The sequence below is a fragment of the Marmota flaviventris genome, chromosome 2, assembly GCF_047511675.1.
Source record: "Marmota flaviventris isolate mMarFla1 chromosome 2, mMarFla1.hap1, whole genome shotgun sequence".
Classification (NCBI taxonomy): domain Eukaryota; kingdom Metazoa; phylum Chordata; class Mammalia; order Rodentia; family Sciuridae; genus Marmota; species Marmota flaviventris.
Genome location: NC_092499.1, coordinates 111,832,456 through 112,342,458, shown reverse-complemented (window position 1 = coordinate 112,342,458; position 510,003 = coordinate 111,832,456). Strand labels below are relative to the sequence as shown.

The following is a 510,003-nucleotide window of genomic DNA, read 5'->3' as shown; positions in this document are numbered from 1 at the left end:
CAACCTAGTGAGACCCTGTCTTAAAATAAAATATAAAAAAAAGGCTGGGGATATGGTTCAGTGGTTAAGTGGCCCTGAGTTCAATCCCTGGTACCAAAAAAAAAAAAAAATAGAAGCAGTCTTGATCAAGTACCATGTAACTCTCTCCCCATGAAAACTACAGGAGTAATTTTATTGTTGAAATTGGATAAAGGGCCTACAGGCCTACGTTGAATGTTTTAGAACAGTAATAAGATGTGAGATTGAGCAACTCAGAGGCCCATATAATCATGAAAACCCATCTCACTGTGAACTTACAGGAATCTTGGGAAGGTGCTGGGTATAAGACTTAGAGGTAGAGCAGTTGCCTAGCATGTATGAGGACATGGGTTTAATCCCCAGGATCACAAAAAGTAAGAGAGAAAGAAGGGAAGGAGGTGGGGGGACGAATAAATAAATAAATTTTGGGAGAGACACAGGCAGTGAAAGTGAAAATGATCAGTGTTAAATCAACTGTATTTGAACTATGAAGAATAGAGAGACTGTAGCTGAAATCCTGGGCATTTGCATGATTCTAAAACAGTACAGTCTCCAGTATCAAAATTTAAACCTTTAGGCTGCAGTTGTGGCTCAGTGGTAGAGCACTCACCTCGCACGTGTGAGGCCCTGGCTTCCATCCTCAGCACCACATAAAAGTAAATAAAAAATAAAGATATTGTGTCCATCTACAACTAAAAAAAAAAATTTAAACACTCTACCCTTTTTGTTTGTTTGTTTGTTTGTTTTAAGAGATGGGGTCTCATTATGTTGCATAGCTTGATTCAAATTTCTGTGCTCTAATTGTCCTTCCACCTCAGCCTCCCAAGGAGCTGGGATTGCAGGTGTGAGCCACCAAGACAGTCTACAATCTGCAATTGTATTTTTTTTTTTTTTTTGGCTTACTTGCTCGAGTGCTTGCCTAGAATCAAACCTCAAGCACCATCCAGAGCTCAAATTCAGTTAAGTTTCCACCTTAACCCTGTCTCCTTCCGTAGTCATTTCTCCATTCAGCTCAGATCCAGTTCAGTGGTTAAGTTGCTTTCTGCAAAAACTTCAAGTCCATGTCTCTTTTATTTTTCATTGTGCTTTCTTGAGAAAACCTCAACTCTGGAGTGACCTGGTTTTATCTTCTTTGACTCTTCCTATCACAAAACTATCACACCTGCATCTAAACTTATTGTCCTTCATATTAAGAGACAAGTAGGGGCTGTGGTTGTGGCTCAGCGGTAAACGCTTGGCTAGCCTATGTGAGACACTGGGTTTGATTTCAGCACAAAATACATAAAAATAAACAAATAAATAAAAGTATTAAAAAATTTTAAAAAAGAGTGAAGTAATTCACCCTCCAATCAAAGGCTATCCCTTCTGCTTGTGACTTAAATCATTCTCTCCTATTTTCTCAAGTTTTTGCTCCTTTAATTAACATATGTTACATGTATAAGAATGTGTGTGCGTCTATACACACACAAACACACATCAGGCATGGTGGCACACATTGTCCCACCCATCTTGGGAAGCTGATGTAGGAGGATGGCAAGTTCCAGGCCAACCTGGAAAACTTTGTGATATCCTGTTCCAAAATAAAATTTTATGGAGGGCTGGGGATTTAGCTCAGTGGTAGAGAGCAGCTAGTTTCAATCCCCAGTACCAAGGGAAAAAAAGAATGCTCAAAAGTAACACTGTTCATGGTTGCAAAACAACTGGAAACATTCCAAATGTTCTTCAATGAGAGAATGCTTAAATAAACTGTAGTGATTCAAAAATAGAATAGTATACAGCAGTGAAAATTTTCTGAACTACAGTTATCTGAAACAATGTGAAAGAATCACAGAACAAAATATAGAGTAAGACAAGCAAGCCCAACAGACTGCATATAGTTTTAATTTTTATAAAGCCCCCAAACCGTATTAAAATTGTTTATATTTTGGGCCCATATGTATATGCTAAAACTATTTTTTCGGGTAGTGGGGATACCAGGGATTAAACTCAGGGGCACTCAACTATTAAGCTACAGCCCCAGCCCTATTTTGCATTTTATTTAGAGACAGGGTCTCACAGAGTTGCTTAGTGCCTTGCCATTGCTGAGGCTGGCTTTGAAGTCACAATCCTCCTGTCTTAGCTTCCCAAGATGCTGGGATTACAGGTGTTCACCACCGTGCCCAGCTCTAAAACTATTTTTAAAAAGAATGGTAAATATAAAATTCAAGATAGGAGTGATCTCAGTAAGCTGGAGGATTCAGGAGAATGGGAAATAAACTCATATATGGAACATATAGACCAATTCTTAGAATGGATATTAGATTCACAGTTTTTATTATGACATGTGAAAACATGTTTTATATGTATCCAATATTATATTAAAATAATATTTAATATGAGGATGTATTAAAAAAAGAATACATGATGTGATCTCTCTGTTTAAAATAGTTGTCCCTGGGTTGGGCTGTAGCTCCATGGCAGAATGCTTGCCTAGCATGTGTGAGGGACTGGGTTCAATCCTTAGCACTACATAAAAATAAATAAAATAATAAAATAATTATTTTTTAAAAAATAGCTATCCTGTATGGGCACAGTGGTACACACCTATAATCCCAGCAACTCAAGAGGCTGAGGCAGGAGGGTTGCAAGTTCTAAGCCAGCTTTAGCAACTTAGACTCTTAAGCAATTTAGCAAGACCCTGTTTCAAAACAAAAACAATAACCACCAAAAAGGGCTAGGGATGTAGATCAATGGTAAAGTGCTTCTGGGTACCCACCAAAAACATAGCTATCCCAATTTTATTTTTCTCAGTACCAGTTAATTATGTCATATCCCAATTTTATTTTCCATTTTTCCCAACACAAGTTATTTCAATCCCCTCCCCTCCTCCCTCTCTCCCTCTCCTCCCTCCCCCCACCCCCCAGGGTCTCACTAAATTGCTTAGGGCCTCACTAAGTTGCTGATACTGACTTTGAACTTACAACCCTCCTGTCTCAGCCTCCCAAGTCACTGGGATTACAGGTGTGCACCACCATGTCCAATCCCTTTTTTTTATTTTTTGAGACAGGATCTTGATAAATTGTCCAGGTTGGCCTGGGACTTGGAATCCTCCTGCCTCAGCCTCCAGAGTTGCTGGGATTACAGATATGCACCACCACACCCACAAAAGTTAATTATTTCTTTATACTTCTGTTATCTTAAAACAACTGTCTATCCATCTATTTAAATCCTACTTAATTCCAAGATACAGCTCAAGTTCCAGATCTTTCCAAAAGTCTTCCCTGATAACTCTTGTTCATTTTTCTTTCTTCAGAACATCCATAGCACTTATTTATTTATTTATTTGGTACTGGGGATTGAACTCACAGTGCTCAACCACTGAGCCGCATCTCCAGCTCTTTTTTTGTGTTTTATTTTGAAACAGGGTCTCATTGAACCCTGAGCAGGGTTCACTGCTTAGGGCCTCGCTAAATTACTGAGCCTGGCTTCGAACTCATGATCCTGCTGCCTCAGCTTCCTAAGGCACTAAGATATAGGTGTGCACCACTGTGCCTGGGTTGTAGCACTTATCAATCTATTATTTCCAAATTAATCAACATTTAATTATATGTTGTCTTAATTATAATCAGTCAGTGTGTTTTAGTTAGGATCCACAGTTGCAAATAACAGAATCTAGTCTCATTTCTAGTTTAAACAGAAAATATATTTATTAAAGGATCCAGATGTCTCCTAGAATCTATGAGTGTGCAGAAAAAAAGGCTCAGTAGCTATATAGGACTAATACCAAAATTATATTGTTCTGCTATTCTAATGTTGATCTTGTTGATGCCACCATGGGGTGCAAGTAGATCTCCCACTCTCGCTGCTGACACTAGACACTGAACATGACCTCTAACACCTCTTGCCCTACTATTTTTGGATGCTGGTTATTGTATCACAATGAAATTCCAAGTAGTGCCTCCATCTTCACTCCATCTCTCTTCTGACTTGAAATCTCATGCAGTTGAGAGACCAGAGTATACAGTATACATCTGACACATGGAGCCCTGGGAAGGTGAGTTTTTCTCTTTTGTCTCGGGAATGAACTCATAAAATAATGGGCATCCCTATACATTTTCCATGTGTTCAAAGGTTATCTTACTTTACCAATTTAACTGTAAGCTTATTAACAGAAAAGACACTGTTTTATTACAAAAATAGAATGCTCAGTCAATACCTGTTGATTTTTACTTTAGGCTTTAGTATTCTTCATTAAAATAATACCTTTGGGGTCATTTAATCTATACCTTGTGTATTACAAAAGACCAGACTCAAAACAATAAAGTGAATTGATCAGGCTTTTAGTTATTAGTAGAGCCAATATTGTGGTTTGAAGATAAGTTCTTAGGTTCCCAAAGGTATAAATCGGTTTACAGTGACAAAATAAGTCTTATGCTGAGAATTACTTGTGTACATTCTTATTAAAATACTAAGTATCATATGCTTCATATTTTTGCAAATGGTAAATTTGCAAAATTAATGTATTAATTTTTTTCGATCTTGTTATTTATGGTCATTTGCTAGTTGTGCCTGACATCTTTTCACCCCTCTTCCACAGTTGTAGAAATCCTGTGTTCCTACTGGGCATGTGGCCAACAAGAATAAAGACTACATTCCTATCATCCCTTACACCTAGGTGTGACCATGTGATTGATTACATTCTGGATAATAGGAGTAACCAGAATTGTATGCAGCTTCTGGGAAATGTTCTGAAAATGTGGGGCCATCTCAATCTTTTTTCCTCTTTCCTATTGACCAGAATATAGTTGGAACTTGGCAAGTGAGAGCTCTTGGACAGAGCTTGAGAGACAAACTTGAGAGAGGAATGATTGCATGGTAAGGAGATAGGGGACTGGATTCTAAAAACATGGAGCCCAATGCTGACTGTGGATTTACTACCTTAAGACTTCTTATATGGGAAAGACAAAATTCGATCTTGTTTATTAGAATTTTAGTTTATTTAGCTTATTTTCTTTTTCTTTCCCTTTTGCTTCCTGTAATTTGCAGTTGAGTTGATCCTAATTTGTAAACCCTGCCTTGTCACCTTGGTTGCTAATGCCACTGCAGACCTGCCTAGGTGATATCATCACAATTTTGATTTGTCACACACAGGTCAGGGGGGCAAGGGTAGCCATGTTTTTGAGACAGAGTCCTCAAGTACACAGCAGACCATTATCTCCAGCCAGCTCAGTGTTTACCTAAGTGAGGAGTCCAGATAAAACCAGCCAATCAAGTGATCTTCCTTAAATACAAACAAATCTATCAAATATGTTATGCTGATTATCTTTGTAACAAAGTTATAAACTGGTAAAAATCTCAAGCATTAAAGAAGCTATGTAAACAATTTTAAAATCACTTTATTTTAATAAAACTGAAAATTGCCACTTTAGTTTCATTGATTCTAATGAAAATCAAAGTTATACCATATGTGGACAATGATGATTTATATTTGTAACTGAAATATTTCTGTCTCTGTTTATACTAAAACAACCCCCCACCCAAAAAAAAAAAAAAAAAAAAAAACCCAAAACAGCAATCAACAAGACCTGAAGATTTTGCTTTTTTTTCCTTCAAGGTACTGTTTCGGGAAACAGACTGATCTGGAAGCAGCAAGCAGCACTCAGAGAGGAGAATCTAAATGTTTTATCATGCCAGCAGGCCCAGAGGAAAACGAAACTCCAAATTCTGAGCCCTGATTCACAGTGTCTACATTTATAGGTTGTTTGGCATCATTTTAGACCCATCCTATCATTGGAGCTTTTTCCTCTTAAAAAAAAGAAAAAGAAAAAAAGCCCTAATTTATGCAACTGGCAGCCTGGTGCAGGGTCTCTAACATACAGCTTGCTTACAGAAACAGGTAAGAAGAAAGGGCTCTTTTCACAGGCTTCTTTTACATTTCAAGAGTGCAGTCCGGCTCCTAAGGCAGTTATTTATAACCCAAAAGGTAGGGACTCATGGTTAATTATGCTTCCCAGAGAAAGGCTAGGGGGTAGGGAGGACAAAACTGACCCTTTCCCCAGGCATTGGTTTATGACCATAACTTTTTTTTTTTTTTTTTAACAAGGGATTTAATCTAGTGGCGCTTAACCTCTAAGCCACATCCAAGCCCTTTTTATATATTTTATTAGAGCCAGGGCCTTGATAAGATGCTGAGGCTGGGTTTGAAATCATGATCCTCCTGCCTCAGCCTCTGGAGTCACTGGGATAACAGGTGTGTGCCACTGGACCTAACTCATTTTTTAAAAATATATTTTTAGTTGTAGACGGACACAGTACCTTTATTTTATTTATTTATTTATTTATCTTTATGTGGTGTTGAGGATTGAACCCAGTGCTTCACACGTTAGGCAAGAGCTCCACCACGGAGCTACAGCCCCAGCCCACCATCACAACCAGGTCTGGTTTTGCCATCACAGTGTAACAAAAAACTCGGTCCCTGTCCCTAATGCAATCAACGCCAATTTAATAATGAGGACACCGTTTTGAGCAAAAAAGGAAAAAAGTTTATTGCTTTGTTAGCAAAGGAGAACACAGAGGACTCCAGTTCCAAAGGTTGTGACTCTTGATCAGGAAGTACTGGAAGGTTTTAAAGGAACCTTTCAAGGATTACCTTCCAGGTGTGCTATGGTAGGGAATCCTAAGGGGGGGTCCCAGGGTACCCTAAAGGCGTGTTAGGATTCACTTGTTAATTTGGGAGATATTCACTTCCCAGATCCTCTGTAGGCATCTCCTTCTTGTAGTGGGTGTGTACAAGGGCAATTAACTTGGGGAAGAAAAGATAACACTTCTCCCTAATCTTGTTAGGGATGGGGGAAGAGCAGAGAGGAGAGGAAAAAAAAAAAAAAAAAACTTTAAAAAAAAACTTGGGTCAGGTTGTGGCTCAGTGGTAGAGCGCTTGCCTAGCTTGCATGAGGCACTGAATTCGATCCGCGGCACCACATTAAAAAACAAAACAAAACAAAACAAATGAAGGCATTGTGTCCATCTACAACTAAAAAAAATATTAAAAATAAATAAGCCTTAGAGCAATAAGGGGTACATTCAGAAGGTGAGAGGGAGCTTTTAGAGCCAGGGCCTTGATAAGTTGCTGAGGCTGGGTTTGTTACAATATTACTAGGGATTGAACCCAGGATTTGTGGGCTAACCAAATGCTCTACCACTGAGCTATATCCCCAGTCTGAGACTTTCCCCCACTAGTGATTGAACCCAGGGGCATTTTTTAAAAAAACATTTTTTTAGATGTTGATGGACCTTTATTTTATTCATTTATTTATATGTAGTGCTGATAATCAAAGCCTCACACATGCTAGACAAGTGCTCGACCAGCAGCTTGTGGCTACAACTCCAACCCAAGGGGGGCACTTTTACTACTGAGCTGCATCCCCAGTTATCTAAATTTTCTTTTTTAATATTTATTTTTATTTTTCAGTTTTCGGCGGACACAACATCTTTGTTTGTATGTGGTGCTGAGGATCGAACCCAGGCCGCACGCATGCCAGGCAAGCGCGCTACCGCTTGAGCCACATCCCCAGCCCAGTTATCTAAATTTTATTTTGAAACATCATCTTGCTAAATTGCCTAAGCTGTCCTCAAACTTGTGATCTTCCTGCCTCAGCTTCCCAAATAGCTGAGATTACAGGTGTGTGCCACTGTGCTTAGCAAGAATTTTTTTTTTTTTTAATGTGGGATGTAATTCATGGTCTTTTGGTTTTAAAAGATTTACCTCACTTCTTTTCTTCCAAACCACATCTTGAAAGCCTATCTAGATCTGTGGTAGACTTGGTTCCCTGTTTGCCAGAAAAACTTGCACATTCAGTACTCAATGTTTGATCCTTTGATAGTTTTCATTTTTCTTTTTTAACCCTATTCAGTTTTGTTTGTTTTTGATCCCAGGGATTGAAACCAGGGGTGCTTAACCACTGAGCAACAGCCCCAACTCTTTTTATCTAAAAAAAAATATATTAATTTTTATTTTTTTATTTTTTACTAGGGATTTAATCCAGGGTATATAACACTGAGTCTCATCTCCAGTTCTTTTTATTTTGAGACAGGGTTTCAATAAGTTGTTTAGGGCTTCACTAAATTGCTGAGTCTGGCCTTGAACTTGCCATCCTCCTGCTCAACCTCCCCAGTTGCTGGGATTATAGGTGTGCACCACTGTACTAGGCCCCTATTTACTTTTTAAACCTTAAATTGTTTTAAAAGACTTTTTATTTTTATTTATTTTTTTGGTTATAGTTGGACACAATACCTTTATTTTTATTTATTTATTTATATGTGGTGCTAAGGATCGAACCCAGGGCCTCACATATGCTGGGCAAGTGCTCTACCACTAAGCCACAACTCCAGCCCCTTAAAAGATTTTTAATGACTTGTACTTTAGGAATATTTTTGGTGAAACTGATAAAGAAAAGATAGTTCTGTTTTTTTGTTGTTTGCAGTGCTGGGGTTTGAACCCAGGGTCTCAAATGGGCCTGGGTCAGCACCCTACTACAAAGCTACATCCCCAGCCCCTAGTCTTCATATAAGGAAAAAAAGACAATCTGGATTTGGCAATACCAATTATTTACAGGTGTGATCATTTATTCACATGGGTCTACAATTACTTAACAAAATCTTGACATTTCCTAAGAGTAAAGCATTCTAAAAATGGTGTGGCTATGGGCTGGGGATGTGGCTCAAGCGGTAGCACGCTCGCCTGGCATGCGTGCGGCCCGGGTTCGGTCCTCACCACCACATACAAACAAAGATGTTGTGTCTGCTGAAAATAAATATTTAAAAAAAAAAATTCTCCTTTCTCTCTCTCAAAAAAAAAAAAAAAAAAAAACCAACAAAAAATTTGTGGCTAATGATAGATGCTGTTAATGCCTCACAACTGGAAGTAGGTACTATTTATTAATACTGTAATGAGGAAACTGAAGCACAAAGGTCACCAACCAGAAAATGAGGGGCCTGAGTTCATACTCTGAGTATACTTTCAGTTCTTGTTTTGTTTTGGGGGGAGTGTATAACTTTTTAACTTCTCATAGTGCTTTCACATTTATTTGATTAAACAAAAAGTGTATAATACAGATATATCTGGATAATAAAGAGTGTATTTCTTGCCAGGCATGGTGGCACACGCCTGTAATCTCAGGGGCTAGGAGAGGCTAAGTCAGGATTAGGAGGATTAGGATTTCAAAGCCAGCCTCAGCAATGGGCAAGGTGCTTAGCAACTGAGTGAGACCCTGTCTCAATAAAATACAAAATAGGGCTGGGAATGTGGCTCAGTGATTGTGTGCCTGAGTTCAATTCCTGGTACAAAAAAAAAAAAAAAAACAGGTGCTAAGCAACTCAGTGAGACCCTGACTCCAAATAAAATACAAAATAGGAGCTGGTGATATAGCTCACTTGGTAGAGTGCTTACCTGGCATGCACAAGGCCCTGGGTTCAATCTCCAGCACCACAAAAATGAATAAAATACAAAATTGGGCTGGAAATGGGGCTCAGTGGTCAAATACCCTTGAGTTCAATCCCTGGTAACCCCCACCTCCAAAATGAGAAAGTTTTGGGCTGGGGATATAGCTCAGTTGGTAGAGTGCTTGCCTTGCACGCACAAGGCCGTGGCTTCAATCCCCCAGCCCCCCACCACACACACAAAATACAAAATAGGGTTGGGGACCCAGCTCAGTGGTCCCCAGCATCAACAGCAAAGAAAATTGCTGCCTCAGCCATTTGTACTGAAGTTGAGACATTTGTTTCAAACTGATGCTAATTTTGTTAATTTGAATTAATTTGCATATATTTTTATGGAAAAATAAAGCAAAAATGTGCATACACATTTTCATACACAATTTCAGGCACATAGAACTGGCAATTTTGTCATATTCTCTTCACATATTTGATCCATTCTTTAAATTTTTAATTTCAACATACAGAAAAGTAGAGATGGTTGAAAGTGTAGCTCAAAAAACGGAGGCATGCCAGTACCAAAAAAAAAAAAAAAAAAGTACCTAGGATATTCTTGCTAACACTTTATCTTTTGGGTTTGCCAAATCGGGATGGTTAGATAATTTGCTGCAGATATCATTTTTGTTTTTCTTTTCTTTCTTCTTTTTTTGGGAGAAATAACCTGAGGCGCTTTACGCTATACCCCCCAGCCCATTTTTAAGACAGGGTTTCGCTAAATTACTGAGGTGATGGAGATCCTCCTGCGACAGCGTGGCGAGTCGCTGGCATTATAGGCGTGTCCCGACGCGCCTGGCTAGTTTAAAAAAAAAAAAAAAGTTAACTTACGTTAACAAAGTGCATCTACAAAGTGCGACTCGTGACAATGACAAGTTCCATGCCAGCCTGGGAAACTTAGGCCACTTCAGAGTAAAGAAATAAAAAGGGCTGGGGAAGTAGCCCAGTGGAGGCCCCTGGGCTCAATCCCCAGCCGGCACCCAGGAAAAGACGCACTCACGCTCCAGGCATTCCGCCATCAACTCTGAAAAAACGGCAGTTTTGCAACCAATACTGCTTCCCTCTACCCTTTTTTAACTTCCTCCACAACTCAGTTTTCAACACTTCCAAAGTATAAAGTGTCCAGGAAGTAACAACTATGAACTTTAAGTAAAGGAGGAGAAAGAACCCCTCGGAAGAAGCACGGCCGAAGCACGGAAAACTCAAGATTCGGACAGGTGGACAACGGCATGGCCGCGTGGAGGGGCCCCGCCCAGGCCCTGCGTGTATTTGGCGCCAAACTCCGAGAGCTCTTACACTGCGGGTGTGTCGGCGTCTCGCGAGAAGTTCGGTTCACTCGCTGCGTCCAGCGGGGCGCCCACCGCGCAGAGGCTGCAGGCGGCGTGAGCTGAAAGCCGGTTCCGCGCGAGTGAAGTTCTTGGTGAGGAGGCTTCTTTCGGAGCTTGACAGGAGCTGGGGAGTCTCAGGGAGCTGGTGAGGAGCTGGAGAACAGGATTTCGGCGGAGCGCGCCTGGAGCGGGGGGCGGCCGGGCCGGCCTGGACCGGTGGGGGCGGGCACGTTTACCTGAGTTGCCGTTCAGGGATGCCTGCCGCTAAGCCGAGCCTTCTGGCGGGAGCGAGCGCGCTTCCGGGTCCCTCCGCTTCTGTAGATGGCCTTATAAACACAGAGGGCGCCTTGTGGATGTGCAGTGAATGAACCCGGTTGAACCGGGGGAGAGTTGGAGAGGAGGCTGGGAGGGGTGATGTTTTCAGCGGTGGGACCCAGGGGAATTAAAGTCAGACAGAGGGCTTCTGTTCCGACGACTTGGGAACATGGGAAAGTTGGACATGGGAAACGGAAGGGTCTGGGAACGAATTGTGGTTTGGATATTACGTGTGTTAATCTTCAATCCTCTGAAAGTTTGGGGATCAGAGGAGGAAGTTAAGAGTTTGATCAGTGTCTTAAAAAGAGGCAGTTATGCCACCATTGTCAAGGCGTGAAAGAAGTGAAGGAAATGTGATCTGCAGCTAAGGAGCATCAGTTTACTGACACTCCTCGCCCTATGCCCCATGCCCGAACACTTCCTTGATGAACTTAATATAGTTTGTGCCTTGTCACCAAACTCAGAGCTCCCTGTCAACCTCGAATTTCTGAACCCCACTTCTTTCCAAAGGACTTAATTGAAACAGAGGTAAATATACTTGTTTTATTTATTTTTAAAGACTGAGTCTGTGTGTTCCCCAGGGTGACCTGGAATGCTTGGGCTCAGGGATCTTCCTGTCTTAGCATGCTGGGACTATAGGTGCATGGCACTTTGCCTGGTTTGTAATTCTTTTCTCTACTTCCTTCACTAACAAATATATATTGAGCACCTGTTGTGTACCAGCAGTAGGGATGCAGTGGAGGAACACAAAGAGCCCTACCTGGTCTAGTATGGTAAACAAACATTAAATAGGCACACAAAACCTAAGGTTGAAATGATAATTACTGTGAGACTTGGTATTATCAGTGCTTATTAAAAGAGGATTTAAATTGAGGAAATTGGGATAGATTTTCTGAGGAGGTGGTAATGGAAATCTGAAAGGGATTAGGAGTCAGGGAAGAGCATTTAAGATAGGAAATAGCAATTGCAAAGATCCAAGGCCATGAGGGATATGGCTCTTTCAAGGAACTGAAAGAAGGGGCAAAGAGAGTTATGTAAAGTGGGGCCAAAGAGGTATAAAGAGGCCAGTTTACTCATGACTTTGGGGTTTTTATTCTTAAAACAGAAGCCATTGAAAAGAAGTCTCAGGTGCTTATTAACTCATCAAGTACAAGTCTCAGGTACTTATTAACTCATCAAGTAGTTGATGTGAAATGATTTTGTTCAAAATCATATTCAGTGGTAGAGTCTATATTAGAACTCAGTGCCAGTTTCTAGCCTAGTCTTTTTCCTCATTGTTTTCTTCTCTCTTTTTTTTTTTTTTAATGATGTGTGAGTCTAAAATGTGGCTTACCCATGAACTTGCTTCATCTGGAACTTAACTGTATAATAGGAATATTATTTTGGATAAATAAGAATAATTTTACTTTTTTTTTCCCCTAGAGAAAAAAATGTTAGAACCGCAAGAGAATGGCTTAGTTGACCTGCCAGATTATGAACATGTAGAAGATGAAACTTTTCCTCCTTTCCCACCTCCAGCATCTCCGCAGAGAGATGGTGAAGGAGCTGAACCTGATGAAGGTCTGTATAGAGTTTCACAAAAGTGTCCATGTTCACTTATCCATCCATCAGCTTATAAATAATAAATTTGTAAGTAAGGCTTAAATTATTTAATGCTGCTTCTTGATATATTTCATCAGGGTCAGGGACCAGAGCACCTGTTCCTGTACCTGTAAAGAGAACAGTTAAAAGGAATATTCCCAAGTTGGATGCTCAGAGGTACGTGTTTTCCATACACATTTATACTTTATAGGTATTGTTTTTTTCCTAATGTTATAAGCTTTGGGTTGGGATGAATTGAAAATCAGATTGTTCTATAAACACTTGTTTCCATTTAGGAGAAAATATTTTTTTTTCTATGGTCTTGGTTTGGACTTTACTCTAGGAAACTTGAAATTCAAAATGTTTTTCTATTTACAGATTAATTTCAGAGAGAGGACTTCCTGCCTTAAGGCATGTGTTTGATAAGACAAAATTCAAAGGGAAAGGTCATGAGGTAAGAAAGGTCTTATTTTCCTTTTTGTCTTTTTTTTTTTTAATATCTTTTATAGTTGTAGAGGGACAGAACGCCTTTATTTTATTTGTTTATTTTTATGTGGTGCTGAGGATCGAACCCAGTGCCCCACGCATGCCAAGCAAGCACTCTGCCACTGAGCTACAGCCCCAGCCCTAGTCTTGTTTTTTAAAATAGCAGTAAACTGTGGGCTCATTATGGTCTTGAGAATCTTTAAATATTTCCATTAATCATAATATCACCTGAAAAGTAGTTGTGATGTAGTGGAAAAGGTACTATTTAAAGAATTAGAAAATATGTCTGTGTAGTCTCATTTTTTGTCACATCATATGTAGATATACATACATATTATGTAAAGTCATAGCTTTAGGTAAAATCATTTCTGAGTCTCTAAGCCTGAGTTTAAAGTTATAAATTTAGAGGAAGCTAGGTGTGGTGGTGCACACCTGTAATCCAATGACTTGAGAGGTGAAAGCAAGAGGATCACAGGTGTGAGGCCAGCTTGGGCAACTTCGTGAGACCTGTCTCAAATTTAAAAAAAAAAAAAAAGATGAGGTATAGCTTAATGGTAAAGTATCTCTGGGTTCAATACCCATTAGCAAACACAAATACACACACACAGATAGGAGGGAATAGAATTTACTTTGTTCTTCAAAGAATGATTTTAAACTTCATGAGGGCAAAGACTCTGCCTGTATTGATCACTTATATGTCCCCAAGATATGAGACAGTGTCTGGTTAATAGATATCAGTAAAGTTTATGAAAACATTTAATAACAGATGTACACTGTATAAATGTATGTTTTAAAATTCTCTTATCTTTGAATAATAAAGCTAGGTAGGTTTTTGGTAGATAATCTTTTTATAGGGCTTTGCAGTTTAAAGTATTTCAGATATGTTCTCTGTTAATTTTCGTGAGTGATGGTCCCATTATCTAGTCACAGACTTAGGGTTTTGAGTGAGTGACCAATGGCCAATAATTAAAACTGAGCCTAGTCTTCATGTTTAATTGCCCAACTAAAATAATATTGACAGTAACATTTAGGTGTGTGGTATGCAGGATAATTTGTAAGGAGAAAGAAACTGGAGGTCGTCAACAACTCAGGCTGTTGTACTACCTGAGGGATAAGGTAGTAATAGTAGTAGTAGTACTAGTACTAGACGAGATAGGATAGTGGTAGATGAAATTTTCAGGTATTAGTGGTGAATTGGTACTTTGAATGTATGAAGTCTTGATCATGTTTATAATAAACCTTTATTAAAATAAGTAAGTTTGTATGAAGAATAGGCATTTTGTGTTTTCTCATTGGGCCAGAATGTGCTTTGAGTTTACTTTATTCTGCATTTTGCCCTTAGAAATTTTTACTATTTTCTCACAATTTTGAACACTCACTACTTTTTCTTCTTATATTAACTTGGGACTTAACTGTATTTAGTTGTTTTTTTTTTTTTTTTTTTAACTATCATGTTTTTGCAATGTTGGGGATTGAACCCAGGACTTTGAGAGCACTAAGCAAATGCTCTACCACTGAGCTATGCCCCCAGCACAGTTTTTTCTTTTCTTGGTTCCTTTGTGTCTAATGTGACATTGTGAGGTGGTTAATCAGCTACTTCCAACTGGAAAATGATTTTAGGTAATTGAATCTTTAAAATAATTTATACCTTTATTATCAGAAGGGGAGAATGAAGAGAGATTGTGTTCTTAGTATTACATATTTAGTCAGTGATAGAGTTGGTAGTTTTGACATTTGCTTCTAGTCATGGTCAAATAAAAATAGCAACATTTCAGAATTTACATAGTGTCAGGTGCACTGTTTGCTTGTTTGATACCTGAGATTGAACCCCAGTGTGCTTAACCACTGAGCCATATCAGGGTTTTTATTTTATTTCTTTATTTTTTAATTTTTGGTACTAGGGATTGAACCCAAGGGTGCTTGACCACTGAGCCACATACCTAGCCCTTTTATATTTTATTTTGAGACGGGGTCTCGCTAAGTTGCTAAGGCTTCGCTAAGTTGCTAAGACTGGCTTTGAATTTGTGATCCTCGTGCCTCAGCCTCCTGAACCTCTGGGATTACAGGTATGCTCCACCATGCCTGTGGCACATTGTTTTTATTAATCCTTACAATAACCCTGTGAGGTATGTATATTAGTCTCACACATGAGGAAATAGGTACAGAGATGTAAATGGCTTTTAAGTGATGGAATTGGAATTTGACTTTATGTAGTCTGATGTAGAGCCTGTGCTTTAATCATTCTCCTATTTTAAAATACTGTAAAGTGAAGAATGAATATTTTATAGCAAAACCAGGAATTTATAACTTTACTTTTCATGAGTCAAGTTTATTAAAATTTATTTTTAATTTACATTTTTTAAAAAAATCTTAATTGGAATTTCAAATATGGAGAGGTATTAATGGTTTGAGAATGTTTAAACTGTTCTTTCTAGTCTCTGCCCTTGGGGTTTTTAAATATATTCCTTACAGTTCTGAATTCTCAGTGATTTTTTCTAAGTATATGATTTTGGGGTCTGTCAGTGTTTAGTTATTCCTGAAAGTTTTTTTTTTATTATTATTATTGTTCTTTTTAGATACACTTGATAGTAGAGTGTATTTTAACCTTTTATACATATATGGACTATAACTTATTCCAGTTAGGATTCCTGAGAGATATTTTGACATATTAAAGCTCATTTTGGGGTTTTACTTTACAATTCTGAAAAGACACATATTATTATCTTGGAAATTTTCTTACTGGTATTTTTTCATCTGTTTTTTAATTTTGTTTATTTATGTTTTGTGGGGCTAGGAATTGAGACCAGAGGTGTTCTACCACAGAACTACACCTTCTGCCCTTTTTATTTTTTGAGATAGGATCTCGCTAAGTTTCTGAGGTTGGCCCTGAAATTGTGATCCTCCTGTGTCAGCCTTGGAAGTATCTAGGATTGCAAACATGCACCATCATGCCCAACTTCAGCTCCTCTGATTTTTAAAAATATGTATCCAGTGCTCTTTTAGAACTGTAATCCTCCAAGCCCTTAGTAAATATTTTTCTTTGTAAATTTCCTTCTAAAAGTTTCCTAACCTTATAAATATGACACCAATGACTTTGGCATTTCTTTTCAGTTCTGAAATCTGCTGACAAGGCCAATGTGAGAATGAGTCTTCTATTTAGCATTTTTATTTTTATGTGCCAGGCTGAAGACTTGAAGACACTAATCAGAAACATGGAGCACTGGGCACATAGGCTATTCCCCAAACTGCAGTTTGAGGATTTTATTGACAGAGTTGAATACCTGGGAAATAAAAAGGAAGTGCAGGTAAGTATTGTGATTATTATGAAAGTTGTTCATAGTGCTAAACAGAACAAAGGTAAATGTAGCTGAGGTTAGATTGCTATTTTGGGGTTTTCATTTTGAAATTTGTTGTGGTAGAGAGGGAAAATTAATAGTGTTTATTTGAAGGACAATTCTTTAGAAACTAAGAATTGAATAAATGATCATTTCTCTTCCTAACATTCAGATGAAAATGTAAAAATATCTTCTTTATTGTCAGACCTGTTTAAAACGAATTCGACTTGATCTCCCTATTTTACATGAAGATTTTGTTAGCAATGATGGTAAGTATATAGGTTTATTTGCTTTATAACAATTTTGCTTTTAGAAATGGATCCAGTTGGGGTAGGTAACAGAGGACTGTGTTCTCAATCTGTATTGTGTATATAATCAGTACAGTTGATAGGAACAAGTTAAAATGCATTAGGAAATCTAGAATGTATATGAAATTTGTTTTTTTTTTTTCTTTTTTAGGGGAGTGGTACTGGGGATTGAACTCAGGGCCACTCAACTACTAAGCCATATCCCCAGCCCTATTGTATTTTATTTAGAGACAGGTCTGAGTTGCTTAGCACATGCCATTGCTAAGGCTGGCTTTAAACTCATGATCCTCCTGCCTCAGCCTCCCAAGCCACTGGGATTCCAGGCATGTGCCACCACGCCTGGCTGAAATTTGTTTTTTTTTTTTTAATATTTTTTAGTTGCTGACAGATCTTTATTTTTTTTCATACGTGGTGCTGAGAATCAAACCCAGTGCCTCACACATACCAGGCACGTGCGCTACCACTCAGCCCCAGCCCCAGCCCTGCTTCTTAAAGATATAGTTGCAGGGCTGCGATTGTGGCTCAGTGGCAGAGTGCTTGCTTAGCATGTGTGAGGCACTGTTTCAGCACCACGTATAAATAAATTAAACAAAAAAAAGTGAACTTGTGAGAATTTGTCTGACAATTAATCCTTTATAGTGTTTGTTAATAAAAATGTATCAAGATAGAGTGGTCGGGCATGGTGACACATGCCTGTAATACCAGCAGCTCAGGAGGCTGAGGCAGGAGGATCGCAAGTTTAAAACCAGGCTCAGCAACTTAGTGAGGCCCTAAGCAACTTAGTGAGGCCCTGTCTCAAAATTTAAAAAAATTAAAAAGGACTGGGGATGTGGCTCAGTAATTAAGTGCCCCTGGATTAGGCAGAATACAGTGATGATGAAAGTTTGCATTTCACTTATAGTGCACATTCTGAATGTAGGATTTTAGTAAGACTCATGTGACTGTTCCTGATGTTGATTGCATTTGTTAGTTGTACAGTGCAACCATAGACAGTCACACACATTAACACAGATGGTTCCTGCCGACAGGATCTGTACAGTTATCAGATTTTCTGTGCGATGGCTCCATACATGTTTTGTAACTTTTAATAGATGTGGGAAATACAGGTTCCATATTGAATCCCCCAAAGTTAATTATAAGTTGCTTTTAAAAGTGAGATGGAGGGGCTGAGGATATAGCTCAGTTGGTATAGTGCTTGCCTCACATGCACAAGGCCATGGGTTCCATCCCCAGCATCACAAAAAAAAAAAAAAGTGAGAAGGAGTTTGGTGTGATGGTGTACACCTGTAATCCCAGTGACTTGGAAACCTGAGCAGGAGGATTGCAAGTTCAAGGCTAGCCTGGTAAGCTTAGTGAGTCCCTAAGCAATTTAAACTCTGCCTTAAAAAAAAAAAAAAAAAAGGTAGAGGGGAAGGCTGGGAATGTAACTTAGTGGTAAAGTATCCCTGGGTTCAATTCCCAGTACCCACCACCCTGTTAAAAAAAAGTGAAGGAATGTGATTTAAGTTATCTGGGGTTTTAATTTGGGGGGAGGGCAGGTAGTGGGGATTGAACTCAGGGGCACTCAACTTCTGAGCCACATCCCCAGCCCTATTTTATATTTTATATAGACAGGGTCTCACTGAGTTGCTCAGTGCCTTGCTTTTGCTGAGGCTGGCTTTGAACTCACGATCTTCCTGTCTCAGCCTCCTGAGCTGCTGGGATTACAGGCCTGCTAATTGTTTTTTTTTTTTTTTTTGGTTTTGTTTTTATCCCCTTTATATCCTAGTTAAAGCAATACACTGCCTCATCAGTGGTTACATTCATATCTTTTCCCCCATACAACATTGTTTATATTAAAGAGATCATTTACTACTAAAGTAGTTTTTCTTTTGTGGCTCATGAAAAATACTTGTTTGGGTATTTCATTATTATTGATGTAGAATCTTCTAAGCTCTGTAAGATAAAGCATATTAAAAACGTCACTGGTGGGGGCTAGGGTTGTGGCTCAGCAGTAGAGTGCTCACCTAGCACGTGTGAGGCCCTGGGTTCCATCCTCAGCACCACATAAAAATATATAAACAAAAATAAAGGAATTGTGTCCAACTACAACTAAAACTAAATATTAAAAGAAAAAGAATACCTCACTCATAATTGGTTCTAATGCCTGTTTCTTCTCCAGCAGTATTAGTATTCTATTAGTATTTTTTGACAAAGGAATGCATTTTAGTTTCTTGACACATAAATATTTTACCATTCCAGGAAGGAAAAGTGGCTTTTTAACTACAAAGGAAGGAGTTTCCAAAGAGGGTTTTGTGTAAAGGGCTGGATTAAGTATATATCACTAAGTAATTGTAGAGGTTTATTTTCATATTTTGGGATATTTTCTACTATTTTACCTAATATCATAAGTCATAATATATATTATAGGTCAGGGATGAGATATAAATTCATATTTCAAGTGGGGATATAGTGATTTAAAATTTTCAAGTGGCTTTGTCAGATCTGTTGGAGTTATCACATCTTTTTAAAATATTTTATTATTTGTAGTTGGACACAATAACTTTATTTATTTATATGTGGTGCTGAGGATCTAACCCAGGGCCTTGCATGTGTGAGGCGGATGCTCTACCGCTGAGCCATAATCCCAGTCCCTGGGGTTATCGTTTTTTAATCCCATAATGTAGATGACGCAGAGAGAAAGTGAAGTCTCATCTCTGCCATTTTGTTATTTTTTGCTTGTGTTTCTATTCTACCTGAAGGCATTTTGTTCTTTTTCAGATCTTTTTAAACTACCACTTGTGCATTTTGCTGGTGTTTGGTAAAAACACAATGTCAGTTTACTTGCCTAGGCAATCAGAAGCATCTCCATGTCATATTATGCTGAATTTTGAAAATGAACGAGGGCCTGTTTCTTGCATTTTTCAGTTCAGTTCATAGAACAGACTAATTCTGTGATATGGACAATTGATAGTTTAGCACTTAAAGTCCTTTCATTTTTGGCTTTTGATGCTGGGGATTGAACCCAGGTCCTTGTGGATGCTGGACAAGCACCCTACTCACTGAGCCACATCCTCAGCCTTGGCCCTCATTTTATTTTCAGTTTTTGAGATGGGGTCTCATTATGTTGCCCAGGTTGGCCTCAAACTTGCAATCCTCTTGCCTCAGTCTTCTGAATAACTGGGATTAGAGGTGTAAGCCACTGTGTCCAGCTTCCCAGTCCTCATTTTAAATATGTTAATAAAATTTAATTTTTTTTGTTGGGGGCAGATACTAGGAATTGAACTTAGGGGTATTTAACCCCTGAGGCCACATCCCAGCCCTATTTTGTATTTTATTTAGAGATAGGGTCTCACTAAGTTGCTTAGTGCTGTGCTTTTGCTGAGTGTGGCTTTGAACTCATGATCCTCCTGCCTCAGCTTCCTGAGCCACTGGGATTACAGGCATGTGCCACTGTGCCTGACTTAATTTTTCTTAATTATTATTTGCAGTGTTGGGGATTTAACTCAAGACCTTGCGTATGCTAGGCAAGTACTCTGCCACTTAATAATATTTTCATTTGACTAAACATGCACCTTTAAGGTGTTTTATAAAAATTTCTTGGTCAGGTGTGGTGGCACATATCTATAATTTAAGCAGTTTGGGAGGCTGAGGCAGGAGGTCACAAATTCAAAGTCAACTTCATCAATTTAGTGAGGCCCTAAGCAATTTTACAAGATCCTATCTCAAAATAAAAAGAGCTGGGGATGTTTCTCAGTGGCTAAGTGCCCCTGGGTTCAATTCCTAGTATTCCCCAATAAAAATTTTTTTTTTCTTTTACTTGTTTGAATCAAGCATGTATTTGCAATATTCTCATACCTCATGAATTGTTTCTTCAGATGCAGCCACTTGCCACCATTTTATTATGTTTTGTTTTCTTTTGTTCATACTGGGGTTGAACCCAGGGGCTACGTCCCTACCCAGCCCTTTTTTATCTTTTATTTTAGCATAGGGTCCAAACTGACCTCAAACTTGGGATCCTTTTGTCTCAGCCTCCTGAGTTACTGGGATCACAGGCATGTATCACTGTGCCATGACCTATTGCCTCTTCAAGCCACTTTTCAGTTAAAATCTGCATAATCTCTTTTTTTCTAAGGCTTCAGTTGTACTAATTTTTTCTTTTCTACTGCAGATGAAGTGGGGGAAAGCAAAGGCCTTGATGTAACTGCTGCCGAATTAGATCCCTTTTTGACAGACTCATCTGAAAGTGAGAAGTTTGCTTCTGAGTTAAGTAGAAACCTAACAGAAGAGCAACAACAAAGAATTGAGAGAAATAAACAACTGGCCTTGGAAAGAAGGCAGGCAAAGCTACTGAGTAATAGTCAGTCCCTAGGAAATGGTAAATTTTATGCTTGGTTTTATGAGTTGCCATTAATATATCATACGCATGTTGAAAATTTTAACTTCTCTACTATCTACCTAAATAAACTACCTCCTGGAATGGAAAAGTGTGATATTAAGTTTGTGTGTGTGTGTGTGTGAGAGAGAGAGAGAGAGGGAGGGAGGGAGGGAGGGGAAGAGAGCTATTTGGAAATATTGAAAGAATGAGTTTAAGATGGTTTTCTGGATAGCTCAATATCTCCTAGGATTCTGAATTGTTCAAAAATATATTCTTCCCTGACTTTAAATCATAGACCAATTGAGAATTTTAGAGCCATTTGTTGTGACACAAATAGGTACTAAAATTTTTTTTTTTTTAATATTTATTTTTTAGACACAATACCTTTATTTATTTATTTTTATGTGGTGCTGAGAATCGAACCCAGGGCCTCGCACATGCTAGGCGGGCGCTCTACCGCTGAGCCACAACCCCAGCCCCACTAAAATTCTTTTTATTGTATTGTGTTCTGTTATGAGGTGCACTTTTGGTGGCTGTTCATTTGCTTATCCCTTCCCACTTTACAAACTGCCTTAAGATTTGCTCTTTATTTATTTGGAGCCAGGGATTGAACCCACAGCTTTGTGTATGATAATGTACCTGCTCTACAGTTGAGTTATATATCCTCAGCTTTAAATTTGCTGTTTTTAAAAATGATTATGGGGTTAATGCTATATAAATAAGCATTAAAACTATATTTAAAAAGAATCACAAGTTTTCTCAATTTCTAGATTTTTCCTTCAAAGTGGGAAAAATAATTATATGGTAAGTAAAGACCATATTGTAAAACAAGTTTCACTTAATATTACAACATTCTTAAATATTGTGACTACCAGTCATGATATTTTTTCAGCTAAAATGAACTTAGTTTTTATCTTTACCAATGTTTTATTAGTACCATGTGAAAAATTACATGAATATTGGGCTGGGACTATAGCTCAGTGGCAGAGCACTTACCTAGCATGTGTGAGGCACTTGGTCCGATACTTAGCAATACAACAAAGGTATTCTGTTCATCTACAACTACAAAAATAAATTACATGAAGATAAAATTAACAGTAGTGGCTTTCTTGCCATCTCAATATATACCTGGTAATAGGTATTTAAGTCTAACCTCTTTATAAGATATAACTTAAAATTTGCCCAAATAAAAGTAATTTTCCTAAATTTTCTTTACTTTAGATCACTTTGACATAAAATTATTATGCATTTGATTTTTTGAACCTCTTTCAAGTAGTTCTGATTTTGAATGAGAAGTTACACTTGGTTGTGAGTCAGCAGTTTGAATTTAAGCCAGGTGCAGTGGTGCATCCCTATAATCCCAGCAGCTTGGGAGACTGAAGCAGGAAGATCACAAGTTCAAGGGCAGCCTCTGCTATTTAGTGAGGCCCTAAACAACTTAGCAAGACTCTGTCTCAAACTAAAAAAAAGAAAGGGCTGAAGCTATAGCCCAGTGGTAAAGTATCCTAATACCAAAAATTTTTTTAAAAGTTGGAGTTTAGTATCATTCAAGACCCCTTGCACCAGGTGTGGTGGCCCATGCCATAATCCCAGCTACTTGAGAAACTGAGGCAGGAGGATCACAGGCTTGAGGCCAGTCCCAGCAATTTAGCAGGACTCTTTTAAAACAATATCTTTATTTTTATGTGGTGCTGAGGATCGAACCCAGGGCCTTCCACATGCTAAGCGATTGCTTTACCACCAAGCCATAACCCCAGCTCAAGACTCTTTATCAAATAAAATGGGCTTGGGATGTAGTTCATTGTAAAGCATCCTAGGTTTGATCCCTAGTATAGAGCAGGGGTTTGCTAAGTGCACACATAGTACCACTGAGCTATTCACCTAGCCCCAAGACCCTTTGCATTTTAAGTGGACTTTATACAAGTGTAAAAATCTCATAGGATTAGGTGTAATCAAGCTGGGTATAGTGGCTCCTGTAATCCCAGTAGCTCAGGAGGCTAAGGCAATAGGATGGCAAGTTCAAAGCCAGCTTCAGCAACTCAGTGAGGCCCTAAGCAACCCAGTGATAAATAAAATATAAAAAAGGGCTGGGGATGTGGCTCAGTGGTTGAGTCCCCCTAGGTTCAATCCGTGGTAACAACAAAAAAAGTAATCATAATTAAATGATCATAGGTTTTATTTCTACTAACCCAAGCTTTTGAAGATATTTATACCTTGGATATAAGATTGAATCTGGTCCTTATGAATAATAATAATATAATTTTTCCTTTAGACATGTTAATGAATACACCCAAGGCACAGACAGTTGAAGAGATTTGTATTGATGAAGACCAAAATGAGGAGTCAAATGGATTAAACAAAGACATTTTAGTCAGTTCACATAATGATGCTTCTGTATATGAAGAGGAGCAATTAAAATTAGAGGAAACACAACTGGACCAATCCTTTTAAAATGTGCAAAGGTAATTTTATGCTTCATCCAGAAGTGTTATCAAAGTTAGATACTCCTCCCCTAGAAAAAGTATCTATTAACTCTTCTGCAAGTTTGGGATTATTGTGTATTTTGTCTGCTTTGTAAGAAAACCCTTTTGTAGTAAAAGTGTTTGGATTCTTGTTTAAACTCTGATATTTATTTATAATTGTCACTAATATTAGTAAAGTCTTTTTTTTATATATAGATATGACTTCATAAAGTGATTATTAGTTAAGCAGCTTCTAATACTAGTGTGTATTAAATGCCTTATTTCCACTAAATTGCATGTTTTAAGATGTAAATATGTATTTAAATTTTTTTGGGGGGTGCTACTGGGAATTAAACCTAGGAGTGCTATACCATTGAGCCCTTTTTAAGACAGGTCTTGCTAAATTGCTGAGGTTGTCCTTGAACTTGTGATCCACCTACCTTTTCCCCAGATCACTGGGATTGCAATTATGTGTCACCAAGCCTGACTTGACTTCACTTTTAAAATTTTGTTTAGAGACAGGATCTTGCTAAGTTGCTTAGAGCTTCACTGAGCTGCTGAGGCTAGCTTTGAATTCACAATCCTCCTGCCTCAGCCTCCTGAGCCGCTGGGATTACAGGTGTGTGCCACTGTGCCAGGCTTAATGTCACTTTTTTTCTTTTGGTAATGGGGATTGAACTCGGGGGCACTCGATCACTGAGACACATCCCCAGCCCTGTTTTGTATTTTATTTAGAGACAGGGTCTCACTGTGTTGCTTAGTGCTTCACTTTTGATGAGGCTGGCTTTGAACTTGAAATTCTCCTGCTTCAGCCTCCCAAGCCACTGAGATTATAGGCATGCACCACTGTGCCCAGCCTTGGTGTCACTTTTTAATTAATTTTTTTCATGGCACTGGGTATTGACCCCAGGGCCTTGCACATCCTAGGCAAGCATTCTCTGCCACTGAGTTACACCTTCAGCCCCCCTAATGTCTGTTTTTTTTTTTTTTTTAATATTGTGTTTTAGTTGGACACTATACCTTTATTTTATTTGTATGTGGTGCTGAGGATCAAACCCAGAGCCCCACATGTGCTAGGGGAGCACTTTACTGCTAAGCCACAACCCTAGTCCCCTAATGTCTGTTTTTAAAAAGAAATAAAAATGTCTTCAGAAACTTTGTGAAAGTTTTTGATCACTGTTCTGAAATTATATTTTTGATAAAATGTTCACAGTGTTGCCTGTAGTTTGAGGAGTCACTTTAATAATTAAAAGGGCAAATGAAAGGCCAACGTATTATCTAACCATCATAGATTCTGGGGAAGTTCAAAGAATGCTCCTTGCTACCTTTTTGAATAGTTGGGAGGAAATTTGCCCAATATTATGAGTAACACAGACTGAGGGATGATTCATAAGTGAATTCAACAGATTGACCTTTCAGTTGGGTCCAAGTATTGGGAAGAACATTGTACAATGACACAGAGATAAAGATTTAGGAAATAAGGAAGATTTGGGACTGATGACTATGAAGCTATAAGTGTTGGGACCAGATGGAGAAAGGACCTGATTAGAGTTCTCCTTGCCTGCTTTATCAGGTTGATAGAGAGGTTAATTAGAGATGGGAAAGGATCATGTTGACAACAAGTTTAAAGAAGATCTGGTTCTTGGTAGGAGATTCCTATGGAGAGGAGGGAAAGAACTAAGCCAGTTTTTAGGAAGTTTTTTCCCCCCTTATGAGAAAGATTATAAATATTTATAAAAACATAAATGTTATAAGTATTTATAAAGAAATGCTCTTACCTCTTAGGGAAAGAGTGGAGTGATGGTGCTACATTTGCTTCCATCCATAAAGCCAGGATAGATGGACATCTTCACAGAGCTTTTCAGGCTTTCTGACTTCAGATAGAGAGAGGAAGTGACAAAGATGGTTTGATTGAAAATCCAGGAAGTTAAGCACAAGAACAACGTATGGGTTGTGTGCTTGATACAAATTGCCATTAGTGATGGGCCAGGAGGCATGTGTATCAAGAGGATCATGGTTTATTGTTGCCAATAAGCAGTCAGCTAGATGATGGAGTTGCCATTGATGCCTAGAGAAACTGCTTCCCAGGAGTCCCTGTTCAAGCCTCTGTCCATAATCATGATCTAGATGAGGAGGGGATTGGGAGAGGGGGGGTTGTTTTTCCGATGATGGATTTACTGGCATTAACAAGTTTCCAACAAGTGGAATCCAACATACCTCATTATCAGAGGAATACACAACAAAATGGGGGGTGGTGTGGGAAAGGAGATTTGCGATAATAGTTTGCTATGTATCCCACTGCCCTCTCTATGCCCTATCCCCATCTGGTGCTGGGACAACTGGGAAAGTTTGAAGTAGAGGAGTTTTAAAGTGGATAGGTGGACAGGACTGGGTCTTCCCTGAAAGTGATTGAAAAGTTATTTGATAGATGTTAGAAGGGACTATGTCACTGGCACTTTTGTCCCAATGAGGCAATTATTTTTTTCAATAAGACCTTTTTTTTTTTTTTTTTGGTAAGAATTGATTTGAGACAAGATAACTAAAAATTAAGTCTAAGTTTATGAAAATTAGGCTAGCAACCTGCTTTGCACCGCCATCCTAGCTGAAAAATCAGTTTACTTAGTAATCTAGTTTTACTTTTTAACAACTTCAGTGAATTATGAAAGAATATTTTATACATATATGAAATACCTCTCCAATCTTGAGCAACTGTATTCCTGAGTAACACCAAATTAGAAGTTTGAAAGAATGTTAAAACACATAAGATAAAGTTCAAAGAATATTTTATGTCCTGTAATTGCTTGAAACATCTAGGAGAGCTAGGTCCCTTATCTCCTCTAGAAGTGTGTATAGACTTTGCCCCTTTGTTTGGCAGTATTCTTGATATTCTTCCTGAATGATGTTTACTTTGACTTCTTGGGCAAGCTGAGCTTCTTCCATAGATCTGGTCACTTCTTTCACTAATTCACTCTTCAGCAAGAGAGAACTCTGATGAAAAAGTTCTGTGTTTGGTATCATGTATGGTTTGTTGCTTATTATTTCAAGCCTGATTGTATCAGAATGGCAACGCAAGGCTTGTACAGATATTCTTACCTATCATGGAGGAAAAAAATACATATTACTAAATCAAATTCTTTGTTATTTACAATGAAAATAATACTTAATGTAAATATAGACTTACTGTCACATGGTCAAACAAATGGAATGTAACAGATTGCCCTGCTGTTGTGGTAGAGATTATTTTGTTTTGAAATCGTTGAAGAGATCCTGGTTTCCATTCGGAACGACTATCTGGACCACATGAGATCACTAAACCATCTTTATTTTTTAGATAAGCAGCACCTTTAATCCCAAACCTGAATCAGGGCCAGAATAAAAATTCAGAGATAATGTACTTAGTATATAGATATTGTATGTTTATCTAGGATGCTAGTTTTTCTTCTTGATTAAAAATACCACTTTTCCCATGGTTTATTTATTTTTATATAGCAAATGAGAACACAAAATATTTAGCTACGTAAGATCCTAAAATAGATATAGATGGACATACATATGTACTCGGGAGTATCCTAGGGACCAACCTCTCAGGAAAGGGTCTCACGGGTGAGAGGATGCCCCAAAGAGGTAGGTGGATGCTGGCCCGGCCCAAGCCCTTCTGTCCCAGGAAGGGGGCCCAGGGTCCCAGGTGACACTAAAATGGCCAGTTGCCCCCGTTTTGTATCTATAGTAACTTTATAAATAGTTGCTTAATATTTTTATTTTTTGCAGTCTGTGGGGTCAAACCTAGGGCATTGTGCATGCTACGTAAGCACTCTACCACTGAGCTATGTCCCTAGCCCTAAATAAATATTTTAGTAAATTATATCTAATGTACTGTTTTGGTTCTACATTTTTAGTTTAATTCTGATTTCTTATTACCTATTGCATTGGATGTGACATACCTCGGTATAAATACAAGCACACCATTTGTTCTAATTGAGTAAATAACTCCATCAGATATGCATCGCTCCTCAGTTTCAGGGTCCTTGTCTTTAAAGTACATGCACTGGAAGAGCTCAGTAGACTGCTTCTGAGAATGCTGTGCTGCCTGGAAGAAGCACAACCTCGAGCATTATAACAGACCTTCCTGAGAGTCCCAGAAGAAACCTAAAATTCACATTTCTTTCTTTTTTTTTTTTAAAGTATTTTCCAGTTTTTTTTTTTTTAAAGAGAGAATTTTTAATATTTAGTTTTTAGTTATCTGCAGACAGAACATCTTTGTATGTGGTGCTGAGGATTGAACCCGGGCCGCACGCATGCCAGGCGAGCGTGCTATCGCTAGAGCCACATCCCCAGCCCTGAAATTCACATTTCTACAGAAAATATGTCTTTAAAAAGGTTAGAAGATGTCTAACTATTATTAATATAAAAACTGTTTTCTATTATGAATCAAATCAATTTTTTGAGAACTTAGTATATCCAGTATTATCCCATCAAAAAAGTCATAGAAAATAGATTATTTTATAAAAATAAAACTTGTTTTTAGTTCATTGAAGTAGAGGCTGGCAAATTTGGGATATGTCCTTAGAGCACAGAAAAAGTATTATATATATATGTCCTGTCTTTTTAAAGGCTGGGCTGCCAGTGTCTCTTTGGTGGAAATGTAAATTAGCCCTACTATTACTGAGCAATTTAGTAATATGCATCAACATTTTATTTCTGTATACCTTTTGACTCAGTAATTCCCTTTCTAGGATTTACCCAGGCAATAATCTGAAAAATCCATAACAATGTATGCACTAGGATGGTTATAAACAAAACTTTCTGTAATGATGGAAATGTTCTGTATCTGTTACTAATAGGTGGCTGCTAACCACAAGTGAACTGAATTTTTAATTCGAAATAATTTAAATAATCACTGTGGCCAATGGCTACAGTATTGTACAATAGAGAACACAAACATTGGATACAGAATATTATCTTAAACATTTAGTTACTTTGTAATATTCTGCATCACCCAATGGTTTAGTTCTATACTTTACAATCTTATAACTACTAGTAATAATATGAAATAGAATAACAAGTAGCTTCGAAAATAATTATAATAGTTATAGCAACATGATATGCTATCAATTATAGGTTATATAAATGAAAAAATTTAAAACAGCACATTGTATATTTTATAAATGAAAATGTTAGCGCTGTCTAGAGTTGAGTGGCAAGGGGTTAGGTGAATTTTTTGTCTTCCTATCTTTATGTGTTGTTTGAACCTTTATATTCCTGCCTTTTGGGAAGAACATCTAAACTATCATCAAATTTGGAAATTCAAGACAACCATGCTGATGTGTTCCTATAGTCCCAGCTTCTAGGAAGGCTGAGGCCAGAGGATCATTTGAGACAAAGTTTGAGACTAACTTGGGCAACATAGTGAGACTTTGTCATTTAAAAAAAAAAAAAAAAAACTCCCAAATCCACATGTTATCTAAGAATACTTGCAAATATATTAAGAGTATTGTTAGAATAATTCTAGAATTTGTTAATGTGTATGGTATTCCATTCTATAATAAAGCTCAGTAGTAGCGCGCTTGCCTAGAATGCATGAGGCACTGGGTTTGATCCCCGGTACCACATACAAATAAATTTAAAAAAACAAAAAAATAAAGAGATGATGGTAAAAGAATTGTAAAATGTCTTCTTACTCGGTTTCTGTTGTTGATATGTCTGCACAATTCCTCAAGATCCTTGTTGCTGAGTAGGTTTTCTTTCATTTCCATTTTCTTATCTTTTGAAATGGCTGCCATCAACAGTCTGTGTACTATAATATCTGAATATCTTCTTATTGGAGAAGTAAAATGAGTATATTTATCTAACGCGAGACCTTCAGAAAGAAACCAAAACATCAGAATTAAAAAATGTCTGTGCTTTTTAAACAAATTGCTGAAGGTTACAGTCACACAGAAGAAAATTTTATCATTCACCATAATGATGGAACTCTTCCTCCGCACATGATCCAGTAGAGAAATACAGTGCATTAGACATAGCCTGCGTAGCCATAGAGCGTAGCAGTCTGTTTACAATAGGATCATTGGGGTCATTAGCATTATCCAGAGAATCAGCCAGTGTTTTATTGGACCTAATAAAGAACAGAAAAACCTTTATGTAGTCCCAAAGTTAAGTTAGAAGTAAGGGTTTATGGGGAACCGTTTGCTTTTTGGTCTGATTACCTTTATCTGCCAGCAGTTAAATTTTTTTTGGACACATTTCAGAAGCAACTCTTTTTAATTACAGAAATCTAGTTTGCTTTTAGGATTTAAACAAAAGAAGAATGTCACAGATTAAATAAATTTCTTTAGTAAAGCATTGTCCTGAATAATACTAGGTTGAGTTAATTCTTGTAAATAGCAGGTGGTTAAATTCTTACCAAGTTGAATTCTTTATTTTTTTTAATGTTGTTTTTAAGTTGTAGATGGACCTTTATTTTATTTATTTTTATGGGGTGCTGAGGATCGAACCCAGTGCCTCACACATGCTGGGCAAATGCTTACCACTAAGCTACAGCCCCAGACCCCCAAGTTGAATTCTTTTTTTGTGGGGGGGTACAGGAATTGAACTCGAGGGCACTTGACCACTGAGCCACATTCCCCAGCCCTATTTTGTATTTTATTTAGAGACAAGGTCTCACTGAGTTGCTAGTGCCTCACTTTTGCTGAGGCCGGGCTTTGAACTCGTGATCCTCCTGCCTTTGCCTCACTAGGATTACAGGCATGTGCTACTGCATCTGGCCAAAGTTGAATTCTTTTTTAATATTTTTATTTTTTAGTTGTAGTTGGACACAATACCTTTATTTTATTTATTTTTATGTGGTGCTAAGGATCAAACGCAGGGCCTCACATGTGCTAGGCGAGTGCTGTACCACACTGAGCCCCAGTCCCAGCCCCCCAAGTTAAATTCTTAAAATACTTAATTTAAAAAATCCAATACAGATCAATTTTTTTTTTTTTTGTGGGTACTGGAGATTGAGCCCAGAAGCAATGTACCATTGAGATAACATTTCCAGCCCTTTTTTCATTTTTTTATTTTGAGACAGGATCTTGCTGAGTCTAGCCCCAAACTTGAAGTCCCCCTGGCTTAACCTCCTGAGTTGCCTATGCCTGGCAGCCTTTCTTTTTAAATATGCTCTCAACTACTGAGCTACATCTCTACCCCTTTTAATTTTAATTAGAGACAGGGTCTTACAGAGTTGCTTAGGGCCTCGCTAAGTTGTTTTGGTGGCTTTGAACTCACAATCCTCCTGACTTAGACTCCCAAGCCACTGGGATTACACACATGTACCACCACGCCTGGCTCAAAATAATTTTTTAAAACCCAACAAGTAGGGCTGGGTTGTAACTCAGTGGTAGAGCACTTGCCTAGCATGTGTGAGGCCTGGGTTTGATCCCCAGCACCACATAAAACTAAATAAACAAACCAGGAAATACAGATGTATATAAATAGTTAAACTAGCCAGGGACTGTGGTGTCTTCCTGCAATCCCAGCTGTCTGAGTGGCTGAGGAAGGAGGATTCCAAGTTTGAAAGCCAGCCCTGGCAACTTAGTGAACATTATTTGAAAAAATAAAATAAAAAGGGCTGGGGACATAGCTTGATAGAGTGCTTGCCTAGATGTGGAGGACTCTGGGTCTGATCCCCAACATGGCAAAAATAAAGATCTGCCAATGTACAGTACTTCCTGCCATTCATCTGCCTGCCTCAAAGGAGGAATACCGTGTATCAATGAAGAAGCCTTTTGCTTTAGCACATTCCCGGAGCTCAGAAAAAAACTCCTGGTGTGGAGAAGGATGTTGGCGCAACAAGGCTTGATGAGGGAAGTTCTCCCAGATCTTCTTGGCTACCCAGTGGTTAGCCAGGATCATGCATTCAGCCACTGTCTCATGGACCTCCAGGGGTTGCTTGGGGATGAGGTCATGAATATTCTTTTTTTCATCGAGTTGCACTCGAACCTCTACCCCTTCCAGTTCCAGGGCACCACAACAGTCTCGTTTAGCTCGGATATGGCGAGCTATATCAGTCAACTTTCCAATTGCCCACACTAATTCCTCCAGTTTGGCTTGTCTGCTCTTCTCATCCAAGTCTTTAAGTTCTGGAATATCATCAACAATGCTGAAGTTTCCATCCAGTAGTTCCTGGGCTGCTTCATAGAAGAGTTTATAAGCTGATCGAATAATGGTCCTGCCATACCACACTTTCTTAATTTCATAAGAGGTTTCATCCAATTCCCACATGACACTTACAGCATACCTACAAAACCAGTAACATTGACAACATCACTATTCAGCTCTTATTTTTGAAGCAAACAGAACTTGACCCTAAAAGTAACTTGAAAGAAATTATATCACTACAGGTTTTTGGTCCAATTATTCAATCCAACCACACTAATAATAAATCAAAATGTATTTTAACTTTAATCAATGATGCTAGATAGGTTCTAAGTTCTGAAAAAAATCTGAAATGAGTTTATATGTAACAATACATAATCTACTTTACAGGTCTCCATTTTGACTAGAATATAATGGCACTGATAGAAGAGTCTATTTAGCTTCCCGGGATAATACAGCAAAGCCTTTTAGATTCTACAGGATGACAGTAAGCTAAGATACCAGTCTTGATGACAGCTTAATTTAGCAAATGTTCATTCAGCAAAGAACCATTTTGCCATCAAAACACGTTGTTTCCTGGGTGTGGTGGTGCACGCCTATAATTCCAGTGACCAGGAAGGCTGAGGCAGGAGGATCACAATTCAGACCAGCCTCAGCAGCTTAGTAAGACTTTGTCTCAAAAAATAAAAAGGTTTATGGTTGTGGCTCAGTGGTTAAACACCCCTAGATTCAATCCCTGGTACCAAAACACTTCATTTAAAAACTAGTTGGTGTGGTAGCCCATACCTATAATCCCAGTATCTGGGGTGGCAGAGGCAGGAGGATCACAAATTTAAGGCCAGCTTGGGCAACTTAGCAAGATCTGTCTCAAAATTTTAAAAGGACTAGGGATGTAGCTCAATGCTAGAACTCTTGCCTAGCATACAGTGAGGCCCTGGGTTTGATCCCCAGTACTGCTAAAATGTGTTTATGTATGTATATACAATTTGTATTTGGAAAAAAAAAAGACTAATTTACCCATATCTAAAGAGTTCTCAAGTCAGTAATGGATCACACAACCAAACTGAAAATGGGAAAGGAATAAGAATCCCACAGAAAAGGATACACAAATGATTGTGAAACATAAGAATGTTTAACTTTCCTCATAGTAGGAAAAATACAAATTAAAACTACTGTGGGCTGGGGATGTGGCTCAAGTGGTAGCGTGCTTGCCTGCCATGCGTGCGGCCAGGGTTCGATCCTCAGCACCACATACAAACAAAGATGTTGTGTCCGCCGAAAAAACTAAAAAATAAATAAATATTTAAAATTCTCTCAAAAAAAAAATTTAAAAAATTAAAAAAAAAAATAAAACTACTGTAAGATACCATTCTTCAGGCTGGGACTATAGCTCAGTGGCAGAACACTTGCCAGGTATTCATGAGACACTGGGTTCGATCCTTAGCACCACATAAAAATAAAACAAAGGCATTTCTATCCCTCTACAACTACAAAAAATTTCTTAAGACGGACACAGTAGCACACACCTGTAATCCCAGCGGCCAAGGAGGCTGAGACAGGAGAATAGTAAGTTCAAAGCCAGCTTTGGCAACTGCAAGGTGCTGAACAATTTGGTGAGACTCTGTCTCTAAATGAAATTCAAAATCGGGTTGGGGGATGTGGCTCAATGGTTGAGTATGTCTGAGTTCAATTCCTGGTACAAAAAAAAAAAAAAATTGTTTTCAAATATCAAATTACCTAAAAGAAAAATACAATGCACTGTGTTGGCAGGGCTGTGGGGAAATAAACACTTGCATACCTTAGTGGTAGGAATATATTGGTGCAAATTCTTGAGGTCAATTTATTGATCCAAACACAAATGATGTACCCTTGATACATTCCATTTCTAAGAATTTAAGATACACTATTTTTTTAATATTTATTTTTTAGTTGGACAAAATATATTTATTTATTTTTATGTGGTGCTGCAGATCGAACCCAGGGCCTCGCACATGCTAGGTGAGCGCTCTACCGCTGATCCACAACCGCAGCCCTAAGATACACTATTTTTTAAAACACAAAGTGACTTGTGTTCAAAGTAGTTTGATAATTTTTTTTTTTTGGTACCAGGGATTGAACTCGGGCACTCGACCACCGAGCCACATCCCCAGCCCCATTTTGTATTTATTATTAGAGACAGGGTCTCACTGAATTGCTTAGCACCTCACTAAATTGCTAAGGCTGGCTTTTTTTGTGTTAAAAAAATCATATTTGTGTACATATTAAATCTAGGAAAAATCTGGTTATCACCAGGTATGGTGGCGCACGACTGTAATCCCAACAGCTCGGGAGGCTGAGGCAGGAAAATCATAAGTTCAAAGACAGCCTCAGCAAAATTGAGGCACTCAGCAACTCAGTGAGACCCTGTCTCTAAATAAAATACAAAATAGGGCTGGGGATTTGGCTCAGCGGTTGAGTGCCCCTGAATTCAGTCCCCATTTACTGAGAAAAAGCAATAGGAAAGAACATTTCATTAAATATTTTTTGGAATCTGTGAATTTGGATTATATGATTTTATTACCTATTCAGAGATAAACAAACTTTAACTATAATAAATGAACAACTACCTAAATTCATTATTCTGATGTAGAACAGCTTCAACCAGGGAATGCATGTGTACAAAGCTATTTGTTCCCAGACTAGCTGAATTTAAAAGCTAACAGGGAAAAGAACAGAAAGAGGGGAAGGGAAGGCTGGAGAAATAAAGCTGCCTAAAAATAAGTGTACAGCAGAGTTTAGAGGAGACAGGGAAAGCAGGCCACAGGGGAGAGGGTGGTAAGAGATATTTGGAAGAGGAAAGAGGCCTGAGCAGAGAGCATCAGGTACCTCAAAGGGCCAAGACAAACTTTTAAGATAAAAATAATAAACTCACCTATCAACACCTCCCAGCAGGGAACACAAATCAGCACTGAGGATAGAGGGCAGCATGTCATAGCGACGATCTGCTAAATAATAAGTGGTGGCCCTGTGAATGACACATATGCAGTGACTGACCTTCAGCTGGGAGAAACAGAACTGCTGACAGCATAGGCTGCAGAGAGGTAAATGGCTGAGACCTCAGTACAGATTCCCCAAGGCTGCTGCTCTTCATAAAGTGCAGCAGACTGCATAATAAAATGATTCCCATGTTCCTACTTTTCTAAATGATTCTCCTTTGGGCTGAATATTCTTCCACTGATGTAAGAAAGAAAGAGCAACACAAATCTTGGTCATATAAGAAAAACTGGAGTGTAATGATCCAATGTTTATATAAAAGTGGTATATTACTACATGAAAATTTAACCCATTTCAATTTAGTAGGAATCATGGTGTAAAAAGGTTAAAAAAGGAAAGGTAAATTGACCAAGCTACTATTTAAAGGGGGAACGACCACAACTTTTTTTGGAAGGGATTTTTCAGAATTGTACAAACATTAAATCTTTGCACATCTGAAATTAGCACAGATAAAAAAAATAATAGTCACATACACACACCATGGTGCTGATCTTACCTTGTTCTAGCTTCCACATCAATGTAAGAATTGGGAGCCACAAAGTGTGTTACATCTGCAATGTGGACTCCAAGTTCCAGGTTGCCATTATTTAAGGTTCTGACTGAGAGTGTATCATCCACATCTTCACAACCTTTCGGGTCAATGCTGAACACAAGATGGGTTTTCCTCAAGTCTTTACGTTCTTGTTCCTCTTCGGGACTCACCTTCCAAGGATTTTCTGGTGTGTTTACTGGCATCTCACACATCTACATGAGAGGCCAAATATTCAGCAATTTATATACCACAAGTTTCTATTAAAAAGCTCTCTTACGTTCTCAATGTAACCATGTAGAAATTTATTAATTTCCAATTACCTTCTGCATCAACCTATTTTGCTTCTTTTGATCAATCATTATTTAATGGATGCCCCAGATGTGTCAGGCCCTGGGCGAGGGTGTGGAAAGTAGGAGTCAACAGAAAGAAAGACCCCCTTGAGGACCTTTGCAATCTGACAGGAAATGTCCCACAATTTCCACCAGCCTCATCAGTTATGCGGGCTAGCACAAAATGAATTAGCAGCTTATGAGTACAAATAATGTAATCCATTTCCAAATGATTCATCTATTTAAATGAAGATTAAGCCTTTTTTTTTTTTTTCTTTTCAGTACTAGGGATTGAACCCAGTACTGAAACTTATTGAAATACATCCCCAGCCCTTTTTATTTTATATTTTGAGACAAGGTCTCCCTAAGTTGTGGAGGCTGTCCTTGAACTTGGGATCCTCCTGCTTCAGCCTCCTGTGTTGCCAGGATTACAGATATGCACCAAAATGCCTGGCTGTCCTTGAGCTTTTCAAGTCAAGCCTGGAAAAAAATCAACATGTCCCAAATAATACAAAGCTTATTCCTTAAAGATTATTTAAACAGGACAAATCTAGGACATTTTCTCTCCTTTATTACCTGTTTAAACCATCAATTTGCAGTTAAGTAGGCTGAAAGGGGAGAGAACTCTAGTCTTGTGAAGTCTAATTCACACTTTAAATTTTATTCTAACATTTTCTCTGCTGCCAAACAAGTCAACAAATAATTTCCAGAAATTAATGTTAAACATAAAAATTTAATAATGTAAAATATTCTAAAATATTTTCTTATTATAGCTCCTGTCCTGTCAAGTACTCTAATGAAAATAAGAATATCCATACACTCTTGATGGTAATGCAAACTGGTCTAATTTTTTCTGAAAAACAATCTGCCAATACATAATGAAAGCTATTTGAATTTTTTATGCCCTTTGACTTGGTAATCTCACTTTAAAGATTACATTCCAAGGGAATGATCAAAAGGGAAAAAAAAGGCAATGTTGATAAAAATGTTTGAAGTAGGATTTTTTATATTACTGAAAAATTAAACAGCCCAAATGCCCAACAATTGAAGAATGTTTAAGCAAACTAGGGTACATCAATATGCAGTAATTTGTCATAACTACTAAAAATAAGTAGGCTATATCAATACATAGACATAATTTTAAGTGAAAGAAGCAGAACAGAAATAAGTGCACTCAATGAATATGGCTATGCAAAAATAATAAACAAGATTTATGGGGATTTTAAAAGACCATAAAGTGATGGAAATGGCTGATGTTTTATGTTCATTGGATTTTTTTTTTTCTGTAAAGGTTACAAAAACTTTTTCAAAATGAGCATGATTTTTTTGACCCATGGGCTGGAGATGTATGGATCAGAGGAGTCTGTTCCCCATAGTTTTATGAAGCCTCTGGTTGAACAACTCTGAAGGGGAGTAGAGTCCAATGGGTCTATAACCAAGTACATTTACAGTTGTTGAGGATGGATGTATACTGACTGCAGGACATTGACATGTCATTTTTAAGCACAGTTGGAAAATGTAAAAATTTTAGAACTATGAGGCTCTAGGAAACAAATTTTACACTTGAAGCAGACTTCAGTCTGGTTCAAATATGAAATAAAGTGGAGTGAGATTTTTTTCATTACTCTGTGGCTTTAGACAGTGGGTTGTTACATAGCATAAAGATTTTTCTTTCTTAATGATGAAACAACAACAAAAGCAAAAGGAAAATGTGTGCTACTAGATCAAAGGCCTCTGGGAAATCTGACCTGAGCTTCTGAGAAAGGGACAACTGAAATACTGTTTTCCACCAGGATGGTTGCAATCTCCCCTTCCAGATCACCGATTCTTCCTAAAACACGCACAAAATGCCCATTTGGATACACAGATGTTGACTCCCAGGAATCGATGCGCACAACCACCCTGAAGTCCTGCACAAAGGAAAAAATAAAACATGAGTCAAGCACTAGGAGTTAAGTGGTTCAATTAGAAACATCAAGCAAACAAGAGATAAACAGCACTCAGTTCCAAAGAAAGGGGCAAATTTGCAATACTGGTGTGTGGTGGTTTATTTTATTTATTTTTATTCTTCCTGTTTTATTGAATTGCCAGATGGCATTGCAAATGCTTGGCTCATTGCTTTGAAGGGAGGCATTACCTCTCTACATCAAATAAGTGGGCTGGAAATTTTAGTTTGTTAAAGAAAAGCAGTTGTAATACATTTTAGTTAATACTTGCAACACAGGGATAAACCCAATTATGCATGGTCTAAATTAAGTTTTAAAATGGCAGTCTCAATTTTAAGTGTTTGGGAATTACTTTCTAATTTCTTTTTCTTTTCTTTCTTTCTTTCTTTTTTTTTTTTTTTTTTTTTTTGTAGCAGGAATTGAATGCAGGGGCGCTTAACCACTAAGCCCCATCCCCAGCCCTTTTTTATATTTTATTTTAGACAAGGTCTCACTGAATTGCTTAGGGCCTCACTAAATTGTTAAGGCTGGCTTTGCACTCGCAACCCTCCTGTCTCAGCCTCCTGAACTTCTGGGATTACAGGCATGTGCCACTGCATCTGGCTTCTAATTTCTTTGAAGTCTTAAGATGATCTTGGGTAGGAAAGAAGATATCAGTGTAAATTGGAACGTCACTACCCAACAAGTCCAGGAAATTATGGAAATGGAATGTGTGTAGTTGCAACTGACCTCTGAGAGTCTGCAAAAAGCTGTCAGATGTAAAGATACAATGTCCAGGTTACAGACTGGGGACATTCTGCCTTAGTGTCTCATAAACTGCAAAACATCAGGTGAATTAAATTGGGCAATGCCCACACTCTTTGCCACAAGAAAAGTTTAATTTCTAACTTTCTTGTTTATGTCTTCTCTCCAGTGCTATTTTCCTTTATGGATAATCGATTCTGTGAAGTACCACTACATCATCCCTACAGGGCAGAGTGATCGTATTTCTATATCTCTTGCTGGAAGAAAGCTTGTTAGTGTTGGCAAAGTGTATCTATTGAAAGTTTCTGGGTTGGACAGCTGAATAATGTATGTTGGTTCAGGTTGTCCTACACAGCTCTTTCTAGGACGATTTCTCTCTGGCCTTCATTTATTAACCACGGACTACTTAATAGATGGTTCTTATATATTTAGAACTTTTAAAAAACAGTATCTTAGAGTGCCAGAATCCATCAATAATTTATTTTCTCTTATGCAAAGGAATTAATAACGCTTCCTGGTACTGCTCAGAAGCTGGTAAAGACAGAAGGAGAACAGTAGAGGTACAGTGTTGGCTACCTGGAGGGCTTCTGCCTGCTGGGTACTAATTCGAATTTTGGGGATTCTGTAATCCCAAGGTGTAACTAGGATTTTCTGAGCATTTTTGCCCTGAGATTGGACCTCTTCTTTGGATGGAAATGTCACCACATAATCCCGCCAGTTCTTCTGAAGAATGCCCACCACTCGACCTTGGGAGGACAAAACAGAACAAAGCAATGAATTAGTAAGATGTCTTTTACCTGGACTGTGAGCAGCTCAGCAGTAAAGAAGCAAACAAGAATGCAAAGTCCCATTTTTTATAAGCACATCCACACAAGAGGTGTTTAAAGATTTGCCTTCTGAGCATTTTAAAGATATTTTTTAAGATAAATAATTTTTTATATTTGATCATCATGCCCCTTTTTTCTTTCGGACCTGATGTGACATTTAGAATCCATTGGTGCCATTTTCTCTTTTGCTAGGTCTTTATCAATCTTAGGTTCTGGAATACTGAACCTAATAAGAGTCAAATGATTTTCACTCTTTTTTTTAAAAAAAAAAAAAAGGCTAAGGATGAGATATAGGAGATTGGGACTGGGACAGAGACTGCTAGTTACCACTCACTCCTTTTTTTTTTTTTTTAAATATTTATTTTTTAGTTTTCGGCGGACACAACATCTTTGTTTGTATGTGGTGCTGAGGATCGAACCCGGGCCGCACGCATGCCAGGCGAGCGCGCTACCGCTTGAGCCACATCCCCAGCCCTCAAATGATTTTCATTCTTAAACCATGCCCTCTTCTTTGGGTTTTCACTGTCATCTTTCATTCTTTCACCAGTGAGGCTTGCTTGGCCCATTATTCACAAAAAAATATACAAATCATAAGTCTGATACATAGCACTTTTAATCAGCACTTATTGAAGCCAAGAAAAAGACAGATGTAATTGTTAAAAGTGCTTTTCTTTCATAAATATTATTGAGCCCCTTCCTAATATGAGGGCCTGTTGTAAATACAGAAAATACAGCAAAATCAAAACAAAGTCCCTGAATTCATGGAGTTTATATGTAATCAGTTTGAGTGGGAAACAGACAAAAATAAAATATGTCAGTCTGGCACGGTGGTACACACTTGTAATCCTGGCAATGCAGGAGGCTGAAGGAGGAGGATTGCAATTTTGAGGCCAGCCTCAGCAACTTAAGACCCTGTCTCAAAATATACAGTAAAAAAGGTTGGAGGTGGGCTGGGGATGTGGCTCAAGTGGTAGTGCGCTCGCCTGGCATGCGTGCGGCCTGGGTTCGATCCTCAGCACCACATACAAACAAAGATGTTTTGTCCGCCGAAAACTAAATAATAAATATTAAAAATTCTCTCTCTCTCTTTAAAAAAAAAAAAAAAACAGGGTTGGAGGTGTAGTTTGGTGGTAGAGTGCTCCTGGGTTCAAGGTTCAATCCCCAGTACCACAAAAATAGAAATAAAGAAATACATATGAGGTAGTGATAATTACTAAGAAAGACACTAAATGGGGTAAGATGATCAATAAAGACAAAGGGTCAGAATTGGCAGCTATTTTGAATAAAGGGACATTTGAGCAGAGATTTGAAAGAAAGTGAGGAAAACAGATATGAAATCATTTGGGGAAAGCTTGTCCAAGTCAAGGAAGATCAAGTCATGTCAATGTGGCTGGAGAAGAAAAGAATAATAGAGCAGCCCAAGCTGGGGGGACTATATAGGCCATGATAAGGACTTTGAATTTTACTCTTAAAGAAATAGGAGTTATTGGGCTGGGGATGTGGCGCAAGCGGTAACACACTCGCCTGGCATGCGTACGGTTTTGAGTTTGATCCTCAGCACCACATAAAAATAAAGATGTTGTGTCCACCGAAAACTGAAAAATAAATATTAAAAAAGTTCTCTCTCTCTCTCTCTAAAAAAAAAAAAAAAAAAAGAAAGAAAGAAAAGAAATAGGCGGTAGCCCTTGGAACATTTTGAGTAAAGACATGGCAGGACCCAACTCATTTTTTAAAGTCTCACTGAGAGTAAGAGTAGGGGCAGGGAGGCCAGTGAGGAGTCTGATGCGATAATTGTGTGAAAGGTTCCTGTGGACCATGCACAGAGAGGTGTGATAAGAAGTGTGGGAAATGGCTGGATTCAGGTCAGATGTTAAAGTTGACCAGATATGCTGACATATGAAGAAAATTTAAGGAAAATCCCAAGGTGTTTGGGTTGACCAACTCTTAATAGTCAATTTGCCTTTTACTGAGATGGGGAGCATTTGGGGAAGAGCAGGCCTCAGGGTAGAGGTCAGACATCTGTTATTGGGTGTGTTAAGTCTTCAAGGGATGATGCCGAAGAGATGACTGATTAAATGAAGCTGGAGGGTGAGGAAGGGTCTGGACTGCAGATAGAAAGTCAAACACTGAATGAAGTCTCTGTGGAAGAGTGCAGAGAATAACAGGTCCAGAGCAGAGCAGCTGTATGCCCAAGAGGATGACACCATGGAAAACCAGCAAAAGACAGAAGGACCACCATGGGCTGTCTCCTAACCAGAGCTGAGCGAGCCTGGGCTCCCAGACTCCAAAGGGAGAAGCAATGACCCATCAGTCAAATACCACTGACAGGCTGAGGAATGGGAACTGACCAGTGTTTAGCAACTCAAGATCACTGGTGATCTGGACAAGACCAGTTTTAGAGGAGGGGAGTTTTTTTATTTTTGAGTTTTTATTGAGTTTCATCATAAACTGATGCAGAAAAGGGGGCGACAGATGGAAGGGATGTGGGACCCAGAGAGGGTTTTTTTTTTTTTTTTTTTAGAGAGAGAGAGAGAGAATTTTTATTTTTTTAATATTTATATTTTAGTTCTCGGTGGACACAACATCTTTGATCTTTGTTTGTATGTGGTGCTGAGGATCGAACCCGGGCCGCACGCATGCCAGGCGAGCGTGCTACCACTTGAGCCACATCCCCAGCCCCGGGTTTTTGTTTAAAATGAGTGACATAGCATATTTGGCTACAGATAAGATTAAAATTCATGAGGGGATGCAGGTTCAGCTCAGTGGTAGACCATGCACTTAGCATGCTCAAGGCCCTGGGTTCATTCCCTAGCACCAAACCAAGGGGTACTTTATTACCATGCTTCCCCAAATTTTGAGACAGAGACTAAGTTCTTGAGGGTCTCACTAAGATAATTAGACTGGCCTCCAACTTGTGATTTTCATGCCTTAACCTTGCAAGTCACTGGGATTTCTGGCATATGCCAATATGTGCAGCAAAGAGACTGTCTCATATTCCAAGTGTTATTGTACAACATGCTGACTGTGGTTAACAATGTACTATAATCTTGAAAATCACTAGATTTTAAGGCTCCTCACTATAAAAACAATTGTAAGTATGTGAAATAATTCATGTTAACTAGCTCAATGTAGCCCTTCCATAATGCATACATGTATAAAAAGAGGATGTTACACATGATGACTATGTATAGTTTTTATTTGTTAATATTTTTTTTTTAGAGAGAGGTGAGAGAGAGAGAGATACACATACAGAGAGAATTTTTAATATTTATTTTTTAGTTTTCGGCAGACACAGCATCTTTGTTTGGTGCTGAGGATCGAACCCGGGCCACACGCATGCAAGGTGAGCGTGCTACCACTTAAGCCACATCCCCAGCCCTGTTAATATATATAAATAGAGAGCAAACAGTATTTCTGGAATGCTAGGCAAAAGAAAATAATAATTCCACAAGAAAAATGGATGTTGGAGTGACTTTCCAAGCAGGCTTACCTGTAGGCATGGGCTCACTTGGGGACTCGCCCAAGGCCTTGTCGTCGCTGTCATTCTCACACAGGGCAGCAATTCTTCCTTTCCATTCATTTTTAGGGAGCAGTTCCACAACCACCACATCTCCATGAATGGAGCGGTTCCGAGCCTTCATGCCATGGATTAGGATGTCACTGATTAAACCTAGGTAGCACACACAAACACCAGAAATCATTTCAATACATTTGAAGTCTAATCAGCATTCCTGAAAATAAAAACTTCCTTTCTAAGGTGAAGTTAAACTTCTTTTTGGAGGTTAGGAGTGAAGAAATGCTGCCACCAAGTCATACTGTACAGTGTGCTTTCATACAGACTACTTGATCACCTTTTAAAAAATTCTTCTTATTACCTTTCAAGGTAGGTATTAGTTCCTTGCATGTGGGCCTACACTGGAATTATGTGTGATACCTTCAGAATCTGCACAACCAAGGGGGCCATGGTCAGCGGGTTGGTGAACTACATATAATTGCAGAACTGCCACTCTGACAAAGAGAAGCCCCCAGAAAGCCATTGCTTCTCAGTCTGCTTCCACCCAGCCCCACTCCTTGGAAGCTCAGGGTTTGGTTTTGTTTTTCCACTCTGGGATCACAAAATTAACCATATGGTACAATTTATTTTCACACTTTTTCATTTTGATTACTTTTTAGAAATGATTCAATGAGACAATATAGTACATTGAGGCAGTACAAAGGAATGTCTGAGTCACAAACTGCCTTCATTCTAAGTTAAGCTCTACCAATGACCAGGTGTGTAGCTCTGAGCAAGTTACTTTGCTTCTCTGTTTTAGTTTATTACAATAAAACCAGAAATAAGGGGTACAAAGATAGGAGGAATAACTTCTAATGTTCTGTAGTGCGATAGGGTAATTATGGTTAATAACCATAAATTCTATGTTTTAAAACAGCTGGCAGAATTTTGAATGTTCCAAATACAAGAAATTGTAAATGTTTGAAGTGATGGATATAACAATTACCCTTATTTGATTGTTACACATTGTATACAATGTATTGAAATATCACACTGAAAAAAAAAAAAAGAAATATCACACTGAACTCTGTAAATACATGCAATTACTAAGTGTTAATTGAAAATATTTTAATCTTTAAAAAGCAAGATAAGATGAAATAAAACCAACAATAATAGACAAAAAGCTAGGGAGAAGAAAGCCCAAATTCCAGAAACCCAGTGTACATGGGGATGTATGATATGACAATGAAATTTCAACTTTGCTTTCTTCATTGTGTAATATCAGAATAAAAAAGTAGTATGGAAATTTATATAAGATTTATACTAAACCTGAATCTTTACTGCTGGCTCCTTGAAGTCGAACAAAAGCTTCTATTTGTGCTCTGTGTTTATTGACATTCAGAATCCCCTAAAATCATAATAAAAAAATCAGTGTGAAAATTTTTCTTTTCTCCCAGGTTTATCTCCCAAAAGGTCCAGGGTTTTTTTTTTTGTTTGTTTTTTGTTTTTGTTGTTGTTGTTTGTATTTTGTAACAATATTTGTATTGGTTCTTTTTAGTTATGACATAATTATAAAAGCATGGAATATGATTTGTTGTACTTCAATCCCCAGTATTTACCCTCCCCTTCTTTTCCTCCATCCCCTGTTCCCTTACCTCTACTTTTCTCTTCCAAAAGGTCCAGGTTTAAAAAAATTACAAAAGATATCCTCATTATATTCCTATAGGTTTATGATTCTTTTCTTTAGGAATTATATTAAGGTTTCTTTTCTTGATAGCAAATACAATCATTTTGAAATACTGACTATACCAAGTGCTAGACACACTCATATTCATATTGTCAGCAGGAACTTTAGTGTGGCATTCCCAAACTTTGCCAGCATAAAAATCTTCTGAGGCTGAATGTTTTCCTTGATTAGTGGATGCTGATCTATGATGGAGAGGGGGCATGGGAAGAATGGAGGAACTTTGGATTGAGCAAAGTGGAGGGTGGGGAGAGGTTATGAGGGTAGAAAGATGGTGGAACAAGATGGACATCATTACCTTAGGTACACGTAGGATTGCACGAATGGTGCATCTCTACACCATGTACAATCAGAGAATTGAAATGTTGCACTCCCTTTGTGTACAATGAATTGAAATGCATTCTGCTGTCATGTACGACTAAGTAGAACAAATAAAAAATTGAAAAATCTTCTGAGTTGCTTGTTAGAAATGTAAAATCTTTTATAGAACAGTTCTGTGACTTGATTGTGGTGGTGGATGCACACAGATCTATGCATGTGATAAGACTGCACAGGGGGGCTGGGGGTGTGGCTTAAGCGGTAGCGCATTTGCTTGGCATGCGTTCGGCTGGGGTTCGGTCCTCAGCACCACATACAAACAAAGATGTTGTGTCTGCCGAAAATTAAAAAAATAAATATTAAAATTCTCTCCCTCTCTCTCTCTCTCTCTCTCTCTCTTAAAAAAAAAAAAAAAAAAAAAAAGACTGCACAGGGGCTGGGGTTGTAGCTCAGTGGTAGAGCGCTTGCCTAGCACGTGCAAGACGCTGGGTTCAATCCTCAGCACCACACAAAAATAAATTAATAAAATGAAAGGTATTGTGTCCATACAACTAAAAAAAATGAATAAAAAGTTAAAAAAAAAAAAAAGACTGCACACAGCTATATAAGTATATAGTTGTTGAAACCTTAATAATTTGTCTGATTCCTTCCCAAGACCCTCTCAGCACCTGGGTTCTAGGTCCAGGGGGATCACAAAGAGGTCCTTAAAAGGAATGGGAAAATGTACAGGAGCGAAGAAGCTAAATTTCAAAGATTTTATAATGTTGTTAAACTTCCACACCTTGATTCAAAAATATTTCTTCCCTAGTAACAGGAGGTATTTACAAGTCTACTCCCACACTCCATTTGTATGATGCTCTACATGCAGCACAACTAACAACATCATAATAAAGCAGCTTCAAATTGGATAGCCTAGGGCTGTAGGCAGAATGTCCCCCCAGTCACCTTAAATTTCAACAGCCCAGGCTTATTCTGTGTATAGCCTTGCAACTTAGAGGCTTGTGACAGGAGACGAAGAAAAAAAATGATGGATCCTGACATTCATTCTTTATTTTTGCAATACTAGGGACTGAACCCAAGGCCTACCACATGTTAAAAAACAATCCTCCTGCCTCAGCCTCCAGAGGACCTGGGATTACAGCTGTGTGCCACCATGCCCTACTCTGACAGTGATTCTTTTTACCATCCTCACCTGGATATAGCGTCCAGATTTGATCCCAGCTTCCAACACTTCCAAGGGAAGATGTTCTGGGTACTCTTTGCCATGGCTCTCCTGACTCTCATTCTCTCTCTCCTGTCGAGACTGAAGGATAGAATCATAAAGCTCATGGGCGGCTTTTAAGTCTGGCCAAAAGTTGTCCAGGTAATTCTGCATTTAATAAAGGGACAGAGAAACATGGTCAGAAGATAACATTTTTAAATTATAGTACTACTGAAAAATCTTGCCTAGGGAATGCTATTCCTGAGCCTCAAGTTACTGGCTTATTTTCTTCTATTTCCTGAAGCCTTGCCAAGAATCCCACCACGGTGCATTTCTACGCCTTACTTAGGTTTTCTGTATTTTTAAACTTCTCTGTCCAATGCCCCAGCCACCCACCCACCTAAAACACACACACACACACATACACACACACGTAGCCTGACTTTCCATATATTGCACTGCTACAGACAGTAGTCTGTATGGACAGGAAAGTCTCCTATGTGGGTATTCTTACCTTTTTATTTGTGATTTTAACTCAATTTTAATTCTAAGGTAGAGTCTAGCATATTCTCTTTTCTCAAATTGAAAAAAAAAAAAATCCTGATTGTCAACTCTATCATTTTGCTCATTAACTTCAGGGTCCTAGTCAAACAAACTGTGCTAATGCTAATATTAGTATCCTAATTCCATAGTCACTTATCACTAACACCACCAAACTTTTGTCATTGTGAACCACCTCTTCAAGTGGTATTTATCATATTGGCTCTTTTCCATCTAACTTCAAGTCCCCAAAGAAAATTCTGGACTTCCCTCTTATCTGAACTTCACAATCTCTCTCTTTTTCTACCATCATTCACCTCTATGAGGCCCTTGGTCACACAGCATACTTGAGAAATGCTATACAAAATAAAACTGTCCTATCCTACTGAACTACAAAGAAAAGTAATTTTCACAAAAAATAGAAAAATGTAATTTTAGTCAACTGTCCTCTGCAGGAACAAGATATGATATATTACAACAGAAGAAACAAGTGACACTGCCATTAATATCTAGTGCCCCTAGAACTCTCTGGCATGCCAAAACACTTTTTTATAGCAGGGCTAAAAAAATTCTATTGGCAAATCTTTAGCAATACATGCACATGGGAATCCTTATAGAATCTACAATTCAAAATCCAACTAGTCTTTCTGTAAACCGACAGGGGTAATGGAGAGCCTCATTCTAGTTTCTAAATCATAAAATGAAATCAACCAGTAGAAGTTGATTGACCAACTTGGCCGAGAGGGGAGACCAGTCATCTATTGAGAGATTAACAGTCCTCTTGTTTTCTCAAAAGGTGCTTAAGAGATAGGAAGAACTGTATTGTCATGACAGCCTGAAGAAACTGGCACTGATAATGCCACTCCTGTTATGATCTCCACCACGCTGATCTGACAGCCTTCACATAAATTATATCCTATCTCAGCCCCCTTCACTTGTCCATACGAACTCCCAGGAACACTCCTAAGTGGGAAGAGTGAGGAATAGCTGGAAAATAAAACTGCCTTAAAATATTTTGTGTTTTGTGTGTGTATTCAGGAAAATAATCTGGGAGTCGGGTCTGAATGGTGGTTAGGAGCTCTGGAGTCAGACTTCCTGAACACCTTCTGGCTCTACTATTCTCTATCTTGTGACCCTGGCAAGTCACTTACCCTTTTTGTGCTTCAGTTTCTTTACCAATAAGATGGGATAATAACACCTACTGCAGAAGATTTGGGCAAGAATTAAATGAACTAATACACATTGGTGTGTATCATTCCATTTAAATAACACACTTAGGCTTGGCATAGATGCATGTTGAGTATTAGGAGGGACTATAAAACTGCCAGTTTGTTGGTCAAAAATAAGAGAATTGTGGTAATCTTATTCAACCTATTGTCATAATCACTATTATTGTATAAACATTAGAGACTGGGGCATAGCTCAGTGGTACAGTGTGTGCTTGCCATGCACGAGGCCCTGGGTTCAATCCCCAGCACTAAACACCCTCCTCCCACAAAACAAAACAAAACAAAATTAGTCTACTATCAGTAAGAGCTTATTAGGCTGGTCTTGGATCTGTGTGCCTTATAGTCACAGTAGTTTGTCCACATTTGCTAAAGTCAAGGTTAACTAGTTGGAGAATAATAAAGATATGGACTTTTTTTTTTTGTATAGGGACTGAATCCAGGGGCACTCTACCACTAAGCTTGCTCGTTCTATCCATCTCTCTCTCTATTGACAGGGTCTCACTAAATTGCCCAAGTTGGCCTCAAACTTTCGATCCTCCTACCCCAGCCTCCCAAACTGCTGGGATTACAGGCCTGCACTATCATGCCTGGCTGTGCTGCCAAAGGGATCTAGAGCCATATGAGGGTATAACTTAGGATGCACACACACACACAACCACAAATACCTTGAAAGAAATCACGAATACTCCTTCTGTTTCACTTCCATACTGCTGAATCGCCTCTTCATCTTCGGTAACCATAACAATAGGCATCCTATCCTGGCAGTGATGATAGTACCAAACAGCCGCATTGTATATGCTCCTGGAAAAGCAAAGAACACGTGAACTCTCCCAAGGCTGACAGACACAAGCTGTTGTTCAGAGTTTCACATTTGGCTCTTAATCTGCCATCCTTTTGTGCATATAGATATCCATTAATTCATTCATCCCCTTATCAAATTCTTCCTGAGAATCCATTATAAATAAGCCTTGGAGTTGGTGCTCTGGGGGACACAGAGATGAATGAAAAAGCATCTAACATCTTTTCTCCCTGAAGACATCCAACAATCATAGCAAACACTTTTATTTCTTGATTATGGCTTAGAAACCATCAGGCTCTGTCATCTTTTAATAGCCCTTAGTTGAAAGAGTATGTTTCCAAGGAAGTGTACAAACCTGTATGGTCTCTTTTTGTGGGCATTTATTTCCCTTTTGAAAATGAAGGTGCTCTGTAAGGTCCATTTTTTTTTTTTTGGTGTGTGTGTGTGTGTGTGTTTAATTTAGCCAACATTTATTGTATACCTACTATGTGCAAGGCTGTGTACTTAGCAAATGTTATCATTTTGAGTGCTTCTATGTGACTCAATCTGAAGAAAGATTTGCTTTTTTCTTATATTGAACCCAGTGGGAACTTGGAGACTATAAGTAAAAATTCTAAGCCAGGCGCAGTGGTGCACACCGGTAATCTCAGCTGCTCAGGAGGCTGAGGCAGGAGGATCTCGAGTTCAAAGCCAGCCTCAGCAAAAGCTAGGGACTAAGTAATTCAGTGAGACCCTGTCTCTAAATAAAATATAAAATAGGGCTGGGGATGTGGCTTAGTGGTCGAGTGCCCTGAGTTCAATTCCCAGTACCCCTCCCCCTGCCCCCAAATTATATGTATCGTTGATTATTTTGCTTTGGAGAATTGAAATATTTAATGGCTCTATCAGATAAATAATCACAAGGAAAAAGATAACTTACATGTTTTCTATAGGTAAGACATTTTAAAGCTTACAGTCCCTTTGTCCTATACAAAGAAGTGTCACAGGGGCTATTGGTGCCTACCACCTGTACCCTGGACCCAATCTCTGATTTGGATGCAGCTCTGGGAAGCAGTTCTGTCCCTCCTCATGGAGTCATTGAATGGAGTTTACAGCCCTGGGGAAAATCTCTCAATTAAAGGAGGGGGTACTAACTAAATCCTAGCCCTACCCTTTGGGGTGCCTTCAAAGGTACATTCTATAGGGCTTCTCAGAGGTTCCCCAACAAGACTGACCGAGCCTTCATTTCCCACAACAGTGTCACATCCTTTATTCTTTCCCTTCATCCCTCTTTTTTTGTTGTTGTGGTGCTGGGGATTGAACCCAGGGCCTTGGCATGTGAGGCACGCACTCTACCAACTGAGCTATAGCCCCAACCCAACCCTTCATCCCTCTTTCTGCCCCCACTTCCTCACTCCTGTTTTGGGAATCGCCCCCATAAACGCCCCACACCCAACTGCTTACCTCAGGCTGTTTTCAGGTAGATCTTAACTAAGACACTGTATTTCCTAAAACAGCTTCTGTCTAACAAGACTGGTCAAGGATATTAAATTGAGCATTTGACCTCATTAGCTTAAAAGCAATACTCCTTCCCCCCACACAGACACACAGGCAGTGAAGTTACAACTTCTAGATCACTGGAAGGATCCTGCTAGCTCTTAGGGTCAGAGGCAAACTTACCCTGGGGACCTACGTCTCCTTTTTTTTTTTTTTTTGTGGTGCTGGGGATTGAACCCAGGGCCTTGTGAATGCAAGGCAAGCACTCTACCAACTGAGCTATATCCCCAGTCCACCTACATTCTCCTTAATTACAATTTTTTTTTTTTTCAAGGTCCTGGGGATCAAATCCAGGATCTTGCAAACCGTAGGCAAGTGCTTTGACACTGAACTACACCCCCAGCTGTAGTCATTTCTTTCTTTCTTTCTTTCTTTTTTTTTTTTTTTCTTATTTGGAGACAGGGTCTCTCTAAATTGCTCAGGCTGGCCTGAATATCTTGTGACCTGCCTCAGCCAGCAAAGTCACTAGGATCACAGGTGCACACCACCACACTGGCTCCCCTAATAATAATTTAAAAATTTTAACAATTACATATTCAAATGACTTATCTGTTATACTGGTGCATTAATCATTTGAGTATTAATCATGGCTGCTGGATAATTGTTGGTTTATTCTGGCATACTATTTAGATCAACTTGCAAATAGTCAATGATGAGGAAATGAAAGATGACTTGCTGCCACACCTGGTCTGCCATTTTTCCATGGATTCTCCTCTTTCCCGGGGGAGATAGCAATGCTGCTGGAATTCATTAGCAAAGAGAATGCAATCATGACGCGCATCCTTCAGGAGGTTTCGCAGTTTGTTATATTGTCTGTAACACAGAGGAGAAAAATGAATCTAACACAGCAGGTACTCATCTCCTGCAATCTCCTGCTAAGGATCCAGTAAGTAAGTGAGTAAATAAATAAATAATAGGGAAAGAAAGAAATAAAGGAAGAAAGAAAGAAAGAAATTTTAGAGCAAAAGATTGATTATTTAAAACCCGAGAAGCACTTATTGGCCTTAGTGTTATTGGGCTGCTATTTTCTCCATTTTGCCTGCTAGAATGTACTTCAGCAGGGCCTAGTTAATTAGTTTGCAAATTAATTAAACTCTTTTTCTTTGCTTTCCCCTCTGTGACTTCTGATCTTTTTACTATGTAATTGTATTGCCCTGTCCCTCTTCAAAGCTTGAGTACACAGAGGCTAGCAAAATCTGACACTTTATTTTTGTCCCTCACTTTGTTCTGTAAATGGCATTAAGGACTAACACATTGTACTTTTTGCTGGCAGTCCCAGGAAAGGACATACAAGGTAAATAAGTTTAGGGACTTATTTGTGAATTTTATTTAGCAGTCACTCTGATTTACATGAAGGAGAGCTAGCCTCACCTGTCAGACACCTAATAGAAAGTTGTAAATCTTTCCCCATCAAGACACCTTTCTAACAACACCAGCCACAGTCATAATTCAAAAATTAAGTCTAGGGGCTGGGGAAATAGTTCAGTTGGTAGAGAACCTGCCTCGCATGCACAAGGCCCTGGGTTCAATCCCCAGCACCAAAAAATAAAAATAAAAAATAAATCAAGTAGACTATGGGTCAATTTCTAAGAAGGTGCTTTTGAAAAGTCTAAGTAGTATGAAATTACAAAGACCATTCAATTATTTTAAAGGGAGTTAACTGAGGTTTTGTTTCATTGTGCTAGGATCTCACACATCTGCACACATCTACCTCTAAGGTACACTTCCAGCCACCAAACTAATGTTTATAGTTCTTATAGTAATAGTAATGATGATGATTATAGTTTGACTAAGACTGGAAATAATCTCTTGTTTTTTACTTACAAAACATCAATTTACGTGGTTCCACCTAATAATGATCACCAACATGTATTTATGCCAAATATGAGTGTATTATTTGAGTGTTTATTGTCTATTTAAAAATTGATTCAGTGGGGCGTAGTGATGTACATCTGTAATTCTAGCAACTTGGGGGGCTGGGGCTCTATAGCTCAGTGGTAGATTGCTTGACTAGAATGCACAAAGTCTTGGGTTCAATCCCCAGTACCACCAAAAAAAAAAAAAAAAAAAAATTGCAAGTAGTTCTAGCAACTTGGGATGCTAAGGCAGAAGATCACAATCAAGGCCAGCCTTGGAAACTTAGTGAGACCATATCTAAAAAAAAAAAAAAAAAAGGGTGTTTGGGGGTGCTGACGATGCAGCTCAGTGGTGGAGGTCCCTCAGTTCTCTACAAACCCCAGTACTCCAACCCCCCAAATTTAAACCAGATGTTAACATGTTATCCAAAGTATCATTTAACATGTGAGGTTTTTTTTTTTTTTTTTTGGTGGTGGTGGCACTGGGGATTGAACCCAAGGATGCTCTATCACTAAGCAACATCCTCAGCTCTTTTGAAATTTTATTTTGGGAAAGGGTCTCACTATTTGCCCAGATGGGTCTTGAACTTGCAATCCCCCTGCCTCAATCTCCCAAGTAGCTAAAATTATAGATGTGGACCACTATACCCAGCTAACATGTTTAATAAAATTCGTTCTTTTCCACTCCCACTTCCAGCCTGCCACCATGGATTTAAAAAAAGAATAAATGAGGGCTGGGGCTGTGGCTTAGCAGTAGCTCACTTGCCTGGCATGTGTGAGGCACTGGGTTTGATTCTCAGCACCATGTATAGATAAACAAAATAAAGGTTTATCAACAATTTAAAAAAAAAAAAGAATAAATGAATCTTTTGGGCCAGGTGTGGTGGCATATATTTATAATCCCAGTGGTTTAGGAGGCTGAGGCAGAAGAATCGAAAATTTGAGGCCAGCCCCAGTAACTAAGTGAGGCCCAAAGCAACTTAGTGAGACCCTCTCTGAAAATAAAAAGGGGCTAGGGATGTGGCTCAGAGGTAAAGCATCCCTGGATTCAATCCCCAATATAAAAAAAAAAAAGATTTTGGGGGCTGGGAGTATAGCTCAGTGGTAGAGCATGTGCCTAGAATGCTTGAGGCCCTGGGTTTGCCATCCTTCCCTGCAGCCTTTTCATTAAGGCAAAGACAGAACTCCCCAATTTACCCTACTAAAGCCACGGCAACTACTGATATCTGTGTAATCTTATAATTCACATGAAAACAAGAGACACTGACATTATTTGGAATCCCCTTAAAACAATCAGGCTTGGGGGGAAATCTCAATGGTAGAACATGTACTTGGTAATGTGTGAGGCCCTGGGTTATATCCCCAGCATGGCCAGAAAAAAAAGAAACAAACAAAAATTATCAATAGTAACTTATAAAATGTCACAATGAACAAAGGGACTCAGTTCCCTTTCTACCAATGCACTGTATTTTTCTTAACATAATTCCATTTGTACAAAAGCCACTCCCCTCCCACAAGATTGGTAGAACATGTGAAGTTGGTAATTTCTCATCTTCACAAATACTTTTTTAAAACTTCTACATTGAGCCAGGTGTGATGGTGCACGCCTGTAATCCCAGCAGCTCAAGAGGCTGAGGCAGGAGGATTCAAGGTGCAAAATCAGTCTCAGCAAGTCAGTGAGGCCCTGAGAAGCTCAGTGAGAGCCTGTCTCAGAAGAAAAAATAAAAAGGGCTGGGGATGTGGTTTGGTGGTTAAGTGCCCCTGGGTTCAATCCCTGGGACCAAAAGACAAACAAACAAACAAAAAACAATCATTTCTACATTGCACTGTTAACAGGGGTCAGCTTTGCAGGAGGATATATTAGATTTTCATTTTCTGCTTTACACCTTTCTTTAACATGTGAACTTTTAAAAATGAACACTTATTTGTTAAGCAATAGATTTCGAAAGTGATTTTATAAACAACTGTAATTTATTATTTCAGAGAAAACAGAAAAAATATTGCCTATTTTTGGTCTTATCTCATGCTATGGTTTGAACATGGCCCCCAAAGTTCCCATGATGCACACTGAACTCCCAGTGCAGGGTTGTGGAGGAGTCGCTTTAAGAGGCAACTAGCCGGCCATTCAGGAGGCTGAGGCAGGAGGATCGCCAAGTTTGAGGTCAGTCTCCACAACTTGGCAAGACCCTGTCTCGAAAAGAAAAGGAGGGGATGGGCGCAAGGTGGCACACACCTGTAATCCCAGAGGCTCTGGAGGCTGAGGCAGGAATATCATGAATTCTGCAATTTATCGAGGCCCTTGGTGGTGAAGGCTGCATAACAATGTCAAAGTACTTGATGCACTTGAACGGTACACTTACAAATGGTTAAAATGGTTACTAGTGGTTAAAATGTTAAATTTTATGTATATTTTACCACAAAAACATGATTTAAAAAATAGAAATCCTACTTGGCAAAATCAAAACAGAACCACTCGTTTCAGTGAAATAAAGTGCACTGAAAGGAGATGAGGGAGGTTTCCTAGAATAGGTGACCCTTGAGGCCTGAAAGATGAATGGGAGCTGGCTGGAGGAAGGGCCGAGGGGGGAAGGCGGCAGACAGTACACGCCACTCCAGCATCTTTGGCTCACAGCCGAGGCTTAATCAGTATCTTCCAAATGCTGTGTGTGTGTGTGTGTGTCTCCCCCCCGCCCCCCGCCCCCATCCAAGTCCAGGGTAATAATGTTTCTGAATAAACTCTGATATTTTCAGAACCCAGTTACCCTCCTACTAGGGTTCATATACATCCCCTTCACTCTAGGACCAGGATTCCTTGCCAAATAATGACATGCCACAAGCCAGACCCAGTATAACCACCAGACCAGAATAATGCCTATATATATATGAATATATATAAATTATTTGGCATTTAACCACTGACCACATCCCTAGCTATTTTTTATATTTTATTTAGAGACAAGGTCTTACTGAGTTGCTTAGGGCCTCACTAAGTTGCTAAGGCTGGCTTTGAACTTGCGATCCTCCTGCCTCAGCCCTCTGAGCTGCTGGGATTACAGGCATACACCACTGCACCCGGCCCTTCCAAATATTTAGAAAAGTATCTAACCTAACAAGACTTTTCCAAAACTTAGTTTGCACTCCCATATATTTTTCTTAGACTTTTATTACATGCTTCCGTTTGTCAGCTACCTATCAGCCAGATAAAACAAATGAACAAATAGCCCAGGAATACTAATGGGAAAAGCAGGAAACAAATTACAGATTACTCTGAGCATGACAATCAGCTTCCTTGTAGATGTGTCAGCTTATAGTTATAATTTAATAGTGCATACATGCAATATAGTCATATTTTCTGCTAGTCAGAGTTTGTAGTGCTTATGATAGAATTAGATAGATGAGTGTCCTGTGTGGAGTCAGCACAGAGCATCATGGGACCTTGAACAAGTTTGACCAGAATGACAGGAGAGCAGTGGTTTTGAGTCAAGTGCCATAAAAATATCTTAAGTTTTAAAAACTTCACAGTCTTGCAGAAAAACCCTACCTCCCTTGGACTGGCTTGGACTTTTTTCTAGATCTCTATCACCTAAATATTTCAAAAATTTCTTGGGGCCAGCTAAACTTCCTTCTGTAGGTTGATCCCCCCACCCCCTCCCAGATGGAGTCTTGCTGTATTGCTCAGACTGATGTCAAACTCCTAGACTCAAGTTATCCTTCTGCCTCAGCCTCCTGAGTGCTGGAACTGTGACAGTCAAGCCAAAGTGACTCCATTTTGTTTAGTAACTCCATTTTGTAAAACAACCATGCCAAGTAGAAGGGTCATGACCAGGGCAAGATGTTTTTTTGCTTTTGCTATAGAAACCTTTAAGAACACAGAACTACCTAATGGGGCATTGTTTTTATAACTAGGGTAACGGGGCTCTGTTTCTGTAACTGGGGTGACTGGGCTCACTGTGATTAGCTAGGCGTCCCTCCGCCTGACTGCACTCTCCTGCTTCTGGCTTGCTTGCATTGGCTAACCACCCCCCCCACCCCGCCCAACATCCCTTTTGTGGTTTTCAGGCTTATAAGGAGTGCCTTTGCAATTGTTTGGGGCTGATCAGGGGAACTGCTTTATGTTCTGGTCAGTTGGCACTAGTGTGCTTCAATAAAGGCTTGATTCAATTATATGTGAGTGGTCTGGAAGTCAGTTTATGAAACCCAGGGACAAAGCTTTAACTATAACAGAACTACAGGCACACACCACTGAAACCAGGTTAAACTGTTTTTTTACTGTTTTTATTTGATGGCGACCTTACCTACAGATGCAACAACAATCCCCACATGACCGCACTCTCGAAGGGTTAGAAGTGGGCATCCCACAATCAGAGGGAAGGCTTACAAGAGGTAAAATCTGTACTAAATATGTTTGCCAGCTAGGTTACAATAGGCTGGCCCTTCTAGACTCACTTTCAAAATCCTTGGGTTTTCTACAAGAGAAGTTTGTTATTTATATGTAGCCAATACGCTCAGTGCATTTTTGAGGACTGCATATTGGGCCATCTGAGTGACTACAGTTATAGTCTGGCTCTTGTATGTCCCCAAAGGCCCTTGTGTTAAAGACCTGGTTCCCAGGGTGCTGCTATTTAGAGATGGTGAAAGCTCTAAGAGGCGGGGCCTAGCGGGAGGTCTTCAGGTCTTTGGGAGAGGGTCTTTGAAGGGGACAGTGGGACCCCTGCCCCTTCCTCTTCCTTTTTTTTGCTTCCTACCTACAAAGTGAGTGGCTTTGCTCTGTCACTTGCTCCTGACATATCTGATATGCTGCCTTGCCACGGGACCAAAAGCAATGATCATGTGTCAAACGCCTATCCATCATGGACTAGAATCTCCACAATGTCAGCCAAAGTCCACCTTGTCTCTTTATGAGTTAATCATCTCAGACAGCTGACAACACTTTCCAACTTGCACTGCCATCAGGGCCCTGCCTCTCAGAAGCTAGACACTTGGTCTTCCTCTAGTGTTCTCTCTCTGTCCAGTTACATAAGCCAGAAACCTCAATATTATCTTTGACACCACCTTCTCACCATCTTACATATCTAAAACTATCACTAAGTTCTATAGGTCAAAAAATTTGCTATTTTGAGATATAATTCATTTATATTTGTAAAATGTACAATACAATAATTTTCATAGAGTCACAGAGTTATGCAACTATTACTGTTATCTAATTCCAGACCAGTTTCATTATCCTAAGAGAAACCTGCATCCAGCCAGGTAGAGGGGTCCACACCTATAATCCTAGTGACATGGGAGGCTGAGGCAGGAGGATCACAAGTTTAAGGCCAGCCTGGGCAACTTAGACCTTGTCTCAGAATAAAAAGGGCTGGAGAATATAGCTTAGTGGCAGAGCACTTGCCTAGCATGTGTGAAGCTCTGGGTTGGGTCCCCAGTACCACAGAAAAAAAAGAAAAGAAACCTGCCATTCTTCCTTTCCCTTAGCCCATCCTTTGGCAACACTAATCTGCCTTCTGTCTCTATTGATCTGCCTCTACATGACATTTAAATAATGAAATTATACAATAGATGGTGTCTTTGTGTGGTTGGTGTATTTTACTTGGCATGATGTTTTCAAGTTTCATCTATGTTGTAAACATGCTCAGCTTTTTATGGCTGAATAATATTCCACTGTATGAATGCACCACATTTTGCTTGAACATCAGTTAATGGACACTTGGTTTATTTCTACCTTTTTGCTTATAGATGAAGCTTCTGTGAATATTCCATCTTTTTCTGTTTCAATGTGGATACTTTTCAGTTTCCTTGGTTATATATTTAGATAGTTTTATAGATTTTTACCTACTAAGTAGCTCTTGGAACTATCCACTTATCTCCGTGTCTAAGCTCCCAGCATCTCTGCTATGATTGGAGCAGGTTTTGAGTGTGTCCCCTAAGGGTTCATGAGTTGAACGTTTATTTTTTTTGTTTGTGGGTATGTAGTCCTAGGGAATCATTTGTTGAGATTTAATCCCTATTGTGAGATATTAAGGGCGGGTGGCAACTTATCCCACTGTTGTATTTAGAAGTGGGGCCTTTGGGAGGTGGTTAGGGTTAGATGTCATAAAGGTGGAACCCTCATGACAGAATTACTGGTAATTTTTTAAGAGGAAGACAGACCATCAGAAGATACACACATACATACATGTGTTCCCTGCCTCTTGCCATGTGGAGACCTGCACTACCTTGGGACTCCATTAGTAACAAGTCCATATCACCAGGTGGAGCCCATCACATTGGGCCTCTAGAAACATGAGCTAAACAAACCTTTTTTCTTTATAAAGTAGCCTGTCTTGAGTATTCCATTATAGTAAAACAAAATAGACCAATATATTCTCTCATCTGGACTACAACAGTAGCCTCTTCCCTTTTTTTCTTCAGGACTCTTTTCTACTTGGCCCTGCAATTTTTTTAGAAATATTTTTAGTTGTGGATGGACACAATACTTTTATATTATTTATTCATTTTTTATATGGTGCTAAGGATCAAATCCAATGCCTCACATGTGCTAGGCAAGTACTCTGCCACTGATCCACAGCCCCAGCCCAGGGACCTGCAAATAGTTTAAAGACAGGAATCTTATTGTGTTATCCCACTTTACTTAAAACCCTTCCCTGACATCCCGGAGGTCCATGGGACTTCCCAACTGATCCAGCTGTGCTTTCTCAGTTCCTTGAGAGTGCCACACCCCCATCACAGGCCCTGCACAAGCACCTCCCCTTGCCTGATAAACTTTTCTCCTTTCTCTGCGTGGTCTACTCCTACTTATCCCTTGGAGCTCAGCAGAGGCATCTGCCCAAGGAATGCCCTTCCTTGCTTCCTGGCTGCTAGGAGCTCTGTTGCTACCACCTCCCTGTATTTCCCTGCACACGTCACGATCACAGTCCTACCTCTGTGTGAGACTACCCGATTCCTGCTTGTCGCCCCTTCAGGTGAGTCTGCTTTCATTTACCACTATACCCTCAGTGCTAGCAGTTTCTGGAGACTATGTTCCCTCAATACGTATTTGTTACCATCTGAATACATGAATGTAGCAGACAGGGCAGCCTTATTATAGATTTACCAATTAACACTTGATTAAATAATTTAAGGATTTAGATGACAGGCATGTGATTATCTTAAACAACCAAAGACTTGACATTATTCACTCTTTTGTACAATACACTTATGAGAACAGGCATTCTCTGCATTGAAATTAAAATCAAAATGTAAATTCACATTACATATAGAATCAGATAGGAGATTATCTTTTTACGGTTAAACCCAACTCTGGTGATTTCATTTCAGTAACACAGTGTCATCTGCCACATTAAATTATAGTTGGCCCTCTGCATCCTCGTGTTTCACACCTGAGGGAACCTCATCTATAGAGGGAAATAATCAGATAAAAAGAATTTCAACTGTACTGAAAATGTGGAGTTTTTCTTAAACTTATTTCCTAAATAACATAACTGTATACATAGTATTTATATTGTATTAGGTTCCTCCTCCTCCTTCTCCTCCTGATTGAACCCAAGTTCTTGAGACAGGGTCTCGCTAAGTTGCTGAGACTGTCTTTGAACTCACCTTCCTCCTGTCTCAGCTTCCCAAATTCTTGGAATTATAGGAATGCACTAATATGGTAATCTAGAGAAAATTTCAAACATGAAGGAGGATGTGCATAGGTAATATGCAAACACTATGCCATTTCACATAAGGGACCTGAGCATCCTCAGCATTTGTTTCCCTCAGGTGTCCTAGAACCAATTTCCCCTGAATACTAAAGAACAACTATCTATAATGTTTGTTTGTAGTTTTCTAATTTTTAAACTATGTTTATTTACTTTAAAGGTCTGATTTGGTTTTATGGTTGTATTAAGTATTTAAATATGAGAACTTATACCTAGACTTTTGTTTAAATACCAGTACAGTAAAATACATATAAAATATATTAACATGGGATATCCAGGAGCATTTTTGTCTTTTAGAAACAGGGTTAATACATTATTCATGTTGAAAAACCCTGATGTATTGGAGAAGAAGTTGAAACCTATGTGACCTCATAGAGCCCCCCCCCCCAAGTATAATATGATTCCAATCTTATACTGTACACCACCAAAAAACAGAGGCACAGAATACTGATACTCTCTGAAGCTCTATGGAAGGAATTCAGGAGGGAGTCAAAAGGAGAAGGCAAGGCATCCTCACAGTGGACACCAGATCACACCAGGCATCATTAACCAACAAAGCTTTCCCAAGCAATCAGATTCCTAGAAGCATATTGTATAGAAGGAATTATATACTGACATCTCAAAAATATCCAAGGAAGAACTGAAAAACAAAACATTGCCCGACAGTAAATGAAACAAAACACCAGAGAGCCTCTTACTAGGCCAAGTTTGTTTAAATGTAGAAAGCTGATTTTCACCACACACACACACACACACACAAAAAAAAAAAGATAAGGAAATGGACATATTAATCAGCTTGATTTAGCCTTCTAAACATATTTCAAAACATGTTAAACATCATGTTTACATCATTTATTGGTGAACTTAAAAAAAATCAAATGATTTGCACTTACATAGTATTTATATTGCACTTAACATTAATGAAGGCCAAATTAATAAAGAGATTCTCTTAGATCTTATATATTCAATGGCAGTACTGAAGGTTGAACCCAGTGTTTCCCCCATGCTAGCCAAGCATTCTAACACTAAGCTAAACCCCATGGCTGGCCTCAACTTTGTAGTCTTGCCTCAGCCTCCTTCTGAGTCGCTGGGATTACAAGTGTGCACCATTGCACTCAGCTTATAATAAACTTTTTTTTTTTGGTACAGGGGTTGAACCCAGGAGTGATTAACCACTGAGCCACACCTCTAGCCCTTTAAAAAAAAAAAAAAAAAAAATATATATATATATATATATATAAATATATATATTTACTTATTTTTTAATTGTAGTTGGACACAATATCTTTATTTTATTCATTTATTTTTATGTGGTGCTGAGGATTGAAACCAGGGCCTCACACATGCTAGGCAAGCACTCTACCACTGAGCCACAACCCCAGCACCCCCAGCCCTTTTTTAATATTTTATTGAAAGACTGGGTCTCGAAATATGATTTGTCAAGAACTATGTAATGTTTTGAACAACCAACAATAAAAATAAAAAAAAGAAAAAAAAAAAAAAGAAAGACTGGGTCTCACTGAGTTGCTTAGGGCCTCTCTAAGTTGCTAAGGCTGGCTTTGAACTTGTGATCTTCTTGCCTCAACCTCCAAAGGTGCTGGGATTACAGGCATGGGCCACTGCACCCAGCTCATAATATATTTTTTAAAAATATTTTTTAGTTGTAGATGGACATAATACCTTTATTTAATTTATTTTATTTTTTTATGTGGTGCTGAGGATCAAACCCAGTGACTCATGCATACTAGGCGAGTGCTCTACTCCTGAGCCACAACCCCAACCCTCATAATAGATTTTTTAAGACCAGTTTCAAACCTATTTCGCTTTTTGACCTAACCTCACACCCACTTATACGTTTGTACTTTGTTTTTTTTTTTTTAATATTTATTTTTTTTTTAGTTTTTGGCGGACACAACATCTTCGTTTGTATGTGGTGCTGAGGATCGAACCCAGGCCGCACGCATGCCAGGCGAGCACGCTACCGCTTGAGCCACATCCCCAGCCCACGTTTGTACTTTGGATAGTTCACATTAACTATCCTTCTGTGGCTATGATCCTTCATAATTACTTTCTTGTTCCTTGCAGTTGACCCCAGTGAAACAACAGGTTTATTATGAGAGGAATTAAGACTTCTTTTTGTATTCCTCAAGGCCTAGAACTAGGAACTCAAAAAGTATTTATTAAGGTGGGGGGGTGGGGCATGGCTGGTGGAACATGCCTATAATCCCAGCCACTCAGAAGACTGAGGCAGGAGGATCTAAAATTCCAGGCCTCCAGGCCAGCCTGAGAAATTTAGCAAGACTTTGTCTCAAAAAAAAAAAAAAAAAAAAAGTATGGGGGAGTAGCTCAGCAGTACAGTGCCCCTGGGTTTGATCCCCAGTACTGGAAAAAAGAAAAGGGCTTATCCAATGAAAAAAAGCAGAATGTTATCATAAAAACCTATTTCATAAAACCTTATCTTTTGTTTTTGCATTTAGTATATTGAGAGACACGGTAAAGTACTGGAAAACCAATAGTTTTTCATCAAGTTAACTACTTTTGAAATGTTCAGGAGAAAAGACATTTAAATTCTGACTCTTTGCTTTTGAATGTCTCAGGAATTGGTTTTTAAAACAATCCTTAATGTTAAAAATATATCAGAAAACAGAATTTGAAAAGGCTTGCAGTGTGTTAGCAATTTGAACGATAATAACACATTGATTTTAGTAGTAGAAATTGAAATACGACACCTGAAGCAGCACTGAAACCTGGATGTGTGTAAACATCTACATCTTTGTGTCTGAATAAAATCAACTTCAAGTCATTTTAAAATATTCTATCTGAAAAAAGCCTGTACACAGTCTAGTTAATGTATGTTTTTAACTGAGCGTATCATAAGGACAATTTATCATTTTCATATACAAATAAAAACAACTTCATCTTTTAGTATCAAGTTCTGAAGAAACTACAACATTGAAAAAAAAAAGAATAAACACGTAGTTTCTGCTTATTAAATAGCTTGGGATGTTAAGCTTTTGGATATATAATTCTAATATGCTATTTCCATACAGTCTGAAGTTCAAATCATAAAATCTTTCTCAGTATCCAATGAAGCAAAACCATTTTTAGGGCACTTCTTTAAAAGGTGGACAATTATTCTTCATTTAAGTACAAGGCAAGTATTTTAGACTAGTTCAATTAGAAATTTTTGATCAGCAAATACAATTACTGTGGCTAATATTTACACTAGTAATCTAAAAATAAAACAAGTTATTTATGGTTTTATTGGATAAATCATTATAAGTACAATTTGCAATTCACAATAAAGGTGAGCGCTCTATCACTGAACCACAACCCCAGCACTACCCAGTCCTTTTTAAAATATTTTATATAGAGGCTTTATTTTAAAAGTAGTCCTTTTCTAAAGAAAACAATGTAGGTTACTGAAACAATGTATCTATAAAAAAAGAAGCTTAAATAATATACATTAACAGAAAAAAAAATGCACTAACACTGCTACCATAAAAATGCAATCCAAAAGTCAGTTCATACTAGAATCTTAAATACCTATATACTGGGGATACTGCAGTTTATTGATCTACAGTCAGTTTTGGGCCAGGTGTTGAAGCAGAAATTTAAAATAATGTTACTGCATTCTTCACTAGCAAAGAGAATACCAAATTAGTTTCAAAAGTCCTTTCTGACAAAATAATGAATTCTTCCCCTCCCCCTCCAACAAGAGACCTTTTCTAAAGGGAGAGAAAAAATCCGCACTATAAATAAATAAATAATGCAAAACAGATACCTCCGGCCTCTTTGATGCTGCACAGCTTGACAAGCCGTTTGCATGCAAATAATTCCCTTCAACTCTGGAAATTCAAGGATCTCAAGGTAATCTTGAACAACTTTCCAGTCTGGGATCACATAATGAGTCACATCACTAGACAAGAGCTTCCCCTCTGAAACATAATTCAAAATGTAAGATATTAGATAACATTTTCAAACCTGTTTTATTACTATCTCAATGTCATGGTGCCCCAGTATGCAAAATAACTTCCCATCTTAATTCCAACATAAAGTTCTTTAAAAGACAAGACAAATCTACTTTGGTAGAAGCCCAAAGTTCTGGGAAACGCTTCGCCTTCTTTTTTTGTTTTTGAAGCTGTGATAAATTCATGCTCAAAGTGGTTTATGGTGTTGCTAGTGGTGCAGGAGAGGACAACTGATATTTTAAAAGCAATCAAGTACATTTCAGCACAAGCTGGATATTTCTGTTACCTCCTCATTGACATGCTATCACATTCAAATGAAGCACTGTATGTATATGTTAACCACTTGTATGTACCCAGCAATTTCTAGTAGGTCATGTTTCAAGCTTCTAAACATGCTCAGAAGTCTTAAGTCCCAGAAAGATGGAATTGACTAGAAAAGATGCTTACTGCAAGCAACCGGAAGTGGTAGGCTTTCCACCCAGCTGAGAGCTGTTTAACCAAGCTGTAACTGAAACTGTAACCAAGCTGAACCCCAACCATAAACAGAATTCCAAGCATTCCCTGAAAAGGACCACCGTGCTCATCTCCCACGAGGGGGAAGGAACAGTAACCCTCATTGTTAAACGGGCCACTCCTGCAACTTGGAAACCAAGCGGGCAAGTCTGGTCCGCAGCAGTCTCCAATCCAGCTTTCACACCACCTTCCCCCACGACGAAGGCCTAGCTAATTCACAAGTCCTGCTCTCCACTGTATAAACCTTCAAGGCGTCCGGGTTGGCAGGCCTGAAAATCTGCAGGAGCGGAGGAGGCCATGTCAAGTGGGCGGCAGCGGCGCGCGGCAGCCTCTCACCGCAGAGCCCGAGCGGTCAGGAGCCGTCCCCCAGGCTGCGAGGTGCCTGCGCCCTCAGGGCCGCTCTGAAAACCCGAACCACCGGCCTCTGGGCTGGGAGGCGCCAGTCTCTGGGGCTCTTCCATTTGATCAGGAGAAGCCGCCGGAGCGTCCCGCAGCGAGCGTCGCTGCAGCCGCGGACCCGGGCCGCCCTCTCCCAGCCCCAGTCAGGCTGCAGGTGATCCTGAGGCGGGCGGAGGCCGCGGGCCTTGGACTCCGCGCCCTCGCCGCCTCGCGCTGCGCCCCCCGACGCTCTGCCCCGGCAGTCCTCGCTCGCGCCCGGCCGCCCCGGTTCCCGCCAGGCCCCGGCTCCGCAGGCTTCCCCAGGCCCCGGCGCCGGCCCTCACCGTTGCGGCAGGCGGCGGGCTGCGGGCAGAGCGGGCTGTTGCACGGCACGCAGGGCCGCAGGTAGTGCTCACGCACGATCCGCAGCGTCCGGCCCTGGAAGGTCCTCAGGAGCAGGACCTTCTCCCGCTTCTGCAGCATGGTGGCGGCGCTCGGCCCGGCGGAGCTCTGGGCCCCGGGAGGCCGCCCAGAGCTGCCGGGAAGCGCCGGAGGCGAGGCCGCGGCTTGGGGCCCGCCCTTCGGTCCCCGGCCGGCCCGGCCCACCCGGCTGGGGTATGAGCGCTCCCGGCATCGAACCGCCCTAACGGACGGACGGCCGTGCCGAGGGCTTGAGGCCCAAGGCCCGCGGGGCGGATTCTCCAGTCCCGGTCCAGGCCTCTACCCTCCCTCCTGCACCTAAATTTCTTTCTAATCCGCAATTGCCTGGGCGTGGTAATAAAATATAAGGAATATATATGGGAGAGAGGTGATTAAAATGCACCCCAAATACCTAGGGGTGACTAGGACACTATATGCAAGAAAGTTTTTGTTTTGTTTTGTTGTTTTGGTACGGGTGATTGAACTCAGGGACTATTAACCACTGAACCATATCCCCAGGCCTTTTTGAATTTTGTTTAGAGACAGGATCCCACTGAGTTGCTTAAAACGGGATTTGATCCTCCTGCCTCAGCCTCCCAAGCCTCTGGGATTACAGGCGTGTGCCACTGGAAGCTAATTTAAAAGTACTCTGAAAAAAGGTTTGGTTGAACTATAAACGATTACTAATACTTTGTTTCTATCTATATCCATATGGGAATCCGGCTGCCATATAAATACTGGGCAATTACTAGAGTTTTCAGTTATTTATCTGTCCTCGCTAAAAAAAAAAAAAAATCAGAAACTAAACAGCCCTGCTAGCCTAGCCTTTATTCCTTTCTGGGGCTGTGGCTCAGCAGTAAGGCTCTCGCCTAGCACGTTTGAGGGCCTGGGTTCAATCCTCAGCACCACATGAAAATAAATAAAAGGTATTGCGTCCGACGGCAACTAAAAAATAAATATTTTAAAAAGTGTACTTATTTTGAATTTTAATACATGTAAACATTCTCAGATAAAATGAAAACCAGTCCCATCCCTTGGGGTAAACACTGTTCAACTTTATAGCAGTGGCATTCTCTGGCAAAGGAATTCTTAAAACTGCCATTGACAATCACAATGGTACTGCAATGTAGCTTCTGACGAAAAGGTTCACTGTGTCTTCTGAGATCACATACCTTTGACTGGCTAGAACTCCTTTTTATTGTTGTTTGTTTTATACTGGGGACTGAACTCAGGGGCGCTCACCCACTGAGCTACATCCCAGCCCATTTTCCGTGTGCGTGTATTTTTTTAATATATATTTTTTAGTTGTAGTTGGGCACAATTTTTACGTGGTGCTGAGGATCGCACCCAGCCCCTGGAATGTGTGAGGCGAGTGCTCTGCCGCTGATCTACCAACCCCAGCCCTTTCCTTATATTTTATTATGAGACAAGGTCTCACTGAGTTGCTTAGGGCCTCACTAAGTTCTGAGGCTGGTATGGAACTCGCGATCCTCCTGCCTCAGCCTCCCAAACCACTGGGATTACAGGCATGCGCCATTGCGCCCCATAGAACTTTCTTGACAGACTTGAGCGGAGCGGGTGCTGTATGTAAGGGTCCGGCGAAGTGTCGGAGAAAGAGACCACCAAGTGACCACTCATGCAATTGGCAGAAGGGGATTTATTGATCTAGCATGCTAGGGCTCCGTGCCCACTCAAGAAGGGAGAACAGCCCAGAGCCGGAGCAGGGGCTGAGCACTGCTTAAGTACACTTTTTTTGGGAGGGCGGGGATTTTACATACATCACAGTCTCCTTTAACAAATCATCATACACCGCGGGAAAATCAAACAACAATTCTGAGACATGATTAGTTCATACATTGGCAGGAACAGGTGTGTGGGGGGGTGATAGGTCAGTTCTAAACGGGGTACACATTCAAACTGATTGGTCCAGGCCCTGCAATGCCTACGTGCAAGATCGTACAGAGCCCTGAGTTATTAGACAACCAAGCGGTCAGGGGGAATATTTACTGGGCGGTTCCAAGCATTGTCTTAACAGCTACAGGAATTTCAGGTTTTGCATGTAGCATAGGAACTTAACAATACCTAATCCTTTACATTTTAACTCAGGCCTTGCAGCTTAGAAACTTTACAATGCCCCGTCTTTTACCCTTTAACTTTTACACTTTAACTTCAATTTCTTTTACCCTTACACTGTACATTACCAGTTTAACTTCCACAAATCAAAGCAGTGGGCATTCACATCCACATTTTATAACCGAGGCAGGCTCAGTTATTAAGTGGTAGAATCCGCATTCAAGCCAGAATCTAATGAGTCCAAAGCAGATTCTTAACCTACTATTCAGAGATGAATAAAGTACAGTTCCTGCATCTAAGGAATTTATAGTGTATATATTTAGCAAGCTCTAGCTAAGACAGCTCAACCTTCTGGCTGGAAACATCACAGCCTCCTATTCTGCTTAAGTAAGCAGAATTGAGGGTGCCCTATTGGATCTCTCCCTTTATTCTAAGGGAACACATAAAAATAACCATGGCGACAGTGAGTTACCCTATATATAATCCCAGTTAGTAGGGAGGCTGAGGCAGAAGGATCACAAGTTCAAGGCCAGCCTCTGCAACTCAGACATTGTCTTAAAATTAAAAAAAAAAAAAAATTTTTTAAAGCAGGGGAAGTGCCATCCAGCACATGCCTGTAATCCCAGAGGCTCAGGAGGCTGAGGCAGAGGGATTGCTAGTTCAAATCCAGCCTCAGCAATGGCAAGGCGCTAAGCAACTCAGTGAGACCTTGTCTCCAAATAAAACACAAAATAGGGCTGGGGATATGGCTCTGTGGTTGAGTGCCCCTGAGTTCAATCCCCAATACTCCCCTGCCCCAGGTTAAAAAAAAAAAAAGGAGGGGAAGTAGCTCAGTGGTGTAACACTTGTCTAGCAAGCACAAGGCCCTGGAGCAATCTCCAGTACTTCAAAAATAAATATTAAAAATGAAGCCATGGCCCTTCAGCGTACCTCTGTCAAAATACACAGCGGTGTGAGATCTGAGATGAAATTGCACAAATCAGAATCTAACAGAGTGCTTAGTCCACAGGCCAGAGTGCAAGGATCGAACCCAGATGCATGGTGCAGGAGGCCCCAATTCAAGAGGCCAATTCTAAAGTGCTCAGAGCATAGCAAGTAGCCAAATTTGTCCCCTACACAAAAATGCTTCAGACAGCTGTTCACAATTCTCTCTAAAATGCTTGTGCGTGCGTCCTTTCTCTCTATTTTTTCTTCCTATTCTGGGGACAACTCAGGGATATTCTACTACCAACATCCTCAGCCCTTTATATATTTTTATTTTGAGACAGGATTTCCTAATTTGCCCAGCTGACCAAGAACTTGCCATCCTCCTGACTCAGCCTCCCACAAAGCTGGTACAGGTGTGCATCACTGCACCTGGCTAAAGGTCTCCCATTTTCATCTTTTTTTAAACACTTGATTATATGGGGATGAGGATAACTTTGATTAGATTCTAATGTGCAGATTGGGACAAATGATCTTTCTATTTAATATTTTTTTAAGTTGTAGTTGGACACAATACCTTTATTTATTTATTTACTTACTTACTTATACATGGTGCTGAGGATGGAACCCAGTGCCTCACACATGCTAGGCTAGCACTCTACTACTGAGCCACAACCCTGGTCCTGACAAATGATCTTTTCAGAAATAGAATATGTCTGGGATTCTACTGAGAGTTGGTTTCATCAATATTTTAAGTAACCTAAGGCCCATGAAGAATTCCTTTTGCTTGAATTGTGACAATAATGTACAAACTGTTCTCTTTTGTTTTGTTGTACTGGGAATTGAACCTAGGGGCACTTTACCACTGAACTACATCCCAACCCTTTTTAAATTTTATTTTATTTTATTTTGAGATAGCGTCTTGTTAAATTGCTTTGGGCCTCACTAAATTGCTAAGGTTAGCTTCTAACTTGTGATCCTCCTGCCTCAGCCTCCAGAATCAGCCTCCAGAGTCACTGGGATTACCGGCATGGGTCACCATGCCTGGTTACAAAGTGTTATTAAAAACATGGTCCCTCAGTTCTTAGAACTGATCATGTAAAATGGATGAGTGCCTTTCTGGTTGGTTGGTTGGTTGGTTTGCCTCACAGGCCGTGTGATGCCTTTTGACTGAAGAAAGGTGTCTGTATCAGAATAAACCAGCTGATGCTGTAGTAACATACAACTTCAAAAATCTCAATGTCTCAAGACAACTAGAGGTTGCCTGGGTGCCAAGAGCACTGCTGTCTTTGCCCAGGACTCAGGCTGATGAAGTAACCCTTTCTGGAACACTGCTGGTTATTGGCAAAGGGGAGAGAGAGCTTCACACCCATAATCAGAAGAGTGGTCCGGAGTGGAAATAATGCAAGTCATTTCCTCCTGTGGTCAGAATTAGTCACATGACCAGCAATGGGGACAGGTGGGGCAGGAGGTGCATTCCTAGGTCTGAAGGCAGGTGGTGAAACCCTTTGAACAGCACTAGTGACTACTTGAGTGCCTCTACCCAAATCCTTTACCCCTAAATGAGACAATTTGTTCTGCAATCTCCTTATTCCTTGTTCTGTGGGATACCCCAGCTCAGCCCACTACCTGGTCTCTGCTTGAACATTCTGTTACTTTTTACATTGGACTCTCTCCACATGAGCCAGTACACCAACCACTCATCACCACATCATCTCTTTATCCTTATCATAGTAGTTCAGTATGTAATTTTTTAAAATTTTAGTTGTAGTTAGACACAATACCTTTATTTTATTCTTACGTGGTGCTGAGGATCAAAGCCAGGTCCTCCACAGATGCTAGATGAGCGCTCTATCACTGAGCCACAACTCCAGCCCCAGTATGTGATTTTTTTAAAAAATATTTTTTTAGTTGTCAATGAACTTTATTTTATTTATTTATATGCAGTGCTGAGAATTGAACCCAGTAACTCACACATGCTAGGCAAGCACTCTACTGCTGAGCCACAACCCCAGTCCCTCAGTATTTTTTTTTTTGTGAGAGAGACTTGCTCCTCACCAAATCCATGTTCTCTTCTTCTCTGGACACAGAGATGACCCATATTTCCTAGTTTCTCTTGCAGGTAGAGAGGTATGACTGGGTTCTAGCTGGCAGAATGTAATGGCACCAGTTCCAGGCCTGGCCTATAAAACCCCCATGTATGCTCTTCTTTCATGTTCCACTGGCTGAATTCCAATGCACAGGGGATCTTGGAAGCTGGTGTTAAAGATGGCAGAAACTTTTCTCTCCAGGACATCTTTGGTTCTTAAACTGTACAGAGGAGAGCTCTGCTTCCCCGGACTCAGGGGCATCCACAGTGAACTCTTATAAGGGAGAAATAACCTTTTGTTATAGCAGCTACTATTATCCTATTACACTCCCACTTTACAAAGGAAGCTAAGGAACTTGTCCAAGAGTTGCAGGGCTGTTTGTTCAGAAAACTCCTCACTAGATACTAAGTGTCTTTATGAAGCTGCTCAAGGATTTCTACAGCACTTCTAATGGTACAGTCTTCTAGCAGGTGGGAGAACATCAGTGATCTGCTGTGTTCTGCTTATGTCTGGGCCGTAATGCTACACTGGGCAAGGATGCCTGGCAGCTTGCTTCTCTCTTTAGTTTCTCCTTTCCTTGTCAATCCAAGTGCAGATGGGCAGCCAATTGCCCAGATACCAGAGTGCTGCGACAGCTTTCAGCACTCTGTTGCTGATGGAAATCTCTGACGGTGGCTTGGTTTCCCTGGTGCATGACTTCAATCTGCAGGCTGAGCACCCGGGTGCTTACACGGCAGAGTTTGTAGCACTGACATGCCTTCTTGCAGATGCACTCTGGGAGTGCAGACATCAACATCTATCTACTGGATCATAATCAAAAGGTCTCATCAAAAGGTTAACCTAGGCAGAGTGGGGCATCTTTCCAAAGGGCTAAGAGGACAGGGAGGTTAAAGGTATAAAAGAAATTCCAGAAGATGAGCTCGAAGCATTTGAGGGGTTATGGAAGCTAGCATTGAAACAATCTGTATTTATTGATTGATTTAAAATTACAATAATTAAAATTAAAATTACATTTGATTTAAAATTACATGCTTACTGCAACACAAACAATTCTGAAGAACGAGAAGTAAAAACATTAAAGTTCTGTTTCCATCTGAAACCTACTTCTCTGTAATTACTGTTGTTTGATAGCTTTGCATCCTAAGAGTCATTAAAAAGAAACCAAAGTTTTCAACCTATGCTGAACCAGCTAATTACAGCTAATGCTTTTCAGGCTTTTACCAGGGGCCAGGTACTGCTGTACACACTTACTGCATTTTCACATTTAATCCTCAAAACAATGCCTTGAATGAGCTACCATTAGCAAGTACACCTTCCAAGCAAGGAAACTGACCTAGAAAAGGACTGAAGTGATTCCCAGACCACTTACTCCATGGATGGCAAAGCCAGACTTTGAACCCAAGCAGTTTGGCTGTGCTGTTTATGTAATGAGTCAGCTGAGCCACCCTTTAATTAGTAAATGACAACCGTCTAGGATAGGGTACATTCTATGTGGTGGACTGGGGATGAACCCGATTACAGGGATAAAGAATTGGAAATGGTAGCATTTAAGTATCGACTCTCCTAACTTCCCTGAGTCTTAGTGATTTCATTTGTAAAATACAGCCAATAGGGCAGATGTTACTAGGTATCGATATTAATAAATCGATGATTCTAAAGGGTCATGTAAATACCTAAAATTACTCCATTTATCTAAAGAATCAGCTTGCTTTCATTTGTGCTTTGTGTCAGTGGAGAACAAATGGCTGCTGAAATTACTTTTCTACTTGTATTAGGGATAATTTAATTTCCTATATGTTAAAGGCTGTTAATCCTTAGTTTTCATTTTTCCCGGCAGATATGATGGCTCTATTTTGGCATTCGAAACACTCTGTGATTCCTCATAATCCACTTTGCAATGATTACTCTAACACGTTCTGCTTAATTCTTTTTTTAAGAGAAAATTATTTTTGCACTTACTATTGTAAATCTCAGCAGATTTTGTCTGTACTGTTAACCTGCTGATAATTTTGTTGTTCTACCACTAAAGGGCGCTGTTTCATTGATTTTTTTTTTTTTTTTTAAGTGGTTCCTCTAAAGTCTCCTCTGTGTTGATATCTGAGTAATGCAAATCTGGCCTTTCACAGACCATGTTAAAATGCATTCAATTATTTGAGACCAAAAACAAGCAAACAAAAAACCTTGGTATTTTAACAATACCTTTATTCAAGGAGCCCAAAGGTCCAGATACTCCAAAATTAATTAAAAAGTAAGCTTCATTGATTAAGACAGGAAAGAAAAAGAAAATCCTTTAAGTCTTAAAGCCGACTAGAAAAAAATTCAGTTATGTGGATTGCCATTTGTAATTGAAAAATAGAAACATCACTATTGTGGTTTAATTTTTTGAGTTGGTGTTATTTGATAAAATTAAATTATCATCCATTTTGTGGGATTGTTACCAGTCATAATAAACGGTTTTTGTATTGGATGAGTATATTATATGAAATTTTTCCTGTTTATTTTGCTATTTAGTTACTGAATCTATTTGCATTTGGGAGAGCACCTCCCATTGTCTGTATCTGATAGACTATGAATTTTTTTTTTTTTTTGGTACCAGACATTGAACCCAGGGGTCTTTAACCACTGGAGCCACATTCCCAGCACTTTTTATTTTTTATTCGAAGACAGGGTCTTGCTAAGTTTCTTAGGACCTTGTTAAGTCGCTGAGTCTGCCCTCAAACTTGCAATCCTCTTGCCTCAGCCTCCTGAGTTACTGGTATCACAGGTGTGCGCCACTGTGTCTGGCTAGACTGTGAATTCTAAAAGCATATAATTTATAATAGAAAGGTTATGAAGAAATGAAAAATAGAATGAAGAGTACTAAGCTTCCAGGTTTAGGATAAATATAAACAAAGTATTAGGATTTTCAATTTAACTTTTATTATTTCATAAAATGAAAGTCACATTAAGCTATGCTTTTGTGTCTGGCTCTAAAGGAAGAATATGGACCAAAGTTTAGAATGGCACATATAATTAACTTTCTTTATATTTTAGGTCAGGGCAAATACACTATTTCTGCTTGCCTTCAATTCCTGTATAAAACAAAGTACCACCAACAGTAGTTTAAAGCTGTTCATTTATTATCCAGTGTCTGTAGGTCAGAAGTCTGGGCACAGCTAGGTTAGATATTCTGCTCAGGGTCTCACAAGGCTAAAATCAAGGTGTCTGTTGAACTGTGTTCTTTTCTGGAGCTTGGTATTTCCCTTCAAGTTGGCAGGTTGGGACTAAGGCCCCTGATCCCCTAATCTCTTGCTGGCTATTAGCCAGGGGTGCTCTAAGTGCTTAGAGGCCACCTGTAGTGCCCTGTCATGCAGCCCATTCCATGTACTTTGTACCCTTCTTGTCTCTGTCATCAGAAACCAGTCCCTTTAAGACTTCACCTGATCAGATCAGCCCACCAAGGCTAATCTACTATCTTAAAGTCAGCTGATTTGGGACCTTAAATGCATCTGCAAAATCCCTTCACAGCAGCACCTAGATTCTCATTTGGTCGAATAACCCGGAGAAGGTGTGTGTATACCAGGGTGCCAGAATCTTGAGTGCGTCTCAGAATTCTGTCTACCATAATGATTCAGAAAAAAAATGTCTGAGTTCCATAAATCATGTTTAAAACAATGGTATTTGAAAGAAACAGAAATAATGTTCTTAGAAAAGAATGGGATGATCCTAGCTATTTGGGAGGCTGAGGCAGGAGGATTGCAATTTTGAGGCCAGCCTGGATGACTTAGAGAGACCCTATCTCAAAATAAAAATAAAAAGGGATGGGGATGTAGCTCAGAGGCAGAAAGTGTCCCTGGGTTCAATCCCCAGCACCCAAAATAAGTAAGTAAGTAAGCAAGTAAAGGAATGGAAGATGCAGGCCTATATCCAGAGGGAGACAAAAATAATGGCCGATGGGCAGCACTGGCTGGGCTGGTTCAGGCTGAGGGGGAACCACCAAAGCACCTGACCCTGCATGCTGTTGGGTTGAGGAGCCTCGGTTCACACTGGACGGGGAATTCACTCAGGAATCCTGCGCAGAGCCCAGCCCTTTGGCTAACAGGGGCCCAGCGTGTGGAGGGGCCTGGGTGCTTTGGTCAGGGCACTCCTAATTGGCGGACCCCTCAGCTCTTCCCAAAGAAGATTAGGATCCTCCAGATTAGGATTCTCTCTTAAAGATCCACTGTGACAGGTGACAGGAGGCCTAGCAGTTTTTGAAGATTTGAATTTTAAATTTGAGATGTCATCCTTCTCAGAGGCCTCCTTCTCCGTGTGGCTGGCTGCAGAGCCTTCTGAGAAAGGTGATGGAGTCAGAGCCCAGACTGAGGAAACTCCTCTGATTGCAGTATTTGGGTGGGGAGGGGGGAAGCAGAGGGCTTCCTCTTTTTTTTTTTTTTCTATTAAATTTGACATTTTAAGAGACATCATTAAAAAATATTCTTCTGCCCTGGAGAGAAAAGGCTTGGATCTGAGCTCACTTTCCCTGAAACCATAAGGCTCTTGTCATGTTTACCATTTTAGCCTTCAAGGCCGTATTTTTTTCTGACTTGGAGAACTGAAGGCATTTTGATCCCCTTCCAGTTCTACAAACAATGTTCTTTAATTAGCTTGAGGCATCACTGTGGATCAGAGAAAGGCACTTCCTCTCCCTGCCCGAAGCTCCCAGCACCTGCTAATCCCCCAACCAGAAGCAAGAGAGGAGGGGGTGTTCTCTGAGCCCTCAGAGCACTGCTTCCTCAAATGTATACAAAACTATAGAAAATAACCGGAAACCCATTGCTTCATTAGTAAATGCAGAGCGTGGTGTTTTTACTAGACCCAAGAGCAACGCTGTGGACCCATGTGTCCGCCAAACCCACTTATTGACTTAGGGCTAGTGTGATATTCATGCTATGGGACACATGATGTATCCTTTCCAGTGGCACTAAGTTCATCATATTAGAGAAAATGTAAAAAGGAAGAATGACTAGGTAGAAAATAAGAGTATACTGCTGATAATATTGTTGATTAATACTGAGTGGGCCCTACTAAACCACACCTTTCTCTTCCAAGGTACTTGTCTTAAGCTTTCCCCAGTTTTTTCTTTCTTTTTTCAATATTTTATTTTTTAGTTATAGTTGGACACAATACCTTTATTTTATTTATTTATTTTTATGTGGTGCTGAGGATCAAACCCAGGGCCTGGCACATGCTAGGCGAGTGCTCTACCGCTGAGCCACAACCCCAGCCCACATTTTCCCCAGTTTTATTTATTTATTTAATTTGTTAACAGCTTTATTGATATAATTCGTACACAATATAGTCCACCATGGAGAGTGTACAGGTCAGGCCTGGGGGTGTTGTTCAGTAGGAGAGGGGTTGCTTGGCTTGCCCCATGGCCCTGGCTTCAATTCCCAGCATCAAAAAAGGTAATAAATAGGTGGGGCTAGGGCTCACCAGTGGAGCGCTTGCCTCGCATGTATGAGGCTCTGGATTCAATCCTCAGCACCACATAAAAATAAATGAACAAAATAAAGGTATAGTGTTCATCTACAACTAAAAATATAAAAATAAAAAAGTAATAAATAAAAAATTAAAATGCACAATTCATAGATTGTTTATCTTTTGATTTTTGAGACGGGGATCTTGCTGGCCTTGAACTCCCAACTCTCCCGCTGGTATTTTAAACATGCACCCTATGCTTGGTAATTCATGGGGTTTTAGTGTATATACAGATCTATTCAATCATTCACAAATATATTTAAATATAGTCAATTTTAGCACATTTGATCATCTCAAAAAGAAATCCCATCCTTTTTAGCAGTTACCTCTCATTATCCTATTCACTTTAGACCTAAGCAATCACAGTACTTTGGGTCTTTGTTTATTTATATGGTGGTACCAGGAACTGAACCCAGGGGTGCTTTACCACTGGGCTACATCCCCAGGCCTTTGTTATTTTTATTTTGAGTCTGGGTCTTGCTAAATTGCCAAGTTGTCCTTGAATTTACAATCCTTCTGCTTCTCCCTAGGATTATAGGCATGCAGCATGGTGCCTGGTCTACTTTGGATCTTGGTAATTGGCATTTTCTGGACATTAAATGGAATTATATAATATGTGGTTTTTATGTGACTGGCAGTTTTTTCACTTAGCATAGCATTTTCTTTGTTTCTTTTCTTTCTTCTTCTTCTTTTCCTTTTATTATTTTGGTAGTGTTGGGGATCAACCTGGGGCTTCATGCATGGCAGCCAGCCACATCTTCACTATCTCACTAAATGTTTTAAAGTTGTATCCATTCATGCTGCAGTCTGGCTGGACACAAAATAACCGAGCCACGAGGCACTTGTAGGTTCAAACAGGAACTCCTTTATTGCCCGAACTCCACCAGCACTCCACGCTCTCTCCCCGGGAACTCTCTCACCCTCCACCGGGCTCCGCAGGAACTCAATGGGAACCCCAGGAGAACTCAACAGGAACTCCAAAGTAGTGGTGCCCAAGGCAGCAGGAGCCACCCTATTCCCAGAGCCGCCCTATTGCTGGAGCCTCCCGACAGCAGGGTCCAATACACAGCCTGTTTCAGTCCAGCATCATCCAGTCACAGCAATTATAACTTAATTATCATCACCTTAATGGCTCACTGGCATCACCTCTTAACCACTCCTTCTGGCAAAATGCCATGCGCCATCCCGACTCGGCTGTGGCCCTCGACACATTCAGACTTCATTTTTTGTCAATACTGCATTTTTTGTGTCTAAATACGGTTCATTTTATTATTAAACCAACATTTTGTTATCTATTCATCAGTTGATGGGCATTTGGATTTTTTCCCCATATCTTGGTTACTATGAATAATACTATTATATACATTTTTGTATGTTTTGTGTGAACATATTATCCTTTCTATTTCTAGAAGTGAAATTGCTGTGGTAAATGGTAATTCAGTTTTAGAAGGTAAATGGTAATTCAATTCAACATCCACCAGGATAATCTCAACATCCTTAACTTATATATTAACTAATATGTATATAGAATATGTAGATATTTCACATACATATATACATTATATATTGTAGTCTATTATGATTGACTAGGATATTGCAGTAACAAAAACTCCTTGAGGGCTGGGATTATGGATCAATGGTGGAGCACTTACTTAGCACATGTGAGGCACTAGGTTCGATCCTCAACACCACATAAAAAAATGAATAAAGATATTTAAAACAAAACAAAACACAAAATCCTCGAATTGGGGCTGGGGTTGTGTTTCGATGGTAGAGTGCTTGCCTAGCATGTATGATGCACTGGGTTTGATCCTCAGCACCACATAAAAATAAAATAAAGGTATTGGGTCCACCTAAAACTAAAAAATATATAATATATATTACATATAATATACATGCTAATATATATATATATATATATATATATATATATATATATTAAAGATAAACAAATGAACTCCTTGAATGTTAGTGGATTAAAACAATAAGGATTATTCCCCATTCGACTCTATGTCACTCTCCTCCGTCATGCACACCAAAGGACTGAGGCTGATGGCGTTCCCTTTCTGTGTTTCTGCAGTTGGGTGGCAGGGGAAAAGAATGAGACAAATTGTATACTCGATCCTAAAGCTTCTAGTTGGAAAAGGCATACGTGACTTCTGGTCACAAACCACCATTAAAGCAAGTCACTGGGTCACACAGGATTCCAAGGACAGGAAGAGGAAAGCCAGAATATTTGGTGAGAGAAATAAGGATACCCTCATCCATATGTATATAGGAGGGTGTACTTTGAAAAGAGGAAAAAGTTTTAATTGTAGCTAAGAGAGTCAATTCTGATTTATCATTGTAATATTGTTACAATGATAAGTTGTGAGTAGATAAAAACAATGACATAAACTGTTAATAGAATATACTGCAGTCCCTGAAAAGGACAAGGCAGAGCTTTATGTTCACACATGCAAATATCCCCAAGAGATACCAAACTTAAAATAGAGCAAGTAGCAGATTTATTTAAAAACATACAAAAATACATAAAAATATTCATGTGCACAGGTTTGTGTGTGTGTTTTAAGTGCAGAGGAAAAGGCCTCAAGGGGTTATTACCAAGCAGTTACTGTTCACAGGGAATAGAGTTGGATTGGTGTAGCATGTTAACCTTTTTACTTTATGTCATCCTGCATTGTTTGAATTAATTACATTGAACATTTATTTAAGTATAGCTTGTGGGATTAGTTTCCTTAGTGCTCTGTAATGAATGACTACAAACTTGGTAAAACAGAAATTTATTCTTTCTGGGGTCTGGTGGTGCAGGCCTATAATCCTAGCAACTCAGAAGGAAGGCTGACGTATGAGGATTGCAAGTTCAAGACCAGCCTCAGCAACTTAGTAAGACCCTGTCTCAAAATAAAAAATAAAAAGGGCTGAGGATGTAGCTCAGGGGTGAAGCACCCTGGGTTTAATCTGTAGTATCAACGAACAAACAAACAACAAAGTTATTCTTTCATGGTTCTGGAGGACAGAAGTCCTCCAGATTCTCTCTCCAAAGGCTCTAGGGGACAATCACTCCTTGCCTCTCCCGGCTCTAGGTCCTGTGAGCATTCCTTGACTCATGACCATGTCAATCTCCATGGCCACATTGCTTCTCTCTCTTGAGTACATCTGTGTGTCTCTCTTACAAAGACACTCTCATTGGATTTTGGACCCACCAGGGTAATCTCAACATCCTTAACTTATATATTAACTTATTATATCTGCAAAGATCTTTCTCCAGAGAAGGGTACATTCATAGATTCTAGAGATTAGGATGTAGAGACATATATCTTGGGGAGGGGGGTCATTCCACTCTCTACACTAGTATAATGTAAAAATATTTAAAAAGGAAAAAAAATGTAAATCATTATTAATGATTACTTTCAGGAGAGAAACATTTCCAAATTTGTTTTACTGAACTAATGTAACATTTGTAATCAGAAAAAAAAAAAAAAAACCAGACGAAAATAGTAGAGCAATAGTAATAACCACCATAACCAAAGCAAAACAGAGATGGGTCCTAAGTTAAATATACCATATGAACAAATGGCCCTGACACATCAGAAAGAGTAAAGGGGCCACATCCTCAAATAGTGATGGAGAAGGTAGGGGAACAGATTTCAAGCGAAGGGGTTTCTATCAGCCTTGACTTTTCAGATAGACCTACAGAAACATCAGCGTTCTATATGCAAAGCAGGGTCCTACCCTTTGATGAGTGCCTAGGAGGAGCCCCATATTTCACGGGGAAAATACTTCCTCACTGTCAACCCATAGAAATTAAAATGCTGAATGTCATGTTGGCCCATGACTGTAATTCCAGCAACTGGGGAGGCTGAGGCAGGAGGATCACAAGTTTGAGGCCAGCTTGGGCAACTTAGAGAGATCCTGTCTCAAAATAAAAAGGACTGGGAATGCAGCTCAATGGTAAAGCAACTCTGGGTTCAATCCACAGTACCAAAAACCAAAACAAACTAAAGACCCCAAAACAAAACACAAGAACAACAACAACAAAAAACAAACAAACAAACAAAAGTAATTAAAATGCTTTTTTCCCCCCTACCAAAGAAGCAACATTACTGAGTATAGGTTGCAAGCTTGGGCCAATTTCAGCCCCCTGATGTATACAGTTTCATCTTCACTGTGCTGAAAAAATTTTCAATTAGTTGCCAACAATTTTCACATAAAAATTTGGGTTTTGGCTCCTCCTGATCTGCCGCATAGGGCCTGCATTCTCCCGTGGCAGCAGTTAGCTGGAGCTGGAGAGCGGCTCTCTCTTTCAGAAGGGTGATGCCTGGCATTGTCTGTTATTCCCTGTCTGACCCTTCTCATTTACACTGTCCCCCTGGCCTCACAGCCACTGCAGTTTCCAACTCCCCAGTGAACAGAATAAAAATCGCTTTGCTTCTTTCTAGTGCGGTACATTATGGGTTAAGTGCCCTTGTGCTGGTTGGCTGGGAAACCTAAACACTTGCTTCCAGGGAAAAATACATTCTAAGTTCCAAATAGCCAACAAATGAACTTGAAGCCTGCAACCTCTTCATATATTGGTGACTCCTCTACAGTCATGTTTTATAGTCTGCCTAAACAAGTAATGGGAAATGCATATCCATGTGTGCACTCAGAGATCAGAAATTCAATTCCATGGGCTACTGGGGAAGGAAGTTTCAAAATTCTGCTCATCATGCTGTTGGAGCCTGTGCACGCGCACCAGGGGTGTGTGTGAACCTCTGGGGCCATGGAGGCCTTTACTCCACTAGGGCCACTGCCTGTCCTCCTTAGTTGTGGGGCCTCTTAAGTCTAGGGCCTAACCTATTGGGTTAGAAGCAGGCACCTTGACAGATTTCCTTGTGGAGAGCTGTGCTTTCCAGTGAAGCTCTTGAATTTTTAATTTGACCAGAGGAGGTGGCGTGCTTGCTTTGGGTGGCAGGGAATGTTGCTGCCACTGGGGCTGGATCCTTCTTGGAAGTCAGTGAAGAATGTCCTTAAAACTCTGATAAATCACTATTTAGTGAGCACCTACTCTGTTCAGGGCACCAGGCGAGGACACATGCACACATTAAGACATGCACAGGGCCTGCACATCAAGGAGCTTTCAACCTGATTGAGTCAAAGAGACAAAACATTGAGTAGTAGCAGAGCGTTGTGTGAAGCAGATGGGATATCACAGGTGGTGAGCATGTCATAAGTGGATGGCGGAGACTCTAGGTGCTTGTCTGTACCATTGGGGCTGAGGAGTAGCAGTGTGGGCGTGGGGGTGGCTATGAACTAAGTCTAAGCAGAGCAGATGAAGCACCAGCAGGCAGGGAGCAAAGGGAAATGAGAAGGTGGCTTTGGCTGTGATAGAGGATAGGTCAGAAAGTTTAAGGCAGGCTTGTAGAGGGTCCTGAATGTCAGGATACCTAATTCTGGGGTTTGTCCCACAGGCAGTGGAGGACACTGGGAAGTTTTTGAGCAAAGCCATGGTGTGATCCAAGTAGCAAGTTAGTGGATCAGTCTGGTGATGACCTCGGGAGGATTTGGGGGGATGAGGAAGCAGACGGGAGGGGAAGCACAGGCAGGTCACTGGGGCTTAAAAGGAAAGGGCAGGTGGGGAGAAGTCAAGGGCTTGGTGGGACACGTATGGCCATGAGTGGGCAAGGAGGAGCAGCTGCAGTGTGATGGAGGGACAGCTCCAGGTTTGAAGCCAGAAACCAGATAAGGGTGGTGCCCTGGGGCCAAAAGAGCCAAGTGCAAAGGAAGACAACAAGAACAGACTGATCTGAGTCCTGCCTTGATGCGCGCCCTGAGGGTAATGATCCAGCCCTGGCTGCACATTCTCATCTGCTGCCTGGTGGCATGTGGTTTTGTCCGCCCCCCACCCCTGGGTACCAGGGATTGAACCCAAGGGTGCTTAACCACTGAGCCACATCCCCAGCCCTTTTTTATATTTTATTTAGAGACAGGGTCTCACTGAGTTGCTTAGGACCTGGCTAAATTGCTGAGGCTGGCTTTGGACCTGCGATCCTCCTGCTGAAGCTTCCCAAACTGCTGGGATCACAGGCGTCGGCCACCGCGCCCCACTGGTGGCTTGTGTTCACTCACACCCTAAGATCTCAACACCAACCCCTGATGGGAACCGTTGAGAATACTGGTGGGTCTCCAGGCCCCTGTGCCTCCTCCAGCTGGTAGTCACTAGTCTCAGGTCCAGCAGCCCACCCACCACATCCTACCAGGTCGAGCAAGTGTTTTGCACTCGGATGATTCAAAAGGCGTGCAGGGGTTATTCTGGCCCACAGCAGACCCAGACCTCAGTTCAACGGGCTCTCCAGGCTTTGCTTCCTTCCTCCACACTCCCCACTGACCAAACGTCCTTCTCATGCTTTAGGTGGCTCCCACAGACCTTGACCTGCACAGTGCAGTTCCTGTGTGCTGCCCTTCTTCGTCTGAGCTGACTTAAAGCGTAGGAGCCCACATGGATATGGAGCGATCACCTCTTTTAAAGGAAGCACCGCTCTGGCATTATTATGCTTCTGCAGAATACTCATTAATGACTGCCATGCCTTCACCAGAACGAAGGGAAGGAAAGGAACTGGCGACCTGAGGGGCTGGGATTGTTGTTAGCGCAAAGACAAAAACCACCACTGAAGTTTGTGCTGAGGTGCGGTGGAGGAGGTACGGTCTAATGTGGCTCAGGGGGAACCCATCCTTACTCCTTTTATTCTTTTGATTCCTTTGTCCTCTTCAATTTACCCCTGTCCAGCATCGAGTCGCTTTTCTCTGCCCTTTGTTCGCCCTCTGCTTCCATCCACCTCTCCCCACAACCAGTCTGCCTTGATAATTCATTCCAAAAGAATCAGCCAGTCCATTCTGTGGTAGCCAGCCGAGACTGGTGACCGGTGCCACTGTTGGAATATATAAACATGACTCTTTTTCAGGTAGCATCTAGGATGCCAGTCTTAGCAGCCTCATTTAAAAAACTATTTATATTCACAAAAGTCTATAATAGCATTTTTATTGTGTATGCCTGTGATTTGGGTGCATTTTCCCCCCATGCCCGTTTCTTATGATTGTTCAACACTGACTACAGCCTTAAATGATAATGAGAGCAGAAGCGGTCTCTTTAGAAAAACGATGACTGCGTTTCGTGTCCTTCACTATATGTGCTCCCCTGCCTGAAGGGGGTGGGTGGGGGTTTGAACGGCTGCTCTTGACTGGCTCCGAACCCAAGTTCATATCCTTGCAGCATTGATTCAGTCTCTTATTCTTCTGCAAAGAATAAATTGAATACCAGGCTCTTTAGTGTGTGGGTGTCTTTCAGACGAGACCTTAAAACCCAAGGGTTTTCTGTGGCCAATGGGGATATTGGAGTTCTTGTCTTGCTCTCTTTGCCCTGGGTTCCAGAGCCTGGCCTGGCCCCAGATGTCACACATTCGATTTTGAAGAGAGATGTTTATTGGAGCCTTTCTTCCCTCAGCTCCTGCTGTTTCTTTGCTTCCGTGATGTGACCTGCTGCTTTCACCCCTCAGTTTTCCAATGCATTAAAAAATCAACCAACAAAAACAGTTTGTCTCAAAGCGCTGCAAATCCAAGCTTGTTATCTGTATTCCATTATTATGAATAACTCACCACCTCTCGAGGCTTGCGTATGATTGACTTGCAATTAGGGGCTGTGTTTTACAGCAGCTCTGAGTGGTATTCCCCCCTGGCTATTCCTTAAGGCAAGCCCGGAACCCCTGGGTCACATGAGAAAGGGTGAATTCTTATGGACTCCACCCTATTGTTGGTTACCTCCACCCCTCTGCAAGCCTGGATATTGGATCTGTAATTACTGATGCAATAATAATACCTTCCATTGCCATTTTATGCCTTTTCAAAAATGTTTTCCATCTTGTGATTGATTTTCACAAAAAATGCCCTTGACATAGGCAGTACAGCTTTTATGGCCTGCCTAATTATACCAATAAGGAAACAGATTTGTGAGGTTAAATGACTTGCCCAAGTGCTTTCAACTAGTCTAAGAGGGGCCTGGGGTTGGAACCAGATTTCATGGTTGCAGGGTGGGTGGTTGTCCCTCGGCCACAGCATGGATAACAAACTTCAGACAATGGTATTTATACACAAGATTTCATTTGCTCCTGGGATGATCTTACAAGGTTGGATGAGCAGATATAGTCCTCATCTTCCAGGTTGGAAGTAGAATCCCAGAGAAGCGATGTGGGACAAACAACGGAGGATTGATTTGATACCATGTCTCCAAGTCTGTTTTTATTTTATTTATTTATTTATTTTTTGTAAGGGGGATTGATCTCAGGGGCTCTTAACCACTGAGCCACATCTCCAGCCCTTTTTATTTTGAGACACAGTCTCATTAAGTTGCTTAGGGCCTCATTAAGTTACTGAGGTGGCTTTGAACTTGTGGTCCACCTGCCTTAGCCTCCAGAGCTACTGGGTAATTACAGGTGTGTACCACCACCACTGGCTGCTTTTTTTTTTTTTTTTTTTGGTACTCAGGATTGCACCTGGGGACTTGCACATGATAAATACTCCTGAGCCACATCCCCAGCCCTTATTAAATTTATTATTATTATTATTACTTTTTTTGTGTGTGTGTGGTGCTGGGGATTGGGCCTGGGGCCTCACGCATGCTAGGCAGACGCTCTACCACTAAGCCATACCTCCAGCTCTTAAATTTTATTTTGAGACAAGGTCTGCTAAATTGCTGAAGCTGACCTTGAATTTGGGATTCTCCTGCCTCCGCCTCCCAGGTTGCTGAGATTACAGTCGTACTGTACCATTCCTGGCAAGTTTGCTGTTCTTGCTGACACTTTGTTGCCTGATTAATGATACCACCACTCATTCAGTGGCCTTGCCCCCAAACGTAGACTCATCCTTTACTGTTCTTTCCCTTTTTATTCCATATTTGAGTCATCAGCAAATCTTACTGATCCTGCTTTCAAAATATATCCCAAGTTGATCATTTTTTTTTACCATCTAAACTGCTATTGTGGTCTGAGCCTTCATTGTTTCTCATCCAGATCTCAGCAGTGGTCTCCTGCATGGCTAGTCTCCAAAGAAGGTCCCCTGTGAGCCAGTCCTCCCTGGAGTCACGCCTTTGTGTATTTTTACATCAAATCTCAGCTGACCTGTGACTCTTACTTTAGCCATGGAATGTGGAGGAAGCGAAGCTGACCCATGTATCAAGAAAGCTTTTGTACCTCTGGGAGCCCTGAGCTGCTCTGCTGCAGAAGCCAAGTGAAGCGGGAGAGGCCAGGAGACTGCATATCAGTGTTCCAACTGAGCGTCCCACACAGGTGCCAGACATGTGCCTAAGCATCATGTACAAGTTGTACCCTCCTGTAGCCTAAGCTGGCGTCCCATGGAGCAGAAGAACCTTCAGGCTGAGCCCAGTCAACCCACAGACTCATGAGGGACAATAAAATGACGGTTGTTTTAAGCCACAGTTTTGGGTTGGTTTCATATGTAGCAATATATAACTAAAACATCTAAGGGGTCTCTCTGCTTCCATTCTTACTTGTTGTCAGTCTAGTTTGCAGACACAGAAGGGTTTTTTTTTGTACCAGGGACTGAACTCAGAGGCACTAGACCACTGAGCCACATCCCCAGCCCAATATTGTATTTTATTTAGAGACAGGGTCTCACTGAGTTGCTTAGCACCTCCATTTTGCTGAGGCTGGCTTTGAACTCATGATCCTCCTGCCTCGGCCTCCAGAGTCCCTGGGATTACAGGTATGTGCCACAGTACAGTGCCTGGCAGTTTTTTTTGTTTGTTTGTTTTTGTTTTTGTATGGTGGATTGAACTCAGGGTTCTTTATCACTGAACCACATCCATGGTCCTTTTTATATTTTATTTTGAGACAGGGCCTCATTAAGTTGCCAAGGCTGGCCTTGAACTTGTGATCCTCCTGCCTCAGCCTCCAAAGCCACTGGGATTACAGGTATGCATCATCATGCCCCTGACTATAGATGATGTTTTTAAAAATTATAGTAAGATATGCATAAAATCTATCATCCTTATGATTTTTAAGTGATATTTTAATAGCATTAACAGTATTCACCTTGGGGCTGGGGTTATAGCTCAGCGGTAGAGCAATTGCCTCACATTTTCATTCCTTAGCACCACATAAAAATATATATATAAGTAAAATAAATAAAGATATTGTGTCCATCTTTAAAAAAATCTTTATTAAAAAAAAAAAAAAGAAGAGTATTCACCTTGTTGTGAGACAGATCTCCAGGACTCTTTTATCTTGCAATTCTGGAACTCTGTACCCAGTAAGCCACAGCTCCCCAGCCCTCTCTCTCCTGTTTCTGGCAATCACCATTCTATTTTCTGTTTCTATGGATTTGACTCTCCTAGATATCTCCTATAAGTGAAATCATCCATATTTGTCCTTTTATGACTGCTTTATTTATTTAGCTTAATGTCCTCAAAGTCCATCCATGTTGTGGGGGTGTCAGAATGTCCTCCTTTCTTTGTGTGTGTGTGTGTGTGTGTGTGTGTTGAGCACTATGGATGTCATTTTTTAAAAAAAATTCTAGTTAGTTATACATGACAGTAGAATGCACTTTGACACATCTCCATAAATAGAGTCTAACTTCTCATTCTTCTGATTGTGCACGATGTGGAATCACATGTCGGATAGTCATATCTGCACATGGGGTCATAATGTCCAAGTCATTCTACTGCCCTTCCTACCTCTGTACCCGCTCGCTCCCCTCCCTTCACTCTCTTCTGCCTAATCCCTAATTTTTCCCAGCTCCTCCCCTCATGTGAATTAGCATCCTCCTATCAGAGAAGACATTCGGCTTTTGGTTGTTTGGGAACTAATTTATTTCACTTAGCATGATATGCTCCAGCTCTATCCATTTCCCGGCAAATGCCATCATTTCCAGAGTGTCTTCCTAAGGCTGAGTGATGTTTCCTTGTGTGGACATTGCACTGTGTTTAACCATTCATCTGTCGATGACAATTGGTTTGTTCCCCCCACCTTCTGACTGTTATGTGATGGGGGTGTGAACATGGGGGTGTCCAGCTATCTCTTCAAACTGAGCTTTTGATTATTTGTGGTATATATCACTGGATTAAATGGTAGTTCTGTTTTCAATTTTTTGAGGAACTGCTATACAAAGAAGATATTAAAACATAAATTTTGTTACTCCCTTGTTTAAACCTCTTCATTAACTTCTTGTTGTTCTTAGAATAATATCTAAGATCCCTATGTGGCCTGCAAGACAGCCAGGCCCATGGGCACTTCCTTAGTTTCCTCTCTTTAGCTAGTTTTAGTATCTTGCTCTTCCCTGTTACCCCAAGCTTGATCCTGTCTCAGAGATTTTTCATTTGCCATTCACTCTGACAAGAATGTTCTTCCTTGTTTTTGTGTTTTTTCCGATTCTGGGAATCAAACCCAAGGCCTCCTACGTGCTAGGCCAGCACTCCACCACTGAGCTGCACCCCAGCCATCTTCCTTGGTTATTGTCATGACTCATGTCTCTGCTCAAACACCCCCTCCTTCAGACAGACCTTCCCTGATCACCCCATCTAACAGTACCTCCTATCGTCTGTATGCCTTTATTTTTGATTCATTGTTGTATCTCTGCCTTATCAGTGAGGAGTTCATATTACTAGCACACAGCCATATGGGACTAACTATGGTAGAACTGGCGCTGCTCTAAGCCCTTTACATATGTTAACCTGATCTTTTTTTTTTTTTTCTGTAGTTGTAATTGGACATCATACCTTTATTTTATTTGTTTATTTTTATGTAATGCTAAGGATCAAACCCGGTGCCTCACACACGCTAGGCAAGCCCTCTGCCACTGAGCTACAGCCCCCGTCCCAACCTGAGTAATCCTAACAGCAATTCTGTGGATTAGGTATTACTAGTACTATCCCCATTTTACAGATGAGAAAATTGAGACATCAAATGTTAAATAACTTCCCTATGGTTCTATACCTAGCAATTAACAAAGATAGTACTTAAACCAAGGCAGTTAGAGTCCAGTATCCACTACACTGTACTCTTCTCATTATAAATGTCTATCCTGTGTGTTGGTTGGTTGTCTTCCCCATGGGGTGTATGATCCATTAAAGCAGGGACTTTGAGTTGTTCTCTGCTCCCCAGGGCTTACAGCAGTGTCTGGCATATATTAGGTTTTCAATAAAACCATGTTGGATGAATGAGTAGATTCTTTGTACATTGAAAAAAAAAAAAAAAAGAAAGAAAAGATTCAAGTTTTCTTTCTTACTCTTGCTCCCCCTACCTCCCATGAACTTGATTGCATCTGGAAAAAACAGCTAGTCAAGTAGAGTAGTTACATCTAGTAGATACTCAATAATTATTTATTCCGTAAATCATTTGGGAGTTCCTTGAGGATAGAGACCTGTGTCTGTTTTCCTCACCCTTGCCCCTCCCTGTGCCCATTGATGACTCTCAAACTTCTGTCATTACTGTGGAAGAGAAGGAAGAATGTATTTATCCTGCAAAATTTTGCCTACTGTATTGTGGCAGCAAATAGATGAACTTGTTTGTGTGGAAGTAGCTATGAGAAAACTAAGCCGGCAAATTTCAGGCCAAGGATCATGTCGAAGAGAGAAGCCATTTTCAGAATTTTTCATGTCTTTTTCAATCCTGGGCATCAACAGATTTTATATAGGACTCGGGGTCAATTTTGCACATGTTCTAGAACATACCCATCATTTCCCTTGCCATTCTTTTCCTCATACAGAGATTCTCTAATGCAAAACACATCCCCCTCTCAGCTTTTGAAAGAACCAGGGGCTTCCGAGGTCCCTTGGTGCCCTGCATGGAGAAATCGCTCCGGAAACAAAGGCTGAATGACTTATTTATTTAATTAATAGATCTCTTTAGAAGTAGCCCTGAGGAACTTAGTTCCGTGATTGGTTAGCTGTCTACTCAGGATCCAGCTGTGGTTCAACATATTCTTTTTTTCTCTCTAGTTTCAAATGTACTTTGGAGAGTCCTTCCAGATACTTTTCCCATCAAATTGTCATCAAAATGCAGGTCAGATGTAAAGAAGACCAGTGTCTATTGAAGACTGGCATCAATGCATTAAAAGGTACCCTGGTGGCCTTAAAGACTTAATGCTGCTTTTTAAAATGGCTAATTTATACACTGGGCTGGTCCAGCTCATCACCCTGGCACCCCAGATCACATTATACAGAGAAGTAGATGGAACACACATATAATAGGCGACGGCTGGCTTCGTTATGACCTTATTTTCACTGATAAAGACAAATCTCATAATTCACTGGTAGCAATGTCAGTCTTTTATCTTCCCCGGGACTCATGAGGACACAAGTCACATCCGCTGAGCCTGCTCCATGCATGACAAGGAAACTCAGGCAGCCAATCACCACAAAGGTGATTCATTCATTTGCATCCAGAAATTCTGTTGGTTAAAAAGCAATAAAACTGTTTGGCTTTTTTTTTTTTTCACTCTATAAAAAGTGGCTTACTTTGGTGAGATATACGCCTTCACTCATCTCACAGAGCTGCTGTAAAAAATAACATTTGGCAGTGGGAAGTGGGACTTTTGCTAGAGGAACTGATGTGTACATATAATATTTATACATTTCTTAGATGGCCATGGACACGTGTCAATGTTTCATGTTCCAAAGTCGTGTATGGATAGAATTTACTATGGCATGGATCTGGGTTTTTCAAATGTATGAGTCAGGTGTGGTGGCACAAGCCTGTAATCCTCGGTACCTGGGAGGCTGAGGCAGGAGGATCCCAAGTTTGAGGCAAGACTTGGCAACTTAGAGAGACTCTGTCTCAAGATAAATAAAATAAAATAAAAAGACCTGAGGATGTAGCTCAGTGGTAGAGCACTTGCCTAGCATGTGTGAGATCCTGGATTTGTTCCCTACTACTGCAAAAAATAAAAACATAAATTAATAAAAATAAAATATACCAGAGGATTTACAAAGTGTGAGATTCCAGAATGAAATGATAAGACACATCCAGGGCCTGGAGTGGTAGAGGGGCGACATTAGGTATTTTAACTTGACTCCCACCAGTCACAGAAAACCATCCCCATGCCCCCTTCCTGCTCTAGTGCCATCTCAGGGTCCTGGTTGCCCTTGTCTGTTTCTGTCCTTTGCCTGTTCTTTGAGCCCTGACGTTGGCCACAGAGGCCAGTTGAGGGCCAAACAACCCAGGAGAACCTTGTAACACAGAGCAGATTCCAGAAGATCTGAAGTTGCATGAGAAAAATGAGAGACTGCAGGGGCTGTGGGGGCAGGGGGGCAGGGTGGCCTGGGCTGCTAAAGGCTGGCGCCACCTGCTGAGCGGTAAATCAGGTCCCTAGATATTTATTTTCAAAGCAGGAGCTGGATCATCCTTTATGCCAGTGCTGTGCTAAGTACGGTGTTGGGGCCGGATAATGTTAATGACAGCAGCAGCTTCACCACAATGATGCTGATCATGTGGTAGCCCTGCCTCTTCTACGCCAAGGGAGTCTAAGGGATTTAACCCTTTCTTTCGATTGACGTTAATGTGCCCAGGGGGTGGGTTCCTTGTCGGGCAGACTGACCTTTGGCATTTTTCCTGTTCTCCCATCTGATGGAAAGGCTGTGGGGGGATAGGTCCCAGAGAACAGGGCTTCCTGTATCTTCATTTTCAGAACAGTCACTCTGAGGATGACAAATGTTTCCCGGGTGTCTTGGCTGCCAATCAGGCCCCTCTGTCCATGAGACCTTTTGAAGAAGCAATAACAATACACCCATTTTAATTATTTATCCCTTGCCCCCTCGGATTGTGCCTTTTAAATAAACTATCTTAAAGTTTCTTTTTTCTAATCTTTATCATAATTAAGGGCAACAGGGGGAAAGGGCTATCTTTTGTTATACACACACACACACAGTCACTCACACACACACACACACACACATATATATATTTATTTTGTACTGAGGGGATTGAGGGGCACTTAACCACTGAGCCACATCTCCAGCCTTATTTGTATTTAATTTGAGACAGGGTCTTGCCGGTTTGCTTAGGGCCTCCCTAAGTTGCTGAGGCTGGCTTTGAACTCTTGATCCTCCTGCCTCAGCCTACTGAGCTGCTGGGATTATAGGAGTGTGCCACCATAACCAGCCTGTTATAATTTTAATTACACCAATTTTGGCTTAAAATGGAACCATTTACATACCGAGGAGATATTATTTTGGGGCCAGTGAGAGTTTTTCTCCCTCACATACCTCAGAAAATGACTTAGCTGTGAGGGGGTCCAGCTAGGCACCAAACCTAAGCTTGTCTTACTCTGGACAAAGGATATAGAGCCCCAGTGGAGACTAGCTGCTAGATCCTCAAGGACTGGTGTTTTGCCACAGGGAGCAGTCATCATGGTGGGAAATCAGGTTGGGCTGTCAGTCCTGAGAATTGTCCCAGGAGACCACAGTGGTGACTGTCTCTAAAAGTGAAGATCTAGTTGCACTCCCTGCCCACCCTGGCACCAGGCCCGTGTCCACTTAGAAGCACGGCCACCCTGCCATTTTCCCTTCTCTTCTTCTATATTCTGGCCTGACATTGCCTTCTTGGGGTATTACCCCTTTCTGCTTCCTGGAGTCCATGTGATCCAGAGTAAAAGAATGTGAGCCTTGGAGGTCAAGAGAGAGATTGAATTTCAGTTGGCCAATAACTGGGGATACAGTCTTGAGCAATGATTTACCTTTGAGCTCTGGGGTCCTTTCCATGAAGGAGGATCATGAGGTCTTCTTGGCAGAGCGGCTTGGGAAGATGCATATGGTAAATATGCCTTCTGCACACAGTGGGTGCTTTATTAGTGTTTGTTGCCCCCTTTCCTGTGTAGGATAGCTATGGGTGAGTACCTCGCAGGGAGGGCAGATATTTGAAGGGCTGGATAATAAAGACAGTAATTCCTGACAACACTCTACCACACAATGACTGCCTGCTCTTGCTGCCTGTCCCCACCCATCCTTTTCTCATGATGCTTTTCCATTGCCTCTTACTTTATAAGGTTTATCCCTGATTATTCCCAGCCTGCAACGAGGCTTCCCAACCCTCTTATGCTTATTGCCTCCACCACTCAACATTTCACCATGAACCATCGGGTTTATAGATTACAATCTTCTCTCTTGAATAAAATACACTCCTTGGAAAAGGACTAAGTATGATTCTTTGCATCATTTGGCATGGTGCCAGGCATGCAGTAATGCTCAATAATTGATTCTGAAGAACAGTGCCATTGCTAGTCCTACCTGAGGGCAGAGGTATTTTATATGTTTTTGTGTCTCCACAGCAGTTCACCCAGTGCTGAGTATCCAGGCACTCATAGATACTCAAACATTTCCCCCTATTAAAATTCTGGGGGAGGCACTTGAGGGGGTGATTAGCCATTGATATGAAAAGTATAGCAAGAATTCTGAGGAGTAAAGCTGAGTCTACAGAAGGTTCTAGAATGTCTGGGGTTTGAGGAGGGCATATCTACTTTATGAGGGCTTGTAAATCATGCCCTGGGATTGCAGGAAAATTTTGGAGAGTTGGTGACTGGTATGGACTGGGACACCTAATCTGACATTGCCCTGTAGACTAGGTCTGGAGCCAGGTGACCCTCCGGCTTTTGGTGGAAGAAAATAATAAAAATAGTTCCCTCTTGACTCAGGAGCCCTTTGGAAATTTGTCACCTGTTATTGATCTATTGACAACGCCTGGTTTCTTCTGATAGGTCTGATCTTGGCCCATAATCCTTAAATAGACAAAACTTCCAAGGAAGCTGATTTTCATTGGACTGAAAGTCAATCAGGCTGCTGCAAGAATATGAAATTAGGTTTTAGGGGAAGGGGTGGTGGTTAATTTCCAATTATCTGCAGGAAGAGGGCAGCAAGGACTGTGCACCCTGCAGTCGCCCTGAGAAGGCAGTCCTCTGCATCCCCTGAGCATGATCAGGAAATTCAGCTGGGTCCCCTCACAGGGCTGCTTTTTGTCCACTTCCCTGTCCTGCCATGAGGCCCTTTATTTTTCTGCATGTGCTCACAGCTCTGGCTCATCCCTTTCTGGGCCCCTGGCTGAGGGAACCCCCACAACTGGTGGTCAACTTGTTCCCTGACCTAACAGAGGTCATTTCTAAGTTTTATGTCGGTTTTATGCCATGGATACTACAGTAACTATGAGATGTAGCCTTGTAGACTGGGTTAAACAAACAAAAAAGGGTGGGGGCTATAGCTCAGTGGCAGAGCACTTGCCTAGCATGTGTGAGGCCCTGGGTTTGATCCTCAGCACCACATAAAAATAAGCAAATAAAATAAAGGCATGCTGTCCATTTACAACTAAAAAAAAAAAAAAAAAAGAAAGAAAAGAAAAAGAAATTCAAAAACCAATAAAATTAGCCAAGGCATGGTTCCAAATTCTGACCCTGAGCTAGCTTTATGCTGTTCTAGTAGCAACATGCACGGGAGGCCTTAAACACACAGAACTGGGAGTCAGGTAAATCCTGCTTTGCTGTTGTTCCTCACAGCCTTGTTTCTCTTCCACACAGTCTGATTTCTTTCAGCCTTCCCCAAATGAAGGACAGGACTCCTTCCCCGCCGAGCTTGGTGAGGCTTCCATGGCAGCGAGGCAGCTGTCCTGGAGGGGACTCTCTGAGTGTACAGCCTGCAAGCTTTCATTAATTCCCGAAGTACTTTACGAGGGAGCCAGACAAGCAGCATTATTATTATCATCAATCACTCGACACTGAAGAAACTGAGGCAGCTGAGGGGAGGAGTCTGCGGAGCTGGCCCAGCCAATGGGAGAAGGAGGGGGAGGAGGAGGAAGCAAAGATCCAGGCAACTGGGCGTGACTCCCTCTGCCAGGGGCTGGAGGTGAAGAGGTAGAGCCGGTGACAATGTGGCCAAGCTGCGGCTGCTGCATTTCAAACCAGACACCTCACCCCACCACAGTCCTCTTTCTCTTTGGGTCCCTCAATTGAATACATTCTGATTCAATTTGAATGTTCTGGATTAGTGGAAGGGAACGAGGTTTAAAAGAGGTCAGCTCCATTACTCAGCGTTATTAATGATGTTGTCGGCCGTTAAAATCTCAAAAAACTAGGAAACTAATAAATTTTACATATTGAAAAATCACAGATGGATCAGGCAAATGGATAAATTCTTAAAGGTATTTAATATCTGTTAAGAGGACAGAATGATAAATTCAATATTGAAAACCAATATCAGATTCACAATTACAGGCCATTTATCATAACCAACTGCATGGACAGCGTCTTATTGCGGGGAGCCCAGTATGATTCATAAGCAGAGACCCGGAACAAGTCCATATGAAACGAGAAATAAATCTGCTTTACATATTGGAAACTTATTTCCACTTCCTATCTTTATTGCCAACAATAATGTTAGCTTTCAAGAACAAATTGTTACACATTAAACCCATGCATAATGAGCCCAATTGAGTAAAAAAACTTCCCTAAAAAGAGCTTTAGATTATTCCAAATTGGGTTATTAGCTTTAACTCTAATTCCTCTGAGAGGACCCAGCAATTGTATAGTAAGTTTCTGCACTTAACCAGCCAGTAGCTTTCCTGGGTTGGACCCCAAAGTTCCAGATCTGTTCTCTCTTCTCCTTCTTTCCCACTTCCCTGAAGAATTACTAGTGTCAGGCTAAAAAACAAACTTGACAATATTTAACAAATGTGTTAATTTAATGAATTGCAATAACATAAAATTTTTTAATTTTAGGATGAATTATGCTGCCTTCTTTGAATATTTAAGTGACTATGGGTAAATGGAATGATTTGAATTTGGACTCTTGATGTCATGGCGAGGGCACCAGCTCAGTCAATGTGTTGATCTCCAGACATCTGAGGGTCAAGTGCAGTAGCTGATTTGGCCAACACGGGTGTCACTCATCCCTCTGGCTGCCCAGGATGGAGTTGCTTTTTTTTTAATTCTATTTTTTTTTCCAGATGTTAAAACCGAGGTGCTCAAATGTAGAAAATTTGGGACGTGTAGGGGAAAATAAAATCACTTCTAGCCCCCTTTTCAGACAGGCTACTCTATGATATTTCTTTTCTTTTTTTTGTTGCACATTTTTAAATTTATGCAGTTACCATTATATATACATAATTTTTTATCCTATGCAAATATAATTTTAATGATTATATAATAAGCCATCATTTTATAAGAAAAACTTTCCTAATATTGGGCATTTTGTTTGTGCTATAAATAACATTGCAATAACCATCTTTGTGCATATAACTTTGGGTGCATTTCTGATTACTTCTTTAAGATTTATTTCCAGAAATCTCATTTTGGGTTAAAGAGTGTGAACCATTTAAAGTTTTAATATATATACTAAGTCTTAAAAAAGTTTCTATAAACTCCTAATTCATGAATTTGCTTAGAGTTTGTACAAGTTTCAGCCGTAGCCCAGAGGTTGAGGTCACAGGCCTTGAAGTCAGACCCACCAACTTAAACTTGCATTTAAGTTCCAAGTCTGCTACAGACTGGCTGAGGGACTTAATCAGAGCCTCCATGGTCTCATCTGTAAAATGGGCATCATGATAGCTTCATCCTAGGGTTGTCACGAAGATAAAATGCAAGTTGCCTAGCAGATGCCTAATCTGGCACCTGCCTAATAGAGTAAACACTTCACAAAAGGCAGGTAATATTGGCCCTTCTCTGTTTTTTTGTTACAGAGTATCATGATGTATGTCCTTAGGTATATATAAAGGCATCATAAATTTTAAACGTTTAAACTTTAATGACATTCTCCCTTGTCCCTGGAATGAAAACTTACCTTGTTATCAGTCAATATCCTTCACCACCTGCATGCCCTATACCTCGGTCACTGTGTTCATGACACGTCCTTCTCCCCAGCTGGTCTCTTCCCTTATTTCCACTCTTTGCCAAACTCTGCTCATCTATTTAATCTCCACCCAGGTATTGCCACTGGTCAAGCCTCTCTGCTACCTCCAGGGGCAAAATGAACGTGTTGGTCCACCTGCTCCTCTAGCACCATGCGAACCTACCCGGGCCGCAGCGTTTCTCAGTCTCACGTGTTCGAGTGAGACGGTGCTGCAGTCTCCCCCACTAAACTGGGGACTCTTTAAACATCAGGATCAAGTCCTATTGATCTTTGTTTTTTTTTTTTTTTTAATGCTATTACAGAACATGGCAGAATAGGAGGGCTCCATATGAGTTTGTTCAATGTAACGTGGGTAGTCAGTGTGATCAAAGAAGTCCATAAATGGCATTTCAATTCAATTCAATTGAATTTCATCTGGATTGAAAGCTGATTGGGCTTCAATTTTTTATTTATCATGGGATCTGAAATACAAATGCATTTTGTGCACTTGTGAAGTGCTTTCTAAGCCTTGAAATACTTAATGCTATTTGCAGAACATTTCTAGGCAAATTATTGAGATTTTAGAATGTAAAAGGAATTTCAGAGGACCCTGAATAAACATATACTAAAATATCTCATGGGAGACTACTGTATGTATCCATTAAGGAGGTGGACAAGGAAAGAGAGACCATTGAGGCTGCACACCGTGGTGCACACCTGAGAGATCACTGTGTCATTAGGACCCTGAATTTCCTGCTGAATCTTAATGTTAGGGTTAAAGCTGAAGTTCAAGCACTTTATTACCCTGATAAAATATCTGGGTTGTGTCTAATTGATAAGCACCCTCTTTATCATCATTTTTGTCTGTTTGGCTCAGTGCTGTGTCTCCCCCACCCAAAACAGTGCTTGGCACATCACAAGCACTCAATCAATGTTTGCCAAATGACCAAATGAATCAGCAATCACATTTGGTATGACCCAATCTGCATCTACTTGGGGCTGTTTAGTTCAAGTTGACAAATCTTTATGGAGTGCTTTCTATGTTCCAGACACCTTGCCAAGGAGCTGAGGGTATGAAGATGAATAGCCTCTGGTCCCTGTCTACAAGATGCTCTGAGTCCAGTGCAGGGAGCAGACACACACCAGAAAAATGCGGTATCCTGTGGCTAGTGAGAAGAGAGGCCTCTCTACAGGATTCCAGAAACTCAGAGGAAGGCTGTTTGGTGTGAGATAGGGGCTTTAAGAAAGGCTCAGGGGGCTGGGGATGTGGCTCAAGTGGTAGCGCGCTCGCCTGGCATGCGGGCGGCCCGGGTTCGATCCTCAGCACCACATACAAACAAAGATGTTGTGTCCGCCGAAAACTAAAAAATAAATATTAAAAAAAATTAAAAAAAAAGAAAAAAGAAAAAGAAAGGCTCAGGTTGGAGAGCCAGGCATCGTGATGCATACCTGTAATCCCAGTGGCAGTGGCTCGGGAGGCTGAGGCAGGAGGATCATGAATTCCAAAGCCAACCTCAGTAACTTAGTGAGGCCCTAAGCAACTCAGCGAGACCCTGTCTCTAAATAAAATAAACAAAGGGGCTGGGGATGTGGCTCAGTGGTTCAGCACCGCTGGGTTCAATCCCCAGTATCAGAAGAAAAAAAAAAAGAGGCTAAATAAAAATGGAAGATGGAAGGGCGTTCTGAGCACAGGGACATTGCCGGCAAATTATGGTACTACAATTATCATCTATAACATGACGTATGAAGGTAGCAATGGCAGCAACACTACAACATAGCATTTATTACATCATCACAAACATTTCCCAATGGCCTATTAGGTTCCAGGAATGTGGAGGTGCTGGAGATATAATGACAGGCAAGCAAGGTTCCTGTCCTCATGGAGCTTGTATCCAGGGCACACAGGGACCCCTGGCTTTCAGCATTGCTGGAACCAAAGGGTAGAGCAGGGAGTGGTGCCCGAGGAAGCTGAGGAGGGGAAGAGAGTTCGCTTTACACTAACAGGAGTTGAGCTGGAACCCACCCACTTTCTGAAGCCCCACCACCCCTTTTTAGATATTTTTTTAGTTGTCAGTGGACCTTTATTTTATTTATTTATTTATATGCGGTGCTGAGGATCAAACCCAGGGCCTCACACATGCCAGGCAAATACTCTACCACTGAGCCACAATCCAGCCCACCTCACCGAAGCCCTTTTAAAAAGCTCAGGATTTGCCAAATCAAGCTACCTCTGGGCAGGAGTCCCGATTTGAGATCCTGATTTCTGCTTTCCCCAGGGTCTCTTGGTGGTTGTAGGGAAATTGCTCACCAATTAGAGAGGAGGCCACTCCTAGAAGTCCTCCAGCACTGATTCAGGTTGTGATTCAGACACTGAATAGAGAGCCTGGCGCACAGTGAGCCCGTAAGTGTTTGTTGAATGAAAACATGTTCTTGGGTAACCACGGGGTGATGGCTTTATCTGTAAAACAAAGGAGTGGCTAATCTCTTTGAGACTGAGAATGATGGCATCATGAACTTCTTGGCAAATTAGATGGCCCCTGCTCCAACACCCTGCTTGAGGCCAAGGATAAGGAGCCACAGGTAAAGCCTATGTGCCTTTATGTCCAAGTCTGTCCATCTATGGATCCATCAATCCATCCACTATTAGACCTTGGCACTGTGCAAGACACTTGTTGAAATGACTTTATGGAATTCACCATTCAGTGAGGGTAGGTAGGCCTATAATTACATAATCAAAGTACAGTGAGAACATCTAACAAGGTAAGTAACCAGGTAAGATGAAGGGGCAAAAGAAGGCTGACTGATGATCAGAGATTAAAGGAGGACTGGACTTTACCAAGCTTGACAGAGGATGGGAAAGGTGTTGTGCTGATTTGGGTGTGAGGTGTCCCCAAAAGCTCATGTGTGAGACAAGGCAAGAAAATTCAGAGGAGAAATAATCGGGTTATGAGAGCCTTAATCCAATCAGTGGATTAATCACCTGATGGGATTAACTGAGTGGTAACTGAAGGCAGGTGGGGTGTGGCTGGAGGAGGTGGGGGCATTGGGGCTGTGGCTTTGGGACATATATTTGTATCTGGCAAGTAGGGATCTCTGTTTCTGATCATCATGGGAGCTGCTTCCCTCTGCCACACACTTCTGCCATGATGTTCTGTCTCTGCTCTGAGGAATAGAGCCTGCTGTCTATGGACTGAGACCTCTGAAACCCTGAGCCATTAAGTAAACCATTTCTCTTCTACAGTTGTTCTGGTTGGGTCCTTTTGTCACAGCAGCAAAAAAAGCTGACTCAAAGAGGTATTAAAGGATCTGAGACCTGCAGAGGTAAAATCAGGGGTCCCAGAACACTATGGGTAACTCAAAATGAGCAGGTTAACTATGATGTGGCTGTCAGGCAGGATTGAATGGTTGGCAGGTTATTGAAGATGAGGAGAATGTGTTGAACTCCAGATATCCTAGGTTTTGAGATCCTAGAGGGGAAAGGGTTAGGAGGTATAGTTTTTCCAATTCTTTGTTTTAAAGAAAATGAAGACAGTATCTAAAAGTATGACTGCCCAGACTTTAGTGAGAAGTCTGCTTCACACCTAATGGTTTTATTGTCATTGCTATTCTTTTGACAGCATTCATTTACATTTGCTCTGGACCTCAAATCAAAGCAAATCAAAATATGACGAAGGTGTCAGTGAGAAGAGTTATTTGATGGGAAGCATTTGCTCTCTTTTGTGAGTAAGCAGTTTATCTCCCGCTGTGTTGCAGCCTGCTGTGGCAGAAGGACTATTTCCAATGATTTAACTTTGCCTCTAACAAACCACATTTTATAATTACTTATTAGCCAAAGAGCATCATTAATAGATAATTGTAAATTTTCTAAAAGCTACATAGATGGGTATGTTAAATTCATTCATTGATTTCCCAGTATCCAGCCCTCCAAGGGCTTTCACAAATCCCTGGGAAGCCTCTGAAAGCTGCATTTTGCATTCGATTCTTATGTCTGCAAAGAAGATTCCAAAATTCATGTTTGCCTCCAGTTTGAAAAGCAGAGTTCCTGATCTTGGACAAATTAGCCTTGGACAAATTATATCACACTGATAGCTCCCAGGTCATCTGGTGCCTGTGGGAAGAATGAGGGCTTAAGACAGAGCGAATCTCACAGTGTTGTATTTGGCCCCTTTTTCAGGTAACATGGAGGAAGGAGATCAGAGACTCAATCCAAGGTTGCCTGGATGCAAAGAAAGTCAGTTTCTAGATTCATATTTTTCTGGGACTGCATAATAATCTGTCTTAATTGTGGAGCATCATAATAAATAATATGTAATAATGTCATGATGATAACCTATAATTTAAATCAACTCAGGAAAATGGAATGGAGAGATCTCCAACACTACTTTCTGAGACTGAGTCACAAACTCAATTTTCAATTCCAAGCAATTGGCACTTCTGACGTTTATACACAAATAATCTCAACCCATCTCATTAAATATTCAATCTATATTCAAAGTTATTAAATATTGAACACGATTTAATAAATACAACCAAGTTAATCATGACTTCGATTGGTGGTTGTGGGTTCATAAAAAGCTTGTGAAAAGAGTCAGTCATTCCACTTGGGGCTTCATTCTGGTCTTCCATCTCCCTGGCCCTGTTTTTAAATGAGTGTAGAAACTGGATAATGTGTGTGTGCAGATGTGTTGGGTTGTAGCTCTCAGTAGTCTGTGCACCAGGTAGGATGGGTCTGTCTGGGGTGTGTATATGTCAATGTGTGTTTCGTGAGCAGTTATGATGCTGGTGAGCTACCTTAGATCCTGGTTGTCAAATGGTTTCTTCTATGCATCTCATCAATGGCTAGGACCATAGGACTCCACAGTCTCCTATAACTGAGCGTGGATTCCAAAGGTTACTTTCTCCTAGGGCTGTGCACGTGTAGTCAGCTCCTGAGAACAGTGTCTCCTTAGGTTGCCCTTTGATTGCCTCTGCCTAGTCCTACCCCTGCAGTGCAAGAAACCGCAGTATTGAGGAAGGTACTTTGAACAACCTTGAGTTCAAATTTAGGTTCTGTCATTTACCAGTTATGTGGCTTTGGGTTTTGGGTAAGTTAACCTTTTGGACCTTCAGCTTCCCCTCTCCAAAAAGGAGACAAAAATGCCTGCTATATAGGATTGTTGTAAGATTTAAATAATATTGTAGGTGTATGTTGTTAATAAAATGTAGATAGCTTACCATTTTATTTATTTATTTATTTATTTATTTATGGTACCAGGGATTGAATCCAGTGGTGCTTAATCACCAAGTCATATCCCCAGCCCTTTTAATATTTTTATTTTGAGACAGGGCCTAGCTAATCTGCTGAGGCTGGCTTTGAACTATCAGTCCTCCGGCCTCAGCCTCCTGAGACTCAGGGATAACAGTAGGCGGATGCCACCATGCCCAGTTTACTTTTTCTTTAAACAAGGCAAGATCCTATACTAAGCTTTGTAATAGGTCTAAAGGTAAAGAAGACATGGCATTGGCTCCAAATATCTTAGAATCTGGTGGGAGATAGACATTTCCACTTAAGCATGCTAGAGTGTCACCTTCTGCCTGAAGAGTTTAAAAGACCCTACAAGTGGCCTGGGGTTGTGGCTCAGTGATAGAGTGCTTGCCTGGCATGTGTGAGACACTGGGTTCAAACTTCAGCACCACATATAAATTAATAAGTAAAATAAAGTTTCATTGACAATGTCTATACACACACATACACACACACACACACCCTACAAGTTCCAAAATTTTTTCTTCACAGCAAATCACAGTCATTATTGGGAATCTCTGTGCCTATCCCTCCCTGGGGCTTAAAGCAGGGCTCTGCAAGAAAGAGAGGAAACATTCAGCTGCCAGCAGACCAAGGTGGAAGAGGGAAGGAAAACACCTGAGCCAGGGAAAGGGCTGTGGCTGGAGGCTCTGCTGGGGCTCTAGCCTTCTGATAATTTACTCCTGAAACAGAGGCCATCCTCCCAGTGTGGTCACCAGGGTTTTGGCCTCCGCATCCCCTACCCCTGACCTGGCTAAAGCAGGCAGGAGGTGGAAATGGATTTGCTAGTGTTCACATAACCAGTGAGTGATGGAGCCAAGGGTTTGAAGTTGGGCATCTGCCTCCAGGCCTCTGCCTGTCACCTCTCTGTATTCTTCTTTTTACTGTCTTCCTGTCCCAGTTAGAGGGCAAGCTTTTTATATATATGGAGAAGGGGAGGGTGAGGGTTTATTTAGCTCACATTTGTATGTTCAAAGTCCAACACCAGACAATCCCATTTGTTTGGCATCTGGGAAGAGCACATCATGGCAGGAGAAAGAGTAGGAATCACATCTCAAAGAGGAGCAGAGAGAAAAGAGAGGTGCCTGGCCAGTCATGCTCTTTTTCGGGGGGCGGGGGTACCGGGAATTGAACTCAGGGGCACTCAACCATTGAGCCACATCCCCAGCCCTATTTTGTATTTTATTTAGAGACAGGGTCTCACTGAGTTGCTTAGCACCTCACTTCTGCTGAAGCTGCCTTTGAACTCATGATCCTCCTGCCTCAGCCTCCTGAGCCACTGGGATCATAGGTTTGTGCCACCACTCCCACTGTCTTGCTCCTTTTATAACAATCCTCTTGCAAGAAATCAAGAGATGGCATGATAACTAACTCTTGTCCCCAGTGACCTTAAGACCTCCTTCCAGGCCCCATCTTCCAAAGTTTCCATCACAATCGAACTTTTTTTTTTTTTTTTTGTACCAGGGATTAAATTCAGAGGTGCTTAACCACTAAGCCACATCCCCATCTTTTTTTTTTCTGTATTTTATTTAGAGACAAGTTCTCGCTGAGTTGCTCAGGGCCTTGCTGAGTTGCTCAGGGCCTTGCTGAGTTGCTGAGGCTTTGAATTTGCAATCCTCCTGCCTCAGCCTCCTGAGCTGCTGGGATTACAAAGAGCAATCTTTTGGATAGCAGGCTTAATGGCTGAGATAGGGGGACTTTTTTCTTAGGTTATGTCCTTAGGTGAACAGCGTGGTTATAGGTGTCATAACTTCCAAGATAAGCTTGTTGCAGCCAGGTTAGAGATGGCTCCAGCAGTGGGATGTGCCTCCTTAGAGGACGCTCTCAGGGACTGGCAAATGAATGATGGATTGTGGGCGCCAACATGACCCCGGGCTCACTCTCAGAGATGTTTGCTAAAAGTGTTTCTGGCTCTGTTGGGACATGTGTCCTTGGAGACCTGCCATCTGGGTGGTGAAGGTACAGCTTTATAGATCCATGTAGCTTTTTAGAGTATGGCAGAAAACCAGGCAATCCCCAGCAATCCTCAGGCACACACTGGCTGCTTGACGGTGGTGTGTGAGTATGTGAGACAGAGAAGGGGGAGGAGTGGCTCCCTCTGCATTGCTCTAAAGATGGGATGGAATGGTTATCTAGGAAGACCTGTCACCTCCCCAAGCCTGTCAGAAGGGAAGTTTGAGAATTCCAAGTACATGGTTTCCACAGAGTGAGAGTAAAAGAATTGGTGGGAACAGAAGCTCATAACCCAAAAGGAAATGTGAGGATGAAGAAGACATGCAAAACCTGCTGTGCATAATCTTTTTAAAAATTTTTAGTTATAGATGGATACAATGTCTTTGTTTATTTATTTTTATGTGGTGCTGAGAATCGAACCCAGTGCCTCACATGTGCAAGGCAAGCACTCTACCATGAGCTATAACCCCAGCCTAGCTGTGCAAAATCTTAATTGCTAACAGTTCTAGTTCCTGGAGCTGGGCTTTGGTGCATTATTTCATTTAATCTTCACAGGATTCACAGTACTGTTATCATTCTCATTTTACAGACAGGAAAACTGAGACCAGAGAGGTTAACTGATTGCACAATGTCACAGTGAGTGAGTGGTGGCACAGGCCTATCATCTCAGCATCTATGGTACCCACCAACTAGCACCCAGAGCCAGAGACACCTTTAGGGAAATCGAATTCAGCCTTTTCATAATAGGATAGGAAATCAAATGCCAGAAAGCAGCTGAATGTCAAGGCCAGACAACTGGTCAACCTAAGGTTTGCCTGCAAAACCAGGACTAGGGTGAGGTATGGAGGCTCCTTAGGGTATAGAATTTAAGTGGCATTCACTCTCGGGTGCTCATGATGCAATTGCACAACCCTGAGAGCAAAGGCCTCCTTCCATGTTGGGCATCTGGTTTTGTGGTATGAACAGAGGCGGCATGGCTTTATCTATTTGATTTGATACCCCAACTTGAGGAACTGATGGGACTATCTGTATGGAACTGTTTAGAGCCAATACTCCAAAGCCGATTTTAACCACAGGCCTTGATGGATGGTTAATTTCTGGTTGGGACCACAGGAGGGGAACAAACTGGCCCTAGCAGATAGGGTTGACACTTAGAGAACCCTGATCCTGCCATTATAAATCAGCTGGCAGAGTGAAGTCCAGGGTGAAGGAGACACTACATCTCTCTGAACCCCACTGGACTGAAATGAGGAAGTCACAGGAGAAGCTCCTAGGGGAGGGGCTTGCCCCATCACAGCCTTAATGATGGTTGGTCAGGAGCGGGTGAGGAGGAGGCTAAGTGCTGGGAAACCTGTCTGGAGACCTTTTCCCACAGCCTCAGACAATACGCCTGTTTTATTTGCAAAATTCCTCCTGGTTTGGGGCGGGAGTGGTGTACAGTCACCAGTCTTAAGCCTGTGCATTCCCGTTTTAATTCAAGAAGGAAAGAAGACAAACTCCACTAGCAAAGACCCTGCCTACGCGCCATTGCCCCTGTAAGCAGGAGTCCCGAATTTCTTGGAGAAGGGCAGAGGGTGGAAGAGAAGGGGTTTCCTGCACCACTCACAATTGCCAGCTTTCCCCCATTGCCTGGCCTTGTTAGGAGTGCTGCAGGGATCCGGGAGGCTTAAGGTGCTGTCGCAGGAAGAGAGGTCTTCTTCCTTTGGCTCTGGGCGCAGGGGCATGCGAAGAGCCTAAAAGCGGGAGGCTGGCCTCAGGCGCCCTAGCATTTCTCAGGTCAGCGGAGCCCAGTCTCATGCTGCGGATAGGCAGAGGTGGTCTAGACCTCGCCGCTGGAGTAGCCCTCAGCAAGGCACATTCCTTGCTGAGAGAGCCCCAGTTTCCTCATCTCACCAGGAGCTGCTCAGCCCTACTTGGGTTTTGACATTCTGAGTTCTTTTGCTTTCTTGCCTTTTGCCAGCCCAGACGTTTCTCAAGTCCCTGCCTTGAGTACCAATCTCCAGAACTGATCCATCTGTGTCCCTGCTGTTGAAAGTATGACCTGGGGGGAGGGTGCCAAGGACCCCCTTCAACCCCTGTTGAGTCCCCCTCCGCCCCCTTCCTGAGCTTCAGGAGTAGGCGCACAGGCCACTCTGATTCACCAGGAGGTAAAGGGGGACTTGGGAAGAGAAAAGGGAGTCGAGATGCGAGAAGGTTAAAAAGAGGAAATGGAAAAGAGAAAAGAGGGAGCAGAAAGGGACAGCGAAAGAACGCAAGGGGTGTGGGGACAGAGAGATGCTGGAAAGAAGAGAACCAGAGAAAAAGGAGAGAGAGAGAGAGAGAGAGAGAGAGAGAGAGAATGATCAGGGTCTGAAAGGACCAAAGAGGGAGAAAGGGGTGAAAAAAGAAGAAGAAGAAGGGGGTGGGAGAGCGAGCGAGAGAGCTGCGAGCAGGGAGGAGGGAAGCTGGAAGGGAGGGAGAGAGAGGAGGGAGAGAGAGGAGGGAGGGACCGAGGGACGGAGGGGGTGGGGGCTGGCTCGGCAGCAGAATCCGCCGCGGCTCCAGCTTGCTCGCTCACTCGCTCGCGGTGCCCGCCGCCCGTCGCCCGACTCTGGACAGCTCTCAGCTCCCGCACTTGGCCCAGCTATCTGGAGCATCTCGGGCTCCGGAGGACTGGACCGCGCAACTGGCTGGCTGAGCCCTGGGCGGGCCGCGGAAGAAGGTAGGTGGCTGGGTGGAGTCCGCGAGGATGCGGAGCCTCAGAGCGCCAGGGGTTCAAGGGGACAGGAATGTGTTCCAATCCTGGGGAGGGGGCTTTGCAGCCTCGCGACTAACTTTCCATCTGCTCCGTGGATCCCCGCTACCTGGTCCGGGCCCAGGTCCGGGCTTCGGAAGCCGAGTTTGGCGCGGGTAGGAGGTGAATGCTGGGACGTGTGGAAGCGCCAGGGGGTCCGGGCAGGATGTGTGGCGCCCTGGCGTGGGCAGGCGCGCGCCCTCCGGCCGCAGTCAGGACGCAGCGTCCGTCGCGCCTCCACGTGCGGGGGAAGACCTGAGAGCAGCAGGGTGGCGCGGGTGTCCCGGGGAGGGCGCCCGTCAGCGCCCGAGAATCTGGGGACTCCCGCCCCGGAGCCGCCGGGGGTGCACCGGCTGTAAGCACTGCACCCACGCCCTTCCCGCCCGGGTCCGGACGCAGAGCCGGCGGGCACGCGGGCAGATTCCCAGCAGTAGCCAGTGGTGCGCCTCGCCGCTGCCAAAGCCCAGTCAGTGCCACGCGCTCTTTGGCTTTTGGGAGGCGCGGAAGCGGAACGTATGCCCGCATCATTTCCTTCGTATCCAGTCTCCTCGACTCACTTCAGGGAATCTGGAACGCCCAACTGCCCTGTGGGTTGGTTATCAGACATCCCTCTTGTCCTTGCCGGCGACCCTAGATCCCAAAGTTAAAAGAAACCAATCCCTCCTAGCGCGCTCCTGGATCGCGGTTCCGAAGTTCCCAACTTCTCTCCCAGCCGTGGGCGGTAGTGTTGGAGGTGGGGATAAGGATGGTCGTCGTGGTCCCTTCAAGCTGCCCAGTGCAGCAGCCTTCCTTCTTGGCTTGGGTTTATTTTCCTACTTTGTTAGAAGGAAAAATGACTTAAAAATAGGCAAAAATTGTTCCTTGCGGGCGTCAGGGACCGCGAGTGGGAAAGAGCCATCAACCTTCGCGAGCTGGGAGCGCGGAGCCTCGTTATGGTGGTATCTATCCCGCGCCTTCCAGCCCCTGCTCTTTTCTCCCGGACTTGGACCCCCGGCTGCACTCTGCAGCCCTGTCTCCGGATGCGTTCCCACTAGACCGCGCCAGGCGAGGCTAGTTTGAGTCCCTCCCGGTGGCCACGTTCTCAGGAAAGATCTGTCAAAGTGGATCCGCTTTAGGTTCTTCCACTCTCTGTCCCTGAGGAGCAGATCGAGTAGGGCCTCCGGCGGGTTGGGATCCGGGCCATCTCGGCTTGCTCTGCCAAGGGTACTCATGCCCCTTCCTGCACCCTGCCGGGGAAACATGGGTTAATGTACCGGCCAGGTGGCGGCGCGCGGCAGCCGGCTGGGGCTCTCGGATCCTGCGGGAGGCGCGGTTCCTCTTGCTCTCCTCTGGGATTTGCCGATCCGTGCGGTTTCCTGGAGAGAGCGGGGTCTCCGCCTTGCAGCCCTCTTTGTTGATGTACGTCCGAGAGATTCTCGTGAGAGGTTTAGCGAGGCTAAAAGCTGGGGTTGTTGCTGACAGGGTTACCCCCGGCCCTTGCTCCTTGCAGGTTGGGGAGGGTGCCCCAGGGCGCTGGACCTACCACGCAGCGCTCCATCCCCCGCTCCTTTGGCGGGTTTCCCCCGCGCTCACTACGCACCAGCTCTCTGTAGCTCGAATACCGTTTTAAGCCTCTAGAAATTTGAAGTCTACAATGTCAGTCTTCACCTCTTCCTCCCATTCCATAAATCGGCAGACTGAGACCCAGAGAAGTAAAAGGACGCCCTGAGAGCTGGTTAAGGATGGAAGGGAAGCAACCAGCTCTCCTGACTCCCAGTTCAGGGCCTTTTCTAACATGCCACACGGACTTTACCGTGGGGCAGGTGTTTCCAGCAGGCCGCTGCATACCTTGACAGGTTGGAGGGCTAGGAATGAGAGATTAGAAGCCCAGGACTGTTCTCTGGATTCTCTTAATTAGGTGCCCTGCTGTGAACAACTCCCAGGAGGAATCTTTTTTTTTTTTTAACATATCTTGGTTGGTGCATTATAATTATACGTAATTGTAGGACTTATGTACATATATGTACACGCACACAATGTAACAGCATGATTTGGTCAATATCATTCCCCAGTACCTCCCCCTTTCCCTTCCCTCTTTCCTCCCCCTGCTTTCCTCTAATTCAACTGGTCTCCTTTCTATTTTCACAACACCCACTCCTCACCTTTTTCCTCCCTCTTTTCTCTCTAGTTTCTACATGTAAGAAAATATGGGCTGGGCTTGTGGCTCAGTGGTAGAGCGCTTGCTTAGCACTTGTGAGGCACTGCGTTCTAGCCTCAGCACCACATAAAATCAAAATAAAGGTATTGTGTCCACTTACAACTAAAAAAATATATTAAAAACACAAAGCCTGTGACCCTGATTTTCTTCTGAGTTTGGCTTATTTTGCTTATCAATACTCTTCAGTTTCATCTAGGATGAATGATTTATGTGGCTGTTTGTTGCATACCTAGAGTACACCTGCTCTGGAGTCTGGGGGTAAAAGGAGCTCACAGGCCTGGCTCCCCTGTAGTGTGTAAGCCACAGGGAAGGAGTAGCCATTGTTTTGTAGCTGAAGAGTGCATAGAGACCTCGGTGAGATCACTTCTGGAGGGCAAAATTAGGAATAGTCCCTGGAGAAGGTAGAATGTGAAACTGAGCTTCAGGTAGATTTGCACCTGGGGAGGAGGACTGTGGGGCCCAGAGCTCCAGTACTAAAAGGGAAGCAGGCAAGCTCCAGTAAGAGTTGTTCAGCTGTTGGTCAAGGACATCAGAGTCAAGGTCAATGAGAACTCAAGCTCAGAAACTGGCCTCAGAGGTCTTTTAGTTTGAGGTGAAGGAGGATGAGGACTTGGCTGAGAAGTCAGCATCCTGTCAACCAGGGGTTGTGGCACCTTTTCTTTTTCTGTTTCCCATTGTTCCCCCCACCCCGTCATTTCTTTGCCCCTTTCCAGCTATAACTTTTAGAATCAAGATATTTGAATGTTCTGGGCTTCCTATGGCCAGGGCATTTGCTGTAGTAGGAACATTTAGTCAATAAGTAGCTCTGGAGTGCCTACTTCGTGCTTGGTGTCTGTAAGGACCCAGATGTTACAACCATGAATCACACAGGGGGCGTCCCATACCTCTGATATCTCACCTCTGCCCGTCGCAGTCTCAGGGTCTTGCTGCAGTGTGGAGGCAAATATGCAAGGGATATGGGAAGCAGTGCTGAAGTGGATGATATAACAAAAAACATACCCAGCTTCCCTCTGGTGGCTCAAAGCTCTGAGGTGGAAAGGTAGGAAGCTATTGGCAATGAGATTTGGAGATTCTCTCCAAATTCTCTCCATGCCCCCAGCTTCTAGTTGCCAGGGTGACCCAAGGCAATTGTATTGATGTGGCATTGGAGAACTGCTCTGCAGAGCTTTTATCAGACGAAGAATGATATGTGTGTGTGTGGTGGGGGGAGCTGGGTGAGTGCTGGTAACTGTGATCTTGCTAGGTATCCATAGAGACTGGTGCCAGGTAACCATGTGCCCATTAAATCCCAGCTTTGGCAGCTGCTTGGTGAAGTGTGCAACCCCATTTTGCAGATGGGTAAATGGAGCCCTCAATCTGTAGATTGGGACAGCTATGCAGTGAGAGAAGGTAGACCCTTATAGAATTAGGTGTCTTTGATGTCTGATTCAAGTTAAAATGATGGTCTTCCTATTTTGTAGAATAGTGGTTCTCAGACTTTGGCATGGAGGGATGGTGCAAACACGGATTATTGGCCCCCACCCTCAAAGTTTATGATTTGGTGGGTCTGGAGTGGGCCCTGGAGTTGTTTGCATTTCTAAACAGTTTCCAGGTGATGCTGATGAGCGCAGTCCTGAGACCACACTTTGAGAACCCATGTGGCAGAATGGGAAGATGAGTGATTTCCTTAAGACTATGCTAGGGGGAAGGGGAGAGCCTGGAACAAAGGCTATGATTTAGCTCCAAGAACTCTAGGACTTGCCTATGCACACTCCCCTCCCCCTCACCCCCCAGGTGGCCATGGAATTAAAGGAATATTTTATCTTCATCAGCACACATACAGAGAGTGAATATATTGCAATGTAATTAGGAAATAAATAGGTGTTGTGTGTTGGATGTAGATTCTGTGCCCTGTGGCTCTGTGGGGGTTTATTATAGCAGTGTTATAATTGAAAAGGTGTCATCCACTCCGAGAACCCCTCATGAAACTTTCATGGCCTGGGTGGTCATTGTCCAAAAAGACATGGCTTCTTCATTTAAAAGAAAGAAGTCAGAGAGATCGCTTCTTCTGCTAATGGGACTAGCTGTGTTTCTTTTTTGACAGTAACTATGCATTGTGTTCGTAGGGGAGAGGGAAAAAAATGAACAGCTGATGCAGAGACTACAGGAAGTCCACATCACATGTATACAGATCTCTTGGTTGAGCATTTCAAAATGTGTTGCAACTGTCTGTCTGTCTGCTTGTCTGGATTTCTGATGTGAAGCTGTGCCTCAGGAAGAGGAGAGTTTGTGCTTCAACTTTGCTGATGGGGTAAATCTAATAGCACACTTTATCCCCAACATGTTAATTAGACCCAAAAGAAAAGAATCATAAAAGAGTTGTTCTCCTAAATGCTGGCATTTTTCATCTGGATTCTATTTATTGATTATTTTACAGTCGAGAAGGAGCAAAAATCCATGTTTTTATAGCAAATAAAGCTGGCTGCAGTAATTATGCAGGCTCAACATGTCTGTTCTGGAGCAGGAAGTTGGAATTCAGCCTGACTTTCAAACATTTGGGTGAGATCTAATTGAGAAAGACATTTCAAAGAACAAATATTTAGGAATGTGGAGTTTCACTGATGGTCTGTTTGGATCAAGTGCAAGTGCCTGGCTTTTAGCTTGATCCTAGGTAGTGGGGAGACAGTGGAGAAGGACCGATCAGTGATGTTAAGACTGCAGCCAAAACGTGGGGCTGAAACGTTGAGATAATCAGTGAAGCTTAGAAAAGGGAAGAATGGTAGCTTCAGGGCACAGATCCCATGTAATTGGCGAGAAAGGGGAGAATCAATTAATTAAATATAGATTCAACATGTATTGAATGCCTAACCTTGGGATAGGCACAATGAGAGCAGGAAATGGAACTTTTCCTTGCTATATATCTTTCATAATGGCTAGCTCAGGTATCTATAGTGACAAGAGTCCTTGACTGGAGTGGGTATCAGGACAGCAAGCAAGAAAAAACCTGAACTCCACAGGCTGCAACAATAAGGAACTTAGTATCACCCATAACAAGAGGTCTGGGCTATTTCTGCTCCAAGGTTGTTTCCCTCAGTAGTTCAACAGATCATCAAGGATCCAGATGCTTTTCATTGTTCCTAGTTCTCAAGGTCACAAGATGGCTGCAATAGTTCCAGGTGTTTCACCCTTAAAATCTTGTGCAGAGACAGAGAAGCCAGGAGAGCCTTTTCCAGAAATCCCTGACCAGACTTTCCCTTGTCTTCTTGCTGATATTGTGAATCACATGTCTTGCCTAAGCTAACTACATACAGGGCAAGGAGATTATAATAATTGGCCTATTTCTATAGGTGCCACCTATAGAATTCAAGACCTGGGTTTGAATTCTCTCCCCACTCCTTTTAAGCCCTATGACCCTGGGCGAAATAGTTCACCTTTTGTGCCTCAGTTTACTCATATGCACAATGGGATTTGTTGGGAAGATAAATCTGAATTAGCTCAATACTTGATTAGTACAAAAGAGGTAGAAGATAATTTGAAGATCTGACCTTGGAAATTATAATCCCGTGTGGGAGACATCGAGGAGTAGGCCATCTAGACCTCAGATGGTCAGAGAGCAGAATCAGAGAGTAAATAATTATGACTTGCAGATCAGCCATGGTAGGAGGAGCATGATGTCCTGGAGTCACAGTAGTTAGGGGAGGTTTCCTGGAAGAGTTGGCTCAGGGCGTACCAGAACTGCAGGATTAAAGAATGGCTGGGTTATAAGCTCCTTCCGCCTACTTTTACTTCCTTTGGCTTTTTTATTTTTCTCAGTGGTAAAATGGAACCATTAGGGCAAAATAAGATCTCGTCTCTTCAATCACAGTGGCCTTGATGGTCAGTTTGAACGCGGTGTATACTGGCCAGCATGGTTGGGAAGGCATTTTACAGTAGCTCCTTCAGTCGCGAACTCCTGGTTTCCAGTCCTTGAGGACCCACCAGCCCTGTACTCCTCAGACCATGTTTCTGCTGCTGGTTGGATCTTAATAACAGTAGCAGTAGTCGTACTTGGGCGCCCAGCTCAGGAAACCTCCCAGCTGCCCTCATGAAACCTCTCTGCCTACAATGAGATCTAACGTCTTCCTATCGCTCAACCATCTTCCCTTCTCAATTCTTCATTTTTGTTGTTGGCGGAGGCATCTTCCCAGTGCTTGGGTCCAGAGCTTAGGCACACCTTTCGATGTCCCCACTCCCCCATGTACCCTGCTTCCAATATTAAATGTGCCGAGTTTCCTTTTGTATTTACGTTTCTTAGATTCGTCCTCTTTCTAGCAGGAGAAATGTCCTTTGTTCATTATTTACCTCATCCTGGGTGTGGCACTAGCCTCCTACTCTGCCATCTTCAGGGCACAGTGTATGGCTGTATATGGGGACATGTGTCTCCAGAGCAGCTACAGGGCTCTGTAAATGGGATGGTCTTTGTAAGTTCTAGTGCAGAGGTGGTAATGAACCTGGATTCCATGGCTGCAAAAGCCATTATGTTGCTTTGGGTGCCACTGTCTAGAAGCCAGGGCATCTCCTCATTTATTTTCCCTCCAAGTCATCCCCAAACATGTTTTTTATCATCTAATTACCTCACACCTCCCTCCCGCATAGTCCCCACCAGATAAAGCCCAAGCCCTCACGTGTACAATCCCTGTGTCCGCAATCTGCCCGCGCCTGTCTCCTCATCTTTGTCTTCCTTATCTGGTGGACTTACCACTGTGGCCCACTCTGCTTTAGGCCCCGACCTTCTCTGCATTTAACCCAAACCATGTTTTGCTTCAAGACCAGCGTTAGAGCTGAGCGTCCTCATTAGACCTTCCCTGGCCACTAGTGTGCACAGTGATCTCGCAGCATTGATCTGTTTTCCGCTGCACTTCTGTAGCAATTATTGCCTACATCACAAATTCCATGCTTACTATGCCGTTGATGTCGTTGTTCAGCATTTGGTTGAAATGTTCGTCTTTCCTAATTGGACATAAGACCATTGAGATCCAAGGTGGGGTGGGAGTGGGTCCTTCTTTGTATCCAATGTTGTGGTCATCTTCAATGCTTCCAGTGGTACCCCCTTTTTTTAATTGCAGGGGATCTAACCCAGGGCCTAGTGCATGCTGGACAATTCAATGGATATTTACTGAATTAATAAATCACAGGAATAGATTATTTACCTGAAAAATCACCCTTCGTTTCTTAACCTCAGTCAGGGTTTAATGAATGCCTTCTAAATTTCAGGAACACTTTCTCTTTTTTTTTTTTTTAATATTTATTTTTTCAGTTCTCGGCAAACACAACATCTTTGTTTGTATGTGGTGCTGTGGATCGAACCTGGGCCGCACGCATGCCAGGCGAGCGCGCTACCGCTTGAGCCACATCCCCAGCCCCCAGGAACACTTTCTTTATCTTGGGCAATAGTTTGGTTTTTTGGGGATTGACTTAACTCACCTGTAGCAGGCCTGTGAAGCCGGTATTCTATTTTACAGATGATCAAACAAAGGCTGGGAGAGGATAGGCATCTGTCAAGTTCATTTGGCCAGCAGTTGTGACCGGCGGGGCCTGTTCTTTGCTCTGTGTTCTCTTGTCTTGTTGAGGTTCCTCCCACCTGTGGTGTCCTGTACCTCTAGTCTCTTTTTCCCTGTGTCCTACTGCGTTGCACTGCCACTCTGTGTCCCAGGACTTTGGAATAATTCAGAACCTCCACATTCTTACAGTGGACTCTGAACTTTCTGGTGGAGAAGTTAAGTCCTGTTATTTGGTGCAGAAAAGAGGTGAGGCCAGTAAAGGGCAGGAGGGGACTGAGGAGTGCCCTCAGATCCTCAGAAGGCTTTAGACAGTGGCTGGGCTAGGCCTTCCCAGAGGGCATCTGGAGGAGTGGGTGATGATAGCGTCAGGAGAGAAGAGATGAAATTCAGTAACAGTGGCCCTTGTTAGGGCTTCACAGTTTAGGAAGCACTTTTGGAATGAATGTATTTTTTAGTTTGTGTTTTGCAACAACTTTGTAAAGTAGGTTATTGTTCTCAGAAACTGGATTTTAAGGAGTTCAAGTGACTTGCTGAATTCACATCCTAAACCTGATGCCTGGCTCCTATAGTATTGTTCCAGAGGCTTCCTGAAAGAGGGGCTTCTGTCCTGGAATTGCTTCTGTGGATCCTGGTAGAGATGATGTTCCCCTGTGGGTCTAGAATCTACCCTTCCTCAGACCCAAACTCATTTTAAACCCTTTCCTGCCCTCAGAACCTGCCCTTCCCCTCTGGCTTCATCATCCAAGCTTAAAATAAATACAATAAATAAAAACACCCCAAAACTTCTTTTCCTGCAGAGGATGAGCAATAATCTACATATGCAAATAAATGGCATGCCAGTGTCCATGAATATTAATTTGGAAAGGGAGTCTGAGGCCCTAAAATACACTCAGAACCCATGATTTGGCATTTTACAACTCCTCCAGCTCACTCTGCTAATCTTGTCCTTATTTTAAGGTGGCCCCTGCTCCCAGGTGGCCTCCCCATTAACCCTCTTGAAGTTACCAGGTGAATGGAGAAGGGCCAAGTTGCAGGGTAGATCCTTACCCTGGGGCTGGGGCTGACATGGTCCTACTTTCCTGGGGCCCGGGGCCTTATCTCCTCTTGGATCCCAATGTAACAGTGAGCCCCAGGACCAGGGGACAATTGTGGGGAACACCTTGGTGCCCCTGCCAGCCTGAGGCTCTTTGCTGTCAAGGAGAATGCAAGATGGGAGAGGGAAGCAGCATGGGGGACTCCATGTCCTGCCTCTCCCAGGCAACTGGGGAAACAGACAGGAGAGGGTGGGTGACTTTCCCAAAGTGACACCATGAGTTAGTGGCAGGAAGTGAGAAAGCTTATTCATTCTTTGCTCTGAAAAGCACATTTCTTTGTGTGTGTGCGTGTGTGTGTGTAGGAGCTGGTGGGCAGGGTGACATTTAAAGTTTGTATACTTTTGGGGAGTGATTCCTCTGTTACGAACATTCACCCAGAGACGGGTGGCAATTGAAAATCCAGTCTCATGTTCCATTTGGGTAGAAATGAATGATTTCCTCCCTCCCTGTTCCAGATTTCCAAATTAGATGATCCATAGCCTAGGGTTAATGGTTTGCGTCACAGCCCACCTCCAGCTCAAGTGGCGACAGGGTAGGATAAAAAAGGACCCAGTGACTGTGAGGAAGCCAGACGGGGTTACAAACTGTCTGAGTGGAACCCTAGGGGGGAAAATCAGGATTTGATAGTAATTTCTGTGTCCCAATGTGTATGGAGAGGGCTCCACTAGCACGAGGGGGGCAGAGAGAAATATCACAGCAATGTGGTACCATCAGAAATGGGGCTCTCTTGCTCTTTGCTGCTGTTCATTGGGTAAGTTTGGACCATTAGTTCGCCTTTGGGCCTCCTTTTCCTTGTCAGTAAATATTGAATAATCAGCCAGGTGCAGTGGCGCACACCTGTAATCCCAGCGACTCAGGAGGCTGAGGCAGAAGGATCACAAGTTCAAAGCCAGCCCCAACAACTTAGCAAGGCCCTTAGCAACTCAGTGAGACCCTTTCTCAATAAATACAAAAGGGCTGGGGCTGGGGCTGTGGCTCAGCAGTAGCGCGCTTGCCTGGCATGTGTGAGGCACTGCATTTGATTCTCAGTACCACGTATAAATAAGTAAAAAAAAATAAAGGTCTATCAACAACTAAAAAATATTAAACAAACAAACAAACAAAAGGGGCTGGGGATATGACTCAATGGTTGAGTGTCCCTGGGTTGAATCCCTGGGACCAAAAAAAAAACAAACCCCAAAACACCCCAAAATAAACCATCAGTTCCACTTCTTAATGTTTCTTTGTGAAGATTTTTAAATGAGGATTGAAAGTTTCTGCATCATGGGGGCACCATATAAGTGTTCTGCACACCTGGATTTCTTTTTTTGCAGACAGATCTATTCGACTGGTTGCACTGGGTCAATGTGGATATGCAGGTGACTGTGTTTGAGTCTCTGCTTGTGTCGGTGTTGGTGTGTTTCTGTGTGTGTTTGTATACATTTCTGAGTGTGGTGCTGTAGATAGGGATGTGAGTCTGTGTTCTTGTATTTGTGTCTTTGTGTATTGGGATGGGTATTGTGCTTCTGTCTGTGAGTGGCTGTGTGTGTGTTACCACTAACAACCATTAACACAGTCATGGTTTCATGACTGCTCTGTGTGTGTGTGTGTGTGTGTGCGCGCACACGCGTGCACGCATGTTGCAGGGTCAGAATGACCAGATCTCAGCAGGGTTGGGAAGCTTCACAGTGCAGAGAGCTGTGGACCTGAGTCCCCTCTAAGGTCTCTCAGGTTTCCACCTCTACCCCTGGCAGTCCTGTAGCCCTTCCTAATTGCCCTCTGTCCCTTTCCTCTGCCTCCCTCTAGAGGCACACTGGGCACGGGGAAGCTTTGGCATTGGCAGGCCCTCCTGGTTCATTTACATTTGTGTTTGCATATCATTTGCATTGTCTATACAGACTCTGCTTTCAGTTCTGCAGTTTTCAAGGTAAAATGTGGTTGCTTTTCTTGAAGGTCATTGTATTAAGGATTTTCTTCGCCATTTTTTATATTCTTTCTGGTTCAAACTCCTTCCCAGAATTGGGAGGCTGGAAAGGATAAGAAGCCCCAGAATCCTTAGCCTCTCCTCCCAGTCTGCTTCCCCTGCCTGGGCCATCAGCCTAGTCAGCAGGGCAGAAAGCCTGGCTCAGCAGGTGGAGACCCCCACCCTGGGAGGAGTGGGGAGCCAAGAAAAGATTTCCTTAGTCACTGGTGGTTGGTTCTGTCCAGAATCCAAGGACAGGTCCCACAGGGACAAGCACAGTCCAACCTAGGACTGTGACCTGCTTCTCCATCCCCACTGATCTACCTCTGAGGAGGGAAGAGGAACCTAGAGTGTTTCAGGCCCTCCACCTGTCCCTGCCCGGGGAGGGATCATGGCCTGGGCTGGCCTTGTGGGAACCAAAGGGGATGAAGGCTATCGTTTCCTTCCAAACTCTTAATATCAGAATTAATGGTTTTCTGAGGCCACAGAAGACCCCAGGAAGCTCTCCCAGGAGGGCTGTACTCAAACCATATCTTCCTCATGGGCCACAATGGGTTCAGTGTTCCCTCTTCAGATCTGAATTTGAGGTGGGGCTGAGCAGATCTGGGTAGGCACGGAAATCGAGGGTCTGATTCGGCCCCCCATGAATCAACACATCCACTGTTGGGTCCAGGTGCTGGAGTCTGCTTCACCCTGCCGACAGGGGGAGCCATCAGCAGTTCTTGAGCAGGTAAGACACTGCTCTGTGCTCAGCAATGATGGGAGATATTTGGAGAGGTCTCTCTCAGGTCTGCATGTCTTTGCCTGCAGAGTCAGGTGGGAGCTGTTCCCAGAAGTCCTGACATTCCTGAGTCAGTTAGGAAATACACAAACTCAAGCTCACGGTTGCCTGTGGAATCTCATTGAACAGAAGGGAGGCTGAGTTGCCCCTGACACCACTGGTGTCATGCCTTTATCAGAGAGGAGAAGTCCTACCATGGTGAGGTGTGTTGTTCAGAATACCAAGTCAGAGACCCAGCTGCTTGGGTTTGAACCCAGCTCTGCCATTTAAAAGCTGGGTGACCTTGGGCAAGTGGCTCAATGTTACCTCATTCAACAAATGTTTATTGAGCACCTGCTAGGCACTGGTTCTAGCTGTTGGGATATGGCAGTGAACAATACGAAACAGATGAGACCCCTTCCTTTGTGCAGCTCACATTCTCATGGGAGTTGCCAGACTTCAAACCAAATAAGTTCATAGATGATAGAGTACATTTGAAGGTGACAGATGAAGTGGCAAAAGGCAGGAAAGGCAAAGAGGGAGTGATGGGCAGGGTCGGGGGTTGCAGTTTTAAGTGGAACAGTTAGGGAAGGGCCTAAAAAACAGGTGACCTCCGAGTGCTAGGCCAAGGGCATGAGGGCATGAGCCATGCTGGTATCTAGGAACCCTTGCTTCTTGCCTCAGTTTGCTCATTTGTACAGGGAAGGGGTAATGATAGTGTTTTCCACACAGGGTTTTTGTGTGGGTTAAGTGAGTTAGTGTATGCAGTGTGTGGAGACCTGGCCTGGCACATAGTCAACACTGTTATTATTGTCACCACGGCTCAGGTAGGAGCCCATCCCTGCTGCCTCCAGGCGCCACCTGGGCTCTAGACTGCAGGGCTTTCGGTGGCCTTCATCTCTCTAGGAGTGGGAGCCGTTTTCTTCCAGTGCTCCCTAGCTCCTCATTAAAAGGGGACACACAACCTGCAGTTTGAGAAGCAATACTTGCGTTCTCCTTTTACTCAGGCATCTGATTCCCAGAGGGAATTGTAGAAAAGCCTTTAGTAAAAATCCAGGCTTGGGAAGTAGCTTCCGGCCTTTCTCTGGAGCCCCTGCAGACTGCACTGGGCAGGGGTTTCTGGCCCCACCAAGGGCTGGGCTGGGAAGAGGGTCGTCTACCCCGAAAACCAGGGTACCAGCATTGGAGGATTTGGACCCTGCACTGCTTCTCCTTCTAGGCCTGGTGACCATGGGGTTCTTGTCACTAGGCTCCAAGAGTCCCTTCAGCAATTTGGACGCTGTTATTTACTATCACAGAGATTTTTGTGGCTGTAATTTACTGCCACTGCAAAGCCTAGGGATCTGCGTCCCAGTAGCCCTCAGTATAGATATTGTATCTAATCAATCCTTTATTACTATGCAAATACATCCTATGGGCTACTGATGTCTTTTTCTTTCAAACACTTAATACATAATTAATGATTCTCCTAATGCCAAAGAAGACACCAACCCAAAAAGCTTCCTGCTATAATTTATACCCACCCAGATAGGTTTATTGGTCCCTTATCATTCAGGAGAGGGCCTCTCCCCACTCTAACAGCAGGGGTCACAGAGGCAGGCAGCCTGCCTTCCAGACAGCAAGGAGCTGAGCAGGACCGTGGTTCTGCACACAGGTGCCGGGTGCCAGCTTCCTCTCAGCTACTCATCCAGGTCTCTCCAGCCACCTGGAGGGAGGTCCTCTTAGCATCCTCCCCTGAAGAAGAACAGACAGAGGTCAGAGAGGAGACCCACCTCACCCAAGGTTGCGCTTAGGCCTCTCTGCAGGCTGGTGGACCTTGAGGGAGGGCTTAGCCTGTGAAATGGCAGACACAGTGGCTGCTCTGCGGGATCATAGGAGAATTCGAGATCATGGCCATGTTAGGCCCTGGAAACATGCTTGCCGGTATTTTTGTTGGAGGTGAAATGGTGAGACTATTTGGGGGGACTGTTCTGGCAGCTCAGTGGTCTTTTTTGGGGGGCAGTGATTTGGAAGGAGACAAGGTGTCACATCCACTGTCATCAGGGAGCACACCTTCTCTTAGAAGGAACCAACCCTCATGGGGTCCGGCCTGGGGATTTCTTCATCTGGGCCTTGCCGAGCCCCTCGGTGAATCCTGAGTAGTGCTCATCTTAGGAACGAAGAGAACTCGGTCCTGTCTGGAGATGCTGTGTTGTGTGGGAGGGAACAGTCACGCAGCCAGTGCGGGGAGACAGAGGGGAGGTCAGTGCTGAGCGCAGGATGGTGTTGCCCAGGGACAAGAGAAGGAGGTGGGTACAGCTGGGCACATGAGCACCTGAGAATGGGGCTTGAGGTGAACACCGTATGGGGTGGGGCTCTGCCTCATTCCTCCTGGCCTGTTGGGTGGGCTGCCTTCTTGGCTCGGCCCCTTTGCTCCTCCGTTCTCAGGTGGAGAAGTGGACCTGCAGAGCCTTCTTCCCAACCCAGGGCAGGAAGTGGAGCTGAAGCTGGCAGACACAGGAGGGACCCGGGGTGCTTGGGGGTGCTGGGGAAGCCACCTGCAAGCAGTCACTGCTCCAGGTGGGCACAGGCTCCTGGGGACCCCCCTGGGCCTGACCCCTAGGGGCTGCTTTTCTTCTTCCGCTTGTCCTGGGCTGTCTCCTGCCTCTCTCTTGTCCCCTCCAAACCTGACCCATGACCTCGAACGGAACTAAGGGCAGCCCAGCTGTGTCCCTGGACTGAAGAGGCGCTCCTTGCTCTGGGAGCCTGCTGCCTTTGTCCCCCCTTCACCTGACACACCTCCCTCCTCCCTCCTCCCTTCCCCTTCACTAGTCCACACTCTCCATGGCAGGCAGAAGGATCTTTCTAAAAAGCAAACTGGACCACGTCCCTGCCCTGTTGGAAACCCTTTAATGGTTCCCCGTTGCCCTCCAGATAAAGTCAAAACTCATTAGCACAGCGGTCAAGGCCCCGCCATCTCTCCTCCTAATCCACCTCCCTCTGGATGCTTTGGTGACGCCAAGCTGCTCGCTCCCCTCCCCACCTGACAGGCCGGCCTCTGCCACCTTCCAGGCTTCGGCTCTTGCTGTTTTCCCACTGCAAGGCCCTTCCTACCTTCCTTGGTCTGGTGTCCCTTCTCCATCCTCTACCCTCAGCCCTGACACTACCTCCTCCAGGAAGCCTTCTTGAACTCCCTCGTTGGCTTGCCCTGTTCCCGTGACTTGCAGTCTTATAATTTCAAAACCTCAGGGAGCCCCTCAGATATAGGGCCCTAGTTAGGAAGGGACCCACTATCCAGTGCTGCCCCTGGCAGGTAGTTGGGCTAAAGATACACTGTGCGACTGACCTGGGATAGTCCTCGCCCTTGACATGGAGCCCTGATGCTTGCCTGAGGGCCTTGCTGACCTGCGGGGAAGAGGGGGGACCTGGCAGTCAGCTATAGGGTGGGAGCTCTGCAGCTCAAAGACCCCTCTGGGATCTTGTTAGGAGAACTCAGGGTTGCTGGGCTTTTGAGAACACCAGCTGGAGTAGTTGGAGGGTTTTGGGGGTGTCAGGGTGAAGTGTTGCCCAGAGGCTTGAGAGACGGCGATGGTCCTGGGCAACTGAGATGCCTTGGTGGACAAAGTCATTTTCTTTTAAAAATTTTTTTTAGCTGTAGATGGACACAATACCTTTATCTTATTTATCTATTCTTATGTGGTGCTGAGAATCAAACCAGGGCCTCACACTTGCTGGGCGAGTGCTCTACCACTGAGCCCCAGCCCACAAAGTCATTTTGAAGTCTAGTTTCCGTTTTCCCTCCAGGTTGTGACTCTGGGTTTAGTGCATATTGTGACATTTGAATTGCTTTAATCTGTGCCCTTATTTTTGTTCCCAACTTGATTTTTTCCCCTCCCCTGTATTGTAAAAGGGTTTTAGGAAGAGGAATATCTTCAAAATGAAGGTTTTGAGGGGCCCCATTTGCGTGGTGCCTCCCGTCCTGCCTTGTGTGGAGCAGAGGCTGAGAGGTGTGTTGGGGTAGGAAAGAGCCCCTTGCTTCTTGGTCGTGGGGCCAGGACAATGAGATGACATCACCGGATCCTGAGTTCTGAAGGTGGGAAGGGCAGAGAGGACCTGGTTCGGGGCCAGGAATTGCTCTGGGGCTCCCCAGTGGAGACGAGGTGTCCTTCTGGGTAATTTCCATCTTTAATTTCTCAGCGTTTTATGAACAGGGAGTAAATCAGGATTCCGCACCGACTGTTTCATGTAAAGGATTAATAAACTGGAGATTTATGGGGCAGTAGCAGAGGAAGGAGGTAGAAATGGAGAATGGAAAGAGACTTGGTTCCCAAGGGGCAGAGGCTGGCTCCTGGATCTCCCCTCCACGTGGGGCATCTCCTGAGGGATTATCCTGGGAGTCTTGTCCTTTAGGGGTTGGAGTCAGGAATGGGTGGCTGGGCTTGGCCCTGGGGACTGATCTGTGTTTTTTACCTTAGAGCAAACCCAGGGCCATCCCAAGGTCAAGGGGCCAGACTCACCCTGGGTCTCTTTAGGTTGACAGCCTGACACCCAGTCTTTAGCGTATAGAGGCAAACTCTGGTCATGGACTCAAACAAACTGGTTTTGAGTTTAGAGCCAGAGAGGCAAAAGTTTACATTCTTTTTGGCTGTATACGTTAGGCTGCAAGTAATGGAAAAGCATGACATAAGAGGCTTAGGTAAGAACCTGGGTCCTTTCTACTGCTCTGGCTGTTTTCAGCATGTGGCACATCCTTGTGACAGCCCTTCATGGTGGTGGTGTGGCTGCTGTAGTTCCAGTCATCACATTCAGAAATGGCTGTGTCCAGAGGAAGAAAGAGGTGCTTATCTCTCTCTCTCTTTTTTTCTTTTTGGCACCAGGGATTGAACCCAGGGATGCCACTTCCCCAGCCCTTTTTTAAATTTTATTTTTGTTTTGAGACAGGGTCTGTTTAAGTTGCTTGGGGCCTCACCAAGTTGCTGAGGCTGGCCTTGAACTTGCGTTCCTCCTGTCTTGACCTCCCAAGTTGCTGGGTGCACCGCCGTGCCCAGCAGGAGATGTCTATTTCTTAATGGGCTTCTCTTTAAGAGCAAGGAAGCTTTCCCCAGAAGCTCTTTGGCAGGTTTTCTTCTGCCTTATTGACCAGACCTAGGTCCCATGCTCCTTCCTAAACCAATCACTGGCCTGATGAAAGGGATGACCATGTTTGGCTCAGGGTAATGAAGACTCACTGAGTCATGCCTCCAGAGTCATGCGGGAGAGGAGCGGGCACTGGACAAAAGTGAGATAGATGCTCTGGGAGTGAGGAAGGGGGCGTGGCTCCTGAGCAGGTGCTACAGGGAACTGGAGTAATTCCTTTGAGCTCACTAACCGTGGTTTCCCCATCTGTAAGGTGGGAATACTAGTAAGAGCACTTTTTGTACGGTTGTGAGAATGAAATGTGACAGTGACATAAAGTGCTGACTGAGCAGGGTGCCTGGCACGTAGTACGTGCAGTTAGGTGCTAGTGTTGTTAACTACTCAGTGGTTTGAGCAGATGGTTTGATCTCCTCCAGGGTCACACCTCCCTTTGCTGACACGAGGAAAGCAAGGTGTATTGTTATTGTCGTAATCCTGCGGCATCCTCATGGATAGCATGGACATTCAGGTCAGGCTGGGGTCCTCCACTCAGCTGTAATGTGACTTCTGTGAAATCAGTTAACCTTTTTGAGCCTCAGTTTCCTCACCTGCAAAATGGGGACAATATTACTCACCTCATCAGGTTGTTAGTTGGGCTAAGGAAATATGGCAGGAAAGTACAGCACCTGGCTGCCGTGGGCCTGGTGCAGGGCAGGCCTTCAGGAAACCCCAGCCTTTCCTTTCTCCTCCTGGGTGATCATTTTATTTGGCACATGGCCCTAACTAGAGACAGCTGGTGGAAGGAACAGGGACCATTGCCCCAGACGTGGTAAATGAAGCAGGCACACAAAGTCATGGTTCACCTCCCTAAGGATAATCAGGAAGCAAGGTGGAGGCCCAGTTCTTAGAGGAACCAAGGGGCCAGGGGCTGGGGGAAGGCCAGAGCTCAGATGGCATGAGGTTGCCCTGAGTTCCTTGGGGACTTTGGATGCTGCCTTTCTGACAGAACAGAGAAGTCTAGATCCTGCTCTCTACCCTGACTAGGGCTGGTCCAGCAGCAAGGAAAGTTTCCCCAAGGTTTAGTGTCCAGCCCTGTGCTGGGAGGTATGGACAAAGCAAATAGATATGCCACTGGGTCTGGGAAATTGCTGGGGTTGCCAGAGACTGTCTCTATAGTCTGCAGGTCTTGGTGCATCCAGGCTGGCTGCCCCGGGCCATCTTTGACCTTTGACACCTGTCACTGCAAAAAGTTCATCTCTGAAGTCTCCTGAACCTGGGCTTTCTCCTGGGGACAGTGTGGTGGGGGTGGTTCTGAGCTTCTAGGTTTCTAGACTAGAAACCTAGACTAGCCTCCCCCTGCCTGGTCAAAGCTCAGCTCTACTGTTGTAGGGACAGACGAGGCAAGGCACCAAAGATAGCAGGAAACAGTTTTATTTGGCTGCAGCCAGGTTCAGAGGGCACAGCTTTTGCTGTAATCAATCCTCTGAACCCCGAGTTCAGGTTGTTTCAAAGTTTTATACCCAGCATGTAAGGGGAGGGGCTCAGAAGTTCACGTCTGCAGAAGTTCATAGAAAAGCAGCTTTTTCTCTCACTGTTCTGGGCAAGTTAACCCTTCAAGGACAACAGCTGAGAGGGGAGAGCTTCTTCTCCCCTTTCTTTCCTCCCCCTGCCAGCTGTTACCATGGAGCCCAATTGGTAACTTATCTTAAAAATGTAGACATCTCTGTGAAGCCCAGCTCAAGGCCAGAGGCCTTGTTTGCACAGTTCTACAAACTACTAAACTGGATAAATGTTTGTGAAAAACTAGTAAGGGGGTGTCCAGCACCTGGAGTGCGGAAGAATCCCGGCTAGTAGCCAAGTGAAAGAGGGCAACACGAAATAGGAAGTTTATCCACATTGAACTCTTTTGTAGAGAATCTTTTGCTTATAGTCTTAAGATCAATGATGGTGAAGATTTCTGGAGAAGCTTAGTTAAGACTTTTTGTGGGGGAGGGGGTGCCACTACACTACCACTCCTCACTTGGGTGACTTGGAGCAAAACCCTTAGCTTCAGCTTGCCTGCGTGTGCCCATCTCTAAATGGTCCAAGGAACAACCTACCTGAGAGCATGGTGGCTGGGACTGTGAGTGGGTGACCCCCAGCATGGGGTGGCCCAGTCAGTGCTCATGAGACGTAGTTGTTATTCGAGGACAATAAACCTGAGTATTCCCAGCATTCACAGAACAAATCATATTTGCTCTTCCTTGTTCTTCTGAGACCCCAGACCTCACCATGGCGGGGATAAGGCTTGAGAGGAAGATAAAAACTGGTACTTCCTTAGTGATTAAGCGTCAATCTAGCTGCCGAAGGGCCCGTGAAACTGCCAAGAAGCTGCTGTGAGCACAGAAGGGTCCGGGTGAGGATGAGCTGGAAGGAGGGCGGGGGTCTGAGTCAGCAGCTTGGTTCATGGCTCAGGAGAGGGTTGGAGCATCTGTCCTGTGGAGGCTGCTTGCTCAGAAGCAGCCTGGGTGGGAGAGATACCCACCTGCTTCCCTAAAAGGAACTTCAGGGGGCTGACGTCATGTGGGGCCTGGAGGGCCAAGCCGGGAGGGCCTCAGGTGCCCTCTTGGCATTGAGGACCGGGCCAGTTCTTACCTGGCTGTTGTCTAGAGGCCCATCACAGCCCAGAATCGTCCCCAGTTTCAGGGAAGATGAGGCTTGTCCAACCTCTGTCACCCCCCTGGCAGGCACATCTTCAGTCATCCCTTCACCTGGGCTTTGCTAGACCAGGGTTCTGATTTCTGGAAAGGCCTCTGGGTGCTGGTGAGGTCGGCTTGCATAACAATGTTCCTCCATCTCTGAGGGTGTAATGTGACTCTGCATTTCCCAGCCCATGTTCTGGGGAACACCAGTGCTGCAGAAGGTTCTAGAAAGGTCCGAGAAGTCCTGTAGGCATGGGACCTGGTTGCTTTGTTATAGCCGGTGTCTCCTGAACTTATTTTACCATGGGATCTTCTTCTCTGCAGAACCCTTTTAATGTCCTAAGGAAATGGTATTGGGGGGACCCATTTTGGGCAACACTGATGTAGGAAAGCAGGCATCTGGCCAGGAGGGGAATGCTACTTCTCTGGCTGGTTCTGCAGGTCCCTGCCAGATGAGTGACTCAAGCCAAACCCCTTCTCTGGACTTCAGTTCTTTCATCATTTTAAAAAATATTGGTGATGATGTAACGGGTGCAGTGGTGCATGCCTGTAATGCCAGCATTTTAGGAGGCTGAGGCACGAGGATGGCAAATTCGAGGCCAGCCTCAGCAGCTTAGGCCCTGTCTGAAAATCAAACTAAAATAAAAAGGACTGGGGATGTAGTTGAGTGGTAAAGCACTTCTTGGATTCAATCCACAATACCACCAAAAAAGTGATGATAATGCCCTTCCTTCACTTACATACATGAGTGTTTAAAAAAAAAAACTCTTTAGAATGGCAGATTTCAAACAGACTCCAAATAGAGAGCAGTATGTTTACCTCCATGTCTGTATCACCCCTTTCAGCAATTATTCATATTTTGCCTATTTTGTTTTATCCACCCCCAATTTTTTATAAGAATGATTTTGAAGATGATACAAAATTAAGCCTGTGAAAGCACCTTGCAAACTTCAAAGTGCCATATAAATGCAAGTCATCTGCCATTACTATTACTAATCTATTATTCCTGAAGTTTAAAATGCTGCACAGATGTGAGTTATCTGTCATTATTTTGCATATAGTTTCCTATTAACGTCTCTAGTCCCACCACCAAAAATGCCCAATAATGTGGATACTAATGTGCCTCCAGTTGTAAGGAGCTGGGCTGAGCTGTGTGGGGGTATAACGTTTATGACCCAGGGCAGCTGCCCTGGGGTCTTACAATCTAGTAGTGATATGAGACAGAAGGTACTAAACCAGCCTCACAATTCCCTGGGCACTGCCAGGCCAGGGACTAGACTGCCTGGAGCAATATAGGGAGAGCCACAGGCAGGTAGTATCTAACTGGAGGCCTCCTTCCCTGTGAGGTTGCCCTCCCCTGGCTACTGTGGGAGGCTGCGTGAGCCTGAAGGCAGCTGGAGCGATGAAATGTCCTTTCTAGGACTCAGCCATCTCAGCACCACTTGAGGTCCTGAGGGGACCTTGGGGAATGACACTAATTTTCCTCTTTCAGAGGAGTTGAAGACGCCTCCTCCCATGCCCTCCAGGACAGGAAGTACACACCACTGTGACTTCCAGATAGAAGTCTGGTCCCAAGCAAACCCACCACTTTCTGAGGCCAGCTCATGGCCTAGTGAGTTTCATAGTCTTAATCTCCTCAATTCTAGCTTCTGGTTTGGGTCAGCTCTGGTCCCTGGCCTGGGGCCCTTAACCTGGCTGCCGACTGCCCCTCATCTCTCCCTGTTGATTGGGCTTTGCCCAGGGCCTTTCTTCTGTGGAGGATCCTTGCTATCCCTCTTCCTTCCCTGGGGCAGAGACTCAGTGGTTTGGAGTGAGTGGCCTTGGAAGGGCCACCAAAACTGTTGTGTATCTGAATCGTCTCTGCACAAGATGGAATTTCAGTACCAGATTGTCACTTGAGGTGGAACAGACAGCGCTCTGTTGGCTGCAAAACCGTTTGGCTTGTGTTTTCTTTTAAAACACGTGAGCCAAGATTTCTCATAGAAATACGTGTTTCTGATTTGCTTTCAGTGATGAGAAGGTCTGAACCCCAGGCCTTCTTTTCTGCTTGGTAGTAGTCGAGGGAGCTGAGTGGTGGCCTCCTTAAACAGGTAGGGTGTGGCTCAACCAGGTCACCACGGCCCCCTTGGGTGTCTTGGGCACATCAACAGTGTTGATAAGCCACAAGACCAAGTCAATTCTGAGTGACTTTATTTCTGGTCACGAGGCCTTTGTTGTCATTATTGGACCAGGGACGTTTTTCCTGAGTGACATGTTGGCATCCTGGCAGGAGACAAGTGGCACACTCAAGCTGGCTGATTTGGTGAGAGCTTAATGAAGGTACTGTGCATACAGGCCACCAACCACAGGGAGCAGTGGCACCCCTGAGAGCATGCTGCTGTGCAGAGAGGCCTGCCCGACAGGAGTGTGACCTTCCCTATGGGAGACAGACAGTCGTGGTGGCCCAACTCGTGCTCCTTTTGCTCTGCACTATCTCGGCAAGTGCCCCATTGGACATACCCACCTGGAAGCCGGAGATCAGGGGAGGCTCTCACGCCATTCCTGCTTGCCCCCTCCTGGGCCCCCAGCAGAAGGAGAAGTGTGGGAGAAGCTCTGGGGAACCAGTGGCAGACATCCAGTGCAGGCAGGCCTGTGAGAGGCCCACAGACCCTGACTCCTCTGCTGGCTTGTGGTAGGAGAAGCTGCCCTGATCGTGGGGAGCAGGCCCCTCTTTGAGGCAAGGGCCGAGGAGCTGCTGCTCTGCAGCCTGGCTGGCCTGACATTCCAGGTTGGGCCTCTGGCTCCTCACCAAGGTGGGTGTGGGTATGTGTGCAGGTGGGTGCTGCTCTTCTCTGTGACACCATAGACGTCGTCTTCTTCTTCTTCTTCTTTTTTTTAATTTAGTTTTTAAATTTTTAGCTTACTTTTTTTTTCTTTAAAATTTCCTTTTTTAGTTGTAGATGGACATGGTACCTTTATTTATTTATTTATCTTTATGTGGTTCTGAGGATGGAACCCAGTGCCTCACACATGCAAGGTAAGTGCTCTGTCACTGAGCCCCAGCCCCAGCTCCCCTAACCCCCCATAGGCTTCTATTAGCAGCTTGGCAAGGGAGCCTTGCAGGGCCAGGGGGCCGGTCTGGCTGTCCCTGGAGGACTCATGCTGCCTTCCCGTGAGCCCTTGGGCAGGGCCCGCATCGCTTTCTGACTCTCTCAGCTGATTGCCCTCCCTGTGAGCTGCATCTTCCAAAGAACGTCCTGCTGGGATTTGATTTAAGAAGCTCCCTCACCCCAAATTATCTTCCCCATAGTCTGCCTTGGACTGTGAGAGTCTTGGCAGCTTCCCGGACCCAGAGAAGGTCAGAGCTTGAAGGACCTTCTGACCCACCATTTGGAAGAGAGCAAACTGAGGCCCAGAGACAGGAAGTGACTGGCCTCAGGTCACATGGTGACTTAGGGCTGGAGCAGGAACAGGAACCTGGACTACTCCTGGGCTTGGGGCTTGCAGTCTGCCCAGCCCAGCTGCCCTGGCAGGTGTCCTGGGTAGGGAGGTGGAGCTTGGCGGGCCCAGAGGCTGGGTGGCTGGGCCCCGTGGTCTTAGGAGAGGAAACTGAAGCAAGAAGGGATCTTCTGTTTTAAGTGAGCCAGGGTTGTCCCTTCCTGAGGTCCTCAGACAGGAAGGGGATGAAGAAAGAGATGATAGCAGCCATTTCTGTGTACGTCCCGAACAGCTGAACCCTGACCAGGTTGCTCTGGGGAGGAAGATGCTGTTTGCTCCTCCCTCCTTCCCTCCCTCCCTCCTCTCTCTCCTGCCTGCTCTGCAGCACACGCTGAGAAGCTCAAAATATGGGACCAGGACAGGGGAGAAGTGGGGATGTGAGTGGGTGACACAGAAGTGGAAGGAATTCCTAGACTTGGAAGGCTGCTTCTGCCACTTGGCCAGGTTACCATGGGCACAAGTCATCTAAAGTGCTGGCCTTTCGTTTTCATTTGGTGAAATCAGGGAAACAATACCTACCTGACTGGGGTGCTGCAGGATTTATTATTATTAATCCCCAATATCAGTAACAATACTGAGGATAACGCTGTTATTAATTTATTCATTTTTAATTTGTTCCTTTGGGTTATACATGACAGTAGAGTGTATTTGACACATCATGCACACATGGTGTATAACTCCCCATTTTTGAGGTTGTATGTGATGTGGAGTTCCACTGGTCATGTATTCATATAGGAGCACAGGAAAGTTATGTTATTAATGCTGTCATTTATTGAGGCTCGCTGTGCCTGGGCACCAGGCCCAGCAACTTCCATGTATTGTTCCACTAATGCTCACCGAAACTGTGAGGAAACTGAGGCTCAACGGGGTCATGTGGGAAGATGTTTGTCACGAATCACAAAACCCCAGCAATTTTCTATTGAACTAATAAAAGATCCCCACGGCGACGGACATCACTCCTCTTGTCTTCTCTGCGGGTGAGGCTGCCCTCAGAGACTTCTCTCACAGGGGAGCATTTTCAGAATTCTCCATGGACCTGTGTGCTTTCCATTCCTCTCACACCTCTCTGGGAATCAGGCCCAGGTGAGGCCTCTCTGAAGAAGGGACAGGCTGGCAGCTGGGAACACCATCCAGGTGTCCTCTGGCTTCACGGCTGGCCCCTGCATCCCAGGCTCTCAGCAGAGCCTAGGGCCCTGGAGTGCTGAGGGCTGCCTCTGGGAGTGTGTACATGTGCGAACATGTAGACGTGAGTGTGTGAACATAGATGTGATTGTGGGGCTATGTACAGGTGTGAATGTGTGCATCCATGTGTGATGATGAGTGTGGATATGATGGTCTGTGAATGTGCGTGTGAGCACATTTGCTTGTGCATAATTCCATGTAGGGTTGTGTGTGCATGCATATGCAAGCTGTTCATGTGCCTGTGTGCACACCTCAACACGTGTGACCATGTGCAGGTGTGTGTACATGTAGCCTGCATGTGAATATGTGTGTGTTCCTGTATATGTGATCGTGTATTTGTGAATGTGTGTATTTGTGAGTGTGTGGGGTGTGCATGTGCCTGTAAAATTGTATGTAAGCTGTTTATGTGTATGTGTTCAAGTGTGTGTGACCACGTGTGAATGTGTGCTTGTGAACTCTGCCTGTGCATGAGTGTGTATCTAACACAGATGTGATCAGGTGGGGCAAGGCCGCTGGGTCCTTGCCTCCTGTGTTACAAGGAAGCATTTAGATGATCAGACCTAGCCGAGGAGCCTGGTGGGGTGCAGGGTGGCATCACCCACTGATCACGGGTCTCCTGCCTCCTCGCTGGGTCTCACAGCTGCCATACTACCTACTGAACACCTTCTGCAGCCATCACCTTCCTGGGGAGAGAGTTGGTTTTTATTGATTTTAATGAAAATGGAGTGTGGATAGGGGTGGGGACGAGTGTGCTGAGGGGGCCTGTCTTTGGGGCAGGGCCGCTTGCCTCTCTCCCATGATGGGAAATGGCTCCTGCAGTTTGGCTTGGCGCAGCTCCCTAGTGGGCATTTGGTGGAGGTGCTGGGCTGTGACCACGTGCAAATCCGTGCCAGGCCACTCACCGTGGCTGGGAGAGCAGATGGTGGGGCTGGGCCCTTCCAGCCGACTGCTCTACCTGGTCGAGGCCTCTCCCTACTGCTCACCGCCTCCTGGTCCCAGGGTCACAAGGATTCCTGTGCCACGTTACCAAGTGAGCAAACACCCTTTCCCCTGGGCCCAGGGCAGCAAGGGATGGGGAAGAAATGTGCGAGTCAAGGAGGGATAATGCTGGGGTGTTGCTTGAGAGGAATGTGAATTCTGTAAGATTGGCCCATCACTGAATCAATCAATGAGGTTCACTCTCCCATCTTGGGAAATATTACAGCTTATCCTTGGTTGGCACTTACATGGGGACAAATATGTCATACGTATTGGTTCCTTTTATCCATGCAGTAGCCTGTAAATATTGACATTTTATAACTACCCATTTTACAAATGGGAAAGCCGAGGCTCAGGGAGGTGAAGTAACTTCTCTCATGTCTTGAGGTCATCGTCCTCTTGTTGATTTTCTCCCATCATGACTGATTTAAAGAAAGAGGTCAGTCACACGAGCTGTCCTTCCTGCGCCAGCAGGAGGCTTGCTTGCTTCTTGAGGGAGGATGGGGCAGTGAAGAAGGATCTAACTCTAAAGCGCCCTAAGTAAAGGGGTGTCTGGTAGCGCAGGCCACTGGGGCTCAGTCCTTGTGCCCATACCCCCCATACACACACCTGGTGAGTGCCCAACAAGTGATTTTAAAAAAATATTTTTAAGATTGTCAATGGACATTTATTTATTTAGTTATTTATATGTGGTGCTGAGGATCGAACCCAGTGCCTCACACACGCCAGGCAAGCACTCCACCACTGAGCCACAACCCCAGCCCCCAAGAAGTGATTTTTAAAATAAAAATTTTGCAACAGTTTTGTTGACATATAAATTATGCACTATGAAATTCACCATTTTATTTTATTTTAGTGCTGGGGATTGAACCCAGGTATGCTTTACTGCTGAATCCCATCCCCATTTCTTTTTATTTTTTTATTTTGAGACAGGGTCCAGCTAAGTTGCTGAGGTTCTCAGCTAATAAGTTGCCCAGTCTGGATTACAGGTGTGTGCCACCACACACAGTATAATTCACATTTTAAAGTGTCCAATTGAATGGTTTTTGTGTATCCACAGAGCTGTGTAGCCATCACCACAATTTGGGATGTGATGACCACAGTCACCCCCAAAGAAACTTAATCCATCAGCAGTCACTGTCCACTCCTCCCTCAATCTTACATGTGCTAATATATCTTTTGTCTTTATGAGTTCGTGTGTTCTGGATATTTTATATAGATAGAATCATAATACATAGTCTTTTAAGTTAGCTTAATTGTTTTCAAGTTTCATCCACCCATAGCTTGTATCAGCAATTCATTCATTTTTATTGCCAAATAATATTCCATTATATGAATATACCTTATTTATTTACTCACTCATCAGTTGATGGATATTTGGGTTGTTTTTACTTCCTGGCTGTTATGAATAATGCCACTATGAAATCCATGTAAAGTTTTTGCATGCATGTGTATTCTTCTGTATGTTGGTATGTATATAAGAGTGGAGTTGCTAGGTCTATGTCTATGTCTAACATTTGAAGAGCTGCCAGACTGTCTTACAAAGTGGCTGCACCCCGTTACAATCCCAGGAGCGGTGTGTGAGAGTTCCAGTTTCTCCACATGCCCACTGACATTTATTATCTGATTTTCTTTTCTTTTGGGGGTGGTTACTGGTAACTGAACTTTTATGCACTCTACCACTGAGCCACATCCCTACCCTTTTTTTTTCTTTTAATATTTATTTTTTAGTTGTAATTGGATACAATACCTTTATTTCACTTATTTATTTTTATGTGGTGCCGAGAATTGAACCTAGGGTCTCGCATGTGCAAGGCAAGCACTCTACTGCTGAGCCACAACCCTAGCCCCCCTACTCTTCTTATTTTTTATTTTGAGACAGGGTCTTGCTAAGTTGCTGAGGGCTTCGCTAAGTTGCCCAGGCTGGCTTCTAACTTGTGATTCTCCTGTCTCAGCCTCTGGAGTCTCTGGGATTACAGGGCTGCAAAACTGTGCCCAGCTTATTATCTGACTCTTTGGTTGTAGCCATCCTGGTGGGTTTGAAGTAGAATCTCAAAGTGCTTTTGATTTGCCTTTGGTTGATGATCAATGATGTCGAGCATCTTTCATGTGCTCATTGGTTATTTGTGTATCTTCTTTGGAGATGTGTCTATTCAGATTCATTGGCCATTTTTAAAGTTAGGTTCCAACACATTTGTTGAAGGGGTGCGTGAGTGAGCCAGCCTGCCACGCGGCAGGCCCTGGGGCTGCCAGGCTGAGTGAGGCGCAGTCCTTGCCCTCAGTGCGCTCACAGCCCAGTGCAGGAGTCGATGCAGCAGCTGAATCTGACAGCTGCGAAGGAGATTGAACAGCAGTAGGTAGGGGAGGCTGTGGTTGCAGGGGCAGGGGGTGGTGGAGGAGTGGTGTGGCTGCATCTGACCAGGATTCAAGGAAGGCGGGCTTCCTAGAGGAGGCGGCACTGGAGCTGGGTCTTCAGGGGAGACGGGGAGAGCCGGGGTGCAAAGCAGAAGTTGCTCTGGGTGGAGAGGGCACAAGATCTGGCTGGGGAGCAGCTGGAACTAAGTGGGAGGAGGGGGTGAGGGGCGGTGGGCAGGCATCTAGAGGCTGCCACTGGTCCCAGGAGAAAACCAAGAGAGACGCCCGCCCACCTGGCTGGGAGGGGAGGAGGGAGCTCATCCGGGGTTTAAATTTACCATCAAAACCCGGCTGTCCTCAAGGCCTCCTAACAGAGTTGCTGAAGCTGCTCTGTGGTACCAGGCGGGTCCTTTTATGTTTTAGTAATTATCCTGTCACCCACCAAAAATGATTTCATCTTGGGAAGCAGGAAGGTTTGGTGGTGTTGGAAACTGCTGCCACCTAAGTGCAAGCGGCCTAATTGGGATTCATAAATCCACTTTTTAACAAGCACAATTAGGAATACTTATTGCAGGCCAGCTTGAGGAAATCGGGGAAGTGCTGTTAGCGGGACGGCTTTTATGTGGCTTTATTTAATGGTATTGAAGAGTTGGTTTGATCGTAGCATCTCCATTAGTCACAAAGGGAGCGAGGCTCAACTTAAAAGTGAAATTTTACCCCAAAGTTTAATTCTGAGGAGGTCGTTGGGCTAATATTATAATGTGAAGGGGGGGGGGTCTTGCTAGGTTGTTCTTTGGGGGAAATGGCAAATCCTACCAGGTTGGGAAAAGATAAAAGAGGTCCCCTCAGGTCAGACTTAGACTGTGGACAGGCTGCGGGAAGGCATATGCTCAGATAAGGAGGTGCTATGCCCCCCTTTTCTCCACCTGCAGGGCACTTAGCTGTTCCAGGGCTGTCCCAGGCTGGTGTGGCTCCTGGTCGTGGAACCCTGTGAGCTCTGCTGGAATCGAGGGTGGAGCAGCTGTCCGTGGAGGGGTACCTCCTGGGCTCCAATCATCTGGGCAGCTTTCAGGGGAGAAGAAGTTCTGAGTGGGAGCCTGGAAGGTGGGCAGAAGGGAGAAGGGAGTCCCCAGGCTGCTTCATGCCCCTGACCCTGCAGCCCTCTCCCAAAGATGTTTCCAGGAGGAAGGAGGCAGCTCCAGGCAGCCTGGGTGCTGCCCTGCTGGAGCTTGTGCAAGACGGGTGGGTGCCCACCAGGCCTGGGGCTGGCCCTGGCTCTGCGACTATGGCTCAGCGGGACTTAAGGCCAGTGCCTCCCCCCGGGGATCTCAGTGTCTTCTGGGATGTTCTCTGTGGATCCCTCCAGCCTTGGCATTGTGGGAGATGGACAAGAAGCTGGCCACAGAGGGTGGGGGAACTGAGGGGAGGGGCCAGAGAGGCTGAGGACTTACTGCTTCAGGTGGGCAAAGAATGCTTCAGGGCTTTGCAAGGGAAAGATGTGACAAGCTGTGAGAAGTTGGGGCCTTTAGGGATGGAGAGTGAGGAGGAGTATCTGCAGTGCACCTGTGGGCTCCACCCACTCAGGAAGACTCCACAGAGAAGAAAGGACTTCCCATGGCTTCCTGATGAGAATGAGTGAAGGAGTGAATGCATGTCAGCACGCTGAGCCTTGTGCCTGGTTAAAGGGAGGAGCCCTTAGTGTCAGACAGGCCTGGGTTTCATCCCGGTGCTGTGCTCATTAGCTGTGTGTCCTCGGATGGGTTATTTAACCTTTCTGAACTAAGGTCTTTCACCTGCTAAATGGAAATTTAGTATTCATGTTAATCCTGTAAAAATCAAATAAATCAATGAAAGAAAATAAGGTACTTGGCACATAGTCGGTGGCTAATCCATGTGGATTCTTTTGTTTTTGTCATATCCTCATCTGCTGCCCCAACATGTGCCTCATTCCATTGGGAAACTGGGATTCTTACACCTGCCTTGCTTCTAACTAGGGTCTTGTTGGGGCTCCAGGAGACATAATGCCATGTGGAGGTACTTTGGAAGTCGAACTACAGGAATAACATTGTGTGCAGGGCCCTTTGGAAGGGCAATGCTGGAGTGGGGGCGGGAGGGAGGGAACGGATGGCAAAGGGGGAGGAGTTAGGAGCTGCTCTGGGTTAACTGGCCGACTCAGGGCTGAAGGCCAGGGGAAGCTGGGGAAGCTCACAGGGCCTAGTGAGGGCTCCTGAGAGGGTCCTCATGGAGCTCTGATGAGGGCACTGAGGAACCTGGGTTCCCAGGAGAACCCTGTTTGATATTGAAGGTGGAATCAAGCCCAGCAACAGGCCTGCGCCTGCGCAGTAACCACACAGGAGGAGCTGCGCTGGAGGGTGGGGCCGGGTCTAGGATGGGCCTGTCATGCAGGGTCTGGTCACTGCTTCAGGTGCTTCGTGTATTGTATCTCCTGTGTCATGTGCACTGTGTGTCGTTATTCCCATGTGAGAGTTAATGTGGAGGGGCCTGAGACTCAGGGACTGAGAGGACTAATTTGCCCCAAGCTACAGCCTGGTAGTGGTGAAGCCAGGATGCTAAGCTGGCTCTCCCTGGCTCCAGAGCTTGCCGGGAGCCAACTCGGATAGCAACAGTTTTCCTTTCTATTTGTAAAACATTACGTCCTCCTAACACTCTCTAGGTAAACTTTTTATTTTTATTGTTTATTTACTAATTTACGTATTTTCCGGTACTAGGATGGAACCCAGGGCCACTCTACCTTTGAACTACACTCTCAGCCCTTTTTATTTTTATTTTATTTTATTTTTTAATTTTATGATTGCACAGCTAATTATTTTCTTTTTTTTCCATTTTATTTTATTAATTTATTTTTTATTGGTTGTTCAAAACATTATAAAGCTCTTGACATATCATATTTCATACATTAGATTCAAGTTGGTTATGAACTCCCAATTTTACCCCAAATACAGATTGCAGAATCACATCAGTTACACATCCACATTTATACATAATGCCCTATTAGTAACTGTTGTATTCTGCTACCTTTCCTATCCTCTACTATCCCCCCTCCCTCCCCTCCCATCTTCTCTCTCTACCCCATCCACTGTAATTCATTTCTCTCCTTGTTTATTTTCCCATTCCCCTCACAACCTCTTATATGTAATTTTGTATAACAATGAGGGTCTCCCTCCATTACCATGCAATTTCCCTTTTCTCTCCCTTTCCATCCCACCTCATGTATCTGTTTAATGTTAATCTTTTCTTCCTGCTCTTCCTCCCTGCTCTGTTCTTAGTTGCTCTCATTATATCAAAGAAGACATTTGGAATTTGTTTTTTAGGGATTGGCTAGCTTCACTAAGCATAATCTGCTCTAGTGCCATCCATTTCCCTGCAAATTCCATGATTTTGTCATTTTTTAGTGCTGCGTAATACTCCATGGTGTATAAATGCCACATTTTTTTAATCCATTCATCTATTGAAGGGCATCTGGGTTGATTCCACAGTCTAGCAATTGTGAATTGTGCTGCTATGAACATCGATGTAGCATTATCCCTGTAGTACGCTCTTTTAAGGTCTTCAGGGAATAGTCCAAGAAGGGCAATAGCTGGGTCAAATGGTGGTTCCATTCCCAGCTTTCCCAGGAATCTCCATACTGCTTTCCAGATTGGCCGCACCAGTTTGCAGTCCCACCAGCAATGTACAAGAGTACCCTTTTCCCCACATCCTCTCCAGCACTTGTTGTTGTTTGACTTCATAATGGCTGCCAATCTTACTGGAGTGAGATGGTATCTTAGGGTGGTTTTGATTTGCATTTCTCTGACTGCTAGAGATGGTGAGCAGTTTTTCATGTACTTGTTGATTGATTGTATGTCCTCCTCTGAGAAGTGTCTGTTCAGGTCTTTGGCCCATTTGTTGATTGGGTTATTTGTTATCTTATTGTTTAATTTTTTGAGTTCTTTGTATACTCTGGATATTAGGGCTCTATCTGAAGTGTGAGGAGTAAAAATTTGTTCCCATGATGTAGGCTCCCTATTTACCTCTTTTATTGTTTCTCTTGCTAAGAGAAAACTTTTCAGTTTAAGTAAGTCCCATTTGTTGATTCTTGTTATCAACTTTTGTGCTATGGGTGTCCTATTAAGGAATTTGGAGCCCGACCCTACAATATGTAGATCGGAGCCAACTTTTTCTTCTATCAGACGCAGAGTCTCTGATTTGATATCTAGCTCCTTGATCCACTTTGAGTTAACTTTTGTGCATGGCGAGAGGAGGGGATTCAGTTTCATTTTGTTGCATATGGATTTCCAGTTTTCCCAGTACCATTTGTTGAAGATGCTATCCTCCCTCCATTGCATGCTTTTAGCTCCTTTATCAAATATAAGATAGTTGTAGTTTTGTGGATTAGTCTCTGTGTCCTCTATTCTGTACCATTGGTCCACCCTCCTGTTTTGGTACCAGTACCATGCTGTTTTTGTTACTATTGCTCTGTAATATAGTTTTAAGTCTGGTATCGCTATACCGCCTGATTCGCACTTCCTGCTTAGAATTGCTTTTGCTATTCTGGGTCTTTTATTTTTCCATATGAATTTCATGATTGCTTTATCCATTTCTACAAGAAATGCCGTTGGGATTTTGATTGGCATTGCATTAAACCTATAGAGAACTTTTGGTAATATCGCCATTTTGATGATGTTAGTTCTGCCTATCCATGAACAGGGTATATTTTTCCATCTTCTAAGATCTTCTTCTACTTCTCTTTTTAGGGTTTTGTAGTTTTCGTTGTATAAATCTTTCACCTCTTCTGTTAGGTTGATTCCCAAGTATTTTATTTTTTTTGAGGATATTGTGAATGGAGTGTTTTTCCTCATTTCTGTTTCAGAAGTTTTGTCGCTGATATACAGAAATGCCTTTGATTTATGCGTGTTGATTTTATATCCTGCCACTTTGCTGAATTCATTTATTAGTTCTAGTAGTTTTTTTGTAGACCCTTTTGGGTCTTCTAGGTATAGAATCATGTCATCTGCAAATAGTGATAATTTAAGTTCTTCCTTTCCTATTTTTATGCCTTTAATTTCTTTCGTCTGTCTAATTGCTCTGGCCAGTGTTTCGAGAACTATATTGAATAGAAGTGGTGATAGAGGGCATCCCTGTCTTGTTCCAGATTTTAGGGGGAATGCCTTCAATTTTTCTCCATTGAGAATGATGCTAGCCTGAGGCTTAGCATAGATAGCTTTTACAATGTCGAGGTATGTTCCTGTTATCCCTAGTTTTTCTAATGTTTTGAACATAAAGGGATGCTGTACTTTGTTGAATGCTTTTTCTGTGTCTATTGAGATGATCATATGGTTCTTATTTTTAAGTCTATTGATGTGGTGAATAACATTTATTGATTTCCGTATATTGAACCATCCTTGCATCCCAGGGATGAATCCTACTTGATCATGGTGCACAATTTTTTTGATGTGCCTTTGTATCCGATTCGCCAGAATTTTATTGAAGATTTTTGCATGTAGGTTCATCAGCGATATTGGTCTGTAGTTTTCTTTCTTTGAGGTGTCTTTGTCTGGTTTCGGAATCAGGGTGATGTTGGCCTCATAGAATGAATTTGGCAGAGCTCCTTCTTTTTCTATTTCCTGAAATAACTTGAAAAGTATTGGTATTAATTCTTCCTTAAAGGTTTTGTAAAACTCCGCTGTATACCCATACGATCCTGGGCTTTTCTTGGTTGGAAGTCTTTTGATTGCTTCTTCTATTTCATCTATTGTTATTGGTGTGTTTAAGTTGTGAGTATCCTCCTGACTCAGTCTGGGCAAATCATATGACTTAAGGAATTTATCGATGTCTTCACTATCTTCTATTTTATTGGAATATAGGTTTTCAAAATAATTTCTAATTGTTTTCTGTATTTCTGTAGCGTCTGTTGTGATATTGCCTTTTTCATCCCGTATGTTAGTAATTTGAGTTCTCTCTCTTCTTCTCTTCATTAGCATGGCTAAGGGTCTGTCGATCTTATTTATTTTTTCAAAGAACCAACTTTTAGTTTTGTTAATTTTTTCAATAGTTTCTTTTGTTTCAATTTCGTTGATTTCCGCTCTGATTTAAATTATTTCTTGCCTTCTGCTACATTTGCTGTTGTTTTGCTCTTCCTTTTCTAGGGCTTTGAGATGAAGTGTGAGCTCATTTATTTGTTGGTTTTTCCTTTTTTTGAGGAATGACCTCCAAGCGATGAATTTCCCTCTTAAAACTGCTTTCATTGTGTCCCATAGATTCCGATATGTTGTGTCTGTATTTTCATTTATCTCTAAGAATTTTTTGATTTCCTCCTTTATGTCTTCTGTAACCCATTGATCATTCAGTAACATATTGTTCATTTTCCATGTGATGTAGGATTTTTCCTTCCTTCTTTTATCATTGATTTCCAGTTTCATTCCATTATGATCAGATAAAATGCATGGTATTATCTCCACCCCTCTATATTTACTGAGGGTTGCCCTATGGCATAATATATGGTCTATTTTTGAGAAGGATCCATGTGCTGCTGAGAAAAAAGTATATCCACTTGATGATGGTTGATATATTCTATATATGTCAGTTAAGTCTAGGTTGTTGATTGTGATATTGAGTTCTATAGTTTCTTTATTCAGCTTTTGTTTGGAGGATCTGTCCAATGGTGAGAGAGGTGTGTTGAAGTCACCCATAATTATTGTGTTGTGGTCTATTTGATTCTTGAACTTGAGGAGAATTTGTTTTATGAACGTCGCAGCACCATTATTTGGTGCATAAATATTGATAATTGTTATGTCTTGTTGGTGAATGGTTCCTTTTAACAGTATATAATGTCCTTCCTTATCCCTTTTGATTAATTTAGTCTTGAAGTCAATTTTATTCGATATGAGGATGGCCACCCCTGCTTGCTTACGAGGACCGTGTGCGTGGTATATTTTTTCCCAACCTTTCACCTTCAGCCTGTGTATGTCTTTTCCAATCAGATGTGTCTCCTGGAGGCAGCATATTGTTGGATTTGTTTTTTTAATCCATGTTACCAGCCTATGTCGCTTTATTGGAGAGTTTAAGCCATTAACGTTTAGAGTTACTATTGATATATGGTTTGTACTTCCAGCCATGTTTGATTATTTATCTTCTTTTTTTTTTTTTTAATTTAGTTTGTTTCTCCATGGTTAGCTTTCCCCCCGCCCTCTGTCTTTATAGAGGCACTTCCCACTGATGGTTTTGGTTATTGTTTTTCATTTCTTCCTTGTGTAGTGTTTTGCTCAAGATGCTTTGCAATGCTGGTTTTCTGGCTGCAAATTCTTTTAGCTTTTGTTTATCATGAAAGATTTTTATTTCGTTGTCGTACCTGAAGCTTAATTTTGCTGGATACAGAATTCTTGGTTGGCATCCATTGTCTTTCAGTGTTTGAAATACGTTGTTCCAGGATCTTTTTGCTTTCAGCGTCTGTGATGAAAAATCCGTTGTTAACCTTATTGGTTTACCCCTGAATGTAATCTGCCTCCTTTCTCTTGTAGCTTTTAATATTTTCTCTTTGTTCTGTATATTGGATATCTTCATAACAATGTGTCTTGGCGTTGGTCTACTGTGATTTTGTGTGCTCGGTGTCCTGTATGCATCTACAATTTGTATATCTGTTTCCTTTTTTATTTCTGAAAAGTTTTCTGTAATTATTTCATTCAGCAGGTTACTCATTCCCTTGGTTTGAATCTCTGTACCTTCTTCTATCCCGATGACTCGTAGGTTTGGTTTTTTTATGTTATCCCATATCTCTTGGATGTTTTTCTCGTGGTTTTTAACCAGCCTTTTCTCAGCCCTTTTTATTTTGAGACCGGGTCTTGCTAAATTGCCCAGGCAACTTGGAATCCTCCCGAGTCACTGGGATTACTGGTGCGCACCATGACGCCTGGATGGAAGCTTTTTATTTTGAAATACAGTTGGGCCTTCATACCTGTGGATTCTGCATCCATGATTCAACCAACTCTGGATTGAAAGTATTGGGGAAGCTGGGCATGGTTGTGCACCCTTGTAATCCCAGAAGCTCCAGAGGCTGAGGCAGGAGGATCCAGAGTTCAAAGTCAGCCTCAGCAATTTAGTGAGGTCTTAAGCAACTCAGCAAGACCCTGTCTCTAAATAAAATATAAAAAAGGGGCGGGGATGTGATGCTCAGTGGCTAAGTGCCCATGAGTTTAATTCCTAGTGCCAATAGAAAAAAAAAATTGAAGGAAAATCTGTGTCTGCACCTGAACATGCATAGAATTTTAAAATGTTATTTCCTAAATAATCCAGTGCAACTATTTACAAAGCTTTTCCATCTTATGATAATTAGGTATGATAAATAATCTTGAGATGATTTAGGTATTCAGGAAAATGTGTATAGATTATAATATGCCACTTTATATAAGGCACTTGAGCACCTACAGATTTTGTTATTTCTAGGGGGTCCTGAAACCACTTCCCTGTAAACACTGAGGGACAGCTGTAATCATAGACTCAAATAGAGGACAAAAATAACGGAGAGTTCTCAGGTGCTGTTCCACCAGTGTTCCAGTTTTAGCCATTTTGCATGACTGAGGTATAGTGATTGAAGCCAGGATTTTGGCTATTAACTGCATTGCAGATCTTATTTGAGTTTCACCAATTTTTACATGCACTTTTTTTGGGGGGGTGGGTAGGGTGTCTAGCTCCGATTTTATCCTATATATAGATTCATATAACCACTTCCATGTTCAGACTTTTCCCTCAAACTTTCTTTATGGTCATACCCTCCTTTTCTCCTCCCCTGGCAACTGCTGATCTGTTGTTCTCCTTGATCTTAATTTTGTTATTTTGATAATGTCACACAAGTGGGATCAGATAGATGTACCTTTTGAGACTGGCTTTTCTCACTCAGTACAGTTTTCTAGAACTTCATCCAAGTTGTTTTGTGCATCACTTTGCTGTTTTTTATGGCTGAGTAGTTTTCCATGGCATATTCGTTTCCTAGGGCTGCCATACAAAATACCATAAATGGGGTGGCTTAAAACAACACACATTTGTTTTCTCACAGTTCTGGAGGCCAGAAGTTGGAAATCAAGGTGTAAGAAACTTCCCTGCCTCTCCCAGCTTCTTCCTGCAGGCAGCCCTCAGCATTTGTTGGCTTATAGGAAAATCTCTGCCTCCCTTGTCATAGGGTCTCACATGGCTTTTCATAAGTCATTGGATTTAGGGCCCATGCCGACCCAGTTTGACCTTAACTTTACTAGAAAACAAGTAAACTTAACTTTACTAGCCCCTGTATGCAAATAAGGTCACATCCTGAGGTTCCAGGTGAACAAGAGTTTGGGAGGAACACAATCAGCCTAGTGCCTGTGGTCCAGATGTGTGAGAGTGCGCTCAGCTGTCCACCCATTGAAGGATGCTGGGGTTGTTCCCAGGCTTTTTGCAAATAAAGCTCCTGTAAACATTCTTGTATGAGTTTCTATGTGAATATGATTTTATCTTTGGAATAAATACCCAAGAATGCCATTGCTGGGTCATAGAAGATGCATGGTTAGTTTTTCAAGAATCTGCCAAACTCGTTTTCTCGAGCAGCTGTACTATTTTAAATTTCGGTCAGCAATGTGATCCGGTTTCCCCACATCCTTGCTCGCATTTGGTGTTGTCACTTTTTATTTTAGCATTTCTGATAGAAAAATTCTGAATGATATCTCACTCAGGGTTTAATTTCCATTTTCCTAGTGGCTAATGATGGTGAACATTTTTTCAGGGACCTCTTTTCCGTCTGTGTATTTCCTTCGGTGAAGTGTCATTTCAAGTATTTTAACCCATTTTTAAGTCAAACTGTTGATTTCTTCCTGTGGAGTTTAGGAGCTCTTTATATGGTGTGAATACAAGCCCTTTGTTGGATCTGTGATTGCAAATATTTCCTCCCATGCCAATGCATGTCTTTTCATTCTCGTAACAATGTATTTTGCAGAGCACTTAATTTTCATGAGGTCTAATTTATTGATCTTTCTTTTATGGCTTGTGCTTTGGTGTCGTGTCTAAGAACTCTGTCCTAGGAGATTTTCTCCTGTTTTCTTCTGAAAGGTTTTACATTTACATTTAAGGCTTTCCATTTTGAATTTCAAATTTATTTGGCAGATCACTATGTATCTTTACATCTCTCTCTATGCAGTCCGTCTCCATCTCTGTCTCTGTGTGTAGATAAGGTGTAGGTCAAGCTTCACCTTTTTGCCTGTGGACATGCAGTTGTTCTGATTTTTTCTCTCCCTTTCCTTTTTTAAAAAACTTCCTAGTGGAGGGCAGACAGCACATTGGACTGATGTTGCTTCTGAAGAAGCTGAAACCCAGGGAAAGTGAGGGATAAACGTGAAGTTAACTTTGCAAGTTCAAGGGGGTGGGGCAGGGTGGTTAACATCCGGGTTCCCAAGGTCTACGAACATCCCTATTTTAAAGATGAGAAAACTGAGGCTAGTTAGTGGTCAAACAAGTCCTGGCTTCCCACCAGAGGCTACCTTCTCTAAAGCAAGCAGGCAGGCAAACAAAATCAAAATGAAAAGTTCTGCAAGTTGGCAGTAGAAACCGGAGTCCCTACCCCCTGCTCGGCCTCCTCCTCTGGGCAGGGGGGTGGGGAGGGGCTGTCCTAGGTGGGGAAAGCAGGTCCAGGTGCAGGTCCCAGGGTCCCCTCTTCCTTGGCTTCAGAGCATACTGACTTGCCGGGGAGCCTGGGGAAGGCGGCCTTGGCATGCTGGTGAGCTGTGCTGGCGATGCCGGTGACCATCCCTGTGGTCCTAAAAGCAGCAGGCTTTTAGCTTAATTGAACTGAGTGTCTCAAAATGGCAACTCATCTGTCAGCTTTCATTTTGTTCCTTTCTTTTAATATATTTTCCTCTAGGGATTTACCAAATCATCGTAAAGGCTGGGTGACCCCCCCAATTTTATATTTTGGGGACGCATCATTGGGTGATTGTCAACTGTAACTACCCAGCTGAGAACCATGAAGGTATCTCTTTCCTTTATTGGAAAAGGCTCCCAATAAATGTTGTGAAATGTCAGCACTTACGCCTCATTCTGAGCAGGAGGCGGTAGATGCGCCAAGAGATGCTGAGAGATCACCTGGGGTGTTTTTGGCATAAGGGCGCAGGATTTCCCACAAAATAACCGTGAGAGCCGAGCTGAGCAGGGACCAGGATCTGACCTTTTTCCATGACTAATCTGGGGCCTGAGCCTCCGTCGGATGTTTCTGAAAGGTTCCTGGGGTGAGTGAGCATGGAGTCAGGAGGCTTAGGACCTTGGGGTAGCTGTGCCAGGGACAGGCTGTGTGGCAGAGGCCTGCCACTTCCCCTCTCTGGGTCTGAAATGAGGGACTAAACTAGACAAGAGATCCTGTGTCACCTCAAATTTTGTGGCACCTGCCATAGCCAGGCTTGTCTCTTTCCTGGCCAGGAAACCTCCCTTTTTTCTGCATCAGAAACCTCTGCCGGGGAGAGGGGAGCTGCCAACAGGAAGTCACATCTGTAGGCTGCCTTCCTCCCTGGAAAGCTCTGAGTTTCAGGGAGGGGCTGGGGAAGCAGATGGGCTTTTATTTACCTGAGATCAGTTCCCTACCTGTGAGGAGTGGGGAACAACACTCAGTCACAGGCCTCTGGGTGGCTGTCCTTTGTGATGCAGACAAATGTGATTAAGTCTCTGCTCTTCCTCCTGCTCAGCCTGGTCCCTGTGAGAAGGAGCTGGGGGTCATCTGTGCCTCAGTGCCAGCCGGGCCCTCTTCCTAAGCCAGGTGACTTCCCCTCTCTGGGCCTCAGGCTTCTGGTCTGTGAAATGAGAGAGCAGGGACAGCTGATCCGATGCACCTTCCATTGGCCCCAGACTCAGGTCAGGTTCCCTGAGAAGTAGACTGGGGGCTGGAGATGACCTTCAGGGAGACCTTCGGGGCCTGCTCTGCCCTTCACCTCTGTAGGGAGAGAGGGCAGCAAAACAGCAGAGGGAGAAGCTGGGCTGAGAGGCAGTCCCAGCAAAGTCCTCAGCCCATCGAGCACTAGGGTGCTTACATCCCAGAGGTCCTCCCTTGAGGCAGGAGGCCCAGGCCTTGTAAGCAGCCTCCCCTTGACCAACTAATCAGGCACTGGATATGGCTGCCCTAAGGTTTGGGGCATGACCTTGAGCCAAGTGCTGTCTCTGGCTGAGGGCACTTCTGGAGAGTGACTTGGGAATGAGTGCCTCAGTCCTGAAGGGGATCTGAGTAGCCCACCTTGGCCTTCAACACAGCCTTGCCTCTCTCCCCAGGTGTCCTGGCCTGGGATACATCAGGTTCCAGGTTGGAAAACCTAGTCTAGATTTCTGGACTTCTGACTGTCAGGTGCTTCTGGGTTGGCCAGGGTCTGAGCAGAACTAGGACTGGCCTGTCCACTGCCTCTTTTCTTTCGATTGTCTGCAACCTGTGCTGTGTCAGAAAAAGTCAAGGTTGGGCTGCATTGCTGAGCAGGGTCCTGAGAAGGCAGGCAGCATCTTGTCTTGTCTTCCACAGTCATGACCGTGGACCAATTCTGGGCCAGGCACTGGGCACGGTGCTGCCATGTAGGTGCAGGGCCCAGGAAGGGAAGACTTGGTGGGTGCAGGGTGCCTGCATGCAACCTGATTCTTCTGCAGCTCTGTGCCTCCCTGTCTCTTTCTTGGGGCAATAGGTGTCCTTTAGAACCAAAGCTATTCCCCTGGGATGTGGATCCCCCAATGCTGGGTGTGCCAGTGATAGCCACGGTCCCTCCACCAGCTCGGATAATGCGTCATTCTAAAGGGGCTCTGCGGTCTTCCCCCTCCAGGCCAGGACCTGCTATTTAGCTTCCCCCTTTGCCTTAGCATCAATGGGATTTCCAATTTACAGACCATGGCTTTGGAGAGACTTTGTGACAGAGGCCATCAATCTCTGCATTTCAAATTTATTTTTTTTTTTTGTTTTTGCAGCTTGAGTGCCTGTTCTGCTGTGAACTCCTCTGTCTAATCAGCTTGCAGGCAGTTGAAGGAAAGTGGGTGTCCTCTTGATCTGTGGGGTTTATGTGCATAATTCCCTTTAATTCATCTCCGACAGGGGTTGGAGAGCCCGGGTTGAGAGTGATTTTCAAAGTCTCTCTCTGGAGTTCAAAGATGCATCTCTCCGGCAGGACCAGTAAATTACAAGAGCAATTTGCCGGGAGTTTCCACTGTGGGGACTTTGCCAGGTCCTTTTAGGGCGGCAGGCTGCTCTCCCCTGTGCCCTTCTACTGGTAGAGGCGTGGGCGTGGGCTGACTTCTGGAGAGCAGCTTCTTCCACAGGGCTGGACCTTGCCCACCCCAAGCTGTGGCCTCTGCTGGCCCCTGATTCAGTCTCATCTTGAACCTGGGCTGAGGCCTCATTTCTGGGGGACTCCGGTCAACTGTGCACTCGGATGCCGATAAAGCCTTGATCCCGAGCGTGTGTCTTCACACTTGATTTGCCTGTATGATAAATGCAATTTCCACATCAAGACTATCAGTCATTTTCTGATGTGATCTATGCAGCTCTGCCTGAATTGAATCGGCTCCTGTATTATTGTGACAGTTTATTTGGCAAGAAAATGAAATAAGATGTGTAAATTAAAGTGGAGGTGTGCTCAGTGCAGTGTGGAGGTTCTGGGGCTCAGGGGCCTCCTCTGGGGCAATTCCATTCTTGCTCTTTCCCCTCCCTGCACCCCTGCTCCCTGCCTGGGGCTCCCTCTAAGCTCAGGGGAAGAGACCTATGCAAGGACACAAAGTGATGGTCAGGGAGAGGAAGGATGCTGAGATACTGTCATGAGTCAAAATGCACCAAGATTAGAACTCAGGTGAAGTTTTTATTAGTATTTGTATTAGTCTTAATACAAGGGGCTGTAGTGCGGGTGCGTGAGGGTGCGTGGGAAGCACTGGCACGCTAAACTGGAAGTTAATGGTGAAGAGGACATGGGGCTGCCTCCCTGAAGTTTCCATGTGCCTTCCCCCTTGATCCTCAGCCCTTGATTTGCAGGGCCATTGCTGACCACGGTAGCAATCCTTTCCTTTTTCCTCTCCACCCTCCCCATCTTTCTTCCATTCATTTTTGCACCAGCTCTGAGTTGGGACTTGGGCATGTTTTTATTGCAGGAGGAGGGAACCTCTGTGTGTGCTCTTGTTGGCAAGGATGCCCATAGTATCCCAAGCTCCTTTCCATAGTATCCCGAGCTCCTTTGAGGAGATGCCAGTCTTGGGGTGAGATGTCAACTAAACGCATGCAACGTGAGGCTGTGAGGAGGGCAGTGGGCGGGCTCCCAGCGTGGGCATTCTCGGTAGCTGTGGCTTCACCTGGCTGCTTTACCTGTAAGCAGTCTGGGTTCACTGAGCCCCCTCCCCCTCCTGAGCCTGGCCCCTTTCTTTCAGCCGTGTCACTTCCAGCTGCTGTGGAACAGGCCTTGGTCACCCTAGGAAAGCAAGTGCTTGCCTCTGCCCAAGACCTCCCAGAACACACCCTACACATGCTGGACCTGAAGCCTGAGGACCAGAGCTGGGAGGGGTCAGGGTGGGTGGAGAATGTCCCAAAGCAAGGACAGAGACACAGCTTTGCCCTTGAAGCAGCAGCTCATTCTGTCTCCTCTGCTGCTTGGGCATATCCAACTGCTTCTGAGGCTTCAGGATGTGGGGACATTTTCTCCATCTTAGATAATGGGAGGAGTGGGCTCCCCTGGTTGGGAAACCGTCCTGAAAGCCCCATGGGGGCAGTGCTATCGTGCTGTCATTTGGATGAGTGTCCCCCAGGGTCCATGTGTTATAGTCTTGGTCCCCAGGGTCGTGTTTTTGGGAGGTGGTGGAACCTTTGGGTGGGGCCTTGTGAGATGTCCTGAGGTCATTTGACATGTTTCCTCAAAGGGGACTCTGGGACCCCCACTTATCTTTTCTCTCTGTATAACTAAAATTTCTGCTTCAAGAATATCAGTCATTTCCTGATGTGGGGTCTGCAGCTCTGTTTGAATTGAACCAGTTTTTGTGTTACTGTGATAGTTTATTTGGTAAGAAAACTGGTCACAAAGTGAATGGTTTGCTCTGGCACATGCTCCCACTTTGATGTGCCACTCTCACTGGAGGCTCCCAAAGCCATGGGGCTGTTTGATGTTGAATGGGAACTTCCAGAACCAAGAACTAGCAAACTTTTTCTCTTTATAAATTAATAGCCACAGGTATTTTGTTGTAGTACCGGGACTGCTGACTAATACAGCAGTCGTTGGCAGTGTTTCCTGGATGGAGGAGAGGTCTGCTTGGCTACTGGCAGAGCGAAGACAGAGCTTACTGAACAGAATTCTCTAAAATGGCATTGTCCAATATTGTGGCGACTAGCCACATGTGGTTATATAAATTGAAATTAATTAAAAAGAAAGAAAATGGAAAATTTTAGTTCCTGGATTGAAAAGACTGTATTATGCAAACGATCAGTGAAAGCAGGAGTGGATATATTACTATCAGATAAAAGTGGGCTTCAGAGCAAAGAAAATTGCCAAGGACAAAGAAGGACATTTTATAACGATAAAAGGGACAGCTCAGGAAGAAGGTATAGCAGTCCGAAGTATCTATGCACCACACTCCAAAGCTGCAAAATAGTTGAAGCAAGAATTTGGTCATTTCATTACATGAGACATATTTCAACTGCTCAAAAATCACATGTGGGTAGTGGCTACTGTACTGGCCGGCAACAACTAGAACATTCCCATCATTGCGCAAAGTGCTGTGGGCAGCATTGCTCTAGAATATCACTGCTTTATCCTCACCATCTAGAAGAGTCCCCAGCACCTAGTAGGTGCTCAATATTTGCAGACTTAAGGAGCTATAATCCCAATGTGGCCCCTTTCTTCCTGTGTGACCTTGGACCTGTTGCTCTCCTTCTCTGGACATTCATCAAGAGGCATTCATCAAAGGGCTGGCCTCATCTCTGAGATCCCTTTCAGCTTTAATGGGCTATGATCTTCAGTATCTAGTTGGATGATTTCTCTTATTTTATTCACAAGGAGGGGTCAGAAGGAGCAGGGTAGGCGAGGTGGCAAGTTTGTTTTTTAATTTTGGGTTCAGTTAGTGTGGCTCCCCAGCACTCTCCCATGCAGGAATGAGCTTTGCCTGCCCTGCCCTTTCCTGTCTGCCCTTCCTTGGTAACGTTTCCCAGTATCACTGGGCCTCCCTGTGGACTGGGAAGCTGCACGGGGCATAGGGGGCTCAGCCCATTCACAGAGCTTGGCCCTCTGTCCTCCAGCTCTCTGGAGCCTGGAGCATTTCTTCCCTCTGGTCCCCTCTGTGTTTCGTGGTTTGAGGCAAACTGCCAGAGCCCTGGACCTGAGTCCCCTGCCGATGCCCCTGTGTGGGCGAGTCCCTGGCAGTGGGACTCTGTGCTGGCTGCTGCCTCAGCACATGTGCCAGCAAGCCTCTGGGGACAGGCCCTGCGGTTGGGACGCCGAGTTAGCAGGTGAAGGCCAGCTCTGGAGCTGGCAGTGGGGGAGAAGGCAGCATATCCCTGTGTTGTCCGGGGCTCTGTGCCAAGAGGAAGAAGAGAAATGGAATCGCCTTCTGTCCTGGGCTCCTGGCGGAGGGAAGGGCTTCTCCGCCAGGCCCCAGGGCCCTGTGGGCGGAGGGTTTGGGAAGCCAGGAGGAGACATCTTCCTCTTCTCTCTTCCCTGGAGGCCTAGGGTAGGGCCAGCCCAAGGAGGCCATGCCCGCAGGACACACCAGGCCTGTGCTGACAGGGGTGGAAAGATGCAGAGGACAGCTGTGGACTGGTAGGTGGGCACCCTAGTCCTGTGTTTGTGTGCTGGGCCTGTGGTTTGGGCCTAGGTGAGGCCCTGGGGTGTGGATGGGTGTCTTTGGTCCCCTTGGGACTCTGCACTCTGCCCCTCCCTGCCCTGGAGGAGTTGGCTGCTGCGTGGGCTTCCTTCTTCCCTGCTCGGCTTGGGCTGCCCAGTGGGAGGCACCTGGGGAGACTGGAGGGCGGCAGCATTGGGCTGCGGTGTTGGCCTCTGCTTGGGTTTTGGTTCTCTCCAGCTTAGCCTCAGATCTTGCTGGTTCTGTGACTCTTCTCTTTGTCCTTTCAAGACTCAGGGTGGTCCTATCTTCCCACTAGGTCCCCTTCCCTCTGGCCATGTGTCTGTAAAGAATCTCCCACAGTGAACTCTGCTCCTTTCAATACTCCTGGGTGGAGTTCTGATGGACTCTTGCAGTCTTGGGATGTCTGATTTCTTTCCCTTACGTTGTGTGGTGGGTCTGCGTTAGTGATTTTGGTCCTAAGGTACCGAATTGGTGTGTCTTCCTCCGACCTTCCTCGCAGCGCCGTCACGTAGAGAAGGGAGCATGACGCAGACCTCATTTCAGCTATCCTGGGAGGAGGGTGGAAGCTGTTTGCTCATGTGCCGTGTGGAGCATGAGGGTATCTTACCCAGAGTCATTGTCAAAGTCTTCGACAGCTGGTACATCATAGCACTGGTTATGGAGAACGAGGCACTCACTGAGCAGAACAGACTCTGGCCTTGGCACACCTGGTGAAGTGGGACGGTCCTGCTGCACGTCCTGTAAATGGGGCCAAGTCACACATGGGGTAACAGGCTGCTTGTACTCGCCCAGCTGTGAGGGTCACAAGAAGAGCCTGTCCAGGGAAATATGTAGGATGAGACATGGCACTGAAGTTAGCCCATCGTCCCCACAGCCATCCTGGGATCTAGAGTCCCAGGATTGGGCTGTGCAGGAAGAAAGCCAAGATTTTTCAGGCCTCAGGGGCCAACAGCCAGAGTGACCTTTCTTCTCTGTTCAGCCAACATTCCCCTGGAGAGGCCTTCTAGCCCTGGGTCTCTAGCAAACAGGACCTGGCAACAGTCTCTTGTTAGAACGTGGTGGAGGAGTGCAGCGCAGTCTTGGGAAGGAGGAGTGAGGGGGAATGGAGTGGCCCAGGCCTGGAAGGACAGCGAGAGCTGGCCGAGGGGTGCCGAGCTGGCCCTGCTGGTGGACAGCTCCAGGGTGAGCTCCGTCTTGCCAGACCGTCTTCAGAAGGGCCACAAGAGCTCCCGTATCTGGGAAGGAGATCTACCCACGAGCTCCTGTCTCTGCTGGGGTACTGACTTCCGAGGCTCCTGGGTTGCCGTGTGTGTGGGTACCTAGTGGTTCCTGAGTTACCCCACACTTCAGGGCAAGAGGTCAGGAGGCCAGAGGCCCAGGGTCTGTGTGAGGCCAGGGGCTGGAGGTTCTGCCTCTGTGAGTCAGTTGCTGTGGCAGAGGCTGAGCAGGGCCACCCAGCACTGGCAGTGGCCAGGTGGAATGTGGAAGTACCTGAGGAGGTGGTTAGAGGTGTCAGACACCAAATAGGTCTGGTGGGGCTGGTTCCCACCGTTCCCCTCTGTGAGCTGCTCCCAGGGAGAGGACACTGCCCCCAGAGGCCCTTGACCTCCCTGAGTGCAGCTCACATCAGCTGATTTCCTTTCCTGTATCCCTGGCAGAGGCTTGTTTTAGGGGGGAAAATCTGAAGAGAAGAACTTAAGGTGTGGTAGTACCTCCACGGGAACAGACGGTGGCAGTGGGAGAAGTGCCCTGGAGTTTGTGGTGAGATGTGAGGTGCCTGGGGTGTGGCCTTCGGGAAGGCCAAGGCCCACTGTCCTCCTCCCCCTCAAGCACACCAGGCAAGTGCTGTGTCACTGTGCCACACGCCCAGGCCCCCCCGCCTTCTTACTCCTGGAATGTAGGTAACTTTCCACACAGGAAGGCAGCTGGGTCCAGATCATGCTGGGAGTTGGAATGGCAGTGGCAGAGCCCACATGGCACTGCAGAGTCACCCCTGGCTGCTGGTTCTTTCTTGCCACCTATGATTTATACCCTCCCCTGTCCTGGGGTTCAGATCCAGTTCTTCCTGGAACCTGTGGCCTTGGAGATGTCGTTGCTGGGAACCTCCTGTTTGCCTTTCATCCTAAAGTGCTCAAGAGGAGCCCGTGGCCTTCTGGCGAGAATCCAGGCAGGAGGAGACTGTGGGGCCTTGGGAGAGGAACTTCTCTTCCTGGGCTTCAATTTCTCCACGCAGAAAATCGGATGCTCTTAACAGTCTCTTCCCTTTTAAAATGGTGAGTCTGTGGGATGCAGGTGGTTCCTCTACGGGCTGCAGTTGGAAGGCTATGGGTCATCCCGCCCATCTTCCTTACCCAGCATCCTAAATCAGCTAAGGCTGTGCACTGTAAGGTATGTGGACAGGGTGGATGGGAGGCAGGTGGTGGTGGGACCTTGTGAGGCTTCCTGGCCATGGTAGGGATCAGACTTGGTCTTTTCATTTCTGCATTCTGATAAGTGGGCCTGAGATCATGTCTCCAGGCAGGGTTGGGACTAGACCAAGGCAAGCCAAGCCCCTGGGGCCAACTTAAGGAAGAGCTCAGGCTCAGGTGCCGGCCTTGCCCTTGCCCAACCCGGACAGTGAGTGCCTTCCTAAACTGCTTTGAATTAAATTGCTATTTAGATATTTGTAGGTTCACACACGGTTGTAAGAAATAATATCTGTTACTCAGTTTCTTCCAATGATAACATCTTGGAGAACGATATAGTAGAGCATCACAACCAGGATGTGGACTGATCAGTCAAGACACGGGGCATTTCCATCCTTGCAGGGCCCTTCCTGTCCCTCTTTTGCAGCCATTCCCACTCCTTCCTGCTCTCCACCCCAGACTGTCACTAATCTGTTCTCTATTTCTATAATGTTATCATTTCAAGAAAGTTATTTTCTGTAAGTGAAATCCTGCTCTAACCTTTGCTATTGATCAGAGAATAATTCTCCATAGATTCATCCAGGCCATTGTATTTATCCATTAATTTGTTCCTTTTTATATAAAGGTACAAACTAATGTCACGGCTCTAGGTAGTAGTCTATGACATGGATGTACCACAGTTTTTAAACTATTCACCCATTGAAAGGCATCTGGTTTGTTTATAGTTTTTGACTATTACAAATAAAGGTGCTATCAATACTCTTTTATAAATTTTGTGTGAACCTAAGTCTTTATTTCTCTTGGATAAATGGTCAGATGTGAAATTTCTGGGCCATATGGTGCTTGTATATTGAGCTACATCCCCAGTTCTTTTTATATTTTATTATTATTTTTTTAATATTTATTTTTTAGTTTTAGGTGGGCACAATCTTTATTTAGTTTTTATGTGGTGCTGAAGATCGAACCCAGTGCCTCATGCATTCTTGGCAAGCACTCTACCACTGAGCCACAACCCCAGTCCTATATTTTATTTTATTTTTTAAAGAGAAAGAGAGAGAGGGGTGGGGGGAGAGAGAGAGAGAATTTTTAAAAAATATTTATTTTTCAGTTTTCGGTGGACACAACATCCTTTATTTTATTTTTATGTGGTGCTGAGGATCGAACCCAGTGTCCTGTGCATGACAGGCGAGTGCGTTACCACTTGAGCCACATCCCCAGCCCCCTATATTTTAGTTTGGGATGACAGGGTCTCGCTAGATTGTTTAGGCCCTCAGTTAAGTTGCTGAGGCTGGCTTTGAACTTGTGATTCTCTTATCTTAGCTTCCCAAGCCACTAAGATTAAGGCATGTATCACTGTGCCCAGCTGTATGCTTAGTTTTGTAAGAAATTGCCACACTAATTTCCAGAGTAGCTATAGTCTTTTATATTCCTGTCAACACTGTATGAGTGATACAGTTCTTCCCACATCCTTAACCACATGTGGTATTTTCACTGGTTTTTATTCTTTTACCTAGCTTCTTAAGTTGGGGCATATTTTGAAGTCACTTTGCCAATCTTAATATCTCTCTCTGTCTCTCATTTTCTTTAATCTTTTAATTGGTATATTTAGACCATTTACATTTAATAAAATTATTGTTCTATTAGGTCTTAAGCTTGACATTTTATTTTTGTTTTCTGTTTTGTTCTTTTCTCTGTTTTCTTTTTGCATTTTTAGGATTATTTAAATATTTCTGAATTCCATTTTGATTTATGTATAGTATATTTGAGTATAACTTTGTATAATAATTTTAGAGGTTACTCTAGGTATTTTGTTTTATATATATATATATATATATATATATATATATATATATATTATCACAGTTTTCTGGTGTGGTCGTTTTTTTTTAATATTTATTTTTTTGGTGTAGATGGACACAACACAATGCCTTTATTTTTATATAGTGCTGAGGATCGAACCTAGGTCCCGCTCGTGCTAGGCAAGCATTCTACCGCTGAGCCACAATCCCAGCTCCGTGGTTTTGCCATTTTATCAGATTGAAAGAAGTATAGAAACTTTACTTCTCTTTATAGCCATTTAACTTTTCCTATTTTTAGTATAGTTATCTTAAATATTTCCCATACATAAATTTGATACAACTTAATTTCAACAGTATATAGAACTTTGCTTCTAAAGATCATTTGATAGACAGCTATATAAGCAAATACAGGAAGCAAAAGATTATTTCAATAAGAAGATAGAGGTTCTGAAAAAACAAACAGAAGTCCTTGAAATGAAAAAAACAAAAAAATAAATTAAAAACACAATAGAAAGCACCACCAACAGATTAGATCACTTGGAAGACAGAACCTCAGACAATGAAGACAAAATATATAATCTTGAAAAGAATATTGACCACACAGTGCAAATGGTAAGAAGCCATGAGCAGAACATTCAAGAATTATGGGATAGGGCTGGGGTTGTGGCTCAGTGGTAGAGCACTTGCCTTGAATGTGTGAGGCACTGGGTTTGATTCTCAGCATCATATATAAATAAAAAATAAAGGTCCATCAACAACTAAAATGAATAAATAAATTAAAAAAAGAATTATGGGATAACATAAAAAGACCAAATTTAAGAATTATTGGGATAGAGGAAGGCATAGAGTTACAAACCAAAGGAATGAACAATCTATTCAATGAAATAATATCAGAAAAAATTCCAAACATGAAGAATGAATTGGAAAATCAAATACAAGAGGCTTACAGGGCACCAAATGTACAAAAATCAAAACGGATCCACACCAAGGCACATTATAATGATGAAAATGCCTAGCATACAGAATAAGGAGAGAATTTTAAAAGCCACAAGAGAAAGGAATCAGATTACATATGGGGGAAACCAATTAGGATATCTGAATTGAGTTATCTTTGGGTTTACTGATTCTTTTCCTGACTATTCAAAGTGGCTATGAAGCCCCTTTAGTGAATTTTTTCATTCAACTTATTGTACTTTTGGGGGATTGTGGGGCTTCTGGGGATTGATTCATGCCTGTTCAACCTGTACTCTATTGCTGAGATGTACACCCAACCCCATAATTATTGTCTTTTCTAACTTCAGGATTTATTTTTAGTTCCTTTTTGTTTTCAAAGAAATAATAACTGGCAGCTTTCAAGATTTCTTGTTTGTGTTTAGTTTTCAAAAGTTTAATTATTATATGACTTAGAATGGATTTCTTTGGGTTTATCTTGTTTAGAGTTTGCTCTTAAATCTGTAGAAATAGGGGCTGGGGTTGTGGCTCAGTGGTAGAGCACTTGCCTAACATGTGTAAGGCCCTGGATTCAATCCTCAGCACCACATAAAAATAAATAAACAAAATAAAAGTATTGTGTCCAACAACAACTAAAAAATAAATGTTTAAAAAAATCTGTAGAAATATGTCTCTCACCAAATTTGTAGTTTTCATATGTTATTTAAGTACTTTTTCAGTTTTGCTTTCTTTTTCTTCTTTTCTCTTCCTGCTTCTTCCTTCTATTACAATCCCACATGCCCCTGAAGCTCTGTTTGTTGAATCTATTTCCTCTCTATTGATCATATTGGATAATTTCTATTGTTCTATCTTCCATATCACTGTTTTTCCTCTGTTTTCTCTATTCTGCTCTTCAGTCTATTCAATGAGCCCTTTATTTTAGTTATAAAGTATTTATATTTAAATTATAAATTTTTCCTTTCATTCTCTAAATCTTCTATTTTCTTTTTTGGCTGAGACCTATTTTTTTTAATTTTGTTTCAAACATGTTCATAATTGTTTACAGAAACATTTTATAATATTGCTTTGACATCTTTGGCAGGTAATTATAAACATCTCTGTTGTTTTGGAGTTGGCTTCCATTGATTGTCCTTTTTTATTCGGTTTGAGGTCTTCTGGGCTCTTGGCGTGGTGAGTGATTTTTGATTGAAACCGGGACATTTTCATGTTGTGTTATGAGACTCTGGTTCTTAATTAAACATCTTTGTAGTAGGCTTCTCCTGACCACTTGCTGGCAAGGAGTGGGAAGAGCTGCTTGTTACCGTGAGGAAGAGGTAGGAATCTAGATTCCCCTCATCCTTGACCCCCAGGAGGGAGAGTGTCCACTTGTTCCTGCTCAGCAGGGGAGGGAGGCCTGCTCACCACATGGGGTGCACTGCAGGGGCGGGGTGTTCCCAGCTGGAGGGAGTAAAAGGCCAGGCTCCCTTCTTGGCCTTCTCTGATGTGACCCCAGGGGAGGCCTTGCCCAGCTATGTGATGACACAAGTGTCCGCTGCCCAGTTGGCCTCTGCTGGTGGCAGTTGGTGTCTTTGTAACTTTTTTCCCCCTTTTACAGATGTTTGTTTTGTTTAACATTTTATTATAAAATAGAAAAGTAGAGAGAATAGTACAATAAGATTCCACACACCCGCCACCTACGCTCTTCAGCAATACTAATGTTGTCTGAGTTGGCTTCATCTATTATCTTATTTGAGGAACCATTTTAAAGTAAATTGTCACATCACGGTATTCACTCCCCTGTCAGCATGTATCTCCAAAAAATAAACATGTTTTTCTACATAATCATAAGAATGTTATCACAACTAACAAAGTTAATGATTTCTTAATATCTCCTAATGCCTAGTCTATATTAAAAAGTTTTCTCTATTGTCCTCAAATGTCTCTTTAGCTGCTTTTTTTTTTTCCCCTAAATTAAGCTCCGGTTAAGTCCCATGCATTTGTCACTTGGTCCTTTGGTCTCTGTACTATTTAATTTAGGAGGATCGGTTCTGACCTTTGTACTGTTGTGGGGTGGGAAGGAGGGAGCCGAGGTGCTTGGGGTCGGAGCTGGGATGGTGACTCAGTTTCCCCCTGAGGTTCTCAGGGTGGAGTTCTCTTTAGGGTTATATCCTTCTTATAAGAAGAAAAGTGGTGGCACGAGAGGGGGCTAAGAGGTCACCCCTGTGGACCCACGGTTTACAGTCAGGACAACCTAAGGACTGTTTCTCCCAGAGGAATGACAGTACCTTTCCTGGGCAGTTACTTTCCCTAGGAATTCAGGGGTCTTACCCTTATCACCAGTTATCCTCACCCACATGTAACTCCAGGACCCCCTGAACAAGGGACAAGCCTGGGCTAGCCAGCAAAAGGGCTAGGACAAGGCAGCCAACCCCTAGATACCATCTTCATTGCTATCCAGATACAAAAAAGGAGTACAACTTCAACAGGAAGGAATAGAGTTAGACATGGGCAGAACTCTCCTTTTGACATGGCAGGTAAACCACAAAGTGGGGATATTCCCAACCCCAAGGGGTTCAATAGTGGGTAGGAAAGAACAGGCCCACTTGGAGGCAGGGAGGGGCTTGCCTCTAAAGGTTCCTTGCAGCCTAAAACCCCAGTCAGGGTGAGGTCAGGTTGTCCTGGGAACAATGGCCAGAGAGCCAGAGCATCCCCAGCCCTCTCCACAGCCAATCAGGAGAGCGCTAGACACCAGCCTGAGGCCGGCTGCCTGGGCTCCCCTGTAGGAACTCCTCAGGACCAAATGGCCTCTGCGTGGCTCAGGGTCAGAAGGGAAGAGTCTCTGAAGTAACAGTCCCCAGTGCATAGTAATCAGCATCCATAATCCCATGGCACCCATGAGGTCCCTTCTCAACAACCTAGCTCTAGTTTACAGTTCCCATCCTGGGACCCCAGAATCTGATGGCCACATCCCAGTCACAGTTCCAAATGAAAACAACAGAAGTGGACTCCTGCTGCTTTTTGAGAGACCAGACATTGTGGTGGGCACAGTTCACAGTGACTGTTCCCTTCTACCATGGAGGGTTTTTTCTACTCCACGAATATTGTGCAGTGGACTGCGTGGGAGGAGGCCCTCAGAGTCAGCAGATGACAGGCTCTGATCTCCATGAAGGTCTAGGCCCCTGACCACTCAGAGGTGGCCAGGTGGGCATGCTCAGGCAGGTGGGATTGCAGAACATGCTTAGGGGTTGCTGGGGTGAGCTGAGAGGCAGAAACTAAGGTGTGTGGGAACAGCAGCCGCCTCACGTGGTCAGATGCCTCTGATCAGTTCCTCTGGGCCCTTGAGGGTGGAAGGAACATGTCAGCCTGACTGATATGGTGTCTTTTTCTGTCACTCTTCACAGTGCTCTTGATATATCTGCCTTGGTGTCATTGGGTCAGGCCATCTCCCTCTCACAGGGCACTCACCTGCCCTTGGGGCCAGAGCTCAGGGAGAGGAGAGCAGTCCTGCCTGGCGGTCCTAAAGGAGGCCCATCCATAGGCATGAAAGAAACTTCCAGAAAGGGAAGGACTTCTTCAAAATTCTATACTGGGCGGGTGGCTGGGGACGAGGGGTATTGCTGCTCAGAAGGACTGAGGGAAGAGAGAGGATAGGGTCAGCAGGATGTGGGGGAGGCCCGTGGCAGGTGCACGGGGGTAGGCGGGGCCGGGCTGCCATTGAGGGTGGCAGGAGGTTGAGGAGCAGCTGCCAGGCCAGCTGCAGCCGTGCTCCTTCCCTCTGCAGGGGCAGGAGTGCTTCCTGCCTTCTCATTCTGCCTGAGTGGCTGTCACTGAAGAGAATGGCACTTGACCTCAGCCTAGAGGGCCACAGACCCACCCACTGTGGGCGTGATCGCTCTCCCACCATTAAATATTTCATTGTAAAAATGCAGGGGTCTAATTGGGCTGCCAAACAGGCACTGGGCGTCGATTACTCTAATGGTCAGTGTCTGGTTTAGGTGTGTGTGTGCGTGTGTGCGCGCATGTGTGGTGCATGTGCTGGGCAAGGACATGGTGGTATTTGTGCATGCTTGTGTGGTGCGTCTGGTGTGTGTGCATGTGAATACATGCGTGTACATTAACGTCTCAGTGCTTACTGCAGCCCCCATCTGCCAATCCCCTGAGATTAGTAGTAAGGTCTGGATACAGGTTTTCAATTTTTTGGGGGGGTACCGGGGATTAAACTCAGGGTCACTCAACTGCTGAGCCACATCCTAGCTCTTTTTATATTTTATTATAAAATAATAAGTTCCTGAAGCTGGCTTTAAACTCACGATTCCCCTGCCTCAGCCTCCCGAGCTTCTGGGGTTACAGGCGTGCACCACCGCGCCTGGCTAGGATGTCATTTGGAAGGATGGCAGAGGGGCAGGGAGAGATGGCACTATTGTACGGTGACAGTGGTTCTTCTGCAAGACCTTCCCTGCCTGTTTTTTCCAGCTCCATCTCACCCTCTCATCTGCAGCCCTGCCCCATGCACTCAGCCCCACGCCTCCCCTTCCCTTCTGCCCTTTTCTTTCCAAAGTCTCCCGCCCTCTCCCTCCTGAGAGCAGCCATGGTGTGCTTCCCCGCAGCTTTAGCACATTCAGCCAGGAGGAGGGGCACAGGGAGAGGTGGAGTGGAGGAAGGAGGGCTGAGTCCTTGAGGTAAGGCCTGGAAGAAGTGGCAGGAGCCATGGGAGAGTTGGGGATGGGAGTGAGAAGGGACCTCATGGGTGCCGTGGGATTATGGTGCTGATTACTGTGCACTGGGGGCTGCTACTTCAGAGACCCTTCCCTTCTGACCCTGAGTCACATGGAGGCCATTTGGTCCTGAGGAGTTCTGCAGGGAAGCCCAGGCAGCCGGCCTCAGGCTGGAGGCTAGCGCTCTCCTGATTGGCTGTGGAGAGGGCTGGGGATGCTCTGGCTCTCTGGCCATTGTTCCCAGGACAACCTGACCTCACCCTGACTGGGGTTTTAGGCTGCAAGGAACCTTTAGAGGCAACCCCCTCCCTGCCTCCAAGTGGGCCTGTTCTTTCCTACCCACTATTGAACCCCTTGGGGTTGGAAATGTCCCCACTTTGTGGTTTACCTGCCATGTCAAAAGGAGAGTTCTGCCCATGTCTAACTCTATTCCTTCCTGTTGAAGTTGTACTCCTTTTTTGTATCTGGATAGCAATGAAGATGGTATCTAGGGGTTGGCTGCCCTGTCCCAGCCCCTTTAATGGCTACGTAGCCCAGGCTTGTCCCTTGTTCAGGGGGTCCTGGAGTTACATGTGGGTGAGGGTAACTGATGATAAGGGTAAGACCCCTGAATTCCTAGGGAAAGTAACTGCCCAGGAAAGGTACCGTCGTTCCTCTGGGAGAAACAATCCCTGATTATCCCATAGAGACTATTGCAAGGGGTAAAACAGTGTCATAAGCAAGCAGGAATCAGTACATGCAGCTTGGATTTCAGAGTAGTCTTTGGTTTCACAGACTAAGCTTTACGAGAAAAACATTGTTTCTTCTCTTTTATTTTTATGTAAAAGTAAAACTAGAAATGTAGCATGTCGAAAACCAAGACCTTAGGTGATTCCTTAGGTCAGGGTTTAACTCAGTGCCAGGCCCACACGGGCCACTGGGGAACCCTTGCGGGAGCCCGGCTTAGCAAACAGAGGCACATGAGCACCTGTAGGTACGTTTCCTTCCAGGATTTTTTCTGTGTATATTTACATATTCATAGTTGATATAATATTGTATATAGATTTTGAAGCCTGTGTCTGCATTTGATCTCATAGCTTGGGAAGGTACCCGTATTCTTGGAATTTTCTGGAAAACATAATCTTTAATGGCTACGTAACAGACCGTCTTGTAGAATCACTGTAATTTTTTCAACTCCCACTGGTAGATATTGAGATTGTTTCTAGTTTGGACTACATTATATAACATTTCAGGGGGCTTTTTAAATAGTGTTTGTGTGTCTCAGGCACATGATTACCCAGATAAATAGGGGCCTGGGGCTTCGGGTTGAGCTGTGGCTCAGGAACTGGGTCTGAGCGTGTGAGACCCTGCAGCAGGGACCAGGCCTGGCCAGTGGCTAGTCAGCATACAAGGATCCTAGAAGCCCTAGTGGAGAGCGAGCCCACAAACACTGGAGTGGAGACTGGAGAGAGATGGAGATGAGGGCCATAGGAGTGGGGGTGGGAGGAGCGGAGCCAGGGCATAGGGGGTGGGGGAGTATCTGCAGAGGCATCTCTATTTTATTTGCATTCTTCACTATTGTTCATGAGAAAAGCTTCGAGTTCCACTCCACTGTGTATAAATTTATTAATAAACTACATACATATACTACTTATCAATGCATACTAAATATTTAATAAAATGATTTTCTCCTTTTAGATAAAATCATATACCCAGGAGATTACATTTTTCCATTGACAAGCCACAGACACCACTGCTCACACCCCTCTGGAAAACCTTCTATAGAGAGTGGGAAGCTGAGCCCAGGCCCTGCAGAGAGTTCTTGGGGCCAGAGTTATTAGGGGGACATCCAGGTGGAGAGAGAAGGGCCCCTGGATGGATCAGAGTCACACTCAGTGGGTTGATCTGCAGATGATTGTTTAACATCGTTCTGCATGATTTGAAAGTCCATATTCAGTGTGTTCAATGAAGGAAGCTTTGGGTGGCTGAAGATCACATGGGTGGGGAAAGATGGAAGTGGGAGCAAATAAACTATGAGGGAAATTAAAGCGTTGTGAACAGTCAGAGAAATGGCAGATGAGGAACAAAGCCGGTGAGTTTAAAGGACTCTGTAACAGTGGTTTCTAGCCTGGGGTCCCTTTAAGAATTATATACAAAATTTCAAAAAGAATCCTGCACCCCTACTATTGAACATTTATCTATATTAAGAGACCATTTTTCTCTGCTTTTATCCAAAACGCTGTCAAGTTCAAATGGTAGGTAGTTTTCACGCTCGTCAGAAGCTCTTGACTGGTTTTGATTAATTCGAAGTTGGAAAAAGTGTTTTCATTATTTCTTGACAAATGTAACTTGTTCTGCGGGCAGGATTTCTTGAAAGCTGGAGCCTTGTTGAGGTGGGGGCTCGGGAAGAATTAATTAAAAGGGTCCTTATTAGAGGAGATGTTGAACTCCTGCTAGGATGTGAGACTCTGAGCGACCCATTAGGCGACCGTCAAGGACAAAGGAATTTTGGAGACTTTATAGATGTAGTTCAAACCTTAAAAATGTCATTTCTGTGAGAGGCAGTGGCCCAAAAGGTAGACCAAATTTGCATTTAATGAAGCTGGGATGAGTCTGAATATGTCGTGCCACTGAGATGTCACAAAGCATTGGATAGTCCCATCAGACTCATGAATCAGTGATCTTACCCAGTATTGAGGTTTACTAATAATTTCAAGAATACAAGGAATCGGGGAGCGCAGATGAATCAGGCAGCAGTCTGGGACTCTAAGCAGCTCCATGAGGCCTTTTTCACGACATCTGGATTTCCTCTGCCCAGATTGACAAATGAGGTCTCTGAGAACTCTACGTGATCCATCACTTACACACAGGGAGCTCTTCTGGGTTTGAATCATCTTCAATTTGTATTCAGGTAGTTATTTAGCTTATGTGACCAAAGGGGTCCGTCCATGCCCCATAAACTCATAGCTTTCCATGTTTATCCACTGTAGGCAATCCTGCACACCCATGCAAACCAGGTACCTCTGCTAAAAGCACTCCACAGGTAAGGAGTGGCAGTCACCGGCCACAGGGTTACTTCCTGAGCTCTGTCTCGAGCATGTTTGCTGGGAGGTTTGACCAATTGTCTTCTTTCTTTCCAAGGACCCCTCCTCCCTACCCCTGAGAAAGCATCTCCTTGCTATAGAGCCTCTCCAGACCAAGATGCCTCTGCAGTGCCACGGGCAGTGGTTCTTGTCTGAGTCACCTTCCTTCTTGGTTGGAAGTAAATGGGTCGATGCTGCACCCCTGAAAAGTCACCAAAAAGCCATTCTTCCCACTCCTGTCTGTATCCAAGTGGGCAGGGAAATTGTTAAACACACCTCTGTTATAGTTCTCTCCTTGCCCTTTCTTAAACCCTTCAATAGCTTCCATCACTTTTAGGATAATGTTCCAATCCCTTAATATGGGCCTGAATGATCTGGCATCTTCCCTCCTTCCAAGCCTCATCTGCCAGCACTGGTTCTCCCCCTGAGCTCAGCTATATTGGCTTTTAGTGTTCTGAGTGATGTGTATTCCCCTCCTGCCTCAGGGACTTTGCACTTACCGCTTCCTCAGCTTGGAGAACTCTTCCTGCCATTTAGCCTTCTCTGTCTAGCTCCTACTCATCCTGCAGGTCATAGTTTGGAATGACATCTCTTGTACCTCACTTTGGTCCTCTCCCCCCATGTCTTACTCTAGCCCCTGTGGTGGTGGCCAGTTCCATATAGGCTTTGACCCACTTTTTACCTATGTACCCTGGCAGGGCCTCATGGTGGCCTGTTCCACATACCTCTGGCTTCTGCTCCCAGGGCTTTTCTGACTCTGAGGGAACATATGTGACAACATAGAAGAGTCAGGGGTATATCCATCCCTAGCCAGTGGGGACAACACTGATGGGTAAATACTCCTTTGTTTTATTTCCTTCGTGGAGACTGAGATCCTCTTAGGAGTCCCAACTAACTTGAGCTCAGTTTCCTGAGGCCCACTCAACAAGCTGTCCTTGTACTGGTCCCCTCTGTCAATTCCTCTCTGTGCTCTGGGAGCACCTCCCAGATAAACTACCCACATGCATACCTCTGTCTCAGGCCATTTGTGGGAGAACCCAGGCTAAGACACACTCCAATGTCACTTCAACATGCCCAGAGAAGTCAGGTTCTTCTGGACTCGGATGTCTTGGAGTATTGCTGTGGGCTGATTTTGCTCCTCTAAAAATCATCTTTTGAGAGCTGGACACAGTGGCACACTCCTGCAATCCCAGTGAGTTGGTGAGGCTGAGGCAGAAGGATTACAAGTTTGAGGCCAGCCTCAGCAACTTAGTGAGACCTTGTCTCAAAATAAAAAAAATATAAAGGGCTGGGGATGTGGCACATTGGTAAAGCACCCCTGGGTTCAATCCTTGGTACAAAAAAAAAAAAAAAAAAAAGAAAAAAATGAAAACAACAAAAAAGTTATTTTGAAGTCTCAACTCCTAGTACCTCAGAATGTGACTATAACTGGAGGCAGGGCTTTAAAGAGGTGAAGTAGAGCCAGTTCTTCTCCAGTGTGACCGTGTCTTCATAAGAAGAGCTCAGGACACAGACACAGAGTAGGAGCATCATCTACAAGCTAGAGAGGGGCCTTAGGAAACCAGGCCTTCCAACACCTAGAACTTGGGCCTTTTGCCATCACGGAAAGCACGCGAGCGTGTTCATGAACTGTCGAGGCAGCATGGTTGCCTGGGTCCTGGCTTTGTCTCCTGAGAGTTTGTTAACACATGATACTAATCTAAAATAGAAACACATTTAAAGACTCACATTGATGCAGGGACTGTTTGGCTTATTCCAATGCTATTTCCTGGGGAGAACGGGATGTTTGGGAATGCCCTTGACCTTGTCTTGATTGCTGACCCAGCTCCAGTGGCTGAGGGCAACTAAGGGCCTTTGAGGATTTGGATGGATTTTTTTTTTTTTTTCAAAGAGAGAGAATGAATCTCTCAATAACCATTCTTTAGTTTTTGGTGGACACAACATCCTTTATTTTTATGTGGTGCTGAGGATTGAACCCAGCACCCCGCGCATGCCAGGTGAGCGCACCACCGCCTGAGCCACATCCCCAGCCCTTGGATGGATTTTTACCCCATCTTTCCCCAAGATCAGCACTGCTCCTGATACTCCCCTGGGAATCACATCACAGCTTTGCCTATAAAGCTTTTAGAAGGCAAAAGATACTTCCATTGATGCTATTTTATTTGACTTTCTCATGCCTCATTATTATTATCACTTTCATTTTAAAAGACAGGGAAACTGAGGCTTGGAGAGGTTAAGTACCCGTGTGTGAGGTGGCCGTGTCTGTTCAGCACAGGGGCAGTTTCATTTTTCAAATTTACGTTGACACTTGTCCACTCAAGTGAATGTGTGTTTTGTTGGGACCTAAGTCAGTTAGTGGGACAACAGGTTCATGAGCCAGTTTGAAGAACAGGACAGGAACAAACAAGAAAGATGTTAGGGGCCATGTGTCCCTCTGGGATCCACCAGTTATGATTCAGTGAGGAGTTCTCTCAAGGCCCTGCCTGTTTCCTTCATTCTCTGTCTACGTAGGAGATGACTCTCCTCTGATTTGGCTAATGTATTGCAGAGGTCTCTGGATGGTACCGTCTGCAGGAATAGGCATCTCCTTCAGATTGGGGACCCCTGCAGAGGGGTGGGAACTGAGGCTCCCCTATCAGGCTGGAAGATCTTTCAGGGAAAAAACTGGTCCTCCTGTCTGGTGGGGAGCTCCCCAGGGCAGGAGATGTGTCTCGCATCAGACGGGGACTTCCTATGCTCTGGCTCTTTCCCATCTGGCCAGTGTCTCTGGCAGGGAGAGTCCGAGTCCCCCATCAGATAGGGAGCCCCCTGAAGGCAGGGCCTTCTCCCTTGCAGATTGTGAGGTCCCCCCGGCTAGGCTGGAGTCTCGGCATCGCAGGTCAACACTGCCTGCTCTGAAACGGGGTCCAGTGTTGTGGGTGACTGGTTTGCCACTGTCCTTTCATTGGGATCTGGAAAGCAGGGGTGGTCGTTTCCAAAGCCATCTCGTTTCCAGGTGAGGGAAGCTGTGAGTCATTTAATTGTTTCCAGAAGCAGCAGGTCTTAGCCTTGGGCCTTTCTTTGGATCTGGAACCTGAAATTCATGGTGTCCTTTGATGGCTGGGGGCTGTGCACGGTGGCCGCTATCAGGGCACAGAGTGAGGCTGGGTTCTGCCCTCACTGAAGTCACAAGGATGCCATTTGGCACCTTCCTCCTTGCAGGGAAGAGAGATTGGGGTTGTGGTTCTTCTGAGGGAGTCTCTGTGGGGTGGAGGGGGCTAGGGTTGACCACTGGGGAAGCCAGGAATGTTCTCATGAGCCTGGCAGGTGAGGACTCGCACTGTGGTCTCTTTCTCCTTGGCTGAAATCACCTGTGTGGCTCCTGTGGTCGTAGGCTCCATTTTGGACTTCTTTAGGGCCTTGCATACTTGCTGTCCTTGGAGGGCAGGGGGTAGGAAGTGTCCTCCCATTTTGCACATGAGGAGGTGACAGCTGACATCAGAACACAGGTCTTCCTGATCCGAAGCCCACATCTGTTCCTCCCCATCACACCACCTCCAAGTACCACTCTGCCAGGTAACAAGCTAGTGCCGAATCATGGAACCATTTGACATTTCTGATGTGCAAAAAGGCGGATTGGGGGAGCAAAAAGGGCCCCACCCAGGGTCAGGAGGTTTTAGGTGGGTCTCTTCAGGTTATAGAAACTGGCTCTTTGTGTCTAGTAGGGCTGCTCTTCCTGGCTTTAGAGGACAGCTGAGAGGCTCACCTGGTAAGGGGTACGTATGGCAGGGATTAAGAGCCTCATAGGTTGGAGGGCAAATCCCAGCTCTATTTCCTCCTGCCCTGTGACCCTGGGCAAATTTATAACCTTTCTGAGCCTCAGTTGCTGTCATCTGTAAATTGAGGTAATTATAAAACTTGTATCCTGGGTTCATTAGGAAGATTTTACTATCAAGCCTTGTCAAGCAGAAGCCCCAACCTTTGCTGAGCTACCATTCAGTACGTCTTTCTGTTGAGATTGGAACTCAGGCCAGGTAGGGTGGCACAGGCCTCTAATCCCATTGGCTCAGGAGGTGGAGGCAGGAGGATCACCTGTGAGGCCAGCCTGGGCAATTTAGCAAGACCTTGTCTCAAAATACAAAAATAAAAATGGCTGGGGAATGTGGCTCCGTGGTAGCGTGCTCCTGGGTTCAATCCCCAGTACCACAAAAAACAAACCAAACTCAACTTCACTTAAACAGATGAATCATTTGAAAATGGAGTGTCTTCTTTGTACTCAGAAGCCACCCATTCCTTCTTACTCCAGTCCCCATAACTGATGAGGCTGAACTCAGTTGAGGCCACCTTGAAAAGAGGACCCTCCCTGTTCACCTCACCTCCTCATTCCTAGGTCTCATCTAGATGATTGCTCTCTGTGGCACCGTCTCCGTAGTGCCCCTGGTTGCAGGGTCTCAGCACCCCCAGGCCCTCTGGGTCCAGGTTCCCCAAGCACTACATCAAAGACTTTTATTCCCCCACAATCATTTCTCTCTCTGGAGCCAGCTGTTAAGATAATGGATTTTCCCACTCAACTTCGTGATGCAAAGCCTCCATGGAGACCCCTGCGTGAGAGCTGGGAGTTAGGAGGGGCCTTCGGAGCCAGCTGGAGCCTTTGTGCTTTGGTCTTGAGAGCGTATCTATAATCAATTAAGAGACCATTCTGGCGAGCGGGCCTGACTCCAGCCTGGGTTGACATGGCTGGTCCCCAGGCAGGATGGGACGACAAAGTAAGGCTGTCATTGTCCATTTTTGGGGCACAGTTGAAACAGTGAGGCTGCCCTGGTCCTCTGCAGAGGACGTCCTCCATCTTACCCCTGGCCTGGTTTTGGAGGAGGAAGCAGCTCTTTCTGACTCTGGCAGTCCAGCCAGGCCGAGTCTTGTCCCTAGCAGGTCCTCTCTGTGAGTGGGTTAAAACCTCTCTGTGAGTGCGCAGCAACCCGATGCTAAGTGGGAACACAATTGCAGCAGGAGGCTCAATAAATAAGCCAATTTATTTTATCTCACCTGCTTGGAGTTGGGGTCTTTTTTGAATTGACAAGGCAAATTTATGCAAATGGTATGCAAATCAGACCCTTCTTGGATTAATAGGAAGGAAATTGAAGCTCTGGGTAATGCCCAGGGTCTGGTCTTGTATCAGGTGCATGTGTGTTACGAATCTTGGTGCCCTGTGAGTTGGCTGAATGGAGTCACCAGGATGGTGTGTGGGTCCTGAGATCCACAGTGGGTGGGGCTGCCAGAATATCTGGAATGTCCTTCTGTAGGTCTCAAGTGGGCAAGGATTTCTGACAGGACTGGCATTTTGAGGGTGCTATCCCAGGGTTACCCGCCACCACACTTTCTCCATTCCTTGCCCTTCTAGGGACCTCATTTGCAAGAAGGACCTCTGAAGGTCCCCTGACCCTCCTCCTTCTTCCTCACCCACAAAAGACTCAGTTCTGCTCTTGTCAACCCTCATAGACCTTCCATCTTTCCATGGACCTGAATTCTAGAGCCCTTTAGAAAAGCTGTAATTAGTGTCCACCCTAAATCCTTTCAGCTGCAGAATAATCTACAGCATTGTGTTCCATCCTAAATGGAGGCAGATGAGCACAGAGCCTCTTGACCACGCCTGCAGCACGTCAGAGTCACCCAGGGAGCCTTGAACATAGTGAGATCCATATTCGATTGTTCTGGGGTTCCACAAGGGCTCAAGAATGCAGCCTGGTGGAGAACTACTGACCCAACAGGTCACTGGGCTTTATAAGATGACTTTAGACTGGGGATTCACTGCTCCTCTCCTTCCCCAGTTGCTCCTTGGAGCCAGAAGAACCCATTCCTTAAGCATCTACTAAGTGCCAGTGCCTTAGACCCGCAGCTCCTGCAACCCTGTCAACAGCCTTGCAGGAAGAACCGACTCTTCCACAAGTAATCAGGCTCAGAGGCAAGGATTCCGCAGGAAAGCAGCAGGCACAGGGTTAGAACCTGGGTCTGCCTGACCTCAGAGGGCCCTGTTCCTGCTATCCCCTATGGTGTCCTTCCTGGCAGTTGGTCCAGCAGAGCTGGGAGGGGCCGTCAGTGTTGGGACCTATCTCACCCTCCCTGAGCCCCAGCTTCCACATGTGTCCTATGACAGCTGCAGCCTGGTGCCCATCTTGGTCATGGTTGCTGTCCTTCCCCTGCCTGCTGTCCTTTGTGCCACCAGCCACTTCCCCTAGCCCCCCAGCCCAGCACACATGGGGTTTTGAAACTTGGATCCTCTTGGCCTCCACAGAGGATTCCACTTAATCTTCCGCCCTCCACGGAACACAGAGACTGTTGCCCTGGGAGAACAGGGCAGTAATTAGGGTAAATAATTTAAGGTAACTTTTAATTTTTAAATAATTCCAATTTGCATCTGTGCAAATTACCTCGTCCCCCTCCTCCGTCTCCCACTATCCCTGCTTGTTTGTGTATCCATTTAGAAGTCACAGTTTCTCTTCCCTGGATGACCCGCTGGCTCTGGGTAGCCCTGGCCAGCCCCCTCAGAACGCTCACAGACTATGAGGCAAGGCTGAGGGCGGAATCTGCTGACTTGGAAACATCTGAACAGCAACTTGATGGAGCCCTGCAACCCCCTTTGGGAAGGCGAAGGAGGAAAAAAACCTGCTCAGTTTGGTGCTGCAAGGGTGTGGGTAGGGTGCTGTCTGGTGGCTGGGAACCCCGATGGAGGATGGCCTGCACTCTGGGCAGACTGCAGGCTCCTGGGGGAGAGAAGGGCCTGCCTGCAGTCAGCACTGGGCTGGGTCCTGGCGCCTGCTTGGGGCTGCAGGGCCTCAGGCAGGTAGCACCCTCCCTCTGAGCCTTGGGGCGCCTCATCTGCCAAGGGGATCCCAGCAGCCACCTGTGGGAGTGATGCTGAGTGAGCGCCTGTGCAGAGGGGCCATGAGATCCCAGCGCTCAGTGCTCAGCAGGGGCCAGAACTGTGGGTACAGGGCCCACGACAGAAAGGCTGGCGGCCTGGCAAGGTCTTATTTTTGGTCTTCTTTTTTAAAGATATTTTTTGGTTGCATACGGACACGATACCTTTATTTATTTGTTTATATGAAATGCTGAGGATCGAACCCAGGGCCTCTTGCGTGCCAGGCGAGCATGTACCGCTGAGCCCCAGCCCCTTCTTTTTGTTACTTAAAAATCATGTGTTCAAAGGATTTTATTAATTTTTTTAAAATTTAGAAATCATTTCAGACTTAGGAAAGTTACAAAGTGGTACCAAGAATTCCTTTATATTTTTCTCTCTTTCTCTGTATGTGCAACACACACACACACACACATGCACACACATGTACATATGCACACACGCGCACACACACACCCCTTCATCCAGCGATTTCCAACAAGACGCAGTCCTGCCTCCAGGGAATGTCTGGCAGTCCCTGGAACAATTTTGTTGCATAACTACCTGGAGGTAGGGGCGTGGTTGGGGACCAGGTGCTACTGGCATCTAGTGATGGAGGCCAGGGTGCTGCTGCTCATCCCGCAGCCCCCCGCCCCCAACGTGGAATTATCCAGGATGTCAGTAGTGCCGATGCTGAGTGTGTGCGTGTGTGTACATGTACACATCTAAACTGTTTGATAGTTACTGACCTGACATCCCCTTACCTCCAAATGTTTCGCTGTGTACTTCCTAAAATCAAGGGGATTCTCTTGCATAATCACAGCTCAGTTATCAAAATGATGAAATTGCATCCCTACGAGAAACTGGGGTTTGACCTTGATGTTGGTGGGGGTGAGGGTGCCGGGGAGCTGTGGTCAGGCCCCAGCAAAGGGACATAGAGGTGGTTGGAAACTTGGGCCTGGTCCGTGGGGGTGGAGCCTCACGGCACTGGGCCATCTTTTGCCATTGTTCTTCCTGTAAAATGGGGCTGACAGCTCTCACTCCCCCAGCCCCTTCCAGGCTGTGGCTGAGGGGAAATGCGTGGGACTGGGGTGGGCAGAATGTCAGCAGCTGCCATGGGCTGGCTGTGCTGGTCCCTGGTTGTGGAACTGCAGCTCTGGCCAGGCCTGGGGGTGTGGATGGCCTTGTACCTTCAGTTCAGGGACAGGCCCGGCCCAACTCCTGAACCTTGGAGAGCTGGGGGTGTGGCCAGGGACAGCAAGCCGGGAGTGTGTGTGTGTGTGTGTGTGTGAGAGAGAGAGAGAGACAGACAGACAGACAGACAGACATGACCTGGAACTGGGAGGTCTTTCTACCCTGTCATAGGGAGGGAGGGAAGAGAAAGAAGGAGCCAGGTCTACTGGAGACAGAGAAATGCACGGCCCGCCATGTTCCTAGAGTCCAATTTCTCTCAAGAAACACTTCCTTTTCTACTGAAGAGTCCTTTGTAACCTCCTTGTTGGAATGATCCCAAGATAATTTGTTTTAGGACTTGGAATTGGAAAGAAAAAAACAAACATTTATTAACTGCTTTCTATGTACCATCACTCTCATATATTTCTCTTATTTCTTCCTTGAACCTTGTGAGAGAGATAGAAATTAATACATTTGTTACAAGAGAAAAACAGGCTCAGAGAGGTTAAGTAACTCACCTCAGGTCACACAGTTGGTAGGTGGCAGATCTGTGATTAAAATATAAATGGGATTTACTTCAAAGCAGGTGCTGCCTATGGCTTAAGCCCTAGCTCAGCTATAACTAGTTCTGTGACCCTGGGCAAATTCCTTAACCTCTCTGTGTCCCGGGTTCCTCTCTCATAAAAGCATGCCAATCATGTCCATCCTCCCTGCCAAACAGAACACAGAGAAAGCGTGTTTTCACCGCCGATCAGCATTGTGCTTAGCGCGAGGGGATTCTCCTTTGGGTTTGATTTCTCATCTGTGGTGAGTGGGTGCAGGCTCAGCAGGAGCAGCTGGCCTGGCCGGGTGGGGACCGCAGTGACAGACACAGCAAGGTGCTCCAGTGAGGAGACAGGAGGACTTCGAGGACTAGCTGTGGTCTGGGGTCAGTGCCATTTCTTGAGGACGATGTCTCAGTGTGTGTAGCAGACTTGCCCCCTATCCCTAGTCCCCTTTCTGGATGCTGCCTTTGAGAGAGGTCACCAGCTCACTCAGCTTGAAGCCATGCTAAGCAGAGGAGGGTTTCCTGCAGCGTCACCACCCCCTGGGCTTCAGCTCCCAGCTCAGAGAGGGAGGTTGCCCACAGTCCAGGACAGAGGGACAGAAGCCACCGAGGACTGCTCTGAAATGGGCCCGAGAGCACACCCGGCCCTAGGGCAGCTCTCTCGCCTCCAGGGGGCTCCTGCTGATAACTTCCACCCCGTCCCCTGGTCCCCTGGGGCATCCTAGTCCCCTGGGGCATCCTAAGCTTGGCGAAGCCTGAGAATCCTGGGGATGTGTTGGGGCGCCTCTCGGCCTGGGTCTGGCCAGGTCCTCCCTTCATTTCCACACGCCCCTCTGACTAGGCCAAGCTGAGCCTTGTGAAGAAGGGTCCAGCCCCCGCCCCCAATCTCCCCTGGTAGCTGCTGAGTGGCTCTGAGGCCTGGGTAAGCTTCAGGCAGAGAAGTGACTAGGAATACTAATGGGGGGTGGTGACATGGAGGTGGCACACCTGGGGGCTGCTCGTGGCTCTCTGCAGACCCTCTGAGTCCTCCGTGCCTGGCTGTGTGCCTGACCCAGGGGCCTGGGCAGCCTTGTCTTTTTAACTCCTAGGACACTCAGGGGCACGGAACATCCGACAAGGGCCTGACCCTGTGTCCTGCTGCCCAGTGCTTCTTCAATGACCTGGGCTCCAGGGGTGCTGTGACCTGGCATCGACCCTCTGCCCCCAGCCTTAGCTGTGCTATTTCTGCCACCCCTTTCTGGGGTGACTTCCTCCTGTCTCCCAGGTCCTTGACAGGGCTGGGGAGCAGGTACCAACCTGGCTCTCTCAGGCCTGAGTGTGACTCCATGAGGGGTTTTTGTTTAGATCCAGATCGTCCTCTGACACTCGTCTTCCTACTCTCATGGCACTGCCAGAGCTTGGGATCCAAGCCCAGAAAGGAAATGAACATGTCCAAACACAGCAGTGTTGACCTTGTGGGGAGAACCCCCACCAAAGCACAGAGCTGCTGACTTTATGCAAAGTGTGCATGAAAGGAAGGTTAAGGATCAGGTTAGACACGAGGGGGGACTTTCAGATGAGCTCCTGTTCAGGGCTGGGGGTGGTGTGGGATAGGAGTGGGCTTTGGAAATGAGCCACTGCTATCTCCAAATCCTAGAAATCTCTGTCCCTGGGAATGACCAAAGGCCCTTTTTTGGGGTTTACTAAACATTCTGACAATAGATGAGTATTTATGGAGCACCTCCTGTGTGCCAGGGTGCCCCATGGAGGTACACAGAACACCTTGCTGGTGAGCGCATGGTGCCCATGGGTGCTGGCTCTGGGGAAGGGAAGGGAATTTGGGTGTAGGAGGGTGAGGAGCACCGGCTCTGACTCAGTGTGGGGAGTGGGGGCCGTGAGGGGACCAACAGGAAGGGACACTTGAGCTGGGGCTGGAGGATGTGCAGGAGTTTCCGAGTCACATCCTGAGGGGGAGGCACCTGATGTTTTGGAAGAACTATTAGACATCAGCGAAGCTGGGTGGAGAGTGACAGGGGCTCAGGCTGAGGTGGGGGCTGCGAGCCTTTTGGCCTTGACACCCTCCCCTCTTAAAGGACTTAAAGGGAGGTGGGAGAGACAGGGTCAGATCTGAAATGAAAAGAGACCACCAGCCGCTTTGTGGAGAAGGGATGGAGAGAGGTGGGGAAGGTGGGACCCACCTGGGGCCTGGGTGAGAGGGTGGCTGCTGGCCTGAGGGGGGCGCTGTGGAGGAGCCACAGACTGCAGAGAGGAGGCTGCGCTCAGCTTGGAATGCAAACAGGGAGGTCCTCATCCCTATGTGACCCTGGGGAGAAGGGCCACAGCCATTCTTTTATGTTGAGGTGTCTAAGATGCACAGCAAACTGTACATATTTGAAGTGTCTATTTTGATGAGGTTTGAAGTATGCACATCAGGAAAACCATCACCATAATCAAGAAAATGAAGGTATCCATTACCCCTAAAAGTTTCCTTTGTTAATCCTCCTGCCCTCCCAGCCCCCTGTCCAGGCAACCATTGTTCTGCCTTTTGTCACTACAGACCAGCCTGCCATTTTCACAAGTTTTTATAAATGGAAACATATATTATGAGTCTCTCTCTCCGCTTGCCTTCTTTCATGCAGCATAATTATTTGGCGATTCATTCATATTGCACATGTAAGCTCTTATTTGGGCTTCGCTGCTCAATTTCTATCTTGGTGAAGTCTTTTAAGCCCATGCAGGTTGAAGTGAGGTCCGCGAACAGCAGCATCTATGTTGCTGGGAGCTTGTTAGAAATGCAGAACCTCAGTCTCCTCCCCTGACCTCCGACTCCATCTGCATTTCATCAAGACCCCCAGGTGGCCGGTGGGCACTGGGAAGTTAGGAAGCCCTGTCTGCAGCTGACGGGATCTCATCGCGTGCCTTTTCGTTCCTGGTGGGTGGACTTCAGGTGTGGGGAGTTGAGTTAATCACTCTGGACAGCTCATTGATCTGTCCTGGGCCTTTCTTTCATTTGGGGGCTTCTGAGTGTATTTCTTCCTTCCTCCACCCTTGCTCCCTTAGGCGCCCACTCTAATGTGTTTAGAATATGTACTAAAAGATGCATGCCTCATTGTAGAAGATGTAGTGTCATTCCATGAGTGTGCGTTTTAAATTTACATACATTTTATTATGCTACAAATCTCCTTCCATTCCCAACTTTTCCCACTCAGCATTGTCTTGTGCTCCGACATATCGCTCTGTGCATGTCCAGAAGATGGCTTCTACAGGCTGGGTCCTCCACGATGCTCCCACCACCTGTTACTCCTCTGCTCCTGATGGCTCAGGGATGCCCAAGCTTGACTCCAGCGCCCCTTGACCACAGCTTCCTCCCTGGAGGCCAAACCCGAGTCGCCATCCTTGTAAAAGACATGTCGGAGGCTAAATGACCCACGTCGCCTGCAGCTCTCTCTTGCTGTCACTTCTGTTCTAAGCGAAGATGGTGGCGAGTTGCAGGCCTCCAAACTGTCAGGCAGGAGATCTGAATAGTCGTGTTTTTCTTTGAGTTAAGTTTGCAGCTGACACGGAGGATGGTCTGAAATCCTTTGATAGTCAGAGTCCCTGAGCCCGTCTCTTTCCCCCTGAGCTCATGAAATGCCTTAACTTCTGAAAAATTTTTCCTTGTGAATAATATACCAGCTGCTCTGGGGAGCCGAGGGTTGCGGCAGTTTGCAGGTCTGTTTAAAATCCCGATTCTGCAAACTCCTCAGAAGGGAGTGACAGTTCCTACGCCTGTGTAATCATTTATAGATCAGGTAATGATTTCCCTCTTGGCCCAATGACAGTTCTATTCTCCGGAGAGCTGGTCAGCTTGTCAAATAGTGCTGATGTTCCCGCTGGTGTGGGCTTGGGGGATCAAATGCTGTGGCTCTGTCTGCTCACTCCTGTACCCACAACTGGCTAAAAAGTCACTTGCTTCAGAGGAACCTCAGGACTTGTGACAGGAGCTGGGGAACTGGCAGATTCTATTTGCCGTGGTTCTGAGGTCTTGGAGAAGCCCCCCTGCCGCCCTTCCCATTCCATTTGCTGATTGTCTTTAGAAGGGGCTGCCTTTCGGTGGAGGAGGCTGGGGAACATCAGGGGGTCCTCTTTGGGTCAGGGGCCACCCAGAGACTTTCCAGTGGAACTCAGCCACTGTTTAGGAGGTCACCCTGAACCAGGCTGTACTGGATGGGTGGGGCTTAGGGTACCCGTCTGACTGGTTGACTGACGACCTTCCTCTGGGAGAACTTCCCTCTATGGAATTGTTCATCACTGGGGGAAGCGGATCACTATGGGTGGATCCCAAAGGATGGGAGGTGGGATTCCCCAGACTGATGTGAATTGAGTTCTGCTCTCCGTTACCATGATGAGTGACAAGCAGGGACAGCACCCCTCCCCTAGCACTGGCCCTAAATAAAAGTCTCATTAAGAAAAATGGGTCTATGTCCATGGTTCCCAAGGGTGGTGCATAGGCCTCTGCTAGATGGTAGCCATGTTTTCACAGATGAGATTAGGAAAATGAGAACGATATGGTCGATTTCTCATGAAGTTAAACACATTCACTGTTAAGGATTGTTCTTTATTCTAAGATGTCATCCTGTATCCTTAGTGTTCATGAAATTGGGATGATCATAGACATTACAGCCAGAAATAATGGAAGATGGCTTCAGAGGCTTTGTGTGGCTAAATAGAAAGTTGGCAAATTTCTTCTAGGTCTGCTCTATGTGTGTTTCTGTTGTGTGTGAAAGTGTGCATATATATATATATTTTTTTGTCTGCAAACCTCTAAAGTCTGGACTTAGACTTTGATTCTTAGCTTCTCTCCAAAATGAATATATAGTGCATTGTATCCAATTTGTAATGTTTCTTTGTTTCTAATAATAATGATTTTTGTTAAGATAAAAATCTTTCCTTTCACAATATCAGCAAACTCCACAAATTAGGTTAATTTAGCAAACATTTACATCGTAATGAATAGATTCATTGGAAATTGCATAAGTTAACATGTAAATGAGCAGCAGGCAAGAGGAATGCTGGAGTGGTCAGCTGAGGGTCATTGAGATGCAAGGGGCTCTTCTCCTGTGGCTGTGGGGGTCACAGCCAGGGCCACCGAGGAGGGGGCTAGGACCAGGCGGGTTCCCTGGCTTCCAGGGCACCCACCTGGTTCCTCTGCTCTATTTAAATGGAGAGTCAGAGTGAGAACGTAATTAAATTGTGGCTGTAGAGCTCGACAACTTAACTAGAGCCCCCTCATGCTACACGCTCCAGAATTTAATTTTCCAAATAAACTCAGTGTGGCTTTGATGCCCAGGGAGGATCAATAGAATGGAAATTGCTAGCAGTTTCCCCTTAAGTGTTACAATGGACCACCGCTCTCCCAGTTCCCCCCACGCTCCTTTTTTTTTTTTTCTGCCAGAGAGCGCCTGGTATTCATTCCAGGCACATACTGTTTGAGGAAACAGAAAAAAATAAATGAATAAAAAAGGAAGCCATAGCCCTGTCCTCCTGCAGTGAGATGGGGGCTCCAGGGTCACTGTGAAGAAGGAAAGCACCCATCCCACTCTGTGGGGCTTGGGGAGGGGGCTGTGTGTGGGGTTGAGGTGTCCTGAGAAGGGACGTGGAGGGTCTTCACTTCACTAGGTCCCCAAGGAGGCCACTCAAGAAGGTGAACCAGACATCAGGTCCTAAGGTTGCTACTGCCTGAATGTCACTGTTTGCTGATCTGCTCTTGAATTTGGGAAATGTTCTAGTTCTTTCACATTCTCTCAGAACTGTGGGGCCAGAGAAGGTCCCTGCTAGCCCCGGCTGGCTTGTTCCTTTGGGGCTGCAATCGTAGAAGATGACTAACCCACGGACTATCGGGAGGGTTTTTTTTTTTTTTTTTTTTTTTGGTACTGGGGATTCAACTCAGGGCACTCAACCACTGAGCCACATCCCCAGCCCTATTTTGTATTTTATTTAGAGACAGGTTCCCACCGAGTTGCTTATGGCCTCACTAAATTGCTGAGGCTGACTTTGAACTTGCGATCCTCCTGCCTCAGCCTCCTGAGCTGCTGGGATTACAGTCCCGTGCCACTGCACCTGGCTCTATAGGGAGTTTTAATGTGGATTTTTCCACTGTGGAGCTAAAGGGTCAAATGTCATGTTCTTTTATTTTTGATCTTTTAAGGGAGATACCATGGAGCTTGTACAGATGGCAGGAAGAAAGGACTCTGGGGAGTGAGTCTCTTGGATCATACCCCCTTGTCTCCCGTGAGAGCTTTGGGACCCCTTGCCTGCTCCATGGATGTATATGGGCTGGGGCAGACTGTTACTGGGCATGGCTGTGTGTGAGATGTTCCTGCATATGTTGGAGGGATGGGGATGGGACAGAGAAGAATGACGCTCGGTTCATATCCTCAAGGAATTTACAGATTGGACAAGTAGCCACAGGCTTTCATGCTCAACAGGAACCTGGAACTGGATTGAGTACAGTCTCCTTATCCTGCTAGGGGGAAACTGAGGCAGGGAGGTGGTTTTCTGCTGTCTCTCACACTGCTCTGCATTCCAACCTGCTGTTCCCCTTGGCTAGAGCTGGCTCAGGGACATGGTGGTGGTGCAGGGTGAGTGGAGATTCAGAATGGGGTGCTGCTGCTGGGGCTCCCGGAGCTTGCTCTGGGCTCTTCTGCTCCCTCCTCTCCTTGTGGAAGAGGTTCCAGCCACCAGCCCCCTATAGCAGGGGCTGTGATGCTTCCTGGGGCTGACAGATTGACCCTGTTTGGAGATATCTGGAGAGTGAAAGTTCTGGAAAATTAATTAGTGGCAGTAGACATTGGCTACCCAGAGGCTGTGGGAATTTATGGGGTTTTTGTTTCCTTTTTGTCATGGAATAAGTTATCAGCATGTGTGTTGATTGATTTCCTGCTAAATTCCTCTCTATCTTAAAAAAAAAAAAAGAAAACATTCTCAGAGTTTGAAGTCCCTTGAAGCATTTTAATGAACTTCCTTCCTGAGTCACTTGTTCTCTTGGTGTCCTGTCCCCACTCAACCATTCTCCCTTACTTCTGACTTCCAGCCCGGTGAAGTGGTTCTGAAGGGCCAGGACCCGGGAGGTGGGGCTGAAGCCAGGCCTCCTTAAGTTCTAATGCCCAGGGCACCTGCTTGCCTCCTGGATCCTGAGCTTGCTCTTCTGACCACAGCGTCATTCACAGTCTGGGGGAGATCCAGAGGCAACATCCCGGAGATTCAGATGCAGAGGCCTCATGGATAGAACGAAGTGAGCCTGCAGAGTCCTCCGCAGTCCAGGGTGGATGGACCCACAAGGTGTTAACAGAAGAGCATGTTTGCACTGGAGGCCTCCTGCCCAGTGTTGACTGGGATGGCAGTGGGCAGGTGCTCAGTACCCTCTTCTCTGGCCTGTTTAGTCACAAAGGCAGGTCCTGTCCCCAGAGAAAAGCCCTCAGAAAGGTAGCTGAGTTGGGGACTAGGGCAGATATGGTGCCCTGTGCAGCTTTTGGAGGTGATGGTAGCTGCAGGGCCTCAGTGGAGGTGAAATTAAAAAAAAAAAAAAAAAAACAAAAAAAAACCAAAGCTGTTACTAATTTAAAATGTGACATTCCTCTCGTCCCACCCCCTGGAAACAGAGGAGAGGAATTATTGAATTTGTGACATAGGTGGAGAAAGATCACTGTGCATATTAAGCAAGGAGAAGAGTGATTGCTGAATACATGATGTAAGAGGAGATAGTCACCACAAAATTAAATACAAAAAAATTCAGCAGAAAATAATTATTGTCTATCCATTATGGGCTTGACATATGGTAAGTTCTTTACTTTTAAAAGCCTCCTGTAATTTCTAGATGACCCATTTAGCTGTCTGGCCCCCTCCCCCCATGCTCCTAAGCCATCAGAGAAGTTGTTTCTTTGGCTTTTAACTCCTTGGGGGAATGTTCCCAGTCATAGATAGGAATGATCTCGGGGAAATGAGAACCTCAAAATGATCTCTGGGGTTTTCTGAGTTTCCATTGGTCATGTCAGCAGAAGTCTCCCCAATCCTGGAGCGCTTAAATGTTCTCTGTCTCTTTCTCCTCTCTCCCGCCCAAGCTGTAGCATCCTTAGAGGGAGAGAACAATCAGGGGACAGATCAAATGGGAAGGGGGGCAGCTGGCCCAGGGATGGCCAGTGAACATTCTCACTGCTGGAAGATAATATCTGTGAGGACCTTCACCAGGTACCAGATGACTGTTAGCTGGACTCCATCCTTCTCAAGTTCTGGGGGTGACTGAAGTGTCCAGGGCCATCTCTCAGGCAGACAGGAATTCCTACCCCATGGTCACTTGTGGCCAACCTCCATTCTAAAACCACCCAGGGTCCTCCCTAGAGCAGAACACTGGAGAAAGTAGCCAACGGGAAGTACAACAGAAGGGAATTAGGGAAGCTACAAGAAGCACCTTCCAAAAACAAAGCTTGGCTTCTAGACCAGCGCTGTCCAGAGGGAAGTCCCGCCATGATGGAAACATTCTATGTCTGCACCATCCAGTACAGCAGCTGCCAGCCACAAGCAGCCACTGAGCACCTGAAGTGTGGCTGGTGTGACGGAGGAGCTGAGATTTGAGCTTTATTTATTTTGACCAATTTAGGCTTAAATAGTTATGGTTTAAAAGAGGGTGGCTTGGAGAGGGGCAGGGAGGTCGGGAGAGAGGAGGTGTCTGCCAGGGCTTGGGGGTTTGCCTCCCTTGGGGGAGCTGTGCCAGCCCCTCAGAGCAGCTCCTGCTAGGGCCCAGGACTGGGGCTGGGCTGCGTTTCCTACTGTAACACCTGCCATCTGGGATGTGTATTACTCTGTCGTGGTCTTCTAGAGTACAGTACCAGGGTTTGAGGCCCCTGCTCTCCTTCTCCCTGGGAAAAAGCCAGAGTCACATTACACTGAGTGTCATCGTCACCTGACGCAGCCTTTCATTTTACAGAAAGACTCAGCGGCAGGTTTCCCGATCTTCCCTCCAGCGGTTTCCCGCACACCAGGCCCCGGTTCTCCAGGGTAGGCTTTCTCATGAGGAAGCTCTGGGAAGACGCCACATTCCTCTCTTGGAAGGGCTGGGCATGGGGCTGTTCCCAGAGGTCTAGAATGGAGCAGCTGCGTCCCTCCCTCCCTGAAACCTCTTCCTTGCTGGTCTCATCCTTCCCTTTGGGGAGTTGTTCTGGGTGACGGTTCCATCTCCAAGTGGCCATGGAGAAAGGATTGCTGATGACTTTTGGGTTTGGGCCAAGTATCCATGGACTTGGCAGTTTCCTGGGGTCCCCAAATCCTATGGAGTCATTGAGCCTCAGCCAGAGCAAGGTGCCAAGAATAGACCACAAAGCCCTGAGCAAATGATCCATCCCCGGGTGCCCTGGAGCCCGGGGAGAGGGTCCTGCCTCGGGGAGAGAGGGTGCATGGGAGCAGGTGTCTCAGGCCATAGCAGAGGGCCTGGTCAGCTTCTCGGAGGACTGTTCTAGAACAGAGGCCCCTGGCCTTCAAGGGATGTTGCCTTGAGCAGCTGTGAAGGGCTGTTGACTTGTGGGAAATTGTCCCAAGGAGGTCTCTGCAGGAACTAGGGTGGGGGCTCCCCCAGGTCTGGTGGGAAGACCTTTGGGAACAGCTCTCAGGTTGTGAGTTGTCCCTGTGGGCCTCACTGGTCTCACAGATGCAGGAGAAGCCTGAGTAGAAGTTCACTGACTAAATAATCAGCTTGTCATGAAGGTCTGTCCTAGACAGGGGTGACTTTGGTAGAAATTAGGGCCCCGAATCTATTGTGGCCTAGGGCTTGGCATGTTCAAAAGGAGGTGTGCTGTTGCCTGAAGGGACAAATATAAAGTCTTGGAAAAAGTGTCTCCAGGGGCTGGGGCTGTAGCTCAGTGGTAGAGTGCCTGCCTCACATGTGTGAGGCACTGAGTTCGATCCTGAGCACCACATAAAAATAAATAAATAAATAAATAAAGGCATTTTGTCCATCCACAACTTAAAAAAAATACTAAAAAAAAAAAAAAAAAAGTGTCCCAGGCCACAGAGCAAATCTTGGGCAGATGGTCCAATAGCTGGAAGGTGCCACACAGGGAGTATCTGAGGTGCCTTGCTGTTGCTGTCTCATGGTACCTTGCACGTGCTCCTCCCAGGGTGGCCCATATAAAAAGGGATGTTTCTGTGGTTAGGCAGAGATGGAAAAATGATCCAGAAAAAACAGGCTGATGAAATCTTGCCCCCCACCTCCCGCCTTTTTTTTTTTTTTTTTTGCTACCAGGGATTGAACCCAGGAGCAATTAACCATGAGCCACATCCTTAGCCTTTTTTTTTTTTAATTAAAAAATTTTATTTTGAGATAGGATCTCATTAAGTTGCTTAGGGCCTTGCTTAGTTGCTGAAGCTGGCCTTGAACTTGCAATCCTCCTGCCTCAGCTTCCTGAGTCACTGGAATTATAGACGTGCATCATCGTGCCCAGCTTGGTGAAGGCTTATTAGACAGAGAATAAAAGACCTGAGTTCTGGTGGCAGCCCTGCCATAAAGTGATTATGTGTCCTGGGGCAAGCCCTGGTCCTCTTTGAGCCTCAGTTTCCTTATCAGTCAAATAAGATGTGTGGTCTGGTGGGTTCCTGTAGGAAACCCATAGCTGGGTAATTTGAGGGGGGGGGTTGAATACAGAGACTGTTTCCAAAGATTGGCAGAGTATGGGCAAAGCACCTGGGGTGGGTGATGTCGGGGCTGTTTCTAGTCCTAGACTGAAGGGATGGGGGAAGGGAGCATTAGGAGAAAGGGAGCACAGAGCGGACCGTGCAACGACACCCCGACCTGTGACTATCTGCTGCTGGGGCTCCCTGGTGGCTGAACACAGCCAGGAGCAGGGGACAGGTTGCTTATCAATTTTGTCCATCCAAGCCTGCCTCCCAGGTCCCAGAGCAGGCTGCACAGGGAGGGAGGAAAGGGCAGTGTCCAGCCCTCAAGGCTGTGGGCCTGGTGGTCTTCGGGCTCTGGGACAGACTGTGAGAGACAGGCAGGGGCAGGCGCGGGCGTTTGTTGACTCTGCTGGTGTCTTGGGCGTGGGCTCTGCCACCCGAGCCCCCATGCCTGCCTAGTCTGAGGTGGCAGTCACTGCGGAGCCAACTCCTGACTCCAGCCCAGCCCTGGAGGAGGCGGAGGGCCATCTCCCTTGCCGCGCCATCCGCTGCCACCATCCGTCACTCTGCCAGCCGCGTGAAGTAATGATAGATTAGTGCACATTAGGCCTCCGTCCTGCAGGTCTGGAAGCCGGGGCTTTACCAATCAGTGTGGGGCGCAGCAGCGCGAGGGGAGCCGGCTCTGCGCAGGGAGCTGGAGGCTCCGGGAATTAATAAGCACTCGGAGACGGCGGGGATATTGAACTCATTCCTTAAATCAATCCTTAACCAAGAAGGATGAGGGAATGAAATTTTGGACAATTAGTGGGTAATGACGACCTTGTGAGGAGAGGTATTGATGAAGGGTGCAGGGAGGGGCGCGCAGCTGGCGGGGAGATTGGGAGGGAGCTCCCAAGGCGGGTCCCTGGGTTGGACAGGTGGACTCTCCCCAGATGACGGTGGGCTGGGCTGGGGTCTCTCACACTGGGCTTGGGGGCAGTGGCGGCAGGGCGGTCTCCATATGGTCTTCCTACTGGGTTAGGAAGAGATGGGGTAGAGAGAGCTGGAGACTCAGGCGGGGTGACCCAGAACCCAGTGCTGTCCCCCCCACTCCCTGTCATCTTCTCCGGGGCCCCCCATGCTGGAGAAGCACTTGGCACAGCACTTGGTGGTGGGGTGTTAGGGACTCTGCTTCCCAGATGAGCCCCAGCCCCATTTCAGGGAAGGGGCCTGCAGTCCTTTCGACTGGGCGTCCCAGGATGCGCATGGCCAGGGGCTCCTTATCCCATCTCAGTTCGGGCAGGGCCTCCCCACACCCGCCTCAGGGCCTCCCTGGCCGGGCCTCTGCCCTGACTGTGCTGTGGTCACTGTGGCTCCACAGCAGAAGCAAGGCCTGTGCTCTGGAGGGACATTCTTTAGTGACTTCCTCAAACAGAGCCTGAAACAAAGATTCAGGACCCGGGACTTACTCTTGGGGTGTTTGTCAAGAAGAAAGTCTGAAAGGGAGGGAGGGAAGCAGACAGGGAAGGAGGGAGGGAAGAGCAAGGGTGTGGCCTCACCTCACGTCCAGCCTTGGCCTGTCCCACAGGCAGAGGGCCCTGCAGTCAGACCGACCTCAGAGTGGCCCTCTGGGTGAGCCAGCCTCGTGTGCTAGTCAGTCCTTGCCCAAGAGCTGTCAGGAGGGGATCTTATGGCCCCTGGACAGAGGTCTGTCCTCAGTGGTGGGCAGTGCTTGGGAGGGGGGACCATGAGGGTGGGGATGGCAGCCTACCTCACAGCAAGTGGGGAAGTGGCACCATGGTGTCTGTCCACCACCATTTCAGACCCCTGTGGCCACACCCCTCACCCTATAAGGGAGGACAATGATAAGAACTCCCTGCATCAGACACATGTCACAAGCTCTCCAACAGTTGTCTCAACTCCCTTAACAGGAAAGCTTTGATCTCCATCTTCCAGGCAGGAAGCTGAAGCTCAGAGAGGCCCAACGGTGCGCCCAGAGACCACACAGCAGTCAGCGCAGCACTGGGACGGTGACCTCACAGCCACTGAGCTTACACGGCCACCCAGTGGGCTTTCCCCAGGTGCTCTCTTCACCAAGGAAGAAGTGGTCCTAAGTGGAGCTCATTACTAGTGTCTTGCACACACTTCTCCCGGCTTAGGCCATCTCCTCTGCAAAATGCAAAGTGCCCAGATGGGCTCTCCTCACAGGCAGGCCGAGGGGGTCCAGGGGAAGACTCCGGCTCCGCACCCTTCCTCTCCACCTGCCCCATCCCTGTGGTCACCCTTCCCAGTTCTTGACCCGGACTCATCCTGGCTGTTGTTACCCTCGTGACTCTAGGGAAGAAGCCACCCTGTCTTTAATGCATCCTTTTAGGTAGAAGATGAACGAAAGGAGCCACATTTAATTTAAAATGACGAGTTCAGTTTCTTTCTGGATTTTTTTTTTTTTGGCAGACAATCCCTTAGTAAATTACATCTGACAACACAAAATAAATCGTGCCCATGATTTATGCTTTCTCTGGACTTGTGGAGCCCAGCTCCGGGGGTGGTAGGATGAGGGAGCTTTGGGGGGGACTGGCTCATTGCAAACGCTGTCTGTGTGTGGCTTCCTCGTGTGCTGCAGGAAGCCACCTGTCCTGTTCCTGCCCGTCCTGCTCCTGCTCTGCGTGAGGTGGGAAGGTCCAGGGAACCAGGCAGCCTCCCCCCAACGACGCAGGGTCAGGATGGAGCTATTCTGGTCTTGGAGGTCCTCGTCTCAAGGGTTAACCATGAAAAGTCCAATTGAAAACCAAACAGGCCAGGGAAGCTTCAGATAAGGAACCACGGATGTGGCTTCTTTGAACGTTTTCCCAAAGGAGATGTCAGTGTTCGCTGAGACGGCCAGAATTTACTTTAGCTATTACTATGGATGAATAATTATGGGCAAGCCAGGGAGAACCGTGGGTTCACAGCAGGTTAATTGGGAATAATGGGTTTCATTCCAAACCATGAGAAATGATATTTCAAAGAGAGAGAGAGAGGCTCTGCTCTCTCGTCTGGGTGCCAGAGCGTCCTTTCCCCGCACGCTTGGCTCTGCTGGTCCTGATCAAGCTCTGGAGCCCAGACATCTGGGCCTGAGTCTTTGTTAGGCAGAAGGTGGGGGATCGGGGATGGAAGCCAGGGGGATCAGGTGGCTCCTTTGATGGCTTCCTCTTCCTGAAGTCAGGATGGGCAGCCTAGCGGATGTTCATCGAGTGCCTGAGATGGGCATAGACCTCACACGGGACAGGGCACTAGGGCCTGGGCACCTCCTTGAGACCAGTGAACAGAAGAGGAGACAGGTGGTGGGGACAGGCACTGACAGATCGGTGCAGTGCCACAGAAAAACAATGCCAGCCACAAATGTGAGTCACATAGGCAATTTGAAATTTTCTAGTAGGGACATTAAAAAGGGAGATAGAAACAGGTGACATTAATTTGCAGATGTCTTATTTAGGCACTGTATCCAAAATATTCTATTATCATTTTGACACGTAATCAATACAAAAAATCATGAAGGAGATGTGGTTTCCTATAGCCCATCTCGGTTTGGACGAGCTGCATTTCGAGTGCTCCTAAACACGTGTGGCCAGTGACTCCCGGAGCGAACGGGGCAGGAGCAGATTGTTTCTGATCTTACACCCACACACGGCCGTGAGCAGCAGGCAGGCCTGGCAGCCGGCCTGGGCCTGGAGAGGGTCAGAGCAACGTGAGCTGCAGCCTGCGGGCGAGGCAGCCGATGCCCAGGCAGGCAAGCAGCTTAAGGGAAAAGCATTCTCGGCAGAGGGAATGGCCTGTGCAAACCTGCGTGGGGGCTCGCGGACAGAGGAGCCGCAGGGCTGGGCTGCTGTGAGCAGGAGGGGAGGCTGCTCACGGGGCCTGGGAGGCAACCTGAGGGTTTTGTTCTCAAAGGAGGAGCTGGAAGCAGGGATGATGGGATCAGGTGTGGGGTGTCTGGAGCTCGCTGTGGCTGCAGGGAGGAGCCTGGCTTGGAGGGAGGCAGGAGCCCCAATTGCTTGCCTGGTAGCTTGCTGCCTGTCCAGGGGGCTGCAGAGGGCAAAGCTGCCTCCCCAAAGGCTGCTGCACCCTTCACCCCCCTCACACAAACAGGCAAGAGTCGCCAGCCTGTTTGTGGGGTGGGGTGTTTTCAGCAGACCAGCGCAGTTGGCCCTGCCTTGAAGTTAGGGCCCTAGACAGGCAGTGCGGCTTTTGTCTGTCCAGCCTTGTGACCTGTCAGCGCTCTTGTTCCGTGGACCTTTTTAACTGTAAAAATGAAATGGGGGGAAGGTGAGTAGACTGAGAGTCTCTGGAACAATCGGCGAGGATCCCCTGGGGTTGTTTTGGGGCACAACTCCTGGCTGGTGCTGGGATGGACGGTTCCATGCCCCGGCTTCCCTGCAGCTCGGGGAAGTTTCTAGTCTGCTCAGGATCACGGGGACTTGGGGTGGTGGAAGTTGGATTCAAACCCACATCTGCCAGATGCCCAGGCCAGCCCCTGTGCCGCTCCACCCTTTTGGTTTGTTTCTCTCATTAACTAAGACCCCAGTTCTTGAAAAATGACGACTCTTGAAAATATCACTTCTAAGGGGAAGGGAAGGCACTATGGTGGCTGCAGTTTGAGAAGACGAGCCTGCCGTGCTCTCCAGGAGGCCCCCAGCGGGTCGGAGGCTTCCTGCAGCCAGAGCTTGCTGTGGCCTCTTGGCCTTCCTGTCCCCTAGACCCCTCTCCGATGGGCACAGCTGTGGGCGACTGCAGTCACCTGCCTGGAGCTGGCAAACAGATGGCCGTGGGTTCCTGGGCCAGTTCCAGTTTCAAACGTTCTCGCTGGTTGTCAGACAAATGTACTGCTTTTTAGCTCAGGAATTATGGAGCACCTTATGTATGGCTATAAATCCTGTCAGCTCCCGAGGGTTCTGTCCTAGGAAGGGGTGGTCCCTAGAGAGGCAGGGCTTTTAAAGACGGCAAAGAACTAGGGTTGGGGTCTGAGTGGACCCTGGAGGGGTCATCTATTGAAGAAGGTGTCCTCTGGCCCAAACTCCACAAGGCCCATAGGACATGTACCCGACTGGTTTGTCCTCATCTTACAGGACAGAAAAATAAGGCCCAGAGAGTCATGAGCTTGCTCATGGAAAGTCAGAGATGGAGCTAGAACTTGAGCCTGGGTCACCTAACTCTGGCTTTAATGTTGTCCCCACCACCTTGTCCTCAGGAAGAAGGACTTCTGATGGGATCCAGCAGAGCCGCCATGTCCAGCCGTCCAGCCTGTGCACTGCACACACACCTGTCAGTGTGTCCCCAGAGTGCTCATCCAGAGCAGTCTGGCCTCTCCGTCATCTTTTACAAGCCCACCCTCAGTGCCTCCCGGCAAAACGATGGAAGATGTAGGAAGTGGGTCCATACCCAGCCTCCAGATTGGGGTTTTTAGCTTTGTGTGGGTCACCCTGGGCGCCCACCCCGTCCACCAGCCCACTCCAGGTGGACCAGCCTCCTCTTGTGTTCACTCGGCACCATTTGCTTAGGATGGGGCTGGAGGGAGGTGGGCTCGGGGCTTGGGTCCGAACTGAGTCCAGCTGAAGGCCACATTTAGGGCTGGCTCCTCCTCTCTCTCCCTCGTCCCCCACTGACATCCTGGAATTAAAACTATGGCACAAACTCTTCTGGAGTATGACACAGCTGCTCCCCCGGCGCAGGCAGGAGGATTTATAGGTGAGGAGCAGCAGACGGATCTTCACTCTGCTCCAGTGGTCAGGCCGCCTCTGATTGATGCCCCGCGCAGCGCGTGGCCGGTCGGCTCCTTTTTATAGGCTCCGCCCGCCTTCCCATAACTCAGGAGGAAGGCTGTAAATCCTCCGGGTGGCGGAGCCATCTTCCATTAGGACGGCCACCTGGCCTCCTGGCAGTCCCTCTGGCCAGCTCCAAGAGCGAACGTCCAGGCAGCTGTGAGCTGAGGGGCCGAGCCCAGGACAGGGAGCCAGGGGATGCGGTCACCAGAAGCTCCAGCCGGGAAAGGGGCGGTGCGGTCCCCTGGGCCTGTGCATTCCCTTTACTGACAGGGAGCTCCTGCCGGCCGCCAGGCCCTCTTTGGGAGCTTCTTCTGTCCATCAAGCTGGAATCCATCTTCCCATAGTTTCCACTGTATTTCTTCTCCTTGGGGTCAAATAGAAGGATCCCAAAGGTAGACTAATGGATTTGTTTAACTTCTCCGCTCGCCTCGCATGGCAGCTCCTTGGATCCCCGCCCCAGCAGACAAATCCCCTGTACCTGGAGAGACTCCTTAAAGAGGCTCCCTGGAAGGCAGCCTGGGTGGGAGGCAGAGGCTCGGGCTCTCGCTCCATCCCCCTCCCCCTGGGCCCTTCCCGGAGGAGCTGAGACCTGAGACTGTGTAACCGGTTATGGGGTTGGGTGACTTCAGAGGTTTGCAGGGGTCCCTTTGACTATACACAGTGTTTCCCTTGTGTGACTTTTGGATTTAACCTGAGAAGTCATTCAATGACATTTCTTTTTTCCCCATTTCTTTCCTTTTTTGAAAAAAAAATATTGCCTTTGCTCTTGAGGTATAACTCATAAGTAGCAAAGTGTACAATTCTTAAATATACAGCTCCATGAATTTTTACAAATGGGTTCAACGTAGGACCCACACTCAGATCAAGATATATTTTTATTACCCTAGAAGGTCGCTCATGCCCTTTGCTGGTCAGTGCCTACTGCACTCCCAGAGAACCCTCAGTTTTTGCATCTATCATTGTATATTAGTTTCACCTGTTTCTTTTTCTTTTCCAAACTGGGGATTGAAACCAGGGCCCTACATGTGCTAGGGCAAGTGTTCCATCACTGAGCTACATTCTAGGCCTAATTCAACCTGCTCTTGAGCCGCATATAAATGGAGTCACACAGCAAACAGTCTTCTGGGTCTGGCTTCTTGCACTCAGCATCCTTTTACCATGCTGTGTAGTATTTCTAAGCAATGCTGCACTATTTTGGAACCATTTCTAGGCATGCAGCTGAGTGGCAGCAAGCACCTCCCCACCATCCGGTTGTTCTCTTTTAAAGTGTTGTCCGGTTGTCCCAGCCCCTCTTTGGTCTCAGCTGGAGCCTTGCTTCTCAGGGTGGCTGTCCTGACCCCCATCTTGGCTTCCTCCCACATGTGGACTTGTCACAGTGTTTCTATCTTTTCCATGTGGCAGTGGCCAGTCATGAGTGGGTCACAGGATCCGCTAAGTGGGTTTCAACTCACTTTAGACTGAAAAATAGAAAGCTTTAGTTGCCTCCTACCTAGTAAAGGTCAGTCGCCACAGAGGTTGGGAAGGAGGCTTTGTACAGCTTTGTGTCCTGTAAAATGTATGTATTTGTCCCCAGTGGGTCATGTGCAGCGACTTCTCACCGCGGTACTTGGCACAAGGTTGCAGGTGGCCGCAGTGTGTGATTTCGGGCAATGGGTGCTGTGTTCCCACAGCAGCTGTGACTGGCACAGGAGTGGCCTTAAGACAATGAATGTGTCCCTGGAGGACCGGCTCCAGCCCCATCCCAGGGCTCCTCGCCTGGCCTTGCTCCCCAGGTGGACTCTGGCCTGCCCTGTCCCTCTGACTAAGCTGTGGCCTGCAGCCGCGGCCCTGGGCCCTGCACCCTCCTGTCTTCAAGCCCACGCACTGGGCCCCGGGCGGAGGCCGCGGCTGGCTTTGCCCCGAGCGCTTGCTGGCCGGGCTCCTCTCGCAGGGCTCCTCCCCACGGCGTCCCTCCCCACCTGGCTGTGCTGTTGATGTGTCGGACCCAAAGCATAGCCCCGTCCATTTATCCCTGCCACCTCTTATCTTCGCCCTGTCAGCCAGCGGCTCGGCCTGTCAGGACCTTTTGAGATCTTCATTGGATCTTGTCGCACTGCATGTTCCTCAAGCATCTCCTGGGCCGGCCGGGCTGTTTCCAAGAGGGAGCATCTCCTGGGGGCTGAGCTGTCCCGTCGGCACTCGGGCCTGGCCACCCGCGCCCTGACCTGCAGGGCTCGCTCGGCCCTCCTCCTGGCTGCGGTAGCACCCGCCCTGCGAGCGCCGTCAGAGCGTTTCAAGTAGAGGCTTCTCTCAGTCTGGTCTTCCAGATCCCTCTGGCTTTGTGGCTGTCATGGCACCCATGGCCGAATGACACATATGCCATTTATTTATTTTCTTGTTCACCTCTTTGTCCCCAATAAGTGTATCTGGAACAGAAGTACCATGTGTCTCCTCACTGACCAGAACAGAGCCTCACATAGAGCGGGCACTCCACAGATGCTTGTTGAATGAATGAATGACTTTAGAAATAAGTCGGCCTGATCCACATGTATATTGTCTCAGCATGGAATTTAGTTCTGAGCAAAGAAAAGAACCCACCAACTATTTAAACAGATGGGGTTATTTATTTCTCACGTAGTAAGATTTCTGGAGGTTGCATGATGCTGATGAAGTGGGTCCACTGTGTCATCAAGGACGTAGGCTTTTTTGTCCTTTGATTCTGTGATCCTTTGCATGTTTTCTTGTGGTGGTGGTTGCCTCATGGTCACAAGGTGGCTGCTGTGAACATGTATCACATTCGTGTTCTAAGCAGAAAGTGGTGAGAGAGGAAGGACTTTTCCTTAGTAGCCTTTGTCCTTTCATTTAGAAGATAATGCCTTCCCATAGTGAGTTCTCCCTACATTTCCTTACTAGATCAGGGACAAAGCCGACCTCACACCAATCACTACTCAAGGGAGATGAGATCACCAGGCTTAATTCATCCTTTGGGGCTGGTATGTCTCCTGAGGCAGCAGGGCTCCATCTATCATGTTGCAAATTGGAGTTCCATCAGCAAAGAGAAAGCGGGAGAGGGAACAGCTACCATGAGAAATATTGAAGTCTTTCCGGGGGTCTCTTGGGCTCTCTCTGCATTCTCCTGGCGTGGAAGAACTGCTTCTGTCTGACTGGCCCCGTGCGCAGCGAGCCCGCGGCAGGGCCTGGGAGCTCTGCACCTTCTTCCAGCCTCCCTCCTCTAGCCCTCTCAGGATCCAGCCCAGCTGGCAGGTCCTCGTGACCTTCCTGCTGAGCTCCACTACATCTCCTCAGCACCCCCATTTCCCAGAAGGCCCCAGGAGGGCACCATGACTCTGAGACTGAGGCCCCGGGCCCTGCCCGTGGGCTGGAGTAGGTGCCATCATGACCCCTCTGGGGTCTTGAGCATGTCTGAGTCTTGACCCTCCCATCCTCCCAGGTGCCTCGAAGTCACTGAGTATTGGGGTTGTGGGGGGCGGTGGGCTGCCTTGTGTGGAGGGGTAGCCACTCCTATGGGCCAGGTCAGAGCCGAGTACCTGAGAGGACCCCCTCTGACTCCAGCCCCAGGCCTCACACTGCAGAGGGGCCATTCATTCCTGGGGCCTTGGTCTTGCCCTGGGGCTCTTGGGCGCAGGCCTGGGGAGTGAGGGGGGATCCAGTGTTTCAGGATGGGCACAAGGACACCAGCACCTCCTGACACCAGCCAGCAAGCACAAGACCGGACTCTGGTGTGGTGAGAGTCTTCCGGGGCCTGGTCACTGCGGGCTGGGACCTCATGCTTTCCTGGCTCCCTGCATTTTACCATGGTCTCCTGCTACCTGAGGGTGGGAGGGTTGAGCCAGCCCTGAAGGAGTGATTCCCTGTCACCGGAGAAGTTCAAGCAGAGACGCTGTGGCCACTGGGCTGGGCACCGCAGGGCGGGTTCTCATGCCTGGGCAGAGAGGCTCTTCATTGTACTAAAAGCACCAGGCCTTTGGTTCCATGGCCTGAATTCTTCTCCTGAGGACTTGGAGCAAAACTCTCAAACCCTCCGAGTTTCACTTTTCTCCTCTGAAATGTGGAGGCAGCGACAACTGTGAGAAGAATAAGGTTTGACACCAAACGACAGCGTGGTCATGAAAAAACGTCATACAGCCGACAGAATCACTGTAACCCAGGCACCTGAAGGTCCTAAGGAGATCCAGGCTCAAAGCGAAGCGCCCTCCCCATTCAGGCCGAGGTGTAAACACCAGTGTAAGGTGTTGTCCCTTGGAGAGCCAGGAGCTTCACAGGAGGCGCGGTCAGGCTGGCCTGAAGACCTGGAGTTGAGAAGCTCCCGTGGCAGAAACTTGGGGGTACTTAAGTCAAGCTTGGAGGCTGGTTGTCTGGCGGTTTTAAAATGTGGGTTTATGTGGGTGCTATGGAAACAGGCCAGGGTGGGGGGCTTTCAGATACACAAAGACAAAGGAGGTCGTTGAGGGTCAGTTATTTTTCTGCTGGGTCCCTGTGAAGACCTGCGAGGCCCGTGCTTCCCAAGCCTGGCTCTGAAACAGGGTCCTGGAGAGATCTTCAAACGCCCCTGCTTCCTGGGCCCCTTCCCTGGAGAATGCCCCGTCAGCAGGGCTGTGGGTGGGGGTGGGGGGCGGGATCCTACATCCCTCCCTCCAGGAACCCTGGGGGCTTCTGAAGTGCAGCCAGGTTTGGGACCCAGATCCCAGGTGGGGTTCAAAGGGCTGCCTATGCCCAACGCAAGCAGCGGCTGCCAGAACCTGGCACCCCCAGCACTGGTCCCAGCCCGAGGCGCAGAGTGGGCAGGTTCTGTGCTGAGGCTCGGTCCAGATGGTCCCATCTGGCAGGAAGGAGGACCGTGAGTCTGTGAATCCTGCCTTTAGAAAAGGAGAATTTTTAAATGATTGACTCCTGTTCAACCAAACTGCTTTGGTGTTCCGCGAGAAGCTTCTGACTATTGATTGCACAGCACAGAGGGGAATACCCGTGGGTGACTCCAACTCGAGACTCCCCTAACAGCTGTTCTAGTTAAGGAGATGAAGATGACACAGGGCTCAAAAGTGACATTTTCAATGTTTAGTACCTTTCCAGCAATGTACTTACCAAAAAGGGATTTTTTTTTTTTTTTTTTTAACTCAAGGGTGCTTAATCACTGAGTCACATCCCCAGCCCTTTTTTATATTTTGTTTTGAGACAGGATCTCACTGAACTGCTTAGGCTCTCGCTAAATTGCTGAGGCTGGCTTTGAACTCGTGATCCTCTTGTCTCAGCCTCCCGAGCCGCTGGGATTACAGGTGTGCACCACCGTGCCTGGCTTCAAAAAGGGATTTTTGGAATCTGCAGCCATAACGTTTCCAGCCCATTTGCACGTGGTTCACGAAGCCACTGGTTATCAGACAAACGTGTGTCTCACCTAGGGAACAAAACTTCAAGGGGCAACAGCAGGAGGCGCATCGGTGGATTAATTTAAAATAAAATCCTGTTTTCGTGTTCCGATCACACCTCGGATTGGTGCATGTGGGAGACCTCTTTCATTTAAAATTAAAAAAAAAAAAATCAACCTTACACACACCACATTTTGCAGCAAAACTTTAACCTTCCCTTTAGAAATCAGCCCCAAAGGTCAGAGCTGTGCTCCTGTAGATTTCCTGAGCTCAGCTGGGAGCTGATTGAGGCAGCTGGCCCTGGTCATCAGCTTTGTCACAGGCGACTCTATGCACTCTTTGTTATTCGCATCACTGTGTATTGTAAATATATTTATCTTCTTCCGTCAGGCGTCTGCAGGGCAGGTGCCAGGGTACTGGCAGTCCGGCTTAAGTGCCTCCAACAATGTCCTGTCTTGGTGACATTAATGCAGGAGATGGAGACAAAGATGGCAGGAGAGTCTGGGCCAGGTTGCTGCTGTGGACAGCGGGCAGCCATGTTGCTAGGGCTAGAGAGGATGCCTGGCATAAAGCCTGGCATGTACCAGTGCCCCCACTGCCACCTTGCTGTTGATTTCCTGTAGGACCAGTGACAGGGTTGGTGCCACCCAGTCCAAGTGGTGGGATCTTGTGGCTGCTGTGGTCTGGGGCATGTGAGGTGACGGTGATGGCTCAGGACAGTGCGCCTGCTCACCTACTCTAATGACAACAGAGTTGATTTTTTTTTTTCTCTAATTAAAGTATTAATGCCACGCTGCCAGCTGTGATCAGGAGAGTGGCTGTGCTGGCCCCTGGGTGGCAGGGAGGGAGGCTGGCCTCCTTTGCCCCTAGAGAGGCCGTGTATGACCCGGGGGCCATCGTCTGTGTGTGGAGTGTCCTGATCCAGGAGCTGTCAGTTTCCGGCATGTCCTTGGTCCCCATCATTTCCCTCTAACCTGGGAGCCCAGTGTTGGCCCTTTCTGTAGCTGGAGAGTCGTGAGGCTCCGGGTCCCCAGGGATCGGGCCTGGCTGGGAGCACAGGCCTCCCCAGGAGAGGCGGTGAAGAGAGACAGACCTGAGGCATGGGCCTCCTTCTGGATGTGTCTGATTAGCGGCTTCTAGGCCTCCTGGGAGGGGACAGGGCTGGGGCCTGAGGCTTTCTGAGGGAGCTGGCCAGACACGGCTGGGCCAGGGGTCCCTCGACTTGGGCAGAGGTTCACGGTGAGCTCACCAGTCTACGGAGGACTTTAATTTCCCGTTTGAGTAAATATCTGGGTTAACAAAAGCAGAGGGGACTGGAAGGGGACAGGGACAACAGAGTGCCCAGCTGTGGAAGCCAGAAGACTCCAAACAGGGACATTGATGCAGGGAGGCCTCTTCTTGGGGGCTAGGCCCTGCCTTGGCCTGACACAGGAGAGGTGGCACAGCACAGGACCACCGTTGGACCCCTGCTATGCCTGTCTCCAAGGGAAGGCCTGTTGTGTCCAGGTGAGGCTCCACAGAGGGGACACGGGGACCAGTGATGCAACATGGTGCTGATGTGACCCCCCTCAGAGGCTATGCCCATGAGAAGGGACCGATGTTTAATTGCAGACATTTGGTGGAGCCCAGCAGGATTATGTGTGGCCTGGACTGCCTGGAGGTCGGCCATGAGAATGGGTGAAGGGTAGCAGCAGAGGGCTCCTGAGCAACTTCCGGCCCAGGGGCCCACCCAGGTCACCTAGGACCTGTGTGCTGGGCAGGAAGTTGGCTCAGGGAACTCTGAGCTCCCTCCCCACATGGAGACTCCAGGAGTCCAGGCCACATACTCTGAGGGGACAGATGTGTGCACTGAAGACAGACCTGGCAGCTCCCCCACAGGGTCCCGGCCTGGGGGGCTCACACCACTCTGGGGCCTTGTCACCCTCATCTTCCACATTTGCTCCCCATAGCTGAGTCACCTGAAGGGGGCATAGAGCCAGGGATCAGGGTGGCACCAGAGAGATCTTTGAGGAGGCCATTGTAGTATCCAGGTGAGAGCCAGTGTGCTGGGGACAGGGTGGAGCCGTCACCTTACACGCCCCAGGGGTGGGAAGAGAGCTGAGCTTCAGGGTGTGATCTCCAGAGAGGGCCAGCAGTGTGCTGGGGGGGGGTAAGGGGAGAGAGAGGGAGAGAGGGGGAGGGGGAGAGGGAGAGAGAGGGAGAGAGGGAGAGAAGGAGAGAGAGGGAGAGGGAGGGAGAGGGAGAGAGTGAGAGAGAGAGAGAGAGAGGGAGAGGGAGAGGGGGAGGAAGAGAGGGAGAGAAGGAGAGAGAGGGAGAGGGAGAGAGGGGGAGGGGGAGAGGGAGAGAGAGAGGGAGGGAGGGGGAGAGAGAGAGGGAGAGAGGGAAAGAAGGAGAGAGAGGGAGGGAGAGGGAGAGGGGGGAGAGGGGGAGGGAGAGAGAGAGGGAGAGAGGGAGGGAGGGGGAGAGGGAGAGAGAGGGAGAAAGAGGGAGAGGGAGAGAGAGGGAGAGAGGGCGAGAAGGAGAGAGAGGGAGAGGGAGGGAGAGAGAGAGGGGGGAGGGGGAGGGAGAGAGAGAGGGAGAGAGGGAGAGGGAGGGGAGGAGGGAGAGAGGAAGAGAGAGGGAGAGAGAGGGAGAGAAGGAGAGAGGGAGAGAGAGAAGGAGAGAGGGGGAGAGAGAGAAGGAGAGTGGGGGAGGGAGAGAGGGAGGGGGGATGGAGGGGGGAGGAGGGGGGAAGGAAAGAGGGAGAGACAGAGAGAGAGAGGGAGAGAGAGAGGAAGAGGGAGGGGGGAGGGAGAGAGGAGAAAGAGAGGGGAGAGACAGAGAGAGAGATGGAGAGAGAGGGAGAGAGAGAGGGAGAGAGGGAGAGAAGGAGAGGAAGAAGAGAGGGAGAGAGAGAGGATGAATCAAGGATCACTAAGAACTTGGCAGCCACTGAAGTGGGGAAGGTTGCAAGAGGGGCCAGCTTTGGGGTGATCAGATTTGGGGCATGTTAAATTTGAGGTTTCTGTTAGACATTCAGGTGGGAGATGGAGGCGGAAGGTGGAAACCCATGGACAAAGCTCAGCCTGACTTCTGTTTGGGAGTGGCCCTAAGATTGGAGGAAATCAGCCAGGGAGTGACCCTGACCCTTGACCCCTTGACCCCTTAACCTCTGTCCACTTTGCGGGCTGAATTTGGGGGTTATTTTCTTCCCAAGCTCCCAAGCCTGGCATGTTAGAGTCTGCCCACCTGAGGCAGATGTGGCAGAGTCTCCCACCTGGGGGCTGTCCCTCTTCCTGCCTCCCAGCTCTAACCCAGAAGAGGTGGCACCACTGTGTGTGCCTTCCCATCCAGCCGATAACCACACAGTGTGGCGACCTGAGACCCTGGCCCTGGTGACAGCCAGGGCAGTGGGCACTGACAGGGTAGTTGGAGTCTTATTCAGGCCCTGCCAAGTCCCAGGGTGAACTTGGGCAGCCTCGATGTGGCCACATCTGTCAACTGAAGACTTTGCCAAGATCATCTGAATGATCCCTCTAGCTCTGGTGTCCTGACTCTTGATTGTAGTTGGGCACTCAGTTTCCCCTGGAGGGGATCTTGTCAGCTGTCAGAGCTCAATGGTTCCCCGGGGAAAGATCACGACAGGGAGTTCCCACTGGAGTGTGTGGGAGGTGTTGTGCTCGTGTGTGTGTGTGTGTGTGTGTGTGTGTGTGTGTGTGTAATATTTCTCCATTGGTTGGTACAGAGCTGCCTCTCTGCCACCCCAAGCCCTTTCCTGGGTCCTATCACCCTGGGACCACACGGAGATTCATCCTTTGAGGGGCCACCTTCTGGACCAGCAGAGGAGGCGTGGCCGGTTCCTCTGCCCCATGAGTTGTTAAAGATTTTAACTGTCCCCCACAAGTGAGTGTCTTCCTCGGGCAGGTTTCCAACACACATTTTGGAGGTGACTATGTCTGGCACATTCCTCTAGAACTTTGCGACGCATTCTAGGAAAATAAATACAAACCCGAGTAAATAAAAATTAATAAGGGCGTCTTTATGACAGGAAGTTGGAGGCAGTCTGATGTTGGAATGGCTGTTAAATCTCTGGATTATTTATAACCCAGATGTTGACAGATGCTGGGTCGGAGAGTGGGGCCTGTGGTTTTCCTTCTCTCTCTTCTCTTCAGCCAGTGTGGTAATTCTGCAGCCCCGGGGCTCTGGGGCAAGCACCATTCCACACCAATCCCACAAGAAGTGGCTCACGGTGGGGCGACATCAGCGCAGCCCGATGGGGAGAGAGGACAGGAACGTGGCGGGAGGGGGAGTGCAGCCACAGTTCAGGTGTTAAACTACTGATGTGGAAAATTGCTCTGACAGTTATGATGTTGTTGTTGCGGGGAGCAAGGGTGACGCTGTCATTTACTCCAGCCACGCCTGCTGGCAGTGCCTGTCTCATGCAAAGCCACTCATCGCCGGGTGTCGGGGCTGGGGTTTTGCCAGTCTTTGGAGACGCTGGTCTTTGGGAGCTGGTGGGGAGCTGGCCAGCAGCAGGTGGCCATCCTCAGGAGCTGTCAATACCCTCTTCCAGGCTCTGATTGGAACCCGGAGGCAGCAAGTGCGATGACCAGGGCAGCTGGCACTTAGGGAGCACCCCCTATGGAGCAGGTGCTTCATATACAGGAGCCCACGACCCTCACCTGTCAGGTGAGGTGACTGAGGCCTACTGCAGAGTGCCCAGGGCTCATAGTGGGCAAACTGAACCAGAATTGGGTTCAGACTCTGCTTCTAAAGCCCCAGACCCAGCACCTCCCCGTGCTCTATGTGAGAAGTGGCTCCTCTCTGCTCAGGAGCACCTGGTGTCAGGTATGATGGCCAGGGGGTGGGAAGTGCTTCTTCAGATCACATCACGAGCCCCAGTTGCTTTCTTTCCTGGGTGTCTGGTGTGCCAAGGAGACCCTGCCTCATGCTCACCATCAGCCATCCACTCAGGAGCGCCCGGCAGTCACCTGTTGGCCCCAGTGAGTTGTTGGAGCTGGGGAGTGGGGGAGCCATGTGGACAGGGCCCTTTGAACTTTAGGGCCCCGGTGGAAAGCAGGAAGGAGCCAGGGTGAATGGAGAGTGTGGCGTGGCCCAGGTTCCCCTAGAGGACTAAGGAGCAGGAGAGGATGGGCGGGTGGGCAGGGCACCAGGAGGGCCGCCTGTGAGCAGCAGGGGAGCAGCCTCCTGTGAGGCCTGCATCTCCCACTGGGGACCCACGCCCTGGAGCCTGGTTACCAGTGCCCATCAGGCTCACCTGTGGACCTCTGAAAATCTCCCCTCCCTTGACATCCCTGTCATGAGGGCAGCCACTGCTGCCCTCTCACTGTGGCCTTGTGGATACACGCAACCCTTGGGACAGTCAGTGGTCACAAGACTGCCTGCCCATGTGCCAGGTGGCAGTGGGTGGCCAGATGCTCTCCAGGGAGCCAAGCTACAGAGAATTTCTCTTTTCTCCTCCTTGGAAGATGATGCTGGGAGGTGACTTGTCCAGAAAAGTCCTGAATGACGGGGAGGAGGACTGTCCAGCTCTTCATGGACTTGCTCTCACTTTTCCTCTTTGTTTCTGGAAAACGGGAGCCCTCTTCCTTCCCTCCCCACCCCTGACGGCACTGGGGCTACCCCTGTGCGGGGGTGAGCCTTGACACCAAAGAGGGAGGCCCAGGCTGAGCAGGGCATAAGGGGAGCAGGTGAAGGGGTCATGCTGTGGAGTTGGGACCCCCATATACCAATCCAGGAAGCAGGCAAGGGCTGTCCAGGCTGCAGGGAGAGGGGATGTGCAGCAGCTTCTGGCACCCTCCTCACCCTACCCCGTGGCAAGCCGCTGTGCCTGTGGCTGCTGTTCTCTCTGAGCCAGGCACTGCTGGGCACCCAGTGGGGAAGTGACTGGCCTGGCTTTCCCTTCAGCCTGCCCCCAGAGCCTGCCCTCTGGCCTGCTGCGAAGGGAGCTGGGAGCTCCCTCCTGGCCTCCAAGGAGAAGTGGGAAGTGGGGCTCCCTGAGCTGGGAAGGATTCACCCACAGCTACTGGAATCTCTTGTCTATTGGAAATGGGTCCATCAGAGTGAGTGACCTGTTCTCCCTCAGAGAGGTGTTTGCTGTAGGAAGTAAAGACCTGGAGGAGCAGGAAGGGAAACTGAGGACCCCCAGAAGGCCGGGAGGCTGGGACTTCTCCCATCACTTCAGAATTCAGGGGCACTGACTTGGAAGGAGAGGTGGTGACCTTGTGGGGAACTTAGAAACCCAGTCCCAGGAGGGAGAGCGACTGTTTGTGAGAGAGCGGGTCCTGAAGCCAGTGTCCTGACCCCAGTCCAGGGCTCCCTGCCCCACATTCCCATCTCCACTCTGTCCCACGGACAGGGAAGGTGGGCTTATTGCAGTTCATGTCATCACTACTGGGGGTGACTCCCTCACAGGCTCTGTGACTCCTCAAAGAATATTAATTATTCTCTAAGGAAGTCTTCCTTCCGAGTAGTTCCCTTTCTCTGGTAATTAACGTGACATGTCATTAACAGTCAGGGAACATTGGATGATCAAAGACAGCATAATTCGTAGCAAGATTCTGAGAAATAGCACAATATTTGTTAATTATGTTATTGATTCTTAGGGTCTGGAATGCCCTAATTATTCCGGATCCCAGGTGGACTCCCCCATGCCTGCCAGGCTGGCTTTGAACTGCTGTCCTCCCTGGGGTGGCCCGGCCCCCTGCTCTGGGGCTGGTGGGACCAGAGCTTGCAAAGGGATCAGAGGAGCTTCGTCTCCCCGGAGCCACATGAAAGAGGGAGCCGCTGGGACGCGGGGGCTGCTTCTCCCAGGCTCCCCCACAGCTCTGGCTGAGTCAAGGAGTGCAGTGGAACATCTCGCTTTAATTAGCCAGATGCCGTTAATTGACTTCTTTTGGGGCTCTGCAGGCAGGCCTTCTAGGGAACGGCGGGAAGGGCCTTCCTTTAGGCCCAAGGCCACTCCTGCTTCTGAGGATCACAGTGCTGGGTGAGGCCCGCTGAGGCAGGGAAGTCTCACTGAGGCCACCGGTGAGTGTCTTGGGCCACCCTCCCCTGCCGGCTCCCAAACTGCTAAGTAGGACAGTGTGTTTCTATCAGTGGCTTCATTGCAAAACGATGCTCGCTTCTGAATCGGTTGTCTTTAGGAGCGGGCTGGGTCCCTCGCTCTTATTGAACCCTGCCATTGACCTTTGTGATTGTGTGACAGCTCCCACTCAGTAGGTCGGTCTGAGCCCCAGGGGGCTGCGTGTGGAGCGATGCTGATGGGCAGGGGAAGAGAGGGGTCTGTTGAGCTCAGGAGGTGGCTTGCGGAGGGGCGGCAGGCAGGACGGGAAGGTAGACTTCGCCTGAAGAGATCCATGGACACCAACCACGGTGATAATTAAGAATGACTCCTCCCCAGGCCGAGCCGATGGCAGGCAGTGACTCGAGCCTCACAACCACCCCTTGAAGTAGGTACCTGTAATATCCCTGTTGTACAGGTGGGGAAGTGGAGGATCAGAGAGATCAAGTGATTGTCAAGGTCATACAAGGCAGAGTCAGGAATCAAGCCCTTCTGGTGTTATGACCACCAGGGTTTGGGAACATTTCCAGAAAAATGCTACTGCTGAGCCTGGTCAGCGGTGCTCCAGGGTGGCCATTGTAGGAAAGGAGGATGAGGCACCATCAAGGAGTGGGCAGGGAGCAGGAGGGGCTGCTCCCGTGGGCACAGACCCTGGGCTCCATCCCATGCTAGGCATCTGCTCTCCTTCTCTTCTTGGGGCTTCCCGGCATCTCCTTCCTGCTCAGGGTACTGAGGCCCTGAAGCAGGGGATGACTTGGCCAAGATCCTCCGGCTGGGCCATGGCAGAGCTGTGTCCCTGCATCAGCCATTATTCAAGTGTCACAGTGGGGGAGTGACACAGCGGGGGAGATGATGCTGGCCATGAGCAACCCTGAGACCTCGGGCAGGGAGGGAGGGAAGGCGACCAGGAAGCTGGTGGCAGACCTGCTCATGGCCTCTCTGCCCTCAATCCCCCCATCAACAGCTGGGGCAGAGCAGATGTGAAGACACTGCCCAGAGGGCTAGACGGTGGCTTGGGTGGGCAGCAGTAAGGGACACAGCGATGGGAGGTGTGCCAGGCCCAGGGGAGGTTGGCCCCTGGAGTGGACCTGGAGATTTGCCCCCACGGGATTTGGCACCCTAGGCTCTCCTGCCCCACCCCTTGTCTCTGTATCTCAGGAAGATTGCTACTTCCCTTGCTCCTAGTTTCCTTTTACATTCTGAGGCCGTTGCAAAGGAGCACCAGACAGAGGATGGGGCGGATAAGCTGAGACCTGAAGGTTTCCACATAAATAGTTTCACATAAATGGGATCATAGTGTACTTGATTTTTAGGTTGGTCTTTAAAAAAAAATTTTTTTTCAGATGGACACAATAACTTTATTTTTATGAGATGCTGAGGCTCAAACCCAGGGCCTCACATGCTAGGCAAGCGCTCTGCCCCTGAGCCACAACCCCAGCCCCTAGGTCAGTCTTTCCCCAAAGCTTTCCCCTAGCTTGCTTTCCTCCTGCTCCCCCCACATCATACCCTCCCCGCCCACTCGAGAATCCCTGCCAACATCCTTCCATATCACACAACTACAGCCGTGCAAGACTCTCCCTCACACACGTTTATAGGAAATTGTTTGCTTTATAAAAACAGGATTAACTCTAGAGTTGTCCCTTGGTTTCCAAGGGGGACTGATCCCATTGCTTCCTCAGGTGTCAAGAGTCTGTGGTTGCTCAAGTCCTTTTATGCCATGGCGGGGTATTTGCATGTAACCTGCGCAATCCTCTCTTACACCTTAAATCATCCCTGGGTTACCCAAACACCAATACGATGTGCATGTTATGAAAATAGTTGTCACACTGTATTGCTCGGGGAATCCTGACAAGCACACATTTTCGCCAGTACTTTTAATCCACCACATATTCCATGAAAGCCTAGCATCAAAAAATTATTCCCGCTGGGTGTGGTGGCATACGCCTGTGATCCCAGCAGCTCAGGAGGCTGAGGCAGGAGGATCGCGAGTTCAAAGCCAGCCTCAGCAATTTAGTGAGGTGCTAAGCAACTCAGTGAGACCTTGTCTCTAAATAAAGTACAAAATAGGGCTGGGGATGTGGCTCAGTGGCTGAGTTCCCCTGAGTTCAATCCCTGGCAACCTCCCCTTCCCCAAATTATTCTATTAATGAGCATTCTTCACTTTTATCCACTTAATTTGTTTAAATTAGAAAATTATTTCTTTGAAAACACAACTGAGTTCAAATAGGTCCCTTAGTTAGGACCATTCAATGGCTGTGCATTTCTCAGAGGACACAGTCCTTGCTCATGAAGCATTCGGCCTTCTGTCTAGGGCTGACCACTCTCTGCTTAGCGGGCACCATCGGGTACCTCACACTCTGCGCTGGCCAGTGCGGGCCACTCTTACTTTCTCAAATGCACCTGCTCTTCCTCGCCTCCAGGGCTTCTGCCCAGAGTGGTCCTGCCCTACCTGCCCAACACTTCTGCCTCCCTCAGTCTCAGATACAGCTCCCTCCTCTAGCCAGTACCCTCCCTTGGCAATGGCCTTGCAGTCTGGTCTTCTCACGGACGGACGCTGTGATTTCTTGGCCACGTGTTATTCTCTCTCCCACTGGAATGTGACCTGACACCTTATGTATGAGGCCTTGCCTTATCTGGCACCTAGCAGGTGCTCTGATGTGGAGTGAATTATTGGGTGAAGGCCATGGCCTCCAGTCCCTGGGAAGAGCCCAGCAAGGACACTGGGCTGGGTCACCATCGAGGGTGCTAGTTGAAGAGGAGTATTAGTCAGAATTCAGGAACAGAGAGAAGGGCAGAAGCCATACTGATAAGGACTGGGCCTCCATGGGTGGGGCTTTAGAACATAGGAGATGTCTAAGGCTCATCTCTGGGTCTCAGTGAAAGCTAAAGGGACTCTAGGGACAATCCAGGACAGGTCAGGAAGAGTGTCCACATAATGCCTGCCTTGGAAAAAATGGCTGTAGGAGTGGAGCCGAGTGTTCAGGAAGGAGCTTCACGCAGCCTCAGAGGAGGTGGAAACAGGAAGTGGGCGGAGGGTGAGGGGTGAGATATACCCCAGGGAGGGTTCCGACTTTGCACATAGTACAGGGCCAGAGGCGGAGGATCCCTGTTTGTTCTCCGCTTCCCCTGTCTCCAGCTCCCTGGACCCACACCAACCCTGACAGCAGGGGCCACAGACAGATAAGCACCGAGATGGACAGCAAGCGTTGAAACTTGGTAACAGCCTCTCACTGATACCGTGTCTTCAGTGGTCCCTCGCGTTGACCTGGGTGGAGACACTGTGTTAGCTCAAGTGGCAGACCCCAAGAAGCCATGCACAGTAGGACAGCATATCAGCCCAGGTCAATAGAAATGAGACGATGAGTTCCTCCATGCAAATGGCGACTTTCATTTGTCTCCACCTCTCCTAGGGGCAGAGCAAGAAGAAGTAGGAATAGGAGGGACTGCAGTTAGATGTCAGGAGGAATTAAAACATGTTTGCTGACACTGTTGCCTGGGAGAAGTGTGGACACTTCTGTGAAGGCTTGCTGCAACCACGGCATCTAGAACAGCCTTCCTGCTGGAGGTGAATGGGGGCATTGTCTCACGTCCTTCCAGATACATTCAAAGCACTTCACTTTCATTATTATTATTATTATTATTATTAGTAGTAGTAGTAGTAGTAGTAGTAGTACCATCCCCAGCCCTTTTTATGTTTTATTTAGAGACAGGGTCTCACTAAGTTGCTTAGGGCCTCGCTAAGTTGCTGAGGCTGGCTTTGAACTCTGGATCCTCCAGCCTCAGCCTCTGGAGCCGCTGGGATCACTGGCATGCGCCACCACCGCCTGGCTTGCATTATTTTTTTGATCTTTATAACCACCCTAGAGGTAGATTGGAGTGAGAATTATCATCCTCACTTTGTAGAACAATCAGTTAAGAATCAGAGAAGTTATGTCAATTTCACCAAATTGCCCAGCAAGTTAAAAACAAAAAAGGATGTAAGACAACACCCCAGGGTTTTCATCAGTGTATGGAGGGTGTGAAGGAGCCAGGGAGACAGCAGTACAAACAGTAGCTTCTGTTTTCTGTGTACCCAGTAAGTGACAGCAGCTATAGTTGGTAAGTACTTACAATGTTCCTGAGATAATGTGTAATTATCTCATTTGATTTTCACAATGGATACAATTGCCATCTCCATTTGCAGGTGAGGAAACAGAGCCTCTGTGAGATTAAGTCATTTGTGCGGAGTCACTCAGCTGGTAATGAGCACCGCTGATTCAGACCAGCTCTGACTCCTGAGTGTTTTTCTTAACCACCAAACTGTAAGCCAGACATCTCCTGAACGTGGCTCTCCCAGGACCCAGCATGGGACCTGTGCTCTGCCCCATCTCACAGATAGAAGCTGAGGCTGGGTCACCTCAAAGGGACTTGTCCCAGAGCCAAGCACCTGGCTCCTGATCTTTGCTGTTCTGGCACATTCTGCAGCTTTCGCAGCTACACGCTCTGCCCAGGCCCCCTAGGTGGATGGGGGTGGCCCAGCTTGCCTCTTCCCTCTCTCCACGTAGTAGGGACTCAAAGTCAGGTATCCCCAGTTTGGTGCCTGGCAACTGCTAATTATGAACATCAGAGCAGCTGGCAGCTCCTTGTTATGTCATGGCACCTGGAAGATTTATGGCCACTTTGAAAGTGGCTTTGAAATGAGACAAAACTCAATATTGAATTTTTTTCGTCTCCTGTCCCTTTGGGATTTCAGGACCTATGAGATCAGCTTCCTCCCCATTAGCATATTTCTAATGAGCGCTTATTAGGGTGAATTTCATTGCTGTGCTCAGAGTTTTCATTAGAAGAGGGAGAGGGAGGGAGGCCCGTGGGGGGACCTCAGGGCTCTGGGCTCTGTCCTCTGCTCAGTGAGCTGCACCCTCCCATCCACGCTGCTGTCTGCTGGGCCAGAGGAACGGGGGCCGTTATTCTGCAGGGCTCTTCATGCCAGAGGACCTGGACTTGGCTCAGTGCCTGCCCAGGGACGCGCAGGCCATCGTGCTTCCTTACCCCCTCCCCCAGTGATATCTGCAGCACCTCCTGAGCCATCAGCTCTGTGTACTGTTTGCTGTGGCATCCTTGCCCAGGGCCCAGGGGCCTCACGGAAGAGGCGGAGGTGCTGGAGGTTTGCCAGGTACCCATGTGTGAGTGGGTTTAAGTGGTGTTGATAGGAGCCCCCAGCACCTGTAAGGTGCTCTGGGGAGGGGCCAGGAAGTCCTGGTAGAGTGACTTTGCTTCCCCTGTCACCTGAGCCTGGAAGGCATCTTGGAGATGGCAGGTAACCTCACTACCGATTTAGCAGACCCCTGTTTCTGCCACACAATGATACTTTTTTTGGGAGTGGTGAACCAGGGATTGAACTCAGGGGCACTCGACCACTGAGCCACATCCCCAGCCCTATTTTGTATTTTATTTAGAGTCAGGGTCTCACTGAGTTGCTTAGCACCTGGCTTTTGTTGAGGCTGGCTTTGAACTCACGACCTTTCTGCCTCAGCCTCCCAAGCCCCTGGGGTTACAGGCGTGTGCCCCTGAGCCTGGTCCCAGTGGTACTTTGATGGAATGGGGAACCCTGTGATTCCAGAGCTTAGCCAGGGTGTTGGCAGGGAGGGGAGGAAGGGGGTGTCTGTTTTCTAGGGTGAGGAGGGAGAAAGCTCCCAGTGGGTTCTCATCTGGATGCTCCTAGTGGGTGGATCTCAGCCCTGACTACTCGTTGGAATCACCTGAAGAGCTCTAAAAGAAAACAGCAACAAAACGGATACTCCAGATCCACCCAGGGAAACTTGGTTCTGGTAGGTCTGGATTGAGGTCATACCTCAGTAGTTCAAGATGTTCCTTAGGTAATTCTAACGTGCAGCCATGGTAGGTACCGTGTGTGTGTGTGTGTGTGTGTGTGTGTGTGTGTTGGGAGGGGGAGCTGGACATCCTGTCCAGGAGTGTCCTCCCTGGTCCCCACAGGGGGAGCCTCCACCCCTGACCAGAGCCCTCTGATGGAGAAGCCTTGAGTTTTGTCTTCAGGGCTTCCCAGGACCAGAGCAGGTGCTGGAGGAAAAGCTGAGTTCCCTCTCGCCATTTCTGTGCCCTCTGGCCCCCATTCTGCCCCTCAAACTCCTCACCCTCAAGGTCTCACCTCAGGGGCCTCATCTGTAGCAGGTTCTTTTAGGTGGGCTGTGCACGGGGGTCAGAGGTCATCTCTGCAGAAGTGCCGCAGTCCTGGGGAGGGAGGGCTGGGGAGGTCCATCCCGAGGGCCTGAGAGCAAAGGGCAGAGTCCCAGGCTCCGACATTAGCTTCCGGAAGCTTGCCTGTGACACCTCTGCCTCAGGAGTTGGCTGCCTCTTCTGCCCCCTCTCATCAGAGGAAGAAAATAAGTACCTGCAGGAGAGACTGAGGGAGGTGGCAGGGAGAGAGCCTGGCTGGCCACTGGAGCCCTTCTCCCTGCGCATGAGGAGAGGAAGCGTCCATAGGGACAGCGTGTGCGGGTGGACTGGAGGGATGGGGGAGCGGGGGGAGGGGGCTGGTAGGTTAGAGGCGCCCAGACTCCAGCAGGCCCTCCCGCCCCCGGGCCTCACCATCCACCTGTCCCCGGGCTGCCTCTGCCTTGCCCACCCCGCGGAGGCACCGCTGGAGGCCTCCCTGCCCTTTCTTGGTAGCATGGCGGAGTGGGATGAGCTCTGGATTGGGGGTTCACAGACCTGGATTTGAGGTCAGCTCTGCCTGTTATCAGCTGTGTGACCTTGGGCAGATCTCCGTTGATCTCAGCTTCCATTTTCTGATGCAAAAATACGGGACTTGTTCTTGAATCCATTGATCCAGTCTTTGGTGGGTTATCAAGCATTTCTGGACAGTGGCATGGGGCCAGGCAAGAGAGCGCTGGGAGGAAACCCTTCTCCCCAGCGGCTCTTCCTGCTCTAAGTCACTGAGAACTCTGCGATGCTGTCAGGACCTTCACTAGGGTCCAAATTTGGCCCTTAAATGACAGGACTATCAGTCAACCTCCTTTTATAAATGGAGAAACTGAGGCCCAGAGAATCCATTAATTCTTCCCATGGTGCCAGGACTGGTGGGTGTCACTGGAAAACTCAAACTCAGGCCTTTAAGTCCAAGTCCTTTCCTCAGATGAGACCAGGCACTTGAAAAGTGTTTGAAGCTGTTTATTAAGAAATCGGGGCTGGGGTTGTGGCTCAGTGGTAGAGCACTCGCCTACTATATGCGAGGCCCTGGGTTCGATCCTCAGCACCACATAAAAGTAAATAAATAAAATAAATATATTGTGCCCAACTAGAGTATTAAAAAAAAAGAAATCGATCAGAGGGGCTGGGGCTATAGCTCAGTGGTAGAGCGCTTGCCTAGCACGTGTGAGATGCTGGGTTCGATCTTCAGCACCACATAAAAATAAATAAAGGCATTGTGTCTATCTACAACTAAAAAAGTTAAAAGAAAAAAGAAATAGACCAGAGAAGTACAGCGACTGAATTCGGGCCACACAGCTAATTTATTGACAGACCTAGAGCAAGAGACCTGGTTCTGGGAGTCTCAGTCTTGGGGCTGTTTTTCCTGACCTTTGGTTGGGTGCTCCTCTCAGACCATCCTTGGAGGCCATGAATAGCCTTAATTGCAGATTCCGCCCCTTGCAGGCCCTCCCTGCAGCACCTGTGCCAGGCTGGCAGTTGTGTCTGCTCCCTCCCTTCCCACATCACACACCGCGACACACACTAGCACAGCTCTACCATTTGGCTTTAGTGATTGCTCCACAGTGGGTGAAATTGGCTTGAAATAAATGTCTGCTCTGCCTTCCCCCCGGGGCGATTTCATCCTCCTCTCCACTTTGTGGAGTGATGCAGAGGCTGGCGGGCGCCTGTTCTGTCTAGATATGTCCTTTCTGAAGCAAAGATGCAAAGATGTTGCCATGGCGGCTGCTCAGCCAGATGTTGCTGGGAGCCAAGCAGAGGTGGATGCAGGATTCCACCATGGGCTGCCCCCTCCCAGCTGCCTGGGGTGCCTCCCAACATCTCTGGCTCATGAGCACAGCTTAAAGTTAAGGAGGGTAGAACTCTTGCTCTTTACGATACTAGAGTATTTTCTGAATGGAGCCCAGCATTGCAGGGGCACTGCTCACTCCTGGGGTGCAAACCCTTGTTCTGTGTTGCAGGGGAACTGACCCCTGCTATAAGAAAATCTACACCCTTGATGGTAGGGGCCACTGGAGATCGTGTGCTTGATTATTGAACCCTGGGATTGCCTTTCCCATTTGGATCTCTTGCCAGTCATTGTGACCCCTGCCACTCGCCCTAAATAGGGGGAGCGAGGACTGTATCCCCTCTGGAGGCCTGACCACACCTCTCCCTGATTCTTCATAGCACAACAGAGGCAAGCCTGGCGCACTGAAGGAAGGTCGCTGGGGCCAGAGAGGACATGAGGGAAATACAGAGGACATTGTGAAATAAGCTCATCTGGTCCCGGAGGTCTGGTGTCCTTGTCTATGCCAGGGCTGTGCTCTGGAGTGGCACTCTGTGCAGTTCTGTCACGGGGTCTCGTGGCTTCTCTGCTCCTCTCACTTTGGTCAGAGCCAAAGTGACCTTGGAGACCATTAGGACTTTCTCAGCCAGGTTCAGGAGAGAGTACAGCCCTCTGCCCTCGACATCTGTATGTGTAGGGAAGTGACTCTTCTCCTGGGCTTGCAGAATGGTCACTGCACTGTCCTGGAGAGAATGGAGAAAATAGAGTTCAGTCATCTTCTGGGTGCGGTGGCTCAGCTGAGGAGCCCTGGCTGACAGGACAGGGAGCACCAAGGAGGTCACACAGGGCCCTACTCAGCCTTCCTCACAATAGCAGAGCGCCCTCCACTCCTCTGCTCAAATTTTGTGAGCCTGCAGGAAACTCTGGTCAGTAGAGTTGACCCCCCCATCCCTACCCCAGCCCACGCACCAGCGTGCATGCACGCACGCACACCTGAGTCCAAAGGGTAGGACTTACGTGGACCAGAGTGATGGACAAGCAGTTGCAAGTCCTGAGCTCACATCTAGGTTATGCTCTTCCAAATGTGAGCCTCCCGTTTTGTCACCTGCCAACGGAGATCATTATAGCTACCTTCTAGAGGTACAGCGAGGACTCAGTGAGATGAACCCTGCATCAGCCCAGCACCTGGCCCTGGACGGGCTCTTGGGAAGAATCCATTCACCCCTTCCTGGCTCCCATTCTCAGTAAGATGCGCAGTGGCCCATGTGTGCGTGGAACATGACTCTGACTCTGTCAATATCCAGTTATGATCCAACAAGGGCTTTTCAGAGTATTCTTAGCAAGTGCCCTCAAGGCACTGGATATGACATCAGTCCCCAGTGCCCACTTGAGTTCAAACTTTCAGCCCCAGTGACCCCGCGGGCTGTGCACACCGGGGCCCAGCTTGTTCTCCCACCCTACCCCCCCTTCCCTTCTCTTTTCCTTCTCCCCATCTTGGTGCAGCCAAGCGTGTGTGTCAGAGGCCAGCGTTTAGCCAGCCTCTGGCCTGCCTCCCGTCCTTCCCACCTCATTGAGTCTCTGTGTGTGTTCCAGCAAATTTAGAAATTTGTGGGCACACCACAGAATTAGAGCCCCGGGAAGCATGGTTTAGGCTTGGCACAAGCTCTCCCTTTTCTACCTATTGGTGATTCGACATATTAAAAGCGTCAGCCCCTCATGGGCCAGGTCAGCCTGGGGAAAGAGCAGAAAGCCAGGGAGAGAAGCTGGGGTCAGGCGGGGGGGGGGGGGGGGGGGGGCCTGCCTCGGCCTCCATCTTGCCTTGAGGAGTGGGAGGTCCAAATGCTGGAATTTCCCATGGAGCTGGCGGGTAAGCAGAAAAGGCCTTCTCTGTTCCAGGGCCTGTTATCAAAACCCCTTTTCCTTTCCTGCCTGGGTAAGTGGATTATGATGAATAGGATCAAATCTCTCGGCATTTATTGGGATTTTGCAAGATTTGAGGATCTTCAGTCCTAAAGGCCTTCTCCTTGTTCAGAAGTGGGTATGAGGGGAGGGAAACGAAGCTGAATAAATTATCAGACAGAAGCCAGTCCTGGGAGCTGCTTCTCAGGAGAAGAAAAAAGCAAAACAAACAAACAAAACCTCTCTGGCTGCTTTGGCACCTTTCAGTTAATTGAAGCTTCCAGTTAATTGAGGTGGGGTTGTACACTGCCGGCTGGTACCCAGAATGGCCTGTGCCCTGCAGGGCCTGACTAGGGACGTGTCTCCAATCCCCCCAACGTCCTGCTCCTAACCTGCCATGCCTCTTGCAGGCCTAAATGGCTCTGTAGGCATCGTTCCATGGAACCCTCAGAAGGAAATACTCTGACATGTTAAGCTTTTTAATTTAGCACACACTGCGCGTAGATGCCCCCAGACAAAACAGAATTGATTTATAATTCTCTTAATGGAAGCACAGGCTTTAGTTGCTCCAGAAATAGATCGTTACCTCTGCCACCTTTTGTAATTTTTTTCCTCCAATTTTTTTTTTTTTTAACCCCACTGTGGTCTGAAAATATGACGTTTCGTTTCGGCCTTTTCTCATAATCCACTAAATGCCAGACGTTTCTTTTCAGACCTTTAATTTATAGCATGTTTGTTCGGTTTCACTTCATTAATTAATGTTCTTCCCAGGCCCCCCGTGACAGGGGCTTTGTGTAATGCTCTCTTACAGTAAGCAGGTGCTTTCATCCTTAATGAACGATTTCCTGGAAAATACTGAAATAAACAACGAATAATCAGGCCAGGAACACAATGAATCCGGGGCTTGTGTGCCATTTTGCAAATTAAACTCGGGGCGATGAGGGACAGATCCGTGATCTGCTACGGAGCTGTTTTTGAGGGTCCCTTCTTTGGGAGGGGGCGCGGTGTGCTCAAGTTCTCGAAGGTGAGTGAGCTGCTCCAGGAAACCAGCGCTCAGAGCAATGTTTGATCACAAATGCTTGCAGCCCGGGAGACGGTTACAGACACAGGCTAGGCCAGAAATGCAGCCAAATTGGCCCCTGGTCCAGACTTGGAATCATCTCTAGCTTAGACTGTGGGTCAGCAGGGCCTGGGCTGGGCCAAATGACAAACTTATTGAAATTCATCTTTAGTCTCTTTCTCTCCCTTTGGGCAACCTTGCCCCATCTCAGGGAGGCAGTGCTGACTGGGTGCAGACCCCCAAGCAGCTCATTCTGTCTGGGTGCACCCCTTAGGAGTATTTGCACTGCACCCTCCAAGCTCCATCAAGAGGGCAATGCTGGACCAGTAGTGAGCAACTTCCCAGGGCCTTCCTTTCACAGCCCCTTCCAGAAGTCCTGATTCTCTAGCTTCTCGTGATTGTCCAAGTCAGATTTTATTGTTCCTACTTTATAGATGGGTCTCCCAAAGGTAAAGTGACCTGCCCAATGTCACACAGTTGACAAGAGGCAGAGCTGGGATCAGGACCCCAGGAGAGTCCAGGGTTCCCTGGTGCTTGTTGTCGCCCTGATGTGAAAGCCAGGCCTGGGTGAGCCCTGGAGAGAGGTGAAGGGCCAACCCGCCCAGGCTGCAAGCCAGAATTCATCAGTGTCACGGACAAAGGCTGCAATAAATTTCTCTTAAAATCTGAATACCTGATTCATTTATTATACTGGATAGAACTGACAAAAATGTACATTATCCATCCATTTTTCTGGGTCGTAAGATCATTTTGGGTCTTTGAGATGGCATAATGTTAATCACGGCATAGATATGATCGCGGCATGCATATATGCCATCCGATTGCAATGGCAAGCTCCCCACTGCTGGATGGCTTCAAGGGCTGCCTGGAAAGTGTCCCTAGTGGGGGTAGGCTCAGGGCTGAAGCCCTTACTAAATCCCTGCACACAGGAAAATGCAATCCCGCGTTCTCGCTCCTTCTCTTTCCACTCGGACACGGACACAATGCCATATAAATGTGGTCCTAACAGCTCATGCTGTTTTTTAACCTGGGTTTCTCACATGATAATACATCAGGGTCATCTTTCCAAGTCAGTGAACTTATACATATTATATCAATGTATCTATGCCTTTCTGATTACAGAGATGATAGCACTTATTGTTGAAAAACACTAAGGTAACAAAAGTGTTCGACACAGAAAGCATACATTTACATTATTGTTCCCTCCCCGCTGCTGTCATCGCTCTGGTGTATGGGTCACCATATTTTCCTATTTTTTCAAGCTTGCATAGTATTCTGTTATATAGACATACTAGGATTTATGTATTAAGGAGCCTACTGATAGGCATATACATTACTTCAGGAAGGCACATATCTCCTTATTCAGAGCTGACACCACAGTCTTCAACTGATCTTTGGCTTTGGTCACATTCTTTCTCCCTCCCTCCTTCCTTCCTTCCTTCCTTCCTTCCTTCCTTCCTTCCTTCCTTCCTTCCTTCCTTCCTTCCTTCCTTTTCTTTCTTTTTTGTGGTGCCAGGGATTAAACTCAAGGGACTGTACCACTGAACTATATCCCCAAGCTTTTTATTTTGAGGCTGGGTCTTTCTAAGTTGCTGTGGTTGACTTTGAAATTGTGACCCTCCTGCCTGAGCCTCCTGAGCTGCTGGGATTACAGGCATGTGCACCAATGAAATGGCAGAAAGCAATTCTGGATTAAAAAGACAAACATTGAAACATCTTGATCTGCGTCGTCAAGCTGCTTTTCCAAGCACAACATGGCACATTTCTACTACCAGTAGACAAGCATAGGATACTTCAAGCTTTGGGATAGTGGTATCTGGCTTTAGAATTTCCTGGCCTAGACCTGAAGGTTCTTGAAGGAGATCTGGAGAGTTTACTCCTGTCGACGCCCATGTCACTGAGTTGGCAGCCAGGCTGTCCTGTTCAGCTTCCAGCTGGGAAGAGGTGGCCTCAGAGGAGTGGTGCAGCAGGTCCTGCCCTAGTGTGGGCCATGGGTTGGAATGGAGCACAAGGCCAGAGGCCATCTTGAAGGGTGCCGAGAACTGGACAGAGGAGTGGGCAGGAACTAAGGGTTCCAGCCCTCACAATGATGCTGCCCTTCCCACGACTGGGTTGCAGCAGGCAGGCACCATTGAGATATCTGTTTAACTCCCACAAGGAACTATGGTCGCCTCCATCCTTCTCATTTTGTGATAGAGGAAAGGAAGCTCAGAGCCAGAGGGGACCACTGGCCTGTGGGAAGCTGGCTTGGGACTCAGGAGGGAAGACCCAAGAGAGAAGGGAGTGTGGCTCTCTGAGCCCTGACAGAATGGAGCTGGGAGGCGGGACCATTGGTGATGCAATCCCCTCCCTTCAGAGGATGCAGGGGATTCAGAGGGAACTGAGACTGGCCAGACTGCACGTGCAGGCACCTGCAGGAATGTTCAGCATCGATCCCTGCAAAGGTCTCTGATTACCCATCACACTTGCCCGAGGCTTCCTGCCAGAGAAAGGCCTCGGTGCTTTGAATTAGCTATGTCCTGAGTCCCCTGCCCCCGCCACGGCTGAGTTCACACATCCGCAGCTGATGTTTGGGGACCTGGGGAGGATCCCACTGAGTCATCTCAGTGTCACAGTGACAGACAAGTGTTTGATAAATGTTTGCTGAAAGGACGGACGGATGAAAGCTGAGATCCTCCTTGATAACCCTGTGGTTAAGAATGACCGGGAGTCACCACGTAGGCACAGTCGAGCCCACATCCTCCAGCAGGGTTTTTTTCCCCCATCATTATTTTTCCTTTTTTCTCCCAGTTCCTTAGAAATTCTAGAAGTCGGAATTACAGAGATGGCAGGGTCGCTGAGGTGGGGGAAGTGGGTCAGGAAGAAACGGATATTTTATTGGGCACCTTCTGTGTGCCAGACCCTGGGCCAAGCACTTCACCTGCCATCTCATTTAACATCCCAACAGCCCCAGGAAGTTGGTCTCACCTGACATGAAGGATGGGAGACCCGTGGCTCCTGAGCAGGCCAGCAGTTTTATCTGGCTTATGTAGACAGGAAGGCTGAGTCAGGTTTCAAACCCAGGTCAGGCTGACTCCTTCGTTCCTTTCACTTGAACCGAGCAGCCAACTTGTCATGTGACCTTAAGGAAGTCACCTCCCTTCTGGTGCCATTTTCCTGTCCTGGGGGACCAGATGTTGGGTAGTTGATGCTGCTGGAGTTGCCTTTGTACCGGTTCTGACACCATGTGGCTTCCTATCCAGCCTGTCACCCTCCCAGCTCCGTGCTGGGGACACTTGGCCTCCCAGGACCCCATTCTTCAGCACCCTCTCCCCACCATGGGTTGCATCTTGTGATTTGAGAAATGTTTTTTTCCAAGTGGGCAGGAGTGGGGACGAACCCGCATGGAACCGTGTGGTCCTGGGTGGCTGTGTTGCCTTTGGAGATTTTGTGAATGGAGCCGTGATTTAATGGAAGAGGACTCCACAGTTCTTAGAACCCCGCAGCCCTGGGAGGTGGGGGGAGGGGAGCAGGCCTGTAGTGGGCAGGTGGGGTGGGAGGGGCGGAGCGAGCCTCTGGGTTGGCCAGGCCAGCAGACTGTGCCCTGATTTGCAAAGAAATGGAAAGATGGAGATAATTGCTTTGTGAGAAATGGAATGGCCTAGGAACACAGATAAGTGTCCTCCTTCCATCTTCAGGGGGACTGGAGGCGGGGTGCAGGCGCTGGGAATTGGGGGAGGCAGAGGCTTGGGACCCAGAGGCTGCACATAATGGCAGGAGGCCGGTGCTTTATTAGTTTGGCAATGTCTCCCCCTCCCCCCAGGGCATGCTATGATTTCTCGCAGCCTGTCAGGGCTACTTGCTCTCTGCAGGGCGTGAGGTGCAGGGGGCAGGACAATCTTTGTGACCCTGATTAATGGTGGCTGCAGGCCTCCTTGGTGCCATTTTTGGGATTTGCAGCCTGAGGCTTCCTGGGCAAGGAGAAAGCAGAATTTATCAAGGTAGTGGGACCCAGACTCAGAGGAAGACATTTAACACGTCTCAGGAGGTGACTCCAATCCCTTCTGATTTAGCCCAGTGGGGCAGGCAGCTGGCAGGGCCTCCGCATTGGCACTGCGAGCTTCTGCTGCCCTCCTGCTGTCGGGGGATCACTCTTTTGGAGATTAAGAGCTGTGGATTTATTTCTTTAAGTTTTTTTTTTTTCAAGCACGGGGAGATTAGTAAATTCAGCATAAACCCAGCCCCTGGTGGGATTGCTGGAGGGCAGGAGGCTCCATCAAGGCAAAAGACGAAGCCTCTTAATTATGGGGCAATCTTGGCTCCTGTTTTCATCTCGCACTAATCAAACCCCGGCAAGGCCAGTAAACAGAGCGGGGCTTGGGACTGGGAGCCAGCTGAGAGCAGTGGGCAGATGAAGGCGGGAAAGATTGGCTGGACTCCATGATAACCTTGGCATGGCCCCATTGTGTGCAAACTTGGCTTTTCTGTTTTATTCAGAAAAAAAAAAAAAGAGGAGTGTGTGTGTGTGTGTGTGTGTGTGTATCTTCCTTCTATAAATAGAAGATAGAAATCTCTCTCTCCACCCACTCGCTGGGAGGGATGTGAGGCGCTTTCGTGATCAGCCCCTGTTTGGGGTTTGCTTCTGCTGCTTCCTGTGCCTGAAAGTGCCTTTTCATGAGCCGCTTGGAACACCAGTCAGTCCCTGCTGGCAGCCTGAGCTATTGACTGGGCTTCAATGCCGGCCTTGTACAGGTTCCTGGAGCAGACAGGCCCTGGTGATGACGGGGTGGCCCAGGCGGGGGTCTCTGAATGGTTTTCAGGATATCATGGGTGCCCACCGTATTTGCTGCCAATAGATGGGTGTCCTTGTGGTGCAGTGGTAACTCGGTCCCCAAGGCCCTGTGCAGTGTGACTTGCAGTTGGGATGGGTCTTTGGTGTCCTCTGTCAAGTGTGACACAAGCAATGTGGCTGATCCTAAAGCTTGGAATGAATGGAAGACTGGAGGAGGAAGTTGGTGGCAGAGTCGATAATCAGTGGACAAAGATGTGCTGGGCCCCCTCTAGAGTACAGGCAATGCTCTGGGTGCTGGGTTCACAGCCATGAATGCAGTAAACTCCCTGCTCTCATCAAGTAAGTGTTCTAGTGGCGTGTGCAAAGGGAAGGAAGGGAAAGGCCGAGGCCACATCTAGGTGGTCACTGTAGGAGAGGGGCAGTTTCCAAAGGAGTAACACCTGGAGGGACTGCAAGGGCATGGGCCTGGGCTGACTCCCTCCCACGCAGAGCCCAGGACGGGCAGGCGTCGCCGCTCATCCTGGTACACCTCCCCCTGTTTCTCAGTGTGAATTCTAAGCAGCTGCTATAATAGATCCTCATTCTCGTGGGAAGGGAAGCCTCCCAGGGCCTGCAAAATAGTGTCCGACCTCCCCCACCCTTGCTGCCCATGTAAATTCATTGAGAAGGAAGAGTTCCCTGGAGAAGACAGGGATGGGCAGAGAGCAGGTTCCAGGTATGTGGACCAGGCTTTGGTGCCCAAGATTTCAGCATTGTCAAAGGACCAGGCAGGTTGGAAAAGTGAAGCAGGTGGGGCAGGGATTCTTGCACAGATGGACCATCAGGTCATATCAACTGATCTCAGGGCAGAGGCCATCTGTTCGTCTGCCCCTGCCTCAGTTTATGCATGATGACTGATGTGAGCAACTAGTTCCTGGCCAGGTGAGTGGTGCCACTGGGGAGACAGGCTGGACTCCACAGGTGCTGATGCTGGGGATGGCGGGCCCCTGGCAGAAGGCAGGGGCCTGCTGAGGATGCCATTATCTCTAAGATGGCTCAGCCTGCAGAGTCAACCCAGGTCAGAGCACAATCCTGGGCTGGGAGTTCGGATCCTATGATGTTAGTCTCTTAAGATGCCCAGTGGGCAGGTACAGAAGGCTCTTAAACGTAAACCAGGCCTGGGCTGTAGCTTAGTGGTAAAGTGCTTGCCTCACATGTGTGAGGCGCTGGGTTCAATCCTCAGGACCATATAAAAATAAATAAAATAAAGGCGTTGTGTACAACTACAACTGAAAAATAAATATTTTTTTAAAAAATGTAAACCAGTGAATACAACTGCAGGGACACAGATTGACCTGGACCAGGCCTTCCCTCAAACTTGACCCTGATGGAGAGAAGCAGAGTTTCTAAACCAGGTATTATGAATTACTCTGCTCATTAAGCTGTATCACTAAATACAGTTCCATGGGAACAACTGGGTAAAACAAAGAAAAACAGGTCTCTTTAAGTTTTCTCAGAGCCTCAGGTCTGCTAAGATGCGCGGTGAATATTTAAGACGAGGACATAGTATGCATCATTTTCAGAGCCTATTCACTCGTGGAAACCTTATCTGAGAGATTTCTGTCAATATCTCTGGGGACTTGTGTTCCATAGATGCCAGCTTTGCAGACTGCCCTCCCGCGTTCCCCATGTTGAGCACGGCCGCTCTGCAGTGCCAGCCTCTGCTGCCCTGTAGGCTGGAGCTCCCCTGAATGGTCCCACCTCCATGTTTCCTTATGCTGTCCCCGCCCTGCACTGCCCTCTCTCTGCCCCCACCTTTCCAGGTTCTCTCCACCCTAAGTCCCACCAAGTCTTTTGAAGCCTCCTCCCTACCCCCCACCCCCCATGGGAGTTTTAATCCCTCTGCTGCTTGGGGTCAGCAGACTGCAGCTGAGGTCTGTTTTCTTTGGGCCCTCCACAGCACCGCCCTGTGCTTCCGTGATCCCTTCAGGCTGTGGCAGGTGTGCCCTGAGGATGATTCCTTGTAGGCAGGTGTGGGAGACGCGCCTCCTGGCCTCCCTCTCCCTTCCACCCCACCGCCAGTCAATGGTGTAAAGCACCCATGCCCCCGTCAGGAAGGACATTTCTCCACCTCTAGAACCTTGCTCCCTTCCTGTGCTCCTTAATAGACAGGACAAGAGCGGGGGCGACCAGCTGATTTATTTACATGTTCTCTTCCTCTGCAATGAATCCAGGGGCATTTTTCTATTTAATTATTAATGCCCTGAATCAGATGGTGCCCGATACATTAACCTCTGTCACTCCAAATGGAGCGGGCCTAATAACCACTGCGGCAGGATTGACTTTCCCTCAGTCATCTCACAAGCATGTGTCTCTGGGATCTGTCCTCCCAGAGCCCGAGGAAGTCACATTTCAAGTGAATGGAGATGAGTTGCCCCCACACAGTGACAGCTCCTTTATGGCCGCTCTTCTCTCCTCCTGAGTGAAAGGTCTGAGACAAGTTGAAATGCTTTTTCTGAAATCAGTTTCTGAAAGGGCAGCCCAGGACTCGACCCACCTTCTGGGTGCTTAGGATTGCCTCAGAAAGATCAAGTAAATGTGCCTGGAAGATGTCAGTGCAGATGGGAAGCGATCTGGCTGTGTCCTGTGGCCCCAGCTGTGAGCTACCTGCTGGGCTGCCTGGGACACAGTGGGGGCTCCATCCCCGTGAGGGCCTTTGCCAAGCCCTGCAGCAGGGGGGGGCGGTGAGGGGGAGGATATCTGGATGCATAGAGTTGGGGACAGAGAGCAGTCAGAGCAGCCAGGCTGGAGGGGAGAAGGAGAGAAGTCCAGACAGGGCAGGGTGGGGATAAGAATGATTGATTGATTGATTGATTCTTTGCAGTGCTGGGGAGAAAACTCAGGGATTTGTGTGAGCTAGGTAAATGCTCCACCCCTGAACCACACCCCAGCCCAGGACGCATCTTTTAGATAGGGCCAGATTCCAAGAAAAAATGTCTTTGAGTGCTGAGGATGTCCAAGAGGAGTCATCTCTTCTACCCTCAAGCTGGACATCTTTCTCTCCCTGCCCCCCTACCACAGAGGTGGATTTGGCCTCAGATAGTCAACATGCTGTTCAAGACTTGGGTGTGAATCCTGGGGAGCCCCCAGCTCTGCAAATCTTGCCACAGTCATGCTAATCATCTGAGGAGTGTGGAAGCCAGACCTCAAATTGTGTCTAAATGCCACCCCCTTGGCTGTGTCTTGTGTTCCCCCCTCCATCCTTCTCCACTTTTTGAGTGCTCATCCAAACATCCATCACCCTCTCTGTTCCCTGGTCTCTAGGGATCTCCCTGTCAGTGGAAAGCTGTTGAACTGTCCCGTCTAGACCTGACTTAGAGAGAAAGGTTTCTTTTTTATTTTCTATTTTTGGTACTGGGGATTGCACCCAGGGACATTTTACCACTGAGCCACATCCCCAGCCCTTTTTATTTTTATTTTGAGACAGGGTCTTGCAAAGTTTCTGAGGCTGGCCTGCAACTTCTCATCCTCCTGCTTCAGCCTCCCAGGTTGCTGGGATTACAGGCGTGGGCCACTGCGTCTGGTGAGAGAAAGGTTTTCATCAAGATTTAGAAAGATGTAGCAAATTATAGCAAAGATTTAAGTTACCTCCCTCTCCCATCATCATGGGTCAAAAGGAGCTGAGGATCCATCTTCTCTTCTGCAGGTAGCTTGATATTCAAGCTTAGAGAGTCTGTCAATGCTACCTGGGGGGTCCTCTGGGGAGAATGCTGGCAATAACAGGAACTGCCCAAGTAATGAGTCAGGGCCACCAAGGGATTCTCCACTGTTGGCATTCCGGATTCCTGCCTTCCACAGGACTGTGTCACTCCTTTGTTCATTTGATGCCCGATCAGCCTGAATCTTCCCTGGAAGAAGATGCCTGTGCCCCTCCTGCCCCTCCCCAACCCTGGACACCCTGTCCTGGTCAGGTTTCTTATGTTTAGTTGAATCTCCTGAAGGAGAGGGGAGTGACATGATCGTTGGGATCCTCAGCAGCCCTGTGTGGGGCAGCTACTGAGGTGCAGAGCGCGTCTGTCAAGCCAGGTTGGGTGGCGAGTGAGTGTGGGGGGGATGACCGGGAGCAGCCGGGGTTCTTGGACTCTGCAATGGAGCAAGAGCATCAGCTTCACTCTTCTCTCTCCTAGAGGATGTGCAGCAGGCATTTGAATCTGGCTAATCTGCATTTAGCTACTTGACTTCCAGATCTCAAATAGAAAGTAAAACCTCATTAATCATTAATTTGGACCCCTATGGTTATACAGAATTTGTGACAATTTGTTTATCTTTGAAGGAGCTACTGAGAAAGGGTTTAACAAGGAAATTATTGGGGTAGGAGGAGTGTGTTGAACCTTTCAGAAGGAAGGAGCTCCATGGAGCTGCGCTCTGGGGACAATTGGGGGTGTATACAAAATACATGGCTCTCCTATCCGCCCCCAGGGAGGATGTGTTCCTCATGTGGAAACTCAGGACCAGGGGGCTAGATCCCCAACCATTTCAAGCCTGGGGACCCCTGTTCAACATCAAAATATTTTCTAGAACACCCCCCATCCCCCTGTTATTAGAAGTTGCATTTTGAAAGTATCCCTGGTTGAGAAGAAAAGCTACTCTGAATGCAGTAAAGCGTTTAAATAAATCACACTCACATCAGTGTACACATGAAAAATAGTGCTATCTTTATGAGTCATGGTGTTCATTCAGTTTTCAGATGACATTGGGATTCACGAATTCCAGCTCCCCTGGAGGTGACCCCCTTGTCCCCACCCCTAAAGTCCGCCACCCACCAGATGGGAGCCCTGGGACTGGCATCTGTTCTCTGTGGCTGCAGAACTGTGGAGTCCTGAAGTGCCAGCACAGGAAAGGAATCTCAGGTCCTCTCAGCCACTCCCATTCAAATTATTCTGTATCTTCTTCAAGGAGCCTGTGCTGGGGACATCCCCCATTTAGGGAACAAGGGGTTGAAACCTGAGTGTGCACACTGAACACTGGCCACATGCTGTCCCTTTAGGAGTCTGAAGCAAATGCTAGAGGCCAATCCCTTACAGACCCGTTATGGGGGTGTCTCAGTCCTCGTCCACAGTGGAAATGACACCTTTGCCCCGTGTGAGGTGTAGGTAGCCGATATCTGTAGGGTGCACTCTTGCAGCCAGTGACCAGGGCCGTCCAGAAGGACTTTCTTGGCTCAGCCCTTGTGGGCCACACCTGCCCCCTTTCTTCTCTTTTGACACAGCAGGAGGGAGGAGGGAGAGGGAGCGGATGGGCAAGGCTGGTCAAAAATGAGGAAGAGGGGCCGGGGGGGCTGCTGCCTCTCAAGTAGGCCAGATCCCAGAGTTCTTGGGTCCAGGCCTCAGGGACCTCAGGACATCCTGAAACTATAGCCAAATTAGTGTGTTTGGGCATTTTTCTAGGGTAGAAGGGTTTTAACTTTTGTTAGGTCTATAACTTTCATCTTGGAGCAGTCCCTGAGCCAAAAACCATTCGGAGCCCCTGGCTGGGAGTATGGGCTTTTCTCTGAGTCAGGCTTCCCACACTCCACTTACTCAGAACTGGAGGACTATTATGGCGTTAGTCAAGCCCACAAGCGTAAAATATCAAATGCTCACTACCCCACGCGATGGAAGCGTGTGTGTGGCAGGCCTGTTCTGCGGGCTCCTGTGGGAAGTCTGGGTGCCAGACAGATGCCAGGCCACACGGTCTGAGTAACGAGCTGCCTCCTTTGTTCTCCACTCAGGGCCCCGATGGCGCTCTTCGTGGCGGGCCTGGCTGCCTCCTTCCTCCTGCAAGCCACCCTCGCTCTGAACCCCGAGGACCCCAACGTGTGCAGCCACTGGGAGAGGTAAGAAGCGGACACTGAGCTGGCACTCCAAGGGGCTCGCCCTGGGCTTGGCATCATGGGGGCCAGAGCAGCATCAGGAGAGGCTGCCGCTGTCCACAGAGGGCCTGCTGTCCAGCTGGGGGCTCAGCTCAGGTGCAGGAGGACAGGGCTGAGCAGTGTGGATTTCTTCTGAGCCCAGCACTGGGGGAAGTCAGAGTGGAGGCGACTTAGATGAACTGCAGTGGACAGTGCAGGGGACAGTCCAGTCCTGGCCTTCCCCACTCAATTTACATTCAGGGACTTAGAGGCCCAGAGGAGTGTAGTCTCCGTCCACAGCCAGGTGGGGTACAGTAAATGACAGGAAGTGGACCAGGATCCCACCTGTCTTGCTCTCTGATATGCTGGGGGTGCCTGATCTGGTATCCAGGGACTGGCAGCAATATGGCAGCTTGGTTGGGTGGCCAGCAGCCTGCCCTGAGGAGGGGAGTGGCCCTGTTGCTTCTGTTCTGGTGGGGGCAGGGGGCTTCCAGAGGAAGGGTGCCCGAGGGCACAGTAGGAGAGCAGGCTGCCTACTGCCTTAGCCCTGGGGAACGGGCTGGTTCCCTGCAGATGGTCTGACTTTGAAGCACAAGGTTAAAGTATTGATTTTGGTGAGCAGAAAGACAGTGACCAGAGACCCAATCAGGAAAAACCGAATTAAACCCTGGAATTGATTGGCTGTGCTGACCAGGACGACTCTGCCACTTAGATGCTAATAAATCAAATGAATAAAATTAAGATGAAGGCCTGATGTGGGGTGGGGGAAGCAGATGATAGAGGAGGGAGGCGAGTTGGGCCGTGCCCGCTCCCTGCCTATGATGGTGAATGGCCAGCTCTGTGTCCTGGACACCTGTGGGCCAGGAGGGACTGGGTGGGAGGCATGGGGACAGTGCCTCACTAGAGTGATCTGCTGTGACAGGATGTTCTAGTGGCAGCCTGACAGAGGGGAGACTGGAGCAAAAGGCAGTGGTCTGGAAACCCAGGAAGCATAGGAGAGGGGTGGTGGGAAGACCGCAGTGCATTCCAATCTGGATTTTTCTACCTTTAGCTCTATGATGTTGGGAAAGTCTCTGAACCACTCTGAGCCCACATGCAGTTCTGACAGTGGGGAGAGAAATTACTCTTGCCCCACAGCCTCATTGGAGGATCAAGGCCACCAGTGTCATTAAAGTGCTCTGAGGACCATAAAGCTCCGTTTTTGTCTTTTCCTGACAACTCTGGCTGCAGGAACTGGTATCACAGACCTACGCACACTAGACTCACTGTGGGGGAGGGGTGTGAAAACAGTCTGGGGGCCTAGCCCCAGGGATTCTGAGCCAATATCACATTTTTCATAAGCTTTCCATGAGTTTCCAAGGTCTACTCAGGCCCCTTGCCCCTCTGGTTTCGGTGAATTTAAGCCTTTATTTCCCAGTGGGTCAGGGAGGTAGCAGGTAGAGCCTCCCATTAGTCTTTTGGCCTCCAGCCTCAGCTAAGCACTTCCATCATGTGGCTCAGTAGAGGACCAGTGCTTCCTGTATGACAGTCAGGCCCTAGGATACCCCCTTTCCATCTGCCCACTTCTGTGTGTGGCCAGGGGTCTTCTTTTCCAGGGAGCCTTTCCTAATGGCAGGGCCCACACTGACTTCCTCTTCTCACAGTCCCATTTCTACCAGTGGATCTGTTCAAACATAAACCAAATTCTTAATTTCCTAAACCTTGGCACCATGAATGCATTTGGAATGTGAAAATATTGGGCTGGGCCTTGGGCTGGGCGAGTAAGACCATCAGCTGAAGCTGCAGCCTGAGTGAGCAGACAGGAGCGTAGCTAAGGCTGGGGACCTCTGGGCTCCTCCTGCTGCAGCAGGGAGGCCTTGCCTGCTGACACCACGGTGCCTCCTTCTCGACTTTTCCAACGGAGCTCGACTGCCAGTTATACATGCACAGATCTGCGTCATTCCAGAAATACACCCGGTCCTCAGAGACCGCTTAGGGAGACTTTCCCAGCTGGATTAGTGCTTCTGGCGGGCTCCTCATTAATTATGCCCCTCCACCATAAAACCCAGTGTGGAGACCTCCCCTGGCTAGTAAAGCCTGGCTCTACAAGATTAATCTGCCCCCTCATTAGCATGTTGGCAAATGAGGAGTGTTAAACCACCCAGCCATGAAGCTGGGACACACACTTCAGGTCAGAGACTTGGAGTCTGTACAAGGTCTCATTGCCAGACTCAGTCAGCCCAGGGCATCCTGCAGAGCTGGGTCCATCTCTGCCTGACACCCCATTTCTCTCTCTGTTGAGCTAGTGCCTTTCTTCTGAGCAGCCACTGTCCTTTTCAGTGTTGGAACCCCCAAGTGCTTAACAAAGGTGGGGACTCGCTCTGAGTGCAGGTCTTGCTTCCTCTGTCCTCCGCTCTGGTCAAGGAGGAAGTCTCCTTCTGTGATGACACAGGAAGTAAAACGTTGCCTGTCATCATGATGATGGCCAACATCTGTTAAACACTTACTGTGTTCTTGGCAAGCATTTTATACGTATTATCTTGTTTTATCTTCCCATCATGCTAAGGGATAGATAGATATCATTATTGCTCTCCTTTAGTCCTTACAATAATCCCATGAAGTCTCTGATAATACAGGAGTTGAGACACACATGCAAGGATGTGCTGCTAACAAGCGACAAACTTCACTCGTGGCCCCATGAGTTTAGGCTTCAGAGCCTGGCACTCTGCCCCGGGCATTCTTCCGCCTCTCAGTGAGGCACTTGGGAGATGTGTCACAGTGCCATGGATTTTCAGAGTTGGAGAGGCCTCAGTTTCCCTAAGCCTGGAGATGAGCCGAGGTTCCGGCTGTGTCTGAATAGATTTGTGCCTCTGGCGCCTCTCCAGCATGCCAGCCGGCGGGGACATATCAAGAGCCCTTCTTACATCCTTAGCACATCCAGTAGAATTTCCCACCACCCAGGTCCCTGAGCATTGTCTCCTGCTGAATTCCAGACCTTTGACCTTTGAGGCATTTGAGAATCTGCTGTGTACCCACACAAGCCCAGCACCCGTGCAAACGATCCAACACAGTGTGTCCTCAGGCAAAGCAGACAGGCTTTTAGAGCCTGGACCTGGCCATCTGGCCCAGGTCAGGCGCCTTCTGGGGGAAACACTGAATAAGACCAATCTACTTCAAATGAATTCCTGAGCCCTCAGCTGGGTGTGCTACAGCCTGCATAGGAGGTGCCATTTCACACCACCCCACCAGCGGGACAGGAGGAAGGCTTACTTTGGTTAAGCTCAGATCTGTTTCCCTATGGCTTCTACCCACAGGTCCAGATTTACAGCTAAAAGGTAGATGGACAGAATACCTCTCCTATCAGGAGGTTTGAGGGCATGTCCTTGATGTGTCCCCAAATGCACCAGAGGTAGAATAGGCTAGAGAGTCGCTGGGGGAATCTGGGGAAGTCACTTACGCTAGCTGAGGCTCAGTTTCATTGTCTATTACAGTGAGAACAATAATTCCATTTATTTCATAAGGTTGTCTGAGAATTAAAAGGGATTAAAACATTTAACACAGGACACTTAATAAATATTAGCAGTTGATACCAGCTGAGTGACCTGGGCAAGTTGCCTTTCTGAGCCTCAGTTTCTTCATCTATAAAATGGGGCAACTTATTTCAAAGGGTTACTACCAAGATCAGCTTCCATACATGTTTTTTGAAAATGACAAAAATCTGAAAAAACATTTTAACATATGTATCTGAATATTTATTTATATACATATATAATTTTGTCTTAGAAGTGGGTCTTAACTATGTTGCCCAGGCTAGTCTTGGACTCCCGGGCTCAAGTGATCCTCCTGCCTCAGCCTCCCAGATAATAGGACTACAGGCATGCACCACTGTGCCTGGCTTACATAAAATATTTTTTTAAAAATTTGTCAACCCTGACTTCCAGAACCATACAATATAAACCTAAATCTTCCTTTGTTCATTCTCAGACAAATGAAAAAATGAGCTAGAATTTTAGAAAATTAGCTGGGCCAGAGGTCAGTAAGGGATGTGATGTGTCCTGGGGCCAGCCTAGGGTCAGGGAGGTTTGCATACTGGGGGCATCCAAGGTAGCGGGGGAGATTGGGGAGTGGCCTCAGGGCTATGGTGGGTGAGTCTGGGGAGGGAGGCAGCATCCTGACTTCAGGTCAGTCATCCTGTCCAATGCTGACCATGGCTCCTATGCCCTATCTGGTTCCCAGCTACGCCGTGACTGTCCAGGAGTCGTATGCACACCCCTTCGATCAGATCTATTACACGCGATGCACAGATATCCTCAACTGGTTCAAGTGCACCCGGCACCGGTGAGTACCTCTCTCAGATGATGGGGCAGGAAGGGTGCAGGTCCTCATGGCTTGCCTTGGTGCAAGTTAGTAAAAAAACCCCGGAGCAGATGTCACCACTCACCTCCGGAGCCCCCTTGCCACTCTCTGCACACTGAATGCCTGAGGTGCACAGCTGGCCGCTGCTTTCTGGCCAGAGGAGCCTGGTGAGGGCAAGGCAGCCAGAAAAGCTAGAGAGTTAATGGCTTTGGGGGCATCTTCAGCCAGGGACAGATGGGGAGCTGGTAGATGAACACCCCAGCTTCCCCACCCTGATGGTGGAGGGCACAGCCATGAAGCACATCTATGCCACACCCCATGGTCCCCTCAGGTTGGAACCCCAGTCGTCCATAGTAAGACTGTGTGTTTTCTGTTTGAATTTTAGTCACTGGGAGTATTATTGAGCTATTGTTTCTGCTTGGGGCCATTCCCTTCTTCCCTAGCATTCATGAGGCCCTAGGTTCAATCCCTACATCAGCACATAAAAAAAAAAAAAAAGTGTCCACTCACCTCTACTTTTATTCTCTCTCTAATGTCTCCAAGGAGTTGCTTTTTATGTTTTCCTCCAGATTTCATAGTTGTTAGTTGCAAAAAGGTTGATCTAACAGGAGCTACTCAGCCATGACCACATCCCCCTCCTCTAGCCTTTGAACCTGAGATGTGGAGATGGGGCCAACTATTCCCTCTAACCTCCCCCAGGTTTACCAGAGTTGGTTGCTTGTGGCCCTGGTCAAAGGTAGAGATGGGAGTCCTGCTCCTCCCCTGCTCCCTGGCATCCCTGTGCCAGAGCCAGGTTTGCTCAGAGTGTGGCTCTTTTGGATACTTGGAGGCCACAGCTGCCGTCCATCACCCCTAGGCATGGGTGAGGGAATGGCTGCTTATTAAAACAGGTTATATTCCCAGAACATGAATTATTTTGTTAAATTATTGAGTCGACTTGCAACTCTCCCAATGACCCAGAGTGTGCATGCTGAAAGCGGCACCATCCGTCTGCTCAGGGTCCTTCTCCTGAAAGCAGCCTGGCCCATGGCCCTGCCCTGTCCTGCTTCCCACAGGGGGAGCAAACCAGGAAGGGGAGCCAGAGACAAGGGGTGGCATCTCTCTCCTCACAGGCATTCATGTTAACGATGCCAAGCCCACCTCCCCTTTGGGAGGGCTCAGGGTACTCCAACTTGGTGGGGACAATGGACCGAATGATGACCTCTCAGTCAAACTCCTCTGAGTCATTTTCTTTCCGGTGCTGGGATGGAGTCATTCATTCTTTATCTGCAAGGCTCACACAGCCCCCGATACTGCCTCCTGTGCAGAGGAAGCTGCTTCCCTGGGAGGCCGGCTTACCTTCCATTATGGGCTTTTGACGAAGTGGAATGACCTTAGCTCACGACATTCCCAAATATCACAGATTTCCCTGAGGCCTGCATTGTCATTTGTCATGAAGCGAGAGCTTTAGGACTGGGAGGTTGTCTGGGCCTGTGCTGGGGGGACTCCCTTCCCCACCTGGCCCACCCTCTGCAGGAGGCAGGCTGTGGGCACCTCCGCCCCTGCTGCTCTGCTACTGTGGAGGGGTCCATAGGGCAGGGCCCGTGAGTCTGAGGGGGACAGAAAGAGCCCTGACTCTGAGGCCCGGGGACCTGGGGCTGGTCCTATGTGAACTCCATGGCCTTGAGCAAGTTACTTCCCCTCTCTGGTCTCTGATGGCCCCATCAAATCTCCTCCACTTTAACTTTACTTGTGACAAAGGGGCTTTTGATTCCCTCCTCAGGGTTCTGTCCTTATATATCCCTATTTCCCTTGCCTTACTCCTTCACCATGACCCACTGCAGGGCCCGAGAGCCACCCTGAGAGGACTGGCATAGAGCAGCCAGTGGGGCCTTGTGGCTTTGAAATTAGGGTGACCTGGGTTTGAATCCTGAATCTGATGCTTTTTAGCTGTGTAACCACAAGCAAGTCATTAACCTCTCTGAATCTCAGTTTTTCTCATCCATAAAACAAAGGGTGGGAGTTATGGGCTAATGTAAAATAAAAACTCTAAACAAGTAATAAAAGAGAGCCCATAAATAGGGCATCATAACGTGGCTGCCTCAGGGGCTATTGGGACAGGACCAAGTGTTAACACTTGTGCCCAGGGACTAGCACCCAGGTCCCTGGGTCCCAGGCCGGGGTGTCTCCTGCCCTCTGGGCCCAGCCCCTTCCTCTGCAGTGTGAGGTTTAGAGATTCCCGGGGAGAGCACGTGAGGCTCTCCAGGAGCTGTTATTTTGGGGGTGAGGGAGATTTATGAGGGACAGAGTAGGACTCAGTGGGTCCTTTTGCTTCAGTTCTCTGAGTGGGCAGCCCAGACCCCAGGTCCAGGAGTAGGGCGGGGTGGGCCCAGCAACTCTCAGGGCCTGACTCCTGTCCGGCCTCCATGGGTTCCTCCAGCCCAGAATCTGGAAGTGTCAAGGAACCAAGTGAAGCCCACGGCTGCCCCCCACCGTGTCAAGCCAGACTGTGTCCACCTTGGTCCTTCTGCGTAGAAGAGATCTGGAAGCCACGGGTTAGCCACTGGCCCTGCTCGCAGTGCGCTCAGCTCCTCAGTGGCACAGACCCCGCCATTGATTTTTCTTTATTGTGTTCCTTCATATTCAAAGCCGCTGTGCATTTCAGAGTAATTATTGAATGGCATCCTCCATATAGCTTAACACAAATATCACCTTAAACGGGAGCCATTGATTTTCAATGCCCTCACGTGGCTTTCTCCCTTGTGCCTTAGGATCAGTTATAAGACGGCGTATCGGCGCGGCCTCCGGACCATGTACCGGCGGAGGTCCCAGTGCTGCCCTGGCTACTACGAGAACGGAGACTTCTGCATACGTACGTAGGGGCTGCTGCTCCCCTGGCCTGAGTGCGGGTGGGCGGGGTGGGAGGGGAAGGGGAGAGAGACAGGGCTGTTGTTGGCCCCAGCTGACCCCAGAGCACCAGAAGTCTCTGTCTGCTGCGTGTGCTGACAGGGTGGTGGGTTTAGTGCAAACACGTTAGTTAGCAAGGGTTCGGCCATCAGATCCACCTCCTCACGGGGTGGATGGGAGCCGGGCAGTTCAGGCCCCGATGGGGACAGGGGAGAGGTGGAGCTTTCTAGAGTGGGCCCTCTAGGGGACAGAGGGGAGCAGCGCTGAGTGCTCAGTACTGGGCCTAGGCTGTTGCAGATGCCCAAGCAGGCTTTGTTGGAGGCAGGAGAGGGAGGGAGGAAGCTTGCCGCATCAGATGGCAAAACCACAGTCCCCAAGAAGAGGATGGCAGGGATAAGGCAGACCAGAGGGAGCAGAGCCAGGAGGATTTCCACAAAGAACTGGAGGACACTGGGTAAAGACAGTGCATGGAAGACACGCGTCACCTCTTACCCTGTGTCGGCTCAGAGAACAGAAGCCTTAGTGTCCCCCAGGAAGAGAAGAGCTACAGCCCTCTGGGTGGAGCAGTGTGGTACAGTGGGAAGCACCCGGGAGTGGGGTCCCTGGTCCCTGCGTGCCTGCCACGTGGGCTTGGGCCAGTCACTTCACCTCCCTGGGACAATAACTGTGGGTCCTGCCAGAGTCTAAGGGACTTTTCCCACTCACTGCCCAGTGGAATGGGACCTGGGGACTGTCCAGTGGCATGTAAGTGTGTCCTTGATTGTCAGAGCAGCTGGGAGGCTTGTAATTAGTGCCAGAGAGGTGACCCCATCCCAAAGCCTCTGCTGTCAGGTGGAGAGTCCTGCCTCCTCCTTGCCATCCAGGTGGGCAGAGGGGGCTGGGCAGAGGGGATTCAGGCAGGGTGAGCGGGTTTTTCTCGGGAATGAAATGACAGTTCCCCCTCCTGTTGTCACATCACCCCTGATGCTGGAGAAGCTCGATTCTAATAGCATTGCAGGAATGAATGAAAAATGCTTCTGCAAGTGGGTTCAATAGTGATGGTTTTTGTAGGAAAAATGCAAAGAAATTCACTCAAAGCAAGTCCCAAAGGTTGTTTCTCAGGAACAGGCAGAGAACTGAGCGAGGACTAGTCCCTGGCTGTGCCTCACCTGGGATGGGGGACTCTGGGGACGTGGGGGCAGAAGCGAGGTCAGCACGGAGCTCTGCAGCGGCTCTGCCCACGCAGAGTGAAGCAGGTCAGGCAGTTCGTGAGCTCATAAAGCCCGAGCAGGGTGGACGTGTGGGGCCTGCCCAAGGCCAGGGCACGGCGATGGCCTCAGGAAGTTATAAAGGAGTCTGGGTGTCAGCACAAGGCTCCGGGATGGACGAGCACATGCCCTGCCGGATTCCCACGAGTGGATGCTGGGAAAAAGCTTGGGCTGGCGTGCCAAGTGTCCTGATGGCAGGGCCCCGTCTTGCTGACTGGGAAGGGACTTCTTAGCCTCCTGACCTACTCCTTACGTAAGCTCCAGCGGCGGGTGGCCATGGCTGGTCCACCAGGAAGCTGAGCTTGGAAAGCCACTTTTAGGACTGGGTCTGTTCCCAGGAGAGGACAGCGGATGTACATGTGCGGGGAGGATGAGGTGTGGCTCCTGCCCTGCGCAGTCTGCGTCCTCAGGGCAAGGCAGGATGAACTCTCTGCAAAGCTATCCCCAACAGCCAGAGCCTGGGTGTGAGACAGACAGACAGACAGACGCACTCAGGCAGAAGAGAGTGATGTGGCCTGCGCTCACTTCATGGGACGTTGGGCTGGATCATGAGGGATGGGCTGACTTGACGTCTTGGGGTGGGGAGGAGAGGGAACCTCTTCAGTGCCAGCTGAGGCGGGGCGTGGGCTGGAAGGGGACAGGCAGGCTGGCTAGGTTAGGCGCAGGCGGGAGCATTAAATTCCCAGGCAGCTTTACCAAGAGCCACAGGCTGGGCTCACAGTTCGGGAGGTCAGAGTCAGTGGGCAGGGCTGGCCGCCAGGGGAAGATCTGTCCCAGGCCTCTCTCCTGGCTTCTGGCAGCCTCTTGCTTTGCTACAGGGTAACCCCAATCTCCATATGGCATGTGTGCCTGCGTGTGTCTCCAAATGTCTTCTTTTTATAATAACATGGTCGTGTTGGATTGGGAGCCTCCTTGATGACCTCATTTTGACCTAACTACCTCTGTAAGACCCAGTCTCCAAGTAAGGTCGTGGTCTGAGGTGTCGGGGTGAAGCCTTCGGCAAGTGGGCATTGGAGGGTTACAATGCAGCCCGTAGCACGTGGACGTCAGCTGTCATCAGCACCCGCCTGCTTCTTGGGATGGGAGGAAAGGGCTGGGAGCCTCCAGCTCACTCAGATGTCAACACTTGTCCACCAGAGAGACAGGCCCAGGCGAGGGAGCGTGTGAGAGGGAGAAGTGTTAGTAAGATGGTCAAGACTGTGCTCAGGGCCTGGGTACCAGGTGAAAAGCTTGAAAACCTGGTTCCCCTGCCCCTGCATTTCTCCTTCCTCCTCCCAGGGGCCAGAGAACCTCCAGCTTCTTAAGAACACGTCTGACGCTAAAAGTCCCAAGGAGAACCCTGCACGAGAACAACTCCTGAGTTCTGGGCAGGGGCAGGGGGAGTGTCACCCTCTCTCCAAATCATCTTCCTGGAAACATGTTTCTAACAGGCAGTAGGACAGTGGCCTGGGAGGGAAAGCCTTGGGTGATTCTGTCAGTAACTTGCTGCGCAATCTTGTGCAAGTCCCTTGGCATCTCTGGACCAACTGGGATAGGATGGACCATCCTGTGCATGGAAGGAGGAAGAGAAGAAATAGTGAGAGTGTCCTGGAAAACACAGAGCTCAACACAGATCCAGAGTGGCACTGTGTTGGTCTCCTTAGTAGCATTTCCTCCTCTTCAGAACAGCTGTCCTCATCAGGGATGTGGAGAGCACATCAGACCTGCCCCTTGCCTCCTTCCCAGTACACACCTTTCCCCTCCCATTATCTGCAGAAGTGGCTGGCTTCTGGCCCCACCTTGGTCACCAGGCATCAAAGATTTCCTGAAGACCACTGAGCATAAGTGTCTTTCTTCTTTCATTTGAGACAGTGCTGTGAGTACCTTTGTCTTTGCATAGCTTTTATGTCTTGGTAAAACAGACTGTCACCTAGGCGATGGGGTTCAAGGCACTTTGGGAAGATGTGCTCTTTGAAAATATCAGCCTAGTAACAGACTGGATAGGCTGGGTTATGCTGCAGTAACAAACAATACCTAAATCCCAGTGGCTTAAAAGAGCATTTTTTTTTCTTGTTCATATCTTGTGCCTGTTGTAGGCGAGCTGAGGTCAGTTCCTTGCCAACTTTAGCCCAGGGCCTCAGCTGATGGAGCAGCCACTCTCTGGAATGCACTAAGGTGCTGGTGGAGAGAGAAGAGGGCTGCAGCTAGTCTTGAAAGCAGAGGGCTAGAAACATTTAGCGAGCAGTATTAAAGCTTATCACAAGTCCCACCTGAATGCTCCAACACTTACAGTTCATTCAGATGTACCTAAATAACTTAATTGGGCTGTGTGTGCTCTTCCCAGGAGGTTCACAGACTTGATCATGCCCAATCAGAGTCAACCTGGAAGACTTGTTACCTAGCAGGCTGAGAATCTGCATTTCTAACAAGTTCCCCAGAGATGCTGGACCAGGAACCTGGCTTTGAGAACCCCCTGATATGTTGTGTAAGGGGAAGTTTCTGTGCTGCCCACGGCTTCTGAGTAAGTTTCAAAGAGGCCCAACGGGTTGCCCATAGATGCATCCCCAGGTGCTCAGGGCTTCTCCCGATGGACAGCAGAGAGACGGCAAGGAGGGGGTCCATCTGCTGAATCCCTCTGTCTCCTGTGTACTCTTTGTCACATTTTCCCCAAGGGGACTTAGTGCTCTAGACTTTCAGATGTTGTTTTCTGGTCCTTCCAGTGGTCACTTGAAATGCCAGAGCCCAGAATTATCTAGAAACTCCAGGTACTTAAGTGACTGATGGCCCATTCGGGCTATGGCCCTGGGGAGGTTCTACATGCTCAGTCAGTCTGGCCCCAGAGGGGTGGGCTGTGCCAGCTCCGGAGAACCTGGGAGGTGGGGGGTGCAGAGGGAATGGGGGGGCTCATAGGAGTTAAATCCAGTGAACTCCTTGCACCAGTGCATGACTTAGGTGCCTGTTTTACTATTGCTGTTATTTTGAACACCCAAATGCTACTTAAATAAATTTGACTCGTGTGTTCACTACTTTGCTTACCCTCTCTCTTTTTGCATTGCACTCTGGGCTCAGCTTCCTTCTTGAAGGATCTCCAGTTGTTCCTTCGTGGAGGGCCCATGGTGCTCACGTCTCTTGGGCTTTATTTGTCTGGAAAGGTCGTGAGTTTGCCCTCGCTCTCACCCGGTGTGGTCTGTGCTGAGCTTTTCTTGCAGCAGAGTGAGGACGTGGTTCCTTTGTGTTCTGGACTTCACTGTGGCGTGGCTCTGCAGGTTCTTGGGGATGTGTGTCGGGGCGAGGAGTTATTTTTATTTACACCATTTGCTTCTCAGAGGTACACATTTTCTGCAAAGCTCAAGATTCATGTCCTCCAGCAATTCGGGAAAATTCTCAACTGTATCTCTTCAAAAATCTCCTCCATTCTCTTGAGTCTCTCAGGTTGGAGCTCCAGTCGCCAGGCCCTCCCATCCCATGCTCTTCCCTAAATTCCCATTTTTCATCTCTCATCTCTCTGTGCAGCATCTTGAGCAAGCTCCCCAGATCCGTTGTTCAGGTCTCACAGCAGATTAACCTGTCCGTGGAGGTCTTCATTTCAGTGACAACAGGCTTAATTCCTAGGAGTTTGGGAGGTTCCTTTTCAGATATGCATGTTCTTTTTCTATCCTGTTCATTCTTTCATTATGAATTCTACAGCTTTTATTATTTTAAACATATTTCCTTTATCATCTCTATCAGGTACTTGTGTCTTGAGTTGTTAGTTCTCTTTGCTCAGGTCCTGGAGATGGACTCTCCTATTTATGATGACTGCTGAGACCCACTATTTTTTATTGGTGCATTATATGCATTTATGCACAACGATGGATTTGTTACATAATTATACACGTACATAATATAATGGCATAATTTGGCCACTGTTGCTCCCCTGTACTTCCCCACTCCCCTTGGTCCCTCCCACCCCTTGGTCCCTCCTCTACTGATCTCCCTTTGATTCCCATGAGATGGGTCAGGAAGCGGGGGCAGGGGTGGGCAGCATTTCCTAGTTTCCCCTGCATGGAGCTGGCAACTCCCAAGGCCAAGGCTGAGGCCAAGTCTGCCTTTGTTCTTTGTGTGGGTGTTAAGTCCCCAGCTCCTGGCTCCTGGAGGTGGCTGGGCTGGAGGAGGGCAATGGCCAGGTCTGATGTTTCAGTTTGGCTCCAACATCTTGTCTTAATCTCTTTCTCTAAACTCACTCTTTTTATCACACTTTACAATTCACCTTGCTCAGCTAGTTTAAAACTACTTCACTGTATTTTGGGGACACTTGTAACATGAGAAGGCTACATTTGCCCTTTCTGCCTCATTGCTAGAACTGCTTTATAGTGAGCAGGGGATTGGGAGCTTTAGAACTAGACTTTTTTTTTTTTTTTTTTGGTGCTAGGGATTGACCCAGGGGCACTTGATCACTGAGCCACCTCCTCAGGCCTATTTTGTGTTTTATTTAGAGACAGGGTCTCACTGAGTTGCTTAGCCCCTCACTGTTGCTGACCTTTTGACATTTAATTCAGTGCTTTCTTGGACTGAGTGCTAACTTCTAGCACTAATGAGGACAACAGTGGTGTCATGTCATGGCTTGTCCATGTAGTATGTCCACTCTCACAGACTGGAGAAGCCAGCCAGACTCACTCTTGCCCTTTTACAGAACACAAAACTGAAGCTCAGAGAGGCTGGGTGACTTTTCCACTTGGCCAGCTAGGAGTTCAGATGGGTGCAACGTCAAATCCTGTATTTCCTCCTCCTTCAGAGGGTTTTCTTTTTGCAAACCTGTGGCTAGAAGAGAGAAATGGAATCAATCAAGAAGGCAGGTGAACAGGTTTGTAAGAGAGGAGGGGACTAAAGACCCACCTATTTGATTTCAAAATTCTGCGAAGGTGGGCTCTGGTCCAGGATCAAGGAGTGAGGATGGGGCTGGTGGAGGGCAGGTGTGAGCAGAGCCTGGGGCCAGCTGCGGCTCGGCTTCTCCAGAGCTCCCCGGGGGCCCTCTAGCAGGCTCCTGGGGAATCGCACCTGCTGCTGTCATGGAGACAGTGCTGATGACACTCCCTTGGGTCACCAACACCTGGTGCTGAGCTTTGCTTCCTTTGTCATCCCTCCTTCCCTCTGTCCTTCCATCTATCCGTCCATATTTATTAGCTGCCCAGCCTTTCGGGCACTGCTGAGTCCTGGAGATAAGGCTTGACTAAAAAGCATGTGGGCTTGTACAGGAGATGCCAGCACAGCATGATGGGCACTGTTTAAATGCTCAGGCAAGGATGTCACCAGTCTGGTGGTAGAGACGGAAGGGCTGCCTGGCTGCCCTGGCAGGTCCCTGCTGGTGCAGCCACCATGATCTGGCCCTGTCTGTGCACTTAGAACATGGGTTTCGGATGCTCAGAGCGGCTAAGCTCCAGGTGGTGATTCATGCTGACCAAACTCATAAATACTGATGCTTAACCCCGAAGCCAATTAATGCCTACGCAATGGGAATGTAACTACCAAAGATCTGATCTTGCCCACTTGTTAGCGCTGGCCAGGCCCTCCCTGATAAATTGCCGAAAGAGTGAATTCGTGGCCTGGGCATCCACAGTACCCAGCGGTGGCTTTATGGATTCTCCTATCGCAGATTCCTCCTGTGCCCCTCTGGATGCCGTCTGTTTGGGACTCAAATGACCCTTGGTTTCATGTGATCCTCACCCATCCTGTCCCTCTCCTGGCCCCACAACTCCTAGGCTCCCTCTGTTACGCCTGTCCCTGCTGTTCTGCTGCTGCTTGCCTGTCCATCCCACTCAGAAGAAGAGGGATCAGTCTTCCTTGTGCTCAGTGCCTGGCACTTGAGTGGGAAGCAACTAACTCCACCCATGGATGGAAGGACAGGGGCATGCAGGAGACCCCTTGGAGGGGGTTAGTTTCGAGCTGAGTCTGAAAGATGAGTAGGAACTCAGTAGAGCTGGACTGTGGTGGAGACAGAGTTTTAAAGGTGGCTGGCCGGGAGCAAACCCCACTCACTTCCTCTATGACTCATGTGACCCTCTCTGTGCCTTGGTTTTCTCATCTGTAAATAGGGCTGCATTAAATACCTATCCCTTTGGGCCATTGTGAAGATGACATGAGTTTCTACAAATGAAGGGCTTAGAAGAGAGCCTGGCTCGTAAGAGCTCAGTCAATGCCAGCGATGGTTCCGTGTTTATTTTGATGAAGGAGGACGTTCTAGGCAGAGGGGCAGCATGAACAAAGATAAGAGGTGGGAGAGAGCAAGACAAGGTCAGGACACTCCCTGGATAATCTTGTGATATCATCGAACAGCAAGGGACACCATGTGGTATCAGGGGATGGCTGCTGTGAGGGCAGCAGCGTGGAGGAGAGTCAGACTGTCGAAGGGGTGAGAGAGACAGGTCACGGGGTGTGTGCAGGCCGGGGTGAGCCGTGGATGGCCGTGCACTGGCCCTGTGCTCAAGGGGGCATAGGCGACCTGGGGCCTGGCCTCTGGGTTTTGCTGGCCAAGCTCTAAGCTTTGCGGCCAGCCCTTTACCCACCCTCAGCCCGTACCGGCAGGGTTCCTGGGCTGTCACAGCCGTGGAAGGATCAAGGATCTGCTTCTTAATTACCAGCTGCAGCCAACATTAAGCCTCTGCAGTCTGACTGGGCATCCTCTGGGGGGAGCTGGATTAGTGTCAGAAGCAATCAGGCTTGTCTACAAATCCCCTTCCTGGGAGTCCCGGCCAGCTAAAGCCTGGGAAGGAGCTAACCTGTCCGGAGGGCAGTTTTTCCCCTGTGGAAACTTCCTGAAGGTCTGGCTCGACAACTTCTGCTTCTTCCACACCTGATTCCTCCTGGGATGCTCCCCTTGGTTTCGGGTCCTCCTTGGCATCCGCTGCTTGCCTGACCTTGCTCTGCGGCAAGCCCCACGAGTCCCAGCCCCAGCTAATGACGGGACCGCCTCCTCCCAGTCTGTGCCTCTCCACGCGGGCTCCTTGCTCCTTCTGCACCCGGGAAGCGTTGACCTCCGTGTGGCCCTGCCTAGATGCTCTTCCCTCAGAAAGCTGAGTGCACCACGTGGCCACTTGCTACCTCACTCAGTCCTGTGTCACCTGGCAGAGAGGCCTTCCTCTCTGGCAAGGTAGCCTCCTCCTCCCTTACCCTCTCAGCCTCCATTTGTTTCTCGGCCTGGCATAGAGTAGATGTTCAACAAATGTCGAGTGAATAAACGAATGAGCTATAAGCTCCTGCAGGCAGAAGCATCGTTTTTATTTTTTAAAATCTTTTTTATAGTTGTAGATGGGTGGCCTGCTCCTGGGGGGTTGTGCCCAGGGTCCTCCGCACTGAGGCTTCTCATTCTGTGTCTTGCTTCCCCAGAGTCCCATTGTCCGACTGCTGATCCCCGACAATCCACCCACCTACCTCAACGCCCCACTTTCCTTCCCTGGGGCTTTGTGCAGGCTGCCCCCAGGACCCTGCTGGACTCTCCCAGCTTCTGCTTAGCTGCCTGTGAAAACTCAGCGCAAGGAGGGACGTTCTCTGGAACCCACTCGGATACTTCCCTTTTTTCAGCCTGTCCTGATCTCAGCCCCTTCACCCCATGTTCCCATGTATTTATGGTTCCCTTGCTGGGCAGGGAGCTCCTCAGGCTGTGGGACCCTCTGTATGCCGGGTGCCCCACAAGCAGCCCATGCTTTGGGCAGGCCTGTTGACTTTGGGCTGGATTCTCTCTGGGGCCCTCACAGCACACTCAGGGGAGTAGTCTCTGGGAAGGACCTTGAGATCCTGAATGGAGGGTGGTCAGGCTCCATCCCCACTCTCCCCCGTTCCCAGAACCCCTCAGATTCCTAAAGCCCTCCCAGAGTCCTGGTGTCTGCACCCATGTCACCTGTGTGTGAAGAATCCCAGGACCCGACAGCAGGGACTGAGCCCACTGTTCCAGAGCCCAGGAGGCGGCCCTTTGGGTTAGAGCTGAGCTTCCAGGCCTTGAAGAGGTAGCAGAGAGAGGGAAGCTGGTGGAAGGACCCACCACTCATGCCCTGCCTCCTGGTCTCGAGCACCTCCTTCCCTCCTGACTCCTGGTCTTTGTAGCAGAGAGGTTTCAGAAGAGTGGCCATTAACAGTGTTTTCGAGTCGATGGACACATCAGTCCCTAAATCTCCTCTAATGCTTGCTCTTTGATTAAGGGATGCCGAGTGGCTTCAGTGAGGGTGACAATGACAGTTCAGAGCCTCTCTCTGCCTCCCAGTGGCCACTTCAGTGTCTTTGAAGACTTGCTTCAGAAGAGCCTTGATCAGCTGCCCATTGAGTGGGAGCAAGGGACTGGCTGGGGGGAGCTGGACATCCCCCACAACATTTGACCAGGCCTTGGCCACCACCCACGAAGAGCCTGGAGCCAGGTCCCTTATTGCAGGTACATGTCCCACTGTCCCTACTGTGTCTACATCTGGGGATAAGTGAAAAAGATTTAACTTTAGGGTTTGTGCTCTCACCACTAAGTTAGAAGGAACCAGGGCCCCTAACTTAACCCTCTAGTGGCTGGATTATGGGAAGGGAAGTTGGGAACAGACTAGGGATGGCACCCACTTACCAACAGGAACAGGGGAATTTTAACATTTTGCCATTCAGTATCCTTCGCCCCAATCCGAGTCTTAGCCTGAACCAGAGTCACTGGTTCTCATTTTTCCTGGAGATGTGCTACATCTGGACCTCACAGGAAGGGGCGGTCCTACACCAGTGCCTGGCTGAGTGCACATATGGGGTTGGGACCCTGCCTGTGTAGAGGCTGCTCCAAACCCTGGTTTGAGGTGTCAATGTGGGCGGGTCCCACCAGACAATGTAAAAGTTAGAATAGACCCTAGAACCAGATGGCTGCTACTGCCTATGTGACTTTAGGCAAATGACTAACTTCTCTGTACCTCAATTTACTCAACCGTAAAATGGGGTAGCAATTGTACCCTCCTCATGGTGGTGTTGTAAGGATTTAGTAAGAGAATCATGTAAAGAGCTCAGAGCACGCTGGGCATGGTGTAAATACTATGCAGCTGTGGGCTTTCATTATCACACACTTATGTCTATGAGTATTGGGGTCCACAGTGTGCGAGGATCTTCCCCTCTTACAGAAGCATGCACATGCGTACTCCCGTGTTGCTTGCTGTGTATGTGTATTACATGTCTGTCCATGAAAAAGCCCCTGTGACCCACGTGCCTTGAATGTACCTGCCTGCTTGCATATTTAGAGCGTCTGTGCATTCACTCCTCCCAGGGCTCTTCTGAGTGTCACCTTCCCCATCATTGTTTCCCATTTTCCTTTCTCCTTCCCCTTTTCAAGCAGCCAGTGGCACTGAATTGTCACCAAGGGAGCTAGAACAGAGCCTTTGCTCCTGCTGGGGTGGGAAGGGGGAGCTGAATGACACCATCAATCTCATTCCCCAGGCTAAAGGCGGGCCTGGAACCAAGGGCAAAGCCAGGGAGGCCTTCTTGTCCCCTGGCCACCTTCATGCTGGGCCCATCTAGGAAGAAAGGGAAGCTCCCAAGTGTGAGAACAGGGTGGCCCCAACTTACAGGCAGCCACCATCCTTTTGGTGTGGCCAGGTGGAGGGACCTTGGCCTGTTTCTCCAGCCACCAAACAAACTGCAGAGGCCTGATAGTAAATCAGCAGTGAGTGAGCGTGATTTAGAGGACTCTGTTTGTTTGCTCAGCTAAGCTTTTGGCAAGGTAAATGCATAAGCTGCAGAAAATCTCTTTGAAACAGCCGCAGGGCTCAAACGCCCTTCAGTCCTCCATAAAGGATCCTCAAAATTATATGGACTAGATTAGTATCTCTATTACATAAAACCATTTCAATGCCTGCTGGGGCTTTGAGAATAAAGTCACCGGATGGACCTTTTGTTGCTGTGCCCCACCAGCCTCATGGTAATTGAAGATTTCCCTTTAAAAGTGTGTCAGGTGGAAAGAGCTCCTAATTTACTAAGTGGAGGGGCCTTTGTTAGGGAGCTGGTTCTTTGTTCTGCCCATCCCTTTTAATCTTGTTTTTGCACAATGGACTTACAGAAAGCACTACCAGCCGATTGATGCTGGGGAAGGAACGAACAAGGGCAGGGCTGCCTGGCAGTGGGGGCCCACGAGGTCCCCGCCCTCTTCCATCTGCCTTCTCTTCTGCTTTCCGCTCTCTGGACTCCAGAACCAGTGGGCAGGTGCAAGCCCTGGGGCCAGCTCCGTGTCTTCGTAGGAGTGGCCCCCCCTTGTTTTTTCCAATCAGAGAGCAGCTTCTCCTTTCTAAATGGAGTCTGCGCATGGCAACCCCACAGGCAAGACCCAGGTTTGGGGCTGTATGCTCTGCTGGTTGTCAGATTTGAATCTAGCTGAGGTCTTCAGCCCCAAAGTCAAATGCCATCTGGTGCCTGATGGGACAGTTTTGTTTGGAGGGGCTGCCATGGTCCTGGGGCACTTAGGAACATTTGTTGTCTGAGAGCTGTCCCCAGGCTGGCTTTGGCTCCTAGGAGGAGGAGCTCGCTAAGCCCCAGTTGAGAGGACTGGTTTATATTTTGCCTCCAGCAGGCAGCCACCCCCTCGGGGCTGGAGGCCACACAGAGAGGGGAGTTCTCGTCACCAGTGGCAAGGCTGTCAGTGTGCTGTGTGTTTGGCTGCAGGATTCTACCTCTCTGGGCCTTAACTTCTTGACTGCAAAATAAAATGACCCATCAGCTTTGAAGTTCTGTGACAGACGAGTTCCAATGGTGGTGACTGTGGACCGAGGTTTTTGTCGTGTTGAAGTGAATGGGCCAAGTTCCCTTGAGACCCAAGGCTAATGGAATGGTCCAAAATGGAAACTTGCAATTGCAGTTCTTAATAAAATGAAGTGCAGGAGGAGCCCAAGAGAGGCCAAGCAATTGAGAAAGAATCAAGACACAGAGAGACACAGAGCTCCTTGGAGATGCCACTCGGTGTGTTCCAAGATGGCAGCTGTACATCTCCTTAGGATCATCTTGACAGGCCTCCTGTGGGTGAGGGGCCTGTGAGCTTCCCCAGGGCAGGGCTGCTGCTCCCTGAACGGCACCCCCAATGGGCTGCCACAGGCCCTCGTGGTTCTGAAGACTTCAGTCCTTGGGCAGGTGGGGAGAGGGGAGGAGGAGCCCGCGGTGAGCACCTGAGCCTGGTAACTCCTCGCCAGGCAGAGGGGCTTGTTCAGGCTCATCAGCTGCATTTGGAACAGACCCAGGTGACTACCTTTGCCGGCCTTTTGCCTTCTCAGAGAGCAGGAGCGAGGGAGGGCCCTGCATGTGTGTGGCTTCAGTTTTGTCATCTGTTATCCTCGAGATGACTTTGCAGTAACCTGTTTCTCTCTCTCCTGTGTAAACCTGGGACTAGGGGGCAGATGACTTGCCCAAGGGCTCCAGCCGGGGGTTGGTGGAGCTGGATTTCCTGTACTCCAGTGTGGAAAAGCTGGGCCTGCAAAGCCCACCAGGACCTTAAGTTGAAAGGATGGGGCCCCTGCCTTGGCTGGAGTCTCCTTGCAGCTCGCGTGTCATGTGGCAGGGCCACCAGTTCTGGCTCAGGCTTGGCCGTGGGGCACAGCCCTGCCTCCACTCTAACCAGCTGAGTGACTTAGACCCACCATCCCCTGGGCTTCTCTTTCTTCATCTGCAAAATAGAAGCAGCATCTCATGCTGCAGCAGAGCGATGGGCATTGTGATCGCTGTCCCTGTTGACCCCTGCCTTGCCCCGTCCCCTCTTCCTCCCGCTTTGCTTTTCTCTCATCCTCCTCTTCCTTTTCCTCCTCCTTACATACCAGACACATAGCATGAGCTATATGCTAGGCCTTATTTCTGTCTTAATTTATTTAATCCCCTGACAACCCTATGTAGTAGGTAGTATTGACATCCTCATTTTGTTTTATTTTTACCACTTTACCACCAAGCTACAACCCCAATCCTTTTTATTTTGTGACATGGTCTTGCTAAGTTGCTGGGGGCACATCCTCATTTTACATGAAATAGAGGTACAGAGAGGTTATATAACTTACCCAAGGTCACACAGGAGTAAAGCAGTAGAACTGGAATTCAAACTCAGGCATATGGTATCATTTCCATTCTGTTGGAGCCAGTGGCCACCAGCTTGATGCTCCAGTGGCCACCAGCTTTCTGAGCTTCTGTGTCTGGGGTGTATTGAGGGTGACAGTGGGCAGGTTTAGCTGGTAGGATCTGGGGTGTGTCTGCTGGACTGCCCCTGCTGTATGTGACTGCACCATCACCCAGTCCAACACTGTCCTGCTCAGTTCCCGTTCCCACTGGGATGAAGCCAGAGGATCCTGCTATTTATCCTCTTAGTGCCTCAGTTTCCACATCTGTGCAATGAGGATGATAACAATACTTTCATGTTTGGGGATGAATTAGGTGGACAAATGTACATAAATTGCTTGGAACTGTGACTGGCACACAGCAAGTGTTAGTCACCCCTCCATGTCCATCCAATATGGCAGGATAATGCAGAGTGTCTCACTGCGAGGCCAAGGGCAAAAGGAATAACAGTCTTCAGATCTGAGAGGGATCCCTATATAAACATAGGATCAGGGCTGGGGCTCACAGGCTCCCTCCCTGACTTCCTAAAGAAACTACTTGAAACTACCAGAAAGAATAGCAAATAAATATTAGACTCATGGTCTGCATCAGAGAAGTGTGTCCAGAAGTCGGGCTTTATAAGTGGTGAAGCCCGGGAACTGGCTCTGCTCGCTCTAGGACATGCCCAGATTACCACCTCTCCACTCAGCAAAGACAGAACATCTGGACCCGTGTCATCAGGATCCTTGGGTTCAGCCTGCAGGGGTCCCTGAGAGACATGAGGACTCTGAACTCCAGAGAGGGGTCCAAGGGCCCTGCCTATCTGTGACAGGAAGATCTGCCAGCCAGGGCTCTTGCTTTTGCCCCAAGGAACTCAGGTGGCCTTAGAGCATAAGCTACTCTTAATGGTACTGGTATAGCTTTTACAGCTCAAATGACAAAAAATGTGAGATGTGTCTGTCTGTCTTTCTGTCTGGGATGAAACAACCTCTGTCATAGGACAGGTTGACCCCTCAAGGTCTCTTCCAGCCCAGAATTCTGGGGTGTGTCTGGGCAGGGCGAAGGCCTTTCACAGGGAAGTGGCATGCTAGCCTCTGAGCCACTCCTTCTTGGCCCCTGGGACATGGTTGCTCTCCTTTAAAGAAGGCAAAGGCAGCGTGCCTGGCCCTCCAGCCCCCTGAGTGGACCCGGATGGAGCTTTAAAACTCAGCTTCTGACATGTGGACAAACCACGGGGCCACAATGTGGATGCCTCTGCTGGAGATCTTAATTACCTGCTAAGAGCAAGAGACAGTTTTAAGATCTGCAAAGTTGCTGGTTTATTTCCCAGAGCAGGGTGCAGAGCAAGGGGAGCCATATGGCCCAGTGGCAGAACAGCTGTCTCTCGAGAAGGAGCAATCCGGGGGCCCCCACCATCTGGGTGAATTATGAGACTTGCAATTTTCACGCATATGTTACAGCATCTCACGACACAGCAGTCCAGGGGGTGGGGTGGAGAGAGATAGAATGTCCTGCGCTCCGTGCCCTGGTCTAGTGCACGGCCATCCATCTTCAGACACCTTGACTCAGGGCCACCTCCTGAGCCTGTCTGCCCTTGGCCAGACCATGTCTCTGAGGTCGTATGGACTGATACCCTACCAGCTCCCTGGGGGCCCCCACTGCCTCTGCCCAGCAGGTGGTCCATCCCCTTTCTGCAGAAAATATCCATGTCATTTCTATAACTGCAGCCTCTTCTCGCCTCTTTGGCAGGGTGGGAGAATCTAGTTGAAGAGTGCTTAGTGGTTTGGGGCTGTTATATTTTCTCTGCTCTATGATCCGTGTTAGGTTAAAAGGGCCAGAGCTGCTTCTGCTTCCCACTGAAGATAACTCAACCTGGACAGGCTCCCTGTGGGAGAATTACCGGTGATGAGGGACTTCTGGTTGGCTGGAACCGTTAATATCCTTCCCTCAAAGGGGTCCTCTCCTTCCCCACCTCCCCAGCTGGCTGGATTGATGAATATATTCCAGTGTGTTCCTACTCCAAATGATCACTCTTTTCCTTTGGTGATTGGTAGCTGCGCAGAGCAAGTACTGTATATCCAGAGTCCCTAGGTGGGTCCCCTGGAGTGCCAGGCCCTGGGGCAGGTGTCCCTCCACTCCTGCTTCTCCCTGGCTTCTGTGACTCCCCCTTCCTAGATGAGGAGGCAAAGCACAGAGGCCAGAGGTCAGGTTACTAGCGGAGGTTCTCGTGCTGAGATTTGGAAGAGAGAGAGGATTCACTTCGAGATCTGTCTGACTTCAGAGGCTTTTTCTAGAAGCTTGTCCTCCCTGGGTGCTGGTAGCTCTCTGAAGGTGCCGTTAGCAGAGGGTGTTCATTTTTGGAAAGAGTCATCATATAAATTGCTGTGTCTCCGCCTTTCAATGTCTCTCCCACTGACAAGCCAGGAATTTGCACATTAGATTCTGCTGTGGCTTCCTGGTCTGCAGAAGGTTCCTGGCCCAACATGACCACTACCTGAGAGGGCCATGTGTGTCCCTCCATGCCCCTAGGATGGATAGAGAGTAACACAGAGGACTCTCGTGCCCTCCCACTCTGAAAACTTGATCTGAAGTCGGCCCTGGCCCAGTCCAGATGTTCTAGCCACACCCCACTTGGGTCTCCACAATCCATATGTCACAACAGGCCCAAGCTGGTTGGCGTTCTGTGGATCATCCGGGTCCATTGTCAGGGAGGAGTGCCATGTCCCTTGCTCCCTGGCTTGCAGGAATGGGACAAAGCCTAAAGGCCATTGAATCCCCAGCCCCAGAAGCTGCTCTCTCCAGAGGCCTGGAGTGGACTCTGGGTGTCTTGTCCCTTCACCTGCTGTGCTGTGTGGCATTGTGTCACTGTCACCTTGATCCCTGGAGGATGCCTTGAAGGTCCCCAAGGCAAGGTTTGGATCTGAATGTCTCCTTGTTTCTGTGGAGTAACAAGTTAGTGGTGTTTGCCGGAGAGTGACTGGGAAAATCAAGATGGCCCATCCCAAGAAAGGTAGGGGACCCTGCTCATTCATCTCTGGCAGCAGAGAGGCCAAATTGGTCTCTAGGAGGGGCTCTCTTTGGGTTCCCTGTCCCCAGATGACCCTGAACTTGGTGTGCCACTCCAAGCCCTGTGAGCATTTTGAGCTGGTGGTAGGGCGCCACCACTGAGTGACACACTTTCTTCTTCATGGGTTCCATTTTCCTTGGATGGAGGCCATTGAGAGCTCTCTTGTTCTACCCTGTAAGAGGGGACGATGGAGAGGAAGCTGGGTCAAAGGACCTTCAGAGGCAGTGGGGGCTGCCCCAGTTCCTCAAGGGGGCCGCCTCCCTCTTCCCCTTTTTCTGGATCCAGGTAGGGTCTCCTTCCCTCCACACCCTGCTCCCTGCATAAGGGGTTCTGGTGCAGGGTTGGGAGTGAGCACCTGGGAGGAGACTCCCAGGGAGGTGGCTGCCCTGCACCCCAGGCTGTCCTTCTAGGGTTGTGTGTGAGATCATGTCCAGCTGGCAAGGGGAGGGAGGATCCCTGTGGACCTCAGGGAACCCAAACGATGGGTAGAGGTGCGGCTTTCTGACCCCCAGCAATTCCTATGGGGAGAGCAAGGACCCAAAGCCACTGGAGTAGCTAGGCTGAGAGCCGAGTGGTGAGACCTCTATCCAGAACTCCTGGCCTCACGTCCAAGGAGCTGAGCTGGGAATCAGGAGACACACGGGTGGACCCCGATCCTTCCCTGTGACCAGACCAGAGCCCACATTCTCAGGGTCAGGTGGGCACAGCTGTCAGGATGCTGATGTCCACCAGGGTCCTGGGGCCACCATTGGCAAGCTTGATATGTGAGCAGTGACCTACAGAGCTGTGCATCGTAGGGTCTTGATGCTGTCACAGCCACAGAGAAGGTGGCTCTCTTCTAAGGGAGGCAATGTGGTTTTGAACTGCTCTCAACAGGATCCCAGAATGAGTCCTTGCCTTCCACATAATGGCTTTCCAGACAGTTAAAGAACTGCCTCCCTTCTCTACATCTCCCTGAATGGTGGTTTCTTTCCTAGTCTAAATATCACTTATGACTACGCAATTGATTTTCAAGTACTTCTTATGTACCAGGCTCTGGGTGAGGTGCTAGAGAGACAGGAATTGTTAAAATAGACATGCTCCTTTACCCAGAGAGTTCAAATCCAGCATGGCCTCATTCCCAGACACCCCTCCCCTTGAATATAGGAAGGTCTACAAGTCTGGCTTGATCAGGGCATTTGCTTTCCATATTTCTATCAATGTCTGTGTGAAGCTGGACAAATCACTTAACCTCTCTGGGATTCATCCTGAGGATAACACGTGCCTGCTTCCCTCTCAAGGTTAACATCTGGGATCTGACATAAATTGGATTTTTACTTTGTTACACCAAATACAAGGTGTTGTTTATCTCCGATTCCTTGGAAACAGAGGAGCAGGAAGGGAAAGTTGTTTATTCTGGTGATGTTCTTATGACAGTAATTAATGTATCTTTTTAGACAAGCGGATCATCCATTCAACAAATGTACTAGAGTGGTTAACACGGTGATCACTGACTTTTTATTCGGACAACGTATATTGAGTGCTTGCTGTGTTCTGGGCTCAGTGCCAGGGCCGGGGTAGACATTATGGGTGAACAAAAGAGAGGGGTACCCCATGAAGCTGACAGCCTATTCAGAGATAGGCTTTCAATAGCTGTCCCCAGATAAATTGGAAGGACACTCTTGGTGGGTGCCATGGAGGAAAAGAATGCAGGTGATGAGAGCCAATATCAGGGAGATGTCCTTCAGAAGGGAGGATGGAGGGTCAGGTGTGGGCTGGGAGCTGAGCCCTGCAGAGTTCATGGGCGAGGCCTGGGGCTGGGAGGGAGTCCTGGCAGGGGAAATTGAATGGGTGAAGGCCCTGTGGTGGGAGGGGGTTTATGCTCTAGGAAACTAGCAGACAGTGGTGGGCAGAGGGCTGCAAGGAGGTGTTAGGATGGGGCCGAAGAGGTTCATGGGGCCAGGTCCAGTGTGGCTCCCAGCAGAACAGAACAGGCCTTGGCATCTCTGGCTGGACCCAAGTGAAGGCAGGCAAGGCTCTGAGGCTGCAGGATTTGGAGGCCTCAGTGCTGTTGGAAGTTATTTGTGGCAGCCCTGAGGCTGCTAGGCCCTGTGTAGGTGGAAGCCACTGCCCTGTGCACTCCCCTGGTCCTCCCCTCTACCGTTTGTGGGAATAGGACTCATGCTGACCTCTGACTCCCTCCCTGGACATGACTTTCCAGGGTACCTCCTGTGGCCAGCATAGTGCCCAGCCCCAGCTGGCTAGGTAGGACGGGTTCTGGCTGTGACGCTGCCATGAACTTGGTGTGTGACCTTGGCAACTCCCCTTCCTCCCCTGAGCTGCTTGGGATTCACACCTGTCTGTGTCTAATAGATGATCCTGACACACTATGCGGAGGGAGGGGGCAGAAATGAGACCGGAAGTCAGGGGGGATGGTGGGAAAGAAGGGTCAGGAAGACAAGTTGCTCTGACAACCCAAACCTGCCCTCAGGTCATCTTCCACCTCTTCCCTTCTCCCTTTGCCAAGGTGCCAGGCTACCTCTACCCACAAGGCACCCGCCAGCTCTCCTTACACTTGTGAGGAAACAGGGTGTCCACAGCAAGTGAGTTGCCCTGGTAGCTAGCTCATCTCCAAAACAGAAGTGGTGGAATTGCAGTTTGAACACAGGGACCTCAGCTCCTGAGCTCACGGTCTCGCCGCTCTACCTCCTGACCTTGTCATGAGCCCTTGCCCATCTGTTGGGCTGTTTGTGGGTCTGTGGCAGGGCATCGCCATTCTCATTTTACAGATGAGAAAGTGAAGTTCACCCAAGGTCATCAGCCGGGCCTCTGGCTCTGGGAAGGTGATCTTGCCTGGCTCGGGTCCTAGAAGCATGTGGAGTGGGGATCCTGGGAACTGGGTTAACACAGGAGTGGGGCGAGGGGGCACAGATGCTGGCGAACTGCAACTCCGACTGCTGGCTTCTGAGGACAAGGCAGACTCCAGGGCAACCTGTGGGCTGTCACTCTGGGTCTGATATTATTTCTGTTGCTTTGATACAATATTCTGTTGAGTGCCTGCCCTTGGTGCGTTTGGGGCAGAAGCAACATTTTCTATGTTTAAAGGGCTGAATCACTTCTCACCTTTCCTCTGCTATTTTGCCCCTAGGGGAAAATAAAAGTCCTACTTTTCAGGATTTCTGGTTTCTGGAAGCACCTGTTGCCAGCACCAGGGTCCAGTTGCTTTGTAGGTGCCTCCCCACAGGCAGCATGTGTCCCTGCCCCTTCTGGCACAGATGTCTGTCCTTGTGCCTTGCAGGGTGTTGTGGTCCTCAGCAGCCAGCCAGTGCCAGGCACTGGATGGGAGGGAACAGTGGACAGGGATCTCTGTCCTCCTGCGGCTGATGGCCCAGGCTGCCAGATGAGCCCCCAGCATGCCAGGTGATGATTTATCATGCGAGCTGCTCTAGGTGACAGGCTGAGAGAATGCTGCAGGGAATGAGAGGCTGTGCCAAGTGCCACAGCAGGGAGCCTAGAGGTCAGGGCTCTCAGCCAGCTCAAGTGTGGGAGACCTCCCACAGGTGCCTTCATGTCTTTAAGCCTCGTGATTCCCATCTGCAAAGTGGGTAAATAACAGACCTACCTTGCCTACTTAGGGGAATTGGGAAAGGAAAGGAAAGGGCAGACAAATGTGCTTTAGGAACCACAAAGTGCCAGTGAATCAGTCGGAATCAGTCCTCTGGGCTCTGAAAACAGAGGCAGAAGTTTGCTTTGTCTTTCTTCAGTTATCCCCTCCTCTTCTTCCTTCCCACTCTCTTTTTCTTTTTCCCTTTCTGCAAATACCTACTGGATTTCCTCCTGATGTAAATAGCAAGCTTTGTCACAGGTCAGGGTCAGGGGAGAGAGCAGGGAACAAAGAATGCCCCATCCCACCCTTTAAGAATTTGAGACTAGTTCAGAGCCAGATGTCACCACAACTGGGGTAGAGAGTAGAATGTGGCACTCCTCTGCCCCCTGGAGTTCCGGGCAGGATGCATCAGGGGCCCGAACCTTAAATAAAAGGTGGAAAGGGGGATGGGCAGCAGGAGGGCAGGGAGGGCCCAGCATCCCAGAGGGATCCACTGTTGGGTGGCAAGAGGAAGGGATACAGGGACCCAAAGAGGACGCCCACTGTGGGGCTGCTCTCTTGGCTGGAAGGTGATGTCCTCTCAGGCACTGGTGCTGGACCAATCTGGGGGACCGTCAGCCTCCTCCCTGTGGCCCACCGACTCCCACAGCCCCTGTGCAGCTCCGATATGAAATGTCAGGCCAGGGGCACGTCCACCCTCCCTCTTTTTTCCCTCCTTTGCCCCCACCCCAAACGGCCATAATGACTGGGTAGATGAGGGACTTTCGTGGGGGAGGAGGAGGAAGAGGGCAGTGGGTCGGGGAGGTCGAGGCTCCTAGGCTCTGCCCAGGGAAGATGCTTCAGGTGGGGCTTTGGATCAATGAATGAAAAGGGGAAGTAGAAAAAAGGAAAGTGAAGAAGTAAGTGAGAGGATGGGACAGAAGACAGGAACACACAGGGAGAGGGCGGGAGGAAGGCCCTGCACTGGATTAGGCTGACGAGGCTGGGAGGCGGAGAACAAGGCTCTTATCTGAACAAATCAATACTCCGTTCAGCGTGACACAGGCCTGAACACCATCTGGGGAAATCCGTGAGATTGTGTTATTGGGTCTCTCAGTGTTGTTCAGGGTCCCCTGGGACATTGGTGCTGCGTCCCCTCCCTGTGCTGCTGGCCTCCCACACACAGGGCGGTGAGACCCTGGGGAACCTGCTATTGGCTGTGCTGGGCTGGCTATGACAGAGCCCAGGTCATTGCCAGGGAAGTGACTTCTCAGGCCCCGCTCAGCCCCAGAACTGACCTTCAGGCAGTGGCCGGAAATGAACCTTCTTCCGAATCTGCTGGGAGCCCTGAGCCCCCAGGATTCTCTGTGGTTGCAGTTGCTCTTGGACTAATCAGGGTGGGGACAATGATGCCCTCCTCTCCCAGAGGGTGTCGTGGGAGATCCTCAAGGCCTTCTCCAGAGGGCCTGGCCTTTTATGAATGCAAAATGTATTTATCTTCGGCACAGCTAAAAATTCTCCTGGTTTAAAATTTATTAGTTACAAAAAGGGGTGCAGATGAACCCCATCCCTGGTCCCCCCTTCCTGGAGGAGACCAGCAATATCAGTTTTTTGCATCTTTCCAGATGTTCTATGTGTCTATGAGGAAAGACATATGCGAATTCTTTCCCTATACTTTTAAATTTTTCCACAAAATGTTGAGTAATTTGAACTCTGCTCTGCTTTGGCCTTTTTTCCTCTTTAGCTTAGTCCTGTGTCCTTTGTGGAGCAGGAAGTGCCTGGGGTTCCTTGTTGTGACTGCATAGTATTCCACGGGGTGGCTGTGCTGTCACTTATGTATACCAGGTTCTCTTGTGGATACCAGGTTATTTCCAGGCTTTTGCTGTTGTTGCCAGTGCTGCAGTCAAGGACCCAGCACACTTACCATGTCCTCAGGTTCAAGTGTATTGAGATGGTGCTTTCCCCTCGGAGACATAGACAGGCCAGTGGATAAAATGGGTGGGAAAGAACAAGATCCCTGATCTTCTCCTCCCCTCCCCATAGTCCTCCACGCAGCTGTGGGGCTGCTCCAGGGCAGGCCAGGGTGAGGGCGGGAGCATCCTGCAGGGTGAGCCCAGGAGGGACAGGATGGAATGTCGTTCCCCCCTCCCCAGGTCACCAGGGCTGGCATGATGGCCCATTCTTAGCCCAGGTGACCCTCCTCTGACCACTGGAGTTCAGAGGAGAAAGCTGGTCCAATTCTGCTTCCAGGACTCCTGTCAGCCCAGTGTGGTGTTTCTTCATGTCACCTTCAAGGTTCCCCTCCTCTGCCAGAAAGGCTCCCGACTCCCCCAGCCCACGGGCCAGCATCACCCTTTATCTGGCTGCCCTACAGGCTTAGGTCTGCTGGGGGGGGGCACATGGGGCCGCTCTAGATCTCTGCCCTCTCATCTCTGGGTTTGATTCTGGCTGTGCCAATTAGACTGTGTGACAGGTGACAGTGATTTTTTAAAGTTTATTTAAAAATAATGTTAAAGCATTAAATGTTCTAATGTTATTTGAAACATAAGGCAGTAACTGTGGGCTTACCTCTGGGTCAGAGATAGTCTGGATCAAGGAAGAGGATGGGGTGGGGATGGAAATCCATTTCCAGAAGCTCTAGTCAGGGCAGCCCTGAACATCCCCAGCTCATAGAATGTCAGGCTGCAAGGACTCCGGGAATCTGTCCTGCCACCTTGTCATTGTTCAGGGGAGCGTGACCATCCACCTGGCTTATTAACCACGGAGCTGGGCACGGGCAGAGGCTTCTCCGTTTGCAGGCCAGGGGTGGTAAAGGGTCATTTCAAAGATGAGAAGTACAAGCTAATTTCCTGGGAAGGCAGGAAATCCCTAAACACAGCTCGGTGAGAAACAAACGCAGCCTACATGGAGAAAAGAGTGATTTTGCTGAGGACTAAATCATAAAATCACAGACTTCCAGAGAGGGGAAGGGAATTTAGGCGTCCCCAGGCTGCCAAAGGTGCTGGAGGGAAGGCAGGGTGGGGGCAGGAGAAACAAAAGACAGTGACCTTCACAGAGGACTCTCCCATCCAATTTGCATTATTTTTATTAAAGCCCTAAATCAGTGGTGCTAAGTAGCTCCTGATTTGGCTTCTCATACAAGTGAGATTTAAAACCGGTGGGACCACGGGCTGCTTGCCACTGGGGATGCAGCTGTGACAGATCTCATATGCCTTGGGGTGGCCTTCATCATGCCAGATAGTGGCAGCAGCCTGGATGCAGACCCGGGACAAAGACTAACTTTCAAGGAAGGACCCTTCTCCATGGGTGGGCACCTTCTGTCCCAGCCACACCCTACCCAAAGCTGTGGGTTCCTGTCACTCTGTCTAATGGCCTCTTCAGATCTTAATAGGGAAAAGTCTCCGGAAACTTGTCGTGTGGAATTAAAAGGAAATATGGGCTGGGAGCAGGGAAGGGCAGACTCAGCACCACCACATGCAAGTTTCAAGAAGGCAGAGGCTTCAGCTCAGTGAAGCAAAGAGCTTTCTAGTGATCAGAACTGTTCCTAAATGCAAGGGACCGTGTTGATTCATTTGCTCATACATTCAGCAAAGGTTTATTAAGCTTCTTTGAGTCAGTACCATGCTGGGCTTGAGGGCACAAGGGTGAGAGAGAGAGAAAGAAAGAGAGAGAGAAACAGTATCCTCCTTTCAGAGGCTCCTCGTCCAATGTTGAAGATGGTTGAAGAGCCAGTGATATGTGACTTATTCCAGTATGGGGTAGGACATGTGCTAGAAAACACATATCAGGAAATCTAACCTATTAAGGGTGGCTGTGGATGGCTTTCTAAAACAGGCAATATTTGAAATGAAAGATGAGTCAGCCAGGTGAGGAGGAGGCAGTAGGGGAGACCAGCACATACAAAGGCCCAGGGGTTGGAGAGAACCATTCTTACTTGAGGACATGAATGCAATTAGGTGAGGCCAGAGCTCAGTAGAGAGTTGGCATGAGACATGGAGAGGGGCTGCAAACACTGGATGGGTGGCAGCAATGGGGACAGTATTATTACTTGGCACCTTCTGCCCCTAGATGCTATGGTTCTGGGTGTCAGCTAAATTTCCTGAGTTCAGCATGTTTGAGGGTCAAGTATGGGCTGCCTTCTCCTAGACCAATGATGTCTCTTAGCTGGGATTTCTGGGACCCTTGGTGGAAGTCTCCTCTTCCAAATACCTTATAGGCATCATCCCATTTATTCTCCATGACCTTTGATTCAGATGATGCCATTAGTCCACATTTACAGATGGGGCACACGAGGCTTCCCAAGAGTGGGTCATTTTAACTGACACACAGCTCACTCACTAGGTAGAAGCATCTGGACCCCAACCCAGGCCTGCCAAACCTGAAGTCCACGTACTGAGCCACTCCTGTGTGCTCGGGGCCTCCCTGCTAGAGAGCGGGCAGTGGGCCCCCATCTGCCTCTCCTTCTTCCCACCACTGCCTCCTTGGGGGTCTCACAGGTGCTGCTAGAACAGACCGCTACCTTGGGGAAGGCAAGTTGCAAGGCAGAAGCAGAGGATGAGTTTTTAAATCAGAGCACTAAAAAAATGCTTGACAAGCCTCATGTTTTGCTTTCCTCGTAGGTGGTAAGGATCAATTTCCCAAAGAAAAAAAAATCAATCAGTTGGAATGTGTCTTTCTGGAAAAAGTCTGGCATCTGTCAAATGGGGAAAAAAAGACCCAGAAAAAGATTTTCTTGGGTCGTGTGCTAGAGGTTGCTGACTCAGGCCGTATGTTCCAACATCATTAACAAGTTGAAAGCTGTTGCTCCTTGCAGGAATACGATATTGGTGGTTTGAACAGCTCAGCTGGGAGAATCCTCTACAAAGCGAAGAAGGCTGGGGGTGCTGGGAGCAGGCTGGCAGCAGACCCGGGACCTGTGCCTCTATTAAGGGAATTGCCAGCCATGCTGGGCTTTTAATCAGGCCCAGTGGCAGGAAGAACTGCTGTATGCAGGAACTTGATAGGAATGTTCTGGCAAGTTGAAAACTTTAATTGGTAAACAATTATTAACAGTTAAGCCATATTGAGGCAAGTCAGGTTAGTATCTTAGGGTGATTGGTAGAGGTACAAGGAAAGTCCCAGGGGAGTCTGTCATCTGATGCTGACATTTGATGATAGGTGGCCCCCGGGGCTCCAGACTGGGATGGAGAGGCCCAAACCTCGGGCTGTCGTCCTTCCTGTTCGTCTTTTCTGGGACATTTCTTTCTATTAGCTGAAGTCACTGGACTTTTTCTGAAGAGCATTTTGCTGTCCCACCATGGGGGGATTTGGGCCTTGGTATAGCTTTGGTCTCTCATCCTGGTGTGGGCCACCTGGGAGACACGTGGGATCCTGATGAGGGGAGGGGAGGACCCACTGCAGATTCAGACATTCATTCAACATAGGCTTATCGAGCACTGTCATGTGCCAGGTACTATGCTAGTTGCTGGGCATAGAGGGAATGGAGAGACCCATGCCTTGCCTTGGTGGAGTTGATGGGAGATGGACTGGCAGGACCACTGTGCCATTGGGCAGGGAGCAGGGAGGGTCCCTAACCCCACCTGGGGCCAGGGGTGGGCAGAGCAGTCAGGGGAGTGGTATTCAAGTTAATGTGAAAGCTAAACACAGGTGAGTGGTGAGAAAGGGGGTGTGGCTGGAGTTCAGGGCTGTATGAAGTCCCTATGTGTGTGTGTGTGTGTGTGTGTGTATAGGGGGATTCTTCACAATGGAGACCCTTCAGTGGCACTGAGGACAGCCAAGTGTGCAAACTGGAGAAGTGAAAGGGCAGATGAAAGGAGACTTTCTGCACAGAACCCTGAAAGGCAAGATTTCCCTGGTCTATAGCCAAGCACGGTGGCACACACTTGTAATCCCAGCGGCTCAGGAGGCTCAGGCAGGAGGATCATGAGTTCAAAGCCAGCCTCAGCAACTTATCAAGGCCCTAAGCAACTCAGGGAGACACTATCTCTAAATAAAATACAAAAGGGCTGGGAGGCTGGGATTATGGCTCAGTGGTAGAATGCTTGCCTAGCACACTAAGCAAAGTACTGGGTTTGATTCTCAGCACTGCATAAAATAAATAAATAAAGGTATTGTGTCCACCTACAACTAAAGGTAAAATGGGGAGGGGCTGGGGATGTGGCTCAGTGGTTAAGCATCCCTGAGTTCAATCTCCAATACCAAAAAAAAAGGTTTCCCTGGTCTGTTGTGGGGTGGAGGAGGCTGGTTCCATGCAGGGTGGAGAAGGCTGGTTCTGTGCCTGGCAAACACATGGGTGGGTGCCCAGGAAATGCATTATGAGCATCCAATTAAGTGTCACCTTCCCATGCCCTCCCCTGTCCCCCCACATGTGTAAGCATTGCCCCCTCCTTGATGGGACCCATCCTGCACGCTGAGCTGGCTGTCATTTTAGCACCAATGACATTTTAGTGCCTTGCTTACTGGCTCACTCAACTGAGCCATAAAAGCAGGAACTGTGGCGTATTTGCTTACGGTGCCCTCAGCATCTAGCACAGTATCTGGCACATAAGTGCTTAATAAATGCTTTCAAAGTGAGTGAGAGCTCAGAGGCAGGGAAATGGGTTAGAAGAACTTGGAAAAATGACCCAGCTAGGTCCCCAGTGCCCGGCACTGTTCTAAGCAGTCTGTGTGCATTAGTGATGTAATTTTGTAGCAAATTTAGGCCATATATGGGCCATTCTCCCTATCTCACAGGTGAAAAAATTGTCTAGGAGAAGTTAAATAACTTGTCTGAGATCACACACCAGGAAGTGGCAGAACACAAACTTGAACCCAGCCCATCCCTTCCAAGTCTGTTCTCTGATTTCCTCACTGTCCTGGCTTGGGAATTCTGAGTGCAGACCTTGTACCTCTGTGCACAGCTTGCTGCAGAGTATCTGAGGGTGGGACTGCTCCCCATGGCCCCCAGACTCTGCTCTTTGGGGAAGGGATCAAGAGCAGGCAGGGGGAGGATTCACTGCTGGGGACGCTGAGGGCAGGGGAAGGCCTGCCCTTCTATATTCTGGCTCTCTCTCAGGAGGAGCTTGATAAACACTGCACATGTTTGTGGGTATTTGCACGAACGAGCAGAGGTTGTATGGGAGCAGGGAGGACTCTGGTCCCCCAACCTGACACAAGCTGATATTTCCCCCCAAAACACACAGGAGGAAGGGTCTGACAGCCAGAACAGTGGCCAACTTTGGTTCCATGCTTCTCCTCCGTGAGAACCAGAAAAGGAAGGGGGATATGCACAGTGCTCCCCACGTATTATCATCCTCCCGCAGGCTGCCCCTGGCCTGCGTCTCTTCCTTCCCTGCCACATCCCGGCACCTCTAGTCTACCTGTCCCTGCCTCAAGGAATGGGGAATTCTGTCCAGTCCTAATTCAGGCCATCCTATCATCCTCTGAGCTGGAGATGAAATGAGCCTAAGAATTCTTTGGGCTATGTCATCCCAGGTCCCCTGCCCAGTTGTGGGAAGAAGAATATAGTAACCACACACACACACACACTCACACACGCACACACAGACACACACGCACACACACGCACGCACACACTAGTTGGGGGAGGCAACACTTACAACTAGCCTCTGAATCCAGGTACTTTGCATGGTTTTCACTTGCTACTCACAGCGATGCTGAAGTCAGTGGCTATTTTATGGATTGGAAACTGAGAGCCAGAGAAGTTGCCCGAGGATACATGGCAAATCAGTGGCCAAGCCAGGGCCCTGGCTTTTAAGTAGTGCTGTGCGGCTGCCAGAGAGTAATGACCAACCAGGGCACCTCCAAAGTGAAGACGAGTGGCTCTGGGCCCACGCAGCAAGTTGGGTAGGGGGACACCTGCAGAACCCTGGCCCCCAAACCAGGAGAGGGCTGGGTGCTTAGTGTCCTCTGATGTATCAGCCCTGCAGGTGAAGTGCTGCTTTTCTAAAATTGTTCATGTCTTGGAGCCAGATGTGGCCATAGCAATTTGAAGCCAGTTCTGGACATGCTGAGAAGAAGGGCCAGCTTTTTGGACTCTTCAGACTGTGGAGGGGACTCGGCGTTGGTAGTTATAAAGGATGGAGTGATACACATCTTGTGAATGGTTTTAGAAATCCCCTTGGAGATTCCTTGAGTCCCCCTATACACACACACACCATGGGCCATGGGCCGTGTGACCTTGGGTATGGCAGAATCACTCATGCTAAGCATGTCACCTCAGAATTGGCACTTGGGCCCACTTGGATGTAGGTCATTTTGTTTCTAAGCTGAATCCAATGACAACCTGATCTGAGGCTCCTGCCAAGAATGCTAATGGTGGGCTGATCAATGTGCCTTGGGGCTCTGGGTCCAGGGGATGCTCCAGAAGCCACATGCCATAGAATTCTGGGAGGTTGATACCCTGTCCCTGACCCCTAGGCCTTCTGCCCTCACTAGGTATCAGGCTCAGTTGGCCAGGGAGCATGGAAGTTGTCTTTATTTATCTTGACCTTTCCATGTGAGTAATTTTTATCGTTCCATTAACTAGTGAGATCATTTGCAAACCGCCAAGCAAAATATATTACCACCGACACCTCAGGGACTTGTGGGTCATCTCGGGTGGAATGCTAATAGAACTGAGAATTGATTCAGGCCCCCCACATGCGAGGATCAACAGATCGGGCCACTTTGGGTCAGGGAAGGACCTGTGTTGTCTCAGCAGTTTGCAGAGGAGACCCCAAGTCTGGTTCATCTATCTTTGTCTGTGCCACATTCTGCATCCTGGATCCTGCAAGCTCACCCGCCCCAGGACTGATGACCCAGTCCATGGTCTGCACCACAGAGCACATTTGTCCCCATGCCAGTCTCCATAGGTGTCGGGATTCTTCTCAAATGTGGTTTGAATCAGCTGGAAAGCCAGCAGCTGCTGCCGTGGCACCCTGACACTCCAGAGCTGGAGGGAACATCCAGATCCTGTCATTTTAGACAGAGAAACTGAGGCCCATTGGAGGGAGGGGCTTCAGTGACAGAGCTGGTGCTGGGACTTTCTTCTCTCAAACTGTGTCCAGGTGGCACTGGAGCCTGTGGGTAAGAGCAGGCCACTGTGAGTTCACACCTTGGGGTGGCCTCCCGTCAGTTAGGGCTGTGGCAAGAAACAGTGGCACGTTGCGGAGCCACCAAGGAGAGTGAGTGAGAAGGTGGTTATTTGTAAGCACGTCAACAATGAGGAGAGACTACCATCCCCAAGCCCAGGAAACCCTGCTGGGACCTTGAGCCAGAATGGAGAAGGACCATCCCACGGGCTGCCTCCTCATGGGTGAACCTTGCCTTCTGCCACCCCCCACCCACTGCTGTTTCCCATCCAGAAACCGGAAGCCAAGGAAGCCCCTTAATGCCATCGATGCAGGTCACTTCCCAGCAGAGGAGGGTGGAGAAGGTGGGGCGTGGGTCTGGAGAGGCGAATGGAAGAGATCAAGCACATGCCTCCTCAAGGGGTAAAACTTGGTTCTCGATGCACGGGGTACTGGTGGCATTTGAATTTCATGGGAAGGAAAATTAAGAAAAAAATGTCTAAAAATCCTGCTGTGGAGGAGGGGGCAATAAGGAACAAAAAGGTTTGGGAGCACAGATCTAGCACATTCTCTTGCTAACTGTGTGGATTTGCCCTTCTGCGTCTGTTTCCCAGCTGGGTGTGGAGAGTGGGCTGGACGGACCTCCCGGGTTACAGAGGACCATGTGCACTCAATGCCTTCTCATGTGGCCCTTTTCCCCTTTCACTCACCATAGCTTCTAGCTCACTAGAGATGCTCCTGGCACCCCTGGGTCCAGCCCCCGCATCCTGGATCAGTCTGTGCTCTTAACCACCCATGTCCTGCTTCTCACTAAAGACACTTGTAGCATGCCAGGATATTAGATCAGGACAGGGGCAGGAGGGTAGATGGGGCTGGGGAACTGAGAGCAGCAATTCACATTTCTCAATGGGGCTGGGAAAGGGGGAGTGCCACCTCCAGTCACATAGCTGGTCACATGGGAGCCTGCATTAGAGTCCCTGCCCTGAGAACCAATGGACACACAGCAGTGGGAAGAGGGACTTGGCAAAAGCTCTGTGTAGAGATATAGGAGCCAGAGAAGGAGGCCAGAGAAGGAGGCCAGGGGGCGCAGAACCCTAGCCCAGACCCTCCCAGTTGTCAGTCAGAGTGGGATCATGGCTCAGAAAGAACTTAGGGGACCCTCCACTCTAGGTCAGCTGTGTGTAAACCCTAGGCCTCTGTGGAGGGGCTGCCTACCACTGGCTTCCCTGGGGTCCTGGTGAGGAGGGGGCTGCCCCAGCCCCAGGGAGGGTAATGGAGCCTCGGAGCCTCACCTTCATCACCCCCTAGGCAACTCTCCCCACAGCACCCCAGCCCCTCCCCATCAGGTGTTCAAACACAAGTGGCTCAAACGTCAGACACGACATTGGAGCCGCAGGAATTCACCATCAATATTTCAGGCTTCAACACCGTCTGAACAACACTTATGAAATATGATGGGTTGAGGTTTTAACAAGCACAGAAATAATACCAGGATGATAAGAAGCAGAAGTGGGCAGTGATGTCTAGAGCGGGACACAGCCATATCCCTGGACGCAGGCCAAGGTTTGTGGGATGACTGCCCAAGTGCAGAGTCACCAGGGCCTAGTGTGCTGGACACAGGTCTGAGTCGGGGCCTGTGTCTGCAGTCTGGCAGGAGGTGCTTGGCAGACTGTCTCTCAGATCCCTGGAACTTCGGAGGGGACCGTGGAAAAGGCAGTGTAATGTGGAGCTTGCTCAGAGCATCCAAAGGCCATTCCCTGCCAGCAAGGGAGAACGTGCAGGAGCTAGGCCAGTGGTCCATTCTCTAGGGTCAGAGAGCAGAGAAGGTGACAGGGCACTATGTGGCCCTCCTTCTCAGACTTCCCTTCCCCTCCCTCCGCAGATACCCAGTATATCAAAGCAGCTCTTCTCCTGCCCTTGCTGGTCGTCTTGGGGACAGCTGCAGCACTCTATGCTGCCCACTCTGCACTGGCTCTTCCAGCCCCCGAGCCGTGTGGTCCAGTGTGAGAGAGACGTGAAAGGCAAAGGTCCTGGTCTTGAGTGTTTCGCCTCCTCCTCCTTCAGAGGCCTCTCTCTCCAGGAGCCTCATCCTTGAACTTCTCCCTTCCTGGCCGAGAGGCTGCACACTGTCCATGAGGTCACCGACACTCGGGCCTCAGGTTCTCTATGTTTAAGGTCAAGGGCTGTACATGATTTTTTTCTCGAGGTCTCTTCCAGCCCTGACACTTGGCAGGTTCACGATTCACTGCCTGCTCTCACTGTCTTGGCAGAGACCCCGGGGATCAAAGTGTTGCTCTCTGCAGTTGGAGGTGTCACTGAGCTAATCTGACAAGCTGTAATGCAAATGGGCCCAGCTGTGGCGTGTGCAGGGCCTTTGTCTGTGGGGTGGGGATGGGGGACAAGGAGCTGCTCCAAAGACTGGGAGCTGTCTGGGCCAAGGGGCTGGCATTGATGGGGAGCTAGGGGCTGGACACTTGGTGTCCAGTGTGTGCTGGGGACATTGACCCACTAAAACTTGTTTGGAAAGTCCAGTGGGGACAGGAGTGACTAGTTGGGGTCTCACTAGTGGCCAGGAGAGCAGCTCACTGTGGCTCTAAGTGGAGCTGGCACCTCCGGTGAGGGTGTAGCCTGGTTCTTCAGTGAAAGCTGGGTTGGCCGTTCCTGGGGCTCTGGGGAAGCAGGGTCTGGTACTGTGGATATCTTCAGCACAAACCAATGCTCTCCCTGAAAGCCATCTGTACAGAGAAGGACTCTGGTGGCAGGCCTCTCCAGACATGTCACCTTGCAAGCTTGCTGTGGACAGACTGACTCCAGACCACTGAGTCCTGGGCATCTGAAATGGCTCTCTTGAGGCAACAGGTTCAAGGTCAGGCTCTACTGGTATGGGCCAAAGGACACCATACCAATCACAAAAAGGACCTTCTTATCTAACCTAGGAGTGCCTTCTCAGTGGACATTGGAACAGGTGGAGGGTGTTGGCAGGTCAGTGGCAGTCCCTGACAACTCACCAAGGGGGCCACCCACTTTCCCTCCCAGGCCAAAATGACAAAGAGAGGGTCTCTAGTTGCTTTCAGGAAAAAAGCCCTTCATGTAGATCCCACCTGGGACATTGACAGGGTCCATCGTAGCAACTGATTTCCTAAGCCTTCAAAATTGGTAATGGGTGTTTTCTCTAATCCTTCACTGATGGATTAGATGGTGGGGCAGATCTCTCAGGAGCAAAGGATGACCTTGAGAAAATGTGGATTCTGTCAAAAGAAGAAAGAAATAATCTCCCCCTTCACCCTGCTGTCAATAAGCCTCCCTGGCGCTGGCGTGGACGGAACCTTGGCTTGCTGCTGCAGCCTCGTGGCTCGGGAGCATTTGACTGCGTGATAAGAAATTGCCAGGCGCTTTCTAATTACAATTATCATCATCGTGGATGTCTCTCTTAATTACTTTCTTATAATTAGCTGTTGCTTTTTCCTCAGCATTTGTGTACTTTGCAGATTTGCTGACATTTGAGAGCCCCAAAATAGGGACAATTGGGGAGGGGGGGGGCAGAAAGGTGGGGGAAAGGTGCCCGTTCTCTTCCGGCAGCCTGGTACATTTGGGCGCCTTTGCAGAAAGAAGTTGAGGCCGGAAAAAGGAAAGGAACAGGTGACTGATGGAGCAGGTGGGGTGGGAGCACAGGAGTGGGACAGTGGTTTGCAGAGTACTTCAGAGGTTTAAGCGTATGGAGGGGCTAGTTTTGAAAAGCCACTGAGGCCCATTTCTTGGGCTTGGGTTTCATCTTAGGATGTGACACTGGACATCAGTTCATTTCAGAGCTAGGCCACTCGCACCATGAGGGACTTGATTTTTCGTCCTGAGCATCTCTGGCACCGGGGAGCTATGACAAGGTGGGTGTTGCTCCTCGCCCAGGGGTTGGTTTTCACTGTTCTGTTCTCTCTCCCTCTCTCCACGCCCCTCAGCCCTGTGTACGGAGGAGTGCGTGCACGGCCGCTGTGTCTCCCCAGATACCTGCCACTGTGAGCCTGGCTGGGGAGGGCCTGACTGTTCCAGCGGTGAGTCTGGTATCTTTGAGGGTCAGGTGGCCCACTGGTTATGACTTGGGAGGGGGCTGGGGCATGTGCATGCTTATCCTTGTGTTAGGATAGGGTGACTTAGGATGGGCTGCCTGAGCTGGCATGGGCATCGGGGGACGCCGTTCATGTGTGAAGGTATTTGTGGGGGCGGCAGGCTCTCGGGGGTATGGGGTGGTGGTTTAGGGGGGGTCTATGAGGGTCTGTGTGTTTAAAATAAGGAATTGTGGGGCCATCTGTACTACTGTGACTTTGGATGGAATACCTCTGGATGGTCTTTGCGAATTGAAGTGAACTTGGGGTGCTGCCCAAGGGTGCAGGCGCTGGAGGTTACCGTGATCTAGTTTGTCCTTGGCTTTGCTGGTACAAAGGCTTAGTTTTCTGGGTGTCCACAGAGGCACAGGGGGACTGATTTATGAGACTGGTGGACACTGAGATATCTCTGTGCCCCTAAAGGTAGGAGAAGGGGACGCTTGTGGGAGCAGGTCATTGTGTTCCTTCATCCTTGTGCATAGATGGTTCACATTCTCCTGGGAAGCTTCCTGGTGAACATGGAATGAGGAGAGTGCTCTTGGGGCTAACCAGTGACCCACAATAGCCTGGGGTGTCATCTCTACTATGCGGCTGGTCACCAAGAGGATGAGGTGTACCTGGCAGCTACCTGGGGAATTCTCTTCCAAGACCCAAGTTGAATAAAGATCCTTCCCCTCTCCACTCATTTCCCCCAGTGACCCCTTTCCATGGGCACACTCTGCAGTCAGTCAGTGGTTGGTTAATGTCACCATCTTATTTGATTTTCAAAAGGCCCTGACTAGTGCTGAAGCCCAAGTTCCTTCCGGCTTTGTTCTGGGGTAGAGTGTTTTTTAATGGTGACTTGGGTAGACACCACAGCCAAGCTAATCCACTAGGGATCTAAGCCCCACAATTTACCCATCTTGGGGAGCCACCTCCACGTTCCTTACCCCATACTGACTGTGATGGTCATGAAAACCCGGAGAGAGCAAGTCATGAGAACCTGGGTCCATGCTGGTCTCCTGGGGTCTCTTGCCCTCTCTCACTCCCTCTGCTGGGGTGGAAGCTTCCTCTTATGGTCCTTTTATTTTCTTTTTTTTTTAAATATTTTTTGAGTTATACATGGATACAATATCTTTATTTTGTTTGCTTATTTTCATGTGGTGCTGAGAATCGAACCCAGTGCCTCCCATGTGCGAGGCAAGTTCTCTGCCACTGAGCCACAACCCCAGCCCTACTTATGGTCCTTTTTTCCAAAGGCCTTGTGTGGAGCCCCCTGTCCTCCCAGAGTCTGAGAACATGCTGGCCAAAGCAAGGCCACTGGGTGTGTGGCTTTGTGTCTTGGTGATTATCTTGGCCTAGGGAACCCAGGATCCAATTGGGGTATCCAAGAGACCCTCTCTAAAGTGTGAAGACTCCCCAGTGGCCATGGTGGTCTCCTGCTTTCACCTGGTCTGGCACTTTGAGGTGGGCTGTCACCAAGAAGAGGGCCAGACAAGGAAAAGTGAACCCCAGGGACATGTGAGTTCAGGGCACGTTCAACCAGTTTTCTGTGGACTAGAACTACAGGAAATGTGTTGGGTGACATGTCTAAAGGCTCCCCCCTAGTCCATGCTTTGTTTCCCATAACATGGCTTACAATGAATCTTTGATGAAGAACCATCTAAGCTGGAGGAGGAGAGCCCTCCTGGGATGGTCTACTGCTGGCTCCCTGCCAGGGGCAGCGCGTCACAGACTGAACCGCAGCCCGCCTCTCAGGGACCCCGGGCGAATGTGAATCACCAATCAGTGCAAATGTGGTTAGTTCTTGCGCTGATGAACAGGACTCAGATAGGTCTCGCCCCAGAGTGAGGGTACCAGACACACAGGCAAGCAGCCCTGTTACTCACCAGTACAACGCTGTGCTGTCTAATAACCCCCAGCGCAGTCATCAGACTCAGTGCCCAGAAACCCACAAGCTGTTTCCTCTCCATTAGATCCACCTGCATGGGCCGAAGGGCCACCACTCCTGGGTCCATTCAAAGGCATGTATTACTGAACCCACAGGAAGTCCTAAAAGATGGAGCCCAGCATCACTGGGTCAAGGGGGCACCCATAGATTCTCACTTGCAGTGTTGTTCAGGCACAGAAGGTTAAATGCCCTCCTAAGAGCTCACCGACCTCTGCCTGCGTCCCTCTAGTGACAGGTTGCTCGCTGCTGCTGGGAGGCACTTCTGACTGGGGGTCTATCCAGGGGGAGGTTTCCCTTCTGTGCAGTGTAGCTCTGCCTCTGGGTTTACTGGTGACTTCTCACTCATGCTAAAGGCCAGGCAGGGTGACGGGTCACCAGGACCTTCCTTGCCATTCCAATTTCTCCGCAGAAATTCTCTGGACAAGGCTGCAAGCTCTGTGTACACAGTCATCTCAGAGCAGTTGATAGCCATTGCTGGGGAGGAGTGGAGGACACCAGGGTCCCTTCCAGGTCAGCCCTTCAGGTGTTAGAAGACAGCCTGCACCTCCTCCCCCTGCTTTTCTTCTCTAACCTGCTTTGATTCTCTTATGACATCACCGACCTGTCTTCCCGTCTGGTTTCTTCCCAGTGCCTGTGGCCTTTATTCTTTATATATACATACTTGTTTGTTTGTTTGTTTTAGTTGTAGTTGGACACAAAACCTTTATTTTATTTTTATGTGGTGCTGAGGATCGAATCCAGGGACCCGCACATGTTAGACGAGCGCTCTACCACTGAGCCACAACTCCAGCCCCTGGCCTTTATTCTTCTTAAAAATCATTCCTACACCTGACCACACACCTGCAGCCTTGGTCTGAGCAGTGGAAAATTATAATGGAGACTGCTACCATAAACTGAATTTTACTATGTATCAGTCCTTTGCCTATCTACTCATTTAATCTTCACAGCAAACCTATAATGTAGGAATTATTAGACCCATTTTACAAATGGAAAAATTAAAGCATAAAGAGGTTAAAGAATTTCCAAAAGAATTGGGTGCAGAGGCACACACCTGTAATCCCAGCTACTCAGGAGGATGAAGCGGTGGGGGGGGGGGGGGATTTAAAGTTTGAGGCCGGCCTGGACAATTTGGTGACATCCTCTCAAAATAAAATTTAGGAAGTGTTAGGAATGTAGCCCAGTGGTAAAGCACCCCTGGATTCAATCCCCAGCCCCCCAAAAGAGAACTTCCAAAATACATAGCTAGTAAATGGTATAATTGGGACTATCTCTCAAGCAAAAACCTGGGTCCTGATTGGAACTCTTAATTATTACACTCGCCTTCCCTCTGTTGATATAGTCTAAGGTTGAAATAGATATTTGATGTGAAAACATGATTGCTCACAGGGGAAGGAGGGATCTACCTAAAAAGTATGGCCCTGAGGTATGGTTGTGGAGGCAGAGAAACCAGCCACAAAAAAACTAATTGTTATCAGGTTTTCTTTGAGCCATTTGAGCTTGCGTGCTTGTTATTGTTCGGTTGGATACCTGTGCTCTTCAGTGTCTTAGGGTCTCTACAGGGCCATGTCTTCGGGGACAGGTGTCTCAGTCAATGCAGTGAGTATCTCTGGAGGCCTCTGAATGGGGTCTGTACATATGACACCCTTGCAGAGGAGCCTAGGTTGTTTTTTCTCCCTGTCTCTTAAGCTATACCTGTTTGTGTTAAAAGGAACGTCCTTGGGAGGCTGAGGCAAGAGGATTGCAAGTTCAAGGCCAGCCTCAGCAACTGAGCGAGGCTAAGCAACTAAGTGAAATCCTGTCTCAAAATAGAAAATAAAAAGGGCTGGGGAATGTGAGTCAGTGATTAAGCACCCCTGAGTTCAATCCCTGGTGCCAAAAAAAAAGAAACAATGAAAGAAAAAGGAAAGAAAAAAAGAAACGTCAAATTGCATGGAAAAGGCAGACAAAAACGGTGAAATCCACACACCCAGAGGTAACTACCACTGGGGCCTAGGTGCTTCGCCCACCATCCATGGTTTCTCTACACAATTGCACATAGAACCAGGTCTGGACCCCATGTATGTGCTAGTCTATCACTTGCTTTTAAAATTCACCTTTAAGTCATGTGCTCATTTCCTTCATCAACTTGTAAATTTTTAATGGCCTTATAAAATTTCATCCCATGGATTTCCAAATGTATTTAACCAGCCCCTTGTTGATGAGCATTTAGGTCCTTTGTGATTCTCCACTCTTCTGTGCCCAGCATCTTTTCCCCAAGGACCCTTGTGCCTGTTGGTCTCAGAATGAAGAACTTCCCACGGTTTAGAAAGTATGTGGTGGCCCTGACATTTGTGAGCTACCCCCACAGGATCTGGGCAGCACCCTGAGTAAAACAGTAATATTTCTGAAGTGACATACGACTGATCAGATCTAGTGACATAAAGATGGAACCTCAAATCAGTTCCCTGTAGATTTACCTCTACGTGAATTCTTGTGCAGAACTTCAAAAATATTTTTTGGACTTTTTAGAGATTCTGGGTTTATGGACATGTGAAGAAGGACCCGTGGCCCTGTGTGAAAGGCTGCAGCAATCCTTCTTATGCATAAAAGGCCCACGAGATCCAGGTTCTCCTTAGGATAACTTCATGGATGTGGCAGGGAAGGGTATAAAAATACATCATCCTACTCCCTGCCCCTGCCCTGCCCTTTTGGCTGCCAAAGGATTTATGACTTTGACAGTCTTGAAGCAGGCAACTCTAGTACCGAGGTAGGGGTAGGGCTTTTCATTCTTTTACAGACTTATGACCCCATAGCCTAATTTCTTTAAGGCCTCGACTAATTTCTTTCTGCTCCATAAAAGAAGAAGGCAGACACGTCAGCTTTGTGGATCGTTCCAGGCTGTTAGATGGACCCATACGGGGAAATGGAGTGGCCACACGCTTGGTCATAAACCTCGATCCCATATAATAATGAAGAGTAAAAGGATGAAATGTCAGTTTATACTGAATAAAGACGACAGAGTGACTCTTATTAAATTGTGCTAATCTCACAAGTGGAGATAAAAAGAAAAGAAGTTTTCCTATATTGAATATCTAGCTTTTTAAAGTAATTAGGAATATTAAAGCACTGACAATGATTGAGATAGAAACATTATTCATAACTTTTATTTCCGTACTGGGCAATGATCCAGTATATTTCATTTATGAGGTTTGAGCTGTAAAGAGAAGGACGTGAGCCAATTCCTAAATTAAATATGCCCTGTTAACTTTTATAAATGATACCCAAGAATTAACTTGGAAATTTAAGCTTTCATTATATTATTTAATTATTGTATTTCCTGGGTCCTACTTCTCTGCTCCCATGGTGCTTTGCAGTTTGGGTTCTGGACTATGGACTGGGATTTTGGTTTTGGTCTCAGGGCTCCCAGAAGGGCTGGGTAGACAGAGAGAGAAGGCTGCCCGACCATTTCCGCACTGTGTGCCACATACTTAGGCTCCCCCAGAGTGCCTCACTCATGTGCACAGGAGAAAGTGCAGGACAGGGAATGCTCAGCAGTGTCCTCCCGTCAGGTGACCCCTCCTCACTCCCTAGACACTGGGCCAAACAGGACTGCAGCCAGCAACCACACTGGGCCACCAGCAGTGGCTCCTGCCAAGTCCAATGTGTTCTCATCTTGAATGGCGTGAGGACCCCTGGCTGACTTGGCTCTCACCCATCTTTACAAATTAAAGCAAAACATTTACCAGCTAAGAAATATGCCTACACTCTTAGGCCAGCCCGGGACCTGTTACGTCAGTGCTTCCCAGACTAAAGTATGTGTTTGCTGGAGACTTTTTTTTTTTTTTTTAATTGCAATAAAATATCCATACTCTAAAACTTCCCATTTTAACCAGTTTTAAGCATACAGTTCTGTGACATTAGTGCATTCACATTGTTGTGCAACCATTAACCACCATCCAACTGTAGAACTTTTCATCTTCCCCAACTCAAACTCTGTGCCCACTAAATGCTAACTCCCCATTCCTCCCTTCCCCCGGTCCTGGCAGCCACCATTCTACTTCCTGTCTCTGGGACTCTGACTACTCTGTACTTTACAGTGGAATCACACAGCATCTCTCCTTTTGTGACTGACACATTTCACTTAGCATAGTGTTTTCAAGGTTCATCCATGTTATAGCATGTCAGAACTTCCTCCTTTTTAAGGTTGAATAATACTCCTTTTAGAGATCCCATTTTGCTTATCCATTCAGATGACAATGGACATTTGGGAGGGACACTGGAGTTGCTTCTACCTTTTGGTCACTGTGAATAATGCTGCTGTAAACATAGGTGTACAAATGTTGGTTTGAATTCCTGCTTCCATTTTGGGGGGGTATAGAAGCAGAAGTTGAGTTTTTGGATCATATGGTAAGTCCACGTTTAATTATTTGAGGAATCACTATACAATTTTCCCCAGTGGCTGCACCACTTTACATTCTTACCTGCGGTGCATGAGGGTTCCAATTTCTCCACATCTTCTCCAACACTTGTTATTTTTTTTTTTATTTGTTCTTTTTAGATATGATACATGACAGTAGAGTATATTTTGACATATTACACATACATGGAGGATCTCATTCTTGTGGTTGTACGTGATGTGGAGTTACACTGGTCATGTATTTTCATATGTGAACATAGGAAATTTATGTCCAATTCATTTTACTGTCATTCCTATTCCCATTCCCCCTATTCTCTTAACTCCCCTTTGTCTAATCCACTGAACTTCTGTTCTTCCCTTCCCCAACTTATTTTGTGTTAGCATCTGTATATCAGAGAGAACACTCAGCTCTTGGTTTTGGGGGGATTGGCTTATTTCATCTAGCATGATAGTCTCCAGATCCATCCACTTACTAGCAAAAGTCATTCTTCTTTAAGGCTGAGTAATATTCCATTGTGTATATATACCACAGATTCTTTATCCATTCATCTATTGAAGGGCATCTAGGTAGGTTCCACAATTGAGCTATTATGAATTGAGCTGCTATAAACATTGATATGGCTGTATCACTGTAGTATGCCTTTGTGTATAACCAAGGAGTAGGATAGCTGGGTCAAAGGTGGTTCCATTCCAAGTTTTCTAGGGAGTGTCGATACTGCTTTCCAGAGTGGTTGTACCAATTTGCAGTCCCACCATCAATTTATGAGTGTACTTTTTTCCCCACGTCCTCACCGACATTTATTGTTACTTGTATTCTCAGTAATTGCCGATTTGACTAGAGTGAGAAGAAATCTCAGCAACCCTTGTTATTTTCTAATAAGGCCATTTTAATGGGTGTGAAAGTATTGCCCTGTGGCTTTGATCAGCATTCCCTGGTGATTTTTGATGTGGATTCTCTTTTCATGTACTTTGTGGCCATTTGTATCTTCTTTATATATCTTCTTTAGAGAAATGTCTATTCCAGTCCCTTGCCCACTTTTAAATCAAGTTGTTTGATTTTGTTGAGTTACAGGAGTTCTTTACTTGTTTTGATATTAAGCCCTTGCCAGATAAATGATTTGAAAATATTTTTTTCCTATTCTGTGGATTCCCTTTTCATTCTACTGATACAGTGTCATTTGATACACAAAAGTTTTTTTTTTTTTTTAATGAAGTCCAATTTAACATTTTTTCTTTTGCTGCCTGTGTATTTAGTGTCATATACAAGAAATCATTACCAAATTCAATGTCATCAAGCTTTTTTCCAATGTTTTTTTCTAAGAGTATCATAGCTTGGACTTTTATGTTTAGGTCTTTGATCCATTTTTGAGTTAATTTTAAAATATATTTTAAGGTAAAGATCTAATTTTCCTTTTCTTTATTTGTTTCTTTTTTTCTTTTTTGCACATAGTATCAGTTTTCCCAACACCATTTATTGCAGAAACATGAACTAGAGATTCTTAAAGCTATAGGGTTTAAGTTTTTCACCATGTATTTCATAATCAATCTTTGTTTCTTAGATTACAATAAAGCCAAATTTACTGTAGAATAAAATGTATAATCAGCATTTATTGAAAAAAAAACACCAATATGATCATTTGACCTCTGCCCCCAGGCCTCCCCAAGAGCAGCATTACTTTAGAGGTGAAAGTGGAGAAGCAGTGAAAACTGCAGGAAGACCATAATCAGAATCAGGCCTCCCAGGGCTGGTCACGGTTTGCAAAGTTGGCTTAGAGAGATTCCAGGGCTTGGCACCCTTTCTCCACCTGCGCCCTGGGATTAACTTCCATCCACCAGGCCGGGCTGTCTGCAATGTCCCTGCCGTCTGTGCCTGGACTCCTTGCCCCAGATTGCTACGGGCTCTGGTCCAGCCCACTCTATCTCATCTTGGGTGCTCCCAGGCCTCTGTGTCTTCCCACAGTGCTCAGCGCTGACCTAGAGATGCTGACCCAGAGCATCTCTGACCCCATGTTGCTGTGGCTCAGCGTTCTGCTTTCCTGCTGCTCCCTCCATGGACCTTCTCTACATCCACGTACTCCTGGTTTGGAGTGCTAGGAAGTGTGGTCTGAGATCCCAGAACTTAATTTTCTGTTCATCAGGATCTCCCAATTTAAATAATCGAAGCCTCTGAATCAACAGCTGGGAGTAGCCTCAGAAATTATCTGGTCTACCCCTTCCATGCAAACTGGGGCCTAAAGAGAGGAAGAAACGTGCCTGATGTGACCAAGCCATGGAGCATCGGAGCTGTAACGTGCTCCTGGATTCCCTCTTTCTGGTGCCTTTGGTCTTCCTCAGGATACTGTGGGAGTTCAGGGGTGGATTTGCTTAGAGGCGATGGGTTTCGTCATAGCAAAGCAAAGAGGCCAAGGTGTTCTATAGATTTTGCACAGATGACCTGAGGTTTGAACCCTCCTGGTTCCTCTTCTATCCAGGCCTGGAGGCCATACCCATGGCTACTGGTCAGGCCATGGCACTGAGATTGGAGATTTCCAGGGAGGTCCACCATGCCGTCTTCCTTGTGGTACATGAGGGAAGGGTCCCTGTGTCTGGGATGCTGGGCACATTCTTTCAAGTGAACAGGACATCATAGCTCAGCAGTACAGGACACCAGAGGCAGAGCAAAGGTGTAGGATGTGGGTCAGGGTTCCAACCTCTGGTCCCGGAAGGTGAAGGGGCTGAAAAGGAGATGGACATCCAGGGTTACCCGGGGTGGGAGTGGGTCCGCCACTTAGGTCGGGTGGATAGGGCCATTGTCAAAACTGTGGGGCTCCTTGCCACACAAGGAAGTGGGGAGAGCCGACACCGGTGGTGGGGGAGGGGAGGGAGGAAAGAAGCATGAGGGGCTGCTGAAGAAGGTGGCCCAGGGCCGTGTTCCCCGTGCATGCAGATGCTTCACAGAAATCATCTCATAATGTGCCTGCAGCCTGGAGAGGTCACATGTGTCATTCCATTTCACAAATGAGGGGATCAACGCTCAGGGAAATGGAGTCGCTTCTGAGAGTCATCCAACTATCAGTGGCATGTCTGGGAAGCTGAACTTGTTTCTTCCCGCAGTTCCATCAGCCTCTGAGGACATGGAAGTTGTCTTAGTCACTTCAATTTGCTGTAACAAAAATGACAAACATTTTTCTGCACAGTTCTGGAGACTAGAAGTCCAAGGTCAAGGTACTGGCTTATTCAGTTTCTGGCGAAGGCCTGATTCCTCGTTTGCAGATGGCCACCTTCTTGTTGTGTCCTCATGTGGTGGAGAGGGACATCATCTCTTTCACATCTCTTATAAGGGCACTAATCCCATCATGAGGGTCCCACCCAAAGGCCCCACCACCACAGGCCACCACACTGGGAATCAGGGCTTCAATATAGGGATTTGGGGGAAGCAAGCATTCAGTGCTCAGCAGGACCCACTGTCTCTCACAGGAAAGCTGTCTGCTAGTTGCACCTCTGCCTGGGCAGCCCTGGGTGAATCTTTTCCTCTCTGTGGTTCTTGGTTTCCTTAACTGAGAAGGTTAGCATGGAGCTTCCAGCTCAAAAATGCTGGGATGCTATTTTGGGGAAGTCAAAATCCAGGACAAGCTTTCCTAAGCCAGGGCCCTGGCTACCTTCTTGCTGAGGGCTGGTGAGTCTCCTCTCCTGCCCCGCTGACCCCCACGTTCCTCCTGTGAGTGTCTCTCTTGGAGAGGAGCAGAAAGGTGGAGCAGCCATGGGGGGTGACCTCACGACACATCCTCTTCTCCCCAGGCGGATCTCCCGGGGAGCCCCTGGTTACCCAGATAAGGCTGGTGCTCTCCTGGGAGTGGGTATGCAGAGGGCACCATGCCAACCTGAGGCCGCAGCTCTCTCCAGGGGTGTGTTTTTCACTACACTGAGCGGGCTGCCAAGGTTAAAGCAACTTCAGATGAATCACCACAAAGCAATTACACTTGCTATTCCTCGCGTGCAGCTCTGCCCAGCTCAGGGCCCCTTGCAGGCCTGCCTGGGCTGCCTTCTGCCGGCATCTGCCGTGCCCGTGGGCCTCCCCAGAATGGAGGCTCCGTGTCGGCCCCGCGTGCTGGGGTGCAGCCACTGTGACGGGGACAGAAGGGAGCTGCAGACGCGCGGCAAATGCTTTTTCAAGGTCTGTGAGCAAGAGGAGCTGCTCTTCCCCCCAGAATTCCAATGTTGAACAAAAAGGGCTTCGGTAGCCAGGCCATTGGCCTCGGCAGCTCCATCCTTGAGTCCATTTAATGCACAGCACTGAGCACTTTCCAGAGGCCAGTGTTGCCAAGGGTTCAGGGCTGAAGGCGGGGCTCAGGGGTGAGGAAGGAGGGCAGAGCCCCATTCTCAGAAAACATGGAGCTGAGAGCACAGAGCCCCAGGAGGAGGAGGGAGAGGCGGAAGTGCTGACTTCTGAGTGAGAGGGACCTGCATGGCCCCAGAGCCGTCATGGGAAGTGGGGGAAGGAAGGAGCCAGGCACAGCTGTGATCCCCACGTTAGAAGCAGAAAGTGAGGCCCAGAGAGGGTGAGCTTGAGGTCCCAGCGCTGGGTCTTTCTGGTGTTTTCCACAGGCTGTAGAGGACAGATGTGAGAACAAATGTAGTCAAGAGGAGCACGTGGTAGAGAATGGAAGAGCCCGTGAGGAGGGTGGAGAAGAGCACAGGCCTGTCCCAGTGCTGAGACCTGGGGACTGGGGCTGCAGGGGAAGGACAGCCAGAGAGCAGGTCTGCCTGTCTGCTCTTGTCTGCTATCGCCGTCCTGGGGGCCCACCTCCCTCTTTTTGACACCACAGCCCTTGGCCATGCTAAGCCTGAGGAAAAGTTTGGTTTGCCCCCCTCTATAGCCTCCTTCATGGGGAATGAGAAGGAGCAGATTCTGGGGCCTCATGTGGCCCAGCCCATTGTCAGGATGAGGATGAGGCTGGGTCAGGGGTGGCCCATGGAGACTCAGGACACAGGATTGAAGGCAGCGGTCCGCCTCACCCCTTCTCTACCCTTGGATTGGGTCATGTCCCTGCCATGATGCCCACCAGGGAAGGAAGGAGACCTTCCCAGATCCCTCAGGTGCCCCCTAGGGAGTCCAGGGCCTAGCTCTGTGCCTAGCCCCTGTCCTTCTCAGGTCCTGGGGAGGCAGCCCTGGGCAGAGGGCCAGAAGGAGCCACTGCTCTATGCCTGGAGAGAGAGCAGCCCCGCAGTCTCACCTCCTCTCCCCTTGCCTCTCAGAGACAGGGAGGTACTGGAACAAGTAGCATCTGGGCCACAGCATGTGTGGCCTGAACGGAGACTCAATTTTTGTAACCAAGAGAGCCAGAAACTGGATAGCCTGGGGTCTGTGGGAACTGCACGTTTGCAGGGGTGTTCTGGTGGAGGCGGGCCATACACTCTGCCCAACTCAAGTCCAGCCATCTGCTCCCTGAGAGGGAAATTAATAAATAAATGACACTCAGGGAGTCTCAAGACTGGTGAGGGGGAGGGGTGGGAGAGCCCACCTAGGATGTGACAGAAGTAGAACAGAGTGGCAGGAGGCAAGCTGGCACCGTCATGTGGGGCTGGCAGCCAGTGCAGGCACCTCTCCCCGGCCCCACGCAGGCACGAAAAGGCCGTCACGCCTCCCCCTTCACAAGAACACAGCCTGTGCCTGCAGGGGCGCACGAGCAGGGCTTCTTGGGAGACCTGATTCCGGGGGAGGGAATCACGAACTGGGACTCTGCTGGGGAGGGGAAGGAGCAGGTGCAGCCTCTCCTGGGATGGAAGGTGGCTCTGTGCCCAGGAGTGTGAGCCAGTCCCAGCCAGCCCTGGCCATGCCGTGTGCTGCTAGAGGTGGACATACGATGGCCTGCGTCCATTCTCCCACAGCCTGTGAGTTGGGGCACTGAGACTCCTGCCCTGTGGGTGAGGCCGAGGCCCAAGCAGCTTAGTAAGTCTCCAAGGTCACTTGGCTGCGCCAGAATCTGAGCTCTTGGGGAGTTTTTCTACTAGAAGGCAGTACCGTGGAAGAGGCCAACGGGAAGGTGGCCTTCAGGGCTTCACTACTCCTGCTTAGAGACCCTCTAACTCACACCTGGCACTTGCCCCCCACCTGTCCTATAGGAATTCACCATTGTTATCCCCATCGTCCAGTCCAGGAAACTGAGGCCCATGGGCACTCTGCAAGTGGCAGTGCTAGGATTTGAACTAAACATTCTGGCTCACTTTTTTTTTTTTTTTTTTGGTACTCGAGATTGAACCCTGGGGTGCTCTACCACTCAGCTGCACCCATCCCCAGTCCTTTTTATTTTTTATTTCAAGACAGGGTCTCCCTGATGAGTCTGGTCTGGAACTTGCAATCCTCCTACCTCAGCCACATGTGCCACATGCCTCTCCTCTCTGGGAGACCATATTTGAAACTCGGCTGTCCCTCCCCCCAAACCTTCCCACAATGCCCCGGGGCTGTGTCATTTTGTCATTTCCCCACCAGCGGCTGCCTGCTTGCAGGAAAGGGCCCGGGCTCCTTGGCCAGGCCTTCAAGGCCCCTCTGCAGCTGCTGCTGGCCTAGTTTTCATCCCATCATTCCCACTCCACACTTCTTCTCCCTCAGCCCTCTTTTCTCCATTGCCCTTTGTCTTCCAAGGCCAGCTCGGAAGCCACCCCTGCTGTGAAGCCTTCCTGATTCCCATGGCTGTGCACATGACCCCTGTGTTCCTCGCCACCCTGGATATTTGTGTTTGCTCCCTGTCATCTCCTGTCCCCTGAGACTTTCTCCAAGGCAGGACCCAGGTTTTACCTGTCTCTTGACCCAGAGCTCCTCCTGCTGCCAGGCATATGGTGGGCACCCCGCATGGGTTAAGAAGGATCCAGGGGATTTGCTCTCCCATTTGATCACATCTTTCCTTCTTCCTGGATGATGCCCTAGTGGGGGGCTGGGACTGGGGAAGAGGGTGGGGATCTGTTGGAGGCATGAGTGAAGTCAAAGCCATGCCGCTTGACTCTCCAGAGCTTTTTATCTCACACATGGGCCCGAAGGAATGGGAATGTGAGGCCAGGGTCCTTCACAGGAAGCAGGGATCACGTTTGGCTGGAGAGATGAGAAAGATGCCCGGAAGGTGGAGGAACCAGAGCCCCAGGGAGGATGCGGTTTGAGGTGTCAGAGGTCAGACGTGGAGGGAGAAGCATTCCCAGCAGGTGGACATGTAAGCAAAGGAGCAGAGCGGTGAGCCTGTCTGTGTGGACAGAGCAGAGACTGCCAGAAGACTGGGAGCCAGGCTGGACAGCGGGCCAAGCAGATGGTGTGGTGCCCTCACAACAAGGCCGGTGGCCCAATGTGGCTCTGTAGGCCATGGCAGTCCCTGAGCCTGCCTTTCGCATCATCTAAGTCTGCACTGCTTTCCAGTAGGGGAGCCTCTACTCTTCTCCCAAGTTACCTGCGGCCAGGTCTGGGTCTAGGGATGAGGAGAGAGGGGACACTGGAGGCCCTGCATCCCCAGCCTGTCCCTTCTGGACCAGCTAGGCCATGTTCCCTTGCCCCTGTTCCTGCCTGGAGGCTATTGAAGAACATAAGGCAGGCTCTGTTGGCATCAGGTGGGTAGCAGATTGGATGGAGGGAGCCCACTGTGATTAAGAATTGGTGAATAGATCTGGGCAGGGGGTGACCCAGAGAGGCCAAGTGGGATGTGTCCTGGCCTGACACCCTCCATCTCCCTGGCCAGACCAGGAAAGGCAGACCTGATTGTCAATGGGATGTCTCAGGATTGGGGGTGGCACTTGGGACAGTCCAACTGCCTGACATCTCCGACTTCCAGCCCACGCTTTCAGGGGCAGCCCTGCCTTCCACCTCTAATCCTCAGACCTCTGTGGGTCCCCCAAACAGGCAGCCACTGCCTAACAGTGCTACAGCAGCAGAGGCAGCTACAGAACGGGGATCTGTCACCCTCTAATAAGGGAAGCCCATTCTGGCAGGCTGGGTAATAGGCCTCAAATTGAATAATTAATAAAGTTATAAAAATATGTCTACTATATGGCCAGAATAATTCAGTCCAATTAGAAGCAATTATTTCTTGCAGTCATGCCACTCTATATTTTTTATGAATAGCTCTAGCAACAAGACAGGATTTCTAGGTTTGGCTGCCTGCTTGAGAAGTTCTGTTGAGATCAATCCTTCCCTATGTTTTTTTCCCATCAAGGAACATCCATCTTTCCACCCATTCCCTCATCCTGTCCATCAGTTTAGCCAGCCATCTCCTTGTCCAACTTGGTACCAACGTGTGCCTCCACCTGTCCATCATTCTGTCTAGCTATTCATCTTTCTATCCCTTCATCTGTTTCCCGTGTCCATCTGTGCATCTATCTGTTCATCCATCCATTCATTCACCAAACATTTCTGAAGCCCTCCATGTGCCAGACACTGTTGGAGGTTCTGGACATGTGGCGAAGAGTAAGACCTGCCTCTACCCCTCTCCCAGCAGCTCCCAACCGAGTCAAGTGGACTTCAAGGCACAGAAGTGCTTATTCCTGTTCTTCTTGAGAGGTCCCTCTAAGTGTGACTTTTTGCCCTCCATCTCTCCTCTCTTCCAAGATATATCTGTAGATATTTAGACTTAAACCTGGCCTTGAATTAAAAATAGGCTCCTCTTCCCAAGGTGGTTCAGCATGTTCCCCTATACTCTAGAGTTTAGGGATCTGCTGTCTCTGAAAGCCCCACTGCTCTTGGGTCCCAACCTTTTATCAGGTAGTGACAGTGGACATAGGATCTGGCTTTACCTTGGCCCTTCCTTTCAGTGTGACCTGGGATAAAACATTTACTTTTTCTTGGCCCATCTGTAAAATATGAAGACTCTGTGCCATTGTGAGCTCCCAGGAGTGGGAAGAGCCAAGAGGCTCAGAGCTACCTGTCAGAGCTCCATGTTTGCTTCCTAGAACACTGGACACCAGTCTGATTCTTCCATACCTTATAGACATCCTGCAGGAAGTCCTTTCCGTAACACCTAAGTTCTTTTCACAATGAAAGCATTCTTCTGATCTCTCTGCCTGAACATTGAATCTTTTCTTACAGTGCAACCAAACCACAATCAATTCATTAAGTCCCCATAGAGCCCTTGCCGGAAGCCTGGATCTGTGCGGGCCGGCTCTGATAGGATTTTTAAATGAGTTGTTTTATGGTTACCAAATATTTACTAGAAGCCTGATATATGTAGATTACTGAGGATGCAGAAAGACGTAGGCCTTTACTCTGCCCCAGAAGGCCTCTTGAACATGGATTCCCTTTTGCCTCATTGCAAATCAGGGTGTTAGAGCTAGCAAAGGCCCTTGGAAACCTGCATAAAGCAAAAAGGCAAGCCACAGGCTGGGAGAAAGATATCTGCAACACATATAATCTTCAAGATTAACACCCAGAATACATTTTAACAATCCTACAAATCAATAAGATCAACCCAATTCAAACACTGGCAAAGAATATTAACACACAGTTCCCAGAAAAAGGATATCTGATGGGCAATGAGCCTATGAAAATATGCTCACTCCCTGACAATCAAGGACATCCTGATTTCAACCAAGAGTTGCCACCACGTCATCCCAACGGATGAGGACAATTGGTTTCTAATAATTCCAATAATTAATAAGGATACAGACAAATGGATATTTTCATATGATGCTGGTGAGCGTGTGAATTGGCAATATGATTTTAGGGAGGAATTTGGTAATTTTCCATAAAGCTGAAGATAATACCAACCTCATAATACCAGGCATTTCAAACCTTTTTCTACCACAATCTAGATTAACAGATACATTGTCTCAGTGCATACAAATGCACACACTGATATTTTTAAAATCTCTTCTACCTAATTCTTTAAAATGATAGTCATGACCTATCAGGTTGATTTCATGACTCTCCTCTGGTGATAGCCTGCAGTTCCCTCCTCTCCAGCCCTGAATCATTGTTTGTAATGGGGGAAAGCTACATGCAGCATAGAGGCCCCTCAAGAGGGTAATGGATAAATTGTAATATATTCATACGACAGAATCTCCACGGCAGTTAAAATGAATGAAGTTGCGCTTTACCTGTCTACCTGGGTGAATCTCAAATATATCATACTGAGAAAAAAAAAGCAAGTTGCAGAGCTGCATCCATATCATACAGTATCATTTATGTAAGTTTAAAAGTATACAAAATAATGAATATGGTATTTATGGGTATATTCATATGTAGTAAGTGTATGGTGCATGCCTGTAATCCCAGTGACTCGGGAGGCTGAGGCAGGAGGATTGCAGGTTCAGAGCCAGCTTCAGTGAGACTCTGTCTCAAAATTTAAAAATACAAAAAAGAGCTGGGGATGTGGCTCAGTTGTTAAGTGCCTCTGGGTTCAATCCCCAGTACATAACAAACACAGAGGGAGAGGATGAGGAGGGTTACACATTATACTCTGTAATGTTTTGCATCTAAAATTAAAACATCTGTAACAAAAATAAAGAATGTTCAGATTTGTTGGATGAATATACTGTTTCAATTTTCTCTAAACTTTGCAATATAGTTGAAATGTTCATAGGCAAAAAGGGAGGGGAGCTCTATCACCTCTTTTTCCACCTGATCAGCACCCAAAATTATGTGAGGGAAATATGTTAGTTTCTGATCCACTCAGTTGTTCATTTCATTTAGTTCAGCAAATACTGACTGAGAGCCCACTATGGGTCTCACAATGGCAGGCGTGAAATACAAGGTGGGCAGGAAGTTGGGAGGCGGGGATATTACAAGCAAAAATTTGGAATTCGTCAAGGACACAGGCTGCCTGCTCATCTCTGCCTTGACCAGCAAGTAAACATTCATGCTGCAAAGAGGATCCCACAGTTCAGAATCTGTGTCTCCCTGGGGAATGAGGGAAGGTCCCCCTGGAGTGGGTGAGGATGCGGCAGGGCCTTGAAGAGTAACCAGAGACGGACTGGCTAGAGACTCCAGAAAAGAGAGGAGCCTGGAGCTCCATACAGCTCCTGGGAAAGAAGAGGAGGCCAGGCAGTCTCTAAAAGGCAGCAAGATAGCAAGCTGGTTAAAGGGCTGGAACATCAGTGCCCAGGAGGAGATGAGATAATGGAGCCGAGGGGTAGGTCTAATTAATCAGGAGTGCTTAGGTGAGCCAGGGTCCCAGAGGCTGCAGGAGCCTGCAGACAACCCGCCAGCCAAGGAAGGGCATAACCCTTTAGGCACCGCCCTTCCCACTACCCATCCTTGGACAAGGGCTCCACAGAGAGGAAGGGAGGCAAAGTTCTGTTCAAATCCCAGGCTGCAAATTTATATGACCAGCCCCCAATAAATTCCTCATGCCAGGGACCCTGCCATCCATCTCAGGGCAGCAGGGCAGAGGCGATGGTGGCGGGGGATAGCAGAGGAAGTGTCTGTCTTAGATTGCTCGGGGACAGGGCCACATGTCTTGCTAGGAGGCAGGCTCCTAAATCCTCCTCTGACTTGCTCCCCTCCTAGTAAATCTGAATAGTTTAAAATAACTCCTTCCGACCTTGAGGCTGGTGCCAACTTTCTGCCATCCATCAGCCCTGGCCGATTTCTTATTAAGGTTCTGCTGTTCCCTTGGAAGAGTTGCCACCTTAAATCAAGGGGCCGATAGGGCAAGGGAGAGACAGAGGACCTGGAGACAGCGGGGCAACAGCAAGTCAGGAAGATGAGGTTCCAGTGTACCGCTGGGCGGACCAGGCAGCCTTTGGGGCCCTGCTCTGCAGCCTGCACGAGGGCCCAGGCCTGGTGGCTGTTCAAGCCCTGCAGAGCTTGTAAAGGCTACCCGGGGAGAGGGTCAGAGTGAGCACCTTTCTGGGTCCTCCACCACGCTGCAGGGAGAAGGCTCAGGTGGAGCAGACCTGGAGCACTGGCTGCTGTCATCACTCACTCGGGAATGCATGCCAATTGTTTAGTAAATTGGTGTCCTGTGCTTCTTGTGTGCTTGATCTAGGGATCCGGCAGGGAACAGGCTGCTGCAGGGAACAGGCTGCTGCGTGTTTTCATGGATAATCCCTTTTACTGAGGAAAATAGACAATAGAGTGAGGTGAGGGGCCTGGGGAAGGACCCCAAGAGGAGGGAACACGTGAGTCAAGATGTCATATTGATAAAGAGACAGCCATGCAAAATCAGGGATGGTGATTGGAGTGTCCAGGTGTTGTATGTTGACCACCCTTAATTTATTCCTTCCTTCCTTCCTTCCTTCCTTCCTTCCTTTCTTTCTTTACCAGGGTTTGAACCTGGGGGGTTCAACTGAGCCACATCCCCAGCCCTTTTTATGTTTTATTTAGAGACAAGTCTTGCTAAGTTGCTTAGGGCCTCACTAAGTTGCTGAGTCTGGCTTTGAACTTGTGATCCTCCTGCCCCAGCCTCCCGATCTGCTAGGATTACAGGCATAAGCCACTGTGCCTGACTCAATCTTAATTCTTGATCTGTTTTTGACCCAGCAAAACAAAATTCATTTTATGTACAGGGGACTGTTGCTAACCCAGGCTCTGTGGGGATTTACAGATGAGTGTGCAAGTTCCTGATCACATTAGATCATGTCCAGTAGCTGTGATCACACACGATGCAAGGAGCTATAGGGAAGGCTGCTTGGGGACTGAGGCATCCTGCTGAAAGTTCAGAGAAGGCATGGGTCCCTTCTAGCAGGAATGAGCAAGAAGGAGGCCCCATGAGCAGAGCACCTGAAGGAAGTCATCTGACAGGAAGGAGCCATGGGCTCCATGAATAGCACCTGGGCCCAGTGGTGCTCATTTATTTTGGCAGATCTTGGTCCTGGGTGGGCGGTGTGTCTATTAATTACTGAAGTGAACGGAGTTGTTTCTGGAAGTGAAGGGATACAGATAACATGTATTGCCTCATCAGCAAAAGAATTATGGGCTGGGAGGAAGGCAGAGCGGGAGCCCGCCCTCTTTTAATAATCGGCAGCGGAGGGAGTGGGCTGCATTCTTTTCCCCTGGCTGTCACTGCTGCCAAAGGAGATCACGGAGATTCCCCGGCTCTTCGGCATTACATGTCTCTTGGCTCTGGGTCACACACAGCTCTGACTGGGAACCAGAGCCCTGGATGGTACGGATCATGGGGATGACAGACCCCCATTGCAGCTTCAGGGCCTCTCCGGGGAGAGCACACCCGCCGCCCCAGCAGGCCTGTCATTGACAGAAGCAGCCCCGGCCCTAAGACAATTTGCTTAGCAAATAAAGATTAGCAGGCTCTCAGCTCCAGAGGACAACCAAGGCAGGCAGTGACTTGCCATACGGGTCAGGGGCTGCTGGGCTGCTGCCTTCCCAGGCTGGCCTGCACCTACTGTGGGAATGATGGGCACTGGGGAGACAAGGACAGCCCTTTCCCTCAGGGAACATGGGGTACTGGAGAGACACAGGCAAGCAAGCCGGAGCAGTCTGTGTGCTGGGCCAGGACGGGGGACGGGCCTCTGAGGGGGACCTAAGGGAGCGTTTTCATCTCCCCCCATCCCCAACAGTGCTCGGCACAGAACAGAATAGAACATGGGGCAACATGGTCACTAAGTCAGACAGGAAGAGGCCACAGCTGAAGCGAGTAATTGCCATCTTGTCCTAGCTTCTGAAGGGTGGGGAGGATAAACTAATGCTTAGTTTTTTTCCTCAATTCTATTTTTCCTTTTAAAATTTTCCTATAAGGCTTGGTGTCTTCAGAGGTTTGACTGTACCAGGAAGAAACATGGAATATTACAGAGCACCGCGTATGTGGCGGGTTCTGGGCCTGGTGCTCTCGGACATTGATCTCAATCCTCCAACTGTCTCTAAAATTCTTCTCACTCCATGGATGAGGGAGCTGAGAGGTGAAGCTGCCCAAGCCTCATGGCTGCCCAGGGGAGCATCAGATTAGTTTGCAGAGCATTCACATTAGCCCAGAACTATCCACCGAGCTCTGTAGGAATTTAGTAAATGCTGTTCTACCAAGATCCCCACTCCCAGTGCTGACCTCTGGAAGAGCCCAAGGTGACAAACTTCTTGGCCAACCATTGTTGAACACCATTTTTACTTGCTTGGTGATCATTCCATAACACCCTTCCTGATGAAGTGAGCCTGTTTGTCACGTCAGACACCCACCCACCCAGTCAGGGTGGGCTTGGGAGGTGTAGATTTAGTCTCAAATGTGAGAGAGTGTGCCTTGGAGATTTCCAGAACCTGACTCTCTGGCTGCTCACTGCAAGCTCTGATTGAAGGGGCAGCGGAACTGACTCGGGTCCCCCAGGGCCTAGTCTCCATTTCTATACCCCAAATATTCTAGGGCTTTCTGGAACACTTGGCTTCCCAAGGCCTCCTGCTTACGGGGTAACCCAAGACTGAGCCTCTGGACCAGCCATCAGTGGGCCTCAGAGCCAACCCTATCACTTTCACTCTAGTCTTTCCCTGAATGTCCCCAAACATCTAGGGCCATTTACCCTGGGCTGAAGGGAAGCCTAGGCACACTTCCTAATTATAGCAGTTCTCTTAGGATGAGGGTCTGCAAACTATGGCCCTGGGGCCCAGTCAGTTCCACTGACTCATTTTATAAATAAAGTTTTATCGGAACACAGCCAGTCCATTTGTTTCTGGACTGTGGATGGCTGCTTTCTCTCTACAGTGGCAGAATTAAGTAACAGTGACAGGGACTGTGTTGCCTGAAACACAGAAATAATTATCTGTCTTTCACTGAAACTTGCCAGTTTCTTAGAAGAGTAGCACTTTTTGCCCCAACATTCTTCTCCCTATGAAAAATATCAGATGTCTTAGAGGATCACTAACCCTTCCCCTCACCTAGGATAACATTATAATAACAGTAACCACAGTAGTCGCAGCAGCAGGGCTGAACGCTGAGCCCGTGCAGGTTCAGAGCACAGGTCCTGGAATGGCAGGCCTGGCTTCACCATTGTTCCAGCTGTGGGGCCTTGGACAGGATGGATGACCTCTCTGTGCCTGCATTTCTTCTGTAAAATGGGGATCATAGCGGAACCTTCTTCAAGGTTGTTGTGTGGGTTGAATAAGACCCCCTGAAACTGCTTGAAGGATGCTGTGACAAATTGTTTCATAAATTTGAACTGGTCTACTCCTTTAATCTTCATGCCAGGTCCCTTAGCCTTTACCTGCCCGTCCACACTAGCTAGACAAATTCCAAAAGTTAAGAGTCATACATAAAGTTTTGGATGAGTCACTTACTATGACGACCTGAGGGACGACTTCCTCTCTTCTTTGTGAACACAGAACCAAACAGATACGAATGGTGGGGACAGTTGTACTTGTGATTTTTCAGTAGCTGCCATTATCTTTCCCATTTTACAGATACAGGGGCTGAGGTTGAGAGGGTTAGAAGCTGTGAGAAGCGGGTCTCAGTCCAGGCTGACCCTGGAGCACCAAGGATCACTGCCACTCATGGCCACTCTTGCCGGCTGAGCCTCTGACTTGAGTGAATTCATGAGAGAGGGGTGCCCTACAAGCAGGTCAGTGCTGGTCTACACCTCGGGCTGGTCACAGAGGCCCATGCACTGTCACCAGGGTAGGTAGGGACTGTACAACTGGCTACCCAGTCTCCCTCATGACCAGCAGCCCCATTACAGGACCTGAATGAGTGGACTGAAGAGTAAATCAACAGGGACTGGCCTCTTCTGTGTTGGAACCTTGATCATGACGATGGGAGGGGCTCTGCCAAGGAGCCACGAAACACAGGAACCTGGGCTTGGATCCTGACTCCAAGAATCAGGACACCTGGGTTTGAATCCTGGCTCTGCCACTAATTTGCTGCGTGACTGTCCTCTCTGAGCTTCAACTTCTTCCTCTTTCAAATGAAAATGTTAGACGTTGCTAGATCAGAGGTTTTAAATGGGGAAGGGGGAGGGAGAGCTCTCCAGGAGACATTTGGCAACGTCTAGAAACATGTTTGGTCGTCACTGCTTTGGGGAAGGCACTACTGGCATCTAGTGGGTAGAAGCCAGGGATACTGATAAATGTACAGGACAGTCCCTTCCACAAAGAATGGTCCCACCCGGATGTCAAAAGGGCCACCGCCGAGGAAGCCTGCCATCTATAAAGACCCATGCAGCCCCAAAAAACACTTCCTACATTTGTTCATCAAACACGTATTTATCAGGTACCTACCGTGTAGTAGGCAGGACAGCCCCTGCCCTCTCAGGACTCACAGTTCATAAGGACAATGATAACAATCAGAGTTAATAGTGGCGAGACGCTAACTCTGTCAGGTTCTTTCCATGACCTGGCTTAAAAACCCTTAGACCCTATTACCATTGTTCCCATTTTACAGAGAAGGAAACTGAGGCCCAGGGAAGTATCTTGCCTAAGGCCACACAGCTAGTAAGTAGTAAGTGGTGGCATCGGGCTTTTTACCACTGAGCCTGTGCTCCTAGCCATGCCTACCTTCCATCGCCCCAGACACGTGTGTGCTGCGGAGCACCGTGACCGGCCAGTGCCACCACAACAGAGGCGGCCCGGATGCTCAGGCCCTGCGGACTCTTCATCATGCAAACCGTTTAGCGAACTGGAAAAGGGCCTCATGACTATAAACCAGCCGGTAATGACCTGACAGGCCAAGGGGGCTGGAGAAGTGTTAGGGCCACGGAGACATTAATCTGCTTCCAGCCACTGCCACTGGAAAGACATTTGTTAGAGCAGTTACAGGAGCCATAAAGGGCTCTTTGACGGTAGTCCTCCCCACGCAGGCCCAGTAGGCAGGAAGGGGCCGCTCAGGACTCAGGTGTTTTGCTCCCCTGGCCAGAGGCAAACGTTCCCACCTGCCTCAGGTGGGCTGCTGCTGGCTGAGGGGGAAGACCCTGGGTGGGTCTGCAGCAGGAGAGCTGGATGGATTCCTTCGGGACCTAAAACAGCCCCAGGGTCTCCAGCAAGTCCTACAATTGCTCTGGGCCTCAGTTTATCCATCTGCACAATGGAGACGTTAGCGTTTATTTCACAGCACAGAGTTGTTCAGCATGGTTACAGTTGGTGGCTGTGGTGGGAGTGATAGCTAATGCAGGAGTGTTCAGGGGTGTCATCAACATTAGACCTGGGGTTCAATCTCAGATGTAATCAAACATTAGAACTGGACAAAACTTTATAAATCTGTCTGGTTCGACTCCCCCATGGTATAGGTAATAGCGTCTATTCATCGCACGCTTAGTACACGTCAAACACTCTTCTGAGCACTGGATTTATATTCATTTAATCCTCACATCAAACCCATAAGTCAGAGATAAATATTATCCTTATTTATAGATGAGGAGACTGAAGCCCAGAGAGATACCAAGTGGCCCAGCTGTTCACAGGCAGGCCCCACCTGTGACCCCTGCCCCGTCCTCATGCACAGATGAGAACTGGGGTCAATTGCGGGGTGGCAGGCAAATAGCATCTCTCCCTCTGTGGGGTCTCCATGGTCCCCTGATTGCTGAAGGCACAGGCATCCTTTGACCTTGGCTTTGCTGCAGAGATGGTGCCTGATGGTTTGCTGTTGTGGGTTGTGACTTTGGGGGTGACTTCAAGCCTAAGTTTGAGGTGCAGTGGGCTGATCTAGGGAGATGCTCTCAGGATTTGGGGCACCCAGAGGGGACATCCCAGCCTCTTGGGGACCTAGATGTCTGGGAAGTTTCTGTCACTGGGGCTGGTGTGAAGACCAGCTTGTAGCAGGCTTGTCTGGTACCGGGACACAGGGGCAGAGGTACCACTGGGGAGCAGGCCAGTGGGGTAGCAGAGTAGGGCCCCACTGCAGAGAGGCTGAGGGCTGGACACCAGGCAGGCTGCTCCGTGCTCAGCTGTAATGAGGTCATCCAGGTTTTACACAAAGTGCTGGTATTTGTTGTTTTTGAAATTATCATTGAAATGGACACATAAAAATTTTAAAATCCATTAGATGGATGTAGGTTCTTCCTAGGTCTCCTGCCACACTGGAGAAACACTGCCTTCAATGAATTCCCACTTGTGGATGCTGGAGGGGAGAGTCAGGGACCAAATGGGGGCTTAGGTGTTAGTGCGGGGACCCTAAAATCCGTGCTCCCAACCCTGAGGCCCCTGGAACTGCCTCCTCTCCCCAACTTTTTTTCTGATCCCAGAGAACTATCCTCAGCCCCTTCCCTGATCTTTCTCCTGAGCATGGGATTCTGGAGGATGGCTTGATTTGCAGGCTTTCTTCTTAGAATTTGAGGAGTTCTTAGTCCGACCCCACAGAGCCATCTGGGGCCTTCCCTTGGATTTGACTATCCATTTGGATTCCTGTGCAGAATGGGAGATGGGTGAAATGGCCTTTTCACCCCTCAAATCCTGTTAACTTGAGGTGTTTCTTAAGATGCAAGGTCGACCGGCTTTTCTACCCTAAGGTGCAGTTCTGATCCCTGGGCCCCAGCCTTTCTGCAACAGGCTATCTGGGTGGGGGGCTGCCCATGTTCCTTGGAAGATAATGAGGGAACCCCAACTGCTCCCCTACCCCACCATGCCCTCCTCAAGTACCCTCAGCAGTGCAAAGTCAAGGGAGATCTGGGTGTTTGCCTTGTGGAAAAGACGGGAAAATCAATAGGAGGAAAAAAAAATCTCATTTTCAGGCTTCTAAGCAGGTATTGCAATCAATAATGCAAAGAGCAGCAGGAGGCCATTAAGCGACACTTGGCAGTGTCCTCTGGGGCCTGGGAAATGTTTGCGGAGAAGCAGGACCTCAAGGGTGCCTCAGCCCCCACCCCTACCTGCCCAGGACCCCTGTGTGGGCCCCTCCTAAGGAGCCAGTCTGAGTCTCCAGGGGGGAAACACCCCTGGTATTGTCCCAGGGCAGTGGCCCTGAGGAGATCAGAGGAGGGCCAGGGTGGGGGAGGGGCATTAGGTGGCCTTTGTTATGGGGGTGTCCCCAGGAGATAGCACTTAAAGTTTCCCCTTAGCTTTCCTTTTCATCACAGGGACAAACTTGACTTTTTTCTGCTATCATCATAGAATAAATAGACTCAGAGTTTATGTTCCATCATTTCCTAGTTTATTTTGTACACTACGAAGGTTTATTTTTCAATTCTACTTCTGACTATTGCCAAAAAATGTTAGGTGCTGTGGCGAGATGGAGGGGCACACCCTGCCTCACCCACAGTGACACTGACTTCCCCTCTTGCCTCTGTGGGCTGTGACTGTGCCTCTAAAACCTGCTAGGTCTCTGTGGATGTCAGGGCCAGTGGGCAGGGACGTGGAGGTGGGACCCCATAGGTGAGCCTGAGCGTGGCTCAGGGAGGAAGCTTAGCAGGAGGAGACCTCGTCCCTCCCAGGTTGGTGCCAATGCCCACCAGTCTGACCCATAGAGCTCCCAGTCTGATGGAAGAGTCTAGACTCTGAGACAATGGAATAATAAATAGCACTTAAAATAAGTATAAATATATCATTTCACCAACTCTCACCCTCCCAGCAGACAGTCTTGTTCATCAGTTGTCCTGGAATCCTGTTGTACCAGGTATTGCTGGAGAAAGTGGGTTGTTAGATGGAGTTAGAGTTGCTTTATACAGAGTTTCATTTTCTTGTCGTGGCTTCTTATCAAAGTACTAGGAGGTGGGTGGAGTACAGATTCTGAACCCTGGGCTTGGGAGTCAGACTGGGTTCAAATCCCAGCTGCAGAGTTGACGGTTTCTGTACAATCTTGAACCTGACTTTTCTGAGTTTGTTTCCTCTTTGGAAAAGGGAATGGAGCCACTCACACCAACCTCAATCTCATGGTGCACTTAAGAAAAACCTGCTCCGTAGCTCCGTAGCCAGGCTGGAGGCACAAGCCTAGAATCCCAGCAACTCAGGAGGATGTGGCAGCAGGATCACAAGTCTGAGGCAACCTAGAGAGACCCTGTGTCAGAATAAAAATCAAAAGGGCTGAGGAGATGAGAGTTTAGAGCACCCTGGGTCCCACACAGTACCTGAAAAAGAACAAAGAAAGAATGAATGAAACCCACCTCTTCCAGGGCAGTGGCTGACCCAGTGGGTTCCCCCTTTATCCTTGTTCTAAATATATTCCTTTATCTGTGTTTTAATCAGCTTTTTTGCTGCTTTGTCTAAAGGATCTGACCAAAACAAATGTAAGGAGGAAAAGTTTATTTGAAGGCTCACGGTTTCAGAGATCGAAGGCCAGCTCCATGTCTTAGGGCTGAACATCATGGTGGGAGAGAGTGGCAGAGGGAAGCAGCTCACATCAGGAGGCAGAGAGAGACTCCACTCTCCAGATACAAATATATATACCCAAAGCCACACCTCAATTCCCATCCCCTCCAGCCTCACCCGACCACTTCAGTTATCCCCTTGGGGAGTAGCTCACTGATTAGGCTGAGGCTATAACCCAATCATTTCTCCTCCAAACTTTCTTGCATTGTCTCACCTGAGCTTTTAGGAGACATCCCACATCCAAACCATAACAATCTGATTGATGTCAATTTAACGAAGAATTTCCAAGCCCGGAGAGCTTGAAGGTTGAGAAATACTCTAAATTGAAGGGGGGGTACTAATCAAGAAAGGCTCCCCTAAAAATCTTGGTGTTACCTCCAAGCCTTACCTGAAGTCCTCGCACTGGGGCCAAAAGGCCAAAAAGGAGGAACTGTAACCCGTGACCCTCGACCCAGTGCAGGCTGTGCCTGCTCCCCAGATGCTCAAGGGTGGCTGAGGGCTGTGGTCTGGTGTGGGCTGAAGCCATGACCTGGAGTTTCCACTGTCTGAGGATGAAGACCAGGCTGTGTCATTCCCCTAGTCTTTGCAGGTCACCTGAGTGTCCCCCCAGAGAGTGGGCCAGGGCTGGCTGGTGGGGCGAGAATACTGATAAGTTATCTCATGGCTCACCAAGGCTATCCCAGCAGCTAGCCTGGACTCCAAAATGTGAGTCAGATCAGATTTCTCTTCTGCTCAGAAGTCTCCAGGGGCCACTTAGAAATGATATTTAAAGCCTCAAGCATGTCCTGGAGTGTTTCCAAATACAAATATCAATTTGTCTAGGCACAAAGTCATTTGTTTGAGATTATGCAACTTGCTAGCATTTACATAAACGTGAAAATTTGAGGCATGTTTAAATTGCCACTCCAACTATGGTTCAGGGTACATCTTAATGTCTGAATACATATCTTACCCAGTTGTTTCATAGGCTATATTTTATAAATTCACATCTGAAAATGTTCTTTACAATAATTTATAAAGATAATAAATAATAACTTAGATAGTTTAACAACAGCATCTATCTCAAAAACAAAAACAAATCCTCTTCCTGTTACTTGGTCATATCATTCAGTCTCCTGTCCTTCAATTGTCACTTTAGTATCTGCTCAAGCTATGCTGATCTCTTAAGGTTACTTTCTGCCTCAGGGCCTTTGCACTGGCTCCCCTAAAAATCTCCCCTAAAAACCTTCTGCCTGCAATTGACTTCTTTCAATTATCTGCACAGCTCACTCTCTCATCCTGTTTTCTGTGACTGCATAACAAATTACCACAAATGTGATGACATAAACAACACACATTTATTATGTTGTAGTTTCTTTAGGCCAGAAATTTGGGCACAGCTTGACTGGGTCCTCTGCTCTGGGCCTCACAAGGTTGCAGGCCAGGTGTTGGTGGGCTACAATCCCATAAGAGAACTGACTGGGGAAGATCTGCCTGTAAGCTCCCTCAGATCCTTCTCTGTGACTGTGAAGGCCGGGGGCCCCGGTCCACAGACTCTGTTGGGAACTGGTCTCAACTTCTAGAGGCTGTGATAGGGCTTGTGGTTCTCTCCCCAGGCCTTCTCACCACGTGACAACTTATTTCTTGAAGCCAGCACGGGAGAAAATTCTTCCAATGGAGAAAAGTCTTTCTAGAACTTTCTAGAAAAATGGTGCCTTGTATATAATGTAACACAGGAGTGACCCTTCACCTTTGCTATAGTCCCTTAACCAGTCGCAAGCTGCAAGCCCTGCCCCTGCTCCACAGGGGCTTCTGCAGGCCCTGAACAGGGGGCCACCCTGGGGTCTGACCATTGCACTCACCTTCTTCCTGGCTCAGTAGCCTTCCCTGAAACCATCATTGTAAAATTGCAGCCCTGCTCTTGCTCCAGGACTCTGATTCCCTTTCTCTGGTATATTATTTTATAACAGCCTCTTTTCCCCATGCTATATAATCTATTGTTTATTACACTTATTATCTGTCTCTTCCACTAGAGATTAAGCTCCATACAGGCAGGGATCTGGGTCCAGTTCACTGATAATCGATTCCCCAGCCGCCTGAAAAGACTGCCTTCCCCTCCCCCTCCCCCGGCAGGCCTCCTGCTCTCCGTGGCCGGCCGCCTTCTCCTGCCTGGCCTCCTGTACTTGCTGATCCTTCTGCCTGGAAGGAGCTTCCTCTAGCTCTTTGGCTCCGTGTCTCTTTGTAGAGGCGACTTTGATCCCTTGTCCTCCAATATCACCTTCCAGAGAGGCCTTCCCTGACCACCTGACCAAGAGGCTCCAGCACCCCCACCCAGATGCTGATGACATCTGCCCTGGTTTCACCTTCAAGGTTGGCTTGCTGTGTCCCTCCTGCTGACTACCAGCCCCCCAAGGGGCTCCTCTCCCTGTACCCAGGCAGCCCCAGCCCCCAGAGCTGGACCCTAACTCTCGAGCAAACAGGAATCATGACCACATGGGCCTGGGCCTGAGTTGGGGGTAGCAGTGCCCTCTCAGGCCTGAAGGGTGGGGGCAGTGAAATAGGAAAGCTGCCCTGGCCAGTGCCTGGGGTGGCCTGTGGTGACTGCCACCTCTCTGCCTCAGCCTCCTTTGTAAAGCCAGGAGGAGCTGGAGCTCGGCTTCCCCTCCTCCTCTTTCTCCCCTCCTGAGTGAAAACATCCCCCAACAAGGTGTCCCTGACCCACAGGACTGAGGTCTGATGCATGGGGTGGGGCCCAGGACGGCCTCAGTCACCACGTTGCAATGAGGCCCCCTTAAATCGCATCTGCTTCTCCTTCCCAGGGTCCTGGTCTCCGCACTCAGATTCCCCTCTTCCTGGCTCTCCATCTGTCCTGCTGCCTGGCCCTGGCCGAGGGTTCCTGTCCCTCCGGTCCCCTGACCAGCCCTCAGCTCGTCCAGGAGATCTGGCAACCAGGGCCATCACCATAAGCCCTGGGTATCAGGGAGTGGGCTGGGCCCTATGAGGGCTTCTGTTTCTGTCCCCTCGGGTCACTGTAACCTCAAATCTGTTGTCAGTCGCTCTCCCATGATTCCTTGGTCCAGTTGCCATTCTGCGGATCTGTACTACGCACCGTGGCTTCAGGAGCAGGGTTCACAGGGATGAGCAGGCGTGGACTTTCCTCAGGGGGTCTAGAGGGAGGGACAGACACACTCATAACCAACATCCAGGGCTGGCCGGTGGGCAGAGTGCCTCTGGGCGCTCAGAGGACAGAGGCCTGTCTGCGGGAGGGCGCACTTCACCCAGCGGCTGGCATCTGAAATGAGCCAGGCCGCAGCTGCGGGGCTTCTGCACGGAGGGGCCGGCTCACAGTGGGGCTTCCGTGCAGCAGACAGTTCAGAGCCGCAGGTGCCTGGAGCATCGAGATGGTGCTGCGAGGGAGGAGACAGGGGTTAGGCGGCACCTTGAGAGCCCCGAAGGGTCACAGATGTCCTTCCCCAGCCCAGCCCCGACGTCCTTCACCTGTTGGGGGTGTTTTCAGTAGCTCCCCACGTCCATCCTTTGTACTCTGTCTCTTCCCTCCATTTCTGGCTCCTGAGTAGCCTTTGCCCTGTGACTCTGTCTCTCTGTCCTCCATCTCTCTGATTTCTGTCCCAACGCTGTCCCCACCTCCCTGACCCCTCGTTTCTCTGACCCTCTTTTGCCTCAGCCCATCCCTGTCTTCCTATCCTCTGTTCCATATCCCCTGGGGCAGGGTGTTCCTTCTCTCAATGTCCCCATCTCCGTTCTGTCCCAGACCCATCCCCTTGTCCCTTATCTCTTTGCCCAAAGCCTTCATCCTTTTGCTGGCCATCCTTTGTCCCCCAGTTCCCCACCTTTATCACCAGTTCCCAAATTCTAACACTCCCCCTGACCTGACCGCCTCTTCCCAGGCTCTCCCCCAGAACCCTGGGGGGTGGGGGAGTGCTGCTTTCTGAACTAGAGCGCAGATCCCACCTTGCTTGTTTAACTGTAATTAGGGATATAAATCAGCACATTAGCTCCCTGCTCGGGAACTTCTTTTTCTGGAAGTCGCTCCAGGGTAGGGGAGTCCCCAGGACTCTGGGCCGAGCTGGAGCTCTGGGCGCCTGGCGATGGGAGCGGCTGGGTCCCTCCCTCCCCATCCTCCCCACGCTGGAGCCTGCACAGCTCAGGTCCTTTCTGTTCCAAAGCCTGGAGAAAGCGGTCTGCCAGTCCGGTAGGGGTCCCGGGCCTAGGTGGGGCAGGAGGCCAGGGGTTCCACCGAGTCAGAAGCAAGTGGTAATGAGGGGCAGGTGTTGTCCATTAAGCCTATTCCTGATGTCCCCTCCTAGCTAGCTTCAGGGCAAATATGGTGGCCCATAGCCTCTGTCCCATCTGCCTAGGGCCATTAAAATCCAATTAGCAGAACAAGGACCTGTTGAGCAGAGGCCCGCCTTCCTCTGCTGGAATGCCAGGGGCTGGGAGAAGGGCTAGTGGGGTTCCAATAAAGCTGGCAGGAGCAGCAGAGACTTAGGTTAGAGCTGGGGAAGGACTTCCTCAAGGTGAGGATGGCCTAAGGGGAAGGGAGCCACACTAGCCTGGCTGTGCCACCAAGCCACACCCACTACTGGTCCTCCTTGTGAGTTAAGGGGCTTAAATGGTTTCTAAATGGGGCTAGATCTGGAGAAGATGCCCCCAAGTAAGTAGGGGAGATATTCCAAATATTAAATAATCTCTGGGGTGAAATGAGAGGATACCAACCCACTGACTTCAGCACTCTCAGCTGGGGCAGGGGTCAAACCTTTAATTGCTGAATGGTTGGGAGTCCTGGAAGCAGAAGTCCCAGCAAAGGGATCAGTAGGGCTGGGACCCAGGGGAGATGACACTCGAGGGCTCAGGGAAATGGCTGCTTACCTGCTAGTGTGAGAATATTTGAGAATTTCAGTATCTGGAACAGAGAAGCCAATATGTACCAGGAAAGCATCTGCACTGCCGCATGTCCCCTCCTTCCTCAGGCCTCTGCACCTCCCTTCTGCAGAGAGGGGTGTGGCCGGGGCCTCCACAGCACATTTCCCCCCTTCCTTGGGGCTTCAAGAACTGGGGAGGGGTCCCTGGGGGGTGTAAGTGGCTGGGATGCCCCATCCTGTCATCTACACCCAAACCTGCTGGTGCCTCACTGCACGGGGACCCTGGAGCCCAGCCCACGCTGTCCCTCACCCCGCTGGAGGGAGGTTTTCAACAATTCCCAAAACTGCTTCCTCAGCGCCTGGCTTGTCTTCACCTAAGTAGGCCTCTTGGATTTATTGGTTCTGGGGGTGGAAAGAAAACAGTTTCTCGCAGAAGTATGTTTAGTGCCACATTTCAAACTTGCAGGCTTGATTGAAATGGTAGTTAAAACATTTTAAGGCTCTTAGGTAAAGTTGCATTTGCCTTCTGCACAGCCTATATTCTGATATTATCCATTTATTGTGGTGGCCCCGCTCTATGGCTGAGAGGTAATGCTTTATGGAGAGCTGTCAGCCCGTCTTACAGAGATGTGGCCCCAGCTCCCGTCTGCGAGCCTATTACACTGAAGCCACCAAGAACGGAAAAAAAGGGGGTAGAATAATTGTGCATTTTAATTAAGCCTCAGTGAGCACCCTATTGTGGAGATGCTAATATTAAAGAATTCTTTTCACTTTGCTGGAAGCCGGAATATTTGTTCCCCATGTCATTTTTATATTCCTTTTGTGTGGCAATTAATATTTAACTCCTGGGAAATAAAACTGCCACCCGATATCATCTTTATGGCCTGATATTAAAATAACTGTTTCTGATAAACTATTGTAATAAAGTATTGGGAAGACCCTACAGAAAGGGGGTTTTGTTCAGGTATTAATTCTACTCAAGGAGCTGGGCCTGGAACGAGGGGTTTTAATCCCAGTTTATTTCATTTTTCTACGATGACACATCAATGAACCTAAACACAATCATAACCATGGTGAAGAGAATAAAGTGTGTATTTAGGGGGCCAGAGACTCAGTTGGCCTGTGTCCCTCCCAGAAAGGTATTCCCAATTAGCACGATCGCTCTATCATGTCTATCATCACCTCTAGCCAGAGCGTGTCCTTGATGTAGTAGAAAAAGGTGAAAGTAGCACATTTGTAGTCCCTTGTAGGAGCCTAGCTCTACCTGGTCTCAACAGTATTTAACTGGGAGACCTAATTTAAGTTTACAAGTGATTACAAGGTGTCCTGTGGGACTCTGCTTACCGATGAATTCTCAAATAAGTTGCAAAACAGTGACGAATTAACTTGTTATGCTGTCAAAATCAATTACTGCAGAAGACAGCTTAACTTCCCGGCCCTGTTCTCAGGGTCCCTGAGCCAGCCTGGCCACCCTCTGCCCTGGGAGAGCTGATCAAGGCAATCGGCCAGGCCCTGGCTGCCTGTCACCAACAACCTTCCTCCCGGACTCCCCTCCCTCCCTCTCGTAGCTTTGTTGAAGTCCCTGGTTTGGATTTGAGGAAGTGAATTCTCAAAAGCAGGGAGTAGGGGTGGGGGCATGGAGGGGAGAGCCAGCTGGGCCCACCCCTTCCAAATGACATTCTCTCCCGTTAGTGCTGGGGGACCACAATTGATTCTTGCTGTGGCTTTAAGTAAGATAAACATCTGAAGGCCCCAAGATCTTTCTTTTGCAGTATTGAATGGAAGGGGCAATTTATAAATGTTCCCTTAATATTTCTGAAACAGATTGGCCAGTAATTTATGGACTGCAACATTGAGGACTGAATTAATTCTCCAGGGAGAAAAGTCCATATGCAGCCGGTATCTCCAAGCAGAATCGGAGAATGAAGGGTGAGGAGTGTGGAGGTGGTGAATTTCACCCACTCTGTGTCAAAAATGGGAAGACTGAGGCCCAGAGCCCCACAGCCAGTCCTGGCTGAGGCAGATCTGGAACCCAGTCTCCTGAGTGCTAGTCTTGTTCTTGGCTCTACAGCCCTGGTCTGTAGGCAGCTCTCTTTGTTGAGCTTGCCTTTCTGTGGTTTTGGTATCTCCAGCCTCAGACCACCGAGGGGACCTGCTTCTGCTCTTGGTTTTGGCTTCCTTTCTACTCAGGAGACACATCCATCTTTGCCTGTACCAGGAGACGTGGGCCTCATGCTCAAGATCCAGCTAAGGTTCTCACTGTCCATGTGGGTATGTTGGGTTCATGAGGCAGGGCACTGTTATCTGTCGAGCCCCTTCTGAGTGTCAGACACAGGGCAGGGCTGTGTGTTTATCTTATCTCATTTATAATCCTCACAACAATGCTGTGTAGGGCAGGTTTTGATGTTCCACTTTACAGATAGGCAAAATAAGGCTCAGAAGATTAAGTCCTCCTATCCCTCTCTCCAGCCCAGAACAGAGATGAAATGGGTCAGAGGCTTCTGGTGATCAGGAAGATTGGGTGGGGCACTAACTGGGCCAGTGCTCCTCACAGTGTCATGCACCCATGAAGTCCCTGGGGATCTTACAGGATTTCCCAGAGACTGCACGCAGATCCCATTCAGTATGTTGGGGAGGAGCAGCAATTCTGCATTTCTGGCAAGTTCCTTTATGATCCTGGCCCAGGACACCCTGCCTTGCCAAGCCTCTGTCCCTGGGCCAGGCAATCACAGCTGGCCATGTCTTCCAATGGCCAGAGCCCATTCTCCTGCTTTTGGAATTTGGAGCTGCCTTTGTATTGTGCACCGTCTCTGGGATAGAGATGGCGTCCCCCTCAGAGCCTCCCAAACCATGTTGAGGCTGGCCTGTGTTTAAAACCCAAGTTGAGGGCCACATAAGCTTTCTCACCATTGTGATTTAATAACTAGTAACTGAACAAAAATCGGTCGCTCACATTTACTCGGTCCTTGAATCACAGAGCATGCTTCAGGGGCAGGATCTTTAGTGTGAAAATTAAGTCAAGACCCAAATGTTACCAAACATTATAAATAGCACAGGATTCATTTTCCAAATACCCCATACTATGAAACGAGAAAAGAAACCGGGGAGGCTGACTCTCTCGCGCCCATTCTCACGCACCAGCGCAAACACGCGCTTGCGAGCCAGGCACCTCGTGCAATTAGGTTGTGGCGCACGTCTGAATATCTCCTTGTACATGACATTTACGAAGAAAAACACTTGCAAATTAAATGTTTGATTAACATTACATCTTTTGCAGTTTAAAATGGGTGAGCATAATTGAAAGCTGCATTAGCTAAAGAATATGAACTTTAGATGAGCTTTATCCTGGCCTGTGAATTTCCATAGTAGTTTTATTGAATCTTTAGTGCCAATGGTCCAGAGTATTTATACATTATGTTTCATGAAATACTTTAAAGGTTCAGGAGTTTGCAGGCTTATCAGGGGAAAATTGGTACAGTTTGAGCATAAATCTTATCTAAGGGCAATGAGCAATTCCTGCTGGACTTCTGGGTATATTTTATCAAGATAGAGTGAAATTTACCCTTTTTTGTATAGATGGATACAGGAGGATTATAGCTACCCAGATTCTACGTCTACACCCATCACACTTCCAGAGTCTGTGACTATACCAGAAAAATTACCTGCTTTTATTGCTGCTTCTAAAGAATAGCCTCTTTTGTAATCTCAAGGACTATTCATTCCCTTCTTCCCTCTGTATTCCATTCTCTTTTCTCCTCTTTTTTTTTGGGGGGGAGGGGGGTGCCAGGGATTCAACTCAGGGGCATTCAACCACTGAGTCACATCCCCAGCCTTATTTTTTATTTTATTTAAAAACAGGGTCTCACTGAGTTGCTTAGTGCCTCGCTGTTGCTGAGGCTGGCTTGGAACTCACGATCCTCCTGCCTCAGCCTCCCGAGCCGCTGGGATTACAGGCGTGAGCCACAGCGCCCAGCTTTTCTCCTCTTTTTTTTTTTTTATCTCTTCCCCACTCCCCACTTTCCTTTCTCTGCCATTCCTCAATCACCCCTCAATCCTGGCCATGCCCAAGTGCCACTGAACAGCCTCAGACCCCTGAGATGACCCCCTATTTAGGGGTGCCCCTCAATAACTGTGTGTGGAAGACTTTTATAAAGCAAAGTGAAGCCCTAAGTGCATTATTGGGACTTTCTTTTGCTGAGATTCTCTGCAGTCTGTTTGGAGGAAAGCTTCGACCAGGTGCCCTTGAAGGTGATTTTTACAGAAGGAGCTGGGGCTTGCTGCAAGAAGAGCCTGGAGTGGGGAAGGGACCTTCTGAGCAGTGGGAACAGCACGCGCTGAGACCCAGCGTTGGGAGAGGGGCCTGCCTGTCTGGGAAATGTTGAACACTCCCCGGGGCAGGATGCTGGTGTGGTGGCAGTCAGGGGCTGGAACCAATGTCAGAGGGGACTGTTAGGATGAGGGCCCTCACAAAGGAGGCCACAGAGAATCTAAACCAGGAGGGGACCAGCCCTGTGTTTCCAAGGACACCTGGAAGGCTAGAGTGAAGGATGACCGAGAGACTGGTGGAGAGGGGCTGGCTAGGAGCTGCTGGTCAGTTCACTGGGAAGGCGTGCTGAAGACAGGGCCCAGGCTGGCAGTTCTGCCAGGACAGCGGCTGGGGCTGAGCTGGACTGGGAGCTGGGGACCTGAGGCCTGGCAAGAGAAAGGCTAAGGCCTCTGGAGGAGACCCGTGCCAGGGAGGGGCAGCTGGGAATGGAGAGGGGCTCAGTGGTAGGTTTCAAGGTTTCCCAGAATATCTGGACTGGTGTCTTCATCAGTGAGGGGCCGGGGTCCTGAGGGTGGCAACTCAAATGTCACCAAAGGCAAGATGGCCACTGACTGCCAGAAATACAATGGACGTTGGGAACACAGCTGTTGACTTGAGGAACTAAATGACAACAACAATAATGATAACGCCATTCCCATGTGTGTTCCACACTTTAAAATTTATCTGAGCCACATGACCCGCTGTCGATACTAACACCACAAGAAATCTCAGGCAGTTTAATTGACTAAAGTCACAGAAAACAAAGACGTAATATTTAAACCCTCCTCTTCGAGTCTGGTGGTTTTTGACATGCAAGAATGACCATTCTCCTTGGGACACTTGCATCTGGCTCCATAAAGGATGTGAAAATTCCTTGCTTCAAGAAAGCTCATGATCTGGATGAGAAGACAAGCTTAATACAATGAAAGTAGCCAACACTTACACAGAAGTTTCCATGTATCACCCATCCTCTACCCACTCGAGTGAGTACCTGTACATCCACCCATCTTTGTACCCATGAACCTGTCTGCTTGTCCATACAATTACCCTCGTGTCCATCCATCTATTCAACATAGATGGTAGTAATTATAAATTGGGTCATTCAGATCCTAAGCTGGTTCTGCATATTAGGAAACACGGATGCTCAGGCCCCCTCCCCAGATATTCTAATTTATTTGTTCAGGGGTGGAGCTAAGCTTTGGTGATTTTTTAATAAAGCTCCCTGGGGATTCCAATATGCAGCCAGGGTTGAGGATGCTCTAAAGTGGTTTACCAGCTCAAGGAAGGGAGGGTGTGTGTGTGTGGGGGGGCGGCAGGCATGCTCAATGAGCCTCAGAGCAGGAAGTTCGAGAAGCCCCTCGTGCAGCCTCACTCCTGGGCAGGGAGGCCTGGATGGGGCTTGGCCCCTCTTCCTTTTCCTCCCAGCTCAGGGTAGCTTCTCCCTTTTCCATTAACAGACAGGGACAACATCAAGAGGAGATACCATCTATGTGAGGCTCTGAGGAGGCAGAAGTCCTGGGATAGACAGAGAGAGAGGGACACGGGTGGACAGCAAGAGCCTCAGCCGGCCCCCAGTCTTGAGCATTAGGCCTATAACTCCTAGATCAGGCAAAGAGTTCTTGTCTCCTGAGCAGAAAGCAAGCCAAAGCCAGAACAGGAAGCAGGACCCCTCAATGGTGAGAGGCTGGAGGTCCCACGGCCCTAGGAGTAGGGGTTTTAAATACAAGTAGCAGCACATCCACAAACAGGGATCAAGAATGAGACAGATGCCAGGCACGAGGGCACACCTGTAATCCCAGCAGTTTAGGAGGCTGAGGCAGAAGGATCTCAAGTTCAAGGCCAGCCTCAGCAACTTAGCAAGGCCCTAAGCATCTCAGTGAGATCCTGTCTTTATATAAAATACAAAAAAAAAAAAAAAAAAAAGGACTGGGGATATGGCTCAGTGATTAAGCAGCCCTGGGTTTAATCCATGGGACCAAAAAGAAGAAAAAGAAAAAATGAGACTGGTTTATGGGGAGATGGATCCTGTGTGCTTTTGAGGGCTCTTTCGGTGCACAGCAGGCAGGCCTCTCCCCAGACGCCCAGTGAGCACCTTGACTTGGCTCCACCTTCTGGTGGAGGTAACCGGGGCCGCTGGGCCGCGCATCATCTCCTGATCATAATTTACCATCGATCGCGCTGTTCTCTGAAAGCCCCGGGCGCAGCCCCACCTGGAGAGCAATGAGGAGTGATGAGCCGGTTGCGGAGGAAGTTTAAACAATTACTTTGCTCTGATTAAGAAGGGTAATGCCTCTCTTTGAGGAGCAGCCTGATGCGGAAGTGGGGATGATGGATGCCGGCCCCGCCCACATAAATCTCACCTGTGCGCTGCTCTGCCTCCTCCTGATGCATGTATGAGATAAATTCTCCAAATCTATTTTTGTGCCGTTGCCAGCAGCCTGCTGATGGAGTAAATAAGAGTTATGGCCGCCATAATAGCATCACTTATGAGGGGCTAAAAAAAAAAAAAAAAAAAGCAAACATGTCCACACAGTTCTTATAAATCTGTTATAAATGTGGGCTCAAGTTTCCGAGGAAGTTCCACTAGACGGCTGGGCACTCACTTTTCCTGGACTCCCATGAGTGACTAAGTGGCAGGTGCCAGGGAGGGCCAAAAAGTGGCCTGAAAATGACCAATGGCCCCTTCCAGGTCGCCTCCTGCTCCCCTGAGTCCTAAGGCCTGGTCAGCGGTGAGAGCACAAGCCACACAAGGCCAACAGCCCTGCCCCACCAGCCCTGCGGATAGAACGCCACCATCAGCACCTCCATGTGCCAGCTCTGGCCTTGGCACACTGGAGGGGCCACCAGCCCAAGATTCCTTTCAGAGAGCTCTGACTTCTTCCTTTTATACCTTTTATACCTTTTCCTCAACTTCTCGGCAGAGTGGACACCAGCTCTGGGGGGAAAGGGACTCTTAGGCCTGCTAGGTCTGGGTGGACCAGGCCTCAGTGACCTCCTGAAAGTCTTGAGACCCACCACAAGGAAACTGTCCTCCTGCCTCCGATCCTACCTCTTCAGGTTGAAGGCATTTGTCCGGCGTGGAGGCTGGAAGGCCGTGAGGCACCCTCCAGGATCTGTGCCCTCTCCCTGCCCCGTGCTCATCATGCTGAACTCATACTCTAGTCCTCCAGGCAAGGCCTCGGTGTCTTCATCTGCAAAATGGGGACAATAATAAAATAATACGTAACTTGTGGGGCATTTGTGATAGTCCCACAGAGTACTGTGGAAGTGTAAGGGGCTGTGAGACATAGGGCTTGTTGTTTATTGTCCTCTGGGGCTCAGACCTGGGAGGGGAAAACAGCTGAGCCCCACTCCTTGGAACTGGAGGCCCTCAGTGATTCCCTCAAGAGAGCTCTCAGCCAGTGCTGCCGGGTCAGGTTCATTATCTTTAACTTGGGCATTTTCTGACCTCAAGGAGGCTTTCAGGTCCCCAGAAGGCAGTACTAGCCTCTGAATCAGCCTGGGAATTCCAGGGCCAGCCCTCCGCGTGTTGGTGTACCTCTCGATGCTCAGCACCTCCCTGAGGGGGAGAGTTTGTGGGCTTACTTTCTCTTCAGAGCAACAACCCCTCACCTGGACTTCCATCTCAGCCTCCATCCTGCCCTTCTAACCCCCAAATCTCAGCTCCGTACAGCTGCCAGTGTGGGCCTTTTAAAGCACTGGTCAGATGGTGCCTTGCCTTGGGCTCCCCGGTGTACTCAGCATAATCACCCAGGACCCATTGGAGGTGTCTAAGGGCCTGTGTGATCCTCTGCTGTCTCGTTCATCTCCAGCCACACTGACCTCCTCTCATCCCCTGCATGTGGCCTGTCTCTTGGGACGCGCAGGGCCTTTGCACTGTCTGTTCCCTACTCCTAACTATTTCAGGTCTTGGCTCAAATACATCCTTGCTGAGCCTTTTCCTGACACTGTATTAAAAGCACAGTCTCCGCCCCATGCTCCCCTTCTTTGCCGTATCATTCTCCCAAGCACACTGCACAATCGACAGCCCACATTTTGCACTTATTTTGTTTACTACTAGGCTCTGTGTGGGCAGAGACAGGCCTGTCATGGTCTCTGCTGCATCCCCAATAGCTAGAACAGAGCCTCGCGCAGAATTAAACCCTTGAGAAGTATTAGTTGCTTGAGTGGATGAGTGAGTGGACAGTGGATGGCCAGAGTCAGAGAGGGTCCTGGCTGGGGGACCACAGTAACCACTGGAAGGCACGGCCTGCCCTGGGAGGACAGCGGGTCCTTGGCCCAAAGGCAGCCAGGGAAAAGGACCTTCTCCTTCACCCCTTTGATCCTGAGGGAGCTCTTCCTGCCTCCTGTCCCTGGCAGGGACCTGAGCAGAGAGCCGCTGCATCTGGAAACCATATGTCTAATAATCCCACAGTCACGGCCTCGGACTTTTCCAGAAAGCCAACCAACCTGTTAAAATGCAGCTGACCTACACCTGGTGAAGTATGCAAATGGCGTGGGGTGGGGAGAACCACACAGACCGGGTCCCTATTAAAAAAACATCGCCTCCCTCAACGAGGCGGCCCTTGGCTTACAGATTCTAAATGTCAATAGTTCCCCAGTGAAGGCAGGCAGAAGGTTGAAAGGTTAGCCCTTTTAAAAAGCTAATTGCCATCAGTAAATTAGAACGATGAGCACACCAGCCCTTCTCTTTGTCACCTCTCCCCACACCCCGACCCTGCCCCTGGCCCAGGGGCCCCAAGAGGAACACAGTTTAAACCCAGAGCTGGAGCCAGGGTGCGGGCTTTCTGTGATGAGAAGATAATGGAGAATAAGCCCCTCCTCACCACAAGTGGCGCCTCCTGTTTTTGCAGCTAGTCCAGGAAGTAATGGCCCATCTGGACACCAGTGCCCACTGGTTCCAAAGGCGGCTCTGGTTCTGACCTATGCTCTGCCATTGAGGCCCTGGGGTTGCTTGTCCCCTGTGCCCGGCTCTCTTCTGTGTCAGAGCCCTTCTCCTGTGTTAGAGGACACGTCTGATGGGTTTAAGCCATTTAACCTCGGCTTCCCTAACTGTAAAATGGGCTTGGTGAGTCAGAGCTGCTTCTGGGTCTTAGGGTGGTGGCAATGGTGGGTGTAAAGCCTGTGGAGCACTCGGCACAGGCCTGGGAGTTTATCTGCCTAGAACTTAGGTGTCACTTGCGTGTGTCACTTGTCTCCTATGAACTCCCCCATCTGGGAGTCTTGGATGACCAGACCTCCTCCCCACTTGTCACCTACCAGGGTGCTGATCAGCCAACACAGGTTGGGCACTGAGGTTGGTTGGCCTACCCACTGCGTGTTTCTGTGCACCTATTTCTGCTGATTATCAGAGGGAGCTGAGCAGGTGTTTCAGGGTTGGGGAGGCCGGTGGCTCAGACTTGCCCAAGGCCACATGGTTGCTAGGCCCTGCAAAGCCCTGGGCCGCAGAGAGGGGCCGCTCCCCGAATCTCAGAGAAGGGCACCTTCCACGTCTCCCTCAATGATGTTGTACAGTATCTGGAGGCTCAGAGCCGCTGGGCTCCTCTTGGGGCCTCCGTCCCTGCTCCTGTGAGGCTTCCCATGAGCAGGTGGGAGAACAAACGTCCCTCCCAGGCCCACACAGAACTTAATGTCCCCTCCTGCATTCCACCCCCCAGGCCTTGTGTGGTGCCCTCTACTTCAGGCCCCACTCCTGCCCCCCTGGAGGGCCAGGGAGCAAGGTCTCAGCTTGCAGTCCCCGTCCCGTCCTGTCCCCCCCCCCCCAGCACAGCGGGCCACACAGCATGAGTGGCTCCACAGCTCCACTGCTCTCCCAGGCTCCAGCAGGCTGCCTGCTGTCCATCCTTTGTTCTCAGCTTTTCAAACAGCTCACAAGCTGGAAAGGGGATCCGACCTGGAGAGAGTGTGAAAGGCACTGAACAAGGTGTCTATTCTGGACATAGGATCTTATTCTTGGTGAAGTGGTGCAGGCCCTTCATGGGTTGTAAGAAAGACAGAGGGGAAGCCAGGGTTTTTTTATGCCCAGTGTTCTGTAAGTGTGTTCATATTTCAAGGGACCTTTAAACAAGCCATGAGAAGGGAAGAAGAGAAGATGAATAACTTGCTCAACTAGCAAATGGTAGGAGAAACAGAGGTTCAGAGATGTTTAGTAACTGGCCCAAGATCACACAGCCAAGCTAGGTTTCAAATCCATTTCTGTCTCTCAGCGGGGAGGGATACTCTTTTCCCTACAGCATGCTATGACCAACTGCCTAATAGCCTCTGAATGCCTGTGCTACACAGCAGACATTTGGAGAAAACCTAAATGAATCCCTCATCTGCAAGTGGGTTTTGTCTCCCAGGTCCTCTTCTGAAGGACAGAGGGTCGGCATAACACTCTATGTGGCTCCCTCTTGACCCAGCTATTTGGAATCTGCTGAGCTGAGTCAAATGAACGCCATGAGATGCACTAAAATCCCCGTGTGTTGATTTGGAGCACTCACTGACAATCACCTCCCCAAAACCAACACCTACAGAGGGAGCCTGGGCAAGAGGACCTCCCTGCCCCCATTGTCCCCTGTTCCCACTGGCTGCTCCTGCACAGGTGAGCTTCAAGCAGAATCCACCAGGCAGAGGCCAGGGAATGTATTTATAAGGGAACGGCCTGGGCAGAGTCATGGGGACAAGCACAAGCCTCCGGTGTGAGGGAAGGCCAGGCTGTGCACGATGAGGGTGAGGGTCACCCTACGCATCCCTTCATCCCTGCTTCAGACTCTGTCATTAGAAAGGAGCGCAGTGTGCACTACAAGCGAGTAGACAAACATCCCTGAAGACCCAAGCAAAAGGGCGCAGTGGCGCACACTATGATTCCAGCAGCTCGGGAGGCTGAGGCAGGAGGAGATCGCCAGTTCAAAGCCAGCCTCAGCAACTCAACAAGGCCCTGAGCACTTCGGTGAGACTCTATCTCTAAATAAAATATAAAAAGGGGCTCGGGGTGTGGCTCAGTGGTCGAGCACCCCGGGGTTCAATCTCTGCCCCATGCCTCGGGGGGGCTCACGCTAAAGAGTGAGGGAGAAACCATGACCGAGAGCTGAGGCCCTCTGCTCACAGCAGCTGCAGAAAACCTGCAGGGTGCTTAGCTGTGCCCCTCCAAAAGGTCCAGCTGTCCTCCCTGATCTGCCCACCAGAGCTGAGCTGTAGAGGCTGCCTACGGAGCTGCCCAGACACTCGCACACCTCCTGGGACCGGGCGGGACTTCCCCTGTCAGTGAGGGTCTGCCAAAGCTTATCTGGGACAGTGGGTGTGTGTTAGGGTGGTGGGAGGGGTGGCAAACAAGCGGGGGAGGCAGAATCAGGCAAGAAATAGAGAGAGACCTTGCTGACACTTAGCTGCCCTGTGACCTGGAGCAGGTCACTCCGCCTCTCTGAGCCTCAGCTGGAATGAGGAGGCAGCGGGTCCTTATTGCACAGGGCTGTGGTGAGGCTTCAGAGACCTTGGCGGGAAAGTGTTTTTCACACTGTGAAGTGCTGTGCCTACTGGGAGCTCTACTGTGGTCCAAGAGCAAGGGAGCAGTGGGCCAGAGCCACGCCCGCTCCTGTTTCAGCTGGAGGCGATGCTTGTCACTCCCCTCCCCCCCTGCTGGCCAGGACTAGTCTCCCGGGCTCTCCTGGCTCCATGGAGCCTGGAAATGCAGTGGAGCAAAGGCCAGTTGAGTGACATGAGTATCTCTGCTCACGGCCAGGCTGAGATGCCAGGCCCAAGGACCCTGAATCAGAGGCGGGGGCTGCCCATGGAAGTCCAGGTCATGGAGCAGAAAGCTGACCCCATCAAAGTACCCTAAGCAGACAGGGAGGTGGAAGTGGGCACCCCATTCCACCCACCCTCCTGCCATGCCTGTGGCTCAGGATCCATAGGCAAAAAGACTTCTACAACCTCCATAGTCCCGAGATGGTAGGTGTACACTGGGGAGGAACAGGATGGGAGGCCTCTGTCCTGCAGAGCCACCCACAGAAGCACCTGGATGGCTAACTCTCCGCACAAGTCTGCAGCCCTGGGAAGCTGCCTGCACCCACAGGGGACTTTGTGTGAGCAACACGTGAGCTTTTGTTGTGTTAAGTCTCTGAGATCTGGGGGTTGTTTGCTATGACAGCATGACGTGGTCTGTCCTGGCTTCATATACTGTTCCATTTTGCATTGTTTGGGCTTCCTGATCCAGACTGTCCCCTCTGCAGGACAGTCTGCCACTAAGACTTTTCCCCTGCTCCCCTGCTGTGGACACAGCTTCCCAGTAAAGACACCACCTCTCCACTCAATCCTGCATTCCACTCACCTCGCCCCGGTTCAGTTTCCAAGAAAAAGTGGCCCCCGACTGCGGATTTAAGAGGACTTTCCACCATCTATTCCCTATTGAGAAGAGAATCGTGGAGCAGCTTCTGGGGTGCAGGGCTTGTGCTTATTCTCACGGATGTGAAGAGGCACTCTATCCCTTGTTGCCTTGAGGGAGTTCACAGTGTAGGCTGCAGACAGAGATACAGTGTGAGGGTGGGTGGGTGGATCCATCACTCTGTGGATGGATGAATGGATGGATGGATGGATGGATGGATGGATGGATGGATGGATGGATCCTTTGCTCTGCATGTAGATGGGTGGCTGGACAGATGGAGGTATGGATTCCATTGCTGTGTGTATGGATGGATGGAAGGACGGATGGATGGCGGATAGGGGGATGGATCCATTGCTCGTGGGTGGATGTGTATTGATCAGATGATGGGGGGATAGACAAGTGGAGGGAAGGATGAAATGCACATCAGTCTAGTGCCTATTGTAATTGCCCTTCTCATTTATCCCCTTCCGTAATACCCACAACTACTCTCTAACGTACCTGTTAGTCACTCAAATTTGGGGGTGAGATATGAAGTCAGGCCCGAGTGATACTGGAATCCCTCTTCCACATCATCTTGCTATGGGATGCCTGTCGCTTCCTATGATCTCTTCACGAGTCGAAGCTTCCTCTCCTTTCTCATGTTAGACCCAGACCACTGCCGTCTCTGGGACGCACTTTCAAGCTCTCGCCTCGACCCTCCTCCCCGACACCCTGTGCTCCTTGCACTGTTTTTTTTAGGTCTTAAAACCCTTACTGTGGAATATCAAAAATATAGGCACGCATCACCTAATGGTAGGGATATGCGCTGAGAAATGCCTTTAGGTGATTTTGTCATTGTGTGAACGTCATACAAGGTACTTACACAAAGACAGCTGCGATGTCACTCAGCACAGACTCTCATGGGACCACCAGCATAGGTGTGGTCTGTCATTGACTGAAACATCATTCTACAGCACATGGCTGTGTATACAGAAGTAGCATAATATTATCACCCCCCTGTAATCGTCACATGACTTTAACAGATACCAGCCCCCACCACCCTTGTCTCATCTCTGACCCCATCTGCTCTTCCTCGCCAGGGTATCATGGCAGTCTCTCTCTCTCTAGCTATTTCCACACGTGGCCACTCATTTCTGTGTATCGTCCTCATTTTGGGGATGGTGTTGGGGCCTTCCCATTCTTGCTTCCCCAGCGCTCAGAACTTTGCTGAGTGAATAGGTACCTAAGCCTCATGGGGCCATGGGTGGGTTCCTGGCGATGCTGCTGAGGCCCTACTTTATCGGCAGGGCCAGCCTGCAGCCAGCTCCTCTGGACAGATGCTCCTCAGGCGGCGTGTGTGTGAGAGCCTTTCTGTGGTGGCAGTCTGGGCTCTCTGGGTAGCTGATAAGGCCTTCTCAAATATGGCTTCTTTGTGTCAACATCCCGCGGGCACAATTACATTAGCTGTGCAAGCACATGGGCAAAGAGCCACTGGGCCGTGTCGTCTGGCCTGTGTGGCCTCTGCCCAGGCGTCCCACAGAAGCCCTGCCAGGACAGCAGATGGGGCTAGTTTAGGTCCTCCTCCCCCAGGACGCCTCTGGCACCCAGTTGGCCAGGCAGTGCCTCGTTCATTCGCTCTGATCTCAGCCCAAGAGGAGCCGGAGTTCCAGTCAGCCCTGTGGCCTGCAGCCTCTCTGACAGAGGTGTCGAGGGCTGGTCGACATGATTGTTGGGTTGCCAATCACTATTGAGCACCTTCTGTTTACTGGAAGTGGAGAGGAGAGGAGTCAGGGGGAAGAAAATCCAGACCCAGACTCAAAGAACTCTCAATCTGTGGCGAGAAGAAAGTTCCAGAAAGGATTATGGAAACAGCCAAACCAGTGTTTATGGAATAGCGGACACAGCCAAAAGCCACCCCACACAGGTTGCCCAAGCCTCTTTGCCCCCATCCCTGTCCTGGCCAGCTCCCTCACTCAGGAAGGGCGGAGACAGCCCCCCAGAGTTTGGAGACATTCCCTGATACAGGCTGAATTATGTCCCCACAAAAGATATGTTGAAGTCCTAACCTGTGGTCCCCCAGAACGTGACCTCATTTGGAAATAGGGTTGTCACAGCCGTAACTAGTTAAATTAGGAAGAGGTCATACTGGAGTAGGCTGAACACCTCACCCGACACGCCTGGTGTCCTTCTGGGGAGACAGATGCGCAGGGAGCAGGCCACGTGACGAGCGCAGCAGGCTGGGAGTGGGCAGTGTGCGCTGGGGTGCCGAGCCCACCAGGGGATGGCCCCCAGCGGGAGAGGCTAGGAGGGACCCCACAGGACTCGGCCAGTGTGGCCTGCCGCACCTCGGCTTCAGAACGTCCAGCCTCCAGGACTGTGAGGAACTGCATTTCTGTTGTTGGAAGGCACCTGGTTTATGGCACTTTGTGATGGCAGCCTAGGAAGCAGATGTGTCCTCTGGCACTCTAAGCACCCCTGAAAAAACATCTGCTCCCCAGAAGTTGGTTGGGACCTTTCTTGGCCTTGTTTCCCAGTAGGGCCCTGAGCACATCCCCGGGGTGGGCGGGGGACACAAGGTCTTTCCCCCTGCAGTGTGAGCCAGGGCCTCCCACCCGCTTTACATTCTTGTCCTCAAGCTCCCCTGCCCTTGGGGTCAAGGACCTTGTAACCCCTAAGGAACCCCTGCCACTGGGAAAGCTGCTTCGGGGGCAAGAGAGGCAGGGGAGTTCAGTGTTTAGGAGCGTGGGCTCAGCCCGCCCCACACTCCTGGGATCCCAGCACTGCCATGTCCTTGCTGTGTGCCCTGAGGCAGGTCACCTAACTACTCTGTGAAAGGGGTGGTAATATTAGAACTTATAGGACGGTTAGAAGGTCAAACAAGTTAACAGAGGGTCGGCACACTTTTTCTCTAAAGGGCCAGGTAGGCAGTGTTCTCAGTTTCTGTGGAAACTTCTCCCCCCTGCCATGGCAGAACACCAGCAGACACAGACGCATACAGAGAAAGGGTATGGCTGCGATCCAGGAAAGCTTTATTTACAAAGCCAAGCGGCAGGCCAGATGTGGCCGTGGGCTGGAGTTTGCCAACCTTTGAACAATATCCCAGAAACACTTGGTCCAGTGTGCAGCAAAAACACCCTCCGTGTGTGGTGCTGTTGCTGCTCAGCACCATGGAAGTTACAAAACCAGGGCTGGGGTGTGGGGGTGCAGCTCAGAGTCGGCGCTTGCCCAGCATGGGCCAGGCCCTGGTGCCATCCCCAGGACTGCAAAAAAAAAAAAGTCACAAACCTCATTCTCATGAGCAAGTCTATTTGCTCTTATGGAAATCCTGGGAGGAGGGCTTCATCCCCACTACACAGACAGGAAAACCAAGGCCCAGAGAATTTATTCATCATGATCTGCTGGAGTCAGAGGCGAGGCTGCGTCTCTGCTCCACACTGTTGCTCCTTCACTATCTCAGCTCCCACGTGCCTTGAGGGACACAGACAGGGCTACCACCAGTTAAAATGGCCCCTTTGTGAAAACTGCAGAAGTGGCCCTTCCTCTGAGTAGAAACAACCCCATGCTAGGCTGTCCAGTGGCAAACTGAGGGCTTTCTGGGTATCAGTTCTATTTTTCCCTTGGCCAGGTATCTTGAGCAGTATACAACTTATTCAGCCATACATGTGTTCCTGTTCCTGAAGCTTCTGTCTAGTAGAGGTTGGAGGCACGGAAGTGAGTGATTATAGCAGTGATATGAGGGCTCCCAAAGAGAAGTGAGCAATATGTTCTAGAATGATCTCAACTTCCCCTCCTCATCTGCCAGCTTCAGATTCCCCATGTGGAGCTGCCACTTTTGTGCCCAGCTGTTGGCCTGGACCTGTATCCCCACCCCCAATGAAGGGTGCCTGCTGCACCTTGCAGGGCCTGGAACGCGCCCCCTGGAGGCCTGAGTGCACTTCACTGAGAAATACGCTTCCTCGTGTACCACATTTGCATAATGCATGTCTTTAAAAGATAATTACTATATGGGGAGGGGCCGGGACACATCAGGGAAACATCTAGAATTGTTTTGGAGCCTGATGAAGAGCCAGTCGGAAGTCCCTCACTTTCTGCAGCCACCTCTGTCATCAGCACTGAATCCAAGCCCTTGACCTGCCACCTCCCCCCCGGAAGCCCTCCCTGCTGCTCCAGGCCCTGGGCTCTTTCCCCTCTGAGTGGCTTAGGCGCTCACTTTGACATTTAAACACTCTGGTCTGCCCTTAGCGATGGGCTCAGTCGAGCGACTTTTTGTGTCCCGAGTCGGCCACGAGCCTCTGACTGAGCACACAGTGTTCAAAGGCATTCCAAGGTCGGCAGCTCCAGCACCTCAGCTGACCCTGGGAGCAGGCGGCCTCCCCACCCACTGTGGCCCAGCTCGGAACCTCCCTCCAGGGGGCTCAGCTGGGCACCAGGCCGTGGGACCCTGTTGGCTTCCTGGACGCTGTGACCCCAATGAGAAAGCAGGGGACGAGGTTCTGAAGTCATCCCAGCCCAGACTCACACCTGGGCAGTCAGCTCAAGTCCGCGGAGCCCATTTCCCCATCTGTAAAATGGGGATGATGCCACCGCCTTTCATTTGTGTGAATGTAATGGTGACAGTCACATGTCTAACTCAGCGCTGAGCACGGTAGAAAGCCATCCCCCTCCTCCTCCCCGGGGGGACATGGCTCTCTGGCTGAGTTAGGCCGGGCGCCCCTCCTCCTCGACTGCCCACTGTCCACCTCCTCCCAGCAAAGCTTCCCCCACCTCTCCCAGAGGGGACAGTCCATTTGTCCTTGTTGGGCTCCTCACTGGAATGAGAGCTCCTCTCCCTGCTCTCATTTGCTTAAAGGAGATTTTTTCCAGTGGAATAATGAATCCTGGCATCTTTAAGATTTTATCATATGGTAGGCACCTCATTACCTTATACAAAACGGACCTGCTCATCATTCATTTCTGACTCGAGGGGCAGAGCCCTGCACTTCCACCCAGCTCCCAGGAGTTATGCACTGATGCTGGTGCTCCTGGCCTGGGAACCCCAGTTTGAGAACCATCGCCTAGGCCGCCCTGGTAGCGGTAGGTGCCCTGCATGAGCCGTTAAGCACCACGGATGCGGAAGGGTTAAGCCAAGGCTGCCTTGGTGCTCCCACCTCTTTTCCTCTTGCTTTGGATCCAGGTGCTGCTTGGCACAGGTGCCAGAGAGACCCAGGTGATTGGATTAGTGAACTTGGCTCCATCCCCATCATCTGCTCTGAGAAACTGCATCATATGGTGGGAGGAACACAGGACTTGGAGGCAGAAGCAGGTTCCACATGGTGCCTTCCCACAGTAGGTGCGACCTTGGGCTGCTAGTAATTGTCACTGAGGCAGGGGTGACATGGCTCTCCTGGGTCTCAGTTTTTCTCATCTGTAAAATGGAGATGATATGCTCTCCTGGGACATGCCCCTGTGATCAAGGAGAAGCGCTCTAGTCCTTTAAATGAGTGCTGAATAAAGAATCATTTTATCCACAGTGGAAAGGAGGATGAGAGAGTGGAAATGGGTTTTAACAACAAAAAGAGGCAAAGCCTTAAGCACAGAGAGGATTTGGGGGATCCCAAAATATCCCCCCCCCCATTTTACAGAGGAGAAAACTAAGGCACTAAGGCAGGGAAGGGTTGCCCATGGTCAAATAGCAAGACCAGGAGAAGAATTCAGCTCTCCCCTGCCCCTTCCTCCATAGGACAGTGCCACCATCTCCCCAAGGGTGGGCTCAGAATCCCACCTCTTCCTTCACCCCATCTTTGAAGAGAGGCCAGGTGCATGCCTGGATCTAGCATCCCTGACCCTCTTGGGAGGTGTCCATTACTCATCCGGTTAATTACTCCTCTCTTTCCTCCTCTGGTTCTGGGCTTGTCTCCTTTCTGCTTCTCCAAGCCAAGACTGAAACAATAAAAAAGTTTTATGACACCTAAAACTGCTTTGGTAAGTGCTACCATTAGCTGATAATAAAACGATTTTTTTGACTGCTGCAACCAGTTGTTTTGACATTTCTTCCTGGTGTCACCTGGCCCTGAAGATGTTGAGGTGACCAATACCTCCATCCATGTCCCCGTCATCTCCCCTGCCAGGGAATAACTGGCTCTGGGAGGGAGCCCCAGGCTAGACCCTGGGGGCAGGAGCAGGCTGCTGGGTACCTATTCCTACCCCTGGAGACCCTCAATCTAATAAGGAAGATGATTTTCTTCTTCTTCTCCGCCTCAGGGAAAACCTAGTCTAATGGGTGATTAAGGCTCTGCCTCCAGAGGTCCCAGGAGGACAGGAGACCCTGCTGGGGTGGGGAATTTCTGGCTAACCCTCAGGAGCACTTATACTTATGCATGATTGGTGCTTTTGCCCTGTGGGGCAGTGATTGTCCTCATCCCTGTTCCACAGCTGAGGAAAAGGGGGCACAGAGAGACTATGTCATCTGTTGGAAGCTGTCCACCAAGAAAGCAGCAGAGCTCAGATCTGAGAACCAAAAGATTTATTTTGGCAGATCGTGGGTTAATTCATCCCCTGACTATAGTAAGTGTTCAATAAATGCCTATTGATTCCTTGGCTCATAAAAGGATGAGATAAAAATGCAATTGGATTTGGTGCTTGGGGGTGTCAGGGGAGCCATCCCCAAGCCGGTGGGGTCGGATCAGAGGGCTGGGTGTGGTTAGGGCTGCCTCCCCATCACCCTCTCCGCGTCACCCAGGCCCAGCCAGCAGTAAGAGCCGGGAGCTGCAGTTTGCGGGCCATCTGCCCTCAGGTTAACAGGCCATGAAATGCCATCACTACCGGGTTGTTCTAAGAAATAGCCCAGGTCACTGCTGGCGACCATCTGCACTGCCCGGGAAGGGGCGCAGCCAGCCTCTGCCCTGCGCTTCCCTCCTGCGGAACCTCTGGGGTCTCAGAGGACCTCAGGGAAACAGGAAAGTAAGAGGGAGGGGAGGAAGGCAGGAGGACGGCATGCAGGGAGGAATAGAGAGGAAGGGGAGGTCGAGGGAGGCCTGCTGGCCCAGTTACGGTGCCCAGCACGTGACTCCTCCTGCATGAACCAGGAGTGGGTGCCCCAGGGGCGTGGGCGGTGCCGGCTGGAATGGGGTGTGAAGTCAGCCAGCTCTCACCTGAGTTTATTTGGGTGAACCGATTTCCCTCCTCCCCCTCCTTTAGTTAGGAAGGCGTGGACTCCGGAGATTAGATGGCCAGGCAAGGCAGCGTGTGGCCTGGTGTCACTGGTGTCAGAGCCAACAGGAAACACGAGGGCCGACTGGGAGCGGGGACCGAGTGGTCACTGCTGCAGTGTGGGTGACAGCAAAACCCTGGAGGCACCGTGCACGTCCATCAGCCAGAAAGCGGGTGTGTGTCCAGACCTGCCCCTTCTACAGAGCGCGTGTGCAACTTGGCTAATTCTCCAAAGCAAAGTGGAGAGCAACATCTCAGCACCTCAGCCTGAAACTAGCGCCCAGGTGTCAGGAAGGACAGCAAGGACCAGGATGGGGGACAGGGACAGGGGAGCCAGGACTTTCTGAACAGGGCAATGCCCTGGGCACCTGGGATCCCTCTGGGGGAACCTGTGGCACATGCACAGGAGAAGTGGCCTTGGAAAGAGGGACACTCATTCAGGACTCCTGTCCCCTGCTGGGTGAGGTTTGCCCCAGGGAAGCCACCTGCTGGCCCTGCTGGCTGGACCTGCACAGACTGAACAGCCTCTTGGGAAGGAAGAGGGACCCTGAGGCAGGAGAGCAGAGAGGCCCCGGGACTGCAGTGGGCTGCTGGCAGGGCACCCAAGAGGTTCCCACAGCTGTGCTAAGAGTCGGGGGGCTGAGGGGCTGGGCGCAGGGTATGAGGAGCCTCTGGCCGCTTCCATGCATGATGCCAAGCTGAGAAACAGGAGGAACTGTGACCCCTGTTGAGAGGGGTATTTATGTGATGAGAACAGAAAGCAGCCTGACCACGATGGACATGGCATTCAGACGCCATCGCCTCTGGGGAGAAAAGAGGGACCCCAACAGGGAGCAGCGCCGGACACTTCAGTTGTAGCCGTAATTTTTCTTTTCTGTGTCAAGCTAAGGGTGGGGTCACGCATCTTGTGTCACTACTTCTTGTGAGTTTAAGATATTTCATGATCGTCGTAAACATACACAGAAACGCATACGGAGAGGCTGATCCCTGATCCTGCCTTAGCCTCCTGAGGTGCTGGGATTACAGGCGAGCACCCCCACACCTGGCTCAAGGAGTTTAAATGCAACAGGAATGCCAGAGCAGCAGTGGCAGTCTTAACGGTGGTATTAATAGTCTTGATACGGAAAGAAATCATAATAATGTATTAATAATAAAACAATGACCCTCCTACTGCCCATGAAGCCCTTGCTCTATGTCAGGCGCTTCACTGTGCACTCTGCGTATTTAAACTACGTAATCCCATGAAGGGAGTACTGTCATTAGCCAGTTTGGAAACGGAGGCCCAGAGAAAATGAGTAGTTGCCCAAGGTCACACGCTTAATTGGTGGCAGAACGTGGCTTGGAGTCCAGGTTGGCTTCATGCCCAGTTCAGCCTCTCCATACTTCCTCACACCTTTGCCCTGCAATCACTGCTAGAGGCTCTTCACCCCATCTCTGTCCCTGTTGAATCCTAAGTATGGGATGGTATTGCCTATTGCCCTTGGCATGGCAAAGAGGGACCCCGCATCTCCCCCTGATGTGGTCGTGGTGGTGGTGAGGTGGCTGAGGAGCAGCCTTGCATATCCTATGCTGGATCCCATGGAGGGAAGGCAGCCTGGGCACAGGAGATCCTGGCCATGCACACAGGGACAGGTCACCTCCACGTCGAGGGGCACGCACTGGAGAACGTCACATGTTAGTTTGCAGGTACGGAGAATACACTCTTTTCCACACAAAAGTGAAGGAAACCCATCAAAAGCTGCTCACAGCCAGGTGCCGTGGTGCACGCCTGAAATCCCAGCGCCTCGAGAGGCTGAGGCAGCAGGATAGAGAATTCCAAGCCAGCTTCAGCAATTAGCAAGGCCCTAAGCAACTCAGTGAGACCCTGACTCTAAATAAAATACAAAAAAGGGCTGGGGATGTGGCTCAGCGGTTGAGTGCCCCTGGGTTCAATTCCTGGTACCCCAAACAAAACACAGGACATCGTCCCTCTGAGGATGTGGTCCTGATGCTCCAGGAAGGTGTTCAGACAGAACACCCAGTGCCCCTTCTTTGAATAAGGTATTTGCTCTTCTTTTAACAGGCTGATCATCCCAGGGACAGGATGGGCCAGTACAGCTGGGCCCTAAGTCCTACCAACCACCTATGAGTCCTCTGAGCTTTCTGTTTATGTTTCCCTGAATGGAAATCAAGCCCTGGGTCAGATCCTCAGGCCAAGCCTGGGAATCAATTAGGCATGTAATACTCGTTAGCAATAATGAATGTTCCTCCCTGAAGTCCTTGTGCAGCTTGGTGGGGGACATGGCTTCGGTGGTAAGGACTGAATATAAATTTTTTCTGAACAGGATCCTGACCCAGCAGGAGCCCCAAAGCCTGCCTACCAGTGTGTATGTGTGTGTGCGTGTGTGAGTGTGTGTGCGTGTGTGAGTGTGTGTGTGTGTGTGTGTGTGATCTGTGAGTAGGGTGTCTAATAAACATGTGGTCTGAGGCTTGTATGCAACATGGATGGGATATGTGTTGTACGTGTGTTTGCCTAGCATGAGTCCACGGAGAGGGGGCATTGTGTGTGTGAGGTTTGGGTATTTATGAAGTGTGGGTTGTGTGGGACTGTGGTTCTGTTGGACATGTGATGTGAATGACTGCAAGTCTGCCTGTGACATGTGCCTAGCATGTGGATCACAGGTGAGTGTGTGGGAAACTGAGCCCCAGTCTCCCTGTGAGTATGTGCTCAGGTATCTGAGCGACTTTGTCACTGTCAGGACGATAGATAACTGAGGATTCCCATGACATTGGGCAAAATCATGATCCCGCTTAGCACTAAGATAACATTGGTTGGAGAGAGGACAGGTGAAAAATGTCCCTAGGAACAGAGAAAGAATTCAACTGGCTCAACAGAGGATGAGCTGGAGCTGGGGAAACAGGGAGGAGTACTTGATTAAAATGGAAAACCTCCGAGGTCCAGTGGAGAGAATGGGAGAGCTCAGCCTGGAAGACTCTAGGAGGGAAGATGTAGAGCCACTGGAAGCAGGAAGCCCCGAAGGGGCATGAATGCTGGAGAGCCTCGAGAAGGGATGACCCCACGTGGCCCTCAGAACATATTACTCACAGGAGCTAGGATCTGAGCACAGGTGGCCCAGGGCCCACCTAGAATATTTCTTGACATCTTTGTCTGGGTGCCACAGGAGAAATACCCCCTGCATCGGTCCGAGAAGCAGCTTTCCTGTCCCCTCTTTCTGCTCTACAGAGGCCTGGATAACGTGACAGTGTCCCAGAGAAGACACTTGAGACTAAAAATGGCTATTAATAATTATGCCAGAACAGCAGGTGAAAGCTGGGACCATGGCAGGCTCACGGGATGTGGCATTTGGATGACTGGGTGTGGAGAACGAGGCTCCTTGCTCTTGGCCAGGCTCAGCCCTGGCAGGGGAGACCTTGAGCACTATCAGTGCCTCCTCCGTGAGCATCCTCCAAACCCCTCCCTGGCCAGGTCCCCATGCCCTGCAATCTGCATGGGCTTCAGGGAGACAGAAGAGTCAGCCTTCTCCCACATGGACACGTACCCAGAGTCCATTGAGAGCACCCAGAAATGCCAGGATATTCGTGGCCACCCTTCTCTAAGTCTTAACTCCATCCAGAATTCTGTTTATGTAGACCACAGGGAATTTTTCCAAGATTCTCTGAGATAGGTACAGGGCTGGATCCAAGCTCCCTGAACATCACCCTTCCCCCCGACTTTCTCTCTCTCTCTCCTTGTATTCCTTTAACACATAATTATTATTTGGCCACCTAAATTTTGCATTGTGAAAATGGCATTATACCAATATTATAGGAACTGTTTCAAAAATAAAAATAAATGACCTCTAGTTCCACCACCTTAAAACAATAATTAGTTTTATTTTTGCAAAGTCCCTTCTGATCTTTGTCAGCACGCCTACAGTTTTATGACATAGTTATAATGTACATATAATTTTACATTCTTTGTTTTTTATTTCACATTTCATCATAAGCATTTTTCCATGTAACAAGAGTTTTCATAAATATTTTAAATGGCTGCATAATAGTTTGTTGAGTTTATATACCATAATTTACTTAACAACTCCCCTATTGTTGAACATTTAGGTTGTTTTCCATTTGAGGCTATTATAGATAATGTTGCAATGAATATCTTCATGCTTATATAACACTTGTTATTCTTATGAATGATTTCCTTTGGATACAATGTTACAGGTGATTACTGGGTCAAAGTAAATGAGCATTGTTATAACCCTTGATGTATATTGCCCTATTGCTTTCCACAATGATCATTCCCACTTTCAACATTATCAGTAATGTGTGTACCAGTTTCAACATGACGTTGTCCATGGTGCCTCTTATCATTCTTTCCCTAAATTACTAATTTAGGAAGTGCAAAATAGACCTCCATGTTGTGTTAATTTGCATTTGTTGGCTTTCTAGCAAGGGCAAATTTTTTTGTGTTACAAAAGACCTTTATTGGTTATTTACTATGGGCTAGTGTCTCTGCTCGGTGTTTCAGGGGATGCAGAGATGATAGGACAAGGTCTGTGTCCTCAGGGAGCCCATGGTCCGGTACAGGCATGAACCCAATGGCTGCCCGGAAAGGGAAATTAGGTACAGTAAGAGACATCTTCCTGGAGAAGGTGTCATTGAGGTGGCTCTTGGATGAATGAGTTTTGGAACTGAAGAAGAGCAACCCACATGGAGATTTCAGCCTGAGCAAAGGCATTTGTGTCTCTGATCCTCCTTGGCAACCCTCATGCACCCCAGTAGTCCCAAAAACCAGAGTGCAGTGGACATACTAGCAGTGGAGAATCTCCTCCTGATGGGCAAGGGGACCTGGGATAGGGGACAGGGATGAGGGAGCCAGGTGTAAAGACAGGGAACAGCCAGCAGGGGGCACAGCACTACTAGGCCAGGGACTCGCTTTGCTCCAATCCTCTGAGGTATGGTAGGCAACCCTGGAAGTCTGGGGCTGGGGTGCTGTTGAGCAAGGGACTCGAGAGGCTGCTGGTGAGTGCCTGACATCATGGTCATCAGAGCATCTTGTGTTCTTGTGGCTTTTCTGAGTATTTCCCACTTTTGATCTTTTTTGATCCTGACTATTCCCCCAAGACAGTTGTCTTCACTGCTCCCGTTTTACAGATGAGAAAATTGAGACTCCGATCTGTTAAGTGATTCACATTTGGTTGCAGCTTAAGGTGGAGAGCCAGAACCCTGGGGCTCATGGTTCTAAGCCCAGGATGCTTTGATGGACACAGGCCAGGGGAAAGGGATAGCGTGGAGGGTAAAGGTTCTCAGCTCTGACTGCATATCAGCCCCATCTAGAGCTAAAAAAAAAAAAATGTTGATTCTTGACACCCCCAACCAAGACCTACCCAATCTGAATTGGCCCAGGATCTGCATCTCCAAACTCTCCAGGTGGTTCTGAAGCACTGCCTGAGTTAAAACCAAGAGACAGGTGTTGATTCAGAAGGTCAACCCCCCAATCGGGCAGAGGGTGGAGCTGGGCTCTGCCATTGAATGGGAAGAATGAGTGACACCCGTGGTACCAGCAAATGTGCGTGGTTCACAGTGATGGAGCAGAGTGCATTCCAGGTGACCTAGCCTTAGAATGCTTGCTTGCCCTGCCTTCCTGTGTGGGATCCTATCTTCCAGGGAGCTTGAAGAGGACACTGATGTCCAGGTACCACAGCCCGGTGTGGCCTCAGAAGATGGTGATTTGGAAGCTGCTTATTTATGAGCCCAACTCTGGACTCAGCCCATGGCTAGAAGTTGCGAAGTCAGGATTTGAACCCAGGTCTTCTGGGTCTGTGTGTGCTTATAAATCTGGAAGCATGCTCATTTCCAAGTGAGTTGCTGGCCTGCCTAGGACTCTGGAGCTGGCTGGGGAGGCCCAGGAGAGTCTCCACTGCTAGTATGTCCACTACTTTTGGGACTACTGGGGTGCATGAGGGTTGCCAAGGAGGATCAGTAGCACAAAGATACCCTGAGGGAATATGTGTCCAGTGGCAGGTAAAAGAAGAAAAAAAAGGATATTAATACTGATTTACATTTCATATGCACAATGTCATTTTGTTCTCCTACTGATTTCAATAAGGCTCTTGGGGAAGTAAGACATTGCCTGTTTTACAGACGCAGATACTGAGGCCTACAGTAGATATAAACTTTGCCTAACTCCATATAACTAGAGCAGTAAAACTAGGGTTCAAGTACAGGTCATTAGGCTCCAAATCCATCGCCAGCTTATTATGGGTGTGTTCAGTGCCACAAGTGTTTACTGAGAATATAGGTTGCACAGAAGCCTCGGGGATGGAAATGAGTAGAGCCCATAGAGTGAAAAATCCCTTCATTAGGACAGTGCCACTCAAATTGTGGCCCCCATCACCTGGAGCTCATTAGAAATATAGACTCTCAGGCCTCCACCTCCAGAATTGGAATTTCCATTTAGTCAAGACCTCCCAGGTGATTCTCATGACACTAAAGTTCAGAATGCCTTGCTTGTCTCTACCCAGGTTCTGTACCCTGCCTGTACATTTGAATCACCTGGGGAGCCTTGTGGGTGGGGAGTTACCTGCCCAGGTCCCACCCCTGCAGATCTGAATCAAAGTCTGGGGCAGAGCCTTGGCATTGACCTTTTTAGAGTTCCCCAGCTGATTGTCAGGTGCAACCAAGGGCAGGCACCTCTGGTCCAGGATGTCCTAACCTAGGCTGGCCAGGCCCGTCTCTCCGATTCCCCTGCCCTTTCCTCCAAGTAGTCAATGTGATGAAGCTGAGAGGTGTCAATTGCCATATCTAGGAAATAGACCCCAATTCCCCATCAGAGAGGTTGGGCCCAGAGCCTGGGAAGCAGCTGCTTGGGATTTGGGCTAGAAGTTCACAAAAGTTTAGTTCTGCACACCCCTTTTCTCTGTGGGGAACTGTGAGGAACTAAGGGGCGGAAGAAAGTTCTGGGAGGCCTGACAGGCGACTGAGGTTGCTGAATAGTGAGTCACAGAGCAGTGTGGGCGTGGATCTGGGTGCAGGTTTCATTATCATTCCCACTTTATAGACTTAGAAACTGAAGCTTGGAGAGTTTGGGGGTTTTAGCTTTAGGTTTGTAAGAGCTGGAATTTGAAGCCAAGTCTGACTCCTCCGTGTTCCTCTCTCCTCAGGATAGAGGACCTAGTGGAGCCCACGGGCCAAGCTCCTTCCTTTTGCTGTCTCCATTCCAGCCTCCCCCATATCCTCCAAGCCTGAGGCTGGCCAGGGGCCCAGTGTGGAGTTTCAATGAGCCGAGCTAGAGCTGGCCAGGCCAAGGGCCCACCCGGGAGTCAGTGTGGGACCAGCCCCTCCCTGAGGTGGCTGCCAGCAGCCAGGGAAAGAGGGGTTGAGGGGAGGAGGAAGAAGGAGTGTGTGTGTGTTTGTGCACACGTGGGTGTATGTGTTCCCCCCTTTCTTGGGCACCCGCCCAGGTTTTGAATCTACTTGCTGGAAGAGAGAGTTCAATTTGGCGTGGATACAAACTCCGCCGTCACTGAGCTGCCATCTTCATTTAGTTAACGTTCTTTCTGGGCAGACCTGGCTGGGATTCATCTTCATTACCCAGTGAGGGGCTCACTCCAGGCCAGGCTTTGATCTCACAGCAGCAGAAAATCGCCTCTTGCAGATGATTTCCCCTGAAGGCCATTAGCAGGGGTGGTGGGAGGTTGAGTGTCAGGGAGGGGCTGCAACAGTCCCTCACTCCACCCAAACTGGGGCCCAGCCACCTCCAGCAACCCCCACCCCTCTGCCTGTCTCTGGCCTTGCTTAGCTCAGCTGGGAGGAGCTGGGATCCTGACTTCCTCCCCTCTCTGTCCCCTGTGCTCCCTGCCCAGCCTCACCCAGCACCTAACAAAGCCCCTTCACCTTGGATTTTTTACAAACTCCAAATCAGACCTATCAAGGTTCAAATCCTGACTTGACCCTTACACAGTGACCTTGGGCATGTGCCTTCACCTCTCTGAGCCACAGTTTCCACATCTGCAAATGGAGCGATGCCACCAGCTTACACATTCTTGAAATGATTCTACAACATAATTGAAGTCAAGGGCGTTACACGGTGTCTGACACAGTAAGTGCCAGCTAACGCCAGGAGGCCAATAGCCCCCAGCTCCTGGAGGAGCCCTTAACCAGCCAGGTGACTTGTTCTGAGCCTTGGTGTCCTCCCCCTTGAGGTCCCAGTGGTGGCATCTGCCTCCCTAGCTTGCTGTAGGGCTGGTGGTTGTGTGTGGGCAGGTGGGCCAGAGCTGCAGGGCTTCTGGAGGTGGCAGGACAGGGACCATGTAGTTGTGCTCCCCAAAGCACCTGAACACTAGCAGAGCCCTGGGGCTTCTGGAGACTTTGTGGCCTTTAAAATTCTTTTGGCGTTTTTGGCTTGCGCACCAGGTGCTCACACACAGCAAGGTCAGCAAGATTCTGGGTCTGCCTCCCAACTCTGCTCCCTGGGAAGGAACATTCCAGCCCCACCCTGAGTCTGAGATTCTTGGCCACTGCCCACTGGCCCCTTTGCCTTGCTTTTGCTGGTGACCTCTATCCCCTTTGTCCCAATGTTTTCCTGCTCTGTCCCAGCCCCAGCCAACAAGGGCAGCCCTGGGTCCCTCCACAAGGCCTGCGGACAACCCCACCCCACCATCCCAGCCCCATTCTTGGCTGCCAGCCCAGCCTCGGGCTGTCTCTGCAGGCCGTGCCCCCAGCTGGTTTTAATCCCCTGTGATTGGCACTCTCTGACAGTGCAGGGTAAGGACATTTGGTCTGAGCAACTGGCGCTTCACTGCTATTATCTGCCCACGGCGCAGGGTCTGTAATCCAGCCCATTGATTCAGCCGCTTTTCTTCTTCTGCACACGCTCCCAGGCAGGCTGACCCCACTTGGATTTGTGTGAACTCTGCAGCGAGCAAAGACAGAGGAGCCTTTTCGCCACTGGGGCTGCCAGTCTTTGAGAAGCTTGTCCGCTCAGAAAGGCCAGCTCGGAGGGATTCATAAAGTGCCTCACAAATCCAAACAAATGCCTTGTGTTCCTCAGCGTGGTGCTTTGGCCAACTGCCTTGCACCTGACCACCCATTAATCTGTCTTTTAACTGGGTCTGCATGTGGCAGAGGCACATGGTTACCATCTCCAGCCCCAGCTGGGCATCCTACAAACTGGGTCACCCTGCAGGGCCACGATTAGTGGCCCGTGGACATAGCCCTGCTTCTTCCAGACAGGATCCAACCCCTGACCCTGAGCTGACAGGCAGTTTTACTGCAACCTGGAATTAAGGGCAGGAAGCAGCTGCTGCTGTGTCCAGAGGTTAGGAAAAAAAGATGGGATTTCTAGCTGGCCAAGCCCAAGGGACCTAGAAGCTCAAACAGAAAACTCTTAACCTGGAGTTTGTGCACTGCAACAGAATGGGCCATAAACTCTTTGAAATTCTGTGCAAAATTACATGCATGTGTGCATTTTGGTGAAGACAGTCCACAGTTTTCATCATATTCTTATCTTTTAACTTAATTTTTAGTTATAGGTGGACACAATATCTTTTTACTTTATTTTTATGTGGTGCTGAGGTTCGAACCCAGTGCCTCACTCATGCTAAGCAAACGCTCTGCCTCTGAGCCACAACCCTGGCCCCTTCATCATATTCTTATAAAGGCTGAGACCTAATGGTGTGGTGAAAGCAGAGCTGCCTTGGACCATTGGTCATGACTGTCGGCTCTACAAAGGAGCTCAGAGATCACCCAGGTAAAGCTCTCACTTTACAGGGAAGCCAAGGTTGTCCCCTTTACCACATCCTACATTACCTTACATGGGGGCCTGAGAGAGTACCTGAGATAGAATAGCCAGCCCTTGAACCTGTCCTGGCTGCCAGTCACCACATCCAAGCCCCATTTTGCCAGGCCCTGCCTGCAGCAGGGATCAGCCAGTCAAGGCCCAGGGCCAGGATGGCACTCTTCCCATTGTAGGGGGTTTTTATCTCTAACCTCTTGCATATCCCTCATTCTGGACCTTGCCAGGGTCTAAAAGCCCAGACCCTTAATCTGCAGATGACCCAGGTGCCCTCACCTGGCCTGTCCCTTCCAATGCCAGCCCTTTTCCAGACTGGCCTCTGCCGCAGTCTGGCTGGGCACAAATCACCGAGCCGCCACAAAGCACTTGTATGTTCAAACAGGAAACTTTTTTTTTTAATATTTATTTTTTAGTTCTCGGCGGACACAACATCTTTGTTTGCATGTGGTGCTGAGGATCGAACCCGGGCCACACGCATGCCAGGCGAGCGCGCTACCGCTTGAGCCACATCCCCAGCACTCCACACACACTCCCCGGGAACTCTCCCGAATGCCACCCACGCGGCCCCTCTCTGGCACACCACACTAACCGGAACTCCCTCCACCGGAACTTCACCAACCAACGCAAACTCCCCAGGAAATCCCCGCGAGAACTCCAAAGTAGTGGGCGCCCTAGTCAGACAGCAGGGGTCTATATACAGTTGAATCAATCCAGCATCATCTTAATGGCTCGCCTCTCAACCATTACTTCTGGCAAAATGCCAGGGGCCATTCCGACTTGGCTGTGGCTCTCAACAGGCCTCTTGCCTACAGAAGATGCAAGAATCTTCTGACTCTGGAGAGACATTTTTCTCTCTTGCCAGAAATCACTTGGAAATTTGCAAACTCTTGCAAGTGGAAGAAAGAATGAGGGTAGAGCAGAAAGCAGCTCTTTTTCCCCTTCCTCTTCCTGAGTTGTCTGTTGCCTGCCAGCTCACCTGGGTCTTGGCACCCCATTTAGGACAGTGCTGAAGGGTGGGGACATCTGGGAAACTCCTCTCACCCTAGAATCTCCTGTAGAAACCCATTTGGGCCTGAGCCCTGGGCTGGCGGCTGACTTTCTCTTCCTGGAACACAGATTCTTTCCTTCTCACAGACTCTCTGGGCCACTAGTTCTCTACTTCAGACTTTGCCTTGGGGACAAGTAGGCAACATAGGGGCAGATGACCCCCTATAGGTTCTTGTGCCAGTTCTCTGAGGGATGTTGGGAATTTCTCAGGATACTGTGTCCTGGATGGTGCAAGGAGCCAACAACACTGCCCCTATTCAACTGCATTTGAATTCTTACAGGTGACTCCAGGGCCGAGGGGACTAGGACCAGACAGCAGGACTAGGAGGTTCTGCCATTTTTTTCAAACCTGATGCCCTTCTTTCCCCAGACATTTCCCTAGGGAGGACAAAGGCCTCAATTAGAGAAATGGAAAGACGTTCTTCAGATTTCAGGCATTAAGCAGTACTTTTAATTGCAAGTGACAAAAAACCAACCTAAAGTTGAGGCAGGAAGGGGATTTGTTGCCTTTTGTAACTGAAAAGAAGAGTGGATATTGCTTCAGGCACAGCAGCATCCGGGGACTCAAATGTCTGCAACCTGCCTTTGTGTTGGCTTCATTCTCAAGTACTTCTAGGTAATCCCAGTAGTTCCAGACCCATGGTCTCCCCCCAACAGCCCCAGAGGGAAGAGAGCATCTTCTCACTTGATTATTCTGCAAAAGTCCCTGGATTGAACCCCATTGGTCTGATTGAGTCCTGTGCTGCCTATGGGTGGAGTCAGTGTCCACACTGAGACTGGGGAGAGGTGGTGCTGGCCAGCACACTCCAGTAATCCCAGCAGCTCCAGAGGCTGAGGCAGGAGGATCACGAGTTCAAAGTCAGCCTCAGCAGCTTAGCGAGGCCCTAAGCAATTCATTGAGATCCTGACTCTCAATAAAATATAAGAAAGGGTTAGGGATGTAGCTCTCTGTGGTAAAGAGCTCCTGAGTTCAATCTCTGATACCAAAACAAACAAACAGCTGCCCACTCTCCCCTCCCCACCTGGACCTGCCGGCCATGGCCTCGTTTGGAACAGGTGGGGCTTGCAGGGGAGAGTAGTAGTGGACTGACTTACAAGCATGGAGCTAGCAAGGGTAGGTTTGCTGGAGAGTTTCTCAGTGACCTGTACCGTGGCTCTCAGTCCTTGGGAAGGGTGACTGATGGATATAGAACTTTCCACAGCCACTGTGTCTCTATTGATCCTCATAACAATACCATAAGAAGGGAGAGGCCACTGAGCTCAGAAGGTACCGCAGCAGCCACAGGGTCACCCAGCAAGTCAATGTTCAAACCAGCTCTCTATCCGAGCCCTCAGTTGTACTATTCTAGAAAGGAGGCCAGGCCTTCTATAACAGTCTGGTGATGGCCGGCAGACCAGAGGGCCCTGTGGTGCTCTCACGACTCTCGCTGCCCATGTGCTGGAGTCGGGACCCATGGGCCCCAAGGAGAAAGGGGGCAAAATTGGCCTGAACCCAGCGTCTGCCGCAGGAGCAGGACGGCGTCTTGCCAATGAAATATTCATGGTGGTTATTGAATCAGGTTTTATTGGAATAAAAATACACTTGCTGAATACATTTATTTCCCCTGGTTCCTTTCAACCTCCTTCCTTCCCTGAGTGATTTGATTTGGGGGCCAGGGAAGGTTTTTCCCTAGTAAATTGGACTTAGGTCAGCAGAAGAAGGATGCTATGTCAGGGTTGGCAAGAAAGGAGCCCTCTGGGGGCCAGAAGGCTCCTGGGATGACCGAGGCAGCTGGGGGCTGAGCGGCAGGAAGAAAGGGCCAGAACCCGCCCTGGGTCATGCTCTGGGTTCCTGCCCTCAGAGCCACCCACCAGTTCACAAACGTGCTCCTCCCCCATCCCAGCACCACCTCCTTTCCCTAGCTGTGGGAGGGACCAAGGTCAACACGGAACCAGAGAGGTCACAGGCCTGGGTCACAGTGGTGAGTCTCAGGCTAGGCCACCGCTCTGGTGCCATCTTGGAGGAATTCCATCCCAGGGTGGATGGAATTCAGAGAGCGGGTGGCTCTCTGCTAAGTAGCTCTCTCCTTTTCATGTTTTTCTTCCTCTGTTCGCCTCCCTCAGTGTCTTTCTCTCTTCTCGGCCTCTACAGATCTCCATTTCTCTTGGAGTTCCCAGCCTCCCCGGGGCCTCTCTCACTGCAGATATTCCTTTTGGTCTCAGTATTTCTTTGGTTCTGTGTGTCTGCCCTACTGTGTCTGTAAAGGCCTCTTTCCTCTCCAGTCTCGCTGTACAACCCCACCACCACACAGTCCCACACAGTCCCCCCCACACCACACAGACACCACACAGTCCCCCACACACACTTTCCCACCCCCCCACGCACCACACAGACACACACAGTCCCATCCCCCCACACCACACAGTCCCCACCCACCCCACCCCCCGCACACTCACACCCCCATTGACCCCTGTGTGCTCCTGCACACTCTCAGCACTGCACCCTCACGCTCAGTCTTGCTGCCGACTGACTCAGCAGATAGGGCGGGTCTTCTATCTCCCCCATTCCTGTCCCCAGCTGGGCACATGGGCTTCACCTGCTGCTCTGTAGCCACCCCACCAAAGCCATAGGGTGTCTCTGAGGCCAGCCCAGCAGGCCCACCTGCAGGCCACCCTCTTATTTCACAGGGAGGGGGGGGGTCACAGGTGAGAAGCAAAAGGTGGAGCCCAAACATGGTGTTACCTCTCCTGCAGAGCACAACTGGCTGGGCCTGCCCTGCTCAGTCACTGGCATGAGGTGGGAGGACACTACACAGTCCCCCCCCCCCCACACACACACACACAGGGGCTTCTCGTGACCCTGAGACAGTCAAGCACCCAAGGGAGACATTGTTCCTGTGGAGCAGAGCCTGGCTCTTCTTGCTCTGTGACCCCCATCAGCCTTTCCCGGGGAATGCCCTGCTTCCTTAGGCTGGGGGACCCTTCTTGGGTCTTAACGCCCTTCTGGGGTGGGTGCTATACGTGGGTGTGGCTCCTCGGGCTGCTTCTTCCCTGCCACCTTGTCCAGCCCACCTCATCACACACCCCAGCATCCCAGGCCTTCCCCTCACCTCCCTCTCTCTTTCCCCCACTTGAATGTTCTGGCTTCAGCCCCACCAGCTCTTCTCTTGGAGAAATTTGAAAGTCAGGCTCTTTGCCTGGCTGGCAGGCAGCTCCTTCCCCCAAACCCTCTCAAATCTTATCTCCCAGGGCCTAGCTCATCTCTTTTTCTTCCTGGGCTCTCAGTCTGGCCACCCCCAGCTCAGGTTCCAAGCCTCACTGAGGTCTACTGCCTGCCTGACAAGTCAGGGTTCTCCCTCCCTGTCCCTCTCCCCTGCTTGGGGACACTCTCTTTGGGAGACCTCACTCTGTGTGGACCAACCATCAGCCCTTGAAGGATGGGGAGTTTGGGCAGGTTACATCTACAGTGGGCAGAGACATCAGCAGGAACCTCTGGCTTCAGCTCTCCAGGCCCCTCTGGCAAGTGGACACCATGATTAAGGAGAAAGGCATGACCCTGGGACAGCAGGGAGTCAGCAAGCACCGCCTGGGTCAGTCCAGCAGGGTGTCCATGGTCAGAAAAGCCAGCTAAACTAGGGAACATGGCAGCTACTCCTGACCCTAATCTGGTGTTCTCACTTTGCTAACTATGTGACCTTGAGTAAGTGACCCAGCACTTCTGGGTATCAGCTTCCCCTTCTGGAAAATGGGCACAGAAACACCCATGTAAGGGCTAAAAGATGAAATGGGCTTGGTGGTGTTTTGGACTGTCTTTGGTGTTTTGGTAACTAAGAAAGTGCTTAGTGAGTGGCAGTCACTATTGTCACCATCATGAGTAGTGTCCCAAGGACCCATGGGTGCCAGCAGTACTGCGTGCGAGGTGGCAGGAGCCTGCCCATCAGTCTGCCCACATCTGCCAGGCCCGACATGCCGCTATCTGTCTGCAGATGACAGCTCCATCTCAGTAACAACTTCAGGCTGGGAGTGCTCCCCGCCCGTCCCCCTGCTGCTTATGATAATTTAATTGATCATGCTCGCTTGCTGTGCTGTGCAGCTCATCCTGGCTTAACTCAGGTAGGAAAGAAAAAAAATAATAACTCCTGTCCAACATCTCTATAATTAGGACTTTGGCTCTGCGCTGAGTCAGGTGACCATGCAGGAACTGAATAGCTGCCGAGTCCCCCATGGTGTCTGGGGATGTTAGAGGGCAGAGACATCAGCCAGGGCCTGAGCTGGGCCACCTTTGGGATAACTTCCTGTCTCCATAGGCAGCCCTTTCCCCATTCACAGAGAGCAGATAATTAAACCAGCGTAATGAAGCCTCATTCACTGCTAATTCCTGCAGTGTGGAATTGAATTTACATTCCTATGCAAAGGGGGGGGGGGAATTCGAAAATAAAACCTTAAATACTTGTATCAAGCTTACTATGTGCTAGACACCATCCTAAGCCCTTTACAAATAATAACTCATTTAAACTTGTCATTTTGAAGGTGATATTCGGCTGTCAGCCTGGATTTGTAGCTGGAAGCTTTGTAAAAGAAGGCAGTTTGGATCAGACACAATTTGTCAATGCTGTAGGTTGTCAAGGGCGTTGCTAAGAGGAGTCGCTGTGTTTAAATGTTGTTTAACTCCTTGCTTTCAGGAAAAAAATAGATAGATGGAAAGAAGAGTCTTCTTTTAGAACAGAAGAACAAATTGTTTTGTTTTAATTGGTAAATTCAGGATTATAATTCTGATCTCAGATAAACTTTGAACCATGTAAATGAGACAGTCTGCTGCTCTCTGGTGGCAACATGCAAGTATTGTAGGAAAAACGTTCAAGAGGAAGTTTATTTTGCAAACCTGGAGCCATAGCAGCAAAGAACTGGTCCTGATTTTTGAAAGAAAAAAAAAAGACACACCACATAGGAAGTGAGAGGATGACATACAGTTGACACATTATTGGCCTTGTGCTGAGCACTACAGAAGCTGAGTAAAGTAGGTTTTTTGTTTGTTTGTTTGTTTAGTTAAATAGAAGAGAAAGCTAATCCTATAAACAAGCAACAAATTCTTTGCCTGGTTCCATTCTGTTTGGGTGCCTAGACAGGTGGAAGTGCCTCTCTCCTGTTGCAAATGTAGTAGGTCCCCTGCCCAGCTACCCCAAATGGGAAGACTCTGAAGAATCTTCCAACCCCACAGCAGCACTGGGGAAAAAGACGATCTGTGGATGGGGAGAGGCTCCATCTTCCCATCATCCTCTTAGGCTGCAACCTGAGGCACTTTGCATTCCCCAAGGCTCCTAGCTCAGCACCGCACCAGAGCAGCTGTGTGCATCCATTTGATGAATAAATCAATTTGATTGCCTGTTGCAAATTTGCTTTTCAAGATTTATCAAATATTTGCTGAGCCCCTCCTCTGTCCCAGGTACTGGATTGGGAGTTTTCTGTGTGTGTTCTCTTTCAATTCTCTGGAGTAGACTCTTTACCCCTTTTGCATAGATGAGGAAACTGATACCTACTGCAGAATATTATCATTTCTGTGACTCTCTACCAGGATGTGATTTTCTTGACCCAGGGGCCATGTTTTATTTTTCATCTCTATTTCTCCATCATCCTATCATAGTGAGTAGTCAGTAAGTGTTGAATGAATGATTGAAGTAGTGATTAATCATTCAATAAGAGGCTGCGTGACTTAACCCAGGATATACAGCTAGTATGTGGCAGGATCTGGATTTAAGTCTAGCCCAGAGCATCTTTTGTAGTATCCCAACTGCTGAAATGACCTTCAACTTACTATTTTGACATCTAGGTTCATACCAGTTGGCTAACAATCACCGCAGAGGCGACTGATCCAAAATGGTGCTGGCTGGCAAGGGTACAGGGGTCCTGTGTGTATAGACCTCTCCACTTGGCTCCCAGGTCCCCAGCTAACTGTGTGCAGTGGTGTTTTGGACTGTCTTGCTTGAGCTGATGAAAGCTGAGCATACACATCTCCTCCCAACCCTATGTTTTGTTACTTCACGTTGATAGCTAGAAATAGCCCACACGAGCTGTATCTACACCATGGGAATTGGCCAATGCTTTAAAATCAGGACTTTATTTTATTTTACTTTGCTGAAGAGCTGGTTGTTGGGCATTTATCAGCACACCACCAACTAGGTTACAGCTAGTAACAGGAAGATTTGCTGAGCCCTTACTTTGTCCCAGGTGCTGGATTGGGAGCTTCCTATGCATGTTTTCATTCAATTTTCTGGAGTAGACTCTATCTACTTCACACAGATAAGGAAACTAATACGTGCTGCAGAATATCATCATTTTTAACTTTTTTCTCACCATATCGTGAGGTATGAATCTTGCTGTGGCTGTCTTCTCTGGGAGCACTGTTAGGTCATGTAGTTTGTTCCCTGCCACTTTCTGCAGGTGGTTATAGGTGCTGGGTACCAACAGGAAGTCCGTGAAGATGAAAGAAGAGAATTCTCAACCATTCTAATTCACTTGCACCTCCCAGAGATTGGTATCTCCATGTTGGGGAAGGGTAGGGGGTGCTCTCTGTCCCTGGGAGATTCACCCCAGGGCAATTAGTGACTGATGGGCAACCCCACTGCTTATTCCTGGGGTGACCAGGGAATCTCAAGGCATTTTTTGGTGATCTCCCTCTCTCTCCTGGATTTGTCCCTCCAAGTGGCCCTTCCAAGACTTCTGAACTGGGGAGTCTGGAGCAAACTGTGCCTGTAAGTGGAATAATTGAAGCCAGGTAGTTGTTTCACACTATGGAATCCTGCTCAGCCCAACAAAGGAGCCACGCTGCAAGGCAGATATATTCCCACACGTACTGGATTGAATAGTTTCCCCCAAAATTCATGTCCATCTGGAGCCTGTGAATGTGACCTCATTTGGAAATAGAGTCTTTGCAGACATAATCAAGTTAAAATGAGATCATACTGGAATAGTATGGGCCCTAATCCAATGACTGACACAGGCACCTGCCCCCAAGGCCAAGGTTAGCAGGGCTCATGGTCCATCCACTGCAGGTGCTGTCAGCCCTCCTCAGCACTTAGTATTTCTCTCCCAGAGTTCTGGGTCTCCTTAGCTTGCACCTGGACCACTGCAGCCACTTCCTGTGGACTCTGTGTTTCCTATGCCACTTCCCACGCACACCCCCTCTCATCAGGTCACCATCCCTGAACCAGCACCCTGGCCATGGCCCTCTCTGCTTACCCATTAGCCACTCTCACTGCCACAAAGAGGAAGTTCAGATTTTCTTGCTGAAATCCATGAGTCCCCAGGATATGGCCCTAACCTGCTCCTCCAGCCCGATCCCCCTTTGCCCCTTCACTCCCCCTGAGCCAACCTGATTCCAAATTGAGCAGCTCATGTTCACTCTCCATATTTTCCTGGTCAGCGTCAGGTCTCACTCCTCTATTTATTGACTGGGTGTCTTCTCTGGACCCCTTCATGGTGTTGCTGAGACTGTACATCCCATAGATCCCCACTGTCACATGCCCCTCCCAATTTCTTTCTTTTCTTTTTCCTGCAAAGGAAAGGTCATGGGCTTCAGAGCACGAGAGCCCAGCTTCAAATATTTGCCACTTATTCACTGTGGGAATATGGCAAGTTCTCCTCTCTCTCTGGGCCTCAGTTTCCTCCTCTATCTGTTCTTCACTGAGTTGGGGAGATTAGATGAGATCATGGATATAAAGTGGTAGCACAGAGAAGCCCCTTGGGAAAGACAGACTCCCTTGGGATTTCTGAGGACTCAGGACACAGGTGGGTAATATGAGTTGCCATGTTGATATCAAGAGCAGTGTGGTGGCTAAGGGAGGAGGGTTGAATTCTGGAGGCCCAGGAGGAGGATAACTGGAAGGCAAGCACGGAACCCAGGTGGGAAGGTGAGACCAAGGTCAGACAGGGCTGGTTTACCAAAGCCACTCAGGGCATACTGAGTCTCCCTAGGCTTGGCTTACCTGTGGGTGGGAAAGGGCTGGAGGCCAAAGACTTGTGTTCTAACCCCAGCTCTGCAGTAGCTCAGTGGGCCATTCTGAGCAAGACCCTCTCCTCTGTGCCTCAGTTTCCGTATCTGCAGAATGACAAGGGAGGAAAGGAAAATATCCAAGGTGTTCACTACAGAAAGTTCACAGCAAGATAGAAGCATCTCCCCCAGGGATAGAGCACCACAATTCCAAACACATTCTAAACATCCCAGTCCCACCGCTGGCCCTTTCTGCAGAGACCCTGGACCAGGGCCACCCTGCCATCAGTCACCTTCCCTGCTTCTTTGGGGAAGCTAACAAGTGCCGGGGTGGCCTCCTCAGGAGTCCTAGGGGCAGCGCTGCCACCTGGTGGCCTCAGCAGCTACGACTGCCGGGTGGGTGGAAGGGTAAAGGGCAGGTGCTTCTGGGCCCAGTTTAGGGCTCCTGGCACTGTGGAGATGACAGCTGCATCTGCCCTCCGTGTGTTTTCTTATTTGTTCCCAGCAGGAAATCAATGATGTCAGAAACTGTGGGATAACTCTGCAGCCCCGATCAATAGACCCTGATTAATTCAGTCATGGCCGTTGGGTAAATTTGCTGCATCATAATTAGAATTATTAATTAAAAATAGGAAATCGATGGACACAAATTAAGCCAAGAAGGAGTTAGCTGGGCTGCTTTGACATTGCTGGGGCAGGCCTCAGGACATCCCATGCCTGGCTCTAGCTTTGGGGTCCCGCATTCCACGTGAACCCCAGGATGCCCCACAGTGGGAGCCCAAACTCCAGGGTCCACCACTAATAGCAGAATAGAGAGAGCTCCTAGGTATCCCATGCCAGAGCTGGGGCTCCCAGGAGCATCCCACCCAGTACCTTGATTATTTAATTGAAAAAAGTTAGAATTTTGAAAGAAAAACAGCTTTTTTTCTGTCCATTATTTTGTATTCTTTATTCACAATCATACCTTATTTTATCATCTTAGTATATATATATGGACTGTGGTATTGTGTCCTCTTTTCTCTCAACAGTATGGCATAATCATTCTTTTGTCACATAATGAACTTTTTAATGGCTGCATAATATTCTCCATCTATGCCATAATCTGCCTAACCAATTCCCTTTTGTTGGCCACTTAAGTTGATTAATAATAATTATTATTATTATATGATAATGATAATAGATATATTATAACAATTATTTTATTAATCAACTTTATTGTTATTGTTGTTATTATAGCTAAATTCACTGGGTCCCTCCTCACAGTTTGCACCCTGGACTGCACATGCATTATTTCATCTAAACCTCACAGCAATCCTATGAAGCAGGTGCCATTACTATCTCCCTCTGATGGGGAAACTGAGATTTGGAGGAGTTAAGTGACCTGTCCAAGGTCACACCAGGCTTGTTGGAGGTGGAGCTTGTAGGAGCTCTGCTTCCTGCTTCTCCTCATTCATGTAGGCAGGTGGCCCCGCACGGCTCCTGCATCTCACTTTCTCTTCCCCAGATATCATTTTACACATGAGGAAACTGAGCTCTGCAGGGACGAATTCGAGGTCCTGTAGGACCTTGGCCCAGGTCCTACAACCAGGCCAGGGCATATCCAACTCCTTCCTTTTCGGCTCCCTGTCTCCTCGCTGTTTCCTTGGGGCCTTCTGAAATCTTATGGTGGGCAGAGCCATCCCTGTAAGAACATCTGTCCCCACCTGGGTACAGGTGAAGTCGCTGAGGAGCCAAGCTGTTCCTGTCCTGTCTGGCATTTGTATACCAGGTATGGGGCGATCATCCCCTATGAGCACTCCTGACAGCCCCTTTATGCACACCCCCATATCATGCCAGTGAGTGTGAGCACCCATGGACCAGCTCTCTGGCTGGGGAATTCCCTCCCTTCACCTAATGTTTATCCCCGTCAGGAGTGGACCTCCTGACCGTATCCTTGAGAGTGGTTTTCTCCATATTTATTTCACCAAGATGCAGGGGACATGCCGCTCATGTGGGCTGGGCCCCAGTTATTTGGGCTGTGGGTTATGAGCAATCTCAGTGGCTCCCATTTTTTTCCTCCCCCATTTAAGAAAACAAGCAGTCAGGCAAGCACTAGGGAAATTAGCATGAGCTTACAACCTTGACACTTCTGTTATTTAGTATGAAAAATAAATTATTCACCAGCCTGGTACTGTGTTAGCAGCACATCACTTGTGACAAACCCCACACTCCATTGTGTTCTGCTAGTTTGTTGTGCACAGCGCCACAGGAAGAGCACTAGTCTAAAATACACAGACTGTTCCTCAAATTATTTTCTAAAATACATGCAGTTTGGGGCAAACTCTTTCAAGGCTCCTTTTTCCACCTTTTGTTCAGAAACCAAATATTATCAGCATTTTCACTTACTAGATTCCGCTCAGCAGCCTCCGCCACTTTCTTCCACCCTGTGATGCCTCTCCTCCCGGGGAAGGGTCACTGGGACTTGAAGAAGATGGTCTTGAGTCACAGATGGGAACCTGCCTGGCACAGCGTCCCAGCCCTGTCATTCACACTGTCACCTCCTCCTCCACCTCCTCTTCCCACCCCACAATCTGCATCCCTGGCCCCTGGGAAGGAGTCCCCCAGGATGCTCTGTCTTCTCAGAATGAGGTACACGGTCCCTGATGACTGTCAGGAAGTATCGTTAAGGGACCAGTCTTCCCTCCACCGGTAATTTACAGCACTTGTGTGCTGTAAAAAAAAGTTAGTTTGAAGTGTTCTCTAACCAACTTAATTACCACAAGCCTCCTTCTGAAGATCGTTCCAGCTAGTTGAATATTAATCTGCAATTCAAAGAGTCCCCAGGCACAGATTGCAAGATCTCGCACACGCAAGTAATTAAGACCACGGGTAGACAGACTCCAAGGAACCAGGGATTTTCTCCCAGAACAGAGGAGTCAAAAGCTCTGTGAACTTTAGGTGACGGTGCTGTCCTTTTGCCAGCCTCCCAAGCTCACCCAATGTCCAGTTTGGGACAGGAATTCAGGTGTTGGTACTTCAAGGACTCTAAAACAGGGTGTAGTTAGACTGAGGCAGGATGATAGAGTGGACCGAGAGTCCAAAGTCTGTAACTCTTTTACATTATGCAAGTCACTGTCCCCTAAGAGCATCCTCATCTACAAAGGAAGGCAGCTGGGTCAGACTGTGATTTGGGGTGTGGTGGGGTGCGGGTGTGTATTTTTCATTCCTGACCTAGCACACTGTTCAGATGACACAAAGTGGGTAGATTTCCACTTTTGCTCTGAAGAAAGGTTGAAGGAGGGCCAAGCAGGCAGGACTCAGGGACCTCTTTCTCAGCCATCCCCCTGTTCCCGAGAACATCTCCACTTCTGTCTTACATTCAGAGCTCTGCAAAAGGTTTCACTTAAAGAAGAAGAAAGGATTCTCCTGTTTCGCTTTTTAAAAAATCACTGAAAACCACTCTCTGCCATGATGTGTGTGCTTCCTGTCACCTGGTGGCCTCAGAGTGTAGGACCCCTTGCCAGCCCTGGACTCTTGGTTGGACACTTTACTCTCACACACACCCTGCCCGGAAATGGCAGGACAAAGTGCGTCAAAAGGGTCTGAGGACTCCATCCTGCCTCCCTGCAGCAAGAGACTGTCTCTGATTGGTTCATGCTTCCCCCCAGCACCCAAGCCCCGCCCACCCTCCTGCCACCAACTACACCTAAAACAAGGGCAGAGCCCTCGGTCCACCCTCGGTAAATAGTTGTTGCCTGGGCAAAGGGGTCATGAGAATGTGCCATCTGAGTCATCATCGTGTCCATGTTTACCTTAGCATGGACGCTTGGAAATTATTCAGCTGTTCCACAACAAGAACTATAGCAGGGAATCAAAATATTTGATTGAGGGGAATTCGTTTGACTTTGGTTGGAATGCCCGACAAGGCATGTGTGTGTGAGTGAGTGTGTGTGTGTGTGTGTGTATCTTATTTTCCCAAAGTGGTTCCAAGAGTGGGCGTGGCTATTGCTTGAGGCTAAGCTGTGCATAAACCTCATGCTGATCGTGACGCCTGTGAACACTGCCATCACCATGAGGAGGTGGCCAGGGCTGGCAGGAGGGCCTGGTGACTCACCTGTGCCCACCCATGAGCCTTCCTAAGTCAGCATATGCCATGCCAGCACAGTGACCCCTGAGCCCCAAGCAGGTCAGCAGTGTGCAGCCACCAAGTCAGAAGCTGAGTTAGCCTTGCTGGTAGCCGCTGAGCCAGCAGAGGAGGAATTCAAAGCAGGCGGATATGCAGAATGTGATGAGGTAGGTCCCTGGGTGAGGGAGGGCAGCAGGCTCATTTGTTTGCAAGGCTGGGTCAGCTGGCTCGGTTTCCTCTGCTTCCCAGGAAAGCATGAAGGTGCCTCTCCCATTGCGTGCCCATGTGTGCATGTCCCCTTTTCTTGGCGATTGGACAGACTGCCAGTGAGAGCTGCCAATGGGCTGCTGTCCTGAGCTCATTCCAGCCTGGGGCCCATTCTTCTCTGCCCGCCACTCTAGTCTTTAGAAAGGGCTTTTATATACAGGGTGCTTAATGTCATTCAGATATCTTATTCCTGGGATATAGACTAGAACAAAAGTCAGAATGACAACAGCAATTAATTTTCCTGTTGAGGATGCCAGCAGCAGCGGGTGGAGCCAGGCCAGAGCCAAGGAGCCCAACAGAACAGGGAGATTTCAAATGCACAGCCCTGGAGTCTCTCTGGAACCTCTGGGCACACTGTGTATAAGTCACTCCCATTTCAAGGTTCAGCCACATGTGGAGACGAGAGGGGAGGAGAGTCTACTTTCAGGACCTCAGTGTTTGGCCCTTCCCATCAGAGATGCAAAGTGAAGCGTCTGCTTGGCCCCCTCCTCATGACCCTCAGAGAGATCCAGGCTGGCATCGCTCTGGCTCCATGGGCTCAGAGAACTCATTGGGAAAAGTCCAGGGCTTGGGTAAGTAGAAGATGAGAGCTGGCAGGAACCAAGCGCATCCTCCATTCCAGGGTTGTGGCAACCAGGATCATGTTGCCTGAGGCCCTGCAGCTGAAACACTAGCCTCCTGTCCAGCATCTCTTGACTGCCCCTTCTGGCCTCCCTTCTCCCCTCAGAGTGATATCAAATTGGGTATGTGTGTGTGATTCTTCTCATCGTTATCTCACTCACAGTTCTGTGAGATCTGGCCTCCTTGTCCCCATTTTGCAGATGATGAATGCCAAACTTCACAAAGATTAAATACCATCATCATAGAGTGCTACAGGTTAGCTCTTTGGCATCCAATTTCAATTTACTTTTATAACCATCCTGGTGGACAGGTTTTAGAATACCCATTTTTCATCAGAGAAAAACATAGGGTTGGGAAGGTAAAGTGACTTTCCCAAGTCACACAGCTAGTCAGAAGATCAGCTGGACTTGAGCCCAGCTACTCTTCACTGTGTGAACAGGCAAGTGGCGGAGCCAAGACCAAATGTGGGGCCTTGACACTCAGCCTGCCAACCCTTTATGCTGCCCCAGGGCAGGAGCCCCATTTCCCTGACAAGGAGACTGCCCCTGGCTCAGCGAGTGGAATGACACCAGAGCATCCTTTCCACTTAGAGATGCTTTGCTCCCCACCTCCCCCTGGAAAGCCGGTGAGGCTTGCAAATGTCACCAGGTGCCATCTGAAAAGGTTTTCATTTACTCCCAGGGAAGCCAACTGGACAGTTTTTCTGAAAATTTTCTCCAGGGTCCTTCAGCTTAACCAGCCCCCAATACTCACTGCCCTCTTTGCTCCCCACTCTGAGAGATTGTTCCACTCCAGACTTACTGGAGCAGAAATCATAACAGTATCACCAGTTGATAATTATATTGCACTTAAGCAATTTTGCAGACATGTTTCCAGCATTTGCCCACCTGGTGAAATGACCTCCACTTGGCAGGTGATGGATCAGAGGCGGGATTTGCAGCCTGTCAGGGACTGTGATAGGATTCAGTCCCAAGCCTTCTGGTTCCCGCTGCAGAGTTTTTCAGCATAAGGTTGGAAAAGACAAGCAAAGACTAGCAGAAGGCAGAGCGGGGAGAAGTTTCAGCAAAGCAAGTGCCAGAACCCCCTCTATGAAGGGATGATTGTCATTTTGGTCACCAGAAAGTCCCGGAAATTGGAGCATTATTTTGTAGCGTGGAGCAACAAGAATGGAAGAAAGTATTGCTGTGCTTGCCATGATCTGTGTTCAAAAATTCATTCATGTGGAATTCAGCACCAAGGACAGCCCCCTGCAGAAAGCTGATAGCCCTGAATGTTATAAGACTGGCGAACAGGGAAGTGTTCACAGTCCAGTTCACAGTCCAACCTGCACCCTCTGCTTCCACAATATGTAGCGCTTCTCTGGCCTCTGGTTGAACACCTTCTGCAATGGGGATCTTACAATCCCCAAACTCCATCCATCAAAGATGGCGCCTTCAACGATGGTGCCATCTATAGCAAGTGCAAAATCAGGGAAATGGTTAATGCTCAGAAGAGAGTCAACAAATTCCTTTTTTAAATTACAGAGTATTTGTGACATACCAAAAAGAATTGAGAAAATAATATGAAAAAGACCCACCACCCAGATTAAACAAATACTAGCATTTACAGTATTCCTTGAATCCTTTCTTTAAAAAGAAAATGTTACAAAAATATTTGAAGTCCCATTTGTGCCCCTTTGTGTGGATTGAATGTTCCTCCCTCCCTTTCTTCCCAGGGATCATCTGTATGGATATTAAGATCCTTCTATCCAGAAAGGTGTTTCAGGGCCAGAAGGGTTCCTACAGGCCTCCTTTTCGAATCCCCTCATTTAACAGATGAGGAAACCAAGGCCAGAAGAGAGGACTTCAGATCTCAGCATTGTTCCTAGGTCCTATGGCCATTATCCTCTCTTTAACTTCATCTCAGCTTTTGACGTGGGGTGGGACAGGATGAGAATGTCCACTTTAAAGGCCATTGTGTTGTTAACTGCCTTTTCGACTCTCCGCCTCAACTCCAAGATATCAAGTCGCCCTGCGCTGCATGTGGAGATAGGAGGGGAATCCTAGTTGGCTCACCCATTTTCCACATGGAGAATTTGAATAATAAGGTGAATCAAATCAACTTGCCCTGGTGGGGAGTGATGGAGGAGGGGTAAGGCTAGGTGTAACTGAATGTCAGACCATCATGCTCATGGACTTGAACCTCAAGTCACTGTGAAGCCACGGGAAGGCTCTAGGCAGAACAGTGACCTCATCAGATCGGTCACTGGGAAAAGGTCCTTCTAGAAGTTAGGCAGAGGTAGCACTGAGGGGACAGGTTAGAAGTGGGTTCTGGCTTAGCAGCTTGTTCTACCATCTACAGCTGCTTGTGCTGCTCTGTCCTGGTGCTGTTGGGTTGTTGGGCAGATTCCCACCACACAGGCCCGCTTCCCCTCCCTACACCCTCCACATTCAGCCACTCTCAGGGATGGAAAACCTGTTTCCATGATCCACTGGAAGAACATGGCAAAGAAGGGAGAGCATTGTAACCCTCTCTCACATGTGGCAGAGGAAAGGCAGACAAAGGGGGGCATTTGGGACTATTTGTCTCTGGCCTGCATCTGTTCAGCTCAAGTTTTGTGGAAGAAGCATCCCTGGGCCTCCTGAGACCTGTTCTAGGCTCAGCATTGCCCCTAGGTTTTCACTTACTCTTTCTGGGTCTCTGTTTCTTCACCCTCAAGGGGAGAACTTGACTGGCTGGTGGCTGAGGTGTCTGTGGTCCTGATACCTCATGCTTAGTGCTCTTCCCCCTGGATGTGTCACCTATGGGGATTTGGACTCTGAGGTCCGCAGCTAGTCTACTCAACCCTGACCCTCCATGATCAAGACTGTAACCATCCATTTGGCATTTCTCAAGTGCTAGGCCCTGGCAATTTTTTCTGGCAATCATATTTACTCAGTACCGCCGCCCTGCCACGTAGGTGCTATTATTTTTATTTTACTTCAGAGAGAAGCTGAGGCATGGAACATTTTAAGAATTTGTCCAAGATAACTCTGCGGAACCAGGGTGTGAGCCCTCGTCTGTTGGCCCTTACCCCTCATGCCCAGCCCCACGCTCAGCCAGATCAGGTCCCCACGGTAGGGTCTTTTCTCACATAGTGAGGGAAAAACTTGTCTGTAAGAGCCTTCTTTCTGCTACCCTAAATGATGACAGACAGCCATCTAGAACTAACTGTAGTGTTAACTTTGCCTTGAAACCCTCTGCAAACTCCCCATCTGCAGACAGCTGGAGCCATGAGCTCATGAAGTGTCAGAAGCTTGTCCCCACAACCCAGATGCAAGCAAAAAAACCCCACCATCAGTGGCCTTTACACAGAGTTGGAAGGACCAGGTTCACCCAATCCCAATGTCTCACTTTAAGGTCCCCATTTCAGCACCCTCCACACCCCCACCATATTCAATTAGCTGTCAGTTAGGCATCCAACCCCCTGACAGGAGAGGACCACAGAGCCTTCAACCCAGGTTCAAAGATGTTCTAACTATGCACCTGGGTTTATCCTGGTTCCCTTGTCAGAGGCCTGGCTTTGAAAGTAAAATGCTTTAAAAGGAAGAGAGGAAAACCCCACACGTTGGTTGGGGAGGCCTGCTGTGCCCGTTAGGTTCAGACATCCAGTTCCCACAGGCTGCCACCCGCATCTCCCAGCGTGCCAGTCTGGGGCAGCTTCACCTTGTCCTCAGTGCCCCAGCTCCAGACCCAGCCACTGGGGAGGTGGGAGAGGAAGAGGGGTGGGGCAGAGGAGAAGGGGGTGATGGTGGGGACAGTCAGCACAGCTAGAAGTGGAGACAGGTAGAGGGCCATGGAGACACACTAGGAGAAGCAGCTTCTGGGTCTCTCATCCTCCTGGAATGAGGCTGAGCTACAGCTTAAGAAGGAGCTTTGTAGTAATTCTAGATATTCTGATCCTTGATGGTGACAGCATCCTCTCCTGGGCTCTGAAGTTCTGAGGCCTGAGGAGATCCCAATTGTTCCAACCTCCTCCTCCAGCCTCCCCAGTCCTGGCCACCCCTCTTCTGAGTGATGTCTGCCTTTGCCTCTCCCTGTCCACTAGCTCCTTGGCTTCTAGTGTGATTTATCTTTTGTCCTAAGTCACTGGGCTTCCCCCATCCCCACCCCCATGGGGACCTGAGGGGAGGAACCATGTCACCAGTTTTTTTTTATCCCTATCTCCTCTAACCATTTCTCACATAGAATTTATTGATGAATCATAATTCAAAACAACAAATATTAATATTGAGCCCCTAATACATGCCAGACAGACGGTCAGGCCTGTGTACACAGTGGGGACAAATAGACCTGGTCCCTGCCGCTGAGGCTCTGGATTCCTGGACAGTTCAGCACTCACCTCTATATGCCGAAGGCTGCCCCAGACACACCTGAAGCTCCGCCAAGGCACAGGTGACAAAGCTCGCAGGGTGAGCCAGAGAGCCAGGCCCACCCCGCAGCCCGGCCAGGGCCAGGATCCAGAGGCCCCTGGAGAAGAGCCTGGGCTTCCTTGGCCCTGGATTGGGGCAGCTCTGAGGCCACGTTCTGCATTGCATTAATCCCAGAGGTGCAGGCGGAATTGAGCTGCAGTGGCACTTTCCCTGTTTGCCTGTCCACGTCCCCTTGCCCCTGTCTCCAGGAATCCTGCAGGGTCTGCTTCTGGGGAAGCCCAAAGGGATCATCCTTCTGAAGGCATTTAGAGCCAGGTGATGACGATAATGACCTGTTATTAATCCCCAGACTAATTTGCTGCTGAATGAGTTAACCCTGCCCGTCACATGACAGCTTGATGGATGGCTTTGTTTATCTGCTCATTTATCTCCACATTTTCCTCCTGTTTTGTGGAATCATCCAACACCTCCTTCTCGCAGTCATGGAATAAGGTACCATTGCACCCTGTCCTGGTGACAGCTCAATCAGGCACGTGAGAGCTGTTTCGTAGGTGAGATGAAGAAGCTAAACCTGAGCAGGTAGAGAGGCTGCCCAAGGTCCCACAGGTGGAAAAGGGCAGGGGCGGTCCCCGTGCAGACCTGTGGAATTCTGCAGCTTGACCTGGTGGGGTGAGAGCCCCTGGAAAAACGAAAGGCAGGCGCTGCTGGGCGCTTAGAATGAGTGGGGCACTCTCAGGACGCCCCCCAGAAAGAGGAGTTCATCAGAGGTTTGGTGGGAAGGTGGCTTTCAAGAGCCGGGGAAGCCCCTCCTGTGTGTGGGGTCTGCAGGACCCGGAAGGAGTGACAGGAAGAGGTGCTTTGGAGGAGGCTGGGCCCTGTCCCACAGAATGGGGAGAGGCTGGTGCTGAGCCTGCGCCTCTTCTAAACAACATGCATTAGATTCCCTCCCGAGCCCCCAGCCCCCAGAGCTCAAAGGATGATTTGGAAACATAAAATGTAGATGTCCTGCTTAATGAGGCTGCCAGCTGCTGCCGCCAGCCATGCCTGCAGTCACCAGAAACCCTAAGGGTCATTAGCACCATCTCCCCTGCTCAGTGCCGCTCCTGTTCCTTGTGAGGAACAGAGTATGCAGTCAGCTCTGGGAGGGGCTTGGCCTCCACCGTGCTCCCCAGCCTCCTCCCTCCACAGCGTCTTAGCCGCACAGAACCCACCAAGGCCACAACCTGCCCTCTGACCTCCCGGCAACTGGCAAACTCAGCACCCACTTTTAGCCATGATTGAGACGGACTTCAGGGGTCATTGCTCAGCACCCAGAGACATAAATAGCAAGGGGAGCTCTATCTGGGGAGGCCTCTGCCTCTCCTAAAGAGGGCCACTGAGGTTTATGAGATCTCAGTTTGTTACAACTGTCACCTGGACACCAAGGAGTCCTCACTGCCCTGATGGGGGCTCTTCTTCCCCATGCACCAGGCCTCCTGCTCCTCTGCCTGCAGGTGCACTGTCTTCCCGGCACTGAGCCGTGCTGGGAGCGAATCAGAGGGGCAGAGGGGCTGCGGCTCTCTTCCTCTCTCTCTCCCACGAAGCCAGGGGTTCTGGGCCCACCCAGAGCAATGAGGGCTGCAGAGAGGAGCTGTCTCCCTCTTGGTGCTGGGTCACAAACCCTGCCACAGGGAAGTCACAATAGAACCTTCAAGTACTTCCCGTTGCTCTCAAAACAGACTCCCTGCCACAGCCACTCTCCTCCCCTCGCTGCGTGTACCCCGCCCCAGGTCACCTTCCACCTTCCAAGCTGTGACTCTGCCAAGCCTTTCCCTGCCACAGAGCCTTTGCCCATGCTCTTTCTTCCAGAAGGCTCTTCTCACTTCTCGCTCTTCCCATGGCTGCCACCTTCTTGTCCTTTAGCCCTCAGAGTCCATGGCACGTCCTTGGAGAGGCCTTCCCTGTCCTCCCAGGTGAAAGGAGGCCACCCTCATAGTTTTCTATTAAGCTCTTGTTTATACCTTCAGACCCTTATGCGAAATCATAATTACATACCTACCTGTAATGTCTTCACTCATCCAGCCAATATTTAGTGAGCTTCTACTATATATATATACACACACACACACACACATATGCCAGACTGCAGGCAGGACTGGGCTAGGTGCTGGGGATACAGCAGTAAATAAAACAAGGCCCCACCTCATGGAGCCAGCATTCTAGGGCTAGTCCCAGACAATGAAGAGAAAGACAAAAATAAATAATATAAGATCATGTCGGTGCTATAAAGCAAAGATAAAGCTGAGGGTGGGCGGTGGGGGGGAGGGGGACTTGGAAAGCATGGTCCCAAAAGGCTCCCAGGAGGTGATGTTTGCTGATTGTTTCTCTGCAGCTGGATTCCAGGAAGGTGGCAAGGGCACATTATGCCCCACTCCATCCCTAGTACTCAGGACATAGTAGGTGTTCAATAAAGTTTTATTGAGTGAATGAACAAGTGAGCAGTGCACGAGACCTCTCTCCACTGAGCAGAAGTGTCTTTCTTTGGCCTCATCCTTAGCAAGTGTCAGGAGCATCCAGTCCCCATCCTTTTATAATAACTCTTGGTAGACAGGGTGGTCATTTGTCACTCACCTCTGGACCTCCTCTCCAGGGAAACCAGAAGTTGTCACCAGCAGTGATGGATTGTGTGTCACCTCTGCCTGGCAGGCCAAGCTGGTAGCTGCTCTCAAAATCCCTCTCCCACTCCAGGTCAAATGGACCATGACAGAAATGATACAAATAACAAGACAGGGTGAGCAGGAGGTCCAGCACTAAGGAGATGTGGCTTCCCACTGAGAGGAGGACCTGGGTCAAGTAAAAGAGTCGTGCCTGCAGAAGGGTGGGTGGGGCCCCGAAGGGTGTCCACTCTTCTGCAAAGTAGACTGGGGCCCCAGGAAAGCTGCTTCAACTACTCTGGGTCTCAGTCTGTCCATCTGAGCAATGGGAGTGCCAGTCTTTGCTTTGGGGACCCCTAAACTTAGGGGTGCTTGGGAAGGCCAAAAGTGCTCTGTAGATAAACAGGATTATTCCAAATAGCAAATTTCCTATAGCATTTAAAGGGTAAGTTAACCTCACAAGGTCTTACAGGAACAGTTACATGAAGCAGACAAACTTTCATTGGTTGGATTCATTTTGAAGATTCTGATTTTGCCTGTAATTAATTGGACCCTGTTGAGCAGAAATCCAGAGCACATGCACGGGCTCTGAGAGCCACACTTTGCTTCCTCCTCTGGACTCACTCTTCTCCACATCCCTGCTCCCCCAGGTGATTCAGAGATCGAAGGAGTCTTGGGGACCATCTGGAACTAGTTTCTTTATTTTACATTCTTTTGAAGATCCAAAGAAATGGTGTGACTTGCCAGAGACCGCACAGAGTCAGCACAGGGCTGGACTGAACCCCAGTGTCCATGATTCCCAGATAAGGGCCCGAGGCAGGGAAAGACCAAGGTCAGGAGCTTCCGCAGGACCATAGTGACATTGATATGTTCTGCTTAGATGGGTTGATTTCCTCTCTGTATCTCAGTTTGCTCATCTACCAGACATTACAGGGTCATTGGAGGATTTAATAAGATATGACCTATGAAGAGCCCAGACAGTGCCTGTTAACTGCCATTGTCTTGGCCATAGCCAGTGGCCACCAAGGACCTGACAGCTATGCCGACTGTGGGTGTCCTGCTCTTCTAGTTGGTACTTTGAGTGCTGTCCTTGGTTATACTTATCATCCTCAAATTCCTGGTCCCTTAGGTAGCCCAGCAGCCTTAGGAAGTCCACAGAACTTCCCCAAGGACATGAAGAGGACTAGACTTTGCCCAGCCAGAGATCCCCAGGGAAGCCATATGCAAACCTGTCCCGCTCAGCTCTTTACCTCTCCTAGTCCAGCCCACTTGTATTCAAAGTGCTCTATGGAGCGGGGTGTGATGGCTCGCACCTGTAATCCCAGTGGCTTGGGAGGCTGAGGCAGGAGGATCCCAAGTTCAAAGCCAGCCTCAGCAATTTAGTGAGGCCTGAGCAATTTAGCAAGACCCTGTCTGTAAATAAAATATTAAAAAAGGGCTGAGGGGGGCTCAGTGGTTAAGCAGCCCTGGGTTCCATCCCCAGTACTATAAAGCAGCAGCAGCAGAGAGCTCTATGGACCTACAAATCAGCCCCAGCAGCTGTTATAAGCCACCAAGATAAGAAACTGAGAGTCCGTGTTTGGAGTTGTTAATGAAGACAGCAGTGTTGACATTGCGAGGAAAGCCAGGCACGGGGCTGAGGGACTCGTCTCACTACAGGCTAACATGGGTGTGTCACGCGCTCGTGGTGGGTCCCGGGTGGTGTGAACAGCAGAGTCTTGCTCTGTTAGGACCATGTATTGGTCTGTGGGGGAAGGGAAACCAGAAACAAAGTGAGACAACTGGTCCTCCCCTCGGGCAGAGAGACAAGCGCTGTCCAGCCTTCACTCGGCCTGCCTCCCGGGCCCTCTGCACCCCCTCCTCGGCAGACTGTCCCCAGCCTGGCCTTCTCCCTGCCTTTACTTATTCCAGTTCCTCCATCAGACTGTTTCGCACCACTAAAGTCTGGTTCCTTCTCATGATCTTCCCTGGACTCCAGTTCTGCAGGCCCTCAGGGCGGGTCAGCCCTACCCAGCCCCACCCCGCCCCAACCTCCCACAGCACCCTGCCCTCCAGCAAACCCATCCCCCACTGTGCTATATGACCCTGCAACTGGCTCTGACCCATCTGTGGCCCTGGGGGTGGCCAAGCCCACTTTCCTTTCCTTTCACTGGTCTCAGTGAGGTTCTTCCAAGCTGAAAAAGCAGGGCTAGGCTCCAGGTGCTGCCTCTACCACAAGGACAAGTGGCTCAGCTGTGAATCCCTTTTCTTGGGGCAGTTGTCTCATGCAAACCCTGTGGGACCATCAGCAGAGCTGGCGACTGGGGAGAGCGCTTCTACCTTTGAGGTAGCAACTTTCAGGATGATCCCTGCATGCGGGGTGAAGGACGCCAGGTCCAACCTGCCCCTGCCCACAGCCTTCTGGTTGGCTCTGCATCTAGGCTGCCCAGATCCAGGGGACCCTGACCTGCTTTCTCTCTCCTGGCATCTGTGAACTCTCGCCCTGCCTGGGGCACCTTCAGCATAACCAGCCTCTGTCTCCTCTTGCACCTTAGGAGAGATGTCACCAGGGCCACAGGCAGCCAGGCCTAGTTCACAAAGCTGTGTGGGCCAGGAGGGCGCCAGGCCTCTGCTTTGCTGTTTTTCTCTGCTTCCTGAATGTCCTGTTGGGGGTTCAGCCCGACAGGAAGTTCCCTGAGTAGAGACCAGAGTCCCATGGTGCCTCCCCAGGAGGAGAGGACTGCAGGACCCTGCAGTGGCTGTTGAGTGAGACTGAGGGACTCAGAAGTCCCCCAGTGAGACCTATGGAAGAACTTTCTGACTGAGAGAAGTTTAACACAGGCATTTTAAGTAAGAAATTAGGTTTCCGCACACTCTTCCCATTTTTGCTGCTTTATCATGAGAGAAACCAACAAGAAGCTCAGCAACCCTGGAGCTGTGGAAGGGCGTCGGAGGTCCTGCCAGGCCCCACCTTCACACCCCAGGCACAGGGCACTGTGGGCGCCATGGGCCGCTGCTTGGTACACACGTCCATCTGGGCAAATTCTATTCGGCACAGACCCAGAAGGGGTCCCAAGGCCCATGACCATGCCAGGGAGAGGCTCTTTCCTCCAGACCAGACCTCACTGTGGAAGCGAGTGGGAGGGAATGCCGTGGTGGGGAAACGGGAGCTCACTCCCCACAGGAGACTTGGCCCCCCAGGAAACCTTCCCCCTGCGTTCCCGCTCCAACCCTGTGTTCCTTTCCCTTGGAGTGCACATGGGGTGCGCAGCGGGGTAGGAGTGTCTCATTCCACACTGGGGAAAACAGTCACCAAATCCCCTTTGATCTCCCCCTATCCCCAACCTGAGGTTAGCTCAAGAATTTTGAAGGGGAGGTAAGGGGTGGACGCTGGGGAGGGCGCAGGGCCTGTGGCCCCCTGGTGAGCCTGTGGTATCTGCCTGCTGCCTTTGAAAGGCTCTTCCAAAGAGGTGATTCCTTTGTGCACAGATGTGATTTATGAGGCTTTCTAGGCAAACTGTGGAGATAAATGGTCTTTGGGGCTGGGAGGCTTCAAAGGCGGTGTGTGGGCAGATCAGAGCAGCTGTGGGCTGGCCCTTGCTTAAAGCCTGTAGGAGGGAGGGCCTGCTGGACGCACAGCGTGGGCAGCCAGCCCCTGAAGCAATTTGGGACAGTAGCAGCTTGCCTCTCCCCAGGCCACCCTGACTCATTGCTGTCCAGGGATACGCAGAAGTGCCAGGGTCATGGAGGCCCGTTCATCCCAGAGATGGGTGCATCCACAGGCAGAGGTTTGGGGACAGGATGTGTGCGTTCTGACACAGATTATAGGACAGCAGGGAGGGTCAGCATGGGGACTCCTGCAGGAGACCACAGAGGCTGCCCATCTCTCTGATCAGTGTGGCCCAGCCGCCTGGCGAAGGCCCCAGAGCCTCACTCCTCTCCTGCCTCCAACTTGTGACCCGGACAGGCTGCCCACTCTCTGTGGTTGGCACCCCCTTCTGAATGAGAAGGTCACAGGTCTAACCCAACCCCAGCGTTCCAGCTCCATGTTTCCAGGGCCTTCGGGGGCCTTGTTCTCTGTAGCTGTTTGGGAAACAAGCGAGAGATCACCCTGGCTGGGAGGTGGAGGGCGAGTACCCACCCTCACCTAACCACAGCCCCTTCTTCTTTCAAATGGGGAGAACCAAGTATTCTGAGGAGTGTGGCTTAAACAGAACAAGATGACAGCCGCCAGGTCTCTAAGCCCCACTTTCTATTCCTCCCCGTTATCTCTCCATGCAATATGGTGGCATTCTGTATCCAGAGCTGTCCTTGATGAGAGAGAGAGAGAGAGAGAGACCCTGATAAGGTCCCTGAAGTTGATAAATTTGACTTTCACACCTTCTCATCTCCTCTCTCCTAACTCAGGCTAATACACACACACACCCCTTCTTAATCTGGCTCCGGATCTGCTAATTGCCACTCGGATATTAACAGATAGTTGAGGTATTAATGGCTGATAATGCCTCGTGATGGGATCGGCACCCCCACACCTACACAAACACGAGCCTGTTGGCATTTTAATTGGGATTCTTCCCTGCCACCTTCCGCCCCATGGAGTCCTAACCATGCAAAGGCCCCGGCTGGCTTCCACTCACCCGTCCACAGAGAGACACCTAGCTCTGGGAAAACCCTGGTGACCCTGCCCACTCCCTCCTGGTATTCCGATGGTGAGACTTGTGAAAGGACGCATGGCTAGAGCTGGGCAGCCAAGTGGGGGGATGATGAGGAAGGTCATGGGCTGAAGACACTGCCTTGGCTCAGGGCATTTTAATATCCCCCTTGCCTTTGTTCCCTCCTCTTTCCCAGCTACCCCCAGACTCTACCTGCTTCAGACATCCTGATCCCAGGTCCCACGGGGCGGGGGGCATGCCTGCCACTTACAGTTGCCCTAGCAGCAACCAGTCCAAGCCCCTCCCGCCTCCCCACTTTCTCATGGGGCAGCCATTTCCATTAGCTTGTCTTTGTGGGCTTCTCAGCCCTTTGCACACAGTGGGACTCAATAGCTGGTGACCATATGGTTCTCTCCTCTTCTAAAAGTAGGGGTCAGGTAGATAGACAGGGCCTGCTAGTTTTAAGTCCAGCCCTCCAGTTTATTTGCTATGAAGCCACAAGCAAGTCACCCAATCTTTCTGGCTCTGTCACAGAGTGGGACCTTCCGGGAAACTGAGGCAGCACAACCCCCACCCCCCACTTCCAACCCTGAATCTTGAGGTTGAATCAGAAAGATTTCAGACATGTTGCTCAGAATAACAGGAATGAGTTTATTGAAGGGATAGGAACAGGGAAAGGGGACACTCAAGGGAGACAGCGAGTCCTCTCAGAGAGAAGAAGGACAATGTGCCTCTCCTGTACTCCAGTTTTATTGGGGATCCCATAGAAGTTTCCAGAGAGTCCCACCCAGGTCCACCTCTTGGCTTTGATTGACAGGAGGGTGACATCAAATCATGGCAACTCTAAGTCACCTTGGCCCATGCTGACCAGTTTTAATTGGATTCTTAACCATACATTCCTACAGGCTTAATTGTTAGGAGGAATTATCCTTATCTCCCAGAGTTTCAGGATCTCATCCCAAAGTGTCCCCCTTCAGGGGGACATTATTTGGGGCCTGCATTTCTCCTGCAGTGAACAGGTCATTTGCTGAAGAATGTATCATCGCCTGTCCACTTAGGCCGGGCAGGGCTGCAGGCAAATCGCTTCTTAGAAAAGAAAGCATGTGGGCGTCAGCACCATGGGTCCATTTTACAGAATGATTCTTTTAACCTCGAGTTCCCACCATCCTCAACTGTCTGTCCTCTAACAGCTCAAACCTGTAAAACGTGTTCTGCAGGGAGGGGCGCCTGAGAGAAGTCAAAACTATGAGGAAGAAAGTAAGTCTGACTCAACTCTGCCTTTTGTAATCAGAGGTGATTTTACGTGCCTCCCCTGACCCCCCACTGGCAGGGAACATTTGTCAGTATCGGGAGCCACTTTGGGTTGTCACAGTTTTTTTTTTTTTTTTGTGTGTGTGTGTGTGTGTGTCAGGGGGTGCTACCGTCATCTAGAGGGCTGAGAGGTTGCTGAACACCCTACAATGCACAGGACAGCCTCACATAAGGAATTTTCTGGATAGTGCCAAGGTTGAGAAACCCTGATTTAGTTCCTTAATGTACATGGAACTCAATTTTCTCAGCTGGATAATGGGTGCTACCCCCACTCACATGTTTTCCTCAACTCCTGCAACAGGCAGGGTATGAATAAAAGGCACAGAGTATCAAGGGCGAAATGAACTGGGCCAGGTGTGAACGCGGCTGCTCCCCCACGGGTGCTCAGGGCCAGGGCTTCTCCCTGTGTGTGTCCTCACGCCTGGGTCCCTGTGACCCCCGGAGACAGAAGGGGCTCAGAGGTTCAGCCTGCATTCAGCACAGCACTGGGAGCCTCAGCCTCCCCTCGGAGGTGAAGGGGGACGTAGAGTGTGCGTGAGGGACACAGAGGAGGTAGCTGGTGTAATAAATAGATCACTGAGAGCTAATGATGCCTCATTATAATCCTGTGCTGTCAGCATCTTCTAGGCTTAGGGACTGTGTCGGGAGATCTGGGGTTCACTCCTGGCCCCTCGGTCTATTAATATTTAATTCCAACCATCTAAGTGGTGGAAAGAGAGGGGACTGAGCCACGGCTCAGCTCGAGCTCGGTAGCCACCTCGCATTTGTCTTCCACACGAAAACAAAAACGCACCTTCCACCTCCACCTCTGGCGCATTTCTCAAGTGGGGACATGAAGCAACAGGGCATAGAATCACACGATATTTGGACTGGAAGAGACCCCAGCATTGACCTACTAGTGCTTCTAAGCGGGGTCCCCACTGGCATTTGGAGGGCACAGTTCTGCAACTGTGCATACATATCCCCTATCATTTGTGACATCCTAATGCCTCCACACACACCATTTCCAGGTGCCCTCTGGAGGAGGGTTACCTACTCCAGGCAAGAATCATTGATCCAAATCTGTCCTCCACAGGTGTGAGAACAGGAGCCCAGAGAGGGGTGGGTGCTGCCCCAAGATTGCACAGCTTCAGCTCCAACTCATCCGCCAATGCCCCCTTGGAGTTGCAACACAGGTCTGAAAGAGTGGAGGGTTTGGCCTCTGAGAACTCGACTGTGCTTTTATCGGGACAAGTCAGTTGACAAATGGCCTCTCCCTGGGAAGTCACTTTATTTATCGGCTGGAGTGGTTTCAGACGGCTGCACCTCCATCTCTGCTTTGGTGCCTGCTGCTGTGTAGACTCTGGAGCAATCCCATGACTCGGCATCCCCTGCCTCTTCTCAGGGGCATGGCGACCACGGACCATTTCTGTGACTCATCAAGCCTTTCCATTGCTGGGGTGAGGGCCACGGCCCAGGCCACAGTGCAAACTAGGCAGCTCAGGGTCAGGGCTTCCAGGTCCATGTCAGCCCCTTGCACTTCACTGCTGTGGAACGCTCCTCCTTGCTGAGACTCAGGAGTCCAGTCTGTAGATAGGAAGGACCAGCCTTCTCTCCCACCCACACATTGGCCCAGCATCCTCCTGCCCATTTCTCTGAGAGGACCAGTGAGAACAGAGATAACGGGAAGAAGGCAATTTTGGACCAAAGAGCTTTCTAGAGGCCCTATTTGACCCCACTGCCCCTGGATGATTAAATCAGCACAGCTAAAGGCAGTCCAGGCATGAGTGCTTCTTAAAGCGTCCCCAGTGATGCCAACGTGCAGCCAGATTAAGAACCACTATCTGAGGGAGTGAACCCCACAGCTCTAGGGGTGGTGACTATTGGTAGCTGAGAGACAGGCTGGCCAGGCCCATGAGCAGTATTGTGGGCAGCTCTTCCTGTGCCCAGCTGGGTGGGACAGTGTGTGTGTGTTATGGGGGACAGCAATCACAAAACCCCAGGTCCCCTCTACCCCCAGTCCAGGGAGGCTCCAGGGCTAATGGAAGAGAATTGGACACAAGGCAATTTATACAGAAACTTACATAGTTTCTGTAAAGAAGTTTATACAAGCCAGGCACATTGGCACATGCCTGTAATCCCAGCACTCAGGAGGCTGAGGCAGGAGGATTGCAAGTTCAAACCCAGCCTCAGCAACTTAGCAATTTAACCAAATAAAATATTTTAAAAGGGTGGGGATGTGGCTCAGTGGTTAAGTGCCCCTGGGTTCAATCCCCAGTAGCCAAAAAAAAAAAAAAAAAAAAAGCCTATATAAAAGTGGTGGGGGAAAAAATGGTTGCCAACAAAATGATTTTTCCTAATAAAAGTAGAAAAGTCAATAAAGGCATAGAGAATATACCTAGTGTCCCTTTAATAAATGATCCTCAGGAACTCAAAAAGGTATTTGTGATTCAATCTCCAGCACTACAAACACAAAAACAAAATACCAAGGTTCATAGATAGCAGCATTATTCACAATAGTCGATAAGGGGAACTGCCCCCATATTCATCAACAGATAAATGTGCAATACAGAATGGGAAACTCACATACAATGGATACCACTCAGTCTTTAAAAAGAATGAAGTCCTGATCATGCCACAACATTGATGAGCCTTGAAAACATTATACTAAGTGGAATAAGCCAGACACAAAAGACTGATATGATTCCACTCATATGAAATATCTAGAATAGGCAAATACGCACATCAAGAAAGGAAATTAGGGCTGGGGTTGTGGCTCAATGGTAGAGCGCTTGGCTAGCACATGTAAGGCACTGGGTTGGATCCCCAGCACCACATAAAAACTAAGTAAACAAAATAAAGGTATGGTGTCCATCTACAACTACAAACATTTTTAGAAATAAAATTAAAGTCTCCCATGGCTAAGGGGTTGGAGTAGGGAGTTATTGCTTAATTGCTTATGGAATTTCTTTTTGGGGTAATGGAAAAGTTTGTAAGTGGTGAAGTTAAGGCACACACGCTGTGAGTGTAATTAATGCCACGGGGTCATACACTTAAAAGGATGAAAATGGAAAATTTATGTTCCATATCTTTTAATATGGTAAGAAAATTCTGAATAAATCAACCAATAAAGTAACTCAAGAAAATAAAATTATGGGAAATAGGGTCACCTGTGGAAAACCTGGGACCCATGACAACCATCCGCACACAAACCCACTTCTGAATAAGGCATTCATGGAGAGTCCTGTCTCTATGGATTATTGAGGATGGCTGATTAAGCCCAGGCTGGCTGCCAGAGTCCCAGGCCCCTCTTCCATCAACACCAGGCCACACCCAGCAGGACAGCAGGTGTTTGCAGCTCAGACTCCCAGTCACTCTCCAGCTGTGGCACCTGGGACAAGTTATTTAACCTCTCTGAGCCTCTCTTCCTTATCTGCAAGATGGAAATAATAATAGCACCTGCTACAATAAGTGAGAAACACCCACTCTCTACTTTTGTCTCATGGCCTGGCCCACGGGAACCGCCTCATCAATGGTAGGCACCAGCTGAGAAGCCTGCCCACGGTGAAGTCACTGAGAAGCCACTCCCCCCACCATGGGGTACCAGGAGCCCACAAGGCTGAACCCCAGAGTCTGACGTGGTCAGCGGGGAGGGGGGACTCTTTAGTCATACACTCTGGGTGCCCCTTAAGCGTTTAGTAGCTGCCCAGAGAAGACATAGCCACTTAAAAAATCAGCCAGGGCCAAATATAATTAGAAGGAGAGTCTGTGGCAGGAGAAAAAAAAAGAAAATACTTGTGTGATGGGGTGACAGTCCAAGGCCAAGTTGGAAAGAGTTTGCGATTTTCTGTAGAAGAATGCAACATCCTTTTGTAATTATAGTAATGATGATTTTTAATTCACCTTCAGCAGAGTAGATAATTGACCTGCTGCAGCTCTGCCTCATTTCTCTGTCATTGCTGGGGAATGGGATGTTTTTAAGTGGATTTTCTAGATAACTGAAGTTTATCCCTGTGAACCCTAACATTCTTTTCCATTTAATCACTCCAGGGAGAAATTTCTCTGGGATGGATTACATATATCCCTGCTTCCCTAATTAGAATATTCTAAAGTGGGTGTAATCTTTTCCTGTCAATTTACATATGAGGGGCTATTGGCCCTTTTATTAATGGTTCCAAGTAGCTTTGCTTGTTTAGTCTCCACATATTTTCCATCTATTTCCATGTCCCACTGTGCACAGAGCTCTTCCCACTTATTTTAGGAGCCCCATAAAACATACACAGGTGGGCATACACACACGTGTGCTCATGCACCAGTCTATGGTGTGAGAAACCAGAGCGTCAGGCTGCGTAGACGGGTGTCCTCACGTGCTTCTCTAATCCCCTGAGCTGCCTTTGCTAAGGCACTTCCACAATGTGCTGGGTCTTCTCCAGCAGCCCTGCCCCTGCTAGACTGAATTCCAAGAGGCAGGGCCCCTTCCTGCACTCACGGAGCTTGGGAAATGTGGAGTGGGAAAGAAGAGGAATTGAAATGCCCAAGTGTTATTACATGGACTTCGTGATGACATTCTGCCTTCCTTATCAGGGGGAGTTCTGTTTCCTACTGGGTTTTGGCTGGGCCAGAAAGAATGGAGGTCACCTGATAAGCAAAGAGTAGCTGTGTGCGCTGGGATGCACCAAGGACAAACGGGCTTTGGACTCCAGCAATTTTCTATAAAACCAAGGTCTTAGGGCATAACTGTGTTCCCAACAAATGAAGATAATCTCTTGTTCTGCATCCTAAGGGTGTTCACAGTGATGAGCAGAGAGGAGGTGGTCAGGCTCTGTGGTATCCCTGGCCTTTTGCTTTGTAGCTGCCATTCTATCTTCAATGCCACCTATAAGTTTATCTCCTTAGAATATCCTCCAGAAAAGTGTTCCATTTACCTGCAGCAGAGAGCGGGAACCCCAAGACCTGGGCCTGCCCTTGCCATAACCTTGGTCAAATCACTTAACTCCTCTGACCCTTTATCTCCCCATCTGTAAACTGGGGAAATAATAAAATCTAAATCAAATTTTGCTAACGTACATAAAGCTTTCAGAATGGCACACAGCACACAGCATTTAAAATGTGGTTGTCATTATTACAATGGAGTCAATGGTACCTTAAGCTTATGTGAATCAAGCATACGTGTTTGGCAACAGAGAGAGTGAGAAATGCCTCAGCAGTAATTCTGCTAGTCTGTGTCCCCAAAACAGGGCAGGGTGGGGCTATGTGGGACTGCTACTGTCACTCTGTCCTATGAGCCTCTTTCAGTTTGAGTAGAGGTTGTAACTATAAAAGGACTTGATTTTTGCCTTGTTGTAACACCAAGTGGGAAGTGTGGGGTGTGGATCACTCATAATTTGTCATCTTAGTTTGTATAAATATTTGGGGCAGGAATGAAGAAGGGATATAAGTAGATAATTGACTCACTATAGCTCTGCCTCATTTCTCTGTCATTGCTGGGGAATGGGATGTTTTTAAGTGAATTTTAAGTTGGGGATTTTAATTTTTAAGTTGGGGATTCTGGGACTTAGTTCTGTCTTCTAAAGGATGATGGGCCAGGATCCATGACTTTGACTATCTGACTTGAGTGAACTAGTGGGAGCGACAGGTAAGAGATTAGTGGGGCTGATATATTGATCCTTTCAAATAACCCTCTGACCCCCAAAGAACCCAGGTACTCGCCAGCCACTCTCACCTTGTACTCTTGCGCATGCCCCACACTGGAGTGCCACTGTATCTGGCCATACTGAGCCTACCCCATGACACCTTCCTGATCTTACTCAACTGCCTAGTTCCTCTCTGAGTGTCTAAATTCTAGAAATCAGGGACACAATGATCAACTGCTAATCTGTATCTTCAAGCAGTAGAGTAAGGAGCCATTCCAGCTTGCCCAGGACCAGGGTACCTCCTGGAATGTGGGATTTTAGTGCTGAAAGCAAGACTGGTGGTCACTCTATCAGGCAGTCAAATGAGACAGCCTTTACAGCCCACTGGAGATGCTTTCTGTCCTAGGAAGCCTCGCCTGATCTCCTAGCTGGGGACGAACTTTCTCTCCACTGAACTTCTCCTAGAACATTATTTATGCCTGTCTAAACCTCAGCTCACACCCCACCCTCACTCCAGAATTCAGGGGAATTAAACTATGGTGCAGATACCTTGCTATTGTGTGTCCTGTACACACCAGGTGAGGGTCAGAATGGAAGGTGGCAGCAGGCAGTGTGGTCTTCCTGGAGCTCACCGTTCCTCCCCTTTCCGCAGTTGTAGAGTGGATTTCTGTAAAGCTGGCTTAGCAATCACTCTGTGAAACATTTAATTACATATAAAGGTTTTGAAGACCCTCTCTAACCTCCCAGGGAAACCTTTCTTTTTCCTGCCTCTTCTGAAGCTGGCTGCTTGGGAAGTCATGAAATTGAACTGAAGATGAAGTGACCAGGGTGTGGGTGTTACTGAAAGGGAAAAAGAGACACAAGGATGATGGGGAGATGGAGCCAGGAGAGGGGCAGGGTTGTTCCCAGAGGGAGGTGCAAGAGATGAGAAAACCCATGAGTGTGGGGAAAAGAGAGAAGAGGGCAGGAAAGAGAGAAATGGGAGCTGGACTGAACTGGGGAGCAACTAAGAGGAGGAATAAAGTCACGGAGAAGAGGGGTGGTGGATGGGCTGAGAAGGGGTCTGTCTGAGAGGAACAGAGAAAGACAGCCACCCAAGAAAAGTTTCAGAGATACAGGGAGGCAGTTTGTCACTTCAGCATTTCAATACAGGAGAGAGAGAGGCTTGGGGACATTCATTTGGTTGGGAGAGAATGGCCAGACTGGGAGAGGCTTTTTGAAACTGTGCTGAGGGAACAAGGTCCCGGCGGTTTTCAGCTTGTGTGATTCTCTGGGTGGCTTGGTGGTAGAACTGGTGGAGGTTATGAGGCACCAAAGCCTCTACCTGGACACCCCTCGTGATGCAGACACGGGAAGGCCTCATCAGCATCGATTCCTGATCTCCTTTCCAAGGAAAGTCGGCGGGCAACCTTCAACCCTGACCATCCCTTCTCTTGCAGGCTGCGACAGCGACCACTGGGGTCCCCACTGCAGCAACCGGTGCCAGTGCCAGAACGGCGCCCTGTGTAACCCCATCACTGGCGCCTGCGTGTGTGCCGCCGGCTTCCGCGGGTGGCGCTGCGAGGAGCTCTGCGCGCCGGGCACCCACGGCAAGGGCTGCCAGCTGCCGTGCCAGTGCCGCCACGGGGCCAGCTGCGACCCTCGCACCGGGGAGTGCCTCTGCGCACCTGGCTACACCGGCGTCTAGTGAGTAGTGCGGGGAGCGGGGCGGGGCGGGGCGGGGAGGGGAGGGGCCAGGCAGGGCTTGGGCGGGGCTTGGGCGGGGCGGAGCGGAGCTGCACTGCGGTTCCCGGTTCCCAGCGCCTGGGCAGGATGAGTCTGGACAGTCCTGGCTGTGACATCTTCTGTCTGCTGACCCAAGTCCCGCAGAGTCTAAATGCCCAGGCCTTGCCCACACGGATCTCAGATCCAGATCTCCACCTGAGACTGTGCCTGGGTGGCCTAAAGTGCTCAAGTTGAAAGGGCTTCCCAGAGGGCACTTCCTGGTGAGGGGCTTCAGCCATTAGGTTGGAATTCTCTTCTGACCTTAACTCATATGCCTCTGCTCACCTGGAGCCTGACTGACCCTTCTAGGCCATTTGAGATATAGAGAGGGGTTGAGAGCCCTGGGCATATATCATGTGCAGATTTGGGAGGGTTACTGTGCCCGTTCCTTTCCCCACTTTCCCTTGTCAGACCCCAAACAGCCCTTCATCCCAGTTCCCTGGAGACTCCATATTGACAGGGGACCTCCAAGATTGCTTTGCTGAGCCTTCTCACAGGTGATTGAGTTTCTCCCCCTAATCCTGTTGAAGGTTCTGTGACCTCTCCAACAGCCCTAGATCCCAAGGGAGCAGTCAAGGATTCTGACCAGAGACATCCTTGACTGAAGGTTCTCCCTGCCCTAATGCCTGACCAGCTCCCAGGACCCTTTGAGCTAGAGGCCGGGGCCATTGGATGAAGATCCAAGGCTGAGACTCCATGCACATTCTTCCCCACACCTGGCAGAGAGCCTTTCAGAGCCTGGAAGAGACATGTCCTAGATTCTGTCCCTCTCTGAATATAGGCAGATTCTTGAAGGCAGGAAGGATCCATAGGCACTCCTCAGTGCCTTTGCTCATGCTGTTCCTTCTGCCTGACATGCTCTTGAAATTAATTTCGCCAAGCCCCAAGAAAAATTCATTCCTCTTAGGAAAGTCTTCCTCAGCCTCCTCTCCAGAGCACTCTTTTTCATACTAAGAACATTTAAGTCATCCCTCAAATACTGGCCCAAGTACACTATATTCCAGAATATTATATCTGAGCCCTGCTTCCCCCTACTGGCAGGGAAGAGTACTGCATCTCAGCTTACCCTGAGCCTAATACTTTTCACCCTGTGTGTGGACACACTAATTCCTAAGTAACTTGCCTCCCAGGAAGCCCTGGATCATTGGGACTAGTAGCACTGGGGCAGAGATTTGAATGCTGCTATATCTAACACTGTATTTCTCCATGCAGCTGCGAGGAGCTGTGCCCCCCTGGGAGCCATGGAGCTCACTGTGAGCTGCGCTGCCCCTGCCAGAATGGGGGCACCTGTCACCACATCACTGGCGAGTGTGCCTGCCCTCCAGGTTGGACGGTAGGTGGGCTTTCAGGTTCAGGGTGGGACACTATAAAGGTCTAAGCATCTCTCACATGCATCTTAAAAAGTTAGATTCCCCTCCCACCCTGAGTAGTCCCCCATTTATGGTCACAAGGATTATTAGACTCTGTCAATGGTGTCATGGACACAGCTTGGAACCCCAGGTCTGCAATCTAAGTACCATGTGGCCAAAGCTAGTTACTTAACCTCCCCGCTGTGATTTGTCATGGGCAAAAGAGAGAAATTTTTCTCATGAGATTAGCTCTGTTGGGCTGGGGTTGTGGCTCAGTGGTGCAGTGCTTGCCTCACATGTTTGGATTTTATCCTCAGCACCACATAAAGATAAATAAATAAATAAATAGTACTGTGTCCATCTACAACTAAAAAAAGAGAAAAATATTTTTTTTTTTTTAAAAAAAAGATTGTCTCTGTGTTTGGGCATAGGTGCTCATATGAGCAAAAATGGCAGAAGAGGCTAGGGAAGGAGAGACAGCAGGATATGGTTCACTTGAATTCATAATACTTTACCCCCTGTGTTCTCACACATCAGATGCTGTGGGCCCCAGAATCTGTATTTTAATGAGCATCCCAGGTGCTTCTGATACAGTCTCAACCAACCCAGGTCTTGTGTCTAGATCAACCATTGCAGGAAAGGGGGATAGGATTTACAACCTTAGAGGCCTAAATTCAGGTCTCGTGTCCAACATTGACCCTGAGAGAAAGCCTCAGTTTCCCTGGTGTCTGCATTCCATGTGCAGAGCTGATGTAACAACAGTAAACACTGCCCTGCACGGCTGCCATGGTTGGCAGGAGCCTCAGATGAGACCGTGTACGTCTCAGCTTTGCAAATGCTGAGGCATCTTTGGCTGCCTGCTTTACATTTCTGGATGCCAAAGGCTACCCATAAGCCCCCTTTCAGCCAACCAGCTCTGCCCATCAGTTGCTTCCCTGTTCCCTGAGGCTCCAAAGCAGCTGCTAGATCACTGAGGCTGAATTTCCCAAGCTGTATCCTGCCTCTGTCCCCAGAAACATACCCCATTTTGGTGGGGGGTTCATTGGTACAGCCCTCCCCTAGGTCCCAACGACAGGGCTGCTGAGCAGAAGCAGGATATTTCAGGAGGGTGTGAATGCAGAGGGCACAGGAGCAGCCAGGGTGAACAACTGCAGGCCCAGGGAGGCAGGCACAGCCTTGGCAGAATGTTTTAGAGAAGGAAAGGACCTTGGGGAGCATGTGGTCCAGCAGTATCCTAACTGAGCTGCACACTGGAGTACATGAGGGGATGGGATTGGCTAAATACAGATTCCCTGGCTCCACCTGAGCCGGCTGGGATCTCTGTCTTTAATAAGCTCCCAGATGATTCCGAAGAAGCCAGCCATGTCTGCATTTGGAAATAATTGAACAAAACCATAGGATTTCTTTCTTTCTTCCACACAATGCTACAGTTTCTTAGGAAGAGAATGGGAGTCGGAGGGCTAATAATTAGGACTCTGGCTCCCACCCTATCCCCATTGCTCTGTCTTAATCTATTTTCTGTATTTGAGTTCTAGATAAGAGTACACATAAAAACAGGGTGTCCTAGCCAAGCACTGTGGTGCACACCTGTAATCCCAGTGGCTCAGGAGGCTCAGACAGGAAGATCACAAGTTGAGGCCAGCCTCAACAATTTAGTGAGGCTCTCTAAGAAATTAGTAAGGCCCTGTCTCAAAATAAACAATTAAGAAAGGGCTGGGGATGTGGTAAAGCAATCCTGGGTTCAATCCCCTATACAAAAAAAAAAAAAAGGTGGGGGGTGTCTTAGCTTTAAGAGATTTCAACACCACTGGTCTGTACAAACCTTCCTCTCTTGGATGATGGAGTTAAGGGTAGGGAGGCTAGTGACACCAAGGCCATATCCCTGATTATGAGGGAAATAGACCCAGAATCCAGGTCTCTGGACTCCTGAGGGCCAGCCCTGGCTGCCTGTGTTGGTCTTTTTGGGGGAAGACAAAGAGCTGATGCCCTTACGTCCCTGTCCATTTCTTCTACGCTGAACAGTTCTCTGGCAAGGCCCTCTCAGAGATCTGCGGATGGGCAGGCTGGATCCTTATAGACCCAGGAGTGGGTGGGGGAGGTGGGATGGGGAGGTGATGAAGGAGAATAAGCCCCAGCAGACCCTGAGCCCATCCAGCCCTCTGGAGAGAGGCTGCTGCAGGCTGGCGGTGGCAGAGAGGGCGGGAAGCCACCAGGCAGAGGCATTTTTCCCCCTCTCCCTAACACAGTGAGAGGTTTGTTCTTCCAGATGATGGGAAACTCTGTTGATAGAAATCTTTGGATTTGAGGACTTTATGTTTTTAATTTTATTGTAGACAATTGCATTTCTATTTTTGACATAGCATTTAACTTGCAGATTTGCATGCATTATTAATACCCCTCTCGCATGCAGAGTCATAGTATAATGAGGCTGCAGCTTGGCCCTGAGGCTCCTCCCAGGGAGAGTTAGGGCCAAGGAGAAGACACTGGGGAGAAGGGTCCCCTGTTATCATCTTCCATTGCCCCACTTTCCCATTGACCCCCATGTGGCTGCAGCCACAGTTTTCCCACTCAGAGACCATGTGGAATATGATTTTTTATTCCCATCATACAGCTGCTCCCAAAGGGATAGAAGCACTGTGCAGAACTGGAACTGCCTGGAACTTTGGCCTCCAGGCCACCAGCTCCTGACAATGTGACAGGATACCTCACTTGCCCAGCTGTCATGAGCCCTTCTTTGGAGGGGCCTTTACAAAAAAACCTAGGAGTTATCCCCCCCGCCCACCGGCCTCTGAGATCTTGCCAAACAGAGAAACTATGAGTAGTTTGATTCGGGTGGGCACCAGAGGCAGGTGGGAAGGGAGGAAGGAATGTGATCAGATCCCCTTGGGAGTTCCCAGTCTGATGGTGGAGGCTAGATGGGGTGCGGGCATGCACTCCACATGCATGTCTGCGCAGATCTGCAGACACCCAAGTGAAGGAAACGACAGGCTGGAAGAGAAACAGGGCTGAGAACCTGGGAAGTGGGTTCAGTTATCACTGAGGGTCACAGAGAGGCTTCTGGAACTGAGGTTGCAGGATCATAGAGGATGCTTAGTTCTGGGAAGGATGGTTTGTGGGGGCCCATGGCCGGGCCTATGGTCGGGATCACAGCACCGATGCCAACCACTGTTCACTGTCCACTGAGGGCTCCTGTGCCATCCTAGGACAGCAGCCATCATTGGAAATGAGCAGAACTCTTGACTCTTCTCCTGTCCAGCAACACAGTCAAAGGTCTCACTATAGTTAGAGACATTCCTGACCAAAGGGCAGGTGCATTAGTCTGCTCAGGCTGCCAAAACAAAGTAGGTGGCTCAAACCACAGGAACTCATCTCCTATGGGCTTTGGAGCTGGAATCTGAGGTCAAGGTGTCCACAGGGTTGGCATCTTCTGAGGCCTCACTCCTCAGCTTAGCAATGGCCGTCTTTTCCCTGTGTCTTCACACTACCTTCCCTCTGTGTGTCTGTCTCAATCTCCTCTTCTTGTAAGGACATGAGTCACAGTGGATCAGGGCGACCCATATGACCTCATTTTACCTTGGTCACCACTGTAAGGTGACCTCCAAATATAGCTATCCTCTGATGTACTGAGGGGTCAGACCTTAACTTTAGAATTTTGAGGATACACAATTCAGTCTATTGCAGCAGGAGAGAAATCCCCCTCTTTCTGACACCTTCCTGTCTGCCCTGTCCCCTGGCGCTCCCCAAAAGGCTGCTCTTCTGACCAGCAGTTGATGATGGATCACACAGTTTTCTTCCAGGTCCCAGGTTCTTCTGGGCTCCTGTCTCGAGCCACCTCATCAGCTGTCAGGTTGGTTCACTTAATATTCATTAAGAGCAGACTCATTAAGGTGCTCTACCTAGTTTCTTCGAATCTCCAATCTCAATCCTTACAGCCACTTGGGAGACCAGGGGTTACCACTCCCATTTTATTGATGAGAAAACTGAGGCTCAGAATGATCCCATGACTTGTCCTCACTCAACCATTTGGAAGAAGACAGAGCTGAGATTTGAGCCCAAGTCTGACTTTGCAAAGTCCAGTGTTCTCTCCACCCTACCAGGTAGCAAGACTCCAAGGAATCAAATTCTTTCAGGCCCCAGAAGCCCCAAGCCAGGGGGACCTAGAGATTCAGGGACTTCAGGTGCCTGGTGTTTGGGAATTCTGAGCAGGAGCTCAAAAGGAGCTCCCTGACTTGGCAAAAAAAATCGGAGGGCTGCTTGGTTTCCCCCAGGGAAGGCTGGAAGGGACCTTCTCTGCACCAAGCTGTCCTACTGGTTCGGAAGCCCTGGCTGGCCTACCAGGGAAGAGGGATCGATGGGTGTGCGTGCGTGCGTGTAAATGCATGAGGCCACACTGCTTGAGGATGAGGGTGTGGGAGACACAGCACCCCAAGTTGGCTTAAAACACTTTTTCAGAGTTAGGGTGTCCTTATGCAGTCCAGGACTGACTTGCACAAAAACCAAAAAGATTCCTTGTCACTCATGAGTGCCTCTAGTCTCTGGGGTACAGTGAGGAAAGCAGGGGTCTACCACACCCAGTGCCCCACCCCCACCTCCAGGAGGAGGAGGTCCCCCACTCCACCCACCCACCAGCCTTGCAGTCCCCACCACTGCCTCCGCCCCGCAGTCCCTCCTGCCGGAGCCGCAGTGGCCCATGTGTGGAGGGGAAGATCTGAGCTAAGTGACCTCCCACTTACTTCATTCCCACTCAATTGGATCATCTCAAAAGATGACCCTGGTCTGGCAGCCTTCTCCTGACTAAACTGGCTTTGTCAGGGTCTGCAGTTATTGGTGCTTAATAATTGTGTGTTGAACTAATTGATTAATTAATTGGAGAATCATCCTTGATCTCCACGAGAGAAATGATTATCTCTGGTGTATAAGAGGCTGAAAGGGTGGCAGGAGACAGGACTGGGCTCTCAATGTCCATCCGAAAAAGAACTAATAGATCTATCTAGTTTAAATACCCTGAGGCTGATAGTGGAGGGGAGGGAGAAGGGGAAACCGGTCCCCTGCCCCAAATACAAATCCCTGAAAACAACCAGTTTTAAACCTTTTAGATGTTTCTTCTGGCATCTCCTTCCATTTTTCTACCTAACATGCTTTACTGCCATTTCTCAACTTTTCCATTTGAGATTTTAGCTGAATCTATTGACTTCCTGCCATAGAGTGAGATTTAGGTCCACCACGCACACAGATCGACACGAGCAACCCTCCTCCCAGCCTCCCGATGGAATTATATTACAGTTTTGGGTTCAATCCTGTTTAACGTGTATGTTAATATGCCCACGTATATACTGTTAGTAATTTAGACCCACGACTCCTGGACAGAAGCTTAAAACGTCTCTCAATAACGTCAGGTATGGAGAGGGCGCTCAATCAGCATTTCGCTTTCGTTTTGATTTTGAAGTCTCACTCTCAGAAGCCTGCATGCTTCTACGGCAGGATGAACTCTTGCTTTCCGGGTCTGCTGCGTGGTTGTCATCTAGCACTTTCTCTCTCCACCACCCTGAACTCCTTTCACCTGTTGGAACCCATGCCTTTCTTTTTCTTTGATAATTCTTCTTTTCGGTGGGAAAAGAAAAAAAATCCTCTAGCACCTATCCAAGAAATATCCATGGAAGGTTAATTTTTTGAGGTTGTTAAAAATCTGAAAATTTGTTTACTGAATTCTTCACCTGGGTCTTAGTTTAGCTGGATGTAGAATTCTAGGGTGGAAATTAAATTATCCCCCCCACCACCTCTCTCTCTTTCTTTCTCTTGCTCTCTCTTTGGTCCTGAGGATTGAACCCAGTGGCACTCTGCCATTAATCTACGTCCCCAGCCTTTTTTATTTTTGAGATAGGTTCTCATTAAGTTGTTGAGGCTGGCCTCCAACTTGTGATCCTCCTGCTTCAGCCTTCCAAGTTCCTGGGATAATAGGCATATGCCACCATGCCCAGGTTTTCCTCTCCATATTTTTAAGGCATTCCCTGTTGTCTTCTAGTTTCTGGTTTAAAAGTCTAATAATTTGCTTCTTGATTTTTGTATGTGACTGCTTTCCTCTTTCTAAAAAGTTTTAGAATCATTTCTTTACCCATAAATATATAAAAACTCACAATAATATGCCTTGATGGGGTCTTGTCTCCCTCGTTCCTTCCTTCTTTTCTCCCTTCCTTTCTTTCTATTATGTTTTCTCTACTATTTTCAGCCCTCTCTCTTTCTCTTTCTCTCATTCCATTTTGTAGATTTCTTCAACCTCTCTTGCAGAGCTGGGGTGGAGCTCCGTGGTAGAGCACTGTCTAGCTTGCATGAATTCCTGGGTTTGATCCAAAAACAAACAAGCAAATAATCTCCAGCTTTCCTATTCCAATTTTCAAATTTGTGCCATTTTCTTTTTTTATTCTCAAGAACTCTTTACTCTGGCTGTCCCCTTTAGTAGCACTCGTCTTCTTTCATGAATACTTTCTAATAGCTAGCTACCTGAGGATATTCACTTATATTATTATTATTTTTTAATTTTTTTATTGTTGGTTGTTCAAAACATTACATAGTTCTTGATATATCATATTTCACACTTTGATTCAAGTGGGTTATGAACTCCCATTTTTACCCCGTATACAGATTGCAGAATCACATCAGTTACACATCCATTGATTTACATATTGCCATACTAGTGTCTGTTGTGTTCTGCTGCCTTTCCTATCCTCTACTATCCCCCCTCCCCTCCCCTCCCCTCCCCTCTTCTCTCTCTGCCCCCTCTACTGTCATTCATTTCTCCCCCTTGTATTATTTTCCCCTTTCCCCTCACTTCCTCTTGTATGAAATTTTGTATAACCCTGAGGGTCTCCTTCCATTTCCATGCAATTTCCCTTCTCTCTCCCTTTCCCTCCCACCTCTCATCCCAGTTTAATGTTAATCTTCTTCTCCTGCTCTTCGTCCCTACTCTGATCTTAGTTACTTTCCTTATATCAAAGAAGACATTTGGCATTTGTTTTTTAGGGATTGGCTAGCTTCACTTAGCATAATCTGCTCTAATGCCATCCATTTCCCTGCAAATTCTATGATTTTGTCATTTTTTAATGCAGAGTAATACTCCATTGTGTATAAATGCCACATTTTTTTTATCCATTCGTCTATTGAAGGGCATCTAGGTTGGTTCCACAGTCTTGCTATTGTGAATTGTGCTGCTATGAACATCGATGTAGCAGTGTCCCTGTAGCATGCTCTTTTTAGGTCTTCAGGGAATAGACCAAGAAAGGGAATAGCTGGGTCAAATGGTGGCTCCATTCCCAGCTTTCCAAGAAATCTCCATACTGCTTTCCAAATTGGCTGCACCAATCTGCAGTCCCACCAGCAATGTACAAGTGTACCCTATTCCCCACATCCTCGCCAGCACTTGTTGTTGTTTGACTTCATAATGGCTGCCAATCTTACTGGAGTGAGATGGTATCTTAGGGTGGTTTTGATTTGCATTTCTCTGACAGCTAGAGATGGTGAGCATTTTTTCATGTACTTGTTGATTGACTGTATGTCCTCCTCTGAGAAGTGTCTGTTCAGGTCCTTGGCCCATTTGTTGATTGGGTTGTTTGTTCTCTTATTGTCTAATTTTTTGAGTTCTTTGTATACTCTAGATATTAGGGCTCTATCTGAAGTGTGAGGAGTAAAGATTTGTTCCCAGGGTGTAGGCTTCCTATTTACCTCTCTTATTGTTTCTTTTGCTGAGAAAAAACTTTTTAGTTTGAGTAAGTCCCATTTGTTGATTCTAGTTATTAACTTTTGTGCTATGGGTGTCCTATTGAGGAATTTGGAGCCCGACCCCACAGTATGTAGATCGTAGCCAACTTTTTCTTCTATCAGACGGCGTGTCTCTGATTTGATATCAAGCTCCTTGATCCATTTTGAATTAACTTTTGTGCATGGCGAGAGAAAGGGATTCAGTTTCATTTTGTTGCATATGGATTTCCAGTTTTCCCAGCACCATTTGTTGAAGATGCTATCCTTCCTCCATTGCATGCTTTTAGCCCCTTTATCAAATATAAGATAGTTGTAGTTTTGTGGATTGGTTTCTGTGTCCTCTATTCTGTACCATTGGTTCACCCGCCTGTTTTGGTACCAGTACTATGCTGTTTTTGTTACTATTGCTCTGTAGTATAGTTTGAAGTCTGGTATCGCTATACCGCCTGATTCACACTTCCTGCTTAGCATTATTTTTGCTATTCTGGGTCTTTTATTTTTCCATATGAATTTCATGATTGCTTTCTCTATTTCTACAAGAAATGCCGTTGGGATTTTGATTGGCATTGCATTAAACCTATAGAGAACTTTTGGTAATATCGCCATTTTGATGATGTTAGTTCTGCCTATCCATGAACAGGGTATATTTTTCCATCTTCTAAGATCTTCTTCTATTTCTCTCTTTAGGTTCTGTAATTTTCATTGTATAAGTCTTTCACCTCTTTTGTTAGGTTGATTCCCAAGTATTTTATTTTTTTTGAGGATATTGTGAATGGAGTGGTTGTCCTCATTTCCATTTCAGAGGATTTGTCGCTGATATACAGGAATGCCTTTGATTTATGCGTGTTGATTTTATATCCTGCCACTTTGCTGAATTCATTTATTAGCTCTAATAGTTTCTTTGTAGACCTTTTTGGGTCTGCTAGGTATATAATCATGTCATCTGCAAATAGTGATAATTTAAGTTCTTCTTTTCCTATTTTTGTGCCTTTAATTTCTTTCGTCTGTCTAATTGCTCTGGCCAGTGTTTCGAGAACTATGTTGAACAGAAGTGGTGAGAGAGGGCATCCCTGTCTTGTTCCAGATTTTAGAGGGAATGCCTTCAGTTTTTCTCCATTCAGAATGATGCTAGCCTGAGGCTTAGCATAGATTGCTTTTACAATATTGAGGTATGTTCCTGTTATCCCTAGTTTTTCTAGAGTTTTGAACATAAAGGGATGCTGTACTTTGTCGAATGCTTTTTCCGCATCTATCGAGATGATCATATGGTTCTTATTTTTAAGTCTATTGATGTGGTGAATAACATTTATTGATTTCCGTATATTGAACCAGCCTTGCATCCCAGGGATGAATCCTACTTGATCATGGTGCACGATTTTTTTGATATGTTTTTGTATCCGATTCACCAGAATTTTATTGAGGATTTTTGCATCTAGGTTCATTAGAGATATTGGTCTGTAGTTTTCTTTCTTTGAAGTGTCTTTGTCTGGTTTAGGAATCAGGGTGATGTTGGCCTCGTAGAATGAATTTGGAAGTTCTCCCTCTTTTTCTATTTCCTGAAGTAGCTTGAAAAGTATTGGTATTAGTTCCTCTTTAAAGGTTTTGTAAAACTCTGCTGTATACCCATCCGGTCCTGGGCTTTTCTTAGTTGGTAGTCTTTTGATGGTTTCTTCTATTTCCTCAATTGATATTGGTCTGTTTCGGTTGTCTATATCCTCCTGACTCAATCTGGGCAGATCATATGACTTAAGAAATTTATCGATGCCTTCACTATCTTCTAATTTATTGGAGTATAAGGATTCAAAATAATTTCTAATTATCTTCTGTATTTCTGAAGTGTCTTTTTCATCCCGTATGCTAGTAATTTGAGTTCTCTCTCTTCTCCTCTTCGTTAGCATGGCTAAGGGTCTGTCGATTTTATTTATTTATTTTTTTTATTTTTTTTTCAAAGAACCAACTTTTAGTTTTGTCAATTTTTTCAATTGTTTCTTTTGTTTCGATTTCATTAATTTCAGCTCTGATTTTAATTATTTCTTGCTTTCTACTTCTTTTGCTGTTGTTTTGCTCTTCTTTTTCTAGGATTTTGAGATGAAGTATGAGATCATTTATTTGTTGGTTTTTTCTTTTTTTAAGGAATGAACTCCAAGCAATGAATTTTCCTCTTAGAACTGCTTTCAGTGTGTCCCATAGATTCCGATATGTTGTGTCTGTGTTTTCATTTATCTCTAAGAATTTTTTAATCTCCTCCTTGATGTCTTCTATAACCCATTGATCATTCAGTAACCTATTGTTCATTCTCCAAGTGATGCATGATTTTTCCTTTCTTCTTTTATGGTTGATTTTCAGTTTCATTCCATTATGATCAGATAAGATGCATGGTATTATCTCTACTCCTTTATATTGTCTAAGAGTTGCCCTGTGACATAATATATGATCTATTTTTGAGAAGAATCCATGTGCTGCTGAGAAAAAAAGTGTAACTGCTTGATGTTGGGTGGTATATTCTATATATGTCAATTAAGTCTAGGTTATTAATTGTGTTATTGAGTTCTATAGTTTCCTTATTCAACTTTTGTTTGGAAGATCTGTCCAGTGGTGAGAGAGGTGTGTTGAAGTCTCCCATGATTATTGTATGGTGGTCTATTAGACTCTTGAACTTGAGAAGAGTTTGTTTGATGACCATAGCTGCACCATTGTTTGGGGCATATATATTTATGATTGTTATGTCTTGTTGGTGTATGGTTCCCTTGAGCAGTATGTAGTGTCCCTCTTTATCCCTTTTGATTAACTTGGGCTTGAAATCTATTTTATTTGATATGAGTATGGACACTCCTGCTTGTTTCCGAAGTCCATATGAGTGATATGATTTTTCCCAACCTTTCACCTTCAGCCTATGTATGATTTTCCTATCAAATGCGTCTCCTGTAGGCAGCATATTGTTGGGTCTTGTTTTGTGATCCATTCTACTAGCCTGTGTCTCTTAATTGGTGAGTTTAAGCCATTAACATTTAGGGTTATTATTGAGATATGGGTTGTTCTTCCAGCCATATTTGTTTATTTATGTTACTAAACATGGTTTGTTTTCCTCTTTGATTATTTTCCCTCCTTTAGTGTCCTACCTCCCACTGTTGGTTTTCATTGTTATTTTCCATTTCCTCTTCCTGTAATGTTTTGCCGAGGATGTTTTGAAGAGATGGTTTTCTAGCTGCAAATTCTTTTAACTTTTGTTTATCGTGGAAGGTTTTAATTTCATCTTCCATCCTGAAGCTTAATTTTGCTGGATACACAATTCTTGGTTGGAACCCATTTTCTTTCAGTGTTTGAAATATGTTATTCCAGGATCTTCTAGCTTTCAGAGTCTGTGTTGAAAGATCAGCTGTTATCCTGATTGGCTTACCCCTAAATGTAATCTGCTTCCTTTCTCTTGTAGCTTTTAAAATTCTCTCCTTATTCTGTATGTTGGGCATCTTCATTATAATGTGTCTAGGTGTGGATCTCTTATGATTTTGCACATTCGGCGTCCTGTAGGCTTCTAGGATTTGGGATTCTGTCTCATTCTTCAAGTCTGGGAAGTTTTCTCGTATTATTTCATTGAATAGATTGCTCATTCCTTTGGTTTGAACCTCTATCCCTTCCTGTATCCCAATGACTCTTAAGTTTGGTCTCTTTATGTTATCCCATATTTCTTGGATGTTCTGCTCATGGTTTCTTAACAGTCTTGCTGAGCTGTCTGTTCTTTTCAAGTTGAAATACTTTGTCTTCATTGTCTGATGTTCTATCTTCTAAGTGTTCTACTCTGCTGGTAGTATTCTCAATTGAGTTTTTAAGTTGGTTTATTGCTTCCTGCATTTCTAGGATTTCTGTTTGTTTGTTTTTTATAACCTCTATCTCCCTGTATAGCTGATCTTTTGCTTCTTGGATTTGTTTATGTAATTCATTGTTGAAGTGATCTTTCATTGTCTGATTTTGCTGTCTGATGTCTTCCTTGAGACTCCAGATCATCTGAAGCATGTATATCCTGAATTCTTTATCTGACATTCCATCTGCTGCAGATATTACCTCTTCTAACATTGAGTTGACCTGCATTGCTTGTGGTCTTTTCTTTCCTTGTCTCTTCATACTGTTCGCGTTTCTTTCTGCTTGGTGAAACTGTTGTGCTATTGAATTTTCCCCCTATATATTTATATTGGTCTTGTATAGTTGCAAAGTCTCCCTCACAGGCGCGGGCAGCGGCTCTGCCCCTCCTCCAATTGGGGCAATGTGCCTACCACGCCGGCAGGCCGCTGGGCCTGTTCTGCCAGTCGGTAGCAGGTCCACCTACCTTGCAGGTGCGGGCAGCGGCTCTGCCCCTCTGCAGGCCGCTGGGCCTGTTCTGCTGGTGGGTCGCAGGTAAGCCTACCTTGCAGGCGCCGGGGGGGGGGGGCAGCTCTACCCTTCTGCAGGCCGCTGGGCCTGTTCTGTCTGTCGGTTGCAGGTCTGGCCTGTTCTGTTGGTGGTCGCAGGTCCGCCTACCTTGCAGGCGCGTGGGGCAGCTCTGCCCCTCCACAGGATGCTGGGCCTGTCCTGCTGGTGGGTCACAGGTCCGCCTACCTTGCAGGTGCGGGGGGAGGGGGCGGCTCTGCCCCTCAGCAGGCCGCTGGGCCTGTTCTGCCGGTCATATTCACTTATATTATGAGAGAGGGTTTCTCCGTAAGTTTTATTTGCTCCTGGCGTAGTTCCTGATTCCGCTGTGTTCCTTTTGTCTATTTATTTCAGTCTTCATCTTTCATATGAGAACCTACTTCAGATATCATGTGATCTTTGACCTTTGGATCATGCTTTATAGTGAACCTCAGAAAAGTCAACTAAAGGCAAAGGGAGATGCTAGGTTGACCGCTGGGACCCTCAGACATCAGTATCTGTGGGTTGTTTCTCCTGAGCTCATCAGTGTCTCCCAAAAGGGATCCTCAGCCTCCTGCCACAGGAAGTGTAGTTTGGCAATCATCATTCTGGGAGTGAGGGGAAGCCAGCAGGGGGTCTGATGATTCTGCAGGTAGGACTACACCCCACCCTCAGTTTTCCTGGGTCCCTGCGCCCAAAGCCTGTGTGTTCAACCTCTCCAAAAGGCTTGGGAAATCACCTGGTTATTTGAGGTGGGGACAAATCAAGGGTCTTGTCCCTTCTTTTATAAACTTTCTAACAGTCCTGCTCAACTTCCCTGTGCCTTGGCCTTCCATGGATGCTGGGATTCTGGGTTCCCAAGCTTTTCTGAGGCTGGAAAGATCTGGATCCTCCAGCATCGCGGTGGCTTCCCACCCTTGCTTGGCGAGCACTCAGCATTGTTGAGAAAGCAGAAGCTGAAGCAGTTACTGCTCCTCCATCTGCTTTTCCATCTTCCAGCTTGGGACATCTCTTGTCCTCTATTCCTTTTGTCCTTGTGGGTTCGGGCCTCTGGGGTCCTTTGCTCTCCTATTGGCTAGTTTGAGGAAGGAGTGGAGATAAATGCAGGTCTCTGCATCAGCATGTTTAATTGGGGGCTTCCTCCTGACGTCTGCTCAGCTCTCTATTGCATTTCGGTGCAAGACTATCAGTGTCTTAGGCTTTTCCTGGCTCTCTCCCCAGTGGACTGGGAAGACAGAAATCAAGTCTCCTTTTCTGTACCGCTGGTGCCTAACACAGCACCTGGTATACAACACACATGCTGTAAATGTGTGCTAAATAGTTAGATGGCCATGCTGGCCTCGGTGTCTCCATCTGTAAGAGGAGGGCTTTGGAGACATAGTGTCCAGATCTCTTTGTTTCTACTGGAAAGATGGGGTGGTCTCTGGGACCCAGCAGATGTGCCATTCCTAGGAGAGTGGGCTGAGCATGACCTCTCTGGAGCGCCACCATGTGTGTCTTCCGACTCTGTTTCAGGGAGCGGTGTGTGCCCAGCCCTGCCCACCAGGGACATTTGGCCAGAACTGCAGCCAGGACTGCCCTTGCCACCACGGAGGGCAGTGTGACCATGTGACTGGACAGTGCCACTGCACCGCTGGATACATGGGTGACAGGTAAGGTGTCGACTCTTGCCTATTCACAGTAGCCTTGCAGGGAATGGCTGAGGTTTACCAACCCCTCGTCGCTCTGTCTGCCCGCCTTCCAGTTCTTTCCTCAGCAAACATTCTGGGTGCTCCTGCCAGGGGGATTCATCCACTCAACCTTCCTCCTCAGCAGGATGCAACCCCTCCCCAGCCCAGTGACCCTGAATTTGCTCTGGTGTGCCTGGGGGAAGGAGGGGAGCACTGCTACCCACTGTCTGCACTAACGGAGGGAGACAACGGCACAGCCAGTTCAGAGAAGCTGAATGCAAATTCAGTTCCCACCGTTTGCATGGTTTCTTCTAGAAGTGGACTTTTACTCCTAAATTTGAGTCCCCCTCCAAATATACTGACATCAGTTTGCATCCTCTAAAGGCCCATGGCCTCAAGAGCAGACTGAACCAGGGCCCCAGTGTCCTCAAATGAGACCAGCCTGGCACAGTGGATGATCCACAAAACTGAGGAACTGTTGCGTGTCCACACTGGCCACCTTGGAGGAAGGAGGCCACGCTGATAGCACAGGGGCAGAGGAAGAGAGGCAGCAAGTGGAGTATGTGGTGGGGAGTGGGCTTGGAGCTGGAGGAGGGCATTTGCTCGGGGGACCCAGGCCAGGCCTCCTGCCCCTCACTTGGCACAACCTGGGTCTCTCCCAGCAAGAGGGCCAATGACGAGGAGGCTCCCACCCCCTTGCCCAGATCCACAGATCCGTGTTTCACTTCTGGCCCTGGGTTTTGTTGCTCTGCCCAGACAAAGCAAAGCAAGAACATTTGTTCACCATCTCTCTGCCCCTTCCCTGGGTGACGTCCAGATGAGGGATCAAAACAGAGTCACCCAATGCATCCATCAGGGCCTAATGGATGAAATGGAGGCTCAGCTCTCACTGGAATCGACCCCAGTCCTCAGGGATGCCCAGAGGAGGGACCATCCATTAACCATAGTCCTCTGTGGCTCAGTCTGAAGCCTTTAAGCCCTGTCTGACTCTGCCAACCGTTGTTCATCTACACATCTACTCTTCCAAGCACAGAGTGTGGGCTTGGCATCTGGGGACCCAGGACGAGAGCACCTTCTACCTTAAGTAAGGAAACGCTAAGGATGAGCAGCTGGGGACAGGAACCAGGGAAGACCCCAAATCAGAGCAGGACCCCTTGGCTTCAATCCACTTCCACATGAGAAAGAATGTAGCCTTTTTGTCATTGGAAACAAGCAAGCCCAGGGTTCCAGTCAGCTAGACCCTACCCCCGAAGACCCCACCTCATCAGCTCGCAGTGTCCACTGCCAAGATGGACTGAGTGGAGAGTCCAGAATCTCTTCTTGGAACCTGGCCCATGATCTGTGGGCGGGCAGAAACCCCCAAAGCCAAGGGCCCCTTCAGCAATCTTTGCCAATCAACCACAGGACAGTTCAGAGGGCCACGTAGCATTTGGGTTTCCCAACTAAATAGGCTGCCTGGTGTTTAATATTTTGTAAAATTGCCTCCATTTATTTTGTAGGTGACAGCCGCATTAACCCACCCCAAATCATCACGAGCGTATTAACGCTGAGCGGGTGTAATAACACGGGCCTCCCCGGATAGGCTGAATCCAGTGCAAATTAAACACAAGACGTAACGAGGGCTTTGCAGCTCATTTTGTAATTTAATTGAGCAATGTATCTGGTTGTTAATGGCGGATTGGACACATTAGATTGATATGTTGCAAAGGAAGGATGTTTAAGTAGAAAACTAATTCCTGCTGTGATTACCCTTCTGTTCCACAGGCCCGTTATTAGCATGCTTTGTGTAAAATTCATTAGCCATCATTGCTTGATCTCTAAATAAATAAGTTGTTTAAATTGTGAGGAAGAAAAAAATAGAGGCTGATTATGTAAATGGATTAGGTTGCCATTATTTCATTTCTAGATTCTTTTCTGTGGGGCTGTGGAATCAGTCACCTCAAAATGTATGGCCGGGAGCTCCTTCAGAGGGGCTTCTTGTCCAGGCTCTGTCCAGACCTGCTAGGCAGAGGACAGGAGTGTTCCAATGAAGGGGAACAGGTGTCTCCTGGTGTGAGTTTTCTCTCCTGACATTTGAGCCATCTGAGGTAAGCAAAGCTCAGTGACTTCTGGAGAGATCCATCCTGAGGCTGAGCCGGGACCTGCCAGTCAGGTAGATGGCGCTTCTGCGGGTCTCTAACTGTCCGGGTCATCCTTCTGCCTCATCCTCCTTCCTACCTTCCCTCCTGCACTCCTTCTCTAGACATCTCCCTCCCTCTTTCCCTTTCTTCTCTTTCTTTTCCGCTCTCTTTCTCTTCCTGAGGCCTCAGATTGGTTGACATGCAGCAGGATATGCAGGAAGATGACCGAGTGTCATCTTGGCCACTCACAGGCTACGTGAGCTTGGAGCAGTCACCTCACCTCCGAGATTATCAGTGGCGTCAGGGGTTGGTGACGGGGTTCAGCCTGTGTGTCTGGAAGCCCCTTTCTCTCTGGCGTTTGGGGCTATTGCCATCTTCACCCCTGCTGTCTGTCCTTCCTGGGAGGGGAGCTCTTAAGGCCAGATGCCAGTTATTCTCCCTGTCCCTGTCACTGTGGGAACAGAGCAGCAATGACAGAAGAGACTGGGACACATTGGCTGCTCTTGCCCCCAGGCACCACCGGCCTTCCCAGATCTCCTGGGGTGTGGCCACTCACCCTCATGTTGGGCCACTGAGTTCTCAGGGACATGGGCTCGCCCTGCCCTGCCTATGGTCAGTTTCACCCATGACCCTCAAGGATAAAATAAAGAAGATTGGGCCATATTTTAAAAAAATATTTTTTAAAAAATATTTTATTGTTTCCCCCTGATTACTGTAGAAGACATACAGAACACCCGAGAAATGGGAAAACACGATCATTTAAACACATAATTCCTCAAGTTCTCCCCACTGTGAACATGAGAATTCTTCCCTTTGGGTTTTTTCATGTCAGGATCCAAAATCAGAACACTAGATGGGCTCTGTTTTAAGAAACAGTATTAACGGGAGCAATAATAATGACTAATATGTGGTACTGAACTCTGAGCATGGGCCAGGCACCTCTCTAAACATTATACACATTATCTTATTTAATCCCCAAACAAGCTGACGAGGTTTCATTAGTGTCCCATTTTATGACGAAGACATGGGTGTCCTTTGGGTCGGCTCTCCACTGTCCACACCACTGCAGCAGCACTGGGGAACCGAGAATCCAAACTCCAGAGGCCAGAGGTCATTTCCCTTTGTCATAGGGATGCAGGAGTCACCCCCAGGTTTACCCCTTACCTTGCCAGGGTCCAGTTGCTAGGACAATGAATTTGCCTGCCCTGGGAACTAGCCCTGGGCAATATCAAGAGGCACATTCAGTCAGCAGAGGGGTCACGTCCATCCATAGAGGATCCACACCTGGTGGTTGTGAGTCATGTGAAGAATAATTGTTATTATGCTGGGCACTCTAAGCACCAGCCGGAGCACACACAGGACACGAAACGGCCCAGTCCTCCTCTTTGGGGTGGGAATGGGGGCTCACAGGTGACGGAGAGACCCAGTCCTGGCCCCAGCCTTGAAGAGATGTCCAGTCCCAGGAAAAGGAAATGGCCCCCGTCTGATGAAGGAGGTGCCTCTTCTCCTCAGGGGAAGACCCACCTAGGGAAGGAGAATCATCGCTCAGCAGAAAAGAGAGACTATGTCTGTCCCAACTGAACACAGAGAAACGAAATTACCCCATTTCATCAAACCTAAGATGCCACTGATTGTAAGATGCGTCATTGTTTTATACACTGCTAAGAATGAAAAATACTTATAATTAAACTATGTCACGCCATCAGTTATACGACTTATCTGATTTCAGACGTGTTAAGATATATATTTTAAACATAAGGTTTATTGTTAATTGGTACTGAGTTTCAGCTTGCGGAGATGAAGAAGTTTTGGAGATGAATGGTGGTAATAGTTTCATGACAGTATGAATGTATTTAAAGCCACTGAGTGGCTTTAGTGGTTAGATGATAAGTTTTATACTAAACATCATCTTAGTCCATTCATGCTGCTATGACAAAATACCTGAGATTGGGTAATTTATAAATATGGTTTTCCAGTTCTCACAATTTGGGGGCCCAGATGGCCAAGATCAAAGTGCTGGTGAAGGCCTGGTCTCTGTTTCTAAGATGACACCTTGGACGCTGTGTCCTCATGTGTTACAAGGGATGGAAGGACAAAGAAAGGGACCTAGCTAGTTCCCTCCAGCCCTTTTATGGGCACATGAATCCATTCAGGAGGGCAGAAGCCTCATGACCTAATCTCTCAAAGGCAGCACCTTTTAACACTGTTGCACTGGGGATTAAGTTCCATCCTGAATTCGGGAGGAGATACAAACATTTAAACCACAACATAAGTAGTTCACCACAGGTAGAAAAAACATCAGGTTTGGCCTCAGTGAAACATAATTGTCATTGCTGGGGTGCATAAACTCATTGCTGGGGTGCCAAGGAGACGGGGCCTGAGGCAGGGAGCCGACAGGGTAACTACACCATGGAGTGCTTCCTGGAGGAGGAGAAAGGAGGGAGGCCATCAGCTGGGGAGGCAGGGAAGGGAACATTCTGGAAGGATCTGGAAGAGCGGGTGAGGGAGCCCAGCCACAGCCCACTCTGCTACTCCACAGGTGCCAAGAGGAGTGCCCCTTCGGGACCTTCGGCTTCCAGTGCTCGCAGCGCTGTGACTGCCACAACGGGGGCCAGTGTTCACCCAGCACAGGAGCCTGCGAGTGTGAACCCGGCTACAAGGGCCCACGCTGCCAGGAGCGACTGTGCCCCGAGGGTCTGCACGGCCCAGGCTGCCTCTTGCCCTGTCCCTGTGACCCCGAGAACACCATCAGGTGGGTCTGGGCTGGGGCAGGGGGCTCTGGTGGAAAGGGTGGGCGGGAGCTGGGAGACCTCAGCCATCAGCTCCTGTAACTGCCTTGATAACAAGGGGAAGCCAGGGCCACGTGGCCAGAGTCAGGACCAGAACCCACTCGCTTCTGTCTTCCACAAACAGCTGCCTGCACCTCAGACCGTGGCTCTCGGAGACCCCACACACTGCAGCAGGGAGAGGGTGTGGTGACCGCAGGGCCTTGTGCCACAGAGGGCCAACACCAGAAGGGACCTTAACAATCCGTATGACCCATCTGGGGCCCAGGGAACGTTGTCCCAGGAGGTCCTGGCAAGGTAGAGGAACAGGAGGGACAGAAGCCAGCCCTTCATCAGGGCCTCAGCTTGGGGCCTGCTCTTCCCTGCTTCTTGGTCCTTTGTAGCTTGGGGCACCTGAGCAGAAGCTGGCCCCTGCTGCCAATGGAGCCTGAACCTGGCGAGTAGAGAAGCCAGGCTGCCCCAGGCTGCCCTGAAGGCTCCTCCCTCCCTGCACCATGCCCCAGCCCGCGTCAGCGAGACCCAGCCCTTTGTTCTGGCTGCCTCTCACCTGGTGGGAGCAGGTGCAGGGAGCACCCCTCTCCCTCCGCCTGTGGACAGCCCCCGGGGCCCTGGCTGCTCTGGGCAGTGGTGCTGCTGCTGTTGGGGGAGCAGAGCACACTCAGTTTGCAGCCCTAGTGCCAGGACAGCTGGACTCAGCCTCTGCCCTTCTTCATTGCCAGCTTGGTTTTTCACAGGTCACCTAGGAGTCTCTGGTCACTGCAAGCAGAGGCCCCTCAGCGTGTGTCATGGCTTAGTTGAAAATGGTCCTCAAGGCTGAGCGGAGGTGGTTCTAAGCAAGGGTGGAAATTGGGAAGGAGACTGTCCAGAGAGGTGCTGGAGCCAGAAACCTGCCTGTATGTGACCTGGGATTTATTCGCTCATTCATTCATTCAACAAACACTGAGTACTCTAGGGCTGGGCCATGAGGCAGCCCTCAGGAACAAGTCTGAGTGCTCACTCATCCTGAGTAAAGTTCACCATTTTCCTTCAAATACAAGACAACACCAGAGGCACAGCTCTCTATTATATCCTGCTGAGAAAGAAAAATTCTGTTCACCTAACCACACCTACCATTAGTTAGAGACTGCTACCCTGGTCTGGGAAGGCTTCCTGGAGGAGGTGGCATCTGGGCTGGGTCTGCAGAGCAGGCATTAAAAACAGGACCCCAGGTGGCTGGTCAGGGAATGGGCAGCTGCCTCTGTTCCACTTGTCAGAACCACGCGGGGACACCCACCCCCCGCTGGGAAGACAAGGAAGGCTCCAAGGCTTCCGCAAGGCTTCTGCTGAGTTCCAGTGCAGGGGGAGCCTCTGCCACAGAGATCCAGCCAAGCCCCAAATTAAAGAGCTATTGTTTTCCTCCCGTGCCTGAGCAACCGTGCCCTGCATAATTTATCTCTCCTCTGAAGGAGTCCTCCATGCATTATTAATCTGGAAGGACTCCCTCTTCTCTGTCGCTAATCTCAGCCCATCCAATATTAATGATTATTTGCTTTACTGTCTTTAACGCATGTCATGTTTCAGGGATTGGGAGGCAGTAGCGATTCCTGGGAGTGGGGGCTCCGAGGTGCCTTCCAGGCCACCCGAGGCGTGCTCCTCAGAATTCATGTTCTCACTGAAGGGGAGCTTTGTCACAGCCTGGGCCCTGAGGGCACAAGTGGCCTGGCTTGTCCATTTCTGTGGCTGCTATGTCAGTATTGCACAGTGCCTGGCACAGAGTAGGTCTTCAGTGAAGAAGCATCACTGCGTTCATGTTGAACAGTTCGTCTCTCCAGGTGTTCTGCACGGGATCTGATGTCTGCCTAATTTTGCTCTTTAACATTTCACCCCTTTCTCCTAGCACACTGCCCCAGTGGCTGGGCCCCCAAACGTTTTTTGGTTCTGTCTAGCTCAGGCTTTCTCAATCCTGTCACTGTTCACATTTTGGGCTGGATGGTTCTTGGTTGCGCATGGCTGTCCTGTGCATTGTGAAGTGTTTGGCAGGATCCCTGGTCTCTACCCAGAGAATAACAGTGGTGTCCCCTTCCCATGCCCAAGTTGTGACCATCAGAAATGCTTCCAGTCATTGCCAACTCCCCAGGTCAGGTGGGAAGTGAGACCGTCTGAGGTTGACAGCCTCTGCTCTAACTGGACTCGTTCATGCTGCGTTTGGCTTTGATCTCATGGACACAGAGAAGAGCTCTTCCCCTCTGAGTGGACACAGGTCAGCCCCTCTCTCCCCATGAGTTTTTGACCCATTACAGAGGCTTCTCTTGGGATTCAAGAAAAGCAAAGGAGCAACTCTCTGACTCCCAATCTCAAAGCAGTTAAGTCGCAGCTACGGGGTGGGTGTTGGACCTGAGGTCCTGGCCTCAGACCGACCTCTGTCTAAGCAATTGTCTGACTCTTCTCCCCTCTATGCCTGTTTCCCAGCCTGTCCATCACTTTCCATCAGCCTAGTGGGGGAAACCTCTCTAGTAGTCTTTGAAAGTGAAATTGCCACCCCACTCCCCAAGAGATGAAGGTGAGATTCCTGGAAGCCACATCTCATTTCCCCCCAACTTCTGCACAACTTACCACAAAGTCCCCTGCTCCCTAATGGCTTGTAGGTCTTAAGACAAAGTACTCCCGAGGCCAGCCAAGCACAGTCCTGCCACCCAGCCCAACCTCTCTATGCTCCCGCCCCCCACCCAGGCTGCTTCCCAGGGTCGCGTCACACCCTGGGAAGGAAGAAGTGGCCGGGAGCTTCCCCACTCCATCAACTCTGTAGCACACACAAAGAAGCCACCCTCCTTCATAAAGGAGTAACCTTGAGGAAGAGCACCCCGAGCATCAGGCCTCTAAGTGTCCCTTCCACAATTAGATTGTCATAGACCAATGCCAGAAGGCGCAATCATGTATTACCTCTGAAAGATTTGATTTAGCCAACAGATGAGGCCTTGATGGAAATCTCAGCGCGGCCAAGAGGAAGGCAGAAAAATCCACTCTGAGAAGATTCCCGCGTTGTCCATCTTTCAGTTCCCATTAGCCTGTGATTAATCTCTTTCTGGGGAAAACAGGAGAAAAGCAGGGAAAACCAGAGAGACTGGAGCCAGCCTGCACACAGTGACAGTGGGTCTCGCCTGAGCCTCTTCAGGGGCCTGGGACTCAAGGTGGGAGGAAGAGAAGCTTGGGAGCAGGGAACGTGCAAGTCCCTCTCCAGAGGGACAAAGGCGTGAGCACAGTGACCACGGCCCCCAGCTGTCCATTCCCCATGCTCTTTTCAAAAGGACTTTTGGAGTTTTATAAGATAAGACAAATAATGAAATTAAGAACACAGATATTATTATTTTTGGAAATAGTATCCTAGAGATGTGAAGAGCCAAAAGAAAAGGATGATTTCAGATCTGGTCTTGGGCCTTCTGTTTCCCAGAGTGGAGAGTAAAATTAGCATCTAGACAGCCTCCAAGCAGCCAAAGATGGCGGCAGAGATCAAAGGCGGAAAAGCAAGCTCTGCGCAGTCCGTGTGGTTTGCACTGTGAGCAGCTGTGTTTTCAGGGGGCCGCACCCTGGCCACAGTAAGAGCCTGCAGTGGGTGAATTCCAGCCCAATGCTTCTGGAGGCAGAGAGAGCAGAAGAATCTTCTGAGGAGAAGAGCAGAAAAGTGCCTGAGACCCTTTTTAGAATCTCCAGGACTGGGGAGGGCCAATGGCTGCAGCCAGGACTTACTGGGTCATTCCTGGGTCCAAGCGTGTCAGCCCTCATGACCATGACTGAGCCGGTCCCCCTACCCTAAGCCTCAATCCCAGAGAGGCCCCTGGAAAGTTGAAACCTAGAAAGAGTCTGCCTAAGGGCTTTGAGTGGAGAGGGCTGAGGGTCAGGGACACCAAGTGGGTTCTGCCTATGGCATCTGTGCCCATCAATATTTGGAGGGGGGTGGGGTGTTGATTCTAGAATGTGAAGGTCAGAAAGTTTCAAGAACTCATCCCTTACACCCATGCTTCTTTGTTACATATTTACAATTTTTAATTGTTTTGCATCTGTTTATAAATTTGATAAGACACTCAGTTTTGGAAAGTTAGAGAATACATAGACATTTAAAGAAAAAACTTAAGAGTCACTCATAATTTCTAAACCTAGAGGTCAGCACGAAATTTCGTTGTAAACTGTTCATTCTTCATCCATGTCTGTGTCTATCTCACTTTTTCATATTTCACATCATGACTTTGTACGGAATTTACTTATTTCACTAAGATATGTGTTGGGCAGCTTTTTGTCACTATGACAAGAACCCAAGAGAAACAACTTAGAAGAGGAAAGATTTGTTTTGGGCTCATGGTTTCAGAGGCGTCAGTCCATGGTCTGCTGGCTCCATAGCCTTGGGCCTGGATCGAGGCAGAGCATCATGGCAGAAAAACATGGCGAAGGGAAGTTCCTCAGAGAGAGAGAGAGAGAGAGAGAGGATGAGTGAGAAGAGAGAAAGGAAGGGACCACACACAAGAAATGCCCTTCCAGGGCACACCCCAGGGACCTACTTCCTCCAACTAGGTCTCACCTCACAGTTTCCACCACTTCCCAATAATCCGTTAAAATTATGAATGAACCCATCAAATAGTTTAATCCCCTGGTGAGGTGACAGTCCTCATGATCCAATCATTTTCCAAAAGCCCCTCCTGTGAAGGCTGCTGCCTTGGGGACCAAGCCTTCAATACAAGAGACTTGGGGACATTTCAGATGCAGATCATAACAACTCTGTATCATGTCATTAAATATCTTGAAAACGAATGGATCCCTCTCTAGCATTCCTTCATGCAGATGATCATAATTTATTTGACCATCACCCTGGTGTCAGAGACAGCCTGAGGCAGGAGATAAATATGGCCAGATAGACCCTGCTCTACCACTCACCCATTTGCTGTGTGACCTTGGACAAGTCATGTAACCTCCAGCTGCCATCTGTGCAAAGGCTCAAATTCCTAATTCACAGGCTTGCTGGAAGGTTAGAAATATGTGTGTAAAGTGCCTGGTGCTTTAATAGCCTGGTCACATATTATTTATTATTATTCAAATTGCTTCCATTTTCCACAGTTATAAATAATGCTTCAGGGAACATCTCTGTGCATAAATCTTTCTGCATGACTCTGATTATTTCCTTAGGATAGATTCTTAGAAATGGAATTACGAGACCAAAGAGTCAGAACGTTTTTAGGTCTCCTGACATGTAACCTCAAATCATTTTTGAAATTTTTACCAGCATTTTTTAAAAAAACATCTTTACTGTTTTGGTAGAGAAAAAAGTGAGATCCAATTGTTGTTTTGACTTGATTAATGAGACTAAACATCTTCCAAAATGATTATTAGCTACTTGCACTTACTATTCAGGAATCGTCTGCCTCTGTCCACCCCCTCATTTTCTGTGAGAAAACCAGGGCCCCCAGATGAGAAACTGCTTGGTTGGGCTGCACATAATTAGTTTGTTCATTAATTCATTCGTCAAATATACATTAAGTGCCTCCCCTGTGCCAGGACCCCTGCCGGGCCCTGAGAGGTAAGTGAGACAGACAAGGACTCCCCCCAGAGAGCCGCGCCCGGTGGGGCAGGCAGACACAGAATACAATCAAACTCGGGGAAAGCTGTGCTCACTCCCAAATATGTAATTGGGCAGTGACTCTGAGCCAGGACCTGGGAACCCATCTGTAGCCCAGAGAGACAAAGCCCCGCCCTCCTGGAAACTTAGCCAGAAAGCTGGCCTCCTGCCAGCCCAGTGCACATTTCTCTGGATAGTTTCCCTGGAGCAAGACTCCAGAGCAGGGGACACTCGGGGAGTCTAGAGGCTTGTTTCCACCATCCAGCTCCTTTTCTGGTGTGTGAGTCTGGGCAGTCCCAGAGGCATATGCCAAAAGCAAATGATTTACTAGGGGACACATCTGTGTGCAAGGAAAACGGGGAGGGAGCCGTCAGACTGCAATGCAGGTCTGACCCGAGTAGAGGGGAGAGGAAAGGAAGGAAGCGGGTGGAACAGCCTCAGCTCCCAGCCGTTCTAAGAAAGGTTGGTTCCAGAGGGAGCCTTGAAACCAGAGGTGAGCACAGAGAAGGCCAGTTCACCCAGCAGATGCCCACCTTAGTGTCCCTGATGTGGAGCAGCGGGAGGGAAATGTGGCCTCAGGATTTCGGCCACAGCAGCTGTGGCCGTCCGTGTCGCACTCCTGTAGGAGCTCCGAGCAGCACATCCAGCATCCCCCTGACCACGAATGGACGTTGGCTGCTGGATCACACCACTGCCTGCCAGAGGTCGCTGCCCTCTCTGGGGTCATGCCAGGCAGCACCTGCTTCCAGCCAAATGGTCCTTTCTCTGGCCTCGCTGGATCAGAAAGAGCCCATCTACCATGAAAGGGCCTTAGCAAAGCACAGGTTTGGGGGAACTTTATAGTGCAGATGTTGCTGGTGAGGAAAGGCCACATCTACCCTGGGGTCTGATCTTAATTCATCTGACATCCATCAAACACCTGCAAGTTGGGGAGGCCCTGAGTGTCGTTGCCATCTTTTGGGGCCACACTAGGGATCTGCCTTGGGTGAGGTGTGTGTGAAACCCTGGACCCCGTAGCCTACATGACTAGAGAGGGACTGGAGACTCTGGTCTCTGTGTAGTTGTTTCATAAAGTGTACATGTTTGGGAGTCAGAAGGTCTGGGGTCTAATCCTGATCTTGCTACAAGCTAATCCTTGCTGTGTGACTTTAGGCAAATTACATAACCACCTGAGCCTGTTTCTGGGGACTCATGAGGCCATTAATGTGGTCTGAGTATCTTCTGATAAACAAGCAAGGCACTGAGCCATTTGACCTCCCAGGTCCTTCAATCCGGCTATGCTGGGCAGACCAGGTTCGGGGTGAGCAGAAAGTGGGACATGGCTACAACCCTGACGGACTGTCCTCTCCCCTTTCTCTCATTGACTCAGCTGCCACCCCGTCACTGGAGCCTGTACCTGCCAGCCAGGCTGGTCTGGCCACCACTGCAATGAGTCCTGCCCTGCTGGCTACTACGGCGATGGCTGCCAGCTGCCTTGCACCTGTCAGAATGGTGCCGACTGCCACAGCGTCACTGGGAGCTGCACTTGTGCCCCAGGCTTCATGGTAAGACAGGACGGCCCCTCATGGCCTCCCTGACTGCTTCCAGGTCAGCTCCCCCCTGGCAAGAGGGGTTTGGACACAAGTGTCTCCTGTGTCCCCTTCAGAGAGTCTATGACAGGAGAGCCCCTGAGGCTGTTCTCCAAGGGCTGGGGTTTGTCATTGTAAAAGCGACAGCGGAGGAGGTCACTCAATCACCCTCTGCTCTGAAACACTAGCTTTCTTTTGTGCCCAGTTCCTCCCTGTCTGTGTCCTCATGAGGGTGACATTTTTACATCATAATACCCACAGTGCACATATGCTGTTTTCTGTTCTGCCTTCTTTCATCTACACTTCTATGTTGCTGCGTCTTAATTATCATCTTAAATGGCTGCAGAACTGCAGGAGCCCGTGAACCCCCAGTTTGCTCAGCCATTCCCTTATCGCTGAATATTAAGTTGATTCCAGCGATCACAGCCGGCTCGCAGTGAGCCGGTTCCTACCACTTCCCTCCACGCCTATTGAATTATTTCCTTAGGGTGAATTCCCAGGTCAGTGGGCATAATATATTTATGGCTCCTGATGGATGTTGCCATATCACTTTCCTGCAGGGTTATATAAATCTACACTGTCACCAGTAGTCTGTGAGTATACCTATTTCAATTTCGCTAACATTAAGAAAAAAAAATCTTTGCTAATTAGATAGGTAGAAAATGGTTCCTCACTGTTGCTCTAATTTGCATTTCTCTGATTACTAGGGAGAGTGAACATTTTCCCCACGTGTTTGTTTACTGTTTGGGTTTCCTCATGAATTATGCTCGTCTTTATGAGGTTTGATTCTGGGGAACTTGACACTGGAAGTAGAATCCTATTCAAAGGTGGGGCATTTTGCTGTGAGGCCAAGGACCCTCGTGTAGACGTCCCCCAGACTCTTTTTTTTTTTTTTAATTGTGCTATAGGAAGTGGTTTGTGCAATGTAAGAGTGTGGCCTCTGGAAATGGATCTGCGTCACATCCTAGCTGTCCAACTCACTGATGTGTGACCTTAGGCCAACATAACCTCTCTTAGGCTCTGCTTCCTCACCCGTGAAATGGAACACCTGCCTTCGTGGTGGCTTCCTGGTGTAGAGAAAGGCCACCCAGAGCCGCTGTAGCAGTGGGCCTTGTTGAATGTCAGGTTCGGATGCGGCAGGTCTGGGTGGGGCCTGAGGCTCTGCAGCTTTGACAAGCTGATTGATGCTGTGGGTGTGTCTCCACCCTGAGGAGGAAGGGAATGAACAGCTGTGGTTTTTGACATGGGCTGCACTGATACCTGGCTGGACTTCCAGAGGCGCTGGCACTGTTGGTCTGGGTGTGATCTGACTGAAGCCAGTGTGCTGCCAGGGTGGTGACCCACGGTCTGCAAGACAACCCTGTCATGAGAATGGCAGAGAGGGGCTTGTTTACTTGGTGACACTGTCTTTTGAGGGCAGGTCATCCCTGGTCTGCAAAGCACGACAAATCATGGCCTAGCGTCTCTTCCTCTTCCTCAGTAAAGATAAAGCTGGGTGAAAACAAACTCTTTGGTGTCTTTAAAGGGAAAATGTCTGTTCCTTCTAGAGGTTTCCTTCTAGTTGGCCTGAACTGGTGTGAGTGGTGGTCCATAACTTCCACGGAAAAATGGTAGCACCCTAGGTTTGGGGTTTGGGTAGGAGAGAATAATTACTTGGGATTAAAAATCTCACAGAACAAATGATCAAGAGATTGAAGTTGACTGCACCCAACTGCTAATGGGGTGTCCCGACCCTAGCCGAGTTCCAGTGTGGCTACTACAGTCGTTCTGTGACTTTGGGAGAGTGTACATGGTGAGTGGCCAGGGGAGCTGAACCAACTGATGTCCAAGATGATCTGCTATGTGGACTCCATGGACCAAATTGGGAAAATAGCCACTTCCAGGGGACATGAGGGAAAGCAAGAGCAAGAAGGCATGTGCACCAAGCGGGTGGGACTCATTGAGGGGTGTCACGGTCTGCTCATGTGCGTCATCATGGATGTCCTGAGAGCCCCACCTCCTTGTTCCCCCTTTTCACCCCCAGATCCCTGCTTAATCTCTGTTCCTCAGAAGAAGGGAAAATCAGGGCCTGGGAGGGGCGGGGAGGGCCTGGGGAGAAGGGCTGCTGTGCTCACTGCCTCCAGCCGGAGCTCCACTAGTCTAGAGGCCAGGCCACCGCCTCCCATCTGGGATGCAAATTACTTCCTGTCCTTGAACTCTGGGGGGCTTGATGCTTGCTGGCATCATCTCACAGTGGAGTCCTTCCTGCCTGGGGCTCAGGAGGAAGACAGATGGTGAGCCACGCTGCCCTGGTGAGACCCCGTGAATTGCCATTCATCTCCTGCTCAGCCTCATTATACCTGGAAAGGCTTTTCTGGGGCCCTGTTGGGTGTTAGGCAGGGTCCCCTCAAGGTGATTACAGCACAGTCAACTCTTCTCAACCAGCAAGTGACTCATTTCTGCAAGCACCAGGCTCCAAGGGGGATACTGTTACTCTTGCCCTCACCCCAGCTTCTCAAGTATGTGACTTCCTGCAATTAGCCAGCTCTGGCCAAAGTGGGGGGTGGGACAACCAATCTGCAGAGCACACTCCCCTTAAACTACCCCGCAGTCAGTAATAATTAGATGTGCCTTTGTCTGTCGGATGGTTTGCCTGTTTCCCAACAGGCTTTAGGATAGGGAATTGGCGATGGGCTAATTAAAAGATCCAGTCTGGAAGTTCAGAGACCTTCACCCTAGGCTCGGCGACCTTGGATGCCTCACTTCACCTTCTTGGGCCTCAGTTTCCTTATCTGTAAGATAGAAGGAGTCAAGCAGTCTTGCCTGCTGTCAGATGTGAGTGGCCAACATGCTTGGTCATGGATAGGAGGCCACATCCTCAGCTGTCCCCTCCCACCAGGATGTCGTGCAGCTTTATGAATGCCAACTCTCTGAGGGCTGGGAGGGGTCTTGGGCTCAACACCACCAGGCCCAGTGCTGATGAGATAGTACAGAACCATCTCTGGGACCTCAGTGACCTGCTTGCTCCAGCCAGGTGGTCCCCACCTCCAGAGGGCACAGGGACATGGGGCAGAAGCAGGCCCTGTTTGGCGTGCTGGGCATGTTGGCCCTCACCCTCTCCCCTCTCACCAGAACACTGGATATTCATTCTGCTAAGGACTGGGGCGAGGTGTGTATGCAAAGGCTCATTGGACGCCCATCCAGCCACCACCAAGGATTGGTGCTCTGATAATAATCCTTCCCACACCAGTAGCGACACTCACCAAGTCCGTGCTGCCTGCATCATCTCCTCCATGCCTCCCGGGAGCCCTGCAGTGGTACACTTTCCTCGATTTGCAAACAAGGAGCTGAAGTTCCAACAGGATAAGTGACTCACCTAGGATTAAGAAGCCAGTAGTGGCGGGAGCCCCCAAAAGCTCTTTTGTTAGCTGATGAGCTCTGATGGAAGGGGTGCTGTAGAACCACACAAATATGTGTTCAAATCCTGGCTTTCCCACCCCTGCTCAGCCTACTGGCAAGTCACTGTCCTGCTTCAGCCTGAATGTCCTCATCTGTTACAGGAGACTTTAGCTGTGAGAGTGGGAAACTTCATGCAGAAAACTCACAGCTTAGTGCCTGGAACATAATAGATCCCTGGTGGAATGCTAAGTTTTTAGGGTGGTGAGGGGACTTGCTTCCCCAAGTCCTGGCATGCACACACACACACACACACACACAGTGTCAGGATGAACTAGCTGTTGCAGGCAGATCCACCCAAGCACCTGTGCATCACCCTGAGTGATCAGTCAGTCCCAGGAGGCACTGTGAGGTGGATATGTCAGCATTTGGGGAACAGAGATGGGGATGGAGGTAGGAAGAGACCCTGGGCATTTTACCCATTAGCTCGGCAGCAGCAATGGCATTATTTGGGGGCATCCATTGGTGAATCTCACTAGGGCTTCCCAGTGGGGGAGGATAGTCTTGGGCTGGAAGGTCATAAGCGAGTTCATAGCTCTGGGTACCCTCCTTTGGATTTTCTAATTCTCACCTGTAAAATGAGAATGAAATTCTCTGCCCAACAGAAACAGTGGTGGGGGTTCCAGTCATTCCAAAGGGAATACTTAAAAGGGGAGACATTGTTTCAGCACCTTGGACAGCACATGCAAGGTCCCTAAGCACCCTCAGAACCCATGCCGAGCACCTGGGTGAACTGGAGATGGAATGAAGGGTTAGTGAGGGGAGCTCAGACCAACTGAGTCCTGAAGTACCTGCAGCTCTGTCCTGGCAGAGTCTTTCTGAAGAGGTGAGGACCTTTCTTTTCACCCACCCACCCTGGCTAGAGGAGTCCCTGCATTGTGGATGAGGGGCAGGTGGAGCTGACCATCCACTTGCAGGTTCAGGTGACATCACCCTTCTCCATGGCCCCTCAGAGCCCATCAAAGAACATGCAAACCCTTTGTAACTTGCTCTCAAAACTGAGTAGCCCAAGTCAGGACTGTGGCACACACCTGTAGTCCACCCCCCGCCCCCCCCCCCCCCCCGCCCCCGCTACTCAGGAGGCTGTGGCAGGAGGATCGCAAGTTGGAGGCCAGCCTGAGCAATTTAACAAGATTCTGGTCTCAAAATAAAAAGTGAAAAGGACTAGGATGTAGCTCAGAGGTAGAGCACCCGTGGGTTCAACCTCCAGTACCCCAAATCAAAACAAAACATTAAACAAAATAGTTAGTCCACCCTAATCTCACGTCCGGCTCAGTCCTGCCAGAACCTGTGTGGTAGCCACACACGGCTCCCTTTTCCCCACCTACATCAGGGCCTCTTTGCCTTTGCCAAGGCTGTCCCCCTGCCTAGAACACCCTCCCACGGTCCATCTAGAGCCCACGCACACCCTTCTCGGCCTTCAGGCCGAGATCCACGGCTGCTCTTCCACAAGCCTTCCCTAAATCTCCTCTCCTCAGAGGCAGCCCTTCCATCCCGCCTCCTCACTGCACACGGCCCTGAGGACAAGGCCGCGTCTCCTGCCAACCCTGTGCGGGAGGGAAATCCATGGCGTTGCCTGCAGGATTGGGACTTGAATCTACCTGTTGGCCCCTCTGAAGTTCATGGCCGCCCTCCAGCACCCCCTCTGCGTTCTTTGGACAATGGCAGACCCCTGCCTTGGGCAGTACTGTGTGTTGGTCACGCAGACCGGGGTGCTGGGCCTCCTGCCCCTGTTTAGTTGCGTGTGAAACAGGAATTACCCTAAAGCCCACGGAAGCGCTGGGCGGATTCGGTTCACCAGCACTTGCAAAGCCCTTAGAAGAGCTGGCAAACTAGCCGTCCGTCAACACGTTTTAGTAATTGCCATTTTTTACACATCGATATTGTCACCAAGGGTGACACTCAGGAGGCCGACCAGGCCTGGCCCCGGGGCCCTGCTCAGGTGGCCGGTAGCAAAGCCAAGTGAGCCGAAGCTTTCCCCCTGCTGGGGCTAAGGGCTCTGGGGTTCCCAAGAGCAGCCCCAAAACTGAGGGTAGCCTCCTCCTCACAGGGGAGAATGTCCAACTCCCAGCTCCCCCCGCTCCGCGGCTGGCCAGCCCTCCCTGCCCTAATGAAGGCCTCCCCAAGATGCCATCCTGATGGAGCCTCCTGCGCTGCTCCAGGACGAATGGCTGCCACCGTGGTGCCTGCGGGGAGCAGCCTGCGTGGTCACTGCTAGGGCAGCAAAGACTTGGTCTCCCAGGCCCCTCCTGCATGGAGCCCCAGTGGCCATTCCTCAGTAGATGTCCCCTTCGACTCTGGCTGTAATGGGGACAAGGAGCTCAGGAGGTGGGGGCAGGGCCATGTCCCCCTCCCAGGGGAACGGGGGCACATATTTCTCCCCGGGGATGACAGCATTTCTATTACCTTAAAGGGCTCATCTATTTATGCTGCGATTTTTTGAAGCCCTGTCTGCCGTTATTGAACCCCGCGCTCCGGCAAAGGGAGCGAGCACTCCATCACCCAAATGAACAAACTCCTTTCCGCATTTGTCTCCCCTTCTGCGCGCTGTCGCTGTGTGGCTCATGTGCAAACCTCAGCTGCTTTGGCCAGGGAGACAGGAGGGGGCCAGAGTGATGAAACTGCAAATCAGTGGGGCAGGGACTCAATTTCCTCCAAGCCTCCCGGGATCCTTCACAGACATCCCCTCTCTTGGCCTCCCCCAGCAGGACAGAGAGCGCCTGCCTGTTGGGTGGCCCCTGAACTTGTGCTGGGGAGCAACGGTAGGCACAGCCAGGAGAGGATGCACACTGAAGTGACAGCCAGGTGAGGGGACGATGATGCGCTTCCTGTTCTAATCGTTTCATTCTTCATCAAACTGAGGTCTATAAACTATTAGCCCTGAGAGCAGAAAATCAGCTTCCTATTCCCCACCACCACCACCACTATTGACTAATTTCCTAATTATAGTAGTAAAAGATTTTCCTGGATGCTGTGCTGGAGATGAGGAATTTACCCTCTGGCTGCTCCGGCCCCCTGAGCAAAGAAGCATCGACAGTGCTAAGTAGCAGAAACAATCCAAAATTATCACACACACACTCCAGTACTCAAGCCCAGCTCTGCAGTCACCTGCTGTGGTGGAGTTATTTAGGCATCTCAAACCCTAGCTTTTTATCTATAAGACAAGATAAAGAATGGTACTATGTCATAGTGTGATTGTTAAGATTGAATGAGATAAAATAGATACATGCTTAGAACAAAGCCCAGCGTGTAGTAGTTGCTCAATAAACGTTCCCCAGGATTCATTATGTGGCTGTGTGGAAAAGATACAGCATTAAGTAAAAGGGCATGAACTTTGGGGTCAGAGAGGCCTGGGTTGGAATCCCACGTGGTCTGTCTGTCTGCCTGTGTGAGCTTAGGCAATGTACCAAGCGTCTTCGAATCCCTGTTTCCCTTCTGTACAATGGGTTAAGAATGCCAGTCCTGCAGGTCAGCGGTACACTGAATGAGATGCAGTGCGGAACTCACAAGGTAAAGGTGGGAACCGGCTCCTGAGGGTAGAGATGGAAGGATGCTCTGCATTTCACGGTGCACCTTCTCCCTGCACAAAGAAAGAATCTGAGGTCAGAGAGGGAAAGTGGCTTTTCTCAAGTCCCACAGAAAGCTGTGGGTGGAGGTCCCAACTCCCAGGTCAGAACTCTTTCTGCTTTACCTCCATGTCATGAGTCTCCTGATGACGGAGCAGACACCGACTGATGTTTCCCTGTGCAGGGAGGGACAGTGGCGGGGTGCAGGAGGAGGGCAGCAGCAGGTGAAGTCATGTTGGCAAAGTCGTGGAGATTGGCTTTGTGTCACTAAGGCTGAGTCCAGTCTTCCCCTCGGGACCCGTAGTTTGTGGCTTAATTAGGGAAAATTGCTGACTCTACTGTTCTGAAAAGTAAACCTGCCATCTCGGGCCACACTCTTGCTGCCGTGTTCCTGGTGTCCTCGCCAGCACCCTGGTTCCCAGCTGGGGCTGTGGGCCTGGCCGGGCACTGCAGCCCTCTGTGCCCGGAAGAAGGTGCTGGGGCAGGTCTCAGGCCCTGCTCTAAACACACCCAGGCTCCCTTTCCTCTGAGCCTTGGGTATTGGTGGGGCTTCTGCTGCTCCCAGCCCTGGGAGGGGAGGGCCTGGGTCTGAGCCCTCAGATTCCAGAGGGTGGAGTGGGGACCACAAGTCACAGGAAACCAACAACCGCCTGAGGTGACCATGCTCCCATCTCCAGCGTGATGTGCAGGGCGGCCTAGGCCACCCTCCATGCTCCTGGTCAATCTCACAACCACCCTTAGGCAGAGGCTGTTAGGACCCACTTGGCAGATGGGGAGACTGAGGCTCAGAGAGGCAAAGTCACCTTCCCTGGTTGGTAAGTGGCCAACAGGAGCGGAGCCTATGGCTCTTTGACCCCAGAGCCTGTGCTTTGACCTGCAAACCAAGATGCCTGCACAGGACCGGGCTGTGGGTACATTGTTAAATAACAGACTGACACTTTCTCAGGCCTCTTCCTAGGATAGGGGACAACCCCAGCAACCTCATTTCTCAGCGGGGGCCTCGGTGTCCTCCCACCCTTCATCTTCTCCGGGAGGGAGGCTGGGCCCTCAGCCCCTCACACCTGAGCTGCTGGTCCTCACAGCGCCTCTGCCAGGAAAGCCAGGAAGGTATTGTTGGTGTATTTCATAGATGAGAAAACTGCAGTTCAGAGTGGTCTTGTCCCAGAGGATAGGACTTATAAGGACACGAAGGACCCAGGGCTAAGGCCTCCAAGGCCAGGCTCCCTGAAGGACAGCTGGCAGGGAGCTGGGGTCAGTCCTGAGGACAGGACTAGCTGGGAGTCCGCCTGAGCTCCAGCCCGACTCCTACCTGCTGGGGCTTCCGGAAGCCCCAGAGCAAACAGTTGCTTAGAAGGACTGACTGGTGGATACACCAGGGTGTGGCACCCAGGGGACCGGGGCCCCGCAGACTCCACCCACTAGGTCTGCAGGGAAGAAACCAGCTCTGTGCCTCAAATGCCAGCACCCCCACCCAAACGTCCCCCAGCCGTGGCTCTCTCCCCTCACAGTCATTAGCAGCTGTAATACTATTTGCAAGAGTAATTATCTACCCCAGGAGGGGAAGGGATTCCTGCCAGAAGATGTGATTATGTCTGGAAAATGAAAGATGTTATTGAAAAAGGTCATGAATAAATCATATCAAGGTGGGGTAATAAGAAAACGAGAGGTGGGAGGGTAAATTTAAAAAAGAACCCTGTAAGAGTCCCCTCCCAGAAACATTGGAAGAAAAGAACTTTTCTCTCTTCTACTCAGTGTTTTGAGGAGGAAGATTCAGTCCCCTGAGCCAGGCCCAGGGAGGCAGGGCGTGGCCACATCCGCCTGGGTCCTCGTTTGCACCCCCCATCAGCCTCTGGAGGGCCTTCTGTCCCCCACAGTCTGGTTCCCACCCAGGATGTTGTCCCTATCATTATTGCTAGTGTGACTCTTCCAGGCACCAACCTGCGTCCACACCACACAGCCCCCACCCCAGGGGAACTGGATTCTGATACTACAGTGTGCACCCCCCTCACAGATCCAGTCCCCAGTGTGAACCCGGCAGGGCCATCACGCACACCCCACTTGAGATATTCCACTGATATTTTCCAGAAAATTGATATAACATATGTCACCTATACACATGTCACATATACACATACATGCAATCAAGTATCTATGTATACATCATGCACACATCTACACTGACTGGTCATGTGCGTGGTGCCTCTAGGGTTGTGCAGTGCACATCCTACAGAACTGTACAGAGCAGCCTCGGGTCACTGGCAGCCTCTTCATTTTAGACAAATAAAGGTGAGAATGAATGTTCCAGGTGCTTTTGGTCCTAACATTCATTCTTCTTCCCCTTGCCTGGGAACCAGGCAGAATTACTCCACTCCACAGGCCCTGGGCACTCCCTGCTCGGCACAGGGAGGCAGGCACGGGAGGTGGCCATGACAAGAAACCTGTATCCCTCTCTCCCTCTGTCCGCCTGGCTCTTGGCTCCTTGTGTCTTGTGCAGTTTCTTCTCTGGAACACACATCTGCTGTCAGGTGCTGCTTTATCCGTGACGCACTAATGAGGTCCAGCGGGGTTTGCTGTGCCTCGCAGAGGCCTCGGTGACTGGTGTGCGGTCCAGCTGTTCTCTTTTTTGCTTTGTGGGCCACGTGTCCCTTTTTCCCCGGAAAAATCACAAATGAGGCTCCCTCCCTGAGAGCCCTGCTATCTGGGGATGAGGGGAAGCGGAGGCAGGGGAATGGCCCAGGGCCGGCGTTCTGCATGGCGAGCACAGCAGGCACCTAGCAAGGGCTTGTGAACAATGGAGCACACTGCTTGTGTGTGCTGCTGGCATGGCTGTGACACTGGACACCAAAAGCCGCCCCCACCGATGACCCCAAACTCCAGGAATAGCTGCAGAGAGCAGGGAAGAGAAGCCATCAGAGGCTCCGGGGGCAGCAGAAGCAGAACGTCCCGAGGCAGGGAGGTGCCTGTGTCCCAGGCCCCGTGGGACAAGCTCAGCTCCACTCACCCTGGGTCCCGGGTCCAGGGCAGTGTCTGGCACCCACTAGGGCTTAAAAAGTGTTTCCTGGGTGTCTGAGTTGATTCAGCACCGATTACTGAGCAGGGACTGTGGGGGAGGCGCAGGGCGGAGGGCCAGGGCCACAGGCGGTTCTCACACTTGTCAGAGCTGAATTTTAAAAAAATTATTATTTTATTATGATTATGATAAGTGCCACAAAGGAGCGAGTAACAGGGACACCTGTTGTGACAATGGAGGGGAGGGGAGAGTTAAGGAGTGTGGGAGCTCGGTCCGTCACCTAGTCTAGTGCAGTGGTTAGCAAGACCCGGGCCTGTCGCGGGGCCTGGGCCGGCGCAGACATTGGTAGACACTGGTGGCCTGTAGGGATGGGTGCTGGAGGCCAGGTCAGCGTGGGTCAGTGCTTTTGCCTCACTTGAACCCATGAGCTCTGACCCAGGGCCCTTTCTACTCCAACAAAAGGACGGATGGGACCAGGTGCAGTGGCTCACACCTGTAGTTCCAGCTACGCAGGGGGCTGAGGCAGAATTGCTGGTTCAAGGTCAGCCTGGGCAACTAAGCAAGGCCTTGTCTCAAAGTCAAAAACAAGAGGGGCTGGAACGTAGCTCAGCGGTAGAGCACTCGCCTAGCGTTCATGAGGCCCTGGTTCAGGCCCCACCCTGTAAAACAAGACCCTTCCCTGGGTCTGTCCCCAAGTCCTCCCTGCTGAGCTCTGATAGGCTGGCGGGTGCACACCGGCTTCACACTGGCCAGATCTGGAGAACCCAGTTCTGCTGTTTACACTGCCTCCCGCCCACGGGGCCTACCTAAGGGGACCTGGAGATGAACTTCCACAAGGGCCTCCCTCCTTTATGTAAAGAAAGGTCGGCCACTTGCCATTCTCCTCCTTCTTCCACTCCAAGAAATACTCATTAACCTCCTGCACGTTGCTCGGAAAACGGGCGATCAACATGAGAAGCCCAGCTGTTGATTAATTTTCCAAACAGGGCCACACTACAAAGCAGCACGTTGCGGGGGGAAAAATTCCACAAACAACATTTGAAACCAATTTAATAGAACATATAACTCCTTACCCAGGGGGCTCGGGCCTGCACGGCTACGCTGGGCAGGAGCCAGGTGAAGGCGGAGGAGAGATTTGCACGTCTTGAGCAGGACCCGCTTGGAGGGTTCCGTTCTGCCCGTGGCGCTTTCAGATCAAGTTCAGGATGTTAATAGCCAAGGCTGTATAATTAACAGCCTTTGGATGGGAGGAAGCGTTCACATCCATCTCCCATTCACCAAGTGAAGATGCTGAGCGGGCCTGGCAGGCAGCGCCCAGTGGAAACTGAGGGACGTGCCCTGCAGAGGCAGAGGCTCCCGGTCCTGGGAAGAGTGGTGTGGGATAGGAAGATGAAACCCAGATCCAAGGAGATATAAAATTACCCAGGCATCACCTTCCAGGTGCTGAGAAAGGGCCAGGGCTTCTGAGCCTCAGTGGGTAGCCCTTGAAGACACAGACTGTGTTTAGGCAATGAATATCTGATCGATAAGAACAGGGTCAGCATAGGCAAACCCAGAATATAACCGTATCTGTGCTATGATTAGCTTTCTGCAATTGAAGTGGGAGACAGAAGATTCAAGTTCCAAATCCATGTCTCCTTGCACTGGCTGTGTGCTCCTGGGCAAGTCACTTACCTCCCTCAGCCTCAGTTTCCTCGCCTGTAAAACAAGGCAGTGGACCAGGTGGTTGTCAGTGTCCTTTCCATCTCTGGCACTATGGGCTCTCTCCACACCATCAGGACAGGTGTGACCAGGTCCAGGCTGGGCACTAGCAGAGTAGGTGACTACCCAGATGGTATCATTCTTAGAGGCCCAGGAGGGGTCGTCCCTAGGCCTACGACTCACCATTCCTCACTCCTTTGGGCAAAGATCCCACTCCAGGCAGGAGGATGCTCCTGGGGACAGCTACGGGGCCTTAGAGCCAGACACTGGCAAAGGCTGCCACAGGTTGCCAGGAGCAGTTTTGAACTTTCAGCCAGAAATCCTACATTCCCCACAATGAGGCTGATAAACACTAAAGATTTTCTTCTGCTCTTAATTAGAATGAAATTATCTCTATATGATAGCCCAGGTTAATGTGAGCTGATCAGAAGCTCTTCTTGGATATAGGTGACATCATAGGAATCTCTAGGTCATGGTCACTGACCAAATCGTACCTGTCCAAATCTGGACTGGCCTTGGACACCGGCACAGAGTGACAGAAGTGTCTTTCAAATTGAGAGGTTTTGCAGGCAGAGGATTATAAAAGGGTCCTGGATAGTGAAAAGTTGGGGACATTGGTTGACTTCAATGCCACAGATGATTGGCATAGAAAGCAAAGCTTGTGTATTCCCTGGAACTATCACGTGTCCATCAGGAGAGAAGCCTGCCTTCCAGAAAGATGTGTGGGAATCCTGGATGGCGGTGATCTTGGGGAATAGCCTCAAAGAAGGGCCGTAGGGGCCAGGCCTGGCTTGGGGGGGTGGGCAGAGGGTCTGGGACATGCAGAACATGAGGTGCCAAAGGCCTTCTCCGCTGACTGAGCTCACAACCCTGGCTCTCATTGGGTCCTTTTCCCCAGAGTGTGAAGAGGTGGACAGACATGAACACAGGGCGGGTTTGGGGCAGGCACTGCACTCCGCTTCCCTGGGAGCAGTGGCTCCTACATCCATCTCTGCCCTGTGGCTCTGGGTGGGTGCCATCATCCCTCAGGTCCTGTTCAGCTCAGAGTCTCCGTGAGCAGAAGCTCTAGAAGCTGACAGGATAACGATGAGCTTCTCAGCCTCCTCCTGGCTAGGCGAGCTGGCAGGGGTGCTGGGCAGGGCATGGAGCCACACATGGGGATCTGGCCTGGCTTTCCCTTTTCACAAGAGAGCCAGGGAGACTCAGAGTCAGTGTGGCAGCAAGGGACTCATCCTCAGACCATTCAGTACTTCCTATGTGCAGCAGGAGTCACCAGCCCAGCCTACCAGGGCCTTGCTCGTTTGTTCAACACACTTCCGTAATTCCTGTACCCTGTGGCTGGAACTCAGCTAGGGATGCTGGGCAACCCCAACAGATAAGGTCCCAGTTCTTCCAGAGCTTCTAGTCTCATTGGAGGGGTAGAGAGTAAACAAGTGACCAAACACGTTGCTCAAGGATGGAATCTGGGCCCAGGGCCCCTTTGTGCCCCTGGAGCCTGTCACAGGCTGGCTCAGTACTGGTCGCACTCAGCACACGCTTGCTGAATTGGCTGGCATGAGAGAGAAGATATGGAAAGTGCCGGTCCTTCAGGTTCTGTCCACTGCAGAAGGCAATGTGTACGCAACTACTCATTTCAATTAAACATTTATTGAGGGTCCATTATGCACCAGCAGCGTCTGTCCGGAGCCCAGAGTCTAGGCGTGAAAACCAGATCCATCTCCCCTGATGGAGGCAGGAATATGAGCCACAGGACCCCCCAGGGTGCTAGGATGGTGGCTGCTGGTGTTTCTCATTCCCACCAGGACAGGGCCCGAGGGGAGGGGAGAGTACCCGGGAAGAACCGATGGGGAAAGCATGAGGAGGCACAAATTTGTTCCTGAATCTATACAAATGGAAAAACAGACACGCTGGAGACAGCACAGAAACACACTGTGTGCACTGGCCACCCAAGCACGCTTGGACATAAATTCCCACATTTGGGAGGCTGAGGCAGGAGGATGGCAAATTCAAGGCCAGTCTTTACGTTTATCCTGACATCAGCCTCTCAGACTCGGACTTTACATAGATCATCAGGATTAAGGCCAGTTAGTGGTCCCCACAGCCAAGGAGGCCACACCAGAGGATAGGTGGGGGGAGCTCTGGGGTGGGCAGGACTGACAGGCCACCCTGAGGGACCATGTAATTGGCTTTCTGGAAGGTCAGTCCTCAGATACCCTGCTAATCAGCTCTAGAGCCACCCTGCCCTCAGGTCAGAGGCTAGAAGGTGTGTGTGTGTGGGGGGGTGTGGTTTGAACCAGTGTAGCCCAGGGTTCCTGTGCTTGTTGAGGTGTTGGAGTGAGGCAGGCGGCCACACTAGGCCCCGGGTGGGTGAGGGGAATTCAGGAAGCTGGCTGTATCTGGCTCCGCTTTAGGACTTATCCGTTTTCCCACTTGGACTTTGTGCTGTGGGAACTCACAAGTGTGGCTCCTGGGGGAGTAGTTGCCCCGTCCCCCACAACCGGGCCTTGGTGTGCAGTGGGCAAAGTTGCCACTCATGTGTGAGGACAGGAACAGGGAGCCAGCCCCCAGGGGAGATGGGTGGGAAAACTGACCCTGGAGTCGGATTCCTGCCCCCTGGAGCATCTCCCCCGCTCCTGCACAGGACCCCACCTTTGCTGCTGGAGGAATGGCTCTGTCCTCCAGAGCTGCCTCCTGCCTAGACCTCCAAGGTTCTTTTAATAAGAGATGCCAGGACACACTCGGCTCTCTTATTCTATTCTGGTACTGGGAATCTGGTAACCGGGAGCACTCTATCTCTGAGCTGCGTCCCCAGCCCTTCCTGTTTTTATTGTTCTGAGAGTCTTCCTTAGTTGTCTAGACTGGTCTCGAACTTGAGATCCTCCTGCCTCAGCCTCCCAGTAGGATCTTTGGCATGTGCCACTGCATCCAGCTACACATAAGTTCTTATAGTGCTTTCTACCCAACCCATTGATCTACCTGCTCCACAAATAGAAACTGATTTAACCCTCTGAACAGTCCGGTGCATAGGGTCATTAGTCCTACTTCACAATGTGGGGAGCGAGGTCCAGTGCGTGTCCGCAAGGTGGCAGCAGGTTGGGAGAGGCCACCTGCTCGCTTGGCCCTGCTCCTCTCTGGAATGCAGAGCCGCTTCTCCCTCTGCACATCACTGCACTGGTTGTGGGACCCTGGGTAAGTCACTGTCCCCTCTAAGTCTCTTCTTTCTGTTCTGGAAGCAGAGAGCCTCCCAGCCGGTGGCCTCCTAGGGCTTCCCTGGGAGGAAGTCGTGCCCCGACACAGCTCTGGGTGGCAGGCAGCTCAAACTTCTTGACCCCATCCCCAGACCCTAACTGGGCCCACAGGGGACTGGAGGCCTCCAGGAGGATCAGGGTCAAGGACTAGAGAGGAGGCTAGGCCTCGAAGAGAAAGGTGGACACCGTGCCTGAGTTTTACGCCCAGGCCCAGGTCCTAGGAGCTTGAGTGTGTCTTTGTGGGCCATTTCTAGTCTTGGGGAAGTGAGTTTTCAGGGTAATGGGGAAGCTGACAGACTCCACTGGTCAAGCCTTCCAAGACTGGGCAGGAGAAGAGTGGGGCGGTAGGGCCTATGGTGCAGGCCTGGCACTCCTAGTGCCTCCTCCTGACGTCGCCTGTGCTTGTGCGACAGAGTAGAGAGGGCTGACCAGGAATGTCCCCTTGGCCAAAGGTCCATAGCCTCTGGTCTCTCTGTGGCCTAAGTGAAGGTGAAGCCAGGTATTGGACCCTCAGAGTTGAGAGTGAGCTCCTTTACTCCAGGGCTGCCATTTTACAGATGCTGGGACCGAGACTCAGAGATGGGCAGTAACCTAATTAGTATCACACAGCCAGTGGAGCCCAGATAAGCTCTGGTCTTCTGGCCCAAGATGTGCTGTTTCTCAATAAGCTAAGGCATGAGTCCTGAGAACCTGCTGGAGCCATCTAAGGGGAAATGAGAATTCAACAGGCCCCAGAGCAGACAGCCCCAGTTTCCCAAGGTGGGAAGGCATGTCCTGGGGGAACTCAAGGAAGAAAAGCCAAACTCCATTTTCTGCCATTTTAGGTCCCCAGCCTCCCTTTAAAATACCTCCTTCACACCTCCCCACACAAACCCCTCCCTTCAGCCACCCTTCAAGGGCTCCAGTCTCATGGTCCGCAATACTCTTGTCCCTGACGCTCTCCCCATCTGGACAGCCTCTGCCCCTCACAGCATGCTCCCAGTCCTCAAGGCTTGAGGTCCCCATTCCTGCACTCCTCTCCTCCCCAGCAACTGGCCCTGATCTCTTCTCAGGGCCAACAGCACACACTGTCCCTGGGGCAACGGATCCGCCCTTCCCACCCAGGCCTCACTTCCCAGGGCCTGGAAAGCTGGGCTCCCAGCTGAGGCTCTTTCTAGAAGTTGCCCTCACAGGCGTCCATCTCACCTGGGGAATCCCGTCCCTGTGGCCAGGACCACATCAGCCAATCACTGATGAGAATGAGGGCTCTCCTTCCTTCCCCTTTTATAGATGCTGGGACTGAGGCATCTATAAAGGGACTGAGGTCGACTCTGAGGGGTCTTCCTGCAAGGTCAGCAGAGGACTTTATCGCCTCCGGTCAGCCTCTCCACTCAGTCCTTCTTCCCTTACAGAGGTAAGGCTTCTTCTCACGAGCTCACTAATCCCATCTCCAAGAATGCCTGCCAGGAAAACCGGTTTATGTCACCCAGTAACGATGGTTCCCAGGTTGGAAGGAGGTCAGCCATTCCAGCTCTGTGGCCTGGACAGTTAGACAACTTCTCCATATAAAGAACTGAGTGAGGTGACATATGCGTGGTGCATGATACTGGAAATGTGGTTGGTACCCAGGAATCATGATCATTTACCCCTGGCTTCTCTGAGGTTCAGGCAAAAGGCAACAGGATACTATTTGTGTCACAGTGTTGTTGAAAAGAATCAAATAAGATTGGGAAAGATTAAGTCTTGTGCTGATGTGACCTAATACAGACTAGTGGGGCCACGCTCCCTGGGCCTTTGCCTACCCTGGAGCCCTGGTCTGGAGGCTGGACCCCACCCCAACCTCTAAGGGTCACTGTATTCATTTTTTATTGTTGGGGTAACAAATTGCCACAACTGTAGTGTTTTAAGACAATACAAAGTTTCTCATCCTACAGTTCTTGGGCCAGAGTCTGTGGGTCTCCTCAGGCTGAGATCAAGGCCTTGGCAGGCCGGCTCCTTTCCGGAGAGTTGAGGGGAAGAATCTGGTTCCTGCTTTTTCAGGTTGTTGACAGAATCCGTTCCTGTGGTTGTAGGATCGAGGTACCCGGTTCCTGCTGCTGTAAAAAGATTGATCGTAGTTTCTAGAGGCTGCTGCATCTGGCCCTGTGCCTCTTCCTCCATCTTCAAAGTGAAGGCCGGCTGTGGCGGACCCCTGGCCAGCCCTCTCTCAGCCCTGCCTCCTCCAGTTCTCTTCTATCTTTAAAGACTCATGAGCTCACCTGAACACTCCTAGCTGCTGTCCCCATCTCAAGGTTCTGAGTCACGTCTGCAAAGTCCCTTTTTCCTTGTAAAGTGGCACATTTACAGGTTCCAGGGATCGGGGCCTCTGCAGGGTGGCACATCACCCTGCCTACCGCAGCCACCCAGCACAGGGAGACCCCTGAGCAAAACTCACTCTCTTTCCAGGGAGAGGTGTGTGCAGTTCCCTGTGCAGCAGGGACCTACGGCCCCAACTGCTCATCCGTCTGTAGCTGTAACAATGGTGGCACCTGCTCCCCGGTAGACGGTTCCTGTACCTGCAGGGAAGGTAACGCCCTCTCTCCCGAGCCCGCTGGTGACTGAGGGTCAGGAGGGGCTGCTCCCGCCCACCCAAGCCCATGCAGGGCCAGAGCCCAGTTCACACTCCATCCAGGGACGTCAATAGCAGGAATGTCATAAAGGAGTTCTTCTCAAGGGTGTCAGGGTCCTTGAAGAACACACAGAGTGGTGGGCCATGACCGAGCACCTGTAGAAGCTGCGCCACTCCTGGGGTTGGAGGGACAAAAGGAGTCCCAGACCTAGGCATGAGGCTTACCTGGTAGGAACTGGGACATGGACAGAGGGAGCCTGGCCACTGCCAAAGCCCTGGCAGGAAAAGGAAGAGGTCACAGCTGGCTTCTCTCCTGCTCCTCCCCCTAGTCTGTGGGCCAGATCGCCCTTGACCAGCCCACTGGGAGCCAGCTGCGGGGTCCTCCCACCCTGTGCCACAGAACAAAGGAGGGAAGGGGAGAAGTCAACCTGAGGGCAGAAGCCAGCGACTAGCCTCAGAATGAGGAATTGAGAGGGGCAGGATGGTGCTCCCCTGTAATCCCAGCAGCTCAGGAGGCTAAGGCAGGAGGATCACAAGTTCAAAGCCAGCCTCAGCAATTTAGCAAGGCCCTAAGCAACTTAGCAAGACTCTGGCTCAAAGTTAAAAATAAAAAGGACTGGGGATGTGGCTCAGTGGTTAAGCGCCCTGGGTCCAGTCCTCAGAACACCCCCCACCCCATCCCCCAAAAAGAGCAGGGAGTTGGCCTGTCCTGCCCCTAGGGGGCTTGGGGGTAGTCTGCAGCTCCACCCTGGGAGGGAAACACTTCCCACCTGCGCTGGTTCCCTGTCCCCTGTGGGACCTTCTACCTTCTGCCTGTGACAAAAGCAATCAAGGCCAGCCAGCGCAGGGGTATCTGGGGCGGCGGGACTCTCTCCCTGAGCAGCTGTGCTGGGGCAGAAGGTCGAGGGGACGCGGCATAACAGAGCTGGCGGGGTGGGCAGAAAGCTGTGCTGGGTGGGAGAAGTGACCGTCCTCTCCCTTCCCACAGGGTGGCAGGGTGTGGACTGCACCCTGCCGTGTCCCAGCGGGACCTGGGGCTTGAACTGCAATGAGAGCTGCGCCTGTGCCCACGGGGCGGCCTGCAGCCCCTCCGACGGCTCCTGCACCTGCACCCCGGGCTGGCTGGGGGACACCTGCGAGCTGCCCTGCCCTGTGAGTGCCAGGGTGGACCTCGGCCACTTTCCCCACAGGAATGCACAGAGAAACGCACTGGGCTTGGTGAGGACACTGAATTCAGGTCACAGGCATGAGCTCTCCGTGGCCACTGTCCTGCCTTGGGCCTTGGGCCTGCTGTCTATCCAGAGGCATCTGGGTCAGCAGCATCTAGGGCTGGCCCTCTGACCCAACTCAAAAGCAGCTGCAGATTCGTCCCCAGCAGGAGCAGGACAGGGAGCTATAATTCCTCAGGTTCCAACAATCATGACTTTCATGGTCAGGGTTGGTACTAAACCAAGCACAACCCAACAGTAACTACCCACACTTAATCCCTAGATCTTAGCCTGTTAAACCAACTGATGTGAAATTGAATGAGAGTGGGCTTTGAGGTCCTGGGTTCAAATCCTGCCTTTGTCACACACTATTACCTTGAGTGTGTTACTTCCTCTCCCCAACCCAGTTTCCCATCTTTAAAGTGGGAATATAATAGAAGCATCTCATAGTATTGTGAAGATTAAGAGAAATGAGGTATATTAGGCTCTTACTAAAATGGTTACCATATTTTCCCCCATGAACAAAGAATAAATCATGGCTGTTTCTCACATGTGATCAATGTGTCCCATTTAGCAAAGTGCCCTTTCAGTTACAATTTTAGTTAATAACCATTACAACCTTCTGAGCCTAATCATTGAAAAATGGGGCAGGACCATCAACTCCCCCTCTCCAAACCTCATTCACCTATTAATGCAACCAGTAATTCTTGGGAGTGACTTTGTGGCCCTGATTACAAAAAGCACCCCCACTGTGCCCCAGTTTCCATGTCTGTATCCCTGTGAGGTTATGGCTTTGTCCTGTCATCCAGAGCCAATAGAAATGTGTGCACTTCTAAGAGTCAAAGTCTGACTATTTCCTTGTCCCCCTCTTCTCACAGGATGGCACATTCGGGCTGAACTGCAGTGAACGCTGTGACTGCAGCCATGCTGATGGCTGTGATCCAGTCACAGGCCACTGCTGCTGCCTGGCTGGATGGACAGGTAACCCCTCTGCCTTGCCACTACCCAGGTCCTGAGAAGCTGGGCTCTTATATTCTCTAACTGTTCTTTTTCTCCTCCAATTCCATTCTTCTTGTTTCTTGAATGTGCACCATCCCCATTTTCTGCTCTGGGCTCCAGTTTTGTGTTCTGTTCAAGTGAGCAAACATTTTTTGACACCCATGATGTACAGATTCTGTTAAGCTAGCACGCGCGCACACACACACACACACAAAACCAGACAGACAGACTTGGGTGTAGGTGCTCAATTTGTAGAGAATATGGTGGAGAGGGGACAAGGGACTCTCTGGAGCCCCACCCCAGAATCCTGATTCCTGAGCCCATCCTAAGCACAAGGTGAACCCATCTGCTTCCCTCCACCCTGAGGCCCCTGAGTGGTTCCCTGATCCCTGCTCTCCTCTGGCATGCGTGTTCCCCCGCTTGGTCACAAGGACCCCTTCTTGCCCAGCTGCGCTTGGAGGATGAGCCTTTCAAAACTCAGATGTGTTCACAACAAGCTCTCAATGCCTTGATGTCTTCCTGTGACTCCTACCTAAAACGCAGGATCCTACCATGGCACTATGATATGGCCCTCTGTGTCACTCACTGATCCCAGCCACCAGAGCACAGGGGTACTTCTTCAGGAACCAACCACCATCTTGATGCCTGGCCTTTGTACCTTCTTTCTGTTGGTCTGGATCACTTCTTCCCCTTCTCCTTACCTGATAGGATCCTATTTTCTTTTCTTGTTGATGGAACCGGGACCCTGTGCATGCTGGGTGAGTGCTCTGCCACTGAGCTGCATCCCCAGCCCTGAGGACCCCTTCGGCGTGCCAGGTTTCAAGTTAAAGGCTACTTCCTCTGGAACGGCTCCTCTGGAACAAGGCCTGTGCACTACCTGGCCATGTCCCAAGAGCCCCCACTTGCCTATTCTGATAACCTACCCCTTTCCTTCTGTGGCAGTGCCACATTGTCCTTGAACACTGAGCTGAGTGTTTTGTTACTGGCCTGCCTAACTTGACCATGGGCTTTGGGAAGGATCTGCCTCATTCCCACCACATCCAGCGTTGCTGCTCACTGAGATGGGGATAATAAGATGGTTCAGGACAGAACTTGAGCCAGACTGCCTGGATTCATGACCTTGGATGGGTCCTAACCTTTCAGGGCCTGAATTCTCCATCCATAAAATGCAGAAAATTATAGTCTTCACAGCTAACCACAGGGTCATCTGAAGTTTAAGTGAGTTGGTGCCACAGAGCGCTAGGAGTGCCTGGCACATAAGAAGTGCTTGGTAAAGTGGGCCACAGCACAGGAAGTGCTCAGTAACAGCACAGTGTGTGAATGGACCCACCAGCCGGTCCCAAGGTGGGCAGCAGCAAAGAGAAAGAATCCAGTTGCTTCTGGCAGTGTAAGTTCTCATGTAAATAATTCACCTCCGGTTGCTGCCCAGCTTCTGTTCTCCACAACCAGAAAGCTTCCAAGGGCCCCAAACAGGCCTCTGCAGCCTCCCCCACCTGGCTCCCCTGCCCTCTTGACTGCTGCCCCTCAATATATGGGGAGGCTCCAGCCTGGTCACTCTCTGAGCGAGAGCCAAATGGTAATCCACTTTAATTTTTCATTGCCTTAATTTCAAGTGAGCTGATCAGATTTTAATGACATCTGGTGCTTAAAAATTCTGTCTTTGATGGACAACCTTTCTGCGAGGCCTCTGCTGTTCTAAAGCTCATTTCCCCAAAGGTGGTCCTGACATCTTTTCAAAGAAGCGATTGATGTCCTGAGGTTTGTCATGCATAAGGAGGCCAAGGAGAGGAAGGGATGGGGAGCGGGTCCAGGCTTGGGCCTCCCCCCCACTCAGGGAGCCTGTCCCACCCACCCCTAACTCAAGAAAAGTCAGAGTTTCCTTCCCAGCCATTGGCTTGTCACTCAGCACAGGGTCTGGTCTGCCCTGAGGTGTGTCTCCTTCCTCCATAAGCCACAGCTCTCAGTGACTGGCTGGCGTTCACGCCACCCTCCCCATAATAGGCACTCACTGAATGCTCACTGAAACAGACCTGAGAGTAGTTGGCTTGTGGCCATATATGTTTTCTCCCCTGGAAATGGAAGAGATTTTAAAGATTGTCTGCTGCAGCCTTCTTCAGCTACAGTTGAGGAAACATCTGGGCCTCATGACAGGGGTGCCAACAAGACGGGAGACCCAGGATGCCATTCCGTGGGAGAGCCTTTAACTCATTCAACTAGCAGTTATTGACTCAAGCAATTACCAAGACTTTACCTGGCAGTGCCTCACTCCCAGCACTGACCCAGGCTCAGTGGCAAAATTCAGCCCCAGTCCTGAGTACTAAGTATGTGCCAACACTGTCCTGGGCACCAGATGATTGAGGCAGCACCCTGCCCCTGAGGAGTGCCTCTGTGAGCAGGGCCAGGATATCAATAAGCTTTCATCCTCATCTTCAGATTGCTGGCAGGGAGAGGGGATTCATGTATATCAAACTTTCAAGTAACAGAGACAACTGTATGCCTCTATCAAACAGAAGTTTGAATCCCTGGGCAGAATCCAGGAAGACTTCCTAGAAGAGAGCCCTAAGGGCCCTGAAGGGGTGTGGGCTGCTGAGCGGCTGGCCCTGTGGCATGATCTAGGGATCACAGCATGTGGATCCTCAGCTTTACCCATGAAGGGTAGAGAAGGGGGGTCCTGAAAACTAAAATAATGCGATTCCCTTGAGTAAGGAGGAAAAGAATCTCTAACAGATTATTACCCCTGCTCAACTCTGGGGGAGGAAGCTGCTTCTTTAGAAGCTGTAGCTGGGAGCTTGCCACAAGGACAAGGCCAGACCCTCCAGTGGGTCTGGGCAATCCAGCTGCCCAGTAAGTCCCTTCTGGTACTGGGCACTCCCCACAGGAGGCCTCTTTGACCCTTCTTCCCACTGAAATGCCAATTTTAAGCTCCAGAGAGCTCTTAGGACACATAGGACCTCAAACAGGAACCCTACTCCCCCAGAACCAGGCCCATAATATAATGCTTGCCAAATCCTGGAGCCCAGCGGGCCCTTGCAGCCACCTGCAGTCGGAGCATCAGCACCACACACTCGTGGGTCCCTGTCTAGGACCCTTTCTCAACACAAACACTCTGAGGATCCCATACATGGGAGTGGCTATACCTTTAACAGCAATGACTGGAAAACACAGGAGCAACAAGCTGTCATGAATCCAGTGGCACTTTTGTGAACGTTGTTTAGAGGATCACCATCGATATTTGGTTTTAGAAAAGGGCAGCATCTGTGTGACACAACTGCTGTGGCCAGGCTGCAGAGAGCACAGGTGGGATCAGGGCCCCATCAGATGGCCACACTCTGCCCCCGCCCAGCATGCCTCCGGAGGGGCGGCAAGTCTTCTGCTGCAGCATAGATCAGGGTTTTCATCAAGCACAGGCGAAGGAATTCCTTAGGGCAGATTACAATTTTCCACATGTAGTCAGCCTTCTGGATCCATGGGATCTGCATCCAAAGTTTCAACCACCAGCAGACAGAAAATATCTAAAAAACCAAATTGCATCTGTACCAAACAGGTACAATCTTTACACAGCATTTACACCCTATTAGTTATTGTAAGTAATCTAGAGAGTGAAAGTATTTGAGATGTGTGTTTCTTACACTTTGTATGCTTTATTTTTGGTGGGAGGGTACCGGGGATTAAACTCAGGAGCACTTGACCACTGAGCCACATCCCCAGCCCTATTTTGCATTTTATTTAGAGTTAAGGTTTTACCAAATTGCTTAGCACCTTGCTTTTGTTGAGGCTGGCTCTGAACTTGTGACCCTCCTACCTCAGCCTCCTGAGGCACTGGGATTATAGGCATGTACCACCATGCTGGCCTCTCATGTTTTCTTATATGCAAATACTATGCTATTTTACATAAAGGACTTGAGCATCCTTGGATTTGGATATCCCTCATGGATACTGAGGAATGGCTGTACCTAGAGAAGGGGAAACTTGGATCTGTATCCGAAACATTGAACAATTTTGTGGTTTCCCCTTCCCCAGGGCTAAGTCAGTTGCCTGAGCAGGTTCACCTCTCAGGCACTTGAAACTCCACGAGAGAAACCACCATCAATGGGGAAAATATGGCAAATGTGGCTGCCCCCTGCCATTTCTCAAAAAGTGGCATTTCTCCCTAAACCCACCCCACCACCACACTGCTTCAAAACTGAGGCATTCCAGGGAGGGACAGCACCACCGACCACTGGACCGAGGGTGAGGAAAGCCTGCACATCCCCTGCTTCCTGCAGCCAGGTGGGTCTGTACAATTCCAGGTGCTTCCAAATTGGTCCCTCTGCTCTCCTGCTGCTGTGAGGGCTGACTCTTCATTCACTGGGTCTGAGTCTTTCTCCTGCTTTCATTCTCTTCCTCATAGTCCCCATCCTTTTAACAAGGTAGACAGGGTTTTAAAACTAATTCTGCTCCTCTCGGAGCCTCTGATGTTCACCTTCCAAAGCCCAGGTGGTCCCTAGGCCCTGCTGCCGCCCTTCCAATAATGCTGTCAGCCAAAGCCTCCCGCCAGTGAGGAAACCCCACCCCAGAGCTGAGCATCCAGCCTCAGGCATTTAAAATTCCATCTTTGCCTTCAGGCTGAAATCACTGCAGCACAGACTTCCTCTACCTAAGCTTTAAAAAACTGCAGAGGGCTTTCTTTCCTATTAAGGTATTTTATCTACTCCCCCATAGGCTGCTATTTGTCAAATGAAGGTCATTAAATCAATTTTTTGGGTTACAACTAGCATTTAAAAAAATAGTTGGTTTCTTTTAGATGTATGTATATAATATGTTATAAAATATATACTATACTGAGGACTATGGTCAAGAGAATATGAAAAGACCTCACCCACCCAGAGCCCCTGCCTGGGTTGGTTGGCTGGAACCCAGGAATGACCGGCTAACACTGGTGGGCAAGTAGCTCAGCTCCAGCCCCAGCGCCCCCACGAAGGCACTCACTTGCCCAGAGCTGGTTTCTCTTGGACCTATTCTTGATGCCAGCTAAGGTGTCAAAGATGGAGGCAGCTCTTCATCATCTGGTCCCTTCTTAAGTTTCACAACATCATCTCCTGCTATGCCCTCTTTAAAACTTTCTGGTTCAGTCACTTTGTGCTCTGTGTAAGTTCTCTCAAGGTGTGGTGCTTTGTCCTGCTCTTTGCAAGCCTGGTTTCCTCTCCCTGATCAATTCTTCCTAGACTTTTGGAAGTCTGTTGGGGCCTCACCTCTTCCTGGAAGCTCTCCATGACCAGCTATACTCTGCTGGGCTTCTTCTCCACACCCCCGATAGCACTGTGCTTGCCTCTGCCTCTTCATACTGCGTTGTCCACCCCTCCATTCTTTCCTCTACCCTCACCCCTCTACCACTGACTGCAGTCTGCCTCTGACCCACAGGCATCCGCTGTGACAGCACATGTCCACCCGGTCGCTGGGGTCCCAACTGCTCCGTCTCCTGCAGCTGCGAGAACGGGGGCTCCTGCTCTCCAGAGGACGGGAGCTGCGAGTGCGCGCCTGGCTTCCGAGGACCCTTATGCCAGAGAAGTAAGGTTGCACCCTGGCCCCAGAGACCCAGTTGGTACCACCTGATGGAGGCTGGGCTCTTGGAGTCAATCCCCTTCTTTCCCCTCCCTTTGGTCCCCTCTCTCCCTGCACTGACTGTTCTGTCCCCAATTCAGGGCCAGCCTAGCTCCTTGGTTAAAAACAGGACCAGACCACAGTTCCTCCCTCCAAGAAGGGACGGGCCGTTCCAGGTGTGGGGAAGATGCAGCTTTCCTGCCTTTCTGAGGAGCCTCTCTTCACTATAATATGGGATGGGAGGGGTGGCCAAGCTTTCTGAGGCCCCTGGGGCTACTGACCACTGTCTTCCCTTCACCCTTAGTCTGCCCCCCTGGATTCTATGGCCACGGCTGCACCCAGCCTTGTCCCCTCTGCGTGCACAGCAGTGGGCCCTGCCACCACATCAGTGGCCTCTGTGAGTGCCTCCCAGGATTCTCCGGAGCCCTCTGCAACCAAGGTACTGTCTCTAAGGGGAAGGCACAGGACAGGGAGCAGGTCCTGGGAGGGAAGAGACAGAAAAGAGAGGGCTTGGGGTTCTGCTCCTATTCTGTGATGGCAGCTCCTTCCCTCTTCAGGGCTCAATTCCGATAACCGAGCACTGCATGGCATGAGACAAAGTCATCCTGCATTTGAAGGAACAGGCTTAAAGAGGTGAAATGACTAGTCTGTGGTCTCCCAGCTAGCGAGTGACAGAAACAACTTCTGGCTCCAACACCCACACCAAGGGGATGAAAGATGAAATAAGCATAGAAAAGATCCATCGCAGACTTAGACTGATGATGCAGATTGCCCAGTGGTAAAAGGCAGAGGACTCCGGGAGAGCACGGGGGTCAGTTCTGGCATTGGCTGCAGATAGGAAAGCCGCAGTCCTTCTCCCGTGAGCTGGGGCGGGGGGGCATTGCCAGTCCCTCTCCACACGCTTTCCTATCAGCCTCAAAACCCTTCACAACATCAACTCCAGGGCCACTGCACTCCACGGGAGTGGAGAGCCTACTTGCTTTGCTGTGCTACTATACTAGTTATCTGTAGGGAAATGCCTCACTTTGTGACACTTGCAGGTGTCACCATGGTTGATTTCAAAGTACCAATGGTTTAACACCACTCACAAACTTCCTCCACATGAACAACCAGAGAAAAGGTAGGCGCTAGGCTCCAGAACACACCATTCCTTGCTTGGGACTTAGGCAAAGGCAGTGTGGATCTGGAGGACGCTCCGTGCACTATGCAGGACTTAGCTGGGCTTTTAGTCTGTGAAGGAAGAGAGGCACCCTGGTGGCAGAAACTGCCTAGGCAAAGAAGAGAGGCCTGGACCTGCTATCACCCAGCAGTAGGGAATGGCTGAAGGAGGTGGAAGCTACAGCTGGGAAAAGGGGCTGGGAAGGTAGGCTGGGGCCTTCAGAAGAGCTCTGAATGCAATCCTGAACCCCACCTGGCAGAATTTGCACTCTAACCCATAAGGAGTTAAAGGATCTTAGGATAATGTAAACTTAGAGCTAAAAGCAACTTCAAGGTCACCCAGGCAAGAATCTCATCTGGCCTCGGTTTAAATACTTCTCTTGACTGAGAGTTCACCACCTCCCAGGGGAACCCATTCTTTTGATGAATAATCACTGCTGAGCTGGGCTATTTAAGTCTGCGGGCCGTTAATATGTATGAGTGGAAAGTTTACTCCATGATGCTTTGAGGTCATGAGAAGTTTGGGCCCCAGGGAAACATATGTGACAGTTTCATTTGCTTGCAACCCTCCTAGGACAGTTCAATCATCACCTGACATGTTGAGGTTTACTTATTAAGCATAGAAGACCCAGCCGTCAATACAGATAGGTCTGGTCTAAATTAGGACCTAACCCGCTGAGGAGTAACTCCCGCATCCTGCATTGTCTGATTTATCGCCCACTGGCCTAATGAGTATTTTCCACATACAGATCTAATAGAGTTTGCTATTAATGGCAACTGCCCTGGTTAAGCCTCAAACCTTGTAAAAAATTGAACTGACACTTTCTAATGACTGGCTTTCCAGCGAGTTACAAATTACAGACACTGCTTCTGCAGAATCATTAAACATAGATTAAATATAACCAGATGTTTTCTTTCCACCAGCCCCCCTTCTCTCCAGCACCCTTACTCTTGATTCAACTAAGAAGTCAACCAATTAACGTATTAGATGGTCACATTAGCAGCTCTGTGGGCAAACATGTTGCCATATGCGTGTGAGAAAGACTTCAAAGACTGTCTTGTTAGAGAAGTTCAGAGTTGTTTGGGGGATAGGGGAGTGAAGCTACTTGGGCACCCCAAAGAACCAGGGCTGGATGCAGATTCTCCAAATAGAGCACCTCCTTGAGACAGGGAAGAAGAGTCTAGGTGACTTGCTCTTAAGGAAGCTGAAGGTGGAGGTGGAACTGCACACAGGTGGGACGTGTGTCTGCCTTCTGGCAGTAGACCTGCCTGGACAGGGGTTTGCCAGGGGAAGCACAGGGCCCGGGATCAGCCAGCCTGCCTACAGCTGAGCCTTCTCATCCCCATTTCAAAGATGAGGAAATGGAGACCCAGAGGGGTGATGTGGTTTGCTCAAAAGTACTTAATCAACAAGCAGTAGAACTTCCTAGCTGTGTGACCTTGGGAAAGTTGCTTAAGTTTCCTCATCTGCAAAGTGGAGTTAATAATATGGGAATGATGAGAATACCTAATAATGAAAACATGCCAAGGTTAAGTGAACTAATATTTGTGAAGCACTTTGAACAGTGGTGTATATTAATACCATATGTATTTTTGTTGAACATAGAATAAAACTAGGACCCAAACCCAGGGCTTTGGACTGGAGAGTCTGGCCACCAATTCTGCCTTCATTGTGTCCCAACCACTAACCATGTCCAGGGGAGGCAGAGGGAATGCAGATCCCTGCCACCAGATGCTCACAATCTGACTGAGGAAGGGCTGGCAACATAAAGCAGTGTGGTGGGAAGGAGGAAATACCAGGCCAGGGTTTGCGAGACCTAACCCAGGAAGCTACTTGCCTTCAAGTCCTTGATTCTCCGTGTGTTTCAGCCAACTGAGGGCCTCAGGATTCAGGAGCTGCCCTCCCAAGGAAGGCAAGGAAGCCTCTTTTTGGACAGGCTGCTGGGACTGGGCTTTGGGAGGAGCATGCTAAACCGAGAAGAGCTTAAAGGGATAGGGGTCAATCCCAGTAAGGTCCTCTGGAAGATCACTGCTCCCAAGAATGATTTTGGGCATTTTGGAACATTTCCTAAGAGTGTACTGGACATCAGGGTCTGTGCTGGACACTCAGATACAGTAAAGCACCAGAGCCATGTTCCCTGCCCTCAAAGCCTAATTCAGAGGAGGAAATTCTGAGCTCAGCCTTTCCCAGCAGGACTTGGGAGGCAAGTGGGGGGAAAGGTATGGTCAGTTTATTTCCATACATTCGCCCATTGTGTCGTGATCACCTGTCTTTCCAGGCTTTGTAGGGAACACAGATATGGATGGGGCCCAGGCCTGACCTGAAACAGGCTCACAAGTCTCATAGAAGACTAGGGAAGAAACTACCTGGAAACTGAAACAAGGTCATAGCCACCCAGAACAGAGAAGAGGAGTGAATCCATTAGGATTGAGTTCAGATGTAAGCCTCATAAAATCCAAAATAAGTGGCTTAAAAATAATAAGCATTATTTCCTTCATGTATTTTTTAAAAAATGAAAAGATCTACAAGCAGGCCAATGGGGAATGTTAGGGCAGCTTACAGAGAGAGATGTCAGAGTCCAGGTTCTTTATTCTTCAGAGCTTACCATGGGCCAGACTACAGTCTCATGGCAACACCTAGCTGTTCAGGAGTCCAAGGAATGAAGTCTTTATTCCAGGTGGCCACAGCGCAACCAAAACTCAAGATTCTAGTTCAAAGGAAGAGACTTAGTATTGAGGAACAACTAGCAGTCTACTAGTAACACAGGAATCATGGAAGAGGTACATTTAAGATGAATCTTCTAAGGCAGGGTAGGATGTCCACAGCTGGACACAAGGGTCAGGGGAAAGGGAACGGCTTCAGCAAAGATCCAGAGAAAGGCCTAGGTGCGTTTGAAAAGTACAATGTGGGAAAGATGGGAGTAATCCAGGACAAGCCAGGTGAGATAGTTAGTGCTGGACTCCAAGACCCCAGAGATTTTTTTCTGGGACAATGGGGCGCCGTTGAAGCTGTGTGAGCAGAGCATAGGGAGGCCATGAAGAGAGTTGTGCTTGAGAAGTAGGGTCAGGGGGTGGACTGCAGGAAACCAGAGATAGGCAGGTACCCAATTAATACTTAGACCTGGTCCTAAAGAGCTTACAGTCTGATTGAGGAAACCTGTCCTTCCTCCAAGATCAAGGAGTGACTCCTCCAGAAGGGGCTATGGCCAAAACTCTATAGGTGACAAAGTAGAAATGCCATGGAGTGCAGGGGAGAACAGGGCCTTTGGGGACCAGAGGACACTAGGCTGAGGCTTGAGGAACAGGTTAGAGGACAGATGGACAGGGACAGACAGCAGGGCCAGTCCTCCAGCAGACAAACTACAGACAGACCTGCCACATTGCATTGGTCCCTCTCCTTCCAGCTATAAGCATCCTCATCCTGTGGCTAGGGGATTGGTGATACGAGCATGTGTGGTGATGCAAAGCTGTAGGCTGGGGAACAGGATAGGGAGCACTGGACTGAGAGTCCACAGGAGTAAAGCCCAGCCTCACCACTTCCTATCTGTGAGACCTAAGTCGAGTGATTCCACCTCTGTGGGCCTCAGCCTGTTCCTATCAAAAAAGATCATAATAGAGCCTTCTGAAGATGGAAACACACTTATATGCAAACAGAGAAGGGTGATAAGGGTGCCATCCAGATCCAAGTCCCCAGGATGGTTGTGGCTGTGGCCCAGGACCCTCTGGGGGTGTAGCTGTGGGTGGTGGCTTTAGGGGTATGAGAGTCAGGACAGGTGCCAGGCTACCCTGTGCCCACAGTATGTGCTGGAGGGCACTTTGGGCAGGACTGTGCCCAGCTCTGCTCCTGTGCCAACAATGGGACCTGCAGCCCCATCGATGGCTCCTGCCAGTGTTTTCCTGGATGGATTGGCAAGGACTGCTCACAAGGTAAGCTGCTCCCCATGGGAATACCCCCATCTAGGGTCAGTCCCTGAAACTTCCTTCATTGCCAAGAACCTCTCTGCCCTGGCACCTCCACTCAGGAACAAAATCCCCATTCAGCTCTCTAGTCCACAGGAAAAATCACCAGGACTGACCAAGGATATTTTAACTCCTGTTATTAAAGATATTGTTGACAGTACCATGAATGCTATTAATTTTGAGAATTGATACTCCATTAGCACCTGTGTGAGGAGCAGCCCCTGAGTTTGGATGGCATGCTGGAGTTTGGGAAGTAGGCAAGACCAAAGCAGTCACCTTGGGAGGAATGCAGGCCTTCTGTGTGCCCAGTGTGGTGTCCTGGGCATCCTAAGCCTGGATAGGGCCTTATAGAGGCCATTCATGTAAGGTGCACCTAGTCTGATTCAAAGGTAGCATCCCCTCTCCAGGGGGCCCCCAATCTAAGGACAGAGACCTGGCCCCAGCCCTGTGGAGCTCCTCCTCTGATGGGGGAGACCAAGCCAGTAGTCATAAGAGGTCCCAGTAAGATGGTGTGGCCTGAGGGAATTCCATTCTCTTTAGGCAACTTGGGCTCCTTCCTCAGCTCACCAGCTAAAAGGAGAGATAGTCCCTGCCCTGGGAAAATCCCCACTCTCATGGGAAAGCTAGTGTACACAGTATATTCATATAAGCCCCAGTATTTATTCACATGCTCCAAATCAGGCAGCCCCTGGAGAGGGAGTGTACAGGAGCCCTCTGAGCCTTGCTCAGTAGTCACTGAAGACTAGGAGAGTGGCCAGAGAATCGGGGTCCAGTGAAAATCCTGGGCGACTAGGCTAAGAAGTGAGTTGAGGAAATCTGGGAACAGTGCATCAAGCCCCTGAAAGCCAAGAAATGGCTCTATCCTGGCATCTTGGCTCTGACATGTGCTCCCCTTCCTCTCCCTTTCCATCTGCCCCTCTCTGCCTTGCCCTCACCCTCTGCATCCCACCCACCCCCCAGCTTGCCCACCTGGGTTCTGGGGCTCTGCCTGCTTCCACACATGCAGCTGCCACAACGGGGCCAGCTGCAGCGCTGAGGATGGGGCCTGCCACTGCACTCCGGGCTGGACCGGACTCTTCTGCACACAGCGTAAGCCCCACCTCCTGGCCTCCCAGCCTCCCAGCCACTCCCAATCCCATGCTGCAGCCTACTGGCCACCGTGAGCATAGTCCAGGCCTGAACAGAGGGAGGGAAGAAGCTGGCCCCAGGGTCTTATTGGACTCAGGGTTCACAGGCCCAAAGTTCTGGAAGGTCAGGGATCTAAGATACCCCAGCAATCACAAAGACCAAGCCCTCCTTGGACAATGGAGAGGAACAGCCTATGGCATACAACAAAGAGATCTGAGTCTGGCCTCTGATTCCAAGACCCCTTTGAAGGAAGGACCACCCAGTCCCATTTCTACCCCTTCAGCAAGAGGGTAGAAAGTGTGGAGACGGCACTGGTCCAGGGTCTCACTAGTCTTTATCCTATGCTCCATGAAAGAGGAGACTGAGACAGGTCTGGTCCCAGCTGCACCTCCACAGTTGTCCTGACTCTGCAGAAACTCCTGTGACCAGAGATCTTGTTTCTCCAGGTTGCCCAGCAGCATTTTTTGGGAAAGATTGTGGGCGCGTTTGCCAGTGTCAGAATGGCGCCAGCTGTGATCACATCAGCGGCAAGTGCACCTGCCGCACAGGCTTCACTGGGCAGCACTGTGAGCAGAGTAAGTTGCCCCAACTCCTGATCCTGGGTGTTGGGTGCCAGGCCTCAGCCTCCTAAAGGGGCAGTGTCCCCCTTGAAGGTCCATTCATTCAAGATTCTGCACCCCCTGCTCGGGTTTTTGGGGTAATTCCTAAGGAAAAAACCAAGGGCTATGTCTACTCTAGTGCTTAAAGAGTTTCCTGGGGAGGGAACTGAGGGCACAGCAAGGGCTGTGTATATAAGGAGTATATAAGGGACTAGAGAAAGGCAGGATCTTCTTGTTTTGTTTAAGTCCCTGTGGCACCCAGCTCAGGGCCTGGCACATGGAAGAAGTATGGGTGAGTGGGTCCTGCCCTCTTCTCCTCTGCCCCATATCCCACCATTCTGGGCTATAAGTGCTCTGTCTACCTCCAATATCTAAACAAAACACAATGGGAGCCTCGGTTAAAAAGGCTTCACACCACACGAGACAGAACTGGCCTGTTGCTGTAGGTAACCCTCCGTGGAATGGGAGGGTTGGGGAATGGCTGCATCTCACTGTCTACCCACATTTTTCATGCCACACAGGATGTGCCCCGGGAACCTTTGGCTATGGGTGTCAGCAGCTCTGTGAGTGTATGAACAATGCCACCTGTGACCACGTCACTGGCACCTGTTATTGCAGCCCTGGATTCAAAGGAATCAGGTGTGACCAAGGTAATGCACAGGTGATAGGGTGTGTGGGCACTGTGGAGTCTCCATGGAGTTCTAGCTGGACTAGCTGGTATTTTTAAAGGATACTTCCCTCGACTAACATTTGGGAAGAGAGTGGAGGCAGACACCTGTAGGCAGACTCCATTTCCCCCTGCTCATCCTTGGCAAATTTCACATGAATCAAGCAAGAGTAACCACAAGCCAGTGTTATGGAGAGGCAACCAAGTCAGAATATCTGCCAAGTTCTAGTTTTGCCATTACCTGCCAGGTGTCCTTGGGTAGGTCATTTGTTTTTGCTGGGCCTGTTATGCCACATGCAAAGTGGGAAGAGACTTGTCTTGCCCCATGACACAAGATTCCTCTGGAGGCCAAGGGGCTCTACCTTGGCTCCAGCTCTATACAGTCAGGTGACCTTATGGTGCAGCTGCCAGGATCAATTGAGACACTGAGCAAAGGACTCAGGAAAACACCTAGCACATGTGAGCACTCCACACAGGGTGTGTGTACATAAAACCTTTTATAAAGTGCTACCAACCTGTGAGGGATTATATGGATGTTGGTTTAGGAGATGGGGGAGGAGAATGGGCTCTCAATGACCTGCATTACAGAAAAGGGGTCAGAAGCCATGTTTCCACTGTCGTCTGGGGATATATCATGGAGAATAATGCAGCACATTTACTCCCTGGTAATGTTGGCCGGCTCTGTTCATTAGCAGCCGGCAGCCAAGGAAGGGTCTAGATGCTGCTGGGTGGCAGGATGGTCCCCCAGACTGAGCATCAGCACAGAGTGGGGGCAAGCCTCACGTATAATCAAGAGGCACCTTGTGAGCAGTAATCTAGGCACACAGGTGCAGCACTCCCAGTTTTCATTGCCAGTCTATCACTGGGTGCTCACAACTCCCCTGGGAAGGTGGGGTTATTGTCTCTATGTCACGAGTGAACCAACTGCAAGCTGTGTCACAAAGCTGGTGAGCAGGGAAAGGAGCTGACTCCAGTTCTTCCTGGCTGCCAATTACTGGGTGTGTGATCTTGGGCAAGTTACCTCACCTTCTGGTGATTCAATTTTTCATCAGTAGAAAGGGATGAGAATAATCCCTTTTTATTGGGCTGCCACAAAGATTAAGTAACTCTAACTCATTTTTGTGACAGAACAAAATACTCAATAAACGTTATTTTGTTTCACAACCAGAGTTACATTTGCTCCTTGTCATGACCCTGGACTCCATTGCCTTTTAGGAGGTTGAAGAAACTGAGGCTCCGTGGGGGGTGGGTCACACAGGGATTGAAAAGGACCAATTCCAGTACCAGGTCTTCTACCACTAGAGGGCTTAAAGGAGTCTGGGAGATCTGAAGAGCAAGCCGGACCAGCTCAGGCTCTTCCTCTGCCCACAGCTGCCCTCATGATGGAAGAGCTGAATCCCTACACCAAGATCAGTCCAGCTCTGGGTGCAGAGCGGCACTCAGTGGGTGCTGTCACAGGCATTGTCCTCCTGTTGTTCCTCATCGTGGTACTGCTGGGCTTGTTTGCCTGGCGCAGGCGGCGACAGAAAGAGAAGGGGCGGGACCTGGCTCCCCGTGTCTCCTACACACCTGCCATGAGAATGACCAGCACTGACTACTCCCTCTCAGGTAAGGGCTATGCCCTGGGTATTCCCTCTTCAATCAGGAGGAACTGCACAGCATCCTTGCAGACACCCAGGTTTAATGAAGACGGTTGTGCCTGCAGGGCTGGTGGCTGGGTCTGGGTGTGGTCACCTCCAGATGGGGGTGGGAAGTGAGAGCCTACTTGAAAAGGTCCATGGAGCTCTAAGCGTTGTCATTTCCTGGATCCCCAACTCTGAGCAGCTACGGTTGGTATTTCCTGGTCCTATTTCCCCACAGGTTCCCCATCCTAAGCTTCACCCAGGGGGTACCTATACTAAGCAGTAGCTTTCCTAAGCTCTCCAAAAGAATGTCTCCCCAGCCCCATGCCTCTGCCTTGCAGGAGGCTAGGCCTTAGGCTCTAGTGCCCAGGCTCTGTCCATTTCATTTTTCCTGGTGATGGCCTCAGGCCAACCTTCCCTGAGGCAGGAGGGCCCTATTATTCCAGTAGAAGAGGGTGGCACCTGACTTGGGAGACATCTGAAAGTTTGGCCAATGTCCCTCTTACAGGCACGTCAGAGCCCAGTCTGTTCACAGATATGGTGACACCTCCAATGGGCATTCTCCCTGGGAGTCCAAGTCGGGTGTATGTATGGTGATCCTGGGCCAGATTCTCTCTCTCCCCTTAACCTGGACTGTCGCCTTGGAGATAAGGCTTTTTGCTTCATATTTAGCTTAACAGTAGAAGCCAAAATGCTCTGAAAACATGCTCATAACCCTGGGTCAGGAGAGGCTGGGCCTGCCTGGGTGAGCACAGGACAGCTCACTGCAGCTGCCTCCACAGTTTATGGCAGACCTCCAGCCTCCCGTATTTTGTACTTAAGAGAATCCAGATCTTTAGCCATTCCTACTGTGTCACCTGCTGTTTGCCAGCTCAATGCTAGGGGCTTCAGGATAGACAGGTGGCCCAGGTGCAGCCCCCTGCCTTCAAAGAGCTCCTAGCCTACATGCTTCAGCCAATGTCAACAGCCTCTGATGAATGCCCAAACCCACAGAGATTTGGGTGTTTTCTTCTTTGACCATAATGAGTAAGGCTGGCTGGGTTTTCTCATACCGTTCCTCTGGTATTCCCCAGCTCTATGGAAAGGTCATGGAATCCTCAAGAGAGAAGGGCTGGGGTCAAGAGGAGTGGGATTCTCTGTATGGAGTCTGACCCTAGGGGTAGGCAGGAAAAGGTTGGCCCCATCCTAAATAGCAACCCAGGGACAAGTGAGGCCATCAGGGCCAACATTCCTCAACAGGCTCCAGCTGAGTACCACCCTCTACACACTGGTGAGCCTGACTTGCATTCTGCATGCTGCAGAAGGGCTGGCATGAGGGAGGCAGCAAAACAGGCTCTCCAGATTTCCATAGGGTAGTGGGTGCCAGGAAGCTGGGAGAGGGGGAACTGGTCACTTTGCAGGGCACTCTCAAGTCTGCCCAACCCAAGCATTACTTTTGGGGGTGTCTAATGCCAGGGGGAGGTATGTGATGGAATATGGCACCTTGTTCTCTTCCCAGATTTGTCTCAAAGTAGCAGCCATGCCCAGTGCTTTTCCAATTCCAGCTACCACGCACTGGCGTGCGGGGGGCCTGCCACCAGCCAGGCCAGCACTCTGGACAGGAACAGCCCCACCAAGGTACCGGGCCCCTAAATCCCCAGCCCCCATCCACTGTTCTCTCATTTAGCCTTCACCTCTGCCCACATGGAACTAATTCATTAAGAGCAGGCTTGGGATTCATGGTACATGTAAACACAGAATCATGTAATGAGAGCATGTATGTGGAGCCAAGTGTACTGTAACCAGCAGGCATCACATGTAACCAACCTACAGCATCTCTCTCTATGTAACATACCCCTGCACCTTGTGTGGAACCAATTGGTATCAAGTCATTTAATCATCATATGTAGCTTTCTTGTTACATATAACCATGTATATTCCATTTAGACACCTTTGCCAACATCAACACGTAATCAAAACACTATACTACCTACCACAAATCATTACAGAATGTTAGCAATACAATGTGTGTAACCAGCACAATATACCATTACTCAACCACTCAATGTCTTTTGAACTTGAACATACTGTGTCATCAGTACACACCATTTGTTGCAATCTGAACCAACACAAGAGATGTGTAACTCAAACATCAGCCATAGCCAGTGTCCACTTCGACAGGGAGTTGGGAAGATTGTGCACTCTCCTGGATGGGGCCTTCCCTGACAGCTCCCAGCAAAACCCTGGTTGATGGCACAGCAAGATGATCTTAGTCACAGGCCTTTGGGCAGGGCTGTCTCAGTATATCTGTTTATAGATAATAGTAGTGTGCCCCCTTAATGTGCTAGTATGTGACCAGGCACTGGGAGAGAGAATGAGGACAAATAGACCCAAGGACAAGGAGTAATGGGTTCATGCTACAAACCTCCTGACACCTATGTATGTGCCCACACATACATGTACACATATACATACATACACACACACACACACCAGCAGAGCCATTTTGAGGAATGAGCAGTTCCAGGACTCCTGGCTTCCTATAACATCCATTCTGGGCCAGGAGCATAGCTTTCATATTCCAGGCCACTGACTTGGAGCTCTAGGAATTCCACCCTCCTTGTCTGCCCCCTGGAGAAAAACCACCAGTCCACAGACTTGGGAGTACTGAAGCCTAAACCCCACAGCAATGCTAACAAAGACTCTGTACAGCCTCAAGCAACCAGTCAAGGCACCATCCTCTAACCCCTCCCAGCCTGTTTTCCTATGAACAGGAGTGCTGCATGTGGGGTACCTGGAGGCCCCCTTGTAAAGTCTGTGGCCATCAACCCCACACATAGTCCACTAGCACTGGCCACTTTGTGTGTGTGTCCCTTTTGTTCAGACCTCTGTTCCCAGCTTTACCTTTAGACTTGAGTGGCTGGGATCTTAAGAAAATTTGGAGTTTCCCAGTAGAAGACCACATTACCAAGGCTGCAGCAGGCTAGAGGCAAAAGACACTAGAAATGAAAGACAATGGCATTCTTGGTCTCAATTTACAGGGACGCACCTTTCAGTAAGGGGCCAAAGTTACTGCGGAGCACCCTACTGGGTATTCTGACTCTCTGGCTCACCTCACCTCACCCCAGAGTGCTTCTACATGATCAAGGACCCCTCAATGTGGCAGAAAGGAATATAGCAGAAGCAACAAGCTATGGCAACATCAAAAAGGATACCGGACTGGGAGCTGAGGTCAGAGTTCTAGACTCAGCTCTGTCACTGACTCCTTGTGTGTCCTCAAGCAAAGCTCAAAGCCAGAACTCAGGTCCCCGTGTGTGTGAAATGAGGATAACATGCTTGCCTTTTATGAAGGGTGGCTGTGAGGTGTAGGGAGAATTGAACATAAGCCTCCAGACTTCCTGCCCTGAGGCTTTCCCTTGGTCATATGAAAGGGAGACTATCATGCGTCCCAGGTCAGGTGGCAAACACTGTGGGCAGCTTTGACACCTACCTCTGTGGTGGCAATGGCCTCATGTTACAGTTGAGGCACTTCCAGAGCCCCTTTCGTGCAGCTTAGCCCCACCCCTGAAAGAGGCTCACTTGCTTCAAGCCTTCTTGGCCATTGGGAGGCCCTGCTCCTGCCCTCTCCCTTGCCACAAGAGCCTGGGAATCCTATAACTTCAACCTGACAGTGTGGACGAGGGATGTTCTGTTCCCATTGGCCTCAGCCACAATATGGTGACTCAAGCCCCTATTTTGGTTCTCATCTAGTACTTCCCTCCCCTCCGTGTCCAAAATCATCACAGGAGTGGGTGTGCTGAGGTGGAACCAAGTGACGGCTGGGGAGGGAACCCAGGGGAACTAGGTATTAACTGGCTTTCCTACTCTCCAAACAGCTCAGTAACAAGTCCCTTGACAGAGACACAGCAGGCTGGACCCCCTACAGCTATGTGAACGTGTTAGGTCAGTAGTGGTTTCAGTCTGGTTCCCCTCATCATGATCCACCGTTTTCTTCTTCCATGTTGAGAGGGCCCTAACCCAGCTCAAAGGGAGAAGGTTGTAAGTCTTGAGCACGGTTTGCCCCAGGGAGAATGGGAGCAGGGAGAAACCCAAGCAAATGAAGCCCAGGACTCCCTTAATTTCTGTAAAAGATGATAGGGAGTGGGTGGCTAATGACCCTTGGGACCACAAAGGAAGACAGGTAGGGCTGGAATATGGGGATTCTAGATGGAAGCAAAAGGTCTGCTCACCGTCTGGGATAAGGACTTTTGTCTGACCCAGGCCCTCCCAAAGTACTCCTTTCAAGGGCTTCCTCCCTGTGCCCTGTATGGGGTGGAGGTGGGAGGTATGGGGGAAACAAGGCAGATGGCCTTGGCTCTCTAGCAGATACCCTGCTCCATCAGCCCTGGCCCCTTTGGACTTTACACATTGAGGCCTTGATTCCTTCTAGGCTGCTCCACCCTGACCCTTGCCTCCTCAGATACTTCCCACCCCCTCTTCCTACCACACCAGGCCCCAGAAATAATGGCTCCTCCCTGTCATTCCTCTCACTAGACTCCCATTTCCAGATCAGTGCCCTGGAGGCCAAGTACCCGCCCGAGGACTTCTACATTGAACTTAGACACCTCAGCCACCACGCTGAGCCACACTCGCCAGGTCAGATGCCCCAGACCTACCCTCCACCCTCTCAGACCAGACCCAGCCCCTGATCTACTCCCCATCCCTACCTCAGCCACTCCTATGGCCCCAGAAGTCTTGTTGCTGAACCTTCCCCTCCTTCCCAATGCCAATCCAATGCCCAGCCCTAAGAAGGCAATCTGTCTGAATCTGTTCTATCATGGCCAGTAGATGTGGACAAACCTGGGTTGCTTTAGGTGGAAGGGACTCAATATAACTGCACTCCCTGTAGCCCATAAAATGCAACCCTTGGGAAATGGAAAATGGCTTGGGGATGGTGACACCTTTGGAATTCTCCAGTCCCTATTAGTGCAGGTAACAGAGTTTGTTCTCTGACCAAAAAGCCAAAAGTCCCCTAGAGACCCCAGACTCACCAAGGGCAAATTTAAGCATTCCCAGATCACTGGGTAGGGTTGCAGAGCAGAAATCTGGGGAAACTAAGGGAGGATCTGTCAACCAACGCCCTCTGTATTCATATATTAAGCTTGAACCTGGTGGCTTGGGAGAGGTGCAAAAAGGAAATGTGGCAAGTCCTAAAATAGGAGCATGGGGATAGGAGTTATAGAAGTAGGTATCAAAGGAATGAATAAAATTAATGACCAGAAAATATCTTCTCTAGTCACTGTGTCTTCACAGACTGGTTTCTAGGGCACCCTGGGGCAGGGCCATAAGACACTGGACAACTCTGGGCCCAACCTCAGTTCCAGGGGGCTTCAGGAGCTCAAGGGATATCAAGCAGCTCTACCAACTTCTGAAGGTCCTGGGTCCCGTAGCACTAGAAAGAGCAAAAGTTCTCAATTCATCCACCTATTGACCCCGCATAGGCAGCAAGTACTCTATACCCATACCCAGATGCTGTGTTTTGTTTTGAATTTTTATATGGTGTTAAGGACCGAACCCAGTGCCTCACACATGTGAGGCAAGCGTCCTGCCACTGAGCCACAATCCCAGCCACAGATGCTGTGTTTTTGACTATGGGTATCCCGGACAGTAGCTAGGACACTCAATAACCCTACCAACTACGCCTCCCTGCCAATACACATGCCACCACCACCTTATATCTCTTTCCACATGAGAGCATCCTCTGGGCTCATGTCAGGGCATAGCCAAGCACCACATATTGTCATTTGGCAGCTTACATTCAGGCAGGCTAGTTGGTGGTCAATGGTAGAGAACAGTTGGGGATATCTGGGCCCTAGTTGCAACTCAACTTCTCACTTGCTGGTATGGTCTTAAGCAAGTCTCTGCCACTCTTTGGGGCTCTGTTCTATAAAAAAAAAGAAAAAAAATTAACAGCCTAACCACCCTCCTTAAGTCAGGGCAAAGAAATCTCTTGTCTGGTACAAAGTGCTAGTCTGATACTAGATACTGATATCGAGACTAGTGCAGTCTTGTTTCTGCAGGGCACAGCTTGTAGGCCTTTTAGAAGAATGGCCAACTTGAGAAAAACTTGGGTCTGGTTCTGCTGTATCACTCAGTAATGTGTACACAGCAGTTAGACAGCAATGAAACCCTGCAAATTCAACTTGTGAACTCTGTGGAAGAGAGCAGCAGTGGTTGGTCTTCAGTGTCAGAAACAGGGGAAGAGTTAAGTGGAGTCACACTGTATTTTAGTAAGCACCTGCTGCATGCCTTGCTTTATATAATGTCTGCAAAAGCTGGGGACGGGTGGCTTTAACTTTGAGCCAGAGTTATTACTGTCCCAACTTAGAAATACTAGACCATTTCTTTTCTGAGATCAGCAGTGACAAAATAACCCAAACATGGTCCCTGAAGCTTTATATCCTGCCTGACTAGGGATCAGGACCATGCATTGTGGGAACCTAGGGAAAAAAACTGACAGCAAAAGGGAGAAAGAAATTCTTGGAGCTGGAAAAACACCAGTAATACTTTTCAAAAATAAATCTCAATTATATACTAGTGGCCCACCCCCCAAAAACGGGTAACTGAGAGAATGGTTCTGGATTACTATACTTCCTATAAAGATGACTAATCAAGAACCTCAGCCATCTGTGTACCCCCCTCTGGCTCCCCTCATTGAGTCTTGGATTCAAGAGAGGATAGGCAAGACCAGAGCTGAGAGAGATGAGAAACACTGTCTCCAACCCATTCCAAAATCCAACAGAAAGGAGAGTTGGATTATCCTACATCCTTCCCTCAAGCTAAAAACTGGTCCTGCTTCTTCTTATCCTGTACCTTTGGAGCCTGGAACTTCACTTACAGTGACTGCATGTGACATCGGAACTGCCTTTTATTACCTCCTAAAAGGCACTCTCCTGAGGTGAAGGTTAAAGGGAAGACCGAGTGTGCCAGGGGGCGCTGTGGCACACCTTAACGCCTCGAGCCTTTTAAGAATTCCTATACATGCAAACGGATTCAGGGTAGATTAAGCCCAGAAAAATTTTCTACCAATAACTATTTTTTGGTTAAGGGAGAAAGGGAAATAAAAAGAGTAAGAACATAAGCAGTCTAAATAAACCTCACCCCCATATTTTCTTCCCGTATTTTTACACAGGTGCTTGTGGAATGGATAGACGTCAGAACACATACATTATGGACAAAGGCTTCAAAGGTAGAGTATCCAATCCTGACGTCCTATTACAAAGGGCTTAGCAAGAGAAAGTACAGATCTGAAATGACCAGGAATTCTGCCTGAGAGAAACTGCATATCTCAACCCACTCCCTTAAAACAAAAATTAAAAGGCCACAGGACCTGGGGCTGCTGGGTAGCTCTGCCCAAGAGGAGAAATCATAATAATAATGAATTCATCTTTCGATTTCAGTTGCACCTGCTTAGCAAACGCTTGTGGGTTTTATATAGATGCCAACTAAATGTCTTCGGAAATGTAGAACGTCATTATCCCACCAATTAGTATGAGTTAAATTGATAATAAAATCTGAAATAAAGTCAATCTACCTGCCCCAGAGGCCTCCTGTCGTGCTGGTGAAGAACGCCACCCTGCACCTGCTGCCTTTCTGGGGCATAAGGGATGAAAATGATACCCAGTGCTAATATTGTATGCACTTTACCTCAAGAGATCTCGGCTCCCAAGAGTACCCTAACACATAGGAAATGCAAGACAGATAACTCCCTCTAGGAAGTCTATGGGTGAAGCCAAAAATGAAAGGTCAAGTCCTGCCCCTGGACTAAGTCCTAGGTTTAAATGCCAGAACATATAAAATAAGGGGCTTTGGTATTAACTGTGAGCTCCCCAGGGCTCAGTTTCCTCATCTGCAAGGTTGGGATAATTATGCGTATCCTTTTGTCAAATGCCTCTCCTATTATCTAACAAGGTTATCATGAGTATCCAATAAAACCACAGATGGGAAATGTTTTTGCATATTATAATCACTGTACTAATGTAAAGGGGCTGTCATTTTGTCTCTGAGGTCTGTTTAGACGAGTCTCAGCTAAACTGAAAGAGCTAATGACTGACAGTAAAGGTCCCAATGGATACCCTAAATCTAGCTCTGCACCAGGATCATCTGTTAAGTTGAATACTGCAGGTACTCATATACCATTTCCCTGAGATTCTGAGGCAGTAGATGAAGGGGGTCCTAGACTCCATTTTTGATACCTCAGGGAATCCTTAAGCAGCTTATTATCCAACTACCATTTAGAAACCACTGGTCTAGACTGACCCTATTTCCCAGGTTACTTTTCTGACCTTTCAGACTTAGCCCCAAGATACAACCATCTCCTAACCAAGTGAGAGCTACAGCTCTTATGGTGATGGTTACTATAAGTGGGGTGAGCAAGGGGCAGGTGTGGTGGTAAGTAACATGTTCTGAGAAAGAGAACACTAAGGGTGAGTGACTATCATCATTAGAATATTCAAAGCCAAAGAGAATTGTCTAAGGGCAGGAGGTCAGACCCAGGCTACTTCCTTGCGAGAATGACTAGCAATTTTTCTAAAAGTTCTGACTTAAAAACCATCCAAATGGAAGCAAACACCATTTCAGGGTGAAAAAAAAAAAACAGAAAGGACAGAGAGCCAGCTGTCCATTCCATTACTGTGACTTTAGTTGTTTTCTGAAATACACATGGGGATTGGGCAGAAAGGTCTCTAAGGGCCTTTTCAGTGCTGAGAATATGCATGACTCAAATGTGAATAAGCTCAGACAGGCCCAGATGCTAATAAATGAGAGCACAACTTTCCTGTGTCCTTTATCATCCTGTGCATTGTGATTAAGGTAGCTACTTTTAGACTCAAAACCATAAATGTAAAACAAAGCTAAGGAAAGCAGTATCTCTGCTTTGGCACCATTCCATTCCTGTTTTATAGAATCACACATCTGAGCCTCTGCATGCATGAAAGGCCCTAGCAGGCAGGCAGTCAGGTTTTGTTTCACTACTCTGGCTATAATCATCCTTTAAACTAAAGACAAAAGAATTGTGTAGGCAAATGTACCAGCAGGTGTTAGGGACCAACATATCTGAACAAGAGAATTCACAAAGAGAAAAATGAAATGTCATGGTTCAAAACTTTATAGAAATACTTACAAAAGACATGAAACAAATCCTTATTGGTTAAACCCCAAATTAACAACTAGTTTGTACCACAAATTAAATCATTTCCTAAAACTACAGGGCAAAACGAAATCAGAACTGCTAAGAATCCATGTATTCTCTGAACGCAATGGAAAAAAGCCCTTGCCTATAAATTGAGAGATTTGGGTTCTTTTCCTTGTGTGGTACCGACTAGGTCACAGCACTGTGTTTTGGATCTTGGGTTCTTCCTCTTTCAAAAGAATGGAGTTGTCCTAGCACCGCCTCTAAGGCCCTTTCCAGTTCCAACATACCCAGTCTTAATTCGGTCTGTGCCCACTCTTTTTCCTGTTGCTTACTGAAGAACTACACCCACTTTCATCCTGGGGCTGAGACCACTTTTACTGCTAAATGCTTTTCTCTCTCCCCTTCTCAAGGTGGCTTTGGAAAGCCATTTCCTCTCTCTGAATTTGTGCTTCCTCATAAAAGGATGTTTAGTTTACTTCAAAAGCTAGTGATGATACTTGATCACATGTGATTTGGGAAGAGGTAAGAGTTAATGAGAGCAAATGCCAGGTCACTTATAAAGACTAAGCCTTCAATTCTGATACTAATTACAAGGCCCCAGAGGAGTGACTCCCCAGAGCTTGGGTAGCCTTGGCTGAAGCTTCCCTTTTTTTTTCCAAAATACCCAAAGGGCATGGACTGGGTGGGGGTGGGGCTGTAAAAAGATGAGGAAGTATCTAAGCAACTGGTTATTCTTCCCCTTCCCCTGCCCTCCCTTCTTGCATGCAGGTGAGTAACTCAGCTGGAGAGTAGCTTTGTGAGGTAGAGTTTTCCAGTTTGCCTTGCTCTTCCTCATCCTCTAGTTCCCAGCAAAGATGGAGTAATACCCAACACATGCATACTCTCCCCACTACCCTCATGCAGTTCTACATCCCTTGTCTTGACCTCTGGCCCTTAAATGGAAGATACCTCTATCTGAGCCTAATCCCTTCCCACCAAACCAAACTTCTCTTTTATCGATTTAAATATATGTCCTGCTCCAAAGCAATCAATTTATTCCCCAAATATTGAAAGCAGCCCTGACTTTCTAACAAAAATGTGAAGGAGATACCACTGGCTACCTGATCTCTTTTAGGCATTGAGCTTGAATTTCAAGGCTCCCCAACTACCATAGCTTGATTGTGGGATACCCACAGGAGGCATCAAGTTTACAGCTTAGCCTTTTTCTCTCAGCAGGGTTTGGCCCCAGTTTAAAGGTATTCCTTGTCCACAGTAAGGTAAAGCATCTGCAGATCGCTTACATTTAGAGATAAGGGCAGGAGCTCTGGATAACAAGATGTCCTGAGGGAAAAACATCCTGCTCAGTTATCAGAGAAGACAGGGATTGAGTCCTAACTTAACTACTTACTAACATTAAACATTATGTAACAAACTTTCTGGATTCAGTTTCCTTGTTTTCAAAATATTAGTAACATTCCTTTGTGCTCAGTCCCCTTCACAGAAAGCTATGAGAAGTGTCAAAAGGAATTTGTGCCACACAAATTGAGCTATTGCTATTCCTCAAATTCTAGAAAATATGCAACCAAGACAGCTGTGATAACCTTTCTTTAAATAATACACAGTTTCCAGATAAAAAGCCCTGAATCATATTGCCTTACTCATTGGCTGGCTAAGTAGAGAATCCACACTGGGACCCATGGGCCATCTTGGGCTTCTTGGATTTACCACCATTCTTTGTATCAATAAAACAAAGCACCTACTGAGAGGCAAATTGTATGTGGGATTGGGCAGGTCATGATCTAGGACCCACAGCCACCTCTCCCCAAGTGATCCTCCACCAGCTGTTGGGCCTATTCAGCCTTTCTTTAATCCTTGCCGAAACTACCTGAGACTACTTGTTATATTGTAAGAATGTTTTCTCCTTCTCTCTGTGGTCATATGCTATAAAGAAGTCATAATCTAAGACAAAGGCAAAACATCCCTTTCTAGTTGCAGAAAGTACTGAGTCTGACTCTACAATTTGTCTGCTATTGAAGCAGTATGAGCCTGGGGAACTCAATTCCTCACTGTAAGTCTCAATTTCATCATAAGCAGTTAGGCAGAGGAAGGAGTAAATAATAATTATCACTCTATCAGTAATACCTGTATCATCCAGCAATGTAAACATCTGAAGGAACAAATGAATGAATGTACTTTTGTACAAGATTGAGGAAATGTTACCTGAGAAAACAAATAATTGCAGCACAGATGCATAAATTAACAGAAAAAATAATCCCATCCCAACCAATTACCTGTTTTGAGAAAAGACTACTTGTGGTGGCACACATCCCACCACCTTCTGCCTCATGGAGTGCTCTGCTCTCATTGGCCCAAGGCACATCTAGTTACCCCTTGAGTTATATCACTTTCACTTTAAACATTTTCAATAATCTCACAAGCTAGAGACAGCATAGATAAACAGCAACCTAAAATGTAAATTGTGGGGTTTTAGTGAAAGACTATGAGAGAATTTCATCACCTGCTATCTTTCATAGAAATTCAGAGCTGAAAGTCCTCTTAAATCACTCTTTAGTATCAAGGACCTATGACTCAGTATTTGTTTCTAGACTCCCCATCTGCCAAAGCCTTCCATATGAGGGTCATAGCTGTCAGACTACATAGTATAGTCTACTTTTTTTTCCAGGCAAGTCCTACCTCACTTGTGATGATCTACAGGAGGGAGAAATCGTCACCAAAAAGGGAATAGTGTAGCAGTTGAAGGAGGAAATCCCCTTTCCCTGTGAGACCTCAGTGACTTCCTCCAGTGGAGCTACAATTCCCTTGTTTCATGACTGGAAGCCAGTTTCACGTACCCTGAAGTCTTGGAGATGAGGCAACTGAGAGGTGGCAGGAAAGACAGCACTAGTTCTAGTGTCAGAGGACGATACTGCTGAAATAGGTTTCAGCATTCATGAGAACTGGAGAAAGCAACCCTAGAAGATACAGTGCAAGCTTGCTAGAAAACAGGAACTTCCCAAAGTCTATTTTGAGACTGAGGTTCTTTTTATACTTATCTACCCAACTATGTATTCAGGAGCTCCTGAAAGGCAGGGATACCACTAGTCTACCACCTAAAGGTTGCTAAATTGCTGACACTTATGCTAAAAAACATCTTTATGCGTCTTCTGAACTGAAGCCTCTTAATCATCAGAAAGAATTCAGAACGATATTACAGAAAACACACAGGCCAAGAGTGCCAAGGCATGGATTCAAGTCTTAGCACTGCTGTTTCTAGTTGTGACCTCTGGGCCTTCATTCTACAAAATGCAAAATATTACTTCTCAAAACTATACATGAGGGTGAGGGCTGGGGTTGTAACTCAGAGGTAGAGCGCTTGCCTAGCATGTGTGAGGCACTGGGTTTGATCCTTGTCACCACATAAAAATAAATTTTAAAAAAGGTATTGTATCCATCTACAACTAAAAAAAAAAAACTGTAAGTGAAAGTGTATTATGGGTGTCATAAATTCGTATCTAATTACTAAAAACAAATACTTTCCTAACCTCCAAAAATGTAAGTTTCTTTGAGAAAGAACTCTGCCTACCCAGAAAAGACTACCTTAAGACATTTAATAAATAAATAAATCTTCAATTATCATAGGTTTTTCTAGCCTCAGGTTCCTGATGGCCAATAAACTCAACTGCAGCCTGTTCCTGATTCTTAAATGACGACTTATGTCCTTGCTTGTCCTAAGGAATCTCTCTTGCCTTGCAGATTACATGAAAGAATCCGTGTGCAGTTCTAGTACCTGTTCCTTGAACAGCAGTGAAAACCCTTATGCCACAATTAAAGACCCACCCATCCTCACCTGCAAGCTTCCAGAAAGCAGCTATGTAGAAATGAAGTCGCCTGTGCACAGGGGGTCTCCGTACACAGATGTGCCAACCTTGTCGACATCTAATAAAAATATATATGAAGTTGGTAGGTGTCTCAAATAAGTAACTTAGTGAAATCAGGGCCATAGTACAGCATCAAGTAAAAACAAACCCTCTCTACTCACCCTGTCTTGACAATACACCCTTCCTTTGGTTGCTTTTTAAGGAATCCAAAGTGAACCCAATATTGCCCTCCCCTCTAATGCAGGAAATCAAATTCTTGTAACTCTGCTTTAAAAAAACACCAGAACTAATATGAAGCAGAAATAGTGGGGATGGGGAATGGGTCCACGCACTTCAACTGATGTGGATACAAATCCCAGTTTAAAAAAGAAAATAATCAGAATGGACATCTGCAAGTTTCTAAGTTGCCCTCTTCTATCTTCTCCCGGTTTAAACTATGTTCCTGAGCTCTTTGATAAGACCCCTACTTCTGGATATCCCAAGTCTCTTGGTGTTGACCAGAGAGTGGGATCTTGACAGCACATTCACTTAGGTTTACCATCTCTTGAGTAAGCCTCAGTTCTTACCCTCAGATATTTGTCATAGATTTATAAACCCCTAGCTCCTCTCCCTGCCAAGTTAAATAGTACTCTCTTCCTTCTCAACAAGACAACCAAAGCTAATCTGTTCTCTGAACTCATTTTTCACTATATTCCTTAGAGCCCACAGTCAGTGTGGTCCAAGAAGGCCGCGGTCATAACTCCAGCTATGTCCAGAATCCATACGACCTACCTAGGAACAGCCATATTCCTGGTCATTATGACCTTCTCCCAGTAAGACAAAGTCCTGCCAATGGGCCCTCCCAGGACAAGCAGTCTTAAAGAGGGATAAGCTTCTCTCTTACAGTGTTCTCTGCTGAATATTCTGACTCTCTGAAAGAAGACAATCCCTTGACTTGAAATAATGGTACAGATTGACTCCAGCTGCATATTAGTTCACCTGGAACTAAAGAAGAGCTTCCAAGTGGGACTGGGGTAACTATTCAAGGAAGTCTGTTCACAAAGGCAAAACCTGTCACCTACCCACCCCAGCCCCAATGCCCTGGATTATGAGATTTTTTAAAAACATTTAAGATACCACTACTCATCAACCTCAACTAAATACAGCATTTATTTATATATATATATATATATAATTTTTTTTTAATATTCTGAAACACGATGCTTATAAAGCATGTAGAATAGGTTTTGTAAACCTTCCTAGGAGGAAAAGGGGACTGCAGAGGGGAGAGGATTACTTTAAAGCACCTGAAATGTATTGTATTTTTGGCTGCTATTTCCATCAACATCTGTTTTTCTACCTGAGATAATTAGTACATAGATATGAACTGTTCTAATACCATTCCTAAAGTACCTGTACATATATGTCTGGTCCATCAAGTCACAACAGTCATGATTACAGTAGTATATAATCTGATGCTGACAACTTCATTTTTAAAAACAAGACTTTAAAAATCACAAATTAACTTTCTCTTTACGGCCCTGTGATAATTGGCCGGAAAGAAAGAAAAAGAAAAAAATTTAGTTTCCAAAGTGCAGTTGTCTCTTTCAATCTACAATGATCTCTAGGCCAGCTTTGCCAAATTTTGCAACTAAAAGTTCTGGAACAATGCAAGTCAGTCCTGGCCTTGTCATATTGCCTTAGTTCATGCAATACCCAAGTTATTCCATGTGAAATAGAGCACTGACATTATGCTTTGTGAGATTATGCTTTAAGTAAGTAGTCACAGACTGATGAGAATTAAATATCCTGAGCTGGGGTTGAGTTTAGTGATAGAGCACTTACCTAGCATGTGTGAGGCAAGGGGTTCAAACCTCCACACCACATAAAAATAAATAAAGGTATCTGTGTCCATCTACAACTAAAAATATTTTTTAAAAAATTAAGTATCCCTAAAAATGGCTATTTGGCTTTCCCAATTTAGTTGGCACTCCTTGACTCACAAAAGTACTTGATTTCAAGCAGTTAAAAATCTTGAGTTTGCAGTATAGAATCTAAAAGGAAATTAGACAAATGTGGATACAGCAAGTTTATGTTGCTTAACATACATTATGCTTTTTGATGGAACTAAATAAGATAAATGATCAAAGAATGGACTATAAGTAATTTTAATATGATGTAAAAACTTTATAGTAAACAGAACATGAAGCTATGCAGTGCTTCTACCTTAAAATCACAAACTACTGAGATGGCCAAATATCTGTTCCAATGAGTTAATGCTCCAGATCCCAGTGGTCAAATGTGTCTATATCTTCCATTAATAATGAATGTAGGTAAAAGAAGGCTCAGATAATTTCAATGGAACTAGCTTCTAAGCCCTACAGAGAACCTCTTTATAAGAATTCAAAACAGAAAAGGCAAACTGTGGTAGCTAATGGTCACCCCTATTCCACTTCATTCTCTGGAAACTGTACAACCAGTAAAAAGGACTTCTAAAAAAGGTATAAAGAAAAGGATCTAAATGACTGCAAAGCTGGAATATGGCTACAGGTTGTGTGGGAGTTCTAAAACCCTTGATAAAAATTGGAAGTCTGCCATAGAACCCATTAGTTTGGGCAATAATCAGCAAAAGCAAGAAAATAAACGAGTAAATCCCCCTCCCCCACTTCTCAAGACATAAACAAATTTTAGTGTTAGAGGAAAATATATAATACTTACATGAATGCTGCATGTGTGCATGGGAGCGAGTGATCAGCAATAGAAAATTTACTTTCCAAAAAAGCCTTATTAAAATATAAATACTAGAAAATTACTTTGTAGACCCAAGTAAATATTTCTCATACATATATAGAAAGAAAATAGATGAGACTTACCTCAGTATTTTAGGGCCACAAAGTGCTCAATTATCTTTGTCAAGCAAAGATGAAGCAGCATGGCAAAGTCAAATCAGCAAGGAGAAACTTCATCTCAATCCCAGGTTTTATCTTCTTCCCTTATCCTGCATGTGCAATAACTGCTACCTGACAAACTGCAAATAAGCAGCATCACTCAAGTTTCAAGTTTCACCTCTCTTCTGCAAACTGCACCCTTGGCAAGTGTATCCAGCAGGAGGTGAAATGGCTAGAGCACTGAGTTGAGACTTCTGTATTACTCTTGTCAAGTTACTTGCCTGTTTGGGCTCCTTTATCCCCCATGCATAAAAAGTGAAGAAGCAGAGTGGGAAGGGAGCTCTACCAGCTCTTCAGCTCTAGCATTCTATGACTTTTTAAGGCAATGTAATACAGCTCAAGTCAGGCAATACAGAAAGGAAAAGGCAGAGGATGTGATTAATCTATGGTAACAACACCACCTTCACATATCTAGGAGTCACTGGTAAAAGACATTTCAATCTTACAGAGAAAATGTTAGAATAACTTCTGTCTAGCACTGTCACAAATAGGTTCAGGGTCAGCCTAAGCATGTGCACTGTACATTGTATTGGTGATTTGGAAAGATCTGTTCGATTATTTTTCAGAAACTCAATTTTCAATCAAATAAAATGATATGCATACAATTCAAATAAATAGGAAGAAACAATTTATTGTACAATAGCATAAAAGATACTATTAAATGGCAATACTTTTTTAAACCACAGATTTGTAATATATTTGTTCACTGTGCAGAGGGATTGTACCTTGTACAAAATAAAGTTAATTTCTCACACTAATTTAACAAGAATGCCTACTGTGGTGTTGCAAATTGAAAATGTGTCTATAATCTATACTTTGGTTTAAGGGCAGAACTAACCTACATTTTATGTGGTCACTTTATGTACCTGGAAGAGTGAAAATTATTTCAATAGATGCTTGAAAATAAAGTAAGGTTGTTTAAACAAGGGAGTCTCTACATTTAAAGTAATGAATAGAAGCAATATATTCTTATGTCAAAAATAAGTTAAAATCTTATACACATCATAGTAGAGGGTTTCTCTGCGTTTCCAAATATTTGTACTCAAAGACAACAATCACGTTTTGTGCTCAGCACCAGAGGCACAGGGGAACTTCTATGGAATAGAATAAGGGCAAGGTTATGGGCTACCTAATTTATATAAATTCAATAAAAAGGTTTCCACTGGTAGAAGTGATCATCCAGTTCAGTTACTCTGAGTGCATCTGTTTTAGGAACTTTAAAAAAAAAAGCTTTCTGGAGGCTGGGGTTATGGCTCAGAGGTAGAGCGCTCAACCAGCACCTGGTAGGCGTTTGGTTTGATCCTCAGCACCACATAAAAATAAATAAATAAAATAAAGGTATTGTGGGGCTGGGATTGTTGCTCAGTGGTAGAGCACTCGCCTAGGGCGTGCAAGGCCCTGGGTTCCATTCTCAGCACCACATAAAAAAATAAAGTTATTGACAACTACAACTAAAAAATAAATAAAATAAAATAAAATAAAGGTATTGTATCCAACTAAAACTAGATTAATTTTATAATAAAATACAGATGCTAAAAAATAGCTACCTGAATAAATGATTCAAAAAGTTTAAATTTCTCCTCATACTTTTGCTGCAGGTTTATGTACTCAATATAGAAGATTCAAGAATGATACATTCTGGCTGGGCATAGTGGCACACAACTGTAATCCCAGCAGATCAGAAGGCTGAGGCAGGAGTATCAAAAGTTCAAGGTCAGCCTCAGCAACTTAGCAGCTTAGCAATAACCTGTCTCAAAATAAAAAATTAAAAAAGTTGGGGATGTGGATCAGTGCGCGCCCCCACCCCCAAAACATTCTGTTAGTCATTCATCTGAAGGGAGAGGGAAGACAGAGGAAGCCTATGTAATCAGTGGCAACAGAAGACAGAAAATATCTTTTAAGAAGGGATGGATTGGGAACTGGGATTGTGGCTCAGAGGTAAAGTGCTCGCCTAGTATGTGTGAGGCACTGGGTTCGATCCTCAGCACCACATAAAAGTAAAATAAAGGTATTGTATCTACCTATAACTAAAAATAAATTTTTTTAAAAAGGGATGGGATTAACAGACATATAGGGGTTTGTTAAACTAGTATTTATGCTTTCGTATAATATTTTATTGTAAATACATATTTATAAGATTGTAATATATAATTCTGTATGATTTTTAATAAAACATTTTAAAACTGAATGGCACTTCTCAGATTATAGCTCCCCAAACAACACCAGAATGAACCCTAGGATTAGACTCCCTCACTCTTAGATAGTCTTTCCTAATTATTCTGACACAGGGTTGAGAGTGCAGGATAGATATTAGGAATATAAATATAAGCAGAACATATTCTCTGCCCTTGTGGATCTTAATAATGTGATGATTACTAAAAGGCAGGGATAGAGGGCTCTGATGACCACTGGGGCGCTAATTATTTTCTTCCCAGACTTGCAGAGCTAGAAAGACTTGAGTAGTGGTCCAACCCAAACCTATGGAAGCTTGAAGCTCTGGTCTTCAACTTCAGTTATCAGATCTCCTCATTCTAGCTTCTGCCTCCTAACCAATTGTTTTCTGATGCCCTCCCCTCTCCTGCCACCCCACAGAAAATTGTGTAAGAGAAAACATGGAAACCTGAAATCTTACAAAGTACTGGTTTTTAGGCATTCATTTTAATGTAAACCTATATAACAGAGAACCCTGACTGATTTCAGATCAAGGATAGTCTACAGAAACAGTGTTGCTTCCTGGGGCTTTCCAGACTGTTCTATTCCAGGCATGTTTTCTTCTTTTATAATATACCTGAACCCATATGATAAAAGGCTTTAGCAAAGAGGCTAACACAATGGTCCGCAATCTCTTAAAGATATGGGCTGGAGCTGGGGCTGGGGATCAGTGTGGAGTACCTGCTTCACACGTGTGAGGCACTGGGTTCGATCCTCAGCACCACATAAATAAATAAAGAAAGATATTGTGTCCATCTATAACTAAAAAAACAAACAAACAAAAGATATGACAAGGGCTAGGGAGAGAACTTAGTGGTAGAATATTTGCTCCACATGCAGTAGGCTCTGGGGTTCAATTCCAGCACCACCAAAAAAAAAAAAAAAAAAAAAAAAAAGGAACCATACCACTTCTCTAGTGTTATTTAAGAAAATGGTACACTGAGAAACAAGAGTTTGTCATAGGAGAATGGGTGTTAGAAGCAGGGCATTTAACTCTGTAGGATGGGGTAAAATTTTGTGGTATGAGGCAAGGTTAAAGTACACTGATAGAAACATAGGAAAGGAATCCTATTTGGCTACTAATTTCCACTGCCATGGCTGATACTGGTAAGAGACTAGTTAACAACCAAACTACATGATATTTTATGTTCACATCTGTATCAAGAACTACTACTCTAGCTGGGCAAGGTGGTATACACCAGTAATCCCAGCTTCTCAGAAGATCACAAGTTCAAGGCTAGCCTGGGCAATTTAGCAAGACCCTGTCTCAAAATAAAAAATTAAAAGGGGTGGGAATGTAGCTCAGTGGTAAAGTGCCCCTAGGTTCAATCCCCATTACAAGAAATCAAAACGAAACCCTATCAATCCTATGTTTAAATGTTAAAAGAACCAAATTCAAATAATGTTTAGATTATTAATAGATTACATAAATGGCTAAAAATTGCCATTTATATCAATGTGTGTGTACACATAAACCTATACACTTGGATTTAATCACAGGTTCTAGTGGATAACTAGCTCTGTGGATTGGTCTATCTTCTTATAGATTCCTAATAAAGAGATTTTTTAAAAAAAATTAAACACAAAATGTTTTTAAAAGTTCTCTCGCAGACATGAATATATTTTAAAGTATACATTAATAGTCAGCAGAATTTCTATTAACAGCAAATACCATAAAACATGCTGCTTTTAATTTACAGTTGATAAAGCAGCCTATCAAGTATTCTTCCTTACACATTACATTGATGTACACTGTTAAAACTGACAGTCATTTTGTAAATGGTCTGAAACTTTTCATCTTATTTAATGGAGTTAACATGAAAATAAAGAGCATTTTAAAATCAAGTTATTGTAGTGAGACCAAAACATTTTATAAAATCTATACCTCTTTTTTCTTTTAAATTTGAATTTGAATTGGATTGTATAATAATTTGACTTTAGTACTTTAAGACAGAGTTCACTTGCAGGATTACTGATTTTGATCTGGATAAAGCCCAGAAATTTATCTAATCCAGCCTCTTTCCTTAATTAGAAGAATGTGAGCTCAGAGATGAAATAATATAAGAACTATAACTAGAACCTGTCCTTGTCACTCAGTCTAGTGCTGTATTATACTCATCATTTTCAATCTTAATTCACAGTCTGGCTGTGAATTACAATATCCTTTCAAATAATCTTTCTTCCAACTCAATTTTCAGGAAAATGCATACTCCTCAATTAAAATTATCTTTCAGCCCAATGGATTCCTTGTTGAAGGTGTAACAACACCCTGTACTGGATCACTTTATTGCTATCATCAGACTCCTAGTTTGGGAGAACATACCATTCTTTTAAACGCCAGAATTACAACACCAATTTATTTAGCAAATTATACAGGTGAGTGGAAAAAGTGACCTGCCCAATTCTAGAAAAGGGTATGATACCAACACTGTCCCAATCAGAAGAAAAATCAGCTCTCTTCTCTTTAGCACTAGTGTAACAGGTCCCTGACTATTCTAACCCATTAAATGATGTGGTGGATGGGGGTCCCTTCACTGTCTTAGTTCATTTTTTTTACACAGTGAATGGAAGTCCTATACAATCCTAAATGAAATTCACATTTTGTTTTGAATTTTTTTCAAGCTTATGATATGTGTGAGACATCAGATAAGCAATTTCCATTTTTCTCCTGTTAAAATAATAAAAAAAAAAATGTAAAGCTCTATAAATTGAAACTAAACAGGTTGGAGTAAGTTCTTAATTACACACCTAGCCATTAGGTGCTTTGTCTTAGTGCTGGTGGCAAATATCTAAACAGTACAGATTTTTCTTTAGGGTAGATGAAAGAGTGTATCACAATAGCTCAAACCAAAGAAAGTGTTTGTATTTTGTAAATACAAGTCAGCAAAGACAAAAATTAAGATGTTCATTTTCCAAAAAATCAAAGAAATGCACAATCCAAACTTTTACAAAGTCTAACTTTTCTGCAGAACTCTTCACTTTAGTTTATGGCAAAAGTCACTAGGTAGCACCTCTTCTTAGAATTACAATTTAGCATTTTCAACAAAATGATAACCTCCCCTTGCATAGAGACAACTACTATTAGAAATCACAGATGGCACTTGAGAACAATGACATACAAATTTAAATCAAGGTATAATATCTAACTGACTTCAGGAGACTATAACAGTTTAAAAATATTAAAAGTTAAAATAATAGAAAAGCAAGGTCAAACAGCAACATATTTCTAAACTGCCTTGTCATAATATTTTAAAATGTTATATTTCTTACCTGACACAATTCGTCCATAAATAATGCTTAGACTATTAATAATCGGATTACACAATGAAGATACTTGTCGAAATGCAATCAAAGTCATGTTCTAATATATCTAATGTTTCTTGGATCTTCAAGATTCAACCATGTCTAAGCAACATATAAGTCTACACTCGGTTAAAATTCAAAGTTACTTTATTCATTTTCAATTCACTATCTAGTTCCTCACATTTTTCCTTTAAAAAAAAAAAGTAAAAATTTACCATCACTTCTGAAGAAAACAAAGATGGAACCTTTATCCTGTACTTGGTGACACTGTTACATATGAAGCACAGAGACTATTCCGTAATGTTTCTGGGAATACTTTTGCCAAGACAGGCATATTGATCTACAGGACTAAAATCAAACCTCAGCTCACCAACTGATACCCCCAATTCAATGTTTACTCGGTAATCCAAGGACCTATGTTCTTACTTATTGAAAATCAAGTATTCCATGCTGAATCCAAAGCACTCAAATGAAAAATGTAATCTGACAACATAAGGAACAGTCCCCCTATAACTGTTTATTAGAATGAGAATATATTCCAAATCAATAACTAAAAAAAAAGAAAAATCAAGTTACAGAGCATGCATAAAATACAAAGTAGCAATTTACAGACAGACAGTAGTATCTTTATAACCAATACACTAAAATAATAAAATGGCTACAGAAGAGAACCAAAAATGACTGACTACAGCAATGCCTTCCGTGTGCTCCACACATCATGAGCACCGCAAAAGACAGAAAATTAACTATGAAACATAGCAATCTATGCAAGCCCCCACATATATATTTTTTCAGATATCCCATCATCCTGAATAGTATCACTGCAGTTGACAAGTTTCAGAAAACTGCAGAGTAAGTGCTTAATATTATCCACAAGGAAGTAAAACTAAATATTAGTGTGCACATTTCTGAATGAGAAACTATTTAGTTGCTCCATTGATTCAAATAATGTAGTGGAAAAAAATTATTTTAGGTCTCTACAATGCCTAAATGCATTCTATTTGAACTCAAGGTACTATTTCATTTTACGTACTAAAAGAATACATGCCTTTAAATGACACCACTTGAGCATAAATTACCTCCCTCTGTATTCTTTAGACACTAAAACCAAAGATTTAACTGGACTGTATTCCATTATACACTGTAAAATTCAAAGATAAGCATTGTTAAAATAATTACCCATGCCTGTTGGTGGATATGGTGATAAAACTAGGTTGCATTTCGCTCACTGGAAGGTTTTAAAACAAAATTAACACTTCAAAATTTGACACGTCCAGCATTAAACCTGTTATTGCCTAAGCAATAAAATGCCACATAATCTACTGCTGGGAAATGAGATCAGTTAAATGGTTTGGGCTGATCACTGAAACAGAGGCACCTCAGTCTTTCTAGTTTCCAGCCTGCCAGGCAGCACTATTTAACTTATAGCTACATAACTGTACCCCTACCCAAACCATAACAGTCTTTTGTATTTATTAAGATAATTCTGGTCCAGAAAAAAGTGCCCCCCACTCCTATCAATTTTGATGCTTACAAAAAATTTTAAAATAAAGTTTACTAAACTACATAAACCTATTAAGGCATTTTAGAATTGACTTACAGAATAATGGAAAACTTTCAAACTCTCAAAATCTTGCTATGTTTACAGGGCAATTCTTAGATTTGTCAAAATACACACTGCATTGAGAGAAGAGTGTATTACTTAAAACCTGCTCTGTGGCATAATAGCTTATTTCTAGGGTCTTCTTAGTTTGATTTGATCAAGACCAATAGGTCCAAGCATCAAGTGATCAGGTTCTACTGTGTCCTACAGTGACAGGCTTCCATGATGAAAAGTAAACAATAATTGAGGAATTCAAACATTCAGTTTATTAAACTAAGGCTAGTGAAGCCATAGCATGGAAAAAAAAAAAAAAGCTGCAGTCATTCGGGGCAAAGTGGATGATTTTATAAAGCTAAAATCAAAAGATTTAGGACATGGAAAAATTCATAAGTATGAGGAAGCAATGAAACACAGAAGTGACCACAAGATTTACAAATATATTTAAATCTCAGACCTGGGAAATGGACTATACACAGCCTTCTAGGGGAGAAGAAAAACGCCTTAGATGTTCTGACAGCACTGCACCTTTGGCTTGTTTTCAGTGGTTGGTGGAACATGAATAGGAACCACATTGTTGCTTGGAGACATGTCATTTTCACGTCTGTCTGACATTTGCTTCTGAGAAACAATACGGTATATCTCTGAATGAAGAGAAAAACCAAGAATACTTATTATAAATAAACCATAAAGAGTTGGTATAAAAGATACAGATAAAATATAGAACAGAGAACATATAAATTCAAAGTTTTATTTTCAAACAGCCACTGATTAGAATCAACCCATTACTGTAATAAGAGAAACAAAGGCTTTTCCATTTCAGAGGGGAAGGTTCACCAGTCAATCAAACATAACTTGGTTTAAAAAGCATTACACAATTTTTAGGCATAGGTTTGGATTAAATCATAAGAGTACTTTTGATCTACCTTTACCAAAAGAAGCCTATAAACATTGACATTGTGTAAATAAATAAACAAATCTATATTACCAGACATATCAGGTATCTTCCTAGGCTGTGTAGAGAAGAGCAAAACTTCATAAACATGCTTAAAAAAAAGACTCTTGGAAGAGAAGTAGGAATACTAGCGACCTCCTAAACTAAAGTTAAATTGTAATTAAATAATCATTCCAAAGAGGCAACTTAAGATTTTATATGCACTCTATTTTACTTTCATGACACTTACCAAGACTAACTGTTTAGTGTTTGCTTCCTTCATTAAACATTAAATTTATAAGAACTAAAACTGTATCTGTGAGGCAGATTGACTGAGCAGGCATTCACTGCTGTATCTCTAGTACATAGCATATAGTAGATGGTTGAAAAATAAAAAACTGCATGAATAAATGTAATTAAACTTCTCCACAGTAGTATCTGTATTCAATACATTTTATTTGGTCTTACTTTGACTAGATTATAAACTTCTTAAGAACACAGAATGTCTTATTTATCTTTGTTGTCCCAATGCTCCTTCCAAATAAATACCTTCAAAATGTAAAGAAATTTAAAAAATGGAACAAATTTGATATGATAAACCTCCTAATAAGATGTACTAGGAAGTATACAATGTATGCCTCTACAGAAACTCAAGTAATTTTGCCAAAAATGGGTAAAATGAATTTAGCCATGAGGAAACAAATAAATTCAGATTAGATGAGAATAATGTTCTATATCTGTACTGCCCAATAGGGTAGACACTACCATTTAAGTTAAATAAAATTTATATACCAATTTCTCACCCATGAGCCATATTTCAAATGTTTAGTATCAACCTATGGCTAGGGTCAATTCTACTTGATACCCCAGATATAAAACAATTCCGTCAATGTAATATGTGATTTTTTTAGTAGATTTTGGATTTTCCCAGTACCTCTCCTTATCCTTCCTCCTTCCTTCCTTCCTCCAATCTCCTTCCTCAGCTCTACTGGTCTCCCTTTTATTTTCATGAGGTCCTTATTAAAATTGGAGAGCATCGTTCTGAGTCTGGCTTATTCCACTCAAAATGATGCTCTCCAGTTCCATCCATTTTGTTCCAAATGACATGATTTCATTCTTTATGGCTGAATAAAACACCATTGTGTACATATACCACATTTTCTTTATCCATTCATCTGTTGATGGACACTGAGGCTGGTTCTATAACTTGGCTATTGTGAACTGTGCTGCTCTACATGGGCATGCATGTATCACTTAGGATGCTTTCTTGTAGAAAAATATCAAGAAGTGATATAGTTGGGTCATATGGCATTTCCATTCCTAGTCCTTGAGGAATCTTCAGAGTGATTTCCACAGTGGTTATACTAACTTACAATCTCACCAACAATGTATAAGTATTCCTTTCCCTCACATCCTCGCCAGCAGAATGACATGAAATCTCAGTACAGTTTTTTTTGTTTATTTTTTTTTAATGTGGTGCTGAGGATCGAACCCAGTGCCTCAAACATGCAAGGCAAGCACTCTACCACTGAGCCACAACCCCAGCCCCTCAGTATAGTTTTGAATTGCACTTCCCTAAATGCTAAAGATGTTGAACTTTTTTTTTTTCAATTTTTTTTGTAGTTGTAGATGAACAGAATACCTTTATTTTATTTGTTTATTTTTATGTGGTGCTAAGGATCAAACCCAGTGCTCACCCGTGCTAGGCAAATACTCTGCCACTGAGCCACAGCCCTAGCCCCTTTTTTCTTTTTTTTTTTAAACCTTATTTAACCAATAATAAAAAAAAAAAAAACCTTATTTAATTAATTTATTTATTTAATATGATACTGAGGCTTAAACTCAGTGCCTCACACATGCTAGGCAAGCCTGAGCCACAACCCTGGCCCTGAATATTTTTTCATATATTTGTTGGTCATTAAATTTCTTCTTTTGAGGCCGGGCACAGTGGCACAAGCCTGTAATCCCAGTGGCTCTGGAGGCTTGAGACAGGAGGATCAGGAATTCAAAGCCAGCCTCAGCAATGGCTGTTTAGTTGTTTTAAGGAGAGAAAATGCTCAAGTATCTAGTACCAAAGTGACATAATATTTTCAAATTACTTTCCAAAAACTTAAAGTAGGGGAAATATATACATGCATTAAGAGAGAAACCAAATGTGGCAACAATTGATAAATCCAGATGATTATGGGTAGTCACTATATTATCTCTGTAATATTTGAAGATTTTTAAATTATAAAAGATATGAAGGGCTAGGATTGTGGCTCAGCAGTAGTGCACTCGCCTAGCCCAGGCGGGACCTGGGTTCAATCCTCAACACCACATAAAAATAAAGGCATTGTGTTGTGTCCATCTACACCTAAAAAATAAATATTTAAAAAAAAGATATGAAGTAAAAGTATATCTGCAAAATGATTTGAGAACATATCAACAAACTGTAATGTATGAATATCATTTGGAACCTAATTCAAACAGTAATAAAAAATTTTGAGTCAAAAAATTTTAATATTGTTTGAATAATGGATGATAATAAAGAATTACTGCCAATTTTTAATGTTTTGTTGTTGTTGTTATGAGTTTAAGACCTAATCTTTTAGACACACATCCTGAATTAGTTAGGCACAAAATGATGTAATATCTGGGATTTGTTTGAAAATAATGGAGGAGGGAACAGGTGGAAGAAAGACTATGGCAAGCTGATAGTTGTTGATGGCTATCTGGGAGTTAAGATACTTTTCCATTTTCAATAGTTTAGAAAATTTCCATAAGAAAAGTTAAAGAAAAAGGAAAGAATTAATTGAATTCCTACATTTTTTTCAAATTAAGTAAGAGGGCTGGGGATATAGCTCAGGTGGTAGAGTGCTTGCCTCGCTGCACAAGGCCCTGTACCACAAAATCAATCCCCAGCATCACCAAAAAAAAAAAAAAAAAACATTAAGAACAAATTCCTCAAAGATTAACAATAGCAAACTGTCATCAAATCAATGCATAAACTAATAAGAGCACTGACAACTGCACAGAATGTACCTTTTCTTATGCTTTTTTTGGTGGGGTTGGTTAAAATTTAAGTCTGAGGGTGACAGTAGTTTAAATTTGAAGAAGTATTTGAGGAAAAAACTAGATTACAATAAAGACAAGCTGCTGATTAAAAGAGGAAAAAAAAAACCATAAAGGATACTGAGTCTTCATTCTTATTCTTTTTCTTGACAGGAAGAGATGGGATGGAGGGTGTCAAAGGTAAAGAAAAGGATTTATCCTTCAATCATTCAATCGAAGCTAGTGAATAAAGATAATCATCAGCTTGTGGTTAAACCATACCATTTATTCTTTTTTTTAATTTTTATTTTTTAGTTATAGTCAGACACAATACCTTCATTTATTCTTTATGTTTTCTCTTTAATGCCAAACTACACAAGTCTTTTTTTTTCCCCCCAAGGGCAAATAATTAAATACATGACTCTTATATACGTTTTAACTTATTTTCAAGCTGTTTTGAAAAAATTAGGAGAACAAAAACAAAAACAAAATGCAGGTTCTTACTTAAAAGGGCAAATATAAATAATACCAAAGACAGGCAAAGGGAGACTTCTCAGAGAACACAGAGAAGTAAATAATTGAAGAGATCTCATTACAAAGCAAGAAATTTGAGCAGTGTTGTGTAACTGTCTGCAAGTACTACATACTTTTAAAAATGGATTAGTGCTGCATTTACTCCAGCAACTAAAAAGATATGTACTAATAAAAATACCAAAAAGCAATTAAAAACATTTGGAAATGTTGATCAGAAAATAAATTTTTTTCTTTCAAGAATAATCAGTTCTAAGAGGCTCTACAAGTAATTAAGTCTCTCCCAACTAGGTGTGTCATTTAAAAAAAAAAAAGACTGATAAGAAAATAGGGAGGGCTGGGGTTATGGTTCAGCAGTAGAGCGTTCGAACGTGCAAAGCCCTGGGTTCAATCCTCAGCATCACATAAAAATAAATAAATAAAGTAAAGGTATTCTATCCAACTACAACTAAATAAATAAATAAATATTTTAAAAAAGGAAATAGGAAGCAGGTACTTACTAGCTGGTATCTGATTAGAGAAGGTTATTTCAGTAGGAGAAAGAGGATGTGACTAGTAACTTGCTAAAACAAAAAGCAAGTACTATATTTCCCCCTTTCAAGGGCACATTCTCATTTAGAACCAAATGAACATTTAAACTAATTCCTGTGCAGTCCCTTTTCAAAATGTATAAAAGTTAGTAAGAAAAGGAATCCTACTTTATCATTCTATCAGGATCTCCTATAGAAGATCCAAATTAAAGTAAAATATTAATATACAATAGCTTTAAATATAACAAGGTAAAGCTAAATAAAAAAGACACATACCTATTTCTACTCTACTGAAAGTGTGGATTAAGTGTTAGTAATTCTAAGGAAGTAAATGCAACTATTCCAAATTAGGTGATGAGAGTTAAAATTCTTGAGACATGGGGCTGGGGTTGTGACTCAGTGTTGGAGTGCTTGCCTACCATGTGTGAGACACTGGGTTCGATTCTCAGCACCACATAATAAATAAGACAGTGTATCCAACTACAAACTAAAAAATAAATTAAAAAACAAAAAACCTCTTGACAATCTTCAAATATGTGAAAACAGAAACCTGCATTATTCTACTACAGTCTAGGTTGCGCTTTTAATTTGTTAGAGCTCTTCAAATTCATTGCTCATCACATAAGCTTCTTGAAGGTCAAAAAAAAAAAAAAAACCTATCTGACATACTTAATATGTTTTTTTAAAGGGCTACCCCATGCCAAGAACAAACAATCTACTATATCTAATTAAAATATTCTTACTACTCTAATATCTGAAAACTTTAGTCTCTTTTTTAAAAGGCCAATATGCTAAATGAATTAAAATTCTTTCAGTCACAGAATAAAGAATTTGTCTTTAGCTGGACATGGTGGCGCACATCTATAATCCCAGCAGCTCCAGAGGCTAATGCAGGAGGATATGAGAGTTCAAAGCCAGCCTTAGCAACTTAGAGAGGTCCTAAACAACTTGGAGAGACCTCTAAATAAAATAAGAAAAGGAATGGGGCTGTGGCTCAGTGGTTAAGTGCCCCTGGGTTCAATCCCTGATACAAAAAAAAAGAAAAGAAATACAACATCTGTAACAATTAAGATAAACCAATTACCACAAGACTTTGCACTGAGAACAAGTCTGTGGCATTCCTGCTGAGAGTGTATAACATGAATTTAATGTCTTCATGAAGAAACACAGGACAAGCCCAAATTGAGAAACAGTACAAAATAACAGGCTTGTACCCTTCAAAAACTCAATGTTTAAAAAAAAAAAAGAAAGAAAGAAAGCTGGGTGCAGTAGCGCATCCTGTCATCCCTGTGGCTCAGGAGGATGAGGCAGGAAGATCAAGAGTTTAAAACCAGCCTCAGCAAAAGCGAAGTGCTAAGCAATTCAGTGAGACCCTGTCTCTAAATAAAATACAAAATAGGGCTGCGGATGTAGCCAATGGTTGAGGGCCCCTGAGTTCAATCTCCAGTACCCAGCCCCAGAAAAAGAAATCTAAAGGAACTGGTTCAGGAAACTGAAGAGATAAACCACCTGAATGAAATGCATGACCTGATCTCAAACTTTCTTTTGCTAGTAAGAAAATTACTAAGAACAGCTGGCAAAATCAGAATTAGATCTATAGCTGTTGATGTAGCACTATTCCGTCTGTTTTGATCACTGTACTATAGTTATGAAAAAAAAATGTCCTTGTTTTTTAGAAAATACATACAGAAAAGTACTTAGGAATAAGAGGCAGTATGTCTGCCACTTACTCAGATGTGGCGCAGATTTTGAGACAGGGTTGCACTCATCTGCACTAAATTACTAAGGCTGGCCTTGAACTTGTAATCCTCCAGTCTCAGCCACTCAAATCAATGAGATTACAGGCAGCCCCACCATGTGTAAGCAGAGCTTTAAAGTAAAAGAGGCAGTGCAGTGAGACAAATGGCAGGAAATGTACTATGTGGATTTAGTTAGCCTGTGCAACACATGGCTTAGGAGGGGGCAATATCTGCTCTCAATTTCTTTGGCATATATCAGATGGGGGGGGTGTGTTTGCTGCCCTTTAGCTTCCATTCTCAGCATAAGAAAGCTGTTCTTATGGGGTGGGGGGATTTCAATCTGTTTCAATTTGATAAATAAATATGGGTGAAGGGTTATTTACAAATTCTTTGTACTACTACTACAAACTTTTGTTGAGTTTGAAATTGTCAAAATGCAAAGTTAGAAGAAAAAATAAGAGTATGATAAACATGGTTAGAAATCATTTCTTAGTGAGCTTGAGGAACAAAAACAAAGCTGCACTGAAATGCAGATTCTGAGCAATCTACTAGGCTAATTCATGTACCATCTGTCTCTAAAACAATGCCCACCAATAAAATCATCTTGTAGGCTGTGTATGGTGGCATATACCTGTAATACCAGTGACTCAGGAGGCTGAGTTAGGATGGCAAATTTGAGGCAGCCTAGGCAACTTAGAAGACCCTGTCTCAAAAATCTCAAAATAAAAATAAAAAGGGCTAGGTATATAGCTGAGTGGTAGTGCTCCCTGGGTTTCATCCATACATTTCACAATGATTCCATAAGATGATTTTTTTTTTTTTTTTTTGGTGGTACAAGTGGTAGTGCTCCCTGGGTTTCATCACTCGTATCACCAAGAAAAAAATCATCTTATAGAATCATTGTGAAATGCATGGATGTCAAGAATATCACAAATGCCACAGTCTATTCTAAAACAAACACTACAATTAACTCTTTTTTTAAATTTTAATATTTATTTTTTAGTTCTCGGCGGACGCAACATCTTTGTTTGTATGTGGTGCTGAGGATCAAACCCGGGCCACACGCATGCCAGGCAAGCGCGCTACCGCTTGAGCCACATCCCCAGCCCTACAACTAACTCTTAATAACACAGATACACTTTCCAATACAAGATAATGATGCATCTTAAAAATTAAAAAGCCAGCTGGGCGCAGTGGAGCATGCCTGTAATCCCAGAGGCTCGGGAGGCTGAGGCAGGAGGACTGCAAGTTCAAAGCCAGCCTCAGCAAAAGTGAGGCACTAAGTAACTCAGTGAGATTCTGTCTCTAAATAAAATACAAAATAGGGCTGGGGAGATGATTCAGTGGTTAAGCATCCCTGAGTTCAAACCCTAGTACAAAAAAAAAAAAAATTAAAAAGCTACTATTTTATTATTCCAACAATATCAAAATAAAACAAATTAGGGCTGGGGTTGTGGCTCAATGGTAGAGCGCCTGCCTAGCACATGTAAGGCACTGGGTTTGATCCTCAGCACCACATAAAAATAAATAAATAAAGATACTGTGTCCATGTACAACTAAAAAAGTATTTTTAAAAAAATTTTTAAAAATAATAAACTCTTCCTTAATGTTAAAGGTATAATTAATTGTAATGAGATTACTATTCTCTTTCCTGTTTTGTCCATGCTCACAGGAATACAAAAGGAAGAAAAGTTTAGAACAAACATCCTAACACATGCAAAACAACACAGAGGTCTGCTGCCATATGCAGTGACCTTTGATCCTGGGGATCAACACTCAGAATTATGCAAGAAGCTGAGGAAACAGTAAATGTAAAGTAGAAAAGTAATAGTAAAACTAAAAGTCTTTGCTTTCAAACAACATTTAGCAGTAACAAAAGTTTGATCTAGGAGCTGGGGTTGTAGCTCAGTGATACATCGCTTGCCTAGCACATGTGGGTTTGATCCTCAGCACCACATACAAATAAATAAATGAAAAATAAAGTTATTGTGTCCATCTACAACTAAAAAAAATTTTTTTAAACAGTTTAATCTAGAGGGCTGGAGTTGTGGCTCAGTGGCAGAGCGCTTGCCTAGCATCTGTGAGGCACTGGGTTCGATTCTCAGCACCACATATCAATAAATAAATAAAAAAAATAAAGGTCCATTGACAATTTTTAAAAAATTTAAAAAAAACAGTAATAATCTAGGGAAAATTTTAAGAAAATAGCTAGATGTTCATCTTTAAGGACAAAACAGCTTAATTTAAGTATTCATCACTGCTAATTAAGTTTTATGTCTGAGTGGGTCAGAAGTTTGAGGTTAAAACGATGCATACAACAATGAACTCCAGATGGAAAAAAGAACTTGCTTTATCTTCACTTAGTACCAGAACAAACTGCTAGAAATTGAGATTGGAATAAATGAGCTAGAATTACAGCAGAGGAGATTTAATAGGACATAAAAAATATCCTAACAATGAGGACTGCCTAAAAGGTTTTCTCAAGTGAGGTTTTCAGAGGCATGAAGAGACTCAGACCTCTAAAGAGATTTAATTCACAAGTGTTAAAACACTGTGAATCCAAGGACAAGAGTGGCTCAGTGACTTGAATTACATAGGAGCAACTAAAAAAGTAAAAACCTTCAAATTCCTAGGTCTCAATGTACTACTCTATATGTTGACTCAATAAAATCCACACAAGGGGTTATAAAGAAAATAAGCAGAACTTGCAGACATACTGCATATTTAGTCAAATCTCACTTTGTTTGGTACAATCTGCAGTGAAACCTGACACACACAAAATTCTAAAGAAAAGTACTGTGTTCCCAAACTGTTTATCCAACTCTAGCACTAGTTGTTTAGTAACTGTATTCTTCAGATAACAAGACGATTCTAATAAAATAGGTATGTAAATCATTAATGTTTATTTTATGTTCAAGAAATTTCTTTTTTGCCATGCCTTACTTACTATTTAACTACTAATTTATCAAATATTCAGGGATAGCTAAGTACTTTATAGGCCCTAATTATACTCATTTTCACAGTATAGAGCAGACATCTTAGTGACAGAACACTGTTTTCTGTGGGTTACAGAGACAAAGAAAAAAAAATTAGAAATATGAGAATCAAGTTAGACCATATCAAATCGTATCTCAAGGTTTTAAAAACATAAGCCCTCTCTCAAAAAGAAAGTATTACCTCCCCAAAACATATCTGAATTTTACAGCTGAACAAATTAAGGACTTGTTAAGGGTTAAGAAACTTGCCTAAGATTACAGAGCTAATAAAAAGCTAAAGAGTCAGGACTACCATAAGGCTTTCTTGTCCATGCTCTTAATTCCTAGGATTTTTTACAGTAAAATAAGAGAATACTTTAAAAACTGGTGCTGCCTACAAAGTCTAAGTTAACCTGTTACATCATAATGGAAAACTAATATTAAGAATTCTACATAACAGACTTTTCAGCCACATAAGACTGCATTCCATATTAAAGACTATAAATCATGAGTTCTTAAAGGTAATACACAATCTAAAACTACTTAAAAGCAAACCATCAAAGTACTTATTAAAGGATTAAAACTATATTTGATGGTAATTTGGTCAAATAAAAAGTTAGGTAAATATGAGTCAGCACAAAAAAAAGTCTTTAGGGAGACTGACCTGGTCATCCATATTCCAAAACAGCATGAACTTTGTCCTTTCCCATTATTTGTTTAAACTTTTCTATATGGATCACTGGCTGACTTTATCTACAAGTAACATCTTGCTTCTATAATATATCATGGGAAAATTTTACCCTTGTTTTTTTCACTTAGATTTTTAAAAATAATTCCCGCTAGCCTTTTATTTTCCTTGCCTAATTTCAAAAGGGCATTTATATCTTTCCACAGCCAAGATCTGAATATATACCTTGTAAAAGTACATTTGAACCTAACCTGTGATTTTGACCATGAAGTATAAAATACATGACCTAAACATATGGAAGTGAACGACTATTTTCAAAGTATTTTTCCCACCATAAACTGGATGAATTAGGATGATTGAAGTGCTTGCAACAAGCAAGGGTTCTACCTAATTTTATACTCTATAAACCACTCTTTCTGGTAGCTCTCAAATGACGGTCCCAGATGGTATAATACATAGTTTCCTGATTAATTAATTTAAATTCCCTTCCTAAAACTTCCAATCCCACTGATAAAACATGAAAATGTCTTACCTGTTAGAATTGTCTGAAAAGCAGCTTCTACATTTGTGGAGTCTAGAGCAGATGTCTCGATGAATGACAAACCATTCTTTTCTGCAGAGAGACACAAAAACTTCAGTCTTGTTAAGTTTCGGGGTTGTTTTGCTTTTTTGCAGTGCTAGGGATCAAACTTGCGGCCTCACAATGCAAGGGCTAAGACAAGCACTCTACCACTGAGCAGTATCTTCAGTCTAAGATCTGATTCCAGTAAGAAGTCAACAATCTTTCTTCTCAACCCCCATCCCCATGGTGCTGGAGGATTTAACACAGGGTCTTGCACATACTAAGTAGTCACTCTTACAATGAGCTTACCCTGGCCTTCAAAAAAGGAAATAACTTCTTAGACCTCCCCAACTTCTGGACTGTTAAGGGCACCATTAAATTTGCATTTTAGTAGATTAAAAATAACAGTGAGAAATTTCATTCAGATTTTTTTTTTTTTTTAAATAAGATAGGGTCTTGCTATTTTGCCCAGGCTGTTCTTGAACTCCTCCCAAGTGGCTGAGACTATAGAACCCTAGAACCCACTACCATACCTGGTTAATGGGTTCTTAATTAAAATAAATAACTTGCTGTATCTAAATACTACCACTAGCAATGAATGATACTACTAAAATATAGTAAAACTCATCAAACACTCAGCTATTTCATCCTTCACTATCCTCCCTGTCAACCACACAGCTATGCTATCACTAAGAATTCTGTAACTGTATTATTTGAAATAAAGCTGCTTCTTGCCTACTACACTAAAATATGTTAAAGTATTACAATATAATAACTAGTGCAAGGTCATGACATTTACTAGCCAAGAATGCACAATGTTGCTTCAGGTAATTGCATCTACCGAAATGTCCACACCAGAACTCAGGCAAGAGAAAAAAGTTATAGCTAAGTAGTGGAATCCCTAATGGTCCCTAACACTCCCTAGGAATTTAGACCCAGAATCAGCACAATGAACTTTCAAAACAGTTAATTCTTGCTGACTGTTCTTTTTTTGGTACCAGGGATTGAACCTAGGGGTGTTTAACCATTGAGCCACATCTCCAGCCCTTGCCCAGCCTGACCATTATTATCTTTCTGAAACTATTAAGATCTATTACCATCATTGGAAGTATAACAAAACTGCAAAACATTAACAGTAACAAATACTGAATCACTGTAATATCATGGAATTCTGTAATATCATGGAATTCATATTACTAACCTGCAAAAGCTCTTGCTTCATCTGTAGGAACTGCCCTGAGATGACGTAAATCACTCTTATTGCCCACAAGCATGATAACAATGTTACTGTCAGCATGATCTCTCAGTTCTTTCAGCCATCGCTCTACATTTTCATATGTGAGATGTTTAGCAATGTCATAAACTAATAAGGCACCTACAGCTCCACGATAGTACCTGAAAACAGAAACATATATTTAACTATCAAAAAAACAAACACAGATAAAAGTGAACACCAGGAAGAACTCAAGATATGGATCATATATTTTTTCAAAACCATACTTATAATTTCTACAAATTCCTAATATTGGAATTCTTAAAAGAAAACAGTATAACAGTCCGTTTTATATGCAATATCACTTTAAACAGTTATCTGCAGTCAACCATAGACCAAAAATATTAGACAAAAATTCTAGAAATAAACAATTTATGAGCTACAAATCAGTGCCATTGTGATTAGCATGATAAGCTCCCACTCCATCCAGGCCAGGACATGATTTATTCCTTTCCCCAGTGTATCCATATGGCATAAAGTACCCACCTGTTAGTCACTTAGAACCCCTCACAGTTATCAGATCAGCTGTCATAGTATCACAGTGCTTGTGTTCAACTAACCCTTATTTAATAATGACTTCAGGGCTGGGGTTGTGGCTCAGTGGTAGAGCACTTGCCTAGCACATATGAGGCACTGGGTTTGATCCTCAGCACCACATAAAAATAAATAAATAAAATAAAGGTATTGTGTCCATTTACAACTAAAAAAATATTTTAAAAAATGACTTCAAAAACAAAAGTAGTGATGCTGGCAATTCAAATACCTCAAAGAAAAAGCCATAAAGTGTTTCTTCTATTAAATGAGAAAAAAAAAAAAAAAAAAGAGGATTTAATACTATGTGTGATTTTAGGGATCTACTGGGGGTCTTAGAATGTTTACCCAAGGTTAATGAAGGACTATTCTACCTTTTCCAATACCAAAAGTCAGCTAATTCTCTAGATGCCAACCTATTTCAAAGAACTTGAAACACATGAAACTTACGCTGATGTTATAGCTCGGTATCGCTCTTGCCCTGCTGTGTCCCAAATCTGTGCCTTTATTGTTTTTCCATCAACCTGGATGCTTCTTGTTGCAAACTCTACTCCAATAGTGCTTTTGCTTTCCAGATTAAACTCATTTCGAGTAAATCGAGATAGGAGATTACTCTTTCCAACACCAGAATCACCAATAAGGACAACTAAAAAAGAAGAAATTAACGTCAGATTAATGAGGCAAAAACATTCAGAATATCTTCACAATTTCAACAGAATGCAATTTGGCTTCAGAGTAAATAAAGCAAAAAAAAGATAGGGTATTTGAATTTTAAAAAGGGATGGGAACAAGGTACTGAATAGCCCATGCTCTTGACCTATGACCTACCAAGTGATAAAACCAGTCTATTCTCTTTAACCTATTTCTACCTGCACAAATACAGTATGCTGTCTTAAAAAGAGTACCTACCTACCCCTCTTTTTTTTTTTGAGGTGAAGGAACAATGCTGGGAATCAAACCCAGGGCCTCACAAATGCTAGTTAAGCACTCTACCAAAAACCTATGCATCCAGCCCTGAAAAACACAATTTTAATCATAGGCACACTAGTCAATTACTACCAATGCTATATCAACATGATATTAAAATACACCAGAACCGGGTATACTGGTGCACACCTGTAATCCTAGCTGCTGAGGAGGCTGAGGCAGGAGGATGGCGAGTTCAAAGCCAGCCTTAGCAATGGTGAGGCTCTGAGCAACTCAGTGAGACCCTGTCTCTAAATAAAATACAAAATAGGGCTGGAGATGTGGCTCAGTGGTCAAGTGCCATAAGTTCCATCCCCAGTGCAAAAAAAAGCATCAGAAATGAAAAAAAAACAATAAAAAGGCATCTGAATTTTTAAAAGGGATAGGAGCAGGGTGCTGAATAAAATGATGTTGGTGGATGGAGAAGAAGAGAATGAATACATTCCACTTAGCTTGATCAAAGATCAAATATGATGGTAAGACTACTTCCACAAGATGAAACATTTAAAATATGAGACATCAGGTTTACAAACTTCGCTGTTCAGATCACAGAAACTACAATGACCTTTACTCATAGAAACCACAATGACCTTAATAGCTGAATTTATCAGACTGACAAAAAGCTAAAGAATAACACTCCTGCACCCCCCCTCCACAAATAAAAGCCCCACCTCCCTAAGGATAAACAGAGGCCCTAAACCAGGTGTGGTGACACACACCTGTAAAGCCAGTGGCTCAGGAGGCTGAGGCTGGAGGACCACAAGTTCAAAGCCAGCCTTAACAACTTAGTGAGGTACAGAGAAACTCGGTGAGATCCTGTCTCCAGTAAAAATATAAAAAAAGGGCTGGGGATGTGGCTCAGTGTTAAGTGCCCCTGGTTCAATCCCCTGCTCCAAAAAACAAACAAACAAACAGAGGCCCTAGGAAGTTAACTAATAACTGACATACTGTGAGTCAAAACCAAAGCAAGAAGGACACATACTTTTACTAATGACTTCATGAATTTTTTTAAAAATGGGCTTTGATTAGATGAATTTACTTCCTGTGATTTCTGTAAGAGGCAGTTTTATTTACTAATGTTTTCACCTAAGGAATAACATACTTTTAAGAATTTCAAAAACAATGGGAGCAAACACACCAATAATCCCTGGCTATTCTGCTACTCTGGATACTGAGGCAGGAGGACTGCAAGTTAGAAGCCAACAACTTAGTGAACCCTGTCTCAAAACAAAAAAAATAAAAGGAGAATAGGTGTAGCTACGTGGTGGAGCACTTGCCTAGTATGAACAACTCCCTGGGTTTAATCATCAGCAAAAAAAAAAAAAGAAAGAAAGAAAGAGCCTAAGGATGTTGCTTAGCGGTCAGGACACCACTTGGTTGAATCCCCAATAAGGAGGAAAAAAGTTTTAAAGCATTTCCCATGTGAATTAAAGACCGAAATGAGTTCATCAGTTTACAGAATCTGAGGTAGATACCATTTTTTCCTTTGTAAAAATTGTTATTGGCATTTCAGGAAGCACTGCATTTATTCTTACTGTTGATCACTAATGTTTCTTACCATCTAAACTAGCTGATGAATTTAAACACCAGGACTATAAAGTCCCACATACAAGAATAAGGCCAAGGAATCAGACCAGGCCTTTCTCAGGAGACGGGGATTTGGTCATACAGGTGGAAAGGGAGGTAAAAACATGTATGATCTCACTACACTCTGGTCAGAGGAAAAAGAGTCCATTATGTATTCATTTCTTGTAACAGAATCTAATATAAGCTGGCCTCTAAACAATCTTGGACAGAGGACATTATCAAATATATCTCTTTCTGGCTTCCCCTATCAGCCGATTCAGCAAGAAATCATCCAGGCAGCAGTGACTCCATGTAGCACAAAGAATAGTTATTTCTAACTATACAGTCAAGTACAGGATGTCAAAGGTGCTGTGGCAAACACAGATATATTATTACATGCTTTTATTTGGATATGAGGGAAGAAGATGGCAAGGTCATGAAAACAATGTACAAAAATAATCCCCTTTAAATTTTATAGGATGATCAGCTGATAGGTTAGTTCCCAAGGCCTACCATTCTAGTTACAAAGTCAAGTCCCAGTTTCAATAATAGTCTACCTATTAATAGAATACAATCACTGAAGCTTAATACAAGAGGCTAGATATTCTGCTGAAGAAATTTTTAAATCAATTCTAGCCCTACCTGAGCAGTATAAAATACTAACTTGAGGTGTGAACAGCTAAAGGAAAAAATAAAAGATTAGAACACTTCTACTTTATAGGCACTTCATATCAATCAGTAATTCATGAGCCAGTCATGTGAACAAGACATCTAAAATGACATCACCTTTAGAAAATTAGAATTCAAGTTTTGGGTTCTTCCCTTTTGACCTCCACTTTTAACTAGATTAAGTTCATTATTTCACCAACCTCAAATCCTTATGCTGCCATAGATAGAGACAGTGAGGGAAATTTTTTCCCTCAATGTAACCAATTAATTTTAATATTATAAAGAAGTTACATTCATCTGAAAATAACTCAAAATTCACGAATGCTTTATATAATATATAATAATTATCTCAACTAGACTGGGCAAATTTGACAGAATTAAGACTAGCAACTTGTTAAAGGATATCTTAAATGACAACAGAAGACATGGTTTTAGAAGAATAGTCTTGCCAAAAAGATGCTGAGGAAAGCTGCTTGTATTCAGCTACCAAATGAGAAATCAAAACAGGTAGGGTTATATTTAGGTTCACTAATAAGAAAATAGAAAGATGAAAGCAACATAAGAGAATTAACTGGCTATGATGAGTTAAAAAACAAAACTTCACAGACCTTCCTTAATTGACTCAAATTTAAATAATTATGATTAAAGCAGTTTTTTTCATTTAGATGACAATATTTAATTACTTCTTTATTTCTGGGGGTTTAACCCAGAGCCTTGTGCATAAGCTCTACCACTGGGCTACACCCCCAATTCCTTGGTTGCTTTTTAAAAATATGATAAACTAAATGATTATTCTATTATTCAAGAAAAAAATTTGCAATAACTTTTCTCTGTTGTCTATGACTAGTATCTTAGTACTTCCCTTTAAACATTTTACAATTATAAGCCATCTATATGGCACACATGTAGTAAATAACAAGGTAAATAACAGAATCTAAACATTAAATAACAGAAACTAAACATTTTTGAAATTCCAAAATAATCTGACAGTATTTATCTTCAGTTGGTTAGCCTTATCCTCTGAAATTTAACATTATCTCTAATACCTAATACTAAATTTGTTTATATACAGAACTCAAAGATCAGACTGCTAAATACTATAAAGCAGAATACACATATTAATTATCCATTATGTAATAAAAATTTCCCACCTCTTCAATCACTTAGTTTTATACTTTCTCCAACAAACTAATTTACTGAATGAAAATTTAATCCAATACATCACATATAGCACATCAGCTCTAGATATTATCAACTGAAAGAGTAACTGATCATTTTCACACTGGTTTTCATAAACTTGAAGATATTTCTAATTTCTAAACTATATTAATAGTCCAATCTCATCAAAAGTCTTTAAAATACATTCAGTAAGGCAGAAGTCTAGCAAGTTTTTCCAGATTCAGCAGAAACCAAGTTGCTCAACCAAAAGTTGTGAAAGAAAAACTACCAAGATGTACAACAGCGATGTTCCTATGATCATTCGTATAGTCAGCTGATGGTTAATGAAAATGCCCTAAATAACCATCTACCTTCCCAGTAATATTCAGAATATGTGACTTCAAATGGATTGCTTCTTCCACAATATATGTAAACACAAACTATGACTGATGTTCACTTCACCTGTGTCTCATAAAAAAACTTATTCCTGGGCTGGGGCTGGGGCTGAGTGGTAGAACACTTGCCTAGCATGTGTGAGGCAGTGGGTTGGATTCTCAGCTCCGCATATAAATAAATGAATAAAATAAAGGTTCATTAAATCTAAAAAAAAAATTTTTTTAAATCTTATTCCGCCTAGCCCCAAACATACACATCCCAAAAGTCTCACTGTAGAGCTTGAACAGATATATGTACATTAATTTATTCAAAACAAATACATAATTTAGAATAACTTCCCAACTCTCCCCACATTACATTACCCTTACACCATTCCACCACATACTTATAAAAATATCTCTTTATTTTCAACTGGTTAGTTATAAACTATAACTCCAGTTCTTTCAACTATTAAAGTATGCTACAGTAAGCCTTCTTCCAAGTAGATATAGCTGCAGTTCATCTTAGAGAATAAATCTCTACAAAATAAAATCACTTTAAAATGATTCTTGCTTTGTTTTAAAATAATTATATAAATAAAAAATTGGCTAAGTAATCAACAATGAGGTTTTTTTTTAAAAAAAGTGACTCATATCCTGTAGTTTATAAAAAGTGGAAATTCTTCTCAGCAGAATTTTTAAACACCCTACCTTAAACAGCAAAATGTTCAACAAAATGAAAAAATAACACATAAAAACATAAAATGCTTTAGAAATTTCCTAGTTTTGTTTCTTCACTAATATGTAAATGCTCTTATAATATACAAAGATTTAAGAAAAACTAAAAAAAAAAAGTCAGTCACTTCTTTCATCTTATTACCATTTACTGAGTTCAGGAGCTAAAATTTTATTGACTTGTTTATTCATCACAACACTTCTGAGAAACAGGTATTACGGTATTTCCTTTATATAGATGAGGAACTGAGGCTCAAAAAAGAAAAAAACTAATTTTCACAAGGTCACAATGCAAATGTTAACTCATCAGGATTTTAAACCAGGTGTGATTCCAAAGCTCTATTTTCTCATTGTTAGAAGGATGGTTTAACACCAAAACTAAATTAAAATTCCATAAGCCAATCCAGGAAAATTATCATCTTTGGGAGGAGGGGCTTTCTATAACAAACAAGAGAAATACCTTGATAGTCTATCTTGTTCAAAATTACTTCAGAGGAAGCTACCTGCCCACTGCTATTATACAGTATTTTAAAAAACAAACCTCCCTTTAATGACTAAACCCCAAAGTCTCCAGGGACTCAAGTAATTTCATGTCACTTCAGATGCCTTCAGCAAACAGTGTGCAAATACTCCATGTCTCCTTTTTGTAGTTGTAAAATTAAATACTCTTATCTGAAAATTACCTTCCAATATGAAGAAAAGGGTGATAAGAAAGATACTCACCCTATATAATAGAATATACTTCTCAGAGGAGTAAATATATATCATCAGCTAGTATAAAAGATTTGCAAAGTATTGGTAAAGCAAAGAAATGTTTCCTGCTTTGTTTAGTCAATCATTCTTAGCACCCAATGGCAAAGTCAGGAAAAGTCATCATGCTGAACATTCTTTTTAAACTCCACCCTCCACAGTAAAGCTTTAATAGCAATGGCTTCTTCCCCCCTGGTAAAGATCTTTGTTCAGCACACTACTGATTGCTGCCCTTCTAATTCAGCAGCAGAAAAAGACTATCAAAGTGAGAGCCCATTCACTGAACAAAAAAAGCATTCACTGTAGTCTTTTCTCAGTGAAAGCTGTATCCTTTATCTTTGTTGATTGAAAAAAAATTATTTGGATTCTTTTCAGACTCAACTCATAAGCACTGCTTTCTACCCACTTCCCATCCTCCAATATCTGTCCACGGGCACTACATGTTTCCCTACCTTATAATAAATATAAATTTAACCAAAAAGAGTACACAAATACCACCCACCACCCACCCCACCTCCCACCGTTTGGGAAAGGTATACGGCCAACTAGGGCTCTTCCCTTCCTGTTGGATCCTCCCAGTGTTGCAGCAGGAAGCAACCAGTCCATAGTGATAAGCAAGCTAGTATTTGGGCAGGGCACAACCTTTCCTGTTCAGGAACTGGGCCTTCAGGTCTGGCAAGGATACAGCCACCACCCATCCGCAACCCTTTCTCGCGAACGAAGTGAAGATTTATCCCGGGCTAGCTGCAGCTGGGTAAAGACAGCAGGAGGAAAAAAGGCTAGGTGGGAAGTCCTATCAGCCTGCCGGGTCACTGCGACAAGTGCGCGCGTGGGTGATGGACAACCCCTTCTGCCCTCCTATCCACCACCCGGGTGGTACCGGAGAAGACACAGGAGCTTTAAACACAATTTGAGGAGGGCAGGCAGAGAGAGAGGGGTGCCTATCAGCTGGGAACCAGGGAGCAGTACCAGAAGGTTACTGACCGCGAGAACAGCGAGGCGGGTAGGGGTGGGGGTGGGGGACCTCGGCCCGCTCTGATTTTATGAGGACCTGGCCCCGGGACAGGAGAATCTAGCTAAGAGGGGCGGCCACCCGAGGGAGGGGCGATGAGGAGACGCAGAGGAAAGGCTCACTCCCAGGGAAAGGGGGAGCAGATTAAAAAAAGACCTGTAGTGGGAGTCCGCGGCCAAGGATAAGCCCAGAGGAGAGAAGGGCCGGTCGGAGGGGATGTGAGTCGGGGAAAGAGCATCCAGAAAGGGAGGGGGCGCTAAGCTCGAAACCAGAGATGGTGGGAGGGGCGGCGGAGCCCCAGAACCCAGGGAAGGAATTACACGATTTAGGAGAAAGCAGTCCGCCGTGAGAAGGACACGGTGAGGGGCTCTCAGGCTACGGAGGCCTACGGGGCCCGCTAGGAGACAAATGTGTGATCGGACCCACCGTCTGAGGGGAGGAGAGGCGATAACCAGGGGACCGCAGGACCAAGGGCTGACTGAGGCAGGCCCATTTCAGTGCAGGGGCGGCCCGCACGCGGGTCCCCCGGGAGTGTCCCGGGCCCCCGCACGGGACTTGGTCGACAGTGCGAGAGCCGACAGCCTCACCTTTGAAGAGGTAGTCGTACTCGTCGTCGCGGGTGCCCATGGCGCGGCCGAGGAGCGAAGGGGCGGGAGCAGCAGTGGTATCGGTGGGACCAGGGGGCGTCGCTGCAGGGGTAACCCGAGCGCCGAGCTTCAGCTGCCGGACCCGGTGAAGAGTCCCTCCCTGCCGCTGCGCCACTTCCGGCAAGCCCCAGCCCCTAAGGGGAAGTACTTCCGGGGAGATGGCGTCGTGCCCCGCCCCTGAGCCGCGAAGGGAGGAGTGTGGGAGTTCCTCTTCGCGTAGCGTCGGTCTTTAAAAATTCTCGCTTCTAAAGGAGGCTCATGTAGGAAACTTGAGTCTTAAGTTCACTGTTGACCACAGTTCTGGTGGCCCCTCGCTCATTTCTTGTGCCACCATGCTGGGAAGCGGCGTACTGAGAGGAGTGAGCCTCCTTTCGGTGGTGGGTTTGTGGATGGGGGCGGGGTTCTCTAAGGATTAGGCAGCTGAAGGCGGCTATACACGCGTGGCGGTTCCATGGTGTAATGGTTAGCACTCTGGACTCTGAATCCAGCGATCCGAGTTCAAATCTCGGTGGAACCTATACCCATAACTTTTTAATAATTCGTTTACGATCTTAATAAGAAATGAAACTACTGCCATGTATCGAGCCTTGAATTAAGTGAAATATAATCTTTGCCTATAAAAATCACAAATTTCCTCATTCTGTTCAGGATCCACTGCCTGGAGGTTAGATAATTAGCTACTTTTTAAAACCAGAGCCCTCTGCCAAGCCCTTGATTCAGAAGCTTTAACAAAACGATCTATTTTGCTGGAATTTTCTTCACTCAGCTTCAGTCAAGGGCAGGCGCTTCTCACCCACTCCTCTCCGGAAATCTCTCAAACTATCTCCAGATGTCACTCAGAGAACTTCGCCCACCCTCCTCATCAAGATTCATCAAGAACTTCTTGAGTCCTGTTTGTTGGCCTCTAAGCTAAGCCCGTTTACATAACTAACTTCATCTAACACGCAGAGCAATGGATGGCTTTGCGGAATCTGCATTTTAGGGGAAATGTCAATTCTGGTCAAGCCTCAGAGCCTCCTTGTATTTGAAAGGAATCTTGAATTACAAAATTCCCAAATACCTTTCCCACTCATTATCCCCTGCCATCTATATGCAAACTCTCAATTTAGACTGTTGAACAAGAGTGTAGAAGAGAGAATGGCTCCTTCACACTTGTCCTCTTTCCTGTTCCTGGCAACTGAATGTTAGGTTACCTGACTGAAAGGAATTAAGCTTACACATAGAATAAGTTACTAACCAATTGACCTTAAATAAGAATACTACTTACTCTTGATTATCTGAGTAGGCCCGATGTCCTTTAAAAGTGGAAAACGGAGCTGGGGTTGTGGCTTTGTGGTGGGACACTTGCCTAGCACATGTGAGGCACTGGGTTAGATCCTCAGCACCACATAAAAATAAATAAAATAATGTCCATCTGCAGCTAAAACGTCTTTAAAAAGAAAAAGTGGAAAACAGAAGCAAAAGAGGTCAGAGTGATGTGGTGTGACAAGACCTAAACTCACCTTTGAAGATGGAAGAAGGGGGCCAGGAGCCTAGGATTTCTGCCAGTATAAGGTTCATCTAAGGTTCTAAATACTCCCAGGAGGTGAGCATTTAAGCTAGGAGAGATGCATGATATTCCTTAAGCAGCAAAATATTTGTAGGACACCTGTGTGCCACTGATTATTTCTCAGACAATCCCAGTGCTTAGATAGACAAGATGGCCCCACAAAAGGCAGACTGCCAGTAACCAGACATTTCAGGAGTAACTAACAGCTCAGAGAAACAGATAATTAGGAAGGACTCCCTGGAGGGAGAGGAACTAGCACTAACCCCTGAAGGAGGGAGCAAGGAAGGAAAATCATTTTGGGAAGTGAGTGGAGGAAATAGGGTATAAATATGTTGTGCAAAGCCATGAATGCCAGAATCATCATGAACTTTTCCTTTTAAGTCACTTGTTTCTCATTGTGTGTTCTGAGAAGGACAAAGTGTTCCTCAAAAGAAGAGTTGCATGGTCAAGTGAAATTGAGAACAACTACATAGTCTCCCCCATTAGAGATTCCCTTAGCACTTTGGCATTTTAAAGTCTATAGATATTCCCCTCTGAAGATATATTTTTTAACAGTGTTTAACACAGCATTTCCCAATTCAACACACTACAGAAGTGTTTTTCTTTTTTAATTTCTTTTTTTTTTTTTTTTTTTTTTTTTTTTTTTTTTTTTGCAGTTGTAACTGGACAAGAATGCCTTTATTTTATTTATTTTTTTATGCAGTGCTGAGGATCAAACCCAGTGCCTCACAAGTGCTCGGCAAGCACTCTACCACTGAACTAAATCCCCAGCCCCAGAATTGTTTTTCTATGGGATACTGTTGGCATCCTTCTGAATACTCTGTGGAAATAAAAAAAGATTTGTGGACAGGGATGATTGAAATAAACCTGGTCTTAGGGAAAGTAAGTGACTGTGAACTGCAGGACCGGGGTAAAGAAAGACTGGAGGGATGAATATCAGAAGTCTACTTGCAATCTACAGGACACAAGTTAATAGAAATGGGGTGCAGCCATGGGAATAAATAAAGAAAAAGGTTGTGTGGGGAGAAAAATACTATTCCATAGACAAAGAAGAGAATTGAGGTTTTACTTTCTTGTTTTTGTTTTTAAAGAAGGGTAGTAATTACTTGATGCTTCTTTTCTAATCAATCAAGAAATACAGGCTAGATATGGTGGCCTATGCCTGTAATCCCAGCACTTTAGGAGGCCAAGACAGGAGGACTCTAAGTTTAAAAACAGCCTTGACAATTTAGCGAGACCCTGTCCAAAAATAAAATATAAAAAGGGCTGGAGATGTAATTCAGTGGTGGAGCACCCCTAGGATTAATCCCCAGTACCACAAAAAAAAAAAAAAAATGGACCCCATTCTTAATGTAAGCAATTTAAATGTACAGAAGCATACAAATTTAGATCCTTCACTGCTTCAATTCTTCTCCCAGCCCCAGAGGTAACTACTATGTATAATATATGTTATAATTACATATTTTATGTATTATTTATTATGTATGTACACACATATATACATGTACTTGTAAATAATATCAGGTTGTATGTTCTGTTCTTCATCTTAGAAATCTTTCCATATTAGTCTATACAGACTTAGCTATTTTGCTGCATAGTTTTCCTTAGCAAGGTTATATCATAGTTTGTACAAACATTACCATTCTCTTTCCTGTAGATATGGCAAATGTTGAGGATTTACTAAATTAAAACCTATTTCCAAATCATTTCTTCCTTGCCCATTTCCACTGGAAAGGCTGGAAAAGCCAAATATTCATTTTTTCCAGCTATCCTAAAGAAGCAGCCATGTAGGAATTCTGGCCAATAACAGGCAAGCCTATAAGGAATCTAGGAAGGTTTTTCCTGGTTAGAGACAGAGGGGTTTCCACTTTTTTCTCTCTTTCTTCCAACTATAAATGGGATGTGGTATCCCATCCATGTGGCATTTCCTTTCACCCCAGAGAACCAGTTCAAACCTAATTGCCATCATTGAGCTATACTATTCACCAATTACAAACATTGAATTCCAGCAATACGTTTAATTCATGCCCAATAATTTTCACTTTTTTGCCTGTTGTATATGGCAAAAATATTTTATCCAAATCTACTACCGCCTAACTTTTTTTTTTTTTTTTTTGCTGGGGGGAGGTATCTGCTTTTTGGTTGTTTATTGAGAGTAGGTCTCACTATGTTGCCTAAACTGGCATTGAACTCCAAGTTCAAATGATCCTCCTGCCTCAACCTGGGATTACAGGTGTACTGCACTGTGCTCAGTTATCACCTGACTTTTAATTTTGTTTATGATGCCTTTTTCCATACAGAAATTTTAAATAGTAATTTCATCAAATCTCTTTCAGTCATTTCTCTTATGGCTTCTGTATGTTATATTTTGCATAAAGTTTTTCCATGCCAAGAATACTCTAAAATTTTTCTTCTTCAAATATTTTTGAAATGTTTTTCTCCATCTGGATTTGACTTATATTAAGGATGATGTGAAATAGGAATCTAAATTAATTCTTTCTAAATGGTTAGCCAATTATTTCACCATCATTTATTTAAATATTCTACTTCCCCCCACTCATTTGAAATGCCTAAATTATTTTCAGTGCATTCACATAGATGAATGAATCTGTTCTTCAATCTTTCATATTAGATTTTTGACTAGGTTTTCATTACTAATCATTAAAAACAAAATTAATTCAAAAACAAAATATTAATTTGAAAATAATATGCAAAGTATGAGATTCTGCCTATGGAGATGCAAAAAAGTCAGATATATGAGGTTACTCTTTAGTTGGAAGAAAAATCAATAGAAAAAGGCAAATGAGGATAACCAAAAAAAAAAAAAAAAACACCTCAGGCGGCCACAAAGGCACACTCTTCAGTTGTCCCTTCAAAACAGACCCCGTTGTAAGAAATGTATTTGGCCTCCAGCAGCCACACCTCCAAAATCCACTTCAGTGTTCACACTGAAGCCACACTCCCTCTGGACCCCTTCCAATGACTGAACACAGTGGGGCTATAGAGCTGGATCTTTTCTGTCCCAAGAGAGGCTCTTCTAAAAGGCAGCCTTTCTGGAGGTTTCCATTGGTCTAGATGAGATTTTTCTCAGAATCATATAACAATCTAAAGCTTTTCTATCTTCTTGCATAGATATTGAAATTGCATGGTGGTTGGAAGGCCCTCCTTCTCCCTTTTGTTCTTTTTTTAATATATATATTTTTAGTTGTTGATGAACCTTTATTTTATTCATATGTGGTGCTGAGAACCCAGGGGCTCACACATGCTAGCAAGCGCTCTATCACTGAGCTACAACTCCAGCCCCTCTCCCTTGTTTTTTATAGGTATTTTCCCCAAAAGAATCTCTTGCACTTCTCATTCATCTGGTATCTGTTTTCATAGGACCTTACCTGATATGATACCTTGTCATTGGTCTAGAGTTCTCCTCCTATGCCAGTATCACAGTACTTCAATTATTATAACTTTGTAGTCTAGTTTGATTTCTTATAGATGGTATTAAATAAGTAAATCTTTGTATAGCGCTTTAGAATAGTATCTAACACATAGTAGGAGATATATGTACTTGGTAAATAAAAATAAATGTGGAAATTCCCTCTCAATGTTTATTCTTCCTAAACATTGATTATTTTAAAGGACTTTCTCTTTCAAATGAACTTTAAACTTCTTAAGATCCATAAAGATTTATATCAGAGTTTTGGCTAGGGTTTCATTACAAATCATTAAAATCAAAATTCATTCAAGAAACAAAATACAGAAAGTTGGACATGATGTACAGAAATATGAGATTCCGCCTGTGGACATGCAAAAAAGTCAGAGAGAGATCTGAGGTTTAATCTTTATTTGGAAGAATGATCAATAGAAAAAGGGAAGTGAGGATTAAAAAAAAAGCAGAAAAAGCAAAAATGCTGACCTTAGTTTCAAGCATGTCTATCTTAAATAGTCAATAGGAAAACCAAAAAAAAAAAAAAGACTAAAAAGCCTATAAATATAGATTTTAAAACATCTTAGAGAGACTGGGGTGGTAGCTCAGTAGTATGTGTGAGGCACTGGGTTCAATTCTGAGCAATGCATATAAATAAATAAAATAAAGGCCCATTGACAATTTAAAAATACATTTTAAACATAAAATAAAATGTCTTAGAATATGTGGGGGAAATGACCTGGACTACATCCTTTGCATCCTCAAGGCAATAATACATGGTTGATTAAAAAACAAGTGGGGCCAGACACGATGGTGCACACCTATAATACCAGCTGCTTGGGAGGCTGAGGCAGGGGAATTGAGAGTTCAAAGCCAGCCTCAGCAAAAGTAAGTCTCTAAGCAACTCAGTGAAACCCTGTCTCTAAGTAAAATACAAAATAGGGCTGGGGATGTGGTTCAGTGGTCCAGTGGCCCTGAGTTCCATCCCCAGTACCAAAGGGAAAAAAAAAAAATCAAGTGGACCCTGCTAGGGCTGTGTTTGAACATCTGCTTAGCCACTCACTTGCTGTTTCAACTTTAATAATTTATCTAATCCAGCGGAAGCTCAGCTGCTTATCTGCAAAATGGGAACAAGGATGAAGAACTGAAATAATATATGTGTAGTTCTTAGCTTCATTCTTGGAACATAGTAAATATTCCGCCAATTCATTCATTTTCAACAGGGATCATTTTTACCCCCAGAAACATTTGGTAGTGCCTGGAGACACTTTTAGTGCTACTGGGGGTGCTATTGGCATCTAGTAGGTAGAGATTAGGGTCACTGCTAAGCAGCCTAAAATGCACAGGAGAGCCCCCAAGATGAAAGGAATTACCTGGCCCAAAATGTCAATAGTGCCAAGGTTGAGAAGCATGAGGCAATAATAAGAATCCAGGCCAAAGCCAGCTGTGGGAAAGGATCAGAATGGTGTGAGCATCACCTCCATCCTAGCTCACTTTTGAAATTGTTGAGCACACTCCCTAGGCCTCAGAATGCCTAGAGACAGGCATGCCTCCGTACAGAATTCCATAAGGTAGAACCCAAGGCCTGATGTAAAAGGTTTCCATATGTGGTTTCTATTTGTTAAGACATTGCCTATGGTTGTTTTGTTCTATAATGGCAGAGTCGAATAGCTGTGGCGGAGACCTTCTGGTCCAAAACATGAAAATACCCTCTGCCTGGTAAACAGACTTCAGTGCACTATTTCTGGGCCCAAAGGAATTTTACAGTGTTATTCACTTTATCTGTTTATCTGTTAATCTCTACATACCAATTTCATGTACTTTTTTGTAATTATACTAGGTCTATTCCACAATAAAAAACTTTTGAGAGAAGAAAACAGATCTTATGAAGTGGTAAAATTCATCTTCTGTGCTTTTTTTATCTCTCTTATTGAGGATATTGTGAGATGACAAATTATATACTAGATCAAGAAAACTCTTAAACTTTATCTGATTATAGTCAATAGAGTACTAGTTATTCTTAGGGAAAGCAATGATAATATATATTTTTATGTAAATATTTTTATTGCTTAAAATATATGCCTTTTACATATAGATTAAAATTTACATTATAGACAACTTTTTGTTTATGCCCAAATACTACGTAGTTCAATTATACACTTTTTCTATAACGTGAAATTAGAATCAAAATAACATCTAACTTTTTTTATATGAGTTTACTCTTCACATTTTCTTAGCCTTTTAGGTTTGGTGCTCAGAGATTATAAATCATATGGCACAAAAATGTAAAAGGACGGATACAAATCATAGAATGGAAAAAATATTTAAAAATCAAACTATATAAAGAACTCTTATAACTCAACAAGAACAAAGAAACCAACAGCCAATTCAAAAATAGGCAAAGGACTTAAATAGTCATTTCTCCGAAGATCTCCAAATGGCCAGTGAGCATGTGAAAAGATGCTTAATATCATTAACCATTAAGAAATGCAAGTCAAGGGCTGGGGTTGTGGTTCAGTAATACAACACTCACCTGGCACATGTAAGGCACTAGGTTCGATCCTCAGCACCACGTAAAAATAAATAAATAAAATAAAGGTATTGTGTCCATCTACAACTAAAAATAATAAAAAAAAGAAATGTAAGCCAAAACCACAAACCCAATCAGATGGCTATTATAATTTTAAAACAAACTATAAATGTTGGAGAGAATGAGAAGAAATTGGAAACCTCAGCATTGCTAGGGAGGATGTAAAATGTGTAAACACTGTGTAAAACAGTTTGATGATTCCTTAAAAATTAAACATAGTCAGCTCCTGTGGTGCTCACCTGTAATATCAGCTACATGGGAAATTGAAACAGGAAGGTCACAAGTTCAAGTTGAGCTTGGTAAACTTAGCAAGACCCTGTCTCCAAATAAAATATAAATAGGGCTGGGAATAAATAAGTAGGGCTCAATCATGTAGCTTGGTGGTAGAGTACCACTGGGTTCAATCCCCAAGTTCACTGAAAAACTTTTTTAAAAAGAGTTGGGGATGTAGTCAGTGGTCAAGCACTTGTCTTACGTGCACAAGGCCTTGATTTCAATCCCTAGTATCGAAAAAAAAAAAAAAAAGATAAACATATAATCATATGATTCAGCAATTCCACTCCTAGAATTTCAGAAGAATTGAAAGCAAGGATTCAAGCAATACATCTATGTGAATTGAAATGACACAAACGAACAAATAGGTTATGATTTCACTTGTCTGAGGTACCTAGACTAGGTACATTCATAGAGATAGAAAGTACAATGGTGATTGCCAGCGGGTGAGGAGTGGGGAAGGGGGTGTTATTGTTTAATGGGCACAGGGTTTCTGTTTGGAATGATGAAAAAATTCTGGAAATGAACAGTGATGACAGTTTTCAACATTGTGAATATACTTAATGTCACTGAATTATACACTTAAAAGAGTTATGATGAAAAATTTTGTTTTATATACATTTTGCCAAGGGGGGAAGAAAACTAAAAGGAGTCTGGATCTCATTTCTTTTTTTTTAAATATTTATTTTTTTAGTTGTAGTTGGACACAATACCTTTATTTTATTTATTTATATGTGATGCTGAGGATGGAACCCAGGGCCTCGCACATGCCAGGTGAGCACTCTGCCGCTGAGCCAGGACCCCAGCCCTGGATCTCATTTCTTAATGAGATCAGGAAAAAGGGACAGATGGTGATACAGGACTGGAACAGGCTGAGATCCTCAGTCTTCCCAGGATCCCTGTCTCTCTGGGACATTTTGCCTCTTTCCTGACAGCCTCCCACAATTCCTGTGAACTGGATGGCTTTCTGTTCACCCTCATCCACACTCATCCCCCAAATGTGATGTGGCTCAGTGGTAAAGTGCCTCTGGCTTCAATCCCCAGTATCATAAATAAATAAAGCCACAATACTAAATTGGTCAGGGCAAAAAAAGAACAGATAAAGGTGACACTTACAGATGTAGATCCAAAGCTTAGAACAGAGAAATGATTACTATACAATCCAGTCAATCCACTCCTAGGCATTTATCCAAAATAAATGAAAGTTCTATATAGTCACACAAAATCCTGTATGCAAATGTTCTTAGCAGCCTGTTTTTGTGATAGTAAAGAACTGGCAGTAACCCAAATTTCCATCAACAGGTGAATGGGGAAGTAGCTCAGTGCAAATTTTATGTATGCAAATTTTAGTATAGCCACACTATGTAACACTACTCCGCAATAAAAAGGAAAGAATTGCTGATAAAGTGGGTGGAGAATTGCAAGAATTGCAAAAGTGGATGAATTTCAAGATAAGCATGCTGAGTGAGAGAAGCCAGAGGAAAGGAGCACATGTTGTATGATTCTAGAAGTCTCCAGACTTAAATAAGGTCTGCAGAATGCAAATAACCTATAGTGACAGAAAAGAGATCAGTAGTTGTCTGGGGACAGAGCCAAAGAAAGGTAAAGGAACTAAAAGGCATGAAGACATTTGCTGGGATGGCGCTATATTCATTATCTTGATGTAGTGATTGTTTCACAGGTGTACACATATCTCAAAACTCATTGAATTTCATACTTTAAGTATGTGCATTTCTGTTTTTGGAAAAAGAGAGCAAGAGGGAGGTAAAGAAAGAGTACCTTTTGATCCTCCCCATTTGGGGAACATGGGTTTACCAGAAGCAACGGACATTTAATCCCCTAAATATTTTGAGATAGGGTCTTGCTAAATTGCCAAGGTTAGCCTCAAACTTGATATCCTCCTGACTTAGCCTCCTGAGTCACTAGGATTAGAGGCATGTGCCATCATACCTGGCCCCATTTGTTGTTTTGTGATGGAATTTTACCGTGTTGCACAGGCTGGTCTCCAACTCCTGGGTTCAATCAATCCCCCTGCCTCAGCCTCCTGCGTGGCTGGAGCTACGACCAAGCCTGGTTCCATCTCTGACCTTCTTCAATACAAAGTTAGGATACATAGATATCAAAAATCACCATCACTACTGTGTGCAGTAGCTATAGTCCCAGCTATTCAGAGGCTGAAGTGTAAGATTACTTGAGCCCAGGGGTTCCCACTTAGCTTGGGAAAACAGACTTCTCATAAATACATACATACATAAATTGCCATTGCCACTCTAACATGTACTAATCACTAAGTCACCTGCATGACTCCTTTTCAGTATCTCTAGTTTATGTCCCTTTCCATTCCCACAACCACTGTTTCAATCTAAATCCTCTTTCCCTGCTGTTTGGTTACAATCTACTCTTACTCTCAATTTTCTCCCCATTCAGTCTAACATGAAGGTGACTATCAGAATAATCTTGACAAAAGACATATCCTAATACATGACACCTATTATTCAAGCCATCATTAAAAATCTGTGTTGCCAAGTGCCATATCCCAGCAGCTGAGGAGGTTGAGCAGGAGGACAGGAGTTCAAAGCCAGCCTCAGTAAATTAGCAAGGCCCTAAGCTACTCAGAGAGACCCTGTTTCTAAATAAAAAATACAAAATAGGGCTGGGAATTTGGCTCAGTATTCAAGTGCTCCAGAGTTTAATCCCTGGTACCCCCCACCCCCGCAAAAAAATCTGTGTATATCCACACAGCCTGAAAACAAAAGGTTATAAAAATAAAATGTTAGCAGTGGTTATCCCTGTGAAGTAGGATGATGGATGAGTTTTTATTCTTTTGTTTCTATGTTTTATATATTTTGTGGGAGTTTTTTTCTAATAAAAATATCCTTGTTGATTTTACTTGTAATAAAAGGAATGAACACTTGCTGTAAAACATTCAAGCAACACAAACAATATGGAAATAAAGTAAATTTGGAAAGTGGAGTTTGTTTGGTCCCGGTCACTAACGCTGTGGTTGTGTCCCCAACATTCAACCAACCCTTCTCTCCAAGAGGCAATTTGGGCGGGATTACCCCTACCCACAGCTCCAGGGATGGCTTCTGGAATGACCTAAACCAGCGATTCTCAAGCCTAATATCCAAACTCTGATATTGTAACCAACATTTTATAGCACAGCCTTTACCATCCTGACTTATAAAATCAATAGAACTTATGATAGACTTCTGGCACACAAAATTCTTTTAAAGTTAGGAGCCAAGTTTACTGGTATTTATTTTATTATTTTGCTTCATAACATATGTGTGTTCACAGGTGTGTGTGTATAGTACTATATAATCCATTTTAGCTGTTGGATATATACAGTTACAGAGGAAAACATCACAACTGAAGAAAGATGTCAGACACCATTTTAAAGAGGCTGCTGAGTGTTGAATGGGTAATTTTAATATCTGTATAATGCTGCAAATATAATATAAATGAGAAATAAGACAACAACTCATGATAAAATAATATATACTTCAATATGTACATGCTTGAGCACAACCATAATAGAAGACATAATGAGGTAATTAGATACTTGAACCTCATAGCAGAATCACCATTTATGCCACAGTATGTATGAAACAGCTACTGTGTGTCAGGCACTGTTTATTAGAAAGGCAGACAAAAATCCCTGCCTCACAAAGCAAACATTCTAGTAACTTGGTAGGAGATAGACATCAAGCGATCAACATAATACACAAGTAAGTTTTGGTTTGTTTTGCTTTGCTTTGCTTTACTTTTATGTTTAATTGGAACCAGGGTTTAAAATTTATACATAAATTTATTTTGGAATAGTGGTTCTTTTTGGAGAGTTGTAAGAGAAATTCACTAAGATGTTTAATATATTTGAGGTGGAGGTTTAATTTCTTTTTTGGCAGGGGGGATACCAGGGATTGAATCCAAGGCACTTAACCACTGAACCACATCCTCAGCCCTTTTTTATAATTTATTTAGAGACAGTCTCCTTAAGTTGCTTATGTCCTCACTAAGTGGCTGAGGCTGGCTTTGAACTCATGATCTTCCTTGCCTTAACCTCCCAAGCAGCTGAGATTACAGACATGCACCACTGCACCCCAGCAGAAAATGATACATTTTATGGGGGGGGGGGGAAATAGGACAATTGGGAGGTGGGTAGCAGATTGTAGTTTAAAGTAGAATGGTCAAAGCAGCCCTCACTAGAAGGTACACTCAAAAGTTGTGAGGGAGTGTATCATGCAAATTGTCTAGGGAGAAATTATTCTGGCGAGTAGAACAACCAGTGCAAAAATTCTAAAGCAACATACTTAGCAAGTGTATGGTTTCTAAGTGGACCAAGGAAATGGATTGGAGAAAGTGGTATAAGTAAAAGCAGAAGTAGGAAATGAATCAGAGAAAGTAAAACAACTAGATCTCCAAGGGCCTCACAGGCCTTTGTAAGACTTGTACTCTGAGCAGAATGGTGAAACATTAGAAGGCTTTGAGCACAGGAGTGATATGATCTGACCTACATTTTTAAAGGAAAATTCTGACTGCTGTGTTGAAAATAGATTTTAGGCGAATAAGGGAGGGAGCAGGGAGACCAGTTGAGAGGTGGTTAAGAACCCAGGCAAGAAATGAATGCAACAACAACTTCAAATTCAGACTGATATTCAGTACCGTATTTCATAGAATCTAAGACATCATTGATTGTAGGATATATCCTGATTTCAGAGATGTTAAAATATGCAGCGTGAATTACATTATGCAGCGTGAATTGCAATATGCAAGGCTGAATCAGTGACTCAAATACCACAAATGTTCGTGGTTGAAGATATGATTTTTCTGAAATAATGAACAACTTTTGATAAAGTTCCAAATGTAACAAAGTACTATTTTTTCTCAATTTACCCATTAACCCCATATAAGAAATTTAGTTTATATTAAAACTACACTAAATAGTTCATATTTATATAAAAAATACAGTTTGAGTCTAGATTCAAATTATTATACACAAATTTTAAAAATCTGCCTTAATGCATATTTTAAGTTGTAGGGTGTAGGAAAATTCTGAAATGTATTTGTCCCACAATTGAAACCTAATCCCCCTGGCCTACATTCTCTAAATGCTCAATCATTGTGACAACCAAAACTTCTCCCCAAATTTCAAGAGTCTGTAGAATGGGATGCCAGCATAGTTCATATTCAGGAACAAACTCATGACCACTTCTATGGTCCCCAGGGTTATGGTCCTTTCAGAGGGAAGCCAGGGACTGCTTGTGCGATGGGGGAGGGGAGATACCCTTTCCTATCTCGAGTGCACTCCAGCCCTCCTACCACCAGAGGGAGCCTGCCTTTAGATAAGGCCCTAACCATTTTTAAATTCTTTATTTTTAAAAAGTTTTTTCTGTTGTTGAGGATCAAACCTATGGCCTTGAGTATGCTATACAAATGCTCCACCACTAAGCTACACCCCCAGCCCTAAAACTCAAATATTTATTTTTATATTATTTAACCAATATGCTTTTTTTTTTTCAGAAAATTATTTTAATAGTTATAAAACACTTTTTTACAGAATCAGTATAAAATAGCAATTGATTATTTTATAATTATCAGAATTATTTAGACTTGAGGTCTTGGCTAAGTGGGGCTGAAATCAACAAAAGGTCTTGGACTGTTGGCTCAGAAATCATCCTAAGAAGCCCACCCTGTTGATGTCTGTCGTGCTTAGCTCTCATGAGATGACCCGGTTCTTCTTTTAAAAAAAGGATCTCTCTTTATTCATTCTTTGGAGGCTTGAAGTGAATTCGACAGCGTTCATTAAACACCTTCCAGCTCCTGTCATTTACCACTTCTTCAACATTCAGTTCTGATTGCATCCACTTCAACTTTGTTCTTTTCTAAGTTGCTTTAATAACTTTAAATCATCCAAATTCTTTTCTCTCTCAACGAAGGTTTTTTACTACTTCTGAGGTTTGGACTATACAATTTTTTATAACTTTTTCCCTACTAGCATGAGCTGCCATCAAAGACTCATAAAGTTGTTTACAGGTTTGGCTGGCATCGATTTTCCCTGCAAAGGAAACTGTTGGAACCATAGTGTTTAATTCAGGTACTATTCTGTCATCAATTGTCCTCATCACCTTGAGTAATTCCTGGAACTCGGCGAACTCCTCACAGCTCACACCGCCACTGGGCACCGCCATATTCCCAATCTGCTTTTGATAAACCTTTAGATTTTTGCAGTGTTTGAATACTGTAAACAAGTTGCTGCACACAGTGGGGCACACCTGTAATCCCAATGGCTCAGGAGGCTGTGGCAGGAGGATCTGGAGTTCAAAGCCAGCCTCAGCAATTTAGTGAAGGCCTAAATCCCGGTATACACACACACACACACACACACACACACACACACACACTATAAACATGCTGAAGCAAATATCTTTTCAAATATTTATTTCTTTTGAAAACATTTTTAGAAGAAATGCTTTCCCATTAGTTGTAGCAATTTTAATTCCTAATAATGGCTTATGAGAGTCCCTGATTCTCTGTTCTTAAAAATATAGTATTTTTCATTATTTTTATTTTTGCTATCTCTCACTTTTATTATAATATAATTTTATTATACGTTAAAGTGAAATTGGGAATTTTTTAAATGTTTACTAGACAATTTTATTTCTTTTTTTTGTGAATTGCCTGTTCAAATCCTTTGTCCCTTTGTCAACCAGATATTCATCATTTGTCTAATAAAAGCTCTTTATAGAATTAAGGATATTAAGTTCTTTCCAATCTTATATGCTAAAAATATTTTCCACAGTTTATTATTGGTGTTTTAGCTTTTTAATGGAATTTTTCATGTCAAGTTTTATTTTTAGCATTAGTTTTCTTATATGAATATCCAATTATCCCAACATCATTTATTGAACAATCCATCATTTCCTATTGTTTTGAAATATCATTCTTATATCTTAAATTCCCATCCTAAAACTCCATAGTAATGGGTCTACTTTTGAACTTCCCTTTTTGTTCCATTGATTTTTTTCTACCTATGTATCAGTGCTTCTCGTAATTCTTTTCTATCTTAAATATTTTTTCTAACTTTATATCACATTTATGTTTTCTAGGTGAGCTTTAGAAACAATTTAACATATTACAAAAATATCTATTGGGGGTTTATTTGGATTGCATTGCAATCAGATTAATTTGTAAAGAAATGATTTTTTTTTAGTTGTAGATGGACATGATACCTTTATTTATTTATATGTGGTGCTGGGGATCGAACCCACATGCTAGGCAAGCATTCTACCACTGAGCCACAATCCCAGTCCCAGGATTTATTTTTATAACAAGTTTTTCCTTTCGTGAAAATATATAACTATTGTTCAAGATTAGTTTTATGCTTTTGAATAAAAATTTATCCTTTTTTCTGTAAAGGTCCTACATGTTTTAGATTAGGTTTATTCAGAAGTATTTTATAGCAGTTGCTATCACAGTGAACCAAATATTTTTCTATCTGGTATATATCTTAGTGTGTTTATTTGTGTGTGTGTATATGTGTGTGTGTGTGTATGTGTGTGTGTGTGTGTGTGTGTAAACATATTGCTATTTTCTGAATGTGTGTCTCCTCCAAAATTCATACTGAAACTTGATCCCCAAGTGTGGTATTATTTTGCAAAGTGATTAAATTATAAGGGCACTCCTCATGTAGATAAATGCCATTATAAAGAGGCTTCAGGAAGGGCTTGCCCCTTTTCTTCCCTCCATTTTCTTCCATGTGAGAACACAGCTTTTATCCCCTCCAGGGGATGCATAACAAGGTGCCATCTCAGAAGCAGAGACAGCAGCCTTCACTAGAAGCAAACCTTCCAGTACCTTGATGTTGGATATCTCAACCTTCAGATCTGTAAAAAAAATAATTTTCTATTATTTATAAGTTATCCATCCATAGCATTTTGTTATAGCAGCACAAATAAACTAAGACATACACATATATATAGAAGCTCCATGATTTACAATGGGATTATGTTCTAGCAAACCTATCATAGGTTGAAAATAACATTAAATCAAAAATGTATTTAATACCTCTAATCTACCAAGCATGATAGATTAGCAACATAACACACTGTTGTTAGCACATGGCTGACTGGAAGCTGTGGCTTGCTTGCTACAGCTGTTCAGCATCCCAAAGAAAGTGTAATACTACATATTACTAATTCAGGAAAATCAAAATTCAGAAATCAAAGTACAGTTTCTTCTGAATGAGTATCACTTTTGCACCATCATAAAGTTACAAAAAAATTTATAAGTCAAACCATCATCACTTGGGAACCATCTGTATATTGTATATATCCTATTAGCCACCCCACTGGATTCTTTCTTTTTTTTTTTTTCTTGGAATTTTCTCAATGAATAATAAAATGGTCTCCAAATAAAAATCTTTAAAAATTTCTTTTGTAAGCTGTACCTTTTACTTACTTTTCTTGTCCTATTGCAATAGCTAGTCCTTCCAGAAAACATTAACAATGGGACTAGTGGATGGCATCTTTGTCTTGTTTTCCTTTTTAAAAAATGTAACAGCTTTATCGAGATATAATTATTTACAACAAAACTTACCCTTTAAAAGTGTACAATTCAGTGTAATAAGAATTGTAATGCATTCCACTGTCATATAAAATAATAGATAAATAAATAAATATTTTTTAAAAGTGTACAATTCAGCATTTTTATTTTTATTTATCTATTTCAGTTTATTATTAGTAGTAGTATTTGTAGTAGTAGTAGTACTGGGGATTTAACCTAGAGGTGCTCTACCACTGAGCTACATCCCCAGGCCTTTTTTGTTTTTTATTTTGAAACAAGATCTTGCTAAGGTCACCCAGCCTGGCTTCAAAATTGAAGTGACTCACCTTCCTGAGTCACTGGGATTAAAGACATGCACTACAACACCTGGGCACAACTCAGTGTTTTTAGAAAGCTGAGGTGGATCTTAAAGGCACTAGCTGCTAGAAGCTGTCAACGACTATATTACTTGCAGCTATATGGCAAGTGTTTTTTTTGTTTTGTTTTGTTTTCATACAAGGGGTTGAACTCAGGGGTGTTTAACCACTGATCCACATCCCCAGCCCTTTTATATTTTATCTGGAAACAGTACCTCACTAAATTGCTGAGGCTGACTTTGAACTCAAAATCCTCCTGCCTCAGCCTCCTGAGTTGCTGGGATTACAGACATGCATCATGCACCTGGTTGGCAAGCATTTCTTTTAGAGATAGGTCTGAGCATTACACCTCATAGTTACCCTCTTTGTATTGTAATCTTTTATGTACGTGCTATCTCATGAGGTTTAGGATATTTTCTTCCTCTTCTTTAAATAATTCTTTGTGCTAGGTGTGGTGATGCACACCTGTAATCCCATCAGCTTGGGAGGCTGAAGCAGGAGGATCGAGAGTTCAAAGCCAGTCTCAGCAACTTAATAAGGCCCTAAGTAACTCAGTGAGACCCTGTCTCTACACAAAATATGAAAAAGAGCTGGGGGGTGGCTCAGTGGTTAAGTGCCCCTGGATTCACTCCCCGGTACCAAAATAATAACAATAATAATAATAATAATAATAATTATTATTATTATTATTATTTGTATCTCTAAAAGTGCCTAGCATAACTTCTGCCCATGATATAACTTTATTATATATGTATAATAAATTATTAATTACCTGCCTGTTGATTTAGGACCTTTATTTAATGTGGGCAGAAAAGTATAAAACACAGTTCTTACCAATAATGTGTAAATGTATTGAAAGACCTAAGCAATCTCATTCTACTTGGGACTTCATTTTGCTCTGAAACTTAACCTCTGACCTACTGCAGTCCTAAAGTCAGGAAAATACCACAGCAAAGCTCTGTGGAAACAGTTCTCGGAAAAGCTGCAGATGGTGATCACCTAAGATAGGCCAAGATATCGAAATATCTGAAATTCCAGATGGCCCCCACCTAGGTGTGGTGACCAATATCTAAACTAGAAGCCTTGCACGTACTACCCTTGCGACATCCTCACGATTTAAACCAATCAATTTTAAGTGCGTCAACCCCTTGAACTAACCAATAATTCTTTCCAGATTCTTTCCCGCCACTTGATACGCTAATCATATTTTAGAGTTGTTTTATGATTTTCCCGCGGCGTGTGATGATTTGCTAAGAGATGCTATGATATATGTGAAGTCCCTGCCTTCCCCAAAGAATGTATAAAACTGCTGCAAACCCTGGGCTCGGGGCCTCAGTGTCACCAGTTGCTGTGTGCACAGAGGACCGAGCTAGCTCGCAATAAACACCTCTTTGCTGCTTACATCAATCTTGGCCTCTGGTGGTCTTTTGGGGGTCCCGAATTCGAGCATAACAGTATAACCACTAGATGTTAGGATTACTGATTTGTAGTATTTGCTGGTTTCCAAGGTATAAATACTCCCACCATGGTCAATTTCAAGCTGCCCACATGATGTTAACCAGGATGTAAAATTCTTGAGAATTTAATAATCAGGCCTCTCAAACTGATCCAAACCAACTCGGGTACATCATTAGTCTTTACTTTCAAAGAGTATTTTTGAGTGTTATCTTCCCCCTTTGGTTTTTATTTATTGAAAAAGAATAATAAAAGATATTAAATGAAATTTTTTAAGAATTCACCCATAATTCAATTATTGTAATAGCTAACATAACTGAATTTTTCTGTTCCTAGTCTTTGCCTCACACAAATTTAAGTAATTATTATCAACAAGTTTTTTTAAAAAAAAATATTGTGGTAAATTTCAAACAATACAACACGGACATAATAAAATAATCATCCCCATGTATCATTGCCCACCCCTCAAAATGTTCACCTGTGGCCCATCCTGTCCTGTTCACATCACCAGCCACTTGCAGCCCTCACAACGCCACCACTTTTTGAAACAAATCCCAGACATCATATCCTTCTATCTGTAAATATTTCAGTAGTAACCATTAAATTTTTCATTCAGCTTTTTTCACTTGTAGTCTAAGGAAGACAAAGATATAAATAATGCAACTAAAAAATTTTAAGTATTCTGGTGTTAGCAGTGAAGATTGATTTGGGAAAAGCAGAAGGAGGAGTGTGTAAGAGCTATCACATCTGGAAAGCTTTATTATTAAACCTTTTTATTTTTATTTTCCATCCTTCCTTTTGTGGTGAAGGATGGTAGAACCCAATTAAAATTCCACATGTTATCATGTGCGTCAACATTAACATGGACCCAATCACAGCGTCTCTACACATGAAAAACACTCATCAAAATAAATTCTATTTAATGGACCTAAATCCCAAGATAGTTATTAGGCATCTTCTCCAATGTCAACAATTTTAAAAGATTTCACTATCAACACCCTTGGATATATTCATTATTTTTTTAAATTTTCCATCCATTGACCAGATATTTCCAGGAAGACAGATTATTGTCTCTTTCGCTCTTCCACTCTTTTATGCTCCAGTGTCATCAATGGTGTCACTCTTCAGCCCTTTAGAGATCAGCATAGAGAAGGCAAAACTGAAAGTCAGCCCCAAACAGAAAATTGGCAAACAGGAAATCCTCATTATCCCCCCATTTATTGTAAATGACATTTGTTGCTGAAGTAGAGTAACTCATCAGTGCAAATTGGGAGGCCAGGATCTGTTCTCATTAGTTTTGTAACCCCTTTAGTCTGTTCATAATTCTGGGCACAGGCACTATCTCTTACCCTAGTTCTTACAATCTACCTTACAAGGTAGATTGTATTATACCAAATGTGCAGATGAGGAAACCAAGATTCAAGAGACTTAAATAAGCCAAACCCTTAAATGTAGTAGAGTCAGCGTCTGGACCTTAGTGAATCAGCTGGGGTTATTTCGGTGTGAACAAGAGAAATTGGCTAAGCTTAGTTTTAAAAGGGGGCCTTAGTTAGAAGGATATTTAACAGCTCACAGAATGAACGGGAAGCTGAAAGAGACATGCCAGAACCAGAAAGAATGAATATCAGCCATGGCCTTTTTGTTTGCATTCTTCTCTCCTTCTGTCATTTTGTTTAAGATTCAAAGTTTGTGGAAAGAAATCCCTATTCGTCTTTAAATTCCAGTGGGGAGGAAGGCTAGAATTTACAATTTATCATCCCATGAGGCAGAAGAAGCAGTTCCTTGAAAGGAATCCGGGGTATAGTTTTGAAGGGTGAAATGGACATTGAGTCACAAAAAAATAAAATTCTGTGATGACATCTTGAATGCATTATACACAACTTCCTTCAAGGAAGGGCATTGCCTGGGTGAGGGAGACGCATCTACAGACACCCTTCAGCTATCAAGCCCCTTCAGGAAGTGGCTTGAAGGCAGCTGCTTCAGCCACCCTTCCAGGGACAGCCCACACTGTTGAAGTTGGGGCATTAAGATATGGCCATTTCAGCTCAACTTTGGGACAACTCTATAGAACATTCTAGCTCCAGAGCTCCCTGTGGGGTTGGCTGAGGGTGTTGAAGAGCCTGCTTCTCAGCTCAGCTTTTCGATGTACCCACTTCTGCTTGCCACCTCTCCCTTTCACAGGTGTTGCTACTAAACTCATGCTAAACTCAGATGGATCCAAGTCTACTTCCATTCAGTCATCCTGTCTGACTCCAAAGTCTTATACTCTTTCCCCTCAAAAATGTAATTATACTTCATTATAGTGTTTTTAAAAATGTGGTAAAGGATGTATAACATAAAATTTACCATCTTAACCATGTTAAAATGTATAGTTCAGTGGTATTAAGTACATTTGCATTATTGTGCAATTGCATTTATGACTTATTTATGGCTTTCAGTGACACCCTTAGAGTCATAGAGCCACAGAATTAAAACTGTAGACATTATTATATGGTAAAGTTTACGAATTCAACTACCAGAACTCAGCAGACATGAAAAGAGAGAATCAAAAAGATTGATGAGAGGACAGAGTGAAAGAGAGAGAGAGAGAGAGAGAGAGAGAGAGAGAGAGAGAGAGAGAGAGAGAGAGAATGTCCTCACCTATGGCCAAGTTAGTAAGAAATGTAAACCTGAAACCCAAGGCACTCACAAACCCAGGTCCCTTTCACTTCTCACACACAGGCATCTTCCTAGGCTGAAGGTGATTCTGAATTTAACATGTGTATTTTGCCAGAAAATGGCAACAAACATAGACCAGCTACTTCATGTTATCAATGAAGAAAAAGTAATCTATTACTTTTCCTCAGTAATTTGAGGGAAAGTTGTGTGAGAGTTAATAAACCGTGGTGGTCTCTTGAGGCCTTCCTAAGAGATTTTCAAGAGTAATTTTTATTCTTTGCAATTTTCACCTTGTATGCTGACTTTGAACTTTATCCAGCTAAGACTCACCCCTCTTTATGTCTATCTGGTATTGCCTGCATTGCCACAAGGACAGGATTTACTCATACCAAAAGCCATAACAGCATTTAAAAAATGATGAGTGGAAGTGCAACAGAAAGAAGTTCCTATTAGAGTATTTATTGGTATCCCTGTCAATAGGACTCTATAGCTGCCCTGTCCTGTGGAAATATAAATAGCCACGCAAGTAATTTCAAATTTTCTTGTGGCAATATTTGTTTACAAAGTTAAAAAAGAAACAGATTGATTTAATAAATAATTCATATGATCCTATATATATCTATAATATTATTTTAACATGTCATCAATATAACTATTATTGACACAGTTCATCTTTTTCATACTAAGTGTGTACTTTGCACTTACAATGCATCTCTATTCCAAATGACCACATTTCAAGGACTCAGGGGGTACATGTGGCTTGTGACTTCCTTATTGGACAATGCAAGTCTCAAACATATTCTCTGGTAACAGAGAAATCTATCATTTCTCTGGAAAGTTTGATCTAATAAGGTAGCATTTGAGGGACAGATGTGGAAATACATTTAGCTCCATTTCAAAACTTCTGCCAGGGGCTGCGGATATGGCTCAAGTGGTAGCGCACTCGCCTGGCATGAGTGAGGCACTAGGTTCGATCCTCAGCACCACGTAAATATAAAATAAAAATATTTTTAAAAATCTGCCAGAACTGAAAATGACTTTCATGAATCGTAGAATCAAAAGTGGGTCATCAGCTACCTGTTGGCAGAGAAGGCTAACCCAAACCCAACCCTATAAACAGCCTTATCAGAGAGAAGCAAATCCTCCTGGGACAGAACATGAATCAATAATTTCCAGTTCTCTAGCAAAGCAGAGAATCAGTAGGGTTTCCCCAGGATAATTCACAGTGCATTCCAATCGGGTCCATCCATTACATAGACAAGCAGCCTATTCTTCAAGCCTCATCGCCTTCCATTTCAGCAGAGAAAACAGCAACAGCTCACAGAGAAGGCATAAAAAAAGCACCCAAGAATTAAGCTGTTGATTTAGTTTAGAACGACAAATTATTTTTTACAACATAAAAAAAGGAAGAGTCCAATTTTTACTACTTCGAAAATGAAATTGAAATATGGAACTGAAAACAGCTTTGAGAAAAATGAGACAGATTTTAAACTCCATTCTACTAATTCTGTGCCTATGTAATGCCAAATAAAATGAAGGACTAATTTATTCACACGTCCTTAAGCAGTCTTCTCACACACACACACACACACACACACACATTTTACATCTGATGCGGAAATCTTGAACAAAAATTAACATAAAAGCTCTTGCTTGCTAAGTACAGTGGCTCACACTGTAATCCCAGTGGCTCAGGAGGCAGAGGCAGGAGGATCAAAAGTTCAAAGCCAGCCTCAGCAAAAAGCAAAGTGCTAAGCAACTCGATGATACCCCATCTCTAAATAAAATACAAAGTAGGGCTGGGGATGTGGCTCAGGGGTTAAGCACTCCTGTTTAAGTAAGTTTTTAAAAAATGTCTAAGGAATGAGTGTGTGTGTGTGTGTGTGTGTGTGTGTGTAAAATATTGTGAAAAACACTTAATGAACAAATTACAATGTACATCAATAGCTTAAGAGAAATTAATGAATTGGAAGATAGATATAAAGAAATCACTCAAATGTATCACAGACAGATAAAGAGAATGAAAAGAGGTTTAAAAAATCAGAGAGATGTCCATGGTGGGATATGCCTGTAATCCCAGGTGCTCTGGAGGCTAGGGGAAGTCAAGGCAGGAGGATCGCCTGAGCTTAGGAGTTTGAGACCAGCCTGGGTGACACAGAAAGATCCTGTCTCTAAAAATTAAATTTTTAAAAACCAGAGACATAGAGGATAAAATGAGATGACCCCATACACATTCAATAGAGAAATAAAGAATATGGGGGATAGGTGATATTTGAAGAAATAATGAGTAAAATTTTAAATATTTGGTTTTCGAAATTGAAAAGTCTTACCAAACTGAGCAGGAAAAATAACAGTACATTCTCGCCTAGACATATTGGAATGAAGTCATAGAACATCAAAGAGAAAAGTCTTAAAACTACCAGAAAGAAACCAGATGTGTTGGTGCATGCCCATAATTCCAGCAATTCAGGAGGCTGAGGCAAGAGGATCACAAGTTCAAGGCCAGCCTCAACAATTTAGCAAGGCCTAAGCAACTTAGCAAGACCCTGTCTCAAAATAAAAAATAAAAGGAGGTGGAGATGTAGCTAAGTATCCCTGGGTTTAATTCCCAGAAAACAAGCAAACAAAACACCCCCCAAAAAAACTACCAGATAGATTATAAAGCTTAGCTACAAAGGTATGACCATTGTAAAACTTTCAGTTCTCATGAGCAACAAAAAGGTCCAGAAGACTGGACTGTCATCTCCAAAGTGTAAGGGACGATAGCCTAGGGTATCAGGTTCCTCCATACTCTGGCTCAAGACATTTTCAGACAAACAAAGACTGAGTTTACTTTTGCAAGTTTTGCTAAAAACGTAAAATATATTAAAGAATATATTCATGAAGAAAATCATTAAACTCTTAAGGAAAAAATGGGGGCTAAAATCAATTGTGAGCAAAGAAACTACTAAACATATGAGTAACTTCATAAATAGCTCAAAGAAGGTAAAACCAGCTAATTCAATGCATTAGAAATTAAAATGAAAAAATAAAAGAGGCAAATATTCTGACAGATACAGGCAGTTGTAAAATCATCCAATGATGCCAAAAGCTAAAAATACTTAATAAATGAGAAAATGCAATTTCAGTAATTATGAGAATTCCTTTTTTCAGTAATTATGAGAATTCCTTTCTACTACCAAGTCAGATTTAGTTCATAATCGCATCTCATACACAGTGAATACCAGGCCAAATAAAGAGTATCACTAATAATCTCTATAATAGTATTTGACTTGAAAAGTTTTTTTGGTGATCTTAAGAGCCCCCCAAAGAGGAATGAATTTCTAAGACCATGTTTTCTTATGTAATGTGATATTCTCTATTTTCTGAAAATAACAGTAAAGAATTTTCTTTATCAAAGTTCAGGAAGACAAGATTTCAAGAACATCTCTAACTTTCCAATTTGAGGTAGGAATAAGATTTTTTTATTGATGATTTTAGTTATGCTTACCTTACTAATTGATATTTGAGTTTACTTAATTTCAACTTCTGTGTATCTGGGTTTGTGTGCAAAATTTGAGGAATTATGTTTGAATTCACACACACACACACACACACACACACACATTTCTCGGTGCCTTCCTTTCTTTGTACAATTCCATGACTTTATCTTAAAACAAAGCAACCAATACTGCCTTGATTTCTCTTTCATTTGCTTGTATTTTCTTTCTCTTCCTTCTTTATCTTTATTTCTCCACCATTTCTTTCCGGTAACTTTCAGTATTTTTTTTTTTAAAGAGAGAGAGAGAGAGAGAATTTCAATATTTATTTTTTAGTTATCGGCAGACACAACATCTTTGTTTGTATGTGGTGCTGAGGATCGAACCCGGGCCGCACGCATGCCAGGCGAGCCCGCCACCGCTTGAGCCACATCCCCAGCCCCTAACTTTCAGTATTGAAAAATATTTGAGAGCTGGTGGCAAGGGTACATGCCTGTAATTCCAGTGGCTCTGGAGGCTGAGGCAAGAGGTTGAAAGCCAGCATCAGGAATTTAGCAAGGCCTAATCAACTTAGTGAGACCCTGTCTTAAAATAAAAAATAAAAAAGACTGGAGATGTGGCTCAGTGGTTAAGCATCCCCAGGTTCAATCCTAGTACTGAAAATGAATATGTGAAAATCATTTGTTTGAGAAGTGAAATGTAAGAGCACATACTTCCCATCGAATAGACTGGGATTCAAGACCTAGTTCCTCACTCCCAAGAACTATGGACCTTCAGTTCTGTGGAGTGGGGAAGCGAGTATTCCAGAGTTGTTGTTAGGATTACCTGAGGTAAAGAATGTGGAACAGCCAACACAGAGTAAGGATCCAATAAATACTAGTTCATCTTCTCACTCAAATAGAGTTTTCTAGGTTTAGTTCTTCATTTTGAAAGCAAATAAATAAAATGTTTTCTATTTCTTTCAAAAATCGCTTTATATTTAGCTTATTGGAACTTATTTTCTTCCATAGTTAGTGAGTTTTTTAATGGAAAACTATTTCCCATTCATCAGAGTTTCCCTAATTCTGTCCCACAGAATATCTGTATCCTATAAGACATTTATAGAGGTCAAGTGAGTTTGGAAATGCCATGGGTAGTATCTTCTTGCTGATTTAAGGCGTACCCTAGCCTATCAAAGGCAACTCTTTGCAGGGTGTGGCAACACAGGCTTTTAATCCCAGCAATTAAGGAGGCCAAGACAGGAGGATTGCAAGTTCAAAGCCTTAGCAACTTACTGAGTCCCTGTCTCAAAAAAAAAAAAAAAAAAGAACTGGGGATGTGGCTCAGTGGTTAAGTACCCTTGGGTTCAATCCCCAATTTAAAAAAAAAAGCAACTCTATCAGCAGTTTCTTTGACTACCTTTGCTTAATTATTCTGTTTTCCATCATTAGTTGACCATATCCCTTTTTCATACAACAGCTATTAACATCCTTCACAACATCCAAATATCTTCCTTTGGAAAATGCTAATTTATAAAGATGGATAGGCTGGGTGCTGTGGCGCACGCTATAATCCCAGCAACTCAGGCGGCTGAGGCAGGAGGACACAAGTTTCAGGGCAGTCTCAGCAACTGAGCAAGGCCTAAACAACTTAGTGATACCCTGTCTCAAAATAAAAATGGGTTGAGGATGTAGTTCAGTGGTAGAGTGCCCTAGGGTTCAATTCCCAGTACAGAGGGAAAGAGAGGGAGACAGAGAGGGGGGAAAGAAGAAAAAAGGATAGACTTCTATATACTTTAAGTGATTTTCCATAAATATAACTTCTTTCATTAGACAAAAAAGAGCTACTTAGCATTCACTTAACAGTGCATTCTTTGGTAAGGGCCTGAAGGATTCTGTTTGGTGTTTTGGATTGTCTCTGGTTTTGTTTTGTTTTGTTTTTAATCTGTTGAGCAGACACTAGCTGAGAGAATGAAACACAAAAACCAACCACACAAGCTCTTTAAATATTCTCACTAACGTGGGTGATTATAGGCATTTCAGTAGGATCGCTGTTGATACCACCAATGAAGAGAATCAATCAGGGCCTGAGTTCTGTTTCCCCAGCTGAAAAGACTGAACACCTGAGAAATACGGAAGCAAGCATAGAGAGCAAGGTTATTCAAAGGACAGAACAGAAATAGACTTCTCCACAGAGAAGGGGCCCCAGAGCTGGGAATCCAAAGAGGTGGGGGTGGCCTGCACCTTTTATACATTTTAGATTTTCTTTGTTCTCATGGCCTTCTGCCCCTTGTCTTGCCTCTCTCTTCTCCCCATCCTGCATTTAGTTCCCAGCAGCCAGGAGATAAGCCAAAAGGCGAGAAGGAAGTCCTTCAGGGGTACTGCTCCAAGTCTGCCCAAACTGGCCACCCAGGAGGTGTTTCATTAACAACCTTTTGGGAGGAACAGTTCCTGTAGGAAGATAATTTTGGTAATGGTGGAGGAGGAGGGGGAAAGGCTCTGGAGGTATTAGCATTTCTGGCAGCCTCCATCCTCCCAGACCCAAATCAGCTCCCATCTTTCCCATGCAACCCAATTATTTATTATCTATATCGACTGCCTTTTGTCCACCGGCTTCACTGTGAGGACTCACGTACAAATATAGTCTATACCACAGCAGCCTAGACTGGTTTAAAAACAATGCCTTTAGGATACTGTTGATTATGGGGACAGAAGTGAGGGAGGAACCATTAGTGATTATCAACAGAAATAATCATGGCCACTCAACTGGGCAGAGGGAGCTACTTGAGCTCAGACTTTTTCCAAAATAATTTTAAGAACACACAAAGCATTCAGATTAAATGACCCAGGCCTGGAGATATACTCAAGTTGGAAGAAGGAAAGAAAACTACCACCTACTTTATAGGGTTGTTATGAAGACAGTAATCATACAATAAATGTCAGCTATTATTACTATTAGAGAGAACCAAATACCGCATTAAGAAAGTTATATCTAAGTATATGATGGAAGGCACAGATGCCCACTTATAAAACTAAAAGCAGGAAAATGCCCTCAAAATTACCAGAAGGGCTAGGCACAGTGGTATATACATATAATCCTAGCTACTCAGGAGGCTGAGTCAGAAGGATCAAGGTCAAGGCCAGCCACAGCAACTTAGCAAGACCCTGTCTCAAAATGAAACTAAAAAAGAAAAGAAACAAACAAAAAAACTCCCCCAGAACAACAGGGGGCAGGACAGGGGCAGGGAAGGCTGAGGATGTAGCTCAGTGGTGCTTGCCTTCCATGCCCAAGAACCTGGATTCGCAGTACCAAAAAACAAAAACAGAGAATTGACTGAAAGACAAAAAACGAAGATATGCCAAGGAAGCGTAAAAATAGAAAGCAAAATAAAGTAACAGAATAAAGCCCACACATAAGAATTATGATAATAAATGTGAATGAGATAAACTGTTATTGAAGGAAAACTACTTAAATTGGTATACAAACTGAATCAAAGTACAACAGTCCTATCTAAAACCAGAAATTGATTTTTTAAAAAAATGTTGGTGACAGTAGAACCAACAAGTCATTATATCCAGTGTTTGCAAGAGTATAAATTGGTCTAACATTTCCAGAAGACAGGTAATTATATCAAAATGGAAAATGAACATACCATTCTATTGAACTAGTTCACTTCCAGAAATTACCCTCAGGGGAAAATTGCACAAAAGCAAAAAGCTGAACACAGGATGTTTATCACTGTGTAGTTTATAATATCAGAAAATAGAAACAACCTAAAGGCCCAACAATAGGAGACAGGTTGAGTAAATCACAGTTTATAACTATCCGAAACAGTGTCGACCATTAACAATCACAGTGTTAGTCTATAGCTATTGACTTGGAAATCTGTCTATTGCAGATTCTGTGTAAAAATAGCAATTACAAGCCAGGCAGGGTGGCACATATCTATAATCCCAGCAACTCAAAAGGCTGAGGTAGGAGGATTGCAAGTTCAAAGCCAGCCTCAGCAACTTAGCAAGGCCCTAAGCAACTCAGGGAAACCCTGTGTCAAAATTAAAAATTTAAAGGGCTGGGGATGTGGCTGAGTAGTTAAGCACCCCAGGATTCAACCCCTGGTAACAACAACAACAAAAAAGCAGTTACAAGATAACATGTGAATGATGCTAGGGATGTGAAACTGCACACTTACAAGTCTGTGTGTATATACTACATAGAGATATCTAATGGATACTCACCAAAATGGTTGCTGTTCTTGTTCTGAATGGTGGGATTTGGGGGATAAATTTTATTTCCTCCTTATACTTTATCTTGGATAAAAACATTGGTCATGACACACCCATTTTTGTGTATGTGACTACAGACCATAAGTCCTCAAAGCTACTGGATCAGCCTCACAAGGTCCCAGAAACCCATATGCCTCATTCCTGTCATTCTCCCCATGATAAGCTTTAGGGAAGGGAATACAAGGGGTGACTATCGGGAAAGCCATGCCCAGACAGCCTTCCTGTCTGAAGAGACCAACAGGGGCTGGTTATGGAGAGCCAGCAACAGTGTCATCTCTGGGGCAGGATTTAAAGCAGTTCTTAGGACCAGAGTTGGACTTACTGAACATAGATCCTTCTCTGTGTATGTATGTATGTACTTAAAAATTTTTTTCATGATATGCATGATGTCTACTATAGAAGAAGTATAGGAATCTCTCCAAATGAGGAGAGATTAAATGACTAATTTCTGGCACTTCCTGAAATGGCTCTATGCATTGGGCAGCTGCAGGGGGTGGCTGTCTGGCAGCTGAGTGCTTGCAGCAGTGGCTCTGTCTGCTGCAGTGAGACAGGCTGAAGGAGGATAAAACTTCTATTGCTCCTATTTATTGCATGCTTTCTTTTCTTATTTTCTTTCTTTCTTTCTTTTTTTTTTTTTAAGAGCACCAAAAACAATGAAGCTATTTTTTAAAGGACAGAGTGGTCAACAGTGTCAGCATATGATAAGGACGAAGGCACTGGATGTAGCAACAGGGAAGGAAGGAGTGACCTAGTCAGGAAGAGTATCAGTGTGGTGGTGGCAGGAGTGGCTTTAAGAGAGGGGAGGAAGTGGAGAGAGTGAATTTGGACAACTATTTCTGGAAGTTTGGATATGTAGAGAAGGCATGAGATAGAGCAATGAATGACTCAAGGGAGGAACCGGGGGACAGGAAAAGATATTTAATATTTTGCTTATATTTTTGTTTAAGATTGAAAAAGAGCCAGTAGTTAAAAAGTGGATGGTTCAGCAGAGAAAGGGGATGTTCCATAACCGGGAATCTCTGGAAAGAAAGAAAAGTAAAAAGCAGAGCTCCCGGAAACAAGTTAGTTTTACACAGAATGAGACACATTGTAGCCAGAGGGAAAGAGGAAAAAGGCCGTGTAGAGATCTAATGGAGAGCTGTTCTTGCAAGATAATAGATTGAAATACAAACAGGAAGCTATTTTTTAAAGGACAGGTGGCCCTGCAAGGACTCTTGCCATTATTTTTGAGAGGAGAGAGGGCTTCCATCATAGGCTTCCATCATATACCGTTGAACGGGGTGTACTCATTCTGTTCAAGCCTGAAATGGAAAAGCTATCCGCAGGAAATGCGAATTATCTCAATTTGGGTGGTTTCAAGGCATCCACATGTTAAAAATCATCAGATTGTACAATTTAAAAGCGTAATTTATTGTGCCTCAATTAGACCACAATACAGCTGTGTGGAATTTTTGTCGTCTTAAGCTGCTATGCCTCTGTCAATAGGGCGCGCTGTCGTGCACCCGACATGGGGAAATGATTTTCTGACCTGAATTTTAATTCTATGATTCATCGGTTTTTCCCGAGCTTTTCTCAGATGGCAGAACTCACTTTTACAGTTATTAAAAGAAGGCAAATGAATAATTGCAGGCATTAAAATAGAGACAAAAGGATGTGCAAATGTCTAAATAAACGTCAGGAGCTGCTGAAATATTCTGGATACCTGAGTAGCAAGCTTTACAGACTGGGCCACAGAAAGGATAGGATGGCAGGTGGGAAAAGATTGCACTGCTGCCCTCCAGAGAGCTGTTATCACTGGTTTCTGTGACAAATACTGCACACCGAACTGACTGGGAAGGTAAAGGGAACAGAGAAGAGACACGGGTGGATCTGAAGATTTTCCTACAGTCTGGGACAGAGTGAGACTTGGCCCTGACCCATTGATAGAGGTGGCTGTCTCCTCTGTTAACCCCTCCATTTAACTTTTTGGAAACATTTCTTTTGTATGGGTCTTTGTTGTTCCATTTGCAAAATCAAATCAATAGTTTCTGCCATGCCTGCTTCTCAGAATAACACTGAATGATTCCAATGAAAATCCTGAAAAAGTAAAAGGAGCCAAGTGCATCAACACACACCTGTAATCCCAGTGATTCGGGAGGCCAAGACCAGCTTCAGCAGTTTAGCAAGACCCTGTCTCAAAATAAAAAATAAAAAGGGCTGAGGATGTAGCTCAGTGGTAAAGCAATCCCTAGTGCCATAAACAAATAATTACAACTGTGAATGTGAGATCTTAATGCCAGTGCAACAATTTGGCAAAACAGGTGGTAATCCAGGGTTCCCTGGCTTATAAAAAGAGTCCACATTTCCTGGGCCTTTGATGCTTCCAAATACCTGTGGCCAGTTTTGTTGATTGAGTACACTGCTAAATGACTCCACCCATTCGAGGTCCCATTCACCGTACCCAGCATAACCCCACCATGAGATAGACATTGTTAACCCCATTTTACAGCTGTGTCAAAGAGGTATAGAGAGGTTAAGTGCCTTACTTTATGTTATAAACAAATAACATAAGAGAGCTGGGATTTGAACTCAGGACTCCAAAACAAATGTCTTGTCTCCTATGTTTCTTTGCCACCGTTTCTTATTGGTTTGTTTGTTTTTCAGTACCGGGGAGTGAACTCAGGAGTGCTCTGCCACTGAGTCACATCCTCAGCCCTTTTGTTTTCCATTTGTTGTTTTGAGAAAGGGTTCCCAGGTTAGACTTGAACTTGAGATCCTTCTGTTTCAGCATCCCAAGTCACAGAGATTCCAGGTGTGTGCTATGTGCCTAATTTTTTGTTGTTGTTGTTGTTATTGTCGTTGTTCTTTTAAAAATACATTTACATGACAGTAAATGTATTTTGACATATCATACACACATGGAGTATAAATTCCCATTCTTGTGGTTGTACGTGATATGGAGTTACGCTGGTTGTGTATTCATATATGAATTTAGGAAAGTTATCTCTGATTCATTCTACTGTCTTTCCCATTCTCATCTCCCCTCCCTTCCCCCCATTCCTCACTGTCCAATTCAGTGAACCTCCATACTGCCCCAGCAGCCTCCTCCCTCCACCTATTGTGAGTCAGCATCTGCATGTTAGAGAGAGCATTTGTCCTTTGGTTTTGGGGACTGGCTTATTATACTTAGCATGATAGCCTCTGGTTCCATCCATTTACTAGCAAACTCCATAATTTCATTCTTCTTTATGGCTAAGTAATATTCCATTGTGTATATGTACCACTGTGCCCAGTTCTTAACCATCTTTAAAATAATAGTGTTGATAATAGTCACTAGCCACACGTGACTATCTAAGTTTGAGTTAATCAAAATTAAATGGAATAAAAATATCCCCACTAACCACCTTTCAAGTAGCTGTGTGTGGCTGCTGTATTAGACAGTGCAAATATAGACTATTACCCCATTGTAGGAATTTCTAATGGACGGTACTGGTAGCACATTACTGCTTGCATCAAGAAAGTACAGTCAGACAGAAGAAATATATATTTTACCTCATTCTGCTCTTCTTTTATCTTTATGGTCTAATTCTGAATATTCTCTTTGGTCTTCCACATAGTGCATTCCTGGGGCTAGCTAGGGCACCAGGAATACAGGGCAGACATAGGGATTTTGATGACAAAGATAGATGCAGGCATTTTGCCTGCATCCAGGAGACAGAAGCTCTGAAGCATTCTGCAGTGACAGCGACAGGGAGGCAAGCAAGCCCCTCTTTCTGCTAATCTGTTGTTTGTTTGCCAGATCTGTCAGAAGGAGTCAGAGGTGGAAAGGAAAAAGGGTGAAAGTAAGAAGTGAAATGAGGGTCGAGGGTGATGGGGCCAGAGATACCGACCGACATCTTGGTGACTGAGTTGTCTTCCTGTCAATCTTCTAGGCACAAGTCTATCCTCTAAAACCAGGAGGGAGACTTCATCTGCCATTCCTACAGTGGGAGGAACTTAGTGATTACTTAAAGCACTCACCAAACATGAATTTATATTTTTTGTGGATCAAGTTATGTATTAAAATTTTATCTTCCTAATGATGAAGATCCTAGAACAAGTACTAAGAGTCTACTACTACTACTTCTTTCTTCCTCCCCCTCTTCTTATAAGCACAGATAACATTTCTTCTTATCTACTTCTGTCAACACCTACTTCTTTGTTTCCCATGTTGTCTTGGAGATTTAGAAGTCCCCACTTTGATGCTCACAGCTATTGTTTCAATATGGTTTGTTCTCCCCAAAATGCAAACTGAGGTTTGGTCCTCAATACAATGGTGTTGAGAGGTTGTGGGCCTTTCAGAGGTGAGTAGGTTGTTAAGAGGGGTTAATGCCTTTCTCCCAGGAGAGGGTTCTAGCTCTTGTGGGACTGGATTAACTACAGTGACAGCAAGTTGTGATATGTGTCTGTTCCCCTTTATCACCTCCCTTTTTTCATGTGCCCACTCACCACTCTTGCACATGCTCCTGCAAGGTAGATGCCATCTGCCACGTTAGGAGGTACCATGAAGCCCATGCCAGCTGCTGCAGCCCAATCTTGAACTTCTCTGCCTCCAGAACTATGAGCTAAATAAATGTATTTTCTTTATAAATTACCTAGTCTCAGTTATTCTATTATGGCAACAGAAAATGTACTCATGTTAGGGAACAGACAGATGAGGATGGTGGGTAAACAAGTTTAAGAGAATAATTCTATAAAATGGGCCCACTGTGTTACCCCCACATGCTTTCTTTGCCAAAAAGCAATTACCTGCAGCCCTGTCTGGCCTAAATGGACACGATATGTCACTTCCTCAGCAAACTGTTATCTGCGACATGCAGGAAACAATGTTGAAAAAAGGAACCCAAGTTACTTTGAAGGGAGAGATATTTGTGACCCTCTTCATGGACCAGATTCCGGAAGATAAGAATAATTCTTCCTAACCACAAAACCTGTAAAAATGATTAAGAATCCAATTAGAACCAGTCAGCATGAGCCAAGGTGACATAGAGTTGTCACGGCCACAGGGACCTGAAAGTCTGATGTCACCCTGTTGTCAGTCAAAAGTCAAGAGGTGAGCCAACTTGATGGCGCATGCCTGTAATCCCAGCAGCTCGGGAGGTTGAGGCAGGAGTCTCGTGAGTTCAAAGCCAGCCTCAGCAAAAGTGAGGCAATAAGAAACTCAGTGAGACCCTGTCTCTAAATAAAATACAAAAAAGGGGATGTGGCTCAGTGGTTGAGTGCCCCTGAGTTCAATCCTCGGTATCCACCCCCCCAAAAAATGTCAAGAGGTGGACCTGGGTGGGACTCTCTGGAAACTTCCCTGAAGCCCCCAATAAAACAGAAGTGCGGGAGAGGCACATTATCCCTCTCCTCTCTGAGAGGACCCACTCTCTCCCTTGAGAGTGTCCCCTTTCCCTTTTCCTATCCCTTCAATAAACTCATTCTTGTTACTCTGAGCAACATGTCTGAGATCTTTCTGACTTGATAGGAAGAATCGAGGTTTGAAGAGGGGGAGTTTTTGTGCTGCCTCAGTTTCCCCCGAAAGCCCCACTCTGTAACACTAAGACACTCACCCTTCCCCAGAAGGCCTTTAAGCCCATGGAAGAGACACCTGGAGACTCATGAAGCTTTTGGCATTCTTTCTGACATCCAGCCAGCAAACTGCACACCCCATAGAACAGTGTTACCTGCTTTGCTTTTTCTGGCTGTTTGCCAGTTCCTTGTGTAATTTAGGAAATACATTTTCAGAACATTATAAATGACCCCTTAAGTAATCTGGAGGTGCTCTTTTGGAAAGCTCTACTTCACTTACTTATTATTTTAAAAGATTGTTTCTGGATTCCTTGTCTTCAGTTTGAAATTGGTGTAGCTGCTTCAGCACTTCCTTCCCAGGGAGAGACTCTGTGGCCTTGTTCCAAACAACACTATACGTCTTCCTCTAAGTATCCAGGTTTGTTTTGGTTTCCTCTAACGGAGCTGTCACTCTCTGGATTGCTGTGTGCAGAGCCTGCTGGGAGCAGAGTAGGAATGCTCCCCTGCGGCACCTTCACAAGGCCAAGGAGCTTGGAAACCACTCGGAGGAGCAGCTGTGTGAAAAATGGTGGGCTGCCCTGGGACTCCTAGCCTCACTCTATGGGGACACAATGACACTGGAAACCGGTGCTTATGGTTTCTCAGGGGCCTGGCACTTTGCTCTGTTGTCCCAGTGACTCACATGATGATTTTCCAGGCCTTCGAACTGGGTCAACAGCTTTGTTTGTCCAGATTGCTCCCCTGGGAGGCCACTCTAAGGAAGGCTGGCTGAATGGGGATGTTTGGCCAGGTGATTCCTTTTACTGGCTCTTAGCCTGAGGAAATATTACCATTATTCAGGCTAGGAGTTAGGAGAATTAAAAGCTGCCCAGCATCTGGGCTAAATCAACATAAGTCAGTGTTACTAGTAAGTGGCAACCACACTGCTAATGGTGGCTCTCTCCAGTGGAGAACTGAAGAGGTGACTTGGGAAGGCCCTAAACCAAGAGGTCCACTCCTTGCAGATAAGAAAGACAGCACACTTGTGCTACAAATCTAGTCAAGCTTCTAAGCTTTCACTAACTCTTAATTTTAAGCAGCAGTGTCAGCCCAAGTCATTATTTCTCAAATCTAAGAAACCACTGACCCCAATAACATACGCAAAGACTTGCAGACCCCAGTTTTTATAACTTAGAATTAAAAGCTTCTCAGAGCAGCAGTATTCATGATGGCTCAAAAGAGAAAACAAACCAAATGTCCATCATCTGATGAATGGATCAACAATTGGATACATTGGAACAATGTTCTTCCAGAAGAAAGAATGAAATGCTAATAATGCTAATACATGGATGGACCTTGAAAAAGTGCTAAATGAAGGAAGCCAGATGCCAAAGGACACATATCCTATGATTCCCTTCACATGAAATGTTTAGAATAGTATAATCCAAAGAGATAGAAAATAGAATAGTGGTTGCTAGGAGTGAGTGAAAGAGGAAAAAGGGCAATGACTATGTATGAGTATGGGGATTTTTTTTTTTTTTTTTGCAGGGGGGATGATGAAAATGTTCTAGAATTGTATAGTGGTGATGGTTGTACAGCCTTGTGTAAATTTTATGGCATATGAATTCTATCTAAGTGGGAAAAAGTTACATAATTTATGTTAGCTGACCTCCAGGTACTAGGATATCTGAGCTACTTTGTATGAAGCAGTGAATTGTGTAATAAGATCCACTTACGAGGGCTACAGTTGTGGCTCAGTGGTAGAGCGCTTGCCTAGCACATGCGAGGCACTGGGTTTGACCCTCAGCCCACATAAAAATAAATAAATTAAATAAAGGCATTGTGTCCATCTACAACTAAAAAAAAATGTTTTTTTAAAGATCTACTTATGAGTGGGCTGGTGATGTGACTTGGTGGTAGGGAACATGCTTAGTATCATGCACAAAGCTCTGGATTTAATCTCCAGTGAATAATCTGGATTCAATCTCCAGTGAATAAATAAATAAAATCCACTTTTGTGGTAGCTAGCCAGGTGGTCCAGAAAATGTTTATATTAACTGTAGATGATCATAGAAGGAACTCTAACATCACAAAAGATAACTTCTAGAACTAAGAACTCATTGAGCAGAACTCCTAGGAGTCCATGAACCTTAGTTTGAGAAACACTGGTCCAGATTACCTTCTGGATTTGTTACCCTTTTACATGCTGTGTGGTGTGGTGAGGACTTCTCATAAGGTGCTTTCCAAAGACAAAGCCTGGCCAGAGACAACTTAGGATTTATGAGTTCCTTGGCTAAAGGAGTGTATTTTCCCATCTACACTCCAAGGATTTCATTAAGCATGTGATTTATGAGAACTGAAATGAGAAACTGAAAAGTCCATTGTGAGATGGAAATGAAGAATGGTACCAAGTAACTTATCATGGAGGACCTAAAGAAGGCCTCCCTCTGGAGCCTTGACTCCCCTATAGTAGACAACTTATGACCTCCCAAAAGGGTCCCTAGCAACAGAATTACGATGGCTGCTTCTAAGTCAAACCACCGGGGGAAGGCTGACGGGCATTTAGATGAGCAAGGGGATTTCCCTCATGGTCTATGGCTCTTATTTAACTAAAAGGCAATGTTCTCCACTCTTTGATCTTTTGTTTCTTCACTCAGAAAAAAAAATCAGAAATGATCCCACCTCTTGGGATAGTTGTTCAGACCAGTTCAGTTCATCAGTTTTACCAAGCACTTATTCTTTATGCTCTAAACCCAGGGCTTGTGCTGGGAGGAAACCAGAGCAGCCTCTTCCCTTAGGGAGCCCACAGGCTAGGGGGAGAGACTATACTTAGTGTTAAAGAAGGAAACTTTATGTTGAAAGGTCTTTGAAAATAAAATTAAGTGCTATAGAATATCTGATAATAATGTATCTTAGTTGCCCAATTTGTCTCAACCTTTGGTCTGATACCTGGCTGTGGGTACTTCCCTAATAAGACTACTTTTGCAGAATTAAATATTGAGGTAGTTCTTGAATATCATTTACCTGGATATTCTTCTGAACTCACATCTCTCATAAAGGCATTTTCATGTCCTGCCCACTAGGTGTCACATTTTTTTGTAATACAAAAACAAAAACAAGAAAAAAGTGAGGCTATATTCACCTGATTTGACTCAGCCAAAATCCCATTGTGTAAAATGCCAATAGTTGCTTCTCAATTGAGAAAAAGAAGAGCAAAGAGATGTCTCATGATTATTTTTCCTTTTTGTGATTCATGCACCTGCAAACTGTTTTCTTAAAAAAGCCAGTGCTAGGGAAATGGTGTGGGAATTCTTTTCTGATAGGTATGTTAAGTTCTTAATGGCAACAGCGCTAGATCCTGCCCCCTGGTTTCCTGGGCTAGAGTTTAGCTGTACGCTGCATAAAAAGCTGACATTCCCAAACCACACTATACTCTGTGAGCCTAGGTACAATTTGTTTTTCCCTATACACAAATGTCAAAGAAGTTATTTTCAAAATATAGTTCAGGGTCTCCCCTTGCACTGTGAGTTTCAGGTTTATAAATGATACAAAACTGCATATCTAAATATTATTGCCAGTGTCATGCATGACTTGTCTTTAGATGGCCTATGGCAGAAGCTTTCATCTATGAGTGATATCAGAGAAGAGGGCACCAGATAACAGGAAACTGAATGCCCTCAAATATCTATTGAAACTTTAAGAGCCCATCTCAGTTGGTTTTTATGCCTACTAATGAGAGTGTAAACAGATATGACCTTTCTGCATTGTAATTTGTCAATATCCAGAAAAAAAACTCTCTCTCTCTCTCTCTCTCTCTCTCTCTCTCTCTCTCTCTCACACACACACACACACACAGGCAATTGAACTCAGGGGCACTTATATCACTGATCTACAGTGCCAGCCCTTTTTATTTTTTTATTTTGAGATAGGGTTGCTAAGACTGACCTTGAATTTACTATCCTCCTGCCTCAACTTCTTGAGTCTCTGGTATTACAGGTATGTGCCACCATGTCTGGCAATCAAGAACATGTTTCAAAATGTATTTTAAAAGTTTTTACTCCTGAACTCAGTGGTGGAGTGCTTGCTAGCATTTGTGGGGCCCTGGGTTTGATCCCCAGCCTGGAAAAAGAAAAAAAGTTTATATTCTTTAACCTGTGTCTGTCAGGATGCCAGAAGGAAAAAGATTTACCCAGGATGGCTCAAATGAACAGACTTAAATAAAAGAACTATTTACAGATGGGTAGCTGGATAGGCTGAGTTAAGGGAGTATGCAAGGGAAAAATAACAGTGGGAAGCTCTGACCACTCCTGAGGTTACAGAAACAAAGAGAGGAAATGATCCTATGGAATCCAGAGAGAGCTGGAACTGTGGAAGAAGGACCTTCCAGAAAGGAGGATGGGCTGGGGGCTGGGAAGTGCATGTAGCTACTGCCTCACAACAGGAAGAGAGTGACAGAAATACCCAGACCTTGCTCTTCTAGGCCTCTGATCTCTGCAGGTGCCACCACATTGACAGAAGGAAGTTAAAGGGGCAAGGGATTCTGGAGATATATAATCAATAAGGACACCAAGCAGAATGAGGAAAGGTGTTATGTTGCCTACATTGTTCTGCAACTTGTACTTTTTTTTTTTTCTTGGTACTGGGGATTAACCACTGAGCCACATCTCCAGCCTTTTTTATTTTTTATATTAAAAAAATATTTTAGAGACAGAGTCTCTCTGAGTTGCTTAAAACCTTGCTAAATTGTTGAGGCTGGCTTTGGAACTCACAATCCTTCTGTCTCAGCCTCTTGAGCTGCTGGGATTACATGCATGTGTCACGGTGCCTGGCTTGCTTTTTTTTAATGTTGAGGGGGTACGGGGGCTGGAAATAGAAAATAACTGCCAATCCTATAATCCCATTTCTAGGAATACATTCTAGGGACATAATCAAAGGTGGAATAGTGAATTACATGCAAGGATGTTCTTCACAGATTTAAATATAATGGTAAAAAAAATGAAAACAAGTTATATTTCCTATAATAGATAAATCATGATGTATAAGTCCTTTGAAATATTATGCCATAATAAACATTTTTGAAGACTCTGTGACGATATGCAGAAATGCTTAAAATATGATGTTAATTGAAAAAAAGCAAGGACACAAAACTATATGTACAATATTAACCCAATTCTGTGAACACCTGTATTCAAAGGGAAAACCACCTAAATTGTTAACAGTATTTATTTTTGATGACAGATTTACATCTTTTTCTTTATAACTTTCAATGTTTTTCTCTTTTTCACATTTTTCTGTGACAAAGTGAAAAAAACTAATGCCAAAAAGGAGAGTCCACTTCACTGATATCAACTCTGGTTGATGTAAAATATTAATAAAGGACACAACAATTGTTTAAGTAAATTAAAACCAGTAACATGGAAGATCAACCTTAGTCTTATCTATCTGATACCTGAACTAAAAGTGAACACGAAATCAGTCAGTTTCTCCATAATATCAAATATGCAGGCATTTTAGATGATTTTGATTCTTGTGTACATTTTTTACTCTTTACTTGAATGACAGGTATCCTATAAATTCAGCTGTAATTGGACTCACTCTTATTTTGCAATCCTAGAAAATCCAAGAAATTTCTATAACCCTGAAGTTATTCATACAGAACTAATAACATCCTCTCTTTAAGACTTTATAGTCTAGCATTTAGTATCATTTTTAATATTTTTTTTAGTTGTAGATGGACACAATACCTTTATTATTTGTTTATTTATTTATTTACTTTTATGTGGTGCTGAGGCGCGAACCCAGTGCCTGACGCATGCTAGGCAGGCACTGTACCATTGAGCCATAACCCCAGCCCCAGTATTATTTATTTGTTTGTTTGTTTTTAATTTTTATTTTTTGTTATAGGTGGACACAATGTCTTTATTTTACTTCATGTGGTGCTGAGGATCGAACCCAGTGCCTCACGTGTGCTAGGCGAGCACTTTACCTCTGAGCCACAACCCTAGCCTATTATTTATTTTAACTACATATTTTTAATTGGTCAAGTAATACAAAATACATTCTTGCTTTAAAGATTCAAACAATACAGAGAATGCAAAACTCTCCCTGGGCCACTTGCTCAATTTGTTTCCTTCCCCTAGGTAACCGGTCTTCAGTTAAGAAACATGCAAGACATTTCCATGTCATTTACATATGTATATAGAAATATATAGTTTTCCTTTTCTTCTTCAAGTAGTGTTATATTGTCCATATTGTTCTGCAATGTGCTTTTCCCTCATGTTGAAACATCACTATTTTTGAAGTCATACTTTGTCATGGCTTGCATATTCCAGTTTATCTTGATGGTTATTTTTTTTTCTTTAATTTTTTTTTTTGTTACTTGCTACTTTAGACCACACTGCAGAGAAAACACTTGGACATACCTTTGTGTGCATATATGCATGATCTTTTTTTCTCTAAGGGAGCTATTGAAAAATGGAATTTCTGTTGGGTGGAATGGTGCATGCCTATAATCCCAGCAGCTGGAAGGCTGAGGTAGGAGGATCACAAGTTCAAAGCCAGCCTCGTAATTTAGCAAGGCCCTACGCAACACAGTGAGACCCTGTCTCTAAGTAAAAAATAAAAACTAGTTGGGGATGTGGCTCAGTGGTTAAGTACCTCTGGGTTCAATCCCTGGTACCCAAAAAGAAAGAAAAGAAAAATGGAATTTCTGGTTTTAAAGGCATGTGCACTTAAAATTTTACTTGGTACTGTCCAGTAGCTTTCCAAATTTACATTTCCAATAAAAAGATGAATACACAACAAGCCTCACTTATAATTAAGAAAGTGCAAATTAAAAAGCAATAGGATAGCCAGGCGTGGTGAGCAAGCCTGTAATCTCAGAGGCTCTGGAGGCTGAGACAGGAGAATCACGAGTTCAAAGCCAGCCTCAGCAAAAGCGAGGCGCTAAGCAACCCAGTGAGACCCTGTCTCTAAGTAAAATACAACAAATAGGGCTGGGGATGTGGCTCAATGCAATAGGACAGCTGGGCAAAGTGGTGCCTGCCTATAATCCTAGCAACTCAGGAGGTGGGAGGATCTCAAGTTTGAGGCCAGCCTGGGCAATTTAGCAAGACCCTGTCTCAAAAAAGAAACATAAAAACAAACACAAGGACATTGGTTTTGCCTACTAGTTTCACAAATTTTAAAAGCTTGATAATGTAAAGTATGGAGGGGGCATAGAGACATTCGTCCTCGGTAGAGGTTCTTTTTACAACCAGCATCAACACATTAGGGATGGTTCCTTGGAGTTTTATTCAAAGTGATTATGCCAGACTGCTATAATAACAAAGGACATTTCTTTTATAGGATCATTTATTTTATGGGTACTAATGGCAATGCTGCTTAACATGTATTCACATAGAGCATTTTTATCAGGTATATTGTTTCATAATCACTAATTCCTTAATTCACTATGTAGGTATAGATTTCTTCATTATAATAACCATATTTGGGGGCAAGGGTGTGGCTCAGTAGTAGCGCCCTTGCCTAGTATGCGTGAGGCACTGGGTTTGATTCTCAGCACCACATACAAATAAATAAAATAAAGGGCCATCAACAACTAAGAAATATTTTAAAAATAATAATAAACATATTTTGGTTTACCATTTAGGCAATTTTCTCTTAGGTTACTTCAGATGATCTCTGCTTCAATGGCAGGTGCTATTTCAGATAAAGAAACTGAGGCTCAATGAAATTAAATGATTTTTCAAGATTATTCAGTCACTTATAAGTGGAATTGCCTTTTGACTCCTATAGACCATTAGCTTCCCACTTCTGTAATTGCTTTTAAAACAAATGATAGTGGCTGGATGAGGTGATGAATGCTTGTAATCCCAGTGACTCAAGAGACTGAGGGTGGAGGATCGAAAGTTTGAGGCCAGCCTCAGCCACTTAGTGAGGCCCTAAGCAATTTAGCCCATCCTTTCTCAAAATAAATAATAAAGGTCTGGGGTTGTGGCTCAGAGGTAGAATGCTCGCCTAGCATGCATGAGGCACTGGGTTTGATCTTCAGCACCAGATAAAGTAAAATAAGGACATTGTGTCCACCTATAACTAAAAAATAAATATTAAAAAAAAATAAACAAACAAACAAATAAATAAATAAATGGATTGAGGATGCAGCTCAGTGGTAAAGCCCCTGGGTTCAATCCCCAGTACCCAAAACAAGAACAGCAACAACAAAAGACAATGAATGTCCTCCCTGGAGTTCAGGTCAATGCAAAAGGAACCATAAGGGGCAGTGTGGTGCAGCCAAGGAAACAACCAATCAGAAGCCTGAGAGCTGGCTTTTTTTTTTTAAATTTATTTATTCTAATTTGATATACATGATAGCAGAGTGCACTTCAATTCATATTACACATCTAGTGCACAATTTTCATGTCTCTGATTGTACTGGCTTTTTATCTCTCAGTTCTCTTCCCAGTCATATGTCATTGAGCCTCACTGAGCTTCACTTGCCTTTTTAGAAAAATGGAGATTATGCTCACTGACTAGTACTGAAAGGAGACATAATGCCACATAGTTCCTCTTATCTGTGAGATTTTATTTGAGCTAAACTAGTGCTCTTTTGCTCATACATTTTACAAAAGACTTTTTTTTTTTTGCAATGAATTTATTCTCCATAAATGTGAACCCACAAGGGAAAAACTTACCATACAATGCTTTCTTCTATTTAAATCTAAAACTATTCCCTTATTTTTTTTAATTTTTTTTCCTTGTACTTTTCCCTTTCTCTCCCTCCCCTTACCCCAGCACAGGGGATTGAATCCAGGAGTGCTTTACCACTGAGCTACATCCCCAGTCTTTTTTACTTATTTACTTTTTATTTTGAGATAGGGTCTTGTTTAGGTTTCTGAGGACTTTGTTAAGTTTCTGAGTCTGGCCTCAAACTTGCAATCTTCCTGCCTCAGCCTCCCAAGTTGCTGGGTGTCTCTCTTTTTCTTTTACTTTTAATTTAAGCATTATTAGGTAAAGACTTTGCTGAGGGCTGGAAAAGTCCCCAGGGAATAACAGCAAATGGTTCCAGATAGCTCAGAGTGTTTGGAAAGATGTTTTCTTTTACTATTTGGCATAGCCATCTACATTGTTTGTTTCCTATTATTACAGATTTTAAACATGACTTATTTTTCCATCCCATTTTCAATAATATGAAAGCTATAACCGCAGTTCCTCATAGTTCCATTTTCATAAGCCAAAAATTTTAAGAGCTGGAAGGAGTCTTAGATCACTTGATCCTGTCCCATGTCTTTGACCAGATAAAATATTTTTCCATTTAACAGAGGAAACATCCAGTGCCCGAAACCCTTGGAGTTATTCAAGGTTTCAGAGCCAGTGAGTCTCCTCCTTTTCCCACTCTTACTGCGTGACCATTGGTGATCCTGGCTCTTCCAAAAAATAGCAATGAAAGTCAAAAAGAGTAAACTATGCAATCACTGGTTGTTTTCTTTTTATCACACATCATGAATTCTTCTAGTCCTAACCATATTTTGATGCATTATTTATGAGAGCCATCTGGTCACAGGTTCCCAGAGAGAACTCTGGAATTTTAAAAAGTGTACTTTATTTTTTGCAGGAAACATACTATTTAACTTTCATCTATTATCTATCTGCTCACCAGTGATGGGGACAATGAGATTTGTTAACTGCATTTTTTTTCAATTGGGGCATAACTTTCATACAGTAGAGTTCACAAATCTTCAGTGTGCAACTTAAAATATTTTTACATGAGTAGCACCATGTAACCACCACCCAGATCTAAATATAGACTATTACCCACATCTCCAGAGTTCCTTTGTGAACTTTATAAGTCAGGACCCTGCCAGGGTAACTACCCTTTTGACTTCTATCACCACAAGTTAGCTTTTCTGTTTCTAAAGTTCATAATAAAGGAATCAGTATGTCTTGTTTTGTGTCCGCCTTCTTTCACTCAACATAATTAACTGTATTTTAAAAATGTAATTCACCATCTGACTCAAGTCCTCAGGGACTTTCTCAAAATCAGGGACACAAATATGCCAGCTGTACCCAGGTATGTGTAGTCTTTCAAAAATGCAGTTGAGAAAATAACTTTCAAAAAAATGATTAGACCAATCTTGCTTTGTCTCTTTCTCTTCTTGCATCATCCATTTCCTTCTCCATCTCTGCTTTAAATGGGCTCTGATCCACTCAAGCATTATTCTCTTTCCTTTTCCTGTTAATGGATAAATAGCTCATAAAATTTTCCTTACTTATTTATATCCAGCATTCCCCATCAATGCTCCACAGTCATTGGTCTAAAAGCTGGAAATGGCCTCAAGCTATCATCTGACAAACCCTCTATCCTCAGCAAGAAAAGCATTATTATGCCCTACTTTCAGATTCAGCAGATATTTATTGAACACATAATCTTTAATGTAGTTGGCTAGGTGTTATGGAGGGATACAAAAAATAAAGCAAGTTCTGTGGGCTCTACCTTCATGAACTTCCAGTCTAGCAGAGGAATAACACAGATAGTGTCATAAAAGATCAGAACATAAGCTTATCAAATATTAAATGATACCAAGTATTAAATGAGTTAAAAAGAAAAAGGATGATATCTGAGATTGGAGCAAAAATAACTTCTAACCAGGGTAGTGTTAAGGGAGCTTGGTGGGGTATATTTGCACTAGGCAGATTATGGAAAATAGGATGCCTTGGCTAGATAGGTTAGCCATGCAGTGATGGGGGAAGGGTATTTTAGATAATTTTAAGGACAAGGACACTGAATTGGGAAATCATGCAACATGTACAGGGAGTGGAAGTTCAGTTTGACCCAAGAATAGGGCAAGTGATGAAGAAACCAGGGCCCTGAGCAGTTATGGCCATAGCGCTAGAAAGCCCTAGATGGGAACTGAATCCCAGGCATCCTTCTCATTGCATGTTCTTTCATAGCAGCATTGAGTCAGTATTTTAGTCACTATTATGCTATATTTTAAAATTGATGACCCATTGTATATTGTTCATTAATTAATTAGTTCAACAAACATTTATTAAATATCTACTGTATGCTAAGCACAATTGGACCCTATGGTCTCCAAGGATGATTTGATACGTGTTTTTAAATAATTTTTCTAAGTGGGGAATGGGGCTAATTTCCCCATTTCTAATTTCCCACTTAGAAATGCTCTGAAGTATTTCACTTCAGAGCAAATACTGTAAATAACAGAGAGAGTTAAACCACAAAAAAGGGTCTCTACATTCTGATTTTCTATGTGACATCAATACATTGAGTCTTAGCAATAATGACACATGTAGTTTTTCCACAGCTACTTTTATGAGCAAGAGTTAGTACAGGAGGATCTGAAACCTTCCATCTTTGAGCAAAAGTTTACAAAGATTCCTAATACTGTAGTACAAGAGTCACTTCCTTTTAGCTTATCAACCACCAAAAGACATTTCCTCTTTGTACATGTTGTGTTTTAGTGTAACTATGGAGACAGAACTTTCTATGCAACAGACACACGTGATTCTAGTTTAACATACTCATTTTCTGAGAAACATTTTAAAAATTTGTGGTCACTATTAAACCTTTGAGGTACTTTGGTATTTCAATGTAAATCTAACACACGCGTTAATTAACATTCATGAGGGGACAGTTAAATGCAAGAAACTATTGATTCTTTCCAATTTCATCAATCTATTCCTACTTAAAGCTTTAGTGCCAGAAAAGGGGTAATTATTATTTGAACAAATTAGGATGTCAGATATTTTTCTAAGTTGTAAGGTATATCAAGTTAGATTTGAAAGTTCTGTTTTCAGGCATATGACTGGCTAGTAATTCAGACTGCACCTTCCACTGGAAACAACTGAGAAAGCTGGATTTTTGAAAATCCTAAACTCAGAAGCATTGAAGCATGGTCAGGAAAGAAGGAAGAAAGGAAGGGAGGGAGAGAATTACTGGGCCAAAGAGAGGTGAAGGAGACATATAAATGGAAACAGTGCACACACATACAAAACCAAGAGGCACCATTTATACTCTGTTCACCTAAAATGATGCTCCTGGAGTTATTCGATGCTAGGAGCCTGAGATCACTTTGCCCTAATGCTATTTGTTCAACCTGGTGAACTTTAGCTTTAGTTTCATGGGGGAGAGGGACCTAGGACAGAAGATAAAGCTTAGGCCTTGGAGATTCCTGTAAGAGATACTTCTCCCTATAAAGATGAGACCCTTTGGAGGAGGATGAAATCCTACATAGTCATTCATTGTCAGAGGATTGCAAGCTCCTATAGTACTTAGAATTAAGGACCAAAAAGTGCTGACCATGAAAGATTGGTGATGAACTATAGGCAAACAGGTCCTTAAAGGCTTCAAGCTATTACTACAAGTTGAGTAAGTAGCCCCAGGTACATGGAAGAAGCAAATACAAATCCTCTCTAGAGGAATGTACCTCAATAACCCACAAGTTATTTTCTTAGGAAAGTGAGCAGCTCATAGTAACAAACACTAAACACCAAAGAAAGGTTGTATGATGGGGATGGGGGACCACTAGAAACAACATCCAATGCAATCAACAGAAAACATCCACAAAGCCTTCAGATATTTGAATTGGCAGATGTAAAAGGTGAAAATTTGTTTTATTTTTAAAATTATCTTTATTTTTTTTAAGAAATAAAACAAAGTGGAAAACACTTATTCAAAACAGGAAACAATAGAAAATAGCCCAGAAGATTTTAAAAAATAGAACTTACAGAAATAAATAACACAATAACTGAAATCAATAACATAATGGACAAGCATGAGAGTAGATTAGACACAAGTGAAGAGAAAATTAGTGAAGCAAAAGATATGACAATAGAAGTTATCCAGCCTATAGTAAAGGGAAACAAGAATAAGCAAAACATGAATGAGTAGTAAGTAGACATGGAGCATAATAAGACCATTAATATTTATCCATCTAATTGGATTTATGGAAAGGAGAGAAGGAAGAAAACAATGTGTAGGCAATATTTGAAGAGATAATAGCCAAGAGTTTTCTAGGACCCATCTGTACAAAAATGCAAGTTTAAAAAGTCCACCAAATTTCAAGCTGTATTTAAAACAACAACAAAAACAACTAAACCAATTTTTTAAAAAACCCTCTTAAACACAACCTAGTGAAACAACAAAATACCAAAAGATAATCTCAGAAACAGACTGTTAACTTCTACTCAGGAGAGAGAGAAAAAAGAAAACAAGGGGGGGGGGGAAGCTAACTTAGAATTTTATCCCCAGAAATAAATAGCTACCCAAAAAGAAAGTGAGAGAATGCACTTACCTAAAAAGAAAGTGAACCTAGATGAAAGGCTTAAAAACCCAGAATGAAAATAGGGTGCAATAGTGCATACCTGTATTTCCAGCTACTTAGGAGGCTGAGGTAAAAGTTGAGACCAGCCCTGAGAACATAGCTAGACCCTCATCTCAAAAAAAGAAAGAAAGAAAAGAAAAAGTGAATCATTGAAAAGCAAAGGAAATGATAAATATGGGTAAAGCTAAACAAATCTTTATTGTATAAAATAGCAACATCTTACAGGGCTTTTTAAAGAAGACCTAAAATACAAGACAACAGTAAC

At 46.5% G+C, this 510,003-nt stretch overlaps 4 protein-coding genes, 1 long non-coding RNA gene, 2 other non-coding genes and 1 pseudogene across 21 annotated transcripts; 4 read left to right on the top strand and 4 right to left on the bottom strand.

Annotated features, from left to right (window-relative positions):
• Positions 1-10,762: 10,762 nt before the first annotated feature.
• Tipin (TIMELESS interacting protein) lies at positions 10,763-24,810 on the top strand. Of its 6 annotated transcripts, none has more exons than XM_071608411.1 (9): positions 10,763-10,900; positions 11,634-11,651; positions 12,546-12,683; positions 12,803-12,881; positions 13,083-13,158; positions 16,373-16,495; positions 16,731-16,794; positions 20,984-21,190; positions 23,463-24,810. In XM_071608411.1, exons 3-9 carry the CDS (start codon positions 12,554-12,556, stop codon positions 23,639-23,641), a joined length of 858 nt encoding a protein of 285 aa, XP_071464512.1. In that variant the 5' UTR covers positions 10,763-10,900; positions 11,634-11,651; positions 12,546-12,553; the 3' UTR covers positions 23,642-24,810. The 6 variants fall into 6 exon arrangements, with proteins under 6 accessions (XP_071464512.1, XP_027779954.1, XP_071464511.1 ...); XM_027924153.2 differs by having other exon boundaries at positions 11,588-11,651; XM_071608410.1 differs by having other exon boundaries at positions 11,564-11,651.
• LOC114085104 (small Cajal body-specific RNA 14) lies at positions 17,771-17,906 on the top strand. The gene has a single exon (XR_003581398.1). It is a non-coding gene; the product is annotated as a small Cajal body-specific RNA 14 (non-coding RNA).
• Positions 24,811-26,418: 1,608 nt separating the features above from the next.
• On the bottom strand, positions 26,419-65,079 carry Dis3l (DIS3 like exosome 3'-5' exoribonuclease). 4 transcript variants are annotated; one of them, XM_027924112.2, is made up of 17 exons: positions 64,819-65,074; positions 63,397-63,550; positions 50,741-50,869; positions 48,387-48,522; positions 45,944-46,120; positions 44,019-44,097; positions 42,687-42,866; positions 38,946-39,115; positions 37,428-37,589; positions 35,315-35,562; positions 34,697-34,789; positions 31,394-31,927; positions 29,610-29,764; positions 29,331-29,509; positions 27,594-27,739; positions 26,834-27,008; positions 26,419-26,745 (listed from the first exon to the last, which is right to left on the bottom strand). In XM_027924112.2, the coding sequence occupies exons 1-17, from the start codon at positions 64,955-64,957 to the stop codon at positions 26,437-26,439; spliced, it is 3,165 nt and encodes a 1,054-aa protein (XP_027779913.1). In that variant the 5' UTR covers positions 64,958-65,074; the 3' UTR covers positions 26,419-26,436. The 4 variants fall into 4 exon arrangements, with proteins under 4 accessions (XP_027779913.1, XP_027779927.1, XP_071464510.1 ...); XM_027924126.2 differs by lacking the exon at positions 31,394-31,927 and having other exon boundaries at positions 64,819-65,079; XM_071608409.1 differs by lacking the exon at positions 50,741-50,869 and having other exon boundaries at positions 64,819-65,073.
• Positions 65,080-221,222: 156,143 nt separating this feature from the next.
• Positions 221,223-432,422, top strand: Megf11 (multiple EGF like domains 11). 7 transcript variants are annotated; one of them, XM_071607325.1, is made up of 25 exons: positions 221,223-221,320; positions 225,551-225,652; positions 228,421-228,521; positions 261,463-261,555; positions 356,556-356,802; positions 358,093-358,213; positions 371,877-372,013; positions 376,691-376,903; positions 383,888-384,062; positions 401,471-401,591; positions 402,622-402,785; positions 403,720-403,822; positions 409,241-409,387; positions 409,725-409,859; positions 414,377-414,505; positions 415,499-415,627; positions 416,113-416,241; positions 416,787-416,915; positions 418,304-418,540; positions 420,053-420,171; positions 422,409-422,475; positions 423,067-423,168; positions 425,705-425,761; positions 431,438-431,644; positions 432,262-432,422. In XM_071607325.1, exons 1-25 carry the CDS (start codon positions 221,223-221,225, stop codon positions 432,420-432,422), a joined length of 3,423 nt encoding a protein of 1,140 aa, XP_071463426.1. The 7 variants fall into 7 exon arrangements, with proteins under 7 accessions (XP_071463426.1, XP_027781685.1, XP_071463427.1 ...); XM_027925884.2 differs by lacking the exons at positions 420,053-420,171; positions 422,409-422,475; positions 423,067-423,168; XM_071607326.1 differs by lacking the exons at positions 415,499-415,627; positions 420,053-420,171; positions 422,409-422,475; positions 423,067-423,168; positions 432,262-432,422 and having other exon boundaries at positions 431,438-431,715.
• LOC117794912 (uncharacterized) lies at positions 400,875-407,426 on the bottom strand. The gene is made up of 2 exons (XR_004618788.2): positions 406,978-407,426; positions 400,875-401,121 (listed from the first exon to the last, which is right to left on the bottom strand). It is a non-coding gene; the product is annotated as an uncharacterized lncRNA (long non-coding RNA).
• Positions 432,423-440,500: 8,078 nt separating the features above from the next.
• Rab11a (RAB11A, member RAS oncogene family) lies at positions 440,501-462,393 on the bottom strand. Its single transcript, XM_027925933.2, has 5 exons — positions 462,217-462,393; positions 454,850-455,045; positions 453,797-453,990; positions 452,566-452,646; positions 440,501-442,247 (listed from the first exon to the last, which is right to left on the bottom strand). The coding sequence occupies exons 1-5, from the start codon at positions 462,254-462,256 to the stop codon at positions 442,108-442,110; spliced, it is 651 nt and encodes a 216-aa protein (XP_027781734.1). The 5' UTR covers positions 462,257-462,393; the 3' UTR covers positions 440,501-442,107.
• A 328-nt stretch (positions 462,394-462,721) lies between these two features.
• Trnaq-cug (transfer RNA glutamine (anticodon CUG)) lies at positions 462,722-462,793 on the top strand. Its single transcript has one exon. It is a non-coding gene; the product is annotated as a tRNA-Gln (tRNA).
• A 12,878-nt stretch (positions 462,794-475,671) lies between these two features.
• On the bottom strand, positions 475,672-476,300 carry LOC114085034 (protein MIX23 pseudogene; annotated as a pseudogene).
• Between the last annotated feature and the right edge of the window lie 33,703 nt (positions 476,301-510,003).

Excerpts from the sequence above, each read along its gene's own strand:
- Tipin (XM_027924134.3), top strand. The coding sequence starts at position 12,554 with ATGTTAGAACCGCAAGAGAATGGCTTAGTTGACCTGCCAGATTATGAA. Across the intron at positions 12,882-13,082 it reads CCCAAGTTGGATGCTCAGAG|ATTAATTTCAGAGAGAGGAC; the intron begins GTACGTGTTTTC and ends TTCTATTTACAG. Across the intron at positions 16,496-16,730 it reads GAAATAAAAAGGAAGTGCAG|ACCTGTTTAAAACGAATTCG; the intron begins GTAAGTATTGTG and ends CTTTATTGTCAG.
- Dis3l (XM_027924112.2), bottom strand. The coding sequence starts at position 64,957 with ATGCTGCAGAAGCGGGAGAAGGTCCTGCTCCTGAGGACCTTCCAGGGC. Across the intron at positions 63,551-64,818 it reads GCCCGCCGCCTGCCGCAACG|AGGGGAAGCTCTTGTCTAGT; the intron begins GTGAGGGCCGGC and ends ATTATGTTTCAG. Across the intron at positions 37,590-38,945 it reads AGCAGGCAGAAGCCCTCCAG|GACTTCAGGGTGGTTGTGCG; the intron begins GTAGCCAACACT and ends TCCTTTGTGCAG.
- Megf11 (XM_071607325.1), top strand. The coding sequence starts at position 221,223 with ATGGCGCTCTTCGTGGCGGGCCTGGCTGCCTCCTTCCTCCTGCAAGCC. Across the intron at positions 409,388-409,724 it reads AGGACCCTTATGCCAGAGAA|TCTGCCCCCCTGGATTCTAT; the intron begins GTAAGGTTGCAC and ends CTTCACCCTTAG. Across the intron at positions 409,860-414,376 it reads CGGAGCCCTCTGCAACCAAG|TATGTGCTGGAGGGCACTTT; the intron begins GTACTGTCTCTA and ends CTGTGCCCACAG.
- Rab11a (XM_027925933.2), bottom strand. The coding sequence starts at position 462,256 with ATGGGCACCCGCGACGACGAGTACGACTACCTCTTCAAAG. Across the intron at positions 453,991-454,849 it reads TACCGAGCTATAACATCAGC|GTACTATCGTGGAGCTGTAG; the intron begins GTAAGTTTCATG and ends TTCTGTTTTCAG. Across the intron at positions 452,647-453,796 it reads TGAAGCAAGAGCTTTTGCAG|AAAAGAATGGTTTGTCATTC; the intron begins GTTAGTAATATG and ends GTCTCTCTGCAG.